This window comes from Manacus candei, unplaced genomic scaffold (genome assembly GCF_025592945.1).
Source record: "Manacus candei isolate 608988 ecotype Guabito, Panama unplaced genomic scaffold, ASM2559294v1 h1tg000002l, whole genome shotgun sequence".
Classification (NCBI taxonomy): Eukaryota; Metazoa; Chordata; class Aves; order Passeriformes; family Pipridae; genus Manacus; species Manacus candei.
The window spans coordinates 9,576,993-9,997,164 of NW_026138050.1; the positions used below are offsets into that span (position 1 = coordinate 9,576,993).

Here is a 420,172-nt window from a genome sequence, read left to right on the forward strand (position 1 = left end):
CACAAGTATTGTTCAGTGTGTTCCTCCTCTTCAGGTGCCACAGCTGCACCAGCTCTAATTCCAGATAACCTATAGCATGGACTGTAATGTGTTCAACTAAATACTTCAAAAATAAAAACAGGGATGAGTTACTCACATGAAGATTTTTTTTTTTAAACAAATCACATACACTTGCTAAAAAAAGAGGTGGATTGCAGCACATAAACTTCTTTTACAGAATTTATTTTTAATGTCTTATTCCAGTGAAGAAAATATATTTTTTAGGGTTTTCAATATTCTCTAATACTACAGGAAGGCACTCTACATTGCATGTGGAAATCAATGCTCTCCTCTTGTCTACGACTCAACAAAATGACTTCTGACAACAGTATTCTGTACAGAACATTCTCCCCATGCAATTATTCCAACTTCTGTAAAAAGAATATATGCTAATTGAATGGTAGTTAAATTTCAAAATGAAAATAGTTGTTTCACATTTAGTTGCTGTCAGTGGCATGTCTGTAGTAGCCTCATTTATAGACTTTTCGTTGTATAAAACTATATAACAGAAACTATAGAACTATGTAACATTATATGAAACCTTATAATGGATATAACAGAACCCCAAGCTGTGACTGCAAACCAGAATGTGTTTGTTCTCCTACTGCTGCTGGCTCCAAAGAGCTAGGAAATAAAGCCTGGGAAATGGGGGAAAATCTGACACGGAGGAAACATGGAATGATCCGGAGATTGCTTAAAGTCAGTGGGAGTCTGCTGATTTCAAACCTTTTTGAGATGAAGATTCTCAGAGCAGTACTTTTCAATGACACATCACCATATTAGCTCTGCTCTTCTTCCATGTTCCTCACAGGTCTCATTTTCAAAAAGAAAAACACGTCAACAACTTTCTTGTTATTGGGGACAACAAATTGAGAGCTGTTCTGGGACACGGTGCAGTCAGGAATCTGTATTTTAGCTTGGGGAAACTTCATGAAACTGTTTATATTTATCTAATATGGAAAACCCCCTTTGATACAGCTTACTTTTGCTTAGCAAGCACATCCAGCAGCTCTTTCTCTATGCCTTGGCTGCTCAGTTCATTTAAACTGTAATATCTGTGAACCAGCTTTTCCTCTGTGACCACCACCACTCGAAGCCCGTGAGTGTCTTCTCCCAGCTGACATCCTATAGCTGATGAAACCACCATTTCCAGTCCTTTGTAGGACCCTCCAGCATTCCTGTGGTAATGCCCAGCAAATACAGCTTTAATGCCTGTTAAAAAAAAAAGGCAGAGAGAGCGTGTATTGGGTTAGCAGTTTACAGGTGTCACGTTTACCTTCATTCCTTACATGCAGCATTAAATTAAAACTAAACTGTTTACCTGAACTTGCATTTTGAACAAATAATTAGTAAACAGAAGTAAATAATTCTAATAGTAATAAATAATTAGTAAAACTTCATTCTGCTCCACCACCTCTGTTTAGGGTTACTGGACTTAGACTTCTTTATGCTCACTGCAAGGTGTGTTTGTCATCTCACCACTCCTTTGGCTAGAGAGAAGGAACAGTTCAGAGGCAGCAGATTAAAATTAGGTACCTGCCTAAAGAATGATGCTACTCAAACATGAATTAAAAGGCAAGGATAGTGGAGCTGTATTTGTCAATTAACATGAAGAAGATTCACTAAGGAGAGTTTACCCAAGGCCAGTGACCTTAAGAAAAAGGGCAAGACAAATAAAAAACACACATGAGAAGGTAAGTTGTAATCTTTGCTCAAGACAGATGGAACAGAGCCAGGTACATCAAAGAAATCTAATAAAGCAGAAGAGTTATAAGAAGAGGGCAAGAAAGATGAGAGCAGCCAGGAAAGGCTGACACCTGCAAGAAGAGTCCAGCTCAGAATGACAGGAATTAACATTTATCCAGTATGGGGTACAAACAAGGCAGGTTTATTCTGATTCCCTCTGTATTTTTAATGACTAAAGGCTGTTCTGTCCTTTTGAAAAAAAAAAAAAAAAACAGATTACTTCTATTTTGGACTGTACTGGAGTAAAAAAATCACTCCCGTTATAAACATGAAAGTAATACATTTGATCTGTGGCAGGAGACAACAATATGCTATTCAGAAAATTTCTGGGTAGGTCTCATGCAAGTACCATCCCATCTTGGTCAGTGGGAGCAGAAAAGCTAAATGACAAGCAGAAGCAGGTAAAGAGGACACCCATAATTCATATTTAAGGCTTTATAATGTATTTTGAAATGCTTGACTGAATCATTGATTAGCCAAAAGAATGTTTAAAGAAGTCCAACCATTCTTCCCCTTCTTTCAGAACATGATTTTTTTACAAAAAATCTGCAAATGCTGTCTGATTTTATCCGACTCCTAACGATCCACGTGCCAGGTCTACATTCCTCCCATCCTCCTCAGTAGCCATGGCATTTTTGCAGAACTTCTGAAACAATCTGACATTAAATGAATCGTGTCATTGTCACCTCCAAACCAGTAATTTCTTCTTTTTTTTCTTCCCTCTTGCAAACACTCTCTACTCACTGCTCACTGCCCTGAATGGCCTTTTGGATTGTCCTTGCAAGTCCAATTCATGCTACCAAACAGATTAAAGAAAAAGTCATTGTGTTGCTAAGTACTTGCCTTTCCTGTCAAAGTTTGCAAACCCATAGGCAGCAGAGTTGGGAATCGAGCTTCTTCCCCAAGAGAGAACATTCTGTCATGACAGAGCTTTTCATTTCCAGCTGATGCCAAATTCCTTCACCACTGAGCCTTTCTGTGCACTAGCCATAGATGCAGCTGAGCATCACAGTCAACAGCATTCACAGTTTGGTAAAAAAATATTCACCAGCTTTCCTGCCAATTTAAGGTAGTGCAGAATTTATTTTGCATGAAAACGTGGAGGTAGGATAAATAGCTAATTTTACAAACAGGATTTGGGATTATGTTTTGGCATGCTTAGTGTAAAATCCTTGGATTTCAGACTCTCACAGCTTCCTGAAATTGCATTTAATCCTATTTTATACTGTTGTGAAACAGAAAAATTACTGGACCAGATGGCTGAAAACACTGGAAATTCTGTTGTTTATCATCAAGTGCAAAACATTTAAATTAATTTTACATTTTGTTACAGAAAGTGTTTAGAGCTGGTGTTGATTTATGACACTATTAAATGACAATTCAAACATTTTTAAACACCTCTAAAGGACTTAGGTGTAATTTCTCTACTGAAATACAATAGGTTGTGTGCTCCTCGAGCAAAAGACACTTGATGGTTCCACATAAAGCCTCTGAAAATGTATCAATTTAATACTGAGCGATTCCAAATCCCACTAAGTATTCCCTGAAAACCATGACAGAATGATGAGCAAGCCTATAGTGATACCCAGGGATGGACACTGTGATGACAACCCCAAACTTCATTGGTTACTGCTCATGTATTCCAGCAATCTGCCACTCCATGCTTAGCACAAAATGTATCACCTGCTTAGTCCTGTTCAAGTGGTGGGCCAGAGGGGGCAATCTGTCAGATACCACAACCTTAAATGACATTTAGAAAAATAAAAAGCCAGCAACAACTGATTTTGCCTTCAGACAGCAGGTATTTTATAAGATAGCAGAGGCAATTTAAAGCCGGAGAGCTGTAATGAGGAAAACTGTAACTTCACATGGAAATCCTTATTTCTCTAGCCAGAAAAACCTTCCATGCTTTCTTCTGCAGCAGATTTAGACCTCTTTCACAGTGAATAAATGAAAAGCAAAGTAGGTGAACCCATCTTAAGACAGCTGTCTAACATCAATTCTTTGCTTTTGTGGGAGTTAGCGAAGACTGATATAAAATATATAAACTAGGCTCAAAGTATAGTTAAAAATTAAGCAGCTTGGAAAGCAAAATATAAATTATTCTGCTGTGTGCCTGGGAAGAGCTACACAGGCTTTCATATTTCAAAATCCAAACCCTTTTCAAATAGCAAATGAGTCAAGGTGGAAAACAGAGAATGAGTCATTGTATTGTCCTTCTCAGCTACAACTTGTCTGTTACCCTATTTTAGAGTATCAGTGCTAATTATCCCTGCTCGTGTAACCTACTCATCTCTCTGTTGAGGGACTTCCACTGCAAGGGAGGCAGCAGAACAACTCTGGGAGCTGCTCTGACTCAGCTGCAGGAACCCAACAAAACTGGGGAGGACTTTTTAAATCTCGGGACAAACTCAATTAGAAAACCTCAACAGGCAATGGTGGAGTACAATGGGCTGTGACACAAGGGGCTCTTTGATGAGATTCTGTGCTTTCCAGGTTATTATTTGGGCCCTTAAAATCATAATGCAACAAACATGCTTTACAAGTGATGCTGCAGTCACTTTGAGATGCTCAACTGCTACCACGTTACAGGTAATAACAGTGACTGTTTGATAACCTTCTCAGTATTTTCCACTTCTTCTGCAGGCAAGCAAAACCACTTTAATCTATGAAAAAGTTAGGAAAAAGTAACAATCATAAATGCATAGTGAGGTGCAAACCCATATGACACTCTTTTAGTCACAGAAATAAGTACTTTGCAAGGGAATTAAGTACTGTCCTTTTACTGGAAGGATCCATGTCCTAAAGTAACATCATCCCACCATTCAGAGAATTTAACCTTCAGGTTTAAAAGAGGAAAAGAAGCCAAGACTTTATGTCATCATATATGTAAATCAAGCCCTGACTAAGAGCAATTAGAAGGCCAGAGGATACAAAAGTAATAAAGCATTTTTAGTTATGCTAAAATAAAATAAATTCCGCTTTCGGAGAATTCAAGGGAATATTTTGACAAACCCACCCTAGACAGAGACAGACACTAGGGAAAAAGTTTGTCCCACCAATCATGCACCTTTTTTTTCTTCTCTGGGAAATACCACAGCTTCACTACAATGCCACTGAACATCTGCCTACAGAGAGGAAGGTGTTTTGGTGAGTTGTAAGCAATGCAACACAATAGCTGAGACCAGCAAGGATGTGATTTAAAACTTCTTTTATCTCCTGGTGGCCGTGGGAGACAGACTCTGCCTAAACAAGCTGGTGTTTATGGTACTGTTCATCCAAATCCCTCATTTTAGCATATGGATGTTATTCAGATCCCAACTGCACCACACAGGTGTTCAGTGCTGGAAAGCCCTTGTGGATCCAGCTGCCTCTGCTGGAATTCAGTGTCTGCTTTAGAAACCTCCCGGGGTAAATTCTGCCCAGACCAGAATTTTCAGGTCCCCTATTTCCAGTGCTCGTGTTAGTTCTTGTTATTGTTGGTGTGTTACATCCTAAACAAAGAAACAAACAGGTCACTGTTGGGTATTAATAGAAGTCTCACTGATGTGTTTTGTCTGCAGCAGCACATTTCTGTTCACTCAACTGTATCCCACTCACTTTTGTTAGTTAGCACAAGAAGGAAATCTGAACCAGTCAATGCAATAATTCTAAGATGACAAACAGGCAATTTACTTTGCTCTTGCTTTTGATCTTTAACATAAAAGGAATCTTAGAGATGTATGCACTCAAATTTAATTTATTCATTTCAGATGTTTTTCAGAAGTAATACTGTCAAGTTGCTAGCAACACCCCCCTTTCTTTCCCCAAACTCTGAAGAAAGAAGAGTGTCCTGGCTGGCCCCATTTTTATGGCCCCCTTTAATGTATCCTCAAGTCAGTTAAATGCATCCTGCTATACACTAAAAGACACAGTCCCCTCCCACTACAAAAGAAAAAATAAAAGTAGAGCTGTGATTTAATTCCTGGTCTCTTAAACAGCAGCCGGGAAAAGGATTGATATAAAAGCTGCATGAAATACTAAAAAATGTCCAAAGAATGGCACCTTCACAGGCATTTCATTATTTGTTTTTTTATGAAATACATAGTGATTTGAATTTAAATGTGACTGGAGGTTTCACAGTATCCATTAATTAAAAAAAAAAGCAGGATCCATTACTGCAAGACATTGTTCATACCTAATGGATTACTCATTAAAGAAAAATGGATTAAAATCAGAATAAAGAACTGTGCAGTTACTCTAAAAGAAAAGCAAGCAAAATAATCCACATGTGCTGTCTCTGTGATCATCACCTCACATCAGATGCACCACAAACCGACATGGGACTATGGAGAACCTGCTTGGGAAGAAAGGTCTGAACTGCCAAATGAATTTTTGCTCAGAAAGGACTGGAAGGCAGAGATGCAGGAGGGCTCCACCCAGTGCCTGGCACCAGGGCTTGCTCTGACTGTTCTTGGATCATGAAAACACCCAAACCCAACGAGCTTCAGGCCTGCCTACCAAACATGAGGTTTATGAAACAATCAATATGCAAAAAAAAGTCAGTGTCTTTGCAAAAAAAGGTTTAAATACAGGAATTGATTCTGATTTTAGTCATCAAAAGCTGTCCTCCTGCCATGTAATTTACCATCATTTTCTGATCAAGCACAAAATGTCCTTCTTAGTTCTCATCTGACAAAGCTGAATCTGAAAGACAAAAAGATTTACCTTTTCCAAAGATTGGATCATAACTCCTTTTTTCTGATGGAATAATCCATCCCTACTAAAGAACAAAATACCTATTTTGGTTCAAGTTCTGTGACCCCTGAGCAGCCTATTTGGCACAAATAATTCATGACATAACAACCAACCAAACCACGGACAGTCACCTGAGGAGATGGAACACTTACACATGTTGATAAGCCTTGGAGTCCTCACCAGCTACACCATGAAATGAGTTAATAAACACTTTGGTTTTATGGTAATTCACAGCCTGCACTGTGGCTTTGGCAAGGCAAGAGGTAAGTGCTGGGGAGAGGGATTCACATCTCATATAGTTCAGCTGCTACCTTTGATGCTTCCTGGATGTTCTTTCATAAGCAGAGTCTTTAAAGTACAAATCAATTTTAAGAAAATTTCAAACAAAATTCATCTTTTAATTTGGATACCTTTTCCCAAGTCAAAACCACGATGTGAACACTTTGCTCATGGTTTCTACTGCAGACATTTCTCAACAGGAAATTCAAAACCACCTCTGAAGACTTTCCTCCCCCCTCTCATTTCCAGAGTCTGCTTTCTAAATCCAGCTCACCATGTAAGTCATTACAGGAGCTTTGGCAAGCTCTTGTTGATTTTCATCTTCCTTAGTTTAACACTTCTGGTAAGTTGAACAATTTTTACCAGCATTTCCTGTCTTCTCTTTTTCTCTGGCTTCTCTCTTGCAGCTTTGTGACCCACACCAGTACACTGTCTTAAAACCTGCTTTTCTTACAGAGTGGTTGTAAGAGGGAGTTAAACTGACTCCGTGGCCTAGCAGGGGAAGATGTCTACACAATTATCAATGATAATACACAAGTATCAGATTTGCTCTGGATGCTTCATGGAGAAGACTGAAACAGAAAGGGATGACCAAGGCTCAGGAGCAACTGCCTCTGTACAACCATCACATCCTCCCAGACTGCAGCAGCTCTGATTTAAGAGATGATTCTCTGTAACTGGCCATCCCACAGCACTTCTGAGCTCCCAAGCAACCCAAGGCAGAGCAACATTCTCAGGGAAACTGAGGCCTAAATGAACTATTCACCACCCTTTTTCAGGCCTGGAGATAATGAAAAAGAAGGGAAGAAACCTTAGCTTCCCCAGTTGTTAGCATGCTTTTGATCTTATTTCTGACAAGAACCAGATGAGAAAACAGTTCATTACATGGAAAGAAACTACAACTGAATCTCATGCAGAAGGCAGTTGGTCTGTTAGCAGGAGAAGCTGAAGTTATTTTACAGAATTTTAAGTGCAGCATCTTCTTTGTACAAATTGTCATTTACCACCCTTCTGTGGCACCAGGGAAAAGGGTGATTTGGACATAACTGCACTGTAAGAGAACAAAGGCATTTAGCTGTGTCTCCTGGATAATTCCCCTGAGAGTGGTAACATCCCACTCTTAGCTTATTGTGCAGCTGCAGTCCCCTAATTCCCAGACTTCTGGTACTCTACTGTTGGTTTCCATAGAGTAGAAAAATGTAAGGACATGGAAGACTGGGCATGTTTTCAACTCAGTTTGGGGCAGGAAAGAAAGGGGACTATGGCCTGCCTTCTCTATATGGACCAACATACAGCCACATCCTTTTAATTAGTGTTTTGACCAGCCTTTCTCTTTAAGGAGTAGTTAAGTCATTATAAAATATCTCTGTTATAAACATGAAATGCTAACCAAATCATCTTTTTCCTTTATTAAGGTATATTCCATAACAATGCAACAGTAAGATTTTGTGAAATATATCTCTTTTCCTAACTTGAAAAATTTGATGTTTCCTAGTTTAACTCAAGAAATACAGCTCGAGCCCCAGACTCTAGGGAAATCTAGTTGCAATGATTACAGAAATCCAAATAAGTTAAAACAGGATGGAAAATAATGTACCCATGTTTAACCTGAAATATAATAAAAAATAATGAAGAAACATGCACCTAGAAAACAATTTTTCTCACACAATCAGATGCTATTGGGCTGGAACTGAGACTTGAACTAGTTTAAATTCCAGGGGTGTCTGACTCCAGTTTCTGTAACTACACTTACTTCCATGGCTTGAATCCAAACCCCCCTGAATTCAGAAGTTGTTTTCCAGCTCTAGTTCCTAATGTACAAAATCCATTTCTGAGGCAGGTTTGCTGGGTTCAGGTTTGCTGGACTGGCCTTGCCTCGGCTGGAAATCAAACTGCTCAACCCAGCACCATGGACAGTGTAAAAATATAGGAAGAAAATTACCACTATAAAAATAAACCAAAGAAAAGCAAGCAGATTTTCCAAATTAGGAGGAGAATGCCTGGAATAATCAGCGTAGGCAATCAGTAGCATGCTTTATTTAGACTGAGCCTTCAATTAAATAAATGCTTTTCTCAGCAAAAGCAAATGAGACTGTAAAAGAAGGAGAAGGCTAAATTAGTGCAATATGAATGACATAATAAATATGTAATGGGTACAGTACAGACCTTGCTTCTCTTCCCATGCACTCGGTAGAGAATTTTGGGAAAAAAAGTGGTTCTGACTGAGCAGTGAAATTTATCACATGGGTCAGATTATCACCCTTTAAGTGCTGATTAATGAACTATTTTTTACAGTAATGGCAGACAGGAATCCATGTTCACTGCATTTCATTCACAGACTGATGGCCCTCCATCCAGACTGCAGGGGAAGTTCAAAGCAAACAAAAGGAGGCATTCCTCAAAGAGCTGTGAAACATGAAACTCCCTCCCATAGACCTTTGTGAAAGCAGTTTTCACAGATCAACTGATCAAATCTATAGAGTAATCACTAAATTGCACTATATTGGTAACATTAATATGATGCAGTAAGTCCCTGAAAGAAAAATTGTTGGAGGTGGGAAGAGGACTTGAAAGAAATACCTTTATTATGCACTTTTCTGTCCTGTGCTCTTCACAAGGATTTGGGGTCGTCATTCTGGTCTAATTACTCTGCTTTTATGTTAGCTGTTCAAGTTTAATGATAAAATGAGATTTTAAATAGAATTATGTTTATCCAAAAATCACAGATTCACTACACAAACCTCTTGCTCAATCAAGGACTGAAGAAAGAGGATATACAAGAAAAAGCTGATCCTGTATGTATTTGTCCCTAGAACTGCAGGAGAGAGAGAGAGGAGCAGCAGTAGAGCCAAAATGGAAGCAAGAGGAGGAGAAGCAGTTCTGTAAAGAAATAAAATTGTATTGAGTGAAAAACCTGAATGTTATCAACACTCTTGTGCCCTTTCATCGTTTTCATAGACAGGAGAACAAAGTAAGTATCCAGGCACAGGGAGATGCTACTATGAGATATGTGTGTACACCCACACACATGGAAGAGTAGATGGGTATTTTTTAAAAGGCAGTGTTTCTGGCAAATACAACCATTTAAGTCACATGGATAAATTGATCTTGAACATTCTCCCTAGAGTATCAGACACAAACTGGCTTCTCTTTCTTCCTTTCACTTGCAGCATACAGCTGCTGTCTGAAGTGCTGAACAATGTGCTCAGTTCAAGAGTAATACCTGCTCTCAGAACAATTTTGCTCTCCAAAATGATGCTCTTTCAGCTTCCCTACAAGAGCCCACATTAACCATTGGCATTTTTTTGCTGTGCCTTTTTTCTCCCCTGGGCACGTGGTTTACCTCATCTTTTCAAGACTCCAGTGCTACAAACTGAATGATAATATTTAGTAGTCTTTGAAAACAAAATCTCTTGAGTGGAATAGAATTGATTTTATCTCACTGCAATTTGAGAGTGCTCCCATCACCTCATCTGCTGAGCAGGTGCTGCAGCAGCAAACAAAGATGTGAAAGCATCAGTCACAGCACTGCTACCAGAACTGCTCAGTGCTCAGGCACTTCTCAGACCTGTTATCCAAAAAAAAAAAACAAAACAGCAGTTTCCCACCAGTGGAGCTCCAGTAGTAGGAAATAGTCCCACTGGTCAGTGTTGCATCAGCAGTTTGATGCAGCTGGTGGTCAGTGGGTCTGGGTAAGTGGGAGACAAGATATGATTTTACAAAGTATATCTATGTCAAAAGTATCTTTAGATAGGACAATACTAAACAGAGCTATACAGAAGAGGATTTTAGTGTCACTTGTTTTTCCTGTATAATCAGAGGAAAAACAACAGGCACAGCCAGAGGGTGATTCCACATCACCTAATTAGAGCACTGGTCTAAATCACCCTTTTGAGGTGCTGTCTGGAGAAGGTCACCCTGTCTTTCAAGTCAGGTTTTGTGGATGCCTCTTGTGACCTTTCAGTGGAATTTACTTCCTGGTTTTGCTACTTTTTCCATTTGAAAGTGAAGCTTTCTCAGAGACCTGACACAAACCCCAAAGAATGCTCTGGATTGCTGTGTGCCCTAAGGATCAAAAAGAAGTTTTAGACCAGTGGATAAAACTGATTTAAAAAAATTTATCCCCGAAAAAATATTACTTAATGACTTAATGTCCTTACAGAGGATATGCATTTTGTACTTACTGCTGAATTTCTGAAAAAACCCCAGCTATGCCTACATGTATCTAGATTACATCACTATACCTGAGGAATGGTCCTAAAACCCGCTGTTCTCACATAGTGATGTAGAAAATAACGAATTTGGTCACTCGACCTGTACCAAAAAGAGCATAACTGCAACACTGAAAGAGGTTGATCTAAATTACTGAAGTTGAGAGTCTTTAAATTATCTTAAACACTGACACATAAGCACTGAGATTACTCACTCAGTGCATGGGCTTTGCCAAAATCAAGGTCTCAATGGCAGGAAGAAGAAAATATTACTCCCCTGTCAACTTTGATTACACAACAAAGAAAATAATGAAACATAGCATATGTTGTCTGGTAAATTTTAGAAACAACAGCTTTCAGCACTCCATGCTTTAACTTTGTGCTCAAATATATCTCAGCTGTGGATGTTCTTCTTCCTTTAACACTGCTCTCCTGTCACAACATTTCTAAGAGGAGAATGTAGATATCACACTCTTTTAATGAGTAAAGGTGTTAGAATTACAGCACCTACAGTGACAAATATAATAAAAAAACATGCCATTTAATAAAGTTAGGTTGTTATTTTTGCCCCTATGGACATATTAAGTATTTTTAACCACATCTGAAAAATTGCTTTGAAGACATTTGGATGACTATAAAACTTTTAATTAAGAGAAGTTGAAGACTGCAGGGAATTTCCTTCTGTATTTTCTACCTATTGTCTAGTGATTCTATTCTGGATGCAAAATCTCTCAGCTAGACAGACCACCTATACTCTTCATCTAACTTTGAAACAAAAAGTCTTTTTCCAACTTTGTTGGTGAAAAACCAGCTATTAATTTAGGTTTTATTCAACAGAGCTCTTAAACAAGTTCAGACATTTGCTTAAATGTTCTAGTTCATTTGGGCCATTAAGAACATCTATTACTATATTGTATTAAGTAATGTAAGTAATGTTCAGCATGTCAGTGATGGTTCTCAGGACAAAAAGTCTTTAAAAGATTGTCTACAGCTCACCAAAAATACCCATCCTTTTCAGGTCATAGAAAAAAATCTTTAACATCCTAAGAAGATTTTACTGGAATGAGATATGTAAGAACAAGCAGGTCTTCTATTACATAAACTGCTTAATTTGAAAGCTAAAATGTTTATCAAAGACACACGACATGCAGACCACCAGACATGTGGCTAGACTACTACCACTTCTTTATTTTCCCTACAATGTTCTGAGGAAACCTATTTCTATCAGCACTGTAAAGTCCTTGAGAGCTGAATATGCATTTCATGCAGCAGGCGAGTGACTCCAGCAGATCTTACAGCTCAGAACGTCAGGTCAGCTCTTTCACAGTTCCTGCACACAGGTTTTTTTCTGCACTTACCTTCTGCATGTGGAGAAGAAAGAGCTTTGACAACTCAGGCTAAACTTGCAGAAGTTATACAAATAGACTTTCACAAACGTATCTTCACTTAAATGATAAACTCTGCCTTCAACTGAGTTGGTTTTCACAGTGACCAAAAAGACATTTTCAAGGACAGTCCCTGGTACAATGCATTTAAAGAAAAATTGGGCTACTAGGATTTCTTAGACATGCAGCTTACAAGTATGGCTTAACTTTGCATAGTAGTAATGCATATTTACAAGTGCCAGATTTTCAATTTATAAATATTTATCATAAGGACATGATTTTATCTTTAATTAGCCCAACTGTTAAGGACACTTCTAATGTGAGAAATGTAATTCAGTATTTCGTACCAGATGTAGCCTCTACAGCTAGTCTTTTATCTCTGCTTGTAATGAGCAGATACTTAAACCAAAACCATTATGTAATCTGTAAGAGATTAGAAGAGAATAACTACAGATGATATGGGTTTTGAATTTCATATCAGAATTTCCTGAAGTTGCATACTCACTTTAAAGCACCTGTGCAATATCACCATTCTGTAAGTATGTGATTATTTCCTACATATATTCATATAAATTTCTTTGTTCACAGAAAGACCTGAATTTCTACACTGTCCTTCCTTTCCTGTCTCTCTCTAACCCAGTGAGTGATGGCTCTGTGTTTGACACTTCCAGAAAAAGTACAAATGTGAAAACTGGGATAGGTCCAGCTCTGGTCCTGGGTTATCAACATTGAAACATGATACCCATCTAATAACTTGCATTGCCAAACACAGCAACCCCTAAAACTGGAATTTCATGTAATTACATAACAAACCTTTGGAGTCCTTAGAAATACTGAAACAGCAACAAAGCAGAAAGAAGGAAGGACTGGTGACAGGTTGGGGGAAGACGAATAGTGGCAGTCTGGTGGACTCAGAAAAAGGCAGATTGACTTTGACTTTGTTTTTCCAGAATAAACAGTTTACCAAATTTCTAAAATAACTGCTATAAGGGGTTAACCTTCTTACACTGAAAATCATAATTAAAACAACAAAACCAAGCAAAGCAGCCTGGGATTTCATTAGCAATATTCTGTGTTTTAATCCTCCAAGAACATATGAAGTGAACTGTGGGAAAACCAATTTTATGGCCAATGATATGCTGAAATGGATTGTTCTGTGGCAGAGGTTCAGAGAGCAGGTGTGTCCTTGCACATCTGTGCACCTGTCCCAGCATGCCAGCTCCTCTGGGCAATCCACTGATACCACCCTGTGGTCTCACAAAGGCTGTTCTTCAACTGAATAATGAAAGCCCACCTGTTACTAAGGAAACTCTGAGCCAACTTTTGATTCAGCTCATTTTTCTCAGCAGTCTGAGTCCCACTGAGCTGCCTGTTCTCTGTATTCATTTCATTAGCAAACTGTTTGATTACTGGATTGTGAATATCACCTACTGACTCACTGGACAAAAGAGCAAGCAAAAGTGTTTAAATATATTCATTAGGGAACCAAACAACGAGCTGGATTAGAGAGGGGAATGAGGGACACAATGGGAAATGACAGGAGGAACAGAAAGGTGCCACACAAAGGAGTTTGGGAATTTCTTCCATAGAGTTGCTGGCTTCTCCTTTTGGCTTTCCCCCATCATTTGAGGCCTAACCAACTTTTGGTTAAGCCTCTGTACACAGGTTTGGAGAATCAGTCTGAAAGATCCTTCTAGGAAACACAATAATGTAACAACAATGTTACAATGACAGTTTTGCACAACTTCTTTTACCTCTTCATCAATTATATTCCCAGTACTGAGTGTTGCCAAATGTTAGAAAAACATCTGGATGACAGGAAGAACAGAACTGCCTTGGTTTCCACATTAATGCTGATTTCCTGGGATACACCCCCTGAACTAGGATGTGATTCAGTTCACAGTATACAGGCAGTCACAGAAATGCCTGACCTTCCAACAGCAATACTTCCACTGTATTAACACTGGCACAAAAATTAAAAAAGATATTATGAGGTATTCTCAGCATGTCTCCTCATGGGGAAAAAAACCACTTGTAAATCTTGAATCTGCAAATATATCAGTGCCCTGGAGAGCCCTCAGATAGCTGTGAATTTTGGCCCTGCTGATTGGAAACAGCAGGAGATTCAGAGCTTGGAAATCAGGCTGAGTTTGGATGAGTCCAGGCTTAACAATTATATGGTAAATTAGGAACAATATCATAAAAAATGTGCATTGTTCAGTAATCCAAATAATGTGCTCTCTTATAGATACAGAGAAAATGACAGTGATGCAGTGATGGCAGGAAATTTTGAGGGACTAGCACACTCCAGGAACATGAAGGCAATTAAGTGAAAACAATGGGAACAGCGTGGAGGAGTAGCTGGGTACTGTGTCTGTCTCCATGGCATTCAAGTGGCACCAGACAAAGCTCAGGGATTTGGCACAATGTACTTGTTTAGCACATGTTCCACCTGCCCTTCATCCCAGAGATGGCCCCTATTAGCAATGGATATGCAAAGGATTGATTTTAGCAGAGCAAGACTTGTTTTAACACTGAATATATCTGGAGTGCATTACACTCTTGGTTTAAAATTGGCTCAGTGTGGGAGAAAGCAACCTCCAAGGTAATTCTGAATTCTGTTTCCATGTTTTATGTAAAACATAAATTCTGTATTTTTCTCCTACAGTAATACCTGATCTTCCACTCTGCAGGTAAAAAAACTCAGGTTGCCTTATAACTGCAAAATGGAATCCTTGTTAAAGAATTTTTCATGCTTAGCTTTTTACTTATCACTCAAAGTTTTAAATTTTGTTTGGTTCTTTTTTTCAGGTGACCAGATTCAGTTATTAATTTTGATCTGTGGGGAACAATGAGGCTCACAAGCAGTATCTAACATTCCTTGAAAACAGGACCATTTAAGTTAAATGCATTTTGTCTGGCAGCTGAGCCATTAACAATTTGAAACAAAAATTAAAGAATAGGAAAGTTTGAGAAAATACCTGCTTTATGAAACTTTTCCATTATCTCTTCACGAACTGATTTTTCCAAGTTGAAATAACCGTGGTCTTCATCGGGTGTACTCAGAAACAGAGGGATGTGCTGAAACACAATTATGTGCTTGCATTTCTGCTTTGCAGCAACAGCCAGCTGCTCATCCAGCCACACATCCTGGGCTTGCTTCAACTCAGGGCATTGGGAAGAATCAAAGAATAACTGAGAATTCAGCACAAGAAAGAAAACACCTCCAACCCAAAAGCTGAAATAGTCGTCTCCCCAGTTCTTGCAGTAATCATCTATTGTTTCTCTCGTTGGAGAATTCCCAACGTCGTGATTCCCACTGACAAACACCAGTGGTATGTCCTGGTCAGTGTTCTTCAGAACATTCTTTAAATCTTGCACTTGGTTTTTTCTCCATAGGGTTCCTAAAGAAAAAAACAACCACGAAACATTTGAGTATTCCTGTTATCTTTTCCCACCCTCACTGTTGGCTTTTGTTTATGGAACTATGCATAGTAAGAAAATATTCTCTATTAGATGTGATCATGAATGCATTTTCACTTTAATGTTGTGTATCCACTCAGCCCTTTCCCCCCTGCTCAAGTCCTCAGCCATTTGCAGTAGCTTGCCTGAAGGCAGGCCCTGGACAGGAACCAGCACCCGGCACAGCAGGGGTGATGCCACAGTCACGGTTTGACACCAAGAGCTTCAGCAGGATGATTTTTTTCATCTCTATACTGATGATGTGGTGAAAAAATACAGCAATTTTGGATAGTGTAACAGCACAAGGGTAAAAACCAGGTCAACTTTTGGGTTATATTTATGGCTGTGCAAAGGAATAAAAGGTTGTTGGGTTTGTTATTTTTTTCTTTTTTTTTTTTCTCCTTACAAAAACTACTTTAACAGCAAAAATATAATTAGTGTCTTGTGGTGACTTATTCATATGATGAGTCTCTTTTAATAATAAGCATGCCATTAATTTCAAAGAAAGGCAATTGTGTACTTTGTTAGTTTTTCCTGCATCTCTGTCTTTAGATTAATATGCAAACCATACAGTTACTCTTCTGGTTGTCAGAAATTTGTCCCTGTCTAGGAAGATTTATCTTTTTGCCAGATAAATTTACAATCACTGAAAAAAATTTAAAAAGGATTTTTTGAAAAAAACCCAGCTATTTTATTCTAATGACGACAGATGTTTTGTTAGGTTTTCTAAAACTAATCTTTAATTAGATGCCATTGAGACATTTTTTATTTGTGAATTAAACAAACATATAAATTATATTTTGTCCTGCAATACATAACATGTATCTAGCACAGGCCCATTTCACAAATAATAACTGCATTTTTTAACCAAGAAGCTGTACCAGGATTTTTACAAGAACTCTGAACTCAGGTTTCTAACACACACTTGCACACAGGTCTCTGCAAATCAATCATCAGGTACTTTTAAATTCTGTTCTATTTTTGTGACTACACATATATATTATACACAGAAATGTATAAAGGGGTTCCTGTACTGTGAGATAAAAGCTTTTTTCATCTTTTCTTCAAAATACTTATGTTGACAAACACTGAGCCTTAGTAACTATTACCAACAAATATTTTGATTCTTCCACAGATCCTACAGATACAGGTTAAAGTATCATCTGATTGCTGTTACTAGAATTCTACAGCTTCAGAAAAACGCTGGGAAAAAAACATATTAAAGATAAATTATGGTTACATGTAAAGACAGATGTGAGATTGGATATGAGGTCCATAAAGTCAAAATCCACAACTCTCTTGTGTTTAACTGCTGCATGGGGTAGAAAGTTACTGTAGGGAAGTCTTTGAGTAACTTGAGAAATACAGGCATATGATACCTGGGGAGTCTAGAAAGTAGTGGACTTCCTAGAAAAATGGTCTAGGAAAGCAGATCACTTTTTGGGATATATTAATGTAGCAGGACTGTGGTCAGTTTAGGTTAATCCTAAATTAATCCCAGAAAAACCAGGGCAAATGACACCTCATGTTACCTGGAGAAGCTGCACTTTACAAAATAACCACCAGGAATTCCAACAGACCTGGCACGCTGCTGTCCCTGGGTAGGGAACCTGGCTGAGAGTGCTGCTTTTCCTGCCACTTTCCTATGCAAAGAGTTGGAAATTTCGAGCTCTAAATGTGGAAATGTTTGGGGAAGGAGGGTGGGGAAACGCGAGGGGGGGAGGCTCTGTAGATCTGTGTAAACACATTACACCATGTTAAACTCCCTGCTATCACTTTGGGAAATTTAGCTAACAGTTGCAGAGTATAAAGACATTTATGCATAAGTTACAGAAATAATTTGCAGAATTATGTATACCTCTTCCCAGCGGTGAAATTCAAGCTCTAGAGACTAACACTTAGATTAGATTTCTCGACAGCAGGGCACTGATTCTCTCATTTAATGCAATATTATTTCTATAGCAACAGAGAAACATATTCAGTGTTTTATTGCAGAAAACAGATTGCTTGAAACGGAAAACAAGGTCTCTGCCCAAGAGCCCAGGAAATCATACTAAGCAAAGATTGTTTTGGAACAACTGTATCTTGGCTTGACCTCTTCTTGGTAGAAGGTCAAAACAACTTCAAAAGAAGAGAAACCCAGGGAGAGAAAGGTGGGAAAAGGTGGAGTGATGTCTCAGCACCCCTTGGTGTAGTGGTGGAGAGGAAGGGCTGGACCGCCACTAACCTTGGGCTGCACTGTTGCACAGCAGACTGTTTGTGCCACAAGAGCCCTCCTGAGGGTACCTCCCTCTGAATTTGTAATAGATAGAGAAGGTAATCAAAGTGGTAAAAGGAGGAAGCCATCAAAAAACTACAGTGGTCACTGCCACAGCATAAAAAATATCCCTTTAATCTCTACCAGGCACAGAGCTGGCTGTAACAGTTAATTATTCCAATTATTATGAAGAACATTTCTATTTGATGACATGCATTATTTTAGCTTAGATGGAGGTTTGTTGTAGGTGAATAGGGAAATAATACAGTGCTGAGAGGTAATGTAAAAAAACAGTTTGGGAAGCGACAGGGTAGATGCAACTGAAATAAATTTCTGTGCTGTTTATCCTGGCATCATGTGCAGTGACATTTTTAAATCCCAGGCTACAATTTTCTGTCTTTATGTCAGGCTGTGTAAATAAAGCCTTGCCCTGAGATAAATGAATTTGCAAATTAATAGCCCATAAAGGGCAGTTTGGCTTTTATAAAAACATGAAAGTGAGAACTGTTGCTAGTGCAGCTGTGCACAATTTTCCACAGCTTCCCAGTCTATCATGTCTGAAAGCTGAGGGATGTGAACAGGAGCAGAAAGGTGCAATGTCAGTGTCTCTTGCAGAACATCTCTCTGTTGTGTATCACTGTCTGCCTAAACACTTCCAGTGTTCCTTCTGCATTGCTTAAAGGAGTCAAGACAACCAACCTTCACATGCTGAAAGAGCAGATTTCAAGCAAGTACTTTACTGAATTTGGCTTCAGTCAGCAGAAGGAGAATTCACCGATCATTCTGCCAAAGAAATAATCCTTTAGCTACTAATTCTTAGTTCCAGTTTACTGCAGTATTCCACAGTATACTGCACCTCTATAAGAAAGTGGGTTTGGTTTTTGTAAGGCTCTAGCTCTTAAAAACAACTTAAAAGCACTGTTTACCCCCAAACTGTATCTCTGCATGGCATGCTGACTGCAAGTTTTGTATGAGGCAACTCTTCCCTTACAGTGACCTCCACCAACATTGTAACTTTTCCTCCAGAAGTATTCCAGATGAAAAATTACCAATAAGTTCACAGTAGCACCAGTTTTTCTACTGATATGGATCAGATGAGGGAAAGGGAGAAGTTATAATGGTATGATGAGTTGGTACCCCAACTTCTGTGTTGATGTGAGGAGAAGTCTAAGTCCTCCCCCCAAGGTAGGAGAAGCCTTTAGGATGAAACAACCCAAGACATCTTCAGCCAACTTAACGACATGTAAAAATATAGCACAATCACTTCCTGGATTTCTAAATTACTCAGAAATTTAATGTATCTTAAAAGTGTCCCAAACTTGAAGGGAACACATAATTTTTAATGAAAAGTACAAAATTTTCCGTTTGAAAAAGAAAAAAAGAAAATTAACTTTTATGTGAGCAACACTCCCCAAAACCTCTGATATGAAAATGTTTAACCCAAGAGACTGATTAGCAAAGAACAAGGAAGAAAGAGCTAAATTGCAGATGAAAATACTATACAAAATATCAGATAGAAATAGTACCTAAATTTGATAAAAGCGAAATAGAAAGTGTCAAAACACCACCAAAGAAACCAGAATTTATGAAAACACTGGGCCTGTTCCTTCTGTAATTTATGATGATATCAGGAGAATTACTCTGACATCATCAAAGACAAGTAACTCTTGTTCAAAGCAATCACATGACTGTTATAAACAACCCACAGAAGGATTTGGGTATTTTTCTGGGCCTTCTGGGCCTTTCTGGGTCTCTTTGCTTTAATCAAAAAGTCTAATTGTTCTGAGCACTTCCCTCTTCTTCGGGTATTTGTCCTTTTTTTGGTGTGTTTTCATCACTGTCTGCAGTTGCCCTACTCCTTTTGCATGCCATTTGGAAGACCTTCCCTAGCACTATTCCCTAAATTTCCAGGGAGGAGGGGAGTCCAAGGTTATATTCACAGCTCTTTCTGTAAGTACCTTCACTGGAGGGAATTTAACTGCTAACCCCATCTCTGTGGGAAAGTCTCCTCCTGTCACAACAGCACTGCCTTTCACCTCTGCTGCTGTTTTGGATACTTGTAGCTGTTAGGTTACCTGTACAATTAGGATCCTACATCACCCCCCTCAGCTGACCCCTACCCAGTGACAGCCCCACTGCCGTTCCTGTCACTTGGAGTCAACACAAGTGCAAACCCCATGGTATCATCAGCACCACGCTGTACCTTCCAGGCTCCTTCTGCAATTGCATCTTTATTGCACCTGATTTTTATGCACTGACATAAATATAAATTTAACTAAGCTCTAATCTTGTCACATCTCAAATAATAATACAGTTTCCTCTGATCTTTGCAAATCCCTTCAGAGCTTTCCCACCCCAAAGCTCAGCTGCTGTTCCTCGCTGTGCTGCCTTCCCTCCAGCCCTTCCCCATCTCAGCAGTGCTCCTCCTGACTTACCCTCTTCTCATTTGTTTACTTTTTATCATCCCATAAAAGCAGTGATTCCCTGATGGTCCATGCACAGTTAGAACAATGTGGTCTTCAATTCACTTCACGTTCATTTTTTCTAGGATGCTATAAAATTGTGATAGAAGACAGGCACAAGCACAGACAGAAAAGACCTCTCTGGCCACCCAGTTCAGTCTTACTCCTTAGTCTGTTCTCTTCACTGTTTCTTGTTTTAAACTTAAAAGCCTCCCCTCTGGTGTCTGCTTTAATGAACTCCTGCAATCCACTGCGTCATTCCAAATTATTACATGCAAGAATAAGCTGATCAATTTTAATAAACCCATTATGGTCATGTTCTGAAATAGGTTTTTTGGTTTAGTCTGTGCTGTAATAGCTAAAATGTCTCCTCTCTCTTCTTTAGACATATATTTCTAATCTTCAAATAGCCTGAAGACAATTTTAGGATGAACAAAAAATTATGCAGTTAAAAAATAATGTAAATATGGCTATATTCACTACTGAACAAACCAACTACTCAGTCTAACTTATAAAGGACCTCATCTCATTAGTTCCACTGAAAAGCAGAGGCTGGAATACTCATTTGTCTACAGCTGTAAGCAACTGATTTTTTCAGTACATTCAAAACAAGTAATAATCTGTTCAGAGACACAAAAAGTGATCACACTAAAAAATTTCCCTACATGAAAACACAAATTACATTTATTATATAACTTTGGACACTGAAACAAGAAGAAAATTTAACTCTAGTTTAAGCTAATAATTAACAATTATTACATTAAAGCAATGACAAAACCCCAAAGTGAACAAGGGAGCCTATTAGGGGATCAACTGCTCCTTGTTCCAGTGCAGGACATTAAATATAATGACTGCAAATGCTGACATTTTTCTCAGTCCCAGCCACACAGGTGCCCACTTAACAACCTAATTCATGGCATTTACTGCTCCATGTTCTGCTGTGAAAATAAGTATTATCCTTCCTTAAGCTCAACTCTGCTCTTATCCTCACTCATCTCCCAGCAATGCAGAGCTGTCACAGCAAGCACAGGCCATCACTGCCTTTGGGTCTGTGCTTCTGATGAAATCATCACAAACAGGAAAAAATATCCCAGTGCTACAGGAGCACAACAATAAACTTAATAACAACGAACTTAATACAAAGATCTACTGCTTGTACTAGATTTTCAGTATTGATTTTATTAGCTGTATCATAAAATGTAGTGTTTGGGAAAACAGTGTAACAAATTATATCTGAAAGATTTTAATATCTAGAGAGTTACTGTCAGCAGGATTTCTTATTTCAACTGTGGACTAGACTAGGCACTGTGGTCTAAAATACAAATAAATACATACTTGCTGAAGATTAGATATTTGGATGTGACAGCCCAATGGTATGAGATTGTTGAACATGCATGGAGGATCCCTCATGCTTCCCTACTCTTGGGCTGATGAGAGCAAATTTAATTTCACAGTGAGCTGTTTGGAGGCTTTGAATGCTCCATTAGGTTTTACTAGAATCAGATAATTACTATAAAATGTTTATTTATGCAACCAGTGTGACATTCCTTGAAACAGTTATTATTAGATGTTTAACAAATACTGTGTTATTTATCCAAATTCTTAGACATTATTAATTAATATTGGCATAAGAGTCTGAAGAAGAAAATACCCGAGAATCATTCTGGTTTGGACTCCATCCTACCAAGCATATCAAAGTTATGTTACAACAGCAAAAGAAATGGATGCAGTGAGTTTATTTAGATTAAGCTACCTTACTGTCAGGAAATTAGGTCAGACCTAAACACTGCCCTATTGATCAGGCAGTGACATATTAATAAAAATTTTATCTTGCATTCAAACAAATAAAACTTTTACCTACAGCCTGATTCAGTATAAACATTTCAATACCTCTGCTTCTACCTTGCACTTAAAAAGTCAATCTGTGTCCTTTCTCCTTCATGCTCTATTACAAATCTCCACTGACAAAGATTCAGGAATTGGGATTTAGCTGACAATTTTGCTGAAACTGCAAGTGACAGTGGAATACAGCTGCCTCCTCCCCAGCTGGGCCACACTGATGGGAGTTCAAAAAACTACACAAACTTGCTTTTGTTAGTAAAGCAAGCAGCCAGTTCAAATGGCAAAGAAAGCAAATACAGTAAAGGTGACATGCTTACAGTTATTTTTAAAGCTGGAACCATATTTGAGACACCATTTTTTAACCCGTTCATGCCTGTTATACAGACAAATCAAACATCAGCATTCATGCTCTTGCCTTCTAGAAGAGAAAGGGATTTTTTTTAAAGAACTGTTGTACTTTTAGCTAAAATTAAATCTTTATAAAATACCTCCTTATATACATGTCTCCCTTAAAGACTAGCAGAGCAGCTTGATTTTATCTGGCAAGCTTTTTTTTTTAATTTTATGTTCCTTTGTTTTAGCAAAATGGGTTATTTAATGGTAGTTTAAAAGAAATAATAAAAGCAGTTCACAGCCAGATTTACTGTGGTAAAATCACCTTTTGAGAAAGATATTAAGCATTATCAGGCATTTTTTTGCCTTTGTAGAATGTCTTACTAATTCACTGTATATAACATTAAGAACTTGAATTGGACCTGACATTTCTCTGTAATTTATTCAGTTCACAAATGTATAAATGGCAGCTTGAGCATTTGCATGCAGATTTCAGCATTACATTCAGATCTCATCTTGTGTGCAAAACCCACCAGCAGCAAATCTCCAACCTCCCAACAACTCAGTCACTGAGATGTGACCAAGCGGGTTCGTCTCTGACGTCTCGAACACGAGCAGAGCAGTCTGACTCCTGCAAAGGGCACTGGGCTGAATCAGCTGCACAGCAACTGCAAATGTGCAAGTTTGCACATTAAATCTCTGGGAAAGATTTCCTAAGAAGGAAGAACATACACATGCAAATGACTGTGGACTTTATCAAATAAATTAAAGCTGGGAAACTCGACAAGTACCTCAACGTTCCTTAAAGTGTGCCTTAGTAAATCCCAAACCAAAAGACAAGTGGGACTTCCTGTGAGGTACCAACTACCAACAGTATTCACTGACCTTTTGACCAGCCCAAGAGAATTTAGAATATTCACAATAGATTTTAAATGATACTGCTTTGACCAGGAACATTTGCTACAGTGTGTGCTTTGTCCCTGATTTCGAAAATTGAGCAAGTTAAAGAGTTTTTTTTTGAGTTACCCTTTAAGGCAGGTGTTTGCAGTGATACTAAATCTTAAATCATAGCCTGTAGTGTATCTACAAAAACTACACTTTGGAGGAAGTTATATTAATGCACTCAGTATTTACCAGAAACAAGGGACAAAGATTTTGGACCATGACAGTTGCACATCAAATTTGGGCACGGAAAAGAGGCTCAAGATAATCCAGTTAGCAATTATCCCAGGAGAGAGGATGCCTTCAAATGTTACAGTGATTATAAACAGAAATGAAGCCATACCACTGTCTGGTCACCAGAACCATCAGCTCTGATGTTCCTCAGCTCTGCAGCTTGTCTGTTCTGAACATAAATAACTTCACTCTCTACTGTGAACGTGTCAGAGCTCATAAGGAGGTACTGATGGTATAAAAGCCAGTGTGCCCATCTCATCTTGTATTCTGATCATCAAATTGTCAAGCAGGAGTCAAATGGAGACATGCTGATTTGAAAACCTGTCCCTTAATTGCTGTCTAAATATGAACTCAGAATCCTGGTATTTGGCACCTGCTTTTAAAAATCTCGCTGCACATCATTGCCTGTTTTATTGTACGAAGAAACACTGCATGGAAGAAAGAATAGGGTATATAATTTTGAGGAGACATGCAGCCAGCAGTTTTGCTTTTCACATAAAGTACATACTGTTGCCCAAAATTGTAATTAGCTGAATTGAGCTGATATGACTTACTGAGGCTTTATGGAGGAGTTAAGAGCGTTAGTGAAACGTGTGAATTTGTGGGGGAAAACAAGTCCCAGAGATGCACAGACACACACAGAGCATGGAATGCAGCCCTGGGGAGCTGGCTGGCATGTGAGAAGGTCCCAGCAGAGCTGGGCACCCTGGAAGCCACAGCAGGACAGCCACACACCCCAGCTGGAAGGCAGGGGCCCACCATGCTTGAAGAAGAGAAAAAGCAGGGAAAAGGAGAGAGGAATAGCAAGGGACACTGAGGCAGGCAGTGCACTTGCATCTCCTGTAATCTCACAGAGATTCCGTGACAATTCTCTCCCAAATTCATGAATGTGCTTTTTCCAGGATGCCAGCCTGTGTAGGGTAAGTCTGTGCCTTTTCACCACCACACACAGCATGCAGCTCAAGGGCACTGCTTTTCCCAGCTGCAGCAGGTGCCTTGCCCTACCTGGCTGCTTTTTTTCCCCTTGTTATGCTTAAAATAGTCTTTTTCCAGTCTTGCCTTAATGGCCAGCAACAGACAATCAATCAGCTGCTTATAGTTTGGGGACCTCTGTTTTCAGCTTGTCTGTTGTCAGGGCCTGTCCTGTCACCTCATGTTTAAACTGTTCACAGCAACAACACACACCAGGGCTCACAGCCTGAAACATTCATCAGATGGTACAGTAAAAATGTGAAAATATGGAACAGACACAATCCTGGAAGATCTTACAATCCAAGTATGGCCCAATAGAGAGAGCAAGAGACACAGACAGCAAGCACACCAAGGAGCAGTAAGAAAACATCATTAAATATGACTGCAGCTCTGTAAAGCTGATTGAAACAATCAGATGTTTCAATTTGTTCAATTTACAAAAGATACATTAATAAAAGCACGAATGATTTATCACACTTTAAGGTACCAATATTCTGACCTACTCCATGTTGTTACCCTACCACGGTGAACAATCCAGGCTTTGGCTGACACTGGTGAGTTAAACAAAAAATATCCAATTATCCAAAAAGTTGGACAAAATTTAGTTGAGAAGCTGCATCTACCCAGCAGTAGTCTCTGTAAACAAATAATCTGAAACACTGTTACATTTGTTTTGTTAAAGAGCACAGTTAAGTGTGAGGGCCACTGCTGGGGTCTAAGATGGCACAGAGTAGTTCTAACTCCAGCAAACACAAAACCAGCTCCTTGCACCTTCTTCCTCTCCCTCCCTCACTCCTCACAGCCTTGGCCTTAGGGGAGGGAATGCAGCACAACTAATTGGAGAGAGCTAAGAAAGGTAAGTTTTAAAAAACAGACTGAAAGTCTCTGAAATGAGTAAGACCACTTAAATATTTTATCAGCTATAGAATGAATAAAAATCTATTAAAAAAAAAAGTCCCACAACACCAGATCTTAGGAATAAATAAGAAAGTATGAATAGGCACAATTGCTTATACTGATGTGCACAAACTAAAAAGCAAGATGGAAAATTGCTTCTGAGACTAATGAGAGAAATGAAAGTATAGGCAGATTAATTAAAAAGAAGTAGTATCAACATAATTAATTGACAAGGCATGGCAGAAGACCAGACAACAGAATTCTTGTACTGGAATTCAATGTATTTCAAATACAATGGCTTAGTCTCCTGCCATCACTTACACAGCTGTCTAGATTGACTTGTTCTTTGGAAATGGATATAAAAAAGAAGGAGGATCCTTCAAAAAAATGACCTCATAAATGGCAGATGTGAGTGATATGGGCATCCTCCTCCTGCCCTCCTCTCAGCAAAATAAAGGCATTCTGAAGTAGAGCACAATACTTATGGCTCTGACCTGTCAGGTGATGTTTCCACTCATCACAGCAGATCTAAAGGTTCCTTCACCAAAATTAAATGTTTCAGAACTGTGCTATAAATAACCATTTGAAATTCGTTAATTAAACAATTTAATAATATAAAACAAAGGTAGGGGAAAAAAATAAAGAAAAATATCACTACTTGGATTTAACTGACAGAAAGGGTGGATGTCAGATTACAGAGCACTGCATGACCTGGGCAGGAAATCTGTATATTAGAGATTATGCCTTCACTTAACTAAAGGAATCAGGACAAGTACTAGCAGTGTATTTCAAGTACTCAATTCTAGTGATTCTGACTTTTTGTAATTAACATATACACACAAATGAATCTAAAACTGCAGGCATAAACATTACTGGCTCACTGATCCATTATCACATTGCTAACAGATCAAGCTTAATCAAGTTCTATCAGGTTTTTTTTTTTGATTATACACATTATATTAGACAAGTCTCATTTCATTTAGCCTCTAAACAGCTACATTTTATTACAGTCAGAGCTAAGTCAGTTTGCAGCAGACTTGCTGTCTTTTACCCATGCAGGTAGAGCAACTAATGAAAAATAATTAAACACCTGGTCTAAATACATTGCATAAATAACTTTGCTGGCTAGAATTATCAAGTTACTGACAGCAGTAGCATCATTAATAAAATGTACTTAAACCATTTCCTCCAAAGGAATTCGGCCACATAAAAACAGCTGCCAGATTCCCAGCTTCACAGTCAGAGTTTCTGGGTGACCTTGGCTGCAAACAGCTCAATTCTCTGCTGTTGTTACAAAAGGGGGTGAAATGCCGACACTGTTTCCTGGACACCAAGCTACATCTGAAGTATGGGATGAAGAAGGAAGTACAATGCTTCATGTTAAACTAGAACAGGAAGGAAAGGCAAGAAAGAAGGCAGGGGAGTTTGCCCTCAGAGTTTGGAGGGCACTACTCTGTGGAACAGACACCAGCCTTGTTAAACTTGAGTCAGTGGATCAGAGGAGATCTCAGCCACCAAGAGTGGGATTTTTGCTACAGAGCTGGCTCTTCTGGGAGACCAATCCCCCTGATACCTGCTGACAGCAGTCCAGAAGACAGTCTGGGAGAACCCCTTGACACAGAGGGGCCATCCAGGCCCCACTCTCCTGGTCCTGCCACTCACAATCACAGCAGTGCTGGGGGATGTGTTAATCCCTGGCAGCCTTGGCTGTAGCAGCCACCAAAGACAGAGAGCTGGCCTGGGGCCTCAGCACAGCAGACTGGCTTATTAGGGGAACTGGTACAGGATCCTGGAGGAGACTGCTCTGAAAGGCAAGAGTTTGAGAGCATTGACATGTCTTCAAAGACAAGCTCCTCTTAACATAAGAATGGTCCTTCTGGATACTGAGGGAAGTGGGGAAAAAATGCAGGCTGTAAGAAAAATGATGTGGCTAAACGAGGAATTCATGCCTGAGTACCAATGAAAAAAGGATGTAAAAGGGAGTTGGAAACAAAGACAGACCTGAAAGGAAGAATATTGTAAAAGTACCTGGTCATGCAGAGCTGGTCAGGAAAAGCTCACTGAGGGCTGAAACCTGTGAAAGGTGTGATCAGCAGCAAAAGCTTCTACCACTACTTTAGCAATAAAATAATAAAGCCAATACAGTCCCCCTGCTGAGGGAGGCAGTGACAAGTGACTGGCACTCAGACCTTCCTCTGCCTGCCTTCACTGAAATGCTCCCAGAGCTAAAGGAGCAGAGGAAGTGCTGGTGACAGAACAAGTATCTCCTGAAAAGTTTCAACCCAAGGAAGCCCATGGGACCTGCCAGGATGGATCCAAGAGTACTGGGAGCGCTGGCTGGTGTCACTGTGAGGCACCTCCCTGTAACCACCCTGGCTGTGGAGTCAGGATGTTGCAGTCTGGATGAGTGGAGAACAAGATGGGTGAGGGACTGGCTGGACTGCTGGGCTCAGAGGGTGTTGGTGAATGGAACAATATGGGAAGTTGTCATAAAACAAAACAGAAAGTTCCAACCTGATATAAAACACTTTCAGAAATTAACTTCCAGGGGCTAAGAAAAATGCAGTGAAACAAACACATAATCCAATCAACAATATTTTGCGTTTTGCAGATTAGCATTTTTGCCACAGTAAGTTATATTATATTTAATGCACACAAGTGTCTTCAGAAGCAAGCCCTTCATTGTCATGGTGTATCTTGGTGTAAGCATCGAGGCTACAGAAATTATATTCAGTGACACAGTTGCACAATAAGGTATTGCTTAAAATTCTTGATTATGTACCACAATATTAGTGTTACCAGGAATAGATATCCTATTCTTGATTATGTAATCAAGAAAAACTTCTGAAAATAATATTCAGACTACAAACTACTTTTAATCAGCAGTTAAATACCAAGATATGATTACTCCGTTGCTCTAATGACATCTGTAATGGATTCCAAGTGCTGTGCCTGATTGCTTCCCAGCTGATCAGGATTCTGTTCATCACTTCTAGCTGCTGGAATTCTGAGATTTCTTGGAGTTCCTGTGCAAAAGGCTTCCACATTGTTCTGGCTAAATGACTACAGTGCATGCTTTAAAACAGTCACCAAAAACTTTACACTTAGTACTCCATGATATAATGTCTTAAGAGAAGCAAGGAAGATCTGTTTTGTCCCCCCTTTTTTATTGACAGGCATTGGTTATAAAGCAGTATAATCCAAAGAACTTGTCAGACATTGGCCAACAGATCATAAACCAGAGCTGAACTTCACTTTCTCAATAACCACGCTGCAATAGTAACTGACACACCTCCAGTAATGCTGATGTGTTCAGTTTTAGTACAGGTGATACACACAAGTGATTTAAAAGGCCATTTGAGACATGAAGATGCATGTACAAATTCACAACTGTTAAACTTAAATCAGTGTCTTGTCTCATGTACTTTCTGATTTTTGCCTACTGAAAAAATGAATTTTTTATCCTGCATTTTATTGAACATAAGGGAATTGATAGAGCAATTATTCTTGGGAGAGACTCCTCAGTCAAGAAGTATGAAATAATTACAGTACCATTCTACTACGGACATGCATTACATAGGTCTAAACATCCTTAGCTAGAACAGTGAAAATATTTAAATTTCTCCCCAGAAAGAAGCAATTTCAACCGGTCTTCAGTTCTGCAAACATTTATATGCTCAATTTACCTGAAAATCTCTATTTGCTAAAAGAATTCTTAGATTCCCTGTTTGCTGAAAAGGTAGGATGTAGAACACCCATTATTTGTACTGAATTTCCTTCCTCTTATAAGGGATACTGAAGATAAAATATTTGGAACACTTACACAAATTAAAAGTTCTAATCAAAATATTTCTTAAAACTCTGCTACAGGAAGGACAGATGATCTTTAAGAAGAGATTATTTTATGATTCTGGGTTAAACCTGAACTTCCAAAATTAATGGAAGCACATAAATCAACAAAACTCCATAATGGCACACTTTATCATCAAGCTACTGAGTTGGTACACAGTAGATTTAATCAAGCTTAAATCTGTTGGTTTTAACACTTTCCCACTCTTTCAGAAAAATTGTGTTCTGATCAAAAGTAAGTCTGTAGCCTATAAATAATGTCAATCAATTTGACAGCTAAGCTTTAAAATTAACACTGCAGGACACTGAAGGAATTAGGGAAAGGTCTCCAATGTTGCTGTGCAGCAAGGGCTGGGGAGCAGCACTTCAGGTGCAGTTGGAGTGCAAGGCAGAGTGTTACATAAAGCACACAGGACTATTTGCAAGGTCCCTTGGTGGATTGCTGTGCTCCCAGACACACAGCCAAGGCTGTGGGCAGCTCTGCTTCTTATCAAGGCTAAGAAATGTAAGACACTGCTTAGATCTCCTTTTCACACCAGCTGGCAGCAGGTAACATCACTTTTTATTTCACTTCCAAGAAAAGTACTTCTCTTCTTCACATAGATAATACCACCAATCTGTTTTAAAGTTGTAGCTGTCAAACTTTGTAACTCACCTTTCTAGATGGTCTGTTGCTCTTCCTGAGTGTATGCAGAAACACACTGAGCTCAAACTCCCACAGCAACAGGAGAGAACTGTTAAAACTTGAATTCCTTGACTTTCAGCATTTAAAAAAATTTAAATATTGAAGCATTTGAATTTATTAAGCATTAGAAAGCCAGAGAATTCTCTGAGCTTTACTCATTTTAGGTACTCAAAAAGCCATATCCATTTTTTATTATTTTCCTGGCATTGTTTTTTCCCAATGGCTACTGTCCCTATTTGTCTTCTCACAGCAATTTGTTTAGGGAGAAGTACTTTGAATGTGTGTTCTTAGGACTTCTATTTCAAAGAAAATTTCCTACTGAAAAGAAAGCAATTAACTAATGAAAGTACAGCCCTAAAATGAATGACACGGGAAGTCAGATGAAGAAATTGAAATAATATCTTGAGAATCATCCACAAATCACACTTCTTTTCCAAAACACCACAACAGGAAGCACACCAACTCCTACAAAAGACTATTCTTCAAGGAAAGTAAATTAGCCTTATTGCCAATCTGAAATATAAAGGGAGTTACAACCCCTATTCTGCACTTTATTGCCTTACCTGGCATTCCATGGACAAGGTCTCCACACAACACAAAGAACTTGGGCTTAGGGTTTAGCTTGTTAATGGCCTGCACTGCTTGCTCTGCTAATTTGATTTCTTCTCCCCATTCATCATCTCCATTATCAGTGTCTCCACATGTCCAAGCTTTCATCAGTCCAAACTGAGGATCTGCTCCCTGGATGAAGTAGAAGGGCCCCTTCCACTGGCACTCGTCATCTAAAATGAAAAAAGGAGGGGAAAAAAAAAATTTAAGCAGTAGAGACACTTAAAAGAGAATGAAAGTTTCCATGTATCATTAAATGGATTGTTCTTCACCTAAGTAGGTTGACATTGCTTCAGCAGAAGTACAGAATTCTGTAGTCACTCATACAGGGCAAATATAAAGGCAGAAGTACAAAATTTTCCTCTAATGGGTAGTTGGAATAAATGAAAGTATATTAATCTAATTATACCACACAGTAATTACAGACTGATTACAGGAAAAGTATGTGGAGAATTCAGCAAATAGCAAATGGAAACTACAAGACTACAACATAACACAAGTGTGTAATGTTAGATTTCATTTGATTCTTTTAAGACTCCAATTATTGCTTCTTTAATTAACTAATTAAAACATACAAAAGTTTCACATTTTATGGTTCCAGTAGACTTTTCCTTAAATTATTAAGGATTTAAATGCTGTTTGTTCTCATGGCTTTAGGGAAAAGCTGGAACTGAAGTACAAACACTAGCACACTGGTTTCTCCAGCTGTTTATATGCATTCATTTGTAACTTGAATGTTTCAGTTTTGAGAGCTGTATTTGGCTTAATACATTTACTGTTATTGGAGTTTTTTTAAACAGCATTTAAACTGTTAAAAACTCACTGACTACATTAATCTACAGCTGAATCTAAAAAGAAAATGATACAGCAAATTATTTAAAATTAAAATCTAATCCATAAATATACTTCCATATTACATAAATCTGATCTGAAATTCAGTTTGAGGCAAAACTGGTCTTCCAGTAACAGAAGCAAGCAGCATGTCCACCATGAATGTGCTTTTGGTTTCCTTCCACAAGAACTGGAGCTTCTTACTTTGCAAGAAGGGGGGTATGGTTCTTTCAAGGAAGGTTGGAAAACAGAGGTCAGAATTCCTTCCTGACACCGAGGATATGGATAGGCTGGGTGAGGGATAAGGAATGTGGGCAACTCCCAGAAGCTGCTTGTAATTGCCATCTGTTGCTATGGCATCAGATCATTTTGCCAAATGAAAGCTTCCACACTTCAGTTAAAGTAATGTTTAATATCTAAACAAAATTATTTATATACCAGCATTGACTTATTTGAAATAATAATCACGTATTTTATAGGTAGAAACTTTTAGCCACCCATTAGCTTTTAATTCTGAATTAAAATTACATAACTTATTAAATGATCCATCTATCCATGAGTTTGCAACAGAAGCTTTATGGAACCAGTTGAGTGACACAAAGCAATTTAGGTTTTTATTTTATGACTTGCATGAAAAGATATGACTGCCATAAAAAGCGGCTTACATGCTGCATCAAAGGCACTGTTTGTGCAGAGAAATCAACTTACAGTCTTTATAAGTGGAAAACCATAGAATAAAAATCAGTTAAGGAAGCTTGCATAAGAAATCCTTAATGACCTTTACAAAATGGAACTGAAAAAAGGGAACGTCTGAAAGAGGAACTTGGTTTGGAGGAGTGGCACAATTCTCAAACTCATTAAATGAGGAAAAATACCAAATCTTGGAACAACATGGCAGGATTTTTAATACCTGTCCCTTTTCTGGACAGTATTGATAATCAACACTGAGCAAAATCTACTTGTTTTGTATTGATTAATCTCAAGCCAGGAATTTTTACTGTAGTAGTCTAAGTAAAATATAGAAATATTTATTTATTTCTACAGAAACCACTCAGAAAAGAGAGCTAATCTTTGTTTTAAGTATCAATTATGGCCAGGCTGTGTTTCCCTTTGTGGAAGGGAATAGTGTCTGTCCAAAGGCAGCTGGAGCACCTGCAGCAGTCCAGGAGGGGAGGCACAGGCAGCAGGACTGGCCCAGGGCCCAGGTAACAAGGAGCTTCATACATAATGCTTGAGCACACAGCAGTCTGGCAAGCAGACAAGGCACATGCACAGCTGATGTAAAACAGGTTGAAAAGCCAGAGCAGGGGTTATTCTAATATAAGCTTCATGGATATTTTATTTTCCTGACTTATGTTCATGCCAATACAGGAACTGTCTAGGTTTCAAGTACCTGAATGTTTCCAAGCCTGTGCACAGATGCTCTGGTTTGAGTGGGTGAGCGATGGTCATGTGAGGCAGAGAGAGAGACTGATAAGATGAATTTGAAAAAAGAAGTTCAGTACACAGACAGAATCAAGAAGTGGCAGAAGAAAAGAGAAACAGAAGATGCAGGGGTGGAGGTGGTGAAGAGTGGGGAGAAAAGGAAAGAGATGGGAGGTGAAAAAAGAAAGGAACTGAAAATGATGCAAAGGTATATGCTATATTCTCCTGTAGGAAAGAAAAATATAAAATGAAAAAAGTGAAGCAGGGACAACAGAAGAGATCCAGGAATCAGGGCTACCATAAATAACATTTACTTAAAATGTTAGTTTAATTAACTGGTCTTAGTCAAATAATTCAGTCAATAGCTGTTTCTGTGGCATTCAATAACTTATCAAGTAGCTACAAAAATAAGAGTAAGGTTGAATATTTTCTACCTTTGATTTGTTATTTGATCAGTCCAACTAGAAACACTATTTAAAAACAAATAACCCTAGTACTTACCCCAAATTCCATTAGCTTATTAGTTATCAAGTGGTACTTAGTGATTTTATTCCCCACAAAACAAAAGTATATGGGAACAAAATAAGGACATGTTTAAACTTAGTACTTGATTTTTTTTTTAGCAGGAATGTGCTTTAATTACTATAAAGTACTATAAATAAAAGCAGAATATCATGAAGAGAGTTGTACTGGTACAACACTACCAGTGCAAACTTGCACCTGCTGCACCAACCCCTAAGCCTGTTCTGAATTCAGCTCACCCAGGAAATAAATCTTCACTGCCCTCACTGGTCTGTCTTCAGAGGAGTTTATGCAAGTTTTTCCTTATCTGTGCAAAGCATAACACCATCCAGCTGAAGTTTCAAGTGTTGCAACTAGTGCAATTTTAGTAATTTTGCTTAAAAGTCCAGGAATAGGCCTGCATGAGAGCTCTTTCAACAGGCAATATGGTGAGAGGGCAGCAAAGTGCAAGATGGTAAAAGCACCTTCCACAACCACAGATGGATCCAGATGTCTTCTGCCTGACAATTAAATGATTGAGCAATGAACCCTCTCCTGATAATTCTTAGCAAAACTTCTGTACCCTACTTTTCTCCCTCACCAGCTGTTTGTTGGCCCCCACAAGCAGAACAGGTACTGTAGGCCATGCAAAGGAAACTCATCTGCCCAGTGTCAGGCACCACAAAAATCTGTCTGAGCCATTTTTTGGTCTTTGCAACTGAATCTCAAGAGTGCTCAAAAAAATCATTCTGCCTCTATGCCAGGGGAATGCCAAAGTCTGGCAGAGGGAACTAACAAACAGCATTGGATGCAAGTGGTGGGAAGGGGAACAGCTGTTTTTGCAGTAATCATCCAGTCACGATCCACATCCTAGATGCTACTCCTTAAGGTTTCAGTTAAACAGCAGCTACAATCACTATCATCCCTTCAAATGTAGCAAGCAATGGCTTCTCTGGGAATAACAATAACAGTAAAGGAACCTTCTCACTAGGAGTTTCAGTTTTCAAGCCTTTAGCTGGGCTAGGCAGTTGTATTACAAAGGTGCATGCTAGGTAAAGCAATAGAAGATTAGGATTCAATCAATAATTTCTTCTGCCTTCTCCCATCACAAAATTGAGCGGAGCTGAGAATCCCTGCAAATTGGCTGCTCATCCCCTTGAACACAGAAGCTGTTTGCAACTTCAGAATTTACCACAAAAACAAGAAAACACAAATGCAGCAAAGAGTCAGCAGACTTCTCCAATAACTGATGTACACACCCTTTCCATTTCTGAAGGACAAACCATGTCTCTGGTGCTGCTTTTCCACACTAAGCCACTGAAACCTCCTATTTCAAATCTGTTTTGTTCCCAGGCCTCCTTAATTGCTGCACAGCTGATTGCCACAGAATGTCCAACTTCAGGACATGTTCTGCCTCAGTTTCAATAGCTTCCTACTCCCTTTCTGCTCCCGTGCATTCCAAAGTACAGACAGAGGATCGATGCAATGTATTTTTAGTAGCATTGCCTGAAAAACAGTGCCAGCTGCTAATTTTAACTAAGGATTAATTCTGTGAGGGACCGAAGGAGTCAGCAGCAATTCACAGGAGAAATCCTCAGCCATGGATTGTGAGCACAGGCAAAAAGACACTTCAAGGACTTAGGTGGGATTTCAGCTGAGCCTCACGATTTCTAGAGGACAATACCTAACATTGCTGGGCCTTTATTTCTTCCCCTTTTGCTTTTCCTAGTTCTCCTCTCTCTTCTTTCCCCATCTCCAAGGATCACAAACATGTATCTATAGAGCACTCACAGGAACCACTGGCCTCTGACAGCCACACAGTACAGGTGGGATTTCCAGCATTTCCCTGGGGAGATTTTTTTAAAAAGTGCATTCGTTGGTTTCAACACTATATTTGTTTTCTTCTTCCTCTACCCTCTGCAGCATTTAGTGGCAACAAATTAGTCATGAAAAGTTACTCCTGTCCATAGTCTCTCTCTAGATGCCATCGTGTCAGAGGAGAATAAACATGGACACATGTCCAGTGCCTGCTCAGTAAGCCATGGGCAATAATAAATAGGAATATGCCCTCATTGTCATGTTGGATTTGTCAGGAGAAACAATTTCACGTTTCTGAAAGATCAGAGAACAGCAGAAATAGATCCATGGTTCCTGCCTTGTGCTACCTCTGAGTGTAATTGTGAGACTTTTTCTAAGTAAAACTAAGCAAGAAGCACAACCTTGGTTTTCCAAAGAACCTAAATGCAGGAAGGGAAATGGAATCTTTTAAGTGAGGTCAGTATGTATACAACATAGACAATACAATAAGCAAAAATTTGTTTTTATTACTTTCAGTCCTGAAATAGCTTGAAAATCAATAAAATACTTGCACTGAATTATTAATAATTTCTTGTTATTTATTAAAATATTATCAATAGGTATGGCCTAAAAACCCTATCATTATTGTCTGTATGTCCAAATTCAAAAGATTTCCATCTAATGAAATGAGCATTTCTTTCAGTTGTATTTTCCATGTGCACCTGAGGGTCTACCAAAATATGACTGTTGAAGGTTCTGAGGAATGACTAAGGCAACCTGTTGAGAAAGGTGCAATTTTTCGCATCAGGGAAAAAAACCCCTTCAAAACAGGTATCAAAACACATTTTCAGAGAGAAAATAAAACCTTTCAAAGAGTAATTATTTTAGAAATTATGTACTACAGAAATTCTGCTAGTAGCAATACTTAATGACAGAACAGTTTCTCACATAAATTAGCCAGTGCTACTATTTCCAAAAGACGTACTTTCAAACTTCTTAGATAACTATCAAGGTAAGAAATGCCCTCTCAGGCACAGTTTATTTGTACTGAGGGCTACAGAATGCTAAATTCTAGTCATGCCTTATGCCCACCCCCAAATTTAACATGTAAACTCATTACAAAAACTTTACAGCCCAGAACTGTAGGTGTGAAGGGGGGTGGCTTGCATAATGACAAGGTGAAGTCACAGAAAGTTGCTCAAAACCCACGGAAAAATTTGCCTAATTCATATGGGAGTTGGAGACAGTATTGGGAATGGAATATGCAAGCTGGGAAGCAGTTCTGATCAGTGCTCAAAAATATTACTGTTGAAGAGCTCTAGAACAGTAATCGTAATGTGCCAAGATCCAACACTTATGTGAAAGCAAGAAAAAATAAGAAATCAACTGCAGTTGTATTTAATTTCAAAGGAGGGCGAATTATATGTAATTATGATGCTTTTAAAAAGTGCAAAAATCCTTGAAGGCAGCATGGAAACTATTCAAAGACACTATCCCAGAGGCTCAGACCATATACACAGCTTTCACTAAGAACTTCAGAAAATCAAAAAGAATCCAGACAGTATAAACAAGTTAAATAACAGCCTTAAGGAGGGTAGTTAGAGCAGGACAGCATCCTTTCAAAAGCTTAAGCATCCAAATAAAGAAAATAGAAAGATTTTATACACTGGGAGGTTAGATACAAAAGTCTGAGAAGTCAAGCTAAAAAAAAATGAAGAACATTTCAGTATAAATCTGAACACTAATAAAGCCTTTTGTAGAGGAATTAGGAGCAGGTAGCCTGCCAGACACTCACCAAGGTTAAGAGATGTTCCAGACACGCAAGATGCACCTAAAGACAAAGGTTGGGCAGAAAAAACAAGGTATGTTTTTGTATGCACGTTTATTGGGAAGGAACCTGTGAAGATCTGACGTGAGAATTCTTCCTAACAGAAAGTGCATCAGACCTGTCTCAAATCAAAATACCAGTAGGTGATTCAACAAAAAGACATGAACACTAAGAAACCACTCAGATGAGGTGGCATTCCTAGAACTCCTCAAAAGTGAAAACCAGCTCCTCTGCACCAAAGAACAGGAAGCTGGCCACTGTCACACCTGCATTTAAAGGGGCTTCCTGAGCAATCTGGTAATGACTGACTGCAAAACTGGCATCTCTACAGGCAAGTGAATGGAAACTCTAACAAAGACAGTAACTACTGGGCTCACTGATTCTTCAGAAAGAGTAATCAACAGCTTTTACATGGACAAGGGAGATCCACTTGATCTCCAACAGGCATCTAAGAGTTACTCACCAAAGACTCCTAAGGTCTTGAAATATGAGAGCAAGTCCTTGCATGCACAGAAAACTGGTAAGGAAAAAAGAAATGGACAAGATACACAGATCCCATCTGGATGTGTACTGGGACCTACACTGCTCAACAACTTCAGAACAATCTAACAGCAACTGAATAGCGAGGAAGTGAGATTTGGTAAAACAAAGCCATTTTGGGGCCTGAGAATCATGCCTGGTTGTGAAGAACTGGGGAGAGATTTCTTATACAGTGACAGTTCAAAAGAGCTGACCAACTTCAATGGAAAAAATGTACAGGATAGTGCACATGGGAAAAACATCACCAACTTCATATAAACTACCAGAGTTCTAGCAAGTGCTACAAAGCAAAGTCAGCTCAACATTCAGCAATGGCAAAAAAGCAAGAGTTGGAAAGGAATAGAGAACACAGTAAAATGAAAAAAATATGAGAAGCAACTGAATAAATTTGAAGAGTTTGCAAAAGGTTAATGAGGGAGGCATGACAGAGGAACATAGAATCACACACATAACTGAGAACGTGAGTTGGCAACACGGGTTATTTGCCTGCTCCAGATAAAGGTTTTGGAAGCATCAAATAAAACTAGCAAAAGACAGGTTCAAACAAACACTTCTAAACCAGTTAAACTGACAGTACTATCACTTGGTTAGTTACTTGAAAAAAGTGTTTACCTACTTTCACAGGAATTCTCTGCACAGCATGCAAAAAAAATACTTAACAAACCAAAACAAAATAACCCCATGACTTTTGGAGAGAAGTGGTGAAGACAGCATTTACCCAAACATATGGTGCTGTTTCTTCACTAAAATACTAATAGAAGTAGTTGACATCTGAAGCATAATTTCGCATGAGTGGAAAAGACAGATAATTTATTTCAAAAGTAAAGCCAGAGCATAGAAAGGTCTCTTGCCAATAAAGTAGGGGTTTTGTGCACTGTTTACTACTGTGCCTCATTGATTACATGGATAATTTAGGTCACTAACCTCTAGCTCCTGATTCACGTCCCATAACAAAGAGCAGGTTACAGGTATAACATCCACATTACGTAAAAGCAGACTGAACAAATATCAGGGTGTGGAAGAGTGATTTTGCAGAAAGGGTAGTGAGAAAAAAAACACAATTAAGCTCTCAGTGATGGGTCTCAAATTATAAAAGGAAAAGGTGTGCCAAGCCATAGCTGTGGCAGTGAATGCTCTGTGTAGCTACAAGTTTACACAGGAGTAAAACCTAAAGACTGAGGAAAGCAACAAAACACAGAGAACTGATCTGCATCTTAAACTGCAAGAAATCTTGTTTCAATATTATCAGCCCTTGGTTCTGTTTTTTTTTTTTCCCCAATCATTTAGTTGTGTTGAACTTTAGTCTGTTAAGAAAGGGCTAAGTAAATTATTTACAAAGAAATATTTCACCCAAAGATAGTAGCTGGACTATAGTCACCTATCAAATCCTGAACAAAATTAAAAACAACCAGTGGTAAGAAAAGCGTCAATTAATATTTAAAGAATTCCAAACAAGGACACTTCAGTAGAAAGAAGCACACTTGGAAAACAGATTCCCAAATGACATATTTTCTTCCATGTTTATGGCAATTTTCAAGAAGTACTTAGATAAAGCTTTTATTCAGAAATTTTTACACTGCTGTTGAACATTCCTTTTGTTACAATTTCACCATACAGTTGATATAACTAGATGGCTTGTCTGCCATCTGTCCCCTCAGCAAATGCTAGGCATTCTGTTCCAAACCAACCAGACCATCTGCAATTAATAGGTTGCCAGAATGACTGTATACGTATACTTCACATGCTCCGTGATGGTGATTTTTCTTTATTTGGCAACAAGCAAAGCCAAATATTTCCAGCGAAACCCAAGAAAATACCACAAAACTGTAGGGACTGAATAGTCTTGTCGACCTCACCAAACCAACACAACCTGAAATTCATAAATACAAGGAAATAAAAGATCTTCCACGCACGACAATAGGAAAAGATTTCTTAAAACAGAGCTAGTTGTGCCCCTGGGAAACCTTGGCACACTGTAGAACCTCCATCCTTGGGAGAATTTTCCCAACAGGTGACATACACAGAGCTGTCCAACACGCTCCTCTGTCGGTCCAGCCACAGCCACAGGTGGCTGTGCCAGCGCTGGCCTGGCACGGCCTCCTCACTTATTCACCCGGGGAGTCTGGAATCACGTCCCCAGAGGAGCTGCAGCCGAGGGGATCCCAGTGCTGCCTCCGCACAGCCTGGAGGGGCCAGGGGAGGAACTGTGCTGCTGACCTGCACCCTGAGACAGGCTGGACCTCCCTGCAGGAAGCGGGACCTTCCCTACTTGCGAACCATTGCACGACTGCCTTTCATTTAAATAAGAAAACCAGTGACCTACCGGTAACCTGTTCGGTCACCCTTACAGGTACAAACACACGCCAGCACAGCGCGGGTGCCAACACAGGCTATGCAGGTCCGCTTTAGGAGCACGGACAAGCATTTAAAAACGACTCTGGCGCTGGGCACCGCCGGCACCCTCAGAGAGCCGGAGCGCGGTGACAAACCCGGGCGGTCCCGGCCCCGCGGGGCGGCCACAGCCTCAAGTCCCCCCTTGCCGCGGCCGCCCCACGCCACCCGCTCCCCAGCGCGGCCTTCCGGGCGCCGACACCGGCCCAGAGCCCCGGCCCGGCCCCCCTCGCCTCCCCTCCCGGCGGCAGCTCCTCCCGCCGCCGCCGGGGAAGCCCCGGGCCTCCCTCCGCACCGCACGCCCCTCCCGCCCGGCGGCGCGGCGGGCAAGAGCCGCCGGTGCCCGCCCGCGGTGCCGCCCGGCGCTGGCCGTACCTGGGCGGAAGGCGGTCAGGGTCCTGCCGCGGGCTCGCAGGAACGCGTCCCCCGCCGCCGCCATCGCCCGGCCCCGCGCGGCCGCTGCCGGGAACCGCCGCCGCCGGGCCCCGGGCAGAGGGGGCGGCACCGCCTCCGCCGGGGGCGGCGCCTGGCGCGGGCGGGGAGGCCCCGCGGGGCCCGGCGGCGGCCGCGCTGAGGGCGGAGGGGGCGGCCCGAGTGGGGCGGGTGTGAGGGCAGGGAGCGGTGGGCAGGTGGCTCTGGAGCGAGCGGCTCCCATGGGACAGCCCGAGCGGCTCCTCTAGGACAGCCCCGGGGGCAGCGCGGCGGCTCCGGCACCGCCGTGTGAGGGGGGCGGCCGCGGTGGCTGCGGGTGGGACCTGCCCCAGAGATGCGCTGGCTTTTCAATGAGTAATAATAAAGTAATAGATCTGCGTCCCTTTCGGCTTGTTCCTAACCTGCGAACTGACGGAAACCGGAGTCATCTAAAAGCACTGACAGCTTTCCTCTGGACCTTGATGGGTTGTTCTCCAGGTCTGGTTTCCTCAGTGTTTACTCGCTCTCACGAAGTTGGACATCAACAGCAACGTCTCCTTGAAAAGGAAAAACAAGTTGTCTGGAAAAAGCGCAGGCACAGTGTCTCTGTGCCCACTCCGTGTCACTGCCCCCAGCCCGGGCGGGCCCTGCCTTTACCCGTGGCAGTGCTGGGCAGTGACCAGGGCCCACAAGGCTTCTGTTTTTCTCAGTACCAAGGTACACAGTCAGGTGATGACTGAAATACCTGGGTGACCCCTTGCAAGGCAATGTTTTCTTAATCCTTTCTGAACTGCGGTCCCTTTTTGACCCAGCGATACAGGAATGATAACATGGTTATGATTTCCCAGCTGAACAGCCGGGACCTGATTACTCTGCAGAGCTCTGAGTGCCTCTATTCATCGTGTGAAACCTGTCACTGACGTGCTAGATAAGGTTAATGTTGTCAACTAAAATGCGTTCCTATGGCTAGATTATTTTCCTCTCTGTAAAATGTGGGTATTATTATCCACAAATAAAAACAGCTTCAGTCCTGCTTGTAAACTGCTTGATAATCATTAGATGGAAAGTGCTAGAGGAAGTCTTTTTTATTAAGTAGTGTTTGTCAATTCTTCTCTTTATGAGGCAGCATGTGGTATATTAAGCAAATAAAAACTAAAGTGCATTTTTGAGTCTCAGGTGCAGCCCATCTAAATATCCTAACACCATCATAGGTGATCAAAATCTCATGGTGGAACTGCTCATGCTAATATAAGAGCAATTGGCTCAATCATGCAAAGAAATTTTTTACCTTTTCTGTTTCTTTTCCATTTTCTTCTCATCTGCTTAATGGGGCTGAGTAGCCATAAACCAGAATATGTGACTGCTGCGTGACTTCAGCTAAGCTCGGGATGAATTTTGCAAGTGAAATACCGTCAAGATCAGGCCAAGGAGTGTAGCAGGAACACGAGTGTTTTGGCAGGACAGCACAGTGTGGTTCTGGAGCGCAGGGCCCTGAGGTTGTGATCAGCACACCTTGGTCTCATTTCACCTGGTTGTGTTGCTAAAGGCAACCATTTTTCCTGTCAAGTCATGCATGTCTGAAAGATTGAATCACACCCGGCAGAGATGTGGATTCAAAGACCTTCTAGATTCATCTAAATCTCTGTAATTACACAGCCCTCTTTTTCCCAGGCGTGTGTAGGGGGCTCTCCTCCACGAAATTCTGTTGTCAGTACTGTACTCGATCTCTTTGCAGGATGGCTCATGGGTGAGCCTTGGGGTGCTCAGCTCTTTGTAGGTGATGGGGAAGGTGAGCACGCAGCCTGCCTACGTTGCCTCCTCTTCAGATGGAATCCTCTGATATTATATCAGTGTTGAGTGTTGTCTGCTGTAATGAGGATACCACAAGGCATTTCCATTTTGTAATTTGAACACATTTTCTTCCGGTTTTGCAGCCTGAGTGCAGAAGTGTTTTCATCTGCAGAAATAAAGGGACATTTGCATATAAACATGAGAACTGAGGATGGGGACTGCGTGTGCAGGAGGGGGATTTCAGCTCTCTCCTGCTTCCTTTACTCTGCCAAATTTGAAGTATGCATTTTTGAAGCCAAGATCATGGACCAAGTACTATACAGCTAAACTTATTTTACTATGACTAAATCATTTAAAGTTACTACTGATCTATATTAGTTTAATATAGACTTTCATGGACTTATTCCAGATGAGGCCTAGATAAAGCAGCAGAATTTTGTCTTAGGACTTGATTTGTTATACAAAGTGTCATGAATATAATGGCACTGAATAAATAATTTACAGTAGCATGTGCCTGGTCTTATTTATAGAGTATAAATTGAGAATAATTTATATTAACTAACATAAAGTTCGTTTGAACATACAGAGGAGAATACATCATTCTGGAAGGCCATGCAGTACATTGAAAATAAGAGATAAAAAGTGGGAAATTGAGGCACTGAAAAGGAAATGCTTATATAAGATTTAGCTTTAATAAGGCCTGTGATTAGAATAGTGCAGATCAGTGGATTCCAGATCTTTTAAGACTTTCTCTAGTATGGATTAGGTCATGCTGCCAGCCCTTACAGGTCTTAACACCTTGGAAGTTCTGAAACATCCAGTAACAGACATGCTACTTTATTTCTTACTGCAGTTTAAAGGAAGCTTGTATGCACTTTGAGAGACATAGATAAAGAACCAATAAAACTAAGTATTAATAAAACAAGAAAATGATGCAAAAATTTACCGTCTCTATTGAGCAAATCATATAAACAGCTGTGGTGGTGCCTCCCCCTCTACCCTCAGTGGGGAGCAAAATAATCAAAAGCAGTGGTTGAAGGAGGGAATCGTTTTTCTATTGTCAGCAAATGACAAGATGAGAACAAATTACAAAATGGGAAGAGTACAAGAGGTGAAAAGGACATAACAAGGTTGGTCTAGACATTAGAATTAAAATTACAAAGCACAGCCAGATATGCAGATTTGAAAGCAAACCATTTCAATCTTATCCATACAGTAGAATGACTATGTGCCATCTGGAATTCAGGGAATCCAAGGAAGATCAGAGGTGTAAACAACACACACAGTGTTAACATCTGTTTTGAGTGTGTGCTGATATATATGAGTCCTTGAGGGATAAGTTAGAGAAAATAATGGAAATTGATAAAACCTAGTGATATAAAAAGGATCACACATAACTGTATTTGTTTAGAAAGAATATGGAATTACACACACTGAAAATAAATAATGCATACAATGTATTTTCTGTTTTCTATGAATCTCATTTTCCAGCTCCCATAAATCCTTGAACAGGACAGCATTCCCAGCAGATGTAACATTTTGGAAGGTTTGGCATATGATACAGCTCCTATTCTTCTCCCAGGAACAGCTAATGGATACAAATCAGTAAGTTCTGAAAACTTAGAGTAGTATCTCATCTATCTCCCACTCTAGCTCCTGTTCCATTGCTGAGCGTAAGACTCCAGGATGACTATGCCATTACAAATATATTTGGCAATCTGAGCCTAAAACATTACAGAATATGATAAAACTTAAGGTCTGCTTCTTTGATGTTCAATACAAACAGAAAATGAATTACTACACTAAAGAGTGCTATCCATGTTAAAAAAAGGTTCTGTTAATATTTGGCCTTGATACCATTTTCAAAGGACCCACAAAACAATACAAAAAACCATTAAAAGTGTTTTGTGCAAACCAGCTTAAAAAGATTGGTTGACCAGGACCAATATTTTGTTGCTAGGAAGGGAACAATGATGACATTGATTATTTCCACAGTAAAGAGTCTACAATGTAATTGATTTCTATCTGACTCATTTAGTGTGGGCAGGCTCCATTTGTTCAAGAAACCTGTAATATATTCCTTGAATCACTGTAACTATGAGAGATATAAAAGTTGATGTAATGAGTTAAACACACTATTTAACTCAATTTGTTTTGCACACTGAATTCCAGTTTCTGACACAGATACACATTCTATCTAGAGCTACTGGTCCTCTTTCTAAGATGTTTTGTTCATTTTGTGTGCTGCCAAATATTCAAGAGTTCTACTTTATTTAGGGTGCCTCTGGTTTTAGATTTCCCTGTCCTGAGATTTCATTTTCGGGTACACTGAGTACTTGCACCTTTCACTGAGTAATTGAGACCTGGACTGCCAGCAAATTAGAAAGTCATGACCAGTAAAGACTCCAGTGAATGAGAGAGCTAGACTACAAGCAATTATTTGATCTAGTGCATATTTTTGAAGCATTAAGTGTCTACTCCTGAAGAGCCATGGATGTCCGGGTCATGAGTTTGTACTGAAACTTCTAGACAGAAAAAATGCGTAGGAGTCCAGAAGGGCTAGAGCTAAGTGAAAAAACCCAAGGCTTTAATTGAAGTACCCATTTCCAAAGTTATGCAGAAAATTTGTCATTGACTGTCACCTCATCCTGAACTATCTCAGAACTTTGTGACTTAAATGTTCTCCAGAATTCGTCCTGTCAGAATTGGACAGCATTTGCCTTCTATCTAAAGTTTATGATTCATGCTGCTTATCAAGATCTGTCCAGTCACAAATGGAAGGGAATTAGGCATATAAATAAATATTTAGTCTATATACACACATATGTATCTGTGTGTTTTTAGAGTAGTACAGGTTTCAGGTATATACTATTTGATTTGGTCTAAGAAGAAAATCCAGATTTAAGAGCTTTTATATCACATCTTGATCTCAAATTTGGACTTGTTGGACTTTTCTTATTTTAAACAAACAGATTTTCCACTAATGTACAAGCAAAAGCAGAAATCTGGCAGAAGAAGCAGTATTTAGTTTATGCATCTGTATGCATGACTCTCAGATTCCTTTCTCCTTCTTTGCTGATAAGTGACATTTTATTAGAAAAAAATAAAACCCCAGATGATCATTAAACACAGTTGCTATTTTTGCAAAAAAAAAAAAATCAAAGAAGCAGCAATCCTTCAAGTATTAAAATTCAATAAACAGTCAGAGGACTTAGATTTTTTTCAACTAGGAGTACAAAAAGGACATTCTTGCTTTACTGTTACGTTGTTTAACCCAAAATGCATTGCAAATGTACTGGATGAATCTCTTTGTTTCCTTGCTCAAAGCAGAAATTTATTTTTCAGACTGAAAAACTAATTTTTAAATTACAGGTGACATGCAAGAGGTTTGGGTGTTTTGAAAAAAATGATACTTCCTCTTTCTTTCTTTCTTTTTTTTTTCTTTCTTTCCTTCTTCTATAGAGATTTCATCCTCTGTCAGAAAAGGGGAATTTTGTTTTGGTTCACCGAAATTTTAACCAAATATATTTTTGAGAAGCACATGTACATCACCATCTGACAAGACAGAACAAACTGGATAGAAAGAAACAAGGACATCAGATTACTCTGAGGAAAAAAATAAGTGATTACAAAAAAGCTGTGAAAGAGAAACCACTGTCATACTACTTTGCAAAACTGTAGCTTCTGCTACAGAGTGAGGTGTGACACCACTGAAACGTCCTCTGTGTAAGTGGAAAAGGCACATCAATCAGGCAAATAAATCCTCTCTTAATTGGCCTTCGTGGGTCCCAGACTGGCACTACTCTCTGCTCAAATCATTCTCTAAAGCAGCAAAGATTCTCTCAACTGCTGATGCAATCTCTTGCTAAGGCTGTGTTTTATGTCCCCTAAACTCTTCACAGAACTCTCGTGCACATTAGTATTCACTCCTATTGTGTGCCAGGTTTTGCATGGGAAATAGATCTTTAAACTGACTTTACCATCTGTGATGTCACTAATATAGCAGTCACTGAACTTCCTGAGATAGATGACTATGAAGGATGCATCTATTTTGCCATAGTTTTCTATAAAACAAAATGTTTTTCAGTAATTAAAGCTGGAGATGAACAAAGGAGGTACTCCAGGAAAAGCACAGATTAATTTAAGCATAAATGACCCATTTAAGGGTTTTTTTTTTGTTCAAATAATGACTGAAGAAAATGAGTTCAGAGACTGATGAAGGATGCTGAATAGGTAATTATCGCTATTACAAACCTCTTAGTTTAATTTGTAGGAAATGTGATTTGAAAATTAAATAGTACTTGATTTTTTTTAGGTTTCAGTGTGGACTGTCTTTCAGCTGTGTATAGCACTTTTGTTTTTTCAGAATTTCAAGGACCTTTCCTTTCTCATTAATGATTGTATGAGATAACCAGAAGAATCCATTTTTCAACAGTATTATCTCAGCAATAAATTACATTTTCCACTTCTCTCAGGTTCCTGGTCTAAAGATCTGTAGGTGTTTTACAGGCCTTGGGTAAAAAGAGATAAAGAAAAATCTGAACACAGGTAGAGGCACACAGAGGCTGATTTATGAGTCAAGACATAACATGCACCACAAAGCTTCTACTTTTAAAATTAATAATAGATGAGGACAAGACTGCATGCCCTACAAGGCAAATGTAATCCACCTGTTTTGTACTAGCCCTTCACTTCTGTCCTCCTTCATCGTGTTTGCAATGATTTTTTCAGATTCCTTCCAGTTGTACTTATTCATAACAAGTAAGGCAGTGACAGCAAACACTGTCTGTATTCCCAGAGTGGTGTTCTTTCACATTTTTAATGCTCCAGTATTTTTCAAACCTCTGTTACAAATGTAACAGAGTCCAATGTCCAACCATATAAAAGCAGGCTAATCGACAATAGAAAAGTGCCTTTCCTGCTCTTTGTTTATTTTTTCTGGTTTAAAAACAATGGAGAAGTAAAATTTTATTCATGGAAATATTGCTTGGTCTTATTGATACATTCCTACATTTGCTGAAGGGTGATCACAATAAAGATACGTCCCCTGTACAGCAGGCAAAATATAAAAATTAACTGAAGTGCCTCTTCTCCAGATGACTTGGAGCCATTAAAGCTCATTTTGATGTTTGCCAGTTGGTTGCAGGCACAGGCAGCAGAGGATGTGTGGAAGCTGTGTGCTGTGTACAACAGGAGGCTAACAGGGCTATCAGTGCTTCACAGATTTACTCTGCAGCAAATTCACCCTGTGTCCTTGCAAAATAAACCATCCATTTCTGCTTGAGACACTCAGGCTTTAAAATCAGACAAAACTTACACCTTACTTAGGAAGCCTGGTCAGGCTCATTTAACAACGTGGTGGAGACGTTGTTCCAGAGTGGCTCTGGGAGTGGGGAAAATTACCCAGTGTAATGCAGAGAAGCAGAGAGACTGGAGGCCATTTGTCTGTAGGGATGCCCTCGACACACAGACATGGAACAAACCATGTTAAACCATGACATCCTGGCAACACCCATTTGACAGCAGACAGCCTGGCTACAAACCTATGGTCTTGAATTTATGCAGTGCCATGGTCTTACTTTGTAGACCATGGCACTGGAATGAGTGATAAGACAGAAACAGCATAAAAGTAGTGAGGCAAGATTAACATTTTTGTTGAACATGGTGGGACGGATTCATCAACCAAAACAACTTTTTTGAATAATTGACTGTGCTGAATTTTTCATTTAGAAAAAAAAAAAGCACAACATTCATATGGTGCAATTACTGCAGTGTGAAACATGTTTGAACTAGAACAAGATAACTTTGTCATTGGGTAGGTAAATTCGTAGTGTCAGGAAATGTTCTCCTCCCCAGGTTCTAGGAATTATGTGCCTAACATTCTCCTGCAGCACACAGTACAAGCTACTATTAATAATATATCTATAGCTGAACATAAGGTATGGAGGGAGTATTTGAAATGTTTAATTATTCAAATGAAGGAATTAATTGACTGTGCCATTTTGCAGTTCCACAATATTTCTAAACATTAGAAGAGCTCAGCGTGCTAAGAAGAATATAATAACTGCCTAGGAGGAAATAAAAACTAAAATAACTAGAAACTGAATACTTTCCTAATAACTGAAGCTGTGGCTTACACACTGTATATGCTGTCATTTGGAGTTATAAATCAAAACCATGATACATTCCTATGTATTTGGGCTTCTGAATGGAAAGAAATTAGATAAGAAAAATACGAGCTAATCATTCCTAGTAGAGTGTGGTGTTTGCATATTAACAACCTAGCCAAGGCTCTCACAGGGATGGCAATGTTGCCAATTGGTGTTGGTATTTACCAACTGATAGGAAGAAAATATAAATTTAATTTTACTGTATTTTAATGTTAGCATTAGCATACACAAAATCAGAGTAAGATGGGTGGTTATATATGCATCTCCTCCCTACAAATCCTTTTTATTTAGTATCTTGGCATGAATGGAAGTAATTTTTTCAGGGAAAAGGTACATCACATCAATAAGTGCAATATAAGGCTTTGGTGTTTAGGCTTAGACTTTCAAGGGGTGCCTCCTTACTTGCATTTCAAGATGAGTTCCATAACTCAAAATGCTTTCAGAGTGACCTTTTGAGTGGCAGATGCCATAAGAATTATATTGTATTCCAGTGAAAACCTTGAAGAAAGGCCTTGAATGTTAACAAGTAATCACTGACTGGAGAGCCAGTGGAGTACATCAAGTGTTGTAGTACTCATACTTCTCCCCCTTCAGTTTTGAAGAGCAAAGTGAAGTCCAAATGATTCACATTTAGGATTTCTGAGACAACTGTAAGCAAGATGATATTGTGCTCACCAAAGAACCTCTCCTTTCTTTTTCTCTCCTTCCTTATATTAGTCTGGAGAAGCTTATTCCTCTCTCATTGTTTCTGTTTAGTAAACAAAACAAAAAAATCAAAAAACAAACCAGCAAAAAAACCTCACCCCAAAACAAACCAAAACCCACCAGAAAGCAACAGTGAAAAGAAATCCGGCACAAGTTCTTCTTATGCTGAGAAGCTCTAACTTGGTTCTGGTTAAATTTGGTTAATCAGATTTCTGCAACTCAAGCAAATAAAGAGTGAAATTCACCCTGGCTGAAAGGAGGCCTGGCCTCGTTTAGATCCATTAGAATTTCATCTAATACTCTCCCAGTAATTACTATTTCATCCAGCTTTTGAAGTGCAGCTGTTTTGGAATCATCCAGGTATATAAACAGATAGAATATTTCAGTAGCTGAAACACATTCAAAATTAATTTCTCAGTGGAAACACTGAATAAGAGGTTTATAAGCTGTGGGGACTGGTGTCTGCTTTCCCCACAACAACAGTTCTTCCACCTCCTCTTGAGAATCCCTGGTTCTATTTGGGCAGGTGAAAGATCAGCACCTTGTCAATACCAAGGACACAAAGTAGTTTAAAATGCAATGACATTCTTGGGCAATGCAACTGGGGAGAATCTGTACATTCAAAATAGCAATGCTTACTATTGGAAACTTAGTAAATATCTCGAGAAAGATTTTGTGAATCAATGAGATTGCTATTAGTTTTCACACCTTTCCTGTGAGAAAAGAGAATTGCAATATTTCTGGGTTCTTACATAACCTAGTCTAGCAAGTATTTATCTCATCGTATAGATAAAAAAACCTCAAATCCCTCATCCTTAAATAAATCCTATATAAATAGAAAAAGTGCAAGTTAGAAGTTAACTTTGAGGGCTTTCTGCTTGATCTTCTGAATAATAAATCTCACCTGAACAAATATAATAATACCATTCTGGGTAAAACTTGTCTATGATGACTGAGCAGACAGATAAATAAAATATTTTTTTACCAAGAAGGGGAACTCACATTTATTTATCAGCTAGGGTTTAGGGGAGGGTTTTTTCAAGAGAATAATAGGCCGTATGAGTGTCATTTCTGAAAAAATTTGTGCACCTCTTATACAGTTTAGACTAAATCAAGGTAAAGTAAATCAAAGTAAAGAGAGCATTTTGTGGTTTCTGCAAGTAAATTTGTAAAGACCAACAAGACTCAACAGATTTTTAGGACAAAATCATAAACTTGTTGTGGTGAACACCATGATGTGTGGGGGAGGAGGGAGAAGTGCCAGCTGGATCCATCATCTATCTTGGCATTTATACTGTGTTCATCACCATGGTATCAAAACACCTTTACAAGCTCTAAGTGTAATCACATAAAGGATCTCTAGTTTCTCCTCATGTCCTAGGAGGGATGGCTTTGTTGTTGTTATCATCACTGTTATTATTATTATTATTAAATAGGTGGGGGAAAATAAAGGATTTTACATTCTATTTGTAAGGAGGTGAATTTGTAATTGTTTCAATATCATCAGGGAATCAACTTCACACCTGTATGTGAGTTGCCAAGAAAATTATATCTGTCCATGGTATAGAGATGCCTCTTCCCTTGTCCCAGAGCATTCCAGCTGTAGTGAAGGGTCATGAAGTCAGTGAGAAATAGCCCTCAACCTCTTCACTGTCAGGGCCCAGAGAAGTTGCTCAGGATGGATGTGGGCAGGAAGGTACAAATAAGGCTTGTTGGATATGCTGCTGATTTTTGTTGTTTCCCCAGCAGCGTGGGCAGATTCCCCCAGCTGTGCCAGAGCTATCCCTATCCCTATCCCTATCCCTATCCCTATCCCTATCCCTATCCCTATCCCTATCCCTATCCCTATCCCTATCCCTATCCCTATCCCTATCCCTATCCCTATCCCTATCCCTATCCCATCCCTATCCCATCCCTATCCCTATCCCAGTGCCAGCAGAACATGCCTCCTTTGGGCTTCCAGAGACTGATGCACTGGATGACCAGAGAGCTTGGTAAATACATTTTCAGCAACATACAGCTGTCTGCACAGGACCCTAAAGGTGCACAGTATGTGAAAACATTAATTCCTTAAATATTTCTACATTCTCTAATATAATAAACATCAGAATGTGGCCTTTGTTGTTTTTGTCTTGACCTTTTCCTTTATGGTTTTTCTTTTCTTTTCTGTATCATTTAATGTTAGATTTTGGGTTTGCTTTCATTAGGAATAACACTAGCATTTTAAAGTGACCCCATTGAAACAAATGGAATCTTATGTCCTATAAAGAACATCTCAATGAGAATAAACTTATAAAATCTTGTTCCTTAGAGTGGACTCTTCACTCCATAGATTTCAGTGGTAATATTCCTGTTAACACTAATGAGTCAAGACTTTGTCCTTTGCATACAGCTGTCAACAAGCAACTAATGAGAGCCAACAGACCTAACACTAAAAAAATCCTTTGCAATGAGATGAAAAGGTTAAAAACTGGACCCAGGTTGAGGCTTTACATGGAGGATCTATTTCTGATCTTGCTGTGCAAGTGTTTGGTGTTTTGGGTTTTGAGCTAAACATTATGACCGAAACAAGTGAGATAACTGGTATTAGAGTTATGTTCTTTTTCACTTATGGCCATTGTATGTGTTGAAATACTTGCATTGTTTGTGTAGGAAAGTGATCCTATTGTTCAGCCATCTAAATTGTCTGTTTGGTCATCATATTGTCAGGGCTCACTTCAACTGTTCTAGTTTGCATAGAAATTACATGCAATTTCCTTTAAATTTTCTTATTTTTTCTTTTTAAAGAAGATCAATCATTATATTCACAGGGAGAAATTGTTAAACTGGAAAATCCTATTTAAGAGTTCAAGGTGTATAGAAATTACAAAATTGACTTTAAAGAGGCCAGCTTTCTGTCAGGTGTGTGGGAGTGAGTGACAGACTAATTCCCACACACCCAAGAAAATTTTGAATTGTCCTTTTACCAAGTATTCTGTTACAACCAGCCCTATATATGTGTGTATATATATAATAGTAAGTATATATAAAAATAGGTATGTGTATGTAAATATATAAGTAGATATAAATATAGAAGTATACATGTATAATAAATATAATTTTTATATATATATACAATTTCCATATTACACAGAAGTATTCCATTTGCAGCTTCTTTACATTTTACTCCAAAGTAACTTGGCTATTTAAATTACAGATTAAATAATCCATTATGAAAACTATACTCTCTGATGCTAATTTTTTTTGGATCAAAAAATGTGCTTTACCTTATTGTACTCTGTAATAATCTCCTATATCTGTGTTAGGGAGCAGATATCCTAAATATGTTATTAGCAATAGATTATATTTAGCAGATTAGATATAATCTGCTGGTTTAAGTAAACACTGTAACAAAAAGATACCACTGGAATCTGCTGTCAGCATCTTTTTGCACCACTTCTTAAGACTCCCTAATGTGCATTTCACATTACAGTTTAAATCCTTTTATTTGTCCTATTATTTACCCAGCTGTGGGATCACTGCACTTTCACAATAATAAAAAACCTCTAGGCACATATATGTCATAAAACCACCAAAAAAAAAATCAAAAATATGCTACTACACATTATTTACTCCAAGCATTAACTTTTCACTTTAGTATTGACTTGATGCAAAGAGCAGGGAAACTAGATTGATGCCTTTTCATTCAGAGGGTATTACAGAATAGCTAGAGAGATGTTCTAGATAGATATTCCAATTCTGTAGGTATAAAAGAGTTGCACTGTGCTGAGAAATATCAGTGATGAATGCTGTTATCATAATCAGAATGCTCTCTAGAAAGAAAACACAAGGAATCACAAGGAATGGCAGTTACTCTTCCACCTTGGAATCTTCATGGGTTTTTAAGCATCTGTCAGGATACCTGGTTGATAGATTGTTTCTTCTCACTGGCTCTCATGCTGAAGGACAGAGAAGCAAATCCCTCTGGAGCCAGCTTAGTACTGCTTTTTACATTTGGCTGTCAAGTGGAGTCAGGAAGGGACAGTCGCTGCCATCTGCCTAAAAGCGTGGTCTGAGACCTGTACTGGTGTTTGTGCACATCAACAGTTTTCCAACATATGTGCCTAAATTTAGTTTCTGAATTCATTATTGGGCTTTCAAATATGTGACCTGGTTTCCAGAAGTACTGACCACTCAGACATCTGGTGATTTCATGTAAGTTGTGATTATTCAGCATCTCTTGAGCAAAATCACTCAGTGCAGTTTCCATTTTAAATCAGTGTGAAGACAGTTGTTGAATTCAATACAAAGTGAGTTGGTCTGTGGATGTTTAACCTTTGGCAACCACATTTGACACTCTTGTCCAGGCATTGTAATAACATAAGTGAATCTGATAGCCTCCTGAAAACTGGTGACAGCATCACCTGACAGTGATAGCAGTGTCACAGAATTAAAGAGGAATCACAGAACTCAGACTGTTATTACTTTGTACCTCTTATTTAATCTGTCTTGTGACTTACCATTTTAAAATCCTGAGCATCTTCTAACAGTTAGCATCCTTTAAAAATGGAACTGTCAGAGAAATTTTCTTATTCATAAATCTGAAAGTTCCTACATCTATATATTAGTACTATATGTAAGACTAAAAATAAACCAAGCTTTGGATGGGCATGTTGTGACAATGATGCAGAGAGACATCATTAAAGCTTATTATCAGGGAAGCACACTAAAAAGGTCTAATTTTCAGTAAGAACTTTTGATTTTGGTTGCTTGACAGTACATTTTGGAAGACATGCAAAATATATGGTGGCTAAAATATTTTGTTAGTTAAGTAGTACAGCAACTTTACATTTATGTGAACAGCAAATTCTTCCCTTCTGAGGTTTACAGCTCACTTCTATAGCCCTTGAGGGTTATTAGTGCTAAAACTGGCAGACTTTAACTGACTCATTAATTTGACTTCTTGTTCTCTCTTCCATCCAAGGATATTCCAGGCCTGAGGAATGCACATTCTAGACTAAACTTGTTTACCTCTTTATCTCAGTGACTGAGCAGTTTTAGAAGAGGTATTGGTTAGATGAGCTCCTCAGTTGTTCTAACATATGCCAGAGTCAGACAGCAGAGGATCAGAAAATTTTCTCTGCTCTGTGTCCTCTTCTGTGTCTAAGCACAGCTTCTCTATGCTCAGATACAATATACAGCCTATTATACTCCCTTTAACCTTGACAATTTTTAATGCTATTTTAGGCCTGCTTAGAAAGACTTTCTTTCTGCTTTGAAAAGCTGAACTCATGGGAACAAAGGTGGCTTGGTTTTCAGTTGGAAGGATACAAAAGCACTTCCAATTTTTTTGATCCTTTATAGCCTTTTTTTCTTTCTTTTTTTTTGTTAACAAGACAAAGATTTTGTTGGCATGACTTTGGAATGAGCTGCAGAGCCTTCTCTGTCAGCTGCAGTAATCCTCAGACACCTGGCCAATCACTCCAGATCTAAATTCCATGACAGTCTAATTTATAACAAGCAGAAACGTACTTTGTTCACAGGTACTTGCAATCCTGTTACCATTCAAAAGTACCATCAGTTTTGCCAAAGACAGAACCTGACTGGCAGCTCTCCTTGTTCCAAATCAAAGCAAGAGCTGTGCAACAGGTGAACCCGAGGGCACAACTCATTTTTCAGCTGTACTGCTGGAAGCTGCTTTAGACAGGTTGGCACTTTTTTCCACTGCTGTATACTGAAGACATTTGCAGGATACATGTATTTCCTCTTGTATATTTGCAAGTACTCCATTTACCTTCTAAATTTATCTGAATTTTTCTGAAATTCCTTTGAATTAAACTGAAGCTAAAAAGAACTCTCAGGATTTCATGAAGTCCACTCCAAATCTGGATGCTGTCACTGCCTGCCTCAAACTCAATTGTAATTACTACAGTTTTGGTTTCACAAGAAGACTGAAGAGAAAAATATTAGGTTATAAAGGTAATTTCTACATTATAGAATTGCACTAAATTATATTCCTCCTCAGTGAGCCATAAAGAAAGTCTCATGGTTCTTTATTCATGCAGTACCTCCTGGCTCATTAAGATCTCTTGATGGTGATCCCTTTGCTACATGCAATGTATATTTTTTCAGACTTGATGACAATAACTAAAAATGCTCAACGTCTGTGAGATGTTCCTGTTAAAGTTTCTGTGCATTAATAAATATATAAGATCAAGCTCCTTCTGTCCTAGTCTGAATGTGCATCTTTTTTAATGAAAAGGGAAAGGTTAGTTTAAAAGACGTGTGCTCAGCAATTATGAGAGGAGAAGTATATTTAGTGTCAACACAGTGCAGGTTGGGATTTCACACGTTGCTGCTCTGATATGATATTAATGATTGCAGTTACTGGTTAAAGGAGCAAAGCCTTATGAAGTGTTCTCTGTAACTAAAGGAAAGGTCTAAAACAAAATGCATTTTGACCACTCAGCAAGACTAATACCAGTGGGAGAGAACACCCCTCACTGAGCAATGTCAGAACTTGGGAGAAGCAAATGGGGCTGTCTGGTGCATGCTAATTCAAGAATGTAGAGCTGTCCAAAGCAAACTTCTGTATTGTGTCATTCAGGACTGTTTACAATATTTGTAAACCATGGGACTGTATTTATAAACATAAAGTTGTTTGTAGCCTCCTTGTTAAAACACATTTTGCTTCTTTAACTCATGTTTGCTAAGATACCTTTTATTCTTGAACAGTGGACACCTTCTAACATTTACCTGTGCTTTTACAGACTAGTGATTGCAGCCCTGTTGCCAGTCAGTCTGCTGAGGTAGAATCATCACCTCTTTTGTTTTCCACTGGCAACACATTTTGTATCTATATATCCAGACATGCCATTTCAGTAGGAAAATACTACCAAGAAAGCAGACATTGACTGCTTCATTCCAGTTTCCACATGACATTTCTTATCACAAAATACCTTTCACATCAATACTGTCTGAGATCAGGCCTGTCTGGCTGCTTTTTCTGACAGATTCTCACAGCTCTGGAATGTCTGTTAATAATAATGATTGAGCTATATGGCATTTCTCGGGAATTAATGGTTGGCTAGAAAGCTCCATTGAATCAGTGCTCAGCAAAGGACTACTTTCTCTAGCAGGTAGTCAGTCCCAGAGAAATACTCAAAGGTTATCAACATTGTTATTATTAAAAGAAATAAATACAGAAGTAAAATTAAATATAGAATTTGGAACATAATAATTGCAATTGCTCTGTACATTCTAATTGTTCTATACTCTTCAGATTTGTCACCACCTCAATGTTCAGGTTAACTCATTAATTTTCTCTCCTAATTTCACGCCTTTTCAAACTCTCTTACATAAAAACACTCCTGCAAGAATCAGTTCTAAGACTATGTACAATTCCACACAGAATTCAATATATAGAGTATGAGTCTATATGCATTTATATAACTGCCATGTGTCATGAATACACATTGCTACAGAATTTGCCAGAAAAAAGTGCTTGTTTTCTATCTTAAAGTTGAACAACAAGCATTGCCATTGATTCATATTGTCTTGGTGAAAACAAGGCAAAGAAATTAGAGGAAAAAGATAATAAGAATTTTGTATAAGGTTGGTGCCTAAAAGAATTTCACTTAATTAAATGGATATGCACTTGAGTAAAGACAACTCTGCAGGTTCTAGTTGAAACATTCACCCTCTCAGTTGTTTCAGAGGCAAAATACATTCCTTATGGGATAAATCTGTAGAAAAGTAGGTAATTATTACTTACCTTAAAGCAATGTCAAAGGGAGAGGTCTTGAAATTCTTGAAGTCTTGAAAGTGATGATGATGGTGCTAAACTGGGAAATCTTTCATGTTTCTCAGCTTCTTAGACACAACTAAAATAAATGAGACATTTATTGACTGACTTAATGGAGAAAAACTTTATAACATCACGCAAAAAACCCAAGGTTTGTCTCAGTACTGTGTGTAATACACATTTCTATCAACTAGTTTTCTTGTTTCCATTATTATAATTAATGAGTTTATGTTTTGATCAAGCAGGTGTTCTTACCACTACATGCTATGAAGCCATTAAAACACAAAACTGCAGGTCTGGTAAAAAGGGTTTGTGCCCCAGTCTAGAACAACTCCAGTTCATTATTGGAATTTTAAGACATGGTACAGCTAAAAATAACTTCACTGATAATACAACTAGCAGGCTCAGAGAGCTCAACAACTAAAGTAACATATTATTAGGGATAGCATGATTTTTGGGTTCCACAGGTCTGATCCAAAGCCTCTTGGTGCCATAGGAAATATTTTTTTTCCAAGGAGCTTTAATCATCCTCATGTTTTTCCCAAGCACATGTTACTTAGGGTCGAATTCTGATCTCATGGACCTGAATCCCAGAGATGTTAGGTTCTAGCCTAAATCCTTTGGGCTTCTTTTTTATATGGGGATTCTTAAGGAAAGCCCCAGGAACTTAGCGAAACAAGAAACTTGTACCATATTTAGTCAGGATTAATCACCCATAAAATAAATCGGTTTTTGATGTTATTATTTCCACACATGTATAGTACTAATCATGCAAAATATTTAAGCAGCTTTTTAGCCATCAAATCAACAGGGGAACTTGCATAATCTTAAGCGCCTGACAGGACTGGACCTGAAATGTCTCTAGATGCAATAATAAGTATGGAAAAGATTCATTTTTTGCAGTATTTTCAGCACTAACTGCATCACAAAGTGTTAAATAATAAATAATAGCAGAGAGAAGTATACACGAGGGAGGAATGATATGATTTCAGAGGAGACTTGAAAGGGGATGTTGATGAGGTGGAGGTTTTAAGAATTAAATATTAAAAGCCAAAAAGACTGGTTTTGGCTGGGGCTGATTGTTTTTCTCTGCTAAGAAATAAAGGGGCTTTCTAACCTACCTCCTGGACAAAGATTCAAGGCTTACTGTCAAACTGTTCAGTGGAATCATCACCGTACTTAGAGTCTATTTTTAAGAGAAGGCAAAGGATCGCAATTAGCTAACTACAGCCCTCTCCGATTCCAAACGTCTGCTTTGTCCTCTGCCTCACCTTTCTGTTTATTTACCGCCTAACAACTCCACACGGACTTGGCCGAAGTTCCTGAAGAGCGCCAGCGATACAGTGGGAGAGGGAGGGCGGGCTGGCCCTGCAGAGCCCCGGCACACCAGCCCCTTCCCCAGGGACCACAGCAGCCCGCAAGGCCGCAGCAAGGCAGCCACAGACATGCCCCGAGGAGAAGGGAAGCTGCTTCCAGCACCAGCCCACACTGTTAAATCACGCCATAAGGGGCTTATTTCCTACATTTGGTGGCAGCATAGTATTCAGGATAATATTATTGCTACTTGCACAGGTTACTGCCGAACCGAAAGGCAGAGATGACAGAGTTAAATAACAGGGATGGAGAGTGAATCACTAAAAAGTCTTTCCCAGAGTCAGTTCTCTGTTTGGGGGAAGTTATTCCAATTCCGTGTCTCGCAAACAACCCGCAGCTTCGCTGTGTCCTCCGGAGCCAGCCGACTGACATTATAGAGAGATTTTTAAATAAATGATGTGCAGGGGCAGCTCATGTTTAGCAGACAAAGCCCCGCGCGGCTGCAGGGAGCGCGAGCACCGCCGTACCTGTGCTGGGCGCGCCGGGGCGAGGGCAGCGCCCGCTCCCGCCCGGGCGTAGCGGAGGTGCGGCCCCATGGACGCCGCTCCGCCCGCAGCACCTGCCTTTGCCTCGCAGGTGAGTGGATCTCCGGGGACCGCTCGGGGAGGAGTTACCGGGGGAAGGAGCGCTCTACTCGTCGGGAGAGGGACGCGCCGCTCTCCTCCCGCGGAGCTGCCCCGGGCTCGCCCGAGGAGCCCACCCCGCCCTGCCCGGGCTGCCCTGACCCCCCGAGCGCGGGGCGGGAGGAGGGACGGGACGAGGAGGCGCTCCCGCGCGGTGGGAGACGCACCTGTGGGGAGCGGGAAGTGTCTTATGTAAGGGATGGCGGGGAGCGGGGCCGAGGCGGGGGTCGGCTCTGCGGCGGGGGGAAAGCCCCACAGAGGGGCTGGGAGAGAGGGAGGGAAGGAAGGAAGGAGGGAGAGGAGCCCGGCAGGAGGACGGGCGGGCGCGCAGCGGGCTGGGCTCGCCGGGCTGCACCGCGCTCTCCCTCACGGCGCATCTCCCTTTCCTTCCCGCCGGCTGGATGCCGCGGCGAGCCCGGCCAGCCCCCCGCGCGCTGCCCCGGCAGCCCGGCCCCGGGCGGGGCTCGGCGGCTCTCTGAGGGAGTTGTGCGAGGGACCGCGCCGGGCTGCGCGGGGGAGCGGGCGGTGGGTGCTCCAGGCAGCGCGGGGAGGCTCCTCGCTCGCCCTCTCGCCATCTCCCCGCCCCTGCAGCGCCCTCGCCTCAGCCCTCCCGCTGGCGGCCCCTCCACGCCCCTCTCGCCAGCCCGGCGCGGTGCCCCGCACGCCGCCGCCACCTCCACCCCTCGGTCCTCCTCCTCCTCCTCCTCCTTCTCCTCCTCCTCCCGCGCTCCCTCTCACGCGCGCTCCGCTCCACAAGTGCCGCGCGGTCGCTCCCCGGGAGCGCAGCGGGGACGGGCTGCGGACCCTGCGCGGGGGCGGCGGACCCTGCCCGGCCCGTCCGGGGCTGTCCGTGGTGCTGGAGGCGAGCGCGGGCTGAGCGGCCGCCCGGCCCCTGACGGAGCCCCTTTATGTTCAGCTCCTGGCGCAGCGCAGCATCCAGCAGCTCGAGCGGCGGCGGCGGCGGCAGCAGCATCGCTGAGCCGGGGCTGGGAGGCAGAATGGAAGGCTTTATTCGGCTGCTCTTCGGCTACTTGGTGGCGGACCTTCTCACGCTGGTGTGTCGGGCTCAGGAGAAAGCTGGCCAGCAGCTGGGGAGCTTTGTGGTGCTCTCGGGAGGAAACCACTCCAGCCTCGGGGAACAGCTGGACCCCTCCGAGCCACCTCCCACCCCAGACTTCTGCAGGGGCTACTTTGACGTGATGGGGCAGTGGGACCCCCCCTTTAACTGCAGCTCGGGGGAGTTCATCTTCTGCTGTGGCACTTGTGGCTTCAGGTTTTGCTGCAAGTTCAAGAAGACAAGGCTGGATCAAAGCACCTGCACGAACTATGAGACACCATTGTGGATGAACACTGGGAAGCCTCCTTCCCGCATAGACGACCCTCTGCATGACCCTACCAGGGATAAAACCAACCTCATTGTCTACATCATCTGTGGGGTTGTAGCAGTCATGGTGCTGGTGGGGATCTTCACCAAATTAGGGCTGGAGAAGGCACACAGACCCCAGCGGGAGCACATGTCCAGGTAAGGCTGAGTCCCAGGCAGCGGGGTCCCCTTCCCCCCTACCTCCTGCCCAACCCCTAGAGAGGAGAGAGGAGCCCGTGTGTTCCTGGGAGACAAACAGCTCCTGCCAGGCAGCTGCATTCCCCTGCAAGGCGACCAACAGAGACCAACTTTGCTGAGCAGAGCTCCTGTGGTTCCCCCAGCCCAGGTAATCAAAGTATGTGCATTTGAGGAAGACTAGGAATAATTGTGGAGTCTGCACAGACAGTAGTGCATTTTTATCTGCAGTGCCTGACCCTCCTCTCCCCAACAAGATCCAGCAAGTGTTCCCGGATATACTGTGCGTGAATAGAAAACCAAAAAAAAAATTCTGAAACCAGCAACACTGAATTATAGAAAGGCTGATGGGTTCCCTCTTCCAACTGTTTCAAAGCTTGGAAAATGTTTTTACTTCTCAACAGAAGGATGTAAACAAATGCCATCTCACCCTCCCTCTCCAGCTGCAAAATGTTTTTTGGCAGGACCTTCCCTACTCCCCCAGCCCTTGCAAGTGTGTGAGCTATTTGTAAAATTTCTAAGCTGTGAAAATGAGTCAGGGTGGAAGGGAAGAGGAAGACACAAAAAGGAAAAGCTATTGTAGAATTTCTTACCATTTTTTCAGTTACTGTTGAGAGGTAAAAAATGGAATATGAAAGTCTTGCCTCATCCATGTGTGCGTGTGTTATAACTCTGTATCCACGGTGTAATGGCTGGATTATATCAAAGAGAACCTCCCCCACCTAGAGTTAGACATGCTGTGTACCATCTACTCCAGATCCTGGCTGCCTAGTGGTGGATAAGCAGGTGGGCAACTCGGGACAGAGCCCAATGGCTTTATCAACATATTCCAAACCCAGATTGTCACAGCAGTTCAAAATCAAGGCATAACACATTTGTCAAGTTTGCAGCCTGTCTGATTCTTTATGCTAATCCCAGGCACATGAAAGTAAAGCAGATGGGAGAAAGGCATTAAAAAAGGCAAACAGCTCCATTAAAGAGTCTAAATAGATCCCAGCATATTGGGCAACTTTAGTGATGAAATGCAATGAAAGGATACCTTCTACTGGATGTGCAGTGTGATAGAAAGCTTCCTCTTGCCCTGACTACTCTTGGTGTAGCTCACAATCTTTAAAGCTTAGATGAAGAGTCATCTTTGAAAGACAGTCCAAGAGATCAACTCAACACCTGGAGCCTTATTTTTTTACTGAAGTTTCTGCGTGACTTTTTGATTAACTGCTTGTCTTGAAACGAACAGAGAAAGTCACAGAAATACTCCTGCAAATGCACCACCAGTTCACGAGCTATTAATTGCTATTTATAAACTGGCTGATATGGATACGTTTTTACTACCGAGGGAAAAAGCACACTGCAGAAATTTTAGTCAACACCGAGTGTCAGTGACACTTCTGCAAAGATGTTTTTTGTTGAGCAAGGTATGATAAACCCTTAGACATTTAGAATATTCTCCACAACTAAATTGAGAAAAAGAATACAAAGGTCCCAATTTATTTTTTAAGTACTACTCTTAAACTACAGAGATCTTTTGGCAAAAGCTCTCCCTTGCTTCAGCCTCTCTCTGTAGTGTCTTCGTGCAGACAAAAAAGCAGGGCTTGTAAGAGTCACAAAAACCAGGACAGAGTGGCTTAAATAGGTCCTGTTTCTATGAGTAGAAATATTTGCTACCTAAAGTAGAGGTGTGAAATATTCTGGAAGGATATTCTGTTTTAGTTTGTGGAAATAGAATTACGGGGGATTGGAAAATCATTCAAGTCATCCTGATGTCCTTCAGTCATGGACACTGAAGATCAGGTTTCTTGGAGTGGTTCTTAGAAAAGGCCCTCTGTTACCCTGATTATTTAACAGTATCTGCGATCTCGTACTTTTCTTGCCATGAAAATGTTCAAGTCAGGATTATATAGAAACTTGGAAAGTCATGATCACATGGAAAAACAGTCACCCACTCAGCACACATAATAGCTAGTCATGTTCTGAAAAAGCAGTGCTATAGGTTTTTTTTTTTAAAAGTTCTCACACTCCTATTACAGCTGTGGGGTGGGTTTGCCATTAATTTGAAAAGGAATTAAGTTCTTAAATCCCTTTGGCAATTTACAAATATAATCATTGAGTGAAGAGTTGAAGTAACCTCTTAGTCCTCAAATGTGTGTTTAACTAAAACATTCAATTCTAGCTCATTTTACACTATTACACCATTAATGTCCTGGAAAAAAAGCTGCAATGCTTAAGAAATAATTCACCTGTTCAAATATTTAACAGTACCAACAATCAATGTAATATGCACCCTATATTCATATTCACCTTCTTTTAAAACATTCATCACTGCAATATAAAAAAAAAAATCCCAAAAAATAACACATATGGGGTTTTTTCTGTGCTGAACCTTATTAATAAGCAGAAGTATAATGCATCAAGAGTGTCAGGTAGGCCAAAGTAAAAGTACTAAGTGTTACTCCATTTTGGCTGGCAGCAAGAAACACACAGATGCTGATTTGTCATCTGTTTCCTTAGCTAAGATTGTCTCCTTTCCCTTCCCTAGCCAATGGCAACACGAAACACTTGAATCTTCTTCATTTCTGTGAACAAATTCACCTATCAAAGGGATGGTTCTGCTTATAAAAAAAGACAATGCATAATGGAAACAGATTTTTTTTGAGGGTGTTGATTTTTTCAAGAAAAGTGAACAAAAGAATATAACTGGTGTAAGTTATATATTTCCATTTTTAATTTACTAAAAGTATTTAAAAATATGAAGAGAGACCTCACATGTGGGACTAAGAACACTGACTTATAAATAGGAAGCAAAACTGTGCCACACTTATTAATTCCTTGCATTATTTCATCCCCCAGTCAGTAGATCTGCTGTTGAAGTAAGACACTGGTGTGTGTAAGAGAGGTACAATGTTAGTAAAGGAAACTTCACAGTCTTGCTGAACATAGTTTCTATACACCTGCCTCTCACTAATTTTTTTTTACTACTGTACCAAAACAAACCAAGAACAGTCCATTAACGTCACCGAGTTTTCCTGAAATATTTGACAATGGAAAAAGCATTGGAGGAATGCATCTATTTAGTGAAAACAATCCATAGGAAAAAAATCTCTATTGGACAAGTCTGTTTAGGAAAAAAAGAGTCAAGATTTGTCCTTTTTTAAAGAGACCTTTGTTACTTCCTTTTGTTTTGAGAAAAAAGGCCAGGTGTGGCACTGTTGACATTTCCTTCTCCTCAGATCAGTGCTTTTCAAACACCCTGAGTGTTGGCATGGAACTGTAAATCTGGAAGAGGAAAATGGAGAGGGGAGTTTTGCAGCATTAACTCTGCACTGTGTATTTCCTTTTAGACATCGTACCATAATGTTTTGTTTATATCATTCTCCTCATTTTAAAATTTGTTACTTGACATTAGAAGGAGATAAATATTCCCTTCAGCTCCAGTGTCCAACAACTAAGCAGTAACAGTGGTATCCAAACAGAGGAACTGTTCCTTTTCCCTCCTGTTTTCTAGGAGAGGAAGGCAATCAGATGGTGTGTGCAGGCAGATATGGCCAAGGGAATGAGTGTGGCAGTGTTGTGCATGAAAGGCCCCAGAACTGATCTGCCAGCTGAAGCAGATCTAGAAGCCCTGTTAGGCATACGAGGGCAGCACGTTCTTGCTGCTTAAGACAACGTCAGTGGGCCTTCCAGGCTCCACCAGTTAAAGTGGAAGAATCCTCTCTCAAAAATGAATAGAAGACAAAAAACCTTTTCTTCTGTTTCATGGAGGAGATTTTTCTGTAAATAAAACTGCAACTTTGTCTTCTTCCCTAATCCTTGTGGAGAATGTGCAAACAAGCCAAGAACTGAAAGGACAATATTTACAATCATGCTCTACGCTATAGCTCCTGTTTTCTGAAGCAGTGCCTCTGACAGTGTGTGAGCAGCCTTCCAAATATTGTGAACATCTCAGCTCTTTCTTCCTTCACAATGTGCTGAGCTCACGAGTGGTCTTTTGTTGATCATTCAAAAGGTGTGTACCTGGGGCCAAAAATAGCCTGACTTGTCAAAATCCTGAATCCTATGTGTGAAATTATTTCCCTTATGGATTTTGACCCAGTTTTGGAGGCACAATATGACAAGTGACCTTTCATGAAATCACCTGTTTCAGCTTCTTCAAGCTTGTACTCATAAGGGAAATGCCTGGCTCCACATGCTTTATAACACCCCAAACCATTATTATGTGTCCAAAAAGGAAAATCTTAGGGCAAGGGAATTGCTGAAGTTTTGTGATACTTGGATAGTTCATGAACTCCTGTGCAGGCAACATTTCTCCACTTCCATAATATTGCAATCAGTATCAACACACAGGACCTAATGATTTTGCTCCCTGATTTAGAAGGTTATCTTGCATTTTGCATTTCCTTAAAAAAAAATCATTCAGTATAGCAGAGGTGTGGATAAAGACCCTCTATGTATATATAACTTTTCAATGGGACCCACTCTAACACGTTCTTCAGATAATGATAAAAATCTAAATGACTCTATTTAGGTGAGACAAATGCATGAGTGTATTATAACAGTCTGTTGGCCTGTGTTGAATTTTTCAAAGCAAACACCTATTCAAATATCTTGTCGTGTACTGGAGCACAAGCCTCCCTTTATCCATTTCATTATATGGGCAAATCCCTAAAAGAAGAAAATGCAGGTACAGCATTTCCTTTGTACTTCAGTGGTACAAGCTGCTACACATTTTGAACTCTCCCTGAGATCAGTGGAGAACAAGGACAACCTCTTCATTTTATGAGCTATTCTGCCCTGGCTAACACAGTATAAACATGGGTGCTGTGTTGTTAAAAATAGAACTTGGTGGTGAGTAGTTCCTCTTAATATTGAAGAAGGAGTTGGACAACTAATTCCTTAGAACCCATATGAAAAAAGCCACCCTGAAATGGTAGAAAATGCAGCATTTCTGTGGACAGGCAGTAGTTAATCTGCCATCACACAGGGTGTTATTTAAAGTCTACAGAGAACAACATTTACTGTCGGATCAAGGGGCAATGAGGAAAGCATTTCTGAAAACCCACTCCCACAAAGTTTTAACTCCTGTATTGGAGTTTGGAACTTTTATTTACTTTTCTTCCCTTCCCAGAAATGTGTCCAGCTGCCTCTGCAACTAGAAGTAATATTAATGTCAATAATTTCCTCTGTATAGAGACATATTTGCATAAATTGATGAGATATTTAATGTTTTTGGTTCCTACTTATTTTAAACTGTATTGCAATATAATGCTTTCTTTCTGCATCATTTTATACATGTCTTTGTGAGATTTCTTCTGTTGAATTTTTATTATTCTGCTATGTAGGCCAGCTCTGCTATTTCTGCTGGATAAGCACTGCTTCAAATAGGAGCATTACTCTGATACCATTAATCATTTGGTTACTGTCTTCTGACCTTTTACAGTATCAACAGAGTATTCTGTAACATGTTGATCACAACTGTAACTAATATTTTAATAACATAATGCTAGCCATAAACACAATGAAACATCAGTATTGCTCAGCTGTGTACCAGAGCTATTCCTGCAATCAGAAAGCAAGATCCAGCTCAGGATTCCTTTCTATAAATTAAATGAAGCTACTTTTTAATATTTAAAAGTACAGTGCTACTTGATCAAGAAATCATCATGTCACAGAAGTACAGTGGAGGAGCTAGATGGCATTTACCATGGCTCTCAACAGTGAATGTGCTTATTTTTATTTATTTCTTAGTTTTTAAGCTAGTATTTCTTGATGCAGTATCTGGGACACTGTATATAATTTTGCAGAAAATTAAACTAAACTGGGCATAGTGCCCAGAAGATGCGTCCATGCCCTTAAAAAATAGCTCAAGAGGTCTAAAAATTAAAGCTAGTAAAACACAAAGGAGGTAAATAATGGTCCATGATGCATTGACCTGAATAGAAAAGGCTTGCATTGAACCCTGAAGACACTGGTAAGACACACTATAACTTTCCTTTGCCTCGGGCAGCAGGTTCTGCGGGTTGGCCAAGGGTTCCCTGGGCACACAGCTCAGAGGGTGGCTCTGGGTACACAGCTCAGAGGGTGGCTCTGGGCACACAGCTCAGGGCTAATGCTGCTCCTGCACAGGGCAGTGGCAAACCAGCACACAACCACAGATGGAGTTAGATGTTGCCATGCTGAGGGTTACAGAGCTTAGAACTTAGTGACTCTGGATCTGCAGGGCTCATCCAGGGCTCATCCAGTGCTTATCTGTGTGCCTAAGAATGGATTTACACTGGGCAGGACACTCGGCAGTGAAACGGGTCCTCAGAAAATACACCAGAGCAGGATGAGCCTGTCAGACACTGCCTGGAGCTCTGCAGTCCGAGTCCACAACAACCATCAGGGCCTGGCTTAACTTAGGAATCCTTTTCTTGCTCTCTCTTTGCCAGCATAAAGCTTTCATCCTGTTTCTGAACTGGCTTCAAAGGAGCAAGGAGTGTTCTGTGCAAGCTTTGCTCCATCTTAATGACTAGGATACCCACAGAAGTTAGAAAAGACATTTCTAATCTCCCCTTCTGTATGAGAAAAGCTTAAATGCCTGCCTATAGGAAAATCACATGACTTTTCAACTTCAGTAACAATTTTGTATGAAAATTGTGAAGACCACTGCGTTGTGTGGTGCTCTGTGCAAATGTATGTGTGAGAATTTACTTCGACAGGCCCTGTTAGTAACCTAGTATGAAGATAACTAGTTTGTGAAAGGTACAGATGTGGGCTGGGTGCTGAGCTGCTCAGCTTGACCAAGGTGGCAATGTTACTGAGCACATGCAATGGCAGAACTCTTCAAGTCTCAACAAGCTTAAATTATGTTCCTCCAAAGCAAAGACAGCTTAAGAACTTACTGTGTTTCTGTGTTTCACTTCTAGCACACTGTCTGAGACAACCTAAAAAGAGCCTTAGGTGTGAAGTCTCACAATGAATCTGCTTCCCTGAATTTGTTGTGAGGGGAGCTGTTTTCTCTAGCAGACATTATGATCAACTTCCTCTAGAACTAAAAAAGAGCTTGGAACATATTGGTGATGTCTTACAGATTTTGCAGGTTCATTCTGGTTTTGTTTGGTTTTCAGGGCTCTTGCTGATGTTATGCGACCTCAAGGTCCTTGTACAACAGATCATATGGAAAGAGATCTAAACATTGTAGTACATGTGCAACACTATGAAAACATGGAGACAAGACCTCCTCCAAATAACTTACGTAAGTTGAATTATAACTTTGTCAATATCTGGAATGCTGGCACTAAAGGGAGCATTATGAAACAAATATTGGTGGATGTCAAATGAGGATCAAGAGTACATTGGTTCTTGCAAAGCAGAAATATTCTTTAACTCACAATTAGAAATATTTAGAATTTCCTAGTGCAAAGAGTACAACAGTGAGAGAAAGAAATTTTGAAGAGGAAAATTAGTTATTCTATTTAGTTTTATCTAGTTGTCTTGTTTGACTAGTAATGATTTTGTACCTTTGTCTCCTTCTACCTGGTGTTTTTGCTCAGCTTACCAATCTTTGCCTTATTCTGTGTTTTGTTGTACTAAAATACAAACTGTTAAGGTTACAGCCAAATTTAACATGTTTCATAGGGCTGTAATATCCAATAAGGAAGTGGGCCCATTAGGCTGTTTCATCATAACCACTAGGAAAATAGGCAGTGGATGGCTTTGTTCTGTGCTGTAGATCAATGTAGATGTGCATTTTGCTGCAAGTACACTTTTACTGCCTTGGTGTTTGGATTTTGAAACATTTAAAAAGCATTTGCACTTGTATACAGAAAGCAGAAAATTTGCTTATATTTGAAGTTTTATTTGGACTGCATTGTGCAGATAATGTGAGATTTTAGTGCCTTTTTTTTTGGAAGGGTGTAAAAACAACAGGAGAAAGTGCAGATGTCTGTGCTGGATGCAGTCCTGGTACCTGGTTTGTGGGAGAGGCTGAGGGGGATTCCTTATGTAACCCCTTACAGAGTAATAGAGAGAATTTAAGCTGTGACTCTGCTAAAGGCACCCCCTGCAGCGGGGTGTGACACCTCCTCTGCCTGCCCTGCTCCCCAGCCCAGTGCTCCCAGCTGGGTGGGTGCAGAGCTGCACTGCAGAGAGGGCAAGGGGTGCACACACTGCAGCCTTACACCCCTAACCCTGCAAAGCAGAAACTCCTGCTGCTCTGTCAGACCTGCTCAACCCCCTGGAGTGAGCTGGTTGACTTTGGAACCTTCAAGGAGGATGGGAATAAACACTATATCTCTCTTTGCTCTGTGTATAAGCTCTTTGCTGATGCCTGAACCTCCTATGGCCATTTTTTCAAGAATGGTACCAAATGGTAACGAAGTTTGGGTCCTTTATTTTTTCTCATGTGTGAAATGTTTATTCAGAATCCCAGTTAATGAAGGAGCCAGAAAGTAAAGAGGTCCTTACTGCATTGACTGTATCTAGATTTTTGTACTGATCACACTGAGATATTTTGCTTAAAACTCTTTGTATACTACAATATACGACATAACACAGCAGGCACTTAAACTCATTGTTTCTTGGATTTGAATTCAGATTTAAGCCTTGCTTCTATGAACTCTTGCATAAAAATGCAACTCAGAGCCACATAGTTACTGCATCAAGGAAGAAAAGAAGATACATTTAATAGGATGTTGGTTTGTGATGATCCCAGCCACCCATACAGCTCTGTCTCAGAATATGGCCCTCTGGCACAGAGGGAAGAATTCTGTGTGAAACAGCTCTTGCACCACTGCAGTTTCCATCAAAGAGGCCCTGCTGCTGCTTTGGAGCTCTCTTAATCCATTGGGCAGTGGAAAGGGCAGTCCAAGACTGCTTCACAGGCAACTCAGGCATTGCTGCTGCAGAGGGAACCCTCAGCAGCCAGCAGCTATGATGGTAACTGCTTCACTCTTTAATCAACTTTATGCATGAAGTCAATAATTTTAGATTGTTCAGTGCAAACCTTCAAGTGGTGAAATTACTCAAGGCATTCTATAACCAATATTGCATACATTTACTTCAGAGCAAGTGGATCATTGTTCTATATTTGTTGCCATTTTATTCTCATAAACTCATGTAAAACATGCCTAAATGACCGACTAGAATTTGCCAGAACATCACAGATGATTGAGGTCTGTTGAAAGCATGTGCACTTATGGTGCAGGAAAAATCTTTATAAAGACAAATGATTAGGACAAATTTTCTAAGCCAGTATTTTAGCAATTGGTATTTTATAGTGGAGTTCTGAAACACTGCAAGAGTGGATATTGCTGGCAGAAACTTTGGCAGTGAAACATTACTTACTACCAGTGCTGGAAAAGTAACAGACTTTTCTGGGGCATTTTTACAAGCAAATAAACCAGAGTGAATTACAGCTTTCACAGAAATTCTATTCCAGATCTTTTCTTATACAGAGAAAATGAAATTGTATCAAATTATTGTATCATAAACTTTAATATGTATTTTCAGAGTTGTCCAAGTTATCACTTTCTATCTACTTTCCATCTCAATATTTGAGGCTGGTGTACTTTTCACGTTGGTCCATAGACATGAAGAGGGCAGGAGGAATTTCTTAGGCATTATGTACCCATTCCATTTGTGTCTTTCAGAATACTGAAGACAAACCACTGAAGGCCAAACATTATTAAAAATGTTCTAGTTTGAATGTTCATTTGCTCTTTCTGTCCCCTTGAAAATATTTTGCTGATGTTGCCAACCCATTCTGAAAGTGTTTTATGAAGGGAAGCTCTTTTGTCAAAATGACAACCTAAACATGATCTCTGACACTGAAAATGAGTGGACTGTTTGTTACCAGAGGACAAAATTTCCTGTGCTGCCTGCAGTTAGCACAGCTATTTGCCAAAACCCTCAGGCCAGTGGAATCCGAAAGATCTCTTTTCAGCAACTTGCAGTTTACTCAGTTCCTTGTCCCTTCTCTTCTGATCCCAGAAAAGAACAGACATATTGGAGTTTGTGGGAAAACACAGGTTTTTTTTCTTTACCCATGTTAATCCAGGCAACCCAGATGATTTTTAGTAAAAACTATTTTTTTCTTAGTGGTTGTTGGTTGTCTTAATTTTCTTCCAGTATTGTGCTTTCCTTAGGATTACTTTTCTGTTATTTCCCTTCATTCATACACATTAGAATGGAGTGGTGCTTTGTAAACAAGCATTCAAGTCTTCTAACAGGAGATGTTAAATAAAATAAAATGGAAAAAAAGGGGGACATTTAAAAGTTATGTTAAAAACATAAACCCAAACCCAAATCTTTCTGCTGAATTTGAGTTGTTGTGTTCATCTCTGACTTTCATGAATCTTAAGAAAGCAGCAGCATTCAAAGTGTTCTCGTCTTCTTGTTTTATTTTTTTTTCTCCTTTTCTACTTATTGTGTTAGAAGTAAGGGATTTATTTAACTTGTTGGGATTACAAGACTGCTGTAGTGGGAGTTAGAAGGCTTTGTAGCTTCAGCCTCATTTCTGAAACGTGATTACTGCTATTATTTCTGATTCATGATCTCTGATAGCACAGAGAAAAAATACTGAAGTTAGTGTAATCCACAGGCACTTTTCCTAATGATCAGTAAAAGCTCTGTTACTCTTTCCCAATAACTAGCCTTGCACTAGTGAATTTAAACAATTTAGGCAGGCTCCCAAGATAAAGGTGACTTTAAAGGGAAGCCAATTACAGATTAAGGAGGTTTTAAGATGAAAAATGCTAGCTTTACTTAGTTTGGCATGTATGAATTATTCCTTTATTTTGAATTTAACTTGAAAAAAAGAAGTGGATTTTAACTCACCATTCGAAGAAGGAAGTGTTGCATTGTGTTAAATGGTGAGTTTTAATATTGGCCAAAGATATGCAGCCCATGTGATTAAAATGACTTTTCTTTTTTTTTAAATAAATGCAGCAATGTGTTTGCTGCTGCATTTGATTGTCAGTTGTCCTGGATACAGACTCACAACAAATGCTAATGCTGAAAACAAAGCCAAGACATTTCTGTAACTGGTGCCTTATGATAAGTTAACTTTGGTTTTTTCTTTATTCCTGTGTTGAGACAGCAGGCATTTAAATAGGAGGGTATTTTTTGAAGTTCTTGTCTATTAGAATAAGCATTCTGTATTGCACATTCCTGTGCTTTCCCCCATTTCTGTAAGTAGAAGCTCAGGCTGTGTTTTCCAGTGAGAGGAACTGTCACTAATTTCACACTGTGAAAACAGTTAGATTTGCAAGAATGTTTTGTGGTCTCTTTCACTCCCTGGTGAATATGCTTTTTTTATGGTTGTCTTTGGCAAACTAATTACTTTTATGATTAACATACCTAAACATGCTTACACGAGATGATTCACTGTATTGTGTTGCCTAAATGTCCTTCCTACTGTCGCTCAGTGGAAATAAGTGTAGAGGCTTATTGAGAAACTCCAGTACAGAGAAGTGCTGTTGTTCCAAATGCAAAGCTCTTGAAGTGTATCAAACATGCTAACTAACTTGCTTACACAGTAACTGTTGGGCAATTAATTGCATGATACTGAGGTGGTTGAGAACATGAAGGCACAAAGTGCTTCTGGTGACAGGGGCCTTGAAACTTCACCCCAACCCTTCGGACACGGGGCTGCAAAATCCAAAGGACTGAGCAAATAGCTGTGTTTGGCCTGGTTGGAATCTAGGTTGTTTGGCTACAGCACAAATGCTTTTTTTGGGGGCTATATGCATGGGTCTAGCCCAGAGGAATTGCACTGTTTTCTTCACAAACTTTAATTGGCTGTTTGTCTGCTCACTCAGAAGGACAAAATAGGGACAGAGGAGTTGAGCTGCACAGACAGGGCTCCAGCCGTGTTTTACGAGTGGAAAGATGGACAACACTAATAAGTTTTCAGCCAAGAAAAAGATAGTTTTAGCAGAATGACAGAAGGAGTGAAGAAGTGCTGCTGATGGAGTGCTCCAAGACAGTGAAGGATGAGGGAGAATAAAATGTCCAACTTAACTGAGGACGTCCTTAGTTCACAAGAAGCTGCTGTGTTATAACAGAGGGCAGGGACTGTTGTCAGAAACTATTGGGAACTTGCTTACATTTAAAGCCTGAGTCTCAGTGTGCAAACCTCACTTTACTGGGGTTTCTGAGATCTATACAGGAGGCACCTTAACACTATTAAAAAAAAAATCTGATAATTTAGACTAAATACCTGAACTAAACACAGGCTTAGGGAGAGCTACTTATGGCATTTAGATTGGCATTCACCACAAGGAGGAATAAGTTCACATTTAAATTATACATTTTACAAACTAATCATCCAAGAAAAAGCCCAGACTACTGTCATCAGCAATGTCAGAATAAATATTGGGTTTTTTAAATACAATTTCTGCTTGAGATTAGAAGCTGCAAACTGCTTTGTCACAACTATCTTGAGACCACTTTTAAAACACCTTTAAGTTAATTTCTAACTGAAATCATGCTACAAGTAGAATTTCAAAGCATTATCAAATTGGTGATATATTTTTTGTTAATATAACTACAGTAAAAGCAACACATTCCAGATATCCAGAGCTTCCTTGCTGGAGTCCAGATTTCCCATATAAATGAATTCCTCTTGCAACTTAGTCACTGTAAGACAGCAATGTTTAATCAGTTCTGCAAGTGTGGTTAGCCTCATAATCATTATCAGAAAGTTTTTAATTTTATTCTAAAATACTTCTTGTTAGATCTGATTTTATTGGAAACTCTCTGAGATAGCCATGGATCCCACCTGCAATTTTAGTTTTGAACCATATTAGGTAGGTCTTCATAAGCTCTGCTTATGTAACCATTTCCATTAGAACTGAACAATGAAGTTTTTGCTCTATCTTTCTTCATTTATTTTACAATAAGAACAATTAGATTAGATTACTGCCTTGCATCCTATCATTTACTTCTATTCAGCTTTTAATTCAGAGAAATTTGACATCTCTTAATAAACATATTCATCAATGTAAAACATCTTTGGGAGAAATACAGTTAATCACTGACATTATCCTTTAGTGGCAAGAATTAACGTTATTGTAATAAAAATATTAAGAATATATTTTTATATTTTATACTGTAGTTTAAAAGGCTGAATGATTATTTAATAAAATAAAAATATTGGCATGACAGACAAGAGCATTGCTGTACTAGACTATTGTATAGGCAGTTTGAGTCACCCAACAGCAGACTTGAAAAGCACATATAAAGGATGAGACTCATTTTGCTGTCATTGGGGTGCAGATTAGTACTTTGAAATGTTGCCCAATAGTACAGGGATGTATTTACCATCTAGAAGATGAAAAGTTCAGCGTCTTTGGAAAACAGTGATGTGTTTCTCTTGTGATTCCACTTCCACTTTGCAATCTAAGTTTTACTCATTAAGTGAGGGGCTGTTCCTATCACCTACTACTCAATTTAACATCTAAAATTCTGTTTTGTCTTTGGACAGGCATGCTGAATAATAGTGTCCTCAGGGTGGAATCACTTCCAGTCCCAAATGTTCCCACTATTAACCCCAACTCTCAGCAACATCAGCCATCAGTGCTTCATACCTCTCACATCTTTCATATCACTGGGATTATTAATGTCAAAAACTGGTGTAGAGAACAATGCCAAACTAGTGAGGATCATGTTTTGGAAAAATACCAACAATCCAACACCACAACTTTTGTATGACTGCATTCTGCCAGATTTGTGCTCCTTAAAATGAAGAATAGAAGCTGATACATCTTATTTTTTGACATGGTCAGAGTCACTGAAAGGCAAACAAAAAGTACCTTTTGCTTTCACTGTTGGTTTGCCAGCACCCTCACACAAACTGCCCTTGCCTTTTCCGTGCCAAAACAATACTGTTTTTAACTGCTGACTTACAGCTTAATCATCTCTCTAAATCCTTGAACTCCCTCCCTCATATTTTGTTTCAAAAGTCATAGATTTGTAACAAAAATGATAAAACCATGAATTCACTAATATGTCCATTTCTGTCCATGCATTCAGATGCAAGTGTTAACTATTGTACACTGGTATATCCGCAGCTAAAACTATAAATTTTTATCACTCTGGCTGTGCAAAGCTTTGATAATACTGTATTTTAGATGTTAAAATGCTCTTATCAGAAATTTAACATTCTTAATTTTTCAATCAGTCATACCAACTTTGCCAGGCAGAATCAGTACAGTGGTTGCAAACTAAAGTAGAAGAGGTTGACTGCATACATTAAAAAACTTATGAATACACATCCCAACATTACCAGGCATTCTTGAGATGCTACTCCAAGAGAGATTTGTACCAACTTCAATCTACAGTTTCAATCACAAACGATTTGCAGTACTTTGTTCTATGATCTCTGCTTTACATCATAACTTTCCTTCAAATGTACACATTGCCTCTGATTCCAACTTTATTATCACAAGATAAAGTCAAGAAGGGAACTAAGTGTGTTTAATATTTATGAAATAACTTTTAAAAAAAGTTTTATGATAGAAAAAAATAGTTGGAAAAAAAATCTCTGGAACCATGATACAAAACTACATTAATAATCATTCCAAGATGATTAAAATGTGGATTTTAATGTAATCTTTCATTTTTAGTTATCACATCTAAATAGCTTTTAAGATCCTTCCAGTAACATAAATTTGTTTTTAGCTCATACATCTAAGTAACATATCTGTGCACCCAAGCTTAAGGCTCTAACTATACTTCTGAATCCATAATGAATTTGTAACATAATCCAAAATAATCCAATTGCCTTTTACCATCCACTCTTACCAATTAAAGGAAAGGTACATTTGATAAATAGTTATCTACAGACACACACATAAGCCTAGACTAAAGAGAATGTGCCTGACAAAGTCTGGACACCACTAGAGTTGCCATTTGTTTAGCTGGAAGTGTCCACAGTAAACTGTCTCAAACATGGGTCAGCTTTTTACCCTGGAAGGTTTGTTCTCACTCTGTTAGTTCACCTTTTACACTACAGCCAGGAAAAGAAAAGCCAGCCTTTCCCATGTAGACAGTTGCTCTTCCAGGGCTAATCTGATCACTTCTGAACTGCTTTATTGTTTTCTCTTAACACATTCTCCACTCACACTAAACCTTGTGCTTCCTATTGCTGTCTCCTCTGCTGCCCACAATAAGCTGGACCTCTATGACTACAAATACTGTTTGATGATGCTGGATTTGATTGTTTTAGAAAGCCTGCAGCCAGCCAGCCTGGATAACATAGGAAAAAAGTCCACAACACAGAAAAATACAGCAAATGCCTGCCAGCATTTAATTTACCCCCGGGGCACTGCAGGCGAAGGACTTTCAGCCCTGGGTTCCAGGGTGTGACTCTGAGGTGGGGTTGGCACAGCCTGTGAGCCTTGCAACAAAAGTAGGATTTTGACAGTGCTTGGAGTAATGGGCAGATAAAGCCAAGTAGATGAAATTCTGATTGGTCAAAAGTCATAGTAAAGCATTTGTCATCTCTAATGGCTCACAGATTTCACCCGGGGCACTACAATTCATGTAGGACCTCACATACACCTTGTTGAGGGGAATTGTGTTTTTGCTATTCATCTGGAGTAAGGAGAGAGATAAAGGGATATGCAGAAAGTTTATCTTATGGCCTTTCAAAAAACCCCCATGATACAGCTTAAGGAGTTCAGTGTTGGAAAAGGAAAAATGTTCACTGCCAAAAGCAATACAAACCAGTCAGGGGAAGTGCAGTGAAAAACTACCAAATAATTTACCAAATCAAACCCTCCTGAGAAGTGTTGTGAGAAGCCAGGAGGCTGGAAGAAGTTTTCAGCTAGACGTATTTTCCATTTCTGTTCTGATTTTGGGGAAGTGTGGGAGTCTGCAAACAAGGAAAATGTCCATGCCCTTGGCACACAGGAGGAAGGGAACCTCTTGTGCTCTCCTTCCACGCCCGTCCCCTTTGGCAGCACAGCTGCTGTGGCTGAACAACTATTGTCACCCCCAGGAGGCAGAACAGGCCTCTTGGAGAGTTTGGGTGGACACCTAATTCCCAACCCCTGAACCCTGGCACAAATCACAGTCACAGGTGGCAGCTTTCACCTGAGTAAATGGTCTGAAATGTTTCTGGAATGTTACAGGAGTAGAGCACTGAGCACAGTGGGTTTGTTTCGTGGAGGCCCTTCCAAGTACGGAGGGATCCAAGGCAGCACGTTTGCACTGGGGGAGTTGGCCAAGCCCAGACTAACTGGTCTGCTGCTCTGGCCAGGGGGGTTTGGCCTGGTCAAGCAATATGCTTGTGTCATTCAGAGGCGAATTACTGCATGAATTCTTGTGTTAAAAAGAATGAGGCCCATTTATAGTATTTTATAAACAGCTTCCAAAAAAGAAATATGTTTTTTGTTTTTTGCTAATAGCTTGGCTCTACCTCATCAAGTGACCAACTCTAGTTTAAAGAATATATTTTACATATATAGTAATGGTTTAAACTATTTGCTGTTTTCTCAAAGCTGTAAGGTTGGAGAACTGCATTCCTCCTATAGTAATCCAGATTCCTGTTAAAGTTTCAAGTTAATTTCTGAACAGCCATTGGTACTGTGAGGAAACAATCCTTATCCTTTGTCAAAACCAAATCTGACCAGCACTTTGGTTAGAACAATTTCAAGTTTCTAGTCCTAGATCTGTAATTAAGTTGCCAGTAAACACTTAGTTAAATGAACTTCTACAAGGATTTTTAAAGTAAAATAATTTACATTAGATATTGATAACTTCTTTCTCATAATTTTAGCACTTATTTTTCTTGGTTCTTGTTTTTCCTCCTTGCTTAAAATTTTCACTCAAGAAAAGAGGTCTCGCAGAAATAATTAGCCCCAAATTTCTCACAGAAGCAATTAGTTTCTCACAGAAATAATTAGCCCCCCAAAAGATCTTCAAGAATCCATAGAAAATCAGAAGGGATAAGATATTTGCAGAGGGGTTTTGCCTAAATTTTTAACTAGAATAAAGATATCTTTAAGAGCTATAATATAAAAATTCACTTACAACAGCCATCTCCTTATTCTCTAGTATGTGTCTGAGATTAATCTTGTGTCTAGAAGTTTTTGAATCAAAGTCAGTAAACTAAAATTTTACCTTGGGAGCCCAGTATTCTGTTCCTTAACCATACAAAGGTATGACTGTGGTGATAGAGAAGTCAGGCACTAAGTCTGAATAAAAATGTTTGTACAAACTCAGTAACAAATACCAGAAAGTTCTGAACCTTTAAAAATATTAAAAGTAAAATTATTTATGCTTCTTTGAAAATGTCCACATTTTAGCAGATATATTCTAGAAGATAAATATATAAAATACAATTTATATTATTAAGCTAGCTTTTTCTATCATTTGTTTATTATATTAATAATTTAATGCACTCATCTAAGAATTACCTGACTAATTTTTTTTCCAGCTGTGATCCTATGACACTTATAGAGAGGTCTAAATAACTTTATGCAAATAGACTAGGCTTTTTTCCTCTCAGAGTAAGCAAATTACAGCAGAGAAAAGAACAGCAGTGCTGCAGGGTTCTTTTCAGGCACATACAAATGACACACTTTATATTATGATGATCCTGTATTGTCATAGTCTAGCACTTCAGAGCCATTAACATTTATTTGCGAAAATCTGGTTTGAAATATTTATTTGCAAGCTGCACTTTATTTCCTAGGTGACACCTTTTCCATCATTTCTGCAAATATAGAGAGATAGATGAAGATGTTTCTGGAACCAGAGACACAGAACTAGAGCAATGCTGCAAAGTGTGAATCACCTGTCTGCCCTGTGCATAGGGAAAGATTTTCAGATTTTATAAGCGTCAAAATCACCCAAACATTTTTAGAAAGGAAAACAAATGGTCCATGAAAATCTGGTCTTTGTAACTTAGTGCTTTACTCTGCTGAAATTGTCCACTGGAATAACACTAAAGTTTCCCTTTCCTCTTTGCCACCTCTCATGTCTATTAAGAAGAGGAAGGACTGTTCCTCTCCCTCCAGCCCCTCTGCATCTCAACAACCCATAGCCAGCACCTCAGGTTCCTCCTGTGTTTCTTGATTTTGTCTGGGCAAAGAATAATACTCTTTTCTGCAGTTACTCATCCTGGTATACATGTACTGACTGATCAGCAAGCAGAACAAACCAAGCAAACAACTATAAAGTTTGTACTTCAGCCTTTTGTCTCCATTCAGCCATTTGTTTTCCTAACAGCTATAGAAACATCTCATCCTTGAGATCTCAATAACACCAAAAAGGGCAAAGGAGTTAAAAGCTACTAGAGGGAGTAACAGATAGCTAGACAAAATAAAAATTACATTACCCATGTTCTCTTTTAAGAACAATAAACCTTGAGTTATTTACTGAGTGCAATAAAATCCTACAGGGCATTGTTAGCACAAAGTTTGGATCCATAAATCAAATAAGTATTGAAATTCTGCTCTGAGAGTCAAATAGTGAGATCTAGTCATCAGAAGCCGGAAATGCCAGGAAAACAAGAAAAGAAGGATAATCTATGGCACATCCTCTTCCCCATGGATCAAAGAACTTATTTCTCAGGATGATGCCTGCCTGGTTGTAGTGTCTAAATTAACTGTACAAGAAAGACTGAAAGAAGTCAGAATATGTCAGAAGGTCAGAGGAAAAAACAAGCTCAAAACTTTACAGATGATTTATTAATTGCTAATTATTCTTATTTCCATTTTACATGATATTAAGTGTGTGCTAGAAGCTTCCAAATGGAAAATCCACACAATAGTTAATGGAGTTAAAAAAGCAGCATTAATCCTCTTTTATGGCTTGCAACACTCTTGGGAAAGAAGATGCTGCGCAGCTTCAGTGATGCAAAAGTCACTGGTGGTAAGCAATCTGAGGCTAACTAGCAAAATATAAAGGGAGAAATCCTAAATGCACATTTCCCTTTGGGAAATCTCTGTGTGTAGCAATGGATTAACTTTCCCCCCATACCTGTAGTCTATATGGAGTTTGAGATCAGTGCACCCTGAAGGTTGGTGACCATGAGCTATAACTTTAATACTCTTCACATATAGACACTGACAACTCTTTTCAGCTTTGAAGGAACTAACAGAAGAGGAATATTTTTTTCTTAATTATCACCCCAGAAAATTAAAACTAGAACCATATGCATGTCACAGTCTGACATCACATGCATGACTGAATCCTGGCAGTCAGTATGTCACAATCAATACTCCATCAGCTGAAGATTCTTCCTGAAATATTCTCACAGTAACTTGCAGCCATGGATTTCCCTGGATTTGACCTGTGTGAGATAATTGCAAGTGCTATGCAGGCTGCTTGCTCTGTCTTGTGGGTTTGATATCAGTGACAGCTCCTAACTGTGGCAATCTCACCAACTTTCCTCTGATTAAGACATGCAGCTTTTTTTCATCATTCACAGGACTAAAACAAGTACAGGTTTCTTCTTGTGTTGAAACAGTTCCTGACCCCCCTCCACATCAGAAATGGTGAGGCCTTGCAGCTGGAGCTGTGTCCACAGAAACCAAACCTGACCTTTTTCCAGTCTGACTGCACACAAGCTGAATACCCCTGAGCATCAGATTATCTGTGTGCTTCACACTGCAGAAAGGTGTTGCAGAAGCCAGTGCAGCGCTGGCTGTGGTCCAGCAATGCAACATTATCATATTTGTGTTTTTATGTTTAGATCCCTGCAGCTGGCCAGCACAGATTGCTGCTGCCACAGCTGGCTGAGGTGGTGTGTGCTGCTATCGCTGCCAGTCAGAGCAAACGAGGTTTGGCAAACTACAGCACACAATATCAGCCAGCCTGGCAGATCCAATTCACAGTGAGGATCAGCACAGCCTTAACATAAAGAAATGCCAGATGAAAGGGTAACTCGCTCAGAGTGGATGTATTGAACACACAGGATGAGAGAAGCTGTCAAAGGGAGATGACAATGAAGAGCCTCATTTCACAAAGAAGATGTCAGAAAGCACACAGAGAGAGTGGGTTTGACTTAAAATGCTCTGGAGATTCTTTTTTTTTTTTTTTTTTTTCCCAAAAGGATTCAAAATTTCAGAACTAGGTAGTGTGGAACACCTGGAGCAGCCTACGTAGCCCAGCAAACTTTGAGAGCAGAGCTGGAGCTGCAGAACAGATTTTTTTACCCCATGGGTAAAAGTACCTGCCCTGAATTTTGACACTCTATCAGCTTAACTCGTTTGGTAGACCTTTGGATGATAACCATATTACATTTCTCTTTTTAAGCCATAGTTAAATAATATCAGAAAATGGGTAAGCAAAAATGAGTCTGAAAACCAATCTCATCATATATGCAATAGTAATAACTTAATGACTTACCCAGCTGTGACTCAAAAGCAGTCCAGGCAAAGTTTCATTCTCCACAGCCCGAGGAGGATCCAGTGGATGATGCCATTTTTTCAGCACTCCTTCTCTCTCAATCTCTTTCTTGCCCATCAAAGCTTTTCTTGCCTTCATGTTTGTGATTCTGCCTTTCTGTGCCTGACAGTTGTAATGAAGATATGCCACAGTTAGTGACAAGGCAACTATTCTGGAAAAATACTGCCAAAAGAGATGAAATGAAATACTAACACCTGACATGGGTTTCTGGAAGTGATCACCAATATGCAAATTTATGTAATGCTCTGTAACTTACACAAAAAATCATATTTGCTTAGATGTCACCATTAATTAAGAAAATCAATGAAAACACTTTAAATGAATGGAAGAAAACAACTTACAATTAAAATGTCATTGCAGCATAAGGATCTATAAAGGTGATATGGGAAAAGACAGCATATGTTTGTCTCAGCTTCAACACCAACTCTAGCAACACCAAGTGTTACGAATTTTTAAAAGCTTGAAGTTGTGCTACTTGGCTTAGAATAACAAATGGGTTTTTAAACAAATAATTGCATTTTCTTACATACTTTATTTTATCACTTCGGGACAGTGCAAGTCTTTATGTGTTCTGCAATGGAACATGACATTCCACTTCAAATTTCTGAATTTAGGCCACTTACACACAAACTGTGTATAAACTGTCACAGTATACACAGCAAATATATTAATATATATACCTCCACACGTATTATGTAATATGTAACGTAGCACATTATGTTCTCAGTGCAGCACTAACACTGGATCAAAAGGGTAAATGCAGAGTAACACAATGGGTTTTTTTCCCCAGCTCTGTAAGCAATTCTTGTTTTGCTATCACCTTGCCTTTAAGTATTAGCAGGGAAAGAACCTTTGTATGAATATAGAAACAAAAAGTTCCTTCTGAGAGATACATTTTCTATTATTATCTGTAGCCACAGTTACAAGATTCCCTGTACTAACCCATTGCACATTCTGTAGCAAACGAATGTATTTTAGCAGTGGCAGCAAGCTCGTTTCATGAGCTTTGCACCCATTATTTACTATCCTTTGTAATTATAGTACCTATTAACTCTACAGGCACAAAAAAGTCAAGAAATTTGTATCTTCTGATCTTAGGATTTAGTGCCACACAATGTGAAGGTTACAATAGCATTCTGATCCTGATACAAAACCAGGGAAAGTCAGGTATTGTCTTTCATTGTCTTTGACAGTCTTTGAATTCCATCCACTGTGTTTTAAATAAGTATGCTTGAGATGCAACAGTATAATTTGTATCAGCATAATACTATAATAATTTCAGAAATATAATACAATAAACCCCATCATTGTTTTCATAATCAAGATATTCCCATCTCATAATCCAAGGAAGCTTGTAACAATCTGTTGTATCACATTAACATTATTACCTACTCTGGAGATGCTGAGATGTAATTTAAAACAGAAACAACGGAGTATTGGGGATAAGGAAATGCTGATGAAAACCTTAAGGATTTCTAGAGGTCACAAACATCCTGGCAGTTTGCCATGATTACAGTTGCTGACTAGAGAACACTTTCTAGTTTCCTTGCAGCTCCAGGTTAACACAGTTATTAAAATAAACACTCTGAAAGAATTAATAATTGGTACTAATCAGGAGTTCATTTTAAGGGAAGAACTCAAAGTTTTCTAATACCTCTAAAGCCTCAAATAAGAGTATTAAAATACTTAAAAAAGTAAAATGATTACTCAGGGTAATTTATTAATTTTTATGCAATTCACTAAAGAAATTAGCTCAGTTAGCATTGGTGGCTCAAAAATCAAATATAAAATCTGAGTGTATGAAAAACTCCTTCTACTGAAGTGGACATTGGCATTGACAAAAACTTATTGCTACAGGAAAAAACCCCACAACCTTAAGGGACTGGATGGTGAAGAAATCAAATGTGATGTTTGTCACATGTGGTTCCCCGTTTCAATACAGTCACAGTGAGTGTAACTGTGGCCAGTTTGTAAGTTTGCAGCCTAAACTATCTGTCACTAGATTTCCAAGCCTTTGAGCACTAAATAATCTGAAAAGAAACAAGTTTCCCACTGTCTTAATAGTGTCAGACTTGCTACAAACAGGGACAAGAGTTATTGGCAAATGTGTATTTTATGAGTACGCTCGGTCTTACGGGAGAAAACCAGAGGTCTTTCAAATAGAGACTTTATTGACTGACTGCATTGTTACTTGGGGGAACTGCTTCTGTGACAGACTGACAGAGTAGCTGGCTATCTGGAAGGTGGAGTGCCTCTGCTCTCCCTTTTCTGGCCCTGCTGTTGCAACATGCCTTGTGTTAAAGCATTCTCAGTGGTATCCAAGCTCCCTCGCTGGGGGAGGAGAAAGGGGAGAAGTGGCCAGGCAGAACAGTGATCACAGCAATATGCTCACATTGGCCAAGCTCCATCTCTGACCCCCTCTTAGCACATGGCTGGGTGGGTTCATAGCTTTTAGAGAAGAGGTTAGTTCTATTAGATCTATGATCTCTACAGACAGCCCCTGTAATATCCAAGTCCTGTAGTTTCACCCAGCAGTTCCTCTAATCAGCATGTGGGCTGTGAAGCCAAACTTCTGCTGTTCTGTATCGAAGGTTATACTTTAGTGACAGTTGTGGTTTTTTTTTTAAAATAAATACTTTAATATTTTCTTTACTTGCTTTGGGATCATACATTAATGCAAACCAGAAAGTGTAAAATATGCTCATAATCCTGAGAGTTCTGCTAAACCCTAACTGACACTGGGAAAAAGGAGAAGAATAGTAATGGAAAGAGCATATACTGAAGATTTTGCTTCCATGTGAATGCAATTAGAGCTTTTCCCTTAAGCTAATAGGATAAGTAACTATATGAGGAAATCCACAGACACTGCAAATGTGCAGGAGGGAGAGAGTAGTGTTTGCTTGGTGTTCAATGGTCCATGTGTAATAAGCTGGCAGTTCCATCTAGTTCCTGCTGGACAAATGTCTACATCAGAAATTCCCTTTTCTCCCTTCCCCCAGCTGCACGTTTGGAAGTTTCAGCAGCAAAGCCAAGAGCTAAATTAAGAGAGACATGGCTACATTTTCAAAGCTATTTTATTGTCTGTATTTTATTGTTTCTGTAGGTAAAGATATGCACACAAATCCATTCCTTTTGCATATATGGCTGTGCCATTCAGGATATCAGTTAATTTCCTGAATATCTGCATCAACTCACATGCCTTTTGCCAAATTATTCCAGGAAATCTGTTCTGATATTTCTAAACTTGATCTCCTAATAGCATTTGCCAGCCTGATATAAACAGATTAATACTTTGTCTCTTGAGAGTAAAATAATTTTTTAGAATTTTCAGTAGTTACTCTGATTTCTGAATAATAGAGAATAAATGATGTACAGGATGGATCACAGCTCTAATTATTTTTTCTAAGAGATGTTGAAATGATCCATTAATACTGGTAGTTCTACAGAAAATGTAGCATATCCATAGCATAACACAAACAGTGAATCTGTGGTAGTTTGGAATGGCACAATTATTGTTGACATTATTTGGGATGTCTTATATCTGGATTTTGCCTACACAAATGCACTTCAAACACCATGTTGACATAACCACTGCAGCAAACCACAGTTACACATGTCTCCCACAGCTCTGCACACAACCAGCAGGCAACTGTCACTTTTACTTTGCTCCATAATATTTTAGTTTGGTCTTGGCCAGGACACAGACCATTCTTTGTAACGTACAAGATACAAAACATAGAAAAGATTGCCAGGCCCATTCCTGCCCAGCTGCAGGGTTTGGGGTGAGAAGGGTGAGGAATGCAATTAGCCAAAAGTTCCCTTAAATGGCTGTGCCACCCTTTTTAGGAACTGTATGAGCACCAGGGAAGAACAGGGGATCACTGAAGTTGCCCTTGTAACAGCAACTGCAAGTAGTACTTTGGTAGTGCTTTAACTCTCCAGGAGCCAGGATGGCTGAGGAGCTTTGAGGCTGCTGGAAAACACATTGTGACAAAAAAAACCCAAACAGAACTAGGATGTATGTTGTGAAAACACAAAAGACTTTTCTCGTTTTCCTTTAGCTGTGGACTAAGGTTAGTGGCAAGGAGCTGTAAATGCTACAAACACAGGGATATGGATTTACAACTCAGCAAAAAAAAAAAAAAAAAAGACAGCAGCATTCTTTAATTTTATTATTTTTAAAATCTTGACATATTGGCAAACCCATACAATTTAGAAAAAAAAATCTGAATGGAAAGGTTCTTTTCATATAAAAATGTTTCAAGCACTGTATATGTTCTTCTTTCTCATGAGACAATGGCTGCTGACTCTCCAAAGCATTCTGCTGCAGCTAAAGATTCACAATTCTCTATTCAGTCTGTAAATAGCTTTGTGCTTGTTATATCCTTTTTTTTTGGTCTCCAATATTATTTTTAGTGCCTACATGAGATCCCTGTGCATCTGATATTACTGATCTAACCTAGAATTTATACGTTTCCCCTCAGTACATGCAGGTTTGAAACAACACTTAGCATAGTTGGAATGGGGGACATTAGTATCATCCACCCTCTTATTGCTATAAATGGACCCTAATGCATGAAATGTGTTTTAATTTGTGGGCAATATCTTGCTAACCTGACTCCCACTTTCTTACAGAATTTCATAAACCTGAATGCCACTCTGTGCAATCTCTGCCATTGTTTAGATGCACAGTGACTTGTCATGGCATCCCATAGCAACTTCAATTAAACCATGCCACTTGGCTTCATCATGCTTCCCCCAAAATATCTTTGCCATCAACACTTCTCGGAGTGGCAATTCTCCTGAGCTTTCCAGAATTTACAGGTCACAGGTAAAACAGCATGTTCCCTGCAAATGTTAATGAGTTTACAAACTGCTGAGTATTATAATGATAAATTTGATCATAGTTCTCCCCTGACTTTGCACAGTCTTGGCACTGCAATATTTTTAGCTTATATCTGCTCTCAAAGGGCCCAATCCAAAGCTCATTGAAGTCAAGGAAAAGAGGTGTATTAAGATTAGCAGCTTTTGATCAAGCCTGAGACAGTCAGTGCCATGAAAACATTATCTGTGCACATCCCTTATATGCAAGTGACATCTCCTTGCACCACTGCAAGTTCCTGAATCTCATTTTCTGTGCAGCTTTCTGCCTGATCAGGGAATCTATTAAGTCCAAGCAGTCAAGGCAGCTGTCTTGAGTCAGATAATTTTCAGCTTCCTACATAAAGGGAACTAATATAATATCTACTTTATGCCCACATCACTGTCATAACTCACGTGGCATTGTGGAGGGCAGAATTCCAGCAGCAGTGACTTCTAAAGCCTGTTCCTGCTCAGTCCTCTGCTTCTGCAAGAGACTCCCTGTCCTGCTCTGACAGGTATTTTCACCAACCTTCTTGGGCACAGTTCACTGTACAAAGTAATTGCTATAGCCCTTAAATGTATCCTTCCATACCTGAAGGGACATATTGCAGGCTGAACAGGAGAGAAGGTTGCATTTCTGTTTAGTGTCTCTGCTGATACAGATATGAACAGGGAACTGCAGTCTGATGTCTTCCCTGGGCATTTTAGTATGTTTACAGATAGAAAGCTGACCTTTTTATTTCAGGAGGGTGTAGTTTTCTTGTTATGGTATGTGATGGCATTAATATATAACATCTGAAGTGCTAGAAACCAGACCTATCAGTACTTTTAGAGGGAAACAAAACTGTTTACACCTGCTTTGGTGGACAATCTTCCACAACAAGTTCACTTAAAAATACAGATGAGATGACCAAATGAACATTTTTCAGATGAGAAACTTCATGCAATACAAACCAAATACTGAAAATGCCTAGTGGTAACATATCAACTATCCTTGTCACTGAAAAATGTGTTTTAAACACCAAGGCCCCTTAGGTTAGTCTTCCATCAGAAGGACAAACAAAATCCCTAAACTTGTAAAGAATTGTTCACTGCTGCTTGAAGCTATTAGCACACATATGTGAAAAAGTATTATTCAGTAGTTCAGTCAGATGCTCTCAATTATGTCAAACTCAAATTCATGTGACCTTTTATGGCACAGGAAGTGATTTAAAATCTGCCTTGCCACTGACATTTAAATATGAGGAAACGATACCATTCATTTCTTTACCAAGAGAAATAGAGATTAATGAAAGATCAGCAAAGTAAAGCATACTTTTACAGGAACAAATCAAATTGTTGGAAAGGAATGAATAAATAGGATTGCTTCTGGCTTATTTTTTTCTTTTCTTTTTCTTACAAGTCATTAAGTTTACTTCTACACAGCTTTCAGAGCAATAACTAGATTCAGGTTACTGTAAGCACCCGTCACCCCTGCCAAATAAACTATTCTTTGTTAGTGAAATACAATTTTTTAAGGGTTTTGGTATCCTTCCCTCTTCCATTCCACTTAGCTACGATGAAAAAATAGAAAATTAACCAAGTCCTCAGTATGAGACAAAACTAGAAATACGTTTTCTGATCTGACTCTTGTATTTTTCTTTCCTCCCAAGCATATGCTCTAGTCAGTGTAATATATCACATAAAAACTCGATGTACACTCCATGTACTTTTAAAATATCCAGCGACATGGCTTTTTGAATTTTTCAGGGTGTGGGATGAATGTGCAGTGAATTCACAGGAAAAGCTGTATGTAAGATCTCTCAGGTTATATTCACAGGTTTACCTTATTTTTTATTTACAGTTTCCCTGGCCCTTAGTTTTCTTTTCTCTCCTGCTGTCTGAATTCAATATCAAATAAATTTGCAATCCCACAATGTTGCTTGAAGCTTAAAAAAAATGGACTACAGCCAGTGCCAATTTTGGGCAACTATCCAAAATTATGTACCAGCCACATAGTGCAAAGTAGTTTTTGTTACCTTTGTATCATGTAACCACAAATTTCCTTTTATTCTCTCCATTCCCTGGAGGAATGACCTCCTTGTCTGGGCTATCCCCAGCTAGGAGGTGAGCTAATTTTTACTTAGTTTCCTGACATGAATTGTGTTTAATCCCAAGCCTGTTGAGGGCCTGCACAGTAGTTTTATTGTACATCATGTCATGTTTGGAAATGTAAAGCACAAGGGCTGTGTAGCATATGGTGCATGGTCCTTTTAGCTCTTTGTTTTGATGGGGAACTTTAGGAGAGTGGTATTCATTATTTTTTATTTGAATTAGAAATTTCTGTCCTAATTTTGGAGACATACTAGAGCCTGTTTGCCACAGTTCTGACATCTTTAAAAACAACTTCATTGGGGAACTAAACAAGTCAGCAATGGCCATGCTGCCTGTTTCAGACACAGTTAGAAAGTGTGTTTTGAGTCTCAAAATCTTATCATTTGCACTATACCAATCTGTAAACACAAATGAATACAACAAATATAGCCTACTGTTCCAACATACACTTAAAATGTAATGTATTGTGCAATGAATTGTTTGAGTTAAAAACAGTGAATAATTGCATTTCATGAATGATCAGTGGATTTAAAAATATTTCCAAAACAATGTTTTTATATCAACTTTATGCAGCAGGATAATCACATAAATAGGAACATCAAATAAGCAGTTTAAGACTTATTTATAAGCCACAACTTTGTGGCTCTAATTTATTACATCTGTGACATATCAATTAATTGTTTTTGTCTACAGAGGTCACGATAGTGTTTTCATTATGTAATATCAGAAGAATTACAAAAGTGAAGAGGCAAAAATGTTTCTCAAATGATTAAGAGACTTTTCAGAAAGTCTGTAGCAAGTCCATATCTAATAAAATCAATAGTCAAATGAACTTCAGACATAGACCTCTAAGATTAGCTGGCAGATCCTCTACTTCACAGGAACTGATCACAGCTTTTTTAAAACAAATAAATCCATGAATCACTAACATTTCAGCAGAATATTGTTGTGAGTTAACTTTATGTAACCCAAAAATATTTCAGCATGTCCAATTCCATTTTATATGGCAACAGTGAACATAATCTGTACGCTGAATGTCTCCACCCAAAGCACTTACATTTCTGCCCAGTGCTTTTCAAGAAATAAGCTCTTTGGCCAGAGGTCCCTGCAGAACTGCTGCTGGCTCACAGGGAGTGTGCAGGGACCCCTTTCAGTAGGTGCCAGTGATGCCCATATCAAAAAGCTGTTCAATATGAGGTAGGTCAAATTAGGAGAGAAGTTGAGCTGGAAGTAGGAAAATAGACTTTAGGAGTAAAAAACCCAGTGTTTAAGCTGGGTTTAAGAATGCCATCCTGCTGATGAGTGCTTCTTCTCCAGTTTCTCCTGCAAAGCTAGGCAGAACTTTGCTTTTGGTGGAGATTTTGTTAAGGACTGTGAGGAGGTAGAGTATGTCTTCCATTTACAGTCCACCCCCAGGTTTAGTTATTGCTCTTTTATTAAAGGCATGATAGAATCGTTAACTGGGCAAATTATTTTCTTACGTCAGAAGAGAGCATCATGTGGTGACTCAGGGGTGACTAGCAGCCTTGCTACTGCCCTGTTTCTGCTGCTGGGTCATTCCATCTTTATTCTGGATCACAAGGTTTTGCAGTCACCTGTTTCCATCATCCTGCCATGAGACTGCAGCAGTGTGTGGTGCTCTGGGTCTCCCGCAAGTCCCCCAAAACTGTCCTCTCATACATCCTGCAGTCCTGTTGTTTTTTGGACAGGCAAAACTCAAGGTTTCCCACCCTGCTCCAGCTGTCCCATGACTGCTGTACCTGCCAGACACCACACCCTCCTCTACAGCCCTGTGATTACAACAATTCACAGTAGCTCCTTTGAAATGTGCACCGTCCCTTAACACAAAAAAAGAGAGAAACCTGGCAAAAATATCAAAACTGTGCATGGTATGTGTGCCTGGCCCATTTAAGACTTCAATGACCCACATGCTTCAGGGATATCCCAGGAAGCTTGTGGTTCAGGCAAGTTACATCCTTCTATTCTTTGTGGCTGTGGTGTCACCAGACAACATTTTCAGCAGAAACACTGCTCGGAGTGTGCTCATTTCAACCTCTGGCCATTGCCCTTTCCTGCCTCTTTACCGAAGTGTCCCCCTCCTCCTTCCCCCAACTGCAATCACATCACTGCTTCACTTCTGACTCAGACTGAGAGACTGTAATGACTTTAAAATAACTTTGCAAAATACCTCTGTATCTGTAGTTAAAGCCAGACCAGTTCCCTCATCCAGCCCTCAGTGTGGCTTCCCAAAAGGGGGCTGGAAGACCCCAGGGGCAGCCAGGTACAGCTTGGGGCTGGGAACAAGCTCTTCTGTTGGCATCCCTCCACTTTTAGCTGCAGGCATCATATTTCTTCTGCAGATACAGGCGTTGTTTTTAACAATTTAGTGTTCTTCTGGGTTTGAAATACGAGAGAAATAAGCCTACTAATTAGATTGTAGGCAGGAAGTGGGCACCCCTAAATTAATGGCTATTTCCTTAAGGACTCTTAGGTTCTTTAAGGACCTCTAATTTCCTTTCTTACTGATTTCCCAGTAGCCCAGAGTTAAACAAAGCAAATCCATTCCCATATTTCAATATACCAAGAGAAGTTGCGAAGGGATAAAGAAATTGTGTGTTAATCCCACGTTCTCCCTGTATCTATACAGACAGAACAGACTAAGCAAGTAATTCCTCCTAGAAGAGCTAATCAAAGGTGTTTAATTTAATCAGTTTGTTTTACAGTCATCTGTTCTGTTTTGCCAGCCTAACACACCTAATAAAACTTTAATCTCTTCATTGTTTTACTAATGTGAACCAGTATTTTACAAGTACCTGACTGATGGACACAGCCAAATGAACAATGTTTCTCACCCTCACAGGGATTTTAAATAATTGTTTTCATTCTATGCCTTGAATAAAATAGTTTCTTTCCTCTATAACATGAGGAACAAACAAGAGCAATGTGATGCTTGTGGGTTTTTTCTCTCTTAATTTTCTGATATTGGCTTAGAAACCTTTCAATATAAATAATTCCCAGTATATGCATAAATTGCCTACCATGCAGTGGTTTTCTTCATTTTCCCAGGGGCTCTGCGAGGCAGGTAGAGGAAAAATAGTGCTATAAAATCCCCCAAATACCCTGGTTTTTCTGACTGAAAAACATTGACAATCATCCAAATAGTGGTCAATAGAAATGAGGTTTCAATCCAAAAGGGATAAAAGAGTGAATGGGAAACAAAGTGATGTTTCTTTCACGGTCAATGACCTTTTAGTTACAGCCAACAGAGTACAGTGATGGAGATGTGAGCCTGAGAAAGGACCACGAGGGCTGTACACTCTGGTGTAACAAGTTTGTTCATCAGAAACTTTCCCAGAACACATTGAAAAGAAGTAAATAGTGCCCTTGCTGTGGAGCCCATGCATAAAGAAACTGTTCTCCTTGCTTTCTTTTACCTTGGAAGATGCAAACTTGGTCTTTTTGGTTATTTTTTGTCTTTTCTTTCAGCCTTGCACGCTCAAAAAGTTCTTGCATATTATACTGCTTTTTAATATATATAAAGCTACTTGATACTCCTTTTATTAGCTGTGTAAAAGATATTAAATCACCAAAAGTACTTCAATGGTGTGCGTACACGCACATAGATTTATATATAAATTTATATGAAAATAATCCTCCTTAGACTTCAAAAGATGAACTTCATTAGATTGCAGAGAAGTTACCAATCCATGGTCATAACATGCATTTTAGAAAAGATTTTTTCACTGTGTAAAGCAAAGAAAGTGCACATTAAAAATAAGACACTTCTTGCTGCTAATAGGCTCTTTGCTCCCTTTTAGTGGTACTGTAACATTGTGTGCCTTTCTTGTGAATTCAAAACTCTATCTTTTGCAGTGTTCTTAAGCTTAATGTTACTAAAACTAATCAATTTTAAGACTGTTTTTCAATTCTCCCTTTTCTGTGGACTGTCCTTTTTACAGAAAATGCCCACAATACCAGTAAAATACATAATTCAGGCATGTCAGGTAGCTGAGCAGGCTGGGACCACTGATTATTATTTAACAACTTTGCATAGCTGCTACATAAAATAAATAAATTATTTAACAGCTTATAGGAAAAAGTTAGAAGGCTCGACTTCAGTTCCTAAAATTTTTATAAGTGGCTTTATGCTTTCTAGTATGCTGAGCTTGTAATCCTATTAGTCAGCTCTCTTTTTCAAAGTACACTAATTTGAAGGCTTTTATTATTTTTCCTTGAATCTGTGGATTCTGTGGGCACAGTTTCAGGTCCATTCCCATGGGTTTGTGTCACTCCTGCAGCTGGAGATGGCATTTCTGGGAAAGCAGGTGTGTGGTCAGAACACCCCCATGACTCAGTAATCCCTGGCACCCAGAGCTATGTCACAGGACTTGGGGTGGCAGTTGTCATTATATTTAAATCCATTATTCTTTTGTGAGGAAAAGACCCCAAGTTTCCCAGGCTGGACTGAAGACAGAATTACATGAGCAGGTCAGGTTTATATAGCCCATGGATGTGTTGGTTGTATTAAAGAGGGTGCTCAGTATCAATTAAGAATATTCACAAGTGAGTTTCTAAACCCACTGCAAATGGGAATTCAATATTACCAGAGAGGAAAGAAAAGTAGTGAACAATTTGCTACAGGTCACTTGTTTCCAGAAGCCCTTTATTTCTACCCTTGGTTACCTAATAACACCTGGAGGGTCATTTTACCAACCCTTGCCATGAAGTCAATTATTTTAGGATTTCATTACTGTGATTTTAAAGAAGGATCTCTAAATTCCTACAGCTTATATTCTTTAAAATAATCCCATTTCAAGGACTGTGGCTTTTAGAGCCCTTTTACATAATTCTCATGGAGTTAAGGTTATGCTGCCTTTTTATTGCATAGAAGTTGCACAAACACATTGAGCAGCGTTTTAGTGAGAAATCAGAGAAGTTATAAAATATGTTTGTGTCTTTACCCTGGGGATAAAGTCAGTTAAATGATCCTTTTTAAGAGTGGGAAGCATTGTCTAGCTCACAGAAAAAAAAATAAATAAAATGACATTGCAGTAGCCATAGTATAGATCTGTGCATAACAATTACCTAAATTAATATACATTTTTAAAATGTTGCATTCTTCAAAGTCTTCATGCATACAAGGTGCACTATGCAATAAGCAATATAGATTGGAAGGGACCTTCAGAGTATAGGTGGTCTGACTGCTTGCTCAAAACAGGTCTAAACAGGTCAGGTTGCTCAGAGCCGTGTCCAACTGAGTCTTGAACACTGCAGGGGACAGAGAGTCTGTAACCTTGGGGGGAAACCTGTTGCAATATTGAACCACTTTTCTGCAGAGCAGCATCTTTGCAGCTCACCCTGTTGCATGAGATTCCTTCAACCCATCTCTCCAGGTCTCTCTGAAGAGCAGCCCTTTCCTCCAGCCTGTTTGGTGCCACGTACATACTTGCTGAGAGTGCACTTCATCCCATTCTCCAGCTCACTACTGGAGACATTAAATGACACTAATCCCACTGCTAATCCCTGAGGGACCCCACCAGGTACTGGTTGCCAGCTGGACTCAGCACCATTGGTCACAATGCTTTGACTGTGGCATTGCAGCCAGTTTGTCACCCATCCCTATCTCATCAGTATCTCAAGAATTTGGTTTGGAGGACACCATGGCAAACTGGGTCAAAAGCCTTGCTGAAAAATAAGTTATGCAACATCCACTGTCCTCCCCTTCTCTACATGGTTGGTAACCTCATCCAAGAGAGAGCTAATCCCCCTAAAAAACCATAACTTTACCAAGGAGCAAGATGAGGCCAATCATGGATTTTATTGCAATAAATTGAGTTGTTACTGTTTTACGTGCATTCAGTAAAAATGAAAAAAAATCTAACACAGAATAAATTACTCATTAATTTAATGCACTTTAGTGCTACAGGTCAGTGGCTTTGAGTATGTGAAAAAGCTACAAACAGGTTTGTAGCAAGAAACATCTCCCTGACTGAAGAGAGGTGGAAACAGCACATTACCGAATACACAGGATAACCATGAGTCAGTTAATTGCACAGGCTGTTATAATGGAGGTATTTTGCTACTACTGTGCAAAAATCATTGAGGTACTTTATTAAAAAGCAGATAAATAACAACTCATTTCTTTTCTGAGGATGTGTAAATAAGAAACTCAGTATAAAAACCAACCTAAATCAGTGTTAAGTCTTTGCGACTCATTCTGAAAAGTGCTGAGCAAACACTTAGTGAATAAAATGTGCCTTACTGAATAAAATTCTAATTAGAGTAATTGAGCTTTGATAACTGCTATGTCATTAAACATAGATTGGCTTTAAACTAATTGTATTTGCATTGTATTATGATTTCTATTAATTAATGCATTAATGTTTATATACTGCAAACTCTTTTGAAGTAAAACATGAAAGTCTACACCACTTAATCTGAAGATGCCCTTTGAATACAAACCTGGCATGGCACAGTGGAAAAGGTCCCTTAAAGGAATATGGTCCAGATCTTCCCTGTTTGTGACTAAGAGCAGCTGAGGAAAGGTGACTGTTGACTTTTGGGCTCCCTCCCTTCTGGGCAAGGAGAGCTGTGGCTGCTCTCTGCAGTGGCAGTCAGGGTGTGCCGTGGGCTTTCTCTAACTCATGCCACCTGTACCAGACCTGCAGTGCTCACGATGCAGCCTTGCTAAACTGCCTCCTCTGACTATACCAGAACCACCTGCCAACCCAAACCAGTCCAAACCAAAGAGATGGGAGCCATACAGTAGTGCTGAACACATCAAAACTGAGCTACGTAATGCATCTGTTTTTGTGGCACTGAGAATGAGCACCAGGAACTCACTGCCAACACAGACCTCTCCATTTGGGCAAGTCAGGAAGACTATTCCTTAGCAATGCCAGGGTCCATTGCCAAGTCTTTATTCAAGCCCTTGGCTAGAAAAAAAAGCAAAACCCAAACAACAAGTAAACAGCACACTGAAGCCCCAAATCAGCTTCATGCAGTTTTAACCTGCAGTGGAACCTGAGGCCGTGTGTGTTGGTGTGTTCAGAATGGCTACCAACAACCAAGCATTTGCTCTGGGAATTCCACTTTACACAGAAAGCCTCCTTTAGTAGAGCTGGTCAGGCCTCATTTCATTTCAGTTCTATTAACAGACAATAGTCAACAAATGACCGTAAGAATTATTTGTCTGGTTGGACTCAGGAGCATGAAGCCTGCACTTCTGTTCTTGTACTTCTGGCATATAACTTACCATTGCTCTTTGACCAAATATTTACAATTTCTACTACAAATCTACAGTACAATACAAATAATAATTAAAAAAAAGACAAGCACTAATCCTTTTATCACAGTAATGTAAGTATTTGGGAAAAAATCTGAGTTTAAAATCCACTTTTCTATTAAAAATCATTGCCTAAAGCCTATTTTCAAGAGTTTGCATTTCCAAATTCAAGTAGACAAAAAAAAAATAAATTGATCAATTGTATGTCAGCTGACCATTAATTTTATTTCATAAACCAAATCATCCAGTCTTCTGATTCATGTATGTTGAATATTCAGCAGCTTCCCATAGTTCTAGAATGGAAAGCAAGGGTATGAAGATCACTTTTTGCTTAAATAACTCCAAACAGCTGGAAATCTGAAAGTCCATTGGTCAGATAGTAGCACACAGCCAAGAACTTGCAGTTCCTTACGTGCTACAGGACAGCTCTCCCTGGTTCTGTCCCGAACACTTGCTGGGGTTCAGTATTTCTGTTAAGCCTTTCAAGATAACCCCAGCTTAATTCACTGATACCACACTAGTACTGATATTTGGAGTCTGTCTTTTTGCTTAGGCATCTACTGGAAATATTTTACACAATGTGACTAGTTCTCTGTAAACTCAGATGAAAAATAACCCTCTGTGGAGGTGAGCTTTATCTCCAGGGTTTGGGTCAAAGCTCAATGCGAACTTCTCTGCAACCTGGGGCTTGCAGAGAGGTTTTGATTTATACTCAGCTGGTATTCTCAGCAGTGTGAGATGAAATGAGGATGGTTATTACTGTCACTAGTGATAAAGCCAAAGGTAAACAACAGAATATCTTGACAAAGCAGTGCCTTATTTACACTGTTTTTGACTTCTGAGTTTTTGAACTTTCATAGGGAAGTCTAACTTATTCAAGCCACTGCATAAAGTGCTGAAGAAATGAGGGGCAGCCCTGGCTCGCTGTAAGGAATAATGCACTTTAGGCATGCAGGCATGTCTGGCAAATCCCAGGAGAAAAGTATGGAGGGACACAGTGCTTAGCAAGTCCGAGGCCTTTAAGATATATTGAACTCACAGTGCAAATTCCTGCTCTGTGTTCCTTCTAGCATGAGTTAGACTGACTGTGGACTTGACTTCTTAAGATCTGAAAATCTAAGAAGATATGATAAACCACTCTTTTTCTTAGATAGTATCTGTCTGCATCTCCAGGCAACTCACTGGTAAAGAAATCGTGAATTGCCAGATGGGTATGAGTACACATTAGATGGAGTTAAAGGGGTGGAATCTTCAAGCCTTACAGTATTTTAAAAATAATGTATCCAGTGGTACAAGCACACCTTTCATACCTACTGAAAAACCAGGTTACCTTCATAACAAGACTTCCTTTTCTAGAGTTCTCCTCTACATTCCACTAGAAAGCTTTGCATAATTGCATATTACTGGTTCTTTTAAACAAAAAATAATGTTCTTTTAAACGTAATAATGTAGTTTAAGTGTAATGACTTATTTTTACTTTTTATACTTTCAACACGTGGCAATTTTTTGAAGTACTGTTTGTCTAAGACAGTGCCAAGAAGTTCTTTTTCAAATGAATCTCTCTTCTATGTCAGAAACACAATGTGTGTTTTACTTAGTTCAATTATCAGTGCAGTATGGGTGTCTATCTAAGTGATCCTTCATGTGTTCTTCAAATATACAAATAGCATAACCTTGTTTTTAAAGACATATTTACACATATTATGTCAGGATAAAAATGTGTTCTTACTGCAGCCTCATGGCAAACATCAAGACTGCCTCCTACTGTGTTCAGCACAACAACTCGGTTGATACAACAAATTTGAAGTTGTGAATAAAGAAGTGCAGGAAAAACCCGTGACAAATGTAGCTTATACACTATAGATGTAATAACTTCTCATTTTTTCATCAGGAGCAAGGTTAAACACTACAGATACTCTTCTACATCCCTTATGCAAACACACAGGGAACTCTGCTTTCTGGAGTGTGTGAGGGTCTGTCAGTCAGATGGATACAATTCTTCATAACAAATAAAAACCTTCTATTTCGGATGATCATTGTAACAGCAACATGGGAAATGTAAACGGTCTGTACAATATTATACAAAGATTAAAGGTGACAGAAATATATTCAAGTTCAACAGATTTTCTCATGGTGAAAAAAACTCCGTGCAACAGCTTAAGTCCTGAATACAATGTTTTGTGACAGAAATTTCCTACAAAGGAAAAATTGGAGGAGGCATGTTTCCAGTGTGGAGTGCATACATTTGACATACTGTAAAATTCACAGGTATTTAACTGTATTAGTGAAATACATGCAGTGAGCTCTGGTGGCTCTCAGCCAGTGTCCTGTCTGATCAGGCTGTTTTGAGGGAAATGTTTCAGTGTCACAGGCAGCTTTACTAAATGACTGTAATCATCCACACCAATCTGATTCTTGGTGACTTCACTGACTAAAGCCCTGTGTGGGATAGCACCCCTTTGGGCTTTGCTCACCCTGGACTTCCCCCCACATGACTCTGCTCATTTGCAAAGGCAGGTGAGGATCCACAACCTGTGGGAGCCTCAGCTCTTGTCTAATAGTTGAAATTTAGCATTGATTAGAGAGAGAAAACTATAGCTTGTCAAACAAAGCTCAGTTGAGGATAATTGAGTTTGGTTCTCAAGCTGGATCTTCTGGTAAAAGCCTAATTTCATCAAACCTTTGGGCATTGCACTTAACTTGGTGCATGTCTGGGAGGAAACAAGAACATAACAGATTATAAGGAAAATAATGTTCCTGCCCATAGATTTTCTGTCTTTTATTAAATGTGTTATGACTGGTGGATTCAGATATATTGCTTTGGAAATGTAATTATTTTTTCATATCAGTATTATGAAAGAAAAGTAAGCAGTATTCATGAGACACTTTAGAAGATTATTTGAGGCAGACTGATTAGTGTATCAGTCTTAATTAAAATATATATGAAGTAAATAATATGAAATATTAATCTGTTTTTTTCAGACCAAAGAATCAATATACAGACTGGAAGTTAATATTTTCTGTGCACTTATGTCAAGAAATGAAGACAGCTTTATGTAGTTTTAAGGATAGTTCTGGAATTTGTCAATTAAATTAAAACAACCCAAATCCTATTCCTCCAAAATGAAAGCATGAATCTTCAGAACTAAGCACTTAACTGCTTTTTTTTAATTGAATTTTTAAATATAATCTATTTTTCACTTGCTACTTGCAATGCTAAATAAAAAGCGTAAATAATTTAATTTAAAAATTAAATTAAGGAAAATCAATTTGTGACAGATTTATGAGTGCATGTAATGGCTCTTAACAAAATATCGAGAAGCCACACTTCTTATTTAAAAAACAGATTTTTTTCTGTGATCAAACTGAATGATTCTAGAAATATTAGTTGTTTTGTTTTACTTCTCTGGTTCTGGGTTCCCTCTTCTTACTGACCCACTAAAACCATATCCATAAAGCTCAGCCCTGTGTCATACTCTGCAGAAGATTCTGATTCAAACGTGGAACTTCCTGATGCACAGGGAAGACATTCTCCATGCTTTAACTCTTAAAATTGCAGCCTATTTTTTACTCTTAAATTCAGGAATGAAACTTTTTTCACTTGTCTTTCTCCTGTATTCAAAACTTGTTTTGAATACAAGTTTCAGTCCTTGGTCTCTGGGATTATGGAAGTTATGCCCCACATATGTTGTGGTGCTCTTTGTGCTCTCCTCTCCTGGCACACCAGTGGGACAGCAATCACCACCCTACCTATGATACAGAATGAGTGGCCTCAACATGCAGCAGAATTTGCACAAAGAGAGCTAAAACGTTCGAGTTTCTAAAAGACAGTGTATGAACCAGTAACTGATAAACACGATTTCCCTGTGGTTTGAAGTGGCAGAGAAAGTGAGGCAGGAAAATGCAGGCAAGCTCCCAAATAGGAAAGCAGAATTTTTCAGCACAGACAAAACCCTTAAGCCTGCAACTCTACGAGTAAACAGAATGAACTGAGAATAATTTTCTGGCTTGAGGTCAATGGTATGGCTGATGCCATGTCCACACAGCCAACTGTTCTCACTCCTCAGACAGTGGCACCATCCAAACTGCTCGTTTGGAGCAGTCTGTGGCTGTGCTGTCCCCCAAGCCATGCCCAGACACGTGGTTGGTGCTGCTGCCCATGGCAGATGTGCAGGGACCGTGCAAGCTGTGAGCACTGTGACAGTGGGGTGCTAATGCCACGGCCCAGACTGAGCCCTGCTCCATTTACTGGCATGGTTTGATCATCTGAAGGAGTCACACTCAAGCAGAAAGGAAGTCCAAGCAGTTTTCCACCAACAAAGTATAATTACAGTAGCCTAAAATGATCCCAAGTTAATTTTAGTCTCTTAAAAAATTTGTGTGCAGATGTTGTGGCTTTCTGGTGAAGTGTCTCAAGGCGTGAGAGCACGTTGGGCCAAATTAATCAGTCAGGGACAGCACATCTCCCATCTGGGAGCAGCTGCTGCTGGGACATCACTCCAGCAACACTGGAGTGTTGTGGGGCTTCCACTGCCCTCCAGGGCTGGCAGTCACCACAGAGGAGTGACCACAGGGCTGAGTGTGCCTCCTATAACTGGCTCCAGCCCCTTCCCTCCTCACATCCAGTTACTGCAGCGTGGCTTCTCTCAAGGTCAGCCATCCAACCTCTAAAGCACTAAGGTTTGGTGACTAGGATTTGGCATTTAAATGGTTTTTATTTTATTTTCAGGGCAAGAGTTTTGCTTTTTCTCCTTGAGTATTATTTATTTGAAAATGTCAAAGACAATTTAAAAAAAACCCAACTTTTTTCCTCTCTCCCTGTCTCTGCATACACAGAGACATTTCACTTTATTCTCTTCTTATACTGAGGATAAGTGTACAGGTTGGGGTTATTGGTTCATTTGTTTGGCCAATTTTGCAGAACTGTCCTTGGCATTCAGGAACACATGATTCTTTCCAATCAGCAAAAAGGAGACAAAAAAGATAATCCAATACAGCATTAGATTTGCAAGCAGTTCAAGGTCTTATCAGGAGTAGAGATCTTTTTTTTGCTTTTTTCTTCAGAGAGATGTAGTGGTTTCTCAAAGAAATATATGGAACATCCTAATTTGAAATAATAAGTTATAATAGTGAAGAGAGCAGAGCAGAGGCAGTATATGATTTCCTTTCAGATTCTGATGACCTTGACACTGTAATTATGAGCAAAGAGTCCATTATTGTTATGTCTTTAAAAAGACAATAATTGCCTCTACATTTCTTGATTGCCAAGCAAAGGCAGTTTGATACTCATTTATCAATTACTTGGAAACTCCTGATACCAAGGTTAGTTCCAAATTCTGAGTTCAATTTGCTGAAAGAAAAGATGCCAGTAAATTTTCAAGCTACCAACCTTGGGCCAAGATAGGTCTTATAATAACCCTTAAAAAAATCCCTGAAACAAGCTAAGAAACCCCCCCCTCTGGTTGCCATTGCCTACCTACTAACAGATGCAATTTGCTTAGCAATTACTTAGGAAAAGATACAGGAAATAGGCCTGAAATTGCCAACCATCCTTCCTTTCCACTGCTTTTTGGTGCTCAGCATTTCACAAGGTTTGACCAGGACCCAATTAATCATTTGCATTATGTCACTCCAATTAATAGATGTCATGCTTTAGCATGAAGGAAAGCCTGAAAGCAATTGCATCATGTAGAGTGAGAGTTAAAAAAGTAGCCTAAAACCCAACCAGATCTTGAAATTAAATACTTTCTCTCCCTCTCTCTCTGCCAGCTAGTATCTGTAAAATTTTCTTTGAACTTCTAAGCATAGAAGAGATCAATTAAAAGGCAACATAAACAGAAGTGGCAGATCTTAACCTACTAGGGAAGCTGTACCTCACTTGGACAAAACTCCTATTAATCTCAAATATTGTGTGAAAAAGAAAAATGGCATTGAGATGGCATTCACTGCTCTCTTGTGCTGATGGCCAGCACAAGGTCTGTGCATCAGTAATTTCTAAAGGCAGGTTTACTTGGAGCTGGACCCCTTCCCTCCTGGCACCACAAAGTGTCCAGGAACAAATCAACTCCTGCCAAGACACCGTGTACTCCAGGAGCCATTGTCTGTTCCAGCAAGCTCCCCGTGCCACACACACACTGCTCTATTGCAATATTTGACAAATAAAATGTTGAGCCCTTTAAATATTTTTTTAAGGCAACAACCTTAAAATGAAACAAATTAAAATAAAGCACAAGGTGGGAGGTTTATTCCCTTTGTATGACTTCCTGTAGTTTCCACAGCCTTTATGGATGAAACCTGCTCTTTTTCACATATTTATTGACAACAATAAACCTGCCTAATAAAAGTCTTAACTTAACCAAGCAGCTGGAGTTGTACCTATAGAGCTAGATGCATCTGCTTTCATGGAAAAGAGGGAAATCAGCTAAATGGGTTCATGAAGGTTCACTTATTTTTGAGGATTTTAAACAGAGAGAGGAATAGTGATGAGATATAAGAAGTCTTCCAGTTTTTTCAGGGCTTCATGTTTGAAACACTGAAATATACGTGTATGAAATTTTCTGATTATTTGAATCATACAGTTGAATCCTTTCACCAAAAACATGGAAGTATTAGAATAAAATAATTCTTTAGACACACATTTTGTGAGTTGGATGCACATTTGCAGCATTTTAAGTTCTTCACAGTTCCTTTGATTCCAACAGCCTGACTCAAACACTTGATGTTACCCGTGCTTTTGAAGTACTGTGTTAAATGCAGACCTAAACTGGAATTCTTTGTCTCAGAAAGACTCATCCAAGCTTCCATTTATGAATTAAAATAGATCTTACCTCAGCCCTTTCTCTTCTGAGTGACAGAAAATCCCTGTTTCTGCTTGTAAAGATACTGGTGGCAGAGAAGTTTCCGAGGAAATGAAATGGTGAGCTGCAAAAAAATACAGGCCCTGTGAGGTGAAGTTCGTAGTCAAGAGAACAATGCAGTTTCCAGCTCTCCTGTATTAAGCTTTTTAGATGAAAACAAATGTTCTAGTACCAGAAATAGGATTCAGCTACTGACCCTGAAAAGAAATTAAAATATAAGGGTGGTTTCAAAGGTCTGTATTCTGTTCTATAAAGTTGCTGGACTTTGCAAGCACTTGCAAATGTGAATAAGGTTTGAAAATCCACATCCTTTCCATGAACAATTACTTTTAAAAAATGTTCTCCAAGTTAAACACAATAAGGATTTAGCTTTATTTGGAAGTTTTGACATACAAAGGACTTCTTTCAGCTATGGTTTCAAAAGCAAGTCCTTCGAACTTGAGGGAGATACACCTTTCCTTCAGGCTTGGGATCAGGTTTGACTGCCACTTTGATAGCAGTGGAAGTGGTTTTACTGAGGGACTCTAATGCTACCTTACTGCAAACAGCTACGGTTCTAAAAATAAAGAATTACAACTCTTTGCAATGTGCAGAAAGTCCTAAAAATAGTGCCTTAAAATTGTGAATCTGAGCAGATTTGTGTTGGTATGCATTCCTCTCATTTGGAGATACTTGGATCCTTCAGGATTTGGGTACCTTATAAAATCCAGTTTTGATCCCAAAAAACCCAGAGGTTTATCAGAGCATGTAACACTAAACTATATCTTTTACTAGGCAAATCTAGAGTTAAAAACCAAAGCTTTTGCACCCATCTGATGGTCTTCAACTATTCTTTGGACATCCTATGCCCATCCAGGATCATGCCTAGGCTTTTAGTGAGCTCCTTTTTCCTGGAGCTGTTTTTACCTTCAATGAGATTGTTTGTTTTCACCAAAACCTAAGTTTGGCTGCTACATTATACCACAAAATTCCATTCAGCACTTCATAGAAAGGATAAGTAATACAAGCTATGCTGAAGACCTAATTCCTGTTCCTGGCTTTTCTGTCAGCTGGTTGTAACTGTAGGCAACTCAGAGAGACCATGTGCCTCAAGGGCTTCCAAAACTCTGGCCTCCCCTGTGCAAGGAGATAGGGTTTGTCTTAGTGGTTCCAGATGGTTCCTAGAGATTAGGGTTGCTGAGCTGTGCTGCACTGCTGATCATTCCCAGAGCAGGCAAGCAGTAATGAATTGATTCCATCTGTATCTACATTGGGGCAGAAAGTGATCTATAATGACCATTGCTACAGCAGAGGGCACATGATGAACAGTTCAGCCCTGATGAGCCACAGTGGTGTTGAGAGACTGACACAACTGACCAGGCTTTCCATGAGAACATTAATATAGACCTGTTAACCACTGCACTGCACTTGCTACAGATTGAAGTTTGGATGCAGAACATACATGTAACCTTGCTGTGCTGTTCAGCTGTAAGAACTACTTCATGACAACATTTGTTCAAATACAGAATCACCCAAAATAGTACCTGAAACTACTATTGAGTAATTTTCGGTGAGAAGGTCACATAATCTCAGAGAAGTGAAGCACTTTCTATTAAGGTTTTCCATTTAATATGGAACCAGAGATTCTCTGCCAGTGACCTATTTTAGGAAACCCAGAGTGCAAGATATTACAGTGTATATACTGAAGTTGTCTTTCATTACTATTTTTGGAGTACCTATTATTCTGATAGGTTATTACAATTACATATTCCTGAAAGAACAATGTAACTTTTTCTGACTGCTGCAAAAGTTTCAGTATTTACTGTAAGTAAGGATCTTCTAGAGATCAAAATTCAGACTGTTCAAATCTTGGTCTCATAACTGTCACTATGCATGGTCAGAATCATGAACCATATCATGTAACATTCTTATTCTGAATCATTCAGGTGATGTAATGGCTTCATGGGATTTGCTTAAGTGTTCTCTGAGTTAGTAGTTTTGAAAATTGTCTTCTTGACATTGAGAAGCCCAGCAAAGAGTCAATCAATTCACCTGCTAAATTCCTAAACAAGATCTATGGACAGTTCCTCATCTATAAGGCAATTTCTACAGTATTGAATTATGGAGTTTTGATGCATTTCATTATTTGTTTCCATAGGACAAATGCAGAACTTATCAGTGATAACAGTTTTTCCTCTAAGAAAAATTTGCTGGCATTAGTACCCAAGTACAGTCAGTGGCCCTAGACTGATGGGTGAATTTTGCCTTGTGAAGGTAGAAATTTGGTTCGATATTTTAAATGTGTCTTTCTGAATATCCTGTACATTTTACATTGAAGTCTAACCAATTCTGTGTGGATTCACTTGATCAGAAACCTGTTAAAAAGAGCCAGGTGAAAATTTGATACATGAAAGCCCGTGCTCTATCTTTCACACAGGCAAATAGAGCCCATTCTATTATTTACCACTATATCTTTCAGTCCCGGTACAGAATAGGTGACTGTAGTATTTCAGTGTAGGCCTATCTATAATTAAAATAAACTTGCAAGTAATCTACTCTGACTATGCTGTAGTAACAGCTGTCAGAGTGAGCAGCACTTTGTAAATCACCTTCTGTTTAATGTGCAAGTGTTAGAGTTATTTATAACTATGCCCTATAAACGTCACAAAGGATGTTTGGTGATTCACAGATAACAAAGAATATACTGTGGGACAGACATAGGAGAGAAAGCAGCATTTTTTTTTTCAGACAGAACCATTTGGAGTTCTTCACACTATTCCTGAGCAGTCCCCAAGGGTATCAGCATCACCACTGGATTGGATTTCTACTCACTTTGCCTGAAAACCCAGCTCTGCTGAAGTTAGCAAGAATTTTGTCCTTGTTTTTCAAAGAGCCAAACTTGCACTGATGGTTTTATGTGACAATTGATACATATTATTACACAGAACAACTGAGTGAAAATTTAAGAGTGGTAGGTTTGCATCAAGTGCAATAAATGCCCAGGTTTTATCTGTCTCTGACCCATCAGGCACAGCTTGCATATATGACTAAGTGACACATGTACTATTTTGCTAAATAAGTTCTAGATGATAGCAAAAAACTGGCCCAGGGGTTCCACCAGCCTGAGGGGAAAAAGGCAGGTTTAAACCTGTTCTGGCAAACTCACCTAAAACTGTGCATAGCAAACATATTTCTAATTTGACAACTGAGATCCCTTTAATATCAGGATGTTTACAAAGTTAGCAGAATTTAAAAAAAAAAAAAAAAAAAAGAAGTCTGTCAGAATACCCTAGGAAAGGAAGTCCCATGCTATTTTAAGCTTGATAAAGCCCAGCTTTCCTCCTTTCAGCTTTTTGACCAGAAAAAGGATTTGCTCTGTGACCTTGACACCGCTACCTAGAGAGCTGACCTTTAAATGTATAAGATAATTCAGGACAGGTGTTTCCTCAGACTTTCAAAATATTTATGCCACTGACTCCATGATTATATTTTGCTGACTGTTGGGGAAGGGAATTTACCTATATATTTAATATTTAATCTGAAGGCTGCAGTTATGGTATTGACCAATGTTCCTGTGCCTTGTGACCTTAAACCTCTCTCCTGGCTGTGATCTGTGCTTTGTGATTTCTGGTTGATGATCATCACGTGCAGCTAAAATGTAGCAATTTAAAAAACATTGATAAACAAAACCTTATTTTAGCTCTATTGAATTGATTGCTGGAGATTGAACATGGAACACCTTTCTTCCTGTTTCTGGGGGCTCTCTCCCCTTCTGCTGTTTGCTGTATTTGATCAGGAATGACTGAATCTGCCAGAACTGGTAGAAATTAGATCTGTTCAGAAGCTCATTCTAGAACTTTGGGAATGAGCTGGATTAACTAAATCCATGCACCAAAACTTTGTGATGCAGCTTCTAGGGAGGAAAGCACTTGGGCTGGTCTTCCCATACTGCAATAGTAAATATATGTCTGTGTGAGACCCTCAGCCACCAGCTCAGAGCAGGGGAGTAACTCAGGACCCTGAATCCCTGAGTCAGCAACCTTTCCACCAAAGCTGCAATAAAAAGGAATAGCTACAACCAGATATGGATGTGCTGATTTTCTAGTGACAACTAAACTTTCAGTGCCCACTCAGCTCATGTAGAGCAAAGAATAGTTATTACAGAGATGAGAAATTTTTGCTTATTGGTCAATTCTATACAACTGATCACAGAGAGAAACATTGCAGTCCCCAGGCTCCTCATCATACTTCAGTCTTGCATGGCTTACATACTTGAAAATGTAAAGTAGGCCTGCAGAGAGGGACTCATGTATTATGGTGAATGAAAAAGCAACGGAAATGAGATTTTTTAAAAAAATCAGTTAAAAATGTTTCTAATCAATAGCACATTCATATTTACAAAACTTTAAAATCAGTAGGGCTATAACATTCTGTCACTTACAAGCAGTAGAAACAATTGCAATTCCTAGCCTTGAATGAACTTAATTCTCTGTGGCTGACAGTGGTAATTTTGACTGTAATTACTGGAGATCGCACTGTGGATGATTCAAATGGCAAAAAAATTCTTAAGCCAAAAATTGCAGGTGGAAAACAAACTTAGTATTAGACCTACAATTAATTGAGGGACATAAAAAATTTCTGTATGATTCTTATGTAACAGAAAAGCTACAGCTGCATCCAGGCCTTTTTTCTTTATTTCTTTTCAACTTCAGGTTGAGGGTTTTTTTGTTTACCCTTCTATTTTACTCCTGCTATATAGCAGCTCTCAGAGAAATCATATTACAATAAATTTGTCTTTTCAAAGCATCTCTAAAATGTCATACTACTACCTGGTAGGTAATACAAATCAAATCAGCTCATCTGGTGTAAATTTTAATTGCCTGTTGAAATAATGGCTTGTAGTCAGTCTTGATCAACATAACCACTGCCTAAAAGTTGCAGCCTCAAAACCCACCTATAAACCAAGCAAACAAAACCCCCACAGGCTTTGTAAAGGCTGAAACAGTCAATTGGATCCTCGTAAAACAGACCATCCAAATGTTATGTTTATTTAAATTCTTCACACTCCTTCTTTGAAATGAAGAGAGAGTGTCCACATATCCTTCACAGTTCATTAATCTTACCAGGATACAGTGGCATATTAATCAAAACTAGTGAAAGGACTGCTGTCCACAGCTGACTGTAATGTACACGAGATGTCTCATTGCATTTCTTTGGAGAAGCATGTTTAGCCAGCAGAGTATTCATAAGGATTTAATTGCAAACATAGGCAGCCCCAACACTTGCCTAAATAAAAATGCAAAGGATCTTTTATCAAGAATGCCTTTGTTTACTGAAAGTAACTTGATTCTTGAGGAAGAAAAACAAAACAAAATTAAAATTCCCTGTAACACTTCAAATTTCACCCAGGAGTTAATTTATACCTTCAGCGAGATGGTGAAAAAGAGATTAGTTGTCTCACAATTAAAGAAAAGGAAAATGAGCATTAGAAAATAAAGCTATTTGTACAGCTTGACAATTGTATATATATTAAAATATGCAACTTTGGAGTGTACCCTGGAGTTGACAGACTAACTATGATACAGAGGTTCAGGAAGAATAATGACAACAGATTCTTTGGCTTTGCTTTTCTCAGTTTGACTGCTGGCTAGAAATCAATACCACAGCTGCCACAGGAAGTAATGCCATTGACTGAGTCTTCATTGCTTTTTTCATCTTCAGGAATGAGATTTTTGAAGTTACATCTTATCAATCATTACTTTAATCACTGGTTTGTGTTTTATCAAGCAGCAGATATTGATGTTGGAGGCTTTCAGTTTTTAATGCTGTTTTAATTCATAATAGTTCTCTGCAGTCATTGTAATAATAATGCCCTAGAACTAGGCTTTAAAGAAACCATATGCACACTTTTAATCCTTGCAATAGCATACTCCAGACTGCACCTACTTGGCTGTATTTGGTTTAAGATGTCTCCTTTTTTGTCTCTTCTCCTGTTTTGAAATATTTATTTGTTAAATTCTCACAGAAGGGACTCTGTCAGACAAACACTGTGAGGTACAAGGGAAGAAGACCCTATTTTCCAACTCATCAATTGTCTAATGAGTCTTAGCATTTAACTATTGGGAAATAATCAACTGATCCCCCAACTGACAAAAAAAAAGTAGAAAAATATCAAATATTACCTAAAAAGCAAATCAAATTTAGTTATGTTGAAAGAAGAAATCTATGTGCTACTGCAAGTATTTTATTTTCCTGTGTTGATACATTTCTCTACCATATGTTTTTCTGTTTACATGACAGTGCCCTTGTAAAAAGTGCAGGGATTTTAGCCAACTGCACATATAGATTCACATTAATTCATGCTAAATATTTTTAAGAAAATCTGTATTTCAGCAAGATGAATTTTTAGTATGTCTGGCACTGGATACTCTCATATAATATTTCATTCATTACCTCTACAGTTTTCTGCCTTTCAGCCCTGTGGCTTATTTGTACTAATTTCATCTGCTATAAAACTTACCTGTAGGTTCTTTTCACAACAAATGTCTTGGGGTAGCAATAAAAAATAATCTGATTCCCTTGTCTGAAATGTAAAATGCTGATGTTGCTCTACTGTTGCCTACAAAAAAAGGAAAAAAAATGAAGGTCAGTCATTTAATGGAAACAAATATTGAAAAGAGATAAGTGCTATGTTATGCCAAGGATTTGATTCTTGCTAACATGCTCCATTTGCTAACTTTTAAAAGTAGTGATTGAGGATGCATTCCCAACATGTAAGCAGTGAAGTTGTATTGTTTCTCTTCCACAATCTAAGGAAACAGTTTTGCTGGTTTTAAGTTAAACCCTTTGCTTTCAAGTATCAGCCAAATCAAGCAGCCCCATAGAACCTCACGCTCATTTGAATCCAACACCATTACAGAGGCCATAACAAATGAGTGTTTTGGAATTAGGACACCAGAAACTATTTGCCAGAGGTAAAATGGTTTGCAAGAGACAAGAGAGACTTAAACACGAGTTTAAATTACTCACAGAGAGATCCCCAGACTCTGTGACCCTCCTTGTGTTGTCCAGAGATGAACACGGAGCTCAAATGAGAGCTGGTCTCAGCATATTCTTGTGCTATCAGAGTTTTTTATTGTATCCTCATTGGCATTCTGGCTTTTCTTCCCCTCCATTTATCTAAGGAAAAAAGTTTAGAAACATTAAAAACGAAATGTTTCAATTTCTAAATTGAAATCATAAACATATTCTTTCCGCCCACAAAGAATCCACTGGAACTTCTCCTTGGCATATTTTGGCCAAGGTTTCTTTTTAGCTTGTACAAAGAGTACCAAAGGAGGAAGGATCTGCTCTTCCTCACCAGCAGGCTGACACGTTTCACAAAGTGAAAGCTGCTTAGAAAGAACACACAAGTCAAACATTTTAGATCTCAGTCAGTATTGAGTTTTTTGTGCTCCTTTATTTGAGGTGAAAAATGTTTTAGAAAATAATAAAAAAAAAGATTAAATATCTATTTAATCCTGTATATCTATTCAGGAAACTTTTTGTGAGTGCTTGCTTTCAGGTGGGTCTCACATGGACCAGCCCAAGGCAGCACACTGGGACAGGGACACAGCCATGTCCCTCCTGTTTACTGTCCTCCACCAGAGCTCTGAACAGCAGCCCAGCTCTGCTCCTAAGGATGGGCTACAGATCTTAGAGACTGATGCAGGGAGTCCCCACAGCCCCCCATCCAGAATGCCTTTGCCTTCCCGTGGGAGAGGATTACGACTGTTAGAAGGAGGCAACGAGTGGGAGTTTGAAAGGTAATTTCATGCTGTGAAAACTGGAGCTGCCCCCCAGAGAGGCCACTTGGGAGCATCCCCTGGGAGCAGTGGGAGCAGTGGATACTTGGATAACTCACCCTGCCAGTGAAGGACTATGGGCTCGCTCTGGCAGTGTAGTCCAGACATGTGGAGGGAGACATGGGGGTTCTTGGGGCCACGTGTGTCTCTCTGGAGACACAGGACTTTGGGATCTGACTGAGAGCAGAGGCCAAAGGAGGAGATATTTACAGCAGCCCAGTGCAGTTCCTGCAGCAGTGGTTGGGATGGGAACCTGTTAAGGGCATTTTTTCACATCTGGTGCTATAAAATCAGCCTTCCAGCACATCCTTTCTACTCCCTGTCTGGTACTAGACACCATGGAGCAGGAGCAGACGTGTAACCTCCTGATGTTTGTTCCAGCACTGATTTCATAGAGCTGGGAAGGGAGAATGTGTCAGAGGAAGGCTCCTCCTGTTATCCACACTCCAATGTGTGGGTTGGTACATCATCCCTCAGCGCCTTGGGAAAGGAAGAGGAGCTTGCTGGAGATGTGCAACATTTGCTTTTGTATTTTAATTTCCTGTTCCATGTCATGCCTCTGTGTGTCTCATGGGATCACCAAGTGATTAGCCACCAACTCTGGTTGATGATCCCTTTAAAAGCAGTTTGCTGTGCTCCTGCAGAAAACCAGACAGTCTTTCAGGCAAAAGCAGCATATACAAAATATGATATATTTGCAAAAAAATGTGCCTTCCCCTCTTTGAAGCTGCCTGTAATTACATATCTAGGGAATAGTTTGATGTTTACATTTTCAAGTATGCGACTGCTTGTATTTAGCATAATATTTTTCATCTTTTCCCTTTCTTGTTGCACTTTTTGTGGTCATAAATTAAATTACATTATGTTACAAAAAGAATGAGGATTGAGAGCAAGTCACAGGAGCCCTGAAACAAGAGGCCAACAACCAGTAAGGCACTTTTAGGTGGTGGCCACGTCCCCTGAGCCTTCTGGAAGAGATGCCAGCTGGCTCACTTGAGCAGCTCCCATTCAGAAGAGAGTTTGGCTACTTCCCATGCTGTCTGATGCCCAGAGGGATCTACTGCCTAGTCTGACATCACTTCTTGGGGAGGAAAACTGGCCAACTGCCACGGCCTCTGCCCCCTGCAGCCAGACCAAATGTCTCCTGCTCAATAAAGCTGGCTTGGGGCCCTTGGGTTAAATTCTTCTCTCAGATTTAGGAGCATAAATTCTGAAAACCTTAGTTGGTTTCAAAGGAGATATTGCAGATTTACATCAGTTTTCTTGTGATCAGAAGCCAGAGCAAAGCCTGGAGTACATAAAATAAATCCAGGCTTTTGGTCTAAATTTATAAGGTTCCTTTATAAAGCCTTCAAACAAGATTTATGCTCTGGTTAAAAATACATTTCAGTTGGTTTCATTCTTGTCAGCCATTGAACAACAACCTAAAAATCTTGTTTTTCCACTAACACAACACTTATTATTTATATATTTGTTTACATGTAAACAGTACCTCAGAAATAATTTAAACTACAAATTTACTGTCTTCTTTAAAAAAAATTGTGGCTTTCTGATTATCCTTGAATTCATTTATTGCTTTCACAAACATTCTCTAAAAAGCAGCTATCTCTGCTTCCATACCTTGCATGTATCTGCTTTATGGCTGAGTTGTCCATTGATGTGGGCCTCCTGCTGCTTTTGCTTGATCTTCTCACAGAAATGGACCATTCTTGAATTTGGAGGTGGTGATCTTAGAAAATGAGGCAGGGGAGTTGCTGGAAAAGAAAACACATTCTAAATGTTAAATGTTGCCTCAGAAAATCACATTATGGCTCTGCATCTGCCAAAGGTTTCCCGTCCTCCTCTCATTAAGTGAGGCACTTTAACCAAATTTTTCATCGCCATTCATTTGTTATTTTCTAGACATCTGTCCTGAGCTCAGGTTCTGATTGACAGAAATGTTGAGCACTATTTTGTGCAACAGAGATGACTAATTTGTAATTTGAACATTAAAAGCTTTACTGTTTTAAACACCATGTTCAGAGCACCTCAGCAGCACACCTCCAAGTTAGAGGATACTTTTGACCTTCATCTGTGTGTGCCTCAATTAAATGCCAACCCTTATCTCACAAGACTTTGGCAAGTTAAATTAATTAGTCATTGTGAAGCCCTCAGAGACAGTGGTGATAAATGAGACAGAAAAGTCTATGAGGGAACTATTGCTCTTCTGAGACGGTTTGAGCAGCGAGAAACAAATCAGCCTGGTGCCACACACAGCACAGGATGTGTGTCACAAGGTGCTGAACAGCTTTTTGGGAGAACTGTTCACCCTTGGCACTCAAAAAGGCAAGGGGCCTATGGAAAACGTGCTGAGAGATTATGAAAAGCATATGCATGAAGAATACAAGTACACCTGTGCAGAAAGTCTTAAATTTTACCATTTTCCAGTTTTTAATGATGATTTTGCAAAATTTGAAGTGTTTCTACACAGAGTTATGACAGTGTATTTGATACCTCAGCAGAACAGGTGGTGACAGCAGAAAGTTTTGTTATATGTAACAGCCCTTTAGTTTTTCTTTAATTTGTGACTCATTACTGTGCTCTTATAATTAACACTCAGAAGTTTTTTCACTAAGGAAACTACAAGAGTGTCTCTGGTAGTGTAAGAAGTAGTCTCATTAGGAGTAACACATTTCTTAGACACAATACTGAACTCAGTATATAGTTAATTATCTGTGTTTTTCTCTGAAATGAAATATATATCTTCAATGGTCTCTCATCATGCATTTCACTCAGAGCTTTCACTATGTGCATATCTTGATTACTGAGAAAAAAAGATAATGGAAAACATCTATATTGCAAGTAAAAATACATATTTCCATTAACATAATGGAAGAGATTTTCTACAGAATTATGGCACTGTTACCACTGCACCTTTGTCACACATTGTGTAACATTATTTTATTTTTTCAAGTTTAAAGCTTGGCTATAAGCCAAAGCTAGAAAATTTAAACATGAACACTCTTCCCTGTCACCTTTCAAAAAACCCAGATTTTCTAGTGCCAACTTTTAAAGTTCCAACTACACAAAGTTTTCTTCTTCCTAAAAGCTGAGACATGCCCTTCTGATCCAGTACTTGCCATTCAGACAGCAAAGTCAGAATCTTCTCTCCTATTCACTTCAAAGAGATCTAAAATTAATGAACTTCACAACTGAGAGTACAAGCCATTTGATAAAAATTTTGGTGTGGTTAAAACCCAGCAGAACCCATGGAGTCAGCATGGTTTTACAGCAGGCTGAGACTGAAACAAATGGGATGAGACAGTGCCCACATGCTGCTGGACCTTTGGTGCTTCTTAAGTCCACCAAAACCTGTGTCTGACACTTCTGTGAGCTTGTTCCACAACCCAACTTCTCTGCTGGCCAGAAAACTGCCTCAAACTTATCTCTTGCCAGTTTACAAACAACTGGTTTTGTGCTGTTCCTTCCTCCTCTGTGGTTTTTACTTTGTGGATATATTTTCCAAGAGTAATCGTACCAACTCCCAGCTTTCTTTTGTGGAGCTAAAGGAGTAAAACTGTTAAGCTGCCTCTCACAGAACAGACTTTGTGTGTCTGTTCTTTTGGGAATGCCCTCTCTGCATTTCCCCTGTTCTAAATTCAACATTTTGGTATGGATGTCCAGGACAACAGGGTAGTGAAAGTCTTTCAAGAACTTTCCATAGCAACACTGGTATTTCCCCTTTTCCAGCTGCAAAACAATTCATCTGCACTTTCTAACATTATACTACCTAGTAAAAAGCAGGTTTGCCACAGCAGTGGCATGTGAAGGTTTACAAGTATCCTAAATTTAACATGCCCACATCTTTTTCCTCATCTGCTGTTCCAGCAGAGGAGACTGGGACAGTACCTTGAAGCAAAACTTTTGGGAACACAAATGGTACACAGTGAAACTCTGAACCAAACCTAAATTCTTCTCACCATAGTCAAAGCAACTCATTCTTTATTTCAAAAAGACCAGAAAAGAGGACATAAACACATAATCTATAGGAATATTCCCCTGAAAATCTATGCTTACTGCCTAGTAATGTCAAGAGCAAAGTTGTAGAAATGAGCTTACAGAAAGCCAGTGCTGTTGCTGCCAACTGAACTGGAGGGGTTGGCAATGATGGGGAAGGGAGCAGGATTCAAGCTCCATTGCTTCTGTTACATTTTGGGATATCAGAAACCCATGGAGCACAGCCCCTCAGGCAGCCTGGCAACAATCCAGCTCCCTGTTGCATCAGTCCCCCACCAACACTGCCACCTGCCCTGCTGGCAGCAGCCCTGGGTGGGCTCCTGGGCGAATTCCTTGTGTCTGAGGAGGCTGCAGGACTCTCTGCATCCCTTCTGTGTGACCCTGCCATCGCCACCACAGGAAGTTTACACTTTTCTGTCATTTACACACTGAAAACTATTATTCGAAATTATGACAACTGTCAATTTTCACATAATTAAAGAGGGTTCAGTGTAGCAGAAAAAAAGAATGTTTGCACTTGTGCTCGCTTGTCTCTGCCCCCTCCTGAGAAGAGAATACTTAATTTGACCAGATTCTTTATGAGGAAAAAAGTGGTTCTCAGAGACAGCTGGAATCTGAACCTTCAAGTTTGAACATGACAGCATAAAAAATAATTCCTCATTAAAGACAATAAGTATCTGGTTGATGTGTCAGGTACTTCACAGTCTGAGATACTGTTAAAAATGTAACCAGCCATGGAGGCTTCAAGAGGAATCTGTATATATGCCATGCTACAGTTGATGACAGAAATGAATCCTTTACATACAATGTCAAAGGCAGAATTCTTCAGCCTACACAGACACAATGAAAAGCAGGATGATCCCAGATGATATTTTTAAGTCTGTACCACTATTCAAGATTACACAATCATTCATTTGACTTAAGAATTAATGAGAGGTACAGAGATGAGAAGACCAAAGAAAGGAATGAGGACTTCACAGATGCCCAGTTTACTAGAAATACCAAAATATTGTCTGAAAAGACCATACAAGTAAAAGAACCAGAGAACAGTGAATTTAGTGAAAAAATTGACTGTTTTTTTCAAGCCCTCTATGTCTCTTCTAAGAGTTGTGTGAAACAATTTTCCTTTGTGGGGACTTTTAACAATTTTTAACGAATTATTACAATTATTTTTATTCCTGATAAAAACTACATATCTTGTGGGCAGTAAGGGCACAATCCTGTCTTAGGGAAAGAATTTTTAATGCTCGCACATTTCTTCTATGGAAAAAACCCCAACACCAAAACAGCATTCCAAACACATTTTGTTGCTGTCAACAGGTTTTAGTGAATTTTTTTTTAAGACAGTGATGATTTTGCAGAAGTACTTCTTAGTTTGGTCAGTCGTGTTGCTGTCATGGAGTAATGGGCAGCTGTGGAAGCTGGTGAGCATTGACTGGGCACTGACATGAGATACTGGACTGGCCCTTTGATGGGGGGGGTCCCTTGGCACCCCCGGAACACACACTGCTTGCCTCACTCCCACGGGGGTAGAAGAAGGTTTTGCTGGTGTGTTACAGTCAGAGGGGAGGGTTTGGTTTATTGTCTTGATCCACCTGCAGCAGTCAAGTGCAGGGCTGCCAACAGATACCCCAGACTGTGCTGATCCTATGCTTGTGTACCATAATATCCCTTCTTTATTTCCCACCTTTTTATCACCCACTTCCTCTGCCCTGGTCTCCTCCACAACACCCACCTAATTACTTTTTTTCCCATTGCTCCCAGTTTTGCTACATTTATCCCAAATTTGTCAGTTCTGATTCCCTTTCCAATGCCTTTTGTGGTCTCAGTGCTGCAGATACCTTGCAGTGCCTTGCAAGATGTTACTCCCCCAAAGGTCTCCAGAACACCTCCCCAGTCATCTGCAGAGTTGGGCCTTCTGTTCCATTTCTCACAAAACTCCCCCTTAGCCACCTGTGAAGCCCAGCCATCCTGCCTGGTGCTGGCTGGAACTTTAGTCATTTTCTCACACTCTTATCAATCATGTTCAGCACTTTCTCCTATAATGTCCAGTAATTTTCCACATCCCATTCCCTTACCTCACCTCAGGCCAGGGCTTAGTCAGTGACTTACTTTTTTGATCTAATGTTGATACCCCAAAATAGGTTTTCCATCTTTCTTTTTCCCATCCTTCACTCAATCCAGATGGATCCTCTTCAGTTTCCCTAATTTTCAAATCCCACTCCATTATTTACCTATAAGATTCTTCCTTACTTCCCTCTGCTCAGTTGTTCCACTTGTACCATGGATTAAGGACATTATAGCATGAATACTTCTTTCTCTTTACCTCCCCCTATCAGTCTGTTATAATCTGAAGACAGAGGAGGAGGAGGCAACACAATGTGCTTGGAAGTAGATGTCATACTGATGGAACTGCTTGGGTAATTAAAGTGAGCAGGGAAGCTGAAGGGATAATACAGGCATCAGGATGACTCCAGTGAATTTGAGATTGTTATATTGTGTTAGGATCTGTCTTGTAATTTTCTCCTTTTCAAGTGCTCCCTCTCAAATTTATGTGGTATAACAAAGATTGGAGAAATTAATTATTCAGATTTCATTAATTTCTTTTGGCTATAAGCACACGTCTTGAAAGAAACAAATTGTAACTTTTGGATGGTTTGTAAAGTTGTAGGTTTTGATGATTCAGAACTTTCAGTTGGTTTCCTACAACTTAAATCTCAACTGTGTTTCTTATACAACCATAGATTTAATTTCTCCACCTAAATATTCTTTTCTTTAAGAATATTTATTTATTCTATTCTTTTTTTAACAACCAGTGTATTTTCTTCCATTAGGTATGGATTTACCACTGCAGCATGTACTTCTTTATGTCATGTCAAAGTGTAGCAGCCATGAGATGGTTCTACCTCTTATTCAGATGAGGCTGCATCCATCTTGTCATTAATTATCCAGAGCTACAAGAACATCCCCCTTTTAACTGCAGTGTTAAATTTTGTCATATTCTGAACAAAAATGCATTAGAACCCCCACGCTAAATACAAAGTAATGCTGTTCTCTCTTAAATGTGCCTGGAATTTCACTACCATCACCTTTCTATAAATTAAAATCTCTTATTACTCTCCTTTATTTACATTATGTGGGGTGATAAAAATGGAATTGGAAAAAAAGAATAATATAAATGTTATCATCTTATCTTCAGATTCACCAGCTCAAATCTGCCTCTCAGTTCTCTCAGCCTGCACAAGAGAGGGTGGCTGGTACAGGAAGGGAAATCTCCTGAATAGGATGGCTTGGATGTGAACAAATCCAGAGGCACCTAAGGCTTTAAAACTTCCTGACAGCACAGTATTCTGAGACACCTTTCATGGGGGTAACCACTGTCTGGTGATGGGGGTGGCTGTAGCTTTGCCTGCAGCAATCCCGTTTCTTCTCTGGAGTCAGCTAAAAGCCAGATTGGGAAACTCCAAAGTGATGGTTCATTGGGAGGCAGGAAACCTGACATTAGCATTGAGTTCTGGGCCTTGGATGAAACAAACTGCCACCAGAGGTTCCAACGGCCTGGAAGCTTTGATGTAGCTGGAGCAGGGATCCTTTGTTTTCCGTTTGTAAAAAGCTCCCCAGTGGAGTTTTTGTTTGGGTTGTTAAAATCTGTTTAACTCGAAGAGCTGACAATAAGCACTTGGGAGCAAAACCGTCTCTTTGAAAGTCTTTTTGCTGTTCAGCTGCATTGGCCAGCCCTGCCAATTTATAGCTCTGTTACCTCTCATGGCTCCAAAGGCTGCTTAAGAAACCATTAAGTTTTGCTGAACACTCTGAGCACCAGAGTGGCAAAATGTGCACTTTCTCCATAGCCTAGAAGACACCCAGAACAAAAACATTTTTTACAGTCACTGTTCCCCATGCCATGGCATTAGGCAGCTTGAGGTTTCTGGTTTTAGTAGTCAAGGGCAACCTATGCTTAGCAAGGACTTAGAGTAGAGCATGTATAGCAAGTATTAAGGACAGGTGTTGTTTTACACTTAGTGTTCCTGAGTAAGGCCACCTCTGCTCAATGCCTAACACAGATCACTGACCAAGGTTGTTCCACCCACAGCAATGATTTGACAAGTGTTACTCATTATTTCCAAAGTAAACTCCTGAGGTCCCTGCCTCATGCTCGCAGCCAGTGCAGCTGCCTCTTTCTTTTGCCAGGGCCTAAATGATGGGCACAGATGACTGGGTCACCACTGGCTGCATCTTGTGCCTTTAATCCTGAGGTAGGAGAAAGGTTTAAATGCAGCATGGTAGATAGAGAATATGTGTCTGAGAAAGTGGCCCGTGCAATCCAGGTGACTCTGTGGTGGGACACCTGCACGTCATGTCAGCTGCCAGATTGGGCACCTCCAGTTTAGGATCCAACCTACAAGCATATGCCTGTGCTATCCCATTCCTACCTAAGGAAGCCTCACAGAATAAGATCTGGCATGTCTGTACAAGCAGAAAAACATCTGCTCCCAGGTGGATGCCACAGTGTGCATTATCAGAGCTTATCAGATTGAAGTGGTCCATAGTTGTGGTATGTTCAACGTAACAACACTAACAATACAGAAATAAATGATGGTCTTAAAAGTTTACTGTTCTGTTCTGAAAAGCCTTCTGGGGAACTGGTGAAATTTTGGCTACTGTGAACCCAAAACTTCTGAAAGATAAGCTCTGTGAGAGCATCTGATTTTAGAAGGGAAAACACATTTGGAAGAAAGGAAGCCAAACTTTGACAAGTTTTTCAACCACCTCTAAACAACACTTGATAAATTCAATCTCTGCTAGATTTTAGACTGTGTTTTTCTTTCAGCCTGAGGCATCTAGAATAGTACCACTTCAGCCTGGCCTTACAGCCTCTCCTCCACACTCTTCCTTGCTCCAATTTACTCAGGTTGCCATGGCTAGAAAAAAATGGGCACAGTATAAAGGATAAACATCTCCCACTTGCTTTGCTACTAGGGCCACTTTTCCCCCTAGAAACAGCAACAGAAAGAAGGGATTGAAAGTGAACTTTCTATGCTGTAATTCTCTGTGTGAACGAGCAAAAGGGCCCTTTGAGTTTGCCTGTGCTCAGGTTCCCGTTTGTAAGCACAGCCAACTGCTTTTACTCTCCTGACAGTTAAAGAACCTATTCCCACTGCAGAAGGCACTGGATGGAAAGTCACTACATAGCAGTTGTTTGAAAAAGAAACAAAGAAGGAATTTTGCTTAATAATTTTATACTGCCTTTATCTACCAAGAATGGCAGCACTTTTTAGAACATTTGGAGAAGGCAGGAGGTGTTTTGTGGGAAGTAGTAATGAAAAATTCATGAAGGATTAAAAATAGTTGGATTTTTTGGGTTTAATTCAGAATCTCTTTATATTTCCCTTAGTTTCCTTCCCTATTTTTATTGAATATAAACAAAGAACTTGTTCTAAAAAAGTTAGATGAATGGGAATGAACTAGAGTGAAATAAGAAATAAATCCAATAATTTCTGAAGTAGGTGGTTAAACTCTAGACCCTCTATCTGTACCCGAGTGTCAAAGTGGTATGGTTTGTTCTGGTGTTCCATCATCCACAGATTCATCCACAGTCACAAGGAATTTGTAGGTGACAAATTCCCTGCCAATCTATTTTCATTTTTCACCTGAGGAATGATGGCCTGAGACATTGTAGTTGCATTTAGCTTTATCCAAGCCTTTCACCGAGCCTACACGCCTTCTCTTTCACACTGCTTGAATAAAGTGTTCCTGTAACACAGGGCTGTGGAGACTATAGGAAAAGGGATAGAGAAAATGCAAGAACAGAGATAATTGGTGTTATTCTGAATCATATTATCTGGAAGATCTCTTCAGCTGTAGCCCACTAGATGATACCAAGAGGAGTACTTAAAGTGCCATTCTCTAGTGCAGGAACCTTAACATGCTCTTACAATTATTCCTCCCAATTTACCCAGACATTTCCAAGCCTTCAAAAACACTGCAGAAATGAGGTAGAAAGGGAATAGGGAAAATACTGCCACTCCTTGAAGGCATGTAAAGCCCCTGTAAGAAGACTGCCAAGCCATGCTGAGCCAGGTTTACATGATGCCAGAGTACAGGGTGACAGGAAGATGTTGGAGAGGTAATTTCCAAACTGATACCTCTTTCTATGACTGTACCTGGGCTTCTGCCTCATGCCCACTGTGGTTAGGTCTCAGAGGAGGGAAGCAAATTTGCCATCTTCTTTCTAATTTCCTTCTATTCATAACAAGTTGTATTTGGTCACAGTGACCCAAACTAAAACTAGGTATTTGGTAGTTTCCTATAAAGTGAAGTCGAAAGACCACCTTCACTTACTAGTTCCCTGGTAACATGTTCAAGGATCTTTGCAGAAAGCTACACAAAAAAAAAACCCCACAACCCTGAGTTAGGTTACTCTTTCAACCTCTAAATTTCAGAAAGGTTTCAGGGTTAATATTATTTTTGCCTGTTTTCTTTTTCTCACTATAAATACGATGAGCAGAAAGATGTTGCCATGGTGAGATTTTATAACGTACTTAAAGGCCCTTGTTACAGTTATGTACCACAGAGCCACCTTCACTTACGTGTGAATTGTAAAACACGTGAAAAATCACCCCAAAGAAGTAGAGAGTCTACTGTCTCAGATGTTCCCAATACTCAATTAAAGCACAGATGTCACAAATACTTTAGCAGCCACTCTGTTGTTTGGAGACCTCTGCATTTACAGCCAGAAAGAGGGAAAATGGTTGAACCAAATCAATACACCTTACACCTAAATTGTCATCATTATCTGAAGTCCAGCTTTGTAGTAAACTGCATTAGGGATTACAAATGAAAACTAACACAGAGCTCTTGGAATCCAGGTTATCCATTCCTACACCACGTGTTCGAGGTCATTTTTCCGTGGACCCATTGAAATGCCCTGGGTTTGCTCTGAGTGCTGTTTTGCCACAGCAAAAGGCAGAGCTCTGAGGAATAACTGAGCTATAGAATCATGGATCCTTCTCTCAGGAAGGCAGTAGCCTGGGGGCCAGGGCTGCACTTGAGCTAAGTCTGTGCTGCTCTGAAAATAGTAGGCTGTGGAGCAGACACGGCGCACCAGGCTCTGCCTCCTGTCCATTTGACTTCCGTACTGGAGCAAACCTGCGGGCACCGTGCCCAGGCACTGCTGGTGGCTTCCTTGTTCTCTTGGCAGGCTCAAGCATTTCCCTCCAGTCTGAACTTGAAGGTTCAGTGCCTGTATAGCTTTTATGTCTGAGAAACTTCTGGGGCTCATCTCAAACAGATAACATGGGCTTGTGCCCTGGAATTTCTCCAAGAACTTTAAAGCACTTAAACCTCTGGCAAACCTGTCCATATAGCTGCTTTTCTGGGATAGAACTCAACAGTTCCCACTAGAGAGGATAAACTTTAATTAACATCTTTTTTAAACAAGCATTTTAAACAGACACAGTAAGGCTTTCTCACTAGCCCCAGAAAGAAATATAACCCATCATGAGCTTATCACTAGCTAAATTACAATGTCACATCATTCTGAGTCCAGCTGGGAAAGGGGAAACAAAGATCAAAATAGTCTTTTCAGAGCTGATACAGTTAAAGTGAGAAGAAGGGTGTGCAATTTTTTGTTATGTGAATGCTACTGTGGCAGTGCTATTGGAAAGAACTAACTCTGAATTTCCAAAGTGCCTCTTCTAAGGTTATGAACTCAGCTGTGTGTCCATGTGAGCAGGGACAGCAGCAGAGGGCAGCAGTTCTTGCACAGGGTCCCTTCACTTTGGATGTTGCAAAGGTTTGAGAGAAAGGAGTCACAGTGATTCTCTTCCTTTGACCAGTGCTAACTCTTGGCTCCACATAGTCCTTGTGAGGCAGCCAGCTCAAAATGGCCAAGGACTGAGGAAAAACCCTGCAGTGACCTGCAGCCATTCACTGACACAACTGGGGCCTTCCAAAGCTCCAGCAGAATTATGGGGATTTACACAGAATTTGTGGATGATGTGTGGTGGCCTCCTGTGTCAAAATAAAATCACATATCTTATATATTGTTATCTACTTAATGATATATCATATTGTATATATAATGATATATCATATTGTATATATGGTCTGGAATTTACTCAGATTTCAAAATGTTTTAGAAACCAGAATTTCAAGTGTAAGCAGTGCTCTACTGCTTTGGAAAAAGGTGCTAAACAGACTTACAGGATCAACCCAAAACTTCAGCACTTTGCTGATAACATTTCTAAGGTTGCCTGGGCTGTATGCTGTATTTTAGAGTTCTGAAATAGTTAAACTAAAAAAAAAAATCAAATCACTGGTTACAGCTGCTTTCAATACTTATGAATCATTTAGTTCAAAAGCAGGTACTCAGTTAATGACTGTATGGGATATACCTCCTGTGAAGACAAACCTAAACACCAATTATTGTTAATAAGAGGTATAGTATAGTAAGGTTAAATATTCACCAAAGGCTTACAAGCAGGGGTAAATACTCCTAGATGCCTGTGATAAATCTGGTTTCAGTCTGGAAGCGACAGGGATTGTTCTGTTACTGCAGCCCAGTGACACGAGACAAAAATGTGCTCAGAAGTTAATAGCTAAAAAGAACAAAACTATAATTTTAGAGGTAGGGATTGTTTTAACTTGTATATGCTGACAGATACAGTAAAGTCATCATACATGAGTGCAACCATCCATACACAGACAGCTACTGCTACAGCTACACCCACAGGGAATGTGGCTTTGCTGCTACAGTTCCCTGGTAGTCCCATGCAACAGGAGTGCTTCCTTGTTGTGGTAAAACTTTGGATTCTACTCATTTGGAATCTGGGCAATCACAAAATATTTTTAAATCCATGCACTATGGCCTTTGACCTTCCTTCTGCTGGAATCAGTGAGACAACTGGTGTGGTCCAGTCCAAAGAGGTCCTACGAGTCATAAGAGATCAGATCAGATTCTACTGCCAGGCAAATATGAAGTGTTGCATTTAATAACAGTCTTCACCTGACATAAATGAGCCAAATGTACTTAGGAAAATAGGAGTTACAAATCCTTTTAGTTTTCAGAAGATATGCATACACTGTTAAGGAACCCAAAATATGTTTGGAAATATTGTCAGGACATCCCCAGTCTGAGACACAAGTTTTATCTTCTGTCTGTTTACTGATGGTAAAGGAATGGCAATCATTTTTGCACAGTGAGTGAAAGACATTACCTATAGCAGATATGTACAGCAATTATTCGTTAAAAATTCCACATACCCTGAGAGACTCTTTTGAGCATTTAGTATAGGAATGTAGTATAAAAATTGTGAGAAGTAAAGGAGTTTCATAGCAAACCAAAGTAAAGAGTACTGTCTGATAACATGCTGAGAGATCACAATAGGAAGAATAGCAATATCACTTCCCTTAATTGTCCTGATTCACCCAAATCCACTCCAATTCTGAATTAAAAAAAATAATTAAGGAAACGTGGCTTATAGCTGTGCATTGTTGAGTAATATTTTCAGATTCAAACACCATTTAACCCCTTCTGATTATCTGCAACCCTTCCTGATTATCTGCACCCTATGTTTGGTCTGAATAAGTCAAGGTTATAGCAAAACCAATAGAAAATTGGATTATGCAATTTGAAAGTAGTAGGAAAATATTTTAAAAATTCTATTTGAACTCATAAATGCCAACTAACAAGAAGCAGAAAACACAGATGAATACATTTAAAAAAAAAAAAAGAAGGAAGATAAAGAGACAACAGTGGTTATGTTGAAGAAAACGATGTTCAGCAGAGTAGGAAGTTTTCAAAAGTTCAGAACTTTGTATTTTTTTATAAAATATGTATAAGCTGTTACAGCCCCTTCCTAGATACATGCAGCTGTATTTGAAGTGCTAAACCAAGGACACTTCAGAGTTATGAGAGAATAGAAGCTGGACAGATCTTCTAAAGTGTGAGCTGACTTATTTTATTGATGGCCATGAGTTTCAGAAATGGCTGCATTGATTTTTTATTTTCTCAAATTTTTAAAATAAGTGACTTTTGAAAGGGAACCTTCCCTGTAGCAGCAGAGTTCAGCAGTTCTAGTAGGCTGAGAGAGGGTCAGTCACTCTGCTGTTACAGCCCAGGCTGTGCTGTGGTGGCTCAGACCAATGCCCAGTGCTGCTGCTGGCACCACCAGCAGCTCTCACAGCCAGCTGAGATCTGCACAGTGTGAGAGACTAAAACAGCCCCTGGCTCTCAGTCACAAACTACCCTCAAAATATGCCCTTTGTGCTCTGAGGTATCGGGAAAGTCAATTACAGGTTGGGATTTAAATAGTCTCTAATTTTAGTCTTACATTTCCAGCTTCCTACATAATCCCTCTAACATGTACTTGACAATGCATCTTCATCTAACTGGCTGTGCATGCAGCTCCTTGGGAAGAGAAAGCGTGGCACAACCAGCAAAAGAGAAAAGGACACCTCTCTCTGTTGTGCTCAACAGACCCTGTTTCTCACTCATGCCCTCAGTCCTTCTGGAGGAGAGATGAACGTGACACCCCTTTGTTTGTTCAAGAGCACAGAATCACAGAATCATGGAATCACAGAATAGTGTGGGTTGGAAGGGATCTCTGGAGATCATCCAGTCCAACCCCTCTGCCAAGGCAGGATGACCCAGAGCAGGTTACACAGGAACACACCTAGGTGGATTTTTCACGTCTCCAGGGAGGGACACTCCATGCCCTCCCTGGGCAGCCTGTTCCAGTGCTTTGTCACCCTCCACCGAGAGTTCTTCCTTACAAGATCCTTACCAACACACTGTCCATGAAAGCCTTTCCTTCTGCTCTGTATGTCCCTTCTTATGTCCTTTAATGACCCTTTTTCCTCTGTTGTGGAAGAACAGCACCTATACAGGACATGAAGATAAGAAATGGCCTTGTGGAAATCATAATAGCAAAATGGAATATAAATATGTCTCCCATTGCAAAAAGCAAATTATACTTCAAGTTTAGTATAATGTTGTATTAAACAAACAACTTTTTTCAAATAGACTAGTGAAGTAACCACACACATACATGCATTCAAACAAATGCAGAGACAGCCAGAAAAGAGGAACACAATATGTATAAAGAAATAAACCACTCTCTTATGCATTCATTTCTTTCAATTGCTTAGACTAAATGGAAAGCATGAGAGCCAGCACATTATATCCCAGTATTTATGGGCACACTATCTATTCTCACTGTGACGTACATGAACATTTCTGTACTCGCAATTTCTACACATATGCATTAGATATGTGCCCTATTTTTATCCTGTCGCACAAGCAAAGGAAAAGATAAACACGGAGCCATTTCCCTGACAAACAAAACAGCGAAGACAAGCCCATTATCTCTGCGGCCATCCATCCATCTCGAGCTCTATTTGGCATAAATGGCAGTGGCTTTCAATATTGCCTTTTTTCCCCCCGTGTTTGAGCAATTTTCAAGTATTTTTCCGAGTGGAAGAGCGGCACTGTTTCCCCCGGTTTCCATGGCTGCGCTCTGTGCGGTTGCCGTGGGGACGCGGGGGGTGTGTGGGGGGGCTCCGGTCCCGCTCGGGGGCCGGCGGAGGGGGGGACCCCGTGGTCTGGCACTTGGGAAGGGCGAGAAGTTTAACTGAAAATTAAGCGGGTGCTGCTTTTGAAGTGAGTTACGTGCGAGCGGCTTAACTGTGCAGGAGCGCAGGAGTTGCGGCTGCAGGGAGCGGGAGGCACGGGGGGAGGAACGGAGCGCTGCGATGATTCAGTGGCGGGGCAGGTTCGGTGGGGAAAGCCTTGCCCCTTTCCGTAGTAGTGCTTGAAATAAGGATCACAATGGGATGCTGCTCCCAGAACCGGGCAAGAGAGCAAAAGCGTGTTGAAAAGCATCTCAGAAAGCAGTAAGAGCAGAGCGTAGGTTGCACTGCAGCAGCCCTGGGAGACAAAAAGGCTGTGGCACGTGTGCTGCCACTTCTGCACAACTCCCTGGAATCAATCTGCAAGGCCAGGCTCCCTCTGAGACGACCCCCGAGAAGTACAATTTTGTACAATGCACTAAATATTTGGTACCTTCAAGAAATTTCCTCTTATCCAACAGCTGCATAGAGAATCACGTGATTCTTACTTTGCCCCAAGGTTTCTCTGTGTGCAGTTCCATTTCTTCCACTAAGTTTTAGTGGATAGTAAACTGGAGCTGGATGGCAAACTCTGGGGGAAGACATTACAAAATCAAATGCAACGAGCCTTCAGAATGGCTTGGGACTCCTAATTGCTGCAACAATACCTCTTCTGGCATCAGGATAAGCAATAACGGCGGATTGGAAATGCTTTTGAGCAGAGCAAGGTAAAATAACTGCTGCAAAGGAAATGGATAACAAATGCGGCACTAATAGAGGGTATCTCAGCTGCCTCTTATTGTGAAAAAAAAATTATCATACAATTTTTCATTCTTACCCAAATGGACTGATTCGAATAAGAATTTGCATTGGCTGACAACAGCCAGTATTTATGTCTCCAGTCTCCTTTTCAGGTGCCCCAGAGTAAATTGGATAGATAATTTAACTCTTACTAAAAGTTATAAAGAAATTCCATGAAATCATTGTAAGACATTATCAATCAGGATTTTGCCAGCCTTCCAGCCACCTCCTCACCCTGAGCACTGCTGCATGCAATTGGAGAAACATTAGAATACTTATTTATTTTTTTAATTCTTGCAACCACCTCTCTAGTGAAATTTCTGGCATCTTCTCGCTAATTTTGTCATTTCCACTTTGAATGCAAACTGCTCACTAGGTGGTTTCCAAAACACACAAAAAGACTGTCCCTATTTGTGCAACTTGCAAGACAGATCATTTAATCAATTTTAGAGGAATTAACACTGGACAGTTTATGCACAGTTTGGGTTTAATGTAATCCAGCATGAAATAAGAGTCAAATTAATTCCTTATCAATAGAAACCCCAGTACTACCATTGTATCTGTGTTTCTAAAGTTGGAGCTTTGTTCTTTTTATAGCTCATATTTTGGCTTTGACAACCCTAGTTCTTGGAGCAATATTGCAGATGTCCTTTGTGCAACATGACCAGCCTCAAGCTCTTGCGTTGCCTTTGGCAATCAACAGTGAAATAAATATATACATGTGACTCAGTATTGTAACAGTGACTGGGGTGCTAACCTCACTCATTCTTTCTGTCTGTCTGTCGTTGTTATTTCTAGGGCACCACACTATCTGAATGCTAAAAATTGTCCTTGCCAGGAGCCGAACCCACACATGCTCAGTTTCTGAAGGAGCAGTGTAATTTCTGGCACCAGAACGCCACTTCTAATTATGGAAGAACGAATCTCTTTAGAGAAAATATTTGACCAGCATGGTAGCCCCACACTTGAAGTGGGCTTAAGCCAAAAACTTGGTTGCAGTCTTCAAATTCTGGTAGTTGATCCAAATTTTTTATTTTTCCTCCCACCCCCATAACTCATTTTTCCATTTTAGGATCAGGGACGGGACCTAAAATACCATCAAATACACATTTCTGAAAATGGTCTGAAACCAAGAAATATGGGATATCTGAGGATTAGTGGGCTGCAGCCCAGATCCTCTAAATTTTACATAACACTCCACAAAGCTGAGTACTTCTCTGGACATTTTTTAGATCCTCATGTTAGTATTTCTTAGGAATATGCTCAGAAGCCTAACTGAGAATAGCAGCTACACAAAAATAAAGCAAATACCCTGCTTGGCAATAAAAATAATTGATACTTTATTTAGCACATTCCCCTAGGTTCAGATATGTTTCTATTTTGATGGTAATAGAAACATGAATGGAAAATGGGCAGAGGTTTGTGCTCTTATAATTTTAGTGTGCTTTAAAACCAGTTATGTGTGTGTCATTACAGAGGAGAATGACTTGGCTTCACAGACCTTGTATTGCAGGGTTAACAAATTAAAGATTTTATGTGTTATAACATTTCTGGAGAAACAGACATTGTAAGTCACTTGAAGGAAAACTTGTCATTGTGTTTACAATTTGAAACCACTGAACAACATTAAATACCCAGCCTGGCTGAAGGTGTGGGCTCTTTCCCTAGATAACAGAGAGAAATGGAAGCCTTAAAACTCTGATTGTGACCTGCAGCCTTTCTTACAGCATATATACCAGATATCTTAAATGACTGCTTTGAAACCAACCCAAATTTTAACTTGGGTTGCAGTTGTTGGTATTTTGTAACCCTCCACATAAGGTCCTGTCGGTATGTTACAGTGGCAACAGCAAAACCACTTAAGGAACCATATTTACTATGTTCTGATAACATTTGTGAGAGTGAACAGGGAAATTTTGAGTTAATGATGCAGACAAGTATAGCCTATGGGAAGAAAATTCAAATTTTGAGGTCAGGGCTAATAAACATGCAGATGTGAATATAAGAGGTGGAAAAGGAGATTTTCTATACACATCACAATGTATTGCCTGAAAATGGACTGAATTTTGAGAGAAATTGGCTTCCTGGGTGATTAGGAATGCAATCTTTGCATGAAACCCACTCTACTGTACTGCTATTGCACTGATGAAGTGCCTGTGTATTACTTGATACAGGCTGAAATAAGTCCTGCCTTCTTTACACACCTGCAGGAATTATCTATCCACAGCCTCAGTTCACCAGTTTACAAGTTGCTCTTTCCTGAATTTGCCACAAGACCAAAGCCCAGGGGAGCAGATGGGGTGACTTGTGCTGGTGCAGTGGGCTTTGCTTCAAGGTCCCAGGAGGAGAATTACAACAGACATAATTTACCTCTTTTTTTCACCTTCCTAATTTTTTTTTACCTTCATAACTTGCCTTCTTTTCTTTCAATTATATACGGGAAACCTCCTAGAAATTAACAGAAACATTTTCCAAGAATAACCAAAAAAAACCCCAAAAAATTGCCAGTCAGCAGTGAATGAGGTGAGTCTTCAAGAAGGATTCTGAGTGCCCAAGGGCCAGGATTGGTATCAGGACCCATCCTGGAGGGAATGTTACCAGCTGGCACATCAGAGGAAACTGAAAGGGATAACAAAATATTCATGGCACTAAATATAAATGTCACTCATACTGGCATTCAACTACATCAGACATGCTTATTTGTATAAAGGTCTGAATACTTCATATCTCCTTATCATGGAAATAAAATACATTTCATCATTATATAAAATAATATGTACAACAACTCCAAACCCACTGGTCACAAGAATGGAATTAAAATCCCTTGTGTTTACAGAATAGTGTAAAATATTATGCTAAATTTTGCTTTGCTGTGATCAGTAATGGAAAATATATAGAAATGAAACATATTTATCAATTCTGATACATGCAAACACCACATTGGGCAGAGCTTGGAAGTCTGGATGCTCCAGGAAGAGCAGCTGAGCTATGTTATCCAGGACTATCCCATTTTAGGCAAAGCTACCCATCAGATGCAGCAGCTCGTGCAAATGTTCCATTTCCAAAGTGGCTGCATAGATGTAAAATGAAAATCAACATGAAACAATTACAGCATTAAAAAATATAAATTATTCACAGGTCCCATTCTCTTAACCATGGTTATAAGGCAATCTGTGAAATATTGAGTAGTAAGGGAGCCAATATTTTTTTCAGCAGGGAAGCAATTGCTCCATGTGGCTCTGAGTCCCTTCCAGCACTTCTACTCTATATATTTAAAATTTATTTATTTTTTTTTAAACTGTGCAGCTTCCCCTGTTCTTCAGCATTGGAGACTGCATGAGTAATAAAATCATTGCTGATGGAACAGCCTCAGCTATTACTTCATTAATAGAAATCTGCCAGTATTATTCTCTACTTGCATGTCCATTACATGAATGAGAAGAAGAAAGTCTTCCAACTTTCTCTTTCTAAAATTTTAGTTTCAATTTGCCTAAATTTAGTATAAATGCGACAGGTATTTTAATTACTGACAATCTTGAAATTGAAACATCAGGAGATATGGAGTCAAGGAAAGATAGAGAAGGGTGAGATGGTCAGAGAAAGGCAGAAAGAAAGATAAATTCACACAAATATTACTGAAGAGGAAAAAAAGAGATCAACAACATTACTAAGCAAGTGTTTAAATGAGAAGACATGAAGTGAACACTGTTCTTCTGGTGAAATAATGATCTATTTTCCAGTTCATACACAAGTTTTTGAAACAACTGTAAGAAACATATAAAAATGAAGGATTCATTAGCAGAGAGAGTTTGAAGGTTCTGATGTTGTCAGATATTTAATGGAGCAGTTTCCCAAACTTCCCAAAGCTGTGAGTCAGATGTGGCAGCCCAGTATTCCTGGGCAGCATCCTTTGTAACTTTTGCACTTAAAAACTGAAATCATCAGTTAGGACAGTAAAAGAAAACAGCTCTTTGTTTTCCATGTGTTAATAACCATTCATGTGGATTCCATAACCACATTCCATCTCACTCTTCCACACAGAAGGCTGAGTAGATGAGTAAGATCAGCAAAATCTTGCCGCCCTTGTAAAGAATTACATTGTATTTTACAAACAAAAACCCCACTTTGGCACGGACAGTGAAGAAAAATGAATGTTTTTACCAGAGCAAGACTTCTTTTTTTTTCCTGAAAGCATCAAAAATCTCTTAGAATTAGCCACACATCTGGTGCTGACACACCAGGTTAGAAGAGACTGCTAAAAGGAGCTGGCTGGAGTTCCAATGAACAATAAGCAGACAAGGGGTTGACAGGAGACAGAGGGTGACGTCCTGAGCCGCATCTCTCGAGATGCCACCACAGCAGCTGTGCTGTAAGGAGGGGAGAGCCCGAGCAGCAGCTGGAAGAGTCATTCCAGCCCTGGCAGCCTCGGGAGGAGGAGGAGCAGCAGCTGGACAGCAGCAGCCCCGGCTCTGGGGTCACTGCTCTGCAGGGAGCTCCACGGGGAACACCGAGCCAGTGAGGGAATGGGAAGTTGAGGAGACTGGGAGCTAAATCTTCGAGGCAACTAGTGTGTTATAGACGGGTTACTGTGAAAGGAAAACTCGCGTGGTGGAAGGAAGGCAAAAGAAAGTAAAGTGCAAAGTGTCAGTGGTCAGACTGCCCGGGGTCAGCACTGCTGGAAGCAGCACTGGGGGGTTTGCCTGTGGCAGGAGGAAGGCCAGGCCTTCACCTGGCTCTGTGTGGCATTCCCACACACCCTGGCTTCAGAGCATTGCTTTTCTCTCAGTGGCAATGTCACAGGTCTGCTCTCAAATGTACACTTGACAAAAATAAGCACGAGCCCAATAGTTCATAATTGATTACAATTCCATTAGGAAACAGCAATATCTGCAAGTCTTACATAATCTAAAGATTAATCAATTCTAACTATATTAATACTTTTAACACTTCCAAATTCCAATTTAAATGCTTTACAAATTATGAAATCCTCATTTAATTCCTTTAATAAATCTTGTTTACAGATTACTGTGAAAATCAGTGAAAACTAATTCACTTTGACTGTTCTGTGTGCAGTGCTGACAAAAATAGAACAAATTTCTTTTTACTATGGTCTGGAAACTGGAGGAAAAAGCTTTAATTGAATATAATCACAATATGCTAGCAGCACATGTTATTTTCCCACTATTGATATTTTTAAGTTTGAGGAAGGGATGCCTTTTACAGCAAAGGACTTTAATTCCATTTATTATGGAAAAAAATGTTGAATATAAACCTGGTAACATATTTTAGCTTAAAAGATTTGTGTTTTAAACACTGTTATCTGTCTTACAGTATTGATGTCCAAGACATTTACTGCATGAGTTCATCTGTTGTAATCATTTGTTGATGGTTAGTGATCAAAATACAGAAGGATTTGCCCCAGAATGTTTACAAAACCTTGGCAGCCCCTGGGCCACACAGACCAGTCAAATATTTTGATCTTGGCTCTCCAACACCAATCTAGCAGAAAGGCAAGGATGCCACTGAAGAGCAGAAGAAACACAGAACATGTTGGTGAGTTGTTAATGACACTCAGAAATCAACAAGTTCCCTAATTCACCATTTCTGTCTTGTCCACATCCTTAATTGTCAACAGGCCTCTAAGAAAATTATTCATTTCTACACTTCTAGCAACTAAGCATGCAGGATAGGAGTCCTCCATGGGGATATGACTGATTCTGAACCTTTCAGTGAGGTTTTCTTCCCTTTTAGGGTCTCATCTAGAGCTCACCATATTCTACAGGAGAATTGTCATTGAGGTTGCTGGAACAAATGCAGCCCTGCAATCCTTAGAGTAGTACAGCACTGAGTTAAATGTTGATTATAAAACACAAGGACTATTTTCCAGTTTGGTTCATTACTGATTTTCCTTCTGGAACTCAGTTAAGCTGAAACATGCTGTACATGACACAGTACAGGGACAATAAAAAAAGAGTTTGACTATAGGTACATCGATAAACCATGAGCACTGAACCAGAAAAAACTAATTCCATCAGCATTCTTTTCAACTTCCTTCCTAATACATGGATTAACAACTTACCTAGGATCCCAGAGGATACACAAGCCCCACTCAAAAGGGGAGAAAACAGGCTTGTCCAGTCAAAATTAACCAGTAAATACCAGTATAAATCTCATGGTGTGTGAGGACAGGAAGCTTAGTCATCTGTTTATGCTGACACTCATCAAGAAGATACCTTCCAAATCTCTCCTCTTTCCAAAGGTGTAATGTCTGTTGTCATATCTTTCAGAAAGGAGGATCTCCATTGTCATTTCACAGTCACATAGACACCCTCAGAGTACACAGATGCAGCAGATTCAATCTTCCACCTATTGTTTTCTAATTTAAACTATTCAATTATTTCAACTTATAATTTCTTACTGCCTTAGTTCCACCTGAAGCAGTTCTGTTGCTGGCACTGTGTTTATCAGAAGTACTCCTTTGGAGGGCTTCATAAGAACAGTCACAAATACATTTGTTTTCTTCCAGTGTTTCTGGGGATTATTTCAGCACCCAGAAGGTTGTTTTTATAAATGAAAACAGTATTCAATTAATAGCTGACACATTATTGTATATAGAAGGGCACAGCACACACACACAATATGTTTCCTAATTACTGCACTATTAACATCACACTGCATGTGCAGTATTACAACTCAAAAGCATTTTAAGCAGTCTCATTTTCTTCATGCTTGGCACAGCTCTTTTCTTTTGATTCCTGAAATATGAACCCTGATCTTAGGAAGTGAGGTCTGTGGACATCTCCATTGTTCAGCAGTGAGGAATAGGATTTGCATTCAAATGAACCAAAAAAGGAAGAGAAAGGGCCTATAATTAAGACAGTGCATACAGAATTTCGTTGATAAAAACTCTAAAAGCTGATGATATTTTAAAGGAATTTGTAGCCAGAGATAGAGTTCAAGCATGTTAGAACCTTTGCAGTTAAGCAGTTGACAAGATGTTTATTTTAAGTGACCCAGTTGGAACCACTAGCCCTGACCAGGCTAATGCACATGGTGTGGATGAGGCTGAGAGCTGCATTCAGTTAACAAAAAATACCTGTACTGACCTGACAGCAGCCTCTGGGAGAGCTGCCCCTGGTGCTGTTACTGAACTGCAAAAATTAGGCTCTGCAAGCTAAATAATATTCTGGTATTTAAAACATCTGGCAGTGATAGACATCTGTTTAGAGGAAGGGAAGTCAGAGTTTTGGGAAATAAAGGAAATAAAGTCCTGAAACTTGATGTAAAAGGTCATTCTCTCGAAAAGAAATGCTAAATCTGAGGAGAAAACTTCATGAGGACTCTAGAGGTGGGAGGAACCATTATCATGAGCCTGAGCGATCAAAATTGTCCAGAAAACAGTATTTCTTGAATATGTTTTATAAAAAAAGCATAATTAATGGGACCAAACAGTTTATTCCACCAGAACTCTTGCCAGTCGCACAATCTGAGGAGAGGAGATCATTATTTTTAAAAATGAAATTTGTCCTGAGAAACTGTAAGCCTGCTTTGCATCTGAGAGGAGGAAGAGCCACTGTTGGTCTGTAATCATATATCAGCACATTGCCTGGTGCTAGGAAGAACATTGCACCAAACAAGGACTGTGACATTCAAGGAATTGAGAAGAATTTGAACAAGAGTGTAGGCATTTAAGTGGTGCTATTTTATAATATTTTTTCCTTTTTTCTAGGAAGACACTGCTATCTGCAGCAGGCAGTGTGGTGTCTATTTACCTGTGTGCTTCTGGTGTAAGTCTGTGTGAGTGCATTCTGTTGCATCAGTCAGAGGCTATTAAACTGTCATAGTAAAAAAATCAGAGCACTATCATTTAAAGGAGCATTTTTCTATCACTCCTCAAGTATGTTCCTTCTTCTCTATCGCCAGAAAACAGGATTCTCACATTGAGTCACCGATTTCTTGCAGAATGGACCTGAGTAACTAAAATGTCCTGATTAATTCCAATGGTAGGCTATAAGACTTTTGCAATAATATTTTCCTTCTATTAATGGATTATATGGGCTTGTTTGACCTTCTCATGGAGACAGTTGAAAAGCTTTAGATGTTATTAATAGCCATTATCTCTAATTTCAGAATCTGCAATGCACATAACACTGACTGAATTTCTCTGGGATTGCTCAGCTTGTGCTTTGGGCCAGTGGTCTCTGAGGTTATTTTGTCCATGTACAGTGCATGAGAACTTGGTATTTTCTCCCTCAAATAAAACCCTTTAGACATGCCTGATTTCCATATATCGATAGCTGGAAGTCCAAGGAATAGAACCCAGTTCCCATCAGGCTTTGTGAAGCCTAACAAAAAGTAGAAGAGTTTGCCAACATGCTGGGGAGTGAAGGGATCTCGGCCCTGGGGATTTGCCCAGCGATGCTTTCGTGTGCTTGAGGCAAAGTCTGTGCCTCACTCACTGAAGGGAGTAGGACTGGAGCCCACACACCACAGTCCTGCCTTTATCTCGCTATACCTGCTAAATAATCATAGGTAGAGCTAATAAATAAAAAATATTACTTTCAAGAAAAATATGAAGAAAACTATTAAACACATTCTTTGACGACTGTGAAACTTCTCAGTCCTCGAGCAATCTCAGTTGGAATAATGTTTGCAGAAACCCTTCTGTGTTTCAGTTAGATCGGATTTTCCCATTCCCACCCTACAATTTCCCAAAACAATACCACACATTTGTGGGGTTTCTTTTTCCACTTTGAGACTCCGCATGAAAATATGGCAGTGTTCATAAATTACATGTCTGCACTTGGAGAGAAGCATTATTTGCACTCCTTGTATAATTCAAAGAATTACTCCATCCAAGTTAACCTCAATTATCAGTGTTTCCTGAAAGACAGTATTGGGAAACTCTGTGTGAATTGTCTCTAAGATTCTCCTATGAATTTCAGTTACAAGCTGTTTTTCTGTCTTTCTGTGTTTGAAATTCAGACTACGATATGTCTGCTAGATTTTTGTTTCCTTGATCCAAACTTAAAAGCAAAAGGAAGCTTTAAACATAACATAATGTTTCTACTGAAAATGCATTAGCCAAAATAGCAGTCAGGTTTTTTTTATGTAGACATGTTATTCTGCTAGGACTGAAATGAAGAACATGTGGAAACAAATCTGTTTCAAAAGTTTGCAGCTTTGCTTGGTTATTCAGTTGTCCTTGACTGTACCCTAAATTCTCAGAGCTTTATTTTATATACAAACTCAGCTGCAGAAAATTTGGATTCAGGTAAACTTGGGTAAGTGGAGACATTAGAATTCATGCTTTCTCCAGAGCACACTGGAATGGGTCTCAGTCCTGTCCTGGTCAGAAGCCACCAGGGAAAACAATGGCCATGACAAAGCTTTTCTTGGAGCGACGTGTTTGCAGTGGAGGAGAGGGAAAGGACTCCTGTGGCAGATGCAATACTCCTGCTAAGGATTAATAGTCCCTTGTCAGAATTGAAGCAGCAGTTCTGGCTGCTGTGGGATGTACTTCAGGGGCTGGGGTGCTCTCTAACCTGGACACCAGCGAAGCCCCCAACAGCCAGACTGACACTTGCCATGCCCACCTCCAGCACACACTGTGGTCATGCCTGAGCACATTGGATATATTAAACAAGCCTGTAATTGCTTCCACTTTCAAAAGAAACAAGTGCTTTCAAGCAAATATTATTTGTAAATCAGTGTTGGAAAATCTGGGTACAGGAAAGTGAAGTGAATAGTCTGTTCACATTACATGTTCAGCAAGGACAGCTGAGAAAATGGTCTGATGTTCTGATCACAAAAGCATCCATCTGTTCTCATAGAATACCATCACTGACTCATCTAGATTTGGCTATCATTGTCAAGAAAGAGTAATTCACTCCTGAACTTTGAATGTTTCTTGCTGAACTCGAAGCTAACCCCTCATCAAAGAGCAGTGGAAAACACTGAGACAGTTTGTTCCTTTAAATCCTTTCCTAATATATGCTTATATTTGAATTATCCTACTTTTCATTTCATTCAGCAGCTCTCACAGATATTACTTGTTGGTGGATTTATGGTAATCCCATACATAATTAACAACTCGAGTATTTTTCAGCAAATGAGAGACATCACATGCTGTGATGTTTGGAATAATGCAGTGCACCCTGTTTGAACATCTATGTTTTAGGAGCTGTTGATCTTCCCATGTGACACTGTTTCTTCCAATGATATTAGACAAATGGTACATAGACACTATCTGCATTTGGTTGACATGAACACTTTATATTTCAATAGCACAATGGCACTCAATCTACTGGCATAAGGTACACACATGGGATCAGCAGCAGTCCAGTGCATTTTGCACCCTATTACTCAACTCATCATAAGCAAGTGCACTAAAAGTGCATCCTACAAATCCTAAAAACTGAGCAGACCTTCATCTTTATCTCTGTCATCATCCCCTCTTGCTTGGTGTTCTGGTGCTTAATATCAGTGTTTCCTTGTGAATTTTTTCCCTCATTGTGGAATATTTCCTAAATGGATATGAGATAGTTCCTAGCAAATAACTGAGGTCATACTTTTAAAGGGGAATGGAACTATTTTACTCACTAGAAACCTGGAGCTGAAGGTAAGTCATCAGCTCATGTAAATCAGTCAAGCTCCATTAACCTCAGAGAGATTGCATCAAATTAGCCAAGCTGAGGACCAGACTCTTAATTATTCTCTCAGTAATAGACTTTGACCTTCTGCCTTAAAACTACGGCCACCAGACAGTTTTTAAACCTCGGCTTTTCATAAGCAACTGAGATTTCACTCAGAGGAACTCAGATATTAAATGCAAATTAAAATGTGTATTGGGGATTCTCACTGTACACTTTAACCATCTAATGCAACATTTAGACTTTTCATTCTTGCTTAGTTGAAAATAAATTCTTTCCCTGTATAGTTTAATTGAGGCTGCTTCTTTAACCTTATTATTTCTAATTGAAATCAAAAATAACAGAATTTTGGTGTGCATAGATTTAAAATATCCACTTACAAAGAAACAAATACTTTAGCCCGAAATTTAAAATAAATTATCATGGTCCTGTTTGCTTTTTAGAAGTAAATGTCTCCTCGTATTCCTTAGAGGAAATAGCCAGTGCAAAAACCTTAGCGAGCTAGCAGTGAGCAAAAGAAGTAATTCCCAAAGGATTATATTTTAGATACTTTTTTCAAGATCTAAAAGGTGTAACAGCCTCAGATAAACTACCAAATTATCAAGTTGGTTTGGTTTCATCAAATTAGATATTACAGGATGTTCAAATGTTCTAGGCATCTTCTATCCTGGCACTGAACGTGTTGGGACATGGTGCAAGCACAGTCCCTTCTGGTTGCCCTGCTCCCTCTTTGGGCCAGGATGCAGGTGCCCTGATCACCCACACCAGCTCATGCTAAATCACTCCTGGGTTGCCTTCTCAAGTGACCAGCTGGTTTTCCCTGAGAGAGCACCCCAGCACAGCTGCTGTGGTATTTTGCTCTATAATCCACCAAGCTGGCAATGTGGATATGGATCCTGCCACGTTCTGTTCAACCCTCCCAGGACAGTCTCTCAGGAATGGGCCCTGTGCCCTCCTGTGCCCCACACCTAATACACACCTGGCATCACACAATGAAAGCACAGTCTTAAGAACATTTGAGGCAATTGAATGCAAAAGACCTATTAAATAGTACTTTTGTCCCCAGGTCATAAGGGAACTGCATAGGAACCACTTGATCTGCTTTTGCTGAATAAGTGAGGCTGAGCTGCTCCCCAGGCCAGCAGCACTCCCAGCTCGGCTGCACCGTGTGAGCAGTGGAGAGCAGAGCAGGCAGAGAAAACTGCCTGCAAGGGAATGGCCTCTGAATCAGGGGGAAACATGATTGCCAGGAAATGGAGCAATCATGGGCTCCTGCCCTGACACTATTTTCAAGTGTTTTCCAGGAAAGACAGTGTTAGTTTAACCCAGTGGTTACTAGTGCTGAGCGTGGGCACATAATTCAGCAGCAATGGGCCAAAAGGACAATACAGGAACAGCATGGAAAGAATCAGAGATGTCACACATCCACTAGGGCCACTACTTATGCAAATTTAGGGCATATAAGCCATGAGTTCCTACCCTGCCTATGAAAACACTCTTGCAAGAGTAGTGTACACTAAAAGCTAATTAGTGGCATGATGCATTTTAAACTAAAGTCATCATTTATGCTATGGAGGAGCACAGGGCAGGTGGTTTTTTTGCAAACTGCAAACATGATTTGTCTCTTTTTCTCTCTGGTAAGGTAAAAAAATAAGACTATAAAAATGCTTTCAAGATTTGCTAAATTCAGCTATCTTATTTCTGAGAAAGGATAATTCATGTTTTAGAGAAAAGAAACTGGACTTCAGCAAGGCAAAACAAAGTTTCTGATGTTTACAACTACTATTTAAGATGGAAAAGTGAGGACCTATTTGAAATGTAGAGTGGATAAGGGCTGCAGGTCATCCTGAAAGTAACTATTGGGCTGCAGAGACTTTACATGGAGAATTCCTCAAGGACCATTGTGAATGTTGAGCTTATTTAATCTTTTCAGCAACAAAAATATAACAAAGCCTAGGTGTGTGCTAATTGAATCTGCAGAAGACAAAAGGTGAGAAGCAGATGCCATATGGGAGAGAGCAGTATCATGCAAGAAGCATGACCTTGAGGACTGAAATTAAAAAAAATCAGATGGATTCTGCCAGTATTAAATAGAACACCAGTACCTGGGGACTAATATAAAGTTCTGCTGAAATCTTAGGGCTATTGATGACATATAATGTATTTATGCTGTGGTCCAAGGCACCAAAAAGGCTTCCTGATTACTACTGGTACCACCCTGGTCATCTGGTCCTGTGCAAGTGGGATACACTAATTTAAAGCACAGCAGGTGAGGAGGACTATGAGAGAGGTCAAGGAGAAAAAGAAATTTGTTTTACAGAATAAGATTAAAAGGAGCTGGTGTGGCAACCCAAGCAAAATTACAGCTGGACAAGAGGCAAAACTACTTTGGCATAAGTATATTGGAGGGAAACACCAAGCAGAAGAGCTGTTAAGGCTCATGAACAAAGCTGGCACAAGTACACACTGGTGCAGACTGGCTTTGCATATACAGAGGTTGCAAATAATAGATTTCTAATCATGAAAGGAGTGAGTTCCCAAACTGATATGTCTGTCAGAGCAAGGAAAGCAATTGGCCTCAAAGCAAATGTGAGCCATTTATACCACAGCTACCTGAGAAAGTAAACAACTGGCTTTGATAACCCAGAAAGTCCTATTCAATCTTATTTTCATGTTCCTGCCATGGTAATGCAGTGATGAGAGAGATGGTGTCCTTTTAAATGCCGTTGAGTATTTGTGATATATAAGTATTTAAGTTCATGTCTACAGTCTTGGCCATATGGAAGAAAATGTGAAATACCTCCTGTTTAGAAGCTGGAACTCTCTATTTATACATTGGATCGATACAAGTTTATTTCACTCCTAAAATAAACTGGACAGCAGCAACTTCTTGTCAGGACAAACTAAATAGAGACAAAGATCTACTAGTTTGTGCATCAGCTGTATATGTGTTTCTTACTCACTCTATACTTACTAAAAGCTAAAATAGCCCAATATGAAATGGAAGCTGTCCAGTGGTTTATGCCCAAAATTCAAATCAGCCTTGAAGTTTGTACAAAACGTCCTCCACGTTTAAGCTCTATGTATTTTAAATTCATAGCCTGCTTGTTGAGGGAGAACATCAACTGGCAATAAACACTGCTTGTAGTTTTTGTTCTACTACTGCAGTAACAACAAAAGGTACCTCGATTAACTAAAAAAAAAACTACCCTGACATCATCAGTGTAACTGGGAAAGCAAAGAGGAATTACATGCATTTCTAAACAGCATCTGACACCGTGAATTCTCTGCACAGGAAGAACCCCCCAGGGATGTCTGTGGTGCAGAGCAGAGATCCTGGAGCAGTGCTGATGACACAAGCCCTGGGACTGGAAGGACTCGTAGCACACTGCTGTTGTGAACCAATTCACCCCAATGTGAAACAGAATTTACACCCCTTTCCCCAGTGCCACACTGCTGCAGGGTCACGCTGCTTTTACTGGGAGCTCATCCCCAGAGGTGCCCCTGAAGATGTGGGGATTTTGAAGCTGAGATTCAGTTGGTGAGGGAAAAATGTCTACTGAGTACAAACAAAGGAAATTTTGCACTTGGGTTCACCTTCCATTCTTCATTTAAAATGGGTAGCTCAGGTTATTACTCACAGTTTTTCATGCACAGGATCTACTTGTCTGATTAGGAAAAAAATGCTTTTTTGAAATACAGCTTGATCATTGTCCACAAGAGAGGAAGTGGAAGTCTGATTGGGGTCTAGCCAGGCAAACCAGTCCCTTTTTCATACTGCAAAGGTTTCTTAGGAAAGTTATTACTATCAGACTCCCATTTTACCTTCCTTATTCTGAAAAAGCAGTTTTCTGTACCTTCTTTGGGAGCTTTGGGAAGGCACAGCTTCAGTTAACCTGCGTAAGTGAGAAGCAGAGACAAATTTCTACTCTCCCTACAGCAAGGAGTCCTAGATCAGGGCAGAGGCAGTATGCAGAGAAAATTCCTAGCATAGTATTTGTTATGTTGTGTTTTTTGCTTCAAACTTGCTGAAGGAACAGCAAGAAAGAGAGAGAATAAAACCAGACACACCAACCCCCCAAAGTTTTAACTGAGGAAAGCCACACTTGACAGAAAAATTTAGGGACAAACTAAGTGAAGAATAGAGTTACCTAGAGGAGAATTTAGGCAGAATTTCAGCAGTTAAAACTAAAGGCAAGGGCAGAAAATACAAACAAGAAATGAGCATTTTTCAAATGGAAATTATCACCCATATTCTGAGACAAATCAACAGACATTTTGTTTCTGCTTCACTGCAATGCTGAGTTAATCAACTGTACCTAAGCCACCTTCAGCAATTCAGACTACACAGATCAGGACAGGGACACTTCTCCTCCCTCCTCCTGAAACAGTGTTCTGTAAATAGGAAATGCAGATTCAGAGGGAAATCATGACAGTGATTAAATGTGGAGGTCCCACACTTTGCAGTAGGGAGCTGTTGATGTAAAGGTTGTTAGGAGCAATGCTGGATTTCCTGCACAATTGGCTCTGTGCAGATGCCATAAGGGAAGTTAAACCAGAGCAGGTTCTGTCAGTTCACAGTGCAAGGTCAGGAGCAGTAACTGGTCTGGGAACAAGTTAGCATAAAGAATGACAGGGATAAAGAAGCATTAACTTTCCTAAGAATCTAATTTACAACTACTTTAAAGACATTTATGTTAATAGAGAAGTCCATGGGGTCCTTAATGTAAACAAGGCCCCGTGTCTCAGACCCTATTTCAGCTCATGCATCTGTACAATAATAAATACTTAATTACCTCCAGGGTGGTTTTGGGGCCTAATTAATAATGTGTGTAAAGTGTTCTGAGATCCCTTGGATGAAAGACAGCACAGAGGAACAAAGTACAAAATGTGTTTTGTGAAACATAATGTTTTAGAAACCAAAAGAAAGCAAAGAACAAGGATACCAAAGCAACAGGCTCGACTTTCTTGCCAGTTTTCATATCCCCTTGCCTTCTCCACTGTGTTCTCCTGTTACTTAACTCAGATTTGCTGGGTTGAACAATTATTTCCAGTATGGTTGGACATTTTCATCTTAGAGGAAAGAGCAGTGCAGGTATATTCAAGCCTACAAGTGTTGCATGTAGACATAAGTATTTGGAAAGCCATGGGCACAGCCTTGTGGAATGTGCATACAGCCCAAACTGCCTGGGCTGCCACCTGCCTTGGCACTCCTGCTGCACTGAGAGGAGGAGAGGTGTGTTCTCCCCCAGCTGGAATCTCTTGGAGGGGAAGTGCCTTCCTTAACCTTTAGCAAGGTCAGCAAAAGGCTCCCTGTCATATCTCAGCATGGTTTGCTTCCCCACCCCTCAGGTTCTTTGCTGCTGTTCTCTCAATTTGAATTTGTAACTATTTTTATTATCTCTTATCTCATAAATGTAGCAGCCTTAAGACATTTTTGAAACACTCTTAAAATTTAAAGATGATTTAATCTTAAGAAACAAACTGTATCACAGGAACATAGGAAGACAGACAGTTCTGGGTCACTAAGGCCAGGATGTCTATTTATCAAGCCATCCATCCATCAAAAAAAAAAATCCATCTCCATAGAAACCTGAATAGTAAATAAAAAAAAAAACAACACCCAAAAGAAAAAAAAAAAAAACACCAAAAAAACCCTCCAAAAAACCAAAACCCCCCAAACTCAAGCAAAAAACCAAACAAAAGCCCAACCCAAAAAAAGTCATCTGGTTTTTTTTTCATTTTAATAAATGTGTGTATAAAAGCAGTCCCAGTTATAAATGATCCCTATCAGCTCCTGTTACAAAGCACATCACAGTGATTCAGTAGAGGTGAAAGGAACAGGGAGTTCCAGGCAAGAGAGGCTTTACATCACACTGCCAAGGTCAGCCCCTTCGGATTCTGTTCCAGCAGCTGGGGTGCCATGTCTACATGGGCAAAGATAAGCAGGAAAGTAAAGCAGAATTAATTGAATAGAGGTGTAATTTTAAACTACCTTCAATACAGCAGATCCTGTAACTCAGACATAAAGCTTTAGTTTAAGTAAAGTTTCAGTAAAATGAAATTTACTTAAAGGGGATTTGTTTTGTTGAGGAAATCACAGAAAGGAATACTTAAAATAAATATATAAACACTGCAGTAAGTTAATTTGGTTTAATTTTGCTTACATGTCCCTGTCTACATGCTTTTAACTTACACCCCTGTAGTAAATTTGTAGAACAAAAGATCTGTTTTAATCTATGTATTTCTTAACCTTTGCATAACAGCAGCAAAAGATGGAAGTATAGTCATGTTCAACGACCACTGATATGACCTGTGGTTGGAGGAGATCTGATTTTTAAGAGGCCTGTAATTTTATAGGTGAAACTCTGTGTTGCCAACTGCATGAAAGTAAAACAACATTTTGCCTCTTCAACTAAATGTGGATTTAACTAACTAGACAAAATCCCAGTTCCCCAGACAGTAAAACCTGAGACATCAAAAAATGCAGCCTGTGAGTCTCCTCTGTATATCAGAATAACTGCAGCACTTCTGCTAAATAAGGTGCTTTTTTGTGAGAAAGGACAGAAATCACCGGCCATCAACAAGACTTCACATCGAGATAAAGCTGTGTTAATGATTTCACACCCTACTCTGGACTGCTGCTTAAATTAGGTGGGTTTGGCCATTTACTGGCTTTCTGACCCTTTTAATAAGGCAAATCTGCTTTCTTGCCAATAAGTATTTATTTGTCTTGGTATAAAAGAAGGCAGTAACAGAGCGAGGGGAAGCAGGGCGAGGCAGAGGCAGGGCCATGCAGGCAGCAGAAGGGCCCCAGCGTCCCTGCCCACGTTCTCCTCCAGGAGGCAGCGGCTGCTGCCAGACTGAGGGAGCATTTGAGACCAGTCTCAGCCAGACACACCCTTGTAAACTTGACATAATACGGAGAAAAGTTTTGGAGCCATTCCATAGTTCCCAAGAAACTGTTTCCCAATGCAGAGTAGGTGTAGGTTACTTTAAGAAGAATGATGAAGTGTTAAGCTCTTCTAAACCTTAAAAGATGAAGTTTCTTTAAGTAGGTAAACTTTTCTCTAAGTAGGTAAGTAGGGCTTACTTACCTACTAAGTAAGGTAAGTAAGTAGGTAAACTTTTCTCTTGCCAGCAGTCTGATCCCATAACTAGGGACGTTCACTGGGCAGTTTATATACTCATAGTAAATGATCCTTTATAAAGAAAAACTCTTGTGTTCTCATTTACATTGATTTGGATGAGAAATAAATGCTGTAGTGAAGTTAATGCACAACTCTGGACAAGTGTGTAGAATATAATTTCTTTTCTTTTTGTTAAGACAAAAATTTTTAAGACACATCTGCTGCCAGAGGACTGAAACTTAATGTAATATGTTATATGTTGGCTAGACAAACCAAAGAGAAAAACAGAAGGAAAGGAATAGAGAGAATGATCCTTGTGGAAACAAGGTCATTATGTGTGATCAATGTCCATTTGGACAACTCACAAATCCTCCAGTGCTCATATGAATTCATCTGAGTGGTTTAAAAGACACTCCAAAATCGATACATGAACACTGTTAAGTGCTTAAGTGGATGTGAGGAGTGTGCATGTTGTCCTCCAGCATTTGACATGGCAAACAGGCAAAAAATTGCTTCACTCATGTCACCAAGTAGTTGTGCATGGTATTTTTATATATGGTTTCTTTGGGTTAGTAAGTGGAAATTATCAAAGCTGTAAAATCTGAGATCAAGCAAAGGCACAAGACTATGTCACCTGCCACAGAAGGTATCAAATTCCTGAGCAATGGAGGTGTCAGGGAGGTTTTGTGTTAACTGCAAGGGAGCCACGCTATTGCTGTGTGATGAAAAATTCTGAGTAAAATTGGTCTGTGTATTTATTTACCTCAGGCTATTTCTGTCACTTACCACAACTGCAGTGACATGAATTTTCTTTTCATCAGAAAAAGAAAGAAAACTCACAACATGGCAATTTTTGGCAAGCTTAACCAACTACAAGAGAAGCTTTTCTTGTCACATTTCCAGGTCCTTCCACAGTGTGATCTGTATAGTAGATGATAACAGCGTGTGCCACAGCCAGCTGCACCACACAAACAAAAGTACATACAATAGGAATTGTATGCTGAAAATTTTCAGTGGAAAGCTCTTTCTATTCAATTAGGATGTGTCACAGAAGCTGCTGGCATCTTCAGCTTCAGAGAGGTGTGACTACAACAGTTGTAGAGCTCTGGAACTTCATTTCCAGTGTGGAACACTGTGTACCACACCTCTCAGGCACCACTGATTCCTGAGCACATCTCCCACATGTCCTGAGGGGCTGTATTTTCAGGAGATGACTTTCACTGTTGAGAAGCACAGTTCCAGCATGGATAGACAATTGTACATGTTGTTTAAGCTACCTAAGTACCCATTAAATACAGGGAGGCTGATTCACTGGTGCCATCGCTTTTGGCAGCCATTTACTTCCCAAAATGTGTGCAATAATGCTGTTCCTCTGCTGGGGTAATCTTCTGCATCCACTTTTCCACATGCTAAAGATGATATTAGAGAACTATACTCTTGTCTAAGAGTTTCCTAACTCATTTCAGTTGATTTTTTTTCTACTATAATGTAATTTTTTTTTAATTTGAAGAAGTCATAAAAAATAATGGTTTTTATTCTAAAAATAAGATCAGTAATATTAATCTTGAAATAGAGATTTTTTAAATTTCAGAGTAGTGCTGTTTTTTTTAAAATCATGATCGTCCACCATCCAATATTTCATATTTAATAAAATTAAAAACCAAATGCTATGGATTTCCTGTACTAGAATAAACTTCTGATGTAAAAGTAGATATTCTTAAAAGTAAATCTTATGAATTTAGTAAACCTTAATGAAAAGAATATCAACAAACAAAAAAGTACTAAAAATGCTAAACCCTATGCCCTTATAAAAACCCACAGATAAAGTATTATAACCATTTCAAAAAACCAAATTCAACATAATTTTCTTAGTATGACCATTTCATTCCACACAGACAAAGATGAACAAGTCTTGTCTGTCATACGAACAACACCAAAAGGACCTGATCCCACACCAGGCTCATGGAGGGGACTTATTAATTCTACCAGTGCTCAGCACACAAAAATGAAATTGTGCAAATGTTTACAGCACAAAAATTAACTGACAAACTAATGCAAAAGATTCCCAAGGGCACAGAAGGGCTGCCAGCACCGTGGGGTAGATCATGAGCACTTCCATATTTCAGTGTGAAGCTTCATTGTATTTCTCTGCTACTTTTTCATAGGTTATTGTAGGTGTTCCCTAGAGGTGTCAAATACAGCTCCACTTCACTGCCAACTTCCATGTATAGAAAATGCCACTTCTGCCAGATGATTAATGTCCAAATTCCTAAAAGTAAATGCATTTCTCTACTTCAAATTCTATACCAGGAGATAATATTTTAAAGGATGGCAGTTCTACTTATTTGCAGTTACTAAATGCATTAATCTTTATTTTTAAGGAAAGATTGAAATTTAATAATGGTGCATGGTGGGAACAGAGAGATTTATTTACTTTGTTAGGAATGATTTATGTAAGTCTTGTTATGGGAGAGAGAATGACTGCAGCTGAAGGTGAATTATTGTTCACAGTTTAACCACATAACATCTTAAGCACATGTTAAAATATAAATGACAGCTTTAAGGTTCTGATGGAAAGAAATATAGTTGAGATGGTCAAATAAGCTGGGAACATATCAATAATGTGAGTCTCTCTTGGAGCTTGGAGTAAATTTAAACTTATTCTTAGCATCAAACTAATTCAGTGAGTGCTCTTCCTTTTCCTGCATCTGTTATAACATGGAAAACTTCTCTCCTAAATTTCTAGCCAGGCCTTTAGTAAAAATATTTTTTAGAGATTAAATACTTCAGAAGAATTCTAGATCTCTGGTCACTGGAGCAAGCCAGCTCTTGGGGAGTGCTACAATTGAGACCCAAAAAGGGATTATTCCTGGGGCTATCGAGAGTTAAAGACAGTTCTGGTACCTCACCTTATTAATTAAAGACTGAAACAGGGGAAACCCATAAAACTGTAATGCAGCTACAGAGCACAATGCAAAAGGTAGCACGAAGGTGAGAGCCATGCCAAGCCCCAGCAGGTCCCAAGGCTGGTAATCCCTTCTGCAGGGAGCAAGGGCTGGGCTTGGCAGAGGGGAAGTGGCCAGAGGAGCAGCTCCGCGGGACAGCTGTGCTGTTATGCAGCAGGAGGAGGGAGCAGTGGTGCAATGCAGGCTCTGCTGAGAGAGCCATTCAGCTCGCAGGTTGAACAGTCACAGGGGCTTCACATGTTTCCTGGCAGTTACTGATAGAACTTCGTGTTGCTTCCTGATTAATTAAGGTCTTAAATAATTAATTAACTTTTCGTGTAATTAGTATTACTTTATAATAGTAACTCATCTATGCTTTTGAGTGAGAACAGGTGTGGTAGAAAGTCCAGGAATCTTTATTCTTCCCATTTGCAGCTTAAAACAGCAGAGCTCGTTCTTCTGATGAGCACACAGCAATCACAGCTGTCAAGAACAGCTTGATGCAATATAATGTCACACTTTTAGGGAATGATCCCACCTGCCTTTTCATTGCTTTCAATGGGAAATGTGAATTTATTGTAACACAGTCGTTTCCTAGCAATGTGCAGGTAAATAGAGATTCCACATAGCATATGAGCCTTTGCTTCTACTCTTTTACTTAAAGAGGTTGTTTTCAATTGCTGAAAACCAGCAGAAAGGCAGAAAGGTGAACAAAGCTGTTGTTGCCATTATTGTTCAATGACTTGGAAAGGACAGCAGAGGGAGTTTTATCATCTTAAAGTGTACTCGTGCTATCTGTCCTGATATTTGCTTTAGATTAGCTGCTTGCAAGGGTGAAGAAATTCTGAACTGAGTATTTTTTTCAAAGACTATAACTATTAAGAGATGTAGGTGCTGGAACATGGAAGGAAAAAAAAAAACAGATGAGCCTCTGTAATGTATGTGAAGTTTGCAAGTCAAGAGCACAGATTGGGTTTTGAATAATGCATTTTGTATAGAAAGCACTCTAAATAACTTGGCAGAGAACACAGTGTGTAAGACAATTAAGCACTTTTACCAATTAAACTGTGGTCTACCTGAAAATGAGAGTCATTATTTACAGCTGAGATTGAACACTGATAATACTTTTGAAACAACGTGTTTAAAAGCGACTGGAAGGATCTTAATTCCTTGTAGTGCATGTAAAAAGTAGATCAGGCTTGGTTATGAAATAAACAATAGGCCAAAATAGTCTAACCTAGATAAATAAAATGTGTTCACATTCAAGGATCCTTCTGTGTAAGTGGCCTAATTACATTTTATGAATCCCAGGGAAATCAAACGGGAGCTGCACTCAGCCTCTTTGAAAGTTGTATCATTTTTATTTAGGATGCCTAAGATGATATTTCTACACTACTAAGACAGCTCAGAAGTGGCATTTGGAGGGAGTGGGGCCAGTCCAACCAATAGCAGTGGAGCTGGGACAGGACTTTGGAAAGACACTATTTCTGGCCTCCCAAAACCACCAGCCTTTTGTGACTGCAAAGGTGTGATTGGGAAATCAAAGACATGTCTTCTGCTTTTATTGTTAAATCTATTCCCAGCAGAAAGAAAGCACAGAGAGATGAAGTCTTGGATATTTGTTAACTGAAGTGATAATCAGAAGGGGGACACTGGTGGGCTCTTACAGAGTCCAGCCCAAGTATGAGGGGAATGGCAAGGCAGAACAGCAAACCCAGTGACTTCCTAAAGACACAGAGACAATGGGGGTCCTCCCCATGTCCCTTCAGATGATGAAACAATGCTGAAGACAAGTTAGGAAGAAAGCCTGAGATATTTTCTCAGTCAGTACTAAGTATCTGCTGAGTTTGGTTGTTTAAAAAGTGTAAATTTGATATTTAGCTGTCATGTAACTCTCATCTGAGTGCATGCCAATATCTGGGCACATTAATACCCCACACCACTGCTACTGACCTGGCTTTAAATAGAGAAGATGAAGCACTGAGTAATTCTTATATGAAGCATTGAACAATTCATATATGACATGAAATTATTAAATTAAATAATGAGCTCTTCTCAAACTATATTTTTTATAATTTGCTGGACTTCTTCCACTTCCTATTTTGTTTTCTTGTCGAAGCTAGCTCAGTTTTGGAGATATTTTGTTTTAAAAATTCATTTTTTAACCCAAAAATCTTTTAAAGAAAAAAAATCCAACCGGCTTTATAACCAGGATACCATAAAGATAGATGAAATTCCCAGAATACTGGGATTTATAGAGAGAGCAGCACAGTTTCGGAAAATGCAAACTATCAGATGCCAGACTACCTTTCATGATTTACACAGTGGCAAAATCTAGGAATAAACTAGTGAAAACAAAGTATCTTGAAGTTTTTGAGAACACCTGCCCTGGGACGCTTGCTGAGCTCTAATTATTGTTCTGAGATTAATTAACTTGAAAGTACAGTCCCAGATATAGGAGTCCTTATGGATACCTTTTGTCCTGTTCTGCCAATCCAGAATAGCAAATCCATGTGGCCAAAAAGAAGAAGACTGTTTCTGCTGAGAAATTACTGCTTCTTCTTCCTGTGGGTATGGAGGCATATGGTGGAAGAGGCATATCCACAGTATCCCTGTGGCCTATGGATTACAGCCTGCTTCTCAAAGGATGTCGACAGAAACTTTAAGTTATAATTACTATCAGGTTGGCAAAACTCTGAAGGGCTTTGCTGGCAGTAGCACTTCACCCAAAACATGTTTGCACTATCCCAAATTTCACTGGAATTAAGAAAATAATATTCTCAGCATCAGAAGGGGGCTGAGTCCATCTTTCTTTCGGGCTCGTATGTAGTATTTTTGCAAATATTTAACATTCATATGTTAACAGCTATCTTACTAAAACATGTCTCTCTGTTAAGGGGCAGTACAGGATATTTTACTACAGCAAATGTCTTATCATAGAATCACAGACTCATAGAATGGTTTGTGTTGGAAGGGACCCTCCAAGTGTCACCTAGTCACAGCCAGGGACATCTTTCATTCTTCATGGGGGGACACTGGTGAAACACAAAAAATGTATTTCAGTGGAAGTATTTACTTAAATGCTCCTTGAATGGAGGATGTAAATCCTTTTAGCTGGCTCACAATTTAAGAGACTTCAAAAGGTAGTCTTTGAAGTTTAGAAAAGACCTTTGAAGTGGCTGCATATGCAAAAAAGAAATTAGAGTGTTTAGCACAAAGTACTGAACTTCATTAAGTGCTTTTGTCAATTAGAAAATACAGCAGATTTTGCATAGCCAAAGGAGAAAATTAGGGCATCCCGTTAACAAAGACTTTGGCTATCTCCTGACACAGCCTCCGAAATTATCTAAGAGCTACAAACTAACAGGCAGCCCCACGGGGAATACAGACTGGCCACACCTCTTCGGAGCTGCTGCTGGCTGTGGGATAAGGGCAACAATGTGTGTTCTGCCCAGTCGGTGGGGTGTGTGCCTGTGTGCTCTGTCCCGGGTGTGTGCCTGTGTGCTCTGTCCCGGGTGTGTGCCTGTGTGCTCTGTCCCGGGTGTGTGCCTGTGTGCTCCCGGGACGGGTGTGTGCTCGTGTGCTCCCTGCTCCAGGTCCAGGGATGGAGCTGCGGCTCTGCAGTGCCCTGGGGAGGTCCCTTACCTGCCTTTGCTTGGGTCAGGGCAGCATTTGCACCTGACACGAACACTTGGAGCTGTGAGCTGTGGCTGTGGTCATGCTTCGATAAATCTGAAAGCCTGAACTGATTTCACTTTTGTTAACTCCCTCTTTAGGCAGGAGATGTGCTTGGATGTGCATTATGGTTTGCATTTCATTAAACACCTTTTTTTTGCCTCTTTTGTAAATAAACACCAGGAAGCTTAAAGGCACCTTATACTTTAGGTTTCCACAGCTGGACTTGGTGAAGGAGTGCTGGTAAACACCTAAGATGGAAAGGGTCTATTGCCAGGGTACAGACACAAAGACAACAGCAGAAAGCTCCCTAAAGAGTAACCAGGGACAGCTCCTGGGATGAGTCTGTGCACAGAGATGTGCCATCTGCACACACATGGGCAGCAAACACACTGTGAGCTCTCAGGCCGTGAGGGACATCACCCTGCCTGGTAGAGGCTGAGCTAAATGCTGAGGAGCTGCAAGGCCCAGCTCTGGGCAGTGAGCCTGCAGTGCCCACCCAGCCCAGGCAGGGGGCACAGACCAGGACAGGCAGAACAATCATCCTGCAGGAAACCTTTAAAGAGAACCCAATTTACATCGACAGGCTCTGCCTATAACTCACTGGTAGCTGTGAATACATGAGGAGCTGGTGAACATGTCACACCGAACTGGGAAACTTTCCCTCGTGTCTCTGCTTGATCAAAGCACTGCACTTACTTCTTTGGGCTGCTTTGGGCTGCTGATTTTACAGCTTCTAATTCTTCCTCCCTTAAGACTGAGTAACTAAAGGACACATGTTTTTAGATGAAACTGCTTCTATCAAAACAGGAGAGATAAGAATGCTGTTATTGTTGATCTGCACATTGTATTCCTGTAGCACCTACATAATCACAACAGGAGCTGTCACAGAGAACACCACCCAGGCACAAGAAAGAGGCAACAGATGGATTCAGGAAACAAATGGGGAGTCCAATATCACAGTGAGACAATATAGGGTGAAAAGAAAAGGGGAGGTCAAAGCAAACCAGCTGCATAATCACTTAAAATTTTTTGTCATCATATGGGAAAATGGCTTTAGGAAGGGATCTGAAGGCAGACAATGATTAGCTCTGTGAATGCTGATAGGAAGCTCATGCTAAGCATGAAGGTTTGAAAACATAACAGATGAGTTATCAAGGTGATGTCACTGGCCCAGGAGACATTGGGAGCTGATGTATTAGGAACATGAGGGCTGACAGGTGAGACGAGGGTAGAGCGTAAAAATTATGTGATACATGTTGGAACATTTTAAGGTTTTCCCAGGTGGGATCCTTTGATAAGTAAAGAAAAAAGCATAACACATCAGTTCTAAAAGGAGGAAAACAACAACACAGACAGGAACAATTTCTTGTTCTAGTACTGAAATAGGGAAAATGCCCCTGATAAAATGAAGACAAATACTTTAGATTAATTTCTTCCCCATGTAAGAATATCTTTTATGGCTAGCCAACACCTACATAACATTTGTTTTGTCTGTTCAATGTCATAGTACTTTAGGCTACAGCTAAGAATAGAATTGGCAGTGCTGAAAGGCAACAATAAAACAAATGGTGTATTTTTATGGTATTTTAGTGCAGACAAGAGCAAAAGGCATCAAATGCTCACACAATAAAAAAGATGCCAACGTTTTCAAACCAAAGTTACTGATAGCTCAGATTAGCCTCTGCAGATTTGAGTCCATGACAGCACCAAAACTTGGAAAGTTAAGATGCAGAGTTCTAAAAATCTAAAGCTGGAAACTAAGATGTGAGATTTGGCTATGACTTAGATAAATTAAGAGTTACAGGGCCAGAATTTCAGTTAATTTAAACTGGTTTGGCTTTGGTGACTTCATACATTCTATGCCAATGGAGCAAAAATGAGTTACACTTGCTGAAGATCTCACCTGCACTGTTCCAAACTATTTAGAGGAGTCAGGATCGTAAATGCTTAGCATTTAAATTTGCCCAATGGCACCAAATGGATTTTTAGATTTTTCTAGCCACTTGGATCACAGAGAACACCATCTGAAGGACATGGATGATATGTTTTCAGTAATTGCCATCTAATTTCAATCTGTCTCTCTCCATTTAGTTCTTTTTTATTGCTTCCTCCTCCTCCTGTCAATCCCACCCTCAGCCTCAGGGACCTTTATATTTCCCTCCTTGGCTGGCCCCCTTTAATAGGGCCATGCCTTGTTATTTTATTACTCCTTAAGTGGCCTCCTGTGTTTGGGGGGCCTCTCCAAATTCAATTGCATCTTCCAAAGCTGAAATATGAAAGTATTTTGATAGGGTTTGTCAGGAAGGAGGTTAAGATGCACAGTTGGACTCGTGATCAGTTGACTGACTGAAAAGAAGCCATTCCTGACATCACCCAGTGTCAACCACACAGGATTTTCTGTGGAAAAATTAGCCTTTTCACCAGTTTAATCCTGTTGATTTTTATAAGGTTTTGCTTTTAGATGCCTTGATTCTTAAGAAATATCAGGTATACCTGTTAATATTATTCAACATTTGGAATATTTTAAGAAGTTAGAGTCCAGTCCTACCAAGTCCTACTTGCATTTAAGTTGCTAGTAGTTATGTCACTGACCTTAATAATATCAGGCCCTGGTATATTATTTTTGGTCAACTTGCATGTACTTTTGTGTCAGTGTACACAACACATAAGAGTTTCACTGAAATTGCTTTACTTTTTATAGAGCCAGATTCTGTATCTCTGACTGCTCAGTGTCCCCAATTTTCAAGTCAGCTATGTCTACTTTTTGACTTTCTAAGCTTGCTGAATCATTGCAATGCATGAGTCAGCTCAGCATCACTGTATTATATTGTCAGACGTGAAAAAAGGAAAATAATACCATTTATCATAAACAAAGATTTTTAAATCTATCATATACAGGAAACAATTTATGTGTTCACAGTATAATATTGCTTTAGATTTTCTGAGTATAGCAAAACAGTTTAAACTCTAGCCAAATAATCGATACATTTGTAGGCACTAACCCATCATTTATCTTTGCACATCTTAGACAGGAACATTTGAGATCCCAGGTTCTTTGTGAGGAAGTGAGGCTGTGACTTGGTATCACAGGGCACAGTTTTTCCAGTTCTTGTGGGTCTCTGTATGTTTAAGGTCACCTTTCATCCTGAAGGTCACTGCCTGAATGCGGTGAGGGAAATGACTGTGATTTGTTTACAAACCCAAAACGTTCATGACATTAGTTTACACAATTGTAATACCTAAAATATGCCATTTTTGAGACAGGACAGAAAAAAAACAGTCCTCAAGGGAGAAAAGAGAAACTTAAAAAACTTACTATGCACTGGATGGTTTTCATGCCTGTAATCCTTTCCTGTTAGACTTTGATTTCAATCCCTTACCCTTTTTTTGAATGTTATCTATTCAGACTGATATACAAATCCAATATAAATAAAGCCAGTACTCTAATTCATGGTAGAGCCACAATGACTCTCGTTGAATGTAAAAATTCCACTGAAGAAATGTATTCATCCATTCCTAAGAGAGAAAGTGCTTATGTCCTAAAGAAAGTCCAGTATTTAAAGAGAGATTTTTATATCTAAGGAGGAACTTTGGCTCATGTCAAACATACCAGTCCCACCTGTATTACTCAGCCAGATTTGCCCAGACATCAGCACTATTAGTCAGCCCAAGCTGTGCCAAGGCCTGTCCCCAAAGCTGCTGTGCCAGCTGTGCAGGGTGGGTGACAGCCCGGGCCACTCCACAGGGGCACACACAGACTGTCTGATTTCACTTCCTAGCCTTTGACAGGTGTTACATTTCTCAATATTCTGGAGAACACAAGAGGGATGAAAAGGAACCTATGTAATGAGAGCCTTCAGGAACAAGAGAAGAAGAGAACTTGCTTTCCTCCCAGCAGTCAGATGGGCCAAGCTCAGGCTTACTGGGACAATCCAGCACTGAATGGGTTAAAAGTTTCCCTCCTGCACTCCTGGATTCTTTGCTATTTAATTACTGGATATATTTACCTGCCTTCACCTGAAAAGCTGAACGAATTGTCAGCACTAGGAAAGCACAGAAAACACAATGTGTGGTTGTGTGATTAAAGATTATCTTATAAAGTACTCATACTACCCAGATAAAAGGTACTTTTTCATTTCTGCATGCTTAGTTTTTCAACCTTAATCTTCTAACATCCTTGCCTGTAGCCTTTTCTGAAGCAAAAATGTCTTACTGAGTGATAATTATCAAAGTGAAGATGGTATCATAAACATTTCCAAGGTAAGCCATCCTATACCTGCTGGTCACAGTCAGTGAATCCTTATTATGCCTAAACCAGCTTGATATTTATGCTATTACTGAATCATTCTTGCCTTTCCACCAACTAGTTATTATGAACCAGGGAAATGTTTTCAGTCTTATGCTTCTAAGAAGCATTTCCAAGAAAGGCATTTAGTCACAGCCTTGTGTGCAGCCCCAAGTGATGGCTGTAATAGAAATACTGAGCAAGCTCCTCAGACTTTGACTAATTGCTGACTGCTGACTGCTCACTTTGTGAAGTCAGAGCTGAGCTACAAACACACACACACACAGCTCTGCAGGGATATGAATCAGAGCAAGAGCAATTAGTTAAAAAAAATAATCAGAAGCAGTTAAAAATAAAACACGTGATATTTTTTGAACTTAATTGTCCAAAATTATGCATCTTCAGTCTTTGCCCTGTATTTAGTCACTCACAGAAGCAAACATGCATCAAGTTCCTTTGTGGAAATAGGCACTTGTGTCTAGAGCCTTGAACTGCACATCAGTGAAGGTTTGTATGTAGGAAATAGAAAATAGCATGTGAACACTTCTGGGTATAGACTGTGATTTTTAGCTACTATTACGATTCATAAATTATCAAAGTTGAATATAAGGCATGATAAAGAGCACAAAAATAAATACCAGAATATACATGAAAAAATACACTTCTAGATTGGAAAAGAGAGGGGATAAGGACACAAGAAATCCATGTGACATCTCAGTCCAGAACCACAAAGAAAGCAGAGCACCTCATCAGCTCAAACTAAGATGTTTAAAGCAGCACATCTGCAGCTGAGCCCTTTGCTGCTGGACAGAAACACAGATAACATTAATGAGGCCCCTACCAGACATTTCTTCTCTGTGGTTTGGGGAAGCTGTTTCAGAGCAATAACTGATATCAGGCACAGCCAGGGCAGGGCTGCCACTCAGAAAGGCTTGGGCTTGAACCAAAAAGAACCTCACAAAACGCAGCAAGGACACATCTAAAGTCCTGCACCTCCAGACAAGCCTCCTACAAAGCTGTGCTGGAAGGATCTGGGAATGCTGGTGGACAGGAGGCTGAGGGGGAAGAGCAGTGAAGGCCCCCAGGACCCCCAGTCTGCATGGACAGGAGTGTCACCACTGCACCGCGGGGAGTGATCTCTCCCCTTTAACAAACACTCCTCAGACCACAACTAGAACAGTGTCCACCTAATGTACAAAACTGCATTAGGGGAAACAAAGCTGTTATTGCCAGCACAAAAAAGAAAAAAAAAAATAAAACAAACTAGAAAGCTTGAAAGCTGCAAAATATGAAAGTGTTATTTGAGACACGAACATTAATCCCTCAAGGTATTTTCCTACTTCATCCTCCTTTCCCCTGCTTTTCCTCAGACTTTCAGATGCTTTATGAAAAGGATGAAAAAAAAAATCTTTAAAGTTCTATTTTGGACTGAAAACTCCTTTCTTTCTCACTGCCCCAGGATATATTTGATTCCAATAAGCTACATGAAAAATCTATTTGGGATTTTCTGATATTCTCTCTGTCCTGACCTATTATTGTATCCTCTTTCAACACTTTGTGAGAACAGTAATGTCATAAGTGGATATTCAGATACTCCCTGCATACATGGAGCTCAGATGCAGCTGCTAAACAGCAAAAATCAGATTATTGCTTACACTGAGGGGTGAAGGATTTGGGTTTTTTGGGTGTTTTTTAGTTACATAGGCAGTATTCATACCAGGATATTGCTTGACAAACATCAAGACTTCAATCTTCATAGACAGACATCCTGACTGATGGGGGGACAGAACAGAGATGGTCAGAAATTCTCAACTTCTTTAACTGGAACTTGGCAAATATATTCATTTTCATCCCAGGGTTTGTGCCAGCTCTTGCAGGGGAATCTTGTTAATTTTTGGGGGTTTCTCCTCACAGTATTACTCCCACAGGAGTTCTTCCTAACTGAAGGTCAGGAATTAGTTTCATTATGTTACAAAAGTGTTTGTCCTCAAACAAATACTCCTTGCCACCATCTCCAGTTATCATGAATAAAGATAAATTAAGTTGGCATGAGAGTGTAAGGAAGGACAAAAGTAATAAATAATAGAGCAGAAAATAAATATATTTAAGCACTGCAGAATGCAATAGGTTGGGGAGGATTTACTGTATTTTCTCAAAAGATGCAGCTTTCTGAAAATAGCTGGGTGGCTCCTGTCACCTGATTTTTCTATGCATTTCCAAATTAAGAAATACAAGATTTGTGTCACTTGATAAAAAGAAGTTCAATTTAAAAATATCTTTATGTTCATTGAAACTGACTTTTCTAGTTCATTCTGTTGTTTGAAGTCTTCAAAATTAAAAAAAAAATGTGAAAAAAAGATTCATTTGGAATAAAATTACTTTGTATATGGATAAAACTGCATTTAGGTCTCTTAGGTAAGTGCTGGTTTGCCTGTGGTTCTTGCAGTTCAAGTCCATTTCTCAGTGTTCTGCAGAAGGCTGAAATATCTCTATAGGAAATTCCCTGACCACATTGGAGCATCACAGAAAATCTGTGTTTAAAGGTTTTAAAGTCCACATTTTGATATGCCTTTTTTTCTTTTCTTCAAATTGAGAATTTCTTTAGATTTGAAGCCTTTGTAAGGCTAAATATGAAGAAATCTTTGTTAACATCTTGATTATTGTAGATCAGCTCATTCAGTTCTTGTCATATATATAGTACATATTAAATATATATGTATATACAGCCATTCACACAAATCCTTTCTAGAAATACTTCTTGGGAAATAATTGATCTGATGAAGTTTTAACCCCCTTTCAATTTCCTTTGCATTTTCATAGGCATTTGAAATGTTCCACTTTTCAAAAACCCTCTTTGAACTCACACAAGGGGATTAGCTTTTTAAATTGAAATCACACATTAGGTGCATGTGAATTAATTAGCAATGGAGTACCTTTCAAAGGGAATTAATTCCTTTTGACAGAAATCAAGCTCCTTTACAACAGGGTTGGTTTGTTTTTTTTTTTTTACTTCTTCATACAGTTTTTCTCTTTTTGGCTGTTGCAACTACTGAAATACAATTTTCCTGGTTAACACACCCCACTGAGGCAAGGCAGGCATTTGCAGAGAGAGTTGACATTCCTGTGCTGACAACCCAAGCTCCTGTTTGCACAGATGCTCCACATCTCCATGAAAGAGCCCCACAGTTTTGAACTTAGTGAAAACCAGAAGCCCAAGGTGGATATTCAAGGAACAGGCTAAACTAAACCCTTAGCTCATGGTCACTGTGCAAAAATATGGCTGTATATTTACACAGACTTTAGCCTATATTTTAAAGAAAACATTGTGACTTAATACAATTTGAAACCCCTTTTATTCCTAGAAATTGCAATAAGGATTAATGTCTTATGAGTTCAATTATAAAACTATTATTTTATTACCAAGTGTTCAAGGCTCAGTATATTATCACTTGGAAAGTGAAGTATTTCAGGTAAAGGGAGTCACAGAATGTGCAGGCACCAACTGCTGAGAATTTAATTTTTAACAGGCTCAATCCATAACACTGTTCAAAAACCTTTTTCCTTTCTCTCAAAGCACCAAGTTTGGCTTCCCCTGAGAACTGTACCTTCATATATGTTCCACTTCATTTCTTTTTTCCTCAACAGCCCACAGAGACACACTGACCAGTGGGTAGGGGTTTTACCTTCCACGTTCTTTCTAATCCATTCCACACTTCCAGTTTCATTTTGGAGATGAGCACAAAGGCAGCCTTTCCAGGCACTGACATGATGGCCTACCCAGACTAGTCATAACAGCTCCTACATTTACATTAAAATGTGCATATGTGTTTTAAATTACTTTTGACTAATCTCTCCTGTCCTCAAATATTATTCTTATTTTTTATTATTCATTTAGATATAAAATATTAATGGAGTTTTATTCACAAAGGGGCTTTGCTGAGAGCATCTGTTCTCAGGTAAGGGATGACAGGGAGGCAAAAATCTTAGTTCTAATTTATTGAGCCTGAGGGGGTTTACAGGTTAAAGCTGGCACTTTTAAACTCAGATGGAGACAGAGGTTTCAGGATCCGTGACTGCTGCTAAGCTAAAAACCCAGTAAAAGATTGACTTCACTTCCAGCATTTCCATGTAGCTGCTTCTTCAAATCCACTATCCCCTGATCTTTCCTGAGCAGGACATTGGGGAGGTCACCCCAATATTACCTGGACAGTGGGGGAGCCTGTGAGCCACCTCACCAGCCTTGGAGGAGCAGGAGCTAAATCCTCCCTGCACAGGGCAAAGGTGGCTGCAGGGGCTCACTTTTCCAGCTGGCAGCAAAACACAAGTCTAAGGCAGGTCCATCATGACCAGTGCCCAAGATATTTCACTGGGTGTGGGTTCCTGACATCAAAATGCACCAGGCAGGGTTGGCACACTAGACCATGTTGAAAATATGTGGATCCTTCCTCCAAAATCCCACAGGAGGAATGAAAACTTGCACCAGTCACAGAGCTCTTTGGAAAGACAACTACGAAAATATTTCAAAAAACCCTCCAAGTCAAATGTTAAATTTAGATTCAAAGAAAAGAGATTTGTGGGGGAAGTTTTCCAGATAAACAGAACAGTTGAGAAAGATGACATGGCATTATTACCAAAGTTATAACCCAAGTTGGAGTATAAGTAAAAACAACCTGACCTGCCTTCCTTCAGCCCTGTTCTTGTAAGGGTTTCTTACCACAAAGCAGTTCCTGGTTTGTAAGAAATCCCTGTTTTGACACTTTATCCCAGATTAATGTTACTTTGCCAGTCACTCCTATTGTTCCCATGACACGCTATGATAAAATGTGTTGGGAAGATATGAATTTTTAAAATAGAAGCAGACAAACATCTGCCAAAACTAGTCCCCTTCACATTCTGAGGAGTCCTGAATACCAAGCAACTTGACTTCTTCTGAGAGCTATGACTTATGCAGAGGTTGTTGATATGGGATTTAGAAGATTTATGTTTGATTCGTGGCATAGAGCAGATCCCTGATGTCATTCCCTAGAAGTTATTTCACACCCTCAGTCTCAGTTCCCCAGGGGATGGGAGGGAACCCTCCCTTGGGCAAGTTTAGAAACTGCACTGACCATAGTGCAGCACTGAGCTAAGTGAGGGTGCAAACACTGAGACAATGAGGGTGCAAACCAAACAGCCTCCGAGACAGTTCTGCCCTGATTTAGTAGCACTGATTTGACCTAAGTAGAGAAATATTTCCAAATCTGATGTTGTAGAGGAGAGAGTTCTAAGGTGCCTTGGTAATGGCCTTTGGTGAGAGCATTCTAACCTGTCTCATTGAGAATCTCCTTAGTGCACAGGAAACATTGCAGACAGAGCTCCATGTTAGAACAGGACATTGTATTAGAGATGAGGGGTTTTTTCTTAAATGAAAGCAGCAGCTAACCTCCAGGATGTGGTGAAGGAGCCCTGACCCCACAATAAACCAGATTTAAAGCAGAGAGGTAGTAGCTATATAGCCTTGAACAAGCAAGGTTTGAGTGAAAATAAGATTTTTAATTAATCAGATTAATATTGTGAAGAGTAAGGTGAGTAAATGCTTTTCCACAGCGGAGAATTCCAGAGACATCACTTTAAGGACAGCTGATGACAGGAAAGCCACCACTCTCAGTGGTTTGATTAAATATTCAAACAAAAATGTGAAGCAGAAGAAGGAAGTGCTGAAAAGTTATAGCATTTAGGGGGAAAAAAAGACATTCAGGAAAAGCTGGTGTTCTGCTTAATTCAGGGACAGTGAATTCACTCATGCTTTAAGAAGAGAAGTTTAAGGAAGGAATGGATAAAATAGGACTGTACACATAAAGGGATAAAAGTAAAAGGGAAATTAGGAAACAATGGTGATGGACCCAGTGACCTTTGCTGTTCTGGTAATTACAGTTATTATGTTCCTAAGTTATGCAATTCCCTCATGGTTGTGGCTTGGATTCTATGAATAAGACCCTTAGTGTTAAAGTAAATCAGGACTTGTGCTATTTTTGGTTCTAAGCTAATAATTAAACAAACTAAAATAACCCCCCAACACTCTACATTCAAATCCTTCCCCCATGCTTGAATAATAGAATGAGATGCAAGCTGCCAAAAATGGAGATACTCAGACATGAAGCTGCTACTTTGTGCTAAAATCTTACCCTTGTCTACATGTACTTCACCAGGAGGGTAATGATTCCACCTAGGTATTTATTTGAGAACACAATGTCATTGAAGCCAAGGTTTCAAAAATGAGTTAGACCGCAAAAACCCCAGAGAATATCACTAGATCAATTCAAAATAAGAGTTTTTTAAAAGCATACATTTTGGAGGTTTTTTCCCCTATTTATATTTTTAAACTTTAGGATATACTTCTGCTAAACTTTCACTCTTTTTTGTATAAGTAAGGCCTGAACCTCTGTGCAGCTGATTCCTCTTTAGATGAGTTTCTTCTGGACAAGAGCTGGAATCCTGATACCAGTGCAATTTCAGAAACTGAAGCTTTAGAGTTGAAATTTTTGAAGACATTTAGGCACCTAGATATGAAGCCAAACATCTTGTGTGATTTTAGGCACTTGGACACTTTAAAAAAATCTGTCCCTGCTGGCTGTTTCCCATATCAGGGATGCTCTGGCTGCTGTGTGACAGGCAGGGGCAAACCAAAGAATTCCTGACACAAGTGTGCACAGCACCAGCTGGTGTCTGTATTCAGCAGAAGGTGAAAACACTAGGACAGTGTTCTGCTTTCTCAATTCCAGCCCAGTCACTTGTTGGAAGAAATCCTTTCAGAAGGCTGGGAGGAGGCTGCAGCCTCTGCTGCCACAATCAAGGGTTATAACCTATGCCTTAGGGTTGCAGGGGGAGAACAGCACCTGTGGCACATGTGGGGAAGGACCAAGTCACCAGAGCAAGATCAGGAGGGGCCGGGAGGGACATCAGTCAGATGGAATAAATTCAGATATTTTAGTTGCAGACAAGACAGATGGGAGGTACCTCTCCTGCTCAGCTTGCTGCCTCTCTCTGCTCCACACGACAGACAGCTGAAAACACAGACATTTTGTTCTTGAGTGGATCACTTAATGTTCTTTCTTGACATTGGTTAATGCAGCAAAGTTAATTAGTGATTTTAATCTGTATCACAGTGCTACAACTCCTGCTTTATTTCAGCCTTGCAGAAAGCTGTAGGTTTCCCACTGCACCATTCCCACCTCAAACACATGGCAAGCTGCCTGAGGCCAAGACTTTACTGGGAGCAGAATTAATTGCCAAAGGAGCACTTTGAACAGTTACAAAATATGGGCTCTGCTGAGTCATGTGTAACACACATCCAACCTATTTTTCTTACTACAGAGTGTTCTTTTACTATTATTATATATTCTTCCTGCTACATGAAATGGTTTTGAAATCAATAGTGCAGAAGCTCTACTCAATTCATTGGGAATGAGTAAAAGATTGAAAATTGTATGTAGAGTGACGTCTGCTCACTGAAGGGTTGAAAGATCCTTCCACTGAAGGAAGATTATCCCATGAGATGAATCAGCAACACCATTAGGTTTGCAGGCCAAGTTCTTATCATATAGTTTCCTTAATATATATTGAGATATATATATATATATATATACCTTATAACTGTAAAACTGATTCTCACTGAGTATATCCAAAGGCTTTTCCTCAACACAACCAGCTGCTATTTTACATTTACTTTTACTAATTATTTACAAGTGGAGTTCTGATTCCTACAGAAGATTCCAGACCTGATCCCCCACCAATATCTTTCTCCCTTCCTATCAGCCAAACAGCACTTACTGAAAGTACAGCAGATGCTTTGTCTGTAGAAATTGGATTAGTTAAGAGAATTGACAGTCCAGAGAATTTCCATGTTGACAGAGCTTTTTAGTTTCACAGGAATGACAGAGGCTGTGGAACAGGGCCTGTGCACTTAGGTGGGTTGAGGGGTAGAGAGAAAATGAAATGAGCACTTCATACCTTCTGTTTCCATGCAGTTTAAAAGCATTTTGACTATTTTCAGAAGCTGTATCACCCATACAGAGAACTCTTCCAGGCAGCAAGTTTAAAATGCAAACAATATGCTGTATTATTTTTATTACTCTTACGCAAAATCCTTCTGAAAGGCAGAAAACTTTCCATTACTTTCAATTACAGCTTTCCATTTACCACCAATCACTTTGAAAGTCACTGTGCCGGGGTGTGTTGTGCAGTCACAGAGGCTGGCAATTACACAGTGTTACTTGTTAAACCCATTTCATCAAACACACAGATTCTTTTAGGGGACAGAAAGGTGCAAAGATACCCTGTGAGGTTGTCTGAAGCAGCAATTGTGAAAGCACATGCTCATGTGAAGTATCACAGTTGATTTTGTAAAGTTTTTCAGTAAATGTTCCTGGAATATTGATATGTGTTCCAAACCCCAGGCAGGTACAAACTCCTCTCAGCTGGTAACCATCTGACACAGTATAATTCTTTTGCTTTGATTTTAGCTTATCTAGAAGGCACAAAGCACTGCACTCCTGAGAATTCTGTTTTGAAATCAAGCACTACACCAAAAATGACTGGTTTAACAGTTTTGGTAAAAGTTGAATGCAAATTGCATTGCAGTGGCAATCTGTACAGAAATCTCAAGCCAGCACAACATATTCCAGTTATGATATTATTCTATTTCCACTGTCACAAGAGATACCATGTAATATAATGCCATATTAACTGGCTCCTCTGTACAGCAGCATTTACAATGGGTGGCACTGTAAAAAAAAAAAAAAAGGTTGTAAACTTTATACCATGGCATTTTCAAATTGACAGAAGTGATGATTTAAAGGAACTGCTACAAATATTACAGCTGTCCAAAGACGTTCCAGGCAGCGGAACATTAATACTGGGAGATCATTTATCTGGATAAAGCTTGACATTAACTTCCTTTGGCTGGAAAAAATAAAATCTCTTGAGATGCTTTTCTTCAAACCGAGATCCAGACTTTCCAAACAGCTCAACTTTTATCTAGACTTCCAAACAAACTCATCAGATACTAAGCACTCATTGAGGAAAACGTAGGCTGGTAGCAAAACAAGACAAGAACCCTCCCCTCAAAAGACCCTTCAGTCTGAATCAGGAAAACTTATAAAATAAGCACAGAAATAAAGGGGGTCAGACCTTTGTGAAAAAATGTTTATACTGGCACTGAAAACTTTCCCACTATTGACTTTTTTTTTCAACTCAGATTGTTTCTTGGGTTCAGGTTGGATTCAGAAGCAGTTTTTGATATCACAGATGAACTGCACTGAGCAGCTGCTCTGGGATGAAGATTAGGCTCTGATTGCTATTTCTCCAATAGTCACACACACACACACACACACACACACACACACACACACACACACAAAGAAGTAAAGGTTAGCAAAGCTTATCATGTCTCATAAATAAGATTTTTCCATAATTTCTTAATTTAGCCAGCTCTGACTGTGGAATAGCATGAGACATGAGAGAAAGAAGCAAGAGTTAAAACAGAGGTAGTAGTTCTGTCAAGAACAGCAAGCCCACCCATGTTTGGGAATAGCAGGATAATATTCCAATTATCCACATTAATTTTCTAACTGAACATTACACTGAGCATGAGGGGATTTAGCTCAGGTGCACACAGCAGGGATAATCTCATTCCAAAAACTCACAGGTTACAGGAAATAACCATGACCCACAACTGGATATTGCAACATGTTCTTCCCCATCTTTTCCTGGCTTCTATAGGACATCTCTGGATTTCCTCTCAAAGAGTAAGATAAAATAAACAGATATAGCCTTTACCATTAATAACATATCCTGCTGTTCTGTGAGAGTGTATTGGTAGTAAGAAGAAAACAGCTTGGAATGTTCAGTTTCTACAAATATGGATTTGATCAGGATTTCAGCTTTGCTTTTCAGAAAATTTCTTAGGACTCTGCACTGCTCTGTGTCAGAGACATTTTGGGATAGAGCAGAGCTTTGAGAAGATGCCAATGTACTGAAGGGGTTTAGAAGCAAGAAATCAAACCATTACAATAACTGCAGCAGGGTGGTTCCTGTGCAACAAATCAATAACGAAAATATTTAAGCCAGAATTTTCCAAACCACAGCAACTGATGAGCTCCTTTTCTTCCCCTAGAGCTGGAAGAGGTCCAAGAAAGTCCAAGTGTATTACTTCCATTTTCTACACTGGAGCATCATATTGAAATTCAGAGGGTGGGAAAGAGGAAAGGATTTATTTTAGAAATGGGCATAAAAGAAAAAAACTTCAGCGTCTTTCTTTTTTTTCAGCTTAATGACCAACATGTGGTCAAATCTGCTTCTTTGTTCTCTGTCCCCCATTTGAATAAACAACCTCCTCCCCACCATAAAACTTGGACAGAATCTCACTCTGAGCTGCTGAGCTGACCAGTACAAACACAGTCTGCTCTAGGGAATCCGTGATGTGATCAAGTTTTTGTTGCTACCTGATGATAAGATTTCAGTTTCATCACTTACTATATTTATTTCATAGGACTTCTATGGGATTTAATATTATTGCTTGCTCAGCTGCAGCAAGTGATGGCAAAAGATTTACTTCAAAATTCTCTTGTATCATTTAAAGAACTTTAATAGTGCAGTAATTTCTGCATCATGACCTGAGTTGACCATGGTATTGAAATTCATAAGGGAAAAGTAGAAGCAGTTTGTTGTATATGGAATAATGACAGTTAAAGTTTAACCAGAACTGAGTTAGATCTGGGGACTTTAAAATGAATCTGGCCACCACAGGACATGCATATTTATGCCCTTTGAAGACTAGTTGGTGCTGCTAACTTGAGTGTCTTCTACTCAAAAAAAAAAAGAAGAATTTTCTGGGAGGAGGTCAAAATGTTTCCATGCAATGCTGAACAGTTGAAATTATGGCATTTTCCCCAGAGAGTGTGGTTATTCATGGATTTGTTCAAGCAAAGGACAAATACATTATTTCCAAAATCTTTGTGAAAAACTCAGTCTGATGAGAAATCTCAGGATTCAGTTTTTCCTTTGTAAATGACACATTTTAAAATGAGAAGCTAAACTCTATTTGTCAAAATCTGAATGAGTGACTGCACTTAAAATGTTTTAAAAATGTGAAAATGTGGAGGCAATATAGCTAATGAACCATGTGAAAGCATTTGACAGATCTCAGTTACTTACTGCTGTTTCTTTGGAAGAAAAAAAGAGGTGTTGTCAGGACTGATATACTTGAATAATAGTGGCATTTGTATAGATTTCTTTTTGCATTTCTCAAGCTGTGTTTTATTTTTAAATCTAATGTTATATAAAAGTATTTTAATTATCAGATTTTTGGGGTTTATATCACTGATTGGAAATTACTTCATATAACTAATGTGGCCAACTCATCCCATACACTGTGGTACTATGCCCTCACTGTCTTATGGGACTTGAAAAATTACCTCCAGAATTGTGAGCTAAACATTAGAGCTTTTAAGAGGTTGTGCCAGTTTTCTTTAAAATTAAATACTAGTGAAAATACTTATTTAAAATGTTTCTGAATAAGAATAATGGGGTGAAATTAAGATTAGGGTTAAAGCAAAGGTGTAAGAAAAAAAGTAGGAGTGTTCCTTGAAAACATCCACCAAGGAAATGAAAAACAAATCCCACCTTTATAAAACTACTTGATAATATAGTGAATTTATAACACGTGGGATGGGAACAGTACAAGAACACTATAATGGGCAAATGCTGCAGTTCAACAATTACACAAAAGATTTTTGCTACTAGTTCTTTAGGATTTTAACTGGAACAGAAGTGTTTTTGTTGAATTGCATCGTGAACAGGACAGGACTAAACCTCATGGAATGAAAACATTTATTAAGACTTCATGGAAACATTGCAAAAAGCATAGCAAACACCCATGGAAATATAACAGCTGCAGTAAAACTGTGAAGTCCACTAAGTGCAAGTCCTGAGGCTTGTGCTACTGATTCACCCCAAAAACTCTGAGTACAAGGATCACACATGAGGGTACTACATGATATAATTGCCCTCTGAGAGTCTCTGAAGGTATTACAATAGATTTACTGGACCAACACACACGTCACAGTTACAGTTATTTAATTTCCCAAGCGAGCTCGAGCAGAGCATTCTTATTTGAATAACACTGACAACTTGGAGCTCTAAAAGCTTAGGAGTCATGCAGTGATTTACCTGGGAAACTCAGTTAAAAAGAGTGATTGAAATTTATAGTCAAAACAGTACTGCAGTCAGTTCTGATAGATCCTGAAGGTGTACTGTGTTGTGCTTTGGGCTCAGATCTGGTAAAAAAAGAAGCATGCCAATAGTCCTGTTCTTATTCAGGTCAGTGATTAGAATTATGGCATTATTCAGGTTAGAATAACCTTGAGAGGTCTAACCCTGTGCTCAGAGCAAGGTGAACCTGAATCAATTTGCTCAAGGCCTTGTCCAGTCAAATTCTGAGCTCCCTCCAGTGATGGGGATTTCACAACTTCTCTGGGCATCCTCTTACACTACATCTCTAGAAGGGAAGTTTTTGTTTCCTAAGCAGAATATCTCATGTTACAACTTGCATTCATTACCTTTGCTCTATTGTTTTTCTCCCCTGAAGAGTTTGGCTCCATGTTCTCTCCATCAGAGAGCTGAACACCCCCTCTAACTCTTTTTTTCCTGAGCTGAACAAACCCATTCCATTGTCTCAGGCTCTCCTCACAGGCTCCTGACCACTTTGGTGGCCCACCACTGCATTCACTAGGTCAGCATCTTCTGTGTATTGGGGAGGCTCAAACTCTACATGGTAATCCAGCTGTACCTTACAGAGTGTGAAACACAGAGGAATAACCACTTTTAGAACCTGTGAAAGTCACTGCATCCGTCACAGATTCGCAGGGAGGGCTCCTGCAGCCAGGCCTATGGTGCTTATTGAACAGGAGAGTTGGTGCAGGAGTTTTTGCCTTTTGTCACTGAGCAACAGAATGAGGAGACTGCAACAGAGGAAATAAAAAGGCTCAAGGTCTGACTTCTGAAACAGATTCCTCTGCAGGAAAACCGGAAGGTCAGAGCTACAACTGCTTCTCAGCTCTGACACCTGGGGTGGAATTCATTTCCTAAACATAGGCATCTCTTATAATTTTAGACACCTTACAGTGGCTCACACAGCCTCTTGAGCCTGGCAGGTCGACAAAGGCTTATAAGACCTTTGTCTTTCTAGGAAGGCAGCTGGAGGCAAGGCAGGAAACCCTTAACGTGAGAAATGGTGTCTGCAGTGGCACCTGTGGGTACTGCCATGGGCTGACCAGGCAGGGAGGCTGCACAGACCCACTCACTGAGGACACTCACACTTGGACCACAAGCAGCAGCTCCAGCTGCTCTGAGCACCTTTGCCTTTGGCACATCCCCAGTGCAGGCCATGGTGTGGAACGTGGGCAGCACATCACATTAACTGCGAGCACAGACATGTGAGAAACCCCACAGCTCTATAAAGGACATCAAAGGTGCAACCCACGGTTCCCTGCTCACAGCAAACATCACAGCTACTCACTCCAGCAGAGAGAGGAAAAGGAGGGGAATGGCTCGGTCCTAACAGAGATGTTTGGCTTCTTTTCTCTCGCCTTGAAAGGGCTGGTGTAAGAGGGACACTGCCAGCTTGGGAATTCAGCTCTCTCAGCTGAGCCCATGGCCCCAAGCCAGGCCTGTGTGTCTTGCACGTTCAGCACTGCTCCAGAACCACATCCTGAAAAGAGTAGCTCATAAGTGCCTTTGACATTTGCCTTTCACAGTGATGTAAGTACTCTGACTATTTGAGTTGCTACTTTTTATGCTGCTTTAAATGACAGTAGTATCAGAACTGTGCTCTGAATACATCAATTTACGAGAGAATGTTACCTCAGTAAAATGAAGACTTCAGAAGGGTGTACAGCAGTCTAAAAATAGTTATTTATTCTGTACATTTACTCTGTGTTACTTATTGTTTATACTCAGTTCAATACACAGTTTACAAAGGGTGACTCATACTAAACAGTGATACGATGTCTCACAGTCTACACATTCCTGAATAAGCTCCACCTATTGAAAAGCTAAGCAATAAATATAAACACAGAGACAGAAAATAAAAACTGACCCCCTTTCCTCTACCTCCAACCAGGGAGCTTCACCTGAGCACCACTTGATAACTTGAGAGTGGAATACAGAAGTCACAAAGGTGGTATAGACAGATGAGAGAACAGAAAGTGCATCACATATTTATCTGATTGCCACATGAATACCATTTTCATGAGTACATCTCAAGGGAAGCATTTGCATTGTTTGACTCTTAATCCCTTTTGTACAATACCTACACCGATTTTTTTTTTCAATTGCACAAAAATTAATGTTTTGCGAGCATTTTAATTTCAGAGTTTTAGTCACTTTGAAAAAGACTTTAAATCAGCTTAAGTCACTTCCTGAATATATTTTTAGGATAGTAAAGCTGAACAGAAAGCTGTATCACAATGCAGAAGACAGGAATGTGATCATAACAACTTTCCAGAATTAACGATGCAGCCTATAATGGGTATTATGTGACTATGGTGCTCTGTCACTCCTGGAGAGATACACAAGTAGAATTCTAAAGGCACTGAGTTCTAGATGGTTCTATATAAATTTTGAGTCTGGTAGACTTGATGTTTATTTCTTAATCCAGCAGACATTCCTGCAGTGACAGTCCTTCACCAGCCAATGCCTCTCTCCTGAAGGCATTAGCAAACAGTGCTTCTCCCTTAGCCAGAATGTGTAACTATCTGTTTAGGTGAAGCTGCAGACATTTTGATTTCCCTGGCAGGATCATATTCAAACTCAGCATCTTTTTCAAACAAAACATTCAACAAACAAAACATGAGGGCCGTGACACGATTAAAAAAAAAGACAAAGATCAATGAAACTCCTGAGAGTTTCAGTCCCTTCACTTCACTTAGTTAATAGGTTTATTAAAAACCCTTCCATCTGAACAGTTGTCTCTCTGAGGTTTCTAGTCATTACTGAGTCACATCATATTAGAGCTTACAAAATGCCTAGGAAGGGATTTTAAAACTTTATTAATCTCCTGGTCCCATCTTTGCCATATTACTGAGGCGTTTAGGGACCGGCAGTCTGCAATAAAATACAGAACTGGGAGACTGCAGCAAGTTACACTTGTTAAATCTCATCCTTTGCGTTTTGTAACATGCTGGAACACAGTAATGAAAAAGTAGTTAGAGAAATTACATTTAACCTAGGAAGCATGCTGTCCATTCCAATCCTGCAGGAAATTCAGTGTGAGGCATTGGTAGAGCTGCTTTTCCAGAGCAGTGAAAAAACCAGGAGACATTTCTCCTGGCTTTCCTTCTTCATGTCTCAACTATTTGTTCCTGTTGTCAACAAAGTGCATCCAACATATTTAGGTGGTGCATATAGAGAAGCACATGGATGCAAAGAGTGCAAAGAATCCCTTCTCCCTCTTTCTGCCCATCACAGGAGAATTAATACCAGGAACAAATCCAGTAAATCTTTGCCTACTGTATGCCTCCTGATCTACCGGGCAAGAATGCATTTTCTTTTTTCCATTTCTTCCAATCCAAATCTGAGACACACAGCCCTATGCTTTCAAGTGAATACTCAGTAAAAGCTCAGCAACAGTTAGAAGCAAAATACATGAGCTTCACTATTCCTGGACCCAGTCTCATTCCAAATCCTGATATTATTCTTCTCTTTCCTCCATATAAGACATAGTCAACTTTTAGCTGTGAATGAGTTATAAGCACCAAATGGACAGATTAGGCTGCTATTCTCTAAGCAGATGCACTTACAAACTCTACTGACCTTTGACAAGGAAATGGATTTTGCTAAGCCACCAGTTACTGCGCTCCTTGTGCTCAGAGACACAATAAAGCTGCAATTTGCCTCCTAGAGTTTTGTCAGGAGCTGCTGCAGAATGTCAGGCTGCAGGGCTGTGGTCAATGAACTCCAGCCCATCCTCCCCTTGCTTTGTTACAGGAGCTGCAAATCTTGCTCTACAGAGGTTGAGGAAATGTACTTTTTTGAACCTAAATAGTGGGAAGTTAGTCAAGCACATAATTCTTCCCAAAGAGCACAGTGACTATCACAGTAGTGGTACTATAGGAAACACCAAGTGATTTCAGGTAAGGAAAGTGAAAGAAAGTATTTCAAAACTCAAACCACAGAAAGTCTGACTGCTGGCACTAACTGCAGCAGCGTGGAAATTGTATACAGGTATTGTTTTACTCCTGCTTAAAGCATCTTCCATTTTCTTAGCAAATCTAGAGTGGTTTTGACTTCTCTGCTACTTGAAAAGCTCTTTTTTTTTTTTTTACATTTGTGATACTTACTCAGTTAAATACTGGCAAAAAGAACAGTGAGACAACAGTGAAAGAGCAAATGTTTACTAGACTTGGTACGAGGCTGCTTGACCTCTTCCTCCCTTATGGCTTTATTGCTTTGCTTATTGCTGTCCCATACCTCTCCTATATCACCTTTTGCCTTCCAAGAATTTCCAGTGATCCCACAGATAATCCCACTAACACTTGGCAATACTGATCTTGAACTCAGACCCCTTTCCAGGGGCTGTTCAGTTCCAGTTCAGCTGCAAACTTCTCTATTGCACCCTTAAGCCTGAGCAGCTATTTTTAACCTTAAGGAAATAAATGAACATGGGAACAGCACAGGTTAGGTGTGCTAGAACCACATGAAATCTGTTGTTAGTTACATTTGTTTCACTTTTTCCTGTAGCATTTCTTATTCTGTTATTTAAACATTCCACAGACAAATTAGCTCTGCACAGTGAACTTGGGGCTCTTGGCTTCCTGTGCTCTTTTGTTCTCCAATTCATCTGTCTCAGAGTTCTCTACCAGCACCAGTCACCATAGAAACTGAGCACGTTTCAGTGATTATGTTGGGTGTATTATATAAACTTCAGATATAGTAAGAAAGCTTTATGAAAGGTCTGCAAGTGGGCCTTGAAGATGATCAGCATCTGAAAGTCTGTTCCACAGTGAGCCCAATCTTCTGTGTCCCTGTTATCTCAGGCTTGTCAACCACCGGGACTGGCTCAAGCCCTGCTGGTGTGGTAAAGTGGGATTTGCTGCAGTAGCTAAACCTGCTGGTCACACAGAAGATTGATATCAGAGACAAGAGAAGTGGCTGGGAGTCAGTAGTTGGATCAGAACACAAGGTGGGATATGGAAAACTATCTTAAGAAGACATCTGGCCCCTGCCTGCTCTGGAAAAGACTGCAGCATCAGCAGAGAGGGAGCTGCATTTGTCAGGATGAGTAGTGCTATGACTGTCACCAGCATGGTGACAATCCTAAAAAAGGTATTTTCTTGGTGAACATGGGGAAAGCAGCTGCCCCAGCAGTGTTGCTGCTGTTTCTGTTGTCACTGTTGCTCTCAGGGTGAAAGCAGATCTGAGGCACTCAGGACAGCTCTGGCTCTGAGTGAGCAGCAGCTCTTTGCTGCTGATACAGAAGCTCTGAAGGTCAGGCAGGCTGGGCTGGTATTCTCACTCCTATCCACACTCAGGAGGACTTTTATGGTGATGTCCATGCTACAGCTTCAGTTTAGCAAGGTGTTTAGGCACATGCTTGACTAAGCAGATGACTAATACCACCAACTTCAGGCTCTTTAATGAAAAAAAGCCACAAAGGACCCAGCTCTGCTATTCTTACCAACCTGCCCAAAGTATTTGCTTGCTGTGAACGATGGTGTAACAACAAAACAAATACTGATGTGAATATTAATTGTGCAGTCAGGCACAAGAACTGCATGGATGGGCAATTCCATCTGCTCTGCCAGGACCCTGATGCTGCACATAGGTGCTGCATTCCTGCAACTTGGCAAAAGCTGTAGGAGTAACACAGCTGCTCATATATTTCAGCTTAACAAAAACAGATAATCTCAAGACTATTATTAAAGTAATTTGAAGTGGATGTAAAAGCAATGCTTAATTAATGAGAATGATTCAGTGTGTACTTTTGTGGAATACCAGTCTATACTTATTTTTGAACCATAAGAGGAAAAATGTCAGAGTTGAGAAGTATGTTGCTTAATTCCTCCTGTATGGAATATATTATTTAGAACAACAGGAAGATGGAGACAGAAAAATATATATAAGTAAGAATATATGCCAGTGTTCTCTGGTCAGGCACATCAAACTCTCCCACAACAGGTGTAGGGACACCAAGCTGATGTGCTCCAAAACTTTTATGAGAAGATGATTCCACATGGGACATTTTAACATTTTCAAGAAATATTTTGTCTTGCACCAACAGCTTTGATTTTTTTTAATATCTTCTCTACATAGCCAGTTTTCCTGAGATCACTACTGTGTGAGCCAAGAAAATGCTTCACAAACATTAAGACCAGAGGAAATAATTAAAAATTTTTTTCCCCTCAACTACTAATTCCTAACAAATTACACAAAAGTTCCATTTCACATGACATGCTAGTCCTGCCATCAGCATTTATGTCCTTCTCTGGGTCAGAATTTGGCTGGCTGCAAGTGAGAAATAGGATTCTAAGCACAGTAGTGAAAGAATTAAATACAGAATGAAAGGATAGTATTTTAGTGCAGAATCCAAATTATTCTAAGGTAAACAAATTCTCTTTGTGACCATTAAACGTGCATTTGAAATCTCATTGGTAATTAGTCACGTTACACACACACTAACCATTTTACAAAATAAAATATCTTGGGGAGTTACACATTTTGATCATTCCTATTAGTGAAAGCCGTTAACATTCTAAGCAGCTGAATTCAAATATATGTCTCCAGGGAAGAAGGTACTTCAGATATAGGTTGATAAATTATCCCACCACGCAGCAAAACAACCAGCCCTGGGTGCAAAACGCTGCTAGATCAGTATCTGACATCCCTTTTGCATGGGCACACCGACCTCACAAGATCTAGGGCAATGGAAAATGAGAGCCAGCACGTGCCCTTAGCACACTGTGCTCACCAGGACAGCCCCCAGCATCTCCCACAGCAAACACAGCACTGCAATGGCAAGCACTGAGGAGGACTCTTCTGGTGGCAGCAGTAAAAGGGCTGAAGAGCTCCCCCAGACACCCGTGGGACAGTGACAGCCTTGCCACGGCTCCAAAGGCACAGCAGCCTTTGCTCGGCGGTTCCTGGCAGGGAGGGGGCTCTGGGAAGGGTGAGGGAAGGGCACTGGGGGGGGAATGGCACCATCAGCCCACAGAAGAACGGGCCATCCTGACAGGAGCCAGGACACCTCACTGCAGCTGTGGCTCTCCCACTTATATTTTGGGTGAAACTCCTGGTGCACAGTCCCAGCTGTTCCCCCCGTGCTGGGAAAAGGGGTGATATCAAAAGTTACAGCTGGGTGAGCTAATCCTTCTGGGTGCTTTTCCAAATGGGAGGTGAAGCAATAGCTGGGGAACTGTCCACTGTTTCCTCTAGAGATGGAGGAAGCAGAAGGAAGCCTCTCCTTTTTTGCTTTCCTTGTATCCCTCATTCTCCAGTGTGTGAGATGGGGTGAGGTAGTTTCAACTTAAATTGGACCTTACACTGAATCCCAATGCGATTGTCAGCGAACACAGCAATAAATTCCTTCTAACAGAATAAGTAGGCTTCAGATGCCTGTTTGAGTGCAACGAGCCCCCCAACCTGCCTGCAGGAGTTAGCACTGCACAAGTTACGGTGACGTGGACTCCAGTCTGCCACAACAAACTACTGCAACCACTGAGGCAGATAAAACCAGCTTGTTTACAGCTCGTGGAGGTCTAGTGCATAAAACAACCCCAACAACTTTTGATTTATACTGCAAGTTGGATATCATATATTTGATATAAACACTGAGGCAAAAACATTGGATGCTTTAGAATCACCTTTTCAAATACAACCAACTATGAAGTACTTTTAGCAATTCAGGAAAAAATTCAGAACCATAGACACAGACTTTTACAACAGATCTGTATGAGTGCTACTGATATTGCAACCTTAAAAATACTTTCCTAAGCCTACTTGTTTCATCCTACTAAGTGCCTAGCAATGATTTCTTGACCCTCTTTTTTTCCTTTATTTGCACTTCGAAGTTAACTGCATTGACAATATCATTACAGGTAACCAGCAGCTTTAAGGATGCAACATCTCTTGTGCAGACATTAATCAGCAGGAAACAGGCAGCAGATGCTATTTGGTCAATATGCAGAAGATGGACAGCTGCCTTCAGCAGAGAGAATAACTGTCTGTGTTACAAAGGAGTGCTTATAGGGCCTGAAAAAGGATCAAGAGAAAGTAAAAAATCAAAGCAGGATGAAGACAAAATTGTAGAAAGCCTCCATCTCTTTGTCTGTGTAAGGGAAGATGTAGGTCACTATACAAAACTCTGGTGGAAAAAGAGTGAGGAATGAAAAGAATGGAGATGCAAGGCACGGAGACTGGGTGCTGGCAATGCAAATCATCTGAGAATTCAATGAGGCTGAATTTCCTTTAACAACATGGAGAATCCTCTGCATTATGCATTGGGAGACAGAGGGAAGCACAGGGCATAATTCAATTGTACAGTCCAAAGCAGAATAAAGCAACTAGAGTGAGTTTATTGATCTAAAGAGAAAGATAAAGCAGTAGGTGTAGATAGAAACATTTCTCTTTGTTGGTATGATGAATCCAACACATTTACTGACCATCCCACTTAAAGACCCTCTTCATTATCATCCTAACACCATTCTCCTCACACTCCTTACTCACTTTGATGCAAGGCACTCTAGAAGCACAAAACACAAGGAAATGTTGATATCACTTTTATGCAATTCAAGAGCCTTTTTATTTGTCTGCCTAATAGGAGGGACTGATTCTCCATTCTTGCTGATGAAGAAAAGGAACAGTAAATGCACATTGCTGAGCAGCAGTACATTTGACACTCCTGGTTAGAAAGCATGATGCAATAGGGTTATTGATGAGTCCCTCTGGGTTTAGAAATCTTTTAGAACCTCTCTTTTTTGAGTGAAACAGCTCAAAACACAATCTAGTTGCTTGCCCAGACATTTTATCAGTGTTTAAGTGCAAGTCCACTTTTGACAGCATTTTGTCTGCCAAGAGTGCCTGTGTCATATGATTCACTAGACAGGAGACAAAAGAAACTTGTCAAAGGACAATGTCAGTGCTTTCTGAGCCATAAAACTCAGTCCTCTCAACAACCTGAACCCAGAGCTCCCAAAACTCTTCCAAGAAACAAATAAAAAATCATTTGCCATTGAATCAAAGCTTGATGGGATTGCCAGAGACAGTCTGCAAAGTAGAGAAGCTAAATAAGATCAGAAGTTCTCAATTAGGCAAGGATGAACACAGCTCACTAGGGTTAAGCTGATTTGCTGCTGTCTTCCTTATCATAGCAGGATTCTCATCACAAAAAATAACCTCATTAGGTAGAGCTCAAAAAAAGAAAAAAGAATAAAGCAATATTCTATTTTTAAAAAGGGAAATGACTCAACAAAGAAGAATAAATCAATGATCGTGTGATAGGCTGAAGGTATTTTGTACAAGAACTTGTGACAGTCTGCAGCACATAAAGCACCTGTGGGAACACACATAAGATTTACATGTACTGGAAAGTGATAAAGAAAAGGGCAAAATAATATAAGTGAAAGACAGAAGCAGTGCTGGAAGGTGCAATTCTTGTGGACACCTTGTGATTGATGTCCTGACATCAAAACCAGGTCCAAAGTTAGTGTTTCATCTACAGTCTCATTTTTCCTGTGCTTTACACTGCAGGGGTTCCCACTGATACAGTGGAGGTTTAGTTTCTGCCACTAAAAGGTAACTCCTTAGCACAGAGATGAAGTCCAACAGAGGGTGCTGCCCTAACCCACGGGTCCCTGAGATGGAAACATGCACCAAATGGGGAGTGCTGGGTTGGACCCATCAGGAAAGGGGTGACTCTGCCATCAGTATACAAGGTTTTGTCCTGCCATTCCTGTGCAACCCTGTATTTGCCTTTAGGGCATTGTCTCTACTGGGGAGTACAGTAGGTGAGTTATAACTGATAAGGATGGAACTTCACAAATAATTTTGCCCTTTTAAGCACAGGTGACCTGCCCTCATCCTCATCACTTTCTCCTCTCCCCAGTGTTGCTCTTATAAAACAAAATAAAACAAAACTAAACATACAAACAAAAAAAACCCTCTGAAAACCTGAGAATTTCATGGACCATTTTACTCTATGGACCCCCAAACAGTTGCATCTGAGCTGCTGGGAAGCTGTATCGTAGCAGGACAAATAAGAGACTGTCAAAGAATGGGAGCACCTGAAAAAGGCTTTAGTTGCAATAAGAGTTGCAAGAAAACGTACAAAGATGTGAACAGAATTTTACTTTATCTTTTTTTTTCTCTGCTGAGATGAATTATAATAGAAGTGAAAAGATGAACAGGTGAGAACTTCAATTGTGGCAGAATGCAAGTATTTGAAAATTGAATGAGGGGAAACAGGTAATTACAGTCCTTGTGCATTAGCTGTGACAGCACCTTAATGGTAACACACAGCTCAGGGTGCAGAAACAAGGGCAAAGAACCCAGGTGTGAATATTGCTAGAGAGAGAAATGCTTCAGAAAACACATGCATCAGTCAACTATTTGCTCAGAACAGATGTATTTCCCACCAAGCCCTCCAAAAGCCCAGTTTGGTTCTCAGAACAGATACAGGAGAGAATTTGCTTTCTCAGAAATTGATGGGAATCTGGACATTTTGTTTCAGAAATTCTGTGAAGCCTGAACAAACTTTTCTGAGTGCTACTGAGGAGCAGTATTACAACTGTTAGGAGTGCTAAAGTTTCTGGTTGCTAAGATGCACTGACCTCTCTTGGGGAGCACACTGATTATCTGATGTGTCTTTCAGAAAAGCAAGAATGCAAAACAGCTATTTGGAAATTAATATACAGTCCCTTCTGTGAAGAAGTCTCAGATTGAAGTAGTTATAGCCTACTAGATAAATACCATCCTCAAATGGGCATCAAAACCAAATCTGAGGAAATTTGCCACTTATTTCTGTCACCTATAAAATATATGATCTTGGTAATTTATGTGGATTGTAAGTCTTCTACCACCACTTAAGATAGCTATGCTTGGCAGCTAATAGCATTTGGGGAGCAGTTTGTGCACCTTCTGTATCAATATTATGAAATTTGTAAAGCAGATGGAGTCTCTCTGCTGCTGCAACTTAAATACCCCTGTGTCCCTTATTTGTCAAATACACACACTGCACAAACATCCTGATTGCCTCTGTCATCAAGGAAATCAATAATATCCCGAGTTCTCAGCCAGAGCCCTTCTCAATCTTATTTCTGTGACAGAGGCACATGCTCACAGGGTCACTGGCAGGTGCTCCAGCATCCTACAGGTGAACAAATTTGCTCAATAGAACATTTGTCAAGGAACATTTTCAATAACAAGATCATATGAACAAAGAGAGGAAACACTGGGGTTTTACTGTAAATTTGGGTAGCTGAGCAAATGAGATGAAGGTCCAATAGGCGAGTATATTGCCATTTTATGTGCACAGCTCTGTTGCTTCTTGATGGCTCTGCTCTCCACAGCAGGGCTTAAGATTTCCCAGTTGACTTTACTGCTATACTTAACGTACTAAATATAGAGAATACTTGACTCAGATTTGTAGAGTGGCAGTGCACTATTTCTCACAAGACACCCATGCTAGCAAATCCAGTTCATGCCCTGGAGTAAAGCCATGCAATGTGTGTGGGGATGGAACCCTGGCCCTGCCCACGGGGCTCTCCCCTGGTGCCCAGCAATGTTTGGAGGGACACAGAGCAGGGACAGGGGCCCCACCCAGATACCCCCAGCAACTGTCCCCAGGGACACTCTTATTCCATTATGTGAAATTTCCCTAATCTAATTCCAGTAATGACATTTCCAACATTTCTAATTGTATAATTATCCACTAGACTAGTGACAGGGGAGGGTTGTTTTTAATTGGATGGTAACTTTTGGGGGATTTATTTAATTCTGATTAACATTTCTCACTATAGTAAATATAGGTTTACTGAAGCAGTTGGTTTTTCCTTCCCTGGAGAGCTGAGTGTTCTGCCTCCCTAATTCCACCTCCTAGAGATCCCCAGTAGGTGTTTCATGTTTGTCCTTTTTGGGGGGGGAACACTAGGCAAGTTGTTCTGCTTCACACATTCCCTTTGGGATGTAACAATATGGACTGGCCAGGGAGGTAATTTCTGCTCCTTGGGAATCTTGAGAACAGTTTGTTCTACCTTGCTTTGGTTGGAGCAGCACAGAAAGGAGTAGCACTGCAATGACACTCTTTGATACATATTTCTAAGAAGAAACCCTTATTGTGGTAGAGGGATATGTATGGGAAGTACTCTAATCACAAGAATTTGCAGGATTACATGTTTGCTTTTGACATCACACCTCTGGACCTATGCAGCCAGTAAAACCCCTCTATAACTGTGAGCATGAGATATGATTCTTTACTGACATAAATCTTTTCATTCAAAAAAGAAAAAATAGTTCTTAAAAGCACTTAAAACTTGCCACAGCCTTCTCTTAATTATAAATTACTGTTTTTTTTCTTTTTTTCCTGAGGGAGTTGCAGTGAAACAAGCATTATATCTAAGCTTCTTTTGCTTTTCAACTGTGGTGATATCAAAACACACTAAAACACCAGTGTATCTTTAACAAGTTGTAGCATTTTGCTGTTCTGTACTTTTCTTTAAAAATGACATGAAAAAGAAAATATTAATGTCCTGCTTGAAGCAGTTACTATGCATTAACAAAATCACAATTCCAAAGGACTCCTTTGTTAATGCACCTTTAGGGAGTGCAGGTGGTTAACAAGGTAACAACAAGATTTTTCAGATTTGGGCTCTATTGGAGCAGGACTGTTGATTCTGTGTTAGCTGGAAAAACACTACATAAATACATATATATATATATATATATATGGCAAAAGTAACAACAAAATACAAGAGATGCCCATAAAGTAACATATGTGATATTTTTGTGCTTTTCCTAATTCAACTGATAAAAAGAAAGTTGATCATAAAAAAATGTAGCCATTAATTCAAGCACATAAGCGTAGAACATTCTGCAAAAAAGAGCTTTAGCTCCAACAATACTGTTCCTCCTGTCCATCCATTTCTCCAGTAAAGAAGGAAAACTCTTCATAACTTCAAAAACAATTGTCATATTGTAGGCTGTTATATTAATTGTTATTTCTTTGTTAAAGTCTAGCTACTTGAAAGCACTTGTAAAGTTATGTACCAAAAGGTAATGTAACCATAACTCAGGAAATAAGTTCTGCTAGGAATTGTAAAAGCCAATATTCACTCAGATAACCAGCACTGCTCTGGGATTCAGGGTGGGATATTTGCTCGTAGGAGCACAGAGCTTGAAGGCTTCCAGGGCACTTGGAGGGAGTGGTGACAGAGCCACTCTGAAGCTGAAGATCAGCTGTGCAAACACACTGCAGACAAATCCCTCTCCCACACAATCACTGCCTGATCAAAACTGTGAATCAACCTCTGACCACTGACACAGCAGAAGGGCCTAGTTTTTGTGTTCCTAGTTTGTTTGTACTCAGCTTAGGGGAACTGATAACACATCTGTCTACCTGTGAAACAAGGTACTTTTTCTAAAAATAATGCAAAATCCACAAAACACTTTTCCTAACTCAGGGAACCAATACTCAGCATACAACTGTAGGTACTTCAATACTGACACCCATCTCTCCAACACAAAATATATGTTTCCCAATAACAGATTCCAAAAGAGCAGCAGGGCTTTCCTCTCCTTTCAACCTGTACTACTGTGGATAATTTCTAGCCTAGAATAGGTGGGCATGGCTCACCATTTCCTGATCTGGTCAAGTACTTCTTAAGCTCTTATGAATTATTTAGCAGGGGTTTAAAAATTAAAGCATCTTTGCTTTTCTAGCCTAGCAGACATCTGACTGTAGCGTGCCACTGACAAGCAGGAGCTGAAGCAGAGCTGAGGTAGCTGCCCTTGTGGAGGAGCTCACCCTGTGCAGTGCAGAGGCTGCCAGGAGGATGAATGGCACCAGTGGGTCAGTCCCTGCTGGGAGGGCTGGGGCCATAACCCACCTGTGCTTGCAGCACTTTGTGGCCTGTGTGTTTTCATCTTCCCAGCTTCCCCTACCCCTCTGTAGAAGTCATTAATAACGGCTGGGAAGGCTGCTAGCTTTGCTTTTCTCCTCTTTTGGTAGGAAGAGGAAAGATTCACAAGGAGCAAAGGTCAGTCAGCTGGGGCACTTCTTGCTTTTAAGCAGCAAGTATTTTCACATCCTTCCATCCAAGTACATAAAGCAGCAGCCAGACTTAAGCAATTAAGCTTCATTTCAGAAGTAGTTAGGTGGTTCAGAAAGAAAGAGGTTATCTGAAAGAGTGCCTGTGGACCTGCCCTAGAAACATACCCACAGACTATCACACAACAGAGAACTATAAAAATACGTGGATTTTTGTCAGAACTTTCCCTTTGACATATAGTAAAGAGAAATTAGGTAAACAGTTTACAAAGAAAACAAATTTAAGAGAAAACAGTGAAGAATAAAGAGGAGAGATACCTGGTTTATAAACTGCCTGTTCCAAAGTGAATCCAACAGTTGTCCTCTTTTAAAATCTGGTTTGGTTGAAGCACATTGCCATCATCCTGCCCCTCTGCAGTCTTGGTCTGTGAATAAGCACACACATAAAAAACTATATTTCTCACTCTCCCCCTTTCTGACAGCCAGAAGGGTTTGTTTTTTATTTCAGAAAAGGTAGCATATTGTTTAATGCTGAATTTTATTAAATACTTTGTAAGAGAAAAACTGAACTGAGTTTGAAGCTGAAAAGATAAAAGTTAAATTTTAGAAAAAATGCAGGTTTTACACAACATGTATTAATGGGGAGGGGAAAGGTTGGTCACACATCGACATACCCAGTTCCATAACCAAGATAACCTGATCTTAGATAAAGGAACACTGTGCTAGAACACACCCATGGAATTCCAAAGAATGTATCTTTTTAGTTTGGCTAAGACCAAGTGATGCATAAAAGTATAATGATATGAGCCTAAGAGCCTTTCCCAATGGAAAAACTCATAGAACACCTCCCCCATACAGTCACTCATCCTACCAAGGAAAAGCAAAAACTCTTGTTTAGCACATCTTTGTCGTCATTCTGCAATATTTCTGTATATAGTAGCAAGAATCAAGGCTGCTATTTTTTCCTTTACGATGACACCAGCTTGGAAACTCATCTCTGTTCAAGCCAAGACTCTCCAGCAACATGCATAAGTGATTTCTCTGGGGTGATACAACAGACACCAGAATTGACAAAGAACCTGTTCAAGCTGTACTTGGGAATTGATACCTAGCTGTGCCAAAAGGAGAGAAACATGGTCCAGAAGGAATGTGAGAACAGAATCTGAGATCCCTTGGGCTGCTGCCGTGAGTTGAGCCCACTCTGTGTGAGCACCAAGCAGGTTGTGCTGGGAGAGTCCATGCTTCCACTGCAGTCTCAGGTAGGAAATGGAAATTTCCCACCACTGAACTAGTTACAAATGCAGCAAACCAAACCTTGCACTACAGCATCCTGGTCAATATGAAATAACTGTGGATGTCAACAGAACTGTACCTGATACTAGAGGTGGGAGTATTTGACTCTGATTGCTTTAGAAGAACCTCAGTAACAGAAGGAGCTCAGACACAGAAAAGGAGCTTCATGAGAGAGCACTGTTCAGTGAGCCTTTTTAATATTTAAGGACATTTCTTTCCTGGAATAATTTCTCAGGACTTCTGTTTGGTTTTCAGGTTTTGCAATAGAAAGCTCCCTATCTTTTCCAAGCCTCAAACTGTTCCTAATTTTCTGCTGTGGGCCAGGCAGTGCAATAAAAATGGACAAACCCTTTTGTGTACAGCTGAGTATAGGGTAGAAGAGCTGCACTTTTCCCCAGCATGCCTTCCTGACCCTAGAGAAGGAATCCACACCAACTCCATGCCCAGTGGTGGCAGAAATGGGGCAGGCAGAGCACTTACCCAAGGATTAAAGCTGGGTAATGCTTCCAGGCACATACATATGCTTTTGCTGAAAAGTAAGATGCTCTCTAACATTGTTTGTCCTCTTTTAACTTCAGCAAAATGTAGGTGTTACAGGGGAACATTTTCAAGGAGGAATGAGTTGTGCCAATGAATCTCAATTATTTGCTAATGAGATGTGTGATTCCTAAGTACCATTTTGAAAATGTACCTCACACTGTTTGAATGTACCCCTGTGTTCTCTAAGGGTGAGGCAGTTCCCCTGAACCTTGAAATGAGCTGGCAGAAGGAATGTTTTCCTTCATGCTTTCTGGGAAAAACCTGAATCACAGAGAGCTACACCAAAGTAACAAGCAGTGTAGGCAGGGAATGATTATAATGGTGTGAGGCTGAAAACTTTATTTTAGACTCCTCAGTAATTGCAACAAAAAGAGAATTTCGTTGACATGAGGCAGAGAAAAGGCAAAAGTGAATGTGCTGCCATTGATGTGTTTTTAAATGGAATGGACAGTTCAGAAATGGAATGGTTGTGCACAGCTGGCAAAGCATGGCCAGAAAAATAATCACAGAAAAAAGGGAAGGGGAGGGGAGAGTGAGGGACAGAGAAAGAGAGGAAGATTACAAGTAAAATCACCACAATGGAAATGCAGCTTTGAAATGTAGGAGTACTAAGGTGGAAGACACACGATCACAGAAAAGATAATTAAAGGAGCCAGAAATAGAATAGAACAAAAATAAAGTAATATTACTAAGCAATCTGACAAAAATTATTACTTTGCTTATTGGTTAAGTGGGTTTGCATAGTAAATATAGTTGAAACATTTTGGCCTTGCAATACTAGAAAAAGCCAACAGCACCTGGAAGCTCAATTTGGCTGCTATCCACTTCATTCAAAGCATCTTCTCTTCTGAGGTGTCACTGTTGCTAAAACAGCATGCCCCAAAATGGTAGCAATCACAGGAAAAGTGAGAGGTCTAATAATTAATAGCAGTGATGTAATTACATGATGTCTGTTTCTTTAGTAAGAACTAAAATGTCACCAGGAACAAAGGCTTTGCAATAGACTGTTTAAACAAGTTAAATAAGTTGAAAAAAGTGTGCTTAGAAAGAAACTTCTGAATATAAGCTTCAGGGGTAACTGTAGATGGCTAGAACAATTTCTTCAGTACCTGCACTACCCCAAGCACTTCCTACTTCTGAACATACCCTCTCTCTCTCCTGGAGACCTCCAGTTGGCTTTGGAGGTTACCCTGCAGAAGTTTTCCAGAATAATCAAGAGAGATTTTGGGAAGTGAAGCTCAAGCATCATCAGATTTGCAGGTATTTGGGGGATGAGGGCAAAATATTTGAAGGAATCTCTCTCTCTGAGATAACAGCTTCCTTTCAGACTCTGGTACATCATCATGTCAGCCTCATGCCAGTTCCCCACTCAAAGTTGGTCTAGAGCACTGTAACTCTGTTAGAGAAACAGAATTGCTGGGAAACTTGTCTCCTCTAATTCACATTAGTCCAAATCTGCCCACACAGTAAAATTAAGTAATGATATGTTTTTAAATTGCATGAAAGGGAAAAAAAAAAATTCAAAGTTGCACTTGTGAATTTGGAGATGATAAATGCAGTAGATTAAAATGAAAATATATTTATCCTCTTCTGTTTGCCATTTGCTAGTTGTTCTCGCACATGTAACTTGTCCTGACAGAAATCTGCAAAACCAAATTCATGCCTGTTTTCTCACAGTACCCTTTTTGAAAACAAATAACTATCTGTAGGGTTAGCTCTGTCCCTAGGGCTGATTAGGAGTTAAACTTTGCTGAGAAGTTATGTTGGTAAATTACAGCTATTGTATGCTATTAAATATCCATTACCAGGATAAGCTGCTTCCTACCACATATTTATTAAGGTTAATTTACAAGGTGTATTGAAGGAATTACTGAACATTTAAAAAATGTTAATAGCTACAATTACTAATAAATCATCCTGACAACAAAAAGTCCCTCCTGTTCTTCATTAGGACCACAAAGTTCATTAAGTCTTCCCAATGAAACTCTGACAGAAGCAGCATTAGTGTTTTTCAGCTCTTGCAACAGAATGGTCTCAACTGCACAGGGATGCTGGACAGTCTCAGTAGGGTAATTTTCCTATATATAATGTGCTAAAGGGTCTCTTCCCTATGTCTGGCTGCCACTTCTGCCTGCATTTGGTGGTATTTACTGCCTTCCACATTCCCAGTTCATATTTGTGGAAGAGGGGAAACCAGCCTGAAGGAAAGGCCTCCAGAAGTCAGCTGACAAGTAATGGCTTAGGAAATTCCAATGTCAAAGGTAGAAACTCCATTGTCAGAGCAGCTTTTCAGTGTTTATTCAATTTACACATGATGATTTGAGGACACGGATGACTCTGCCTTTTTGTCATTTACAAGCAACCCCCCAACACCTACGATAGCTGTTCACAAGAAAACACAATGTCAGGGAGCTATTTTTTCATTTTCCTGCTCATTTTATTCTTTCCTTTATTGCTATGACCTTTGAAAAACATTATTTGTGTGGTTTTCATTGGATCCTTCATGAGTTGTCTTCTCATCTGCTTCTCTTTCCTTCCTATTTCCTTCTAACTCTCTACACAACATTGTCAGTGGGTGCATTCCTCTGATTTCTCTGTTGGCCTTCCCTCAAAACATATTTTCCTAACATTTGGTTCTCTATTAGCCCATGTCCCTTAACACACTAGCAACATGATTAATCAGCTACTGATCTTTTTCTCCTGCTCCCTTTACTAAAACATTTGGAAGTCTACTCTCTGCTGCCCTGGTGACTCCTCTCCAGCTTGGGGCTGGCAGCTCGAGTTGTTCTTCCTACAGTAATTCATCTTCTTGCTTTCCATGCACAGTTACTGACAAATCAATCAAACTCCTACAGCTGAATTTAGCAGAGGCCTCGGACTGCAAGTTACACTATTTCAAATTGTATCAAGAAGGGACACGAAAAAAAAAGAGACAGAGCTGCTATCTCATTTTGTTTAAATGGAAAACCCTATTTATTTAAGTCTAAAATTGCCTGTCAATCAGACTCACACTTAATAGAAATACCATAGTTTCTTTGGTGTAGTAATACCCAAATTTACCACTAAATTTTTGAAGGGTCTGGGTATAAAGATGAGTCCCTGGGATGAAAGCATTATTATCATAAACTTGTTAAAAAACTGGTTATAAACATCAGCACAATCAGGGAGTGTGCTGACTACCAATACATTAGGTAAATATGGAAAAAGAATTACATTTTAGGTGGGATGATTATGATAGGTGACAATATGTTTCCTTTCTTGTCATCAGTCAAGTCAAACTAGCAGGGAATTCAACATATTACACTGTAATATTAGTACACTAGCATTAAGAAACCATTAAATAAAAATATTTCTCTGAGGTATTAATTAGAGAGGCTTTGGTTTATGCTCAGAAACATTTTTATACCTTTTTCAGAAAGGTCATTTCATGAAGAGTTGAATGCTTGCAATTCTGGGTGTAAAAACCTGCCACTAAGGGGGAAAGAAGCTAAATGGAAAAAAAAAAAAGAAAGAAAAAGGTACTTTTCATCAGCCCTTATACAATGTTTCTTCAAATATACAGCATGAGGAAGAAATAAATGCAATTCTTCCCTGCCTCCTATCAGCTATTTGTAAGGACAAAACTATGATCTCTGAGAGACATAGGAGCCTTCTGCTCTTTCCAGGCATTCCCAGTGCCCCAGCAGCCACGGAGAAGCTGCATTTCCTTCCTTCCCCAGGGCAGCCACTGGAGCTGGGCAGCCAGGCAGGGACAGAGGACCTGGTGTACGACCAGAGTCTCCTCTGGGGCTTCCCCAAAGCCCTCCTGTGCTCCCTGTGCTGCCTGCAGTGGTGCTGCACAGCTCCCTGCTCTGCCAGCCTTCCCTTGCTCCTTTTAAAGACAAGTGGAGGAAGGGAATTGAGCAAAATGTAGTTCCACATCACTGCAACAGGCACAATACTTGTTACTGTGCCTCTGACCCCACCAAAATAACTCTCACACTCGTTTTCTTGTGAACGCCAGCTGAAGAAAAAGCCCAGCTGGCTCCCTTCCCACTCAGCCACCCAGTCTGTGCATCACTGAACCAATTTGCTCCAGCAGACTGAATCACCCTCCCAATGCCCTGGGTGAGCCACGAGTGATTCCCAGCCTTGAACAGGCCCCTCTGCCACTGCTGTGCTTGTGGTGGGATGTGAGGATCCAAGTGGCTCTGGAGCCACGTAGCCCAGGGCTAGGAGGAACCTGGTAATCCCCTGCTCTGCTCCCCAGAACTCTGCCTCTGGGGAGCAGAGTTCTGCCAAAATACAACACATCCATCTGCTGGTTCATCCCAGCCCTCCTGGGCTTTCCCATGGGCTGCTCTGTGGAACGAGGATGGAGTTCTCTTCCAACCATCCATCTAAGCACAGTCACTGCTCCCTGTGTCTGCAAAGAACTCCTGTGGGCCTGGGGCAGAAAAGCTGCTCTGGTCCAGGGGATGCCAGTCAAAATATACTGAGAACATCTATACAACGTGCAGCTAAAACCCACTCGCCACGGGGGCTCTGTGTTCACTCCATCCACAGGAGAGAACCTCACTCACCTCTGGGGCACAGCTGGTGCATTTTCACACTACGGAACAGAACAGGGAGGAACTTTGAGCTACCAACAAAGCACAGCACTTGGGGATTCAGTGCCACTCCTCCCTGCCTCACTGTGTCCCATCTCCAGGGTAACACTGTTTCAGAACAGCACATTGTTTCAGAGCAACTCCCTGCAGGACATGTAAGTCCAGCTGTAAACCACCTCTGCTGCCTCTGCGGTGTGGCCACCACAGAAGCAGTGCTACATTAGCTCCAGAAAAGTAATAAAGTTTAATGATCCAGTTATGCCTTTCTCTTTTATGAAATATAAAACCAGGTTTTTATAAAGACAAAGTACTTTCTCACCTACATAAGCATTCTTTGGAAAAGAACCGACAATAAGTAGAACTAGAAAACTAGATTCAGAAAATCCCCTTCTAGTTTAGAATATTCCTCATGACATTTTTTCTTGATGATTATTGTCATTATTTGTTTCTAATAACAACAGAGTCCTGACATGCCCTTTCACACATTTTCAAGCAGTAAAACTTAATTTGAAATATTTAGTTTCTTTCATATTTATCTTTGTCATTCTCTGCTTGGAAGAGGCCTGGCTGGTCTGAGGGCTTACAGTATCAGACAGTCTGTCACTCCTCATGTTTCCTTCCTTTGTCACAATTTAATATATTTTGTCCCACTAGCTGCCATGAATTAGGAGCTCAATTTGATTGGAAAGGAGTCCAAATTGGTAAGCAAGTGGCATTACATAATGACCAGCTACAGCTGGAGTCTGGATTGCTCCTGTTATTGAGCTCTATAGGTAATAAATGTTTTCTTATTACATCTCATCCCCTTGACTGCAGCGAGCAGCAGTCGACACTGGTGTTGCTTATAAGCATATAGATCAAAGGTGTTCTTCTCACTCCTGGTTACATGTTTGGGTGTGTGCACATGAGCAGTGTGTCTGCTCCTCCTTCCTCTACCAGCTTGGCACAGTGGGATGCCTGGAAATGAACAGAGTCTGGTTTTGTTCATGAAAGCAGCAATAATTGCCAAGATTACTTTGTCATTAGCATCCTCATTATCTTAGTCATGTCCACAGGATTTTTTTCAAGCAGCCTTTTGTTTGTGAGGAAATAGATGTGACCAGGCAGCTGAGAACTATGGGGGACAGTACGAGACCAAGACTGGTGCTTGTAAAAATCAAAATGAAGGCTCTGCTCATGAAACAGATCAACCACAAGTCTGGTGTCTCTTTGTGACAACTGAATTAGAGACATTTTTCAAACAGTTCATTCCCATATAAAGGCTAAACTTGTAAAGGTCAGCAGAATGCTGAGTTATTTCCCGTTAAAATGTCGGTTGCTGAAGGATGCTTTTCCACTGTAACTAGATTTTCAAGAGATTTTGCTACTTTGTTTATACGAATTTTCTTTTTTTTTCTGCTTATGCATTTTCCAGGGGAACATGTTCTACACTTTGGGTTTGTTTTAGAGATAGTAGTTGTAAGACAGAGAAATTCTGAATATATATTGTTGCTCAGTAACAAATGAATATGCATCCCCCCTTGTTGTTGTTACTACCAGAAAAAAAACACTACTACAGGTAAAACTAAGAGTAACAAAGTAATGAGAGCAGATTATGCTTTGTGCTTGGAAGGGTTTTGAAATGTCAGAATTCGGTTTCCTTCTGGTTTGGATGAAAACTAAGGATTTGGCAGTCTCTGCCAAGGGCCAGTCCAGCAGTGAGGCTCTGACTGTGCTGCACCTCAGGGACAGGACACAGCTGTGGGGCTGGGCAGCCAACGGCTGGGGAGCTGCAGCCTGGAAAGCCAAAATCCCAGGGCCACCTTGGCCAAGGGCTGGAGCCTCGTCCCCAGCAGCTCCTCAGCCGTGTGGCAGAAGATGAGGGAGCTGGGGAGAGCTCTGAGCTCCCATTTCCCCCCCCCAGCTCACTGGGCAGGAACAGAGGGGCCTGGCAGATAAACTGGCAGAGCCTGATCAAACTTTCCCAATGTGCTTTTTTCATTGGCCTTTGGTTCAAACCAAAGTGCCCCTGGGTAATGCTTTGATCTGCACAAATCAGTGCTCTCCAGTCAAAGCATTTCCCACCAGCTTTAGCTGAGGCTCCAGATGACAGATTCCACGAAAGCTGGATGCCTGTCTCCATCAGATTCCTTTGCAAATCCACTCTTCTGAGAGCATCACATTGTTGGGTACAGGCCTGATGCCACGGGCTTTAATGTGTTCAGGATTAGCACCCAATGGATTTCACACTAAGAACAACCAAGAGATAAACAACAGCATTCTTTGAGACTCTTGTGGAATAATCTGTTTCTGAAGACTTGGGACAAGTGAAAAACATATTTACATGCATTTACAATATGTAAATTTTTAGTCCTCATTTTATACTTCTTGAAGAACAAAAAAAAATACTAATGTTCTATGCTATTTAGGAGTGGGGAAAAAACACATAAATAATGAATGTCATTAATGCCAGCAGCAATTATAACTGAATTGCCCACAGACATTTATTTCTGCTTATTTTTCCTCTCACTGATACTTCTACAGGAAAACATGAACTCACAACTGAATTTGATAATTTTACATAGCTAGAATTAAGACTCAATACTTTCCTTACATGAGGATTATGGTTCTTGTATTTAGTTGACATTCAAGAGGATGTTCTAGTTGTACTTTGTTTTGAAATCAGAACTATTCATTTGAGACTCATTAGAGTTGAGCCACGGGCCTTAAGTTTTACTGCAGGGCTTCAGGTCTTTCCACAGACTCCTTTAGCTTCAAGTGGTTTAGGGAATAAAAGTGAATTCATAATTTAACAAATCATAAATTATGGTTCTTTTTATTTGCTCAGAATTATTACATTTTATTAACAGTTCTAGATTTGGTGATTTAAAAAAAAAAAAAAATCACACCCCAAATCAAGAATTCAACTGGCTTGTTTTTGAGAGGATGGTTGAGCTTCCCAAACAACCACTTGTTTTACCTTAATCTTTCCAGGTTATGTATTTATAATTCTTTCTATATATATATATATATTAATTCTTTCTGTGATTACAACATTACACCGTAAAAATAGTGATTTTCTGTGAAGCAGACACATATACAATCACTGGCTGCAATATATCAACACATTTATGCCCATTTACTATTGCACAGCTACAAATGTGGGAGTGGGTGGTTGTGCTGGTTCACATGGATCTGCTGCTAACCCACAGTAATTGCCCAAACTTTAGAGGTTTAGCACATCTCTCTCCATCTGTTTTTGGAAACAATCACACCAAAACCATACAAAAGTGACCTAATGATTTAGATTATTAACAGGTACTGTTTCTTATGGCTTTGTACAACCATATCATTTTCTGTTGTTGATATTGGCTCTGATATTGTTTAATTGAATTCTACCTAAAAATAGGTATGAACTACAGCTATTTGGAGGAGGATATATTAAAGTTTTATAACATGTTTTCCAGTGCCTCATGCAATTTTTGGCTATTTCCCTGCATAAGGAGTTTGCGTGGTTGGAGGTTGAACTACAGAGGGTCGAATCCTGAAAATGGCAGTTCCTGTAACCCATCCTGCTGAAACCTGGAGTTCTCTGCAAACCCCACTGCACACAGTGAGAATGATCCACCCTCAGGGCTTAGGCTGAGCATATGTGCTCTTCAGCCAGGAAAGAACTCAGTTGCCTGCAGAGTGCCATTGTGTGGGATGGTTTTAGATGTTTAATACATTGTGCTCAAGTGCTTTTATCAAATAGGTCCCATATGGAAAATAAAATACTGCAGGTGAAAGTCTGCTCTTGACCCCTCTTGCCCTCAGCTGGTGCAGGACTTCACGTGAGTGATGTGTGTGCAGGCACGAGATGGTTGTGTGCAGTCCCTGATCCAGCTGGGAACAGGCTGCTTGGGCTGCAGAACTGCAGTGCTGGGCCCTTGCACACCCAGCTGCCCTGCTGAGGGATCTGTGTGCAGAAGCCCTTCTGACTCACATGTACAGAGCTGAGAGTTTACAGGTTTGGATTTAAAATGCAAAGTAGTGCTTTCTCCCCCCCCTTTTTCTCCTGTTTGTGTTACTGTGTCGTACACAAAATGACATCAGAGGCTGAGCAATGTGGCTCCCCGAGCAAACTGGTATAAAATGAACAAAAAGCCAGCAACCTTGCTGCTGGCAGAGTGGCTCACTGATTACAAACCACAGCACCTGTTTTCACCTCTGCTCCCCAGAAAAGCCTCATGTTTTAATATCCTGAAGCATAGAATGTGTAGTCTACTTACAAAAACATACTTCTGAAAAACAGTTGTTTAATTCATTGTCTCTATCTTAACTTTTGGCTTAAAAGAATAGGCTGTTCCAGTTGGAAGGGAAGTGCAGTGATCACCCAGTCCAGCTGCCTGAGCAGTTCAGGGCTGACCAAATTAAAGCCTGTTAAAGGCATTGTCCACCTGCCTCTTAAACACTGACAGGCTTGGGGCATTGCCCACCCCTCCAGGAAGCTTGTTCCGGTGTTTGAACACCCTCTGGGTAAAGAAACACTTCCTCATGTCCTGTCTGAACCTTCCCTGGGGCAGCTTTGAACCGTTCCCACACATCCTGTCCCTGGATACCAGGGAGAAGGGATCAGCACCTCCCTCTCCATGTCCTCTCCTCAGGAAGTGGTGGAGAGCAACGAGGGCAGCCCTCAGCCTTCTCTCCTCCAAACTGAACAAGCCCAAAGTCCTTATCCTTTTCTCCCAGGACATGCCTCCCAGCCCTTTTGCCAGCCTTGTTGCCCCCCTCTGGGCACACTGAAGTGTTCCTGTCTTTAGATAAACAAAATCTCTCAAGCCTTTGTTTTAAATGCACAGTAAGGACTCCAAGTATCAGTATGAACAAGGAGTACTCTCTAAGGAAACCTTGCCAGGAAGTGACAATTGTTATCATTCTAAAACAAATACATACTCACATACATCTACAAGACACAGTGCCTACAACATCAAAATTGTTCCTCACTTATATTCCCTTTATTGTAATAAAGGTCAGCTTCTTTCACCAATCTCTAGTGAAGTGGACTGATGCATGTATAATAAATTACAGAAATGCCCTTTGAGCCTCTATCACTTTGTGAAGAGAAATAGCTAGGCAAAGGGTGCTCATCCACCCATGAGAAAAAAAAATAAAATCAAACATAATAGAAAAATCTTTCTTCTTCTCTTATTGAATTTCAAAGAGAAGAGACAGAAAAGTCCTATTATATTTTTTAGTCCTGCCAAGGCCAAACAGATTCATAATTGGCAGTTAAGCACATATTTATCTGCCTTCTGGGTCTGTCTCCAATCTGAAGAGTAAAAGATCTTGCAATCTATCTCAATAAAGGCAATAACTGCTGACACACAAGGAGGCATCTTATGGTATTTATCCGTGGGACAATAGTCTCAGAGTTGTACAGCTTTCTCCATCTTATGCTGATGGCAGGTAACCCACAGAATTTTGCTACAGCTTGGAAACACACCTGAGTTGCAAACATTTAAGTAAAACCTAACAAAAATATGGAGAGAAGGCAGACACAATTTTTGTTTCCATGTTCTGTGTGGTTATTGCATCATTAATATCCATAACATGCAATGAAATATGTACAGGGTATAAGTAAATAATCTCTTTTCTCCTACACTTGTCTGAAACAAATAAAGATTAATGAGCATTTGTTAACTCCAACATAAATCAGATGGAGTATTCAGAAGAAAAGCTGTTCTGATGCCATGTCCAGTTTCTGTGTATATAATGCTCTCTACTCAGTTGCTCACTCTAAATTGCAAGGACAATGGGTATTTAATGAAAGGCAAACTCTGTTTCAAAGTTTTTTTCATTTATCTGGGGGGTTTTTGATGTGAATTGCCCTAAGCACTAGAGGATATAACAAAACAATTGTGGTTCTCTGTGGATATAAGTGATTCTGCCAGATATGGAACTTAATCAAGAAGATCTTGCTGCTGAAATCAAACAGGGGGTTACTTGTCCCTCTGCTTTCTGTGCATTAAGATCACAGATTCCAATATACACATCTGAGTGTCTGGGTACAAAATTACATTGTGTGTGTTGTACTGGATGTGAAAAGGTTCTGTACTGGATGTGCTATTTCCTTGCTTATAAAGTTCTGTCTAACTTGATTTTTGATTGCAACTATTTGATGGAACAAGGTTGTAGGATATCACCCCATACATTTCAACCATTTATTCCCATTGAAAACTAAAATGTTCCTAACAAACTGCCTCATAATAATACTTAGTTTTGCAGCTATCCATGAATCCATTCTGCCAGACAGTGCAATGAGCAAACTCTAGCTGCCATAAAGTCTGTACAGACCAGCTAAAATGAAAAAACATTGTTGTATTCTAACAATTCTGCAACTTAAAATGCAAAAAACCACTGGCAGAAGTATTTGAAGTGTTTCCAAAACATATACCAGATGTATTGCTAACACTGCAAGTCTTTAGGTGACTTCACCATGAGCACACAAGATCATTGAGGTGTCAACAGGAACTGAGGTACTGGAATCTGAGTCCACCACTGCTGTTTAACTGAACATCTACTTGTTTTATCCTTGGAAAGAGGGAGAAAGCGAGGCAGGTTCCTCTACCAATCAAGCAAAGGGATCACATCAGCAAGGAACACCCTTGGGTGAATCATCACAGCTGTTTAACAGGTCATAGAAATGCTACATGGAAGATTATAACATGGTCCAAAAATCCATAATTAAATATAGAAGGGAAGACTAAATGATTGCTATGTGATTTATCTTTAGTTACACTGAAAAGGAACCATCAACCCCAGTATTTCTGGCTGTAAATATATAATACAGAGGGAATTTTCCTGAGGTAGCATTAATTAACGTTGGAGGTAAATTACAATAAAGACAAAGGGAAAACATTTACAGCATATTGAGTTTCTGTGGGACGTTTGAGTAATGATCCATTATTGTAAACAGAGATTATTTACAGTAACATGCTGTGAGAAGCAATAGTTCTGACAGAATTAATGTAAGGACACAGCCTTTGGTCACAGAGGAAGTTCACAGGCATGCAAATATCAGAGCTTCCAGCAGGCTCCCCTCGGGGCAGGGACTGTGCCTTTTTCTGCCTGGCAAATTCTTAACACATCAGGAATAAATAAATAAAAATAAAACTGCACGGGGAAGTTTTCAAAATAATCTGTGTAACATTGAAAGAGTTCATTGCTTCAGTCAGCTGAGCAGGAAGGTTCTTGCTCAGAACAAAACCAAAAGCCTTTCAGGCATGCAACAGTCCCAGCTCCTGTCGATAATGTTGTGCCCACAATTTCAGTTTTCATGGGCTGCTAATTTAAGCTGCCATAAAAGAGAGTTCACAGAAAACAGGGGCCCTGAGCACTGCTTGTATTTGACACTAAGGCAGCAGAGGCTGAGACCTTGACTTCTGTGAGTTTTAGAGCAAGACACCATTGAAGGAGGTGTAGGAAGGCTGCTGCCAAAACAGTTTTGCTACCAACAATGAAAGAAAAGGACAGCAAACAAATCATATGTGTGTGTGCCTGGCAGGAGGCCACAAAGCCTTGTTCTTGGAAGACATTCTGAGAAAGCTAAAGAGGCATTCTGCAATTCATTAAAAATAATGTATGCAGAGTAATGGGTTATAAGAAGAAATGTCTGAGAATAGAAGCATCAAAATTACTTTTCCTTTTGGGCCCCTACTTTGGTTTTGAGATGAAGAACTGCACTATGAAAGACCAGTAGGTGACAACAGCTTGGCTAATTAGGAGGCAGACACGACAAAAAAGGTTGTGTTATAAAGGGATATAAATTGTGTCCCCTGTTCAGCTTGCCTTCTGACACATTTTACTGTAGGCAGGTAGCATTGGGCAGACATTCAAAATCTGTCCTGGGTCTTGTTCTCATGCCAAGATGCACTTGGGTTCAACAGCACTGTTAATTAGCATCACTGCTAAATAAACTGTCCCAGTTCCCCATTTTGTACCAGCTAATCATGGTTCTTAAAGGAACTTAAATTTGATGTAGTGGCACTGCAACAAATTATTGAAACCCAACACCCTGTGTTTCTATTTGAGTACCAATTTATCAAGAGGGAAAAGGTCCAGCTTTGAAAGTTTTCTCACATTCTGTAAACCCACCCAACTTACCCCACAGAGAGGTAAAGGACTGTAGACAACAGCTTTTTGTTTGGATTGTAACTAAATAAATGAAGAAAAATCCCCAAGACAGAGCTGTCAGTCATTAGCACATTGCCTCATTTAGGAAAGATAATACTGCAGGAATACAGAGACCCGTGAGAGTGGTTATATCCCAGACTCAAAACAAAGTTCCTATGGTTTAATGAAAGACAGAACCAGAGCTCAGGGAACTGTTGTGGAATAATAACCACCCTACCTCCAAGGCTTCGGTGCAAAAGCAACCCATGCTCATTTGCAAGGGACTGAGAGCTAATTTAACAACTCATTTTTATTCAGTGGCTTTTGTGAAAAGGGTTGTTGATCTGTCACTTCCTGGTGGCATCATAAAACACAGCTCTGAAAGCAAAACTAAGTTGGTCTCATCAGGAGGGTCAAAAGAGGTGACTGTGGTGAGATGTGCTCAGGGAGGTCCAGGGCTCCTGCGTTGAGTTTAGGGCACACTGGCCACGAGAAACACAAATAAACACTGACACCTGCCCTCTGCTGAGGATGTAAAAGGTGCTGTGAATCTCATTCATCAGCAGGGCATTCATAAATGAAACAGTGCTGAGGTGTCACTACAGAAGACACGCTGAACCACGGAAATTCAGTTTCTAAATATTGGCCTAACTCCATGAAAGTAGGTGTTCATAAAATACGTCCAGACAGAGCTTTGGAAATGTTCTAAATTTCTCTGACTCTGCCACTCTTGAAAAGTCTCAGTTTCACCAAGAGCAAAGTAAAGGCTGAGCCTGAGCACTGATCAAAACATCACAGTAAATAAGAGAGTTTTCAAAATATCAGATCTGTTTTTATACTTTTGCTTCAGCTTATAAATTTACAAGACACCAGTTTGCAACGAGTAAGAGAGAAGAGTGAATAGAACAGTAAGCAAATAGAGGCCATAAAAGGAATAACATTCTACACCTGTGAGACTTTATGAAAGAATGTTATTTACAACAAGTAGTTTCTAGAGGTCACTTTCTTTGTTGCAGATTGACGCTTAAGTAGAGGGCAAAATGTTAGGTTGGAGATACTTTCATGGATCCATATCCTGTTCCTGCCTCTCTGAGACAGTACAGACACCTGCAGTGCAGATGTTTTTCAGGGAACAGCTGTAAAGTTCAGAGAAGACGTGGCTGAAGACACCAGGCAGCCAAGCAGTCATTCCCTGCACAGGTTAGAGGGAGGAGGAAGACACAGAAGAAGGTCTAACTGAGGATAATGTAGAATAGAAATAAACAGTAAAAAAAGAGAAACCTGCCAACAGTCCAATTCTGTGGCAGCAAGAACTGCAGGTCTCAGGCTTATCTCTGGCAGGGCAGGAGGAGAGAGAGGGGAGCACAAACCAGGAACACACATCCCTGGGACACTGGTCAGACAAAGCAGTCCCTGCTGCAACAGTTGCAGCACTGACAACACTGTGCTGATGTACAGACCCAGTAAAAGGAGAAGGGCAGTACCTGCCCAGCTCAGAGCACAGCAGAGCACAGCAGAGCACAGCAGAGCACACCAGCTCACCTGCTCAGCCTTCCAGGCCTCAGCCCTGCTGACTGCCACCACTGGGCAGGGAAGGCTTTTGCCAGCTGCATATCTTGAAGACTATTCTTGACTAAGCAACTTGCCTATGATAATGTAGCCCGTTAAGCCTTATTCCCAGAGGAACATGACCTGTGCCAAGCCTACTGCAGTTACTTTGATAACTGCTTCCAGTATTTAGAAGAAAATTGCATTTTGGTCAAAACATTGTAATTGGATGGATAGTTTCAACCTCCTGTTCAGGTGGCTGAAGCCTTTTAAAAGCCATTGAAATTTTCTTCTTCAAAGCAATAAGATTTTCTCATTTATTGAAACGTATGTTCATCATTTTTCTGTAACAGCAGAGGTGCCACTCTACAAAAGGCCGTTAAAATGCAAAAATAGAACTGGGTCATCTTTCCGTGGCACGTCAGTGTATGTGCAGGGACCTTATTGATCACAGAAATTACACAGAAGAGGTTCCTAAAATAACAGCTATCACAGTTGTCTTTTAAGTCCAAAGGTTCAAAATAAAATGAGGACATTACTGAAATGTTAAAAAGGAAAATAAAGTTCCTGTTGATGCAGGATTGCCTGTGTCCTAATTAGGGAAAGATTTTTTTTCTGTCCTCCCTTTCCTCCACTCTCATATCTATTTGACACTTCCTTCAGTGGGTTGGTATGTACATCATCAGTAGAGAGGATCAAATAATGAAAGCCTAAAGTCACTTATTATACTTTTGAATGCTCTCTAAGATTATTTAGAATACTAGAATTAAATGGTATCTGGAAATATGATATTAATTTCCTTTGCAAAATTCAATTTGAAGTAAAATAAAAAAAAATAAATTTAGACCTTTCCCCTAGTAAATACCTGGGTGATAATCCAGGGGAAAACTGGACACAAATTCTTCCCAGGTTCTGAAATTCACATTTTTAAGTTCAAGGAAAGTATATTTCAAAATACATTTTTTTCATTTTCTATTTCTTTTTGTCTCTAGTGCCTAAGCACTAAACAGTTATTTCAACTCTTGCTGAAACGCTGTCAATGGCTACAGCAGGAAACATTTGTGAGTTGTGAGAAAGCACCAACCAAGGGACTGGTTTGTGGCCGGTGTGGAGTTTGGAGGGTTCCCAGGGATCCACCTTGGAGGGTTCACAGGGATCCACCTCAGAGAAAACCAGTGGGACGCTCCTCAGCTTTCTATTTACTCTTCTGGGATATACTCACTCTGCTTTACTTGCATTATTATATTTGAAGATTCACTTCAGTGGCCTAGAGCAAATGAGATGGGCTAAATCTAAGGGAGAAGTTAAGGGTATACCATCCCCCCTCAAAGATGGCATTTTCTCTCTCAAAAGGAGCTATTTGCCCGATGCTGTCTCGTCTAATTATTTTCCCCTGAAACTCTTGTGCATATATTTGAATAAAACAACATTATGTAAATAGGAAATAATTTGAATCTAGAAATTATTGAAATAACAATGTGGAACACATCACAACTAAGCAGCTAAGTGTTAAGCTATTATTTTACATAAAGGGCCAATCCAAATTACTGTGGCTCATATAAATGCCCACTTAGATAAGGTTTAGATAAGGTTAAAAGAGAACCATATGTAGGATTCCAAAATACTACTTTTTATTTATTTATAATTATTAGAAGTTATTGGAATCTGAAGATTCAAAGAATCAACTTTTCATTTTTGGAAGACAGGACTTCAGTATTCACTTAAAAAAGAAGGCAATAGTTTCAAGAAACTAATGAAAACCACCATGAGAACAGGGAGGAGGGGTCACACCTGAGGACAAGAAGGGCAGGTTTGAAGAGCACTTGGAAAAATTGTAACATGTTTCTATCTGTTGGCCCAGAAGGATTCATCCTGTGCACTTGGGGAAAGGACTCAAATCCTCTAAGTGCCATTAGCTTTGAGAACTCACCCAATGGATGAAATCCTGTAAAACTCTCAAAGGTGTGCTGTCAAGCCTTAAGAGAGAACAAAATCATTTAGTATTAATTTAATTCATTAATTAAGGGGCAGGGAAAAGGAAGGGAGAAAGGAATAGAAATCAACATGGTCATGAATAACCACTCATGCAGATTTGTCAGGAACAAATGCAGCTAAGCCTGAGCAATTCCCTTTTATGTCAATGTAACACCCTTAGTATTGGGGAATGCTGTAGATACAAAAAAATCTAGAGTTTTAATAGGATTTCAGAAGTTGTTTCTAAAAGGTTGATGCGAAATGGTCAGAAAACCTCATTCAGAGAATAATCCCAAATGGTTGATGCAAAATGGTCAGAAAACCTCATTCAGAGCATAATCCCAAATGATTCCTATTTTTTTTAAATGGAAGGATATAATGAAAAGATTTCTGCAGTGATTTATTCCGTCACCACCACTGTGCAATATTTTCATTAATGAGGAGGACAATGGGACACTGTACATATTAAATTTGGAAACAACACCAGGCTGGACAGCTCTTCAAAGATTTTGAAGGACAGAATTAGAATTCAAAAGATCCTAAAAAGCTGGAAACATGGTGTGAAAAAACAAGGTGCATCCCTCTTAAATGAGACACCAGATTCTATGTATAAGAACAATCATTGTAAAGAGCAGTCTGACATAAAAGGATTTCTGGGCTTTAGGAGATCGAAGGCAGAAATGGATCAACAATGGATCAACTCTGCTGATGCCAGAGAAGAAGTGGTGTGCTAGGGTTGCATAATTAAGTGGAGATCCTGCAAGAAATGAGACATGAGAAGAGATGCCAAACCTCAACAAAGATGTGCTCAGAAAGGCTGGATTTCTGAAACCTCTGATCATTCTGCATGGGAAGAATTAAAACCCTCGTTTTGTAGTGTAGAGACTTCAAAACACAGAAAATGCTGCAGCTCAAGGAATAGTCATCCTCCTCTCTCCATCTCCATGGAGGATAAGAGAAATAATGGCCTTCACCTGCAGCCCTAAAGAAAATGTAACAACAGGACAAGTTCTCTACCAGTGAGGATACCACTGGAATAGCACTGGAAGTGGAGCAGGCTGTGCAGGCAGGCTGTGAGGCCCCTCACTGAAGGCTTTTTAGAAACACAACTAACATTTATCAAGAGCATAGGTAACCCCTCCTGAGAAGAGGATGGCATAAGTGGGCTCATCTTTTGTATTTTCTGTGAGTCTATGCTACAAGATAACATGCATCCTGCTTCCTAATCAATGCATTTTGATCTCTGCTGTTCTAAAAGACAACAAACTATTTTTCTGAGAACAGAACTCTAATTCTCCATCGACCTTCTGCGTTCTTTCCCTGAGCTTTTGACTGCTGAACACAAACTAACAAACTGACATTAACAAGGCTTGCACATGTGGATTGGGAAATAGGAGATCCATAACTGGCTATTACAGCTTCACTGTGGCACACTGATGTATTTTCATCTCTAGAGAGACTCTAAAGGAATAAACGGGATTATGCCAGAAGGTAAGAAGCACACTCATCTCCATTGCTGGGTCAGGTACATCAGGACAGAATATGCCACTGGGATATGCTTCAGGTGAGACATATATTGAGGTAAAATATTTCTCAGACCACACATTGACTGGATGATTCACCAGTGAAATTGTCCTCAGCCTTTGTTGGCTGAAGGGAAACAATGCTGAGCAACTTCCTTCCAATTTTAACTCTCTCTCAACTTTAAATCTTCCTTGTAATTGCCTTTGCCTTTGAACAGAGTGAGTATCCTGCAGGCCATTTGTTACCCACAAGTTACAGGCAAGGGACTACCAATTTACTGCTTAGACATAACAATAAATAACAAAGATGCCAGGTTGGTAACATGTTTGCTTCTATAATTTTATACTGTCTAGTCTTTTCCTTCTAGACTGTTAGAATAGAGTATAGGGATAGCTAATAGACAAATTAATGGAATGCCTGAAGCAAGGGAATTTTTAATGTATTCAAACCATTACGGTAAGAGAAAACAATAAACAAGGCATACAAATATTTAGAGTAAATATTATAATGGCAGGCACATTCCCATTATGTAAAAGTATATTAATTGTTGGAAAGAAAGTAATTTCATTGAAAGACAAAGCAGTCAAAACAATGGATCTAAGCTGGTTGGTAAATCTTAGCAGATTCTTTTTATTTCTGTGGAAAGGTACAGAAGTGTTTGATTTGTAAAACAACTGATACCTTATGGGAAAGTGTAAAGAACATTCTTCTGGGAGAAAAAAAATCTGTTGTGTAAGTCAAATTCGCTTAATTTATCTTTTCTTAATTTGCATGGCTAAGGATATTTGCAGTGCTCAAAGTGTGTATAACTGGTGGGTTTAATTAATTTCTCAACTCTGTTACTTGAGGCAAAAGAAGATGAAGAAACCCAGAAATGTGGGCAGAAGTGAGAACACAGCACCACTCCCTGCCCTCCCACAGCTCAGGCCCTGGAAATGGGTATGAAAGCAGGGTCTTGGTATCTCAAGGGTTCATCTGCTTATTGCCTTCTTAGAGGTTATAATCCTCTGGTTGTGAAGCCACAATGGGTTGCTGTGGAGAAGATTACAATGTCACAAATCCTATCAGAGGATTATAAGTCTGTCAGGTTCTGAGTAATTATGACAGAAAAGCAAACCTCCAGAGGACACAAAAATAACCTTCATAGAAGGAGATCCGGTGTCACGTAATAAAAGTCTACGTGGAAAACCAACCTCAGACTGGAGCTCTTTTGCAAAGCAGAAGCCCAGAAAATATTACAAGAATGTGAGTGTGATGGCACAGCATGGAGCCCAAAGGAAATGAAAAGCAGGAGAGGCTTCCAGCCAGTTTAGTCACAAGGCCAGTGATATTCCACTCCCACCCTCCTCGGATGGCACTAAAACAGCCAAGTGATTTCACAGAACTCTGCTCCTACACACTTGGAGTCTAACCAGAAACAAGGAGCCCAAACCTGAAACATGATGAAGGCCCCGTCTCCCAAATCACTGTGACCACAGAGAATTCAGCACCTCACAGCATCAGAGATTTCATCCAGAAGACAGTGGGAAGCTTCAGTCTTGAATTTAACTGATACCCAAAATTGCCTCTTTCCCCATTTGTAACTTGTCACACAGAGTTCAGAAGACCTCACAGCCATAAGATTCTTATATGTATATATATATATGTATAAAATTCCCATAGATTTAAACATAAAGTGGTAGCAGCACATTCAGTAAGAAAAAGGCACATATACAGGAACACTGTGTGTTCTTCCCTGGACTCAGATGGCAGTGGAGCCTCACATCTCTTTGGCCACTTTACTACTAATTTTCCTTCTTTTATGTTTCGTTTCAATCATTATTCAAAGGAATACAATCTCTGACTTTCACATAGGTAAGTGCCTGAAGAATGTAGATGGAAAATTAAAGGGGTGGAAGGGGAGGATTTGTATTGTAAAATTAGTGCTGTCCTCATCTTCACTTCCCAGATAAAAGTGTTCCGAATGAAGAGACCATATGGTTTAGAGAGTGTGTAGATAGCACTGCCTTCATCCCACAGCAGCACAGAATCCCACTGCACTGGAAGGAGACTTGGGAATTTTGCCATTTAAAATCAGGCACGGGGCATTGCTCGAGCAACAGCAGCACTGTGACTGCACAGCTCACTGACGTGTCCCTGCAGCTTAACCTGTCCTACCAGAGGAAAAGCAGCTCCTCCTAAGACATGCACTGAGGGCAGGGACAGTGCTTTTTGTTACCTGGCTCCTTGGCCTTCTGTCCCACGTCCAGTGTTGATGAACAACATTGTCTCTGCACATCAGCTCATGAATCTCCCTCCCATAATGCTTTCTTATGAAGACTGCATCCACACCAACCTTGTTCACTGGTGTCTCAGATCAGCAAGGTGGTTAGAGTTACTATGCTGTCCTATCTCTTGCCAATCTTCAACTTGAAGCAAGAGGAATTGTGGTGCCATTCAGCACTATAAACCTGCTGATCCATAACCACTCCCAGCAGGGGACATGTTCCCTCTCCTGTGCTCCCTGGTGTCAGCACAGCCCTCAGCACCAGTGTGCCATTGGAGTTTAGTACCTCTGGAGTCTCACAGCGGGACTGAAGGTATTCCTGCATCCAGCATTTTTCTATACTGGGGGAAAGCTTGTCCTCAGAAATCCAGTGAGGTTATCTATATGTGAAAGACCACACAACCTTTACCGTGGGAGACAGCAAGAGAGTAAGAGATTAATTGTGTGGGAAGTGAAGAGAAAATATGCAGCCTTAGACATCAGTGCAGTGGCACCACGGAGAATCCCGGCACGAAGCATGGGACTAACTCCTACAATTGCTTGATAGGACAGGGGAAGGCAGAAGACAGTATGTTTGATGACAAGCATTTACACTGTAGACTGTCACTTCCATTAAACAGAAACATTTTTTTTTGCTGGATGAAATGCCATCCCACTCATCTCGGATCTTTTTTGTGATTGTGATTAGATGGGTAGGTTGTCTGTGTTACAAGAATGTTTTTGTGATATGGTGCAGAGACAGAACAGATCACTGACTAGCATAAATTGCCATGAAAAATATGTATTGTCTCAGAGCTATCACATTAAGGGGCAATACAACTACTCACATGACTTGTGCATCACTGAGGAGAAAACAAAAAAGTCTGCAGATCATAAGGGACAAAGACTTACAGGGATGACTTACAACAGCATTATGTCCAGAATAACACAGCTCCATGTGTTGCTGAGGGTAGAACTTTATCCCAGAAGCTGCATTGCAAGGTTACAAGTGTTGAGAAATGACAGCAGTAACAGATCAAAGTTTGGTAAGACTGTCAGATGAAGACAGACTGAAAGGAGTGAAATTATTACTTCAGAATAGAGACAAATATTTGAAAAGTGGTAAAAAAATCATATAAAATAATGAATGGTACAGAAGTTGGATTGAGAGCATCTGTTCTTGCAAAAATACAAAATCAGTTAAATTGCAGGGCAGAGCAATTAAGGAGGAATACTTTACTGCTTAGGACTTGTACTAGACTGTGGAAAATGTTGCTGCAGAATGTCATTCATTTAACCAGAGTTGAAATACCATTTTTGACAATGTGGAGAATGAAGCCATGGATATTTTTAACAGCAAACACAAACAGAAGGGTTCAAGTTTATAAGTTTTGGGGCATAGTCTGCTTTTCTCTTTCTGGGCATAACCCCTAGAGTAAGGCATAAGCACAGAAGTTTCAGAGACTATTTTGCATTATCTAACAGGTGGGCAGCCTGATTTTGATGTACCATCTTTTGTAGAACATACACTTGCATGTATGGGTGTGAATCCTTTAAAAACACAACATTTAATGCAAATCTGAAGGAAAGGGTAAAGAATATAAATAAAGACAATGACAACGGCATTACAACACCTACAATCACACAGAATGCTCAAGTTATATTGGTGTAAAAAAAATGCACAAACACAAACCCTCAGTTGCTTTGGGACAACCTACAGAGAGGCAAGAGCAAGTACACAGGCCAAGGATTTGAGTTTCAGCCCCACAGGAGGCTCAGTCCCATGAATGGAAAATAGTTCTATTATCCAGGAAGGAACTGGTCTGAAAGGAATTAGTTTACAGCCACGGTCGAGTTGCTAAAGTCCCACAGGCTTCATCATATCTGGGGTTTTTCAGAACTAGCACCAGCAGTTTCTGTTGGTGAGGCTTGCAGGAACAGGAGTATGGATTTGCAATGCTGGATGAGCTGGTCTTATAATTAAGTGTAATACTCTCAAGAACAAAGAGGCAAATATGCTTGTTGGTAGCAGTGCAGTTATGGATGGGAGGAGAGCAATTTTATACTGATATTACCTAACCACTCAGATCTGTCCTGTTCTCATAGCTGGTATTTTCAACTTTAGCTAGTTCAGGGCATATTTTTTCTCTTGAGTATCTGAAAATGCTCAGCTATTATTATATTTTGCTCCGAATTTCCCCCCCCTCTTGACTTAGACTTCTTTTGTCTGTCTTTTTCTCTTTTCTTTTGTACATGTGTCTGCAGGTAGCTTTTATAGCAAAATCTCACTCTGCTTTCCTGCTCTTCCCTCATCCTCTCCTGTTTTGTTACTGCTTTGCCTGTCTGTTTGCTCTTTTCCTCATGCCTAGAACCACTCGTTTACTAATAGATTCCATTCTGTGCCTGTGGAGTTTGTTCATTTTCCCTGTCTTCAGGCACTGAATCACTGACTTCATTGTACAGAAAGGAATGAATCCCCAGGCCAACCTAAAAACAGGTTTTGCTCTCCCATGGCTGCAGAGGAGGAGGATGGTGGCTGAGCTTAAGGGATGCCCATGGCAGGCTCTTGGCTCTCAAGCAGTGAACAAGTTTATTATTGCCAGCAGCCCTCTCACATCCCTTCCTCTAATCCCCAGTCTCTCCCATAGCCCTGGCAGCTTCTTGACAAGGCTGATCAAACTAGGTGAACACATAACATATTCTACAGACAGTGCAGAAATCCAAACAGTCAGTTTTGAGGCCTTTGCCTTGTCTTACCACTGTCATACGTGTGACTATGGCTGGGGTCAGGTGTTTCACACTGGGTTCTTATTTGTATTCAATAATTGCTCACATGCCCACTCCTTGCTTACTGAATGAAATGCACAAATCAGATATAACCCCATCTTAATTGAATGGAGTACAGAATAATTAAAGCAGCCAATGACACCATTGTCACCGTGATGCACAATAAAGTAACCCTGAAATTCACAATTGGGGGGGATGGAAACACTCTGAAAAAAGTATTTTCACTTGGAAAATGTCGTAAGCAATTAGCTATAACATCTGGATACAAGTTTAAATTGCACAGGCTGAGATACAGGCCAAGGTAATAAACAGATAACATAATGATCAATCTGCATCAACAACTGGGCTGTGACCAGCAGCCAATGTCTGAGCCATTTCCAAGGGCTCACTGTTGGTGGCCAGGATGCAAACCCCACTTTCTCTAGTTATAAACTGGGTTTGGTGCAGCTTCCTTCCAGTTCTTATTTTCTTTTCCACGTGTCACCTACCAGCTTTCCTATACCTACACATCTTAAGGGAATTACAGTCAAAAGCACTCTTATGAAGAAGCATATGAAGAACTTGTTTATTTTCCTTTTTTCCCCCACGTGTCTCATTTTCTGCCCAGCAGATATCTAGCCTGTGTGTGCTGAGCTCCAGCATGCTTTTTCAAACTCTGTCTTTAGGGCTGGTAGTAGGAAGACTAACACATTGTCCACAATGACTCCTCAAAGTCTTGGAAGGTTAGGAAGCAGGCTGGCACTGTATTCCCTCGCTTCAGCAGAAAATAAGAAAGGTTGGGAATATTGCAGGTTTTTTACAATATCATCATTGCTAATCAGGTCTGATTATTCATGCTAGAAGCTGCGGCACAAACAGTTTTTTGACTCTTTGTGATGTTCATATTCTCTGTCTTTTAAAAATAAATACCCAAACTGGCAGTGGCAGAGTGCAGCTGGTCCTGTGGAATCCTGTGACGGACAATACCAGTGTCGCGTTGCCAAAAATAACATTGGAGCACGACCACGGCTTTTGGGTTAAAGTTGTCCCCATTCACTGAAGCCAGATATTTGCAAATACCAATCACAGAATACCTGGTTTGTTAGTATAAGGCATTTAACCTGGCACTAGAGGTCATTGATAAAGCTGGTAGGGATATTTCTGGTTAAACTTTCTTCCAATTGAAACCAATCCCTTGTATCACAAAATATTTTGAAGAATTGAATTGAGTATTATTTGTTCCCCAATATGTAACACTTGTTATTTTTTCCAACTGCAGGAAAAAATTATTTCAAATTTCCCATTAACATCCTCAGTTAGACTAAAGTTTAGCTTGCTTCAGATTTAGACAGATGTATATACCAAGCTGAGATTTTTCTTGCAGGCCCTAGGAGTCCATTCCAATGGGAGCCTTTTTATAAATAGGAATCAATCTTCAATATGGTTAAATGCACTTTGCCAGAATTTTGCTTAATTTACTTTGTGCAAATGGCCAATTGAATGAGTAATTTGAAGTGTGTCTTCCATGTGATGACTTATCCTTGTGTAGGCATTGGGGTGTCAGTGAGGGGCACTGTGCAGTCTGGGTGGCAGTGACAGAATGACTGTCTTTAATTCACTTGAAATTCATAATTCAGAAGGTCTCTGGGATTTTAACAAGGCAAAAGAGAAGTCAAAGATAATCTAAAAATTGAATTTCTTTATAAACACTCCAGGAAGCAAAGCCCAGCATCATTAGGAACCCTGGAACTCAGTAACAACCTCCTGCCACTGAACACTGGATGAAGCCCAGGTTCACCCAAATCATCTTCCCCAGGACACTTCTGGGGGAACTTTCTACACTAAGTTTAAAGTGCTAACTGAGTAAAACTGAGAGGTCTAAGACAGAAACACATAAGCAGTCCTGGTCAACTACACCTTATTTCCATTGTTTTTACAAGTCTCTACAGCTGAAGTCACACCAGCAGAAATACTGGTGCCCACGATACTTTCACTACAGTGAAATCATGATGCTTTGACAGATTCAGTAATAAGAATTGCCACAAGGAAACTTCATAATAGTAGCATTTAGGAAGTGCTACTGTGAAGAACTATGATTTAGCTCTACTCAGAAAAAAAGTAGTGAATGTAGTGGTAAAAGTTTGACCCTTTCCTTACAGGTAAAGGTCCCGCTCGTGCTGGTACAGTTGTGCTGGCAGTCCTGCTCAAAGTGTACTCACAGATGCAATCAGAGAGGAGAGATATTTGGAAGATATGGATGGTTTGGAGAGAATAGCCACCTATTTATTGGTTCAAACCATTAGAGTAAGAGGCTTTCCTGAGCTGTGCTCTGGAGAGGGAATGGGAATGGTACAGGATTCCATGAATTCCTGCTCTAAGAGAAGAGTAACTCCACTTAGTTGCATCAGACATGCCAATATTAGAGCTGAAAAGAAACTCCTGAGAGTTTTTATTTATTACAAAATAGCAATTCCTTAAAATAACATGTTTCTGTGAAAGGGTTGACTTAGCAAACTTACCCTTTAAAGGTAAAACTACCAAAAAAGATTCAAATAGTGTTCCAATACTTTGGGGGTAATTCTGAACAGAAAAGTTTCTTGTTTTCAATCCAAAATAATATTTTTCTTTTAAAATGTGTCTCAACTTATCTTTTATATATATAAAATTTTGAAATCATGACAAAATGTTTCTCCTGATCTGACACAATATTTGTAAGAAAAAGAGTCCCACTTCTGATTTCATTCCTTTGGTAAAAGAAAAAAAATACCCATACACTGTAAAACTCTTTTTGTATGGGAAAATAATTCCTCATTCAGCTCTATTATCCACAACCCATTTGTTCCCTATTAACAACCAGTACCAGCAAAAAGAATCACCCTGTTATTAGGTGATGGCACTTGTAACACTTTTCTCCAGCTACCTCAGAGTGCCCTCCCAACCTGGGTGCACATGTCTGTGGTTACAGAGCTGTGCAGAGGCTGCACCAGGCAGCAGGGATGGGGAAGGAACTTAAAAAACACCTTTGCTTTCCTTTCTCTCCCAGCAGCAAACCTGTTAACTGACTTCAGAGCCCCTGCTTGTTAATGAGCTGGGCAAAGACAAGTGACTCAATTCCCTTAAAGTCCTGGCAAACTGCAGGGATATTTGGCTCCTGCCAGATCCCTGTGGGCACTTGGAGGATGGTCCAGTCCATCCATCACAATAAAGCACCTTTGCTGTAAGGGACCAGCTTTCTCTCTACATGATCTCTACCCAGTGCTTGGTGCTGAGGGAGTTCCTGTCACCAATCCAGCACCATGGCTTCATTGCAGGAGAAAAATGTGTTTGTCTGTGATTGCAGAAGCTGTGACAAGGTTCTAGGATTGCCATTCAGCTCCAAATATCTCAAAATCTACAGCCTGGAGGAAGACTCAGCAAAAAAGATATGCTGACCATGTTGAAATCTGTTGAAATTTAGGTTTGCAAACGGAGTGTAGTACACCATTCTGACCAAGTGTTTTAGAGGCTGGAGCTGAACATTAAGAACAACAAATACATCATGTTATATCTTAGAAAGAAAAGTATACAGGTTGTATTCTCTACTTTAAAAGGAACAAATCAACTGCAGGATGGATATGGGGCGAGTGCTGGTATAAAGCTGTAATTAGCAGTAATTAGCTCCTGCTTTTCCATATGTCTGCTACAAAAAACACTACTTCAGTATGACATTGTGATACCCACTGGCAGGGAAAAGGAGAAAACATAAGGACACAGTGTTTGCTTTGATGAAATCACCTAATGATAGTCCCGAAGCAGCAAAGCCCATTCTGCACTGGGGGCATGTGCACAGAGCACAGCCCAGGGCTGTGCAGAGAAGCAGGCTGGGGCTGGGAGCAGTGGCAGTGCCCACGTGCAGCAGCCCTGCCCGAGCCAAGGGAAACCAGCCTGGCTGTTTAACTGCACACAGCCACACAACCACCCTGCATTCAAGACAACTTGGAACAAACTCCATGTTTGGGGTTGTATCCTAATGCTGCAGCAAATTCACTGTTTGTGTTGGTGTTCAGTCGTTTTGAAAACCTAATTTCTAGTTCAAGGATCTTTTTATACAAAAGTTACCACGTGTTGCTGCCATCGCTTGTCAGCCTTTAATCATGCCATGAACTGTTTGAAGTACAGGTTTGCTGGACTCAAACTCCCACTTTGTAGCAAATGCTGTTTTGTTGCATGGAATCCCACGGCACACCCTGTCTAATCTGTACCCGAGAACGATATCAAAACCTTAAGACTAATTTACTTTTTTCTTAACACTTGTCGATTTTCTTTAATGCAGATCCACCACAGATGAATAATGTCATGCCAACATCTCCCCTCCTTCCTCAGATGGCACATCAACATTCATATCCCAGCCTGGGACAGATCACAAACCCGTATGAGCAACAGCCCCCAGGCAAAGAGCTTAACAAGTACGCCTCTCTAAAGGCAGTGGGTAAGTGAGCGATGCATGACTTCCTCACGTCACCGGGCTGCATTTGCTGCTGGCAGCTGACATGCTGCTTCCAAGTTAACAACAAAGTCTTGCTCATCTGGACTGCTTCATGAGACAGTTTCATATAGAATACCCCATAGTAGAATTTCATACAGAATATCATGTTAGTTGGGACTGTAATGAAGATTAACAGGGGCAGCAGAGTGGTGACCCCGTGCAGGGGTGTTTATATATGCACACAAAACCACAGCACTCCCACTGCAAACCTGTTCCCAGCAACTTTCATCTATGTTGCATGCACAGTGTTCAGCATCAGTTCTTTATGCCCTGGATCTGCAAGGAGTAGGGAGTTGGGCTTGATGATCCTCGTGGGTCCCTTCCAAACTGAGATAACCTCTAATATGCCTGTGTATGCATTGTGGTGTGTATTTTCTGTAGCTATCTGCACTAATGAGAGAGAAAACCAGCAGATATGCTTCAATTTTAAGCATAAAATTTAGATACCTGCTAAAAACTTCCAAAGAGAGAAGGCACTTGTACACTTCCAAATTAAGAGTTTTCACATTTCCTGTAGGATGTGCATTAGCAGGTCCCTGGAGGAATATTCTGAGGTCTTATGATTTCAAACAATTAGTGCATGATAAAGCTCCTACTAAAGATCCCAGTGGTGCCTGTTTTCTGTGACTGGTTAATATTATTTTAAGCTAATGGGAGAACACCCTTGAAGAAACAGTTGTGGGGAGGAAAAAGACAATAGTGGGTTAAAAAGTCAAAATAATTCCCTTATTGGATGAGTAAATTGATAACAGTTTTCAGGGGCTGTAAATACCTTTTGCACACCCTGTGAAGGCAGAAAGCCTTTATCACTTTATATTTCAGGCCCCTTCCAGACAATAATACTGTCTATACATTAAAAACTGGGGGGATCTATTCATAGCTTCACACTAACCCTTGCTTAGCTCACACATATGGATGTTAACATCGTTTTCCCATACATTTAGAGCAATGTCACACTGCCTATTTTCAGAGATATTTATCTCAGAAAAACAGCAGAACAGCTGAGAACATTCTGATTTAAGAATCTAGTATTCATCACACCAGAAAAACTTTTCAGCACAAACTGACTTTGCGTTATCTGCATTTCAGGGTAGCAGAATTCTAATGAAATGTACATCAAAGTCCCATCTCAAATAGTTCAGTTTTGCTTTAGAGCTTCTCAGTTGTGTTCCTTACAAGTGGCATTTTAAAATCTATTTATAAAAGCAAGGGCTAATAGCTTTCTGCTGAATTTCGAATACTGAGTAGCTTTACAATTCCCTCTCCAAAAGGTGGTTCTGTGTAATGATGTGGTGATTATCACAGATTTATGTGCTGATATCAGGCTGCTTTTTCAGATGTCAATTTAGGTCAAGCCAATCATCAAAGCTAAAAGGTACTTAAGCATAATAAAATGAGAGATGAAACACTGTAAGAAACTTCTCTCATCTGCCCAAGAGCCACTGAATGTACCTTTTAAAAAAAATTACTAAATTAGAACCTAGATATTTCTTGTGTGTCTGAGGACAGGTTTTTAAAACAGCTAGATTATAACCACACAGTTAAATGAACCCTGAAAGATTGTGCACTTCAGCTCAGAAGTTGTATAATGCCTCTCAGAATCTTAGACTGAATTAAACATAACTTTCAGGGACATTTTCTTCCAAGAGGATTGTACCATTTTCCCATGCTTTCCCCCTATCCTTCCTATCCCCTCTCTCTTTTTTTCCCCATACATCTGCCAGTCTCAGACCCCATTAACCAAGTTTTAGATGCAGGTGAGTTCTCACAAGTACAAAAGTGCTGCATCCAAACTTTTCAGCAGAAAACAACAGAGATTTTGAAACTGTTATACATTTGCACCTTCTGTCTGGACACATGGAACAAGAATTAAACACACTTAGTTTTCAACCATTTTCAGACTCCTGAGTCCACGATTCCTCCCAAGAGTAGCTCTTGAGTACATCCCAAGATCACAAAGGGGTTTTTCCACGATGCCAGCCAGGCCTGGCTCTGTGACCCCACTGACATCAAGCAATGCAGACTGCACATGGCAGAGTTCAGACTGGCTTTATGAGAGCTCTGAGAGGAAATAGGACCTGGCCTACATCAAGCCCACCAATACAAATTGAAGCTGACAACATCTTTTGAACAAACAGACACCGACTGAGTTTGGGTATTTGTGTCACAGGGTGAAGGCACTTTTTGCCTGCTCACATTCAGAGTCATATTCATGGATCCCCAGAGCAGCTCAACGAGTGTGTGTAGTCCTGTTCCCTTTGCATTCATTGACAGTGGCTTGAGGGTGTATTCATTTGCCACAACAGAAATTTATAAGGGATTTGTTCTATATTTCCCCATCCGTTTGAGGCAAACCACATTCATTTAAGTGCCCCTTACTCTGCACGAGCCCATTGTCTGGGTGTAGTCCACTGTGCTTAACCCTTTTCTTTAATGGGGGGCTAGGGGTGGAGGAAGAAGCACTGCTGCTGCTTTGTAGCAACTGTAGCTGTGGTACATTAACATCACTCATCAGAATGTGGCCATAAGTGGCAAGAAGTTTAGATAACTGAAAAAGTGAAGCTTTACCAGAGGCAGTTTTAAATTAATTTCTACACAGCTGCTTTCCTCTGAACTACAGATGTCCTAAAAATTTGGCTAATTTTAGAAGTGAGCTACTCATTCCTCAGTGACTGACTGCTGTGAAAATTCACTTCACGGAAAAGTAGCGAGTCCCAGTAATCTCTGTTTTGATCATCTGCAGGACCTCCATCAAACTCAGGGAGGATTCAAGTGCTCGTGGAAACAAGAGACAACAGTGCCCTTGCTCTTAATTTGCACTGTGTTACTGAATAAGAACCATACCATACCATACCATACTTTGGTGGTGAGGCCAAGCTGATCCCTGTTTTAAAGCTACAGCCCGGCCTCCAAAGGATACAACTTAGCAGAGTGCAGCTGGAATTTGGACTGTTCATGCATGTGTGCAGTGCAACATGTGCAGTGCAGAGTGTCTGATTCAGCACAACAGGGGAGAAAAGAGTAGAAAAGGCCAATGTGGATGTATTTTATTTAAAAATACAAATACTTTTCTGTGAATGAGTTCAAACTGCACAGCCAAACCCTTATACAGTCAATGGAAGAGGATGTTTTCCTCATTTCTTGTTAGGAGTTTCTTTATTTGTTGTAGCCTCCAGAACTCCTTAAGGACTGGCCATGGCTGCTGACCAAATTCACCTTTTCCCCTTGCTGTCTGCTGGCATTTACATCTCCGAATGATGTGAGGACATTCTGTGCCTATTTTATATTCTCAGATGAGTCCTTGGAGCACAGCAAGGTAACAGTGAGCAGAGATCTGCTTGCTGGTTTCCTCACTGCACTACAATTTTGCTCTCCTTCTGCCTTGGCACATAAACCACAGAGCAGTAATGAGCAGAAGGCAGAGGATCACTTGGAAATGAGGAGAGCAACACACATTTCCTGAATGAATAGATAAGAAGTCTATCACTCAGCATCTCTGACTATCTAACTGATTGACCTGACTTATTGATAGGTGCACTCTCTTCATCCATTATTTTTCCATTTTCGAGCCACTGAATCTCATGTCAACAGTGCCAGATTTTTCCTACCAAAGAATTTGAGAGACTACCTGAGTGAAAAGGGTTAACAAGCTCCAAGAGCAGTCCCATGAAAATGGTCACTGAATGTTGTGTGGCCATAAACACCCAGTATTCAGATATTTTGATTTTTTGGTCACCTGAGACAACATGATCCTCATTTCCTTCAGTGCTTTTGCATTTTTTGATTATTTATGTGAAAAGTGCAGAAAGAGGTTTTTCTGCATAAATTATTCTTGCTTCCAGTTCATCAACCATGTTTTTACTCCATGCTTAGATGGTTATTGCTCACTTAAGCAACACTGACATGCCTAAAGCTACAAGTGGATGGAGATCTTGTAGCTGAACACCTTTATGAAATTCAAGTCCCAGGACATATAAAGGTAGCTCATCACAAATTTTTATGCACATCATTTGGACATTCATTTGGGAAGCATGAACAATCCAACAAATTCCACTCTGCTAAACTGTAAGAGTTTTAGCCCATCCTGTTGCTTAATAAGAGTTTCCTCAAGCTCAAACTGGCCTCATTATCCTGAGGTATTAGTTCTATTATTCAATCTCACTGTTCTGTGAGCCTGGCTCAGTAACAGTTAATTTTCTTTCCTTAATTTTCACTTCCAGGGAGTGCAAAGGTACAAACTTTCTTTAGAATTTCTTGCAGAAATTAAAAAATATCCCAAACCAAACTTCTAAATCCCTGGGAAAATGGTCACTCAGCTACTGGAGAGGTGCACAGACATGCAAGTAAAAGCTGTGAATACAAGTATTTATACAGTTTAACGTGATTTTATATTTCTTTCATAAACTTTCTTCTTCCCTTCTCACACACACACACAAACCTTTGATAAATTGACTGGACATGACTATGCCAAAAAAAAAAAAAATACAATAGATAGAATTCCTCCCTGAAACACAGACCTGGAAAACCTTCCCTGATGCTGGGATTTGTTAGTCTCCTGTGGGATTAAATCAGATCTAATTGATTGGATATAGTGAGGCTAGGAGGAGAATATAATTGGCAGCAGACCCACCGTCACATCTCTGAGTCTACAGCTCCCAGCATTTCTGGGAGCTGCACAGTTCTTTGATCCCAAAGGAAACATTAGACAGTGCTCCAGCTCTGCTTGCAGTTGCAAAACTGCAAAGTGAGATTCTGCAAATATGACACTCAAAGAATAAATATCTCCTGGTTAGGTCCCTGTAGAAAATCATGTGGCCACAAGTGTGCCAGTGCACAAGGCAGCTTCTTCCTCAAAAAGGGGGAGCATGGGAGAAAACTGCCCTGGCTGTGTATCCTCTACACACACAGAAGCATCCTCACCACGAAGTGAGCTCTGGGCTGTTATCTTTGAAGCATCCTCCTGTCTGATGGGACATTTGTTACTGCCTTTTCTTAAGATTCAGACCTTCTCTTTCCATGGAAGTGACAGGAAGTCTATGCTGATACAAGATCTACCTTTTGAGAATAGAAGTGACTTCACAACAATCTCCTAAGGATCTGATACCCACCTCATCACAAGATGAGATTCTGTACCATTCCCTGTACTTCACTGAGCTCTGGGTTGGAAAGAAACACTGTATTTGGAAAAATGGAAAGACACAACACAGCTGCCCATGCATTCATGGGGGTTGATACAGTCCACTTTCAGAAAAAGTAGAACTACAGAATTAGTGGATGCAATATGTTTGTATTATTTTACTTTCCTATACCAACCACACTGTTACACTGACAGGTAAATATTCATCTTTCTTTGGAAGGCTTAAAAAGGAACTGTGTTTTCATTTCAAAGAGTAAGAAATTTTCCGTTACTACTTCCATGAGCAGCCACAACAAAGACGGATCAAAAGAAATTTGGGACATGGGAGTAGCTCCCTGGATTTAACACCACAAAAAACTGCCAGGGAAGTACAGCTTCATGCATCATTTGTAATATCCAGAGGGCGATTCAGTCAATGATTTCATACATCTGGAGGTGTGTTCAGTGTCATGAATAATGCCAGACTAGGCGATCTGCCCAATTCCACACTGGAATTCCAGATCTGTCTCAAGGAAGTACAAAGTGAAAGCTTGGTGTCTTTTTATTATTATTATTATTTACTTAGCCCAGCGTGGCTGGAGAATTTGAAGCTTTCGAGTGTTCATTTGTTAAGGGAATCTTTCATATTTTAATCCTTGCTTCTCCTTCAGGCACAGGAGCAAAGCCAAGCAGCACTCACTGTACCAATCCCCTGCTAGATGAAGTGCATCACTTGTTTCATCCATGTCTTCTGCTGAGACCACCAAACTTCAAATCCTGCCCAGAGCATTCAGATGGAATTTCAAGACCTTTTCTTGCTTCCACTAAATAATTTAATTGTTACCTCTGTCATTTGCCCAGTTGGCTTTAATACCCACAGGCACTTTGTCATAGGCAAATAAAAAATGCTTGGGGAGTCCTGATCAAAATATTTTCCTATTTTATCATCCAGCACACTCATTTCTTCTTCCAGTGAGGTGCCCATATTTTAATTATAAATATGTTGTTTGTGCAAAGCCTCAGCATCTTGAGCAAAATCATCTGCTTTGCTGACAATCTTTTTCAGCCTTTTAAAAAACAACATTTTACTGTAAAAACAGGGAGATATTCTTTCTAAGGCTGGGGAATTGTGCTGTAAGGAGTCAGACATCTCAGCAGCCATTGCCCAAGCCATCCTCTAGCAAACAGATGGACCTGTGAAAAGGGAACTTTAGGGATATGTTGCTCTTGGCAGAAGCTACATCTAAGCTGCTGGAAGAAACTGCAAATAGCCCTTCTTTTACAAAAAGCAGTTTTAACACCAAAATAAGATGCCCTTGAACATTGCCATCCATATTGTCTCATTTCTTAGACTTGAACAACACAGTGAACTTGTGAAAGAAAGGAAATCTGATCTTCAGGTCCCTTTAGTTTATCTCCGAATTTTTATTTTTGTTGGACTGACATCTAGTGAATTTGGTTTTGTCTGAATTTGGTCTACTACCTGGTTATATGGTGGTCAAAGAATATTCATAACAATGTATTAAATTCTTAACCCATTTTTCATGCCAAAATTGCAAATTTAAATCTGCGCATTCTAATTCTTGTTCTTGAAATTAATATTCTTTCCACCCACACTCCCTACAGTGGTTTCCTTGCAACAGAGAAACAGCCATTTTTTCTCGTTATCAGCATGTATTTTAAAATAGAGAAAATTAAACCATAACCAAAATTCATAACCACTAATTCATAAAAGCTCAGCTTATAAACACTACTCCACAATCCACCAGTGAGAGAACTCACACCCTCCCACTAAAAATTAGCCTGGTTCTCTGGGAACTAGTTGATTTTTAAAAATCCTTATTATGTGATAGTGAAGCAAAACGAAACAAAAAGTTATTTTCTCCTCTCTAAATGACACAATGGAGGAATCTAAAATAACAGTACCATGAGCCCAGCTGAGCACTAGGGAATGAAGGCTTTCAGGGTTTTTACTTTCTTTTGCTTGTGTCTTGCCTTTGGAGACTGGAGCCTTCAGAGGTCACCAGCTCACAGTAACCAGGCTTGTTTCCATCTGTCGGGATCAGCGACGGCACAGGAAGAAAACAACCAAATCCAATTCAAGCCCAGATTATTCCAGCCTGTTTCTATGCAATGCTGATGAATTATGCATGAGGGTTTTTTTACACATTAAGAGATGTAAAGACACGAGTGAGCGAAACTTTGTGCTTAGGCAATAAAAGTGAACCACTGGAAAACAAGGCTCAGCTCATGGGAAGACAAAGTCTAACAATGTTAAGCATTTTCATTTGCATCCCTTCTTAGACATCCTTCTCTGCAACTGCTTGAGTTTGCAATATAAACATGCCTCTCTATATAAACCTACTTCTCCCTCTGCAATGCAAGTTTTGTATCAATTATTTAAGTGTAGAGGTTGATCATAAAGATATGAAAACAACGGTGAACACTTGCAGAAAACCAGCAATGCTATGGGATCCCAACTGAAGTCTGGATTTACTCTCAAGTGTGGCTTTTACAGTTCCCACCATGGAGCCTCCACATTGCACTGGCTGTTCTGAACACCCTCCACTCATTTTTCCTTCCACACTATTAGCTTTGTGGTGATTTATGGCAATATTTTTGCAGTAGGAGTTTCATACATGTGCTCAGCATGTGATATTCTGCAAGAGGTTCTCAGAGGTGCCAAATGATCAAACCTCACAACTTTACTGGTGACAGAACCCCCCCTCATAGATGTTTTTCAAAAAATTAACAGGAGTTTTGAGAATCTGTCTGGAGTTCCTCATAATTTTTAAATTCCTGCTGTGTTTCAAACTCAGCACATAGAAGTAAAGTTCTAAATGATTTAGAAGTGTCCACTTTGAATGATTTCGGTGGAAAAATAAGTCTTGTAAGTAAATCACGAGTTACTGTAAACAAAAAGCTTTTATTTATTAAGTAGTCATTTAAGAAGAAACTATTCTAATGTAAAAGCAGGTTATAGTGATTGATTCAGGGTTTCTTCTTTTGAAAATCAAAAGGTAGAAAGGAAAAGCAGTTTTTTAAGGGGGTGCTTTGATTTAAGTTTTCCCAAGAATTGACCAAAGAATAATAGAAAGTACAATTCTGAAATCCCACTACTGCCAATATGTTTAATTTAGGAATTTTGGGGTTGAGAAGTAAACTCAACGAGAAACAGGCTTAAATTCTTATACTCCTACTTTTCCTACAGTTCTACTTTGGTTCTGCAAAGGGGGTTCTAAAGACAGTAAATGTGTTTGAAAGAAACTACACAGACAAAAGTCCCAGAGACCATTTACTCCTCCACACTTGCACTGTAGTAACAAAGGGCTTGAGGCACGGAGCAAAGAAGAGCAATAACATGATTGGTAATGTACACAGGTCATTGCTGCCAGAGTCCTTCCCTAACAGCTTGTTTGAAGAAGGATAAGGGGAAAAGAGAAGCTGAAAAAAAGTACATCTGATATGGAGTAGCAGCACCAAAGCAGCAAAGATATTCAGAAAAATATCAGTTGGTCTCATTCTAAAGACAACATGAAGCACAACAGGCAATTTTGGTTGTGGGAAAGTCTGTAAAGCTTTCCAGGCTATGGAAGGTGCTCCTGTGAAAATCAGCAAGGGCCCTGTCCCAGTGGGGGAGGCAGAGCTGCAGCTCAGCACTGCTGGCTCTCATTTCCACAGGCCATGGTTGTGATTGCAATTCCTGGGAAAAAGGGCAGAGGTAGGAGCTGTACACTCTGCTATGGCAAAGTCCTGTGTGTGTGCACTATTAAATATTCATTGAAATGAGTTTCAGTCCCCGTTCTGCCTGGGCTGGCTGTCACTCCCAGGGGCTCTGCCTTTCAGCAGAGGCTACTCAGAGGGTTCTGTGCAGAGCAGGCAGTGCTGCTGCTTTGCTGTGAGTTTGCCCAACACGCAGGAAAGCCACAGGAAACTCATTTCCTTCTGACACTGCAGGTTTGGGAATTGCCAGGGAACACCACTTCTTTTCAGTCTGACACATCTCTAGTTTGGGAACCTCTGGCAACTATTCACAAGACTTTAATAACATAAATGTCATGGAGTCTAAAAGGAGGAGGTAGGAAGAGGAGAAAGAGAGAAGAAAAAACCAGACCTGAATGTGTGCAAGTACAGCTATGGAATACAGCACTGAATATGTGGAAGTGCAGCTATGGAATACAGCACTGAGTATGTGCAAGTACAGCTACGGAATTACAAACTTTTTTTTTCTCCTGTCAAAAAGACTAGACAATGATAACTCTGTAATAGAAACAACTCACGCCACAACTATTTTGGAAAAAAAAATCAACTTCAATCCAGAACAATTGCTAAAAATTCTTTTAAATTATAGCAGTTAAGAAACAGATCAAATAAAAATAAATTATGCAAAAAAATAGCTATTATATCACTGGGATTTTTTTTTACTTCAACCAGTACAGTTCAAAAATCCTTTAGACCTCTCTTCATATTCAGAAATAATAGTGTAAATCTAGTATGATGCCAGTTGAAAGACAGAAAAATGCAGGATTATTTCAGCACTAAAAGCACATCCTAATTACACATTCAGAGACCTGAATTGGGCCTTCTGAGTCCTCAAAGAGCTTCCCATGGCATCACAACCAGTATTTGTAGGTGATTTATAGCTGATTCAGACACACATTTAAGAGCTATAACCAACAGCATACTAAAAGAAACAAAACCATCTAATAAAAAGTATTGAGACTGAAAATGAAATTCAGCACACAGAAGAATGCCAACAGCAATGTGTGAAAAAAAATGAAATTAGGTCCATGCTAAGAACAGTTATTACAAATAAACGTGGTCAGGAATATAACAGCTTTCTCAGCCAGCGCTAAGTAAGATGGATTGGCACCTCAAGGAGAAACAAACCCGCACTTTTAGATGCTAAATCCCACTGCAGAGTGAAGTGTTTCTGTGAGGTGACCCACATAGCAGCCCGTGTGCAGCCTGCCAGGCCAGTCCACCTGCTCTGCTCCATCCCAGGAGCCAGGCTGGGCCTGCTGCCGGAACGGCTCTGCCTGCACGGGCAGGGCCTGGACTGCACAGGGCTGCACACTCTGCACACAAGGGCACAAGGAAGCTGTGCCCCTGGAGGGGTCAGGGAGCTCTGCCCTCAAACACTCTCAGGGAGCCCCAAATGCACAAGGAAGTCGTGCCCCTGAGTGCTCAGGGAGCTCTGCCCTCAAACACTCTGAGGGAGCCCCAAATGCAGAAGGAAGTCGTGCCCCTGGATGCTCAGGGAGCTCTGCCCTCAGACACTCTGAGGGTGCCCCAAATGCAGAAGGAAGTTGTGCCCCTGGAGGGGTCAGGGAGCTCTGCCCTCAGACACTCTGAGGGTGCCCCAAATGCAGAAGGAAGTTGTGCCCCTGGAGGGGTCAGGGAGCTCTGCCCTCAAACTCTCTGAGGGAGCCCCAAATGCACAAGGAAGTCGTGCCCCTGGATGCTCAGGGAGCTCTGCCCTCAAACACTCTGAGGGTGCTCCCCGGCCAACCAGGTTCCAAACAGTGTCACGGTCTTGTTGAAGTGTGAGAGCGCTGCTGCAAACTCTGCACACAACCACATTCATCCCAACTGATGTGCTTGAGAAGCATTAAAAACCAGGCAGTGAAAAAGCAAGCAAGATTAGCCCAGGAAGAAGTGGAAGAAGCCTTTTAAACAAATCTCCTAAGTGTTAACCTCTTTGGCTTCAGACAGCACTGGTAGAAAGCAAACCAAACCCTCCTTTCCTATAATCAGTTTATGCTGCAGTCATGCTTTATTCACGAGTTAAGCATGACAGCATGGCTCCTTGGATAGTTCCTGTTTCAAAAGGCAAGTTTTCTTACCATATATAAGGTTTCCAGTAAAACTCAAACTGATAAATGTGCTTAAATGAGATAAAATGAAATAAATATTCCACAGTAGAAATTTTTATACTTATTTGCCATCGTGGATGCCATGAAAGCCATGAGCTTAGAGGCCTTTAGGAAAAAAAATAATGACAAAAAAAGATTTACAGTTACAGGACAGCCACTGAGTGCATTTGCAAAGAAAATCAGAGATTTAAATACATAATTCTCTTATACTTCTTTTACAATTTCATTCCTTGGATCAAGAATAGAACCGGCAGTCTTACTTCCTTCTCAAGTTTATCATTCATTGCACGATACTGAACCAGTAGTTTACCACACTGACACTTAAATTTAAAACATTAAATCACTCCAGAATACAACAAAGTAGTGTGATCTTTGTCTATCCACACGCAACAGATTTCAGGTTTCCTGAAAATATTTACAATTCTAATGTTAATTAAACATGATGTAGCCACCATTTGTTTCCAGGTGACAGGACCTATTGATTTGAGTTGGTCAGAAAAACCTTATTTTTCCTAAACTGGTTAGACTCCAGTATTCTGCATGCCACTGGTCTCTATATCAGGTACAATGTGTGTGTGCCTGGAGTATTTTGATCAAAACCAAATCACAATATCACTGCAGCACTTTGCAAAACTGAATCATAAATATTGCAATTTAATACTATGTAAATCAATGCAGCCAATATACAAAGCCCAACTAGAAAAATCTGTTTACATGTCCAAGGAGAAACCTGCCTAAACTTACACAGTAAATAAACACTTGGAAAAAGAAAAAAAAATAGACTTTGCAGTGCTGTGCTTTTTGGCATGCTGTCAGACAAGGTTTCTGCTCACAGCCATGTGGCTACTCTGGCATTCCAGGGAATGATAACCCTGTGTATGAGGAGCCACACAGGATGTCTGATGCCTGAGGAGTTAATCAAAATCTGTCTCGGTGTTCCCAGCCAAGCAGCAGATTTCACTGTAGTGGTTAAAGAGAACATTGCTGAGGCTGGAGGCTTTCCTTACCAAGTCTAATTACATTCCAATTCTAAACCATTCCTAATGCATCTCAGAACCCAGAAATATTCTGGCCTCTTCAGCCTTTCAGAAACCGTCATGAAAATAATCACTAGAAGAAAAGAGATGTTTGGGCCTACATATTTATCTTTCTTCGTGTCTCATATGGTGAAAGAATTTTATTTCACTGGGAAAATAAATGTAGTCTTGTGTCTGGAGGTGGACAAGCTCTTTTCAAACAATGCCTGCAGAAGAAAAGGTTGATATGGAATGTCTTTTCGTGCTTGGTCTCTCTCCAGATCACTGTAAGAAATGAGTAAATAAATGAAGTGCTAAAGGGGGCCAGGAGAGGAATAACACAGAGCCACAAAAAGTAGGTTCTACAAAATTTATGAAAGTAATTTATGGGAGGTTCTATGCATTATGTATTTTTCTTTACCTCTGTCAGTAATAGGGAATAAAAACCATAGAAAAAAATCCAAAGACATAAAATATTGTCTTCCTTTTCAGAATGTCTTAAATAAAGGCAAAATGGTATTAGAACTTCTGGGAGAAGAAAGCCAAATATTTAGGATAGAAATCAATGCATTGCAGGTCACAGCCTGAATTCTGAATTTTCAGAAATCAATACAAGAATGGAGAAGGAGGGCTGCAAAAATGATTTTAAAGGCCCTTTGCCCTTTCTTAGAATTTAGTATGGTTTAAAATTGCCCCACCTTGTACACACACAGTTGCCACCCCAGTGCCTGTGAGATGAGAACAACTAGTGACCACCATGGAGTAGCTCCACTCCTTCCCCTTGGCCACAGACATCTGTCACATCATCCTGCCCACTGCTGGCATTACAAAAACACAGTCACATGTGCCTGAATCATCCAGATGTGTTCTGTTTGCCAAAAGACTTCATGTGATGCAAAGCAAATTCTTCTATGGTCCGTGATGGTTGGTGAACCCCCTAATTCAAATGACAGGTCATTAGTTCTTTGTTTTACTGTATGGAACAGACTTTTGCATTAATTCATTGGATTCAGTTCCTACCTGGGCACAGTTAATATGAACTCTGTCCTTGTTATTTTTTCCCCTCAGCCAAGAATAAAGTTGTGCTAGTTTACAAATGATACTTCTTTGATTTTCAGATAAAACCCTGCAAGAACTCTCACATAGAGTTGGTTTATACCTTGGAAGCCTTTGAACATATTGTCTTAGATGCCAGCTTGGAAAGGCAAATGAATAAGCAATCACACATCCAGACAGGATAAACAGCACCACCAAAGGCAGCATCCTAATATTTCCCTGGGCAAATTTCTCGTGCTGTCTCTGAGTCAGGATTCATTACCCTTTTGTCTTTCCTTGAGTTTTCACTTTCATTACTTAGAGAAATGTAAGGTTCCCACAGCTTCAGGTAACTACACCCACGTCTCAGCAAACTCAGAGCTGGAGAAGTAAAGCCTTGTTATAAACTGTTAAATATTACATGGGGACAGCCTCAGTGTTACACAGAAAACATCCACACACGGGCAGTCAGTGGGTTTTAGCTGTTATCTGGGGTGTCATTGTACCAGTTTCATTGCTGTCCTGTCCCCCAGCACTTTCTGTTGGCTTGCTTTCTGCATCTCTAGCCCTTAATTTGAAATACTGTCTCTTTCTGGCTGGAATAAAGCTCTGCATTTCAGAAAGAACTTCTTAAAATATGTTCAGATAAAAAACAATTTTTGAAACATCTATTGAGAGATAGTGTTCCCTATGTATTTTTGTATCTTCTGACTGTGACTCTAAGCTCTCATTGAAGTTTGTGTTTGGGTTTTTGTTTTAGGTTTTTAATGTCTTTAGAGCTTTTATAAGGGCTCACTCCTTTGTGGATTCTCTTCTCTCACTTCAGAGACTTCTTCCCACTCCCAGGTGCCTACTTTCACAAAAGCTGTGGGACAGAATTGTCTTTGAGGAGACCGTATTTCTCCAATAGCTGTGAGACGTGGTGCAAGTATTCAGAGCCATTTTATGGGCCCACAAAGATAAGAGCATTGTCAAGGAGGAAGAGAGTTAAAAACCCTGCAATATTTTACAAGAAAAAGAAAGCCTTGCACAATGCTAATGCATGTCTACCTGACTCTGTGCCACAAGTGGTTACATGGTGACCCTGAAGATTACTTAAGCTGGGGAACAGAACATTACACAGCTTTAGGATCTCCTCACACCACAGATAACTCAGATAAGCACACTGAGAAATTCTGGTCCTGTGGCAGCTACAAGAGGTTTTGCCACCGGTATTCAAGAAAACATATTTTCATCTCTGGTATTTACTCCATAAGAGTCTCACTGGTTTACATGCTTTCATTATAGAACTGTGGATTACGAAGAAATATGTGAAACTTTCAAGTTTGGTCACAGAAGGAAAAAAAGCTTGTCTCTGTTAGTGACAGATTTAGGCAGGAAGGTGAAACTTCCAGAAAAACACACATTACAGTCACAAAAGCCTATTTCTTTCTAGTCACTTCATCTAAATGAGCCTAAAGTCAGTGTGGTTTTCCTGGGAATTTCCATGATCTTGCTATCCCAAGGAGCTTGGTAGCCATCTCCTTTCAAAATCAAAATTCAAGGAAAAAGGCAAGAGTCCCAGTCTGAGACATTTGACCCCAGTACCAGCAAAGTCAAGGTCAAAATAAGTCCTGGTCACTCTCTCAAAGGCATTGCTGGATTCATAGGAGTGAGGAGTGGAGTGACCTGCCTTTGGGATGGGGAGCTCACAGGTGTACAGCTGCTCTGAGGGGGATCCAAATCTGAATTCCCTCCCCAGTAAGATGCATCCCAGCTTCTGCTGAGATGGTCCCCACCCAGACTCACATCCTGATGAACTCACACTGTGAAGCAGAAAGAAGATTTACTAGTCAAGAAAGACAAAGGAACAGAAAGCATCTCTTCAGCTTAATAGTTGAAATATTCAGTTGGGAAGGTGAAGTCCTGCTTTTGATCCTGACACTATGTCTGTATTTTCTCAGTTACTCATTTCATGAACAGCAGGAACAAATGCCCAAGTTCTCTCCCCTCCCAGGCACTTGGAAAAAATTCATATTTCAACATTTTTTTCAGATGAACAGCTACAAAAGTAACAAAAATTGTGGGTGCATTATCTTAAAGCGAAAACCTCAAAGAAATATTGCAAGTGAGAACATTTTTATCATTAGCTACCAGGAGGAAGGGACACAAATAATAATGCTCTGAATTAAGGCCTTTCTTCTACTATTGTTTATTTGGCAAATGTTGCAATTCTAGTTCTTCACTCCTTTTGCAAACACAAGTGATATCTATAAATACTTTTTACTGATCGACAAACAGAAGCCAATGCAAAAGGCACTTCTATAGCACCTTTCATCCAAAATCTCACTGTACTCTACAAATAGCAATTCAACCTCATAACACAACAACCTCCTCCCATGTGCTAACAGCTCCTTTTACAGCAGGTGAAACCAAGGCAGAGGGAAGTTGAGTCATGTACCTAAGGTCACATAATAAATGCATCCTTTAACTCCAAAACATCTCTTTGGATGTTTAAAGTCCATGAAATATTTATAGGGTCTGCTTAAGAAGAAAAACAAACTCCCTCAGATTCACAGTTGATTTTTAAAGTAGTTGGCATCAGGATACTATTATTATACTTTCCTTGGTAAAACATTTGTTACAACACCATGCTGAGTATTACTCTTCTGAATATTTTGTGCTTTGAAAATGAGAAGTAAAAAAACCTGTTTCTGCACTAGTAGCATCAGGTCCCTCACACTGAGGCACAGCACACTGCTATTATAAAACCTGTGATGCAGTCAGGGTGGAAGAATGAGGATTGCTATAAGACTTGCCAAAAGCCCTTTGGAACAACTCACCAATTTGGTTTGATCAATGCTGGTTTTGCTACAGTGGTATTGTCCCCCATCCATGTGCAAGCTGAAAGAAAACAGTTTTGGGGAGGCTAAATCTTTAGGCAGAGGTTGGCTTCCACTGCTAGCACTGCCTGGGCAAATGTCAAATTCTCAGGCAAACCCCTGCAAACCATTATTTGATGAGGACAAACACAAAAAGCAGCTCTCCCACACTGGCAGTGCCACATCAAACCCATGCAATCAGCCCTTGGGCATCTGTTTGCCACGTTTCTGCTTGACTTTGCTGATGAGGATTTCCAGATCCAATTCTGGCATGTTCTCTTCAGCCTGGTTGGCAGACAATAGTTGGGAAGGCCCCAGAAAGGGACTATATAGTCCCTAGGGGCTATATTAGTTAAAATAACTTTAATGTACCCACATTTACAGAATTAATCATTTCACTTTCTTTATGATCTTCCATAAGAAACAAAGAGTTGAAAATTTTACATAATAACATGGCAATATACACAAGGGCAAAATTGATTTAGATGTGTCACAGGCACAGACCTTGTGAGGCTGATTTTTTCCTCCCTTGGTTTTACCAGTGGGGGTGTTCTTTATATGCAGCAGTGATACAATTGTCTCTTCTGCAGGACATCAGCCTGGATGTGACTGGGGATCTGAGTGCCATGTCTAATCCAAGGACCAAAATTCAGAGACCCAGAAAAGGTCCAGGGGAGGAAAAATTAAAAGAAACTGAGGAAATGGCTTGAGCTTGTTTTGGCCTTTTTAATTTAGCCATGCAAATGTGAAGAACAGCATAAAAAAATCAGGCAATGCAAATATCTGCAATTTTTGGTCATTATTTACATAACTTAATCACTACTGCTACTCTCTAAACAGAAGCCATTATTTACCTTGTAACTGATTAAAGATCTCAGCTGTGTAAGACAAACTGCTGCAGCATAACTAAGATAAAACTACAAATTAAAAGTACAAATTCACAAATTTAATCTTATGTGAGATTAGCTTGGTTTCTAATTTTTGTATGCAAATTAAGCTATCTAAATGAGAAACAGGCATACAAATGTATCTATATTAAAAGCTGGACATAATTAATTGTGCAGAATTTAAATTATATAAACTAGTGGGACTTTTCATACGTAGACAAAGTCTAAGTCATATGACAGAGAAATCTGCACCCCTAACCAGCTCACTGGCAGTGCCTTTGATGTAAAAATATACAAAAATAAATACTTGTGTGAATACTCACAATGCCTTTTCTGCAACCATTTTTCTCAATTATTGATAACAGATTAATGAGAAATTAGCAATGCAAACCCCTTTCCCTCCCCTTTTTATTCAACCTGTGGTTCTGTGGCATTCAGTGAATATGAACAAAGTGTTTAAAGCAGAACACACCTGTATGCCATAGAAAAACATTCACTCTACTATTAAAAAAGGAAACAGATGGAAGTGGGTAAAACACACAAAGCCCACCTTTACAGCACAGCCAAGAGCAATTTCAGTTCATTGAAGAAGAAACACCTCTTTAATGATGAGATTAAGGATTTAATAGCAAAGTCCAGTTGCACAGCCATCATACAAAAATTGTCATGAGATGATAAATAGCACCTGCTTTTGGTAATACTCCTCCCTGTTGAGGGGCCAGGACAAGGAGGAGGCAGAAGTGAAACCTGATCTTGAAGATTAATCTGGTGCTCATGGGAATTTCCCCTCCTTGCATAAAGATCTAGTTCAGAACTAGAGAGAAGGAGAAAATTCAAAGTGCAACAAAACCCTCCTAGGAATACTGGGGAGAGACAAAAAGAGGGAAGCTAAACAAAAAACAGTGCAGGGAATTTAAAACCTACTCATGAAGGCAATAGGAGCTGAGCTGCACAGACAGCTACATGTACAAGACTTCTGCAGAGAAGCCTTACATGGCACAGCTTCAAGGAAAATGATGGATCTACCAGGGCACAGCAGAAGTCAAATCCAGGCTGCCACAATCAGATATTCAAAGCACAAAGCACACCACTGCTGATTAACTCAGCACCGTGCGAGCCGATCTACGCACTTGGCACTATCTTAAATAAACATCTAAATTTTTCAAGGGCGAAAATAAACCCTCTTTACATAAAAGGCAAGATCTTAAAAAACGAAATTCAGTTAATCTCCCCTTAAACCCCTGAAACTCGGTCCCAAAACTGAAATGAGTTGCTGGACTGCTGCAGAATGCCTTAAGCTTCCTGAGCAGGGTTCATACTTTCAAGCAAGGCCAAACAAATGCCAGCAATAACAACAATCAAACTTGAGCAAACGCGTGCACTGGAAGACACTTGTCTAGGAAACTGCAGAGGGCAAAATCCTGATTTGAGAACTGCAATGCAGTATTTGTTGGCAGGGCTGTCGCTGTATTTCTTAGTGGCACTGACCGCAGAAAATGATGTCAGAACCTGGAATTTAGGATTTTCATGGTCTGTAAAATTACAGGGTAAATACCCAACCTTCAACAACCCGAAGTATTTTCAGCCTCATAAAGCATTAGTGACCTTCCAACCATTTATAAGAACAGATCCCATTCTTAATTTTGCCCTAAGGCATTATTCCACAAAAACAGGTCCCCCTCATCACACAGGACCAGACCTGAAACCTGGCTTGGTTAAACACCCACACGACCCTTTGCATGTAAAGGGATGTGCTCTCACACAACAGTGCAACGCAAGATGCCGCAATGCTTCCAAGAAAGCCTGTGTACTCCTGTCCACTTCCCCAATTTCCTATGCCAGAGGACCTCCTCCCATAATGTAAACATCAGCACAGCCTGTGTGTTTTGGGGCAGAGACAGTCTTTTGTTACAGGGCAACAGGGTTTTGTCTGCATATATGAAAAGCCTTAATAATGGAGGGCTGGCAGGCGGTATGACTTTCTCCTCCTGATGTACCTGGAACTGTTCTGACCCGTAGATGGGACTGTGCATGACCTACTCTAAACTGTTCAACATTTTTATTGTGTCCAACTGATCTCTGGGGTTTTTTGTCTCTCCCCCTTCTCAACCCAAACAGCCGACAAAGTCAACGACGACTTCTACACCAAGCGCCGGCACCTGGCCGAGCTGGCTGCCAAGGGCAGCCTGCCCCTGCACCCCGTGCGCCTGGACGACGAGCGGGCGTACACCATCGACAGCGGGCTCACCAGGCAGAACGGGCAGAAATCCAGGATGGGCAAGATACACACGCACCCGCTGGGCTACAATTCCCACTACAAGACCTGGGATCCCACCGACCACTCCCTGAGGCGGCAAGCGTACGCAAACAAGGGCAAGCATGGCATGGGAGACCCGACGTTAAGTGACCCGCTGACAACCCGCAGCCAGCACTACTTGGGCCCACAGCCATACTTCATAACCAACAGCAAGACAGAAGTAACTGTTTGAGTTTGTTTTCTTTCTTTCTTTTCTTTCTTCTTTTTTTTTTTCTTTTTTTAATGAAATCCTTTAAAAACCACACGCAAATACACACACACACACACGACACAAACACTCAACCGGAAGGCAAAAAAAAGAAATTTAAAAATATAAAATTCAAAAAAAAGAAAATTAAAAAAAAAAAAACAAAAAAAAAACAGAAGGAAGGAACTTCCACCTGGACACTCTTGGTATCCAGCCAACGGTAGGCCGAAGAGTGGGTTAATACCATTCAGCAATACACACTGAAGGTTGAATTATAAACTCCATTTGTATTTCACAGTGGAACACAAACCCTTGTGACTAAATTTTTTTACTTGAAACTAAAATCCATGATGAGAAGTAGCACAATCTAGAGAAACTTTATGTCTGCTTAAACATTTACACTATGTTCCTGCCTTGAGACAGAGGAAGAGAGAGAGAACAATATACTGTATTATATCATTTCAGAGAGGAATTTTGTACAAAACCTATTAATAATCCCTAGACCTGTGAAAAACCAAGAGCAAACATCTTGGTACAATCCCTAACATCTATTATTGTACTTTCACACCATCCTATAGAGAACGCAAAAAAATATATATACAATAAGGGACAAAGACACTTTCACAAGGAATTTATGAAGACTGTTATGATTAAGAGCATATGGGACCTTTGTGGCTGGTAGAGAATTCTGCAGGATGATAACAAACAGCAGAAGATTTCATTTCAGTTTACTTCGTTTGATTTGAAATTTTTGGGAACCTCCAAAATAAGAAGAGACATATCATATGACACAGAAAGCTGCTGGGGGAATAAGGGCATCAGAATATTCCCTCTCAGTCCTCCTGTTTTCGGGCAGATGGTAACAAGTCTCACTTTGCAGACTGTCAGGATTTTTTCTTCACCTAAATGTTTTGCCTATCTTCAACTGCTTCAGACTGAAACTAAGCGTGGGTGGTGCCTTTACTGTATTACTATTGTTCAATGACAGTCTTGTTCTTCAAAGTGACCCCTCTGTTCCTTTAAGCTATTTCCTCATGTTTGGCTAAGGATGACAAGGGTTCTGCCCTGCTCAGCCTCCCCTGTTTGTCCCGAAGGGAAACTGGACTACATCTCCATGCAGTGGTTGCACAGTCAAGACTATTTAGTTGGCCCCTTCATTTTCCCAATTTAAACTTTTTCCCTCTAGTCTCTCATTTTGTATTTGCTTTTAGCCATGGTAGTTCTTTGTAGTTCAACTAAATGTTCTATGGTATATTGTCTCTATTGTTTGGCTTTCTATAGTGGCGTTCCCTCTTGGTGGACTATTTGGTGGAAGAGTCTGATGGTCTTGCCTCAAACATCAAAGAGATCTGGGTTTAAACTAAACAAACAATTGGACTCATGGTCTTGACTGTGGCTCTGATGAGCAGGATGCCTTGTTCGTATGAGTAAAACCACTCCTGAATGGGGCACTGGTAGTAAACTCACAGTCCTGGGCCTGTAAAAGCTTTGGCACATCCACAAAGAGACAAACAGAGTTGGGATGGGATGGCAGGCAACACATTCAGTCTTTCACTTAAATTCCTGCCCTTCCTCCAAAACGAGTCATTTGGCTAAATCCTAACTAGCTGTCTTACTACAGTTGCATTCTCACCAGCTGTCAGTCCTTCAGGAGATTCGTTTTGGAAGAGCTTGCAGGGAGGAGTAAGAACTGCTACGCTGTAAGAAGAATTGGAAGCGGCGTTTCTTACTGTGTTCAACTGACTGTCAGTGCTTCTTCTTAGTCAAGGATGCAAGGGCTAAGAATTTGAAATCTGGTTAAATGGAGATACCTTTTTTTTAGCTATATTGAGATTGATTTGCATCCTGAGAGCACCGGTATCTCTCCACAAGCGTGCTGCTAAATTTTATGATCCTATGTTTTAAGACTATCAGAAGTGGACAAAGCCCACAAGACAAATACTTTGCACACAACCCAGATTCTCCACTATCTTACTTTTATTCCTTTAATCTTTATTGCCTTCACAACTGGCTGACTTAATTTGACCCTTTATGGAATGTTGCTGTTAATCCATATGCTTTAGATACACATTACAGCTGCACTCTAATTCACACAGGTTTCGTGTAACTTGAGCATATTTTATGTGGAAATATTTTAGTAACTGTATGTTCTGTAAGTAAACCCGTGTTAATACTTGTTAACTACAGAGTTTATGATACCAATAATACTTCCTACAATAAAATGTTTGTTTGTTTTTTAAGAATGTTTATTTGTAAACTTATGTATTCACTATATTAATATGAATTTCTTACCTGGCAATAAAACTGATTCTAAGTGAATCCAACTTGCTGGCTCATTCCTAAACAAGTATCATTGGGCCAAATTTTGAGTATTAACTGAGGTTCTGGAGCTTCTCTCTGCAGCCAGTGGGGTTCACCTCAGCACAGATAAGTATGCACAGGGCCAGATCCAGATCCTCAGGAATATAGGGGAGTTTTGCAATAAGTCTAAGGATTGCAACTGCCCAGATGGAGGAAATGGAACACTGGTGTATACTGCTTCAAAATGGTTGTATGGCCATTACAGAAGAACCCGGACACAACATCTGTGCACCAAGTCTGCTGGAACAAAAAGTCCTTTACAGGCCTTTTAGTACTGCTAATGGCTTGGAAACCTGACAGTGAACAGAACCTCAGTGGAGGGTTTGGGCATCTTCTTCCCTTTGCTTTGCTAAAATGATGCTGAGAACAAATTTCAGAAGAAGAAACAGAGAATCAGGATACCCAGCTTCAGAATCCCCTTAGTACATGTCCTGGTGCAAATTCTTTAGGCAGTTTATGATTCCTAGGATGCCATGACATATTAGCAGAGGGAAAACATCAATTCAAAATTGTCCAGAGTCAGCCATTTTAAACAGTAGAAAAATCTCATTTTCAAGATATACCTTTATGTGTGCCAGGAAACAGCTCATAAAGGCCCCATTTCTGGTTACAGAAGCATTTTCCTGCCTCAGGTACAACTACAGAAACAACCCTAATTTGCCAGAGGGCTCAGGAGAGACATACAGAGTGTGGTCACAGTGCCAGGAAAGTTCTGGGCAGCCCTGCAACCCACAGGGAAACCTGTGGAATACAAGCCTAATCTGCAGTAGACACAGCTCACTGTTACAGCTCCACCACCAACCCATCTAGTGCACATGTTTCTATCAGCAAATTCCTGACTGGAATCACAAATGGTGAAAAGGACAACTGCTTCAGTAGCAGCAGTGTCTCTGCATAGGCTTTCGTTCTTCCAGATACATGGAAAAAAAAGAAACCTCCAAAAAGCCCCTCCTGAAGCTGATTTTGTGTTTCTGCTGGCTTTTTCTCTTCTGTTTGCCTGACCCTTCTGTCAGCACGAGCAAGAACTGCACTGGGCTCCCATAAGCATTTCTTTCATAAGGCTCTTTGATATCAACACAGATACACTGCACTACAAAGAGAGAAGTGCACTGTCAGGAAATGCTGATGTTCCATACACAGAGCTAGGGAGTCTAAAAGTCCAAAGGTTGTCCAGTTTAGAGCCCTTTACCCTGGAATGTCTGTTCTCATGACTAAATCTTTAGAGCATGATCCTCAGCTTACCAGAACTGAGGATATGGTGGCTTATATAAACAGAGGATCAGGTCTCATGAGATTCCACACTACAAGGTGTCTCCACAACTCAGACTTTAGATTTTAATAGCTCTAGGAAAAGATTCGTGCTTTGCTCTGTTCTTATAGAATGGTTATTGAATTTTGGGTACTAAATAAATAACCCTAGTCCACAAATCCCTTTTGTACACAATCCTCCACACTTTATTTAATCCTGGTCTCTATACTTGAATATGTGAAGGACTTCCAGTGATAAATATAGTCTTCACTGTAATTATATCATCTTTCTGTTTGGCATAGATAATTTTATTTTTCTAAAAACAGTCATGACAGGAAACATTTTTGTATTAAACTATATAATCTCATATATCATTCACTGCTAAAAATGTGATAATAGGATGAGCTCCACGTTACTAAAGAATGAACATTGTTATTTTTATGAATGGGAAAGTCAGGCAGCTTTAATTCGAAAAGTATCTGTAAACACAATTCTTGGAATTCATTCATCATGCTTCAGAGATTTCCAGACTTAACTTTTGCTCAGCCTGCAAGTAAGATGTGTCCTTATACCTGCCAACTTCACCTGGAACATGAGCATTAAACCAGGCCTTTCCTCCCCAGCCAGCTGCACTAACGAAAGCCAGGACCAAATTAGGATACTGGTTATATCCCATATCTGCACAAAAGCTGCTGTCAGACAAATGCACCTGATGGATCCAGCAAACACTTCTGCAGAGGATGCACCAGGAAGAATTTGACACATCCATTCAGCTGCACTGGCCCTATCATGTTAGCAAAGCAGAAGACATGTATTTGTCACCAATGACAACACTTTTTGACACTGGAAGATAATAAATCCTGATCCTAGTTCTGGGGATTCTTCCTATGTCAGAATCTGCCAAATAAACAATGCCTGAACAGGTCAGGGCTCCCTGGACAGGCTCTTCTCATCCCACCCCTGCTCTTCCAACAAGAGAATGGTGTTGCTTCAGGAGCAAAGTGTTCTCTATTGACTTCTTTTCATTTTTCACCTTCAGAGCTTAGGGACCCTTTCTGGGAAGAGAAACTCTAGATTCAGACTTACTTGAGTCTGAGATAGATTTAAAACTCAAATCTATTACTGCTGCTCTTGTTTTACATAACAGAAAAGAATAAGACACTACTCGTACCTAAGTGCATGAAGCAGCTGTACTGAGTCTGGTCCCTCATGGATACATGAAGAGGCTCTGTACCTCTCTTTCTCTGCAGGTAACTTGAGGCCAATTTTGTACCCCAAGCCAAAACTGTTTTGCAACAGGCTTTGGTTTCTTGGTGTTTGTTTGGAATTTTTGTTTGATTTGATTTTTTGGGGTTTGTTTGTTTGTTTGGTGGGGTTTTTTTGTTGTGTTTTTGTTTTTTTTTTTAAGTAAAGCTAAAATTCAATTTTTGTCTCTGCAGGGCTTTAACAATACACTGTTACACACACAGTTGCACCTTGTCTGTTTAAGCCAATGCTTGCTGCCTTCACTCAGCATTTAATTGTGAGGCAATGCTGCTCATTAGTAGGGGTTGATGTGCTGGCAGAGTTCAGCTTCTGAAGCTGCACACCAAGCCTTGTGTGCCTCCCTCACAATAAAAAAGGCTGGGAGAACAATAGGTTATTAGAAGTGATGATTTCCAATCAAGGGAGAATATCAGGCAGTGCTGCTGCTCTTTAATCTGAGGTTCAGGTACAAAGCAGAACTGAAAAAGGGTAACAACCACAAGCCTTTTGGTGCTCATTGGCAGCATTATTTTATCAAGGAAACGAGCCCTCCCAAGCAGCAGGTGTGTCAGTGGAGCCACTAACACTCCCTGGGCAGAAGCACATTCTTCCTTTTCCTGTATGCAGCTGTTGGCCTCATTTTCACCCTCTAGTATTTGGGCTTACACTAACATTTTGATCACAATAGTTATTATTTGAGAGACTTTGGCCAGTTTTAGTAAATATATTCCCTGAAGTAATTGGTCCCCAGGGGAAAGAGCACTTTACCTGCTACTTTATTTCTTCAAGCAAAAGAAACATTGCAAAAACTTGGCAGGGGAGTTGGAACTATGTAATCTTTAAGGTCCCTTCCAACCCAAACCATTCTATGATTCTCTGATTAATTGTGGTTTTTTTTCCTCTGCCATAGGTTAAAAAAACCCAGCACTACTTTGTCCTTCCAGGGGTAAGGAGGGAACTCAAGGATGGCTGCTCTCCTGTCTCTTTTCAAGACAGTGTTATAATTCAGCCAGGATTTTTCATATACACTCTGCAGGAGACTGCTCTGACTACTGAGCACAGAGAGAGCTTCTTGACTCCCTCATATACTAGGAATGAAAAAATCATGCAACTGAAAGATATAAAGGTAGACTGGACTTCTGTAGCATCAGCACTGGTTTTGCTGTGCACCACAGTTCAGTGGCTGCTTCCCACCCCCCATTTGCAGGGGTCAGAACTGTGTGGCATTTTCAAAACTGATGTTCTCCAGTCAACTCCTTCAGTCTTCTGGAGCACCCCCTGACACCCAGCACCTCACCTGGGCTCTCACCTGCCAAACCAAGGTATTAGTCTTGGGGAAAACCCCGTCTCTCTGTGTACACATGTATGCACAGACACATTTTACAGCAGTCACCTGAGCTTTGTAGCCTGACTCCCTAAAACATGTGTGTTTGCAACACCAGCAAAGGGTAAGATTGATTTGGAAAATCCACCAATGCCTTGCTGCTTCTTAGGGGCCTTACATCAGTTTTGAAGACAGAATCTATATCCCCAATTTACTTTACTTCTTTTGAAAATGAGTTACTAAAGAACATGACATTCTATAGAAGAGAGAGTCTAAGCTTCAGGGATGAAAATTGTCCTTTAAGGCTGTAATGTATTTTACCATTACTGCTTGGGGAATGAAAATACTAAGGATGATAGAGAGTAACTTGACAGGATTCATTAAGGCAGAGACAGCATGTATGTGCTATTATGCACAAGACTCTGCACAAGTCTGCCTGTGCAGAGAAAACTGTTCTGGTTTTTACTAACAGTGATTTATGAGTTTGTGGTTGTTGGGGTTTTTTAACTTTTCTAAGAGATGAATCTAAAAAGCACAAAGCTAAGAGTGCTCATAACTAAAGTGCCCTGTTGAACACAGCAAGTGGTACAACATTGTCCAGCATGACTCTAACAGCAAAGGCCCTGATCCTGCACTGCTGAGTTAGTGGCAGACTTGTCAGTGTGGAGAAGACCAAAACCCCCAGACAACACACATTCACTCTTTGATATGCAGAACTTTCAGGCTCCACTACAAGTGATTTTTCTCAATCTGACACCAACTAAACGGTATAGAAGCAGAAAGGCAGCAGATACACCACAGGACTGCACAGATCTTCCAGACTGAGTCACAGCTGAGGCTGCAGCTCAGCAAAATAATGGCTGCAACATTGCCTTGTAGCACAACACAATTATCCTGCCAGCAACTCATCTACCTGGTTGGCTCATAATTTTGACACAGCTCATAACGAGCAGGGAAGACTCCACTCTCAGGCTGGTGCTTGGCTTCGGTGTGCAAGTTCAAAGCCCCGGTGACAGACAGCTACTCCAGCCAGCAGGATACTCAACTCTGCACGAAGTCGAAGTGCAGGTATAAATCTTACCACTTCCTACAAGCAGCAACCAAACATATTGAATTTCAAGGCCCAGTTCCAATTCCCTTGTCATTTGCTGCCTAGCTACTTCCAAACTCCTGTCTGAGACACTCTTTAGCTTTGACTCTTGGTTAATATTTAGCTGCTTATCTATTAAGATGTTTTTCATGTTTCTATACAAAGTCAGTGTCACACTAAATACTGGTATTTCTCTGCCTGTTACTTCACTGTGTACAATGTATTTTGTTATTGACTGATAATTTTATTAGATGAAATATCATTCTTGGAAGACAGCAGCATTGAAGGAGTATTAGCAGAAAATTCTGCTTTATCACTACCAAATTTACTGATAATCACAGTTCAGTTACCTTCAGGGTTGCAATTCGTTGATAGGTTAGTAATATAAACATTTACTTTGAAAAGCTTCTATGTACACCATAAATCTATTCTGCCCACATTTCTTTTCATAATAGGCAGAGAATACATGTATATTTGCAAAAGTGTTGTGTCTGTATGTGACAGATATGTGTCTGTGAGTGAACAGGTAGAAGAGAGGGGGTGCTACACTTCAGTAAAGTGATAATATCAAGTACTTTTCCAGCTCAAATACCATTCCTCATATCTATAATATTACAGCCACTGTATAATAATACTTTCTCATACTGCAGAGGCTGAAGTGTAGCCAATGCATTTAATTAACTTCAGGGAAAGATGAAGTTGACTTTCCAATAATGATTTCCAGTATGTTCTACTGCATTTGTTCACCCTTCCACAGTGACCTTTGAGGATGGGTCACAGTTTCAGAAAGAGGTGAGCTACAAAACTGCACAGCTATTCTGTGTGAAATATTACAGTCATCAACAGCCTCAAAAACTCTTTTCTGTTGTCTTATCTTAAAATGAGAGGAATATGTATTGCACCTCGTATACATATATATATATGAGAAAAAAAGAAACCAAAAAAGAGACAAACACAGGCAAGGCAGCCTGGTGTGCAACACCTGCTGTGAACGCTGTCAGCAGCACAGAACACTCGCCAAAGAGCACATTACCAACAGAGGCAAACTGCATTCATGTGTTTCAGCAGACAGAGGATGTTACTTCATAAAGATATAATGTTTTCCCCTTTCTCCTCTGCCCTGCATTTGGAGTTTGGTTGGGTGTTTCTCTTTGGCTGGTGGATTTTGGGTTTGCCAACATCAGAATGGCCCTATTCCTGTCAACAAGAGAGAGCAGAGGAAAAACCAGATTGTCAAAAACATCCACTGGATCAAGAGAAAGGTTACAAAACTTCCAAAGTGACTAAGCCTCAGTAAGAAAAAAACAGAGACTTGATAGTGTTGCCTGTTAATAACTAGAGAAGTTTTACACCATCTGCTAATTTCCCCTTTGTCAGCTGCACAAGGGAACCACATGAGAGACACCATAATAAACAGAGGTATTTTTTCCTCTCTTGGAGATCATAAGTCTCCAGAACCTGTGGCATATATGTTCACTTACACCCAAGCTGTTAATATATACAAGTGAGAAGAGAACCAGTATTTTTATCAATGTGGAATAGCAGCTGAGACAGACAACACAACCTCCGCAGAGGGACATATCCATATGTTACACAATAATGAATGCCAGAAAAATAATAGTGGTGGGGCTTTTCTTGGAGAACTCTGTTCAAAGGCATTTCAACTAGAGGTCAAAAAGTCCATAAAGACTCTGCAAAAACTGACATAGTGTAAGATCTCAAAAATAAAAAACCCAACACAAAGCATTTGGAAAGTGCATGCTCTACGTTAAGTCCTAGACCTGCTCTGTTATCCAGCTGGGACATACACTTCCTCCTGCCAAAGCCCTGCTATGCATATACTATATTTCTTGATCTTTTCTGTTGCCTAGTAAAGGTTTTTGAATTTGCTGCCAATTCAACCCCTGAAGTGCAGATGGGAATAAAAAGCATCTTATCTCCCAGCATACGATCCCACAGCATGTTTTCTACTATTTTCAAGCTGTACAATCTCTCAAGCTGCATGACGTGCCTGTTTCCCTTGGGAGACTATTTCACACACACCCAGCATCCTAATTCCTCTGTGTATATTCCTGTATGGAAGGCTTGAAGCTGGGATAGAGAAAGGAGCCCTCTGCTCTCATCTGTTTCCATCTCATTCTTTCAGCAACAGGAGGAAGAATTGCCAGAAAGCTGTTTCGTAGGTTCTCATCCAAAACTTCAGCCTGACTGGAGTGTTAGCAGGGGAGGCACTTTTGGGGCTTTTTGGGAAGCAAAGAGAATTTCTCCTGGGCATCCTGATAGAGGGGTAGATTTCTGTCCTGAATTCACCCTGTGATGTCTTAAAAGTCAGCTTCTCATTTCTAGTGGTAAGGTCCCCAAACCAAAAGATGGCAAGTAGCAGGAGATATCATTTACTTTATCAAGATTTCTTATTCTGTTGTGTCATTTTCATAACAAATTAGGGAGATGTGGATTAAATTAGCCTACTGTAAAGTATGACCATAATGGAACAACATAGTTATCAGTAAGCCTCTAATAAACCACAAAGAGGAATCAAGCAACATTCTTCAGAAGTTCACTTTAAACTATCCAAATATATTTGTATTTCATTGTCTATGTCAGTAAGGAAAAGTATTAAATTTACAGGTAACTCCTGTTCAGCTTAAAAAAAGGAAAGCAACATAAAATTAAAAATTGTTCACCCCATGGCATGGTGGTATGAACTAATCAGGATGGTGTGCTGAGGACTATTGCACAGTATCACATACACACAGTTATTAGATATTAAACACAGGAATAAGAGCAGAGACATACAAGTTTCAGAATAGCAGCTCAGGCAGCAGAACTGCAAAACACAGGGCTTGGAATTATAACACTATACAAACTGACTGTGAGTCCAGAAAATCAGACAGGGGGGAGTCAAATACTAAAATCACATGAATTAATCTTCCCACTCTGCTAAGATATAATAAAGCCTCACCTGGAATACTGTGCCAAGCCTTGGGCATTGTGCTTCCAGGGATACAAGGGTCAGCTGGACAGTACCAGCAAAGAAAAAAATCAGTAAGTTTATTGTAGTCTGTTATTACTTAATCAATCAGTATGAATGAGAAAAGGTGTAGAAAAAAACAAACTGTGAGGAAAACAATGAAAAAACTACAGTTGTTTATGCTACAGAACAGATAATGGAAGAGAGATACTATGTACAGATTACATAGTTCATAACAGACTCAGTGAAAAGAGCATAAAGCTGCTCATGACTAGAATACTCAAAGAATTAGATATATCTTCTTCTGGAGAAGGGAAGGCTCATAGCAAACCTCGCTGTATTATTCCAGTACTTTCAAAGGTGGTTAAGAGGGGATGGATGCTCTGTTTTCACAAGGAGCCACATGGATAAGACAAGGTACAGCAGGATGCAAGTTGCACTGGGAGAGGTTTCATCTCAATAAAAGAAACAATTTGTTTCCAGTGAGAACAATCAATCACTGTGACAAACGTGCCAGGGATGTGGCAGTCCCCATCCCTGGATTTCCAAGACCTGAGTGAACAGGGTGCTAGATCATGTCATCAATGTTCCCTTCACCATGTAGGGTTGGATCAGGTGGCCTTTCAAGGGCCCTTCCAGCCTGGGTTATTCTGAGAGTCTTCAGCCTCCCTGCTTATACCACTGGCAGTGCAGGTAAGGAGTGACACATACAGACATTGGGGTTGACACTGGTCCCTTGATATTTAAAAAACACAGAGGTTTGGTTGTTTGGGGTTTTTTTAAGAAGACATAATATATTCAGTAACTGACAATAATGCATGTTTTAGATTACATTATTATATTTATATAAAGAGTTGCTGAAAAGAGGAGAATAATATACACCACCAGAGACAGGAAAAACTCTTGTTGGTGTAAGTGCAGTTTAGTCAAGTATTAGAAGAAAACCTTTTTGAGTGGCGTGGAATGACAAGCAATGAAATGCATTATATACAGAGGCTGTGGAGTTTCCATTGCTAAATGATTTTAAAGAAACATTGAACTGATTCTGTCAAGAATGATTAGATACTCTTGAACCCTTCTGGAAGAAAGATGGGCCATTCAAAGGCCATTAGAGCTCTTCTATTATTTTCTCTTCCAGGCCTAAAGCAAAGATGGGGCAGAAAGCCTAGTCCCCTAGGAATGAGGTTTTTCCCACATTTCTAATTGCAGAGGAAAGCTGCAATTAGTAGCATAAAGGTATCTGATGTTTCCCCAAAATTCAGTGTTGTTACACTGCAATTGCAAATCAGTGCACAATGTTGCCTAGACAGATTTACACAGCAGCTAAAAGCACATATATTCAGACACACCACAGACTGTCTGGGAACAAAGAATCCTGAGGCACAAACTATTTTAACCATCTTATTATACATTACCAATATCAACTTCATTCATACATTTCACAGTAGCTCTCTCATTCCGTGTCCATACCTGGCAGCCAGCCACAGGCTTTGAAAGGTCAAAACCCTGATCTACACTCTAACATCCCACACAGATGACGTGATCTCAGAGGTGAGAAAAGAACCTGCCTCTACAAGTCAGCTCAGAGCTACAGTCTGAGGAAATCACAACTCTGAATTCCAGGAAAGCATTGGAAAGGGCAGGAGAGTACAGAGGGGAGGTAGGAAAGGCTTTGAACCAAGAAATAAGACTGAGCTTCCAAAACACACAGGTTTCATTTCCTGGTCTGAAATGGACTCCCCTGCATCATTTAGGATGAATCAGCTCATTTTCTGTGGCATTAGCTCAGTCGAAGCATGGGCATATAAATAACCTGGGTGTAATTTCACTGTCGATTCCCTGGGACAAATAATCTAGTCCACACTACTAAAGAGAGAAAGGTAAGGAAAGGAATATGTTCTCAACTGCTCCCAGTGGAGTTCATAGACACACTTCCCAGTCCTGGGAAGCATGCACAGGGTTAAAGCTCCAAACAGATAAATTCACTGAGAATTCAGACAATGATGTCACTTTGACCAAAAGTTGGCCTTAAGATAAATAAATGGGCTTTCACTATTCCCTGCAGGCACATTTGCTGTCCCTTGGCACCAAGATGAAATCATAATGCTTTGTAATTACAGATAAAAGGGATTTGACATGAGAGCTCTCCAAATGAGCCAAACATCCTGGGAAGTGAAAAAAAACCACCCAAAAAACTAACAACTTGCTTGCATGCTCATTCTCCAGACTCGAGAATAACCATCAAGACAATTTTCTTATTATTAGCAGCTGTTCAGAAATCAGTACTAGATTCATTAGTTAAATCAGTGGGCTTTCCCAGAAAAAAAGAAAATTATGGAAAGAGGAGGATTTGAGAATAAATTAGTCAGAAAGCAACAATGTCAAAACCGTGAAAATCTACAGCTCTGTCACGCAGAAATCACACGAAAACAAATGCCACAAACAAAAGATATATTCCAAGCATAAAGGAATAACTTAGAGTGCAACCAGCCATCCTTTTGACAGCACAGAGGATGGACTCAGCTACTCAAGCAAAGACTCCTCTGAGAAAGATTACAGGGATGCAACAGAACAAAGTAAGGAAACGTTACGCAGTGCTCTCTCTATAATTTAAACACAGCTCTAAATTACAGTTGAGGAAATGTTGCCATCACCCTACAAAGGACAGGATGAAAAAAGGTGACCTACAGTCTTTGTCTTCTTATTTTCCTAAGACAAGGTCATAAAGCATATGAGTAAGTTGTTAAAAATGCCCCCTGTAAGCACTGTTACAACAGTGCCTGTCAGGGACAGCTGGAACTGCTGGGCTGGGCTTTGGTGCCTCTCCACATGTGCTCTCAGGATTCCTTCTGCAAGGATTGACTTTTGTGACCTGGTCTGGAGTTCTGGGCTGCTGCCCACCTCAGACCTCTTCCTGCAGCAGAGGCATTTAGACAGCTGGTGAGACTGACCAAAGAGACTTCCTCCCACTTCCAGGAGACTCCAGTGATCCAGGCTATTGGTATTGACCCACTACAGAGAAAAAGCACTGTGAAGTAAATGCAAGCTGAATTTACATCAGCAGCACAGATGTGCATGTAAAAAGAATAGCCCAAAGTCATACTTGCAAAGCATGCCTGTATACATTTTTATTGCTGAAGTAGAAAAACTGTTTAAAAGTCTAATTGCAAGTACCTTACAGAAAAAAAAAAAAAAGCATGGCAATTCTTTTCTCCATGAGTTCACCATTAGCAAATGAGGCCCACATTAGGTAACTCAAATTAGAAGTAGCTGTGATTATTTTAATTCTATACCTTAAAGCCTTTCCTAAAAAATTAAAACAAAGGCATCCTGTTTCCTAGGATGAACTGGTTTCTCCCAGGTATTTTATTTTAAAATGTGAAATACTTTGGCTTAAGTAACATAAACTACAGATGTGACTGCAAACATGCATCCCAAAAAAAGGAATCATACCTAGTTTAGAACTTCATTTAAGTTTTGGACACTAATTTTCAGTCTGCTTTCAATGCTTTTTCAATATTGTTTTGTCCTGCTTTTGCTGTTTGTATGAAAACAGTTGTCTTCAGTTTTGTAAACCTATATCGTGGTCTTTATTAGTAGAGTGTTGGGAGGTGTGTTGAAAGAGGAACATTAAAATAGGGCTTTTATTCTCACTTGTCCTGGTGAGGATTTTCTCTCACCATACTTTAGTTTTCCATAAGTGACTTTCTGCACCTCACAAGCAATCTCCAGCTTTGTAAGTAGTAGCAGAATACACATGACTGGATAAAACATGATCTCCAGCTTTAATGGAAGGTTGCAATGAAGACAGATATTTCATAAACATCTAGAATGATGGATAACAAGTCAGACAGCATTAAAAAAAATAGACAGTATCAATCTACATAATATCATTCCCTGTCAAGAAATGGCCTATCTTAAATGTGTGTAAACAGCAATATTATTCATGGTTAAACCACAGTGTAATTGCTTGCTGGATTTGAATGAGGTTTCCCTGAATATAAATGAAGAGACAAAGAGAAGATAAAAGAAGCATCTGAAGCTAGAAACCAAACCCCTGAAATGGAAATGATCAAGTTGGACACATTCCCTTTTATTGTGTGTGTGAATACGAGTGATTATTAAAGCAATAGATCTATAACAGGAGCCAGAGTGAAGTACAATGCAGAAAGAAAAGTGTTTCCAAATTCCATTCTGCCAATGTGCCTCAGCCTTGACACTCAGCAGTATTGCCAGTGGAACCCTAAACCTCTTTTAAACAGAGTCTTGAAATTGCTTCAAACTGTATCGGAAAAACTGGTGATTTTTAGGAAGATAAATGATTGCAGAACCCTCACAAATCCATATCCCTTTGAGCTGAGGGAAACCTAATACCCAGGTCACTGGTGCTAAGAGGCACCAACCAGCCCTGCCACATCTCCAGCATGGTGATTATTAACTGAAAACCGTAACGAGGAACAGAAGGGAATTTAATCTGCCACTGTCAGTGTGTTGCTGTGATTTGGAGCAAACCCAAGTGAGTAGCAATGTTCAGCGTGTAATTCCCTGGGGGGAAGCTGGAGCAAGAGGATTATGCCTAAACCCTTCCAAAAATCAGCTGCTGAAAATGCAAAAAGCCCAATCTGTGGAGTGATCCCCCTGAACTGCATTCCCTCATCGGACTGGAACCCGATCCACTGCGCTCCCAAGGCAGGCAGAGAGCAGCCCAGAAACTGTCAGGAAACCCTGCCAACAGAAAATTCCTCCTGGAACAGCTGGAGATGAGAAGGCAACCTCTGCTCTGGCAGCCCGGACAGGGAGGGTGGCAGGACTGGCCTGGCAGCCCAGAAGAGATGTGGCAAACTATGAACAAAAAAAAAAACCAAGAAAAAGTTTGTCTTCTTCCAAACAGGCATCTCTGTATGGAGCAGGCAGAGTTTGGATTCCTCTGGGCTGATCCAGGCTGTTTGCCCCCAGTATGGCCATTAGGACAATGTTAGTAACAAAATACAGCAGCAAAGACTAAGGGGCAGGAGCAAGGAATATTTGACTTCATGCCAAGAAAACCCCACTGGAGTTTGCAGCAGCAGACACAGGACAGTAGATGTATGAGCTTCCTTCTCAGGCCACACCACAGCTGAATTTCTACAGAGACTGACTGGGCTGGACACAGTTTTCCCTTTACTGTCCCACCTCCTCCACCAGAGAAGGAACTGAATTCAGATTTAAGAGAAAGGCAGACTCTGACATTTGCTTTATGACACATGGCTACTTTTGATTCAATATGCCAGAAAACTTATTAAATAACTTTGAAATATTTCTGCTCTGGGCACTTAAACTTTCTAAAGTATTTTAATTTTCTAAATTCAAAAATGAAAAGTTATCATTTGGAAAAACTGGATGTTCATTTCTCTGTTTAATTGAGACTGATGAACCTGAAAAAAAATTTAAAAAAACCCAAGCTGAAATATTATTCTTAAATGGCATTTCCCCATGAATGTTTTGTTTTGACATCTTGGCAACATTTCACTATAGCTGTTTTCTTGATAAATGTACGATTGACTCGAGCTCCTGACATAACAATATTAATATCTGAAACTGTATCCAAGAGGATGCTTCATACCTTTGCAGGGTACTCATTTCAGAAACAGAAAAGCAGCTCATATCCTTCCTCCAACCCTTTTGAAATACAAGCAAACTTTGGAAAAAAATCAAAGGATTCTAAAAGCTTTCATTTACAGCAAAATATATACTGGGCTCAACCTCAAATTTTATATTTCTACTTTTTAAAATCCAGTTGTACTTTCCTCCTTGTTTATTTGTATGGAAAACTGTGGAGTCATTCACACTGTTAGATGTCAACTGAAAGTATATTTTGTATTGTTCAAACCTAGACTTGGCCTCCTTCTGTAATAACAAAAATACTTATTTAGAAGTTTCTGAGATCCTGTTTCACAACGTGTTCAAATATAGCGAGGAAAAAGGAAGCCAAACACTTTCTATATCAATACTTGCAGGAATTATTCAGTGTATTTCAGACTCTACATGTTGCAATTTTGATCACAGCAGATTATTTGCATAGTGTCATCTTCCAAAAATATAAGAGCTATTTATAAATACAACTACAATTGGAGCTTAAAAACATCTAAGATCAGGAAAAAGAAAGAAAGGAATTGATGCCAATCTTACTGAGAAAAAGTCATAATTTTGACATTTCAGTGCTTTCAAAACTTGCTGTGTTTAAAACAAATTTCCTGGCAGATGGGATCCCAAAACTTAGTTTTCAAATGCTGAGGTTCATTTTAATTTTATTCACTCAAATGTTAAATCTTGGACAAACATCGTTAAAAAGATTAAATCAAATCAGGCATAGAAATTCCAACAGAAACACCTGTGCCATCTAGAGTAGCAACGTTTCAATGAATCATATCTATTATTAAAGCCTTAGAGATGGCAAATGTTTAACCAAGGAGATAACCCTGAAGCAGTCCAGCAGAAAGACAGGGTCAAGGGGAAAATCACTTAAACAGGAAAATAAGAATAATACAGGATCACCCTGACTCCTCTCTGGCAATGGGTAGAAAAGCTCTGAAGCAGGAGCAGGTTTGAGAACAGCATAAGAACAGGGGACACAAACTTAACTTCTGCTCTCCTGGCTTCCAGCAGTTTGTAGTTCAGGATCTTCTGAGTCAAGTATGACATCTTTACTAATTCTCATTTGATTCTTTTTCTTTCACTATTTTTCTCAGTCACTCTTTACAAATGTAAATTTTTAGGACCCTCAGCATGTGTAGAAAGACATTCTGTAACATTTTGTATTTTATGAAGGATAAGCCCCTTTGCTTCTACCTCCTGCTAATTTCATTGGATGCCCTCCGAGTAATTTGTAAGATCAGTTGGATTTAGGCTGAGATGAAGTTGTGAACATAAGATTAACTGTTCTTTATGAAATTCTTATATCCATTTATTCACATGTTATATTTGATGCTCTGTAAGTGAAAATACGTGTATTTTAATGGGTAATTTAATTAAAGCTTAAGGTTATGAAAAAGACAAAAAAGGAGGGGTGCAGAAACACTAATAAAGAAATACAGAAGAAAGCCATACAGATCTGGAGACAGAAAGGAACATCCTGTCTCCTAAAGCACTCCTGCTAGTCCCCCTAGGACCCTGGTCTAGAACTTTTCCTCTCATGATTTGCAGACCTCTAGGGGTCTGTGGGCTGCTTTTACCACCTCAGGAAGAGGTAATTAAGAGAAGCAAATGTCTCATCAGTAGCTTTAAACCTATTATGCAGAGGCCTACTTCCCTTAGAAAATCTGACCTGTGATTTAAAAAGCCCAAAAACCCCCATTCCAGTCAGATCAGAGCAGACAGCCGTGTGGAGGAATTAGACATAAAGCTTGTTGGGTTACAGGGAGGCTAATGAGAAATATTGTACATCATTGCTTTAAAATGATAAATAATAGCTAAAAGATTTTTTTAATTCAAGAGGAGACGTGATCCTTCCCTTTCACAAAGGAGGCTGTACAGTGGATCCTCCTCAGAGCCAGGAAGCTCCCACAGGTAGCAGCACTTTCCCTTTGATTGTGCTGCAGGTCCCCTTTCACTCTTCCACGTGGCCGTGCCCTGGCAGGAGGCTATTCCAGAACAGACCTGTGTTTAAACTTCAAAGCAAGGTGGGCAGAGCAAGGGAAATAAGTGTAAGGCTAAAGGTATTGCCATTGGATACCTTCCTTAAGTGCACCATTACAAGCAGAGTCAAGTGGCTCTCTGAAGAGTTTCTTTTCCAAAGCAACACTGACACGAATGAAAGGAGAAATAACAATGTCTGAGTCAATGAAATACAAGTTAATTAGCTTCTAAAGAGCTTCAGGATGTCAGCCTTTAAGATAAATTTTATCCCTTTTCATTAAAAATAAAATAAAATGAAATCTTTAATGCCCTCGTTTCCTGGGATCTCTGATAGGAATGGGAGTTTGGCAGTGGTTCCAGAGATGTCAGCCAAGGCATCAGGCCTAGAATGTTACTCTAATGAAGGATAAATGGCAACAGATTTAGAGTCAGCAGGTATGTAACCTAGGGACATGGAGGCATTAATTAAATCAGTAAAGGCAGGAAAAAGCTCAAGAGGAAAAACCTAAACAAGAATTTGGGAAGGACAGATAAGGCTGGATTTTCTCCCTGCACAGCTTGTGCCTCCAGCAATTCAGCCCCTGAGATGCAAAAAAGCTGTGAAAGGAGCTATCAGAACACTTGTCAATCACTGGACAAACTGTATCATGGTCAAAAGGTACTTCTAGGGCCTGCAGGAAAATAAAGGAATGAATATATGATGCATGTTTATCAGTGACTAAGCAACTGCAGTTTTGATTATTGCAGCAAAGAGGCTTAAACAGAAGGGGAGAGTGATAATGGATAAGATAAGGATTATAATTCTTACTCTTTTCATTTCAAAGATTTTTTTTGTTTCAATTGCATTTGCTAATTTGCAGGTTATGGGAGACTTTCTGCAAATTGTTTTTTGAAGCTATATCAGGTGGTGCTCTTTTTAATTCCATATTGATGAGTTTGAAAGTTAAATAGGCAGAGATACATATTTATCCCTGGAGATGCCTGTTCCTCTTTGAGGAAGATACGATACAGAATGAGAGAATAATAATCTAGACTCAGAAGAAATCTAATAGTTGTATCTTTTATGAAATTATCCATAAAATTAATTTGAAGTCTTAAGAGTACACAAAGTGTGGGTATATATATATATAATATGTACACTTTGTGTGGAAACTGTTTCACCTGTGGAAATGAAAGTTAAAATCCACCAAATTATCAGTTGCCTGAAGTCTTTGTTATTGGTCTGAGCAAGAATGACTAGTAAATGAGAATTAGCTTCCAACTTTGGTCTATATAATCTGTACCTTATCAGTTCAATCTGGAAGCAAATTAAACACATCAGTACTTATTCTCTGGATATAAATCTCACCTCCCTAGCATGTGAAGAAGTGTTGTCCATCAAGACAATCAATATGGAAGATTAATGCTCTCACCTCCTTAGGTCAAGCAAAATTAAATTGATGGTTAAATGGAAGATACATTGGTGATGTTCAAATACATTCTACAGAACCAAAAATACTAGCTTAGACCAGGAGTTTGTGTTTCTATCTCTACTTGTTTTTATTATATGAATGTAACAATTTGAAAGGACCTGGCTTCAGATCAACTTTCAGCAAAGCAAGAGCAACACAAAGATTATTTCACTATTTAAAAATGAGGTGGAACAAAGAGAATATGGAATGCAGTGCTCTAGTAGTCAGAGAAATGTAATATTAGAGAGAAAGTAAATAGAGCATCATAACACAGCAGCTGAAAATGCAATCAGGTTTTCAGAGCATTACTACATCAGATTGGTTTAATTACCAGTAAGGGATAAAACATGTAACCAGTTTCCAAAAGAATGGGTCTGACATAATTAGTGTGCAGACCATGCCCTAATCTGCATTCTCAGTGACACTGAAGTCAGTCTAGAACCCTAACCCAGAAAGGGCTCCTGTTCCCTGGGTTTAGGAAGAGGTGGAATGGGGCATAATGGGGAGATCAGCAATGGAAAGAGCTGCTCAGAGTGACTAATGCAGCCACCTCAAAATACCACAAAGAGACGACAGATTTCCACAAGAAACCTTTCCTCAGACGTTTGCAGCCGTTCAAATGACAGATATTTTGCATTTGCTTCTCCGTATCTTAATGTGCAGCCAAAAGAGGATTTTTTTTCAGTATGTTACTTTTCTACAAAGCCCTCAAACCGAGGGAGAAGTTCTATGCTTCAGTTATTTAATTTATTCATGAAATATTTTGCATTTCATAACTTCTCCTCCCCTCCCCCCCCCACAAATAACCCCAAGCAAAATTAGCATAAAAAGTGGTGTTTGGGAAAGGTATTTCAAATTATTTGCACTGCACTGAAAACCTAGCTGAATAATGAAATTCACTTAGTTAGGCTTTGATGCCGAGAGCCTAAAAGAGTTTTCTCACCAGCAGAAACCTTCTATTAGTGAAGAGTTTACCTGGAGAAAACTAGATCAAAACAATTCCAAGTGCTAATTATGTTCTGCATATGAAGTTGCTCCACCTTCATAAGCACAAATAATGAACGGGCAGATTTTTCAATAAACAACTTCTCTAACAGGAAATTAGAAATGTACATCCCTATTGAAGAGAAAATAACAGCAGAGCTCCTTTTTAATTCACTGAAAACAATTCAGCAGTGAAGTCAGAATGGAAGGAGAGATCAGTTCCAAGAGACTTGTGCATTAGTAGCAAAACTAATCTGCATAGGCACGTTGTACAGATTCCTCCAGAGCCCAAGTTAGAGGAAACAAGATGTGACAAAATGGAAGAGCTGCAAATGAAAAAAGTGGAAACATTTGTGAAAAGGCTCAGCACTTCTGCAGCAGACTAATCAATCACCCGGTAAGTAGGTGATCAACACCCATAGGAATTCTGGCAGTGTAATAACAGGTAGATAAATTGCGTGATACAATTTTGCCAGTTCTGCTGCTACCAGAGCAAAGCAGCCATTGGTTGTGGGGATGACAGTTATACCCCCTGGCCATCCCCACTAATTAAATCGCTATCTTTCCCATTCCATTTCTTCCCCAGATATAGATGCGATCAAAGATAGAACAATATAAAGAAGGAACAGGAAACTAGATTTAGGGAATAATTTTAGAAGCAAAGGAGGTAGCGTGAGATATTAATGCATTTCCCCTTGGAAAACAAAGCATGCTTCTGACAGGAAGACAGGTGCAACAGTGTGTGAGGTGATGTGTGTACGACTGTAATGTTGTAATCAAACCCTTGAGCCTTTCACAGCTCCTAAACTTGCTAGAAAAGTGCAGAGCACACATAAAAATGGGAATAGTTTATGGCCAATATGTTTATATTTTCTACAATGTGGCTGCAGTGCTGGTGGACAGCCTTGTCTCTGAGGGGGGAGATGTGGATTTGATGGATGGATAAGGCAGTGGCACGATGGTCTCACTCAGAGAGCTGCAGACAACAGCTCAGTGTCCAAGTGCAGAGCAGTGACAAGTAAGGTTCCCAGGGGTCACTCCTGGCACTGGTGCTGTTTGACATCCTTGTTGGTGACATGGGCAGTGGGACTGAGGGCACCCTCAGTGGAAGCTGTCCCTGCTCATGGCAGGGGCTTGGAAGGAGATAAGGTTCCTTTTTCAAGGTTCCTTCCAACCCAAACCATTCTGTGATTCTATGATTACGTCATTTCTCTATGATTTGCTCATTCTTCTCAAAGGTTTTTCAGATTTCACCTCACTGTCAATGAACTTTTCCAGGCCAATGGCTCAGCAGATCTTTGTGTCAGTCTCCAACGGGGAGTCTGTCCATCATGAAGATGATGAGCCTGCTTCAGTCTCATGAGCCTGATCCAGTAAAACCAGTGAGGCTTAAGGAAAACGTGGAGTCTTTGGCTTCTGAAGCATTTTATAATGGGTCTTAATTAGCCTGCAGTACTACATCTTAAGTTTTAATGTTGAGAGTTATCTTGCTGCCCACTCCTTTTTGGAAGAGAACAATGACCTCCATCCATTCTCATCACATTTTTTCTTTAAAACAAAATAAAGAAAAACATGCAAAAGCCCCTCACTGCACAGGCACGCAAAATTCAGAAAATTAATATAAGAAAGCAGAGCTTTGAATTAAAAGTGGGACTGCAGATCACCAGTGCAAATTAAAAAGAAAAATACAACATCCAGTTCTTAGGGAGTAATTGAATCCCACACTTTAGTCATATTAACTAGCAACCTAATGTCCTGGCACACTTCCTTGGGCTAGATCCTGGAGCCCAGATTTAGCACAGCACACTTCTTCAAGCCTAAGCAAAGGGTACGAGGCACGTTCTTGATTGCAAATGTCTGTTGCTGTGCTGGGTGTTGAAAAGGAGGGTCTGAAAACCACGAGAAGTCATTCCCCACACCACAGCCCTCCATCTGCAGCTCTTTGGTCGCTCATATTTTTCCCTAGTAGTTCTCTAAGTACTGACATATCCTTGGAGGAATTTTGCAGCTGAAGACATGACTGCCCCCAGCTGTCAACCTCGACCTTTTCACAGAGGTCACTCACAACAGCAGCTTAACAGGAGATGCCAACCCGTCAGCAGGGAGAGGCGAGCGGAGCACACACGTCCTGCTCTGTCAGCTCTCGCACGGGCACCTCGACCTGTGGCACCAGGGATGGTGATACAATGCCAGCAACTGCTGCAGCAACGTCCATCAGAACGTGTCTGCATCCTAAACATGAGCCTTAGCACAAAAGGGAGTTTAAAGCATTTTAACTTTGGTACAGCAATTATTATACCTGTGAGCAATCTGGCCGAAAGGAGTGTGACTATACATATATATATATATATATTTATATATATGTATATGTAAGAAGGTACTTGCTTACATGTTTTGCTGAATTGGGTTTTAACACCTTACATATTGGTATTTATACAGCAATTAATGAAAAAAGAAAAAAAAGCTAGAACATACCAGCACAACTCCCCTGGGAGACTGAAACAATCATGTAGCTGACACATGGTTTCCAACAAGGCATGCCAACTAAACAGAAAATAAAGGGATACAAGCCCTGATACTTCCAGATATGAAATAATCAGTCTCAGGACAGAAAGCAGTATTATCCTAAGAGCTGAATACCCAATGGTTCACAACAGGTTTCTTGTGCTTGATGACAGTGTGGCCACAGAGGACACACACACACCAGGTCTGACCTACTGAGGAAGCTCCTGGTTCTTTAAAGGGTGTGTTTGATATATGTCTTCCCTTTTGGCTCCATAATTCCTATTAAAGTGATTAATGCTGGGGAGGGTTCAGCTGGCTGGAGGACAGAAGGTTTGTCTACGTGCAGCTATTGATAATCACCCTTTGTTGACTTGGTACAGCACTCCCCAAACAGAAATGTAGACAAAAACAGGGTTAAGGAGCTGGCTAAAGAAATTCCTGCAATACTGGCAGAAAATGAGCAGGTGACTGTGGCACTGGCACAGGAGCCTATCCCATCCTCCATTCCCTTCTGCAAGGGAGTACATTTCAGGAGTTCCAGGAGTGACTACAATACCAATAGCTCCTAAGACATCCATTTAGTACTTTTTATTACCTTGCAGTGGCAGCAGCAGTAATTAATTCTGAAGGAAATAATGCCTGGGGATCTGCAAAACTAGCCTGAGGTTTCATTGATCCTCGCTACGCCCGTTATGATACATATCTATATAGGTACATATCTATGCATATATTCAAACAGATATCAATCTGCAATGCAAATGGCAGCAAATGCAGAACTGAAAGATAAATTAAAATGCACCTCAATATACTCCCACCCTGAAAGAGGCAAAATGTAAACATATTATTAAAGGATGGATTAGCATGTCTAATTCCGTGGAAATTAGAATATAGATAAAAATTTAAAACTGCAATTAAAAGAATGAAGAGAGAGCATTAATAGGATGAATTATACACTCTAATGCAAAATGGTATGTAAAATTGTAGGCCTGTTTTCAAAATTAAGAAATGAGGAAAAAAAATACAGTGTGTTCCTGGGAAAAGATTGGTAATAAGTAGTTAGAGATATCATACAAACACAGTTGATAGTTTCTAAAACTTGTTAGGTATCTTTTATTATTCACAGGTATGTAGAAGAAGGTTTTTCATTCTGTGTTTTACAAGAAGAATGAAAGGGAGTAGATTTTTTTTTTTACAAATACTATTGAATAGATTGGCAATTATTGTTTTCCTAGTTCTCTGCCTACAGATTAAAACTGCAGATTTATATTACCCATATTTCCCATTTTAGTCAGAGCACTTCAGAGAATTTCCAGTTCTAACTATTAAAGAAAACAGTTTTCCATTTCAAGTTAGAAGTACAGGCATTCTCCTGTTTCTTCATACAGTATTTTTTTTTTTAATTTCAGTTTCAGTTTAGAGAATGATACAATATTGTCACATTATAGAATAGTTTGGTTAAGAGCTGTCTAAATCAATCAAAGGTGAATTAAAAAATACCAGTGATGAGGGCTTTTTCTGTCCCTGCTGCTGATGTAGAAGTGCACCTCCTGGAGCAGAATCATCAGCTACAGTCCTGAAATAATTAAATCTTTTTATTTTGAGAAGTCATGTATAAACCCATTTCCATGGTAACTTTGTTTGGCATTTCACAAAGCTCTAACTGGAATTTCTCTGTTGTGCCCAATCCATGAGGATAGTTTGCCTCTGAAGCCACAGTCTACACAATGAGTTGCAAGAGGAGCAGTTGTATTTTGTGTATTTACAGGTGCAAGAGACATCAGAAGATTTTTATGGTTTTCTTGCTTTGTGATCCTCTGCTCACTTCAGTTTTGTTTCTCTGCTGATTACTTTTCACCAAGATTTTATTTTTAACTAAACACAGACATGTAGCCAAGTGATCCCCACAGTAATTGAACTCTGCAGTACAACAAAGTTCCTTCTGTGTGTCAGCTCAGTTTTCTGGCTGCTGAGCAAAGAAAACAGATTCTGATCATTATATAGTTACCTCCATTTAACTCCAGCTAAAAGAGCATCCTGCTCATATAGAAGGATATATTCACTGTCTACAATCTCAGTTTCAGAATCTCTTTGAAGAATCATTAGAAAGTAAAAAAGCATCAAAAAAATGCATGTGTGCATGCACACCCAATCCACCAACAGACAGCAGGGAGGGTGGGAATCCAGCTATGATTTCAACCACTGCAGCCAAATCATTATTCACTCGCCTTGCTCAGAAAGCAAAACCCATTTTATGTTATAAAAATTACAGTTTTACTGTGTTTGGTTTCTTTTTAACCAACTGAAGGATTAACTTCTGGTAGATCTTTTACTCTTTTCTAATTTGTTCCTAATAGGTTTTTTCTAGCAATACCAGTGTACATGGATGACTCACAGAGGTATTTCAAAGATAAAATACAGTTAGACCTCATAATTTAGATGTCATAGTTAGGTCTCATCCACTGGAGTCAGAGGTTCTGTTCTTGCATGTGCACTGCTCTCCAAAGAGCCCTCCCAGGTACAACTTCTTCCAACAGATTGTGGAAATCACCAGATTGCCAAGCCCAAAGGCCATGTATTGTTCTTAGGCAGAAGACAGTTCTGGGTGAGGTGTCCCAACAACACAGTACCAGTTAATTCCTCCAGAGCCAGCTGAAGGTCAGGGAGGAGCTCTGAGGGAGGTGAGCGCAGCAGCTCCCCGGTTTGATGCCGGGATTGCCCGAGGTGCAGAGGGGAACCAGCTGCCTTTGGTGGAGCTCTGTGGCTGCCGACCTCAGCACAGAAGCTTGCAGGATCAAAGCTGTGCCTTCGGGCCAAGCCCGATGCACACATTTCATGGATGACTTGACTCAAACTTTGATGCAGAAATGAATCATTAACTCAGTCTCCCTGTGGCACTAGTATTTGTAAGCCACCTCAGATAGACCATAGGATAATTCAGGCTGGGACCTCAAGAGGTTATCTAGCCCAGCTTCCTGTTCCAAACTTCCTTCTGCTCCTTTTTCTGAACCTAAGGACACTACTTTGCTCTGCATTAAGGAAAAGCAGCCCTGCTGCCTTATGAAAAAACACCGTGACAAAACAACTCCTCAATATCTAAGCCAAAATAATACAGAGCATAAAGAATTAGGTCTAAAGCCATGTTGGCTTTTCTGCTAGCAACAAAAGTGCACATAAGAGTTAACATTAAAAATTAAAATGAAATAAATATGCTCTCAAATGAACTAATATACGTGGGTAAGGTAACATCTGTTACTTTGTTTATAACAAATGTGTCAAACATTAGATATGCCAGCATTCATGCACATGTTCTGATGGAAGTTGGAGAATTTGCTTTATTTGCCCAGCAGAAAATGGAAGATTTTATGTCATGGCAAACTAATGACAGAGCTGGGAGTGCCAGGAGAGAAAGGTAGAATTTTCTTCACAACCAAAGAGACAGCCTGTCTGATAATTGCTGTTACCTGGTTACTACAGAAAGGGAGTCTTAAATGAAGGGATTTGGGAACAGGGAAAGAACACACTTTTTAAGAAGTTCTGTCCTACTTTCTGCCTATAAACAAAATTCTGAGTGAGGAGTGATCAGTAAACAGCACTAGGTCAGGATAATGCTGGGAGGTTGTGTGACTGCACTGCTTCCTTTGTGTTTCTCTTCCTTTACCAGCTCATGTAACAGGGAAATCCCAGCTCTTCCCAAGGCAGTCAGTCCTGCTCACCCAGAGAACATGGGGGAATATTCCCTACTGCTCCACAAGCATCAGCCATCCCTTTGTAGAAAGCCTTGGCAGCCATGGATTGCTGGTGCCCACCTTGGTGAGCAAGAAGATTCCATGCCAAAGCCTGTTTTCTTACAGTGGGAAGTGAGAATGTGAAGCCTAAAACCTGAGAGGTGCCCCTGAAAGGAGTCACAAATTGATCTAATGCCCAGTTTTGTTTTGTAACTATGCAAACTGTTCACAGACATTTATTTGCTGTAATGGATAGCAAGTCCTGAAAGCTTATTAGACCCTGATTAAAGATTTAACAAGAAACTAGACTAATTCCTCCATTTTGTTTGTAAAGTTCAACAGTTCATGTTAACTAAAATGTATTTTTAATTTGCCTACAGTCCACAAAAGAGAAAGTTGCTAAATAATAGAAACCCAAAACTCTAAGAGTCAATAAACCCTCCGGGATGTCCATCCTACTTTTAAGATAAATATATAAATATATATTTAATATCTTTTAAGATAAATCATGTTTCAAGATTGCTAATGTGGAGCAATGTTTAAGCTGTTTCTATACCAAATATTTCAGCTGTTTTACCCCATTAAAACTTTTTAAAGTTTTTGTTTGTCTGTTTTTATTCTAATTTATCCTCTTGCTTTGGATAGACATGAACTCTCCACTCTGCACCAAAGAGCCCATGGGCAGAATTTCACTTTCACATGGAGATGTCTCAGCATCCACATAAAGTAGCTTTTGTTTGCACTGTTTGGGAGGAGGCAGCAGAGGACTGTCAGGATCACTCTGAGTGAGAAACAGCTCCTGGGTGGCAGGAGGACGAGGAGGTCACAGGCACTAAAAGCTGCTATTTAGGAAGTTTCTTATACCAGCTCTGAATATTATCTGCAATAAGTGATTTTCACTCATCGACCACATTCTCACTCTTGAGAACCTGACCCTCCACTGCTTCACTGACAGCCTTTTCAAATTAATGTTAAAAATGCCTACAGGCTCCAGTCACTGATATTATGCTGAACTCCAGCTCAGTTTCTTCAGGGAATTTTGTGATCAGTGGTGTTTTCAGAAAACAGAATAGAAATGTTTTTGACAAAATATACCTAAGATTACCCAAATTATCTCAAATATGCTGAGAGTACTAAAATACATACTTTCCTTTACATACGACCTGCACATATGTCTTCAGACATGGGAACTACTTTAAAATGAAAATATGCTTTCTTGATTCAGGCCTGACTAAGTATTTGACATTTTTCAAGCTCTGTTTTAACACCAGAGGGTGATAACAATATTCAGATAAAACAAATTATTTCCATTTTATCTAGTGTGTACATTACTTTATGTTCCTGATTGCTACTGAAGTGGTTAAAATTGCATTAGACTTCTTTTTCCCCTCGTACTTCCCCCTGCACTGTGCTTTTAGTAATTAAGTCCACCAATCTTTCTTCCTTTTGACTTCAAGCTGTCTGACAGTCCAAAAGTAGGGAACAGAACACCATGTTCCTCCCACCCACCCCACTAATTTGACAGTGAGTACCCATGGAGTTGTTTGTACCCTTATGTACCAGTACATTCCTATTGTAAGAGCTTTTCTTCATTTGCTTTTTCTCAGCATTTTCAGGTATGAATAAGTCTTTCGTTTTAAATATCTGGGCTTGGTGGGTCTGCTCATTTCTGCTGGTTTTTGTTTGTGCTCACTGAAACTTCCCATAGAATCATCAGGGATGATCACTGCCTTTAAATTGTTTGAGTTTAAATACATATATTAGGCAGAGTATGATTTCTGAATGCTTTCACCTATTCTTCAAGTGTAGCAATTGCCCCTGTCCCCCCCATTAGAATTTAATTTACTGGTAAGAACACATTTTTCTAGTTAAAATGTTTATCTCTTATCTGTCACATATGAAGCCCTGGCCCCATAACTCCCACTGATATATTTTGTGTAGGCTTCTACAATCTATACATAATTCACCTAGCCTTAGTTATTAATACTGAAATCTCTTTAACACTCCAAAAAGTTCTGCAAATACCACTATTCTGCTAATCTCAAACATCTAATGCAAATGCAAAGATGAATTAAAAACACCCAGGTAGTATGGTGACTATAAGAGAAAAGCTGTGATAAAAGTAATTTATCACTTCTCTCCAGGAATCCTATTAAATCATTTATGCTGCTGTCCATAAGAATTTAACATCAAATTGTACCCCAATAAACTAGTCCAGAAAGTTTGTTACAACATAAGCACTTGCAGGCAGTACTGCCCTTGCATTAAAAACAACTTTGACAACAAATAGCAGCCTTGTGGCTGGATTTGTGGTTTTCAGATTAAAATAATTCAGTTTAAGGGGAAGAAAAAGGCAACATCACTACAAGTATAGTCACCCTTTCCTTCCGGTGCTGCCAAAGGCAAAGAGACTCCAAAATGCTCCTGTCTTTGTTGCTGAAGTAAATCAGAACATCTTGGCACTACGATTGTTACCTCCCAGATCAGTGTACAGGAGCTAAAGGGACAAGGTTAAACTTTCCAAATATCAGTCTCATGCATCCTAGATGCAAACACCACACTAACACTCAAGGAAACTACCAGAAAGTCACTCAAACTTTCAAAGAAATTGTTTAAAATGAGGTGTTTAAACATTAAAATGAAATTGGACAGCTGTGGATCAACTATAAACTGTATTTTGAAAATACTAGATCAGAATGAATTGAAAGATAATTCTGTGTAATAAAAACGAGACAAAAAATAGTATTTTTATAGTTATATGTTGTATTTCTAGAAATCATCCACTAATTCTCCTCCCTAATTTGAAAAGCAGAAGATATCAATGAGGAAATTGTAGGAGTGATACACTATGGCTTCAAAACAATTATCTAACTATAGATGTCAGCAGAGACTCTCGTGATTGTTATAAAACCATTCAAAAAGGCATTTTAAGCTCTGATTCAGGAAAATTCTCTGATATTCAGCATATCATTTCATAGATACTGAATATTTAATGGAGATGCCTTTTCAATACTGTGCTGCATCTTCTCTTAAAGATCTCAGTGTAACAACACTAACCCATCTTTTCTGCCTTCATCAATACCCAGTGACTTGGGTGATCTGCAGCTGGTTTGCCAAACATAACTTTTCACTGCTAGATGGTAGAAACAGAAATTTTCTGTTTTATGCCAGGGCTGCTGCGTTAAAACAATTTTTAGAGTCCCTTCACCAATCATTTGAAAGGATAAAAAATATCAAATCTCTGTCCTGAGTGCCCAAGTTCCTCTCTAGTGAGTTATTTCATAAAATCTGGAGGGGACAAAGGGGTGGAGGTCAGTGAGGTTGATAATGGAACGAATGACCCTTGAACAGCTCAAGGATACTTGCAAATCATCCAAGACACATTGGACTGTGGGGGGGAATGCATTTGTTTAAGAGGTGCTGCCTCAAAGATCACAGATGTCACCTGGCTTTGTAAGCACAGATTCAGCACAGACACTCAAGTTTACTCCTTCAACACCACACTTGTGAAATGTTAGGTAAAAACACAGGGAAAAGCAGCACAGAAGCACATCACAGACTCAACTGGCAGCCAAGCCTGGCAGAAGTCTATCACCTAGTGACAGCTTCTTTTTCTCTCAGCTGTTAGGGTGATATAAAGAGAAATGAGTGAGACAAGTCCTGGGTTTCATTACTGTAGGAAGGAAATGGTTCCCAAGAAAAAAATGAAGTTCGAGTATTTTGATATGATGACCAAAAAGTCAGAAAGGTTTCACAGTGTTTTCAGATTGCTGAAGTCTACTATGTTAATATTTGACACATTAAAACCCAAACTTGCTGACATAGACAAAAACAACTCAGCATTAGGGACAGAGAAAATTTACTGGAAGTGTAAATGAAGGGACTGAAATTTAACTCCTACCTGTAAATCAACCACTGCCAGGTTAGGGGGGGGGGGTTGTCTGGTGTATAAGAAACATAACTGCAATGTCCTCCTTTGAGTTTGATGTTTATGTCCCTAAAACACAACTTTCATATGCCTGGGATATCTTAGTCACTGGGTACTTGGGGACACTGCAGACGTCAAAAGCAAATATCCCTGACAGCAATCTCAGAGCCAGCACACCAACGTCATTGCTTTGAGGTAACACACACAGTGGGAAGTCTTAACTGAACTAGGGGAAATCAGAACTGTGTAAAAAACTGCAGAATGAATCACTCTTTTCCAGGCTTTCTACTGTCTAGGAAAAAACCCCTCATATCTCCCTTCTTTCTAGTTTAACTTCTCTTTTGTTTACTTCCACTTACCGATGCAGCTGAAAAAAAGCTGCATAAACCAGTGGCTTAACACCTTCACTATAAAGAGTTTGCAAAGGTCAGGAAACCAGAAAAAAAACCCCCTATCTGAGCAGTTAGCAAGTAGTGCCTTTTGATAGGAGATGTCTTTACAAAGAGACCTAGTGGCTGCTACAAACAGACATACAGCTGCACAGTGTGGGCCCCAGTGAGAGTGTGCAATGATCATTAATGAGCTACAACATGGAGAGCTCAAGACAGTTTTCAATGGATTTCCAACAGGAGAAGGGTGAAACAAGGCAAGAAGAGGAAGAGATTACACAGAATACAGTGGGTTTGCTGTTTAATTCATGAAGCAATTCCCTCTAAGAAAAAAAACATGTAACCACTGAAGAGTTCTGTGTTCTGTTCTTAGTCTTATAATGACTCCATCCACCGAACAGGAAAAACTACTATGAACTCTAGTCTGCAAAATAGCAATGTAAACTTTCTGCAGGTGTAAAAGCCTATAAAAGATTTCCATGTGATGCTTACAGTTCAGATAACCTTAGAAAACAAAGGGCTTTGGAAAATAACTTCTCAAAAGGAATTTCCCACTTGGGAAAAGTAAAAAAAATGTCACAAAATAAAAGTAAACAGGATCATTACGAGACAATAGCGAGTCTACAAAGACTCAGTTATCAATCACCAGTTTGAGAAAAGACTTGCTTAAAGAAAACAATGTCCCCACACATTCCATTACTCACAGGAATATTGTGAGGACTTCAAATGATCTCAGTAGTAACTTACTACCCACAGGTTCCCTGGCTCCAACGCCCCTGCATGGAACAAGATGCCATAGTTGAAGAATTAAGTAAAAACTCGGGTTTGAGTCCCTTAAAATAGCACTTGTCAAAGCATGCAAGCTGTTTCTACAATAATTTACCTTGTTTCTCCCTTAAATCATCTTCCCTTGGTGTTTTCTAATAAAGACAGACATTGTAGTGACATTGTTGAGACCTTAGCAAGGTTCCCTCAAGGAAGAGAAACATGAGCAGAGAAATCAGTTTAGTGCATGGGCAGATTCCTGAGGAGTCCCTGTGGAACCTTGCATCATAGACTTAATTCCATTCTTTTCCCTTCAACTTGTTAAGCACATGCCCTACAAATGCTGGAATACATTCAGGAGGAGAAAGGGGAAAGAACGAAGAAATGATGACAATGCAGAGGCAATTAGTCTCTGATTAGCACATATAATGGGTAAGGGAAGGAGGCAAGGGTCAGGAAGCTACTATTGGAAGCAATTTAAAATTTGCTACATTATAAAAAAATCAGAAGACCTATCTGATTAAATCAAAGCCCTATATCAAAGAGAAACCTATATTAGAGTATACATTAAAAATATTCTTTTGTAATAGTAATCCTCATACCTATAAAAACAGAGTGTTCTCTGCATTTCTGGAGGATATAATTAAACCACAGATCTTTCTTTTAAATCGAAAACTGAAGTGTAAATTCAGTTCAGTTCCTATGAAGGAATCAAAACATTTTTAATTTTTATACTTCATTATCTTGATCTCTTAGCCTTGCCCTGAAGCATTGCCAAAAAATATTCAGCCTTGGTAACAGAATTCTATTCACCCTCTAGACTATGATAAAATTCATTAGCAAGCTTTGCACTTGGCACGAACACAAAACCTTCTACCGGTCATTTTCCATGGTGCATAAAAATGCTTTCTGTCAGCCCACAGCACATTTATTCCTGCCTTGTTCAATATGACCTTTGTCTGTATAGATAACATACCAACTATTCAAATTTAGCTGATGTGATTTTAGAAAGATATTGCATTTGTACTCCCCAAATATTGCACCCCACAAGAGTTTTCAGACTCACAGCACCTGGTGATCTTAGAAGAGCTTAAGTCTCGAATTTGAAGGACATTGATTACCTTGCATAAAATGATGTAGTTGCTTTAATTCAGAATGTAAATAGCTTATTTCATGTGTCTTAATTCACCTTGACTGTAATTTAGATCAAACCAAATTGAGACCAACTTAATTATGAGCAAGGTTGCCTATACAGAGACTCAGCATTGTCTAAGCTGCTACAAAGAGCTCAGTCCTTGCACAGACATTCCTGCAGGATGTGCTTCCGTACTTGATACTCCTCAGAGGCAAAACCACTGTAAGAAACGGGCACGTCCCTCTGACATCGTTTGCCCAAGCCAGCTGTCCTTGTCCCCCACACTGCAGTTTGTCACAGACAGAGCTTTGAAATGAGTCAAACTGAAAATAACTTTCTGGAGCAAAGCTGCTGCTGGGAGCAATTTCTGACACCCCCTCGGATTTGGCAGTCACAGCCCAGCCAGGCTGCCCATGCTCTGCACCTCCTGCTCCAGGCTGACTGACTGGCTGGGTTGGATGTCACCCCTTCCCTCTGATGGCAGCTTTCCCATTTCACTCAGAACACCTCTGTGACCTGTTTGGGAACAGAGAAAATGCTGTCCCACTGGGCTCACCTGTGTTTAACCACAACTGCACCACAAGCTGCTGTGCTAATCATTTAAGCCATTTTAGTGCCTGTGAGCACTGGAAAAAGCATCCAGATTATGATCTTCTTGAAACATATTGAAGTGTCTAAACAAAATCACCTGTGGTCCCTGTTAGCACTGCAATTCTTTGGTGCTTTCAAATGCACACAGTGGAGAACCATTTTACATATAAAGCAGTCCCCACATTGTAACATGTAACTGCCAAAGCTGCTTCAAAGGTCTGTTCAAAGCCATTTTAGTTTGAACTGCAGTGCCTGCTAAAGCATGTGCAAATTTCACTCAAGTTGTATCTGATTTTAGGTCACAGCTTCTTGTGGAGGACACAATATATAAAACACATCATGCTTGCCAGATTAAGGGCTCCTGACTAGAGCTAAAAGAGTTGGCTCAAATGCAGATGGGAAATACAAATGCTAAGCTTTGATTTCTGCTGGAGTAGGTACAGGAACTGATCTACATTCACAGTAACCTCTTCAGTTCCATCTCACAATATATTCCACTAGGCAGGAGGATTCTCTGGTCTGTCTCATTGTGTTTTCATATTTAAAATTTGATTCAGAGCAGTGGGATTACAATTCTGGTCTATGTGGGATAAACTTCAGGCATTATTTATATATAGCTAAAGTTGCCTTCACATCCAAGTCGAAGAGATGTTTTTCATACAAGCTTGGAGGCAAAAGTAAGTCCAGCAATGTAGAGAACACATGAATGCCTGAATGGTTATCCCTCACATTTTTAGACAGCCAGACCCAAAAGTACTTTATGGGATGCTGCAAATTTGCATCAGGACTAAGTGTTTTCTTTAGATCTAAATTACCTTTAGATCTATATTATAGTACCAAACTCTGCCTGTGCTATGCAGAGGCACAGAAGTTGTTTATAGGCTGAATCTCAGTGGTCCTACTTGAAACAGGGAGTTGGAATGACCTCCAAAGGCCCTTTGCAATCTATACTACTCTGCAATTCTAGAAATAGCCATAACTGGTGGCACTATGTAATTATAAATCAGAAAAGACACCTCTCAAAGAGCAACTGCTGCAAGTTCATGATCATCCTGTTAATGCCAGTTCAAAATTTCAGGTAAAACACCACCACTGAGTTTCTACCTGCAGCTGTACGTGTCCTTTCCCCCTTGTGATTCAGCCACGTTCCACTGTGACACCGGGGACGGTCCAGTGCTCCAGGAGACCTGTTTGTCTGACATGCAAAGGAAGTTCACAGGGTCAGACAGAGAATGCCAACCCACAAATATTTAAAAATGCAAAGGGAAAACATCCAATGTTAATGTGTTAGGTTTTGCCTTGTGCATACTTAACATGAAAGGGTCCAAAGCCATGTAAAGCACAGCATCACAATAAAAAATCCTTAGTGTTTTCTGTATCAAAGTCACCATGATGTTGCATCTACATTCCTTGACTTGCAGCTTTTACAACAAAGTAGTTACTAAATTTGCCACCCTACTTGCTGCTCATGGAAAAGGAATTTAAATCAGGGGGATTTACTCCTCAGCAAACATGTGAACATGTACACACAAGAGCTGCACTGTAATGTAAGACTGTAATGCAAAAAAGCAACAACCTTCTCTAAGCTGAGTTTAGATATACACACACAAAGAAGGCTCATTACATCTTCAGGGGTGTCTCAATTTGTTTGGGGGTGGACTTTTTGTGATTTTTTTTTTTGTTTATTTGGGCATTTTTTTGGAGGGGTGGGGTGGGTGTTTTCTGTTTTGCTTTTGCAGGCATTGTCACATAGATGTCTAGAGCTCATACCTTTCAAATAACGTGTTTCCCTTTTCATTAAAGCTTTTATTTTATGGGAAATACACCTGGGGACAAATGGACAATAGAAAGTTTGAGGTTTTGCCATCTCTGCCAATACTGGTTCTTTATGAAACACTGTGCTCAGCAGCACTCAGGGAAGGAATCTGCCTGCCAGTGATTTTAACTGGGCAAGGTTTTCCAGAGCCCTTTTTACAACCTTTCATTCCTACCTTTCTCCTGGTTAATATTAAAACTGCACTAAACAGATGGGCTATAAAACAGTAACATCTCATGGAAGAAAACCACCATCTTATGCCAGCAGAGCTTTTTGGTAGAAGTCTGATTTATTCTCTTATAGAAAGCAATTTCAGGTGGAGGATTCCCTTGCTGATGGAGAACCTAAAGTGAGGATTTGAAGCCTGCTGTGTGGCACTTACCTTTTCTTGTGAAAGCAGCTGTAAGGTTTACAGTGGTTTTTCTCAAAAGAATCTCTTATTGATATCAGATCTTAAGCCAGTGGGGAACTCTAATCTCACATGACATTAATGCTGTCATCCTTGGCTGGAAAACTTGAGCCTAATTTTAATTCTCATTTGTTTTACAGCAAAATAAGTCAATGACTTTAATACTATTGTAAATAAATAAGCACAGATTCAAACAGCTTGCATTGTTCAAGATGGGTACAATAATCAAAATTTTATGCATTTAATAGATTATCACTGTGGCATTTTTACAAGAATCAATATCCTGGTTAAGGTTGTCCTTGTATTATTACCAGCCCTTCTACAACAAGTCCCCCCAGACACCTTTCTGTCATAAATGGATCCCAATGTAATTTACAGAGAAATAACTTAATTAAAAGGACTACCACTTGAAGCTATTTAAGTGATTCCATGATTCTGCTTCAGCAAGGGCATTCAGAGTCTGGACCTCTAGGCTGAATTAGTGGTTTACTATCCCTATTGCTCCTCCTGAGATTATCTCAGATTTCTGCATTCCAACAGTGGAAGCATCAAAAATATTTTACTCTAAACATTACCTTACTAATTGAACACTTGTTATCCAACTAAACTCACTAATAGTGCTCTCTAAATACTTAATGTGCAATAAGCATCATAGGAAACATCATCATGGGAAACATCAGGTGGTTCAAGTCTTCTGGGATTTCTAGTTATTTTTGTTATATACTTAAGTCAAGTTGTGCCTGATAACCTGTTTCCTGATCAGAATTCTAGACATCTTTGTGACAAAATAATAACAAGGAGAATACGACATAATTTAATTTGAAGAGAAAATCAATTCAGTTGAAATTTGAAATTTATTTTCTACATTTTTCAAACGAGCTCATTTGCAAGCAATGACGTGCCAGTTTCCCCTGCTTGTCCCTCATTTCTCTGTCACCCATCAGAGTGAAATCATTAACGGATCAAAATTTAATCACATGGAAATTAAAGTCACTAAGAGGCATACAAAGGAAGCCACTCCTTCAAGCAAATAAGGAGGCTTTTTATTTGCTAGGTTACCATGCTGTTTGAAAAAGCTTATCACTTGCTCACAGAAGAAGTCATAATTTGCATGAAAGAAGGATCTCAGCTTGCAGTGTGGATAGCAAGGTTCCACAGCTGATCTCTGCTGCAAAGCCTGCCACAGGAGATGGGCAGAAAATTTTATTTTGGCTGAAAGCAGGCTAACTGCAAACCTGAACATCATCTTGGGGTTATAAAATAAGAGCATACAGTTAATTAACATCAAGATTCAGAATATAAGGAGAGATTTTGCTGCCTTCCTTGTACTGTAACCCCTCAAGGGCAATGGGTTTTCATCAGGAGAAATTCTGCATTCCACAAGTGTAAGAATTCCTGTGTGGTTGCAAAATGCTCCAATTACCACTAGTGCACATGTAGAATAATTTCACTGCAGAATAAAGGGGGTTCCAAATATTAGGAAGGTACAATCCTTTGTACTGTTGTGTATGGCTTGGTAAGAGGTAGTGAAAATACAGGTCTGATAGTTAAGGTTAAAGTATTTACAGGAAATTTAACAAAAATAATTTCCAGTCATGATACATTAGGAAAAAAAAAAAAGGCTACTTGTTGGAAAGCAGAAATGCCAAATATCACACACCAAGCTGAGAAAGTTTCTAATTTAGATGTGCTGACTTCTCCTTCCTGAGCATGGCAAGTCACCAGAAGTTTTGGAGAAGTTGATAGATCAGTTTGTTTTGTCACTCAAGGTTACCCCTCAAACTAAGCCTCCTTACTTTGTACCTAACCAGGAACAGGAACAGACAAAACAGTTGTGTATTACATAACAAATAAGCTAAAAAACCAGTATGCCACCAGTAAACTTGGTTATAAAAATAAGTCACAGGTTTATGGTTCCATCCCAAATAATCAAATACAAAGATTACAACAGCTAGAAAATGAAGTTTCAATACACAGCACCCAAACACCAACACTGACACCATCTAAAAGAAACCTCAAGAGACATGGCCCTCTCCACCTGCAGCAATGACTGCAGCACAGTTCAGGGGAACTGCCCTGTCCACCTGCAGAAATAACTACAGCACAATTCAGGGGGTTTGCCAGTGCAGGACCATCATGTAATTGGCAGAGAAGTGGCAGATTCTGACATTTTAAATGAGATGAAAACAGAGAATGAGAATAATGAAGAGGAGGAATGTGGGCAATAAAAATGTACCCACATCACATATGCCAAGTAAACAGAAAAAGGCCTGGTATCTCAAGCTTTGGGCCTGAGAATAAGATAAATTTGCTGGTGTGTGCACTGCAATATACAGCCTTAAGCTAACAGCCAATTTCCTGGGACAAACAAAGGTTACTGGCTGCTAAACCTAATTTAAACCAATCCAAACCGTACCTGGAACACAACTAGATAAGCATGTGCATGAGGGAGGTAGTTACAGAAGAAAAAGTGCAATATGCTTGATAGTTCAGATCAGTCCCCTGGTCACAGGGTGGAGCCTGAACAAGTGAAACATCCCTAAGGAAACTCAGAGCATCCCTGTCTTGGGACTTTGAGTTTGGTTAAGGCTCAATCACCTCAAAAGGGAGAAAATACAGCAGTAAGACATAGGGGTGTAAAAACCAACCAACACACAACTACATCAAGCACCACTGCCCTGCCTTCCCCCACTCCCCCAGTCCATGTCAAACCCGTTATGTATGAGGTCAGACCTCTAAGAATGAAGTCAAAATCTACAAGAAATGCAGTTGCATCACTGCTTGGGGAATGCAGCACACCTTAATAACAGATGGACAATCCCAGCTCACATCCTTTCTGCCCTCCAGAGAACATGCCCCTTACAAAGCTGACAGAGGTTTTGGTCTGTCAGAGCACACTCTTCCCCAGCACACCCCTTCCCCAAGAAGAGGAATTTTTTCTCTCCCTTCTGACCGGTGGGGAAACTCAGATCACCTGAACAGGGCTGATTTTCATCCAGACTCCAAAACTGTTGTTCTCCTCAAGGGCCTGTAACAACAGTGATTAGTCAGAAGCCCTCCTTATAGCAGAGCCCTAATTATAGAACTTAGAGAAAACATTTCTAAAGCAAAAGACAAGTCAGTTTGGATTTTAGTGGTTTGTTCTCTGGTTTTGTTCTCTACTAAATGCTCCAAGTTCATCTGGCTCTACATGAACTTCTCAATTTCAGAAATCCACTGAAACTTCAGAGCATACAACTTCTACCAAAATAACTTATCTCCTCTTGGAAACAGGAGTTTTGAATTCACCTGAGGGAATTTTTGGGGGTTGCTTTTGTTTGTTTTTTAAACTTGCTTGCACATACAAACTCCCAGAAAGTTATTCTATTGCTGCAGAGGATTACTTTCTTCTCTCTATCCTAAAAGGAATCAGTAAATTGCTTTCATAAAGGGAGTTCCTATGAAGCAGAACAGTCTTTGTTTGCTGACCCAGTTACATAAAATATTATCAGAAGGAAGGTTATTGCATAACAACATCAACACTGAGTTACAACCAAAATTACATAGCTCTGGTTGATGACTTTTAGTACTTGGTATTAATGTTGCCCATTTCTCTGCAGTGTATCAAATTCTTATGTATTAATTCATTCAGATAATCTAAAATGTCTTCCATACAGAAGTCTTCATGTGAAAATTATTATTTATGAGGTGTCAAATGAACAGTATTACAGCTGTAAGAGACTATTCCATAAAGACATGGGACACATTAAATTTTAAGACACTGACACGCCTTGTTAATTAGAAATGCCAACATTTGACATTTTTGTTCCCAAGAGAATTGATTTATTATAGATTCATTTAATTTTTGGGAAAAAGCTGATGCTGGGAATTCTGATTCACAGTAGCTTTCCAGCCATGGTGTAGGATGGTTTCAGATCACCTCATGTAGCACAAATAGATAGAAATGAAATGCACACAGCCCTCCACATCTAAAACTCTGGGTAAGCACAGCTGTGTCAAAGAACTGATTTCCATCCACTTTCTGATTCCTCATTTCCCACCTGGGACCACACAAAGCACTTTTCTAGCAGTCCTTCTAGTAGCTAGGAGAAAATGAGTGATTTCACCACTCAGTAGAGAGAGCTGCACCACTGACCAGCCATGGCCTTTTTCCTTTGTTTCTTTTTATGAAAATTAAAAGAGATGATATATGAATGCAAACAGAATAGACACATTCCTGATTCTCAAAATTATTTTTATACCTGGCAGTTCTATCTAATGAGGGCTGTTCATACACAGTGAAGAGATTTCCTTCTACAGCTGTGTAATACCATCCCAAACCTCCTTTGGTCTTAGGAGGTGTTTTTACAGAAAACAGTATTTCCCTACACTGGGATACTTAAAGCATTGGAGAAAACTGCTTTAAGCATCACTGTACAGAACTGGAATTTATTTTCTTCCCTAACTCAAACATATAACAAACAGTGTTAGATAGGACCACCTTACAGCCTCCCTGGAAATTAATTATAGTGGTTGATAAATTCACACAGCACAGTAATAGAGATAACAGTGACACCCACATCAACATGGAGTTAAAACAAGGAGGAGAGAACGAGACACACACAACGTGCACCAGGACTAAGAGGGGAACTTCCTGACTTTTCAGGCCAAGGCCCAGCAGCAGCAAACCTTTCAGTCTGAGTGGAACAAGAGCTGGCTCATCCACACCACTGAGTGACAGCTTATGCAGAACTTTGTGCTAATTTTCAGTGTGTTACAGCAAGTTGGTGTGTTTGAGCTGCTTCGTTATTTATGCGAAACATGAACAATTCTGCAAAACAAACACAGCCCAACCTGGGCACTGAGGGGAATTCTCCTTTTCAGTTCTTTGTAGCAGCTGCTTGAATAGAACAGGATAATTAGATTCCAGATTTACTCATTGTCAGAAGTAAAGCTGCCCCAAGTGAAGAAAGCAACACAAATAGCTCTGGCTCAGGGGGTATTTTGGACATATTGACATTGTCTTCATGAGGCATCAGGGTGTCAAATCCCCCCTGTGTGGGACGCACAGGCATGTCTGCTGGGGTGCAAAAAGAGTCATGGAGAGGCTATTTGAAGCATCTGGAACATCTCTCAGCTTGAATACAACACTAAGAAGAGGAGGTTCAAAGGAAAGATGCAGCAAGAAAGGCATAGCAGACAAGAAACTCAGCAAAAAAATTCAAGGAAAAAACCTAATAAAGAAATCAAGCTTGAAGAACCTTCCAGAATTAGAAACAAAAAAATTGTCTACATCTTTAAATCCAAATCATTGCAGACTATTCTATAAAGAACTGCTGTACTATGGCTATATCTATGCTGCAGGTTTCACCTGTGTCCCTGCAAGTATTTTGATCCAGATTATATACAATCCATGAATTTATTCTTTTAGGGCTTGTTGTCATTGGAGTGCAGGAGTTATTAAATGCCATTCTGTATTTAGAAGGAACATTCTCCCACAGTTTCCTGAGGGGGAGAAATGATCCTTGGCCATTTGGCACAGAGAATATTGCAATTTATCTGCAGAGACACAGGTGAGAATAGACCAACTGAGAGCACGGCAGCAAGAGGGAATGTGTCCAGACTCCATGCTGACTGTATGGCCTGTGCAGCAGATTTACCTTTACCTGCATCTCCGTGGCTATTTCCCAACAGTTCATTTTGGAAAAGGTGCAGGAAAATGTTACAAAAATAAAGCCTTGCTTTTTCTAAACCCCACTAGTAAATATGAAAAACTACTGAAGGTAAGTGGAAGATGAAGGCAACAGAAAGAACAAAAGACAGAGCCTGTCTCTTTTCGCACTGATGTTCTGAGATGCTGTTCCAAAAGGATTTCTCTCGAAGCACACAGACACGTGCTGGAGGTTGGGTGTCATTCTTTAGGCTCACTGACTCACAGATATTCCCTTGAGCTGGTTTGGCAGTTGTCATGCACTGCCTGACAGTCAGGCTCAGGAGCTGAAGTGCCAGCCAGACTGCACGTGTGCTCTCTGCTCCAGTGCAGCACAGGGCACCAACGGGACTGGCACACGGCTGAAGAGCAGCTCTTCAGGGGGATTTTTACAGGAGTAAGACATGAACAGCAGTGCCACAGACTCATCACACCATCTACCACACACTGGCCTTCCAGTGTACCCACCAGGGTTCAGAGACCTGCAGAGCCCCCACTCCTCAGCTAAGGTGCCAAAGGTAGGAAGCAGGAAATATTCAGAACCACTAATAATAGTTTGCTGTCAGGCTACGAGGTCATATCAAAGAAACTTCTGCACAAGCCTGTCCTTAACAGACACTGAGTCTGATCTTAACAGTGTGGACATTTCAAGCCATGATGAGTTTATAAAGCTGTTGATGTCACCATTCTAAAAGAGTTTGCAGACACACTGAAGGGACAGAATAAAAATTGTTTTGAAAGCTGTTCACTGGATAACTGCATCCTTTCCATGTGCTCTGTGACAAAAACAATCAGGACTGACAGACTGGAAAACCTCTTGCTTTACTGCAAAAATATTGATGCCTTAGTATCTGCTAAATTAAGGCCACTTCTGCAGGTGTTTGTTTTGCCCAGTAGCAGAAGATAAAACAGAGTCAGTGATATATTCTAGGCAGCATTGAACTGTATCTCAGGATATCCGAGGTTAGTAAATACAAGGTAATTAACTAATTAATTTCTTTTACAGTTGATGAAAATTTTTATAGTGACAAACATTAAGCTTGTTAGGAAGCACAGCAATGAAGCATCACTGCCTGTGAAAAACAAGGTGAGCTGAATACAGCAATATTCCTGGATCCATGTAGTGACATCAGTTATTATAAAACAGCACAGTATGGAAACTTTTACATGTATATTAGGTCATGGTTTCTAAGCCACTTCAAATAATTTCAGAACAAATACTTATGCTAACGTGATAAAGGAAAATCCTAGATATACAACTTACATTTACAGTCAAGACTTACACTGCTAATTCCACTGTTCAGACTTGAAATGGTAAAGGGAAGAATTTAAGTGAAGCTTTAAAGAACTCACATGGAACCCAAATATAATTTCTTGCTTCTCATATATTTCCTGAAAGAGTCTTTTTAAATATTCTTAACCACTTACTTAACACTGCAGCTGAAACTAGTCACTATCATTAAGGGAGATAAACATATTCAGAATAATTCAGCTCCACTAATTCCTATAAGGAAAAGAAAATGAAATTTTAAAAAAAAAACCACCTCATTTTAGGTGCATCAGCCTCTAACATATGCTAAGACCTAGAAAGTAATTACAGTTGCTTAGACTATCTTAAAAGATAGTGGCTGAAATATTTGTAATTCATTTAAGATACCAAATAATGGAACTCAAATGCTTTGCTCAGGAAAAAAAAGTTAAATGTTTCTCCTTGAAAACAGGGCTTGAAGGTGATTAAAACACCCTTTTAGCCTAACACAGTTATTCTCCTAAGTGATTTTTGTTTAAGAAACAGAAGACAAAGTTTCTGGAATTGTGTAAAGTAAACACACCAAATTATCATAGCTTATTTATTTAAAAGCTTTGGAATGTGTTGATTGAATAAAACTTGATTTACTTTTTATTTGACTAGATTTTATCTTTTCCTGTGCCAAACCAGGTAACATTTCTAAAAAGCTACATTTTTTCCTAAGGTGGTCTGTAATGCTTGGGATTTACATCTGCTTGGAGGGTACATGCAAGGTGTTACCTCACAGAGGGTTCCTGTTACAAGCCCAAGAAAACACCATGACATCACCTGAGCTGATAGAAAAAACAGGAAAACTGAGATTCAAAACCCTGAGTTTGAAAGTAGAACATATCAAATGCACAAACAAAACTATGGGAAGCCTCGGCACACAGCCCAATTCTGGGTACTACAGACACATCTGAATGCCCTGACTGGATCAGGTGGAACCTTCTGGTGAGAAGAGGAAAAATGTTACCCCTCTGCAGGGTCCCTCATTTTCAGGGAGGGAAGTGCCAGACCAGTGTGTAAGGGCAGACAGAGAAAGAGCCCTTAGAAGAAGAGCAGCTCAGCAAGATCTGGGAGTCTGTAGTTTATTCAAAGACCAGGAGACAACTGAGAAAATAGAGTTACTAAGGGTAACAGCAGAGTACCAGCTCTGGGCTTGACCACCAATGTTGGACATCAAGAGCTATGAAGGAAATCTGAAAATACCACCTTCTGTAACACATCTAGGGAGTGACACAATATAGAATTAAACCAGAAAGCATCCAAAGATATAATGGAAAAGTAAAGTATCAAATTCTCACTGAAAATGTGTTAGAAATGTGTCTGCTTGCAAAGGTTCCCCTAAAACACTTTGTCAGCCTATATTTTCAAATTAACACTTTGCCCATCTCCTCTGGGCAATCTCAGATTAAAATAGGAACTACCCTATTTCAAATTGCTTCCTGTCCCCACCTTCTTTCTCTCTATTATTTAATCAAAGTGGGAATGTTACCATATTTCTGATGTAGCACTGTCAAGAAAGGAAAACAACTTGTGGCCTCAGCTTTGTTTTACTTTGGGCTAAAATCTCCCAGCCACCAGTGATTTCACCTGCTTTGCCCCAAAATATATTTGCTGAAGGTGGAAAAGCCTTTCTGCTGGCATCTGTGACAATAACACATTGGCATGCATTAGAGAAGAAACAGGACAGGCAAAACATGTGAGAGGTTGATTTCCCCCTCCCTCCCATTGGTAGCAGCTATTCCTGCTGCAGAGCTAAAGCCAGGCTACAACAGTGCCAAGCTGTAACTATAGATGAGTTCTTTCCAATATGTTTTTCAATGTAACTTCTAGACATATTTTACATTTTTATTGCAAATTCAATTCCCAAAGGAGTTCAAGCATTGTGAAAACTATGTGAAGGGCTGCACTGCAACAGATTGTTAACTTCTGGAGCAAGGGGCAGGCAAACACTTCTGAGCAGGTGGCTACAGCTATGGCTGAAGGGAATCTGAGACCAGAACCTACCAGAAAGAGGACTCCAATACTTGTGACTGTATTAAAGTGTGATGTGAATTTTATAGTGTCCTACTTCTTGCATGGCAATTCTTGGCAGACATTTTGTAACCACACTGGAGTTTCCTAGTATGAGTTTAACACGTTCAACACACCCAACACCACATCTTACCTGAACTCAGCTAGGGATCCCTTACATTCTCACACCTTTGCCATAGAACTATGCCAGGCTCACAAGAATCATTTAAGAAGAGTAAGAAATTTAATGTGAGAAGAGATTTGCCACATTTGAATATAATAACACCTTCATAAGAAATATTTTATGCACCCAGTCTCCTCATGTGAGACAGACTTTCCTCTAGCTTTCAGTGGACACCAAGTAAGAATATTAACCAGCTGACACAATTAATCTTTTAATATGAGCCCTGGCCTTTTTCTGCAGAGAGATATTCAATGCACCCAACCGTGCTCTCTGCAGCTTACAGATATTAGTAACAGTTGGATCATCACAAGGTATCTTTGGATGGGTTTATAAAAACAGACTGCATAAACATTCACAAGCTGTTTAAGCAGCAACAAAAGTTCTTCAAAATAAGTTTTAAACAAGCAGATTCTTCTACTTACATACTTAAAAAAATAATTCATCCTCTGGATCTCATCTTAGTTCAAGAAATTTTTCTTTTTTTTTTTCTTTTTTTTTTTACCTGGGAATTCATTTTGCATTTTTCTGCCTTACTCCCAATGTCACTGCCTCTTATGGGTTTGTTTTTGTAAGAAACTTCCAGTCCAAGGAAGTAACAAAGTCCTAGTGATAAAAAAGTAAATAACTTGAACACTTTATTATTTAAGGTAATGAATAAATTTTATATTCTGATAATGTATTTAAAAAAACCACGAGAAAAGTATCCTGCAGGGTACCCAAAATGTCATATCAAATTAAACTGAAATGCAAAAACTATCTTTCTGCTTTCTAAATGCAGAATGATTCCATGCTGAAAGGAAAAAAGCTGACACAAGAGACCTATGTCACCAACAGATAGAAGGAACAGCCAATTAAAGACTTACAGATTAATCAAGATTGGGAAATGTAATTTGGATGATGGAGTATCTTTGGGCTTCTCATGAAAAGGAACACAAGGAACAGATGGACAAGCAGTGTCAGATTAACCTCTACATGTGATTGGATCACTGGATATTCCTGCACCTTTCAATACTGTTCCATCACATGGGGCCCGAGGGAGGCACCTTCCAAAGAATTCCTATTAGAGAGTGAACTAATTAACTGAGCAGAAAGACATTCAGAAACTTCTGTCAGTCTAACTCAATGACTAAATCTGGCAATATGGCTTCTAATGGTTTTGAAAAATAGTTAGGGAAGATTTTTGATTAGTGTAGATTAAGCAGAGATTTTCAGACTTCAAACGCTTTCTAATAGTTTAACAACCACTTCAAATCTTCAACCAAGCATTATTTGATAACAGATGTTGGTCTTCTGTGTTTCTAAATCCAAAGGCAAGGGAGAATACCTTCCAAAGCAAACCAAAAATGTACTTCAATAAAAAAGAAAAAGTGTTTCCTATTCACAGGAGCTGATTACACTGACTAAAAAAGATAAAATAAAAAAAAAAATCGAGAAATTACTTCCCTTAAAATGCAAATAGTAGCAGAGAGACAAATAAAAACCCAGCAGAATTGCTTTTTGGATGCAGAGAATGGAAAAAGAATAAAAAGAAAGCTGCTTTTCAATAGCACAGAAATAATAGTATTACAGCTACCCAGTCAACAGAGGCAGAAAATGGGTGACTAGAGGAGAGTGACAGAACTGGCTTTTAGTGACACAGTGATAAAAAGGAGATAAAAAGGCAGCAGAAAACACTGATGCAAACAAGTATTTGTAAACACCAGATAAAGAGCAGCTGAAGGCAGTAACTCAGGCTATAACATGGCTGATGGAGCAGCCTTGCAACACTCTAATCACCTCCAGTCCCAGGACTCCTGCTTTTGTGAGGAGCAAATAACTCATTGTTTTGATAGAGCAGTACATTTCATGCATAGTTTTGAAGTGCTGAAATAAGATGCATCCCTCAGGAAAGCAGACAGCTTCCAAGTAATTGAGAAATGGACACTGGAAGAGGAATTACAGTGCAGTTTGGATAGCACAGTTCCCATATGGAGACATTCCTGCAGAGCAGGATGTCCTTGTTACAAGTCCTCTTGGTACCCAGGAGCAGCATCACTTCTACCATTTGACTCTGCCTGGTCATTTCTCATCATCCCACCTCACCTGCACAGCAAGGGGGGATGTAACATAACCAAAGAGCAACCAGGTACAGGCTGTAGGAAGGGATGTATAGACTGTATAGAAATCTCCCACTGCCATTTACAGATGCACAGAAGCTTTGTTAGAGGACTGTCATAAGGTATTTTATACACCTTCTGGTATTATATAAGATATCTAACATAAGATTATATATCTTAACTTGCTTCCTCTCTAAATACCAGGCAAGTCTCAAACAGGTTTTACACATAACCAGGCTCCCACCCACATACTTTGCCAAATAAGCCCCTCAGAACCCACCTAAAGGGCACATAGATCTGGCTAATAAGAGCATGGCCAAAGCACAGAGGGAAATGTCACTCCAATACTATTAAAAACTGTCTCTGAGCATTTGCCTTCCTTGTGTGTAAGTGATCCTGAAGTACAGAGAAATATGTGATTGGACCTTAGGCCAGTAATATATCAAACAGCAATGAAGGCTCAGAATGCAGATGGATGACAAATGTGTGTGAAACAAATTAGACACAATAAAATAATTGAACATTAGTCTTTGTATAATTAATTTGTTACTAACTGACACTGATTGTACCTTTCCTTTTGGGTTTCTGTGAAGCTATTCTTGATCACACAGTTTCTAATTTGCCTGCAGCCTTGTGAGGAAGCAGCATGTGCAATAACACAGGGCAGTACTTCCCAAGGCTCCCTGCTGTTACATTCTAAATGATTTCTCTCTGCACAGACTCATCCCTGTTTTCTGTACATCTGTATTAGGAGCAGAACCTTTACACTTGCTAAAGGCTTTGGAAATCTGCATCCTGTAAACAGCAGATCAAAGTTCACATCAGGAAAGAATCTGAATTCAAAGCTTTGAGAAGGCATTCCAGACTTTGCTATACATAAAAATCTCTCTGCATATCCCATTAACAATAACAAAAAATACAAGTTTCCTCTTGAGCCTTCAGCTCTAAGTTTGTCCCAGATTCTGACAAACAGCATGTAATTTAAGATAGAACGAGAACAGAACAGGAAGAATCAGATTTCTAAACCTCTCTGGAGGGTGTCAGATCTGCACACATGTTGATAGGACTGTTCCCTTTACTTTGGTGATTATACTGCAAACTGTTTGTAACTCTTTCCTAGAGAGTAAAAAATGCACCTCAATGGAGCTTCACCCACTGAGTGCCTTCAAGTTCTTTATGCAGAAACTTTCTGTTTCCACTGACCTGACTGATTGGGAGTTTTTTTGGGTTTTTTGAAGATATATATGACAGTAATATATTTTGGTCTGCTTCTAACAAAAGTGCACCAAACATTAAAGATGGCACAAGATGAAGCAGCTGCTAGAGCTCAGTGATATTTTGCTCACCCCAAAACTCTTTATAAATTGAGAATTATTCTCACCCTTATGAAGTCAGCCTTTTGCTCTCCTAGCTGTAATTAATAATAAGAGAACTCAAGCAAAACACAATTAGGTGATACTACATAAATTTTGGGGACTCCTGAACCTTTTATTTCATATGAATTTTGATTCTTGACTGTACTTATTGAAACTGAGGGAAAAAACCCAACCCATAGGAGTGTGTGCACAAATTTTAAGCCTTATTAAGCATCAATCACTTATTAGAAGTCCTAAAACATAGCAGCAGAATTTCCTCATCTTGACTCATTTGGACTGACAAAGACTTGGACATGGTGTCTACTGTTGTTCAACGAGGAAGAAAATATTGTTTCATAGTGTGCTGTGTGTGATTAAGTGTTCTTTGTTACCTTGTGTATTTTTCTGCAAGATTCTTACCAATTCAGTGTGGTAGCAAATCTCCTGCAGAAACTGCAAATGAAAAGGTATCTGTAACCTAGGAAGCTTTTCCCCACTGGTACTTGTTAGGCTCTGACTGAAGAAAAGTCATTTGAGACAACCCACAAAACCCCTCAAATTCAAAAGCCAAAACTGAAAACTTAGCAGATATAAAGTCTTAACCTGCTGAGCCTCACACTGCATGTTTTAAGGTACAAGTGCTCTTCCGTGGGGGGAGGTCAGAAACCTTCCCCAGCTCTTTTTGGAAAATATCTAATTCAATTTTTTTCATTGGTTATCCTCCATTCAATCCGAGTAATAATTTTTACTGGTTCAGTTGAATTTACATTTTCCACAGACTCTGGAGAAGTGAAGATTTGAATATTGCTGTGGCCACAAATCATTTGGCCTTACTCACAGTTTAGCTGTGACTTGGTTTATTTGTGAAGGACTTACTAGGATGAGAAGTACACAGGGAATATTTCCATACCCACTGGAGTTGAGTTCTGCCACAACATTTAAATCTTTGGCACATTCTTCAAGTATATATACAAGTCTTATTAAATTTACATACTTAGTCAAGCATTTAGAGGCACAACTCAAAATCACCAGAGATTAAATACTAGATTATTTAATCTGGTATCTGTAAAACCTGCAGTTTCCTCTTGATATCTAATCATCACAGCTTGCAAGAGACATGGAGCAAAAGAAGTCCCATGTCACTTGTTTCAGTAGCAAGCTACTTCAGCATTGCTGCACACGTTTTTTCATCCTGTTTTAGAACATGCAGGTAGACCACAGCAATGTGCTTTCCCTCCTGGTTTCTTATTGATCTAATCCATGTGGTATTGTTCCTAAAGGCATTCTCTTGACTGAGGCCACATCTTTTTGTACAGCAATGTTAAGAGAGTATCTAGAACAAAACACTAAAGGGACTTGAAGTAGGAGGCTGAAATCACAGAAAAAGTTTTAGCAAGTTTGACAGAGGAAAAAAACCTCTTTTTTGTCTGACATCTGCTATAACTGGGGCAAAAAATCCCAAACACAAGCTATGAAGTACTGGTTCCTTTTGAAGTCATAACACAGCTGAATACAAGACTACTATTCTTCTCCAACTGCACCTGAGTATCTGGGGGGGGTTCTCCTCACTGAGGAGTGCAGGTGGCCCCCACCTTTGTAATGCCAACATTAGTTTTCAGATCTTTTGCCCCTATAGATACTTGCAAAGTTTACAACTATGCTAAAATTTCACCTGTTATTAGCCAGCAAATGCTGAAATGTTAATTGCTTATAAAAGACATTAACCTAAAAGAATCAAATTCCAACATTCATTCTCATCACCTGGGCTTCACAGGTGGTTGTTAAAAAAACCCAATCAAATTTTATCACAAGAACAGCACTGAAAAGAAGGAACTATGATCACAGAGTTGCTAAAAGTGCTTGAATATTTTCAGAGGCATAGGCCTGAGTCACTTAAGCATTTAATTCCTACTGATCTTCAACTCAGGCACCTTTATACCTTCGTGCATCCGAGACTTGCATTCTTAAGGCCTTTCAATCACAGTGGAAAAAATGTACCCTATCACTTGCTAATAAGTTCACTCTAGGTTGTATTTATGTCAGCTTTCATATGGGCAATGCTAGCAAAGAGAACAGCAATCATTTTCATGTAGCTTGGGGCTTGAAACAAGCTCTCACTTATACAGGAGTAAATTCAGGGTAATTCCATTTACTTCATTTGATTGGATCTGGCCTCTTGCCTCTGACACTGCCTGTGGTAGCAAAAATCTGTACTGTAACATTTTTTTCCCATCCAAAATAAGATTGAATTTTAAGAAGAACGCTTACTAAGAGGAATGTCAAGGTATTGCACCACTTACAGAGATTGTAGCCTCTCTGTATGGATATCTGAGCACAAACAACCCAGATTATTTTTTGTAAAAATGAGGGGGCAAAGTCATGCACAGACATAGCACTTGTTACAAAATACACACACAATTACTTTCCAATCCCTGCCACCCACAAAAAATAAAATGGAAGTCTAAACACACAAGTTATGGAACCACATAAGCTATATTGGCAAGGGCAGAAAGATCCATGCTAAAGATTAATACTGTAGGAGTTAAGAGAAAAAGGTAAGTCTGATACCTAAACATCTTTTCTGGCACGGCAAATTATTTTCACTTGTTTTGTTTGCTCTGGCACAACTATTCCTGGCAGTCCCCTGCCAGGCAGGAGCAGGTGTCCAGCTGCTGCTGTGCCAGGTAGCACATCCCTGAAAAGGGGAGCCGATTCAAGCACTTGCAGAACACCTTCTATCATCCTCACAGCAGAGATTCAAGTCTGGCATATCTTTGTATCATCACTCTTGAAAATTTTGGGGTTTCTATTTAAATATACAAATATTCCATAATAACTTACTTACAGTTCCCTGTGATCATTATTCTTTCCACTGAAAATTATGGCAGCTGGAATCCTCTGCACCGCAGCACACACTGTGTACACCAGGAAAGAAACCAAAGTGTGTCATCACTGTTGATAGAAGGATAAATATAGTTAAAGTCAGATTAATATCTCCAAGATTACTCATTTCTACTTCAAAAGAGAAGCAAAGATCATGTGCAAAATGACAGCTACCCATCTGGGACTGGAAAAGTCACCATATGGATGTCTTTTGCTAATTATAGATAAATTTTTGATCCAAGGGATTCAAAAGTAGGGATCTGTCAGTTCAAAAATATACTTCCTCTCCTCCCTCATTCAGGCAATGCTTTGGTGCTGGCTAATCAATTAAGCAGAGCAGTGGATCATACAGACTTCCTTCACCTTTAAGAAGGCAGTTTTCTACTACTTCATACAATATGCAGTCACATTTGTAGCTCAATTAAGCAAATTTGTTACAATAATTCCTTTTTCTTTTTTCTTTCCAGATCAGAGGAACCTTTATAGTCTTTTAGCCCAATAGCCCACCTATTTAGAGGCAATGAGATTGCATTATATTACTGCTTCACATATGGTATCTCTACTCGGACTACAGCATATAATCCTGAAAAGCATTCTAAGTGGATTAAAAGAGGTTTCAATAACATAATTATCACCCAAGGTAAGTTCTTCCAAGAGCAACTAATTTACATACATTATTAAGTACATATTTCTAACTCTGTGCAAGGTGGTTCCTGTTAGACTATAATTTTTTTTTCTTGTATTTTGTCTGCTGAATTGACTGATTAATTCTCTATCAAATTAGTGAACTGGTTGAATGTATTTATAGACCAATCACATTGTTCTTCAGCCTTTGCTTTGATACACTACTAGAGTGAGCTTCTTGTCCTTGGGAGGTGTTTTCTGTATTTTAAGTCAGGAAAAAAAGAGCTCCTCTAAAGCCTCCAGCTTTTGGCCTCCTACTACAACAGCAAACAGTGCTGATACTCCAATAGCAATTATATCCCTGCCAAATGCAGAGGCTGCATAGTCTTTTCATGCCTGCTTAGCATTTTATAGCATTTATACATGGGTTGCATTAGCCTTTTTGTCACTACAGTGGCAATTCACTTCACCATGTAAAGGTAGCCAATGTGAGGAAAACTGCATCCCTAATAACTGGAGAGAAACAGGCTTTTCCATAAGACCACTGAGAGCATTCATATTATGCTCACAGTACATTGTACTAAGTACATTGGATGTCACCCCTCCCTCCCAGACATGTTAGGGGTGGGGAAGAGCTAAAGAAGTACAATTTGAGTTCAGACCAACAGCTGTGTTCTTCACTCCTCTTCAGAGGAGTTTTAGACACATCACAGCATCTTCAGCTGTACTTTACCCACACAAACCCAGTCTGAGTTCATGCCAGAGACCTTTTTTCTCACTTTTCTTTTTCTTTCCCACTAGAGCCTCACATTCAGTTCATAAATAAATCAAGCACAGAACTAGTCCCTTTATCTGCCCTAGACACATCTAATTCCTGAAGATCCCCAACATCCACCTTTGACATCTACCCATTAGCGAGACAGAATGAAGAGGCAGATGGAAATGGTAATGGCACCTGATCCATTTAGTTTGCCACTTAAAATGCAGAAATTTTGCTTCCCAGAGTCCCCAGTTTTGTCAAGATGCTGCCTGCAGGATCAGGACAGTGCTTTCAGTACCTGATGAATAAGGGTATATATTCCAGTTTCTCCTTTTACCTTCCCTCACAGTCCAAGGGGGAAAAAAGTGTAAAGAGATAAACACAAAAAAATCAATTCCTTTACTTAGATGACTTTCAGTACAGGTGGCAGTGATCTAGCACAATGACTGTCTATTGAGTCACCCAATTCTCAACTTGAGCATTAGTTAAGTAATTCTTTATCCTGGATATGTCTCTTATCCCATCAAGGAACTAGCTTAACACAGCATTTTTTCCTCTAACTCTAATGCTACACCATTTAACTGCATTTAACTGTCTTCATCACTGGAGCCTTATTTACAATCACATTGTAATGAACAGCTTGGTAGCTTATACTTTATCCATACCATGAAAACTTCAACCAGGCAGAAAAGCCTCTTGCTAGCTGCAGTCACTCCCAAAGGAACTCTGTCCCTTCCCACAGCCACCATCTGCAAAACCCTCTCACACCACTGCAGTTCCCATTAGCTCCAAGTTTTCCTCCTCTTATCATGGAGTTTCCCACCCTTGCTTTCAAAAAGTAAAATTACAGCACACAAAGGATTTAACCCTTCAGCTAAACTAAAGATCCTACAGTTTCCTACAGAAAATTCTGGAAGTTGGTCAGCCTTCCAAAGGATCATCTAAAATTCAGCTTTAAACTCAATCTAACAACTATCCCATGGATAAGAACTGTAATTCTCCTCAGCAAAACAAAGGTAAGACAAGGCACTAAAATTCCAGGCTGATGTTCTGAGCTATTTGCTTTTAAACTCAAACTAAACGTGCACCTGCCCCAGTCACTCTCCTCACGCTGCCTCGACAGCCATCTGAGGTCACAAACACCTCCTGTGGTCACACTGACACCTAAAGAAGGGCTTTTCCCTCTCCTTGGAGAGGGAAAACATCAAGCAGTCCTTGGAAAACATCAAGCAGTCCTTCCACTACAGCTCTCTGTTTCCCCAAGCCTCAGTTGTGACTCTCCAGCAGCACCCCAGTCCTCTTAAGTGTTTTTAAAGTCACTCACCAACAAAAGCAGCTGCACCCCCTCACACTGTGCACGACCAGGCACTGCAGTCCAGCAGCAGGAGAGCCCCTCACAGAGGCTCAATACTGTCTTTTAAAACTTTCCTGAGACAGGTTCCTTCTTTTTCTGGGCCGACCTGCCCCACACCCTCAGACCACCTCACCTCCCTGCCGCCTCACCCCAACTGCCTCACCTCAACTGCCCACAGGTGCCCCCTCACAGAACAGCCCCTCCTTCCCCACCTGCTCCTCATCAGCATCACCATCATCCCCCTCAGCTGCAGCTGCTACAGGGCTTTTTTAACACTCAGATTAAATCGAGGCCTCGCTATTTGTACAAAAAGCTTCACTTTAAGGGAAAAAAAAAAAAAGAAAAAAAGAAAGGGAGTGGATTTAGGAATTTTAACAGTTGAACTTTCCGAGCTTCTAAATACATAGTTCTGAATTGGGTTTGGAAACCTTTGTGAAAGGCACAGGGAGTCACAGGCCTCACGACAATATCCTTAACTTTTATGATCAAAGAACAGCCTAAAGGCAGCATGAACAGAAACATTCAGAATAACCTCCTGAAAAACTTACCTTTTGTGAGAGTCTATAGTTTATATGCTACTGAAAGGCAACATCTGCTTCCACTTGAAGTTTGCAAGGCCAAACTTGAAAGAATTTAAAGGCTTGCTTTGGTTTTAAAAAACCTGTGGTTGCAGTCTGTGCCCTATTGTGCTCAGGAGAGCACTGATCTGGAAAAAGGGAGCCAAAATCAAGTTCCTTGCTTATCTGAAGCAGTAATAGTAAAAACTCTCTTTTGTCACATTTCTGAAGAGCAAACTATTTTCACAACTCATCGAGGCCTTTCTTTGCCCTTCCATCAAAGACATATCACTCTAGAGAGGGGAGCAGCTGATTTATGGGGCTGCAGAACAGCAGAACTCGGCCCTGACGATGCTGACTGTGTTCAGGTGAGAGGGGATGGGAAGGCAGAAACTGCTTCAAACACAGCTGAAACTTGTTTCCCTCATTCTGGGTTTTTGCTCTACAAGGCTGGATTTTTGACGACCATACAGCAGGATCATGCTTCAAAGAAATTACTGCCAAAATGAACAAGCATTTTAGTAAAATATATAATACTTTTTGACAACTAATACATACTATGAGCCAATTTGTGGGATGCTAATGTCCCATGTACGTGTTTCCCAGAGATGTCAATGTGTTACAACAGAAATCAGGTTTAATTCTTTGCTGCTTTCACAGGCTTAGTTTGCTTAGGATGGCTTCTTTTGCTTTTACCTGAAGGACTGTTAGGACTAAGGAACAAATTTCACATGGAGTACCTACTAAAGATAAAACTTCTCCTAATTCCCCAATGCTGTCCTCTGTCTTAAGAGGAAAGTCAGGGGAAGAAAGGAGGAAATCCCTTAGCAGAATGAACAGAAAGAAACCTAATGTGTCTGCTGATAAAAACATTGGTATTGATGGAGTTAAGGGATTGGCACAATCAAGTTGTTTATCTGCTGACAATACGAAGCACAATGTGAATAATGACAATTCCAAAGAAAAGAAGATATATTTGAAAATGAACAACAGCTTATGCTTCCTTAAAATTAGCTTCAGGCCTTTCATTAGTATCCCACGATAATACTAAGCATGAAAGAAAAGAAGAAAGTTTCTATATTTTAAATTTCCTTTAGAAGTGAGTCCAAGACTACATGGGTATGCAGTGAGCACTGCTTGGGAGAAAACATATCTGAGGTTCTGTTCAACCAGAGCTGCTAGTAATGCAGCCACTTAAATGCATTAACTAGAAAGTCTGGTGTTTTAAATGTAGATCTTCCCTATGTAGGGAACAAGTAATGTGAATTTAGGTCCTTTTGATACAACACTAATTTTCTAAATATATGGCTATATATTTAGGAGAACCAAATGTAAGGTAATGATCTGTCTGTCTATTTAGAGGGTTTAACAAACAGATACTTCAGAACAAATGAAGGTGTGTGGTGGGGGGCTGTTTGTGTGTTATAAGCCCACAAAATTTTAATCAAAGGCAAATCTTGCTTTCTGATGTACTGACCCAAATTAAAGCACTTAACATATAATCTATCAGCATGATATTATACTACACAGTTAATGCTATTATACATACCTACATCTAAGGCAAACAATGTTTGCAACCAACTACAAACTGAAAACAAAACCTGAACAGAATGTTTGAGTATCAACCCAGATATAATATTACATTATCTGAAAATGCTTTAATGAAACCATTCATGACTCATGGCATATTTCTTTGTCTTAGCACAGACCAACAGCTATCAAAGAAGTTAAAATACATAACTCTCACAACAAACTTGAATTGATCATGGTGCTCTACATTCAACTTACCACTCAAATCTCCTGTGGATATCTTAAAAGGAAGTTATTTCTTACACCATGCATTGTGCCATATGTTTTGTACTAAGTACCACTTCCAACCTGTATTATAACAACGATTTTGCTAATAGGTTATTCTGATGACTTATATATTTTTTTAATTCAGAATTAAATAACATAAGTAAAAGGGAGAGCCTTGCTTCCATAGAAGTTTGTTTCTCTGCTAATTATAAATAAGATTTAGGTAAGTTTTACAAGATGAAAGGCTTTTTCTTTTCCTCAGTAGGACATTTCTTCTCTAGGCAATATGTTAGTACTAAGTAAAAGGATTCTTATGTGACATCATAAATGTCCAATGTGCTTTGCAGACCTGTAAAGTCACCAAATGGAAAGTAATGCCCCTGTCTAACAGCACTGGCTGAATGACAGGAATTACCTGCAGGCATTCTGATTGTTTGCACAGCAAAGGAAAAACAACAAGTCAGAGCAGGCTGGCAGCTCAGCAGGCTCTTTGGCACTCTGTGGGGACTGGGCAGGCACTGATCAAGGGAATGAAGGTGGCCTAAGACTGCCCTTGTGTGTCAACACAAGTGGAGCTGTCGACGAGGTGACCAAGGTTCCAGTGTGGCACTGCCTTGGAAATGCTGTCAGTGCAGTCGCCACAGGAAATACGAGCCGTCGGGAGGCGTGAGGTGCTTGTAGGAGGGCTCTGGTAAATGAAGGCTCTCATTAATCTCTTACAGATGAACAATGTCTTTGTTACAACCTCACACAGGTGTCTGAGGAACCAATCTGTCTCATGTTAGCCAGAGCACAAGAAATCAGCACTGAAATCAGAGAAGCTGCCAGAGATGCACTCCCCCTCTTCTCTGTGGAGCACGTCTGGATGTTCTCTGGCATAGTTAGAGGAGAGGAGGAAACTTCACAGAGGGAACCTGTCTGTCCCATACAGTAACCTAGCTTTTTATAGTTCAACTAAACATTCAGCTCAGCTTCTAAAAAACATATGCTAGTCTCAGTGAGTACTGATTAGGCTTTAAGAACTATGAGAGCTTTAATCACGTATTTTGCGTGCGCAAATGTATTATTGTGGCAATTAATAAGAGTTTCAAGCTATGGCTGAGTACAGCAACTTCTCTGATGACTAGATGTCTTTGCTACAGTGTACATGACATTACAATAGGACAGATTTTGAAAAAATTACTTGTGCTTCTTAGTATTATACCATGGAACAAAGAAATATTGGCCCCAAGGGTGCCAGGAGTAGACTGTCTCGGTTTTCTTTGTTGTTGTTTCCTGTCATTGTTATTGTTTTACATAAATGGAAATGCAACTGCATCAACAAATCAAGATTATGAAATCTTTAGAAATAATCACGCTTAAATATTTATTGATACTTTAAATTTAAACAATTAAGACTTTAAAAATATTTGTGATGTGCATACACGAATCTGCCCAGAGGGGTATGAAGCAGAACCAAGGTAATCCAAACAAACTGCACTGTTTGATCTGCTATCCTGTCCAGCTTATACAACTGGAACACAATGCTAGGAGGTGTCATGCATTTACACCTGGGAAGTTTAGATCATTTGATTGCTGCTGTTTTCTGGCTAATTGTTGGAACTGATATGTGCTCATGTAATCAGGACACATAATCTTGTGCAGCAGCCACTCCAGACTGTGGAGCAGTTTTTAGCCTCAGTTGGCACTATTATGCTGCGAGTTGTTACTACACAGTAACACAGTCTGACTTAGAAAAAAAAGTGATGTCTGACCTGGCATCCATGTCCCTGGTGTGTGTGGATTATGCTACTAAGAGCTGCTGGCCTTGCCCCTTTGTTTACATACATAGCCCAAGTGTGGATTTCTACAGGAAGCTCAGAGACAGCTCAGCACAGATTTGCAGATTCCTGGAGCCAAAGCCATGGTTCAGAAGACAGGTTGTTTTGGCCCTTTATTCAAAATGCACTTCCAAGCCCTTAGTTTCACTGAGGGTAGTGAAAAGTTAAGGCTGCCACTCAAATACTGATGCCTTGTTAAACAGACTGTATAAAATTACTCACTGTTTTGACATCTATGCAATGTTTAACGTCAGAGGGTTAAACCCCAATTCCATTTTTGAACAATAATTTTAATAAAGCTTTATTCATTGGCATGTGATGTTTCCATGATGGTCTCAGAAAGGGAAGTCAAGGGCTGCTATTAAAAATGTAAAACATGGTGACTGTGCTTTAACACACAATGTTTCAAGCTTCCCATGAAAATTTAATAATTTTTGATGTTTCAAAGAAACATCTGACTTAACAAGTGCTTGTGCCATTACTCACATGTATTTAAGTGTGTGACATTGTTGTCATCTCTTCTTCCGTTTCCACCCCCTAGAGAACATAACAGAGAGAACAGAAAAAGTCTCCAAAAATGTCTTCTACTCCCTACAGGCAGAGAACAAAACAAAATAAACACACACTTCAAGTCATGAAGTCATTCAAGAAGGTTGTGCTTCAAACCTCCTTCTGTCTCCCTCTACTGCAGTTGTTACACAACAGCCCAAGATCAGAACAGCAAATGGGAGATAGAGCCTGAGCCAGGACATACATGTTGCTTAACAAAGCTTGAGTTCAAAAGCAGGTAAACTCAGACCTAAATAACGTGTTAAAAAGTCTTGACACTCCAGAAAAGGATCAGGGAACCAAGAGGCAGGTAATGGGATTGTTCTGTACCTTCTGACAGCAGCCTTCCTCACAGGATATAAGGAATGAGCTTTTCTAGCAACTGGAAAGAAAGGAGGGGCACAGTACATTCTCTTTTTAAGGAAATTTCTTCTAGAAAAATAGTTTGACAGGTACATATAAGGTAAAATATTCTACACATTTCTATAGCCTGGGTAAGTATAGCCTATTAGTGCAGGTTGATATAACCTATGTGACAAGAGGCTTGAAACTGAGAAAAGATGAAAGAAGATTCAAGATGAAAGAGCTACAGTATATGATGTGCAATTTACACCATTATTCCTCTCCCCTCTGTCCCCCAGCTCTGAGAGATTAGGAGTGAAACACGACCTGCATGGAAGTATGAATATATTGAAAGAGCCATAGGCAGGAACCAGGGCAGCACTGAAATTGGACAAGTATTTGAAGGATACTTCAAAGAGTTTTACCCTGGAAAAGAAAATTTGATATTTTTTTAATCTGATTTTTTCCTCATATTGTGCATTTGCACTATAAGAAAGAACTATTTCACCTTCCTTCTGTGCACTCACTTTGTGAGGAACAAATGCAGCAAATTTGGGAGGATCACCTATTATATCTTGCTTTTTATTACTCAGTATAAAGTGAAATTCAAGATTTTGTCCCAATGTCTATTAGGAATCATTACTAGATGCTATTTTATTTTCCAGTTCTCTCAGAATTACTGATTCACTCCATTGGTCTGGATGGCTTTTTTATTCTTTACCTTTAATACAAGTCTGACTGGAAGCCCTCCTTTCCAAATGTATATTTGGAATGTATATTCACCAGATACAAACCCACAAAAGCAATATAATATTTTCCTCATTGTATTTAAATGGCATTTATCACATGAAACTGTGCAACCTTACAGTTTCAGTTATGGATCTTCAATAACAAATCTGACAAAACTCCTTTCGAATGCATATCTGCAACTTCCTTCCCTGTATTTACATGAGAGTCCAGCAGGTGAATAAAAGGTAAATTAATGGGAAAAAGATGAAAATACTTCTTTCCCTGGAAAATTATTGGAGCCTTCTGCTGCAATTCCCAGCACCCTGCCATGGAATGAACTAAAAAAATCAGCAACTATTTTACTGGCAAGGTCACCAACATATAACTGTTCAGGTTATACACTTACTGTGTTAATAGTACAGGCTGTGTTAAAGCAGCTGGAATACAGGCAGTGATCAAATGTCTGTTATTATCACTTATTAAACTCAGGCTACAGAACCTGAAAGTGCAGGAATAAGGCAGACAAAGAAGATTTGACCTCATGAGTTAGTGCCTTACATCCAGCTACAGAACAGATGGACATAAATCTTTAAAGTTCTACGGCTGTTTGCAAGGAGCTACCTCAAAAATAATGACAGAAACCCACTGTAACTACGTTATTGCTGTGCTCTTGTACCTCTGCACTGGTATGTGAGGAAACCAGGACTCAACTCCATTAAAGCTCCAATGTCTACAAGTACTTTTTCCTCCAGCCTATGTGCCACTGTCTGACATCTGGTGCTTATCCTCTGCACTCCTCTCTCCTCATGGTGCCTCAGATCTCCTGTCTCTGTCAGGAGCTCTTTCTTCCTCAAACATAGCCCTAGCAGTGTGTGTAGCTGTATAATACCCTCCTTGTTTCTAAATATTTTTACAGGTCTCCAGGATCTTGTCACTGAACAGCTTAGGCAGTCACAGAAACAGCAAAAGACAAAATCAGGGCCAACGTTTTGTGAACAGCTGTGCCCCTCTGTAGGAATCACTGAGGTAAGGCTTTTGAAAACACTAATTTGTCCTGAGGAACACATTTCTAAATATTTTTATTAGCTTGTTCTGATTTTTTTCCCCCTGCATGTTACAATATTTAAAGGACATTAAAACTTTTGTAACAGTTGGTGTCTCATATCAAGGCAAAAATAATATACTTTCATCTGTCTTGCTTTGTATGAAGCTTCTAAAGAGCCTTTATTATCTGCAAACAATAACTGACAACTCAAGTCAAAATTACTATGTGTGATTTTTTTCCCAAAGAGTAAACAGATTCCTTTCTTTTGTTTTGTCATTCTTTTTTAATTTTTAATCATGTTTCTCAGCCAGACTGGCTCCAGTATCTCAATGTCTGCCTTGTACTGGGGGTCAAAAAGGACCCAGTACTGCAGATGTTGAGTGAAAGTTATGCTTGCCTCAGTTTCTTGTTATCCAGCTATTTTTAGGATTAAGCCACGTAGATAACTTGCAGTTTTCTCTCAGTATCTGCCAGCCACAAGGAATTCTTCCCAGTTCTGTGGCTAGATAGTATTTCAGGGAAAGGCCTCCAACAAGATGAGTTGCATATCCCTTTGGAGTAACAGTAGCAGTAGTTTTCCACAACTATCTCAAAAATCAAATAAGAATCTTTTCCCCTTTGGGATGCATATAAAAATAATCCTAGTCCAAATCTATCAAAAATAGTACATTTAAAGCACTACATAATATTTAAAAAAATATAGTAAGGTAATGAAGGCAAATAACTCTCTCTCTGAAGGTGAGCTATGCTACCAATCCATCCTTAGGCTCTGTTTCTACCAGATGTTAAAGGGCCTGTCAGCAAAGCACCCGATTTATCTACACAAGGCATTCTGTCCCACTGGGGTGTTCCACATCTGAAGGTGTTTGTGAGGTCACCACACGTAACTTTGGTTCAGAGCAGAGGGGACAGCCCTTATTAGTATTCAGTTTATAAACTGTTCTTTGAGTACAGAGTGATTTTGAAGAAATGAGAGGAAAAAAAAAATTAGCAATGAATTCAAGCTTGATCAATTGAAAGCAAAGGTTGAAAAATTCCTTTACCGGTCTGTTCACATCTTTGTTCTCCAAAACAGCTCTCCAAGGAAAGGGTCTAATAAATAACTTTCAAGCACAGATTCAGGGTTCCTATACAGAATAGCTTAAATACTAGAAACAGAGGCAGAAATGTTGGTCACAGGGGGTCAAGTATATCCCTGTTCTAATTCTACTGGAATTATAATCTTGAATTAGTTCCACAGAATAAAAACTTGAACAGACATTTCAGTAATAATTCAGTGGAAGATTTTATGAAAGAATAGTTATTCAATAAACATCAAGTCCAAGTGGTAAAAACAAGGTTCAAGCAGCCATGAAGGATCTTTTGTGAAATAAATAAAACTCAGTTAAATCCCTGTTCAGAAGTATGTTCCCGTATTTAGCTTTGGGAAATGAAAATCAAACCTCTCTCATTAGCCTACTAAGTAGCTTTTCACACTTGCAAAATCTCAGGAGCCTTTGTACCATGGATCTGTCTGTACCTCTGGAAGTTAACGTGCAAAACAATTACATGAGCAGAGCCCGGATCGGCTAATCTGGTGTTTTGTAATGCCTTCAGCTTCAGGCACTAATTGTTCAGTGTTCTGTTCTCCAGAATATATTCACCAGCAATTCCCATGAGCCTGGAATTCCTCTAATTATGCCAATGATATCCATTCCTGCTCTCCTATCATCTATTTCTCTATTACTCCTACATGACCAGTCTTTGTTGAACCTGCCACCCTCTAGATCTAATCCAGCCCCTCCCCTGCCCTTCCCCAGGAGACTGAATCCAAATCACCATAATCTTCATTCCAGAAAACAATAAGTCTGATGGGGGGAGGGAAAAAAAAGCAGTTCCCTGCAACAGAATTGTAGGCTGCCAAAGTAGATGACAGAATGCACGTCTCCTGCTCCACAGGACACAGCTATAAGGGCAAGGTGACCCACTTACTCCAGGGCATATTTTCATATTTTCCCCAGTTGCTGGGGTTTCCATAGGTGCAATCCCAGCATCAACCATTTATGTAATCAAAACACAACCCTTCAACCCAAATAACGTTATCTTGTGGAACACTACCAGGGGAGTATCATCTGTCCTAAGGGTGAAACGCAGCAGGTGTGAAGTTCACAGGACAAACTCTGATTTATACACCTGACCTGGACCATGACTCTTGATCCAGGTGAATCTCTAGCACTGAGAAAAGGCATTAATGACCACCTGATAAAGCCAGAGCTTCCCTCTGCAGAAAGATGGGTTGATAATTCCATGATGCCCTTGCAATAGGCAAGTGTGACTCTGTAACTATAGCAAACTCTGACGACACAGTGCCTTCTAGAAAAGTACTGCTGATGTCTGGGCTGGTATATTTAAAAACAAGACTGACTGCAGGCTATTTATAAGTACTTCTGCTTGTGCACACTAAAACTGAAAGAGTTTAAACTAAGAAAATGCTCTGACTTCATATCATTTGGTTTTCCTTCAACAGAAAATTGACTAATCCCTCTGTAATTCCAGATAATTAGGCAGAGGGGGGGGGGGGAAGCAAAAACAGTGACATAAAAAGTAAACTAAAATAAAATTGAGGTTTTTTGAACTAGCTTTCTATCTTGGAGAGATTTTAAGATGAGCAAATCTGCTTTCTGATTAACAGATTCATTACATTATCCCTGGATCTCTTGCCTGGTTCTCATAAATATGAAAGTGGAAAAAGTGAAACTCGAGAATACATAAAATCTTTTAGTATGTTAGAAAGTGGAAAATGGTCTGGCAATACTTCCTTTTTGTCCTGACTTGAAGCTTTATTTATTGCTGATGCACTAAAGTGCCAGTTGTCTTAAAAATCCCTGTTTCACGGGGAGAAATAGAAGGACAAAACTTATTTTTCAGACAGTGAAAATAAAAGTCATGCACAAAAGAGTGATGACAAATGCACAAGATTTTCAGACCAGAACAAGAAGAATATCTGAGAAAAGAAAATGTATACATGAAGAGTGATAGTTAAAAGTTTTTCTGACAGGTGGAGCTTTCCTGAATTAAGATTGAACTTTCCTGAGCTAGTGTTATGATATGTAATTTCCCTGGGTTTTCTGTAGTTTTTCAGCTTTCTTGACCTTTATTTTGTAGGAAAGCTGTATGGCCTGAGGGGGGCTACAGAATATGCTGCTGTGCATAACAGTTTAATAATATGATAATACTGACTTCTTTTATTGTACCTGTGAAAAAAAATCCTGGATGTTTCAGAAGTTGTCACAAGCTGAGGGACACGATTTGAAGGCAGGGAGAAGGCAAAAGTATCACAAAAACAAGAGAATGTTTGGAAATCTCAGTGGAGTTGGAGCAGTAACTACAGATCAGCCACTCACTAAACTGTTTTCAGATTTTACTGCAATTTTTGATTGTTATACTTTAATTTTTATAGTGAATAGTTTGTGAATTAGACCATCAGTCTGACTAGTTTTAAAGGACAGTACTGCAGCCCAAGGCTGCTTACTAAATTGTGAATATCACTGATATAACTTCTAAGTCCTTAGCAGATTTAGAATATTATTGTTATCATTTGCAGTTTCTCAAGTGAAAACAGGAGGTGTTCTACAGACAGTCTGTTGATAGAGGCTGAATGATTCAAATCATATGAAGTTTCCATCTTAAAACATGCTCCTAAAATATTGGATGAGGTCTTAATCCCAGTGTTACCAGGCAACATGTTTACAAAATGCAATGTTATTTTCATTCTCTGTGAAGGCTGTGAATATCCTGAACTCTACTTTGTTTGTCTCATCCATTGTTTGCTCACTGTAATTACACTCTATATTTGTGCCTGCTACGGTTCAACAAAGTTTATTTCTGTCAGACTTTCCTTTAGCACAAAGTTGAGCCTGTGATGAAAATTAAAGTAGTTGAATAAACATCGATCTGGCAAGGGTGATAAATTAACCTACTGATCCCATTCAGGGCCAACACCAAGAGCTTAGAAAGAATCCCAGTTACCTCCCAGTTTTATAGAGGCAGAGCCCTCAGTCCCAAGGAGGGCAGAGCTCACCTGTCCTAGTTGATGTACACATACTGCATAAGGAGGAGCCTTAGGATTTTTCCCTTTTTTTCTTTTTTTAAATACTATTACAGATGTGGGATGAGGACAAGAAGAGGTTATTCCTTGTTCCCCCAAGAATGCCACACATTGGTGAAAATGCTAGAGACCGAATGTAGAAGATGCCCTCAACTTCAGAGCTGGGTAAATAATTCAGTTTGAATTTTACTTTTTTTTCCTGAAAAGACCAACCATGTGTATGTCAGCCAAACATCCAGTTTCCATTTGTCTCAAAATATTTCATAATTACAGTCAAGAGTTATACTCTTACCTGTGCTACTCCCCACCCCACAAATAAACTCAAAAATAAATAAGCATCAGGTTTTCCTCAGTTTCAGTCTATTGTATCAGTCACAAGCCTGGTCTTGGTGTCTTGTTCAATGAGCACTTGCATTTCTACTTTTACTCAGGCCTGGCACACCAGCATGCCCAATTTGGCTTATTTTTAAGAAAAATTTTCTCTTTAAATGTGATTTTAAAGGAAAAACAATCAACCCTGTTATGTATGGAGTGGTTCACAGCTTTTGTAGTTCTCCTTGAAAATGTATCAGACTGGAATAGTCCATGTAATATTCACTCTTTGTTCACATTGTTCCTTTCAAACATGTCACACAGATGAGAATAGTTTATTATTGATGCTGGCCCATTAAGAAGTCTGTTTTAAGCTTACCCTGGCAGTGGTATATTGAGGCCATGGAAAAAAAATGACAAGAGACCCATTTTCCTGTATTTGAGCTGCAGACAGGACCCATTTTCTAAGCAGCAGACAGCACACCATCAGAGCTCTGAGCTTTGCTGCCCATATCCCCAACCTCTAGGCAGCACATGGAAAAGGAAAAGGAGTGCCTAGTTAACACTGAAGGCCTCAGTGACTGGTCAAAAGAAGATTGAATGAACTGCAAATGCAATATAATTTTTAATCAGCTGGGGAGGTTAATCAAAGTAACTGATTTGTGCATCTGCTCCTGTCCATAGAAACTTCACAGTGTTCTATGCCCAAATTTCATTTTTATTGTGTACTTATCTTAATTTTTATTGAAGATGATGGAAGTATAGTAGATACAAGTTGACACATAATTTTTTCCCTTCTATTTTAGTCATGACTATGTATTTTAAACCCTTATGCAGAAAAATAGGACCTCCATTTACCAGTAAAGGGCATGAACCTCTGCCATTTAAAGAACCAAATTTGGAAATTCAAACAAACCGAAGTGGGATTCCACTCAGCTGCACTAAATCCAAACTTAATTTATTTTCACAAAAACTGCTGACAGTCTTTCCTTCTTTTTTTCTGTTCCTAGCGTTTTATGTCACCACACAATCTACATGCTTAAAAAAACAAACAAAATTTAAAAAAAAAATCGAACAGACTATTTTCAAAACACAGAAATCACAGAAAAAAATTACAGATGTCTCATCTGTTTTATGCCTGCCTGAAAATTAAAAACGTTGTTGCAATTATGATTTTATATTTTAACTATGAAACCAAAATTACTAGGCTTTAAAAAAACTAAAATGTCTGAGTTATTAGAGTCTGTGAACGGCCTGCTGTGCCCAGGCTGTGATGTTTCCTAATGTGTGTGTCTGTGTCAACATAATGACAGCACCACGCTTCAGATCTACTGGATACTAATTACAGATTTACCTGATCGACTGGAATGGCTCCCAAGGAGCTGCTGCACTCTATTTAGCAAGTAAGTGATTCTCCTTAAAGCTGCACAAGGGCTTGTAATGCTAAATAATCTCATCTGGATGGCATTTTGTGATATACTTTTGCTATACTCTTGTTAACAGAGAGTTTTGATGAGGTTTCAGCTCCTGCCCTGCAGAGAGGTGGCAGGGCCATGGCAGGTGCTCAGAGCTCCAGACACTGGGGTTCCCCTGAACCCAGGAGGCCAATTCACACAGGAGAGAGATTGCAGCCCTTGAAGGAGCTCCTCTCATGTCACATCTAATGTCCTTTCACACTGAGAAATGCAAGAATTCCCCATTTCATGCCCTATGAGAAGTAGAATATAGCCATTAAAATTATGAAGCAGATTATTTAACAAAAAAAAAAGAATTTATTCTTCAAGCAACACGCAAATAAACTGTGGATCTTTTGGCTGCAAGAAATTGTGAAGGTAAAAGGAAGAAAGGGTTCAAAACTGATGAGCACAGGGAATACAGGTAACAGACCTTTAGCATGGTCCAGATACAGCCTTATATATGAGTGATCTAAAGCTCTCATTTTTTGAAAGTGAGAGGATGGGTTGATGGAGTAATTGCTTTAAAGTTCCTGAGTGCTTTCTAGTCATTTCCCCCCCTTGAAGCAGCTCAGGCAGGTGCAGAGCCCACAGTGTGTGTGCCAACTGCCAGGGCAGAGCACAGACACTGGCACTGCCTCGCTGGGGGAAGGTGTTACTCCATGGGAGCTCAGGAGCAGGGTGGGAGCTGGAATCATTGCTTACACAAACCTGAAAAGCCTTAGAGAAGGACTGAAAAAGACAATTTTTAATGAACACTCTCTGAAGAGGTGATTAATTTGTCCATGACCTGCTACTAAAAATGTAATCTGCGAAGTGTAAAAAAGGTTTTACACTCAATATAATCCCTTGCCTAGAATGTAACAGTAATAATGCAAACACCTACAGTAAAGGCTTGTTAAATCAGTGTGGGATATATGATCCTGTTTCCAGTTTAAAGCACAGAAATTGTTTGGAGGCAGCATCCAGAATTAGACACCTTACACTTGGTACATCCTTTTTGTTTCAAAAGTGCAGCAGTTTAATCAATTGTTCCTATTCCTTTTGCAAAATCAACACTCACGGTTCTTATTATGAATCATCATTCTCCTTGTCTATCACTTAGAGCAAATATGTTTTGCTGTTCCTTGATTGTTCTTGTCTTTTAGGTTTACACTTCTGGATAACAAAAAGCACGTCAGTAACTACACTAAGTAGTTTGGTGATGTCTGAAATACCTACCCTGGGCAAAGAAAGGAAAATTACACCAAAACAAACAAAAATGTAATACAAAATATGCTACAGTTGATAAACATTGTGTTCAGATTTGTGGACAAATTCTTGTCATTTTCCTGGGCTGTTTAATATTTTGCTTTACAGATAAATCTGACATTTGCCTTTACATAACTTACATTGCATCCAACATGGTAGCAAAAGCCATTGTGATCTTCTTGATCTGGATCACATCATTGGATACTAGAAGAAAAAAATAAGAATAGCTGAAAAATTCTTAAAATGTGGAAGAATTTTCATAACTATACGCACTTCTAACTTTTTACAATGTAGGAGGTTTTCCTGATACATTACTCAGGAAATAAAAATAATTAAAATTTACAACTGGCTAATGGTCTATAACTCATCACCACAGAGCAGATTCAAAATGCTAAGTAGTATTTTATGCCTCCACATTGAGATTTATTCAACAGAACTAATGTGAAAATGAGGTAACATTCACCATCAGCAATCATAAGCCTGCTTGTTCATGTTCCACAGATACTTCTGGGATCTGGTTTTCACTTTTGTTTTAAAAATGGATAGTAAAATATGCAAAATAAACATACAACAGCAAAGTGAGTCCAGACAGCAGATCAGCTGAGACAATCTTTGAATGAAGAAAGTGAAGGCCAGAAATAGCCATTGCTGCTAGGAAAAATTCCCAGGAAGTATAGAATAAGTCTAACAGATCCAGTGGGAATTAAGATTTATCACATCATAATCACTTCCCCTGTGGCAAGAATGACAGTTCTCCATAGTAATTTTCTTAGAAGTATATATTTGTACCGCTTTGCTATCTGTTTTGTAGAGGGAATAGGTCTGTAGTTTGCTAAGCTTTCAAGGTTCAGATCTTCCTAATTTTCTCACAAATAATCACACCAAAAATAGCTCAAGAAATGATTAATAGGAAGCTCCAGTTTCTTATTATTGCTGACTTTATCTAATTACTGCATGTTTCTTTACACTCAGATATGCATAGAAAAGCCTTACACCTCCCCTCACAAAAAATAAAATTACAGTAACTCCTGCAGTCAGATTGAACATAATAGGATTATCTTTTCAATCTATTCACTGAGTGCCTCCATGCATGCTTCTTCAAATCAATACTTATGAAGGAACTGTAAAATGCATAGCAATTAAGAACAAGGGAGAAAAACCCACTTAAAACACTATGTGCTTTTGAAGTTTATTTTCAGTAAACAAAGTCTTCCCTTACTCTGAAAAAAAAAAAGAAAAAAACCCAACACATTATATTTTAATGCTACAAAAGCTGAAAAAATTGGATTTTCTGAGGAATCCAAGGAGATCAGGCACCTACTCCCTTAAGCTCCTTTGAAAATTGTAGCATTTATCTTCAGAAGTGCTTCCAGCCAGCTGGAGAGGGGCTGGCAGAGGATCCCATCAGGATTTCACAACCCTGAAGTCATGTAAATTGGATCACCCTCTTGACTTGCTGCAGCTTTTCAGTAACATTGTCTCAACAATCACAAGTGTAGCCCAGCACGCCCCACATGACGGGGCCAGGACAGCCCCTTCTGAGCTTCAGAAAGGGGATGTTAACCAGAACATCTTGCTTAGACACAATCTCATCACTCAGAGTAAGGCTTTCGAAAATTGTAGTTTGAAAGAGGCACAGTAAATGCTACTAATACAGTTTTGTTAAACAAATGGAGACGTGTGAAAAAAATTAAAACTGGTTCTTGTACAGAAATGCTATATGTTTGCAAAGGTTTATGAACACTGACTGAATTTGTTTTTATAGCTCAGAAGCCACCAACTGTTCCTCTCAAAGTCTGGGTATCTTTGTTCTGTGTCTGCATGGATGGAAAGATGAATTTTCCAATCCATGACTTGCATTTTAGCATTTAAGAGCTAAATAGTAAATAATGCAATAAAGAAATACATACACTTTCAAACTTGAAGAAGTGTATCGAGCATATGTCTCAAAAGGTAAGAATAGTAACTGATCTTGTATTAAAGGTCCAATCCTTCTACAAACCAGGCTGTATTCAATCCCCAAAGAAACAAGTTCAATAAACAAATATGTACTAACCACTGCATGCTAAAAACAGACAAGTCCAAGCACAGAGAGCTCCTTTAATGCATCATTTTTGATTGTCCTACTTTGCTCTGTCAGGAACAGCAGTGACAGCTTAAGTGTTAAAGCTTTTTGACATTGCAACAAACCAAATAAAGCACATTTTGGAATTTATTTTATGGCACATCTAAAATATAAACAATATAGGGAGTTTTCATTGCTCTCAAACAATAGCAGCCACTGGTGACTGTTTCCAGAGACGATGTTTTGCTCACATGAGGATTCTCGCTTGCTGAGCAGCAGAAGCATGTTTGATAGCCAGCTCCAGGAGCCAGGCTGGCCAACACAATTATTGCACATTCTGTCAGCACATTTCCTCCCTTCAGCTTTACTTCTCCAATCTTTTTCAATATTGTTAAAATGAGCAATCATTCGTGATTCACACTCCGAAAAAAGGCAGAAACCAACAATTCCCAATGGCTATAAATTATTAATGCAATTGTGCCAATCACACAGAGCTTAGTGCTTTTAAAAATGGAATGAGATTATCTGCACAGTTATTTTCAATCAGATTCATCTCTTATTAGGGGGCATTATGCATATGGCTTGCTTTCAGAAAGCCATCTTCTTTAAAAAAGATTATTGCACAGTCATTTCTTGTGAAATACTATGCAAGCTCTACACTTAGATACCAAATCAATTTTTTGTTTCTGGAAATAATTATATGTAATGGGCATTTTATTTTGTAGATAGACTGATTCTTTCCAGTGTAAAAGCCTGCTCTGTTCTCAGTTGTTATTCCCATTCAAACCATCCCTGCTTTGAGTTGCCTCTGATGTACACAAGCCTAGCAAATATATAGGCAGAACTGGTGGCTGTGGCACAGCATTATTTTTCTGCAACAGCTTTAACAGGCTGTAGTAGAAAAGTTTGTAAGAGTTACTGTGCAGTGTATCTGTTAAAATATAGCTGAGGCATATAGCTGTCTCCAAAAATACAAGATAGAAAATCCTCCTCTTTGGTATACAAAAAACCTAAAAACAAATTAGAGCAGTAGGGATTTAAATGATATAAAGACCAAGTTTTTGGAATCCTGAAGGTGGTCTTTCCTTGTATGTTCTCTCTGACAAATGCTGTTCAAACATTTGTTAGATTTTGGGCTCTGTGTTGCCAGGGCCTGGACTAGAGGCCATGTGGAATAGAGAAAATGTACTGGAGACACAGAATTTTATATTTACTGATGCACTTTGTAAGAGGTTTGTAAAATTGTCCTTTTACTCCTAACTCCATGTGACATACTCAGGTTATCCCAACATCACGCCATGGTGGCTGGCAATACACCACATGCAAAGAAACTGCAACCAAATCCAGAGGTGCCTCAAGCTGCAGGAGTAGGAGTATTCCCTTGGGAATAACTGGCTAGCAAGGTGGAATCTGACCTGCATTAAATTAAGAAAGTTTGGGAGCTGAAATACTGAAATCACAAGGTTTAAGAGACTGATTCAGAGCACATAAGCATGTTCCACATAAAGCAACTTGGATGTATTCTGAGTCAGCCAAACCAGCAGCAGCGGACCCCAGACACGCTTCACCACCTCACTCAACCTAGGCCAAAACACAGCTCTCCCTTTCCAAGCCCCTTGCCTCCTGCTCCAAGCATTACATTATTTTACCCCTTGTATTGACAGAAGAAGAGATCTTTAAAGCACTGAACCTGCAGCACGTTGCAGCAGCACTCTGCTATACTATTTTCCATGTTCTAGCCCAAGTGCTGGCAGTGCTGGGACTGAACCCAGCTCCTGCAGCCTGGGGAGCTGCCTGGCTCCTGTGGTCATATGCCACCGTGCCATTTAACAACATGGATTCCCATCTGCCAGTTCGCTCCCTGGCATTTGGCTTGTACTTTATTTTTCCCAGCCAGAAGTCTGGCAAGAGTTTCTCACTATTATTCTGATAAGAGTGGGGGTCAAACTCATTCTGCTGTGAATGTGCATTTGGACTCGCAGGGAGTGAGGGATTGATTGCTATCAGGCAGAAGTGGTGTCTCCTGTTACATTCCTGGCATGTTATTCTGGGGTTAATCAGTGCTCCTGAGTGTCACTCAGAACTACCAGATGTGATTCTAATGGAGAGCTGCTAGTTGCCTGATGTCTGTTTTGTCACTAATGTGACTAGAGTACTCCAAAAAGTTTAAAGGGAAAAAAAAAAAAAAAGGAAAAAAAGGGGGAAAAAAGAATACATAGCTTAGCAAGTACAAGGAAACTATTTAGAAAGTGGCTCTATTTGTAGATATCTGCTTTTAAGTATTCAGTCAACTGATTTTTTCAATATTAATCAATCACAAGACTATCTGCTCTTGTTTTATCAGGAAAGATTCATGCAAAAGAGTACTTAGGATTTTTTATACGTCCTGTAGAGGGTAAAAGGCTGTTATTATTAATTTAGTTATTTCAATTCTTAACAGTTCTGAAACACATGAATAATCTCCACCAAAAACACCACAGAAATTTCTATCATGACTGTGCCTTTTAGGCTGAAGCAGAGTCCCATTGAAGTAAACAATGCCATGAAGACAGAAAGGAAGACTGTTCTCTCCCAAAAGGAGCTTAAAAATCAGTCATAGTGAAGGACTGAAATTATTGTCATTTAATTACAAACCACAAATCCATCCAGCTTTAGATCCAGTATGAACCAAAAACTGACACCTGAGATATCCCAAGACTCCTTTTCCATTCTGGTTCATATCTGGTGGAACCTCCAGTTTGTATCTGTGACATGTGCTTAGATTAATCAAATTGCAGACATTTAAATAGAGGGCTACTTATTCAAATATCATCTTTAGCAGTGGCTCACCCAGTTCCACTGGATCTAGACTTTATTTATAGATCCAAACAGAGCTGATACAAATTTTTTAACCAAAGCTCAACTATCTCATTGTTGTTTCAGATTGCATTATACTGATGATTTACTTACCATGTAAACAAACTTTTATTGTGTTTTTGCCAACTTTTCCTCCTCATCCAGTAGCTCCAGTAATGTTATTTCTTTCAGTAGGATTTGGCTTCAGAAGGCCTGCCTGTCATTTGAAAATAAAAGTAAAATGTGTAACACTTGCAGCCACACTCTGTTCATCCTATTCAGTTTTACCAGAACCAACAAGGTCACCTGAGGATGTGCTTGGTAGGGCCGAGAACTGAGTAGGGCAATGAAACAACTCACATGTCCTGGGGCCTGGCAGAGAGCAAATTTCAAAACTGCCTCCACATCTTAGAGTTTTAAACTATGAAACACATATTTGGAATAAATAAATCTCAAAGTTCAGGGAGAACTTGGTAGGTGAGCTTGATTCAGAAACTGCCATTTTTTTGTCTGGCCTCATTTTATTTTCTGCCCTGAATTTTAATATGGTAGAATTGATTAATGTTAGTTTCTGAAATAGAAATTGAATCTAAAATTGAATTCTCTTGAAAATTCCAGGGTATGTTCTTGTCCTAATGCAAATCTTTAGCTGCTGATGGCAGCTAAAGTTATCTTCAGATCTATTCCCAGCCTGGAGATTAGAACAGTGCACACGGAGAACATCAAGAAGGCAGTTTTTCTAAGCGACATCTTCAAATATTTTGTAATTTTAATTTTTAAGCAAACTCTAACTTCAACAAAGCATGAATTATAAACCCTGCAATGAGAATGGAGATGGTAACTGTGTTTCTTTTTGGTCTCTCAGTGAACAAGACCCTTTCCCTTCTGACATCTTAGAAAATATTGATATATATTTAATGAAAAGCACAATTTGACCTTAATTCACTGACCTAAAACATTTATATGCCTTTGCTCCTTTTAATTTTCAGTGAATATGACACAGTGTCCTAAACACACCCCCAAAGAGCACTATTGAAGCACGTTTCATAAAATAGAAGGTAAGTTGATTTTTTTGGCACTTTTCTGATGGGTTCTGATGGGCTTTTCACATTGCCCAGATATCATTTAAAGATAACATGTTAAAGAAGAATTCTGAGGAAGAAAACCTACCCTTACCATTATCATATCTTCCTTCAGCTGAATTAATAATACTGAGAAAGGTAGAGAAATTATTATTCTGAGGGCTCAGAATTCTGCAGATATCACATTTTCAGCTCCTTACACATTTAATATGTGTAAATGTATGCCTGTGTCTGTACATATGCACACAACACAGTCCACAGTTTTTCACTTGTGAATTCCTTGCACCATAAACAGACAAGTCATCATAAGCTGTAGCTGTAATAATTCCTTGTCAGCAAATGTAGCACAGAAACTCACCCAGGAGGACACTGGATACAGATAACATTGGTAATGCCAAGAAAAAGGATCTCTCTAGATGTGATTATTTATTATTTTGTATTTTTTTAAAAGAGCAGTTTAGCAGTAAGGATATTTACAGTTCTGGGAGCACAGGAGAAACATGAAGTTAAACTTAGAAAGTCAAAGGGACCAGTTAAGAAGAGGTAAGGGAAATACAGTGGTTTTAACTGAGTCTCTCACCAAGGCAATGATCACCTTTATGAGGTGCATTGCAGTCCTCTCTTATACATGCTAGAAAAATGGAACACTGAACAGGAGAATTTGAAACTGCTTAAACCTCTATAAAGGGGCTAAACAAAACATCACAGAGCTGACTTCATCCCATTATCAATTTAGGGAAACAACACTTCCACTCTGTTTATCAATTTACCCAGCCCTGCCTGTGCTGTAACAGCAGTTCTACAGAACTTAATTAACTGGTACCTATAAAGTACTGCAAAGTTTAATATTAAAGTGGCTAAGCAAGTGCAAACTATTACTATTTTTAATATGGAGACCTGTTCCTCAGAAAGAGAGAGAGTCTTACTGCACACTAAGGAATGGGTTAGGCCCAAAAAAAAACCAGTGAAGACAAAACCAACAGAAACAAAACTCATACTTTTAATTGGGGTCTCTCTTAGTTTAAAAACTATGAGGAGAAAACTAGGTGAAGAGATAAAGAATAAAAAAAGGAGTAGTAACCATTTTTTCCTGTATTTAATATTCTTGAGTGCAACTAAAATACAAAGTAGGAAAGCAGCAAATTCTAAAAATCAAATGTAAAGGTTTGCAAATGTTTGTCTATCAAACCAATTCCCTTCACATCAGTGTTTGGAAACCTTTTCCATGCTCTCGGGTGTGGTCATTAGCAGTAAAGTGACCCAAACTTGCTGTGGGGAACTGCAGAGTGTCGGTGCCACTGCTCTGGGTGCTGCTGGCACTGCCAGGGGCAGGTCCTGCTCTGATTTTCAGCGGGCTCTGGTCCTCCCAGGGAGAGGGCCCATTAGAGCAGCCTGTGCAGTGAACATGTAAGAGGGTGTTAACAGCACATCTCTCTGGAGAACACGGGGGATCCTGTCCCCTGGGCTCAGCAGTGACAGCAATGAGCATGGGCTCAGACAGGCTCGCTGGGAGACAGGAACCTTCTGCACTGCAGCTGCTTTGAGCCTCAGCCTTAATGGCTTTCTCACAAACCTTTGGTTGTCTCTTCAGTAGCAAGCAGACATGCCCTTTCAAATTCCCACTTTATTTTTAACATCTTCATCCCAAGCTAGCATGCTGTTTGCACACATTTTTCCTGTGTATCCATTCACATCACACGCACACAAACAACAACCTGCTCTAATAAATACCTTTGAGCAACTTCAAGCCACTTGTTTGTTGCATCTTTTTTCCTTCTTGGACAGTTGATCAAGCAAAGGAACATAAACTCTTTTTTTTTTTTTGACACACAATAATAATAATGAGATTTCAAAACCCATCTAAGGACTGAAATGCATTGCTGAGGTTGACTTATTTCCTAAACCTGTGCTGTGATTTGGTCACTGCATTTGTCTCTGTCTCAAGAAAGCTGGTGGTTTCTCGTGTCAGAGAAGATACAGATGCTTTTATAGCTCAATAAGTGTTTTGTTCCTTAGGATGCTCTAAGTCCAGAAAGGCATGATGAAAATCTTTCACAATGCAAGAAGGCTGCTGGGCTATGTGGTAATGCTGCCAACACAGTGTCACTGGGGCAGTGCTTTTTAAGTGTTCTTTGAGCTTGTGTTTGCACATCTGCCCTCTGATAATCCCACCTGCTAGAGCTGGTCGTTCACTTTCTTACACTCTCTCTAAATTACACTCCAAAGGCACTGGGTGCTGGGGCACTGGGTGTGTTAAACTGCTGCCCTTGAATGTTGCCCAGCAGAGCTGCACATCACAGAGTGGGCATGTTGGAAAGATGTGTTGCAATTAGAAAGTGTGGGCAAGGAATTTCTTAATTGAACACTCAGAATTCTTCAGCCCCATCATGTTTATGGCTAAAAGTTCTTTTGGGTCTAGCAGTGAATCAGATAGAAGGTTTGCTGAGTAATCCTAGGTCCTGGTAGAAGCATATCACAAACCTGCCTCAAGCTGTGCTTTGGAATAAAATGCAATGAAATTATAACAAATATTTTAATTTATTATGTTCTTACTACAATTCAGCACCTGAATGAAAGAACTTACCTTAGAAGGAATGTGTTTTTCATTCACTAAACTGAAGTGCCTTATAAGTCTCCTGATCTCACACTGAGCATTATTTTTTATAACATTTGTTTTTCAACAACACAGTCCTAGAAAACTGGTAGATATAGCTGCCTACTAGCCCCTTCAAATCATTAACTTCATCCCCTCTACTTCTCCACATGCCACTGTCATCACACATGAGCATGAGCAGCATTTCTAAGTGGCATTTGGCTTAGCATGAAGGCCTACTAGTAAGGAGATAATGCTGGCACTTCAAAAAAAAAGTAGAAAGAAAGCACAAACCAAAAAACTCTCAAAACACATACACCTGACAGCATTTTGCCCACGCCTGAAATTAATTAGATGGTCTGAAAAACAAAACTCCAACAAAAGATAAAAAGTGCAACACAACACTGCAAGAATTTCTCCCACTCCTGGGACCAGTATTTTTTTAGATCTGTTGATTGTCAGATTACAGAAATAAAAGAGATACAAAAAATAATGCAGGAAAAATACACATCAGCCACATTTTTCAAAGTGCTCAGGCACTGAAACAAGCATCTAGATGCTCTTGCTCTGTTCACATCTTAATTAGTGATGATTAGTCAGTAATCTGGAATCTTAAAAGTATCACGTATGACATCAGGTTATTTCCACTTTTGACTGGTCTCTAAGTGCTCACTTAGACTGATTAAAAAAAAAACCCAACCTTTCAGCTGCCTAGGTAACACATTTTCTGATGTTCATTGCTAAATTTTAGATAATATTTCTCAAGAGGCCTTATGTAATTAAAAAGGTTTTAATCACTAATATCCTGTGGTGAAGGAAGGCTGTTAATGATGTGCCAGAGTGTGCTCAGGACTGGATTGAACATAAAGGAAGCTCCAGATCCTCCTCAGGGTGTTCCCTCCTGCACACTCAGACCACCTAACCCAGCAAAGCAGGCAGTGCTGGGCAAACTGCAGAAATAATATCACAGTCTACAAGTTCTCCTGATTTAATAAAAAAATGACCTCCTACTAGATCACATCTCCTGCTGTCTGTTCAGCTCCCTGTTAGCACCCCATTCCCTGAGCACCCAGCCATCACTGCCACAGCACCAGGTGCTTCACAGTCACCCAGGGATTTCTTTCTCCTGACTTACACTCCATTTAGCAAGGCAATATTCCTCATTTTCAGTAGGAGAATTGAAATGGCAAAAAGTGTGAGATGAAATTGGAGGTTCAATCCTGGCTCCCAGGCTCAGTTCACAGTGCTAGTCCCTGGTCCAGCCTCACCTGGGGTCCTCTGGTGCTGTGAGGAGAGGACAGCACACGGGACCACTCCCTGGCTCAGATGAACTGGAGAGGGCTGCTCTCAAAACATCCTGCAAGAGGGTTTTTCCACAGTTCTGCCACCACCTAAATCATGTCAATGCACAGAACATTTTGAGAACCTTCTGTTTCAGGAAGAATTTGCAATCACCTGCAGTACATGAACGCAGAAAGAAAACATTTCCTCTGTTAGGAACAGTGGTAATGTCTTAATTCCACAACTAAATACCAAAAACTAAAGCAGCCATTAATCATAAGTAGAGACCACAGAGCTGAAGTCTATCACATGCACCCACAGCCACATGTACAGACTCAGGAAGAGAGGAGACAAACAAAACCAACCCATAGCTATGCCCCAGATAAGTCCTAGACAGAGGTGGAACATCATCTAACACCCTACACCTGGTGCAGGTACACACTGCCATCAGCATTGCACTGTCAGATCAGCATATAATATATAACCTATCTGCAAATTAATTGACAGTATAGTAAATGGAGTTCAGAAGGAAAAAATACAGTGATTGTTGCTGAATTCCCAAATCAGAGGCCTTGCCCCCTCTGAAGCTGGAAGGGATCCAGATGTGGCAGATGAGAGCAGCTTATCCAGGATCCAAACCTTTCTCAGTGAGGTCAATTGAAAAACTCCTTGTAGTTTAAGTGGACTTCAGCAAAAGTAATTCCTAGTTTGTCATTTTACCATATGTTTTCTTAGTTTGTATCCATTACTTATAATCTAAATTATTTTATCCCCCCTTGTTAGGCTGAAGGTAGTGTGCATTTTGATGTTTGCAGGAGACAACCTGGCCTGTTCTAATGCATCTAATATAAATGTGCTATTATTGGGGTCAAGAGCTTACATTAGCTTTTATGGAAAAAACCCTGTGAATTATAAGACATGAAACAAGCCCAAGAAGGTTATTATCTCTTGCAGAAGACAGGCAGTGGCATAGACAGCTACAATTCCCTTTGGTTCTGTTAAGGATGAGTTTTACCACTGTTTAAGTCCTTGGCCTTTGCACTTCAGCTAGGTGTGTTCTGCCACCCACACAAGTTTCTAACCAAAGCCTGAGTTCAGTATGTGTGCAATATTTCTGAGTCCCAAAAGATACTGCAACATTTGGTACAGCCAAACATCTTGCTTAATTCATTATTCACTATTTAAAATTTTGTCAGAAATCCAGGCATGAAGTGAAAGAATAAAAAAAAGTCAGATAAAGGAGTTAAGCAATCCCACCATCATCAACAACATAAATAAATCAGAAAGCCCATATGCTGGAATTCATGAATCCAAAGTACATGACGAAAAACTTACACATAACAGAAATAGCACAAAACCCAGGAAAAAAAGGGGCACATTTCCAGTGAGTAATTGCCACAACTAGTACTGCATGTTTTTTTCTCTGAACATGTAGCTTTATTAAGTGTGACAGCAAACATCCCTTCCTGATGCTTCCTGTAACTTCCACATCCTCCTGGAAACAGTGGTGATCGGGGATACACAAAAAGCTTTGCTGTCAAAGCTCCCCACCAAACCCTACAATTTCTGTAGCAAACTACTTGCTTTTCCCCTCCCAAGACTGCACTGACTCAAGAGAAAATGCAATCTTTTCCCCAAGTCCTTGTAGTGGCAGAGCAGAGCTTTGGGGTTTCCACCTGGGGGCAAGGGCTGCATCCCCCTCAGTCAAAACCTCTGTGAAAAGTCTCTTACAATCTGCACAGAGAACAAGCAGCTTTGTAGCTTTGGCAACCCAGCTTTAGTCTTTCCATCACATCACTGGGAGGAAAGCATCACTCTTGCCTTTTCTTTCAAAAGATTTTAAAGTTTTGATTGACTTAAATATACAAACCTGATTGCAGCTGCCTAAGTATCTTTAATAGGTTTTACAAGAGCCTGAGAAGGGACAGGTCTGGGTGGGGGTTACAGCAGAAGGTGTCCCTGCAGAGATGGACTGTAGACACCAAAGAAACAGGCACTGCTGTCAGGTAGACATAAAAAATGAAGCCAGAAGGCTTTCTCAGCAAAAATGTGTACACTGATTTGATCAAAGTACAAAGAATTCCAATTCTTCAAATTCAAAATAAAGCCGATTGCAAATAATGAAAGCACACTTTGCTATAAGAGATGGTACCAATCTTCTCTGAAAGGATATAAAACTTGATAAGCAAGTGTCCTCCTCTGAAAGGATACAAACCCGTGATATTGGTTTTCCAAAGACTTATTTAAAATTTTGCATGGGAAACCCTAATTATTAATTGCTCTCTGCTCTCACTGAATAAGTTTTTAGCATATTAATCCCAGGGAAATAAGATTGTAATAATAAATTGGTTAATACAATACAGAGGGTTTATATATTGAAAATATCTATCATAAAAGTTAGGTTTTGCTGTTATCTGAAAAGACTGGCAAAAATTATTGGCAGAGTATTAATAGTGCCACAAAGTTGGAAACTGTAGGTAGGAAAAATACAAGAGAAGATAGGATGTTATCAGAGACCTTCAGGCTAGAAACCTGCCTTTGAATTCCTAAATGTGTGATAAGAGGAGTTATATAACATGGTTAGAACTCAATAAACAAAGCCTGTCTGCTCAGGAAGCCAGAATTAGACCATTTGTTTCCTATAAGGAAGAATGTTTAAAGTTATTTCTCTGTCAACGGTAAAACTATGAATAAACCTAATGAAAAATATAGAATCTGTGGGAGTAAAGAATATGCTTGGCCATAACTTCACTTTTGTTTAACTGTAGAAGTATTCCTAGTTAAGTGTTCCTCTATCTGAAAATATTGCATCTGGTAAGACAGCTCTCTATTCTAATCACCCCCAGAGTAAGGGAAAAAAGAAGTGGGGCACTGAAAACCATCACTTATCATCCTGGTAGTCTAATCTCCTTCATTTGATGAACATTTCTAGAAAATCAGCCTCATCCAACTTACCAGTACCCTGGTTAGCTGCCAATGTCTTTTTAAAACCACCTGTGCTACGAGAAAAGTATAAAGCTTTTTAAAAACTTACCAGAGGTCATAATGTGGGTTTACAGCACATTGTCTTTTTTTTAAAGTGAGCTCACACAAGCAGCCTTCAATTTTTTAAACACTTCCTCAACTGCAGAAAGTGGTCACTTGTGCTCAAACACTGTTTGAGTGTTCAAACAGCAAACAAACTGTGTGTATTTTGTTTCTACCCCCTTGTTCTGTTATGCATGTAGCATGGACAAGTCCAAGAGCACTCTCAGATTTCTCACTCTAGGAGTGAGTTTTTCAGCAATGCCAGCCCTCCTGACAATGAACAGGTCCATTAAAAGAGGCATAACAAGTCTGGTCACTCCTGGCTTGCCGTTCCTGGCACAGAAGGGGGAGAAGCTGCAGTTCAGGATGGAGGGAGTGCACCAAGGATGAACACGAACCAGCAGTGCACCCTTGGGGCAGTGGATGCAAACTGCACAGAGTGGGGAGCACAGGCAGAGCAGCAACTCGGCCTCCCTTCCGTGGCACATCTGTAAGACCCGCGGTCCTGCCCCTGCTGCCCCGTTTGTGTCCCCAGCCCAGAGATGGCACTGGCACACTGGACCCGGCCAGGAGCACACACTGCACTTGGAGAGGGTGAAGTCAAACCCAGGGTCTCCTGACACTGCCAAAAGGTCAATAGTGACCAGACACTCAAAAGAACTTTTATAGTAAGGCCAGCCAAACACTGGCACAGGCCTTGGAGGTATTTAAGACTTGTGAGAACTAGACCCAAATCAACCTGATCAAACCAGTGATATTTAGTTTCAGCAATATTTGTTGTCATGCAGTGACTACTGAGAAGACAATACATATGGAAGTGAAGGAGAGTTCTATCAGTAAACTTTGACTGTATTCTATTCCAGTGTTATAGGAAAGTCCACTTATACCACTAATATTTGCATTTTCAAGAAGAGCTTGTATTTTTGTGATTTATACTGATGACCTGCTTTAAACAGGTACATTTCTGAGGTCCCTGTAAATTTAAGTTGTGTGGGACTATGTCCAGGTAGGTGTGCAGGGGGAGCTGCTGCAGCTGAGGGTCCTGATCTTGGCCCCCACTGCTCAGCCCCACAGGCAGCACCTGGGGAAACAGAGAGAAGCCTGGCAGGTAAAACACTTACAAGGTTATTGTCCTTCCACGAGTTCTTTTCCCTGGTTTTAACAAGGCATTACAGCTGAGGGCAGGTGCTGTAGATCCCAGCAGCCCAGGGTTAATGATGGGGTCACTCTTCCCGAGGAATCGATAACCTGTGGTTTGGGAGCAGCCGTTGAGCCCTAAGAACTAATTCCATCAAATTAACTCCAGCTCTGTGCAAGAGATGCATGCCACTCCAGTTTTAGCTTACACTTACTTTTTAAACAGAAAAAAAAAAAGTTCACCCATTGCTTAAAATTCCCCACAGAATGATAATTGTTGATCAAAGGCAGGATTTAAGTTTGCTTCTGATAGTAAATGGTATTTACAGAAATGCAACAGGGATATGTGTGTGCCTACCATGAACACAAGTGAGAGTTTTATCTACAATGAATTTTTTCAGCAGTTATTTGAATGTTTTACACTATCCATACTCTGACAAGTAGAAAATTAATAAGATAGTGATGCATTACTTCCCTGTCAGTAGATGAGAGAGTATTATCAACACAAGGATTCATAGAGATGTGCCAAAAGATGGTTTATGCCTTAATTCAACTTTTGTAGTTTTCAAGTCTGATGATGCTTTTATGACTTCTAAGGCTCTTACAAATGCCTTAATGATTTTGTTTCTTTAAAAAGTTTTGCCCAAAAATTTTTGTTCCATTTGGGACTACTTTAAACACTGACTTTTTTACAGCAAGATGCATTTCCTCCTAGAACTGCTCAGTTATTTGGGATGTTTAAAATGAATCTTAGTGGAGTTCTTAATGGAATGGGAATATTATGTTTTCTCACAACTGACAAAATTCTGTGCAGAGTTTGGTGGTTAGCAGTAAGCTAGCTGAAAACTTCTATTTGCCCCCAAATCATTTTTTAATCAATAACAAACTACAGAGATTTAGCTTGAAAAGCAGGCTGGAGAGAGATTCAAACTCAGTAGAGGAGCAACCTTCCAGCCAACAGCTCTGTCAGTGAGCTCAGATCCATTACCTCTGCAGTTGGCCCTCAGCATAATGTTATACAGGGGGTTCTCTGATCATGAACACACCAGTCAGGCTGCAGCACTAGAAGGAATTCTCAATCTCTCATCAACATTGCTCCCCTTTGATTTAATGGTGAAATGTTCACTGAAACCACCAATGGAATCCAGGTGCCATGTAAAGGTGTCCAGGTTGCATTTCCCTCTTCCTTTGTGACCAGCCAGTGAGCCAGGGCAGGGCCCAGCTTTCCCAAGTCAGCTCCTGTCCCTGGGCTGCACTGAGGCAGTTCCCCATTCCCAGCTGTGTGTGCAGACTCTGCTTTCACTGAGCAAAACCACACAACCAACTACAGCCTCTCCCAGGGAAAGTCTGCTCCTGCCCTGAAGCCATTCCTTTGTTCCCAGCCTCTTCTCTCTCCTCACCCACTCATTTAATCTTATCTGCTCTTGGCCTCACATCAAGCTGGAACTGTGCAACATATCTAATACAGAAATTAGCAATAAACATTCCACTGTGATACCAGATCAAAGTTGGGAAGAGATGCTTGATTTCAGGGTCCACTGTACCCCTCAAGCAGTTACACACCTCACCTCATCTTCTACATCTCCCCTCTCCCCATTTACAGAGCTTTCCCATGGATAATCACTGCAGAGACCTGAATATCAAGACTTCAATATGCCAGCAAGTATTAGATCAAAGGAACAGAGTAAGAAATAAACTGACATTTTCCACACAATAAATAGCTTATCATTAGCATTATATAAAGTGTTGTGACAAACTTAATTTTGGAACTATTGACAAGAGCCTGGAAGTTAGTCTTTAATCATGAACTTTTTCAAACTGCCTTTGAAAAGGAAAGTCTCTCCTCTTGCTCTGGCACATCTGTTCTCAGTTTTGGATTTACTGGCACCAAAATTAACAAAATCACAAAGCTGATCTTCAGTCATCACCTGAGAGCTTTTTGTATCTGTTTGGGCTGTTCAGACTTTAGAGTCACTTTGATTCATATCATGGAAAATCATTGCTCAAGTTCTTCCACTAATAGGCCCAGTTCAAATAACACTTTCCATGGGATCCCAAGTTAGCCAAGGCTAACTCTGCCTTCTTTTAATGCAGACACACTACTGTGCAAAAATGTAGAATTGGATGTTATTTGACAATAGGCTAAAATAGGCTAGAATTCCTGAGTGCAGAAACTTTGAGGAGGGAAAAACAACTTAAAATAAAAGTATTCATTAACAGATCCACTCTCCTCCAGTTAAATCCTTGCTGGATGAAACCTGTGCCTCAGCCATTCTCTCCAGTCCAATGCATTTCCATGGCTTCTTGCCTTCCAGCAAGCTCTATGAGTTTCTTCTGGATTCCTGTACATGGAAAGTGCTCTCTGCCATCACTTCCAAGGCTTGCCCGTGACCTGCACTCAGCTTTTCCAAGAGATATTCCCAATCATCTTCTACATGCCTCACTTCTTTCCCTCTGATCCCTCCAGACACTGCTGCACACAACAGTTGTGAGTACACAAACCAGACAGAGCATTAATCTATCACATATATAAATATCAAGCATCATATGAAGAAAAAACACATTGAAAGAGCTTAAATACTTTCGTGGGTAGGGCCATTCCTAATCAGATCTGAGGTCAACAGGACCTTCTCCCCCTTCTCCAGTAGGACCAATCCATGCTGACTGGAGGAGATGCTCAAAGCCAAGACAGCCTTGTACAGAGAACAAGGACTGCTGCCACTGTATTGGAGCTCTCAATTATAATGATTTGAATATTTACTTTTATTTGAAGGTGTGATCAAGCATTTATCAGAATGGGATCACTCTCCAGTCTAAGACTGTCTTCCTTTCTAACTCGGTTTATCTGCCTCCTGAATTCAAAATATCCCCTCAGATCTGCAGACCACAGCAATGTCACTTAAAATACCAAAATAGTACCCAAATTGTCTGAGCCTGAGACATGTTCAATGAATGCATAAAATCTAGCACAAAGCACCCCAAATGGTGATGGCTTTTACACAACAATTTAGCAATTAAGACACAGACCTTCTAGACACTTTATTCTTATTTCTTTCCCCCTCCTGCATAAGAACTAACTAATAATTCTCATAAAACGTGATGGTAGGAAAGCACTGGCTACCTCATTAACCAGGAGGAAGGGGGACCATGAGAAAGCTGAGCTGCTCAATGACAGCAAATGGTTGTCAGAGTCAGACTCAAAAGCCAGGAATTCTACAAGAGCATTAAGAAAGTTGGGTTGTTGGACAATGCCTGATGCAAAGTAAGAAGAAAGCTCAGTTTGGAACTTGTCAGCTCAGCATTTAAGTTAAGCTCAAAACAAGTCAAGGAAAATACCCTCTTAGCCAACTGAGATCCAGAAATGGCTGCAGGGTAATGCAGAAACCAAGAACACAGTTTGGGAGCATTTTTGAAATTAACTGACAAGATCAAACCAGTATTTCTCATATATTTCAGAAATCCACATCCATATCTAACACTTTTTGAAAGTCAGAGGAGGCACATGCCGTTAGTGTCTCAAATGTAATCTTTGCTGGTTTTGAAAAAGAGTCTGTAGCTAACAAGCATTCACTCAAAGAACATAAACCTCTTATCAGTTACCTCTGAAACTAAGCTCACTGCACCCACTCGATAGAAACTTCAGTGTTTATAAGGGCTTACAAGACCAAAATCAATCATTCATACTTATGTTCTAAATTGTGGGAAAAAAGAGCTTTTGACTTCTAAAATTTTCAAACTTTCAGTCTAATAATCAAGATTATTAATATACTCCTGTTGGTATATTATGCTTCTCTCCACAATTATGTTACATACATATAATATATTATAACACTTTGCATTATGTGCTCTACCAAGAAGGACCCCCATGCCTGTTCTACAAGCCTGTGCAGGAGCAGAGTGCCCATCCCCAGCTCCCCTGCTCTCCACAAGTTGGCACGTGGTTGGCAAAGGAGCAGGAATAGCAAGCTGTGTTTTGATTTCAGTGATCACTGGTACAGAGAGAGAACTCAATTAATAAAAATTGTACAAATATAGTGACAAGCAACTAAACCTAAAGTGCCATTGATATCTGTAACTATGTATTTAGGACAAAGACATTTACTGTTATACTCTTATGCTCTATGTTGATGTTCTATGTTCAAAGTAACTATGATGAAGTATTATCAAAAGAGCAGCAAAAGTGGTCTGTAAAAACTGCTTACTTTAGGAAATCAAATCAAAGAATAAATCAGCAAATGAAGCACCTTTGGTGCTTGCCAGCTGAAAGTTTCATTATAAGCACCAGGTGAAAGAGGAAGAATTTAATGGTGGCTAATTCTCCAGAAGAGTAGACTCTCAGTTCCTTAATTTTCAGACTGTTAGAGTTCACTGTCAGGTAAGAAATATGTTTACAAAATAAGGATGTTTCAACAGTTTTCCTTCCACACCAAGGTAAAAAAAAACCCAGCCAACTCCCAAAACCTTCAATATTTTCAGGGGGAGGACAGGAAACTTCTTGCCTCCTCAAATATCACACCAAACACTCCACCTCTTAACGTCTCATTTGAGTTGTCACTTACTGCATATATTTAGCATTATTTACCCTAAAGCCAGCCATACACGTTGTGATGCAGTGTAAATAGCCAAATATCCATTCTTTCTGCCCTAGGTGATATGAAATATATTTCTTCTTATATGTCACATTTTCCCCTCTTAGTTTAAAAGAATGATTTTGTGAAGAATTGGAGAGACTGCTCCTTCCCATCAGCCTTTAAAATAATACCCAGTGCTTTGTGCAAGAGCAATTAAAAAAAAGATGAGTTCTGACACAAGCCTTATTTTTTACAATAGCAAGAGAAAACGTGAAACTCAGATGGGTCTTGTTAGTGCTAAATGCACTCCTTCTGACTCCAATTTGTTTTGTTCTATTAATTTATCATCTTACATTCGGAATGATTTTGTAGTCTGCTAGGAAAAGGTCTCAGAAGCATGAAGCAGTGAGATAATGGAATGAAGACACAGCTAACTGTGATATTTCAGAGCAAGTGGAGTACATTTGTGAGCACACTATTATTCTAAACCCAGCCCTGCAGCTCTCTGTGCCCACAGCACACACAGTGTGGGTGAGGAACAACAAATTTGAGCGTCTCGGTGGGAAAACTCCCTGAACCCCAGGAGCTTCCAACCCTTACAGCTTCAGCTGGAGAGGACCCTGTAGCTTCTTCATCTCTAATTGCTGTGTCTTTGCACTGATCAACTTTCTGAAGCTTATTCCAGTCAATCCTTGAACAGCACACGCAGCAAAATTAAAAAAAAAAAAAAATCAGCAGTGCACAAAATGGCAAAGGTATTTACTGCTACTATAACTTAGGTTTAGTTGGAACTGGGACTTAGGTCACACCACCATGCTTTGCTATTTAGACTGAAAGCCATGCTGAATTTTGAGACCTTTAGTATGCTCGACTGGCTTCAGGAGTCTCAGAATTCACGGCTTTCTTTTCATTCCAAAAATAATAATATCCTGCTTCATGCTTTTCTTATTTTATCTCCTGAGAATTCCTGCCAGCTCTCAGTGAACAGAGACCGTGTGAGGGACGCTGAGATACATGGGTACTTTTGCTTTCCAAGATTTTCAAAGTGTTCAATAGCACATTGAAAAATGTGCATCTGCCAGGAGTCAGTGAGAGACACACAAGATACATATTTAATATTCTTCATGACCTTCTGCAACCCCCACAAAAGAATCAAGAACCCAGTTACACCATAGTGAGCAGAGCTATAAAAGAAAGAACCCAAAAAGTGAGCTGAAGTGGTTTTCCAGGGGATTTGGGTTTTTTTTCCTCTTTATCATCACCAGTGGTCAGCAAGGGCAACTCACTGAGTGGCACATCTCTGTGCTCACTTTGTGTACAGCCATGCTGAAACTTTTTTTTAATAAAAAAATAAATTAAAAAACCACATCAGCAGAAAATAATTTCTGTTGGGCAATTCTCATAACGAAAATTCCTTACCCAAAGTTCATGCCTGGCCAAAAAAAAAAAAGTGCCCAGAAAATCAGAAGAATTGAAACATTTTTTTAGCATAAAAAAGTATTTTGGAATTGTTTGAAGTGTTTAAAACCAAAAATCAATGCAGAAATTTATTCTTTGGAGAATGCCAGACAAAATAATATCAGGAGGAAGCTTTGGAGGAAGCCAAAGCACATTATTGATAAATACCAGCCTCCAACTTCAGTGCAGAAGTAGGAAAAGGCCCATGAACTTCTCAGCAGTGTGACAAGAGACACACCAAGACACACTCCCTGAAGGGGCTGTGCTGCACCTCAAGGGCCAGGGACAAGAGCAAACTCTGTCCTGCCATGTCCCAGAGCTCTCTGGGAATGCCCTCTGGAATTTCAGTGGCTGAGTTCCCACCAGGCTGGAGCTCAACAGCACAAATGTACTTTGCTCTTCCCAAATTAATGGATTTGCCTGAGTCGCTGTTTTTACCTTCCCTGAGGTAACTACTTCTGAATTTGGTACATTCCTGAGGAACTTTCCTGTAAGTCTTGTGGAATCACCATGGTAATCTCCACTTACAGTAATTATGCTCATATTTCCTCTCTCAATACCTAAGGTAATTCTAATCTGCAGAAATAAAAGTAATTAGATAGTCAGTGTAGTGCAGCTGTGGACAGCTGTAAATAAAGCATTTACATGGGGATGGAGACATTGCAGAGCTTTAGAAAAGTGTGTTATGAAAGGCAAAAAAATAACCCAGTTCCAGTTTGTGAGAATACGCAATTTAATCCATGTAGTAATCTTGTTCATCAGTAATTACAGGAGATAAGAGACTCCTCAATTAAGATCAGGCGGAAAATGGTTTTATTTTATGTGTCCTGAGAAGTATCACATCAAAAATAATTAGAGAGAAAGAGCTAAAAACTTTCAGATGTTTTAAATATATCACCTCCTTTGAAATTTAGAAACGCTTCAAAGAAATGTCAGGTTCTGGCATGCTATGGAACGAGCACTTGTGTGCAAAAACAACAAGGCCTTTCCCCTAGTTTTATATTTATTTGATGGAGCCACTCAGAAAGTAATAACTGAAAAACTAATTTAAATTCAGACATGATCCTTTGGATAACAATTTTAGTGCAATGGTTGGAATTATTAGGAATGAGCCTGTGGCAAACCCAGGATTGGGAACATGACACAAAGGAGTTTCTGTCAAGCTTTTCCAATTATTAGTCTTCTCTTCCTAGTTATTTATACTTCCTTTCAGCTCACATGTATAAGTCATACAGCAGCAATACAGCAGCTCCATCTCTGAGGAACAGTCTGCCAACCTGTCCTAGGAAGCCTGTTTGCATTTTCATGGCTTTAACATTTTCTATGGGAGGTAAGAATGCATTTTCAAAATTTTGCTTTATTGTTACATTTCCAGAGTCTCTAATCACCCCTCATGCCTTTGGTAACCAGTCTTCAGGGCCCACTCTTACTAATTAACTAATCAATTACACACTTGCTAATCTGTTTTATCCAAAGATAACAAAGTAGAAGGAAAAGGCAGACACGGATTTCTTTTTACTACTCAAAAAGCCATTTTAAGAAAATGTTGGTTACGCAAAACAATTCTGATCCTCGGCCTCACAGCCTTCCCTATGGATTTTCCAAGCATCAGTGTGAATTCAATTCGATTTGAATCACTCATTGTACTCACTCAGTGGGCAGTTCTGTATGATATGGATTGGCTAAGCACTGTCATCAACTCATTTGAAATAATTCATTTATTGTTCACACCCAGTACACCATTTGGGACAGAGCGAGAGGACAATGAAATGAGGAGACAGACCCACTGGAAGGCAAATAATAGCACAGAAGAAAAGGAGAAATGTGATAGCCATGGACTGGAGACAAAAGAATAGAAGAGACAGAAACATGGAGATCAAAGACAAACATTGATCAAAGAAAAGGAACTGCAGACAAACCAGAACCTGTGATCAAAACCTGATGGAAAGGAGCATGGTGAGATGTGAAAAAAAGGAGAGAAGAGTAAAAAACCTCAGGCTCACTGCTTCAGAATATCATATGTGCTTTTGATTCTCTACTAGTGTCTAATCCAGCCATGTGTAAGAAAGAAGTATATTAATTTCTCTACATCCCCCAGACATTAAAGATTTTTGCCTGGATGTTCTGTCATTAACTCTCCTTTGCCCACTTTGCTGTCATGTTCATCTTCTGAAACTGTTCTCAACTTGCTTGACTGGTGGCAAGGAAGGATTTTCTCATATTTCTGTCACAAATTGCTCAACAAAGCACATGTTTTAACTCTTACCAGCTACACTCTGTCACTGGTCTAGTTTCTGCAGAACTCCTGCTGCAAATAACTCCTAATCCCTACTTATGGAGCTACTGCCCAATGCCAGCTGTTCCTGGCTGAGGAGCAAGGAGCTGTTCCCCAGGAAGGAAGGCCTTGGAATCACTGTGACACCTGTGGTGGAGTTCAGATGCTCTCAGATGTAGAGAGGATTTGTGGTCCATTTCCCACGCTGCAGATTCTGGGCAGAAATAGGCTCCTATCCCAAGTTCCTGCCCCTGGGGCAATGGACATTCTCAGAATCCCTAGCCTACTCTAAATAATTATGTTTGGTTTTCACTGAGTTTATGAGAGCTGAACCCTGTGCAGGTTATTGCTGACAGCTCCTAGGACAGCTCTTCCATGAAATTCCCACATTTGGGTTTTGGTGGTGCTGTAGCATATCAATTCTGAGGCACCACCTGGATATCTAATTTTCTTACACTGTCTCACAGTGCTGGGCAAGAGGAAAGCTACACTTTGAACTGATTGAGCAAGCCTATTTTGCCACGTAAGAGGAAATTGTCCACTTTGCTTCAATAACTATTTTCCAAACAAAAATAAAATTTTTTATGGTTTTCAGATGATCTACCAGATAACCTCTATTGGTCAAATAATTCTAAGGTTAAACTATATTCAGGATGTTACTCATCAAATAGGTCAGTTGAAGCAGCCACATGGCTTTCCAAATATTTTAGGAAATCTGAAGCACTGCCACAAGACTAATTTTAGTTCTCAGAACTACACACTGGTTGACATTGGCAGAGACCTCTGGAGCTCATCTGGTCCAGCCTCCCTGCTGAAGCAGGGCCAGTTAAATTCAGTTGCTCAGGACCATGCCCAGATGGATTTGGAATATGTCCAAGGAGGAAGACTCCCTGGGTACACTGTGCCAGTGCTCAGTCACCTTCACAGTGAAAAAGTCTTTGCTGATGCTCTGAGGGAACCTCCTGTGTTTGAGGTTGTGCCCATTGCCCGTGGTCCTGTCAGGGGCACCCCTGGGCAGAGCCTGGCTCTGTCCTCTCTGCAGCCTCCCTTCAAGTACTGATGCACACTGAGAAGGTTCCCTGAGCCTTCACTTCTCCAGCCTGAACAACCCCAGCTCTTCCAGCCTTTCCTCACAGCAGAGATGCTCGAGTTCCTTCCTCACCTTCCTGGCCCCTCACTGGACACTGTCCAGCCTGTCCCTGTCCCCTGCTCTGGGGAGCCCAGACCTGCATGCAGAGCTCCAGCTGTGGGCTCTGCAGAGCAGAGGAGGAGGATGAGCCCCCTCAGCCTGCTGGAAATGTTTTTCCTAAAGCAGCCCAGGAGACCATTCCCTGCCTTTGCCCCAAGGGCACACTGCTGGCTCATGGAGCTATCCAAAACCACTGGATCCTAAAATCTGGAAGCACTGATTGCTTTTGCACGGGTTCAGACAGAAACAATTCCCTATATTTGAAGAGCTGGCAACCAACATTTTTCTTGTGAGGACATCTTGTGGCTAATATTTCACATTATTGGCAATAAGCCATGTCATAACATTTGGCTGCAGAGAAGTGAATGGAGCATCAGGATTCTTAAATCACCTCTTATACCAAATGTACATCCTCATTTCACATCTAGTCCTGGTTCAAAAAGATGGGATCAGAATCACGATTTATATTTCTAAGTGCCACTAGAAATTATATTTAAATATTTAGAAGTGTTTTTGTGAGATTGTTTATCCTGTGGTAGCACTCAAAATATTCTGGTTTTTACTGGAGGTGTTTTAAACCCTCAAAAAAATTAATTTCAATAAGTATGACATTGGCATCTACTGGATGAAGTACTGTAAGTACTGTTAATACTGCACAACTTATGGGCCCTATAAATTGCTGTGTGTTTGGGAGGTGGTACTGTAACATCTGTTCTAGGACATGAGCCTCTAGCAGGAAGATCGTGGATATCTTTCCAAGATATTCCAAGAACTACTATGTGCCACCCTGGAAAGATGGCAGTAGTTTTGTGATGTACCCAAAATACTGCTGCATGAGATATTGCTAGGAAAATAAAATTTGTAAACACAACACTGTTCCACTGTACTGGATTTACCACACTGCACCCAGGTGTTTTTCCTTAGAATGTTACAATGTAAAATTGCTGAGACAACTATTGAATTAGATGGACCCAGAGGACAAAAGATTTAAAACTTCAGACTTTCAGCAACTGGGATAGAAGGACAAGAAGAAAAAAGGCTTCAAAGTAATTTGCAGTGAGACTGACTCTAACACTGCCACCATCCTGACAGCAGCTGTATGAAAGCCAGGGCACTTCCCATTTTATTTCAGTGAATCTCCAGTCTCTACACTTGGCACCTCAAAGAAGCTCAGTTTAATATGCTTCAAAAGAATTAAAAAATCATCCTCCCCTTTATCTCAGATATCCTTATGATGAGTTTTCTAGCACTGTCAGACATGAGGAAGTGATTATCTGAGATAAATTTGTTTGTATCATTTCTTGATCACAAATGATACCAAGAACAGAAAATATTTGCCTTCATAAATCAAAATTTTATAGCTATCCTAGCAATGAGTTACAGTACATTAGGATCTCAATCTACAAGCTGCTGATGAAAGATGAACTACACAGTTAATGATTTAATCAGTACACTGTGTTAATTACAAATGAAACAGAAATCAAGATGAAAATGAAATATAGAAATAGCACATATAGGACCGATCCAGCTTGCTTTTTTCACTATGGCATTCCTGTTTAAATGCAATGGGACTGGCTGCATGACTGAGGCAACGAGGGTTTAATCCTACTTATATTATCTCTCATAAAAAATATTTACATACTGCTGCCTGTAGTGTATTTTACAATATTCTCATTCTAGAGATTAACTCTATATCAAAGGAACAATATAAGAAGTTTCTAATGAAATCCAGAAGAGTTGCAAAAATCACTTTTTGGGAAATGCTCTCATTTGGGCTGCCTCATTAATCCCTTTAACCACAGAACTCACATTTTAATTGCAGATAGTACCCAGGCTCCCAAGTATCCAGAAACAACTGCTCCTCTAGTGCAAACAGTCTGCAAATCCCCACATTCTGTGGGCCCAGCTGTGGAGACAAGGACTAGGGGCAGCTGGTGGAAAGGCAGGACAGTGCCATGGTCAGGATGCTGGCCAAGGCCCTGCCAGATCAGCTCCCCGGGGCTGCTCACAGGGCAAGTGGTTCAGGCTCTCCAGAGCCCTGGTAAAGCACTGCCCCACACAGCACTGCAAGGGAAGATTAACCAGAACAGCAAAGTGAAGCCCACATTCATACTTACAATTGTGACTGTAACAACAGCTTTATACAACCCTTTCATCCTCACACTTGACCTTAAAACCAAGTCCCTTTCTCTCCACACTTTCTGCTCTGCGGAGGAGCAGCTCCCAGAGGGAAGGCAACACTGGCTCGTGTCAGCTGATGCAGTAGGCACTGCTCCAGATACAATAATTTAAATAAGCCTTCTGATTCCTTCATGGTGTCAGAGTTTGTTTCATTTTTCACATGGCTTCAGGACCAGAAGTCCTTCAATTTACTTTTCTCTCTCGCCTCAGCCCTGTGCCTCGTGCTGTCTCAGTGTGTACCTGGCTCCCAGCTGTAACACTCACAACTGGGATGTTGTTAGTGTTAAATGCATCTGGCACTGCTTTGAAGTAGTAATATAGAATTTTTCCACACTTCTGTGGATAAAACAAATCCCAGTGCTGATCAGCATTTAATTGTGCCCCAGGGATCTCTTCCTGCCCATATGTGCAGTGCACACAAGGAAGCATCTCCTGCTGGTGGTCCCACCATAAGCTTATTAAACTCCTGACACCAGTTCACTTAAAAATTGTAAAAAATACCCAAAATCTTCACATCAAACTCCAGCAATTATGCAATAAATAAATAATACCCTGAGCACACACTTTGCTTCTCTGTCTTCTTTGATAGCTGTCCTAAACCAGACCCAGAAGTGGGTGACCACACTGTGACCCTGTATTCTAGATTCAAGAATTCCCAAGGTAATTTGAGTATTTTCTGTTTTGCAGAAACCTAATCTGAGCTGAACATTTTCCATCCTTGCCAAGTGGCATGCACTCATACATATGTATAAAGTAGGTATATGTGTGTGTATCTTGCCACAAGGATGTAGTAGCAGCAATTAAACCCTTGATAATAAATGGTTCATCAGTCCGCAGGTGATGTACGAGAAGTGATTGCTCCTGTAGGTAGTAATCAGCTGGTGCAATTGCTGAATTATAAATTCCCTCTGGGCTGATGGGATTTTATCAACAAGAAGCAGTGAAGGAAAAAAGAGTTTGGGGGTGAGGTTTTTTATAGTCTGAAACCTAATATTAGAAATTTGCCAATTGGAAGTGAGTGCCTTTCCCTTGAAGACACGCTCACGGTGACTGAACAGCTGTCAGGAAAATGTGACCATTTTCAGAGCAGCCTCTGGGACCACAGTGTATTCTGAGGCAAAGATTACATTCAAAGGGTTTTTTTCCCACCTCAACAAAAAAACAAAATATGCAACTGTCATGTGTACAGAAACTCTTTTCCCATTGGCAGAAAAACATTCCATGAATCTATACAGGGACTGAAATAACATGAGCACACTTAAATTAAAACACAGGAGCTAGTTACTATTACCAGTTGGACATTCTGTCCATACAATTTAGGGATTATATTTGAAAATATTTGTGAGATCACCAGTTCCCCTCATAGGAGCCTGAGGAACTTCTGTGTATGTTGAATTTAGACCACTGATGAAAATAGAACAGCATGTAAGTTTGAATAAGAGGTTTTTACCTGTTATCTATACCATCCATTTTTCTGTTTTGTTGGTTTTCTTTTTAATTTTATTTTATTTTGTCACAAATTAGTTTTCTTTAAATCAAATATTAAAGCAGTAAATACAGATGTGGAAAATACTACCCATCAAAAATAAATCTAATCCAAAAAATCAAAAAGCTCTCCAAAGCAGTCTAACACTTGTTTCTATGTCACAAAGTTTCTTAAGAAGTTTTTTAAAAAAAAAAAAAAAAATCTTTTTTTTCTCACCTCTAAACGTTTGTTACTAATATTCACAGAATCACAGAACAGTCTGAGCTAGAAGGGATACACAGGGATTATATTGTTACTTTTCAAAATATATTTAACGGAAAAAGGATATCCCAAAGAACACAAGGAACCAGAATTAATTTCAAATTGATGTTTAACAGCAGCACTGTGATTCTTTTCTTATTTTTCTGATGAAATTTCCCGTGAGCACAAGGTTGTGTCACCGTTTCAGCTTCACTTTGGCAAGAGGGCAAAAATCCCAAAGTAAAAAGTGAAGTAGAAGGCTGTTTATTTTGACTTTTATGAGCGTGCATGAAAATCCCAATATGGTCATGGAATGCCATTACTTCCAAAAGTTATACCAAGCCCAAGTGCAACCCAATTGCTTACAGCAGCTATTCCAGCTGGGAAAAACAGTGAGGCAATATGGTATCCAATCACACAGGTGGGAGTTGTTTGGTAGGGCAGAAAAATTATGGTTTTAAAGTAAAAACTTGTATGAAGAAATACAGCAGTAATATGGTGAAATACAGATACAGCCAAATAACTTCAATTAGCTCTCACTGAGGAGGTTCACATGGCTCCACAACATGGACTCCCACAGGAATCAAGTACCTGGCTGTGCTTCCAGAGTCAAGCAGGCAAAGCACGGGCCCCACAGCCCTTCTGCATCTTTCTCACCCAACAGAAACGGATTTTTTCAAGCCAAATGAAGTTTTTCATTTTTCCCACACAGGCCTTTCCCATGCCTTCATCCCTGTTCACTCTCACTGCCAGGAACCACCAGGGCCTATCCCAGCTCACAAGCTGGGAAGGATTTTGCACTAATTCTCTGGAGTGTCACACCAGCTAAGACTCGTGTGGGGCTCCAGCTGTTGGCTGCTTAAGGAGGAGCAGGATGTGCACACTTGGCAGGCAGCTCCCTAAACCATGCCCTAAACCTCTGCTGCATCTCCATGCCCTGTTATTTGCTTCCAAGGTGGATTACAAAGACTGCTGGGTGAGCCTTGTAACCCTGCTGGATTTCCTCCTATATGCTACTACCTGCATGCAAAAGTAATTACACAGTATAATGTAAAATGAGGCGTTAATTATTTATGTAAATCAAAAATAGTTCTCCCTCAATACCTATGATTCTTTATATTTTACTTTGTACTCTTTTATTGCAGCAATTCCTTCTCTTTCAGGTTTTTTTTCCCTTTTCTAATAGTCTAAATGAAACTTTGGGATGTTTGGGACATGGGTTATTTTAGAACATAATCAATACACAACTAGATGCTTTAGCATAACGAACAGCAGTAATAAGAACCTGGTATATGTAAGACAAATTAAAAAATGAGACCTTTGGAAACACAACAGAGGCATCAATGAATAGTTGAAGGGTCATCCCTGTTAATTTGATTATTCTGACACTGAGAAATCTACTTGCAGTGGAAAGTAGCAATTACAGTGTACTCAAATTGGACAGCAGCAAATTTGCAGCATAACCCAATAATCCAAGAGCAGCTTTACTGAATTTCCAAGCCATTGACCTGCCTGCTTTGTGGAAACTTCAGCAAAGAGGGTGATGGCTGTTTTGACATAAGAACAGAACTTACTGTAGAAGACAACTGTGCAGCTGGCTTAAAATCCTTTCATCTGGAGGTATGACATGGTTCTGCTTCCAGTGTAGAACTGCAGGGCTGCAAGAAAATATATGGGATGGTGAAAATTATACACAGAAAATTCACTGGTTTAGAAAGAACTTTTGCAGTACCGTTCATTCACTCGAGAACAGGCATTTTTGTAGCATGACAGCCAGGTATTGAGAGCCAAATCAAGGAAGAGAGGGAGGAAAAAGAAGTTATCTCTGGGAAAGGACTCTCCAAGGCCTGCATTGCTGAGTTAGCAGCATGGAGTGTGTATCCCCAGTGGTTCTTCTGGGCTTCCCTGGAAATCACCAGACACTGCACAGAACATTTTCAACACCACAGGGACACTCTTTGGAAAAACAGGGTGTAGGCTCCACATCACTTGGGTGCATTTGAAATGTGTGAGGCATAAGAATAAAAAGTGAGGGAAAAACAAGAAACAAAGCAGAAAGCAGCCAGAGCCTGTCACTGGAGCCCTTCTTCAAACACAGACTGCAGACCAGCTACATCTGGTTTTAGTGGATTTCTACTGGATTTCTAACCTAGGTTTAACAAGTTAACACAGTGACCAGCACCCAGTGGTTCAGGTCACAGACATCATGTGCTGTCAACAGAGAATTCTGTAAGTTTAATTCATCACATGCAACCCTACTCCCCAAACCCCCAGCCAGATTTGTAATCCACAGCCAGTGGCCCAGGGAGAGAGGTGAGTAGCAGTGGGCAGCGAGAGGATCTAGAGAGGAGGGGAAATAAAAAACAATAAAAAGGGCAACAGAAGTTCCTTCCAGTTTTGATATCCACTGCTTATTTTAATATGCCAATGTACAAATGATTAATCCAATTAATTAGCATACACAAGCTTTTTTCACTGACAAGCTTCCTTAGTGATCATTTTATGAGTGACATTCCTATACTATCAAGGAGATGAGCTGGAAGCTCTTTTATTCTTTTTTTTAATGGAAGCTTAGAGTTCAGCAATCATTTGATATCTTCCATCGATCTTGTCACACACACTATTCAGAGCAGCATTTCTATCTGCAATATTAATGTACTTTTCTGGGTTTGACTGTTATCAGCCAGTCTTCAGAGCATCCCCCCAGATTTCCTTTTGGACTGACAATACATAATATGCTGTTTCTATTCCTTTTTGTTTTCCTTGTTTTTTTAATTGTCACAAATGATCACATAGTTCAGAGTGTTTTCAGGGTTTTGAAGAGCACCTGGATAAAGGAGAAAAAAAGAAAAAAAAAAAGCCATTTTGACCCCAGCCCAACCTTCCCACTTGGAAATCAACTGTGGAAGAACCACCAACACTCAGTTGTAGCATTTTCCCTGCCAGTCTCAAGGCTCACACCAGTGCAGGGTGTGTGGCTATGGATTTCACACTGCTGAAGTTTGGAGCCATTCAGATTAGGTTGATTTAAGCCATCTGTATCAAAAATATACCTATTTCTGCAGAATTTCCCTTTGAACTACTTGCAAAGTTGTGTCCTGTAGGACATTAATTAACATGGCAAGGTACCTGTGCTAAATTATTTCTAAGTAGTTTGAATTCTGGATATTTACTTTCTTCAGTGATAAGCAGCATAAGCCATATCCAGCAAAACCAGGAAACTTGTTGTTTGAAGTAATATAATTTCTAAAACCACATCAACAGCATAGCAGAATCAGGACATTTTTATGGGAATAGGAGAAGGAGAGAGACAATATGAAAGAGAAAATATTCTCACTCTCTCCAAAATTCAAGCATGAGTGAAATGGGGAAAAAAACAAAACCAAACCAAAACCAAAAAAACACAAATATTTAAAATAACTTTTTGAAATTTATTATGTATTTGGAACAGCAGCCTTAAAAACTAGCACTAACTGATGAAGAGGATAAGCTGACATTACCTTGGATTTATAACAGCTTTTGAAAATTCAAGCTCAGAGGAATCTGAAAGGAAAAACAACAAAGTGTATCAAGAAGATGGGTCAATTAAAAATCCACGAGAGCTTTATGGAATTAGTGAAGGCAGCCACACACTGCTCCCTTTCTGGAAGCACTCCAATTCTTTAAATCAGATTAGGGGCAGTCCTAATTGTTTCAAGCAGAAGATGTGTGGTATTTATTTGCTGGGTGCCTTTTTTTCCTGACTGATTAGCTTCCTGAAGATTAGCTGCCAGTAATTTCTGAAATGGCTAATGTAAGGTAATTAGCTCACAGTGTGCTGCAGTTTGCACTGCCCAGGAGAAGAGTTTACCCATCTCAGCCAAGAGAAGGATTAGAAAAGACAGTGCAGAGAAAGAAAGTTAGCAGAGTTCCTGCAACATTTGATCCAGCTTTTTTCGAGATTTACCATATAAATAGAGTAGGAAGAAGATTGGTATGGCCTAAAAAAGACTTAAAAACAAACAGTACAAAGGGCTTCCAGAATGGTTTCCTTAAAATTAGTGTGGGGTCTCCCACCATTTTCATTCTCTGTGGCATTACATTTAATTTTTTATGATGTTCACAGAGGAAGAACAGTGACACAGCCAGTGAGAAAACTGCACTTTTAAGGAGGTCTTACAGTATGCTTTACAAAAGTTTCTTCTGAAAGCAGTCTCAAGAAATAACATCCTGGGGCAAAAATATGCTAACTAGGACATTTGAGAGATTTTAATCACAAAGCCTTAATAAAGAGAAGAGGAAGAAATTACAACTTTCTACAGAAGTACATGATATGTTGGCTCCCAGTTTCAGAAGATAAAGGGAAAGTAAAGAGGAACAGAGGAAAAAGCAGGACTTTGAGGTTAAAGAAAGGGCCAATTGCAAAGACCAGCTCCTCTCATTAGGTCCAATCACCACCTATGGTAAGTGAAAATCCCCTATAAATTCTTCAAGGCAGGTGACTAAGAAGCTGAGCAGCTATCACAAAAATCAGCTAAGCATCCCCAGTCCAATAATTATATTTTTTTTGTTAAATATGCTGTTAATATATTTTCCATTTTATTTCTCTATTTGTGTTCTGTTACTGAAACTAAAAAGCTTTTGATGAATCTCCCAAGTGAAGCTGAAGGTTTGGTTCCTCTCAGAACTGGGAATCTCATGGTGTAGTGCATACCATGAAAACTCACAAAGCTTTTACCCAAAAGCTTTTAGCTCTTGCAAAAGGCTCTTCCCCAAAAGCTTTTAGGGTGCTCCTTCACTAAGAATGGTTGACACAGGTTTCAAAAAGTGGTGTTTCCCATTAACTAAGTTCCCCCTGTCAGTCAGCAAGACAGTGAGTGATACCTGAACACAGCCCAGGGCACAGGGGGCTCTGCCAAGTGCCTTCCAGCTCGGCAGGGATGTGCTGCACACAGTCAGGAGCTCTGCCTTTAAAGGATTTCTGCATTGTTGAATTACAATAGGCAAGTAATGAACACCACCCAATTCCTATCCAATTTGCTTCTTCCCTAGAGGTACCTGTAGGCAGTGTTCAGGAAATATTTACAGGAATAGCTTACAAAAGTGGCCCATTTAAATACAGGGAATTAAATATATTCCCCACTGTTCAGAGGCACGAAGTTTTAGCTGTGGTTCTCTTGTTCCAGCGTGTCTCGGTCACCTTATTAAACTAGAGCAGAAGACTTGTAACACTTAAAGAGAAATTTTTTTCCCATAAATTTCACCTCAGTCCCTATTTTATTATTCACAAAACTTTTGGTTCTTCTTACATAAAACCCCTCGCACAATACGTGTCAACATACAGTGACTCAGTTAATGGGTAGGTGGGAATATATGACAGATAGGATTTGTTAATGGGAAACTTAATGAGAGTATCAAACAAAATACCTATTAGCATTAGGAAGGACTGAAATATATTTAAATTATTACCAAAAAAAAAAAAAACAAGCAACATATTTAAATGTGAGATGACGAGTGAAAGAGAGAGTATTAAAAGTTACTTCACCATAGAAACATAGGATGTCATTGATACACAAGAATAGTGTGGCTGCCTTAAGCTATACCCAGCTACAAGTCTTTGGGCTGCTATAAATAAGGCTTGGTAAAGTTCTTGGATTGAAACATAAAATGAACAGAGTTTTTAATCTCAGGAGAAAACATGGTTAAACATCATAATTACTGAGACCAGCTATTTTAATATTGTGTTAATTTTAATGACCTTATTCATCAAAAGACTTATGAAAAGGATGACTAAACCCTAAGTGGGGAGAGTAAAATGTATTCTGCATAAACAACAAAGGATTTCAGGGATTCATGGCTCATGTTTAAAACTCAATACACAAAGTGATCTGACTCATAACTCTCTTCTCCGTAACGTTAGAAATCTAGGGAGATACTAAAAATCATTAAGCAATGTTAGGGAGAGCAAAGGATTTAATTAAACCAGAGTGTAATCCTTTTAAGGAATTTCAAAGCTAGATCGGTGTCACTGTGCAGAGTCATTTGATTGGTTTCCTTTACTACCTCTCTTCCTTTTCCAGTTGTAATATCACTACATTAAACATTAATCACTTTAAATATACACATGCTAAATTCTTGTCAAGAATCTCATTATCTCACGTCTCAAACTGCAAGATCTTCTCTGGGCTGCTGCTCTCCATTCAGATTGCTGCTGCAGAACAGGTGGCTTTCCAGCAGCTACAGCACAAGTGCCCACAGTGGACAGGAACAGAGGAAAGCAGGGTTTCCTCTCCATGTGAATGTATCCTCCCTCTTGAAAGGGGTGTTTGAGGACCTCATGGCTGTTTAGAAACCACCAACAGAAGTATTTCCTCACACTCTCACAGAGCACTGGGTTAGGTGAGTTTTCACCAGCTTTTCACATTGATCTTCTCTGTTCTCTCTACACTTTAATTGCCTGTTTAAGCTCCACAAGCTCCATCTACCCTGCCACGTGCAGATCCATCGCTCCAGTAGCCAGATCCACAGGAGAGCTTCCTGGCACCTTTCTGTGATGAGTCTAACACAAATGTGCTTCAGCTAAATGTTTGCTAACTGTGTACAAACACACCTTTTGAGTTGAGAGATAACAGAAAACAAAAATCCCTGCAGAGCAGTGAGTGCACCGGTAGCCTGACAAAGGGCCCCAGGATCTGGGGCAAGTGTTATGACAATTAATGGAAATGTGGAATGATTGAGAACAAATGGAGAGCTCTCTCTTTTCCTATAATTGCTGCACTGGATCATGAAATTAAAGTCATCAAGTAGGAAAGATCCTGTACAGGCTTCCAGAGATACTGCCTGTTCTGGCTAATTGTGTCAGCCTGGATTAGCTGATTAGCATAATTAATCTAAACTTCTGATTACCCAAAGGCAAGAGAGGTTCCTGGATGCACAGGTGAAAAATAACGATTGAGACTTCCAGGAGCTAATACACAGTAGCTAGAAAGTGAGCATTTCAGAGCCCTCTTTGCTCGGCTCTTCCTTTCTAAAAGGTCTGAGGGGAATGAGGAGAGCTCTCTGTGCCCAGTCCAGCTCCTTTCTGAGGACACAGTGCTGGAATGTGTCCAAGACTGACTCAGGAATGACAAAAGAGCCGTGCCAGTCACCTGGACTTTGCTATTGCAGTATTATTAACAACTGTTTATAGTACAACAACACCTGGATCTCAGACCAAAGGTGAGTCCTTGTATGCCCTGAAATCACACAAAGGCCAGAGCAGAGACTTAAAGAAAAGAAGAAAAAGAAGCCAGGAAATGAGAAGAAAGGTTAAAACACTGAGCCTGTGCCACCACAGTAGTCAAAGAACTGCAGTTGGACCCCAAGTGTCTTATAGCCTAGAAAAAATGTGACCCACAGTGTAAATCTGTTCTGTAGGTATAACACCATAAGAGCCCCTGCATTACATTCTTAAAAGAAATTTTCCCTTACTTTCAATAAATGGTTTATATTTTTACTCCACATTTGATCTCAGATCTAACCTAATCCTATCCTAAACAAAAGCAACCAAAACCACAGGCTTTTGTATCTGGAAAAGAAGCCTAACAAAACCCAAAAAGGAAGTTCCAGTAACTGTGATGATGTTCCAATAGAGTTCTGTAAAGTCACTCAAAGATTATTTTAAAAGCTCCAGATCAGGAGTTAATGGATACATTTAGATTTTTTTTACTCACAATCTGAGACATGTGTTGTGTTGTCCCCAGTAATAAGCCTGTAAAGCTTCAGCAACTGTGGCAACTGAGAAACAAACTTGATCGTTTTAATATTTTCTACTGTATCTGGAAGAAAAGGACAGATATCTAAGTCATAATGACAACAAAATATAATACATATAAAATATTTCTTAAGAAAACATTATAATGAATTTTAATTGAGTGAAAGTTGCATTACTGGAAACCTTCTGTTTGTTCTCAGTATGGGCACTGATGATGAAACATTGCTTATCCCATCTCTCTTCCATTTTGCTTATTCTACTCTTCATCTCTCATCTGCAGAGAATAATTACAGGATTTTCACTTAAGACTCTCTGCTAATTCAATCCTTTGTTCTCTGTTGATAGTGCCAGGAAAGAGGAGGCTCATCAACTACAAATTGGACTGAAATGACAGTTGTGTTGCCATGTAAGCCATTGTGCAATCAAGGCCAAGAAAATCCAACTTGTTATACTCCACTAGGAAAAGTCAGATTTGAGTGGTCATCAAATATACTAAGTACTTTTACAAGGTCCTTGTATTTTAGTTCCCCACAGTCCTTTTAAACAGGCTTATCAGTCAAAGAGAGTTTTCTATTTAATTGTCATTTTTTTAAAACCTTTTCAAACGCTTACAATATTTTGTCATTGGGCATGAACTTTTAGATAATGAAGATGAGATTTCATCCCACTGGAATGAACAACAAAGGAAAAAGATAAAAGACTCCTCCAGTACAGCTGGCTGGTGTAACACAGCCAGCACTAACACTTAAATAGTTTGCTGACGCCTTGTCCCGTTCCTGGGCAGACCAGGCCATCAGCCCTTCTGGAGACAAACTTCAAAGACATTTAGTCAGAAACCCAAATACCAGCATTTTGTCTAGACATGCCCAACTGCTGCACAGCCTTTCAGGGGAAAAACTCCACTGACTGCAGTGATGGGCCACTGACTGCACAGAGCAGATGGAATATGAGACACTCACTCAAACTAAAATCCAGTTGCTGTGAGCAGGGGAAGGTACCAACAGCACAGACATGAACGTGTCACTCTGCAATAAAAACTGTCAGCACATTTGAGGAGTTCATTAAAATGTGAAAATGTTCTCCCCAAACCAAGCTTCATAAAACCTTTGTCACTTCCTGAGTGAAAGAACAAACAGCTTGATCTAAAATTTGTCAGAATCATAAAGAAACATAAAACCCAACATACTTCAGTTATCTAATATCCAGGGGCTCCACAGGCACAGCTGTTTCATTAATACCACATTCATTGCCAGCCCTCACTGGGGCTGTTATTCAGGATGCTACTGACTTGTCTCTAAACCTTAACACTATGGATAAATAAATGAATGACTGCCTTCTAACAGCACTTTGTGGTACTCTTGACCAGAAAAGAGGCTGTCCTTTCAGATGCACAGCTGCCCCCTGCTCCCAAAGAAGAGGGTACATTTTGATTGTCCAGAGTTCCTCTGGAGAAGTCCTGCACTTGCTGCACGCTGCCAAAGCAGTTCCATGGCAACCTGACCAGAGAGAGGAACACAACTGAGAAACAAGGGAAACCAAATGGCACAACGTTGCACTTGGCCTCAGGGAGACAAGGCATCCTGTGGCTCAGGACATGTCTTGGAAAAGTATTGAGAAACAGCTGTCTTGGCCTTAAGCTGGACAACTTGCTTTCAAATGATGACGTGCTTTCAAACACCTGCTGAACTCCTTGCACTTAGTTTGTTTAGTTATTCTGTGCTAGAAAGATCTATTTGATGTTGTGAGTATTATGCTGAATGAAAGGGAGACGTCTGAGGGACAGAGGAGAGGCTTGTGTTGTCATATGTCGCCAGGGGCTGGTTTGACTCTGAAAACCTCCCAACACTGTACCATTTTTCATGTTAAATGGAGCTGCTTTCCTTTAGATGCTCAGAAGAGTTCACATCAGAAGAAGACATTCCTCTAGGCTAATGTACTAACCTTCAAAGCATTAGCTCTCTGAAGTCAAGCACTGGCTACTTTCCTGGGGCTGAGATGAGAGTGCCTTTAGGTTCACCCAGAGCTGGATGTCCAACAAATTCCCTGCCATCAGTCGAACATGAGCTGCACACAGCCCTTGGCTCCCAGAGGAAATAAACCTTCCACAATTCCCAAGAAAATCCAGGAGTCCAAACACTCACTCACACAGCTAGTGCTACTAACTGCAAGGAGGGAAACCTTCCTGGGCTTCCCATTCCACGAGCCAAGTGCTGCTTTCTTGGTCCCAGCTTGTCTCACAATGAGTTTGGGTGCAGCAGAGAGACAACAGACACAATGACTTACCTCAATGCTTATTTTAAACCAACCCAGCTATTTATGCCATACATGTGGATGCTTTAGCTGATCCACAGAATGATATGGCTGGGAAGGCAGTATGGTATTAACAGAAGAATTGTGCTGTTCATAGGAATTTTAGTTTATTTTTTAGGGAACAGATCACTTTTCTCTTTACTATGCTGATGAGGCCCCAGAATATTATAAGAAATAACACAGTCCATGCCAGAAAAGCAATTCCATTTTCAAAAGCTAGAACACTTGGGCTAATTAAAGTGGCTCAGATACTTTGATCAGAGATAAATTAATGCTTTGTATGAGATCCTGCTCTTAGTTAACTTTTTCTACTAAATTCCCTCACTAATGTTTTCTAATTTCACATGGGACAGGAGGGGAGAAGATAAAAGGAAATTTTTTAATCAACTTGTTGCAAATTTAAGAATAGTTTGCTAAGTGTTTGTTTGGCTTTATAAAAATATATGATGATTTTGTCTTATTAACACCTTGTTTTATTTATACCACAATTTATTAAGCCATTGGATGGTACATAAAACAGGGGAACTACAATACACTGGGTATTTTATGCCCCATTCCACATTTGTTATTTTCTCATTGGAGTGGTGAGGGTTTTAAGCATGATAAATAGTATTAGTACCTGTAGCAGTCAATATTCACTCTCCAGCTACATTTCACACAATTATTAAGTTTAGTGGTACAATTTTGTACCTAAGGAAGCCTTCTAGCTGTGTAAGATTTTAGGCATCTTCAGCATTTACATGCTCTGTGTTTTAATGTGCTCACTCACTTTCCCAAGCCTGTTCCACTATTTGTATTTTTAAGTGCCCAGTTATAAAAACCAGGGCTTACTGGTGAGATCATTTGGGAAAGGCTGAGGAATATCATGGCAGAGAAAGAAGTAAATGAATTCAACCTTCCTCCAAAAGTGCCTTGGATCATAGTTACAAAGTGGCATCTTTTGTGATAATTTAAAAAAAAACTCCAAACCTACCACCAAGAAAATACAAGTGATTGGTTACAAATTTAGCAACATGAACAAAAAAAAGCTTAAAAACTGGAAGTTCAAGGAACATTCCTCTTTCCCCATCTGCACCCTTAACTAGTCTATCAGAGGATCTTGGCTCAGATTTCTTCCATTCCCTTGTTTACACCAATCAATTCCCACTGAATACCAAGGCAAACACTGTCTTAACCAGTATGATATAGTAACACTGTTTTCAAAATTAGAACTTGGGGTCTACTTAAAGCCTAAAAGATTCACATAAATACAGAAAGGCTACAAGAATTCCCCAGGAGAGCTTCAGACAGCATGTCTGCTCCTTAGAGATCCCAGATCTGGCTTTGTTTCATGTACTCAATCCCTACTGGCAGAAGACATCTCCAGAATTTCTGAACACTATGTTCACTTCAGAGTCAAGTGCCTTGTAATTGTGAATCCTTCAGTCACACACTGACAGTGGGGCTGAGGGGACACAAAGACCAACTACTGACAAAGGTAAACCCCCCCCAGGAAATCCTGCCATTCTCAGAACAGATGTGACAGCCTCACTGACCAACTTCAGGCCCCAAACAGCCACAGCAAGAAAAAAAATTACGTAATTTAAAGAGATTTTGAAAATATACAAAAGCAATTTGCAATTTTTCAGAAAAACAGTTTTCCATCTGGAATTTTAGGCTCCAGTACTTACTGGACATATGTAATGGTGGAAGCAGTTATAAAGCTCTGCTGCAAATGGAACCAGCAAAATAGATACAGAAGACAATTGATATGAAAAGAAAAAAATCCTAGTGAAACATATCCATAAGACTTGCAATGTAACAGCCACAGCTCACAAGCAGCAATTATCTCAGGTCACTGCAGATAGGCAGCAGAAAGAGCAAGGAAGGAGAACTAGCAGAGACCCAGCTACCACCCCTCAGCAGATGGGTAAGGTCTGGTAGTAGTTTTGATCCCCTTTCATCACTGTCTAGCAACTCGAGCTATTCCCATGCCATTAGACCTGCAATGTGTTTTTCCTCACACTTGCTATTTCTTCACTTGGGTGTCAGAGCCATGAAGAAGGGGTTTGTTTTTCCTCCTTTCCCTCTAGCCCCTGGAACGCCCGTGTTTCCTTAACCTGGCACACTGACGTGCAGGAAGGACCAGCAGCTTTTTCCACCAGAGACAAAGGCTTAATTTCCCCATGTCACACAGTATAGATTTCTGTGCAGCTAAGCAGGGAGGCTACAGCCAGCAGGGGTGCAGCAATTCAGAAAAAATCACTGCATTATAAGTAAATCAGTCACCAGCACCCAGCTATTATTGTCACTGGATTTAATAAAGCAGTTTGCTATAATGTTTATTGCCATGCCTTCAGCACCGAGTGGTTTACTTTGTCTAAACAAGGTGCAAATGTGTTTCCTGAGGTTAAGAGCTCCATACTGACTGAGTCACAGACTGGCTGAGAATGGCAGGGACCTCTGGAAGCTCATCTGGTCCAACCCACCAAATCCAGCAGGGCCACTTAGAGCCAGGACAGATTAATTGAGAAGATCCTCCTTCTTTTCTCCAGGCTGAACAGCCCCAGCTCTTTCAGCACAGGAGAGATTCTCTAGTCTCTTTATCACCTTCATAGCTCTTTGATGGATTCTTTCCAGTAGTTCTGTGCCTCCCTCTTGCTGGGGAGCCCAGCACAGGACACTGCTCCAGGGGTGGCCTGGGTCACATAGGTCATCTGGGGGCAAGTGCAAGTTCATAGCAAATAATGTAAGAAAACCATGTGAATGCTAAGACTGACTCATTGTTGTAACTCATGGCAGGCAATCCTCAAGAACTGTGGAAATACTGGGCATCTCCTGGCTCCATCACAGCATATGTGGGTTCCTATTTCAGCTTCCCAGACTCACAGCTGTCCAGTAGCTGCAGTACAATATCCAAGTCACACAAACATTACTGTCTTTTCCATAGTCTCAGATCTGCTTTCTTACAACTTCCTGCATGGAAACTCCTTGCTGACAACCACTCTGTCTATTAGCCTGGCTTCACAGATCTTGTGGACTTTGAGCAGCAGTGATTCAATTAAAACTCCCAGTGTTCAGGATGGCATATAACACTGGAGATTTCCAGTCCTGGGCACTTGCTGTCTCGCTGCACTTAAACACACTTGACAGGCTGGAGCACAGCCGTAGTTTCTGGCAGTGCCCAGCAATGCAAGAAGCTGATGCAAAAGTCATTTCCTCCCATTCTGTCAGCCACACTAATCATCTCCTTCCAGTTGTGCCCAAGTGCCACAGGCTGCTTTTCAAAGCCTACTGTGACACAACAGTAACAAGACACCTCATGCACAGCTCCCCCGAGCCCAGCAGTCTGCCTCCAACTGCAAAGCTGGGAGCTGGAGCAAGCAGGGCACTGCATCAGCTGGGATCATGCAAACTCCACTCACACCCAGAATACAGGAATGTTTGGACACCAAAACAGCTTTTTCCTCCAGTTACAAGCAAAGCATAAGCTTGAAGCAGTACTAAATCCTTTAGGTCACCTATAAAGTTATTGCATATGTGTTTAATATTCACATATTACAAGTAGAAAGGAAAGTGCATGTGCACATAAAGAGGTACTTCTATTTAATGAACAGCATTGCTTTCAGCAAAGTATACTATACATATTTTCTGTCACTGGGATTTGTTTGCAATCCATGACAGGTTACAGTCTAAGCTCCACACCTGAATGAATGTTACCAGTTTCATGCACATGCACATGGGAGTACCTCGTATTTATCTCCCTGGTAGATTAACATTGTGATCATTTGAGAAAACTTCCAGGTATAAGAGAGAACACTTCAAGCTTTGAGGATGATTGAGAACAAAAGCCTTGCTGTGTTAGAAGATGTCCATTGCTACCTTCCACATAACATTCAGAACTCCATTCTTAAAGAGCACTGAAATTTTTTAAAAATACAAATGCACACACTTGAAACAAAACCCCTTTTAAAATAAGATGTCTGAAACATATTTATTGTTCTCTGTGCACTCACTGATGCCATGCTAATCAGATGACCCCATAAATTCTACATATGGCAATAAAAATTACAGGTAATTAATATAACTAAAATAACTAATAGTTATGTAATTATGTTACAACTGCTAGTAAATGCTTTGTTGCCTTTTTTTTTAATGTAACAAGTGTCTTTCAACTTGCCCAAAGCAACAGCAAGTGAATTCCTTCCTGCTGAATTTTTTCAGTCTTATAATGTCAATGAGGAGGAAATGTCCAGAATCCACATGGAACTAAGGCACACAATCACTGGGATGAGTATCTTCCTCCTGCTTCTGGCTCTCTCTCAACATACTTTTCTCCCCAGTGTAAAACCAATAACAAGGAAGTCTAAGTCTGAACTCTGAAGCCTGAGGTTAAAATGAGTGCATGAGCCAATTCCCAGGAATGAAAAAGAAAGAGGTAGTGGTTTGCCCACAATATTTTTGCCTTTCCCTGGAGACAGAATTGGAAAAGACCTCATTGTTTCTTAGGCCCAGTGCACTTTTTATGGCAAGCATCAATGCTATGTACTCTCCTTCAGAAACTCAGTGTGGGCAACCTTAAAACTCTGCTTTTCGTTTTTCTTTTTCCCTCACAGGTATTAGTTTCTTGATATATTTAGAGATAGCAATGCATTACATGCCATACTTTTATAGTTTCTTGTAAGATTGGTTTTTCATCCATAGTGAACCTGGCAGTTTTTCCTTTCAGGATACTTTAGAGTATCCTGGATTCAGTCCACTAGTGTCTTTCATGAAGGCATTAATTTCTGCTGAACCCCCACCATGCAAGAAATCACATGCACATTTTTGCACTTTTATATCACCCAGCAGTGAAGAGTTTCCTTCTGATCTGCACAGTGGTGGGCTTTGACTCTTGATTATAATTGCTGAGTCTCCACCTGAAGCAGACTTTCCTGATCACACAGGCTGTATTCTTACACTTCCATCCACTTTCTATCATTACAACCCTCAATGTCATTCATTCTTCCCCGTTTAATATTCTACTACTTCTCCAGATCGATGTCATCTTCAAGTCTGAGTTATAAGCAAATTAATCAGCACATTTGTACTTGTTATGCCAAGACCACAAGAAAAAGTTTCCTGGCTATTCTAAATGCAGCAGTTTGGCACTTTCTCCTTCACTGCAAACCCCCATTGTATATTGTTTACTAACTTCCACTGACCTTTGAATTTTTGCATAAAGAGGTGCACAGATCATTAGTTCTGCACCCAAATTAATAAGTTTCTATTTGGCACTATGTTCCTGAAATCCAGATTGATTAAACTCTGCCTCAGTTATCTTCTCGAAAATAATAAATTAAGATCACCTGATTTATCACTGATAATGGAACAGCATATTCCACTTTCCCATTTACACTGTTGTTCATTTACTCTTACTGTTAAAAAATATTGTAAAGACTTACATTTTATTGAAAGGAGTGTCAAGAGCTCACAATTCCTGGTTTCCTTTCCTCCATGCCTGAATTTTTCACAGCTTCAGCTTTTCTAAGATAAAGTCTACCCTTTTTATATTTCAGTTTAATATAAGCAGATTTTAACTAGTGATTTCCTGGTCTATTGTATTTCCCACAATAAGCAATGTTGTAATATCCTCATTAATAACCAAGAACAGAGCTAAAATAGAAAATTTTTCACAGATTCAGCAATAGCTTTGTGAAGAAATGTGTCACCTATCCCACTCCAGAATATCTAGACACTACTATTGATAGAAAAATTTGTTCTTCAGTCTGCATTTAGGAAATCAGACTTTTCCTTAAAGGACCTAAATCCCAGAAGGATTAGTCAATTTTTGATTTGTCACCCCATCACATTATAATGTGCTAAAAATACAGGAGGATTAATGCTATTAAAACATCATGTCTCTGAAAAGAAAATTACTAGAAATGCAGAGGGAAATGTCCCAGAATACTTTGGTAGGAACAATGATTTTTTGGTTCTGACCTATTCTCATCATGAGTAAGCAAAATACAATAGTTTCTTCCCCACCCCTGACTGCATAACGAGAGTTAGATCCCAGCTCTGTAAATGCTGCTATCACAAGACAGATGGTTTGGCTTTCATTCCTACCCCTCAGAGGGTGTGTATTTGTTCCACCATCTCTAGCTACCCAAGGATGGGAGATTGAAGAAATACACAATTTTTATTCTAGTCATGCCATGCATGACTATTATACCCATACATTAAATACTGGGCATCATTTCTCAGCACATTTAAATGATTTCCCTCTCCCTTCATGCATGATTTCCCTCCAAATCCTTGACTGGCACAGGGTAGTTGTCATGGTAGTACAGAAAACAGTCTAATCCAGCTGCAGGAATGTGATGGAGAGCCTTGAGAATTCAGCTGAACTATGGCCACCACTAAATATGGGCTTGTCACTTATATGATTGCAGAGAATAAATCTGATAAATGCAGATGACACTAAAGAATGACTGCTGTTTCCAAATGAAACTGCCCCCCAAATCAACTATTTCTTGAAGAATTTAAGTGTTTTTAGAAACAGGAACAAAAGAAGAATGTACAAATAATGACAGGAACAGGTGATGAGGTTGAACATCATGGGGGGTGTCCTCTATAACAGCTCCATAATTCAGGTTATTTCCTGCCCCATCAGTCCTGGCACTCAGCTGAGGTTTATTAGGCAGGCCCTCAGCATTTAGAAGAATTTACTTCTCTTTGGGAAGCCACCCTCTCTCTGCTGAGGAAATACAAGCATTCCAAGACTGAAGTTGCTCCAGATGCTGTACAGCTCCTGTCAGAAGGCTGTTAACACACACATTTCCCAGAGATTTTACAAACTAATTTTAAATAACAGAGGAACTGTGCAAATTATGGGCTATTCTATCATCTGCCCAAATATTTTTCCCATATGATACAGGCTTGAAGGACTGTAGAAGGCTGATTCTAGACTAACAAGTCTAGAAACAGTTTAACTAACTGAAACTGTATTGGTTATTGAATTTTGGCCATTTTTTGCTCTTTCTTACAATTATATTTCTTGTAAAAGTCATGAAATTACGTTTTGTTTCCAGGAATATGGGAACAATCATACATTCAATGAAGAAGCCAATTCTGACATCTCCAAATTTTAGGGTTTATGGTAAAAATAACACAAAATTTCACATGCAAACAGCATGAATAATCAAGAATTTTTCTTTATAGAAATTTTTCTTAAAAATGTTTTTATGCTTTTTGGAAACCGCTAATTATTAAACATTTCTTTGCAGCTACACCGAGATATATCTTTCCAAGAGTTTCATTCCTATTTAGGTACTTACTTTTGTTGAACTGTCCTGAAAGATTCTCTTTTGAGTTCATCCAGTGATGAACTGAACTTCCCAGTAGTAACTTACTGACTTTTGGGAATAAGCTCTCCCTGGGATCTCAGCAATGGCCCTGGAAGCATGAGCAGCCATCCCCAGCTTTGCTGGAAGTGCTCAGCTGCCTGGGAATCTACCCATGATTGCTGTTATTTGGAAAGAGTAAACACATCTTTTGAAAAAACAAGTCCTAAATAGTCCTAAGGTCCTAAATAAATTTAAGGATGGAGAATTAAGATTGAAGTTAAGGATTACCAATTCACTGCACATTGCTCTTAAATGAACACAGTGACACTTCACTACTGTGTGTTCTGACTTTTTGTGGAGTTTTTTCTTCCTCCTCGTTGATGTCAAGGGACAGGAAGGGAGAAATTCTGGCCATATACACAGGAAAGTGTAGGTTTTCTGCTAAGGACATTGTGAGCAATAATACAATTGTCACTGTAAAACTTCAGCAGAAGGACTTACAGCCCCACTTGCCTCACTCCCCCATGTCCTGTATCCTTTGCACTCTGCTCAGTGTTAGGAAGGGCACAGGGGAAATGAGGCCTGAATAGGACAAGAAGTTACAGGAGAGAGACAATGAATCAAAGCAATCAAAAGAATCTGTGACATCAGAGCATGAGCACAAAGGCCTTCTGGCTCTGAACCGTGGCTTCCAACACTGTAAAGCCATCACATTCACAGAAGTGTTTTTCTTTAAAGCACGATAAATCTCTTCCTTTGCCCTTTCAAAACTTGAAGTTTTGATCAAAGTACAAAGTCCATGGCCTGTAACATCAGATGAGAAAGCAAATTCATCTTGTCCCAGGGGAATTATGGCAAGCTGACTCTATCTCTAAATCCCAAACACAGCTCTGCATACAATTCTGCCTCTGGAGAGATGAAGAGATGTAAGCACATATGACAAATGAGAATCAGCTGTTCACTGTGCTACCAGAAGATTCTAAGATAGGACAGTAATGAAGATTTAAGGGACTTAAATAGAATTTTTTCCCACAAATTACTGACCTGCTATCAAGTAGCACATAAGAAACTACAAAATAGGCAACATAAAAATAAATAGGGCAGCAACCTGTAGTTTTAAGGTTCAGTCTCTGATGTTCCCACTAGGTTGCACTAGGAATTGGACCAAGTATTTAGAAAGAAACCAAATCTTGCAAAAATGCAGCAAACAGCATGTGAATGTCACAGCTTCTACCAGCCTCCAGCATGTAAACTCATTTAGCATCAGTCACAGGCTTTATAATTGCCCTGCTTTCAGCAGCACAACCCAACATGCACCATTCAGTTGCTTTACTGCAAAAGCACAACAATAAAAGCAGCAGAAAGGTGCATTGACAGAATGACTGCAGTGTTTTTCTGCTCTAGGGCAGGTATATATCTTTTTACAGCACCACCACTAAATATACTCTACTCTATCTTCTGAACTGTAATAAAAAAAAGGCATTTGTAGTTTCAGATACCCTTAAAAATATTGGGTTTAAAACATGTCTCCTGCAATAACGCTGCCAAAACATACCACAAAGCTTTCAAAAGTTTAACTTTTGGCATCAGAGAACTTCTTACATGTGTCCTTTTGCATCAAGCACTGGAAAGACTTGGAAGTCTGCAGCCCTGTGCTATTTCTTTTCCCCAAAATATGTATAAATTTGGAAGGCACAAACCTGTAAAAACTATCTTGAATTACAAACAAGACCTAACTTCTCTATGAGTTTATGTTTTTGCCATCTCACAAGGAGTTAAAACCACTGCCCTGATCTTGTAACACAGAATAGCTGTACCATGTCATTATTAGTGGAACTGCACTACATCTGTTGTCAGTCCTTCACCAAACACCTAATGACTAACCACAAACTATAGATCAAACTGAAGGAATGTTACACAGCCAACCATTTAGCAGCAGTAACAATCCATCTGTTGTGCATTATTACTTCTATGAATCATAAACTTAATTCTAAATTAGGTGATTAAATAGTGGCATAATTCACTTAGATGTTAAAGGGATAACATTTTGTTTGTGGTTCCAGCTGTTTACTTGGAATTACATTAGCTGGAGCTCGGGGCATAACTGTGTGAAAGTCAGGTAATGACTGGAAACCAACACCAGGTTCTGTGTTTAGGAGTCAGACAAGAAACAGAGTTTTGGAGATAATAATCTTGAGGAAACAACAGTAAGTTGATATCATCGTTCCATGTGATATCTCTGCACACTTTTGAGTGATAAGTGAGAAAAAGATAATGACTAGGGTTTTCCATTGTTTTTCTAGTAGTGAAACACCACAGTCTTTCCCTTGTAACCTTGTATTGAGTACAGGTATCACAGGGCTGAGTGGTGGGATGGTAATACCACCTTACCAAAACTACAACTATTTCATTTCCAGTGTATTGGGCTTTCCCAGATCCAATGAAATTCTCCCTTTCACCTTTTCTCACTTTATTGATTAAGCCACAGGCAGATTTTCTACTGACTTAATGCCAGCAGAGAAAAAACCATGTTTTTTCAAGTAAAGGCAGAAAAATAGTGCTTATGAAGCACTCCCAGAGATTCAATCTTTTTCCAAATATTGAATTACTGTATCTTTGGCAGGGATATGCCATGAAATAGGATGAACTACAAGCACTCATTACCTTTTAGTTCCACTAGGCTGATATCCTTCAGGTTTATCCTGCTGTGGCCCCACTCTTATGGACTTGCATTTATAGGTGAAAGCATTTTGTGTGGAGGATGTCCCTGTTTAACTACAAACTATCACCCAGGCTGGCTTGAGTTTGATCCTGAAGCACTGGTGCTATTCCCAACAGGCATCCTGCCAGGACTGCAGGACCCACACCTACCCACCTGCTGAAGATGCCATGAAGGACAGAGCTCATTGCATGATTCAGGTTTGGAATCCATGTCACCTACAGTGTTACTGGATCTTCTGACAGCTCACCCACAGCACACCAAAAGATTTGGGGCTCGATGGAATTTCTGATGACAAAGTCCTGTAGGATACAATAAGAATGTAATCAAATATAGGTTCATGCTTTAAATGTCAATCAGCTTAATAATATAATATGCCTTTTCAGCACTGCAAAAAGTGTTAGCAGTGGTTGTATGTGACTCCTCTGTACCAGGCTCTAAACCCACACAAAATCAATTTTTACCCCAGGCAGCCACTACGTAACTTTATGGAGTCACCCTGCAGAATCAGGAAGGAACACAGAGAAGTGAAAAGACCTTTGCTGGGTGCCCAGGAGATCAACAGAAGAGACAGAATGTATTAGAGCTGCTCTCTCTCTACTTCTGACTGCTGCAGTGGGAGGACAATGTGTAATTTAATTCATGCTCTAGTCTAAAGTGTTAAATAATAAACATAGCTAACTTAAATCCCTCTCAAACTATCAGCAGGGGAAATTAATGTTTGTGTTACTTATCTCAGGTGATCTAGTCCGTGATGCTTCTTTCTAACTTTAAATATAAATAAAAATGTTATGTGTACTAGCTCAAAAGCTAAGAAGGCAACAGGAATTCTCTTTCTCACAGACCTCAGCAGGCTCCAGGAGACCTAAGCAACCTGGATCTGCACAGGAAGGAAGCATTAATTCACCAGTACCTTGTTCCAGAACATTTCTTTTAAAAATACCAAGAAGAAACTAAATAATGGAAACACATAGCATTTGGTTACAGTCATTTAAGTGTAGACTGTAAGTGGTGTCTACTCACAGCACAGACAACCTGTGCTATCAGGAGTACCAGGAGGTCAGGGAAAAGGGAAGGAGAAGGCGTAGAGGAATAATGTCCTCCCTCTGCTCAGCTGCAGAGACTTGGAAGGGTGCCTGTTCCTCAGCACTTGCTGTGATTTTGTGCCTGTTACATATTCTGCTGCTTAATAAATTTACACTGACAAGGAAAGTATAATCCTCCCTGAGACAGCAGAGTTATTATTTCCCTTAATTCATCACGTGTTCTCTTCTTTATGGAGTGGTGAGAACAGAAAGGCAGCCTTGGCCCACCAGTGGTTGGTGCTGGAGGTTCAACCATTTGGTGTAAGTGTAGCAGTATTTTATTACAAGGAATTCACAGTGTTGTCTTTGAGTTTCTCTTTATTACTCCCTGGTTTTGCAAATTTTATTTGCTACTAGCAAACAGTGGTTCTCATTACATTTGCCCTAGGCAATGTCAGAATGTCCCCATCCAAATGGCTCATCAGCCTCATTCAGATCACTGTCAGTCATGCCACGGGCAGATCACTAGGACAAGACATCCTGAGAGGTTCTCATAGCCACAGAGCTGCCCCCTAATGACATGCAGCTCCTGCAGCAGTGCCTGCAGCAGCCCAGAAATTCATAGTCCACTGGCTGTCCAGTTTTCACTGTGCTGTAATGAAATGCTGCTGGTAGGGGTAGATAAAAGGGGTGAACAAGGTTCTGCTTCAAGTTTCTGCCCTTCGAATTGCTTGTCTTCTAATAACAATATGAGAAGACAGGAGGGACCAGCACAGCTGTATTTCAGTGGAGTTGACAGTGAAACACTCCTGCTGTGCACGGAAGCAGCTCTGCAGAGTGAGCTCTGCAGCCCAAGGAAATCACTGCCCCGGCTCTGCCTGTACCCACGGCTCACAGCTGACCTGCCAGCTGGCACTGAAGGGACAGGGTCACACTTCCAGCACAGAGCAGGCACCAGGGGTTACTGGGAGTGCTTTGCCAGACAATACTGTGTTGGAATGAAATATACTGTACAGCCTCATTAACTGCATGTTTTAACTCTGCATGACTGTAATAGTTTGCCATAAAAAGTAAGGATTATTTACCAGCACAACATAAAAAGAGACAGGAAACCATAAAGTGAGGGACTTGCTAATTCTTGAAATTTTTCCATCATGAAAACCTAGGACATTTGCCAGTGTTAAGGTCAGTCCAATAGATAATCATTTAGAGAGAAATGTATGCAGCACCCTGAACTTCAAAACAGAAAACAGTACATTTGATGGACAGCAGGAAGGGTCAGAGAGCTCTACTGCCAGGACAATCTATTTTCAAGGGTGTGGCCTTAGGAATAGAATACAGAGAAACACCACAAAAACTTAACAAAAGACCAACATTTATCAATAGAAATAATGCTGTTATCTCATAAAATCTAAAAAAAAAAAAAAAGCCCCAGTTCTAGAGAGTTCCTTGTTCAGGCAGATCTCCCTGTGTGTTTCCTGACTGATATGGTGTCATCAGCAATTATTTCTAATGGCCAAAAACTTTGTACTAAACAATAAAGAAAGTACCCACAGCAAAAATATTTTAGGTAAATTTTTAGGAAAAAGGATAAATAGTTGTTTGCAGAATAATGCAAACTCCCAGCTGGAAGCCACAGCAGGGAACCTTCTTTGCTGCCTGGGACTCTTCTAAAAATCAGGAGCAATAAAGAAGAGACTTCTCTTTAGTTCTTCTGCTTTAACTAAATTGCATTAAAAAAATAATACCAAGTTACTTATTTGCCTACATTTCAAACAGATGTATCTTCAACTCCTTAGATCCCCTGTGTACAATATAGATGATTAGAACCAAATACAGCATAGAGGAACTGGTCAAAAGCTAATAGTAACTATAAATAATACCCTCTTAAAATACTCTCACAGAAACAGTAGTTATTTTTACTTAAAACCTCTTTAATTTATCTCTTTAATGTAATACTAATTTTCAAGATAATAAAGAAAAATTTGTACAAGCATGACAGATCAGCACCTACAGCATCATTAATCAATATAAGAGATAAACAAGCACATTACCAATAAAAAAATAGATGTTATAGGAGAAGTTTAATTTATGTTCCTCAGCAATAACACACATATAAATAAATATTAATTGTTGTGAACAAGATACCATCTGCAGCACATTTTTATGGAAAAGTCCAAAGGAAAAAAAGTTTTCTTGCTACTATCTGTATACTAAAAGAATTGGAGAACTTACAGTCTCACTGAGTCACTGAACTGTTTAGGATGAAAAGCCCTCTAAGAACATTGAGTCCAACTGTAAACCCAGCACTGCCAAGCCCACCACCAAACCATGCCCCCAAGTGCCACATCCACGTGTTTTTGAACACTTCCAAGGATGGTGACTTCACTCTTCCCTGCAGAGTTGTTTGAATGCTTGACAAACCCTTTGGTGAAGAACTCTTTCCTAATACCCAATCTAAACTTCCCCTGGCACAACTTGAGGCCCTTTCCTCTTATCCTGTTGCTTGTTACCTGGGAGAAGAGGCTGAACCCCCACCTGGCTACACCCCCCTCTCAGGCAGCTGTAGAGTGAGCTGTTCCTTTGGAAGCTCAGGCACAGAAGCTGTAGAGGCAGTAAAGCTGCCTTGGTTTTGGCTGCTTTATTTTATTACATTTTATTACATGTTCCTCTATAACACAAAGCCACTGAAAGAGGACCATTTTTTTATAGAATTGCCATCTGGTAAGCCTGCCTGCTGCTTTGTTTTCCTACCTGTCCTGGTACTCAAACGACCCTTATCATTAGTGCACCATTAGAGTTAGGAGTGCCTGTACTTTATTCCATGTATTCAGGACAGGTTATGGATTGAGAACAGTCTCCAAGGAAGTGTTTCACCCTCACTTATCAGCTAGGTCTGCTCCACACAAAGCTGGCAGGTTCCCCAGGCTCAGGAAAATTTACTGTTCAGCACAAGGGTGGCAAAACTCAGGTCTGGAATGAAATCCCCTGCATTTGCTTCACAGAGTAATTCATTGAACAGCTGCCCAGATTCTTCATTTCCTCACAGTGACAGGCCCTCATCCTTCTCCCCTCACCTGTTTCACACAGTGAGGAGGACAGTGCTAAGTGGTGCCAAGGAGAAGGCAACAAGCCAAGGTAAGACAGCAAAGTACTTTAAAATGCCAAAGGGTGTTAATTGATGGGTGCCTGTAGCAGCTCTTTCTCCTGCTAATGCAGATGCCACTGAGTCTCCAAATGTGGGGAACAAGGGACTAATACATCTCAGAGATGCTGTCACTATATAGTTGTACCAGTACAGGACCTCATCTGCAGACCATGGTGGAATTACTTTGTCAGTATATTTAAACAAGTGTTTCAAACAATATAAATGAGTACAACAGAAAATGCACACTTGTCTCTTGTCCAAAGGCCCAGTGAGCTGCCTGAGAGGCCAGCACAGCCTGGCTAACCAGTGGCACAGGGATCACAGGAGTCAGACCCCATTAATCACACTGAACAGGGAACCAACATTAATTTGCTCATACTAACACACAGGTCTGACTTGGAAAGTAAGATGAATTATCAACTTCCCAGACTCTGCTGTTAACTGATGAATCTTAAATAATGAACCACTCTGGACTTGCAGCCTCCTTTAGGAATGGTCTCTTCCTCTTCATGGGGTTTTGAGACACTCCTGTCTCTTCAATAGCTCTGCTGAGCTTTATAAAGCTCAACAGCAGCACCAGGCACTGGTTCCATGGAATGAGGGTGTTCCTGGCCACTGCTTCAGTCCATTCCTATGCTCCATAGGCCACTGTCAGACCATGGCAACTGCTGCTTTACCTCCCATGATTACAAAATCATGGTCTCACCTTCTTCACGCTGAAATTGTCTTATGTCTGCACCTTCAGCTCAGTTTTCAATGCAAAATTAGCCTTGGTAAAATTAACAAATATCCAGAAAGGAATCTTTAGTATTCTGGATTGACTTAATCTTTAAAAGTCCTCAGAACCCATGTGAAAAAAATATGCTGCAACAGTGCTGTGCTGAAACATTTTTTGCCATGGAATACACAATTCTGCTTTAAACTGCTTTAGAAAGCCAGCATGAGTTATTGAGAAAAAAATATATGTCTAGCAAAACACCAAAAGTGAGATTTCACATCAATTAAAGACAGTCCACTACCCAAAGAGAGCCATGAGGGTGGGGAAGGTGGTTTGGGGGGGTTTTAGTACTTTTAGAGAGACAAAAGTATCAAGAGACTTGATCTGCACCTGAGCTGGTATGAGCTGAAAATACACCATGCTCAAATCATCATCCCTGACTAAGTCACTTATGTAATGAAAGAAAATTAATTACAAATATATGAAAAACCTGAGTAAGAGAAGCAACTAATCAAATTTCACAAAAGAAAGTACAAATGGTTTCCTTCTTTACACAACTGACAGCTGAGAGAGCCTATTTGAAAAAAATAAAGATAGGGCCCAAGGCACTGGGTGGATAAGGATCATTTATTCCTAATGCTTCCAGAGCTGAGCTGAGGTGGCTCCCACAGCAATGATATCAACTGGGCTTGTGTTTCTTTACCCCCAAACCCTGGCCAGCTGTTGCTGTCCTGGCTGTGTGTACATCAGCACACCTCCTGGAGTCAGCCACTGCTGATCAGCCAGGAGAGCACAACAGCTTTACTCACTCACACTCAAAGCTTCAGCTGAACTGTGTCTGAGCTCTGGAAACAACCCCCTGCTGGCTGCCTCTTTGTCAGCCCTCACAGATGGATTTTAATTTTTTTCTGAGGAGACAGAACCACTTTGTTTTGGGCATGCAATAGTGAACAGCTTTCAGCATTTTTCAAAGTTATCTACATAATATGCTAATAAGCCAAGATATTTATTCCAATTTCCTGAATCAATGATAATGATAAAAGCTATTACTTCTGAAAGGAGTTATGGTTGTTTCATAACAGGTATTGTTACCAAATAATTTATTTGTCAAACCATCCAATACAATGTAAAAGAGAATAAATTTAGTTCCCAGAATAAATACAGACTATTTCCCATCCCTATATTAAGCTTGTTCATTTTGGCTTTCCCTTTATCCTGCATGCTCCTCCTAAAACTATTCAATTCTCTAAAAAATACCATCCTCTCCTCTATTTATCTCTGGTTCTTGAGCTCTGCTTTTCGTCTTCTGATCATCATCTCATTCAATACATTTTTTATGCACTGGGACTGAAATTTTAAGATCAGGAGAAGCAGGCATTCCTCATCAGAAGTAACCACCTTTCTGGAGGAAAAACTTGCAAACTGATGCTTCAGAACATGTCTAATTGCATTTATTTATTTTCAAATGTTAGTGGGTTTAATTTCAACCAGACCATTCACTTCAATCAACAAAGGTTACCTCAGTGCTGAATTCCCTGGAGTCAAACAGCAACAATTCCACTCCAGGCCACTGTTGGAGCTCCTGACACTCCACACCCTAATGGTTTGCCCATGGCAAAAGAAATGGCCCTGGTACCATTTCACCCTTAACTTCCTCACAGCCCTTCCTGTTCTCAACAATACAAGTTGAGTTTTATCACAGAGAATCTCCTTGTGGTCAGCAAAACATTCAATTAGTAATTCTTTCGCTTTTCCACAGTGAATTGCCATGTACAATAGCAAAAAATGTGTTTAATCCTTCTAAATTCTACAAAGGCTTTAGGTTTTCACAGATTTGAGATACCAGCAATAGTTTCCTCATCTGAGCACAGCAGCTCTCTCCTTCCTTGGGTATTTAACTCCAGCAGAAGAGTCAAAACCACTCCCATTTGATGGATGATTTTGTCATACACAGTCTGAACCCCGGGCTCTCCTCCCCACTTGCAGCACGTCAGTACAGCCCAACCCTCCTGCCATTCCTTCCTCAAAGCAACAGGAGCCTCCAATGGCATCAAAGCCATGCAGCTGGATAAGGTTTTCCTGGGCTCTGCCACCTTTGATAATGGATATTCTCATTTCTGCTTTCCCCACTCAATTTTCTATCACTTTACATGTGTATTTAGGTGTATTTAAAAACCGAGATGTTTTACTTCACAAATGACTTAATAAATAAACATAACAAGATGGCTTGTGTGCATTCACCCTGAGAGAAAAACCACAGACTTTGGCATAAGGAGAAAATGAGAGAAAATCAGGAATAAGCCATCTTGGATTTGGTTAAAGAGTTCCCAGTGCCTACAGCTGGATGTTATTTGAACAGCTTTTACTCCAGTCCTCAGCAATTATAACCACTTAGGAGTTTGATTATAATTTTCTTCTAGGAGTTCATGTTATCACTAGACCCAAGTCGATTCAGATCCTCCATCAGCATCACTACACTAGAAATCAGGCATCATTATCATCTCTCTTCCATTTGAGAGAAAAAGAAAAAAAGTCACCAATGAGCTTCTTTTTGAGTTGTCAAATCATGGCCTTCATTAAAGCCCACTTGGGCTCATCAGGGAGCTCTGGGGTTATTTTAACCCTTATTCCTCTGGATGCCACTCACACCTGCCAGGGGAAGTTTCAAGCAAATCTTTACAGAAGGGATTTTCTAAAAAACAAAATAAACCCCATACCTGAATAAGAAAAGCAGAAAGTAAGGATAGCACACTATGACTAGCTGGTTTTGTTCTGATGCATTCAAAGTTTAATACTCCTAAACATAAGCCCATGGTCTGTGTGATACCATGGGTGTGTTTCAGGATGGGAGTTCTGGGGGAAAAACAGCTAGAGTTTTTAATTCCCTTAAGAATTAACAGAAAAGATGTATTTGAAAAAACTTCTAAAATTCATCCATCCATCATGCATGCTTTGTTTTCCTGTCATACTTCAAGTTGTTTATTTGCAGACTTTCAGTTGGATAATTTTCTTTTTTCATTCGTTTGTTGCCTCTACTACTCTTGATTAATTAGAAAAGAATCCAAGAAAGACATCACAGTGTGTTTCACTGCTCTTTCAAAGGCCTGTAAGAAAGACTGAAGCACTTTTAGGAAACATAAATGAGTAAATCATACACAATTATCTGGGTTTCAGATGATTTAATGATCAGTCGGGGTGACAAAAAAAAAATCACACTGGCATCTCTAGCAGCATTGGTAAAAGATGGGGGAATGAGATCTTTAGTTCTCAATTCATTTTCAAACCAGAAAAAAGGAATACCATCAGGATCCTAGAGATGTTCAGTATCTTGTGGGACATAAACAGACACATGGAAAAGGTAGGAAAAGACACACACCTGATCTGCAGAACAAACAACTGGCTTTTTGGAGTGCACAGACCAAATGGAAAGCAAAAGCTTATTTAAGATTAAACCAAAGGTGTCATCCAAAGTTTACAGGCCTGTAAAAATACACAGGTTTTCCCTCTTGCAGCTCATTTTCCTGCATTCTGCCTCCTTACAAAAAGCTCTCCAAGGATATGTGCTTTTCTCCCAACTCCCTTTACTTTCTCCCAGTCGTGTCTCACAGTCTGGGTTTGAATGTATTGTCTGAGAAACAAACCTCACTGTCCTAAGTCCTCCACACCCCAAAGGGCCAGGGCTTGCTGTGCTGCCAGAAGCAGTGCCTGAGCACAGGCACCAAGCCCTGCCATCCCTGGGCAGGGGGAGCCCCTGCCAGTGCACACCCCAAATGGGGCTGCACAGCATTTAAACCACCTAATGGAATGCTGGGAATGCTGCAGCTGGAAGCAGCTGGATTTGGTAGCCCCTTTGGAACAGCTGAACGCAGGAAAGGTAACCTGACATCAACTGTACTTTAGTGCTATAAAGTTGCAATTAAATACTCTGTTGGGAATTCATACCCAATTTATTTTATCCATGCAAATCCCTGTGTGTCCATACAGGGAGTCAGTGCAGAATAGCCAAGGTGATGAACACTTAGAACACAACCTACAGAGCAGTAACTTCTGTGTGTCAAAACACTCCCAGTGCTAACAGCTGGTTTGCTCACTTCTGGAAGCGATGCCAAGCTGGTGAAGTGTTTGCCAACTTGGGGCTCCAGATGTGAGTGAGTCTCAGAAACAACTCACACAGAGCATAAAACACAGAGGTTATAATGATAGATCAGTGCCCTTCCTTAAAATTGTCATCTAACCCAGAATTACAGGCAAGCCATACAGACTAATCCCAGTACAGGGGTTTTCGCTCTTAAAGATGTTTAAACATCTTGTGTTAACCTACTCCTAAGGGATTTTTACATTAGTACCCTATGACATTTTAATAGAAAATAATAGCATCAAGCAAATACCTGTGTAACTGGGATTTAGAAAGCACAAATATTTGTGCAATGTTCGAGTTCAAACATTTTGTGAATTCTGAAATTGCTTCAGTAGAAGTCAGACTGTAATAGAAAAAGTTTTATTCATCTGACTGTTGTTCTAAAATAATAGACTGAATATCTTGTAGAAAATATTTGTACTCCTACCATACGTATTATTTCAGGAAGAGAAGCTGATAAATGCTTGAGTCGTTATCCAGAGAAAAGCACAAGAACTCATTTTCTCCATAAACAGTTGATCAAAAACCTAAAGCAATGCCAGCAACAGGAAGAGTCTGTATTCCCATAGACACATTTTTCTTTGTGAAGTATCTACTGAAGACCTTTATGGTTTATCGTTGCACAGAAAATTCAAAGAGAACTCAGAAGTCTGGAGCAATTCTGTGATAAGAACATGTGCTGAACTGACTCACTGGTGACATCAGGATGAAAAAATAACCAGTTCCTATAAGAACATTCTTGAACTCACAGCACAATAAGAATAGACTAAGGAAGCATTAAAAACCAACAATGTTACCAGTGGAGGAGAAAAAAAGAAAGAGAAAAGATGGTATTAACAGAAAATCTAGAGTGGAAAAAAATGAACAAGTTTCCTTGCTTTGATAGCTGTTAAAAATACATCAATACTTCTAAACTCAATCCATACAAACATCAAGGCAGAGAAAGTTTTCTACTTACTCAACAACAGGAAAGGTCATTTACTGAGGCAAAAAGAAAATACCCTGCAAAATAAGCACTTGAGGAGACAGAATCATTCCTCTTTTGCTTGTCATCTAAGATGTAAACAAACTTTAAAAATCAATAAACTGTTCTCAAGTATGAACAAACTGAAACAGGATGTGGATCCACAAGTCACCTAAGGAAATACTGAAAGAATGAGATTATATTTCTATTTTTCTTTTTTTCTGCAAACTTTGAGCATAGAACATCACATTGCATAAACTGTATGTTTTTCCCAGGTAATCTGTTCATTTTCAGTGATTACATAAAAGTTTTAAAATATTTTTTCCCCCAGCTTTTTCATTCATTCCCTTTGTGCACATGAAGCAACAACCTTGCTTTAGTCTTTCCACACTCCCCATCCAGCAATAAATTCTAATCCTTGAGGGATGGTGCTATTAGAGCTTGGTGTGATTGCTCTCCTCACAACGGAAGATGCAATCAGAGAAAGAATTTATGGATGTGTTTCTACAGGAATTTCTTTAGTAATTACTTGTGTAAACTATGTTTTTCTGTAATTGAAATTCTACAGCGTGCAGTTATTTATTAAAATACATAATTTATTATGGCATTTTACATCTTAATTTCATTACTTTCCTTCGATACAATGCTTTCACAGTCACATTTTTAATTCTTTTTATTGGTCAAGAGATACTGAAAGTTTTGGGGCAACTTATAAGCATTCAAACAGAAAAGCATGCTGTAAACAGAGCAGAGGGCATAGCAGGGTAGCTACTAATAGGAACAGAGACATAATCTTTTATCTCTCTAGAGGTAGAAAGTAGCCCATACGTAAAACAATGAAATATTCTCTTATATTTCCCTACTTTATGAAGCCATTCAGCTATAAAGAACACTTAAACATCCTAAATAGCATTCTTGCCCTCTAACAAGTATTTCCAATGGAACAGTAAAATGAATCACAATGTCTTTGGAGAAAAAATTAAAAGGAGGTCCTGAAGGACCCATTTCTTGGTTTTTCCCTAGCCCGAAAGCACACAAGACAGCCAGAAAGCTGGTGTTTTTCACACAAGCACTTTTCATGAGAAAATAATTTTTCTAGGTATTAAAAATCTTATCATAAGATTACTGCAAATCGGTCTGGAGAGGACAATGTCCCACAAGAAGGCTACAGAAAGCAGGCGAGCACAACTCTGGCAAATAGCCTGACAGTGGAGCAAGGAGCAGTTGGCTACTGGGAGGGAAAATTCAGGGGGAGAGGCAAGAGAGACTCAAAAAGAGGAAAAAAGCAAAGAGGAGATTAGTCTCCTAATGCTGTGTTTTCCAAGGGGCATTAAGGGAAGCCACCACCTTTCCAAGGGGGCTACGAGGAACCTGGAGAGGGACTTTTGACAGGAGCATATAGTGATAGCATAAAGGAGAATGGTTTTAAACTGAGGAAAGACATGTTTAGCTTAGAAATTAGGAAGACATGCTTCCCTGGGAGGGTGGGGAGGCCCTGGCACAGGTTGCCCAGAGAAGCTGTGGCTGCCCCATTCCTGGAAGTGTTCAAGGCCAGGTAGGATCAGGCTTTGGGCAACCTGGTTTAGTGGAAGGTGTCCCTGCCCATGGCAGGGGGGTTTAGAACTGGATGGTCTCTAAGTTCAGTTCCAACCCAGGCCATTCTGTAACTCCATGAGAAGGGCAGAATGGAAACAGCCCCAACCCTGTGGAAGCAGCTGCTCAGCAGGACTGAGCCACTGGTGTGTTGTGACACCGTTTGCATCACCAAAGCAAAGCAATGGCACATCAGCTGATGAGGAGAAAAGCAATTCCATCCCCTGCAGCCCCAGTAGAGTGGGATCCTGCACTCCTCCAGCCTCCCAGATCTCCCACAGGCTCGTCCATCAAATCCCAAGAAAGGCTGTCAGAGCCCCACGCCTAGGGAGAGTTAGTTTGATTTTAGTGAGAGTAGACAACTGAGTTTAGGAGTGAATAATGTTGTGCTCGTAATAAGAAAAGAGCATCCTGAAGGTTATGTTTTCTAACATTCTGCAGTTGTAGGTCAGCTGAAAAGATTGCCAAGAGCAGCTGAAACCAGAGAGCATTGCTAGATTTTTGTGCAGCGTCCCTGACACTTAAGGGGGTAACTTTGAGACATTAAGTATTTTACAGACTCCGTTTATCTTTCCTGAAAAATAGTTTGAAGACATCTTTTAAGTACCACTTATGAAAATAGAAGCATATGTATTTGATAGTCTTTTTTATTTTCAGGTTTATATTTCTTTGATTCAAATCCTGACAACAGTGAGAAAGACTTAGCTAAAAGAGTATTACCTGCTGCCCAGAAAGAAAACCTTCCCCCACTTTCAATTGTAAATGACTTTCATAATTGCAACCGAGTCTCTCATTTTTTCTCTAACATGACCTACTCTGTGAAAATCAATATCTCATTATCCAAGCCATAAGGTGAAGCAATTCCAGATCAGACTGCACAGCAAGTCTGTCCTCCCTGCTTCTCTGGAATCAGACGAACGCAGTGAACCTTGATTCAGTGGGAGTTTTGCCAATTGACTTAATGTAGAGTTATTTAATAACACTGCGTGTTTCATTCAGGGGAGGCATAAATTTAAATAACCCAAATCATCTATAATGAAAATATCCTATTCAGTTGGCTTGTGTCACAATTATGGGGACTTTTTGCTTCTTTCCAATAACTGCTGGAATATGTTATTGCACAAATTATTTCAAAGCAAGCATTGCTTTAAGCTACAGCATCACCATCTACAATAAAACTTTCCTTGGAAGGTGTTTTAAGAACATGAACCAATGGCAGACATACCACACATTTTGCTCCCTTCCCAAACATTTCAAACTCAACCTCATCTCCTTAGAGGTAATCAGAAGATGTGGCAATGGAAGCCAGTACTTCACACTCAGTTTACTTAATCTTTTACCTTGTGAACACAGAACAGAGTAGAACAAACATAGCCAAGGGAACTGAAGGCACTCCTGCAACCCTCACAGCCAAACTCCCACATCCAGCCTCTAAAGCTCCAAGGTCAAAGAGCAAATCATTTCATTTTACTAAACATTACTATGGGGTTTTGCCACATTTGTTTCCAAATGCTTTTTGTTTCATTGTACCACCCGTTTCCCAGCAGGCACCTGAAGTGATGGCAAAAGGTTCTGTGCTGAGATCATGTGCAAATATCAATAAATATTATTTTCCTTCAGCAGGAGGATATTATCCAAGCACTGCAATCACCTGATCACAGTTAGACTTGATCCTTTTAGATTTAACTATTTACCCCCTTGCCTGTACAGTCTTTATGCATATTTTTAGAACAGCAAAAAATGAGAAGAACTATAAACTCAGGGATTACATGAATACTCCTATTTGCTCAGGGAACACACATTTCCTTTTTACAATGGGATTTCTAAGAGGCTTTTAACAGACATTGGACCTTCATTCAGCATACAAAACAGGACCAAATGCACAGTCTAGTGCAGGATGTATAAACAATCCCACAGACCATATTTTTTAGTGAATGAGATGCCCAGGACAGGTTTGAAGAAGCCTAATCCCTGCCACAGTGAAGCTCTGCAAATATAGGGCACTATAGGGCACTAAGGCAAGAGCTAAATACAACAGACAGAATGGGCAACACAGAAAACCAGGGCTGCAAAACTGCACAAATTAAACAGAAGCGAGAATACTGTCTTCATTTAGGAAGGAAGCAGAACCATGAAATAAAAGTATTAGTGAATAATCTCAGTACTTTCCTTTTTTTGTTTTCAGCAAGAAGGCAAAATCAGCACCAAGTGGGGAGAGAGAACAACCCAGTACATTGTATCGAGCCATTTCACCACTAAACCCCCAGTGCAGCCTGATTGTATCCATGAAATGTGTGCTATTGATACTTGAAGACTCCTGTAAAATTAACTTGACCTTGAAAGTACCTCAGTGTTGGTCTTCACCCGTGTGCCAGCAAAATTACAGTTTGTAAGACACTTCCTCGTTACAATGATGGCCAGAGGGCAGGCACAGAGCAAGCACTCTCAGTGCACCCAAAAGAGCCCTCATATTTATGGACTGTCAACCTAACACCTTTCCAGAATCCAAAGCTGTTTTAAAAGAGAGTCTTAAGCAACTCTTTCTGAAAGGGCAAGGTGAAAAACTAGGACTGTATTTTTCTACAGGCCTCTCCTGTGCCTCTCTTTTTAGAGCTCTTCCCATGTCCACAGCTCAGAGCCACGTTCCTCTCCAGACAGGGTACTGAAGTGAAGAATTGGTATGTTCTGCATGCTCACCCCATCCTGGGAAGTAACAATGTACAATTAAGACAGGAAATTGAGTTCTCACAAGATATGTCCTCTAAATTGCTTGAGAAGGTTAAAACAGTCTAAAGAGAAAATAACAGGAATGTTTTCTACCTCAACATAATCCATAACACAAAGTTTCCGTGTGTTCAAAGATGTCATTCAGGGCATTAAAGCACTAATGTGATTAACTGATGCCATTAAACAAGTACAATTAGTCCACAGAGCAGTGACATCTGCCCATATTGTCATGTTTAGCAAACAGGTTGAACCCACCATCACACAAACCAGAAGTGGCATTTATTGGTACTTGGTTCTTTTATTCCTCGAGTTTATAACAGAGAATATTGGACAATACCTGGGGTGTTTTTTGAACTCACTGGAGTTTATTTCAAAAGCTTGTTTACCTAAACATCAAACTTCAAATTTCCCTAAAACTGCGAAAACACGAAGGAAATTTAATCAGAACCATAGCAGCTGCAGCTCTTCTAAAAACCTTTCTAATTATCTTTATATCAGGTTTTTCTGCTGCTAAATTATTTCCCCCTGGATGGAACAGGAAGACAGCTTAAACCAAGTTGTGGTTTGAGAGTTAATCTACAAACAAAAATCAGTATCACAATGGACTCCATGACTGCTGCTTGCCTACAAGTGTAGGTAGAATCTAATTTGAAGACTTGTTGTTTTGATTCCTTTAGTTCTTCAGGAACACTTCAGGAAGAAAAGAGCAAGGTGGTGTAGAAAGGAGCAAATTCACTAGCTGACCACAAAGAAAAGAAAAGAAAAGAAATCCAAAGGAAAATGGGCAGATTTCTTTAAAAAGGTGGAAAGTTAAATATACTGTAATGTACTTATTCAGAGTCAGACTGATAAGTCTTTGTGTATCAGGTCTGGGGTAGCTTCCTCTCACATCCCACTTTTCAAGTGTATTGGACCTGTTCTGCCCTGTCAAGTGAGGTGATTCTCCATGGACTGTGCTTGACATGTTTGGAGCCAGGAACCTTTCACCATGTGACCTGAATTCAAAGATAACCCTCTCCATAAATACTGATAATGAAGTGTTCTTTAGAATAAAAAAAATGATCTCAACGTTCCAAACTTAAACTGTCTTCTCATTTTGGTGTAGAGTTTCTGCCTCCAATGTATGAACAGTCCCGTATGAACTCTGACTATTGCTTTGAAAACTCTGTATATCCACCTGCTTTCCTTTTCTCAGTTCTTCCTGTAGAGATAAACAACAACTTGGGTGTCAAACCCCATAGACTCAAATGAGCAAGGGACAGCAGTTGGTTAATGGGAATTTCCCATAAGTAACCAGTCTAGGAGTAGCACATGGAGACAGATGCACAAACCCACAGTCACTCCCAGAAAACTCATCTGATCTAAGTGTCCCCTCCCAGCTGCCTGTGCCCCCCATCTCCTCACTGGTGAGGCTGTATGAGAACTGAAAGGCTTTGATGTGGTGTAAGCCCTGCTCAGCAACAATCAGTGTGCTACCAACACTCTTCTCATCCTAAATCCAAACACAGCACTCTCTGGCTGCTAGGAAGACAATTAACTATCCCAGTCAAAGCCAGGACACATGTTCATCTCCAGTTCAGTCCTCAGGAAGACACACACACCCCCTGTGTCAGAGCAGCAGCACAGCCAGGGTGGTACAAGAGCTCACAAGGCCTTCCCTTTCAATGTTATTTTATCATCTTTTTATGTAGCAAGAGAAATGAACCAGTGTGCCACAATATTATTAAACTAAGCAACTTAAACCTGACAAGTTCAAGGCCCTTGAACAACATCAGACTATAACCAGTGTAACTCTGAGAGGAAAGATTCCTCTCAGCATCTCCAAAGTGGAGAAGAAAACCCACAAATATCCCCAGCTCCACTTTAGTCTCTGCAGGTTATTCTGCTTCTGGAGCAACTGGAGATATAAAGGCCTGTGCAGCCCCTATCTGGATACCCACAAATGCTGACAATCGAAGGGGAAGGAGAAACAGGTCAGAATGTTTTCTTTTGTAACTGAAAGAATTCTTTTCATGTAGACCTCAAAGCTATTAAAAAAAAAAAATTGGAGAATGAAGATTTAATCTGACTTTCAGGCAAAGCTGTAGCTACAGTTTATACCACTTGTACCTGCAAGGTGTGAATTTAGCAAGGAATGTAAGTCTTGCTTCTGTATAGGGGCACGGATTAGAATGAGAATTAACACAATCTCCAGTTATCATCTATAAAATGTCATATTGAAAATTAAATCCAGATTTTTCCCAAAGATTACAGAACATTAATTACTATCAGGCACTACTTGCTTTATAAAAACACCCCACAAACAAACCAGAATAAACTGTCAGTAATACTTTCGGACTCATTGGTACCAAGAATCACAAAAAAAAAAAGCTATTACTGTGGTCACTGCCACGTTCTTTTCTTGTGCAACCTAGAAAATAATTCCCAGGTTGAACACCTCTAAAGTAATCCAGTTTGGTTTCAGACTTAAAATTGAAGCTTCATTTTCTCTAACAAAGATTGAAAATTGCTTCCTCCTGCACATTTCTAGGAGTCTCAAGATGAAAGTTCCCTATCCACCACACTTTTTATCATTATGCTTTTTCAGCACACTGAGAATCTCTGTTTCAGTTTGCCCCCTTGTTTATTGCTGAGCAAACCCCAGCACTGCACACGCTGTAAATCTCTGATCCCAAACCTCCCTCTTGGCCCGGTGCTGCTCCAGATGATGTATGAGCAAAAAGGTCAGGCACAAATGTTCACACACAGCAAATTCCAGGCCATAACTCAGATCCATTCCAACCCCTGAACAACAACTCCAAGGGAAATCACCTGACAGGGAACCTGTGCCCTCCCAAAACATGAGCTCTCACCACAGACCACATATTTCAGGTGTCAGTGAATATTTCATACATTTGTTAGAGCCCACAGCTCCCCAGAACCCATGGCTTAATATCTCTGCTTCAGAAAACTACAGTTTTGAATCTCAAGTTGTGACTAAAGCTGTCCAAAGAGTGGGCAAAGGCCAGTTTGTACTTGGCAGTGAGGCAGTGTCTGGGAGCACTGACTGCTGTCAGCTGTTGGTCTGCCTCTGATAATAGGGGGGTGATGTGAAGATTTAAGTTTATACAATGCTTAGAAGGAAGGTGGAAGAAAAGGGCAAAATGCAATTACACTCAGTTCAAGCCCACTACATCCACACCATTACTGAGGGCCCCTGAAATGCCAGTGTGCTATGACACTCTGTGAAACAGTCTCACTTATGAACTGATGCAAGAAGGTAAAAGCTGGTACAACTTCAGGTAATGCTCATTGAATGATGCATTTGCCTTCATAACCTCACAGAATGGAGAGATACAGATTTGCTCTGAATGGGATGGCAAAGTATTTGATTAATGTTAACAGTGAAACAAACTATTTCTGCCATGCTCACCTGCACCTAGAACACACCTGCTGGCAGGATATATTATTTCTTACATTTCAACAGTTTTTAAGTCAAATCCATATAGTTTCAATGCTAGAATTATTTCAGAACTATTTTGTAAAACATTTCAAACAGGACACTTCTGCCAAGTGGAATTTTCCTCTGCTTTTGTTTCATTGAAAGCCCCCAAACAGAGTGTAGAGCAATGTGTATTCTCAGCTAACTTCAAGCAGAATTAATGCCAATTCTTCATTCTGCCATCACCATGAATAAATTATCAGTCTTCATAACTATGCAAATCTATTTCAGCTCATTAGCTTAGTTTGAGAACACTATTAATAATAAAATTTTTCATAAAAAATAAATAGAAATAAAATCTATTAGATACCAGTTAAAAATTTGGATACAGAATCCAGTGGGATATATCCTTCTGCTCAGTATCTAAATTCCCATTAATGCTAAGGGTATTTAATATTAATAATTCTGAGTAAGTATGGAAAAAAATCAGGTAAGCTTGAGGAGGTTTAAGGAAGTTTTAAAACTCTGGTGAATTAGATGTAGGAATTGGTAGTTGACTACTTTCAGTTAGTATTTCTTTCATGTTTAGTTTGCAATTTTGCAACCCCACCCTTCCACATTAGATTTCTGGCAAAAGGATGTACAGTGTTTTATACACCTCAGGGCTGTAAACCCAAAGTGAGACAGGGATTAGGTGTTTAAATAATGAATCTTACATTTCTGCAGGTTTGGTTTGGGACTGGAAAGGTTGTCTCAGTCTTGGATCAAGTGCTCCAAAAGGTCACTGTATCAGCCACCACCACTGTCACAAGTAACCGGGGTAAGTTTTATTGGCAACTACCAAGAAAGGCATAACTGGACTTTACACTGTAAACATAACCACTGTGATTTAGTAATATATTCCAAGATTTCACATTTTTCTAAGACTGTCTTGGAGCAGCACTTAGATTTAGCATGGAAGTTCCTGCTAGACTTGAACACAGAAAGAGATGGGTCAGTTTTCATCTTTCTGTATTTGGAGAAGAATGTAAATGTAGATGTCTAATGTGAAACAACACTGCCCATGTCAAATGTGACATCTGCTTTTCAATTTTCCCATCTCTATTTCACAGCTATTAGTTTCTAAACTATAGGATTAGACTTTTGATAGTAGTTCAAATGTTTAACCTTGTTATAAGACTCCCTGGGACAGTCCTAAGGATTAACCCCACATGGAGGCTGGGATGTTATCCTCTCCTGTGCTTTATACACATAGTATGAAAGAACTTCTGAGTGAAAAACATTAATCCCCTTTCTTAGCCTTCAGTACTCTGAGCACAGCAAAGAAATGAGTGCCTGGGGAGGGATGTGTCATATCAAACACACACAAAGATCTGCTTGGTTTGACTCACCCTTCGTGATGTCACTGTTTTCAGCCTACACACTTCAAGCAGAGCTACATCAGAGCTCTTTTATAGGTGCATGAACTACATTTCTGATGAGCTAAGCAGTAAGAATGGTTTGGAGTGATGCAGGGACAGGTTTCTACTTATAAACTTATGTACAACTGTGATTCCATCCGGGAGTTTCACAGATGGTGAATAGGAGAACAGGGCACGAATATAAACATATTCTATTTGAAATGGCAACACCTTGGCATGGGTTTAGGTTCTTTTAAATGCAGAAAGCAATTTACCATAACACTGTTGCATCTTTTATGATGACTTTTACACTCAGCTTTCCATCAGCCATCCAGCACGTTTCAGACACTCACCTGAAGTCACAGGATTGCTCAGAAAGTTCCTTGTAGCTAAGCATAATTTATATTCTGCAGAAAAATTAAAGTGAGTTACTTTTTGTTATGCTAATGTCAGACAACATCTCAAATATAAAATATTAACAATTTCAAAACAACCAAGCAACTCACACCAAATCCAGGTGGGTGTGACAGCTGCCATAATAAATAAATGAGTTGGCTTTCTGCAAAATGCCTTAGGGAGTTCAATGTACAGTTTATACACGATGGGTTTGGGGTTTGCTGCACAATTCCATGCTTGGTTAGAGATGATCAGATGTTTAGTCTGTGGTGCTACAAAATCTCTGCAAAGAAATTCATTACTTGTCATCTGCAGAGGTTCCTTTCTTTTCCTCCACGGCCTTTTATTTGGCCCTCTAATTTTTCCCAGTGCTCTCCCTCTTCCATGCTTGATTTCAAAGGACAAAGTGTGACTTGAGCAGCTCAGAAATTAGTCATGCAGCTCAACTGGAGGACACAGTAGAATTAAAAGGATTTCTCGTCTTCCTTTCCATTTGCAAACTGCCCGTCATAGACTGAATCAGCAAGACGTGACAGCTCTCAGCGTAATTTTTTTTCTACTACAGGATTCTGTTCCAAAAATTCTTCATCCCACTGAATGAGACACACAGCTTGCCTAAGCTGACAACTAGGAAGTCTAGTGTTCAGGCAGATCACACATTTTAACTCCAGCCTGCAATGAACAGTTTCAAAGAGTGCCCCCCTGACCCCACCTGGGACTAACGCTGCCTTCGGGTGCGAGGACACCAGGCTTGCCTCGTGCTAGTGAGTCAAAGGCATTTCAGGTTCTTTTTCCCCACACATTTCAAAATGAATGCACCAAACCTACCAGCCTCATTCTTCCAACATTATCTGGCATTTTATGAAGTCACCAAGGCCACTGAAAGACGCCCTCAGGCTTCTCAACTTTAGTTTCTTGCTTTTGATCAAGAACACCACAGAGACGATGCTCAGCCAAGATATAGTATTAACCCAACATTATTTGCCTTCTTCTGCCCTTCTTATATATTTTTCTATTTAGTCAGTCACTTACTCTACATAGTTCTTCAGGAATACAAAAGGACAACTGAAAGTTTCTGTTCTCACTGTTCATCTGACTCTTTCTACTATCAGTTTCTAACACCTCACCCACATATGCACTCCTATCCCCTTTAAAAAGAGTATTTAAAGTGTCCCACTTGGCTAAAGATGGTCTGTATCTTCTGCAACATCATGCATCACTATGAAAGAGTTCATCTTCACATGATGGCCAAGCTTCTATTTCAGCAGCACAGCCTAGACTGAGGCAGATGGAGTGATGGCTGTGTCTCTCAGAGCACCCACTCCCTGTGGACACAGGGAAAACCAGCCTCAGAGGAGCTGGGCTGCTTGGGAACAGTGCAGGTGAAGCTGATTCCCATCACAAAAGACATTGCAGCAAACCTGATAGGAAAGTCATGAAAATCTCATACTGCAGGGACAAGACAGTGCAAATATCAAGATGGGTACACTGTTGTACTTGTAAGACGAAAATTAGCTTTCCATGATAAACTGTGGAGAAAGGAAGATATCATTGCTAAGAGGGCTGAGAGCACACTGTACATGAGCATCTACTGCTTTACCAGCTAAGACATCCTAATTAGATTTCTCACAGGAGAACAGCAGTAAACCTTTTATGTTATAGCACCTGGCTTAATTTATTGTTGACATTTTAAACCCTAATGCATTTTTACATATAAGCACAGATGGTGCTCAGATAAACCCTCTCCCCATGGCCCAGACTAAGAACCAGTTATGCTCCATTCAACCCACAGATCCAGGATAAACAAAATTCAGGAGGTTTGCACATGCCCTGGCATGCCAGGGAGGAGACAAAAACCTGGAAGTTAATGGGAGCCATGAGCTAAATGAGAAAGCTGTTTCTGGGCTTCAGCATTGGTCACTGGCAGAAGCACTAACAAATCTGGTAGTGAATATGAACTGAGGAACTGTTGGCTGCTGCTCTGGCATAAGTCAGTGGCAGGATGTTGGTGGGCTGAGGCATAAGAATAATATCTCACTTGGGCTGATGAGCACAGCCACCAGGCAGCACTACAGTTTTCAGTAATTAGGGGCAGAAAGAAGAATAAAACCTCCAATATCTCCCTAAAACCAGTACCCTATCCCAGTGAATTCACATTCACTTCACAGATCTGAGCTCTTTAAAACAATTACTACAACTAGGCACGTACCAACTTTTAACTGAAACTCCCTATACTCATAACCTGCTGACCTCGCTAAACTAAGCAAGGTTTGAGGTTGCAAGCCAAACTTTTGCTCAAAGCACAGGGACATGCTAATGGTTTGGCAGTTCCAAAGTGCTATTTGTTTCCCAGCACTTGACAAACTCCACCCACTGCAAAGTCATGTCTGGAGTAAACTACAGGGAGTCAGAGCACCTGCAAAGGCAGGCTAGCATACCTTTCCAGATGCTAACGGGACTAGGAGGATTTTTACAAGTTTCTTTATAACAGAAGACCTTGTTTTGTGTTGCTATTTCCAGATAACTTGCTGGGTAACATGGCCAGGAGCAGCCCAGGAGAGTCTGCAAAATGCAAAGTGAGCTGCTCTTCAAGAACTAAATTGTGTGAATGTGAGCTGCCTCATCTGGAAAGGAATGCTACAGAGACAGCAATTCACAGCCCGGCCTTTCAGAGTGCCAGTAGCCTAAAGCAGTTGGTGAAGACCAGCAACATTATTGATTAGCTTCGTGGTATATATCTCAGTGCAACTTTCCAGGAGAGAGTTTTCCCCAAACCTGTGCTGGTGATTCAGCCCTTCCTCGTGTGTCACTGACCTCGCTGAGCTCTCCCTCCCCACGCAGGCACATCCAGGCAGCTGCAGAGCCGGCAAAGCTCCTGCACGGCCTCTCTCCAGCACTGCTGCCCGGGCACTGCTGACCTTCCCAGCGCCTGTCTTACCGGGAACCACTCACAAGTGGCAAGATCTGTTTGTTTCAATTTTTCTACTCTATTTGTCCACAAATATCTGCCTCACTGACCCATCCACTTACCATAGCCCACACCCGTGTCTTTGCACTGCTTTGCACCTGTCTACAGCAGAGCAGTCCCAGCCACAGAAGGCAGAATGAACAGAGATCCCCCTCCTCCAAATCACTGCTCCTTCCTCAGCTCCTTTCACGAGACAGCGCTGCTTTCCTTCACACTGATGTTTAATATTGCAGGAAATGTTAGATAAAATTATTTTCTTTCTAATTCAAACTAAGATATTTTTATTATGGCATAACTTCGTATGGCACTTTAATTTCCAAAGTATGCAGACACACAGACCTTAACGTTCAAGGGTTTGGGAGCAAAACAACCAAGTACATAAATAACATTATTTAAACCTGTCTTGTTTCTGCTCTCTGTCTGCAAAATCAGTAACTGATACACTTTATGCAGTTACCTTACAGTGGAAATAGATGATGTTTCTAAAAGCCTTTACAAATGAAAGGTGTTACAAAATAGTTCTGCATTATTTGGCTCCAAAGCTGTTTCAGCCAGTCCTGCTGTGAGGCTTCTTACAGAAGGCATTTTCCTGAGTACTCAGAAAGAACATTTCTCACTTTCAAAATCGGTCAAGGTCCTCAGCTGACAAACCCAGATTCATACGTGCTGCTGAGGATGGGGTAATGTTTGCACACATACTTTTTAACAGCTTCAATGAATACACCTCCACTAAATTAAGGGTGCTTTTATCTTTTATGTTGTTTTAGTTGGTTCCAAGAGCCAAACGTAACATGTTCCTTCTCTTAACTCCAAATTCCATTCACAAGTTCTGAGAACAGATACAGGTGGTTACTCAGAAAATTTTAGATACTCAGATTATTAAATTTCCCTGCAACCATTTTGGCAACAGTAAAATGTACACATGAACCAAGAAACCCATCAAATTCAGAAAGTTTTCATTTGTTTAAATTATGAATAAATACTTTTTCTTTATTCGCTGTTATCAAGACAAAACCAGATGACACTTTTTGAGAACGAAATTTTAGATATTCTAAAACAAAAACCAAAACCACAATCCCAAACACAAAAAAATTCAAACAATCCAAACAAACCAACAAAACCAAAAACCATCTGAGAAGGAAAACTTGAAAATTTTAATCATGTATAATAACCTCATTTGCATATTTGCACATGAGAGGACATGAATATGCAACTACAGAAGCTCCTGAAAATAAGAACTGCTCAATAACAAACTACATTTATTTAACACACTTACTACCCTTTGTGTTGCTTTATTTGTTAAGAAAATAAGCTCACTAATGAAGGTCACAATAAATGCCTCCAACTTAATCCACTAAACTGTGATCAGAGGAATAAACAGCCTTCACTGACACCTGTTTCTGATGCAAGATTCAGTTGCTTATGCTTTTAAATATATATATTTGATTTACTTTAGATTCAATTTAAACAGTGCCATCTTTTCCTTATGTGTTCAACAATGCAAAAGCCAGCTTTACCACTAAGCAACAGAGCAGATGTTTGGAGAAAACAGAAGGCTTGGAGAGGCAGGAGGAGGAACAACCTTCCCCCTCTCTCCTTGTCCTCATTTCACATGGATTATGGCAGCAGCACCGGCTGTCCTTTACCTTGCCATGTGTTCAAAGGAGGTGAGTGTCACTCCACCAGGAGTTACATGGACTTGCAGCAATGAGAGCTCTCTTCCAGGCAGCCCCAATGCAAGAGCTGCTCCTGTCAGAACTGCTCACACGGCTGCAGCAGAGCCAAGTGAGTCACCACCTCTGACAGGCAACGTCCTGAGGAACAGCTTCAACCTGCAGAGCCAGGAGTTGGCCAAATCAATCAGTGCTGCTATTCAAGGCTCTATCCCCTGTCTTCTATTTTTCATAGGAATGTTTTCCTTGCAAAATCATGTGGCCTAGGAATACAGCGTAAAGACTTACAGGTGAATATTCCCTGTTATGAACTGATGATTTTAAAACAACCAGGGCAATTCCATACTGAATAAGGAAGAAGTCAGTTGTTTTCCTACTATAATTTTTTTGCTATAGCTGCCTAGGATCTGCATCCCTTTCCTCAAGGAATATTTTGCCCCTGAATTCCAAGTTGCCTTTCACTGGGTCGCTAGATCATTAAACTCTATAGTCACCCACACACACTCCCAGTCAGAACACAGCTCAGTTCTTGGTCACCTTCCTGACCCTCAGCCCCAGCGGTGACGCTGCACAGCACTGTGCACAGCTTCTGGAACCACTAGAGTGCACCACAGCTCATTCCCAGCACTCCTCTTCCCCAAGGATTTCAAAAGGGAGCACTTGACTGGATGAAACTTTTGGCAGAGGCAGTTTATGGTAAACCCCCCTCTCTGTGTACAAGCTCGTTCTTCCCCATGTGCCTCCCTCAGGCTCAGAAGAGCTTTTGGAGACTTTCAGTCTCCACTGAGCAAGACCCCGAGCAACCAAATCTCATTTTAAAGTTCGTCCTGCTCTGCTTTAAGCATGGGCTGGACTTAATTCTTTCAAGCCCATGCTATTCCATGCAATGAACAAATCCTCTTTAGATAGCAGGGGAGAGGCCAAGAATCCACTTTAAATGAGACAAGAGCTGACAGCGTGTGCAGAGAGAGGGGATTGCCTGCCTGGCAGCCCACACCCTGCCTGGTGGCAGATTCCACAGCCACCCCTGGCAGGGAGGCAGCCAGGACTGTGCTGTGCCACTGGCAGGCACTGCCTGCCCTCCCCGGGCAAACAGGTCACCCAGACTTTCAGGGACCCCCAAAGATAATATACTTAAAGCATACGGATTTTCAGTGTGATTTTTCTTTCCAATTTAATGGCCAACTGAGAAATTGAAATGTTTTTAAACACAAGCATCACTAGAGAAAACTAACTACCTTAAGTATTTGACAGCTTTCTCTTAAAAAATAAATGCATTCATGAATACAGCCAGCATTCAAGGTTGGATAGGAAGAGGTATTTCAGCTGTGATTGCCAATGGTGCAACAAGTCCCTAAGAAACCTTGTTTAATACCTTTGATCAATTCCTTTTGCTTAATGGTTGTGCAGAGACTCATCAGCCTGCCTTTCCTGGCAAGAGAATTTGACTTTTGAGTGTGAGGCTGAAGACATTCAAAGTTCACTACCTCTCTCATTTCTCCACTGGCAATTAACAGCTAGTGGTTATATACTATGCAGTTTGGTGCCAACATTTGCAGAGTCTAATGTTATCTAGCAACAGGAATGAGGTCAGGAAACTAGTTCAGACACATTACTTTCTAGTGTCTCCTTGATCCTTAAACTTACTGATGCCAATTAGCAAAGTACTAATGAACCTCTACCCGTATTGAATGGCTGCTGCAATTCAATTGCAAACCAAGCCATTTCCTATCCTAACTCTCTAAGAAAAAGTGAATTGGATCATGATATGCATTCTAGTTAATGAGGAGTATTTAATGCAGATCTTCCTGCAGGGTGCTCAAGTGGGTCACAACCAGATAATTGCACTGACACTTTATTGCAGCCAATCTTTAGAGTATTGATGGGCTGGTTTATAACAGTTGTTGGAAACACAGCTCGTGGTAGTGAGTGCTCCACTTCTCACTGCACACCACAGTCCTGCATACTGATGATTGACTGCCAGCAGCCTTGTGTGACTGTAGTCTCTCTATTTGGTACTACTGAACTCAAAAATCAAACTGCAGGGAAGATTTTCAGCAGTATTAGTGTCTGCTTTCATAGAATCTCAGTACCTTTCAGGTTGCAAGCTACCTCTGGAAATTGTCTGGTCTAACCCACCTTTTTAATAACAAAACTTCACAAAAGATGTTAACAGCAGACAGACTAGGAAAATTCAAATAATGGAAGACATTTACATATTTAATCATAATATCTATTTTACATGGCCCTAGTTATCTGACACAAAACCCAATGTTTCCTTTTCATCATAACACAGGGTTGTGTTCACACATTATTGAAATGCACTTCTCTGCCTGGTGCACATAGGGATGACCCTGGTAACACTGAAGGGCTGAACTCCTCTTTCAACCTGATCATAATTTAACTAGAACTATTAAAAATATATCACATTAGATGGAGAACTGAGAATGCTGCCCCTTTGCTGATGTCACAGAACAGTGACTTTCACTCCCACTTCCCTTCCCTGATGTGTCAGTTTATTAATTGCTGTAAAAAATAAGAAGCAATTACCATGAAGCTCAAAAAGGTTTAGCAGGCACCGGCAGTGAAAGGTTACAGGAGAGGGACTGTACAGTGTTCCAGAGAAACTCATTAGGTAAATGCAAGAATCTTGGTGCCACTTTGAGACATCCAAACAAAGCTTTGAATCGAAGGACTCTCCTAAGAGATCACTGAAGGTTAAAGATGGGAATCTGCTAAAGAATAGATAAAACCTTACCCAGATTAGAAAATGACAAGCACTGTAGATCCAGGGCTGTCATCAGGAATCTTGATAATTCAGAATTCAAAAAGTCAATTGATAAGATTACAATAAAATAATAATTTCCAAACTGCTCCATTGGGTGATAGTCCCATTGTAAGAAATGAGACCCCAGGACATGTAAGACTCTGCCTGGGAGTCTGTGTTAGAGAATTTCTAATTTGATCTTTTATCTATTTTGTTTTGCCTAACCTTAGTGTACAACATAACTTGATCTAAATTCTCCTGGATCCAAAGAGTTTCTCCCTGAACAGGCTGTATAGGCCTCAAAAAAGCCATACCAGATCCTGCTCAGCATCCAAGAACTTCCTTTGGGATCCAATACAGGACTGTGGTAAGAACTTCTCAAAATCCTCACAACATACCACTAATAGAGCAACTAATTAGGGATGTTATCCAGGATCAGGAAAGTCTGGATGTCCAGCTGTTCAGTGATACACATAAGGACATTTCACACAGTTCCATACAATGCTAAATTACAGCACTGTCTGTTCACCTTGTTATTTTGATGTCAAGTGTGATAGGGCAAACCCAGAAGAAAGAATATAATAACTTTGGTATGAATGGAACTGAACACTTACAGAGAAGTGCTGAAAACAACCTGGCAATCTCTGCAGGTTTCCTGTTTCTCATTTGATTGGCTTCAGCAACCACAAGGTGAAAACATTATTTCAAATTAAGAACACATTATGAGTTCCAGAGTTGCAGTTAATTCAGACCAAGACACAGTAACAACTTGCCTAGATAATGAAATCAATTTTCAGGGTCATTCTGCTGGATGAATGAGAGCAACAATCCCTTAAAAGCACTTGGAAGTGCACTTAGTGGTAGATGAGGCACAAAACACTTTGAGATCATGCCTCATTCAGCATATAAAGCATTAGCAGAGTATCAAACATCTTTCCTGATCATTCTGGGATCTGGTTTAGTCTAAGGATGGAGTGATTACTCCAACAGCAAAGTTAAACACCCATCATGATGCCTCCCCACTTCTGCAAGGCACTGCAAGCAGGTTTCAGGGGTTCATTTGCTGATGATTTTTGGAGTTGTTTCCTGGACAACTGCATCAAGCCCAGCAGATGGGCATGCTGATGAGTACAGGGGAATACTGCCACTCTTTTCCTGCCTGAAGGAGGCACTGGGAGGAGATGGCCATGTCAGAAGAATACTGAGTGCCAAAGACAACCTTCGGGCTCACGGATTGCACGGGGAGGAGCAGCAGAGAGCACATGAGCACCAGGAGCTGTATCCCACCCTTTCCTTACATCAGCCCCCAGCCCAGAAGTCCCAGTCAGAAGCAGCACTGTGGCTTCCCCCAGGCTCTCCTGCTTCCTGCCCTTGCTGACATTTCTCCAGGACTATTGCTCTCCTCAGTCTCCTCTTCCGAGCTGGTCTCCCACTCTGCAAGTCCCTCACAACACAGTCCTGGGGGGGATTCTGTTCTTCACTTTAAGAAACACTAAATGAAAATATCTCATTCTGGATGAAGATAGTGGGAGAAGAATGAACTGTGGAACAGATGAAGAGTTTCTCCTCCAAGGTTCAATTTGCCTGGATTTAATTCAGGAAACACTCAGTAAAGCAAAAAGATGGTGTGTGGGTGTGCACACATAGTATTACACCTCCTCTTGAGGAGGTTCAAATCTGGGAAAAAACACAGCAGTTGCTCAATGAAGACATCTTTAGGTTCAGTTGACCTCAGATTAATAATATGCTTTGATAGCAATTCAGTTCCCATTAAAACATACTGCACTTTTCAGTCCCAGTCACCACATTTTCCTTATATAATTTATACTTTCCTGATATATTTATAAATACATTAAACATTTAATTCAACTACACACAGGGGTGTTTATTCATGATACCCTTTTGTATCAGGAGATACGAAAGAAATTATCAAGACATAATTTCTATTGTTTGACAGAGTGAACTGAATAAAGGAACTTCTGAGCCAGCAGAAGTTTCATAGTCATCCCTGGGATAGTGTAATTGAAATTACAGAAGACAATGCAGACACATTGAATAACTATTTAGGACAGGTTCAGGTTTTGGGTTTTGTTTTGTGGTGGTTTTGGTTTTTTGTGGTTTGGTGTTTTTGGGGTTTGTTATCTACTTTTAATCTTTTTATAAAATAAAGCCTCATATAAACACATACATGTTTCCCATTTAAATCATGATGGAAATAATTGTTTTCAACTAGGCAGAATACAAGAGCTCCTGACTAAAATAGGAAAGAACAAGGATAGCCTGGTTCAGTCAAGAAGTTGCCTGCAGACCTCCCCCAAACTTCCTCATATTTTTTGAAAAGAAAAAGTGACTTAAAGAGAAATTATCATGGGTCTGATACTGAAAAACACAGAACAATTTCTTCCCATTCCACTATAAAAATCTATACCCCTAGTTGGTTATTCTGAGAACAAGAACAAAGAGCTTCTTTGAACAGGAGGAAGGACACAGTTCTACAGCAATAGCTACTACCTTTTTTTTCCAGCTAATGAAAAGCATGTAAAAACATTCAGAAGTAAATAAAGGAATCACTTCAAAAAACTTTTGCCATTTCAGATGAAAATATTATCATATTCTCCAATTACTTTGTTTGCATCAATTCTGCCCTGCTGATTTCTGCACCTTTCACAGAATCACAGAATCAATTGGGTTGGAAAAGACCTCTGAGATCATTGAGTCCAACGTGTGACCCAACACCACCTTGTCAACCAGACCACAGCACCAAGTGCCACATCTTGTCCTCCCTTAAACACCTCCAGGGACAGTGACTCCCCCACCTCCCTGGGCAGCCCATTCCAAAGTTTAACAACCCTTTCTGTGAAGAATATCCTCCTCATGTCCAACCTAAACTGACCCTGGTGCAGCTTAAGGCCACATCCTCTCATGCTGTCACGAGTTCCCTGGGAGCAGAGCCCGACCTCACCTGGCCACAGCCTCCTTTCAGGTAATTGTAGAGAGCAGTGAGGGCCCCCCTGAGCCTCCTCCAGGGCAAACAGCCCCAGCTCCCTCAGCTGCCCCTCATCACACCTGTGCTGCACACCCTGCCCCACATCCACTGCCCTTCTCTGGATCCTCTCCAGCCCCTCAATGTCCTTCCTGAACTGAGAGGCCCAGAACTGGACACAGCACTCGAGGTGCAGCCTCAGCAGTGCCCAGTACAGGGCACAACCCTGCCCTGGTCCTGCTGCCACAGGCAGAGATGGCACTGGCCTTCTTGGCCACCTGGGCACACCTGGCTCATGTTCAGCCACGCTGGACCAGCACCCCAAGGTCCTTTTCCACCGGGTTCCTTTCCAACCGCTCTTCCCCCACACTGCAGCACTGTGTGGGGTTGCTGTGGCCAAAGTGTAGGACCTGGCACTTGGCCTTGGTGCACCTCAGAACATATTTCCTTGCACTGCTTTAGCACCCAGCTCCAAAATATCCTCTTACAGCACACAAAGGTTTCAGCTGCCCTACCACTGAGTCCATAGCATTGCCAAGAAATACACTTTATAACCATAAAGCATCTTGCATCTGAGACTCACATATGTAAAGAGCAGTCAAAACAGAGGACTGGAATAATTATGCAAATAATAAAAAGCTTTTTGCACACTTGGCATAATTATCTATAAAATAACTCAGACTTGGAACAACATGAAATATAGTGTAATTGTTCAGCTTAAAGCTTTATCATAGTACACAAATCAATAGGTATTACAAAATTAAATAGACTTGTATTCAAGTTTTCTTGGCTGAAACTTCCACTTTGGAAGGAAAACATTTCATTGATATTAAACACAAACCTATTTTGTCTGACTCAATTTTTCACTCCCCAGGATGTGTTTCCCCCACTACTTATGTATGCCAGTAGAATACTTGAAAATGATGGATTACACTTCTTAAATCACAGGTACACCACACTGTATAACAGAAAAAATGTCTGTCAGTATTTGCTTTTTTACCAAAAGAAGCAATCAAACAGACCTGCAGCCTCAGAGGAGTGCACATTCCCTTCATATCATTTGCTTGATTAATAAAGTCCATCAAAACCTAAAAGCATAAACATGGATAATCTTGACATTATTTACACAGACCATCAAGATGTGAATATATATATATGGATATGGGTGTACCTAATAATATAAATACTACAAAAAAATGTTACTTTTGGAATCTTTTTTTTAAAAAACTAGACTTATTAGGAATACACTTGCAAGAGACAGAGAGAAATGCACTCATGAGGACCAGTTTCACATAATAAACAACCGGGGGCTTTGGTTTTAAGTATTGGTCTTCAAGGAAGAGAAGCAAAATAATTCATAGCTGAAAAAACCCTTTTCCTCATCTTCATTTCACCTCTCAGCTGCACAGATTAGCAGCCATGTGCCCCAAGGCTTCCATGCCATTATTCTTAGTTTTTTTCCTTCAAACTACTGACATTAAGGAATAAGGAAACAACCAAACCACTGCAGAATAGAGTTCCAGGTAGGCTATTTTACCCTGCTGGGAAGCATATTTCTAAACTCCAACTGAATTTTTAGAAGAATATTACAGAGGAATGTTGTTCCCAGCTACTGTAACATGTGTTATGAAAAAATAGGTGTTTTCTGCATATTCATCAGAATACTTCTTTCTGCCCAATTAGGGGAAAGATTTTAATAATGTTGCCTCCTATTGCAAGAAACTACATTTCTTTGCCTCTCATTAACTCTCACTGTGATACAAATATTAAAGATTCATTTCTTTTACTCTGCTTCTGCAAAACACGGCATTTATGAAGGTGTCATAAATAATATAGTGATGGAATAACTCATATTTACTGTAGTTTCACTCTTCAGGGAGGAAAAAGTTACCTACCCAATTTCAGTTCTGAGTCTAGAGAATACTAGATAGTCACTAGTTTTGAACAACTAATTTTTATTAAAAGAAATTAAAAATTTATACTGATATACATATATGTGATATACATCATATAATAAAGTATTTTCAGGAGGCAATTTTTTCCTAGGAGGTTGGTGAGGAACAGGTTGCCCATAGAAGCTGTGGATGGATGACCCATCCCTGGAAGTGTTGGATGGGGCTCTGAACAAGTGGAAGGTGTGGAAGGTGCCCAAGGAGAGGGGAGTTGGAACCAGATGATGTGCAAGTGCCACCCAGGGCATTACCTCATGTCTGTCACCCACCTGATTTTTGCCAAGTAGCAACTAAACTCCTACAAAGAAGGAAAATCTTGTCTGATGGGCTCTTGCTCTCTCTACTGGCACTGAGCCATTTGGAATAGAAGCTTGTTTTATATCAGAGATTGTGAGGGTTATTGGATACAGATAGAGCTGGGGACACCTTCCAATTCTGTTTAAAACAAGGCTTTGAACAAGGCTCTGAATTCCAAGAGCCACCATAACATGAAAAACAAAAGGAAAAAGTAGCAGGAAAGCACTGAAGATCAGAAGCCATCAGAGGATACAGAGTCAGGAACAACCAGCAAGAGCTAACATGGATAGTGCAAATGCCCAAAAAGACCCAACAAATCAACAAACCAACAAAACCCCCCACCTTTATGTTTATAGAATGCCTCTCTGTTGTTTGCTATTTCTAACACAAATATCATTTTTTCTTAGACACCTCAAAGCTCCCACAGTATTGGGTTTTCCTCGAGAAGAAAGCTTTCCTCTTCTTGCACCAATAGTCATCAATTATCAGCAAAGCTATTGCTACTGCAGCAGGTTACTGCAGATTATAATTCTTATGCTAGAAATGATTTTGTCTCTTGTAAGTTTTTTTTGGATGGGAAGGCAGAAACAGGGCTACACCTCAGCCCTACTCCTCTTGGGAAATAAATCTCGTGCTCTGTTGTTTAGAGGTGCAGTGCAGTTTCTAGAACTGGTAGGTCTCAACCTGTGTGATCAGTCAAAGAGGTTATTTATAACATGCTAGCAGCACAAACAAACCAAAAAAGAGTGTAAAACCAGTGAGTTCACAAAATCCACAAGGGAATTTCAACTTGAAAAGATGTGAGGTATCTTTCTGCTCAGGGCATAACTCATTTACTGGTTGAGGTGAGGTCAAATAAAAAATTACCCTAATTATCCCATAAATACAGTTATATTTCTGTTTGCATCTTTTACCACACTTTTACAAGCAGTAATTCTTGTGGTCTGTGTAGATATACCTTCTGTTAAATTTAAGCAGTCTTTCAGAGTGTGAGCTATGCACTTTTGACAGCCTAAGGCTTAGTTTAAAATGCAGAAAAGAAAAAGGTGGGTAGATATGTGGCTGATTAGCCAGTGTGAAGCCAAGTCAGTCTTCTCAGTACTTATCTTGCACCTAGTCAAGATACATGCACATGAGCAGCACTTAATTCATTACAAATGTATCAAGAGAAAGAATTCCAGGCTAAAAAGACTCAAATATGATCTAATGGAGAAATGTCCATCTGCATCTTAAACTCTGTAATAACTTTCATGACAATAACACCAAAGGGTTTCCTGGATAGAACAGCACAGTCAAGTGCAAGTAAGAGGTGACAACAAGCAGAATAGGTAACAAGTAGAAGTTGGGGAAGAGAATACAAGCAGCAGCACATCTCTCTCCCAGAAAACTTAGAGCAAATACACATATAAAACAGCAGAGACCACATTTGGTTTTGCCTTTAAGAGGAAGAGAGAGTGAGATTTCCTTAGCTATCAAGATGATGCCTGAGATAATCTAATCCACCTTTAAGTTACTGCTGTTGAGTCATAAGGCACTCCTAAGAATCCTTCATTTTCTCAGTCTTCTCCCTACACTTATTTTCCATTCCATCTGTAGCACTCAGCAAACAGAGCAGCTGTCTGCAATCCATCTAATCTGAAACACAGGCATTTCACTCTGAAACATTCAGTGCATGTGTTTTGAAAAATAAGTCATGTAATATTCTACATTATTTAAAAGCTTTCATCATTCTTTGAAGGCTACTGTAAACAGTAGCTGCAGGGGAGTTCATTTCAATATATTCACTTTGAACTGCAAATTGTGTATGGTAGAAAACAGAATGACACATACAATTTTACCTTTTTTCCTGCTAACTGTTGTTTACAAATGTTAGAAAATCTGTTTTAAAATTCAAGGCTATGTCAACTTTCATGCAGTTAATTATCAGTGGTGGAATGAATACTATAGGCTCATAACAATTGATGGGCCGGGGGGGGGAGGAATTAAGTGGCATTTGGATTAGGCAAACAGGATTGCTTCTGACCAAAACACACAAATCCACAAGAAATTAGCCACTAAGATCAGGATCTGTGCCCACTGATAAGCACAGACAGGTGGAAAATGTGGAATATCCCTGGAAGCGAACACTGCTGATTTCTTTATAAGCCATTGGCATCAGCTTCGTTAGAGACAGCAACAATGGAGCCAACCATGTCAGAGCCCTTCTCTGTCCCAAAATTATCACAGGCATTTCATCCCCAGGTGAGCATTTTGGGAAGCCTGATGTAGCAGGAGTTGAACAAAAGAGGACATTTGGAGTGTACCACAGTCACTGGTACTACAGCACTTGGGAGCAACAAAGCACCCTGTGAGAGATGCCCCAAGCACCATCCACAGGACCACACAGAAAACATGGACAGAATGAAATAAGATTTTCTACTAACACAAAGTTCAAATGTGAAAGTGATAATGTTTTACAGACCTTACCAACTTCCAGAACCCAGATCTTGTTGTTAATGGCACTAGCACTGCAATAAAGCTGGGTCACTGCATTGCAAGAGCATCCCAAAAATGATTAAGATTAGTTCTGTTTGCTACAGGCAAAATCACTTTTTGATGTTTAATATGTAAATGTTATTAACCACCACACAGTAATTGCACATTAAGTTAACACTATTCCCCAGTTCTTAGATTAAACAACACACTTTGATACACTTATTAGCAATATATCAGGCTAAAAATGAAGAGCTACTACACTGCTGTCAAATAAATGGTTTACTGGAGGTAGGAGGATTAGTGGAGGAGGAAAAATTGTGACACTTATGCACAAGCAACCACTGCCCAGCCAGGTCATCACTGCTGATCACTGATGCCACAGCAGCTGCTGCAGCTCAGGGGAGCCAAGGGACCCTTCACCCCCACGTCACACAGTGCTCAACTGCAACTTGGGGAGCCCACATCTGAGCCTGTTCAACCTCAACAGCAAGGAAAAGGGTGACTTGGACAGTGGGCTGGAAGCCATGGAAATGCACCCTCTGGCTACAAAACTATGGGAGGCATTGGGAAACAGGAGAGCAGGGTGAGGTGCCTGGTCAAGGCTGGACAGGCCTGTGCAGAGCAGCCTGCCTGGAATCTTCCCCAAAGCACTGGCTGTGACACCACACTGCCCTTGTGCTGCTGGACTGGTAAATAACAGGGTAGGACAGAGCTGGATGGTTTCACAGCTGACTCTTGTTCCAACCTGAACATCTCTCCCTTCAGGAAAGGCAGCACAAGACTCAGGTTTCACTAAGGACTCTGGGCTTACTGTGGTAGGACTGAAAGGAGAAGGATGAGCAAGAAAAGCAGCTCCAACTGCCCCACAGCCTGGAGACAGCAATGCCACCCAGAGGCCAGCCCGACTGCTCACCTCCAGCTCACAAAGGGGGTACTGTAAATATATCCAATTTTTTAGTTTTGAGACAAGAAATCAAAGGTGAAAATCCAAGTTCTAGCAAACAGAATTGGAAAGGAAAATGTTCTGCTTTGAACTTGCAGAAAACAGTTCTTTGAGAAGCTCCTTATTTTAAAGAGCAACAGCTGCAAATTCAACAAGCTCTTTCATATCTCTTCCTTTACCACATGGATGCTTTTAACCTGAAATAAGAATTTTTTTCCTCAACTTAAAGTTACTTTCCCCAAAATCTGGTTTGCAATTAGAAAATTAGATGGCCCTGTTTAAATCAGAAGAGTATGAATTCAGTAGATCTTATTACCCAATACATCTGCAATTTGCTTGTTTAATTCTACTTCTCTCTCTTTCTCACATTGTTGTGCTGCTCTCAGCAGTGTAGACCAAGTTCCAGGCACAGAATAAATCTTAAGGAAGACCTGGATTAAAGAAACCTGAAAACTTTCCTCAGATAAAAATATGTCAAAGGAATCAGGCTCTGTGCTACCCCTTAGACACAAATCCTGAGTGCTAATTCCATTGGATTCCTTGGGGAATCTCAGCTAAACAGTCCATTGATCAAGGCCAAGGATCAGATTTTTTCCACAGGCTTGTTAGATGTACCCACTGCCCTGTGTTTTGTGAAGTGTGTGCACAGGGAAACAGCACTGGAAACAAAAACACTTCAGCAGAATTGCCTCAATACCGATTTTAACAAACATTTTGTCAATAACCACTTCAGTAGTGTCCTTGGATGAAAACTCTGCACAGATAATTAGTTTGTATGCATCAATAATTACACCATTGTGCCAGTTTTTGAGGGTCTTTTTTTCTGCCAAATGTAAAGTGTTTCAACAACACTGTTTAGACACATTAGAAACTTAGTGCAGTAAGTGACTTCCACTCTAGATCCCAACCATGGATTGAATGGGATTTTTTTGGGTCAAACCAAAACAACGGCTGGTGTTGAAATAAAAATATTTTAAGGAGAAAACCAGCGAATTTCTATTTGTTTGATCCAAACAGGTACATGTTACTTTTTCACATGGTGACCAACCCTAAAAAGTTCTCTTATTTGCATTCTGTGTGAAGTCTCTGACTTGCAATGGGATTCTGTAGCTGTAAATCACCTCTGCCTTGCACTTCAGCTCAGTAATGCAGGAGAAATAGGCCACTATCTGGGTAAGTACCTGCACTCTTTGTTTCAATTTATCCCAGATTTATGATTTTTGCCTTATTGATGTTAAAAAATATGGGACTTTCTCTTTAGAATAATTGCTCTTTATACAATCTTATTTGGAACAAATACCTTCTGGGATATTTCAAATGAAGGGATGCAATGAAAAGTTCAATTCACACCCTCTTTATGATTCTACCTCTCTGAGGAGCTGCAAACATTGTCCAAAACCTGCCCAGATGTGCATCAGATCTTCAACAACCATGCAGGACTCAATACTCAAGTCTTCCTAGTGTTTGCCAGAATCTTTGATTTCTGATTTTCAAGATGACTTCAGTAAATTAAAAAAAACCCAACCTTAACTTCCCATTCTATTTTGAAATATAATACCCTGAAAGTTAAATAAATCATTGAAAACAGCCATGTACACGTACTGTTTGCAACCAGGAATTGCTTTCTTTGGCAAAATCCTAAATTAAATGTTTCCTATATGAAATATTTCACAAGAATTTTATAACATACCTTGCCTGAATAAAGCACGTGGCATTTTACATATATATTAAACAGTTATAAGGATTTGGATCATTTATACTCCAGATCAAAATGATAATTGCTTAAAAAGCCTCCAACCCCCCTCAGATGGTTCCATGGGCCAGTTGGCACTCAGGGTTGTTCATGGAACAGAAGCTCTGGCAGCCAGAGCTGATTGAACTCTGCTGCTCAAGGATTTGAAGGAAGAAAAGACTGTTTTCATACAGCTTCCATGCCCAGAGAGAGGCTCCAAGTTGGTCTCTGTCAGGATTTATTTTCTCTTATTAAGACACATTTCAGGGACTGAGAGATTTTTCATAACAATTTCTACTTCTAACTTCAGAAACAGGAACATCCGAAAGTTTTTTCCTAATCTGATTTCTAACACAAATTATGTGTCAGAGCCATTACATTTATTATTAAAGAATCTGATCATGCACCCCTTATTTCTTTCCACTGCATAGCCAAATTATAAATTAAACAGTGCCTAAGCATACATGCCATTAACTGTTTGACCACTGAAATCCAGAGTCATGAGGTTGACTGCAAAATAACTTAATTAAATGAATGCAAATATCATCTGAAAAGTCATGAACTCTGCTGCCCCAGAAGTTCAACTGATCCTCCTACAACAGCAGACAAAGTATTAGAAATAAGTCTCTGAGCAGTGATATAATACAGGCTGATTTCCAGTGTTTCACTTCATAGATATTCTCTCATGTAAAATTAAACAACTTTGTATTATTGCTTTCAGTGGGTGGCATTCTCATGGTCTATCTCCCATCTCACAAAATAAAATAAATTGAAAGGGAAAAAAAAAAAAAGAAAATAACTATGTTTGAGATATCTAGCCCCAAAAAAGCTAAAAATTGCCAACAGGTCCAAAGATACAGGGTGAAAAGGAAAATAAGAAAAGTAGGTACAGATCTAAGTGATGTGAGTACCAGGACAGCTGCCTGGAATTGTTGGACCATGAATAATAATTCTAAGAAAAAAAGACTTACTGTATTCACATGAACATACAAGATTTAGTCAGGAATACTTTAAAATCAGCATTAATAATTATATCCCCATGCATGAAAACATGGGCAAAAATTATATAAGGAAGATCTGAAAGAAAGACTATCCCATTCTTCCCCTAATGGAATAGAACCTCAATTTGACTCTCGTGGGAGGCAAAAAAAAGGACCCTACTAGAACTTCTGAGAATATTTGCATTTCTGTATTGTGAAGTTAAATCCCAATAGTCCACAGGGAATGCACAGCTTTACCTCTTCAATCTTCCACTAAGTGAAATGGAGGATAGCTGTTTGCAGCAGAGGCTGGACTCTTCCTCCACTCCATCAGGCTTTTCCTTATAGGTTTTCACTCCCATTAGACATAAGATCCATAGTTATAATTTCCAGCACTGGAACAACTGGTACCTGCAGGGTTTGATTTTTGCACAGCTAAGGCACTGTACTGTCAGTTCCAAACAGGTTCCAAACAAAGCTGGGGAACAAATCTGTTCCTGTTCCACCAAGTATTTCAGGCTATTTAACCAGAACACTTAAAACTCCCCTTTTCTGAGAGTAACACAGTGGAAGTGTTTACCCATCAGACTGCAGATTTGCTACTCTGTGATTAAATTTTTACTTATTTTCCCATTTTTCCTCATAAAACTGAAAAGCTTTGCCAAGAACAAAAACAGTGGAATAAGTAACCAGCACCTGGAAAAGGAACCTGTAGAGCTGGTGGCAAGAGCAGCTCCAAAACAGGACTGAGCTAAAGGATTTGAAAACCCCTTACAGGGCTCTTCTGCTTGACATTACCTTGCTCTTCTCAAACACTAATTCTTTGTTGTCTCTGATCACTGGATTCCCTCTCAGCTTCCTTCAGCACTCCCCAGCTCCAGCCCTTACACTGAACTCTCCCTGGATGTTGCTGTTTTCCATCTCTACTACTCTGAACTAGTTTTTCATCTATTCCACTTTCTTGCTTTGCCCACCCCACCCACCATCTGCTCCCCTCCAGTCCCCTTTCAGCTTCTCTCTCCATTTGTCAGCTGTTCTCTCTTAGTTCCCTTGGCTGTTTTCATCCTTCTTTCAGCTCCCACAAGCTTTCTGAATTTCCCCTTACCTGCTCTGTTATCCTGCTTTATTCATGCTTTCCTCTCGATTACACCTACTGCTTCCTGCAGCAGTTCACTCTAGCACAGCAAGAGCATTCCCTTTGGATTCTGCACACACAATACTGTAATTACACAATTATTTCTCCTTCCTGTCTCTAATCTTTTTACCTCTCTTTACTGCTTAGTATTTTTCCCTTTTAACCACTTTTTGCATTTATTTTCTTGAGACAAATATGTGTGATCAGAGAAGAAATCATACAAGATGACCAAAACAAAAAAAATCAAGTGATTTGAAAGATGATGGAAAAAAACATGTAGGGGTTTCTCTATTTTTCATAGCATCAGTAAAACAGAGGTTTGGAACAGATGGCAAAAGACTAATACATCCTTTCCATTAAGGGCTGAAGAATACTGATGTAATCTATGACAGATATTTATCAAATTCATTTTAGTAAGAAACAAAGAAAATCCTTTAGTCTCTATAGTTAGCCTGTTGTAGTGCTTTCGTGCTCTTACTCTTACTGAAAAATATACAATCTAAGTTATTTGCCTGCATCCATAAGGACTTTGACTTCACAAACAGCATACAGGCCCACAGTTGGCTTAAAAAAAAAAAAAAACCACAAAAAACTCCCAAACAAACCAAAAATACCCTTTTTTTTTCAGTAATATAATTTTTCAAAGAGGTCTTAAGTTTTTGGAAATCCATTTTTAAACCACTGAAAAGAAAGTCCCTCAGATCACATTACATCCACCCAGACAGACACAACTCTCTGTCCCATGGGGAATGTTTGGTGGCTGGTCCTGCTGTCACTGAGTGAGGAACTGTCACTGCTCCATTTTTCCAGCAGTCTGCCCCTGACTCCTCACAAGGTGGGTTTTGCTCCTGACAGCTTTGGTTTCCCCCTGCAATGGCCATGGGGTGACAGAGAACTGGGTGACAGTCATCCCTCACATCAGACACTGGCATGAAGGCAGCATTCCCTAACCCAGGAGCTGCTTTGGAGCACTCTCCTGAGCCAGTGCCTGGTTCTGTGGCAGCAGCACAACTGTCTGTTCCACAGCTTCCTGCGGGCCCCAGGCATGGGGCAAGGAGCAACTGAGGAGTCTCACTGTCCTGCTCTCCCTTCTGACTAAACAATCCTTCCCTTCATCCTTCCCAGGTCATGATTTCCAGTTTGCTCTCCTTTGGAATTTGTCAGCCTGTTTGACGTGCCCGTGTCAGACACCATCAGCATGATGTCCAAATCTGAGCAATGTTTCTGCCTCGTTAGCTCCAAAGAGCACAGATTAATTACCTCCTGTTTCTTACATACCAAACTCTTGCTAACACAGAGTGAGATGGGGCTTTATGAAACACAGCCTCAGTCTCCTGACAAACTGGCACACAGCCTGCCACCCAAAACACTGGAGCCTTTTGGCAGCAGCAGCCCAGAAGGGAGGGCAACAGGAGAAGATGCACCAGCTACACAGAATCTCAAGGCAAGCTTCTAACTCCAAAAACTATAATAATGCTAGTCTCAATTTAAAAAAAAAAAATCAATACTTTTTATTGATAAAATAGAAATAACTATCAAAATTATTATTTCTGACCAAAAGTGCATTCATCAAAATGTGAACTATAAAGGAAAACTGGAAAATGTGAGCTTTACAAGTGATTGATGTCAGCCTTTTCAGAGTTCTTTATAACTCCTTTCTCAAGGACCATCTATATCCTTCATGTCTATTTGAGAATAACACATTTCAAGTTCTTTGACTTTCTGAAACAACAACTCTACAGAAAAATAATAAATGCAAAGATCACTGATACTTGGGATGTTTCTAGTGTTCAGCTATGAAATGGCAATTTTTTGCTGCCGGAAAAAGAAAATACAATGAATAGATAAAATATTCTTGCATATACTTCAAATAGAGATTAGCAGAGATTCAGGAATGAAAAGGAAGTAGCAATGAAGGATTTAATTCATCCCATGAAATAAAAATAGCTGTGTTGAGCCTTAAAAAAGAAGTGCTAAAAAAAATCTGATGAGTTTTGACATACAAACTTAATTACACTCAGATTTTTTTTTGTATATCTAAATGTGGATACAGGGGTCTATTTTTAAAGATCAATTCATTTTCAAAATCAGAAAGATTCTGACGTGCTCCTGACAGCCCCAGAGCTCTGTTACTCCCAAAATCACACTTCTCTGTCTCTCTCAAAGTGCATAAAGAACCCAACTGAAGATCCTTCAAGATTTTCCCTACTTTAACATCTATCCCAAATGGATATACCTGTCTTTGATCCACAGAGGCAACATGGTTGGGCTCCTTTAAAGCATTTCTTTTTCAACCTAAGGTTGATATCAGGTATTTTCCTGAATAGTGACATCTAGAAGTGAAAACAGATATGTACAAATAAAACGTGTGAGCTTACATAAGCAAAGTGCAATGATGCCTTTTGATATTTCTTTTCAAGCAAAAGTATAAATGAAGTTCCTGCAGTACTTGGGTTTTTGTGTTTGTCATTTCTGTTTGAAACAGGAACACATGAACAAAATAAGACAATCTATGGAATTATTCAATTAAAATGCTGGCACTATCTTCACCAGGAGCATTTCTCATTTAAGTGACAGCTCTTTTCAAGCTCCTTTCATTCTGAGCCTCCATGTCTTACATTCCTACACTCAATGGAAAACATTGAAACAGGATGAGAAGCATGAAAGCAGCTTTTAATCCTGCAACTGTCCACAGAAATCATTTGCACACATGAGCAACTTGGAAGTTCCCAAGTCAGCATAAAAGATTTCCTCTAAAAAAAATACACTGCACTGAGAGAGTTCCAGGAAAGTCTTCTGAAGATTACTGACAATTTGGGGTCCCACATCAAGTTCTACAGCCCTTGAAAATAATCTCCCCAGTCTGTCTCTCCTCTAAAGAACAGGATTGAAAGGAGGTGTAGTGCTGCTGCCCTGGACTGCTCCCACTGCTTGGAGCAGCCTGCAGTGACCCACCAGGGAACCCCTGCAATGGGAGAAGGCCTGAAGACAACAGGGAAGGACCATGTGCTCACAAAGCTCAGAAGACAATTCAGGAACTGACCTCAGCTACCAAGAAGGAATCTGAACAAAACAATAAAAAACCCCACTCCAAGCAAAAAACCCAAACAAACAAGAAATCCAAACAAAAAAAATACCCTTGTACAATAATTACATTTTTGCTGAAAATCTTGAAAGAGCAGACCAGGTGAATTCTGATGAATCAAATTCTGTTCTCTTCTTTTAACTCCAAGGCAAGAGAGAGTTGGAATCATCAATAACATTTCAAGTGTTTGTGTGGATGCTACTCAAGTTGTGCATTTATCTTTACAAAAGCTTAGATTTCCAAGGTGGTTTGCATGACAATGTGAAGTGCATATTAATTAAAACAATTCACAGTCAGATCAGGACTGATGACTGTAACAACTAATGCTGCCAGGGCAACTTCTCACACCCAATTTTCACTCAATATGCATTAAAAAGTCACTGTCACCTCTGAGCAACCGTGTAATGAATCATTGCCAGGATTTATAACAAATGTCACAGCTTGGCAATCAAAAGACATTTGAATATTCTACTGAGCATTTCAGAGCCTGCAAAAACATCCCCATTTACCGTTCTTGGGAAAGCATGTCAGTGGCAATGCAGAGGGCAGCGGTGACATTCCAGAGTGCTCAGGAATGCTCAGGCTCCAAAACCACAAAAAGAGCATCTCCCACATTTTTCACTGAAGATTCAGAACAGGGTATCTCAACAGCACTGAAAGTTTAGAATAAGCACTACCTGTAACTACAACTCAGCATGACTTTATCACTCAGAGTGTCCAAAATGTATTTGGAAATATCCAACGAGTATGGAAGGATTGGTTCTGCAATATTTGATCTGCTTGCTCGCCTGGAATGGGGGAAGAAGGAGAGCAAGGGGACCATAGGAGAGCTCTTAAAATTTGTTCTTTGTCCATAAAATCCAGGAGAGCCAGGAGGCAGCAGCACTGACAGGCAGGGCAGCCCAACCAGTGTCTCTGTGCACCCCTGGGTTTACAAACTCCCAGCCAGCACCTCCCAGTGAGCCCAGTTCCACTGCCCTGAGCAGAGAGGGAGAACAGCACAGAACCAGGGAGTCAAAGCTGCTGCAGGAAATCAAAGAGCAACACACAGAGCCAATAAAACTGAGGGGCACCAAGGCTGTCCCCCAGGCTCTCACTTTTCACCCATACTGAGGAAAACATTTCTAACTCATCTTGTTTCATACAACAGCACATCAAAACAATAAATGATTCATTTCACTGCAGGCAGCCTCCCAGCTTCAAACCCCAAATATAGTTTTGATTTCCATATATCTCTTTCTTTTATATAGAAGATACTAGTACTTTTTGTATTTTATCACTGAGTCTCTTTACTCAATCATAACCTTTTCAGTAATGGGACCCTCCCACTGTACCTCAGTACCCAACCTCACAGGGAGCTCCAAGCCTGACTGTGTTTATACAGCAACATGTGCAGTTCATATGATGAGGAGAATATTTCCATTAGTGTCCCAAGTGATCTGAGAAGTCCACAATTCCCTGCTTTTGGCAGAGTGACTAGGGCTATGCTCACTAGAATGTGCTCCAAACTTTGAGGATAAAACAAATATTTACAAGAAATTTGCTCTTGAAGAGGAACATCAACAGAACTATTCAGGAATTGTTTGGCTGTGCTGAAATAGAGATTAATTTTTCTGCCTGGAACCCACTGCAGCTTTCACCATGACAAAAATCATTACACAAGACATTTTTGGGAGGTTTCCAAAGTCCGTTCATTCCCCAGCATTCATAGCTACTTAATCCCTTCAAGAAATGCATGCCTTTAGCTACAGGAGATGTCTGAACTAAGTAGTACATCATACCTTCAGTCTAGACAATTAATTAATTCACCAGAAGTAATGCACAAACAGCAGGAAACTGTTTTCTATTCTTTAATAAAAACACAATAATGTATTCAGAAATATTCAGTAAATTACAGCTACAACCAAGAGGAATACATTTAAAAGAAATGAGATTTTACATTAAAAAAAAATATATTCCTCATGCACCCTGCTGACAATGTACAGCACATAAATTTTAACAGTTTGGGCCTCCCTCTCTTCAGAAACAAGCCAGATGCCAGCACTGAAAGTACTCCCCTCTAAAATATAAGCAACTTCTCTTCATTGGAAGACTCTGGTTTTTGTTGGAAGCTTCATCCATGTACTGGAGCACAAGATTTGGCTCTCAGCTTTGTTTTCACTTGTTTCATTCAATTTTGTAGATTCAGTCAGATGCTAAGCATCTTCTTGATACCTTTTGCAAATATGCTGTTCAAAACACAAGAATTTAGCACCTGTATGTGATGGAGTCAAAGCTTCTTTAAGTCTAATCCCATAGGAATGAAATCATTAAGTTGCAATGTTGGACACCAGGATTGGATCCTCAATGAGAATTCAGTAACCAAATTAGAAACAAAAAGGGACAATTAAGAGAAAGAGAAAGGCCTGAAAGAGAGAGGAACAAAAAGGTAAGAGGGTCTAATCATAATGGGTTCCTCTCTAGGGTGAATCTTTGCACTAGGGTTTAAAAAGACATACCTGGTGTAGATCTGTTGTGGGCTACAAATCCACACCAACAGGCCCGTGCCCTGCCCATGGGCTGTGTGAGCTGTGCTCTCACCATACTCAGGGACAGTCCCTCCCTGGCAGGGCAGAACATCTCCCTGGCTCCATTGCTCCAGAGCAAGGAGGCTCCCCTGGCCAGTCACCTCTGCTCACTCCCTGTCCCCCAGTGGAACCCCCTGGCAGAAGGAATGAACCCAGGCACAAGGGGCTCCCCTGGCTCTCCCAGCCCAGACAAGCTGATTGCAGCTTCCAGCCAAGTCCTGCATTCAATGCATCAGTGCTGTGTTGTTTTACAAACAATGGCTGGCAGTGGCACAGGAAATTAAATGGATCCTATCTCTTGGTGAGCAGGACACATGATTCATGTTGTATTACAAAGATTAGGTCCCTTTCTTATTTAATCGGGATTTGCCTTGTAAAGTGATTGATAAACTTGTCAAATCACTGCTGTTGATTATACACTTGAAGGACTTGGTGGATAACTAATGTAACACAATTAATTATATTTCTGTAGAATTTGCACTGATGCAGCCTAAAGTCATGCCAGAGACTGCTAGCAAAGGGCTGGCCTTGCTCTGCCCCAACAGGAGGTCAAAGGAAAGTGTGGGGTTTTTTTCATTGAAATCAAAACCACCTACTCCAGAATATAATAGAGGGCCTTCTAAGTGAAATACTTCTCTGGCATTCCTAGCAAGCCCCTGCCTTATAGAAATGGTTCATTAGCTTTAAGTGGTATGTTTTCTTATTTTGAGCATTCATTTCAAAATTTTAAAGATCCGTTGACAGATCAGCCCCAGATATTACCTATTAAAATGTTAAGCTACACTTGATGAAATATAATTATAGCACTTCTGACATCTTTAGGTAACACACACATGTTTAAGTTATATTCTGCTGAATTTATTTTTCTTTAATATAAGCAGAAGTTTTAAAGCTTTAAAGAAATAACAACATGTCAACCTGAAATTTAATTTGAAAACTACCTACACAAAACCACAATTAAACCTATTTTTGAAGATTTAAGCCGAACAATATACTTTGAAATGGCCTCTCACCCCAAGACTAATGGCATTGCTTCAAAACAAACCAAAAAACATCATTAGTCTGGTCTGGCAACTGCTTATACAAACTGTCCAGCCATGGCAATATCCCATGCATTCCATTAAGAACGTAAAATTGAGACACATAATTCTGGGAAAACATTGACAGATTGATTGGTAAATAAATAATCTGATCACTTACTAGGTCCAGAATTTGAAGAACTCATTACAAGTTTAAAATATGGAACAAAGCTGCCAGTCTCTCCATCGGTATAAATAATAAAAAAAAAAAAACAAACAAGCTCTTCTTGAAGACGTAAATATTTATAGTGGTATGAGAGGACCTTCCCATAACACTGCAATAGGTTGTAGACAAAGTTTACTGAATGAATAACAATGAGTGTTCTCTTTCATATGTATATTTCTTAGGAAAGTAGTCACTGCATCACAGCAAATATCACTGAAACGAAATAAAATATGTCTAAATGTGCACACACATTCACAAGTATCTTGTCACAAAACCACTGTAAAGTTCCATTAATCTGAATACCCCCCAGCACAACCCATTAATGCCTTATTCCAGTGCATTCTTTAATGCATGACTTGGAATTGCTTCCATTCTTTTACACTTGGAACCACCACTGCAAAAAAGGTTGTGGGTCTCCTTTCTTGCCTGATGGACCTTGGTGGCCATTTCCAAGAGGGAGCCCAGGCAACCAAACCTTTTTTAATAAGGAGTATCCTGAGATGCCAAATATATCCACTGTCACTCTGCAGGACTGAAAACAGCTTGAGGAGAGGGGGGGAAACTTCCAAAGCTCCCTTCAAGGCTCCCTCAGCTCAGTGGTTTCCCTGGTGCCTCTCAGCTGGCTTTGCTCACCCCAGCCTGGTTTCCCTTCAGGCCATGATTAATTCCTTCAGTGTAGCTCTCAGCAATTCCAGTGTGGGTAACAAACATTCTGGGACTCAGGAGTAACAAACCAATTCCTCTCTCCTATCAATGGCCAGCTACCACTTAAGGACTTCCCTGTAAGATTAAACACTCCTATTTTCCATGGAAAATAAAAGCTAATTAGTTGTTCCATTCTACATATGAAATCCTGCTTTCCCCACTCTGCTCTCTGCAATTCTGCCTTCTTTCAGTTGAACCTTCAGGGTTTTTTCTGCTCATTAATTACAAGAGATACAGAGGGGCTCATCTATTTTTTGCTAAGATGAGGATATATCCTTTATAACTGAGCTCCCTGGAGTCACCCAGGAAGTGGATTAGGTCCGTAATTTGCAGGAATTTCAGTATGTCTTTCTTTTATTGCACAGCTTCCTAGCTACATATTGCAGTTAATGCTCCATGTAAATCTATTCCTTGAGACTTCAGCTTGGCAGGCACATAAAAACACAATCTTGCCCTATATTGAGGAGAGAGTGAAGGAAACTGGTATTTTATACTGGAAGGCCAATTACAACTTTCTGGATTGGATTCTGCCAGCTTCTGCTGAGAAACAAAATATTTCTCCCAAACAGTACTCCCAAATCTTGATCAGAGCAGCCACAGTGCTGTCACACTAAATTAAAAGTTACATTTACATTTACACTATAACATAGTTGCATGTATTTGACTTAAATCATGTTTGTATTTTTTTCTATACTCTTTTTTTTATAACTGTATTTCATTAGAAAGAATATTTTGATGACTTTGTTGCTAAAAAAATACAAAAAAATCAAAATAACAAAATTAGATGCACAAACTGAAAACAAAATAAGTTACAAAAGCAGAATTTCAGTCTTCATATAAATTAGAGGGCATGAATGAGATAGGAAGGTATCACTGCAACTTGTGAGTTATTACAGATCTTGAATTTCCCATCCTGATGCAGTAACCCCTGAGCCCTGCAGAGAACACAAGTGCTGAATGCTGCTGCTGTTCGTGCCTGCTGCAGCACTGATGGACAATAGAACCAACTCCACCTGCAGCTTCCTGCATAGATGAAGAGTGAGCAGAGATTTCAGTAAACAGCACCTAGAAAATCTCCTCTACACTCCTTCACTTAGGGAAAAACTTTGCCCAAGATATTCAGGAATATGCCATTACTCCACCTTCACTCCTGTGCACACCTTGCATTTCTGCTCACGTGAGTTTCCAATAACCACTCCCAATATCAAAGATTTTGTTCTTTGAACAAGCAAATGACAAAAACTACCACCACAGAACCCAGCAGCTCAGCCCATGTTCCAACACAGAGTGTGGGGAGGTGAACTGAAAAATGCCAATTATGATTGAAGCCTGGAAACGCAGCAGGTGAGCTTGTAGCAGTAGTGGTGAGTTTGTAAAACTGGTGGAAGAAACTAAGGATCTGGAGGCAGTAAATTAAAAGGTTTGACAGGAGATTCATTGTGCCAGGGAGAACTAAAAGAGAAGGGAAGTTGGGGTCCTAGAAAAGAGGATTTGGTAAAGGGCACTGAATGGGTTAACTGTTGTTTGGGATGTGCTGTTGGGAACTGAAGGTGTTGTGCCTGAGGCTCAGGAATGAGCTGGAAAGGTCCAAGAGCTCCTGAGTGATCAGTAAGGGGAACATGAGTGGACCATCTGCAAGATACTGGAGTGGATTTTCGGCAGCAGGGTTAAACAGGTTCAGCAGCCTCCTGTTAAGCACTCCTTAACACTATCTTTCCTTTCTAAAGACACAAATCCATCGTGTTTGTTCTCTTGGTTAGCTGTTAAAAATAGGATGAGAGGCAAAAAATGCCTGGTCTTTACAGTCCTGGAATCTCTGACAGCAGTAACCCGTGGGTTCCCCTGCAGCCCAGCTTCCTTACTCCACCCAGAGGCAGCAAAGCAGGGGAGCTGTGACCCTGCAGTGCTGAGCAGGGACCAGCACTCGGCCACAGCCGTTTTAAAGCTGCTGTTCCCACTGCCAGTGTCAACAAATTAGTCCCATCAAGGTACAGGGACTTTGGCAACCTCTTGCTGAGCATTAATCTGCACAGACTGCATTATGGCTTCCAGTCTAGGTGAACATACACCTGCTTTGTTATTCTTATTTCAGCTCCCAACACTGGACAGTTTTGTTCAGCTTGCCCTGGATTTCCTGCACATAATATGAGGTTGAGCAGTCTCAGCAGCACCCCTGTGCATTTGAGGCCCATATAAAATGTCTCAGTTATTTACTGAGGTCTTCCAGGTGCTGAACAACCATTCCAGAGTTTTTTCTTCAGTGGGCACTTAGCTAGTAATGGCCATGTAGGTCACTCCTCACCTGAGCCCAGAAGGTGTTTTCATTTCTTTATTGCCACAAAATTGTCACCTACAAAGACTTGGCTTCAGCATCCTTATCTCAAGTGTGCTGCACTATGGGACTACAAACATCAAAATCTCTCCAAAGTTTGTGTTCAATTTACACAACATGTAATTGCCACTGAGAAATCATCTGTACTTTCAGAATGCTTACTGGACTCTTTTTGGCCATAACAGGTATTTTATGAGCTGTAATTTTAACAGTGCAGCCACACAGATGCTGCTTCAAATCCCCTCCAGTATCTTACACATGGTCTGCTCATGTTCCCCTTACTGATCACTCAGGAGCTCTTGGACCTTTCCAGCTCATTCCTAACTCTTACTTTAGTAAGTTTTGTAATAAGTCAACACTCTCAAGTACAGTCCTTATAAAGTCACAAACACTGTTGTGAAATCTGTGGCCAGCAGAAAAGGCAAAAGAGAGGAAACTACTAGAAAAAAAAATAGGAATCCAAAAGTAAGGCTAGCTCCTAATAACCTTATACCACATTTCTGGAGATTGACAGCCCAGCCAGTTTATAGCCAGACATAAAATTGCTCCCTGTTACATCCAGATTCTGGAGGACAGGTAATAAAGAGGTGACACCACCACCTTTCTGCCTCTTTAACTTCTGTTTAACTGCTTTGTGATGTAACTTCTGAACATAAAATTAAAATCTGAACATAAAGTTGAAACTTATATTGTCTTTTTAGCATCCATACAGAAAATGCACACCAGGGTAGACAACTTAAAATGAACTCCTCTTATGTGGATTCCTCATTAAAGGAGTGGGAGATTTTACTTTTTTCCCCAACTAAAACTGTGGATTTTTTTTTTTTTTTACATTCCTCCTAAAAAACAACAGAAATGCTAGAAAGAGGGAGAGTTTGATTATTGCTGCAGATCTCCTGCTGCATTAAATACAGATAAATGCAAAAGGAGACTGATGAACTATGTGTAAGTACATTGATAACCCTTCCCAATTCAGAGAGTGAAAGAAATCCTGGAAAATAAATGGGACAAGAGTAGCTGTGCTGGTGAGTTGTCAGTGTGGAATGGATGTTTCACAGACATAATGTGTTCAGGTAAGATAATATCTTCTTTTCATGGCACAACTCAAACTGTCTTTAGCTGAGCTAGTTTTGATTTACACCAAAGCATAACAGGAGCATCTGGTGATCTTAGCTGGTGTTCCACTGCTTACTGCTAACAGTGGGTAAACACTAATCATCTCTCACAGATCTCAGTCAAATGGCTCACCAAGAAATGGTAGCTTGAAGTTTTTCTTTGTATTTTATTTCCTATTCCCCTCATCAGATACATCTGCTGCCTCTCCAGCATTTCTAGAGTTATGGACAGAGAATGAGGAACAAGATAAATGGTCTCCACAAAACCTTCTATAGTTGTGGCCACTTAAGCAAAAAGTTACAAAATATTATCTGTGACACAAAATTTTCAGAGTTCTACTTCTCAAAATAACGAGGTATTATCAGAAATTTACTCCAAGCTTTCCATCCCAACTGACATTAAAAATTGATCTAATGATCCTTCCTATGTTACCTCCACCAGCTAAGTCTGGCACAGTCTCACACTGAGGGATGAGCCTTCTCTCCCAAAGGAGCTGTGCTGTGCATGGTTGGCCTTGATTTGCTACACTAGTGGGTACCCTGAGCAGTCAGGCTGCAATTTCAGAGCCAAATTCCTGAGCTCTGGGACTCCTGCTGCCCACAGGGAAGGTGAGAGCAGAGCACATGTGCTGGCACCACTCCAAGCTGTGCATTTGTCCCCCCACTTGCTAAACTGACACTGAACATTTTGTACAAAAAACTGAAAACGTTTTTCTCCTCCTGTCCCCCCAAGAGCTTCTGTCAGCAATTCCAGGTAAATCAAGTTCATCATTCCTGATTGCTGCATTAGAGACTCTGATGAACACTAAAAAAAAAAAAAAAAGGATTTTACATTTTTCCCGAGATGCTTGACATGTTGTTATCAATAGGAAGATTTTATTTGAAAATTCAATGGTTGCTAATGCACAGACAATAATGTGAAATGTAAAGATTAGGGAAAATTTCCAAGCCAAGCTCAAAATAAAGAGGTGATTTATATTATCTGGGAACTTCAATCTCACAGTTACTGTTGACAAATGCAAAATTTTCCTTAGAATCTATTTGGTAAACTAAAAAGACCAAGGCAGCTGAGAGTCCTAAGCCAAAAGAATTGTCTAGAAAAGAAAAACCAAAGTACTGTTGTATAATTCAGCCTATGTCTTTAAAAAATAAAAATGCCCAAATAACAAAACCTTTAAGTTCACAGAAGAGAAGGATATTTATAAACCTTATCTTGTGTACAATTAAGGCAATTAGAGCTTTGCATATTTTTACCAGCAACTAGTTGTCTTCATTTGTTTGCTTTTGATATTCCCAGCCTAGATGGTCATAACCACTTACTCAGAATCCCAAATTGTTTCTGGACAAGAAGCTGGACCAAAAGGGTCAGAAAAGCATGATTACTTTCTAAGGTCGTTTACAGAAAGGTGCATGACAAGAAAATGCATCAAATCTTTCTGTCTTTATGGTACCACCAGACAAAACCAAGGCTTGACCCCCTTCAATCTGCTGTGAGAGATTTGGTGTTCCCCTGAGAGCAGCTGTGACAAAGTGGAAGAGGTGACTCACTAGTGACACAATAAGAGAAGTCTTTGTTAAAGTGGAAACAATCCTTTTCCCTTCCCAGTCTAAAATCTGTTTGCTTCTGGCTGACAAATACATATTTCTGAAACAAAACCCTAAACCTATTACCTATAGGGACAATTATTTTTGATATTAAATACTCAGTTCAAACTTTTGTAGTTGATCAGAGTGAAAAACAGGTGCCACATGAACATGGACCAAGGGCAGATGGAGTGCTGAGAACTAAGGATGAGTTGCCTAATGAGGAGCTCACACTAAGGACAACAATTGATTCCCCTCAGGTTCTCCCTGAAGGCTCTATCTATCAAACACAGCCTTCCCAAGCTACTTGACAAAACTGCTTGTGGTACAAAGATTTTCCTTCATGTTTATCACAGAAATTAATCGATTGCTTGACAAATACTAGCGGTTGTTTTTCCACCTTCAAGTTTCTAATGAATCAAAAGTTGTCTGTGTTGACCAATGACCTTTACCTTGTGTGCCCCTGATCTGTGCTGAAATGGGGTTTTTAAATGTCAGCATTTAATTCCTGCTTAAAAAGAAAAGTGTTCAAAATATTGTACAAATTATTTGTCTTTAAATGAAACACACACTAGTGCCTAAGAAACCCAGGTTATTACAATAAAGTGACCAATATATGACAACTACTGGCCATTATTCAATGTACAGCTGAAGCTAAAAATAATGTATTGCAATAGGAATACTATTTAATATTCTATATGCAAGTTTCCAAAAAATTATAACATTATAAGTCCTTCCCTATCAGCACACCTCTGCATATTACCCTTGCAAGGGAATTTTTTTAATAAGTAGTTCTTTACCTGTGTTTATCAGAAAAATAAACAACCTTTCAAAACTATATCCCTGACTAAATTGTAAGAATATTTTCTCTGCATGAAATCAAGCAATGCATCAAGTGCTGAATGACTTCCAAGTGCTATTAGTTTCAAAGAATACATTTAGGACACACCTTCAGCTCTGGCAGTAAGTCAATAAACTGCTTCCTGAGCACAGTTTGACCTGCCCCTGGGACCTGGGCAAGTCCCTCAGCTCCAGGGCAATTACTGGGAACAGCAAGTGCTGTTGTTTCATCACCTCAGGAAAGTCAGCTGGGGTGCCTGCATGACCTGCCTGGCACCAGGGGGGCAGGACCAGCCCACCCAGGGCCAAGGAGGAGTTCAGAGTGTGCCTTTGAGCTTCTCCAAGCAATGCAGCAGTTCAGACACTCAACCAACACACACCTCAGGAGGAAACACCAACTCTGTGCTCCTTTTGGCAGAGTTACTAAGGGGAGATCATTCTTGATTTGAATCTGTGCACTCAGATTTGACCTCACCTGGGAAAGAAACAACTCACATTTAAGCAAAACCTGTTAAGCCTTATGATTAACGGGAGGGAAAGATGCTTTTAACAGGTTTCAATTTTCCCCTAACTCATTTTTCTCTAGGCAAAGAACAGTTGTTTGGAACAGTGAAATCTGGCAGACAGTTAACCTTTATTTCAGAGAGACAAATTACTTTTTCATCACAGTTTATCAAATCAGCAATTCAGCTCCATAGATCAACACAGTAGGAAAATTTTATCAGATCTGAAAGAGGACTCTACTGAGAACAGATTGGTTCAAAATAAGATATGGCTGCTTCTGCAAGGAAAAACACCAGAGGTTTTCATGGTACTCAAAAATGAGGAATGGGAACAGGGAAATTAGAGGAGGCAGAATGGCTTGAACTGCCACAAATCTTTTCCTGCAATTTCTTAATGTATAGAAAGCCAGCTGTCTATTGTGGATTAGGGACATAAACCCTGTCTCCACACGGGCTTCTTTCACTGCTTCACCTTCCCAATAGGAAAAGCAAAATAGCACTGTTTTCTATAATTATATCAGCAGAGGATTGACAAAAGCATATGGTAAGCACAGAAAGCTTGAAACAAACAATTAAACTAAACTTTGGTGTGCTGAAGAGACACAGGAGGAAATGCTTCAGACTTAGAACTTGTGGGTAGCAGGACACTGAGATTTAGGTTTACTTTAGTTCCCATTGCCTACGTGTTCCGTGAGAGCAACACAATACAAACAGGCTCCTCTGGTTTCAACTCAGCTCCTGCAAACCTGCATGGCCTGTTGCTCATTCTCACCACCTTTTCAGTGTTCTCCCATCATGGCTGAAAAGCAAACACAAGACTGGCCAAATCCTTTCCCAAAGAATATCAGCTCTCCAGGCTCACAGGTTTCCGACCCTCCAGACTCACACAACTAAACTACAATAAGCAAAGCCACACAGTTACAGTGGCAAAATATAAACATGCAAATGGCAGCAAACTTTCCTTGGAATAAAGGACTGACAGTTTTCCTCCAAATTCCACGCCTCTGCCTGTTCAGCTCCCTGAGTTTATTTGGGAAGATTTTTTTTCTCTGTGTTATAGATTACTCTGTGTTATAAATTACAACTTCGTTAGTATCTGAGCACTGTAACATCAATCATCTATGAAAAAGATTTCACATTATTGTCCTGGGTACAGAAATAGAGTGTAGGTACTCATAATGGACTAACTTTTACATCTTTTACTAAAGTGGAATTCTCAGCAATGTTAAAGTTCATGACTGAATATGGTTTCGTCCCTGTTAAAAGTAAACTTCTCATGTTGTAGAAATGCAAATTAAAAAAAACATTCTAGAATAAGTTGTGCTTATTGCTTCCTGATTTGCAGTGCAGTAACTGCTCTTGAATACCATCCTTAATACACCTTGAGGCTACAGTGAAGTTGGCTGATTCCCCTGAGTTCTCAAGACAAACATCATTTGGGGAATGAGAATAAATAGCTCTGAGAATCTTGAATTATTGAAACAAAGTTACATCTGAAACATTTCTTTCCAGCTTCTATTTTTCTTCTTCAGAGTTTTCTGGTGATGGAAAAGACTTTTCTGACTCTTACTCCACATAAAACCAGGCAGGTGCCTTTTTCCTTGCCCAGCTCAGCACAGAGCAAGCAGCTGCCATGGAAAGCCAAGGAGTGGAGGTGGACCAGTGCCACCTCCTCCCATGGGAACGTGCTGGCACAGCCACACGAGCTGTCACCACCAGAGCTCTCTAGGAAAGGGAAACTCAAAAGTGCCCTGGAACATGGGGCCCTATGGAATACTCTGAAAGCCAACAGGACTTAAAGAAGGTTCAGGACCACACACATTTGCAAACGCTCCTGCAGAATCCAGGACATTCCAGCTCGAAAGGAAACATTCAGTTTCTGAAAGACACCACTCTGAGGAAAACGAGACTGAAAAAATCAGTTAAGGATGTCATTGCTGTCAACACAGGTGGAGAGCAAAGGAAACCACTTCTGTCAAGAAAGCATATTATTCTCTTTTCAAGTAACTCTTCATGCAATCAATTTTCTCTGTGCTGAAAGGGACAATGAGGCTTTGCCTGAAATAATACTACCGTGGATAAGCATGAAAAACCCCTGATTGTAGGTCAGGTGCTAAAGAAGATGAGAACAGGAACAAAGGAGCAGTGACACGCTGTTACCATGTACAACACAGATATTATTTTGCTCATTAATTGCTCATTACATCCCATTAAAGTACTTGTTGCTTCAAATTCTGCCAGTGCTCCTGCAAAAAGAAGCATGAGACAAAATTGTGATTCACTAAGAGTAACAATGAAAAGAGTTTCAACAGTTTGAGTAGTGGTGCTCTGCACCAGGCTTGGCTGAGTCCTCAGTAGGAGGGCAACTGGCAGAATCAAAGAACTTTTCAAACTTCACTCTTACCATGTGAGAGTTTAATTCTTTCAAAGGCAAATCAAAAAGCACTTTTCAAACATCAGAGATTTAGGCCTCAGAACACCTATGGAAATAAAGTAGTAATATCATCTTATCTACTGTCCTTCCAATTGCTGGAAATGCTGAGGGAAGAAACAGGTAGAGCCAGCAGATCAATACCTGGCTCTAAGCCTGGTGTGAGCAGCAGAACTTCGGGGTTTGTGATCTGGGGGCAGTTCCCAGGACAGCTCTGCTGGCAGCACACAGGGTGCTCCCGTGTCCAAGGGGAAAAGGATCTGTGCCCAGGGCTTGGCAGGGATCACTGCCAGAGCTTTAAACTAGACTTGAGGGGGCAGAGGGATGAAAACAGGCTCACTGGAGGCACGGCTGGGGGCAGCAGGCCAGCACCTGGGGCATGATGTGCTGGTGAGGTCCCTCACTCTGCCCTCTCAGGGCACGCAGGGCAGGGAAGGGCAGCAGACAGGAGGAGCTGAAAGCCATCACACACCAGGCAAACTGTGAGAGTGGCCACCAAGGAAGCACAGTGGGATGACTCCCAGAACTGAGGTGCTGTAATAGATGGCCATAAACTCCTCAGCACTTCATTCTTCTCTCAGTTCTGGCAAAAAAAGTGGCTCCTGAGCTGTGACTGCTTGCAAATCCCCTTTGACAGCATGCCCATTTAAACTTCAACTACCATTTAGATTCAATTACAATTTTTAGATATAGAAAATACACTTTCAAGTAGTATATCAATTAATTTTAAGCAGTCATTCTATCATGTATATCATATTGTCTTACCCTTTTCCTATTCAATCTAATGGAAATTCTGAGAAACTATACAGGACAGGATCACACTCGGAGCTGAATTTAGGTCACTGTCTGTGTGGCACTAATGATGGATTAATTTATAAACTTACATATATCCTAAACACTGAGAATCTTTGGGTTTAAGTAATAAACCTCAGAGCGAGTGAATTGAAGTTTTGCTGCGAGAGGTGGATGTGTTTGTAGGACACATTCCATGGGACACAGCGGCTCCGAGGCAGGTGGCCTCTGTCAGCTGGGAATTATACACAGCATCCATTACTGACATGGAGAGAGGTGCCAGGGAATCACCCAGCACCAGGAAAATTGATAGCAGGGAAACACCTGCCTGCCCACCTGCTTCTTTGCACTCCTTTGTGCAATTAAAATGGGAGCTTTGTTTTAAAAGGCTGTTTGCTCAAATCCATAGACCAGAGGGAAGGGCTTGTTAAATGGGATAAAAAGTAGGAAACAACTGAAAACACCAACAGCCTCCTGAATCAGTTCTGAGACAACTTTTCCTTATCCAAGACCAAAATTATTTTAAACCCTGAGGTTTCTTCCGATCTGAGTTATTCTGTGAATTGTGTGGTTACTCAAAATGCAGGGGAGAACTCTGGGTGACCTTCACCTGCATTACTGAAGAAGAATCACTGTTGGTTTTTTGTTTTCCCTACAGTCATAACATTCTGTTGTCATTTGGAACAAGCGCAAAAAATACACACAGTAGGTGTAGAATTACTTTTTAAAACATGATAACTGTGCAATTTTAGAGTATTATCTCTAGCATATCAATGCTCCATTCCTGGGGCAAGGAAGCCAGAAGTCAAGAAAAATGTGAATAAACTCTTAAAACATTAAAGATTTTAAAGTCTACATATAAAAAGCATTCAGCTATTTTAAAGTGAGTGATTAGAAATTACAGATATTTTTCCTTCATCAACCTGTCATTTCAGTGTATGGGACGTAGCTCTTGCTAAAAGCACTCAAATTTGGGCAGGATAATAGTTATCTGCAACTTCTCTTCAAGAATGAAAAACAGTGTAAATTTGCCACCTACTATACAAGCAACAGAAGGAGAACATGCAGGCATAACAGAATCACTGCTTTTACTTTCTAATTAATCTCACAACTCTTGACTTTGGCCCTTATTTAAATTATTACCTCTCTAACTATAAAAATGTCATCATCTATATTTTTTATAACTGGATACTTGAACATGGGGCAGGAGGCACAGGTTTTTCTTTAAAATATGGCTACAGCAAAAGGAATTTCCACATCATTTTCTATTAAAAAAACCCCAAACTTACAGCTAGACACTACAAAATAGTTTAGGAGTGACAGATCTGCAAAGCTGCAGAAAATGCCAACAATATTGCATTAAATAAATCTTCCTCAACATCGATGGCCACTATCTGGCCACGAACTTGAGAGCTGTGTATTTGGCACATATAATTTGAAATAAGAGATGAGCTCCTCCAGCTCTTTCCAAATATGTTTTTTCAGTTATCAAATTCAGTATCTTTCATATGCAGGAAGCAGGGAAAGAAAAGTTTTAGAGAAAGGGAAAGAAAAGCCCCCAGTAAATCTGCAATTGGGCAGATAAAGCCCTGCACATTAGTTTCTCTAGCAGTAAACTAGAGGTAACAGTTACAAATCTTTGTTAAATTGCTCTATAATAACCAGGGATCATTTCACAGAGTACAGACACAAAACTATCTCCAGGGTAAAACAGAGCAGCAGTTTAATGAAGCACAGCCATGCACTGGAATACAATTTTGCTCCAGAAGCAAAACCAGAACAAAGTAATTTTCACTTTCCTTATTTTTGAAAGCAGTCTAAGTAGGCAAGGAGCTACTGGAGGCTTGGTCAAGACACTGGCCTTTAAAATTGCATTATTGCAGAAAAGCATATACTTTCTACAGGGTTTTCTTTGAACTTGCCCATACACTTGAAGGACCAAGACTTTCCCATACTAGTTAAAATTTCTAGATGGACACTTTCACACTCTTACACCACTCATCTAAAAGGATACTGGCCACTTGGAAAATTACACTCCTGGGAGAAAAATGAGGGATGACTGCAAACAAGTACAAAATTCTGCTGGCTCTGTTGGTTTGCAAACCTGGCATTTCTGTGACAGACACAGAAGAGTTCAGAGATAAATTTATTTCTGAATAAACCCAAAGTGTCCCACATTTTTCTCAGACCACACAATTGCATCCACTTTTTAAAAGAAATATAAGACCTTATCCATCCAGAAATTCCTTCTGTGCCTAGACAATATATCCTTCCCCCCATCCCCACAAAAGAAGCAGAAGTTAGTAAGGGAATTTTCCTTTGAGAACAGAGGATCATTGCTCAAGGAAAACTTGGATGGGAATCCATAAATCAGTGTCAGTCAGCACAGTTCTTTGGCTGCTTAGTTTGCTTTCTTACAGACCTGCAGAGCCCCACCATCAGAGAAAAAACATTAGAGGTTTTTTTACAAGCATTAGAAGGGAGCTCAGGTTTTACTGGCAACACTATTAGTACAAAACCAGGCAATCTTCAGCTGTTATAAACCAGTGCAGATTCACTGGAGTCAACTTAATGGTCTGATTCGGGATCACTGGAGAATCTGACCCAAAATGACACCAAAGTAATAGTTCAAAACAGCCACACATTTCTGAGTCTGCAGAGAGTGCTTTTACAAGTTCTGACCATTTGGAAACTTGCATATATACATAGACATAAATACATGTATATAAACCCCTGGAACATTTTGATCATCTAAGATTAAGATAAAACACTGTTCTAATCCCGAAATGGCACATTCATGAGCAACATACAAGAAAAAAGACTACTGTTTGAAAGGAGTTAATTCAATTCAAAACATATTTTGAGCTTCTTTTTTATGAAAGCTACTTTGGGATATAAGACCAGCCCTGAAGGTTCATTTATTCATTGCTAATGAGACAGGTGGGATTACTCAGGCAGGAATCAGGGCACCAGTGATTCCAGCTCAGATCCTACTGAATACAGACAAATATTAATAGGATGTCTGAAAGGAAACAAGGGATACAGAAAAGCTTGAAATAAGTGATGAGTCAAAGAACACTGAAACAATTGTCCTAAGCACTAAAAAGTCTTCCCATCCTTCCAGCTATCAAAAGAGTTGGAAAAACATTTGTATATACATCCTGGACCCCTGATCCTTCAGCCTCCCAAGAAAAACAGTTTGTTTTTCAAACTTCCATCTTCTCCAGCCATAATAAAATTTTATAAGTTTTTTTAGCATTGATACTTCCTTTACTGAGATGTGCATGAAGTAATTACAATATTTGCATGCAGTGGAAGAAAAGCTTTCTATTGGAATTGGCCAAAGTAATGAAATCCACAGTGAAACAACAGTGCAGCAGGACAAGGCAGATTCCCCTTGATATAAAGTCAAACATTCAGTACAGCCACGAGCCTAAAATCTCCCAGTCAAATTACAGCAAGATAAGCAGCCCCAGGATCAGTGGAGATGAGCAGGTTCTCCTGGGAAATCATTAGTAGTTTAAAATAAGTGTTACTATGTGGAATTGGCTCTAGCTGCCTTTATTCCCAGTTCTCCAGGCAATTTACTGCCCACACCCTGGACCACATATTGCCAAGTATACATGGGTCCAAACAGCCATCCATTCACCCAAGAGGAAAGAACAGCTTGATAAAATAGGACCTAATCAGGAGATCAAAGCAGCCAATCAAGAGGTCCATGTATCAATCTACATTATATGACATTCAAGGGTTTTATTTCAAAGTTTACTTAGTCTCATCCTCTGGACTGAATGTTCCCATCATGGGCACAATTCAAAGCTGTCCAAACGGCAAGTCCTTGGTTTGGACTCTTATATCTTCACTAAATGTCAAAGCAGGGTTCCTGTGCACCCAGAACAGAATTTTTGTCTTGTTTCTTTCAAAAATAAGCTGGTCCAAGCACAGCAGAACTGCTCTGCTCTCCGTGAGGATTGGAGAAATGCCTGAAAAGGTGATATTCCACCACCAAGTGTTTTTATCTCACATGTGGCATAACTTTTACTCGTATCTAGTCACAGAAGTGCATAAAGAGCCATTTGATCAATAAAATTATATGTGCATCCCAGAACTGTCATTCCATACATGCACATCCAGAGGTGGAGTGCTGTCTTCTGGAGGGATGCACTGCCCCTGCCTGTTCCTGCACTCAGCCAATGCCTACAGACCTTCCCCCAGGCACTTCCACCAAACCTCCCACTGGATACAGTGTTATATGTGCCCAATCCATTTTACTCCAGGCTTTTCCACACCATTATTTTCTCAGACTCTCTCTCCTCAGCTTCTGGCCCTCTGTGGAGCTCACAGAGCCAGAGAGGCTTTTTTGGTATTTCTTACAGACATATACAGCCCATGAGATTTTTTAGTGGTTCCTGATAGCATTCACTAGGCACTGATGAATTCTAATATCTATGCTTAAATTTAAAACAAATAGAAAAAAAATTATAGGCTTTCCCATAGCATTCGGGCAGAGGGAACTGAGAAATAAAAATTCTACATTTGAAGAGCTCTTAAATCTCTGGTTTTGGTATGAGGTGTTTTTTTTTTTTGAAAGATTGTAGGGATTGAGGATCTCAAGCCCCACTAAGGAATTTAGCACATAACTACCACTGAAGCTAAAGGTACTTGTCTGCTCTTAAGCCTTTTTCTTTTTCCCTCTGAACTACCATCCCTAAAGCTTGAGCTCAACCCTGCTGCTTTACCCAGCAAAACAGAACTATTGATTTCCAGCTGTTCACATCCAAAGCCCTCAACAGCCATTCATTCACCCTCAGTTATGTGAGGGACTCCAGCCCTCTGCTGCAGGAGAGGTACCTGTGGCACCAGCAGCTTTGGCTTGGCTTCCCTGCCTTCAGTCAAGTGCACTCAGCCTGTAAACACATTTACCAGCAACAGGAATAAGTGATGGCAGGCAAGCCAAGTCTGGCAGCAGCTACTGGAGTAAAGGACTGATGAATTGTGCTCCTCAGATAAGGAGAGGCAACTAATACAAACAAATGATGCTTGTGAACAATTTATGTGCTGCTGCTTTGCAGGCTACTGATTAGTTGAGAAGGAAGTGTCTTCCAGCAGGCCTGGGAGGGTGACATACTGCAGGCAGAGCAAGCCCTTTGCACACAGGGAACTGCTCCCTGTCATTACCACACGGGCTCAGCAGGGAGAAAATGATGTACCCAGAACACAGGTCACACAGCCAGAAGTAAGGCAATCCCAGTCAGTGGTGCCCCTGTGCTGACTGCCCAAACCTTCTCTGGTCTGCAGTGCTAGAGAAGAATTGCTATAGGTACCAGGACTGGCCCCTGTATTTTCCTCTGAATAACCCATTGACACTTTTCCCATTGTAGAGCAAAACTTCTGTAGTTGCAAGAGAAAAATTAAAAATGCTGTTTTCAACAGGTGCTGCTACTGGTTTTACCACCTTCAACTGCCTCTCAGTATCCTCCCGAAGAAACTCCTGGGGACAGCTGTTAATTCATCTTCCCATTAATTTAAAGGCTGAAGGAAGTTAACACATAACAGTTTCAGCAAACTTTTTTTTTTTTACCTAAACTCACCTATTCCGAACATTAGCTCTGAGAACTCAATATTTTATTCATGATGGTTCTTAAAACTCAGCCTTTATTATGTAGCTGTGTCACTGGTACCTTGTGTAAAAATGCTTTTACCTTTGTAAGAATTGTGTAGTAACTCTGACTCACAGAAGAAAACTCAACAAGTTGATTCCTGGCCTCATTTCACATCAACAGTCACTTACATAAAGAGGATACAGTCAGAATTGTCCAAACTCTTAAACCAAGGTAAATAAAATAGGATGATATGCTGGGGAAGGGGGGCAATATTCTCAAGGGTTTTTGTAAGAGTCACATATTCCAGTCATGTACCCTCTTCAGCAACTCAGCTTCTCAAAGTCCTCTGGTTTAGGACTCATGTTTTCCATTCTTACGGTCTGTAACAAGGGGGCAGATCACGGACAGCACAAGTGAGGGAACCTCACACGAGAAGTGTATCAGCAACAAGTCAGTATTTGAGCTTCTGCCCAAGCACAGTTCATTCTCCAAAAAGCACATTCAGTAGTGCAAACTGCTCTTTTGTTTCTGCCAAACACTCGAACAAAAGCTCTCTGGGAGGTGTTCCCTAGTGCTGCCCACAGGGCACATGCTGCCCGTCCCCATGGGCTGAGGACAGAAGGGGGGAGTTGCACTGAGATAGAGTTTATTCTCTTAGAGCACAGCACCCACTTTTAAAAGATAGAAGGGAAACTCCACACTATATGCTCTGTGTAAAGAAATGTTTCTATGTGAGAGAAATGTGAACACACCATGGTCAGAAGAAGGGAACATCCTATTCCTTTCTAGGGGGTATCATTATCTATCAATCACTTAGCTAGTGCTAAATGATTTCACTTTGGATAAAAAGAAAGGTCTCAAAATCCAAGAAAAATTTAGTTCAATTGAACACATTTATAAAAATGTGATTCCTTTGACTTTAGTGTGGAAATTCATACTTACAGATATTGATTGGTTTGCTTGAGTTCTTTTATGCTTAGAGTAGTAAAGGAGCCAATAACAAAGCAGACAAAAGACAGGGTCTACACACTCCAAGCATATATGTGGTTCTGTGTCCTTCCAGGTGACAATGGCATTAAAGTCCAGAACACTTCAAAAATTTTAAATCTCTTTATGCCAGATATTCTGAACAGATGTTCCCAGACATTAACCTTTCATGGAACTCTCACTGTCTTCTTACTAAAATCATTGCTAGAATTTAATTTTCAGTCTTGCAGGGACAGAAACAGTCCTGGTCTAACTGGAAAGAAACCATCCCACTGCTGCCAAGCTGGGACTGTCACAGCCACAGACACCCAGCAGAACTGGTGGAGCTCAGTGCTCAGAATGGCAGTGAAAATGCAGATTTCTCAACTCCCCTGTTTAGCTGGCTTACAGTTTATAGCATCTGAGCAACACCTGAGCTCTTGAGAAGACATTTAACTAAGTACTCAAAGTATCAATTTGTTTATGTCTTGTCTCACAGAAAAACAAACTTTTCCTATGATTTATATCTATGGGAATGGTAAGCCAAGAAATTTTGCAGACAGAAGGACTCAATTTCCTCTCACAGAACAGGGTTTAAATTTCTACAATAGTATACTATTTTCTGCCTTTTTTATCACAGTTTTTTATGCTGCCTCAACAAAACAACAGTAAAAAATATACCCCTTCCAGTTCACTTCAACCTCAGTGTGTTGCTCTGTCACAAAGATATTCCCTCTACAAGTCCTTCAGAAATATGGGTCCCAGTGTATCAAGAGATATTAAATGGTAATATCTGAGACTGATGAAGTGAAACAGTCATATACACATTCAGCAGATGTTCAGTACTTTTCCAGCAAAAAGATTTTAGTGCCCCTTTTGGTTTCTGCTCACGGTGGTGATGAACAGCTCAAACCATTACACCAGAATTAAATGCAATATTTCTATCTGTTCTTAGTGCAGGTCAAAGACAGAAGAGTCACTGCTGCCCATTTATTACATCATGATATTATAACAAGGATATAAAAGGACTGAGTCTGGTCAACATTTATCTGAAGTACACAACTGTTTTCTCAACCCTGAAAGAAGTTTAAAAAAAAAGAGAAAAACAGAGGAAGTCTACATACCACTTAGAGCAGAAAATACATGACTGTGGTATCTCCTTTAAAAAGGATACATTATTCTGGGCATTGCCTTGGCTAACTCACTCTCTCCTCAGAGCATCTGTACTGAAATACTTAAAAACCTGGATACTCTTCAGCTAAAGAGCACATAATCATATGGAAGGAGTTCTGATCAGGGACTGCACAATACAAAGGAAAGATGGAGTTTGTTTGACATGACAATTTTCTGTTATTGTTTGGGGATTACAACAAACCTACAGCTAAACTAATTGTGCCATGATGGTTAAGGTTGTGTCAGCACTTTCCTTGTAAACCTCTTATCCAGTGGATTTATTACTAAATAAAAAGTTTTTCAGGGGCTGAAACCTGGCATGAAAGACTGCATTTATCTTTAGAAACTCCACAAGAGAAATTCAGCTTTTCTTAATGGAGGGAAGAAAGAAGATTGCTAACTTGAGATACATAAATTTCTACTGCTAATCTTGCCAGCACTGTGCATACTCTCCATGCTTGAAAAGATATAGGGAAAAATACTTTGTTGATGTAGGTTCATTTCAATTTAGAAAACAAAAATCCCATGCAAGCCACCTTTGCTTGTTATGGAGATTTTAAATTTTTTACAGCATAGGTAATGATTTTTCCCTGACTATCCAATATAGTGCCACAAACAGGCCCTGATTATACCCTCTGGTTACACAAAAGACTAAAATAACCTATGAATTACCCAACACATGTTTATTAAAAAAAAAAAAAAAAAACAACCTCTTGTGGTAAGCATTTATTTCTCAGTGACAGTAATCATGGTTAGAGAGAGAGCCACCTTAAATAGAATTTAATAAAAATAAATAAATAAATAAAAAACCAAAACACTTGTTATGTGGCAACAAGGATGAAAAGAATGAAGTCAAGAGAAAATTGCTGAATTAGACTGGGAAATATTGTTAGGCATTTACACTAATTTAACAGCCCAAGGAATCTGGGATGGCCCAAAACAGTGGCCTGGCTCATAGTGGGAGCTCCTCAGGTACTTGACAATAATACTGAACTGGATCCCATACAAGCCTCACATGAACATTTTATCTGCAAATAGACTCAAAACATCTGAGATTCAAACACTCTCTGCACTGGTGACCTCACATTTTGCTGTATTTTGTCTTATTTTACAGACACCTATTGCCAGCCCTGCCAGCTCACAGTGGATGAAACAGCCACACTGACTTCTCTCATACCCCCATCACCAACAGCAAAGGTCTGAGTCTCAACGAGGCCCTTCTGCAAATTCACTCTCTTTAAGAAACACACAGAAAATGAGAGTTTTCTCAGTATTGCTCCTCCTGGACTCCTGTGCAGGTATAGTACTTTCCAGGCAGTTCAGAGGTGCAATAGAAAACTAGCACATTGCTCTGCACTGAAACTCAGGAGGCAAATTCTGGCACCAGCAGTCAAAAAACTCTGGTTAGCTCTTCTGCAGCTGTAGCACTTGTGTGTGCCAAGAAGAGTAAAAATAAAATAAATAAATTTTTAAGAAAAGCTTTTTGAGTCAGTAATTCAGCAGATACAAACAAAAAGATCTGAAGCACAGGAGTTCTGTTTTAATAAAGACACTCCTTTTAAAGAGCAGTTTAATGGAGACTACAACCCTTCAAATGGTTCAGCAAAGGCTTTACACAGCCCTTTCTCCTTCAGTGAAATTCCTTTCTAAAAGTTTTATTCTCATTCAACTAGATAAAGCCTTGGCCACCTTCTTTCCACCTTTTTTCTCCCCTCCACATTTCCTTGCTGTAAACACACATTTCAGACAACAGAAAACATATTAAAGAGGGACAACAGAGCAGCAATCACTACCTGAGCACTGCTTCGTGGCAAAGTGATTTTACAGAGTCAGACAGTGCCTGTTCTCCTGAGTAAATGAGTGGACACAGGACACCCCACACAGGAGATTAATGTTCTCTGTCAAGTGGAAAAAGCCTCAGCTGAGGCAGACACAGTGCCATCAAAACAAACAGCCATTAGTTTGGCTTTGGGATGGCACGTCAGGATGTGTAAAGCCCTTCCACCTCAGAGGGCACTCACCCTCCCCGTTAGGACACGTGTGGTCGAGGCTTTGTTCAAATGCAGCGTCTCCCAGGGTGTCTCCTCAGCCCTGTTCACCTGCCTGCTCAGTCTCCTTTCCACTCCCTGCCCTTTTGCTGCTCAGCACCTGCTCCCTGCACCGAATTAAGTTTAAGCCAGTGAGTCTGCTCAGCCAAGCTTGGCTCCAGTTCTCAGAAATAGCTCTTTGTTGTACTCTCGTGCATTTATTTCAAAGTTTGCGTTCACATGCACACACAATCCTCACAGCTTTAAATTTAAAAAAAAAAAACAAACCACCATTACAAATTCCTGGTCATGTCAAGCAGGGGCATATCACACAGAATTCTCCCTTTTTTGTCAGAATTTTGTCCTTCATTTAACTGACATACACTACCAAGTACCAAGTACTTAAGTCTGCATAGGAAAAATAAACACTCATTTTACTTCAGAGAATAAAATGACAAATTATTCTAATCTGAGATTTTCTTTTCATCTTTTGTAACTACAGTAATTCAATCCCATATTAAGTAAGCATTGCTTCTGCAGCACATTCCCTTGCAACAAAGGATACTGTAATCAGAATAATGTTGTTCATAATGAATATAGAAGAATTTTCAAATTGTCCCAGCACTGGGCCATCAACATGCATAGACTTCTACTGGATGTTGGAATCCAAGTCCTCAGTCATTTACCAACAGAAATCCTATTTAGAGTCACCAACATTAAGAAATCATTTTACTGGTACCATTTAGAAATATGGCATGAATTTATGTGCCCTGAGAGCTTCTATTCAAAGAGGAAGTTAAAACAGCTAAATTCAAAACTGATGTTTGAAATGCACATTATAAATACAAGAAAATAGTGGGAGACTGACATGACTTAGCCATGTGCATATATTGTAAAGATGTGCATATACAGGACCACACTGCACAGCATTCCCAATGACTAACTTCCCAGTAATTTCTTTATATCCTCTACCTCTCCAAGCATCTCTGAATAGCTGTCATTTTGTACTCAAAATCTTGCCCTAAGAGGTACAGCTTCCCTATAACTTCAAAAGCACACCATTTGAATATAACAGAGACTGGGGCAGGGAGGGTGCAGGAGTGGGCTTTGCAGTGCTTATTGCAGGAGGATTATACACACAAACAGGTTCCAAAAGCTTTGGGAGGCAAAACACATCTTATAAAACTCCTTCCTGGGAAATGGAAAACACAGCATCTCTAACACATGTGCAAGGTCTCCAAAACAGTAAGAAATAAACAGTTAATTCCCATCACAAAATTTCCTAGAGTTCCCACAATCACAAACTGCTCAAAAAGGCCTTTAGGGAGCAGGAGAAGTGGGGTCCCAGCCCTGAGTGGGACTAGGGAGGCACAGGCAGTGTCCTCTGGCCGACATGGGCACCCCCCAGTACCTGAGCAGGGAGAGCAGAGCTGGCCAGGGACAGGAGCCAGGGGCAGGCAGGGCCCAGGGGCAGGAGCCAGGGGCAGGAGCCAGGGGCAGGCACGGCCCAGGGACAGGAGCCAGGGGCAGGAGGCAGGGGCAGGCACGGCCCAGGGACTGCCACCACATCCTTACCAATGCAGCAGGTCGGGGTCAAGCCAGGGAGTCAAGATCAGGATGAGCAAGAGAAACGATCCAGACCAGAAAACAAAGCTCAAGCAACTTGCAACCAAGCAGGGAGGTCTCCAGCACAACTTGCCAGCACCCTTCCCACAGCAACCTGGTGCAAGGGGACACAGCTGCCCCCCATCAAACTGGCCTTAAATACAGGCAGCCAAAGCCTGAGGAGTGGGAGGGGTTTGGAACTGAGGCCTGGAGCCTACTAATTGAAAGCAGATGTGTTACTGAATGCAATTTAAGTTGGCAGCACCAAGTCCTTGACTATCACTACATCTACTCACCTGGTTCTTAATTAGCTTGAGCTTATAGAAGATGACAAATTTTGAAATGCTTTTACAGCACTGAGAACACCAGAGTGTCTGATAAGATGCAGAGAATTGTGAAGCCACGAGCACAGAGGCTCTGAAGATCACGAGGAACTGATTGGAGCTGCACAATTTAAAATGTCATTAGATTTTTTTTGACAGTTCTTTCTGATCTGACATAGTGCATCTTAGAGACAATGTGTGAATTATATATACACTCACAGACCACCCCACACATATAGACTGTAGAGCACCCAGTTTTCTCTTGCTGCTATAGCTTTAAATTTATAACATTAAAATAATTTTTGTCTTTTAGTTTGTATTGGTTTGCTAGGGGTATAGAAAAATCTCTTGATGACACGAGACATCAGTTTGGTGTCCTGAAACATTGGTCTGACGTGGTAAAGGTGTGGGGAACATGGGTAGCACTTACAGTATGTTTGTTCTGCCACCAGAGCTCCAGTTAGAAAACAAAATACCCTTCTTGAATTAGAGTGGATGCTTATTACTGAGTTACAACCTTTGTATCCAGTGTGCAAGGTTATTACTGCTACAGGGTAATAAATCTGTTGTGGTTCAGTGAAGAACTGGAATTGCAGTTACAATCATTCCCTTCCCCTCTGCTTGTGCTGCAAACCACAATTCATCCACAGAGTTTAAGTGTGAGCAAGAGAATGTTGAGATGATATTTCACACATTTTCAAGAAGGGAGATACACATGTTCTCCCCGTGCAGCTGAATTTGCCAGGAGTAATGATAGAGAGGGAACACTTTGCTGTACTGTGCCTTTGGATTTGTGCTCTGATGAAAATAAGTCTTTCTTTTTGTCCATGCCAAGGTCTCACACAATGTTACTTTATGCTGGAAGCATTTGTACTGTGCTAACTGCCTTAAAAAGTCACTCAGAGTTATTAAGTGCTCATTTAAACTAACATTTGTGATCTGCCAAACTACTTAACAGCACACAGTAAGAAGTTTTAAGCCATTAACAAGCTTGCAGTTATGTATAATAGGGAGGATGGGTTTAAATAAAAATCACTTTCAAGTAGGAGAATGATTAATCATTGCTGTTCTCTCCTTCGTTTGTATTCTTAGCAAAAGTTGTCACCCTTTGTCCCAGCATTAATGGTGAGGTTTATGTGACTGTTCCTGGTATTCTTAAACTTGATTAATTAGCAAGGCCACATTTTATTTGAAAGTGCAGAATGGAGTCACATTTTCATTCAGTTCCCTAGGGAACTAATTATAAGGTCTGCTCCACATACATCACAACAATATCTCCTATATGGCACAAGTAATTATTTAGATACTGTAAATATCCTTCCAAATACTTAAAACAGAACTGCTTCAGCTACTTTAAAGTTTCAATAGAAGCTGGTCCTAGCCTCTGCTGGGAAGTTCCAAATATTCCCTGCTCAGGAAAAACAGCAGGTACTCAGCATCATGAGAATGTAAACTTTCTAATGGGAATTTATCACATTTGTCTCTGAACCAGCACAAAGGAAAAAAATGGTGAGAAAGAGAACATAGTTAAGATTACACAGCCTTTAAAAAAAATGAACATAAATGTTTAACAACCAAATTATGTTGTTTTTTCTCCCTTAGCTGCAAGGCAGCAATCAATTCTATTCTCCACCCCCAGTACACTGGAAAGTGGCAGTTCTGCTGCATTAAAAATCAGAGTAGAATATGCAAAAGCCCATCTTTAAAAATGGAAAAATGCTTCTCTCCCATCTTGCACGAGTCTCGGGGCAGTGGGTAGGAGGCTAAGGAGTGGCAATGGCTCTGACTAGTCATGTTCCAGTAGCTTTAGGAACGGAATCCCATCACAGCAGAGGTACAAAGACACCGAAAGAAGTTTGGCATAGCAGCACTTACAGTCTAAAAAGATTAGACAGTGTGTGGGAGAAAGAAACCATTAATTTGTACCTGGGAAAATGACACAGAGAAGTTTCCCTCAGTAGCACAAGACTTCTCTGTAGCTCTGCACCAGAGCTGGAAACTCAAGTGCCACAAAACTGCAATTTAGCACTCAGCACACACAGGCCCAAGGAGCACTCACACTGCCTGGGGAAGGGGCACAGTGCCTGCAAAGGAGCTGAGGAGCTGCACCAAACATCAGTTCACTGTTCTTTGGCTTGCAGAACTCTCAACTTGCTTCCACTGTGCTCTACTTCTCAGGATTTGCCCCCAAAGGCAAATTTTAGGGGGAAAAAAAAGCTATTTGATTGGCTCCAAAGCTCTTCTAAATCAGATGATACAGTGAGCATCAGGCAGCAGAACAGCTTCCATAGCAACACACACTCTGTGCCTGGTTATTTCTGGGGCATCTGTCACTGCCTCTGCTCCCTGCAAACAGTTGCAGAGAGAAGGCTCCTTGCAGACCTGTAAACAGCCCACGTTAGTGCACAATTGTATCTGGATTATTGTCAGAGTGCCCCTTGTGAGGCAGCAGCAGCAGCAAACTGCTCTTCCAAATCGATTATGATACACATTTATATTTCCCAGCATCTCCCAAACAAGGATTTCAGAGCAGTCTACAGATAGGCTTCAGAGTAGTCTACAAAACACCCTGAAGAGCCTAAAATTATAGATTAAATTTTCTGAAGCCAGACAGATTAATTATACAAGACCATGCTCCCTAGAATTACACACCAGCTTTGTTGAAGCAGAAGACAAGTCCTTCCACATAGGAAAACAGTGTTAAATATTTCCAAAATGTTCCCCAAATCCACTTTTTCTGATGGAGTATCATATAAGTGTAAGTATTAATTTATCTCATCTTCACTATACAGCAAAACAAACAGTATAACTTGAAGTCCAACATATATGTCAAATGACAAAAACTTGTGTCATTGTAACACTTTAGTTAAAATGACTGTATTTAGACTTTGAAGATTTTCTTGTATTAGCTCACAAGTTACACAGCATCAGTAGCTCTCCTTATTTTCATCACCTTGGAAACACCACATGCAGGAAAACAAATACCAGAAAAATAAATATGGATTTGTTATTTGTAATTCAATAAATTTTTAATCCTGAATCTTCTGTTTCATATTCTTAAAGAATTTCACAACAGTAGAGACATTTTTTTATCCAATAAATCTCTTCTGTAGCTGAGTGTGACCATGATTTTGAAGATTTTGAGTATAGATAAATAAACAATGAGGTCTGATGAGCATGCACCATTTCCCTCCACAATAAAATCACAGGTCTTCCGAAAAAAAGATGGATTGCATTTTAATTTTAAATACTGCTCATGTTTAAAATGTCTGAAATGGACATACAGCAGAAAACACACAAGTGTTCTAAATAAGAGCTCTCAGAAGTGTCAGCAGCTACTGAAATCAGTAACAATTAACACCATAATTCACAGGAGAAAAAATGTAACTGATGTTCTCTTGCTAGTTAATGTTTTGCTAAAATAGACAGACTGAGAAGCTGTATTATAAGTAGTTTGGTCTGGTTTTTAGTAAACAACACTGAACAGTCACCAAGTGTACACATCAAGCACACAGTTAGTAGTTAAAATGTTTTTGTCTTTGGGGTATTTTCTAGTCCACTGCCATATTCACTGAAAAATGAGTCAGTAGAGAAGATACCAAATGTTCTGCATCTGATATAATAAATATATTAACAAAGAAGAAGACAAAAAGGAATTTAAAAACACTTAATCTGAAAAAGAAGAAAACTCATTTTTTTTCTTACCCACTCTGTTCAAAACAGCCAGTGTGTGTTGACCTTCCAGGCATGCAGCAAACTTTATTTAGTTTTATTGGCATTTGGAAAATGCCAGAACTTGATGAAACTTGCAGACAGCAAAACTTGTTGGACTCTTTACCAATGTTTCCTGTTGCAATGGGTTTAATTTTTTGCTCTTGCTTATGCCAGGGTTGCTCATGGTCTTGGGAACAGGGTTCAGGGTTCAGCAAAAGGGAGAAAGAATTGAAGAGAGCAGAGGAGACCCAGTATGAGGACCAGTGTCAGGGAGAAAGACACTTAAAACAGGTTAGAAAAGTCTCATAATGGTACAGACTGTGAGCAAAGTGCCCCAGTTAACACTCTCTGCTATCAACAGTGACTGATGAAATCAGCACCACAATGCAAGTCTCACCTCACCCAGATTGCTGGCCAAAGGAAACCACTGCTTGCTGCTGCTTCAGGAGCTCCAGCAGCAAAGGCTTTTTGCAATGGTTCTGTTCTCAAACACACAGTAAATGAAAATATGTACTCCATCGAATCTGGGTGGTTAAAAGGGAACTCCTTTTTAAGTATCAGAAAATATAAGCAAGATATCTTGGGGGGGAAGGTAATGAAAGGCATGCCCCTGTACAACTGTGTGTCAGATCTGTTGGCCTCCTGCATCCCAGCACTGTCCAAGGCACGTGCTCCAGAAGGTTTTCCACAGGACCCAATTTCCAAAGGCTGTCTGAGGTGTGAGGTCACACCAGGAATAATAACACCAAAGGCTGTATTACAGTTCACTCACTGTGTCAGCACCATCCAACCTCAGCACTGACAGAACTGAGGTAGGAAACGCCTCTGCTGAGGTCATGGGAGTGTTGCAGGAGGAGAACCAGCAGCACTGCACAAACTCAGCCCAGGTTCTACTCGTGTTTGTGTGAGGGAGCCCTTCACTTACCCTGAGAACCTGCAGGTGCAGAGCCTGGCAAGTGGGGCCATCAGCTTCTGAGAGGCTGTAAAACCTGCACCTTCTGGCTGAGCCTGAGCCCTTACCTGCAATCACAAAGAATTGTTAACTGGGATAACAAGGAATTGTTGCTATTATCTCCCCTGTTTGTAAACCCAGCCAGACAATATTGCACAACCAGCTCTAAGCTCACAGCAATCATCCCGAGTCAGTGAGAGAACTACCACAGAACTGTAGCAAGTGCAAGAAAACCATGACAGTCATCCTTCAACCACAGTATATATAATAGATAACCACAGCAGATTTGAAAGGCTACATCAGTATGTAATAGCTAGTGTAACTCACTAATTTCTACTAGGAAGAAACTTCTTATTTTTATTTCTCCTTTACCAGAAACAAACTTTGCTGTTCCCTGTGCAGAAGGGTTGGCCTGCCTGTGCCCCTGCAGAGATTTGAGTAAGGAGTGCCCCTGTTGCTGGGGTCTGTGCATGTGCCTCTCTGCCCAGCACTCTGGGGGGTAAGTGGAGCGTGGGGCCAATCCCAGGAGATGGGCAGGGGCAGGGCAGCACTTCAGCTGAGCTCCAGCATCACACGGAGCCACAGCAGAATCCAACAGGAACTGACTCCTGGCAAAAATAGCACCAGATAGCAGATCAGAAGCATTCTGTTCCTTTGGGAAGAAAACATGCAGCTCTTCCAAATGCCTACCAGTCACTTTAACACTGAAATGTTTCTTTTCTTTCAAAATCCAGCATGCAATTCTTAAGATTAGGCCAGAGAAAGGAAACATCATTTCAGCAATCAAAAGATGATGCTTTCATATAAAACCAAATATTCTCAATAAAGTCATCCCCAACACCTTTATGCAATCAGTTACCAGTCCAAAGCCAAGATAAAGTGTAAGTACAATAACTAAACATTTTAAAGTATAACATAACCCCCATAAGTGTAATGAAAAGAATACTGCCACCTCCTTATTTCAGTTGAAAGTCAGAAATAGAGAAACACACCTACAAAACTGCAGATGTAAGTCCTGGTGCAAGACTGACTGGTGAAAATAAAGAAACATATTTAAGTGCTACTCAGTGACAGAGATAATAATTGCTCTGTATCATTCTTCATAATCAATTGCAAAGAGAGTAAAAACATCAGGAAACAAAAACAGCAAAGGAGAAACTCTGCCCCAAATGATAAAACAACACTTCAAACTGTACTGTTACATTTTTGTTTCAGCAACTTCTGTAACCCCCTTTGATTTGGAAGCATTATCCACATAGGAACAGAGGAGTTCAAATGGCAACATTTAGAGGACATAAAACCAAAGACAGATCAAGTTCTATGAATTCAGGATTTGGGTCACCAGCACAAAATGGAAGCAGCAGCAAATGTCATCAATAACCAAAACATCATCAGGCAAACAATAAAACTGAGAAAGGATGACCTTAAACCAACTTGCAAAGAAATTTTGTATTACCAGATTGCAAAGATGAAAAGGTTTTTTCCTCCAGTTAACTTGAACTGAGACAGATGAAGGGGAATGTCTGGAACTGAAAAAAAAAAGATACAGAGTTCAGAGAGAGTTATTGAAGTTGCCACAGACTCAGCTGGATACCAATAACGTTGGAACAAGAAAGAGACATTCCATATAATTGGGAAATTAGATTTAGAAACAAGAACATTTGTTTCTAAACAAGTATTTCTACAGAGAAAGAAGTAGGAAAAGGAAAAAGCATAAGGAAGATTGACATTTTCTTTGTTATTTTGAGAAATGAAAACTTCAGTAAAACATCACTTAGAACCTTCTAGCAAAGCTTTCCAGAAATAATCAGTGATTCTTAGTGCCCAACTAGATATATCTATATAAATACATCTATATATCTATATATCATAAATTTTCACCACCCTAAGTAAACATTTGCTGGTCTACAGTGGTTTTGTAGATATACAGGCACTCTATAGTCTCCAGGAGTGATGTTTGCTTTTCCAGACCAAAAATCCAGCTATAAAGTAATTCTACTTCTATGAATGAGAGACAAGAATAACCACAACTTTGCTATGCCTATTTGAAGAACCAGTGAACTTAATGACCTTGCTAGTGAAGATAATCTGTCAGATATATCATGTAATTTATAATATCCCCATCTAGAA

At 40.0% G+C, this 420,172-nt stretch overlaps 2 protein-coding genes and 3 long non-coding RNA genes across 9 annotated transcripts; 2 read left to right on the top strand and 3 right to left on the bottom strand.

The window, feature by feature from the left end:
• Positions 1 to 206: 206 nt before the first annotated feature.
• CPPED1 (calcineurin like phosphoesterase domain containing 1) lies at positions 207 to 40,773 on the bottom strand. Of its 5 annotated transcripts, XM_051811381.1 has the most exons (5): positions 40,630 to 40,701; positions 33,166 to 33,242; positions 30,896 to 31,114; positions 15,379 to 15,801; positions 207 to 1,251 (listed from the first exon to the last, which is right to left on the bottom strand). In XM_051811381.1, the coding sequence occupies exons 3-5, from the start codon at positions 31,047 to 31,049 to the stop codon at positions 1,019 to 1,021; spliced, it is 810 nt and encodes a 269-aa protein (XP_051667341.1). In that variant the 5' UTR covers positions 31,050 to 31,114; positions 33,166 to 33,242; positions 40,630 to 40,701; the 3' UTR covers positions 207 to 1,018. The 5 variants fall into 5 exon arrangements, with proteins under 5 accessions (XP_051667341.1, XP_051667604.1, XP_051667435.1 ...); XM_051811644.1 differs by lacking the exon at positions 33,166 to 33,242 and having other exon boundaries at positions 40,630 to 40,773; XM_051811475.1 differs by lacking the exons at positions 33,166 to 33,242; positions 40,630 to 40,701 and adding an exon at positions 40,187 to 40,378.
• Positions 40,774 to 49,193: 8,420 nt separating this feature from the next.
• On the bottom strand, positions 49,194 to 109,306 carry LOC127482231 (uncharacterized). The gene is made up of 6 exons (XR_007908471.1): positions 109,174 to 109,306; positions 108,665 to 108,763; positions 102,136 to 102,229; positions 81,007 to 81,168; positions 57,085 to 57,193; positions 49,194 to 49,374 (listed from the first exon to the last, which is right to left on the bottom strand). It is a non-coding gene; the product is annotated as an uncharacterized LOC127482231 (long non-coding RNA).
• On the top strand, positions 59,878 to 232,129 carry SHISA9 (shisa family member 9). The gene is made up of 4 exons (XM_051811181.1): positions 59,878 to 60,633; positions 67,773 to 67,900; positions 210,303 to 210,458; positions 229,425 to 232,129. The coding sequence occupies exons 1-4, from the start codon at positions 60,020 to 60,022 to the stop codon at positions 229,793 to 229,795; spliced, it is 1,269 nt and encodes a 422-aa protein (XP_051667141.1). The 5' UTR covers positions 59,878 to 60,019; the 3' UTR covers positions 229,796 to 232,129.
• On the top strand, positions 79,688 to 81,011 carry LOC127482375 (uncharacterized). Its single transcript, XR_007908583.1, has 3 exons — positions 79,688 to 79,995; positions 80,087 to 80,153; positions 80,351 to 81,011. It is a non-coding gene; the product is annotated as an uncharacterized LOC127482375 (long non-coding RNA).
• On the bottom strand, positions 181,791 to 297,750 carry LOC127482434 (uncharacterized). The gene is made up of 3 exons (XR_007908606.1): positions 297,698 to 297,750; positions 280,839 to 280,945; positions 181,791 to 181,803 (listed from the first exon to the last, which is right to left on the bottom strand). It is a non-coding gene; the product is annotated as an uncharacterized LOC127482434 (long non-coding RNA).
• Positions 297,751 to 420,172: the final 122,422 nt, after the last annotated feature.

Coding starts and splice junctions, on each gene's coding strand:
- CPPED1 (XM_051811644.1), bottom strand. CDS start 40,693: ATGGCGGCGGCGGGGGACGCGTTCCTGCGAGCCCGCGGCAGGACCCTG. Junction 15,802..30,895: donor CCTTGTCCATGGAATGCCAG/GTAAGGCAATAA, acceptor TTTTTTCTTTAG/GAACCCTATGGAGAAAAAAC. Junction 1,252..15,378: donor GGAAAAGTTTCATAAAGCAG/GTATTTTCTCAA, acceptor TTTTTTTAACAG/GCATTAAAGCTGTATTTGCT.
- SHISA9 (XM_051811181.1), top strand. CDS start 60,020: ATGTTCAGCTCCTGGCGCAGCGCAGCATCCAGCAGCTCGAGCGGCGGC. Junction 60,634..67,772: donor CAGCGGGAGCACATGTCCAG/GTAAGGCTGAGT, acceptor TTTGGTTTTCAG/GGCTCTTGCTGATGTTATGC. Junction 67,901..210,302: donor ACCTCCTCCAAATAACTTAC/GTAAGTTGAATT, acceptor TCTTTAATGCAG/ATCCACCACAGATGAATAAT.